Here is a 576716-nt window from a genome sequence, read left to right on the forward strand (position 1 = left end):
TCTCACACTAGATATAATAAGTTTTCAATATAGCTGATTAGTTATTTAACTATAAAATTACATTGTAATTAATATTACCTAGCATTATAACAGTTTCAAAACAGAAATCAGTTCATGGGAGATTTCCCACCTTATTTTACTCTTGGTATCAGTATTAAAATGTCTGCCTTTTATCAACCAAGCAAACCCCAGGTTGGAATATCAATAATATTAGGAAAAGAAAGAAAGAAAGAAAGGATGGATGGATACACACACCTGTGTGCACTCATAAGCAAGCTAGCACACCTCACACAACTCAGATTACCGAGCGAGGTGGCGCAGTGGTTAGCACACTGGACTCACAGTCGGGAGGACGACGGTTCAATCCCGTCTCCGGCCATCCTGATTTAGGTTTCCCGTGATTTCCCTAAATCGCTTCAGGCAAATGCCGGGATGGTTCCTTTGAAAGGGCACGGCCGATTTCCTTCCCCATCCTTCCCTCACCCGAGCTTGCGCTCTGTCTCTAATGACCTCGTTATCGACGGGACGTTAAACACTAATCTCCTCCTCCTCCTCCTCCTCACAATTCAGATTGAAATGCAACACTGAACAAAAGCCAGCAATCTAGTGTGGTGCAATGGAAGGGGGAGGGATAGCAATGTGTGTGGGGGGGGGGGGGGAGGAGGGAGGGGGGGAGAGCGCTATCTGGCAGAGAAGGAAGGGAAAGACAGGTGGGTGTGTTTACAGAGGATGGTGAAACGTGAATAGGGAGGTGGTGATAGGACAGAGAATGTGGAGACTGTTGGGTGGAGGGTGCGGAAACAATATGTTGCCATAGATTTCGGCCAGGGTAATTATGGGAATGGAGAATGTGTTATAAGGATAATTCCCATTGGCGCAATTAAAAAATGCTGGTGGTGGAAGGGAGGATCCAGATGGCTCTGGTAGTGAAATAGCCATTGAAATCTAGCTTGTTACGTTCAACTGCAAGCTGTGCCACAGGGTGATCTAGTTTCCTCTTTGTCAAACTTTGGCAATGGCCGTTCATCCTGGTGGATAGCTAGTTGGTAGTCATACCAATATAAAAGCTATGCAGTGGCCCGGCCCGTAATGGGGCAGGATAAAACCATGACAGAACTGGAATTGGAATAGGTGGATTGGGCAGATCTTGCACCAGGGTCTTCCATAGTGATATGATCCTTGTGTTTCAAGTAGTTGGGATTTGGAGTGGAATGGAGATGGACTAAGACGTGACAGAACACACATTAGGATGGATGGGAAGGATCTCAGGTAGGATGTCCCTCATTTCAGTGTAGGATGATAGGTAAACAAAGCCCTGAGTAAGGATGTGGTTCATCTGTTCCAGTATCGGTTGATGAATGGGGCACTCCTTTGTGGCTGATTGTTGGAGGAGGATTGGGTATGTGTGAGGGAAATGACAAGAATTCTGTTTGCAGACTAGGTCCAGGGGATAGTGCTCGTCTGTGAAGACCTTGGCGAGACCTTCAACATACTGGACATGGGAATATTTGTCATTGCAGATATGCTGTCCCTGGGTGGCCTGGCTGTAAGGGATGGCAGCTGTCAAAATGCAGGTACCGTTGGTGAGTTTAATGTGGACAGAAGTGTGGATGGAGCCATCAACACCCAGGAAGATGGCACGCTGGGTTGAGGAGGACAAGGAGACACAGATCAGAGAGGTGTTGAGGTTCTGAAGGAATGAGGATAGGGTATCATGGCTGTGAGTTCAGAACCTGAAGATTTTTGTTGAGTGGCTAGGAAGGTTTCCTCTAGATGGCCCATAAACAGGTTGGCATAAGAGGGTCCCATAGGTGTGCCACAGATTGCTTGTATACCTATCATTCCAAGCAGAAGTAGCTGTGTGTTAGGACAAAGTCAGTAAGGTGTATGAGGAGTGATGTAGTAGGTTTCGAATCTGAAGGACGTTGGAATAGTAGTGGCAAGACCATGGGCATAAGGGATGTTGCTGTGTAGGGAAGTGGTGTCAACAGTGGGGATTCAGGAGGTAATGGAGAGTCAGTTAAGCAAGGGACTGGTATCTTTGATTGGGGGGGGGGGGGGGGGGCTAGATTTTTGGCAGTTGGTTGGAGGTATTGGTAATCAGGGGTGAAATTGTTTCAGTGAGGATACAGTAATGAGCTGTAATGGGGCACCCAGGATTGTTGGATCTGTGGGTTTTGGGGTGCATGAAGGGGGGAGGTGGGTGACATAGAGGTCATTAAGAGCGAGGTTCTGGGATGGGATCATTGAGGTAGAATTTACAGGTGGAGGAGACAGACAACTGGCGGAGGCCATTCATCAAGGCTTCTCTGCGATTCTTCAGGATATTTGTGGATCCTTTTTCTGCAGGAACGATGATTTGGTCAGGATTTGTTCTAAAGTTGCGCATGGGTACCTTTTCTTCTGTTGAAAGGTTGGCATTCTTAGGAAGGGACTGGGGAAGGATGCTGAGGCCAAGTTGGAGGTAGGGATGTCGTGGAAGGTGACCAAGTGGTGTTTAGGTGGGAGGAGGAGGATCATGGTTGGATGGTGATAAGAAGTGGGACAGGTAGGATTCAACATTGGGATTAGGTTGGCTTTGATTGGAGGGATTGGTGGCGAAGAAGTGTTTCTATTGCAGGCATCAGGAGAAGGAGAGTGGTCTTTGACAAGTCGAGCATGGTTAAAATGGGTGTAGGGCTATAGGTGAGGTCTTTGGATAGAATTGAGGCTTCTGTGGGGCTGTGTATTTTGGTGGAAAGATTAACAACAGTGTTCTGGGAATTTTTAGGCTTTGGATTTAGTGGAGTGTTGTTAGGGAGTTGGGGGATGTGGCAAGTTGGAAAGCTCAGCAAGGCAGGGTCTGGGTGCTATGAGGGGCCAACGAGTAGGAACATTGTGAATAGGATAGGAGTTGGATAGTGGTGACTCAAGGAGGCAATAGGACGTCAGTGTGGAGGTGGTGTCTGGAATGCTCTTCCAGGTGATGTAGAGCAAGGGATTCAATTTCAGGGATGTGACGTATGCGCAGGGTGACAATTATTGAACTTTATGAAAAAAAAGTAAATTAGTTACAAACTACAGTGCGCATAAACTTTATTCAATATGTAAATGTCACTTCACGTATTCAGATGTAGGTTATGACATGTTCGATATGCCTGCCATCATTGGCGATGATGTGGTGCACATGAATAATGACAGTCTGCATGACCCACAGAAGGATCGGAACATCGATGCTGTCAGTGACCTCCTGAACAGCTGCTTTCAGCTCAGCAATGGTTTTGGGGTTAATGCCATATGCCTTGTTTTTTAATATATTCCCACAAACAGGAGTTGCATGTGTTGGCTTTGATTGGAGGGATTGTTGGGGAAGAAGTGTTTCTATTGCAGGCATCAGGAGAAGGAGAGTGGTCTTTGACAAGTCGAGCGGCCAATCGAGGTCCATGCGAGTGGCCTCTGGCTACCCTAGAACCAGAATGTCGTCCCCAAAAGTGTTCCTCCAGGACATCGATCACACTCCTGCTTCGAAGGGATTTAGCTTCATCTTGCATGAACCACATCTTGTTGCAATCAGAGTCACTTTGGATAATGGAGACGAAACGATCTTCCAAAACCTTCACGTACCGTTCAGTAGTCACCGTGCCAGCGAGATATCACACCAATTATTCCGTGACTGGACATTGCACACCATACAGACACCAGTTGAGGATGAAGAGACTCCTCAATTACAAAATGCTGATTCTCAGGCCCCCAAATGTGCCAGTTTTGCTTATTAACGAACTGATTCAAATTAAAGTGGGCTTTACAGCTAAATCAAACCACACAGTGCATACTAATTTCTATCATGCCCCATGGCCAACCGTGCAATTTGAATGTCCTAACACAAACATCTCATAAATTATGACGATTTTATTTCATATAGTTAAGTAATTGTCACCCTGTAGTAGGGACAGCACTGTAGCAGTACCTGTGGGAGGGAGCAGAAGTGGTTCTGGGTTCCTGTGCCATTGAGATGTGTTTTTGCAGTACCAGATTTGTGAGGGCCAGGGAATGGCAGAAAACTTGAAGTTCATTGTGAAAGGGGGGATGGAACCCAGCTTTTCTGAACTGCGCAGTTGTGAGCTCTGCTTACAACACATTCTTCACTCCCGAAATTACCCGGCCTCAATCTAGTGTCCACCTCCCCTCCCCTCCCAACAGTTTCCACCCCTTCTGTCCCCTCCCAATCACTGTGTGCCACCCTTAGCCATTGCAACTGCCTGTCTCTCCCCTTCCCTGCTCCCAACCCTCTGCATCGCAGCCTCTGGATGCTGAGCTTGGCAGTCTTGTCATGGCTCCTTCTAGTTCCTTCATGCTCCTTCTACTACTACTACTACTACTACTACTACTACTACTCCTCCTCTCTCTCTCTCTCTCTCTCTCTCCCTCTCTCTCTCTCCATCATCCCCTCCCCCTTCCCCACCCCACCCCAGATTACTGCTTTTACTCGACATGATAGTTGCATTCCAGTCCGAGCTGCCAGAGATGGGAGTCATGTGTGCGGGTGGTGCGCCTGCTTGTGTGAATACATGTGTGCTTTTCCTTTTCTGAAGCAGGGTTTGGCTGAAAGCTAAATGTATAATGGTCTTTTCATTGTGCCTGTCTGCTACTCAACAGGTCATCTGAGTTGCAATCTATCCTTTTCGTTATTTTCCATAAACCAAGAGCATATCGAAACAAGGCCCCAGGAGTAAACAACATTACATTAATACTACTGACAGCCTTGGGAGAGCCAGTCCTAACAAAACTCTACCATCTGGTGAGCAAGATGTATGAGACAGGCGACATTCCCTCAGACTTCAAGAAGAATGTAATAATTCCAGTCCCAAAGAAAGCATGTGTTGACAGATGTGAAAATTACCGAACTATCAGTTTAATAAGTCACAGCTGCAAAATACTAACGCGAATTCTTTACAGACGAATGGAAAAACTGATAGAGGCCGACCTCGGGAAAGATCAGTTTGGATTCTGTAGAAATGTTGGCACACGTGAGGCAATACTAACCTTACGACTTATCTTAGAAGAAAGATTAAGAAAAGGCAAACCTACGTTTCTAGCATTTGTAGACTTATAGAACGCTTTTGACAATGTTAACTGGAATACTCTCTTTCAAATTCTGAAGGTGGCAGGGGTAAAATACAGGGAGCGAAAGGCTATTTACAATTTGTACAGAAACCAGATGGCAGTTATAAGAGTCGAGGGGCACGAAAGGGAAGCAGTGGTTGGGAAGGGAGTGAGACAGGGTTGTAGCCTCTCTCTCTGATGCTATTCAATCTGTATATTGAGCAAGCAGTAAAGCAAACAAAAGAAATGTTCGGAGTAGGTATTAAAATTCATGGAGAAGAAGTAAAAACTTTGAGGTTCGCCGATGACATTGTAATTCTGTCAGAGACAGCAAAGGACTTGGAAGAGCAATTGAATGGAATGGAGTGTCTTGAAAGGAGGGTATAAGATGAACATCAACAAAAGCAAAACGAGGATAATGGAATGTAGTCGAATTAAGTCGGGTGATGTTGAGGGTATTAGATTAGGAAATGAGACACTTAAAGTAGTAAAGGAGTTTTGCTATTGGGGAGCAAAATAACTGATGATGGTCAAAGTAGAGAGGATATTAAATGTAGACTGGCAACGGCAAGGAAGGGTTTCTGAAGAAGAGAAATTTGTTAACATAGAGTATTGATTTAAGTGTCAGGAAATCGTTTCTGAAAGTATTTGTATGGAGTGTAGCCATGTATGGAAGTGAAACGTGGACGATAAATAGTTTGGACAAGAAGAGAATAGAAGCTTTCGAAATGTGGTGCTACAGAAGAAAGCTGAAGATTAGATGGGTAGATCACGTAACTAATGAGGAGGTATTGAATAGAACTGGGTAGGAGTTTGTGGCACAACTTGACTAGAAGAAGGGATCGGTTGGTAGGACATATTCTGAGGCATCGAGGGATCACCAATTTAGTACTGGAGGGCAGCGTGGAGGGTAAAAATCGTAGAAGGAGACCAAGAGATGAATACACTAAGCAGATTCAGAAGGATGTAGGTTGCAGTAGGTACTGGGAGATGAAGAAGCTTGCACAGGATGAGTAGCATGAAGAGCTGCATCAAACCAGACTCAGGACTGAAGACCACAACAACAACAAGTGCATGTAATTATAAGCCATAGGTGGAGGACCAACTAATTTAATGAAGATCAAGTTGCTGAGGGTAGAAAGACGGAATGAAGCTCTTGTAAGTGTGATAATGAGATTCATTTGCTAGGCAACCCGCGTTCACACTCTTTAGTAGGCATGGGAACACATTTCACTGCATTGTGAGAAAGAAGGGATGCTGGCATTTTCTTGCCATCAAATTATCCCAAAATCCTTTTTTCCCTCTCTGGAAGTCGAACACAATGACTTAACACTTTTACATTCCAAAATGAGATTTTCACTCTGCAGCGGAGTGTGCGCTGATATGAAACTTCCTGGCAGATTAAAACTGTGTGCCCGACCGAGATTCGAACTCGGGACCTTTGCCTTTCACGGGCAAGTGCTCTACCAACTGAGCTACCGAAGCACGACTCACGCTCGGTACTCACAGCTTCACTTCTGCCAGTTGGTAGAGCACTTGCCCGCGAAAGGCAAAGGTCCCGAGTTCGAATCTCGGTCGGACACACAGTTTTAATCTGCCAGGAAGTTTCATATCAGCGCACACTCCGCTGCAGAGTGAAAATCTCATTCTGGAAACCTCCCCCAGGCTGTGGCTAAGCCATGTCTCCGCAATATCCTTTCTTTCAGGAGTGCTAGTTCTGCAAGGTTCGCAGGAGAGCTTCTGTAAAGTTTGGAAGGTAGGAGACGAGGTACTGGCAGAAGTGAAGCTGTGAGTACCGAGCGTGAGTCGTGCTTCGGTAGCTCAGTTGGTAGAGCACTTGCCCGCGAAGGGCAAAGGTCCCGAGTTCGAATCTCGGTCGGGCACACAGTTTTAATCTGCCAGGAAGTTTCACTTTTACATTCGTTTCACCATATGTCATTCAAGGATTTATAGGCCATGTCAATGAATTCAACACTTCCGCACTTTCAGGGACATCCTCTGTCTTCAGAAGATTATTCTCCATCAACTTGTTTAGACAATCGTAAAATCTGCTGTACTCATGACATTTGCTTTTTTTTACCATTGCTAGTGTAATTCCTCTGAAGTTCAGCTCAGTGGCTACTTTGAGAGCTTCACTGCTCAGTTTCAGATCTTCAGTTAGGTAGTATACAGTGTGATGACATCTCACAGCTGTAGGTCAAAGGATCTAGTGCTGACAAATCTTAAGCTAAGTTAAGAATGAAATCTACTTTAATGATACACTTTAATAAACCTTTGGACCTACCTCTGTCAGTTGACTCCTTGCTTTGATCATCTTTTTCAACTGAAGGAGCAACCAAAGCTGTAAAATTTTTGCTCACTGCTGATGCTTCTGAAGCAGATGCTACCCATCTGGTGCCCAAGACCCAGCCTATTTTCATAATTTCAAATTCAAGTAGCTCTGCATGCTTCTTTAATTCTTGAGCCTTGTTTGGTGAGAGGATATACATTGTCTACAAACTGCAGTGGTTCACTTGGGATGGGGAGTCTCTTTTTATTACTTGTCCAACTAACAATTCAAGTCTGTGATTAGTGCAATACCAATCCAAAATGTATGGGATATGCTGTTTCATTAATGTAACAACCAGTGCTTTAGTTGGAAAATTTTCTATTTCACCTCATACTGAACAGCATTGTTCGGTTGACATCATCTGTGTGCTGTTGATCACACTATCCTCTTGCCTTCTTATTGCCATGACCTGATGTATGGAGCAGGATCAAAAATATTAAGCATTTTATAAAAACAAGATTACTTGCACATTTGCACATGAAGACTTTTCTTTGTTAACATTTCATTCCTGGCACTGAATCACCTTTGGCTCTCAGAGGCTGACGCTGGAGCTGTATACATAACTTGCATTTGTGATATCAAATCAAGGGACACCACATTTGTCTCTGTGTATTCTCCAAAAGTTTTATGCATTTCCTGTTGCCTGCCAGGCTTCCCAGAAACTGCCTGCTGTCAATTTCTTTTACTTTGCTATTACTTTGTAGAGTTGTGTCTTTGAATAATAAGTATTGCACTGCACTACCGGCTTGCTCTAAATATGGACCTGAATAGTTAATCATTGATCCTACAATACAGATTGCGCATGAACTTCATTGTCCTGTCTGCATCTGGGAATGTGCTCTCTCTCTTCAGTAGGTGCAAGGATAAGTTGGAAAACTATGTTAGAGAAACATACACTGTACCTAAATTTTTAATAATGTCGTCACTATAGTCCAATTAAAATTACTTGATAGTTGACTCTTCATGCATCGAAGCTGGTTTCCTCCAATCGGAGTGCTCAAATCACACCCGAACCATTCACCATTGCCCATCTGCCACAACAATTGCTCACTTCACTTCCAGTTCCAATGGTACTTTACTATCCCTCCCCTGCCCCGATCAATTATGTTTGCACAGCCAAAATTGGAATGCAGAACTCTCTCCATATTCAATCCATTAATTTCTTGAAATTTGATGTCCACAGAAAATCTGAGTAAGGTCTATTCAATCCCACCTCTTTGCAGGCAGTTGTAAAAACTCTGTTAGTCATTTCTGGCCTGTGTGTGTTCGTTTTTTTTTCAACATCTACTTCCATATACTTTTTCTTTGAACTATCTAATATTGACTTAAATTTCAAATGTGTTGCAGTTTTCTTATGTTCATTTTTTTTCCGTCCCCTCACAGACTTAGCTGTTGCGCCACTTAAAAAAAAAACAGCACCATTAACCTCACACTGTACCCACTATTTGGTGGCTTTACTCCAGTTCCAGACTGCAACCCCATTCAAAATGTATTTACTGCTGCACACACTGAACAGCCCATCTTACTATCTTTCACCTCCAGGCAGCTGTTTTCTTTAATTGTACTGTTCTGAAGTCCAGCATGCCACTAACAAAGGTCCAGACTCATCGGCCATGTGGGCTCCAACAGTTGCCCTTTTACTACCATCGCTTATGTTTCAAACATTTTCTTGCTTTCACCAGAGTCACCGACTCCTCAGTTGCTAGTTTTGATGTATTTTTCAACTACTTCGGCATTTATAACATTGGTGTTGCTCTACAAATACTACATATGGTTTCAAACTACTGGCTAGATGGCTGTAAACACATGCACAAAACTGCAAAGTAGGAACAGAAGAGAATGGCAGCCACTGGTGGGAATAATGCTTGCCACCAACAATACCCAAAGCTTCTAGAAAAGCAAAAATGAAAACTGAAGCAGATGCTCACAACCAAAGTTTGGGTCAGGACTAGCCAATATGTAATCTGAATTTAAAGAAAAATACAACCTGAAGACTGGGCCACACATATGTGGCCAGTTTAATAATGCTTTTATCATTAACAACAAATATATTCTCATCCTAAAATGGAAATTAACATTTTATGTTAATATTATTTCACATACTTCCCCAGTATGGAAAGCAGAAAATCATTTTGTACCGGTCCACACTGGCCCAACTAAAGCAGTGACAACAACTTTTTTTTCTTACCATCATCACTGTTGCTCCACATGCTGCAATTGAAATTTGATTCCAGGAACTAATTGTAAAATCTCGTGAATCCCAAACACTTTGGGAATGTATTACAAATACCTTCAGCAGTAACACCATTTAACTCAACTATATCAATGAGAATATTTGTGGGCTCTCATGTCAGGAAGTATTTCCAATTTTATTATCACATAGCATGCCTTATACAATCAAAGATTGTGACATAGGTGACTTGTCAGTTTTACACTATATATAATAATACTAAAAATAGACAATAAACTAATAATACATATGGTGTAACGTCTTCAGAGAGTTATTTTAATTACAATTATAATGCATTGTTGCCATTCAAGAAATCTTCTACACTATAGTAACATTTATCTTTCAGATATTTTTTCCAGGTCTCTTTTGGTACCTTTTACATTTGCGTCATCCATACCTTTCCATATTTTATTTACGGTTTTTTTCATATGATTTTTATTGGTGGGTAGATAACAAGTAGCTCGTTCTATATTTAGTATGATATTGATGCAAGAAGCAGTTGCTCTCAAAAGTTGTGGTTCCCCCCCCCCCCCCCCCCCCCCCCCCGTGAAAGTGAGAGTTTCATAGATGTATATGCCTGGAATGCTCATTAGATCTAGTTTTACAAATAAAGGTTTACAATGTTGCTTCGGTTTTCCTCCCACCATTGCTCAGATGATTCTTTTTTGCAGTCTAAAAGCTCTAAGAACATTTGTTTTTTCAGACCCCCAGAAAATTATACTATACCTAATGACTGAAACAAAATATGCATTATATAGAGTTCTTCTTACAGCTAAATCAGTAATACTATACAAGATATTCATAATATATACAAGGCTATTCAGTCAACCCCATATGTTGTCCACATGGTGACTACATAACAGGTTTTTATTGACAAGTATGCCAAGGAATTTGTTGTTGTCCACATGGTGACTCCATAACAGGTTTTTATTGACAGCTACCCCAAGGAATTTGACACAGTCTGCAGTCTCTGATTTTTTTGTCCATATACCTTATTTCACTTATAGTCTGTGCAGATTGTTTTGTGGTGAAATGAACAATTTCTGTTTTTGTAAAATTTAATGTCAAATTATTGTTTTTGACCCATGCCTCCACTTCCCCAAGTGTTTGTTCAATATGACGAATTAGGTCTACCTCATTTTTTACAACAGACTACAGTTGTTGAGTCATCTGCATAGAGGACAGTAACAGACTGGACCTGGCATGGCATAGCATATCATTAATATAATACAGAAAAAGTAGTGGCCTAATATTGAACCTTGTGGAACACCTAATTGAGTGTGTTTCCAGCCAGATAGAAATTTCTTGCCATTGATGTTAATAAGTACTCTTTGTTTTCTGTTTGCCAAGTATGATGACATCCAGCAAAGAGATTTACCTTGAAAACCATAGCGTGCCAATTTTTGGAGAAGCAAGTCATGATTTACTGTGTTGAAGGCTTTGGACAGGTCACAAAAGATGCCTGACACACACATTCTATCATCAAGACATCTGCTGACTTTTGTGACTAATTCATTTACTGCATGGACTGTGCTGCGGCCTTTTCTGAAACCATATTGATTCCATAAGATAATGCTGTTAGATGAATTGTGGTTTTCGATCTGATCACATGCAGCTCTTTCAAATATTTTGAGAAAATTGGTAACAGTGAGATTGGCCTATAGTTGCCCAATTCATCTGGTTTGCCTTTTTTATGTACTGGCTGAACTTCTGCATATTTTAAGCAATCTGGGAAACATCCTGTGGTGTCACTGCCAGACACCACACTTGCTAGGTGGTAGCTTAAATCGGCCGCGGTCCATTAGTACATGTCGGACCCGCGTGTCGCCACTGTGTGATCGCAGACCGAGCGCCACCACACGGCAGGTCTCGAGAGACGTACGAGAACTCGCCCCAGTTGTACGACGACGTTGCTAGCGACTATACGGACGAAGCCTTTGCTCTCATTTGCCGAGAGACAGTTAGAATAGCCTTCAGCTAAGTTAATGGCTACGACTTAGCAAGGCGCCAATTGTATCAGTGCATGTATCTTACGAGTCTCATTTGTATAGTCAAGAGAGATGTACCAAAGGAAGCATTAAAAGTTAAGTATATTCCAAAACTACGTATTTTCTTTATAGCAGTCATAACTTATCCTGTTCCAGACTTGACGCCAGTCGGCGTGTGTGTACGCGTGCCTTTCGGCTTCCTCCTCAGTGTGGCGTGACTAGCTTGTTACGCCACAACACATCCCTCATCAAAAGATTGGTTGATTATGAAAGAGAGTGGATATGCAATATTGTGATAGACTATCTTTATTATTTCAGTGGGGACTTCATCTCACTCCACAGATTTTTAATTTTTTAGGGACATTATGATTTTGATGACATCTGAGATGGAAACGTGAGAAAACTTAAAACATGGCAATTACTGTCTGTCATATTGGGCTTTGTTTTTGGTGATGAACAGTCACCAAATTTGTTACAGTTTATGAAAAAGTCATTGAATGATTCACAAATGGCACTGGGTTCTGTAACAGCTCTACCATTTATCACTATTTTAGAAGGGCATTTTCTCACTGCCAACTTCACTTCTTGTAACAAACCAAACAGCTTTTGATTTGTTTTTTTGCATTTGAAATGAAGTTATTATTCACAGTACGTTTTGCTAGTTTAACTAGTTTGTCAAATTTTTTTTTTGTATGTTCTTACATACTTAAGAAATTCAGAGCTTTGATTTACTTGTGCCTCCATATGCAGTTTCCTCTTAGTAGCACTAGACACACTAATTCATTTTGTTAGCCATGATCTACTTTTATGAGACCTGGTCCTCACTGTAACAAAAGGGAAGCATTCATTGAATATACCCAAGAATTCAGTTAAAACATTATTGTAATTGTCACTTGTGGAAGTGTGTTTGCTGACTGTTCACTTGGTTTGGCTTAGTTTTTTACAAAATACTTCCACATTTTCTTGGTGGAAATTCCTACATCTTTTTGTTGTGCAGACTGAATTTTGCTTCGGAAGTGATACAAATAGCCCTTTATGGTCTGATACTCCTAAATCTAGAAGAAACTTTTCTTTTACATAATAATTATAACTATTTACAATATTGTCATTACGTGTTGCAGAGGCTGCTGCAATTCTTGTATACTGATCAAAATTGAGATTTAGCTCATTTGTGGCTACCAGGTTCTTTAAGTGTGAAGAAAATTTGTCATCAGTCCTTACATCTGTGTTGAAGTCAGCACATATAACCACTTTCTTGTACAGTTTCTCACTTTTTAATTTTTGTATCAAACTTATCTAAAAATACAGAGCTTATATGGTACCCAGGGGTGCGATATATGCTGATAATTAATATGTTATACTCTTTAATTTCTATACAACAACTTTCAAATGTACCTTCTTCATTCAGGTGGCTAAAATTCTGTCTGGTATCATAGTCTACCAAGGAATGAACTAGTATGCAAGAGCCTCCATACCCATTGGTCCTACAAAAGCTGGTAGCCAGTTTATAGCCTGTAAGTTTATTCAGGAGACTGATATTTTCAGATTTTAGCCAATGTTCATTAAGACATATTACTTTCACAGATTGTTTCACACTATGGGGTATAAGTAGGTACCAGTACTATAATACTGAATAATACACCCATTACCAAAAACACTGGTTTATTGTACTTGATGGCACAATGTATACAGCACAAAGACAAAGGGCGCCAAGACGTGGGTCTCTGCTTGACGTTCCAAAGAACATGGCAAAGAGAAATCAAACCTTCGTAGCTGGTGACGGTCGATGTTAAACTACTTCTGTGAACATCGCCACAACACTTTCTAGCAAAATTTCTATATCATAAAGCTTCCTGATCATTCCTTCAGGCTGACCTATGATGTTTAAGTGCATAATAAAATTACTACTGCATATATTATTAGGTAGAGGGTCTTTACAACTCATTTGACTATAAAGTAATGGAGCGTCCACCTGAGTGTTGACTGCTTGTTCTGGATTCGTTGTATTGGGCCAAATTCAGAAAGAATTGGCCCCTTTCATCAGATTTGTATTTGTATTTCTTTATTGGCCCTGTAAATCGTGTTTAGGTACATATTTTGCACAAACGATGTAGGACAAGTCAGGTAGTACATACATCATCATACACATGTTGAATATCGATGACAAATTTAATATAATAAAATAAAATGATAGACTTATTAAGAATATTTGAGCAATTACACTACGCTTTTCTGGTACTCTAAAAACTCGGAACCAGAATAGAAGCAGTGGTCAAGCAAGTACTGTTTCAGTTTCACTTTAAACTTTTGTAAATTTTGCATATGTTTCAAATAGGATGGCATGTGATTGTACAGCAGTATTCCAGTATGATACACTCCTCACTTACAAATGTTTGTACTTACTGTATTGACATGCAAGTAATGCTTCTGCCTAGTATCATGAGGGTGGTAATCACAGTTATACTTGAAGATATTTCCATCTTTTAAAATACTTCCTTTTGTGAAATTTAATATTTCATACATATATAAGCAAGGAAGAGGCAGTATATTGAGATTTTTAAATATTGGTCTACAGGAGTCTCTGTACTTAGCATGGTTTATTATTCTAACAATCTTTTTCCGTAGCCTAAATGTTTTATTTGTACCTACGGAGTTCCCCCAAAAGATAATGCCGTACGTCAGCAGTGACCGAATACTGCCATGGTACATTGTGATCACAGACGCATGGATTGTATTTTGTGCGAGGATTCTTACTGCGTACGTAAGTGTGTTTAGCATTTTATTTACATGGTTAAGATGTGTCTCCCATTTTAGGTTTTGCTGAATATGTATACCTAAAAATTTTGTGTCACTCCCAGATGAGACAGTTTTTCCATCAATTTTAAAAATTGGTCTTGCAGGATGTAGTTTCTGTGAATTGTGGAAATTGACTGTCACTGTTTTTTCATTATGTATTATTAGCTTGTTTGTTCTGAACCATTGTGTCAAATTTTGTATTATACCTGTAGCTGCTTTTTGTAGGCTTTCCTCATCACATGATTTGATTAGGATATTTGTGTCATCTGCAAAAAGTACTGTTGTCCCTTTAGTTATTTTTTCTGACAAATCATTGACATAAAGAATGAAAAGAATTGGCCCAAGGACCGACCCCTGAGGAACTCCATATGTAATGTTTTGTGCATTACTGTAAAAATTACAATTTTTTGTATTTTTTATGTCTTTGTATTTTATTTGAGTGATCTGTTGATGGTCATGAAGGTAGGAATGTATCCACTTGTTTGGCAGGCCTCGTATTCCATAATTATCTAGCTTCTGCAATAGAGCATTATGATCAATTACATCAAAGGCTTTACTAAGGTCAAGAAATATGCCAGACACATGTTGCTTATTATCTACTGCAGTTAGAATTTCATTTAAGAAGGTATAAATAGCTGACTGTGTTGATCTGCCAGTTCTGAATCCGTGTTGCGCATCACTTATTATGTTTTCTTTATTTAGAAAGGCTGTCAGCCTTCTAAGAAATAGTTTTTCAAGAATTTTACCAAAGCCTGACAATATTGATACAGGTCCATAGTTTGCAGCTTCATGTTTGTCCCCTTTCTTGTACAGTGGTGTCACTTTTGCCATTTTCAGATTTTTCGGGAATATACCACTCACGAATGATGAATTGAAAATATCCGTTAGTGGTTCTATGATAGGTGTTACACTTGCTTTGTTGTTAATATCTGGTATTTCATCAGCACCTGCTGAATACTTATTGGGTAACCTTTTTATAATGACAAATAATTCCTCAGGTGTTGCTGGAGATATGAATAGGGTTCTTGTAAGAATTTTTGTATCTGACTGGAGTGTATTGCTGTCTGGTTGTGAGCTGTAATGTTTCGTAAGCAGGTGGTGTGCAACATTAGAAAAGTAGTTGTTAAATTTATTAGCCACTACTGTGGGGTTGATTATTTTACTGTTGTTTTCAAGAAGTTCTATATTTTTGTGGGCTAATGATGGAGTACCTGTTTCTCTTTTTATGATACTCCAGGTTGCTTTAGTCTTCTTCCTGGAATTTTTTATTTGTTTGTCATTTTCCATTTTCTTTGCTTTTGTTATAACTTGTCTAAGTATTTGTTTATATTGTTTAAAGTAGTTAATAAATACAGGATTTGTGGTTTGCTTTGAGTATTCATATAAGTTTCTTTTATTCTGGCATGATATTTTTATTCCTGTTGTGATCCATTTATTTGGTTTGTGCACAGAATTTATAAGTGATGTTTGTTTAGGAAAGGCTATTTCAAAAAAAGTTTGTATGTGGCCATAAATTTATCAAACATGTCATCTGTGCTGTTTGAACTGTAAACATCAGTCCAGATTTATCTTCTCAAAAGAGAACAAAAATAATCTATGTTTTCATTATTAAACTTCCTCACAATAGTTCTAGTTTTCTGGGCTTTCGTGTTTCCTGGAATAGTGATTGTTAGTATTTGGGCATTGTGATCACTAAAACCAGTGTTTGCAGTCTGTGTGTTGCAGATATATTTATCTGTGTTTACAAACACCTGATCTATGGTTGTTGCAGAAGTAGTGGTCATATACTAGTTGGGTTGGTTATAGGTGGTTTTAGGTTAAAGGACTTCAGTAAGTCTTTCATTTCATCTTTAAATTTACTGGGTTTGGAGAAATCAACATTGAAATCTCCACATATGATAATATTTTTTTAAGGGTGTTGAAGTCCTCTAACAGCTCTTCCATATGATTATAAAAAACTTTTTTTATCGCCATCTAGTGACCTATATACACAGACGATTACATAATTGCTAGTTGGCAGTTCTACTATCGAGAGCTCTATGTCTCTTTCTTTAGATAAGCTGTCAGATTTGGTTATGTTAGTGAAGTCTGTATCTTCTCGAACACATATGCAGCTACCACCATGCCTGAGTACTTCTCTACAAAATGTGGCAGTTAATTTAAACTGGGGTAGGTATGCTAGTTCTATCATGTCTTTATTTAGCCAGTGCTCAGTAAAGCATAAAACAGAAATATCACTCATATCATTTAACAAGATTTGTATTTCATTTAGTTTATTGGAAAGAGACTGAACATTCTGATGGAACAATTTAAAGTATGAAGCAGGGACTATATCGTGTCTTGCTTGACCACTTACCTTTTTTTTTTTTACATCTAGTATTGTTAGCTGTAAAAAAATCCTCCTTGATTTGAGGTGTGGGTAGTGTCTTCTTGCTAGCTACTTCCCTGGATTCTGGGCCCTGCCTTTCGTGTGCTGTGATGCTTCTAATGGTAATCCACTTGTCAAGTAGCATTTGTTTCTTTTTAGGCACTTGTATTGCGCTGTTTTTCACATTGTATTTATTTTCGTGAAACACTGATTTCTTCCGGTAGACTGGTCGATTCAGAGATACATGCAACTGGTTTGTACGATTGTTATTTTAATTAATTAATTTCCCTGTGTGTGAGTGTCTTGATGATGAGTAAGTAGAGTTTTCTTGACGATAATTTCAATCTCTGCTGTATTTTCTGGGGCTGGTTCTGGTACCGTCTCATCTTCTGTACGTGACGTTCCTGTTTGAGCTGGCGCTGTGGCTGCGATTTTGAAATCGTTTTTCCATTTCCATGGTCCAAACTAGTTGCATGGCAATTGGTCTTCTTGCAACGTCGTCATCTTTTTCTATTAATTTCGCTAGCATTTTCCCAACATATGACTTGCCAGCGTTATTATGATGTAGTCCAAGCTTCGTAAACAAATCTCGTGCATCAAGAATATAAAAAAAGATTACATTTTGATGGGGCTTGCATATTTTGTAGAACTGTCTGTTTACTTTTGCAAGCTCCAGATTTACGATGGATTGTCTTGCAGGTGTATCTGTGAGGCAAGCTAGTAACTATGATGTTCGGAATTTTCAGATCAAGTAATGTTGTTTTTAAACACTGGGTTGCATTTCTGTATACATCATTACTTCCACCCATGATTATGACGGCATCATTCTTAGACAGCTCATTAAGTGAGTTGCTGTTCTTCATTATCTCAGTCTGAGGTGCAATGGGTTTCGTCATACCTGTTGCCGTGAATAACGTACTGTATTCATTTATTTTTTCGGCCGTTTTCTTGGCGTGATTATCACCACAGTCTAACATAACAGTCGCGACACTCACTGCTGTAAAAGTTGTTGCCGTTTGACAGATAGAGCGACACTAGCGCTTCAAGCGGCAGGTAAGGTGAACGTCAGACGCGTCGTAAGCATAATGTGTGTTTGTATTGTATTGTATTTTTATTGATCCAGGCAATCATAGTATTGTACAGCTGTACATATGATATTGGATAGGTCAAGAGAGCTATTTACAGTAATTTTTACAAATTGATGTTTACATTATTTTGTAGCAAGGAAATTATCTATCTTCAACAAAACAGTTAATACAAATCAAAGAGATGTAAGATTTTACATACGATATTGGATAGGTCAAGGGAACATATTTGCAGGTAATATTTAATAAATTGATTTTACATCATTTTGCAATGAGGAAGTTAGCTATCTTTAACAAAACAGTAAATGCAAATGTTGTATGGTAAAATACAAACAGCCAATACAAATGTAATAGTAAATTTGTCCAGTGTATTTCATAGACATGCACAGTATATAATTTTCAGACCTAATTGAACATTTATCATATTTTTTACATTTTAACCCCTTTCAAAAAAATGATCAACTGCATAAAAGCAATGGTCCAAGAGATATTTTTTTTTAACTTATGTGTGAAGGCTCTTGGGTTCTTTGTTGCTTTGATTTCATTGGGTAAATTATTATACATTTTTATCCCAACATTTAAAACACTTTTTTGGTAGCAGGTAGTTCTGGACTGAATCATATGTAGGTCAGAGTGCTGCCTTGTTGCATAGTTATGAATATCGCCATTGAATTTTAGTGTGCAGTCATTGTTTAAGAGGTATGACTTGACAAATGAGACGATATTATAAATGTAAGCAGAGGGCAGTGTCATAATGCCATTTGTTTTGAAATGTTGTCTGCATGATTCATTATGTCTTAGATTACATATTATGCGTATTGCCATTTTTTGCATTTTGAAAATATGTCTACCTCCAGGTGAGTTCCCCCAAAATATGATTCCATACTGTAATGTAGGAATGGAAGTAAGCATAATATACATGTATGAGAACAGATTTTGTGACTGATTTTTTGAGTATCCTTAAAATGTAACTCACAGTTGAGAGCTTTTTTGAGATATAATTTGTGTGTGTCTCCCACTTAAGATTTTCTGCAAGCCATATGCCAAGAAACTTGACGGAGTCCACACACATAAGCTCTTGGTTATTTAGAATCACATCAGGCATTTCTTGTTTTTGGGATGAGAGTCTGAAGTTGATGCAGGTTGTTTTCTGTATGTTTATAATCAGTTTGTTCTCGTTGAACCATTTGCTGAGTGACGACATAAGCGGTTTAATTTTTTGGTTGTGGTCCTCTGTATCAGTACCCGTTATTAGAATACTTGTGTCATCGGCAAATAGTGTGGAATGTCCTGTAGCAAGCTTTGTGCTTATATCATCAATGTATAGCAGAAACAGTATGGGTCCCAGGATTGAGCCTTGTGGCACACCATATCTAATAGGCATTGTGTCAGAGGAGTGGACAGTAGATTGATGGGTGGTTGTATTCTTTTTTTCAAAATTAATTTCAACTTTTTGAAATCTGTTTGACAGGTAAGATTCTAACCATTTGTTTGCAATTCCTCTTATACCTTTATTTGCTAACTTCTTAAGGAGTATGGTATGGTCAATTACATCAAACCCTTTGGATAAATCTAAAAAGATACCAGTAGTGATTTCCTTATTATCCAGTGCTTTTAAGGTTTCGTTGAGATACTCATAAATAGCTGTGGTGGTTGTCTTTTGCTTTCTACAACCATGCTGGTGTTTTGTCAATAAGGATAGTTTATTAGTAAAGTCTTCCAATCTGGTGTAAAATAATTTTTCAAATATTTTTGAGAATGAGCTGAGCTGTGCTATGGGCCGGTAATTGGCTACATCATTTTTAGAGCCCTTTTTGTGAAGTGGGGTAATTTTAGAAGTCTTTAGTAGGTCAGGGAAAACTCCATTTGTAAATGATTCATTTATTATGTGGGTTAGGGGTTCTACAATGGATTCTCCACATTTCTTTACAATTATATCAGGAATATTGTTACTACCACTGGAGTACTTATTCTTTAGTCCTTTTATAACTATAAGTACTTCAGGATTGGAGACTTTGTGAAGAAACATTGATGCCTGTACCGGTGCAGTTTCTATTAGTGTTTGGTGTTGAGCATTTGGTCTGTGGCAGTTGTTCTTTATCAGGTTTTCTGCTATCTTGCTAAAATAGTCATTAAAACCATTTACTATTTTTTGGGGATCTGATGTGACTTCATCATTTAGGTTTAGTTTTAATGTTTTGTTTATGACATGCTGCTTACTGTTTGTTTCATTTTTTACAACTGTCCGCAAGTCTTTCATTTTATTGTTAGATTCCTTTATAAATTTATCATTGTATAATTTTTTTGCTTGTTGGATAACTTTCCTATAGATTGCAAAATAAGTCTTACAATATGACCTAAATTGATCATCGACATCATGGTGTTTCATGTGATTTTTTAAGTCACACTTTTTTTGGCTGGAAATCCTTATCCCTTTTGTTACCCATGAGTTTGTGTGTTTGTTTCCGATTTTCCTGGATTTCAGTGGAAATGCAGTATTGAAGTGGTGGAGAAATGTTTCATGGAAGGAATTAAATACGTAGTTTACATCATTTTCTTTATAGACCTCTGCCCAGTTTTCAGCCCTTAACAGATAGTTAAAAAGCCTTATATAATCGTCATTAAATTGTCTTTGCATTTTAGTTATTGTGGGATATTGTCTTATGCAATTTAAATTCGCTGTTAGTATTTGGGCTTCATGGTCACTATAACCTGTGCTGATGACTTCAATTGAGTGGTGCAGTTTGTCTGTGTTTATGAAAATCTGATCTAGAGCTGTTTTTGAATTTTTTGTGATCCTGGTTGGTGTGTTTACAGTTGGGGATAGGTTGAATGAATTTCTAATATTCAACAATTCGTCTTTGTTTTTTCCAGGTGTGAGGAAGTCAATATTAAAGTCTCCACTTATTAATAGATTTTTGTTTAGTGAGTAAATTTTTGTGAGTAGTGCTTCGAGGGAGTGTTTGAAGGTTTGGATGTTCCCATCAGGGGCTCTATATACATTCAGTATCAATAGGTTAGAGTCTGTTAAGATAATTAAGAAGAATTCAAAGTCTGTTTCTATTTGCATATTATTGTACTTTGTGAGGCTTTTGTATCTTAAATATTATTTGACATAGATTGCTGTACCACCTCCCTTACTTTTGTTCCGACAAGAATAACCAGCTAGAGTAAATTCGCCAAGTGGTTTTTTTTAAATTTTGTCTTCTGTTAACCAGTGTCAGTAATACAGAGAACATCTAAGTGTGGCTTTGTTTATAGGAAGAGATCTATTTCTAGTAACTTATTAAACATTGACTGCACATTATGGTGTAATATTTTAAAGGATAATAGTGACTGTTTTCCAATGGAATGATTTTTGACACCACTCACCGGGTTTTCTTGTAGCTTTGGTTCATGAAAATTTTGCTCTGCACCTGTTTTCCTTTGGTTTGCTGCTAGCAGGGAGCTACTGGTGTTCTTGCCCATAAAAAATCCTGGCTGTGGGCTGGAGGTCTGCGTTTTCGTGTTGAAGATCTTGGCACAGTTTCCAGTGATACTGATTTGGAGTGTGGCTGCTGCACATTTTTTGTTGTTTCCACTTGGATGTCGTGGGCTGACTGATTTGTGGCACTTGACGAGATATTTGCATAGGATGTTGTTGGTGACTTAGTGCTGACTGTGGATACCTTCTTCTTTTCTAAAACTGTTTCTGGTGTTTTCCTTGATGACCCTGACTGCATATTCACTTTTGTTGTTGTTACTGATGGCTCTTCAGCTCCTGGTGTTGCTGTTGGTTCAGCTGCAGTATTGCTCATTCTTCTGGGATTGTCCACCAAATTAGCTTCATTGGACCACGAATATGTTTGATGTCCTGGTGTAGCACGTTTTATGGCACTTCTTGTTACCAGTGGACTTTTGATGGCATTCAGCAGATTAACACACAGTTTCTTTTTCCCATTTTTATGTAAGTGAAGCCCATGCCTGGTGAAGTCTTTCCGTTGAAGGAAGCTATTTACATCTAAAACTCTGATGTGTTCACTGTAGGATGCCTTCTGCATCAAGTAACTGTTCATTTGGTAGATTTTGCAGTTTTCATTTGGCATGTCATATCTATACGGTATTGTGCATAGAATTAGTTGTGTGTGCCTAGTTTTTGCGATCGTTTCATCTAGTGATGTCATAAAACCACGTTTTGATCCATTAATATCGTTTGCAAGAGCTAAGACGACAACATAATCATTTTGTCCTACACTAGACGTTTTGTTTTGTATATTGCATGTTGTTTCTTTGAATATAGCATTTGGCTTTATCAAAGATGTAAATTTATAGCTGGTTGTTGAAATTTCGTTCAGTACTTCTGCACAGTTCCTACAGTGACTATCTGAAAGTAACAGTACCTGGTTTTTGTTATTTGAAAGCTGACTCATGTTCGTGTTTGTTTTCAACTTACTGCAGTCATTCTTCTTAACCATTTTTAAATTACACGAGAAGTGTTCAGAAGCACTTTGTAGGTTACCTTTATTTACTGTTTCACATTTTTCATGTTCACTCTTACCTTTGTTTACTGTTTCACATTTTTCATGTTCACTCTTCTTCAATGGAGCGTCATTTCTTTTGTTAGTACAAGTATTTAAAACATCACTGTACAAATGTCGAACTTTTTCCTAATGTGGCGGTTCAGAAAGGTTTTTGATCATGCTTTCCAGTAGCAGAGCATGTTGTCTTGTCGCTTGAAGTTCTTTCTGCAGTGTTTCTAATACATTGGTTTCGCGATTTTCACGATACATTCCAGTCGCATCTAGATAACCGTTGCACTTTGTTCCACAAGCACACGATATGTTTTCGAGATTTACTTTCGCAAAGCAGTGTGGATGATACCACATATGCATCACTGGGCAAGTTCTAATACCGCTTTTTACTATTTTATCACACGATATGCACTTTGTAGACGCTAAATACTCATAGTTTACCGAGCGATTTATTACTACATCAACGCTCGCCGCCATGTTGTCTCTCAAAAACATTGCATCCATTTTCCTACGTAATTTCCGAATTATTCGAGTTTGTTTCTTGCCTCCAAGAGCTTGTGTAGTATCAGAAAGCATATGTTTCTAAAAATGATTCTAAAATAAGCGCAAGTATGGACAAAAACCATGAATAGAGTGGCAAGCTACAACACATTCGTGAAGAAACACTTGAGACATTGGACAGAATTGCAGCTTACCACGTTGATATCAAAAGAATATAAACACACAGATTCACATGTAAGAAGCACGGACATGTACCTCTACATGCAAAAGCGATGGACAGCTCGTTTATCGTTCTGTAGGCCTACTGTGTTTGTCACTGTCGCCTGTTGCCACAAGTACAACCTTCATCTTTATATTATTCTAAGTGGGACAAGCAACTGACAAATAGTGGGAGAAATTTGCTGAAAACATTGTCATGAGCTGATTTCATTACATTTCACGAAAAACCAAATATTTGAATAATTTTCAAACAATCTGTCTGTAGGCACTTTCCTAGCCCCATAATAGTTTCGCTCGAAGTCTCGCAATCTGCACGTTCTGACACTTCACACGCTTTTGTAAGACACGAACAGCTGCACTTAATCTAATCACTTCATCGTCAAAGCAGGTCTGTGTTGATGATTCTCACGAATCTGGCACTAATACATGGAGAGTTGAACTGGCTGCTTTTGTGTCATAGGACTGTTTTACAGCTTTAGATTGACTGTCGAATCTTTGTGGCAGTTTCCTCTTCGTCAGTTAAGGTGGCTTATTTGGAATGTCAAACAGTGTGGGTACTGCTTTCCACACGAGTTTTTATTGTCTGCGTTCATGAACTGGTTTTGTTCAAAATGTAGCGAACAAAACCTAATATTATTGTACAGGTAAACCGGGTCTTTCTTCATAAGGTCTTCTCGTCTGCTATTAACTAGCCATTTTTTTGCTCCTAAAACGAAACATTCATCATTTATACACATACATTTGCAAGTGAATCCTGACGATACAGTTTAGTAACATGATGGTATATACATCTCAGGATCCTTAGGAAACCTAAAAAAGACAGCTGTGGTGTCTTCTTCCTAATGCTGCTGCAATTTATTGCGCTACAAACGCTCCTGATGGTAAAAACCATTGTATAAATCAAAATAAACAATCACTATTCGCTTTCACGATCGCGCCGAACTCAGTTCAACCTACCGGCCGCTTGGAGCGCTGCTGGCGCTGAAGGCAACAAAATCGAGGCGAAATGTCGCGACGGTTATGTTAGACTGTGGTTATCACCAAGTACAACAACTCGTCGTTTGATATTCACTGGTTTATTTTCCGTATTAGACTTTTCTTTGACTGTGCACTCGATTGGACATTTCGTCACTGATTTTCGTTGGTCATTGTTTATTGTCTTATCACAATCTTCGAATCTTCGTCTAGCGCTGTGAATTTATTTGATAGCGGTATCGCTGGAAGTGTACTCTTTTTCTGGGGCGCACGCGCTACGTTTTTTGGCAAAACGACACACACTGTCTTGTGTTAGACGCTGATCTCGCTCTCTCTCTTTGTATTTCGTTTCCAGTTCTTGATATTCCTCAGTTCTTCATATTTCGCATTTATAGTCATTAAATCATCCTGTAAGCACACTTTTTTTTTCTTTTGATTTTATCGTGTCCGTTACCTCGTTTTTCGTGACACTCGCAACGCACTGACGGCATGTCCAGTCATGTTCGTCTTTTATATATTTTAGGTTCACTTTAACACATTTATCTGATACCACAACCGGCACTCGATGCATAGGATACCTCTCTTTACCTTATTTCGCAGATTTTACACACATCACTATCACATTTTAACCCTTATGCGATCGCCTGGGGTGTTCAGAACAGCCCCGTCATCCTTATCGATGGATAATTACATAATGGGTGGGAGTATAAAGTCATGTTCTTTGGTACCTTTCTAGAACGTAATATGAAAGCTTTGATTAACAATGGAATATACAATGGAAGCGCAAGTTCCAAGAAAACAAGCAGCAATGTGCCTTGGGGTGTTGTCGGCACCCCGCGCGACTCTATGTTGCAGTGCTGCGACAAAGCGCACAGTTGTGTTCGGTAGCAACTGCTTGTATACTGTCGCTCTGTGCAGTTAAAACAACTATGGATCGTTTCGAAACAGAACAAGAAAGAGTGCGAATGCTTCTGGAAGAGGTCTTACACGAAGCTTTTGAAGGAGGAGAAGAGGAGGAAACAGACAGTTGTGAAGTTCCCTCTCATCACAGTGACACGGAAAACGGAGGACAACCGGGAACTGGATCCGCAAGTAAGTGCAGCGGATAATGAAAGCAACAGGATTTTTTTATTGGAAAGGATAATGTTACAAAATGGATGGAAAAGTTGTTCTACTCACAACATAAGAACTAGAAGTGTAGACTTCTTTATTCATCTCCCTGGCGTGAAAGCTATCACAAAATCCGCGACAACTGCTGTGGACGGTTTTTCGATATTTATAAATTACATAATAATTAGAACGATTACATCGTGCACAAATATTTACATACAACACATGGCATCAAATTTCACAGACTATGATGCCAAACCAACAAATGAGGAAGAAATCAAATTTCTTCTGTTTCTGTTGATATTGGCTGGGCATTACAGGGCAGGACACCAAAATCTGGAAGACTTATGGGGACATAAACGGTTTTGGAATTGCAATATTTCATGCAACAATGAGTTTACAGGGCTTTCTTGTTGCGTTGTTTGAGATTCGATGATATTCGAGACAGACCACAGCGTAGAGAACATGATCGTCTAGCTGCGTTCAGAGAAGTGTTTGAATTATTCATGTCAAACTGTGTCAGTAATTATATTGTGTCTGAATATATGACAGTGGATGAACCACTGGTTGCATTTAGAGGCAAATGCAGTTTCCGACAGTATATACCAAGCAAGCCTCTGAAATATGGTTTGAAAATTTCTCCTTATGTGACACAAGAACATGGTATACTTTGGGGATGGAAATCTATGTTGGGAAACAGCCAGAGGGTGCCTTTGCACTGTCAGACTCGCCTAAGGAGATAGTACATAGACTTGTATGGCCAATCGAAGTTACAGGACGTAATATGACACTAGACAACTGGTTTTGTTCCATACCACTGGCTGAAGAGCTCCTGAAAAAGAAACTTACAGTAGTAGGAACTCTTAGAAAAAAATCAGAGGGCGCTCCCTCCAGTATTTGTTTGCAAGAGAGGTCATGAACTTAGAAGCAGCCTCTTTGGATTCAGAAAGGATATCACCATAGTTTCATATGTGCCAAAGAAGGGCAAAAACGTTATTCTCCTTTCATCTTTGCATCAGGACTGTGCCATTGACACTAATACTGTGGAGGAAAAGAAACCAAACACTATAACAATGTACAATAAGACCAAAACAAGTGTGGCTACAATGGATGAAATGTGCGCTACTTATTCAGCCTCAAGAAAAACTAGACACTGGCCACTTGCCCTATTTTTCGAAATTATTGGCATTGCTTGCATTAACCGCCTTCATCATATACGCAAATAATAACAATGATAGGATTTCCCGAAGAATGTTTTTATGTTATGTCAGAAGATCGTTAGTAAATCCCATAGTGTACAAGAGAGCAGCCACTCACTCCCTTCTAAACAAGTTATGGTAGACAGAAAGCCGCTGAAACGGCGGGAATTGAAGACAGCAACAATGCACCACCTTCTGAACAAAGAATACTGAATCCCAGGTGCTGCACAGTTTGTCTTCGAAGTAAAGATATAAAAGTTAAATTGCACTGTACTCGATGTTTGAAAGTTATGTGTGTAAAGCACATGAGAAACTTGTGTGAAAAGTGTTACGATAACGCATCCCTTGCAGCCAGTCATAGTGACTGATTTCATAAAATGTTTGTATGAGTTGCTTGAACAAATGTTTAATTATATGTATAATGTCTTATACCTGTAAAGAATAACAGAAATAAATAATTAAACAAAATAGGAATTATTGAATATGTTTCAAATAACCCAATTTAATACTAAAGTAATATTAAATAAAACGATAATGTACCGGGAGATAACATTCTAAATAGCCATTTGTGAAGTAAACGTATTCATATCAGTGATATGCTGCACAACATAGCAACACCCCGAGCGAATGCGTAAGGGTTACGGAGACTGAGACATCGTTACAGAACAAAGTTTCATTCGGCGCCATCTTGGACATCTTATAAAATATACAAATAAATTATTGAAGATGCTAATCGTTGTACTCTCATCAATAATTAAGGATATTGTTGATCTTGTCGCAACACGTTTCAGTCACTGTTTTTCATTTCTTATGCAGTGTTATTAATAATGTTAGTAAGCACATTTCCAGAATGTGAAAATGTGGTCCATGTCAACTCCGTGTCATTCTTGAAGGACTGTTCCGGTCTCAAAATCATTGAAATGTTGATTCTCCACATTGCTTTAAAAGCACTGTGAAGTATGTTTGCTGTCACCTCCTGTTCATCTTGAAATGCCCTAATGCGAGGATTTTCCAAAGTCCTCCCCGTAACAGAATGCAGCATTTCGACAGCAGTTTGATAAATGAAACTTCCTTTATATTTAGATATTTATTTCTGAAAAAAAAACCATCTCTTTGTTTCATGAATGACCTGGAGATGACAATGTAGGCCGAGGTTATGCAATGTTCAGGGCTTATTTATTTCTTTCAACAACCAGATTTCCTACTTCTTCACAAAACTTTTACAGCAGCCAAGTTTGTTCGAAATTATTAACCAGTCAGTTTTCTCACAAAATACAGTCTGTTGAGCCAAAGTCCAAAATTTGAAAACTATTTGACTTGTTATTGTACACACGGTCATTCACTCTATTTTCACACACACATTTCGTGTGCAGGTTTATATTTTCAGTTTCACCATCCATTGATAATGTCACAATTCCTGACTTTTTCACTCACTCGAGAATTATTGGTAAATTTTACATTTTTAGACAAAGGAGAACAAGTAAAACAGTTATTCTGCTGCTCATCTTAACCTCTTGGCCAACTTGCAACAAAAAGCAGGACACACTGTACAGACATGCATACAACCAAGAAGGGAACAGTACGTGAATAAGTATGCCATGTCCTATGCATTGGCTCTCATACATAACAAGAGTGGATCCCCTGATGGCTACCAGCAAATTCAACTATCAAGAGTGGTTGCCTGCTGCTTCAAAATGTTCGAAATGGTTGAGAGGGGGGGGGGGGGGGAGGGGGAGGGGGAGGGGGAGAGAGAGAGAGAGAGAGAGAGAGAGAGAGAGAGAGAGAGAGAGAGAGAGAGAGAGCCGTTGGCTTGAGAATGGCAAAGCATCGGCTGTGGTGTGGTCTTTCCGTAACTTTTTTACCTTTTAGCTGGGTGTCAAACAATAGTATATAGTGCACTAACTCTCTTGGTGAAAGTAGGCTTTTACACAACAGGCTCACAAGCTGGGCCTTATTCCTAAGAGAATTTGATTTCACATTGCAGTATGTCCAAGGTGTAGACAATTTATCATATGCCTTACCGAGACTACCATCAGAATTGCAATCTGATCCCAATGTACAAAGAAAGGATACTTTTGTAATTTTTTTTAAGGTAAATATTTATAAAAAGAACATCAGATATCTTTTTCTTAATTTAGGTGTAGCACAAAAATTAGAATAAATTGGAAAGTAGATGCAGGCCTGTTATAAATGATAGTTATTTCGGATTCCAGAGGAACATCTTACTTTATTAATGTGGTATTTACATCTGGTTTACATGCATTTTGGACCAAAGAAATGCATCCTACATATTATGAGAAAGTAAAATTACACAAATTTATCACATGTTAAGAAGATACTTCATTCCTGCCGAGTTTGCCAAGAGGTTAAAATTCATACAACGAAGATGAACACATTAATGTATCCCATTATTCCTGTGGCTTTATGGCATTTGGTGGCCATAGACTTTGAGTCACCTGCCTAGAGAGAGGGGAGATATGGCATACATCTTCATCATCTTTGAATGTTGGTCTACGGTAATGACATTGTATCCTTTGAAATGAACAACTGCACTTAGCATAATTTCCAAACTGAGACACTTTAAGAATGTAGCTAAGCTAAAGAGTTCATTATCAGACAATTGCACTAAGTTTACTGCTAAGCAATTCCAGGAATTTGTGGCTTGGGAAGGCGTGAGCCACTTATTAATTTCAACCCTTTGTGAAAAGGCTGAGCTGGTGATGAGTGAATTTCCATATTCTGTAATGTAGATTTCAGAGATAAAAGCAACAGAAGCAAATTTAAGGGGCATACATACTTAAACAGATTGATTGTCTGGCAGAGGATGAGGTGTCCATGTCGGGAGTATTAAAGAAGCATTAATTCTGAGAGGAGGAGGAGGAGGAGGAGAAAGAGGTGGGAAATAGGGAATTCCAGTATTGTATAAGGTTAGTGATATCTATGTTAAGGATCACAGGAGAAGCATAAATGCGATAAACTAATAAAAAGTTCTATCACTTATATGAAGGACCTTTTGTAAAAATTAGAATGCCTCATCTGAAAATGACAGTATTAGCTGATCTGGCAATGGAGAGAGAAAAAGGCAGATGTAGTATACAGGACTTAAGGGGGGTAGGACATCAAACGGGCCGACTTGGAGCAGGAGAGGCACTACAGGACATTTTAATTTCCACTGTCTATACTTTTACAAGTAAATTCATAAAACTGTCAGCATGACCAGGAAGGATTCAGGATTCACACTCGTATCAATGGAAGTTCGAAAACATAACAAAGTAATTTATATATCTAAAAAGAAAGATGATGAGACTAACCAAACAAAAGCGCTGGCAGGTCGATAGACACACAAACAAACACAAATATACACACAAAATTCAAGCTTTCGCAACAAACTGTTGCCTCATCAGGAAAGAGGGAAGGAGAGGGAAAGACGAAAGGATGTGGGTTTTAAGGGAGAGGGTAAGGAGTCATTCCAATCCCGGGAGCGGAAAGACTTACCTTAGGGGGAAAAAAGGACAGGTATACACTCGCACACACACACATATCCATCCACACATACAGACACAAGCAGACATATTTGTGGTCTTTAAATATGTCTGCTTGTGTCTGTATGTGTGGATGGATATGTGTGTGTGTGCGAGTGTATACCTGTCCTTTTTTCCCCCTAAGGTAAGTCTTTCCACTCCCGGGATTGGAATGACTCCTTACCCTCTCCCTTAAAACCCACATCCTTTCGTCTTTCCCTCTCCTTCCCTCTTTCCTGATGAGGCAACAGTTTGTTGCGAAAGCTTGAATTTTGTGTGTATATTTGTGTTTGTTTGTGTGTCTATCGACCTGCCAGCGCTTTTGTTTGGTAAGTCTCATCATCTTTCTTTTTAGATATATTTTTTCCACGTGGAATGTTTCCCTCTGTTATATAACAAAGTAATTTTTTTTACATGTGAAATTTCATCATTTTTTCACTTACTATTGGCTGCATTTGTTGCTACAGGTACACTTTTCTTCATAAGTAAGAGAGATCGTTCGATGAATTTTGCACAGCATACAAACCATACTTACAGGTGTCTGAAACTCTACAATCTATTTAATTTACGAAAAAATGAATGAGCTGTTACGTTTTAAATTTTATGTTTAGAAAAAAATCAAATTTTGTAGTTAATTATCTCAATTTTTACCACAGTTTTTATAGATTTGGAAAATATTAGAGTTTCAGACACCTGTAAGTATGGTTTGTATGGTGTACAAAATTTATCAAAGAATCTCTCTTACTTGTGAAGAAAAGTGTACCTATAGCAACAAATGCAGCCAACAGTAAGTGAAAAAATGATGAAATTTCATATCTAAAAAAAAATTATTTTGTTATGTTTTTGCACTTCCACTGCTATGAGTGTGAATCCTGAATCCTTCCTGGTCATGCTGACAAGGTTTTATGAATTTATTTGTAAAAGTATAGATAGTAGAAAATAAAATGTCCTGTGGTGCCTCTCCTGCTCCAAGTCGGCCTGTTTGACGTCCTACCCCCCTTAAGGCCTTTTTCCAGAAATTAGATAGCACAGGAGATTTCGCTGGTGGAAGTAGGATAACTGAACCTTTCCTAGTGGACAATGGTGGACAAGGTGTTATGGCATTGAATTTTGAGTCTACAGACCTGTGAGCCAGAGCTGAGGGGCTGCATGTGGCAGAATGAGTTTAAAGGTCTGGTAATGGTGTATAAGTGAAGCTCTGGTCAGTCTCTATGATAGCATGCTACTAGCATTATTTCACAAGTGGGAAACAAGTGACTATGTTCTAAGTGCTCATTAGTCCAAGAAATGTGTGAGTAAGAGGTGAATTTGAAAAGAATTTTGGGAGTACTAACTCAGTATCTACATCTACACTCTGCAAATCATCGTCAGATGCAAGGGAAAGGGTACATCCCATTGTACCAGTTGATATAGTTTCTCCCTGTTCCGTTCATGTATGGTGTGTGGGAAGAATGAATGCTTTTATGCGTGCTGTAAACTCACAATCTCTATGGGAGCAATACATAGGGGGTTGTAGTACATTTACAGAGTAATCATTTAAAGCCAGTTCTTGATACTTTGTTAATTGACTTTCTTGGAATAGTTTACGTCTATCTTCAAGCATCTTCCAGTACAGTTCCTTTAACATCTCTGTGACATGCTCCCACGGGTCAAACAAACCTGTGATCATTCGTGGTGCCCTTCTCTGTATTTGTTCAATATCCCTTGTTAGTCCTATTTGGTATAGGTCCCTCACACATGAGCAATATTCCAGAACCAGTCACACCAGTGATTTGTAAGCAATCTCCTTTATAGAGTGATTGCACTTCCCCGGTGTTCTACCAGTAAACCAAAGTCTACCACCAGCTTTACCCATGACTGAACCTATGTGATCATTCCATTTGATATCCCTTCAAAGCATTACACCCAGGTATTTGTATGAGACGGCCAATTCAAACAGTGACTAATTGATATTATAGTATCCTATGATGTTTTTTTCATTACATTTCTGAGCATTTAGAGCAAGTTGGCAGTCTCTGCATCACTTTGAAATCTTGTCAAGACCTGACTGAATACTTATGCAGCAGTGAGTGTAATTGTGAATGGAGTAAAGAGAACAAAGTTTCCCCTCACAACTGATGTCTCCTCTTCTTGTTTAGCACTGGAAGGTAAGAAGTGTATTTATGGGGATGATCTTGAGTCTTGTGGTTTGGAGAGACCACAAGATTAATTACATCAACAATCCACTACAACAGCCACGTTTGATATCACATTACCAAGTTCCCGAGTGCAACTCTAACTTTTTGGTGTTAAACAATATAGCAAAATGATAAAACTCTAAAGTACTACAATAATTAGATGTATATGATTGTGACATAATATGTTTCTTCTATTTTTCCAAGAAGTTTAAAATGTTTGGGATGGACTTCTATAGTTTTCTAGGGTAAGGTAGCTCTACGCAAAGTAAGTATGTTAAGATTTAAATGCCCATAATTTCATGTAAAGTGGGAGCTAATGTTATTACAAATGTACTAAATGGATTAAACAAGGTTACTTTGCTTAAAAATATTACGGGAATACTGATAATGCATTGAGCATCTGGTAATTTTTGCATAGCCTACACCTAGACTACTATTTTTTTATAATGATGACCCAATGGATGTTAGGCATCCACCGTTATTTAAACTGGTGTAATTATATATTGTATTTGCGTGCATAGCAAACTGTACTGGACAGATTATCTAACAGCTTTAGAACAGGGGGTAGTAACAGCTGAGTAGCTTTCAGACTCAGAGTGCAGTTGTAAGGTGGTTTATAGTTGTAATGGTGGGAATATATTGGTTAGAACACAAGTTTGGCACCACAAAAGTACAAGGGACAATATCATTATAAGGGTATCCTAGCTTGTACTAAGTAGATGCAACCTAAGAGAACAGGGAGGTTAGTAGTATTAGTCACTGCAAAATAGTCATGGGAAGATATTGGTAATTGGATTGATGCCATGTGAGACATCTAACCTCTTTAATGAGAATAAATTGGAAGTCAGACACGAATTATAGTGTAATAACCACAGCCATATGCACTATGTGATCAAAAGTATTCGGACACACCCGAAAACATACGTTCTTCATATCAAGTATATTGTGCTGCAACCTACTGCCAGGTACACCATATCAGCGACCTCAATAGTTATTAGCCATCGTGAGAGAGCATAATGGGGTGCTCCGTGGAACTCACGGACTTCGCATGTGGTCAAGTGATTGGGTGTCACTTGTGTCATATGTCTGTACGTGAGATTTCCACATCCTAAACATCCCTATGTTCATTGATTCCAATGCGAAAGTGAAGTGGTAATGTGAAGGGATATGTACAGCGTAAAAGCATACAGGCCGACCTCTTCTGTTGACTGACAGAGACCACCGACAGTTGAAGACGCTGACAGTTGAAGAGGGTCGTAATGTGTACTAGGAAAACATCTATCCAGACCATCACACAAGAATTCCAAACTGCATCACGATCCACTGCAAGTACTATGACAGTTAGGCTGGAGATCAGAAAACTTGAATTTCATGGTCGAGGATTGGATTGTTTGAGGGAGGAGACCAGACAGCGATGTCAGTCTCTTCGGATTAGGGAAGGAAGTCGGCCATGCCCTTCCAAAGGAACCATCCCGGCATTTGCCTGGAGCAGTTTAGGGAAATCGCTTTAGACAAATGCCGGGATGGTTCCTTTGAAAGGGTACAGCTGACTTCCTTTCCAAATCTGATGAGACCGATGACCTCGAGTTTGGTCTCCTCCCCCAAATCAACCCAACCCTTCATGGTCGAGCGGCTGCTCATAAGCCATAGATCATGCCAGTAAATGCCAAACAATGCCTCGCTTAATGTGTGAGCGTGAACACTGGATGATTGAACAGTGGAAAAACGTGTGGAGTGAAGACGAATCACGGAACACAATGTGGCGATCTGATAGCAGGGTGTGGTACGGCGAATGCCTGGTGAACGTCACCTGCCAGCGTGTGTAGTGCCAACAGTAAAATTCAGAGGCGGTGGTGGTATGGTGTGGTTGTGTTTTTCATGGAGGGGGCTTGCAACCCTTGTTGTTTTGAGTGGCACTATCACAGCACAGGCCTACGCTGATGTATTAAGCACCTTCTTGCTTCTCACTGTTTAAGAGCAAGTCAGGGATGGCGACTGCATCTTTCAACACAATCCAGCACCTGTTCAGAATGCACAGCCTGTGGCAGAGTGGTTACATGACAATAACATCCCTGTAATGGACTGGCCTGCACAGAGTCCTGACCTGAATCCTATAGAACACCTTCAGGATGGGCGAAGCTGAAAACTATAAAATGTTAAAAAAGAAGTATAGAAAAACAATAAGAGAAGCGAAAGCAAGAGCAATTGACACCACTATAGCGAACTCAAAAAACAAGGCAAAGGCAGCTTGGAATGCAATCAATGCTGAAAGAAAGGAAAAAGATGGGTCAAACAAAGAAGAAGGTATTAGGTCAATTAAAGTAGACAACACAGTGGTCACAGATGGTATGGAAATAGCAAACATACTGAATAATAACTATATCAGTGTAGTAGAAAACCTAAAATTGGAAAGAAATAGTCAAAAACAGAAGGGTATTAAGGTACCAAAAAGATCATGCAGTACTATGTTCTTAAGACCAGTCACGGAAGATGAATTGCGGAAAACTATACAGACGCTGAAGTCCAAGAAATCAGCTGGTGATGATGAAATATCAAATCATGTAATAAAGCTGGTATGTGAGGAGATAATAAAACCACTGCTGAACATAGCAAACTGTTCTTTCAGAGATGCAATTTTTCCAGAAAAACTGAAGATAATGAAGGTAGTGCCAGTGTACAAGAAAGGGTGTAAGGATGATCCCAACAACTACAGACCAGTTTCACTGATATCAGGTTTCTCAAAAATCCTAGAAATGCTTATGTATACCAGATTAGTTAACTATTTGGACAAACATAACATTCTCATGACCTCACAACATGGTTTCAGAAAGGGTAAATCTACAGAATCAGCAATTGTCAGTCTAACAGAATACATTTTACAGTCCTTAGATGAGAAAAAGGTTGTCTCTGCAATGTTTCTGGATCTTTCAAAGGCATTTGACACCATTGACCATGAAATGCTGATACAAAAATTAAGCAACTATGGCATTCGGGGGCAACCAGGTGAATGGATAAAATCATACTTGTGCAACCGCAAGCAGTATGTATCATTAGGAAACTCGTACCAATCAGAAACCAAATCCATCAAATATGGAGTGCCGCAGGGTTTGGTAATGGGGCCATTGTTATTTAATGTATTTGTTAATGATATAGGTGTTGAGGAGGAAGAAAAGAAAATATTGTATGCTGATGACATGACAATACTAAATAGTGACCAAAATATGGAACAGCTTGAGAGAAGAGCATACATATCTGCAAATGTCACAGCTCAATGGCTGTTGGAAAATGAACTGGTTATAAATCTAAAAAAGACTATGTATGCAGTGTTTAAAAACAAGGAAAAGGCTGTAGACATGGATTTAGAGGTTGATGGAACAAGGCTGGAAGAAGTAGAATCTGCTAGATTCTTAGGTATTCTTGTGGATAATGAACTGAAATGGAAAAAACATATTAATAATGTCTGTAAGAAACTGAGCTCTGTCATATTCTTAATGATGCAACTATCACAGTATTCAGACAAGAACCTTCGGTGTACAGTGTATCATGGACTTTTCGAACCATACTTACAGTATAGAGTGACTGTGTGGGGAAACTCAAACAAACAAGAGACAAAACGAGTGTTCACATTACAAAAAAAAGCAATTAGGACCATTTTAAGAAGAAAGACCTCTGAAACATGCAGAAACTGTTTCAAGAATTTAGGTATCTTAACTTTTTCATCGTTGTATATATACAAAACAATAATGTACATCACAAAAGGTAGTGAGGACTGGATTACAAATGCTAGTGTACACAGCCACAATACAAGAAAGAAGAATGAAGTACAGAGCATACCCCACCGACTGGCAATGCTAGAAAAAGGACCCCAGTACTCTGGTATAAGACTACTAAGAAGTCTGCCCAAAACCCTGCAAGATAGTGTACTTCACAATGACTTTGCAAAGAAACTTAAAGACTATCTCATTGAAAAAGAGTTTTACAGTGTTGCAGAATACTTATGCCATTAAATTTGTATATATTGTTACGCATTATCAGTGATGTAAAAATGTAAGCCAAAGGTGTAGGAAAATAAGTGATAAAGAATTTTAATACTTTGACATGTCCTATATTACACGTACATTTACTGTACACAATGTAAACTTACAGGATCAAATAAAATTCAATTCAATTCAATTCATTCAATTCGATGTTTTGGAATGCCGACTTCGTGCCAGGCCTCACTGACAGTCATTGATACCTCTCCTCAATGCAGCACTTCACAAGAACATCAACCTGACATCAAGGAGCAATGGCGGCACTTTTGGAATGATTCTGGAATTAATAAACAAGGTATCCTAGATCCTACTCTGGAATTACCGGAATTTGACCTGAAGAGATGTACCTAGACTAAATTAAACCATATCAGAACAGGCCATGCAAGATGCAATGTATGTAAGTACAAGTGGGGTCTATGAGACTCACCAGCCTGTGACTGTGGAGCACCAGACCAGAACGTCCACCACAGTATTTAGGAATGCCCCTTCAGAATATACACCAGACCTGTCTCTGAGGTTATATATGTGAAACCCTCTGCTTTGGATTGGCTGTGCAATCGAGATATTGAGTTTTAAATACATGAATGAGTTTCTAGTCAGGCTTGCCAAGCTTTTAACGTGTAGCTATTTTGTCTTGAGTGTTTGTACTTTATCTTTTGTGCTATTGCTTGCTTTTTACGCATGTACTATTAACAGTTTTATACATTTCGTTTACATATTGTTGTATTTATATCATATATTGTTGCTGTATTGCCATACGCAAAAAAAAAAAAAATAAAATAAAATAAAAATGCAGCACTTCGTGAATAATGGGCTGCCATTCCCCAAGAAAACTTCCAGCACCTGATTGAACGTATGCCTGCAAGAGTGGAAGCTGTCATCAAGGGTAAGGGTGGGCCCACACCATACTGAATTCCAGCATTACCAATGGAGGGTGCCACTAACTTGTAAGTCATTTTCAGCCAGATGTCCGGATACTTTTGATTACATAGTGTACTATTCGAATGCGACTTGCTGACTATGAAAAGTAAAAAATGTATGTTAGGAACTATTTGTATAATTTGCCTGTACAGTAGCACTTTCAGAATGTGTACTGTATTATGAAGATTCAGTGTAGAGTAAGAAACAACAGAGTGTTCTATTTTAGTGGTAGTTTAAGAAAAATGGAAGTATTATAAAAACTGACACAATTACTCGATTATAGGTGCAACAGGTGTACGGGTACAGGGTTTTGGAACGGATAGGTAGAATGCCTGTACCCTTGACATTTTGAATACGATGGTTGTACCAAAAGTGAGGTTCCCAATGAGCTACAGCCTTGAGGGAAGGTGCTAGGCTAAATCCGACAACAGTGCCGTGCACAGTGGTTCCCCCACTCTCGAGCCTGCTCGTCTGTGATTCGCTACATTGCTCAGTGTTGGCTTGGCAGCTATCAGAGATGGAACTGTTGGTCGCCATTCCCACCAAGTGTGAGGTTCGAGCAGTAATCCGGCTTCTCCATGCAAGGAAGTTACCGCCCATAGAGATTCATCGGCAACTGACTGAGGTTTATGGTGAAGAGTCCATGTCCATTCAGGATGCCCACAAATGGTACTGGGCTTTTGCAGAGGGTCACACGGAAGTTCACGATGAAGAACGGGGTGAAGGCCGCCGGTTTTGGAATGTGATTGTCCAGAAGATCTACAGCAAACTGCTCAGAGATCAGAGGGTCACTGTCCATGAACTTTTGAATGCATTCCTGAAGCTTCCCATGGCACAAACCTGGATGCTGACCGATGGACACAAGGAGCAACGCCTTGACTGTGCTTGCAAGTTTCTTCAACAGTGTGAGGGGGGAGGCAACAAGAATTGGTTGTACTCTTATCATCACGGGAGATGAAACATGGGTGCTTCAACAACAATCTCGTCAGTGGCGTCACTCCGATTCACCGCCACCAAAGAAATTCAAACAAACACAGTCGGCAGGAAAGGTTATGGAGACTGTATTTTGGGAACAGAAGGGGGTACTCCTCATCAATTTCATGTAACCTGGGACGACAATAAACTCAGACACATATTGTGAAACACTGACCAAACTTCAGCGAGCAATCCAGAATCGCTGGAGAGGACGACAGACTGAGGGAGTAATGATTCTTCATGACAATGTTCGATCCCACGTTGCTCGTCAAATGCAGGAGCTTTTGAAGAAAATTGGGGGGACTGTCATTCCCCATCCCCTGTACAGCCTGTACTTAGCCCCCAGCAGTTATCACCTCTTCCCCAAGCTAGAGGAACACTTAGTTTAGTTTAGTTATTTCATGTTCCATAGATAGTTTTCACGATTATTTTATTGATACACAAGTCAGATTACAAGATATATATACACACATACGAATAGTGCTAATATTAATATTACTGAAACTTAGTTCTACACATGCAACTACATTTAGAGGTCCAAATTTTTTTTTGTTTCCCCTTACCAGTTTTTAAACAGAAACTCATCCATGGAATAGAAGGAGTTGTCCAAAAGAAATGATTTTAAGCTAGATTTAAAACTTGATCTGCTACCTGCCAGACACTTTATGTTGTTAGGCAAATGATCAAAGATTTTTGTTGCTGAATAATGTACTCCTTTTTGAGCAACTGACAGCTTCAATAACAGATAGGAAAGGTCATTTTTCCATCTAGTGTTGTACGTACGAACATCACTGTTCTTCGTAAGTTGAGATGGATTATTTATAACGAATTTCATTAGCAAATATATGTACTCTGATGGTGCAGTTAAAATACCTAAGTCCTCGAATAGGTGCCTACATGACGTCCTTGGGTGAACACCACTAATTATGCTCACTGCTCTATTTTGTGCAATCAATACTTTATGTCTAAGTGGTGAGTTACTCCAGAAAACTATTCCACAAGACATTATTGAGTGGAAATATGCAAAGTATGTTAGGAGGCTGATCTGCTTATTACCAAGACTAGTGATTATACGAAGAGTGAAAGAAGCTGAACTTAATTGTTTGAGAAGCTCAGAAATATGCTTCTTCCAGTTCAAGTTGTCATCAGTGTGAACACCCAAACCACCCTCAGGTGGCAAACGCTTCGAGAGCAACGAGCAGAGGTCACACACTTCCTCAACGGGTTGGCGGGAGACTACTTCGACTTTGGAATACAAAAGCTGGAGCTCCATCTTCAAAAGTGTGTAGACAAAAATTGAGACTATGTTGAAAAATAGACAAAAGTGTAAGCTTTTCAATGACGTATATATTAATAACAATAAACAATGTTTTCTATTTGTAAAAAAATACGGGAACCTTACTTTTGGTACAACCCTCATAATTGAATAATCTCGCTCAGCGACCCATGGGATTTGTCAGAATTAATTAGCTGTGTATTTTAATACTATTCTGTGTCCTTTTATTTTTGAGATGCTCTGGGGATGTCATGCGGTGACACAAGACTGCCACACAACGTGCTTACGTATGTTTCTCCAGGTTTGCAGTGCCATGTGCCATGCCCTGGAGTTCATCCTGTATGAAGTTCCATGGCACTGGGCTTCCAAAGAATTAAGAGTTACTCTGAGATGAGCCACAGAAGAAGTGAGAGCTGTTAATCAGAATAATAGGAAGCATGTAATCCGACAATTGTAAAAGGCTGTGTTAAATCTGGCTACCCGATTAATAAATTCGTTGCCTATGAGAAATCTATTCCTCTATATTTATTCCAATAGTAACTGATTAGCAAGAGAGAAGATCGATTTCTGGGCGAGGTTTCAATCAACAAATTTCAGTCCCACTGTCAAGAAAGCCTACGGGTACCACTGCAGCCTTCACTGGGGAGTTTTACTGATAGCCATTTGAGCAGGACTCACAATCAGCCTTCACAGCTTCATTCCCACCAGTACCTCTGTCCTAAGCCGCTCACCACTAGTGAGGGTGGATTGTGAGTCATGCTTTGGTAGCTCAAATGATAGAGCATTTGCCCCAAAAGGCAATTGTAGCAGGGTTCAGTGCATGGTTTTAGTCTGCCAGGATGTTTCAGATTACTGTACACAGACTGCTGCAAAGTGAAAATTCATTCAGGACTTAATACTTCCAATGAATGCTTCTTCAGAACAAATAAGACAAATGATTACATTGGTGCTTAGTATGACAATGTATGCCGGTTTTTTTTTCCCATGCAATTCATGCACACACAAGAATACAGAGTTGCCAAATACTTTAAACTGATTTTAGCACAATCATTTCACCAAACAAACTATTAAAAGAGGAAATAAACCCTTAAGAATCCAAGTACTTGTTGCACATTTGAAATAAGTAACTGCTTAATGTTTCATTTTTAATTATTTTACCTACTTCATCCATAAATTATTACAGAATCTACAACAATCTGTGGTGCATATTCTTTTCAAGAAAATGATTTGCCTCCTAAACAACCTCCAAGCCTATATTATTTGGGTGTAGAAATACATTTTATATTCAGTGTATCTGAAGACAGAGCCAAGGTAGTGAAGGACGGTATGAATTAATTACACACTTGTCTAACCCATATCAACTTCTCTGTCTCTCTCTCTCTCTCTCTCTCTCTCACACACACACACACACACACACACACACACACACACACACACACACACACACACACACTACAGTCTCTCACTGGCCATTATTATCTTCTTTTTCTTTGGCTGCTACTGCTGTTGTCTTCATCCATCCCTATTTCTCATTCCCTGCCACTTTTTCTGTCACACAATCACTATCTCCTCTCCTTTCCACCATCTGTTTCTCTGCTGCTCTTTCAGCACAAAAAAGTGCAAATATGGTCCCATGTCAAAATTTTTGGTGAGGAAGGCTAAATGAGGCAGCTGCTGGTTTGCCACTTTTCTGTCAGAGTCTTCGAACAAGTAACATAGTCACCTCTTTTGGGCTCCAATAGGAGCACTTTTCCACTGGTTCCTTTCTACATTGGGTGCATTGCTTAAGCTCATGTGAAATGAATTCTATAGGTCAGTAAGTTTTGACATTTTTTAATACATTTAGACACATTTATATATTTTGACACACAAATAGCAAGTAAGTGGGCCTATGCATTAAAAAAAAAAAAAAAAAAAAAAAGTTTTGCTTTGCATTTTTTCTGGGCACTTGGCTCATCATTTGTAGATCAATGAAAATTTCCAGCTTACGATTTGGATCTCCTAAGATTAAAATCATCATCATCATTTAAGACTGATTATGCCTTTCAGCATTCCGTCTGGAGCATAGCCCCCTTATAAAATTCCTCCACGATCCCCTATTCAGTGCTAACATTGGTGCCTCTTCTGATGTTAAACCTATTACTTCAAAATCATTCTTAACCGAATCCAGGTACCTTCTCCTTGGTCTGCCCCGACTCCTACCCTCTACTGCTGAACCCGTGAGTATCTTGGTAACCTTGCTTCTCCCATGCGTGTAACATGACCCCACCATTTAAGCCTGTTCGCCCTGACTGCTACATCTATAGAGTTCATTCCCAGTTTTTCTTTGATTTCCTCATTGTGGACACCCTCCTGCCATTGTTCCCATCTACTAGTACCTGCAATCATCCTAGCTACTTTCATATCCATAACCTCAACCTTGTTGATAAGGTAACCTGAATCCAGGGCTCACCTCTAACTGACAAAGATTAAAATTATTATTAGAAATGTTTTAGTGAATTTGTAGTCTTTACCAGTTTTCTGTAATTTTTAGCAGTCATTTTAAGCTCTTTTTTGTCACTGCAGTACCTCTTTGGGCAGTTTGTATCTGCATGAAGTTTTCATTATACAGAGACATTAAATCCTAGTGTTTCATTCGTGTGTGTGTGTGTGTGTGTGTGTGTGTGTGTGTGTGTGTGTGTGTGTGTGTGTGTGTGTGTGTGTGCGGGGGGGGGGGGGGGGGGGGAAGGCTGACTAAGAACACAGTTTGATGACCTCAGAACACTTGTGATGACCATAGAATGCTTGTCATATGTTCACCACATCTGTTAAAACTGCATTTACATCTCAGACCAGATGATAAATACATATTTTAGGTGCAGGATCTCTGTAATGAATAATGATATTGAAAAAAGTTTCAAGTTTCTATGAGACCATCATTTTAATAATAAATGGTAAAAATTTTGATGATTTGCCACGAATAGAAATTATAGAAGTGGACATCTCACAAATTGACACTTTTGATGTCCAAAAAACAATTTTTTTTGTGTATCTTGATAACTGATACATAAATTAAGAAACAGGAAAATGTAACTTCTAAATGAGTAAAGACTGTACAGTTAGTAGTTTGGTTGGTTGGTTAAAGTGACCAAACTACTAGGTCATCAGTTCCCTTGTTCTCGAACAGACATGCCTATTTGACTGTAGATCAGAGACAGTCAACTGTACAAAACCCAGGGGAAGAAAACCCCAGAGAAGCTGATGTAAGGGACAAAAACACGAAAGTGAGACAGATAAAGAAAGGCAAGCAAGGTGCCCCATCTAGGGAGCACCCGGATGTCCCTAAAAGATGAATGCAATGAGAGGAGCTTAGGGGAGCTGTGAATGTGGGTAGCATAATTGACAAGCTGTTGTTGATTGCTGATCCACAATGGAGGGACCCTAGCCACCATAAGTAAGATGTTAACAGGGCTAGTTTGAAAGGCTCCTGTCACAAGTCTAACCCCACAATGGTGTATCAGATCCATTATCCGCAATGCTGAGGGCAGTGCCAAACCATATGCCATAATCAAGATGTGATTGCATCAGGGCTTTGTAAAGCTGCAGAAGGGTAGTGCAATCTGCACACAAGCTGGTGTCATCCAGGCAGCAAAGTGTTTTAAGATGCATCACAGGAAGTTTATAAAAGGAGAGCATATGGTCAACCTCTCCCCTCAAAAATATCTCTCTCCTTCATAACTCCTCTTTGTTACCACAGATGAAGTGTCACTGATCTCATTTGTACTAAGATTGCAGTACACATGAGGTGTCTTATTTGCTTCTACTGCCCTGAGTGGAATACGCAAGTCCTAATAAGTGATCACCAACCTACAGTCTTCTACAGTTTTGTCCCCAGCACAGAAAACAGCACATTGGTCGGACATCCATAATCTTGAGGCTGTAAGAAACTCTTAGTGAGGACCTGTTTCAGAAATGATTGGAAATTTAAACAGTTTGTTTATATGGGATGCCACTCACTTTTTATTAGCAGAACACAAGAAATTGCACAATCACATTCCACCTAAGAGTCACAAATGATTTCTATTCTTCAACAAATTAATTAACTGCATATTTCCATAGTTAGTATCACATTGTTCTCAACTATATGTCCAAATAATCATACATTGCTAATAAAGTCTTAACTAACACCAACTGCGGCAGACAACATGTCTGTTTTCTGACACTGCCGAAGCAGCTCACATTTCCAAAATAGACATTGCAAACTGAGTCTTAACTGGTACTGTGACGGACAACATGTCCGTCCTCAGAGACTGCTGAACCAGCTCAGATCTTATAGCTGAACCACTTCGCCTGCCATCCGGGTTAGGTACAATCCAAAGATCACCAAAGTGCTTCGTCTGCCTTTTTGTTTTGCAGTTGTTTATTATTTTGCTGGTTATTAATACTTTGAAATAATGGAATGATAGCATGCTATTAAGAGGTGACTTAAATACGACGTGCAAGTAAATACATTGTTTAGCTTGTCTAATATTAATAAGAGAAGATAACCATTTTGGTGCGCAACTTCCGAACGCAGCAGCCAATTGCAGCAAAGGACCACAGTTTAGGCAGTCTCTCTCATGATACCCATACTGAAGAAACCGTCTGTCATCGGTACCTCACACCATGTTCATTATCTTGCCACAGCTCTAAAAAGAGCTTCTTATAGGTGAATATGATGACTGCAAAGCCATAAATATTACAACATCCAGCACCTTCACTTAAGCAGGCGAGATGGGAAACCCTTGTCAACCAAGAATTGAAGGCCAGTCCTAAAAACTTACAAGTCTCCACCACATTGAGTAGTTGGTTGTCAAGGCGAAGTTCTGGTTTTGGATGAATGGTACGAGGTTGACTGACGTGCATGACGTGAGTCTTGGCAGCTGAAATTCGAAAGTCATAGGTGCCCACACCTGCACCTTTTGTATGGTGCCTTGTAGTCTATGTTCAGAAAAACCTGCACTAGAAGAGCAGTTGTACAAGCAGAAGTCATCAGCATACAAGGGAGGTGATACTGAGGACGCCACAGCTGCTGCTGCTCCTACAGCATTGATAGCTACTAGAAAGACAGAAACACTCAGTACAGAGCCTTGTGGTACCCATTCTCTTGCATATGGGGACTAATGTGGGAAGCACCAACTCGAACCTGAAACAAATGGTGTGACAGGAAGTTCTGGATGAAATTTAGAATCTGGAGCAGACCCTGGAGACCCTACTCATGTAAGGTAGCAAGGATACGGTGTTGCCACGTGTGCCATAAGCCTGTTGCAGGTCCAAGAAGACAGCTATAAGATGCTGACAACAGGCAAAAGCTGTCTGGATCTCAGTTCCAGGTAAACCACATTATCAGTTGTGGAACAGCCTTCGCAAAAACCACCCTGGGACGGAGCCAGAAAAGCCTGCTACTCAAGGAGCCAACACAGCTGCCGGCTCAGCATGTGTTCAAGCAACTTACAGACAGCATATGTGAGACTTACTGGGTGATAAATGACCATCTCTAGACGGCACTTACCCAGTTTCAGTACTCTGACAAAAATGCTTTCTTGCCACTGCGACGGGACCTTGCCTCACTCCAGATGCGGTTAACGATGACAAGGATATGGTTCTGACAATCCATAGGTAGATGGTAGATCATTTGGTTGTGGATGTAGTCTGGCCCTGTGGCCATACCAAGGTAGTGTGGTAGGACATTGACAAGATCCCACTCACTGAATGGGGCATTATATGGCTCCTGGTTGTGTGTAGTAGAATATAATTGCTTTTGCTCCAACCACTGTTTTAGGACACGAAAGGTATGTTGATAATTCTCAGACAATGAGACTTGAGCATAGCGCAGTGCAAAACGTTTGGTGACAGCATCTGAGTCAATGTAGAAAGTGTCTTTCAACGTAATACTACATACGCCTGCAGGTGTCTAAATCTTTTTATTGGGTGGTGGACCTGGGCACAGAGCCGCTTAGAGGCAATGAGGTGCTCCATCAATGCGTGCCACTTATGGCATTGGAGAGTCTGCCTAAAATCTCTAATGGCCTCTGCAATTTCTGAGGACCACCAAGGTACTGAATTCTGTCAGTACAGGCCTGAGGAACATGGGATCACTAAATCAGCTGCCGAAAGAATGGCTGTAGTTGTATTCTGGACTACCTAATCGACATCTCCATGCTGAGGGAAGCCAAGGACAACAGCAGAGGCAAAAGAATCCCACTCAGCACTGTTGACAGCCCATCTGCGTGGGCATCCAAGGGAGTGACACTGAGGGAGGGACAAGAAGATTGGGAAATGGTCGCTACCACACAGGTCATCTTGGACCCTCCAGTGGATTGGTGGAAGAAGACATGAGCTGCAAATGGAAAGGTCAATGGCTGAGAATGTTCTGTGCACCACACTGAAGAGTGTGGGGATACCAGTATTAAAGAGGCAAAGGTCACGTTGTGCCAGTAAGTTTTTGAGATCTCTACCATGTCCATGATAATTGTTTCACCCCACAAAGGGGTATGGGCAATGAAATCAACCCAGATTAGGAAAGGTGGTGGGAGTTAAGAAACCAATGCAAACAATATGCTCAGAGACATTTCACCATCTGGAGGGATGTAAGCATTGCAGATGATAATATCCTGAAATGCTATTGAACAGCCACAGCCTCCAAATGTACGAGGGCAGTTCAATAAGTAATGCAACACATTTTTATTCTCGGCCAATTTTGGTTGAAAAAACCGGAAATTTCTTGTGGAATATTTTCAAACATTCCCGCTTCGTCTCGTATAGTTTCATTGACTTCCAACAGGTGGCAGCGCTGTACAGAGCTGTTAAAATGGCGTCTGTAACGGATGTGCGTTGCAAACAACGGGCAGTGATCGAGTTTCTTTCGGCGGAAAACCAGGGCATCTCAGATATTCACAGGCGCTTGCAGAATGTCTACGGCGATCTGGCAGTGGACAAAAGCATGGTGAATCGTTGGGCAAAGCATGTGTCATCATCGCTGCAAGGTCAAGCAAGACTGTCTGATCTCCCGCGTGCAGGCCGGCCGTGCACAGCTGTGACTCCTGCAATGGCGGAGCGTGCGAACACACTCGTTCGAGATGATCGACGGATAACCATCAAACAACTCAGTGCTCAACTTGACATCTCTGTTGGTAGTGCTGTCACAATTGTTCACCAGTTGGGATATTCAAAGGTTTGTTCCCGCTGGGTCCCTCGTTGTCTAACCGAACACCATAAAGAGCAAAGGAGAACCATCTGTGCGGAATTGCTTGCTCGTCATGTGGCTGAGGGTGACAATTTCTTGTCAAAGATTGTTACAGGCGATGAAACATGGGTTCATCACTTCGAACCTGAAACAAAACGGCAATCAATGGAGTGGCGCCACACCCACTCCCCTACCAAGAAAAAGTTTAAAGCCGTACCCTCAGCCGGTAAAGTCATGGTTACAGTCTTCTGGGACGCTGAAGGGGTTATTCTGTTCGATGTCCTTCCCCACGGTAAAACGATCAACTCTGAAGTGTATTGTGCTACTCTTCAGAAATTGAAGAAACGACTTCAGCGTGTTCGTAGGCACAAAAATCTGAACGAACTTCTCCTTCATGACAACGCAAGACCTCACACAAGTCTTCGCACCCGAGAGGAGCTCACAAAACTTCAGTGGACTGTTCTTCCTCATGCACCCTACAGCCCCGATCTCGCACCGTCTGATTTCCATATGTTTGGCCCAATGAAGGACGCAATCCGTGGGAGGCACTACGCGGATGATGAAGAAGTTATTGATGCAGTACAACGTTGGCTCCGACATCGACCAGTGGAATGGTACTGTGCAGGCATACAGGCCCTCATTTCAAGGTGGCGTAAGGCCGTAGCATTGAATGGAGATTACGTTGAAAAATAGTGTTGTGTAGCTAAAAGATTGGGGAATAACCTGGTGTATTTCAATGCTGAATAAAACAACCCCTGTTTCAGAAAAAAAAATGTGTTGCATTACTTATTGAACTGCCCTCGTATATTAAGAGGTGCAAGTTCACTTTATAGAGTGTCTAGAACATAGGTGCAAACTTTGCCTGACAACCTGGCATATGCAGTACGATTCTTATACCATCCACAGTATCCACAAAGGGCTTGGATCTGCGTTGTTGGAAACCAAGTCTCCTGAAGGAATATACACAAGGCAGATGAAGTGCTTAAAAGATGTTGCAGCTCAGCCAGGTGGTGGAAAAAACTGCTACAGTTCCACTGGAGAATTATGTTGTCAATGTACAGTGAGGCCATTAAGGGACCAAGGGGTTAGGTTATGCATTGGGGTCACCTGCTGCCACTGAAATTTCATAAATAGATCTCGCCGCGACGAAAAACGACTTTGCTTTAATGACTTCCATCCCAACTCGCATATCATATCTGCCACACTCTCCCCCCTATTACGTGATAATACAAAACGAGCTGCCCTGTTTTGCACCCTTTCGATGTCCTCCGTGAATCCTATCTGGTAAGGATCCCACACCTCGCAGCAATATTCTAACAGAGGACGAATGAGTGTAGTGTAAGCTGTCTCTTTAGTGGACTTGTTGCATCTTCTAAGTGTCCTGCCAATGAAACGCAACCTTTGGCTTGCCTTCCCCACAATATTATCTATGTGGTCTTTGCAACTGAAGTTGTTCGTAATTTTAATACCCAGGTACTTAGTTGAATTGACAGCCTTGAGAAATGTACTATTTATCAAGTAATCGAATTCCAGAGGATTTCTTTTGGAACTCATGTGGATCACCTCACACTTTTCATTATTTAGCGTCAACTGCCACCTGCCACACCATACAGCAATCTTTTCTAAATCGCTTTGCAACTGATACTGGTCTTCGGATGACCTTACTAGATGGTAAATTACAGCATCATCTGCGAACAACCTAAGAGAACTGCTCAGATTGTCACCCAGGTCATTTATATAGATCAGGAACAGCAGAGGTCCCAGGACACTTCCCTGGGGAACACCTGATCTCACTTCAGTTTTACTCAACGATTTGCTGTCTATTACTATGAACTGCAACCTTCCTGACAAGAAATCACGAATCCAGTTGCACAACTGAGACGATACACCAGCTTGACTGACTGAGGAGTTATGGTGTCAATTACATAGGTTCCAGGTTCCATGGCCTCAGGGGCTGCTGGAATCTCCATCTCGGGCACCGAATTGGAACAGGTGGGATCTGGTGGGAGCCACCAGAACATCGTCTTTCTTGGAGGACTTTTTCTTCTCTTTCCTCTTCTTAGATGATTTCGACGATTGCAAGGGCTTTTGAACCAATTTCAAGTTAACATGATCGCGAAGCCCTATGACCAGCAACCTGTGGCTCCTTTGGTACCACTCGTTGGTGTCCAGTTGTAGACTGGCGGAAACCCTGGAAGGAAGTATCCCACGGAACGCCTTCCTGTCGAGAGGAGCCAAAGGAACCTGACTCGTCTCTGACTGAGAGGTGGTGACCAATGTGCACAGTGGGTGGGAAGCCATTGATCTGAAGGTAGGTGTGGGATAAGCAAAAAGAGGGGAGCCCCCAACCATCAAGGGGTAGGCATGGTTGATCAGCCCTGAGGGGGGAGGGGGGGGGGTGTAATGGGTGGTAGTATTGTCACCGAATGTGACAATGTTGTATCTGTAGCGTATGACATTGTTTGACATTCTAGGTACAACTGCTCGTACTACTTCTTGACCTCTTGGTAACTGAGTTTGTTCACAATTTTCTCTCTGGAGAACAGTGCAATCTGCAAGCAGGGAGAATAGTGCTTTTCACAGTTGACACAGATGGGGGAGGTACACAGGGAGTGTTTTCATGCAGCGCTCATCCATAATCTCTACAGATGCAGCAGCATTACAATGCAAAGACATGTTCCCAAATTTCAAGCACGTTAAGCATCACATAGGGAGGGGACATGGGTTTCACACTGCATTGGTATACCATCACCTTGACCTTTTTAGGCGATGAAAGATGAAGGCACTGGTTGAAAACCTACTAGTGTTTGGTCCCCTATGTACACATGCACGAAGTGTACGCCATGTCGCCCCAAGTTGGTGCAAAGCTGATCATCAGATTATAAGATCAGGTCTCCGTGGAAAATTATGCCCTGAACTAAATTTAGACTGTTATGGGGTGCGATAGTCACTGGTATGCCACCCAGCTTGTTACAAGCAAGCAGTGCCTGTGACTGGGCATGGGATGCCATTTTGATTAAAATTGACCCACTTTTCATTTTAGAGATGGCTGCCACTTACTCAAATTTTTCTTGTAAGTTCTCCACAAAGGACAAGGTCTTTGTGCCCAAGAAGGAATTGCCATTAGTCCCTGCAAAAACCAAGTATTGCAGGAAATACTACTCTGCTTGCCCCCTTAGCCCTACATTCCTCCCATGCCATAGCCAGTTAAGAGAACATTTTAGGGTTGTGTATCTCTGCATTGAAAGAGGATTGTTGTTTCATAGAGACTGCTGGGTTTGTATGGCCACCAGCTGCAGCTCATCTGCCATGATGCCATCCACTCTGAATGTGGGCTCTCCCCATGGACACCACCCAGACTCAGCAAGGCTACCTGACCATTAATTCATTACTCAGAGTCGTCATGCCCCATTCCTTGCCATACGTGGCAAGTTTTCAGCTCTGGCACCAAAAGTGCGATCCCCATATGGTCAGGGGGCTACCATTGTGCAGGTATTTTATGACCCCCCTCTCACCCAATGGGATGGCTGCTGATGTGTCGGCAGCGGGGCCAACACCTTGTAGATCGAAGTGGCTGAAAGTGCACGCTAAACTAACGCAGACGGGCGTGAAGTACTGGAACATGAGACTTATTAATGAATAAGAAGAACAGTACGTAGCTGGAATAATATACTTAACTTTATTCTCTTGTTGGAATACATCTCTTGAATAGTAGTAAGCTATAAGCACTGATACAAATGGCGCCTTGCTAGGTAGTAGCTATGGAATAAGCTGAAGGCTATTCTATCAGTCTCTCGGCAAATGAGAGGAAGACTTGGTACGTCTGGTCGCAAGCTATGTCGTCCGTACAACTGGGGCGAGGTCATGTCCGTGTCTTGTGACCTGCCATGTGGTGGCGCTAGGATTGCGATTACACAGTGGCGACACGCGGGTCCGACATGTACTACAGGACCGCGGCCGATTTAAGTTACCACCTTGCAAGTGTGGTGTCTAGCGGTGACACCACAGCTGCCATGCTGGGTTTTGGGTGTATTACATATTAAAGAGAAGGGTGCACAGATGGAAAGGCACAAAAGTGGAGCACATACAGCACTTCTGTCAAATTTTGAAAATTGGTAGCAAGTCAAACCAAACAATGGGAACCCTGTGTTTCTTTAATGAAAAGTTTTAGAATAAACCAGAAGTGGAAACCTGAGGCCCAGTCATAAGACAGGTCCAAGGAGGGTCGGCACCAAAAAAACCATCCAATGGATAGGCAGAGGAGGAAAGTGGAAGTATAAGCATCCAGCATAGACTTAAGTAATGCTGCAAAGGCTGGGGCCCCATGATAGCCAACCAGATACTCACAAAGAGTTATGAGCACCCTGGGGGGAATGTGCAGTTAAAATCCAAGTTATTTGCTATGGCTTGTGGTATAAAAACTGGTTTTTGTTTTTTTTTCTGCAAAAATACAGTAATTTTGAAGCTTTGTATCACTGTACAGTCTGTCATCAAAAGTTTAAAAAATGGCTACCCACAAAATTGATACTTTTTGCAACAACAAAACATTGTTTTTCGCCGTTTTCTCAGGACCCACCCGTGAACAAATGATCTTTTATAACTCACGTCAAGTCCACCCTAGACCACACCAAGTGCAAAAGAATTAAATATTTGCTCTATTTGCCTGGGCTGGAGGAAGTGTGCAGTGTCTAAATTTTGAGTCTGTACTGCAAGATAGCTACAGTATGCCCATTCCTCTAATTGGCAAATGAATGGTCGCTAGACCAAGGCATTATGAAACACCTGACTCCTTATCTCTGATCAATAGAATCAGACACATGATTTCCTGAAAAATTCCATTTTCAAACACGACTTTTTGTAACATACTGGTACTATGCACAGACTGATATACCAGGAGGTTATAATTAAAGTGCAGTTACTCACAGACATCCAGTGTGGTCTGTAATCATCATATGACAGCAAAACTTAATACATATTCTAATGTCTTAACGCGGAACCAATTTACATTGGGAAAAAACTGGTTCCAGTTTTGACCACCAGGTGTAACTGGCACTATGAATACAAAGATGTTTAGAAATGTTTCCTTATGTAATGGATTAGGAAATGTATATGAACAGGAAAAGGTGAAACAAGTGAGGAAGGCACAATGTTGATTTTATTATTTAATTGTTGCCTACACAATTTGTTCAATATGAGCACCAGAGATGTTCATGAGATACTGCATCCATAAAATGATGTGATCAACAGTTACTCGCAGCAGTTCTGCTGGAATCTGAACAATGTGGTCCTATATACTGGCCTTCAGATGAGGTAGATACTGAAGGTGTCCCAGGTAAACACATTCTTTTAGATATCCCCAGAGCCAAAAGTCACATGGATTCAAATCGGGTGATCCTGTATGCCATCCATCTGGAAAACCTCTGGAGATAACACATTCATGGAAGGTTGCATTACGCAAATGTTTCACTGGATAACAAATGTGATGTGTTGTCCCATCTCACACGAAAACAGTGACTTCCCCACAGCTGTGCTCTTCCAAGGCAGGATTCACATACTCTACAAGGAGGTCTTGATATGCAAATGTCACAGTGTACCCAGCTGGACATCGGGGTGTATTCTCTTCAAAGAAGAACAGATCGAGAATAAAGGTGCATTTGAGTCCACGCCACATGGTAACATATAGCAAGTGAAATGGCTCCTCGTGCACAATATGTAGTTTAACAGTACCCCAAATCTGGCAGTTCTATGTATTCGCTGTATCCTGTACTGTACTGTAAAACGTACCTCTTCACTCCGCAGACTATTGCCTGGTCACATGTCATCAACTTCAATCGATGCCAGAATCCGAAGAAATTGCTGCGGATCATGAGGTTTCAGTCACTGCTCAGTCTGGGTCTTGTATGCGTACCAGTGTAAAAGTAGGCCCCAAAACTTCCCATACTGTTGACTATGGGATGGACAATTCTTGTGACACTGCCCAAGCCCTATCACTATCCAGGGCATGGCTGCATGGTCAGTTACAGCAACAGCAACCTTGTCTATAACTTCCTCAGGGATAAGACGCCTAACTCTTCCAGCCGTCATACCCAGCTTACTCATGTTTTCGGATTTAATTGCCATCATCTTTAAACCAGTTAATGACATAGGCCCTCTCCTAAGATTTTTCAGTCAGTGATACTCTCTCAATGCAGTGCCATAACTCCTTCCATTCACATAAAACTGTTTCACAAACACTCAGTCTCTTCTCAATAGCCACCTCTTCACTGGTATTGTGGCTTGGCAAAAGAATGTGGATGTTGTGCCATCACACAGTGTACAGTGCCAATTTTGCACCTGGTGGCCAAAATTACAACTATTTTTTCCAGCATAAATCTGTTCTGCATTAACGCATTAGAGCATCTGCAAAGTTTTGCTGGCATACAATAATTAGAGCTCACATTGGACCTCTTCGAGTGGCTGCACTTTAGTTATAATCACCTGTTAGCTAACAGCAGTGGGAGTATTATGCCTGCTATTCCTTAAAGTTTTCTCAGTTTGGTGTGGAAGTTCAATCTTATGACTGATCCTGCAGCTTGTTTAATTGTTTGAATTCTATTCAGTATGATTAACCCGAAGCTACATGATAAAGACAGCATTCGGGAAATAATTGTTTGAGATGATAATGGTTCCAGTGATGGAAAATATTTATCATATTCACAAGATATGCATTCAAATCTTTTTTGAGAGTGGAATCTCTCTCTGTTGAAAAACTGATATATGGCCTGTTAAAACAGAAAATGTCATCATTGACCAACAAGTGGCAGTAAAATTAAAATCATGACCATTAATTGGAACGTGAAACAGTATGCAAATACTGCTTCTTGGAAAAGTTCAAAATCTCTGATGGTAGAATGACCTGAAACATAAAAAAGGTGAAACTTAGTTATCTTATCTATCTCATTATATAAGATCCTACAAACCAAGCCAAACACATTTACCAGAAAAAGTGAATATTTGACTGATCTATAATTTGTACAAAGAACATGTTGAAAGTCAAGGAAAAGAGCCAGTTGCAGAAAACATCTAACACAGACCTTTTAACGAAGAGTTCAACTTGCATTACAACACTCCTCACAAGGACGCTTTTCAGCAATGTGACACTTTTGCTAATACCACTCAAGCATCTAACAAATGACCAAGAAAACTCACCATTTCAAAATGACCACTAAATGCATCTACATAAGGCTGAAAAATCAAACACATTGAAACAAGAGAACCACATGTGAAACATTTTATAACGTGCAGTCATACCTGTGTGCAAGACAGAACAGAAACTGAAATATTATACCAAAAGTTCATAAGAAGTGTCCATTCCTGTCTCCCAAATGATGGCAATTTTGCCTAAAAAAAAAAACTGCAACAAGGCAAAAGATATTTTGTCATAATGAACGGTGCAATATTATAACCAACTGAAGGAAAAAACCTTCTCATGAAATTTTAAAGACAAACAATGAAAAGACAAAATGAAAAATTCCTGTCTCTTAGCTGATGAAGCGCATTCAGTACCAGATTTTGAATCCATTCACACTCTTTTTCAAGGAAACACTTGCAAGCAACATTGAATTTTTAATGTTGCACTTCAAGCCAGTTTCTAACAAAGGACAATCAGTTTCTTTGACCAACATACCTCACAAAGCAGCAGAATGTTGAATCTAAACACCTTCCAGCCATCTAAATTTCAATTGTTATTTTATTAATAAATCAGTTTCGGTGATATATTATATCATCTTCAGGCCCCCTGACCGACATGCAAGAAGATTCCCACTGTAAGACAATGGTTTGCGAAACAGTTGGTAAGCAATGATCAAAGAGATTGCTATGTCAAAAATCTACGGATACCGGTGGCCCCTATTTTGACTGGACCAGAGGTGGGAATATTCCTAAATATTGGTCAGGGCACCTGAAGATGGGTAGTATATCACCAACACTGGTTGCTAAATAAAATAATTGAAATTCATATGGCTGTAAGGTGTTTTGATTCAATGTCCTGTACTGAACAGCCAAGGTCCTGCAACCATCTGTATGAAGATCGACATACAGGTACTTCATAAAAAGCTAAACACAGGACCATGGGCTGTTACAAAAAATGACAACACTAAGGAACTTTTATCCTTCATCCCACCTGTTCATTACCATTACTTTCAAAGTCATCTTTCTTCCCACAATGCTGAAGACATTATGCTAGTGAACTGAAATGATATGAGGACAAATCAAATATAAACAGGATTTTTGTTCCTGAGCATCTACCACTAGTAAGACTGGGCCCACACGTGTGTGTGTGTGTGTGTGTGTGTGTGTGAAAACTGGCCATTCCACATGCACAAACTGTCAGTAATGCACTTGATGTCAGTGTAACAGGTACACCCCCTCCTTTGCACAATGAATAATTATAAAATTTCTTGCTCATGAAGGAGTTCAAGCACTGAAAATTTTTTGGAGATTGACTGCACAGTGGGGGGACCACACGTTATCGAGGGCTCTTGTCTGCCTGGCATAGTGCGTTCAAAGAAGGATTAGAATGAGTGGAAAATCAAGAACAAGACCGCCATCCTTGGACTGGCATAATGGAAGAAAACATTTGCACAGTTTGAAACATTCTTGAAGAAGATTGGTAAAAACACACACACACACACACACACACACACACACACACACACACACACACACACACAGAGAGAGAGAGAGAGAGAGAGAGAGAGAGAGAGAGAGACTGTGTTGGGAGGGGGGGGCATACACCCGTCAGACAAGTCCTTCATCTTTTGAGTGCAGACCAGAAGTTAAGATGTTTGGAGGTATGCCAGCGGGTTACAGCACGGTTTGCTAAAGAGGTGATAGATTTTTAGCCGGCCGCTTTGGCCAAGTGGTTCTAGGTGCTTCAGTCCGCAACCGTGCTGCTGCTACAGTTGCAGGTTCGAATCCTGCCTCAGGCATGGATGTGTGTGATGTCCTTAGGTTAGTTAGGTTGAAGTAGTTCTAAGTCTATGGGACTGATGACCTCAGATGTGAGCTATGATAGTGCTTAGAGCCATTTGAACCATTTTTTATGTAGCATCATCACCTGCCACAGAAAGTATTTTCACATTACAATCCCAAGTCAAAACAAGCCAGTATGGAGTGGCAGAGAAAAGGGGGGGAGGGAAGGGGGGAGAGGGAGAGGGGGGGGAGAGGGAGAGGGGGGGGGAGAGGGAGAGGGGGAGAGGGAGAGAGAGAGCTAAGACTTGACTGTCAGTTTGCTAGGTCCTTTCAACTGTTTTCTTTGACCAACACAGCATTTTGCTCATTGATTCTTCGCACGAGATACAATCAATGCTGCTTACTACTGTGAGCTGTTTAACCATGCGAGAGCTGCACATCGCCGCAAAAACAAGACGACCAATTCGAGAGGGCATTCTCCTCCATGGTAATGCCAGCCCCATACTCCAGTTTTAACCATCTCAAAACTCAAGAAATGTGCTTGACTCAACTTTATCTTCTTCCCTCAGCCCAGACCTATCACTCTGATTTTCATGTGTTTCATCTGCTTAAAGCAGCTCTATGAGGGCTGTGATTTTAAGATAATGAGGGTGTGGAGGAATGTGTGTACAACTCGTGTCCTGATGCAATAACATTCATTCTACAATGTTGGAATAAAAAACCTTCCTTCTCACAGGGAAGAACATATTTGTAAAAAGAGAAAATTATATTTCCAATATATTTTTTCAATAAATATTTTTTAATATCTTCAGTATATTTAATTTAGACTCTTAATATTGCCAACGAGTAACAATGTTTATGTACAATTCTGTAAATAGTATGGTTGATTGCCATGTTTATTTTTGAAGTAAATAAAATCATTTGCCTGTTTATATCACATGTGGAGTAACTTCATTTGGGCAAACTATTCTGAGAACATAAATCATGAAAAAGTAGTACATAAATTGCTTTTGAATTCTGCACAGCAATTCTCATACATAATTAAATATTTTGAAGAGCTTTATCTTATTTGGGTTCTAACGGGCTCATTTATTGCACTTGGTCCATTCCCTATGATTCCAAGTCTGTTGTTATCCTCAGACTTAAGAGTGCTGAGAAGTTGTGATGTCCAAAACATGCTTACATTCTTCAGTCTTCTGAGACACGCATTAAAAGAAGTTTGTGTTTTCCATCCACACTTACATCAGGTTTAAAGAGCTGTCATCAATGGGTGTGAGGAGGAAAAGGGTGGGGTCAACAGGTTGGCTTCCTTTACAACTATTTCCAAACAATGCCCATGCGCTCACGCATGCATGACTGATACCCAGGTACGTTGGAATATGCCTACTTATAACTGTGCCCAATAACAAGATGCCTACATTGATCCTCAGCAAGTTTACTCGAAGTTGTGTAGCCAACCATCAGTATTTGAACACTGTGCCAGCATTCAGAATATGATTAGTGGCTCACAATACAATGTGATGTGGCATGGCACTGAATATAATGTGCCGTGCATTATAGGGGCTGGTGTGAGATAATTTAAAATGCAGTAAATCTTGCTATTTTTCAGGCTACAAGAGCAAAAATTCCACAATCATTAAGACAGAAAGTGGCACTTACAGTGTGGAAGTCAGGCGAATCTCTGAAAATGCCACTTATACCAACAGAGTGTGAATGCTATTAGTATGTTTTAATGAAATGGTCCTATGAATTGGTAAGCATTTCCCCCTCTCTCAACAGCTGGGACTTTTGAAAACAATTAACATTTTTAGTTTTTTTTATTGATCAATTCATGTGCAACAGATTTGAAAGTTCCCTTCTGACAATTTCAGCTAGAAAAATATTTAGTGTAACATTGTTTACTATTGCAGTGATGAGCCTTGCCCATTGCTGACTACTTGTGTGTAATCTTTCTGCAACTAAAGAAACTCGGCTGCAGTTTATCACTATAGGAATGGGCGAAAACGCGACCATTTTAAATTGATTCCGATTGTCTTTGGACATAAAAATTTGATGATTTTCATCAACTTTTGTAATTGCATTGACCAGGAAGACTCTACTGGAGTCTAAATTTATGATGTTGCCAGACTTTGAGAAAGCTAGGTGGCTGCCACATCTGGAAAATACAAAGTCAGGAGCTATCAAGTTAAATCTTTTCAAGTACTACAATGGCACCAGTGATGTGAGGTATATGTTCTCTGCATGTTGCAGTTTTATACAGAAATAGTTGAGTCACTTCTAAATTACACGCCTGTTTTACAGATTAGCATTTTCGGATGGCTAGCCTATGCAAAACACTGGCCACAATGAAGGAGTAAGCTCTGTAGTAGGAGTTCTGTGAATAGATCTCTGAGAGTACTGTACCATTAAAAGTTGTTTCCAGGAGGCAACATGAGGTTCATCAGCCCCTTTAGAAAGTATAGCTGACACCTGTCAGCACTGTAAATTCCTATTGTTGAAACTGCTGAAAATATGTTCATGACTTACCATTTTCAAATTGAGTTGAAGAATAATCTACATATGATCAGTTTAAATGTTGTATCCCGTATTTACTAATGCGAATTCTTTACAGACGAATGGAAAAACTCATAGAAGCCGACCTCGGGGAAGATCAGTTTGGATTCCGTAGAAATGTTGAAACACGTGAGGCAATACTGACCTTAAGACTTATCTTAGAAGAAAGATTAAGGAAATGCAAACCTACGTTTCTAGCATTTGTAGACTTAGAGAAAGCTTTTGACAATGTTGACTGGAATATTCTCTTTCAAATTCTAAAGGTGGCAGGGGTAAAATAAAGGGAACAAAAGGCTATTTATAATTTGTACAGAAACCAAATGGCAGTTATAAGAGTTGACGGGCACGGAAGGGAAGCAGTGATTGGGAAGGGAGTGAGACAGGGTTGTAGCCTATCCCCGATGTTATTCAATCTGTATATTGAGCAAGCAATAAAGGAAACAAACGAAAAGTTCGGAGTAGGCATTAAAATCCATGGAGAAGAAATTAAAACTGAGGTTCGCCGATGACATTGTAATTCTGTCTGAGACAGCAAAGGACTTGAAAGAGCAGTTGAACGGAATGGACAGTGTCTTGAAAGGAGGATATAAGATGAACATCAACAAAAGCAAAACGAGGATAATGGAATGTAGTTGAATTAATTCGGGTGATGCTGAGGGAATTAGATTAGGAAATGAGACACTTAAAGTAGTAAATGAGTTTTGCTATTTGGGGAGCAAAATAACTGATGATGGTCGAAGTAGAGAGGATGTAAAATGTAGACTGGCAATGGCAAGGAAAGCGTTTCTGAAGAAGAGAAATTTGTTAACATCGAATATAGATTTAAGTGTCAGGAAGTCATTTCTGAAAGTATTTGTATGGAGTGTAGCCATGTATGGAAGTGAAACGTGGACGATAAGTAGTTTGGACAAGAAGAGAAGAGAAGCTTTCGAAATGTGGTGCTACAGAAGAATGCTGAAGATTAGATGGGTAGATCACATAACTAATGAGGAGGTATCGAATAGAATTGGGGAGAAGAGGAGTTTGTGGCACAACTTGACTAGAAGAAGGGATCGGTTGGTAGGACATGTTCTGAGGCATCAGGGGATCACAAATTTAGCATTGGAGGGCAGTGTAGAGGGTAAAAATCATAGAGGGAGACCAAGAGACGAATACACTAAGCAGATTCAGAAGGATGTTGGATGCAGTAAGTACTGGGAGATGAAGAAGCTTGCACAGGGTAGAGTAGCATGGAGAGCTGCATCAACCAGTCTCAGGACTGAAGACCACAACAACAACAACAACAACAACAACAACAACAACATCCCATATTTGTAACAAGACATCACACCAGTTATCAATGAGATCTGGAATGGCTTTAAACACTGATGTACAAAACTGACGCCCAATTAAATGAACCTTCACTCAAGTTTCACAAGAGCAAAATTTCACAACATTCGCCTTAGATGAGTCTAAGCAAATGGATACCAATAGCAGTTTCTTCTCATCATGCTCTACGTATTCACCTCTAAGGTGAATTTATTTTATGTGGCTCTGTATGTGATAGTGAGGCCCCTGAGTCTGATGAACGAGTGAAGGGATGTGTCTCATCTGGCTCCTATTTCCATAGTCCCTTACTACCTATAACACAAATGTAAGCCAGGACAGTTTTCATTCTCACTAGCAAGGAAGGGAAGTCTTGTCCTGATGTCTACCAAAGTATGTGAGAAGGCAAGGAAATTAACAACAGATACACATTATGATGAGAAACTTAAATATTTTATTGATGCAAAATGTGCCTTTTGACCGAATGCAATATCCTCATTTGACTGGACACTTAGAAGGTTAATAAGCAGAACACTACAACATTGTATGACTCAATGTCCCAGAACTCACTGGAAAGTCTCTCAGCACATAATGCAATCTAAGACCTGCCCATACAGTAAAAAAAAGTACAGTTCAATAATCAGTATTACTGTGTTTATCTTCCAATAGTATGACAGATTGCGTATCTGCAGTACCAGTAAATATAAAAATTTATCTATAGTATCAGTAAATATAAATGTTTAATTTGAGGATACAACTGTCACATTTATTCATTGGAAACTGGCATTTTTGAATATACAAATGAGTGGTGTGACTCATATATGACTTTGCTGTCCTTCATTACAATACAATTTTGATGTTCCCTCAGACTATTTTATCCCACTAGCTAAAATTCACATTCTTCCAAAAATAATAATTTCGCCTGGAATTAAAAATTACCTACCATGTACAGTAGTAGTAGTAGTAGTAGTAGTAGTAGCAGCAGCAGCAGCAGCAGTACACATCTAGTGTTAATTAAAACAGAGTAAACAAGCTTTTAGAGTAAATCTCACTTGTTTAATACGGTAACATGTCAATCATTGGAAGACCTTAATCAGATGATAGTTTCCCTTCATACAAAAACCCGTTATTACAAATATAATAAATCGAAGCAACACAGGCTAAATGAAACAACATTGACCAGCACATTATTCTTCTCTTGCAGAAGTGCTTCTTAAAGAAGAAACTATGGTGACATTAATTAAGAGTTGAAATTGAAATGAATCCATCAACTGCGTAAACTATTCATGAAGTAAGAAGTATACTACATTTTTTTTGAAGATCTGAGTATAAGTAACAATAAAATAAGCAAAGATACAGCTATGGACTGTCTTAATTTAAAGGGAAGTTTGAAACCACCCAAAACTTTTCCTTCTGTGAGTTAATTTTAGAACCATATTCTGAAATCTAAATATGTCCTGAACTTCAGAAAAAAATATGGCTATACTAACTGCAAGCTTACATTTATTAATATCAATTTTGAAGGCAAAGAAAAGATACATTAATAATGTTTAAGCTAGTTAAAATGTAAAGTAAATAATTTTATCACTTCAGCTTGCTATGTTCCACATGAAAGGTCATTTCACATTGTGTATTGCCACAAGAATGAGATTCCCATGTTTAGACTTGTGTAAGGTGTCACATGTCAGGTATGGAAACTGAAGCAAATTTGAAACTAGACACACATGCTGAGGCTGTGTCATTTTTTGAAGAAGACCTTCATAATGCGTACAACAGGTTTTCTTTTGTACCCATGATTGCCTAATGCAAGTCTTAATGAAGACAGCACCTTCTAAGCTTCTGGAGGTTTCAAGTACGGACACATTGGTGACTACATGGTTCTTGTATGTAATCTTCCTTTTCCCTGAGCAACACTCCAAGTCTGAGCGACAATGTTTATGAAAATTATAATGGGAGATGATCCTTAATTGATACGAAAGTGTGTGCACTACCAATGTTTGGAAGGTAGCTTAGAATGTGGAAGGAATGGGGAAAAAAGGGATGACTAACATGCAAGTATCAAGTTGGGTATGGCTGCAGCATGTTTTAAATAAATTGCAATTTGGATTTGGAATCGACATTCAGCTGCACAGTCTAGACTAGATGAAATTACCTGAAATAGCACATAAAATGAAACTTCAAAGCTTTGTTGCGGAATTATACATTAGACGCCTTACCAGAACAATACATTTATGTAGCTCTGTTTTACCACTCATCATGTCACATGACGATACTTACGTTATTTATGGCTAGGACCTGGATTTTAATGACTTAAACGAATAGAAAAATATGCGAGCATTTTTCATCTAAACTTACATTAAGTCATATTTCACTTTTTTTAAGGTTCATTCAAGTTCATTTAAAACATTCTTGTGGTTTTTTCTGTACATTGTAACACAAAATACACTTCTGAACAAATTGTGAGTCTAGTACTTACTTTTTGCCGTGTTTGAAATTAATAGCACTCAGTTTTGCAATGTCTACAGATGCGTGGAAGGAAACAAAAAAAAAAAAAAAAAAAAAACACACATTAAAAAACGTTTTACTACTGCACACCACTTGTTTAAACTATTCCAAATTAGATAACATGTCTACAGCTATCACTGAGGATAGTTTTGGGCCTGGAAAATCTCCTCTCCACATCACAGAAGCATTTCTGAAGTAGGCAAGATCACCACAGTCTAGCTTTGGTTCACTGTCTTTAAATGATGATGCATTCCCACAAAGACCGTCACTAATTTAGCACACCATTTAATATTCAGCATCTGCTGGAGAATACATACCAATTTGTTGTTCATTATGTCAACTACGTGACCATGAGCTCTAGCCAACTACTCTGCACATTACACAATATCCAGTGGCGTGATGGCTTTTGATACACTGAAAAGTTGGTGTTGATGAATACCCAGTTTCCAGACAAGGAATCTGTAAAGGCCTCCTCCACAGTTCTGATAGCACTTAATTTATCGCTGTCCAGTTCAAGAAAGAGTGCCTTTATTTTGGTGTAGTTGATGCAGTAATATTCAGTGGCATTACACCAAGAATCCCTTATGTAACAACAGGCTTGGGGACTGGGGAAGGGGGAGGGGGGGGGGCAGTGAAGGTGCATGTTCATTGAATTTCTGCATGCATAGCACAACTTTCACATAGATTTTCTTGACACAGGTAATTTGATTACACCTTTTCGGCAACTCTGTGAAATGTATACCATACTTAGAGAGAAAATCTAAATCCCCTTGACAGCCATTCACAGTAGCTTCACAGAGTTGTCAAACAAAATGAAAATTGTCTAGCTGTTTACTCTCTAGAGAGCTTCACACATTACGAGGAACTTTTCTGTGGGTCTATCCATTTTCAAACACCAACAACAACTTTTGCAACATAACTCTCACCCACACTGGTGGTTTTATTTATGGACACCCATACCCATACCCTTTGGTCTACAACACTACTTCATATTTTATTGAGCAACATGTCGATAACACACACAAGTAGTTCTTTCTTAGTGTAGATTGATCTCGAACTGGATGTGTTGTGTACTTCTCCATGAACTGACATAAGCACAGATTCTTCAGCTTCTCCAGGGCAATGTTGCAAGACATCAGCAACTCACATAAGACCTTTAAGAATGAATGCACAACTGAGGTTGGGTTGGGTTGGTTTGGTTTTTTTTGGGGGGAGGAGACCAGACAGCAAGGTCATTGGTCTCATCGGATTAGGGAAGGACGTGGAAGGAAGTCGGCCGCGCCTTTTCATAGGACATTTGCCTGGAGCGATTTAGGGAAATCACGGAAAACCTAAATCAGGATCGCCGGACGCGGGATTGACCCGGCAAGGGGGGAGGGCTAGAGGGTGACGGGGGCGGGGGGGGGGGGGGCGCCTAAGGTGGGGGGGGGTGCACAAGACGGGGGGGGGCTAGAGGGCGACAGGGGGGGGTGCACAAGGCGGGGGGGGGGGGGTCTAGAGGGCGACAGGGGGGGGGTGCACAAGGTGGGGGGGGCTAGAGGGCGACGGAGGGGGTGCACAAGGCGGGGAGGGGTGCACAAGGCGGGAGGGGCTAGAGGGCGACGGGGGGGGGGGGGGCGAGAATGTGTGCGAGGGGTGTGGGGAGCAAAAGTGGCGAGGGGTGTGGGGAGCAAAAGTGGCGAGGGGGGTGGGGAGCAAAAGTGGCGAGGGGGGTGGGGAGCAAAAGTGGCGAGGGGGGTGGGGAGCAAAAGTGGCGAGGGGGGTGGGGAGCAAAAGTGGCGAGGGGGGTGGGGAGCAAAAGTGGCGAGGGGGGTGGGGAGCAAAAGTGGCGAGGGGGGTGGGGAGCAAAAGTGGCGAGGGGGGTGGGGAGCAAAAGTGGCGAGGGGGGTGGGGAGCAAAAGTGGCGAGGGGGGTGGGGAGCAAAAGTGGCGAGGGGGGTGGGGAGCAAAAGTGGCGAGGGGGGTGGGGAGCAAAAGTGGCGAGGGGGGTGGGGAGCAAAAGTGGCGAGGGGGGTGGGGAGCAAAAGTGGCGAGGGGGGTGGGGAGCAAAAGTGGCGAGGGGGGTGGGGAGCAAAAGTGGCGAGGGGGGTGGGGAGCAAAAGTGGCGAGGGGGGTGGGGAGCAAAAGTGGCGAGGGGGGTGGGGAGCAAAAGTGGCGAGGGGGGTGGGGAGCAAAAGTGGCGAGGGGGGTGGGGAGCAAAAGTGGCGAGGGGGGTGGGGAGCAAAAGTGGCGAGGGGGGTGGGGAGCAAAAGTGGCGAGGGGGGTGGGGAGCAAAAGTGGCGAGGGGGGTGGGGAGCAAAAGTGGCGAGGGGAGTGGTGACATCTTTGGAAAGAACACACACCAAGTTTCAGCCATATTGGTCTATTTATTTGTGTTTGGCATTCGTGTGAATCAAGGAAGTCAAGTGATTGTCCAAAAATGGATGGAAAAGAATTTCGTGTGGTGATTACACATTACTTTTTGAAAGGCAAAACGCCTCAATACACTAAAGAGAAGCTTGATAAACATTACAGTGACTCTGCACCTTCGATTAGGACAGTTTATAAGTGGTTTCAAAATTTTTGGAGTGGCCATATGGGCACAAGTGATGCTGAACATCCTGGATGCCCTGTGGAGGTTACGACTCCAGAAATAATTGATAAAATCCACAATAGGGTGATGAGTGACAGAAAAGTTAAGATGTGTGAGATTGCTAGTACTGTGGGCATCTCGAATGAACGTGTACATAATATTTTGCATAAACATTTGGACATGAGAAAGCTATCCGCATGATGGTTCTGCGATTGCTCACGCTTGACCAAAAATTGAATTGTGTGAAGTGTTGCAAGGACGGTTTGCAGCTGTTCAGGAAGAATCCGCAGGATTTTAAGCATTGTTTCGTCACTGTGGATGAAATATGGATACATTACTATACTCCTGATACAAAACAACAATCTAAACAATGGGTTACCAAGGGAGAACCTGCACCAAAAAAGGCGAAGACAATTTCTTTGGCTGGAAAGGTTATGGCGACTGTCTGAGGATTCGCAAGGGATAATCCTCATCGACTATCTGTAAAAGGGTAAAACTATTACAGGGGCATATTATTCATTGTTATTGGACCGTATGAAAATCAAGCTGCATGGAGAACGCCGGAAATTGGACCGCAAAAAAGTCTTTTTCCATCACGACAATGCACCAGCACACATCTCAGCAATTGTGGTCGCAAAATTATTGGAAATAGGATTCCAACTCGTTTCACATCTCCCCCCCCCCCCCTTATTCTCCAGACTAGGCTCCCTCTGACTACTATTGGTTCCCAAATTTGAAGGAATGGCTGGTGGAAAAAAATCTTTTTTCAAACAATGTGGTGATTGCAGCAACTAATAGCTATTTTGCAGACTTGGAAAATTCCTATTATTTGGAAGGGATCATCAAATTAGAACAGCACTGGACGAAGTGATAAGTCTAAAGTCTAAAAGGGGACTATGTCGAAAAATAAAAAAGGCTTACCCCAAAGACTTAAGTAGTTTTTATTTTTGCACGGACTTTTCAAATGCTCCTCATGAATCTGTTATCTATCCAACTACTTATAGTTGCTACTCACTATATAGCAGAGATGCCGAGTCAATGATAAGCACAAAAAGACGACTGTCAAAAACAGCTTTCGGCCAAGCAGGCCTTCATCAGTATTTTCTCGGGGGCAGGGGGGTGTGGGGCAATAGGGCGGCCTGGGCAGTTGGGTTTCTGGACTCCAGGAAGCACTTAGAATGCAGGAGTGTAGAGAGTGGTAGGGCCGAGGGGAGAGAGATGGACTACGGGGAGAGGTTCTGGGATGGGACTAAGGATTTGAGGAGAGACTTTAGATGCTGCTGGATTTCTGGAATGAGGTTTCTGTGGCAGGGTTAGCTGGTGGATGAATCTGACAGCTGGCAGATGCCTTGTACCAGGTAATCCTTGCAGTTCAAAACAACAGTGATTGAGTCTTTTGTAGCAGGTGGGATTATAAGGTAGGGATCTATTTTTAGGTGGTGGATTGCAGCTCTTTCTGTGGATGTAAGGTTAGTTTGCATGTTGAGGGATTTGTGGAATGATGGTGATGCAAGATTCGAGGCAGAGATATTGTGGAAAGTTAACAGGGGGTGATTTGAGGACAGTGGGGTGGATCATGGTTGGACGGAGGAGTGAACTGAGTCAGGCAGGATTAAACATTGGTCTTTGGTTGAGTCTGATTGGTAGGGTTGGTGGCAAAAAAAGTGCTTCCACTGTAGGGACTGGGAGGAGGAGAGAAGGTCTTTAACAAGTCCTGCATGACAATCTTTGAGTGGGGCAACAGCTGAGGCATTTGGAAAGGAGTGATACTTCTGTGGGGATAAGGCTTGTGTGTTTGGGTCTGTTTAGAGTCTGGATTCTGTATGGTGGTGGGAGTGAGGTTTTTTTTTTCTTTCTTTCTTTCTTTCTTTTAATGGGTGTGAGGGGGTGGGTACACTGTCGTTATTCCATCCCAGGTTTTCCAATGTTCAATTACTTATAGGGTTGGTCTGATATTTTCAACACTTATCTTCACATAGCTGCTGTGTTTGGCTGTATTACAATGTTGTTGCGTGTTAAAGCTCTTTTCTGCACCAACTTAAAAGTTCACGTGGTTTATAAACTAATATTTCTCCATCAGTGCTTAAGATTATCTCCCCAAAATCACGAACAAAACAACACTGTTAGATAACTTTACTTTCAGTGTGTTGAAGCAGACTGTTTTTGTTTTTTAACTGAATACTGTGACCATGTGTGCAATGTTTATTACATTGGAAGCAGCCTTTGAGAGCCTTTTATTGACCGTGCACAACCATGTAAGTCAGTGAACCGACTCTTGTGTTAATCTGGTTGTCTTCTATATTCCAGATAAAAAGAGATTCGTAGTAATAGTTATATTAGTGACAATATCAGTGATGTTATATTCGCAGTAAACATACATTTGTCTACTCTGCAATAACTGGATTAGTGCATAAATTATTGTAAAATTCGCCCTAAAGTTCAAGAAAAAGTGGCTTGTCATTAAAATCTGGGTTCTGCTTACAGAATGTCAATCTTTATGTTGCTTCCTATTTGAAGTTGAGACAGTCCTGTTGCTTCAACACTAATCAACAAGTATTATTAATGATTTCTGTTTTCAGAGCTGTAGAAACAAACAGGACAAAATTCCACTGCCCTACAAATTTTTTTTCCACACAAACTTATTCCAGTGCCATACATGTTTCACAAGAAGAAGGAAATAGAACTAATATGCATAGATAAAATCAAACGCATACACCCAAACTCTCCTCATTGCTCTCAGACAAAAACAATACAACACTGTGAGCAACTATAATGATTTATTGAGATAAAAGACATTTTATGTTACAAACTTCTCCTGTCGCTCTGATACAGAGCATTTTTCATTTGGTTAAACCAATGCATTTACGAACATGACATAATCTAACCCTCAAATTTTACAACTTAATATGAAGTAACATTAGCTGATGCAAGTACAAATCATTTGGTCTCCCTTCAAATTGCATATTTAGCACAAAATATTTTGTAATTTTCTTTTCACGGCTTATAAATCTGTGTCATGGTATCAACAATGTTATATCCACTGCATCTAGTTTGTAGCCTACCTTATAACTGGCATTGCAACAAATTAGGTTATGTTATAAGCCACCACACGGTGAAGAGTACAGCAAAGCACCAAGTCACACAGGTGCATTATGTAACACCGGAGAAATAATTTCCCTACTGTATGTCAACAACTTTTTCCTCAAAGTACAAAACAATACTATATTAATGGTAATATTTACAGCAATATACAACCAGCATAGCAGCAGTCAAAACAACATATTAGTAATCATACATTACACACATGGCCTTATCAGCAGCCACAGACAGCTATAATCTGGAACTCTTATGACAAAGGATAAAATGGAGTAATAATTGGGGTACCAGTACCCATAAGAAATTCATCTTTGTTTCACCAAATGAAGTGACACGTATAGTGAGCTCTTCAAACACTTTTGTTTGTTATCTGTCCAAAACTTAGTAACTTGTCAAGAAATTTTTCTTTCAAGAAACTGCACTTTACAGTTAATTGTCTTATGTGCTTCAAATCTTGTGTATGTTAATTACTGATTTATGAACTATCCAGCTGTTTTTCTATGCTGGTTTCATTCACTGACACTCTTAAATTTATCGTATTCCAGGCACAGTGCTTTATCTTTGGTAGTAATCCTGGAAAACAATAATTTAAAATAAGAACAGTAATATGCAGTAAGGGATGTATTATTTTCCCTTTACATACCTTCTACTGACTTCGGCAAAGTAACTTTCGAGACTACTTCATCCAAACATTTATAATATTAAAAAAATGCCCTTTTATTTATTTGCAAGGTATTTTAACTAACACCTCAACATGTTCTTCAAGAAATCAAGTTCAAAATGAATTTAGTTCAGGGATTTTTTCTTTTAAGCAGCATGAAGTTTGAGAGCTGAAGTCTCAGCATTTTTATAGTATTTGATATATATGTAAGTATCTGCTGCAAAGCACTGTACCATAGACAACATACATGTATGAATGGACTGCAGTCCACCAATATTAAACAGGCCTTCATGTACACAAACATCCTTCTCCTCCCCTCCCCACCATGCACACATCCACCAACATAAAAACACGTATTTCAAATTTTATTGTAGTGACTGATGACCAGTTTCAGCACTTATTTTTAATAATAAATTCAATCTCCAAGGTATACACCTTAAGATTGATGTCACACATTTTACAGAAATAAGCAACTGCTTGCTAAAACACAATCTACTGTTTCACAGCAGTGTGAACAGTTCTCTCAGGTTAATAGCACACAGATACTTGAAGCCACTTTTTAATCTATAAAAACTTACATCTGTTCAAATAAAAAAAATTATTTCAAAATTGAAGGCTCGAAGATCATATTCTCACCAAGAGCCTCAGCCTTTTGTAAAATCTCGTGTCACTGAATAAATTGTCAGACTAGATGTCTGGTAATTTACGATGGTATGAGATGCTAGGTATGGAAACCAGAACAAAATATTTATATCCTGAAGCAGAACAATGTAAATGGTGAAGATTATTAATTTGGACATATACAGATAGAAGTGAAGGAGGACAATTTTTAAATAATACTTAACACGAGATCACAAAAAGAAGGGGGGTGGTGGGTAGATGTAACTATGACGATTAATAGCAACACTTATTGGTATGATTGTTAATAGAGAATTTTGTTTCTCCAGGTTCAGTGGATACAAACGGGTGTCTCATCTACAGCACATTCTTTTTATGCTTTGGTGCTATTGTTGGCAGTTTTAATAAATTTAACAACAGAAGTTCTAACAGTTTTTTCCAGCTAGTAATGGAGGGTTTGTTGGTTTGGAGGGTTTGTTGGTTTGAAGAGTTCTACATGGAAGACTTTAGAGATACTGACAAAAAGAAGAGTAAATGAAACTATTTATTTACATTTTCAAAGCAAAAAAGGAAAATAAAATACCCACAAATGCACCAACCAAATTTCTCTGCAAGATAAATTAGCCCTGATAGCTCATTTTTGCAGACTGTGACAATTTACCAGGTGCAGGGAATTATGAGCAGAAATTTAAAGAAATTTTTACTTTGAAAGAAAACACAATTTCTCTACAACCATCCCCCCCCTCCCGAGATTGGTCAGAAGTGGGATTCACAACATAAATATGATTAGCTCTCTCATACAATAGATTCCTATTACAGACAAAGTTCAACTCCGTGCTGACCATTCTCAGCACTGTTCATGGTCCAGTTAATATTACACAAGAGAATTTAATCTACATTACTATAATAGTATACTCAGTGAAGTGCAATAAAAAGAGACAGAAGCTCCTGCAGTGCACCGAGTAGTGTCAATGGCAATGAAGGGAAGAAAAAACAACCAGTGGAAGGAGTAATAACAAAGATCAGACAGTTTATGAAATTATGATTTAGAAAGACAGAAAAATTCAAATTGCTGCAATTTTTTTCAAAATCACGACGTTATGAGAGCAGATTTTTTTGTGGGAGAACTCTGTACTCTTATAGAAACAAGTATCATAACAGATAAACAATATTCTTATTATTGTTGATAAACTTTGGTAGATGATTAATACAGGAAGTAAAAGTTTATAAATATTGGTTCCTACAAGAGATCCTTAGCTCTTTCTGAGAAATCCTCTTCTCCCCGCCCCCCCCCCCCCTCCCCCAAACTACTACTCACGCAATGATCCTGGTGCGACTTAATAAATTTTGATTTCAGTAGGTGTGGGAAAGGACTCATTAAATATTATACATATACTTTAGTTCCAGAGCCAATTACAATTACAGCAATATGAGAAAAGAATTTCTGTATTTTCTATAAAAACTCATTCTGTACAAAGAACAAAAAATTACGCATGTATATATATTCTGTGGAAGAATGACAAGGAATAGGGTATACAGAGAGGAGAACAGAAGGAAGAAACTTTGCAATTTACATACATATATATATAAGAAAAAATTACAATCAATGGTAAAAAATATGTTGTTCAGTGAATGGACATATCACGTCATGCTCATTTTATGCCAAACAATGAAACAATGTATTGCTTCCGAGTATTAAAACTGTTATTTTTCAAACTAACTAGGATAATGAAATGTAACATGGAGCTTTAAAATTATCATTATTAAGCGTCCTATGTTTGAAGGATGAATGGGTTACATAATACAGATTGTTTGATGATCCTTCAAAATACACAAAAATTAAGGGGTGTACATATGTATAAAATTAAATTAAAATTTTTAGTTCATTCTTGGGCCATACGGAATACCCTTCAAAATGATTTACAAAATTAATTATGTCGAACAGGGCGCTTTATTTTCTGGCTTATGAGTTCTTCGGCTTCTAACTGTGCTCTGAACGCTGCTACTTTTTCTTTGCACTTTATCAGTGCTTCAATTTCCTGAGTTAGGAGCTGATCAAGTTGCTTTGAATAAGCTGAAACAGAAACACATGGTGCAAAAATTGAAGTATTACTGTGCAGAACAGCAGGGATTATTGCTAGAAATGCAGTAATGTAAATAATGAGTAAGATTTTATGTGAGTGAAGCTTCCTGATACTTCCAATAACATTAATATGGTTTAGTCATGAACAATAAAACACACACAGTCAGTGAAGCAGATGCAGTAAATATTTTTTTCAAAATAGTTAAGAGTTTTATTATTCTTCCACCACCATAGAATTAAAACAACTTAGGGACCATGACATCTTAACTTCCTACCAAAGAGTCGCTCGAGGGACTTCCGACGTTTAAGGTTACGAGATATCTGAGAATCAATTCTGAATACCTTTCTATTTTGCCAATCTGTAAGAGAAATATTAGTAACAAAAGTTCAGTTGTGAATAAAATAAATTCTGTGAAAATAAATGAACCTGTGTAGGTGTTTTTATCTCATTTGTTTTCATTATAAAGTTCTCAATATGTCAAATAAAAAGTACCTTTACCATCCAAAACTGGCTTTGACTATGAAAATGTACCTACTTTGAATGTTTCATCTGGAGAAAATATAAGAAATTTGAATCAGTAAACACCTTTGTGTTACATGGTCAGTTGACCCTACACTATTATTGACTGATGTCAACGGCAGTATTACTGTTAACAAAATCATTGAAGCTATCCATTCAGTAGCTGGTAATATCTCACTATAGAGTTTGCAAATAGATAAAATTATAAATACATTTAAACTATGTTTAACGTGACAAAAGAACATTAGTTTTACATGAAGTTACTTCAATCATGCACATGCACAGTATTCCCCTAGTTGCAATGTGCCTTAATAAATTTTTCCATTTTCTTTTGTATCCTAGTCAAAGTCTTTTTTTTTCAAAGACAATCCTGACCTGTAGAAAGTTTACTACTACAAAAAAACACACAGAGCGATGGACCTGGGAGGGGGAGGGGGAGGGGGGTGATGGAAAGACAGGGCACGTAACTGAATTATATAGCCATTTAAGGTCAAGCAACTAACTAAAGAGTACTGGACCTTGATGTATTTACTTTACTTAAATTTCCACATCAGTATTGTGTTCGTGGGTTGTGAAATTATCAGTGTACGGGATGAGGAGGTGGGGTGGGGGTTGTCTTCAAGCTGAAGGTTGGTTTTAACACCACAGAGCTTTACTAGGCACTGTCAGTCACACTGGAGGCGATATGCTAATGCCCTCCTCCAACTAGGGAACTGACTTTCCCTGCAAGTTATAAAGTTCAACATGGATGGCAAACTATAGTGTGAATCTGCATTTTTCACATTAACTAACATTGCCAGAGCTGAAAGTGGTCAGTTACAGATAAAGATCTTTGGAGCAATCTAGGAACAAACCTGAGTCCTCACTGTAGGTTATAATTAAATAATGTCCTTAATGTACCACCATCGTTATTAACAACATTACACCTGAAATGATAGTTAAACTGCCACACCTGTTTCTCTAGAAAAAGCACTATTCAACTTAATTTCACCAAATTTTTACACCTGAATGGCTGAAGTTTGTAATCAGCTATCTTAAGAACAGAAATTGGCAGGTAACATCATCAAATCCAAGGATAGTTTTTAAACACAAAGATTATTAGTGACATAGGAGCCTTAACATCATGTGCTAGAGATATATGAAATAATGTTCCCTTAGAATGGTCCATCTGAAAGTAATTCAGGCATAAGCAGAGCTGAATTATCACAGACGTTCAAGTGTGTGTGTGTGTGTGTGTGTGTGTGTGTGTGTGTGTGTGTGTGTGTGTGTGTGTGTGTGTGTGTGTGTGTGTGTAAGAAATGGTACGTGAATTTTAATGGCAAGTTAAGAATCTGCACAACTGTATCTCTTGATTTCACTAAGTATCAAAAAGTAAGGTTTTTCATCTTCCAGAGAGAGAGGGGGAGGGGATGGAGGTGGGAGGAGGGTTGTTCTCTCATCTTACTGTTGAGAGTCATTCTGCACATCGGAGCCTAAAAATTTTACTACTAATGTAGGGAAAGTAATTAAATTGAATAAATAAATTGTATCTTTAATTACAAGAATTCCAAACACCACAGAAAATCTGTTTCAAAGGTTTCATAAAACAAAAAATAATACAGTCAAATTTTGTTAATTTTGTGTCACATTCTTTTAAAACAAAATATGCCCTCCCATTATTTTATACTTTAATCTAGCAACTCAAGTTAAAAATTAAAAATATGTGGCAGATAACAGTGTACTCTGTTAACTCTTATTAATTTGATGTCAGCACACAAAAACAACTTTTAAAACGCAAACAAACTTACTCAAAATTATTATACACATACAACAAACTGCAGAACACAGAGCAGTCAGTGGTTGGTGAATATGTGAATACACACATGCACTCAAACTTGCACACAAACCAAACGGTGAACTGTCAATGACAGTCACTGAACTGTAATGCATTCACTGTATTAAAATTGTGAGAATAGGACAAACAATGCAACATACAATATGGGAATCGTACAAGCAATATAAAATATGTATCTTTCTCTAGGTGACGACTCACCTCTTTTCTTTGTGTAATTGCCTTTGTTGTGAGGGGAAGCAAATAAAGCATTGTGGGTAATTCCTGCATGTCGTGTGGCAGTGATACTATCTAGAACATCATCATTTGCCCCTTTTACAAAAGAAACCCTAGCTTCATTTTTCTTTATTGTCCTACAATTACTAGTCTGGAGATCACCACGGTTAATTACATTATTTGTATAGGTTTTCAGCATACTGCTGCGTGTACAATTTATGCTATTCATACTGGAACAGTAATTCTGATGCTGCTCACCATCTTGGTCATAATCCACTTCATTTGTAAGCGCAAAAAGCTTCTCAGCCACATGATGCCAGTGTGGGTTACACTCTAACAAATGTTTGTGTGTATCAATAACTTCTTCTTCTAAGATCTGAAGATGTGAAACAGCTTCGTGGAATGTGTATAAATCTGCAGAGATTTCTTCAGCCTGTGAAAGACACGGATAAAATCGATACATCAAACCCTGATGTAAAAATATTGCATTAGTTTACTTATTAAATTATGTTCACTTCATTTAAATAGGCAAACACTCGAGTCAGTAACAAAATTCTAACTTTATGCTTGCAATCAAATTGCTGGCGGACTGTGCACTCACATTGTATGGGGACTGGAGATTGATTAGCTGAATGTGCCTACATTGAACTAAAGCCAGCATTATAAAATAATCTCTCTCTCTCTCTCTCTCTCTCTCTCTCTCTCTCTCTCACTCACTCACTCACTCACACCATTACAAAATCTGGCACTCACATTTAATGATCGCAGCTGCGCAAGGTCACTATCTTCTAAGTTGTCGTCGACTCTCATAGTTTCTTCTTCGCTTGGTGACACTTTTGTTTCAGTGAGATCAGTTGCATTTAGTTCCTTTACTCTGTCAGCATAACGTAAAGTGTTCAGGGAATGTTCACAGGAACTCATGCCAGGACTTATCATCGCTATCTGTAATAAAAAACAAACAGTAGAATATGTTCTGAATATTATTGTTGCCTCCACTACAGTCCTACCACAATTCCTCCTCTCCCCCCTTTTCTGCCTTTGTCCCACGTCAACACAGCTATTTACAAAAGAAGACTTTGTTCCCTCTTGGCTGAGATTACTGGCCATAAGCAGTAGTTTGATTATAGTTTTTAAAGATCAGTAATTTATACATGGAACAATATTACGATTATTAACACACTTTGAAATATTAAGTATTTTAAAATTTGTGATTTATAAAATTAATTTAAATTCAACTCAAATGCTTTCCAAGTAAAACGTAATACCCTGCAAATTCCATGTTTTTTCAGAGGAATCACCACCCTGAATTACAGATTTGGCATTGTTAATTTATGGGGTGGCTGTGTCTAAATGCCCTTCTTGTCACCACCCCTGAAATATCTGTTAGTTTGGACTTTTTTCCAGCACTTTTGTTACACACTCCTGTAAGAGAAGCATGTATGACCACTTGCAGAGCTCTTCTTCATATGTTTTGGAAAGAATTTCCTAGTCCAATCTTTTCATTATTCCACATTCTTCAGCAGTAGCATAGTGGTTAGAATTATCTGCCTGTGGCTGGGAGGGCCCAGGTTCTATTCTGCATAACTACCTTAAATTTTTTTTATGGTGGAAAGATCTAAACCAGGGTCCACTCAGCCTCTTGAGGCTACATAAGAAGCCATTTCATAAAACACCCAGCAAAACAGGCATGTAAGCTGCAAAAATTGTCAAATCTACAAGCTTGTACCAAACTGGAACCAACAACACATTTATTTATTTAGCACTATTTCAGGATAAGCTATGCAAGTTCTAGGCACGTAACTTGGGTGACTAATGGCAGTCACCCAGCATCCTACCAACAAGTCTGAATATGCCAGTTACAACAGAGACTGTGATACTGATCTTTTTTTTTTTTAGAAAGAAAATAAATGAACATCACTGAAGGTCATGGGGAAGGGGGAGACAGAGTTGTGAGCTTTTACACTTCAGTAGGCCAGAGGGACAGGATAGCAGAGTTCAGGCAGGAACCCAATCTTGAGGGATATAGCACAGAATCCATGCCCACAGTTACCAGTGAAGACCTCAATCGCAGCAGCATACAAGAAGAATAATTCAGCATGCCAAAGTAGGCAATTCCCCCTCCTGAGGATTAAATTAGAAGGGAACCACTGTCTTGTGGAGGAGCGGAAATGCCAAAGGCTAAGGGAAATAACCCCAACAGACAAATCTTCCGAAGTGATAGTCCCAGCAAGCCAGCTTCTGAACAATTTAAATTGCTTCAAAATGTAAATGAGGCCTTGTATGGAAACACTGTTTCTTAAAAACCGATTCTAACTCTCCATCTGGCAATGATATTAATGTCTGTGCAACACACAATGCTATATCATGACCAAAGAGGAGAACACACCCAACTCAGAATGTGACCCAAATCAAAAATTTCCACACCTGTCTTCTGGCACAGACAAAATAGAGGAATGTGTGGACTTCAGGAAAATGAGAAAAATCAACATACTTGACTCTGTGAAAGCTAAAGGTAGTGCCATGTTTCAAAGGACCTTAGGGAGGTGTATCTATTCTAGTCTGTATTTTTATGGATCATCAAATGAAAGATCATGTTGTAGACATAAAACATGTTTCTGATGAGATTTTTCATGCCTGACTAAAATTACATTTTTACCGGAACAGTAATATTCAGTGCTATGCACCACAGCCTGGTTGTGAAAAAGAAGAAGAAAATTATGAAGAAGGCCTTGAGGAAAGAGTAAGAGGGAAAGGAACAATTTGCATACGTGATATGAATTCATAAGTAGGGACTGCAAGGGACTGACAAGAATATCCTTGGCTGGCACCTAGTTGGCTGTTAAGATTTGTTACCAGGAGGTTTGAACAACACACAAGTATTACAGACATGCTTCAGGAACTCAAATGAGAATCCCTGGAGGGAAGGTGACTTTCTTTTCAAAGAACACTGTTGAGAAAGTTTAGAAAACTGGCATTTGAAGTCGACTGCAGAATGATTTTACTACTGCCAATACACATTTTTCGAAAGGAGTTACGCCAGAATCACCTGGAGCTGTGAGCAAAAGGTCACAAACTCAGCTTGCATCTGAGTACAGTAATCACAGTCCATATATATACTAAAGATGCCAGAAACACACACTAAACAGTTATTACAATGCACAACTGTGGCCGATAAATATATGAACATGCATGAAATTTAAGATTTTAAAGAGAACGCAGGAAATTCAAAATAAATCAATGCATAAATGAGACAGTGTGCTTCAATGCACTGCTGCAGCAATGAAAGCTACCACTCAAAGGAACCCACAACTGTACTTGGCTCTTTAAGCAAAACCAAATGCATACTGCGATGCAAACAGTGGTTCTATGCACCACACAGGTATTAATTTGTACTTCAGAGCAATAGAAGAATCAGAAGTGAAAAATCTGATAACAGCTCTGTTTATGATGTGGTGGTCTTAATGACATTCAAGATGGAATATAAGAGTATGCATCCAATGTGTTTAAAAGGGCACTTGGCCATTCAACATACCGAAACAGCAGGTGGCCTTGCAGATGACCATATCAAAGCTATTATTCACACAGATCTTCCGTATTTAGATTTTTCTCATCCATGTCTCAGGAAGAAGAGCATACTAGTAATTAGAAAAGCTGTGCCAAAAAAAGCAGCAAGAAAAATGGTTTACATATGCCCCAGGCCAGCACATCATATCAATACAACAGTGGTACACAATAGAAAATCTTTAAAAGGATACATAACATCGTAAAACATCAACACAGAGCGAAAAAGTTTTATCTGAAGTAAGCGAAGCCTAATGTAACAAAAACAAAATGAGTAAACATTTACCTTAAGACATGTTTAATGAAAATTTATTAAATGAATATCTCCTCCCCTTTAAGAATTACAATTCATGTAATAAAAGGAAAGACTCATTTGAGCAATTTCCATATTTAGCTTAATGCTAAATGATCAATTTTCTAATAAAAGCAAGGTAACCTCAATTTCAACACCAGTGACAAAATGGCAGGGAAGAAAATGAAAGCAACTAAACAATCTGCTGAAGAAACAAGCACACATTTCATCATCATCATTCGGATTTCTGATGGAAAAAAGTTTTGAAAAACTTTATCGCTGGCAAGCAAAAAACTGCTTTTTCTTTCTGAGTGCCTAACAATGAGTTACTGCTAGGCAGCAAGAACTTCTTTCCTGTTGCCATATTTTGTGACAACACAATTTCATTTACAGGGTGACTGAATTATTCATTCAACTTTCTGATAGTTTCTTGTAGCAGATTAGCTGTGAATGTGAGTTTGTAAATGTATTAGTGCGATTTCTAAATAAATATGTCAGGTGAAAGTAATAAACGTGAAGTGCTTCACATGCAGGTGGAGGTGGGCTTTTTACTGGGTTTTTTCAACATTTTCAATCATGAATCTGAAAGCAATACTTCTATTGTCAATATTCTGAAGACACAAGAACAAACTGCAGAAGCATGTAGTGTCAACAAGAGAACTGTACAGCAAATTGTAAACAGAAGTGTCCAAATGTAAGGAAAAGTTGGTTTCGTGCCACGTTGGAACACATCTAAATCGCAAGTTGCCTTTAGCACAAATGGTTTTGACAATAGTGTTTTAAGGTGCTCCGTACTTGAAATGTATATAAATTGTGAATATTGAACATCATAGGATACTATTACAATTCTCCAAGAGGAAATTGGCTTCAAAGATAGCACTTCATCAATTCAAAGAATTTTAAGAGACATTAGCTTTAAATATGCTGAAAGCAATTATGGAGGGAAGTTTTTAATGAAGTAATATAGCTGAGCCACATTCTTGAGAAAGATGCACTATCAGGGTGTATACGCGGACAAGGAAAAAAAAATCCTGATTTTTCCCGAATTTCCTGGTTAAAAATAAATTTTCTCCCAGGTGAAACTACACTTTTTCAGTGTTAAGTGGCAGTGTACTACCTACAGGAACTGTAAAGGTTATAAATCCTTTGAATGGCTATGGTTTTCTACACCGGTGAAGAATTTCTCGGCACTATAGTAAACGGAACTCGGGAGGGAGGGAGGGGTGGGGTGGGGGGTGGCGGCACGTTTTGGTAAGATCTTTGATGTGTACCAACATGTACACTGTATATTTTCGTATTACGAAAGTATAAATGTGAATTCCACCAAACACCATATATTACTTTCCGAAGCACTGAAATAGAGATTGTGATGTGCTTTTGTAAGCCAATCACAGCTCATGTCACATGATCTCGCCACCCAATGACAGAGGATATTCAGAGCATGGGACACGTGAGTAGTCAGCCAACAGGAACATCGCTGTTAAATGACGTGAACACCAAAATATGAAAAAGTTAATGGTTTAAATTAATACACACAGTGTTGCTACAAGAAATGCAAAGTTTTCACATATAATATTGGTATCTAAGATTTGTGGGGACGTAGAACCACTGGCTCAACCTGCAATAATATCGCTACCCTACGGCAGCAAGAACAACTGTATCTCTACCAGATCAGTTCCCTGTAGTACGTGCTCTATGCTACACGCGTTGTGCATAGGCTGCGAGAATAAAAGTATTCATAGTAAGTGATGGGAGTGTGAGTGATTTTTTATCATCATAATTACAATGCCTGCTCTCCCCTGCCTATAGATTAAAAAGCTCCTAGAGAAGCTAAGCTTTCATATATAATGTTGATCTCTTTTGCACGTGTTACTCTTTAAAATACATCACATAAATGTAATCTTTTGGGCTCTAAATTCTTCTTCTGCTCGTCCTCAAAGAATTGATTTTTAAATGAGAGTCAAATGCTCTGCGATTTAAGAAATCAGTTTCAGCAGTTGCCAGAGAGTGCCAGGTAACAGGCGTCACTGTTCTTGAGCAGCTACGATGACGTAGGAAGCCCATATGTTTGTACGTGTAAGAAATTTAAAGATCACACATTGTGTCATAAAAGAAACATGACATCAGAGGATATTCCAACAGCATCAGAATTTCATGAACCATATTACAATGCATAATTCGGCTTATAGTGCACATTCGCATGTCCAGATTCCCAATGAAGTAGGCCTCGACCTGACATTAAGCTTTTCTTGGACTACCAGTACTGTATTATCTCATGTTTGGTTCTTTATTATGGCATAATGCCATACGTGCTAGAACATGAAAATGTGCACTTGAAATGCCGCGAAGAGTTGAAACTAGCCAGTAGCATGGAATTAAACAATTTTTTTTCACATAAATTGACTGCCTCAGCGGAAAAGATTAATATACGCCAAATCTCTTTAGCAAACAGACAAAAATAACTTCATTGTTCTGTAAGGCGATTAATGCACGACTGTCAGAAATGTGGAAATAAAATAAGATCTGAAACTAACATAATTACGGACGGCTAAAATGTTATTAATGTATTTTAATTCACTTGATAGCTCCCTGCCACAGAAATCCATTTTGTTTTCATTCGACTTGAGAGCAGCAAACGAAGATGAAACGCCCAAAATCACTAAATGTGAAGACCACCCACCTCCCCACAACTCAGACTGCTCCGCGCATCTGCCCCAGATCTATGATATTTCCGAGCCCCCGCCCCAAGCATTTGAGATAGAATGCCAAAAATTTAAAAAAAATCGACTTTTCAAAAAAATGTTCATATTGTAGCACACATCTTTCTGAACAGTCTGATACATGGAACACACATGTTTGAGGAAATGTAATACATGATATTTGGTATTCAGTATGCCAAAGTGCAGTGCCACGCCTCTTCACACAGCATTCTTCAATCGCATGTCACTGTATTTCGCTCTGTGGAATTCAAACATGTATATTTTGTTATGGATTCATCAAACTGCGAGTGGCATTTGAAAAGTCCGTGCAAAGTCTGAGAGATGGCACCATTGGCGCGTAACGTGGTCATGTTTAGTTACTACCATCTTTGGAAAGAACACACACCAAGTTTCAGCCATATTGGTCTATTTCTTTGTGTATGGCATTGATGTGAATCAAGGAAGTAGAGTGATTGTCAAAAAATTGGACGAAAAAGAATTTTGTGTGGTGATCAAACATTACTTTATGACAGGGAAAACACCTCTGAGACTAAAGAGAAGCTTGATAAACATTACAGTGACTTTGCACCTTTGATTAGAACAGTTTATAAGTGGTTTCAAAATTTTCAGAATGGCCATATCACACAAGTGATGCTGAACACTCTTGACACCCTGGCGAGGTTATGACTCTAGAAATAATTGATAAAATCCACGATATGGTGATGGGTGACAGAAGAGTTAAGACGCGTGAGATTGCTAGTGCTGTGGGCATTTTGAGTGAATGGGTACATAATATTTTGCATTAACATTTGGACATGAGAAAGCTATCCATTAGATGGGTTTTGCGATTGCTCATGCTTGACAAAGTGTTGCAAGGATGGTTTGCAGCTGTTCAGGAAGAATCCACAGGACATTAAGCAATGTTTTGTCACTGTGGATGAAACATGGATACATAACTATACTCCTGAAACCAAACAACAATCTAAACAATGGGTTACCAAGGGAGAATCTGCACCAAAAAAGGCAAAGACAATTCCTTCGGCTGGAAAGGTTATGGCTACTGTCTTTGAGGATTCACAAGGGATAATCCTCATCGACTATCTGGAAAAGGGTAAAAATATTACAGGTGCATATTATTCATTGTTATTGGACCATTTCAAAACCGAGCTGCAAGAAAAACGCCAGCGATTGGACCGCAAAGAAGTTCTTTTCCATCACGACAATGCACCAGCACACACCTCAGCAGCTGTGGTCGCAAAATTAATGGAAATAGGATTCCAACTCGTTTCACGTCCTCCCTATTCTCCAGACTTGGCTCCCTCCGACTATTTGTTCCCCAATTTGAAGAAATGGCTGGTGGGACAAAGATTTTATCCAAACAAGGAGGTGATTGCAGCAACCAATAGCTATTTTGCAGACTTGGACAATTCCTATTATTGGAAAGGGATCAACAAATTAGAATAGCGTTGGATGAAGTGTATAAGTCTAAAAGGAGACTATGTCGAAAAATAAAGAACGTTAACCCCAACACGTAAGTAGTTTTTATTTTTGCACGGACTTTTCAAACACCCCTTGTATATTCACGACAATGGGAATTAAAATGTCCTGTGGTGCCTCTCCTGCTTCTAGTCTGCCTGCCCCTTGTTAAAAAAATAAATAAATAAATACAAATAGTTTGCAAGACGATCTGGCCAAAACTTTTCTGTCAAAATTTCATTTTCTTGGATACACCGAGTAGATAATATGTAATCTTTCTCAACTGTTATTGCTGTTTGTCATTTATTTGCACTCTGGTAGCCTAAATCTATGGATTTTACTAGAAATTATAACAAAGCTGATCATTCGCAAACCCCGTCAAGCAGATAACAAACAGCGATTGGCATTCACCCGTTTGGCTTTATTCCGCTCAGCTCGTATAGCCCTGTCCCCTTTTGTCTGCAGGAAAGTTTATTTCTAGATGCGAGCTGAGATTCTTCTGGCAGACACATCACATACACTATGCATGCATTCAAAAATCAACTTATGATTCATTCAGAAATCAAGTTGGAATACGTTCATAAATGTTAAGAAATCAACAGCGATGCGTTTCAAAATCATATGAATAATCCATAGACCAACGTGCACTGGATGCTAGATGCTTTGTGAAACAAGGTGTTTCCCCTCAGGTCACAATGTTGACCTCCGAAGCAATAGTTAAGCCTGGAACATATGACAACCCTGTATTTTTCAATGATGAATTTGGGAAAAAAGGTCTTCTTACAATCTGGTAAATACGATCATTAGTTCAGTTTATGTTTAAAATTAATTTTATCATCCACTGGATTCTTCACTTCAATGGTTACATTGCCAAACATTTTTCAGATTCAGTACCTCTTCTCTGTACCATGTAACCATCCCACTGTCGCAGAGGTTTTTTTCCCACGGCACGAGCCATGGCACTTTTTTCCCCTCTGCTCTTCAAATCGCTACCCTCACTCGCGTTTCGTCCACTATCTATCACCTGATGAACCGTGTTAATGCGTAGTCCTACCCAGACGCACGGACAACATCACAGCCCAGCATCCTGTGATCCACTTACTAGATAACTAACATGTTTTACGGAGGTGACAGTAGAACTTTTGGTTTGGTCACCACGTTGGTGCAGGCGTGGAGGGGCCCCATCTTGTATAATGGCTGGCTGATGATTCATATAAAGAGTTTCTCTTTCATATTTTGTAATGATTTTTTCAAATTACAACCGATCACTGAAAACGAACTTCACACTGTAGTAACTATGGTGCAAGGCTCTTGTCAATACGCCTAACAGTTTAGTAAAACTAATTAATTTTTGAAGATATGACATAATTTTGTGGATTAAAAGATAATACACAAGCTTCTGGAGCCAGTGGCTCCTACTTCTGGCAGAAGGGTTAAAGGAGAAGGAAGAGGGATGAAGGAAAAGGTCTGGTGACTTTTAGAAAGTGGGGGTACTTACAGAAAAATTACCAAGAATCCCAGGTCAGGGGAGACTTACAGGACAGCAGTAGGGAAGACAGATTCTTGGGGACTGCACCAGATGATATTTAAAAGCCTGAGAGCTTGAAGGTAGAAGATAGGGTAATAAGCAAGAAAGAGGTTACTGACAAAACACTATGCAAGAGCAGATAGCTAAGTCTTTTGTACATGGTAGACAGGTGGAGGTTGGGAACAAGCCAAAACAGACGAGTCAGAAAATAAGAGACACAGGATACTAAAACACAGTGAAGAAAGGAGTAGTTACTGAGAAGAAATGATGATACTGAAGAAATTAATGTAAATGTGTGTGTAGTGAGAACCAAGGACATGTTGTAAGTTCAAATCCTGCCCGAGTAGTTCAGAGAAACTGGTATTGGGATTCAATCCAGAAGCCACATGTGGTGAAACAGGCACCAAGATTGTGACACCAAGGTCACAATTGACATGTAGAGCACACTCTTCACCATGATATTTTGTGTTGCCAGTATACACCTCGGCCTATGCCCATTCATCCTAACTGATAAATTGGTGATAGAACTGATAAATTGGTGGCAGTCAGGCCAATGTAGCAGGCCGAACAATATTTACACAACAGCTGGAGCACGACATATCTTTTCACTGATGACCATCCATTTGTAAGTGTATGTTTTGCAATTTACAGGGCTTGTGAAGGTGGTGGTAGAAGCACGCATAGGTCAAGTCTTACAGTGGGGACGGTCACAATGGGAGAAGCTTTCTGCTCTTGCATGATGTTTTGCCAGTCATATCTGTCTCGCTTGTTGCTGTATATTCTACCTAAGTTAATCTCTCGGCACTTAAATACATCCAGCGCAGTTCCCAGCAATCAGTCTTCCCTTCACATCCCGCCCGGGAAGTCTACGCTGACCTGGGATTATAGGTGATATATCCATAATGCTCCCTGTTTCCTGAGCCTCATCAGTCCTTCATCCCTCTTCCTTCCCTGCAACCCTCCTGTCAGGAGGAGGAGGAGGAGGAGGAGGAGGAGGAGGAGGAGGAGGAGCCGCCACTGGTTCCAAAAGCTTACCCATTTATTTTGCTTTCATATGTTTTCTTCTGCTGCCACTTTGCAAGTAGATTGTTTATCTACCCAATTATACTGTTCAAAGAGCTATCTTCAAAAATATTGGTGCTACAATTGAGAAGTAATTTAAAGAGAAATAAAGGTACATTTGACAGGCTGGTATGAAGGTCGCAGAAGATGACTGGTCTCCCAGGCTCATTTGTGTCGAAAAAAGAAACCACATCTGCTGCCCCTGACCAAACCAATTAAGAGCATAGAAGTAACATAGGAAAGTATATCTTCTAGCTGGGGATTTGTGAAAGTACACTTAAGAAAGCTAAAACATAATGGCTATAGAATGAATGTTTCACTCTGCACCGGTGTGTGCACAGATATAAAACTTCCTGGCAGATTAAAACTGCATGCCACAATCAAACTCTGGACTTTTGTCTTCCACAGGCAAGTGCTCTACCAAATGAGCTATCCAGTCATGACTCTTGACAAAGCTTGGTTGGCAGGAGATGAGATACTGGCACAAGACAGACATGCTCCGGTAGCTCATTCAGTACAGCATTTGCCTGCGAAAGGCAAAGGTCCAAAGGTTGAGTCTCTGGGCAGAACACAGTTTTAAACTACCAGGAAGATTCCTAAGGGATGTAGTTGGACAGAAACTGATAAAATAAAGCAAGAGAAATAATCAAGTCAATAGGTTAGTGGGGCCCAGCTAGTGTCCCCTGGAGGTTCTGTAAGCTATGGAGATCATTCCTCCCAAAGCTATCCCACCCCAGACCTATTACAGTATGTGTGTTAAAAGGGTGGGCAGCACCCACTACTAAGAGCAGGGTGTGGCAGAAAGAAAGGGCTAACTGCAGCCTAAAAGTAAACGTAGGTGTGTGTGTGTGTGTGTGTGTGTGTGTGTGTGTGTGTGTGTGTTTAGACAGTCCCCCAAACTCAGGATGACAGGATGAGGTGTAACATGCCCGAACCATAACCAACCTGCTCCCAATCGCAAATTCGTTAAAGTGTTGTATTTCAGAACAAACACCACTTACACAGAGAAAACTGAAAACCAGTTCAACTGTCCACAAATTGTCTGGCAATAGCAGAGGCATGGAGAGCCCAAATGAAGAGGCTTCCTCTGGGATGTGACCTGTCTGTAGGGCTCCGCAACCCCAAGATGGAGGTGGCCAGTTATGTAACATAAAACTATGGAATAATCTAGTATGATCGAAGCAGAGGCAACATAGTGCAGCCCATTCTCCTGGGAGGAACTGAGGAAGGAGCACCACACAGTAGTGTGTCTAGTTTACTGAAGACGGCAATAACCACCAGGTGGTGATCTATCTTATTTGCACTTGCAAATTGGCACCTATTAAAGTCAAAGCAAATGTTGGGCAAGTAATCGATCCTCCAACCAAACAGTCAGCCATTTCATACCCACACAGCCTGGGACCAAGAGGACAATTTCAGCAGATAGCACGCATAAGGTCAGAGAGAATATCATGAATAATATATAAAGCAGGGTAAAAAAGTAACCTCGATCAATGACCTGGACACTGTTCGTTGAGTCACTACAAATTAAAATGTGGTTGAGGGAGGTTTAGTGCAACATAGTGCTCTGTTAATGGGTACCTGCTCTGTTAATGGGTACCTGCTCCGCAGAAACCCCTGGCATTCCCAGTAACAAACGTCATTCCCGAACAATGGGAGATGTAAGAGCATGTCCTGTCCTATCCACAGTTTTAGAGCCACGAGTGTAAATGAAAGCAGAATCCTGACACTCCTGAAGAACTGAGAGGGATACATATCAAAAGTTCAAGTGAGTGACGAACTTAATGTCCTTGACACAGGTCATGCAGGCCAATCCTAACTCGTGGTTTGGGTACTAATGAAAGAAAGGAGGGAGGGAGGGGGGAGGGCAGGGGGGTGGTGGAAAACATGGGGAGCACATACAACCTGTCAGACAGTCCTGAGGTGCACTTCAACTGATGAACCCATACTTTTGAAGATGTCAGCTGATATACTGGATGATTAGGAAATTGTCAGAAGGTAACTGTGTAAGTGAGCTACAGTTGGTACTGCCTAAACTGTGGCTCACAGTTCTACCAAAGAATACATATAATTTTATTGTATATCAATGCAAATAATGTGCATTTTTGAAAGCCATAATTGTTCTTTGCATAATCTAAAGGCAAACTGTAGTACATCAGCATTTGCGATTTAGCTCCTGAAGTCCTGTACCTGTGATACTGGTACCAGAGGTACCTCAAGTACTATCATCTCCTGTGAATTCTGTCTCCTCTGCAGACAATACTGGCTGTGTCAGTCCTTGTCGACTGAGTGGCATATCAATGGTAGATCTAGGTGTCTCCTGCACAGGGTGAGACAGAATCAGGGAGGACTCAGCATGTTTTACTGATGCAATTTATTACATTTATTTCTGGATTTGTTTACAAAACAATAATAATAGAAATTAATAGAAAATCATTTGTCAAGAAATTTTGTAAACTCTCTGGAATACTGTTAGTACCACAGAATGGAGTAGTAGTAGGCATGCCTCTGATGTGATCGGACACGTTTTCATTTTTGGCAATAACAATGTAAATTTCAGTTTTTTTGAAGTGGAAATTGTAAAGACAGTGTGGTAGAAAAATGTGAGAGAATAAAATTAACATAAAAACAGAAATTACTGCTCAGGCAATTTTTCAGAAGTTATTACATCGCTTGGAACCATGAGAACCTATGATGTCAAAAGATTTCAGCTTCAATAATAAGTCCCTAGAAGTGATGAACTGGGGCCAACTAAGATAAAAGAAGCTCACTCTTCTTAACAAGAATTCTAGGAGAGAATGTGGGATTGAATCCTCTCGTCTAGCGGGACAGAGTAGTTGAGGTTATGTTTCTGGAAAGAGGCCAAAGTATTTTGCTCTCAGTTACACTCAACATATAAATTTTATTAGTTAAAACACAGTATAACAAAAGCAAGAATTAAAAAACTCTGCACTGGATAGAGTAGAACAGTTCAGATTGGGAGAGGGAGCCTCCATGGTATACAGTCACTGTAAAAAAAAAAAAAAAAAATTCTGAAGAAGCAAAGATTACTGCACAATAGGTGTAAAACAAAGCGTAGCGCTATAGCTAGAGATATGCCGAATGAAACGAGTTTGGCTGAAGAGAGCAATGCTTGACGCCTTCAACGACCACCATAGCAGAATACTGTCAAATGATCTTTCATGAAACTGAAAGGAATTCTGGTGGTATATAAAGGCTGTTAGTGGCATCAAAATTAGCATTCAGTCACTAACGAATGAGACAGGAACTGAAACCGAGGGTAGCAAAGCAAAAGCTGAAATGCTTAACTCCATTTTCAAATGTTCTATTACAAAGGAAAACCCATGGTAATGGGCCCAATTTAATCCTCATATCACTGAAAAGATGAATAAGTAATTATTAGTGTCATTGGTGTTGAGGAACACGTGAAATATTACAATTGAACACAGCTCCAGGACCCAATGGAATCCCTGTCACATTCTATACTGAATTTGCAGCTGAATTAGCCTCTCTTCTAACTATAATCTACCACAGACCCCCAAAGAAAGAACAAGGTCCAGTGCTTGGAAAAAAGCACAAGTTACACTTCCCTACAAGAAGGGTAGTAAAAGTGATCCACAAAACACCGATTCGTTGTAGAATCTTTCCGAGTTTGCACATAATGAAGTATCTTGAACAGAATGACCTCCTCAATGACTACTAGTACAGATTCTGAAAACCCAGATCATGTGGGGAGTCAGATAGATGCAGTACTTCTTGACTTCCGAGAAGCATTTGACTCTGTAGCACACCTACACTTATTGTTGAAAGTACAATCCTAAGCAGTAGCAAATGAAATTTGTAACAGGATTGAGGACTTTTTGGAGGGAGGATACAGCATGTTATCTTGGATGGAGATTCGTCATCAGATGTATAAGTAACTTCAGGAGAGCCCATGGAAATGTGTTGGGACAATTACTGTTTATGTTGTATATTAATGACCTAGCAAACAATATTAATAGTAAAATCAGCTTTTTGTGTATGATGCAGCTATTTGTAACTAAGTACTATCTGAGAGAAGCTGCAAAAATGTTCAGTCAGAACTTGATAAGATTTCAAAGAGGTAAACAGATTGGCAACTTGCTTTGAATGTTCAGAAAAGTAAAACTGTGCACTTCAAAATGTTCAGAAAAGTAAAACTGTGCACTTCAAAAATGAAAAGATGTAATATCCTATGACTTTAGGAGCGAGTCACTGTTGTAATCAAGCAACTCGTACAAACACCTGGGTGTAACAGTTTGTATGGATATGAAATGGAATAATCACATTCCCTCAGTCCTGGGTAAAACTGGTGGTAGACTTCAATTTATTGGTACAGTACTGTGAAAGTGCAATCAGTCTAGAAAGGAGATTAATTACAATTCACTCATGTGACCGGTTCTACAATATTGTTCAAGTGTGTGAAACATGTATCAAATAGGACTAACAGAGAATATTTAACATATACAGACGGGCAGCAAAAATGGTCACAGGTTTGTTTAATCCACGGGAGAGCATAACAGAGATACTGAAGGAACTGAACTAGAAGACTCTTGAAGATGGACGTAAACTATTCCGAGTAAGCCTAATAACGAAGTATCAAGAACCAACTTTAAATGACGACTCTAGGTGTATACTACAATCTCCTATGTATTGCTCACGTGGGGATCAGGATAAGGATAAGATTAAACACACATAGAGACATTCAAACAATCTTTCTTCCTGCACTCCATATGTAAACGGAATGGGAAGAAATCCTAATAACTGCTACAGTGAGACATACACTCTGCCATACACCTCATGGCTGGTGGTTTGGGGAGTATGTATGTAGACTTACAAGGGAACCTCCCCATCGCACCCCCCCTCAGATTTACTTATAAGTCGGCACAGTGGATAGGCCTTCAAAAACTTAACACAGATCAATTGAGAAAACAGGAAGAAGTTGTGCGAAACTATGGAAAAAATAAGCAAAATATACAAACTAAGTAGTCCATGTGCAACATATGCAACATCAAGGAAAAAGTGAGCTCAGGAGTGCCGTGGTCCCGTGGTTAGCGTTAGCAACTGCGGAACGAGAGGTCCTTGGTTCAAGACTTCCCTCGAGTGAAAAGTTTACTTACTTTATTTTCCCAAAGTTATGATCTGTCTGTTGGTTCATTGACGTCTCTGTTCACTGTAGTAAGTTTAGTGTATGTGTTTTGCGACCGCGAGCTATATTTGCTGGATTCATATTGCCCACGGAATACATCTCACGTATTTAATGCACTCTCGTCCAAAGTAGCGAACAGTCAACTGCCTCGTTAGCAGGAATACTCTCTTCCGTGCGCTGTAGTCGACTGACGTCGTGTGTATCGATGTTTGTTTAGGTGTAGCGTCCCCATACTACGGCGCAGTTACCTCGCATCGGAGGGACAGACGGACAGATAATAATTGTCTGAAAATAAAAAATTAAACATTTCACTTGAGGGAAGTCTTGAACCAAAGACTTCTCGCTCCGCAGCTGCTCACGCTAACCATGGGACCACGGCGTTCCTGAGCTCACACTCTCCTTGATGTTGCCTATCTTGAGCATGGACTACTCAGTTTGTATATTTTGCTTATTTTTTCATAGTTCCACATAACTTCTTCCTGTATTCCCGATTGATCTGTGTTCAGTTTTTCAAGGCCTATCCACTGTGCCAACTTATAACTAAATCTGAGGGGGGTGCGATGGGGAGGTTCCCTTGTTAGATGTGGACGTGATATATCCCCACTTCAGCAAGGAGTCACAGGAACCAGTGGCCAGTCTTACTCCACAGTGACTGACTGGATCAGATTGTTTCCAAGCTGAAAGTGCTGCTGAGTCATAAATCTAGCAACCATAATCCATTCGGAAGGAGACCAGGGTTAGGTAAATATGGGGGAGAGTAGCACGATCCACTCCCTACGAGGTGTGGGCAAGGAAGCAGAGAGCATTACAGTTTCACTTGTGGCTAGTCTTTAACTGACAAATATGGAGCAGCTATGTCAGCTTTTTATTGAAGAGGAGTCCCAAATATCAGGACTGTAACAAATGTCCACGCACTGGGTACTCAAATACAGTTTTGCATGAAGATGGACTGTGGCCTGATAGTAGACATGCACATCTCACATTTTCAAGGAAGAGAAATGGAAGCTATGGAAAAAGGTCCGAGCATATAACAGTTCCATCTGCTTTTATTTCTTCGTTTGTTGCAACGCAGTACGTCAACACAGAGGACAACAATGGCTGAAAAAAATGGGTTGTGGATTCCGAAACTGACTGCTGTAAATAATGTAGCCGATGGTGCACAGTTGCGTTCCACAGTACTTTATACTTTCACTTTTCACAACCCCCTAATAATACACAGTTATATGGCCAGTGCACTATTGTTTAAACTTTCGATAAGCCTCATCAATAGTTAGCAGACAAACTTCCACATATTGTTACAATAGTTTACTGTTTAACATTTACAAGCTGTAAAAGCTAACCACAATGATCACAGTTCTTGAAGAAGAAACAGGAATGTATGGAAACAGAAAATGACATTGTTTTTACACACGGTCTATTGATGTAACGCTTATTTCACTGTTACGTTGATGCATTGTTGCCATTCTAAGCAACACAGGTTCCTCATCTGAAACTCTGCTGTGGACTGACTGTGTTGTGACCAAGAATCAGGCCCTTGTGTATAATCACAATAACAGGTGCTGAAACTACACATTGTTTAAAGTTAAATTTACAGAAATTACAATTAAAACTGAACTCATTAAATTAACTGAATACATCGAAAAATTTGCTCTTTTTAGTAGTTTCTACTACTACACGAGTTAGGTCGGATTATTTGTTTAAATCATGAAATTAACAAATATCGTTATGCAAACAATACTTTTGACAAACCTGTTATCTACTTTGGAAATAATTAAGGGATGGTTTTGCTAACATGTTTTCGAATAGAGCCAAATAGATACTTTAAGATTACTAGTATTCTGTCTTCCAAATGTTTATAATTATTACAGAATTTATATTTGTTTATACGTCAACAACAGAATTTAAGTTGTGAAACAATTACTGATTTCACCCTATAACCAAACATACTAACTAGGCATAGCCAAAATAAATTAGAAAATCAATTACATACATAAAACTAAGCACGAAATTAGATCTTGTGTTATATTCTTTAAAACTGAGGGCCAATATTTTTCTTTTATGAAACTAGAAATCCTTGGGTAACAGAAGAAATATTGAATTTAATTGATGAAAGGAGAAAATATAAAAATGCAGTGAATGAAGCAGGCAAAAAGGAATACAAACGTCTCAAAAATGCGATCGACAGGAAGTGCAAAATGGCTAAGCAGGGATGGCTAGAGGACAAATGTAAGGATATAGAGGCTTGTCTCACTAGGGGTAAGATAGATACTGCCTACAGGAAAATTAAAGAGACCTTTGGAGAGAAGAGAACCACTTGTATGAATATCAAGAACTCAGATGGCAACCCAGTTCTAAGCAAAGAAGGGAAGGCAGAAAGGTGGAAGGAGTATATAGAGGGTTTATATACAAGGGCAATGTACTTGAGGACAATATTATGGAAATGGAAGAGGATGTAGACGAAGACGAAATGGGAGATAAGATACTGCGTGAAGAGTTTGACAGAGCACTGAAAGACCTGAGTCGAAACAAGGCCCCGGGAGTAGACAACATTCCATTAGAACTAATGGTGGCCTTGGGAGAGCCAGTCCTGACAAAACTCTACCATCTGGTGAGCAAGATGTATGAGACAGGCGAAATACCCACAGACTTCAAGAAGAATATAATAATTCCAATCCCAAAGAAAGCAGGTGTTGACAGATGTGAAAATTACCGAACTATCAATTTAATAAGTCACAGCTGCAAAATACTAGCGCGAATTCTTTACAGACGAATGGAAAAACTGGTAGAAGCGGACCTCGGGGAAGATCAGTTTGGATTCCGTAGAAATGTTGGAACACGTGAGGCAATACTGACCTTACGACTTATCTTAGAAGAAAGATTAAGGAAAGGCAAACCTACGTTTCTAGCATTTGTAGACTTAGAGAAAGCTTTTGACAATGTTAACTGGAATACTCTCTTTCAAATTCTGAAGGTGGCAGGGGTAAAATACAGGGAGCGAAAGGCTATTTACAGTTTGTACGGAAACCAAATGGCAGTTATAAGAGTTGAGGGGCATGAAAGGGAAGCAGTGGTTGGGAAAGGAGTGAGACAGGGTTGTAGCCTCTCCCCGATGTTATTCAATCTGTATATTGAGCAAGCAGTAAAGGAAACAAAAGAAAAATTCGGAGTAGGTATTAAAATTCATGGAGAAGAAGTAAACACTTTGAGGTTCGCCGATGACATTGTAATTCTGTCAGAGACAGCAAAGGACTTGGAAGAGCAGTTGAACGGAATGGATGGTGTCTTGAAAGGAGGATATAAGATGAACATCAACAAAAGCAAAACAAGGATAATGGAATGTAGTCAAATTAAATCGGGTGATGCTGAGGGAATTAGATTAGGAAATGAGACACTTAAAGTAGTAAAGGAGTTTCGCTATTTAGGGAGTAAAATAACTGATGATGGTCGAAGTAGAGAGGATATAAAATGTAGACTGGCAATGGCAAGGAAATCGTTTCTGAAGCAGAGAAATTTGTTAACATCGGGTATAGATTTAAGTGTCAGGAAGTCGTTTCTGAAAGTATTTGTATGGGGTGTAGCCATGTATGGAAGTGAAACATGGACGATAACTAGTTTGGACAAGAAGAGAATAGAAGCTTTCGAAATGTGGTGCTACAGAAGAATGCTGAAGATAAGGTGGGTAGATCATGTAACTAATGAGGAGGTATTGAATAGGATTGGGGAGAAGAGAAGTTTGTGGCACAACTTGACTGGAAGAAGGGATCGGTTGGTAGGACATGTTTTGAGGCATCAAGGGATCACAAATTTAGCATTGGAGGGCAGTGTGGAGGGTAAAAATCGTAGAGGGAGACCAAGAGATGAATACACTAAGCAGATTCAGAGGGATGTAGGCTGCAGTAGGTACCGGGAGATGAAAAAGATTGCACAGGATAGAGTAGCATGGAGAGCTGCATCAAACCAGTCTCAGGACTGAAGACCACAACAACAACAACATCATATGAAAATACAGATTATATTCACTTATGTTAATGTTAATTAGTTAAAACTGAAAAATAAATTTAAGGAGGCAGATGGCAAAACAAGAGGGGAATTAAAGAATATCCCAGCTTGCTTCGTCACAAGCAGAGGCCCTTTCGTTGGCCCTTTGGAGCTGGTGTTCAGCCAATGTTGCAAACTGAGAGCCATACAAAAAGCAGAAATAATTGACATACAGTGTGGGTTTGATCAGAGGTCCAAGGTACAATGAAGGTCACTAACACACAGCACTGAGGCCTGGGAGATTCAGTTCTCTTCCACCTGTGGAGAGCTGAGCAACATACAAAGTAAAGGGAAACTATAAGGGAGAGAAAAACTGACAAAAATCTGGAAGTAGCCTCAAAAGCCCCTGTCATGGAGGACAAATACTTTTATGGCAGCAAACTGTGTCATATGCCTTCTATAAATCAAAAGGTGGCATTGAGGTGGTGACATTTACAAAAAGCCTTTTGGATTGTTATTTGGATTTATTTCCAAACTAACTGGATGGTCAATTGTGGATCATTCCTCCTGGAAACCTCTCTTACAGGGGGTGAGGGGGTGAGGGGGGAGGGGGGAAACGACCATGATTTGAGGACTAAGTCATTTGGCTACCATCCATTCAAGCAGTTTGCGGAGCATATTGGATTTTCACCTGGTTAAGGGTGATCCTCTCTCCCACTGTGAACGGAAAACATTTTCTACACAAATACAGTTTAAGACTCTCAGTAGATGTGGTCTCTGAATAAGTCAGATGTAGGGCCAGCTGATTACAAATACAATTAGTGCCTAAACTGTATCGTGTGATGCCCAAAGCAGCACCCAGTTACTGAAAGGTTCATTAGACAATTCAGCATGACAGAAGTAAAGGATAGGAAGATTTCTTCAATTTCCCTTTAATGCATTTGGTAAGTAACTAGGTGACAAGAGCACACACATGTGGTCACAAAGCGGTTCATGAGATGTTCAGCAAGAACCAATGTAACTGATAAGACAAACAGGCTCTATTTATCCTCTTAAATGTTGTTTGATGTGTTCATACTTACATATTTTCGATGGCAAATAAATGTTTCCCTTCTCGGTACTTTACCAAACACAACTGATTGGGAATGTAAGTTACGAAGTTTGTTTTGGCCATTAGTAAACTTTATCACTGTCAATTCATCAATTCCAATACTATAGTCAGACTTGGTACTTATCACAGATGGTAATTCATAACCTCATTATCAGGATTCAGTACTGGCCTCAACAAATTGAAATGACATGGACAGTGTGAATACATCTTTGTGAATTACCAAAAAGGATTGTGATGTAGATGGTGTTTGTTCATTTCTTACGGCAAAAAAGATCGCAGTTCCTAAGACATGACTGCAGATATGTGACACCAAACATTTACTTGTAATAACTGGTATCTAACAGTGAAGTCATAGCTTACCATGCATGTTCTGGACTTTTCTCCTATAAATGAATCCCTCAAAACCTGTGTTAATTTGCTGGCTCTAAATGGAAGATGAGCCCCTTTCTTTCCTAAGGCTCTTATACATTCCTTCAATGCTAATAAGGATTTATTGATTTCTGCACCTTCCATCCCTGTGAAAAAATGTGCACAGTCCATTCAAATGAAGAAATTTTAATATCACAAGAATTAATTTATATATTGTATAGCACTCCTATGCCATGCAAGAAATATTTTTGCTGTTAGCAGCACTGGTGGTTATCCATTTTCGATTTAAAGTCAGAGAGTGTGTGTGTGTGTGTGTGTGTGTGTGTGGTTTTTTTTTGCGAAATGTGTGAAATTAACAACTTAAAAAAAGATACAACATCTTAATTGTGCTCGATTGTCTTCATATTTCATTAATTTACTTGTGACATGTATCAACCTATAGCAATGAAATAAATGATCCACCTAAACATTTACAACTTGTTACATATTCCTTTATCTGATCTTTATATGGAGCCACCAACTTCACAACTGCATCATTGAAATAATATAAGCAAACTTGCTTATTAATCTAAAAATAAAATGAAAGAGGAAATCTTTTCTATCTATCAACAGTTGCAATGGACAGTTAATCAAAAAAGTACGAAAAATGATTTTCTAACGAATTTTGTGGGGCTTACTTGTCTGTCTATTAGCTGATGAAGTGTCTGCTCCTCTTTCATTGCCAGCCAAATCTATGAGGGAGAATTTCCCATGAACTTTATTTATTCCTGTTACCCTCAAGACAATTTGGAAAACAGCATGCGATCGCGAAGAATTCGTATTTGCTGATGTCTGTCCAGATGTCCTATGTTCAAAAAGTTTTAAATAAATTACAAAATATTGTTATTCAATAACAAGTACAGCAGACAGAACCTTTTTTAAAAAAGTAGTAGTAGTAGTAGTAGTAGTAGTAGTAGTAGTAGTATTAAACATTTAACCATATATTAAAAGTTTTTACAGTCCTATTCGGAACAGGGTCAACAGAAATTACTAGTAGTTTACTTCCATATTTTACTTATAAAATTCTTTGTTATTCTATAATCAATTTCAATACTTTAATCACAAATTTCAGCCCATTTCTATAATTAATCCTCTAATAAGGTGAAACTGAAGATTGAGTCACAAAGAAGCCATTAAGGTTAACAACACAAAACATACCTTGCATTATTTCCATGCTGTATTAACTTGAGAACTTCTTCCACAGAGTCAACTACTGTTTCGGTCAGACCAACTATTTGTACTTGCTGCTTTCCATCTTCTAAAACCCTCAACTTTGATTTATTGGCTAAGAGGTCAAATACTTTGCCACTATATATCTCAAAAAAGCTGGCAGACACCATTAAGTTCAAAGGCTTGTATTTTGAGGACCTCAGGAAATTAAAAACATCTTTTGCTGCCATTGCATATATCCCTGTTGTACAGTCTTGGGTTTTTCCGTGGAAATCTCCACCCATTGTATGTGTCTTTCCACTACCTGTTTGGCCATAAGCAAAGCAAGTTGCCATCCCTCCTTCAAAAATTGTTTGCACCAAAGGTTTCGCAGTGTACCTAGTAAAATAAATATATGTAGATTTAACTTCATACACAATGTCAAAACAGTACATTAGCTGCTACAAATTATAATTGACACCTGGGATATTACTAACTTGTAAACAAGTTCGTTGGAACAGGTTTCATCAAATGCGTAGTCAAACCTGAATATCTGATTTTCCAAGTATTTTGTGAGGTCAACTTTAGTTTTAGGTTCATGGACTACCATCTGATCCTTTGTAGGGACAGTGATAACATCAACTTCTTTTCTGTTCATTTCTGGAAGATAAGACATCACAATTATAATTCCCACACGCTACACAGTTTCTTTTCTTGACGCTACACAGTTTCTTTTCTTTACAATGAAATCTAAATGGAAATGTGTAGACACACACACACACACACACACACACACACACACACACACACACACACACACACATAATGCAGAAGTATGTACAGAGGCGGTGCAGAAAAATGTAGACACACTTCATTAGTATCTTTGGAGCAAAGTCACATGTTACTGCAATTTTACGTGGTAGCATAGGCCATTGTTTTCTCAACACATCTTTGTGTGAATTTTCCAGTAGATGAAAGTGCAGCAATGAATGAAGTAAGATGGTCATTTGAGCAAATCAAGGCCATATTCAAGTGGCACTGCAAGTACGAAAACATGATGGAGGTACAAAGACAATGGTATAATGTGTACCGAACTCAACCACCAACACATACAACAATTTACCATGCTCTGAATAAATTTGAAGCCAACAGTACTGTTCAAGGTGTGTGAAAGAAAAAGTCCGGTCGACCAAACCCATTAACAAGTCCACCTTCCAGCATTGCTGTGTTGCATCATTTTACCAGGTAACATAACAAAATCTGTGAAGCAGGGTGCATGCGAGAGCAGTGGAAGCTAATCAAGCATACATTCCAAGACCACTGCACGCTCTGAAAGAGGATGACCTGGATGGAGTACTGCGAACAGTTTGAAGGCACGTTTCTTGAGGATGAATGGCTTGCGTGGATGGTTATCTTGTCTGACAAGGTGCAATTCAAACTGAATTGTACTGTAAACTGCCATAACTGCATGTACTGGGCTCCTTAAAATCCTGACATTCACACAGGCAATTTTATTAATAACGTGTGTGTGTGTGTGTGTGTGTGTGTGTGTGTGTGTGTGTGTGTGTGTGTGTGTGTGTGTGTGTGTACACAGTTTGATTGGCCCATTCTTCTTTAAAGGTACCATAATAGGTGAGGTGAGTCTTCAAATGCTGCGAACATCGATTTTACCTGCCATCTGAGAGGTGTTCGGAAATGAAAGACTTTACCCGCAAGAAGACGTTCCGCTTCACTACCACAGAGATGTCACTACCTACTTGGATGAAAATCTACCTGGACAATGGATAGGCCGAAGAGGAGCTGTTGAGTACCATCATGCTCTCCAGACCTTAACACCTTTGACTTCTAGCAAAGAGACACTTTGAAAAATGAAGTTTATCAACAGAGGCCAGCTACAGTTAATGAACTATTAGAAAACATTGAGGGGTCTTGTGCGGCTATCATACTGGCAACACTGACAGCTGTAACTATCAACAGTTCAGCAGCATTGATGTCGTTTAGCTGCTAAAATGGGGTCACTTTGAACACCAAGCAACCTTTCCCCCCCACTGCAAGAATTGAAACGTCGTCATTTTGTTTCATTAATATTGACTATCAAAGACAGTCTACATTTTTCTGGACCCTTCTGTATATTTTACTGGTATATGCACTCTGCCAGAATTACTAACATCAACAATTATTAAGTTCTGAGATGTATATATAATATGGAATGGTGAAAGATTAAGAAACTTCACTTGTTTCGTGACTTGTGTAATGATGGCTGCAATCCTTGAAAGACATTTTCTTCAGTACTCATTTACTTAATAATTAGGGCAACTGATATTTATGGAGTACTGACACTTTGGCTGTAAGTGAATCTTGAAATAGTCGAATTTTTCCTTTAAATTTAATTATGAGCAGATGAGATTTTTTAGAGACGATGTCTGGCATTCCTCATAGGCTAATTCCTAGCTTTTTCTACTGTTCTACCACTGGAGGCAATGAACAATTTGTAGGCTAGTGGGAACAAAAGGATCAGGGGTCACTGGCTGGAACAGAGACCAGTGGATGTCGAGTCACCATCTAGTGCATTTCGAAAGGGTGTAAATAAGTAAGAAGTGAAACTGGCCCCACATATCTGGTGGAAACGAGTCAACATATTTTTTGAACTTTGTGTTGTGGTACATGTTAAGTACCACAGAGTGCAGCATTTCCTCAGAGACTACTATTGTATTTTTATCACAAAATGTTTTTCACAGGTGGCCCTGCCTCTTACAAGATAGAATAGAACTGTGATAAGATATAAGTAGGACGTATTGGGTGGGTGTACTGAACAGATCCACATTTTATGTGGGCATGACAACCAATCAGCTGTCCATCCCAATGAATAGCCACTGCCAAACTGTGCCCAAGAGAAGCATTGGCCATCAAGCGGTGAAACACACTGCTGAAAACAGCACACACTATTTCAATAACTGCTTCACAGTCCTTGTCATCTGTACCCTCCTACCCTCTACTCTCCTCCCCAATAACCAGCATCTCCCTTGCAAGACATCCTCTGATCCTGTAATTCTTTTGGCATAAATTTTTACTAGGACCCCCCCCCCCCCCCCCACACACACACACCTGCATTGCTAACTTCACCCATCCTACATTCAAACCCTCTGCCCTGCAGTTTCCCCTTCTCCCACTCCCTACCTACTCACCCACATCACTGTGAGCATTGCACGAACACACCACTGTTGCAGGTGCCTGTACCGTTTCCCAATACCTGCTTGCTGGCCAGACACCTAATGTGTCTACACCATAGCAGATGCTATTTGGAGCCACCCACCATCAGTGTGGGCTCACATGTTGGCAAGACAGCTGGCTGCAGCAGTGTCCTTCCTGCCAGGCTCGTGGTTCCACAAATGATCGAAAAGAGCTAGACATGCTGAGGGTTAACCTCCATAGTCTCTCCTCTCACTGGATAACTGCAACTGACAGAAGAGCCGAGACTGCGCACTGGGTTGTTGGAATCAGCATCAGATGTTGGTTAAGGGGTTGGGGTATTTATGTTGGTGCTTCCAGTGCATACTGTGGCAGTGAGGATAGTTATGACATAATGCTGGTTTTCGCTCACTATCAGCTCTCCAAGTGACTTCAGACTTTTGTAGCTTCACCTTTCAGAGGCTCTTTTCTACTGGTTTGGCACATGAATTCTTATTGTTGTGTTGTATCTACCCTTCCTTAAAACACTGTGTTTTGTCACTAGTATGACGGTATCCCTTGGCTCCCATGATGTCATTGTGCTTGCACGTGGTCATTCCCCCATGCTGTGATAGCTTATGGGTGGGGTTTGCTGCAACTTACTCTGCATTTCCCCCTAGCTGGCAGTGTATTGGTCATTGACACACACAGTTTGGCTGTTAGGAGTTGTCAAGGCAGAACTTGGATGAATTTTTAGTGTCCACAGGGGATACTATCCTCAGGTGTAACACATGGACAGAAGTGGAAGAGGCTGTTTTACTGTACCCAGGAAACTAGAACTGCACGATGGTGGTGATGACAACATGCTCATCCTTGGTTATGTCTATGCCAATGACTTTGCCCTGGCCACCTGATGTGAAACCTTTGAAAAGAGAGAGAACTTGTTCTTGATGGTGCTCTGAAAGAACTAGGCACATAACAGTAAGTCTGCACCACTAAGTCCAATCCCTCAAGAACTCCACTGGCAACATGTTGGCAGGATGTTTATAGTTCCAATAACATAGATGATAAATATAATGCTTTCCTTAACACATTTCTCATGCTCTTTGAGAGTTGTTTCCATTAGAACATTCTAAATGGGGTACTAGCGGTAATAGGCAGACTGGGTTGCTGACTAGTGGGATAAGGATATCATGTAGAACAAAGCACGAATTATATAAAAATGTTAGAAGTAGTCAGCATCAGGCTGCAGTAGCCCATTACAAATAGTATTGTAATGGGCTTAAAAATGTTATTAGGAAGGCAAAGAGTATGTGGTATGCAAATAGAATAGCCAATTCACAGGATAAAATTAAAATCTTATGGTCAGTTGTGAAGGAAGTGTCTGGTCAGCAGCACAAGGTCGATGATATAGTCAGTTCTTAGCAAAAATATTTCTGTTACTGATAAATCAGATGTATGTACAGCATTTAACCATCATTTTCTGAGCATTGCTGGTGAATTAAACAAAAATTTAGTTTCTACAGGGAATCAAGTCACTTTTTTTGGCAAATGCCTTTCTGAGACTGATGTCTGAAATACTCCTTGGTGAAAATCAAACAATGGAAAACCCAAGATGGAATGTAACAATACCAGAGAAGGAAAGTTGCTACTCACCATATAGCGAAGATGCAGAATCGCAATAGGCACAACTAAAAGACTCGCACAATTAAAGCTTTCGGCCATTAAGACCTTTGTCAGCAGTAGACACGCACACACACGCAAACACAACTTGCACACATGTCTGCAGTCTCAGAGATATGAAACTTAGTTTCAGTTCTCTGAGACTGCAGACATACACACATACACGTGTGTGTGTGTTTTTACCAAACGAAAGTGTTGGCATGTTGACACACACACACGCACACGCACACGCACACACACACGCACACGCACACACATTTGTAAAGGCGAAGAGTTTGGGCACTGAAGCGAAGGACATTGAGTTTACAGAAACATCCTACCTTCAGAAGTCTGATATGGGGCAGCCGAGCGAGCTTGTTGTCGAAAAGACCTAGGAAACGAAACTGTGGGACCACAGGCAATTGTGGTGCATCAAGATAGAGTTCTGGATCAGGGTGGATCGAAGTATGGCGACAGAAGTCGACCACCCGCGATTTTAAAGCAGAGAACTGAAACCCGTGTGAGAGGGTCCATGCAGAGAGACGCCCTGGAGCTGCCATTCTGCAGAGGCCATCGAAGAGGAACTAACCCAAATGCAGAAATCATCCACATACACGGCAGGGGCGACCAAAGGACTGACAGAGGCCACAAGTCCATCTATTGCAATGAGGAAAAGAAGTACACTCAAGACAGAACCCTGTGGGATGCCCGTCTCCTGGGTCCGTGGAGAACTAAAAACAGTACCAACTCGAACTCTGAATGACCGATGGAACAGGAACTGGCGGATAAAAATCGGGAGTGGGCCCCGAAGACCCCACTGATGAAGGGTAAGTAAGATGTGATGGCGCCAGGCCGTGTCATAGGCCTTGCGTAGGTCAAAAAATACTGCAACCAAATGGCGGCGCTGGGAAAAAGCCTGCCGAACTGCGGATTCCAAGCGAAGTAGATGATCGATCAGAGACTGTCCCTCTCGGAAGCCACACTGGTAAGGGGGCAATAGATCCTGAGATTCGAGGACCCAATTGAGCCGACAGGCCACCATCCGTTCAAGTAACTTGCAAACAACATTTGTCAAACTAATTGGTCGATAGCTGTCAACAAATAGGGGATTCTTACCAGGCTTAAGGACAGGAACCACAATGCTATCTCTCCACTGAGAAGGGAAGTCACCCTGGAGCCAGATACGGTTAAACACCCGGAGAAGATGTTCCTGTTGTGGAGCACTGAGATGTTGAAGCAGTTGGTTATGAATGGAGTCTGGGCCAGGGGCTGTATCATGAGAAGAAGAAAGTGCGGAAAGAAATCCCCATTCAGTAAAAGGTTCCTTGTAAGATGCTGACTCACAAGGGGTAAAACATAAGGTTTCCAGCTTTGGCCCGCTGTTTCTGGCAAAGGAAAGCAGCCAGATAGGAGGCTAATGCTGATGCAATTGCAAAATGGGTTGCAAGATGTTGCACAAGAATCAACGGGTCCGTACAAAGGCCATCTGGGAGGTGAAGGCCTGGGAGGGTGGACTGCTGATGGCAACCTCGGAGGGAGAGGGAGAGAGAGAGAGAGAGAGAGAGAGAGAGAGAGAGAGAGAGAGAGTGTAGCCCATACCCGTGACACAGGGACAGTAGAACAGAGGGAAGAAACAAGTCGTTCCCAACATATCCGTTTGCTCTGTTTGATTAAATAACGGGCTTTAGCGCAAAGGCGTTTAAAGGTAATAAGGCTGGCAATGGATGGGTGCCTCTTAAGATGTTGTAAAGCTCGACAGCGATCACGGATGGCAATGACCGTACTCCACCACGGGACTTGCCGGCGACGAAATGGTCCAGATGAGCGTGTTACAGCAAGGCTAGCTGCGCGAACAATCGCGTCAGACACGTCATGTAGGACGTCATCAATACAACCCGACAAAGAGGGAGAAAACATGACCTGTGCAGTGTATAGGGGCCAATAGGCATCGGAAAGACCAATGAGGTAACCTGTCCATCGGGGAGTGGGAAGGGAGAGAGAGAATCAACGGGAAATGGTCACTATCACAAAGGTCGTCATGTGGCGACCAGTGTAATGAAGGGAGGAGAGAGGGAGAAGAAAGAGAAAGATCAATGGCAGAAAAGGTACCATGACCGGCACTGAAATGAGTAGGGGAGCCATCATTTAGAAGGCACAAGTTGTGATCTGTAATAAACTGATCTAAGAGAAGACCTTGTCTAGATGGAAATGCACTGCCTCACCACAAGACATGATGAGCATTAAAAGCCCCAAGGAGGAGGAAGGGAGGAGGAAGTTGCTGAAGAAGGGCAGTTAAGGCAGCAGGTGTAAGAGTCTTGTCAGGAGGGAGATAAAGATTGCAAACCGTGACCTCAGAGTCCAGGTGGACCGTAACAGCAACCGCTTCCAATTTAGTTTGAAGAGGAATCCACGTGCTAGCAATGTCTGTACGGACCAACGTACAAACGCCACCAGAACGCAGGTGTCTGATGCGATTTCGACAGAAAACACGGAACCCACAGAGGGTCGGTGAGTGAGCCTCAGTAAAATGAGATTCCTGTAGGACCACACAAGCTGCAGAGTAAGACGAAATAAGGGATTTTAATTCCGGAAGGTGACGGTAGTATCCATTACAATTCCATTGGATAACCACAGAACGATGATTTAAATGGGGGATGAACAGGCTAAAGCCAGTCATACCGCCGGGTCACCACCCGTCACCGACAAGGAGGGGGCGACATCCATGAACGACAGGTCAGAATCTGGTTGTGAAGCCGGGGATGGGACCTCTGGTGACACAAGAGGATTTTTGTCCCGGGACTTATTTTCTTCTTCGTTTCAGGTTGAGATCGATGAGGGCTGTGTGGCATAAACGAGCCAGCTGCAGCAAGATTGGGAACAGAAAGAGATCGGGCGACCTGGAGGCCGACAGACCACGGTTCTCGCGGTCATTGCACGGCAGCAGACCTTTGGTCTGGAAGGTGGCGGGAAGTGGCATCCCGGGAGGGGCGCCCTTGACCGGCAGACGCTGAAGGAGTGAAACACTTCTCCGGCTGGGGAGGGGGAGCAGCGCCCAGAAGAGAAGGTATGGGAGCCGCAGGGGAGGGGGGAGGAGAGGGGTCTGCGACTGGGGTAAGGAAGGGGGAGGAAGGGTGAAGATGTAACTAAAGCATAACTAGATGTCATGGACACAGGTTGAAGACTTGTATACTCCTTACGAACCTCTGTGTAGGTTAAACGATCAAGGGACTTATACTCCTGTATCTTCTTTTCCTTCTTATGTACTGGGCAATCTGGTGAACGCGGAGACTGATTGCCATGACAACACACACAGGAGGGGGAACACATGGACTCCCCTCAGGGAGTGGACGTCCACAGTCACCACAGAGAGGGGCCTGCGAACAGCGGGAAGTCACGAGTCCAAAACGCAAGCACTTAAAACACCTCATAGGAGGTGGGATATACAGCTTCACATCACATCAATAAACCATAATCTTTAATTTCTCAGGGAGGGTATCCCCTTCGAAGGCCAGGATAAAGGCACCAGTATCAATGCGATTGTCCTTAGGACCCCCTTAGGACCCTTCTACACAAGTTGAACAAAGTGAACACCTCACCGTCCGAGGTTGTCCCGAAGTTTCTCATCAGTTTCGAGGATGAGGTCCCAGTGAAGAATCACACCTCGAACCATATTTAGAGACTGGTGGGGGGTAATGGACACTGGAATTGTGTCAAGATGGGTACAGACACGAAGGGCCGCAGACTGGGCAGCTGAAGCAGTTTTGATCAGCAACGAACCTGACCGCATCTTGCTCAGGGAGTCCACTTTGCCAAACTTTTCTTCAATGTGTTCCACAAAGAATAAAGGTTTGGTATTGGTGAAAGTATCTCCATCAGTCCTGGTGCAAACCAGATAGCGGGGGAAAGGCTTTGCCCCTAGCCGACGGGACTGACCCTCTTCCCAGGGGGTAGCCATGGAAGGGAAGGCCGAAGGGGCAGGAGAAGCAGCACTAGAAGAATCAGTTCCACGCAGAGAGACGGCCGCAGAAGAACGGCTAAAGTTTTGGACCCGTATGCGTTTCATTTGCATAGCGTCCGCCCTGATACCACCCACTCCGATCAGGGGCTCTCCTCATGGGCACCACCCAGCCACAGCAAGGGCTGTCTGGCACGGCGGCCATTGCCGGGAGTTCCGATGCTCCAGGATGACGAGCAACCACTCCAAGGCATGCATGAGGTGGTCACAGCTGAGGTACCAGAAGTGGGATCCCTGTGTGTTCAGGGGGCTCGACCAAAAGGGTACATAGCGACCCCACCACACGGGCTGGCTACCGTGCTGGCTATGCACCGTAGCATCAGACAACGATGTGAAAGAAAAGGTGGAATGAACTAGGAGAGCACACGTCGTAGACACTAGGTAAGGTGCTCTTCTCCAAACGGCTCACACTACAGAAGAGAAATTTAGTTACGGAGGTCAAACACCAGAGGGGGACCAGGGAGTGCCAAAAGGAGGAGATTACGCAACAAAGCAAAATTGCAAAACCAACATAACCAGGAGGATAGCGGGGACCAACATAAGCAAGGACACCAAGAGAGGGACAGGAGAGGGTGAGGGGGAAGGAGCAAGGAGAGGAAAGGAGGGGAATGGGAAGGAAAGGCAGCCCTGGAAAGGAAGGAAGGTTGCAATAGCTCGGGGCCCTGTGCTCGCCACGCACGTATCCACAAAAGAGTTGTGGACCGCCTGGGGAGGGGGAGGGGGGCGGTAGGGTAGAATGTATGAAGTAAGTGGGGTAGCAGGATAATGTCTTTACCCAGATGATTCAGTGGCTGCACAACAGACCAAATGAGTTTAGAGAATAGACCATTTGAGAGAAAGTGTGATGGAAGGAGAGGGAGAAGGAAAGGAGAGGAAGGTGGTAGTCAAGAGGAAAACAGGCAGAGGGGAGAGTAAAGGAGAGGGTTGGGGAACAAAATAGTAGAGAAATAATGGTGAGTGAAAAGGGTAGGAGTTAGAGGGATGGTAGGCGAATAGGTGGGAGAAAAGGGATAGAGGTCAGAGCGATTGTAGGGAGAAAAGGGATAGAGGTCAGAGCGATTTTAGGGAGAAAAGGGATAGAGGTCACAGCGATTGTAGGGAGAAAAGGGATAGAGGTCAAGAGCAATTGTAGGGAGAAAAGGGATAGAGGTCAGAGCAATTGTAGGGAGAAAAGACACAGGGGGGAGACGGGGTGGGCGGTGGTTAACATGAACGGAAGTGTGGGCAGTGGTTAACGTGAGAGTGTTTTTATTTTATTTATTTTTTTTTAGGGCGCAAAAACAACTAGGGTCATACACGCTCATGTCAGAACTATAGATCACTAAGAAAGAGACTACATGTGAATTCCAATTGAGGTTAAGAGAAGACAGCTAAAAACAGGAGCATGGAGAAAGGTCTATAAAATACATCATACAGAAAAGGAGGTCCAAAAATAAAAATTAAATGGCCTTCACCATATTGCTACGACAGATAAAAATAAAATGCGGTCGACAGGCCGCGCATCATTTGCTAAAACAGCCGATAACTCAGACGCCAAACCCAAGCGGGAATGTAAACAGTTAAAAAAAAAAAAAAATTGTCATTCAGTCAGGAAATGGCAGACAGTTTAAAGTTGGGTGCAATGTGCACAAAATGGTGGAGGAGAGCCACTTAAATGGCGATGGCTAAAAAGGCATTGCCCAATATACAACACAGTTAAAATTACCTCTCATGCCGGGAGGACCCGAGAGGTCGTCCAAGCGGATGGGAGAGGCTTAATAACCTGGCCCTTATTCCCACGAAGGGAGGACCAGTGGCGATGCCAAAGTGACACCACCTGCTGACAGACAGCAAAACAGACATCATCGGAGTGGTGAAGTTAATTTGCCGGAGCAACAATCAAAAGTTAACTCCAGGAGATAACAGAGAAGAGAGACGTGCTCCATACTGGTGATCAAAGGATCCTTGTAAGGAGGGGGGTTAGGATGGGTGGCCACGAATGGCAGACAAATGATATGCATATCTGCTGAGGCGAAAGTCAAGGCGGTAGGACAGTGGTAGTTCAGCAGCTTCTGCAAACAGACACTCAACCGGGCTAGTGCAAAAGACGCCAGTGGCAAAACATATGCCACAATGGTGGATAGTATTGAGACAGCATAAGAGGCATAAGTTTCTTATTGAGCACGATCCCCAGGAATTTCGTAGTTTCAATGGACTAAAGAGGAACAGGCTCAAGACGTACAGGGGGGGGGGGGGGGGGGGGGAGAGAGAGTGGAAACAAGTTAACAGATATTTAGGTTCAGAAGACTGCACAAAATGTTGGCGAAAATTCCCACCTGCATAGTTCAGAAAAATTATGGTGGAAAGGTCTGTTGTATAAGGTCTGCTCAAAAAAATTCCAGAACATACATAATTTTGCACCAATGGTGTATTGGAACAAAATGCAATTGGCATCGCTGCTCATGCCTGTGTGAAATGTATAACTCCCAGAAGTTTCATTGTTGTATGTCTGTTAGTTACTGTTCAATGCTATAACGAGTAGAATGTTGTGTTGCACAGTTTGCGAATTTCAAGATGAGAGAGTTGGAGGAGCAACATGTCTGCATTAAATTCTGCATGAAACTTAAGAAAACCTTTACAGAGAGACACCAAATGATGCAGGAAACCTATGGTGATGGGAGCTTGAGCCCTACTCTGTGTTATGGACTGTTCACATTGTTTAAAAATGGCTGGACAGAAGTTAATATATGACCCCGGTTCAGGACACCCTTGGATGTTTACCAACAATGCTCGCATCGCATCAGGAATGTCAATGAAATTGTGTGTGCCAACTGGAGACTGATTGAGAGAATACAGAAGAATAGAACATTTCAGTTGGACCATGTTATGAAATCCTAACATGTCGTCTGGGAATTTATCATGATGCTGCCAGGTTCATCTTATGGCTCATGACTCAAGACCAGCAACACCTTCGCCTCACAATATGTGAAGGGCTTTTGCGTATACATTCCTTAAGACAATCATAATTGGTGTTGAGATGTGGGTCTACAGCTACGATGTTGACTGAAAGGTTCAATCTTAACAATGGGTCGGGAAACGTACTCCAAGACCAAAAAAAGATCACTAGGACAGGTCAAATGTCAAATCCATGCTGATATTTTCCTATGACTTTGAAGGATTAGTTCATCATGGATTTGAGCCACAAGGAAAAACTGTTAATCAATGGCACTATCGGGACATGTTGCGACCCAAGCGAGAAAATGTGAGAAGGGAATAGCCTAAAATGTAGTAAGACAATCCACGGCTCTTTGAATACAAAAACACACCTGCATATTCATCCCTGTTGGTGTGTGACTATTGCACAAAAAAACGAGATCACTGTGGTGCCTCATCCTCAGTACTCTCCAGATCTGGCCCCTGCGGACTTTTTTTTTTACTTCCAATGTTGAAAATCCCTTTTAAAGAATAAAGATTTACAATTATAGATGAGATAACAGGATATTTGCAGATGGCACTTCACGTTATCCAGCAAGAGGTGTACCAAGACTGCTTCCGCAAGTGGAAGCAGTGTTGGGAGCAATGTATCGAGCTGGAGGAGAGCACTTTTAAGGAGACAATGCACAGTAAGTAAAAGGGAAGCGTAGAAAAATTTTTGTGGACAAACTTCCCAAATTTTGTGAACAGACCTCATAAAACAACTGCTGAAATCATTAGTGCCATGTGCAACATGTTTGACAACTGAATTGTCAGCCCTTTTCAGAGAGATTGCAGATAGATAGTTAAAAATAAGTGAAGGATCCATGAGGTGCACAACAGGAGTCTTGATGGACAAGACTATTCTGTAGGCTGGGTGGACGGCGCAACACTACTTTGGGTGACGTGGGAAGGATTCCCTCATTTCAAGGCACGAGAGGTAGTGAAGCCCTAGTGAATGATGGGGTCAGGCTTTTCAAGGCCAGCATGGTACTACGTGATTAGAGGAGCACTGGTTAGTGTCTGGTTGGCAGGGTTACCAGAGTCCAAGGAGGAGATGGCATGGGAGATCTGTTTACAGATGAGCTGGATGGGATACTATCTGTCAATGACAGCTCTGGTAAGGTTATCAGTGTATTTCAACAACTCCTGCTGGGTGGCAAGGCTGTATGGAATTAATCTGAACTAGGTTGGTTCAAATGGCTCTGAGCACTATGGGACTCAACTGCTGTGGTCATAAGTCCCCTAGAACTTAGAACTACTTAAACCTAACTAACCTAAGGACATCACACACATCCATGCCCGAGGCAGGATTCGAACCTGCGACCGTAGTGGTCGTGCGGTTCCAGACTGTAGCGCCTTTAACCGCTCGGCCACTCCGGCCGGCTAATCAACTAGGCAAGAGTCCTATAGATCCATGTGCCATGCAACTACTCATGGCAGTGACATGCATTTGTTTATGGATTTGGCCTTAAAAGGTGAAATAATTGTGGGTCAATATGTGGTCGCCTACTGGGAGGATTAGGAAATTGGTGGTTGGTTTGATATCAGGAAGACATTGGGAAAGGCAGCGAAGAAATTGCGCAGTATTTTTCACGTAGGATCCAATGTTATGGACAAAGGTTTGGAGTGTTGATCAATAAAGGCAGAGTTTGTTCAGTGTGAAAATAGCACCCAGCCACAATGGGACAACCAGTGGGGAGGACTAACGGGTCAGTTTGTGGAGTGTGGAGTATAGTAGGACTGTAGGGACTGCTGGTATGAGGATGAAGATTGATGCAGGTGTCAGGTTTTGGGAGTGACCTAGAGCGTTGAGGTGCTGCTTGAGGTCTTGCTGGGCTTCTGGAATGTGATCACTGATAAATCAGTATTCAATAATCAGCCCCCCCCCTCTCTCTCTCTCTCTCGCTGTGTGTGTGTGTGTGTGTGTGTGTGTGTGTGTGTGTGTGTGTGTGTGTGTGTATCACTCTCTAGTGTTTTAAGTAGAAAGAGGGCAGTGGACGAACACTTAAATATCCTTCAGTAACTGCACACTATACAATTTATACAAAATTACTAAGAAAAGTTATTCAAAACATCAAGTAACACACATTATGTCAGAAACCAGTGATTCTGACAACAGTGTAGATAAACAAGAGACAGGGCAAAAGGTAACTGAATAGGATAGGATAACTTCACCACTGATTTAAATTTAAGGGCTTTAAAGGATGACAGGTTGTAAGTGTATTTAATAACCATTTCTAAAATATAACAAAAAAATGTCGAGTCAAGAAATTAAAGAGATAAATCTGAAAACATGCTGAAAAAGCAACTCTCATAAGATTAAATGAAGGTCTCCCTAATTTCTCCTTCTGAAATTAGGAAAATTATATATTATCTCAACAATAAAAGACAGACTGGGTTTGATACGATTTGCAAAAAAGTACAGAAGAGTTGTTCCCATATAATGCATACTGTCTCTTCTAAAATATGTAATGCATCAGTAACTCAGGGTAGTTTTCCAGAAAGATTGAAATATTTCATTTTTGAATTCCTACAGACCCATTCCACTTGTGTCTTTCCCCAAAATTTTGGAAGGATGTACTCTAGCACAGTGCCCTAACCAAGTAATAATAATATCCTTAGTAAATCACAATTACGATTTCCGAAGCGTTTTCCAACTGAAAGAGCACTTACACATTCGCTCTCTAAATTTTAATACTATTAAACAACAACCGAGCATTAGATGGTATTTTCTGTGACCTACTGAAGGCATCTGACTGTGAGAATCAGAATATTCTCCTACACGAATTGAGGTTTTATCCGATTGATGGTATGTGGAATTGATAGTACAGGGGTAACAAATGGATGTTGTATTGATCCAAAAGAATGCAGAAAGCTGTGCTAAGTAGTTCTATCAATGTAACCAGGGGAGATTATTCTGACTGAGGAGTGATCACATACATGGTTCCCAATGCTCAATCATAGGTCTACTATTCGTCATCATATATATGTACAATGACATTAGCATTGTACTGAATCCAAACTTACACACAACAGAAGACATGGTAAAAAACACAAATTCTTTAACCCTTGAAACAATTCTGTTCTGCCTCATTAGCACATCAAACCATTTAGATCTTTGGGGTGAGACATCAATAACGTAACAAATTTCAGTCAATAATGTCCTGTGGAATAATGTTATAGGGTAACAAATTTTTAAAAACGAAACACCCGTGATCAACTTGTAGACATCTGTTTAAAAAAGAGTTAGGCATTTTGACCACTGCTTCACAGTATATGTATTTCCCCCACAAAATTCAGACAAGGAGAGCATGTTCCTTTACCACCCACCACCCAACTCGTCACTGTTGATGTAACCTGCCTGTACACAACTTCTGTAATTCCCATAGCCTTGCCACTATTGAACACTATCTTTCACAAAGCCCTACTGACTCCAAGTCTACAACCTCTTTCCTAATCACCATGACCAACTATATTCTCACCCACAATTACTTCACCTTTAATGTGATCATCTACAAACAAATCTGTGGTACAGAAATTGGCACCTGCATGGCATCCTCCTATGCCACTATTTATAGGCCCTATAAAGAATCCTTAACCAACCAGAATCCCAACCACATCACCCAGTCCAGATTCACTGACATCTTTGTAATCTGGACTGACGCCGAGGACACCCTATCCACTCTCTTCCAGAATCTCAACATCTCCCTCATTTGCTTCACTTGGTCCTCCTCAGGCCAACAAGCCACCTTTCTTGTTCATTCGTCACCTTTCTCGATTATGTTGGACTCTACCTCAAGCATGGTACCACAGCACCTCAACATATTTCAAACATGCCAATGAAATGGAGCAACTTAATCATGTTCCCCTCCATGATTTCTATTAACTACCACTGTTCTCCGAAATGAGAGGTATTCTCCCCATATACAATCCAACCTTCCCATAGTGGTATTCCGCCACCCATCAAACCTGCACAATTCCTTGCCTCATGGCTGACATCCTTGCAATAGACCTAGAGGCAAGATATATCCCATACATCTTCCCAATACCACCTAATGCAGACCTGTCACAGCATGTCTTACCCATCAAAGGTAGGGTCACCTGTGCAAGCAGCCATGTTGCCTACAAACTTAGCTGCAACCACTGTTCCATATTCTAAGTGTACATGTCTATTAACAAGTTATCTGTCCATGTGAATGGCCAATGTCAAACTGTGATTTATGGACAATTGGACCATACTGTTGCTGAGCATGCCACCCAACACAATCAGATTGACTTTCACTACTGATTCACAACCCGTGCCATCTCAATTGTTGCCATTTAACTCCAGATTTTCTTAATTACACTAATGGGAACTCTCCCCATGACACGTCCTTTGTTCACCTAACCACCCTACCCTCCACTGCCTATCCCCTTCCCTGTTCTCACTTTAATACTATACCCCCCAATCCACCAGCATATGAAAACAGTACTTTCCCCTTTTCACTCCCCCTCCCCAATGCTGCACCTAGCACCCCTTTCATGTTTCCACCACATTCCTTCACAGTTCCACAGACAGTACTAGCATCTTTCCCCAGCACTATACTGTTATCCCTGCCCCCACACCTCTTCCACGCCACCATTACCTATCCCAGCTAGATCGTTTCTCACCTCAGACACAAATGTAGCCCATAGACGATAGTCATTGTAATGAAGTTTTCACTCTGCAGCAAATCTGTGTGCTGATATGAATCTATCTGACAGATTAAAACTGTGTGCTAGACCGAGACACTAACTCGGGACATTTGCCTTTTGCAGGCAAGTGCTCTACCAACTTAGGTTTCGAGTCATGCTTGTGTAGCTGTCTTCACAGTTTTACTTCTGCCACACTGTAGCCAAGCCATGTCTCCGCAACATCATTTTCCCAAAAGTGCTCATGTTACAAGTTTTGCACAAGAACTTCTGTGAAGTTTGGAAGGTAGGTGACGAAGTATGGGTGGAAGTAAAGCTGTGAGGATAGGTCACGAGTCGTGTTCGGGTGGCTCAGTGTGTATTCAGTTTCTAATGAAGGACGTAATCCGAATTATGAATATTTCCAGCATTATATTTCACTGTGCCTGCCTGTGACAGAATGCCTCCCCTAAGTGGTGAGTAGCCATCTATTGTTTCCAGTTGTTATCCCCTCATAACATTTGTTGTTAATAACCCACTAGAGTTCAAAAGGAATAATGATGAACATTATTACTACACCAGAAACAAAAATGACAATTTTTTCATATTAAAGTTGACCAGAGATGGGAAGAAAAGGGCTGTGCATCGCTGCCATCAAAAATTTTGATCACTTACCAATGATATAAAATATCACACACATAGCAATCTCAAATTTTAAAACAAGCTGGAAAAGTTTCTCCTTGACACCTCCTCCTAACTCCACAGAAATTTCAATTTACATCATATGTAAAAACATGATTGACGAGAATTACTAATTTACATTGGTAAAAACCCAAAGATACAACAACCCTTAAAGGGTCAGCTTGTAACCATATTTAGTATGTAATATGAATGTAAATTATTCCAGGCGAATGAACCCCTTCAGGCGAATGAACCCCTTCAGGCGAATGAACCCCTTCAGGCGAATGAACCCCTTCAGGCGAATGAACCCCTTCAGGCGAATGAACCCCTTCAGGCGAATGAACCCCTTCAGGCGAATGAACCCCTTCAGGCGAATGAACCCCTTCAGGCGAATGAACCCCTTCAGGCGAATGAACCCCTTCAGGCGAATGAACCCCTTCAGGCGAATGAACCCCTTCAGGCGAATGAACCCCTTCAGGCGAATGAACCCCTTCAGGCGAATGAACCCCTTCAGGCGAATGAACCCCTTCAGGCGAATGAACCCCTTCAGGCGAATGAACTTCTTATTTGCTTTGTGGCCAATAGTTGTGATCGAATATGGTGTAGGCGAAGATGGAACATAAAATTCAGCCATGGCCTTTTCAACTGAACCATCCGTGCAGAGCTCATACATAGCGGAAATCACACATGCCATACATGCATCTGAATACTATCCATAACTTACATCACAAATCACACCTAAATCACAAGTTTGCTCTACTTTATCTTGGCAATTGTAGTGCACGAACACACACTATAGCATAAAGAAACAAAAGGCCTTCGAATATAGATGAATATACTCCTCCCAACACTTCAACCCACACACATCATTGTGTACTTTTGATGAAACTAGTCACAAATAACTACTTACAGTCAGATTACACTAGTTGGTTGGCTAGATGATGTGAGGTCATTGGTCCCATGGAATTAGAGGAGGATGGGGAAACAAGTCAGCCGTGCCCTTTCGAAGGAACCATCCTGTCATTTGCCTGAAGCAATTTAGGGAAATCACGGAAAATGTACATCAGGATAGCTGGATGCAGGTTTGCACCATCATCCAGTATGTTAACCACTGTGCCACCTCGATCGGTGATTACACTAATTTCTGTGCAAATGTGACTAAGCTACTTATGACAATAACTGCTTCCCAAACCCGTAAATTTATGGGCTACAGCGAGATCTTATAAGATCTTATTATACAGTCGAAAAAGCTTACCTCCGTGAAATGCAACAACAGGCTACTTGCAAAATAGATACAAAAATGGATTACTTTAACAGTATAGTAACTGGTAAGCAGTCAGAGGACACTGTCCTACAAAGCAATGAGTGTCTGAAGGAGAATAGTTCATAGGGTGTGACTTATGAAAGTATGGCTGCTATCTAAATATATATTTATAACACAAATTTGTTTCATGCAATTTTCTGCTAGATACCATAAGTAACAATTAAACTTCCTTTATATATGCATCCCTCACCTTTCTTATTTAGAGGTCTTTTCCGAATACACACTGTTATCTGGTGGTCTTCAACAGGATCGGTTTCTCGCAGAGGTCTAAATTCAATGCTACTCCGGTATTCCCTGTACACAATATAAAATTATGATATCTATGTTGTAATCCATTATTCTTTGCCATTCAGATTTCATAAGTAACAAACTATAAATAATACATTTAAAGAAAGAGAAAGAATACAAGGGGATTAAGAAACAATTAGAGGAACAAAACAATGCCTTAAACTATAACACAAAACCCACACTGAAATACTGCCAGACAATTCGATGACACAGCGACATACAAAAATGCATTACATGTGATTTTGTAGTACACGAGTTTGTAGTTAAGTGACAGTCGTTTCAGAAGACTTTAGGGGCCATAATATTCATTTGCTCCATACAGATGTGTAACATGTTCATCCAATCATCTTGTAAATAGAGTATGAAAATACTTTCCAGAGCATGGGAAAAGTATTTTAAAATTATTTTATTTGAAAGCTGGGTTATTCCATGTGAAGTGTCCTAGGGCTCCCTGATCGACCATCTTCAATTTTGATGAAATTTGTACAAGATGTACCTGAGGGTCCTACATGAACTTATGCAAAGTTTCAGGCTCACATGTAACCTGGTTGAGGTGCTAGAGCCATTTTCGTGAAGACCACTTTTACACAGACCGAAAAGTCATGAAGAAATTGTCAAGTTTGGCATTCCACTTTTCCTAATGCAAAAGAGATAGACTCTTGCTTCTGAGTATAGTGGTACAACTTTGTGTGCTCTACACACAAATGTTGCAAGTAGATTCAGAAAGCAATGCATTTGGCATAATCTCAGTTCAAAGTGGGCAACAAATCATGCCGCGAGAAATTTGCCCCATAATTTAACGAGGCGTAAGTAGTGGAGAAAGTGCACTATGGACCTGGTCTTTTGCCAAACTACTGGTCTGTCTGGGTGTTTAGTATGTCACAAATTTTGGCCTGGCTGGTGTGTTTAATTACTGTGCTACCATCCTGTAAATTTGCCAAAAAAAATATGAATGTATCAAAATGTACCTGTGTTCAAAGTCATGTATCTCAAAATGGACACCTACCACATTACATTCATTAACACCATTCAACACAGCACATTTCATTCAATTAAAGAAACTTATATTCATTTTGGTGTCTCTTTGGGTAAGGTGCAAGAATGTCACCTACTATTTGGAATTTTGTTGATTATGTCTTCATTGTTGAAATATTCATTTTGCTGTTTGTTCGGCAATTTTAAACCTGTTTGTGACAGGTTCATTGCTTGATTTAACCATTTAACTGTACCAGAGACTGCTGCATAATTTTTGGGAAGCTGAATGCTTATTAATTTTATTTCTTTTCTTTATTTAGGACTCGACAATTTGATTTGTGTCTGAAGCAAGTCAAGTTGTTGCTAAAATGGAAGAACAAGATCAAGTTAATGTATGCAGTTTTGGAAATACTAATTCCCCATGTCATTTAACGACATACAGTGCCTTAAAAGGACTGAAAGCTGTAAAGCAATTTTCCTTAGAAGAACAAGAATTACTTACTAGATGGAGTGGTTTACACCCTACTGAAAATACTCAACTATGCTTCCACCATGAAGCTTTACTCCTAAAAAGATTTGAGGTTTTGCGAAGATCATGCTGCAACCCATTTGGCAAGAAAAACCACACTGCACAAAAAAGCTTGTGCTCAATCAACATAGAAACAGCTAAAAGGATAACCATGTCTGATATTGAACCAGGCCAAAATATGCGCCCTTCTTGTAGAAAAGAATTTGATACAATGAAATATTCACAAATGGATGTTACAAATCACTCAGATGAAGATGAGACTAATGTTGGTCACAATTTGAATACAAGCTTAACATCTGTTGGAATATCACCATTAAAATTTCAATGAATTGGTGCAATGGATACAAAAGGATATGCAAAAAGTGCAAAATACATCAAGTTGAAGGTGCAGTTATTAAGAAAATTGCAGAAGTGGGAGGACTTTATCCCAGTGAATTGGAGCAACCATCCACAAGCATGCAATGCTCGACTTGTTCATATTACACTGAGGTGATCCAAGAACCGAAAGAAAAATTACATATATCAAATAATGAGAAAATTCAATTTTTGACCTTAGTTCCCCAAAGCTAGTCTATCTAAAAGACTATGGAAGAATTTTGTGTTTCAGAAAGAATGGTAAGGAAGGCTAGAAAGTTAAAACCTGAACAGGGAATACTGGCACAGCCCAAAGGGAAATATGGGGAAAAAAGCTTTCTGAGGATGTGAAGCAAGAGTCATAGAACATTTTTATGATGAAGAGTTTAGTCGGATCTGTCCAGGAAAAAAGGACTGTATTACTGTTCGGATAGATGGAGAAAAGGTTAAAAAAACAAAAATACTTATTACTGAGCAACTTAAATATTTGTTGTTTACTGCAATAAAAATGGGCCGGAAATTGGATTTTCTAAATTTTGTGAACTAAGGCCAAAGTTGTGTGTGACTGTAGGCACAGCTGGTTCACATTCAGTTTGTGTCTGCACAATACACCAAAATGTGAAACTAATGTTGGCACATAGCCCAATAAAAGAAGATTACAATTAGTTACAAAACTGTTGGCCCTCTCTATTCACCACTACATTGCAAAGCATCGGAGCAAGCATTTGCAGTTCACTAAAGACGGTCTGAAACCAGGAGAATTGATTATATTAATAGATTTCACAGAAGATTACTCCTTTATTGTCCAAGACGCAGTGCAGGGATTCCATTGGGAAAATAGTCAAGCTACAATACATCCATTTGCCATTTACTACAAAGGTAGTGAAGACCTGAAGATTGTCAGCTACTGCATAATCAGTGATTGCCTCAGACATGACACAGTTGTGGTGCATTTGTTTTTAACATACTTTATCAAATCCCTTACGTGCATTTTTAAATAAATTAAGCATATTCATGATTTTAGTGACAGTTATGGAGCACAGTACAAAAATTTTAAGAGCTTCCTAAATCTTTGCCATAATCAAAAAGACTTTGGCATTACTACAGAATGGAATTTTTTTCAGAACAAGCCAAGGGAAATTACCATGTGACAGAATTGGGAGCACAGTTAAGCGTTTAGCGCCCAATTGACAACCAAATCTCAACACCAACTGATCTGTTTTAATGCTGCTACCTTAGGGGGAAAAAAGGACAGGTATACACTCGCGTGCGCGAGTGTATACCTGTCCTTTTTTCCTCCTAAGGGGAACACACACACACACACACACACACACACACACACACACACACACACACACACACATCCATCTGCACATACACAGACACAAGCAGACATTTGTAAAGGCAGGCGCGCGCGGTTTAACACTGTGCCAAGATGTGCTGGCCGTTCACCAAGGCATGTTTAGCCACAGGGTGATCCTCATTACCAACAAACACTGTCTGCCTGTGTCCATTCATGCGAATGGACAGTTTTTTGCTGGTCATTCCCACACAGAAAGCTTCACAGCGTAGGCAGGTCAGCTGGTAAATCACGTGGGTGCTTTCACACATGGCTCTGCCTTTGATCATGTACACCTTCCGGGTTACAGGACTGGAGTAGGTGGTGGTGGGAGGGTGCATGGGACAGGTTTTACACCGGAGGCAGTTACAAGGGTAGGAGCCAGAGGGTAGGGAAGGTGGTTTGGCGATTTCATAGCGATAAACCAAGAGGTTACGAAGGTTAGGTGGACGGTGGAAAGTCACTCTTGGTGGAGTGGGGAGGATTTCATGAAGGATGGATCTCATTTCAGGGCAGGATTTGAGGAAGTCTTATCCCTGCTGGAGAGCCACATTCAGAGTCTGATCCAGTCCCGGAAAGTATGCTATCACAAGTGGGGCACTTTCGTTTGGTAAGTCACATCATCCCCTCAAATCCAGAACCTCCCACAGAAAAACCCCAAAAGTGGTCTATCCGCTCCCGGGATTAGAATGACTCCTTACCCTCTCCCTTAAAACCCACATCCTTTCGGTCTTTCCCTCTCCTTCCCTCTTTCCTGACGAAGCAACCGTTGGTTGCGAAAGCTTGAATTTTGTGTGTCTATTGACATGCCAGCGCTTTCGTTTGGTAAGTCACATCATCATTGTTTTTAGATATATTTTCCCACGTGGAATGTTTCCCTCTGTTATATATATTCATGCCATTGAATTTATTTACATTAAAAAAAAATTATTGAAGATGCAAAAAACTGATCAACAGAAACATTTTGAGGATGGACGTACAGTGTCTGGTACAAGAGACCATCACCATTTTGTGCCAACTGATGAAAAGCGACTTAGGATATACAGATTATAAAATGATACATTGTCCTTTATAGCAAATATTAACTGACATGCTAAAGTTGCTACTAAACAGGTTGCTATTAATGAACTACAGCCTGGCCAGTATGTTGCTTGCGTTTGTGTCGGAAAATGGTGGCTAGGAAATATCTATGAAGTTTCATGTGAACAAAATGATGCCTTGATTAATTTAATTCATCCTCATGGAGCTGCTCAATCATTTCATTGGCCTACTAGAAGAGAGATATGCTGTATCCCAGAACAACAGATAATTGCAGTCATACCTGTCCCAGCTGCTTCAATGATGGGGCGGCAATACAGTTTGCCGATAGCAATAGTTTTGGACATCAGCTAAAAAATTTAGAACATTTAACAATTGAAGAATTCTGTATGTCTTGGGAACCACAGAGAGACCCAAAAAAGTCTTGGTAACCTGCTAGATACCCACTTTCAGGCATGGGAAACTGAAGTAAAGAAACCCACCCGTGGCTGACCTTGCATGGCTATCGGGCATGGCCCCATGGCGATGGGGTTACCAGTCTTGAGATTGGTAGTGGCATAGCCACCATGGACCAATGCAAGCATTTTCCAAATTACCAAAAAAGTCAATAGTTTAGGCGAATTTTTTGCACCTTCCCCAAAGAGACACCAAAATGAAAATAAGTTTTTCTAATAAAATGAAATGTGCTCTGTTGAATGGTGTTAATGAATGTAATGTGGTAAGTGTCCATTTTGAGATACATGACTTTGAACACAGGTACATTTTGATAAATTCATGTTTTTTTAGCAAATTTACAGGATGGTAGCACAGTAACTAAACACAAAAGCCAGGCCAAAATTTGTGATATACGAAACACACAGTAGTTTGGCAAAAGACCAGGTCCATAGTGCACTTTCTCCACTACTTATGCCTCATTAAATTATGGGGCAAAGTTCTCGTAGCATGATTTGTTGCCCACTTTGAACTGAGATTATGCCAAATGCATTGCTTTCTGAACTCTACTTGCAACATTTGTGTTTAGAGCACACAAAGTTGTACCACTATACTATACATCAGGAACAGTGGAATGCCAAACTTGACAATTCCTTCACGACTTTTCGGTCTCTGTAAAAGTGGTCTTCACGAAAATGGCTCTAGCACCTCAACCAGGTTACAGTGAGCCTGAAACTTTGCACAAGTTCATGTAGGACCCTCAGGTACATCCTGTACAAAATTCATCAAAATTGAAGATGGTCGAGCTGGGATCATCTTCTAACTGGGACACTTGACATGGAATGACCCAGCTGTAGTTGTAGCTGTGCCAAACAAAATAAAGCATGACTACACAAATTACTATTATAAAGCTCTATGAAAAGAAATGAAGCTACAAATATCTGCTTAGTCGGCAATACAATAGGCTATTGGGGAGGGGGGGGGGGCAAAAAAAAGAAGAAGAAGAAGAAGAAGAAGAAAGTCATTTTGATTAATAAGTAGAGCTACAATACTAGACAAAATTTATGATTTAATGACTGTTCCTTATGATTTATTAATACCTTATCATTGCGAGGAACTCCCAGTTTGGATTCCCTGGGTCCATATTCATAAGTAGTTCTTTCTCTTCTTTAAGTTCAGCTTGACGCTGCCTCCTTTCATCTCTGTTCTTTTTTAATTTTTCAACTTCTTTCACAACATTACTACGGCGAAATTTACCAGCTCCTGAGAAGAAAATGCAAAATGATGTCAAAACTCAGTACTTGTTCTCACACAACTTTCCTGTTTAACTACACATGCACAATGTTCTATGTAATATATAAAACAGCTGAAGTTAAACATGCAGTAAACGTGAAGTGAATATTGGAGTTATTTTGTTCAAATTCTTTTGTAAGTGCAGAAGAAATATTACAACAAAACAACTAAAAAAAAGTGTGCACATGACAGAAACAGCAAGACATGATTCTTCTTTCCCATCCTCTTTCCCAAATAAAGATATTTAAAAATGGTGGAATAGAGACTCGTGTACGGAGCTGTTTCAATTAAAGAATATAGCACAAGTCTAACTTTGTGAAAATTAGACACTGCACAAAAGATTTCAACATTTGGAATTTGTGTGTTCAGAGGATACAAAAACTTTATACATATGCAACTAAATCCTCAAACAGTCCACAAAAAGGAGCATATCAAAGGAGGACACACAATCCTTAACCCCAACGAGTGCAGACAGGAACCTGTATTTCCAACTGTTGCAGACTGCTGCTGTTGTTGTTGTTGTTGTTGCTGTTGCTGCTGCTGCTGCTGCTGCTGTTGTTGTTGCAGTAGCTGCTGTTGTTGCTGCTGCTGTTGTTGGACTAGTAACTGGTGTTGGATTAACTGCTGCTGTTGTTGCTTCTGTTGCTGCAATGCTGTTAATTGTTGGTGCTGCATAGTGTGTTGTCGTGCAGTTAAATTAGCTGGGTTTGGAGCAATATTTTCTAATCCTCTTTGGATGTGTGTATCCCCATGTCCATTTACTGTTGGAACATTTGTGAGCCTTCCACCTTGTTTGTTGCGTAATGCTCGTTCTGAAACATTTTCATTACATTACTCTGGTGCTTTGAGCATTGCATAGTTGCTAAAAATAGTGAGGGCAGTACCAACACAAAATGATCAAAATCAGTCAAATCCTGTATAGACAAACAAAAGTGCAGTGGCAACAGGAAAAAAAAATGCTGTTCCATTCCAGCAGTTAGAAAAATACATTTAGATATGAGGCAGACTAGCTGAAAATAACCAGCAAACATACTAAAGCAATTGATCCCACACCAATGAAGTCTTATTTACTTACTGGCACACTGTACAGTACATGTGCCTAAGTATCAGTTGCTTTATCTGTGAATAGACAAGTCTTAACACCAGTTTCAGTTATAGCTTTCAGTTCCTGTATCCTGGACAGATACAACAACAGAGGTACCTTTGGGCACCTATGGAGACAGGTATTCCTCGATAATTCCACTTTTTGTTAACAAATGCTCAAAACAGTTATTGAAAAACAAGATACTGAAAGCAAATCATAGAAGTATGGTACCTGTGGAGTTGCTCACAACTGGTTTAATTTTTACTTTTGTGGCATGCAAAAGATGTGTACCTTGTGCAACAGACAAATCATACAACCCAAGTAGTTCACGTAGTATTAACCCTCCAATGCTCGCGTGGATGACACCCGTTATACAAATAATTTTCCCGCTCTATTTAGTCTGAGTTGGACTGAGTTTGCACCATTTCCAGAACCTTTCCATTAACTCTCCATCTGTTAGTTTTGTCTTATAAGAAAGACAAAGTACTACTACAAAGCTACAAAGTTACTTTTGGATGGAAAGATAATACCTCTTATTGCAACAGGTATTAATACTTATATCAAATTTGTGGCAACTTTTCTAGGGAAAGGAGTTCTAAATAAACATATATTAGAGAGTTCAGAGCTTTCATTGGTTTGTAATATACATGCCTCAGAGACATTTTAGAAGGAGTGTGACAAAGTTGTGGGATAACAGAAAGGGTAGTAGACTTGTATCCTGCTACTTATTCATGGGTGAAAATGATTCAGGACGCACTTGAGAAGCCTGACGTTGGATAGTGTCCTTTATAGAGGTGTTCGCAGTTGGCTGCTATCAGAGGTACTGGAGGTGTTTACGAACAACTACCAAATGTTTTTATCAACTACTACATACCTTACCCATATACAGCGTGTTTATAAATGAATATCGGGGTTTTAACGCTTTATAATATTTATTATACTACACTTACAGTTATAAATGATACGGTATGTCAAATGAAAGAGCAACTCACACAGTTTTACCAAGAACCTTATAAATGTTCAATGTGAGCCCCATTTTAACAAGGCACACATCACATCTATAGCTGAGTTCTTCCCAAACGTTGATAAGTGTGTCTTCAGTGATTGTAGCAACAGCTGCTTCAATCCGGTTTCTTAATTCAGGGACGTCTGCTGGTAGCGGAGACACGTACACACAATCCTTGATGAAGCCCCAAAGGAAAAAAAAAATCGCATGGCGTTAGGTCGGGTGAACGTGGAGGCCATGCAAAGCAAGCTCAGTCTTGAGCCGCTTGCGGCCTATCCAGCGTTTGGGTACAGTGAAGTTCAACCAATCGCGCACTTCACTATGCCAGTGCATATGCACTGGTGCCAAACACAACTGTTTGAGCTGCTCTTTCATTTGACATATCATCTATAACTGTAAGTTTAATGTAATAAATACTATAAAGCGTTAAAACCCCAATATTCATTTATAAATACCCTATACTTATATTTAGATTTAAATGAAACACTCCTAAAATCGTTCATATACACTATTCAAAGTGTCCAAATACACCATTTATGTTGTGGATTACATCTGTCATCAGGGCGAGTGACAGAGGGCTAATATAGTTCTGTAAAAATATGCATCTATATAACATAGATATTGTGCACTGTTTTATTTTATTATGCATTTGGGAAGACATAGCAAAGCAGTTATGTGTTTCATAGATTGTATGAATGATTCGTATTTATAATTAGTGTAACATTAACAGATTGTTTTAGTTCCACTCCTGCAACTACATTTAAAGATTAGCTTTTCTTTTTACAGGTTGCCAGTTCTTAAATAGAAATTTGTTGCTGTATAATGAACTCACTCTCTCTCTCTCTCTCTCTCTCTCTCTCTCTCTCTCTCTCTCTCTCTCTCTTTTAGATCACTTTCCCCTCTTTTGTTGTAGGTATCAATCTAACTGTTCTTAAATAATGTATGTACAATGTAGTTAAAATGCCTAGCTCCTTGCAGAGGTACTTCTGTGACGTCTGTGGATGAACACCACATATTACTCATACAACTCTTCTGTGCAATCATATTCAGTGATGAATGCATCTTCAGCAACAGATGGCAATAAGTATTTGACAGATTGCAATCCGACTTTGGAGGTGCACACACTTCTGAAGAAAATGTATCTTAACATTGCATGTTTATTGAAAAGGAAAGAAGAGGAAAATTTACATGGGATAGAGCTATTATATCTTTAAGTGCCAACATCTCTGCTTTGTGCAAGTAGTAAATGTACTTAAAGTATGAACAAATATCTCATGCTGAATGTTTATTTTTGAACTGTGATGTAGGCGAAAAAAACTGAGTTTAGAACCGTAACGGCAGAAAGGATGAGAATGGCTCCTGTCTTGTCTTCCATCCCATGTCCATTTTTTTTATTTCTTTAGAGAAATGATGTTTCTCTCTTAATTCTCACTCTTCTATGATTGTTTATTGATGTGTACCAAAACATTTAGATTTAGTTGGACATTTCATTCAATATACCTAAAATCACAGAAAGGGACCATTTGACACTGTTGTAATTTATCTTCTGAATATAAATTATGGAAATAACTATACAATTGTGCTGAGTTGTTGTTGCTCATAACTGTGTCTTCGCACATGTACAATCCAATCTGGCATGGTTGATGCTGTTTAATTCTAATATTAACCATGAGATCCACCCCCCCCCCCCTTCCTCCTCCTCCTACCATTTTATAGATGTCAAGTTGCTGGTACACAATTTCCCTGCTCCTATAGATCAATCAGCCCCTCTGCAGCATCTGGTGTGTCACCCTCCCTGTTCTTGCCTATTTTGAGCAAGTGCACTGATTAGAGTTCACACCACAATTAATTATTGAATTTAACTTTTAAGTCAAAAGGCCGAAATTTATCTTTTGGATGAGAAGTTAGCTTTGATACTGCCTATGGTGTACACACTAGTTCGAATGGGAACTTTATACTATCACGCAACTACAATTAAAAAAAATTCCAAATATGGTGACATACAGATTGTACATATTGTTACTGGAACCTATGGGGCTTCAGAAAATTAGTCAAGCAGAATCACTCACTCACTCACTCACCCACCCACCCACCTCTCACTCTCCATCTCCCACACACACACACACACACACACACACACACACACACACACACACACACACAAAATGGACCTAAAGCAATAGAAAAGTCACTTCACAAAAAGGCCGAGAAGTTCTACTGAAATACAGACTAGTCCCATTATTAAACAGCTTTTCTAACATAACTTGAAAATTTTTAGTGAAATATTATTCAACTTTTTGAATAAAAATACTTTTTCATGTTTAAAATGGTTTCGGAATGAAGTGTTTAATGCAGTGGACCACGATGAATTATATTGCAGTCTTAACCTTTTACCTGATCAATCAATACCTGTTGCTTACATAATTTTACAAATATGGGATTTGTGGAGTTGCCTCCAACTTATTTAATTCATACCTTCTTGGCAGGTAGAAAAGGTAGACTTAAAGTCATGAAACTAATGTTACTGTTCATGGTAATGGAAATTATGCTATGATGTACATGTAGGTTCTCTGTTATCCTTGATCTACATAAATCATTTATTGTAACACTGAATGTGTAATATTCAAACCTAAGAGTGAAATTTGATGCAGTGAGATTGCTTCAAAAAATTTCATTCACCAACTTTGTTCTCAAAATGCCACAAAATTTTGTTGGCTTCCATCTACATGGGGGAAATTGTCACTGAATGGTCAAGAAATAGTTGGCAAGTTGCATTAGAGATCAGAGCCCACATGAAAATATTTCGGTGGGCAGTCTCCCAAATGCTGTTTGATGGTGGAGGGATACAGAAATATTCTGAAAGTGACTCTATGCACCCTTTGACAAACAATGTTAATTGTGGAGTAATCAGTACATATACTAAAGTAACCTAATGCAATGTCTGCAGAAAAAAAAATAGAAACTTTAAAGACCCAAAATTCACAGTTAGTCAAGGATTTTTATCCGTGCCGTTTCACTTCTGTCATGTTTATAAAACTTAAGACAGCCTATGCTGCAAGTGGGCCTTCACACCCAATCAAGTAATATCCAGGTCAGCTGCTGCTGCAGTTCTGACCCTGCACTGCAGTAGGACTGGCACAAGCTGTCATCAAGCAACCACAAACCAGCAATGCTCCATTTGTTGCCAATAGTTCATTGCATTTCTACACAGTTTAACACAACAAAGCGTTTCCACAGTCGAGTACGTGGTTAGAGCCCATATCCTGCATCAAAACACCTGGCTGGAGGTAGTATGAACACACTTAGTTCAGATGACCAACTGATGTTAAGTCCTGCATTTGACCATCACCGTTTCCTGGTCAGTCATCAGCGAATATATGGCTAGAGCACAATGGCCCTCAGCAAGCAACATCGTCTACTGATCAGAGCCAACAGACAACCCTTATGGTGTCAAATAGGATCATCATCTGACAAGCAGCCAATCTCTGCCAACTCTAAGGCCTTCACACTTTTTATCAGCCACTAAGCAGCTCATGCAGACTATTTCAACCACGTGGTCTTGAGACATACGAACTGACTACACCCTACTCTGTCAGCTAGGACACCAACAACATTAGCCACTGTTGCACTGCCCATGAGAGATGAGGGGCATCAAATCGGTTACCTGATGTATAGAGGGTGTATCAGTCAATTAATAAAGCACAAAATGTTTTTGCATTCCTGACTATAGTCAGCAGTGGTATCATAAGCTGTATGCAGATCAAAGAATACTGCAAGACGGTGTTGATGCTGGGCAAAAGCCGTTTAGATAGACTTCAGGTGGACTAAATTATCTGCAGTACAGCATCCTCAGCGAAAACCACCATCAGTTAACAAAAAAGCCACAGGATTCAAGGATCCAACACAGCTTTTGACTCAACAGATGTTCAAGTTAACTTGCAGAGGCCATTGGTTAAGCTGATAGGGTAAAGCACTTCGTCAGATGGACAACTACTGTCTGAATCAAAACTGGAACAGCAATACTTTCTCACCACTGGAAATGGAGTTCTTCCTCACTCCAGAGATGGTTAAAAATGGCAAGTATATGATATTGGCTAGCCATTAATAAGTGTTTAAAGTATTTGGTTGTGCACCCTGTCTGGTTCAGAATGGGTCAGAGAGCAAAGGCACTAGTGTATTCCCACTTGAGGCATTATAAGGCTCCAGGCAGCAGGGAACAGAAGATAAATGGAGTCATTCTAGATGTCTGAGAAGATGGAACACGAGTGGATAGTGGACTGATGTTGACGCCTGGGTGAAATGTCGTGCAGTGCAAAATGCTCAGTGACAGAGTTTGGGTTAGTGAAGCTAACATCATTCAGGGAAATTCCCGGGAAACCTATAGAAGGACAGTCGCCAAAACTGCACCTGATCTATGCCCACACCTGCAAAAATGGAGTATGCAGCCCTATGGTAGTAACGTATTGTTCCCAACAAACCCTTTTCTGGCATTTAAGAAAATAACAGACCGAAGCAATGAAGCTGTTTAAAGGCAAGGAGATTGTCAAGAGGTGGATGTTGTTTGTAGTGTTGGAAGGCATACCAGCAAACTTTAATGGCTGCAGCAATTTTGGGAGTCCAACAAGGGACAGTCTTCCATGAAGGAGAACTCAAGGAAGAAAGAATTGCCAAAGCAGCTGCTGAATGGATGGAATTAATCAATCTCTGAATGGACTCATCAATGCTGTGGTCTGGTGGATCAGCTGGGAGGCAGCTGAGGAAATGACATTCCAATCCACATTAGTAAAGGCCTGCCTGGGAGGGCATCTAGGCACATGATGGTGGAGGAAACCCCTCCCCCCACTGAACAGAAGGGCGGAATTCAGGGCTACAGATGGAAAGACCAAGGGCCAAGAAAGTGCCTTGTGCCACACTAAAGTGTGTGAGGGCTCCAGTGTTTAGGAAGCAGAGGTCAAGCCTTCAACAATCCTGCCTGGTCAGTGGTTGCAGTACCACCACACAGAGGGTTACAGGCATTAAATGCCCGAAGGAGAAGGAAGGGGAAAGGAAGGGCGAAGGGAGGTGTCAAAGAAGGGTGAGAAGAGCACAAAGTGTAGGACACTGGTGGGGAGGGGGGGGGGGGGTAATTAAGATTGCATATCATTACTACGAAGTGTAAATGGATCCAAATGGCCATTGCTTCTGGTGCAATATGAAGGACCTGGCAATGGAAGGGCTGACCCGGTTCTGGTAGAAGGCTTGGAAACAAGGAGTTGGCGAATTTTTATCTGCAAGAAGAGATTCCTGAAATACAACACAAGCTACAGAGAAGAGAAAAAGGTGAGAAAGCAGTTCTGGAAGGTGATGACAGTAAACATTGCAGTTCCACTGTAAAAGAGTAGTACACGAGTCCAGATGGAAATCAAATGGAGCAGAACTGGTCAGTGCACCGAGTAAGTGTACGTCACTGTTAAGGATGAAGTGGTATCCATGAATGTAAAACTGGACCTCCAGAGAGTGAGAGGAGGTGGGATCAGGAAGAGAGAATTTGCGGAAATTTCAGAATCCGAAAGAGAATGAGCAGCCAATCTGACTAAGTAACAGGCTTCTTGTCCTGGAGACGCTGGGGAGGGAGGGTCCTGGAGAGAGCGCCATCCCTGGCGGGTGCCAGAAAACAGGGTTTCTTCTCCGTCCGCAGAGGAGCAGTTCCACGAGGTGAGGAAATGGTAACTGGCAGGGAGGAGGAAAGGTGACAAGACAGAGGTAAAGAGGGGGGGGGGGGGGGGGGGGAGACAACAGAAGCAAAGGTAGGTGTTAAAGACAGTTTAACTTCTGTCAGGCTTCTGAGTAGGACAAACAGTCGACAGTCTTGAATTAATGACTCTTCTTTTTATAGATTGGATAATCCAGTAAGCAGCAGGCTGGAACAATTCATGCAGGTGGGAGGTGGGGTGCAGTGACTTCCAAAATGGAGAGGGTGGCTGCAGCAGCCGCAACTAAGAGTCAACCCACTTCGCAACGACATGTGGCCGAAACAGACACAGTGGGAATGGCCCATGAGATGTGGGCTAGAGGGCTTTATGTCACAATGGTAAACCACAACTTTGACTTTTTCTGGAATTGTGCATCACTCGCCACGATGAAAGCATCGGTATCAACACGACTGTCCTTAGGACCCCTCTGGACTTTACAGATGAAATGAACGCTGCATCATTCCAGATTAGACCCAAGATCCTCATCAAATTGATGGAAGAGGTTTCTTGCCCTGGGTCATATTTAAGGACTGGTGAGGAATAATGCTTACCAGGTTGTCTCCTAAATGCTCATAAGCACAAAGGGAAGCTGATTGACTGGCAGAAGAGGTTTTAATCAATAGAAAACCACATTGCATCTTACTATGTGAGTCAACTTCGCCAAACTTCTCTTTGATATGATAAAAAGTAAGTAAATAAAAAATTAGAGCGGTTTGGTAGTGGTTAAAATCTCTCCATCTGTCCTGGAACAAACAAAGTAAAAGGAAAAGGGAAAGGATTTCGCCCCAAACCGGCACACCTGGTCCTCCTTTCAGGGGAGACTAGGGAGGGTCAGTTATGGTACCACGGAAGTGTGATTCTTGTGTTGTCACGGGGCTCACCCAGAGGAATACATAACAGCCCCATCACACACACTACACACGCTGGTGGCCTAGCGGGAGATAGGGGAGAGGAATACAGTGACAAAGGAACATTGCGCAAGACTGAATAGGAATAGTGAAACCTAGGGAATAGCTGGGTCATTATATGAGAAACACTAAGGGAGAAAGAGGGTGCAGGATGGGAAGAAATGGATAGGGAAGGGGATGTGGCCAGGGAGAGAAGAAAAGCTGCAATAGCTTGTGGCCCCCTGCAAGCCACACCATGTACTCTCGAAAGGGCTGTGGGTCCCGTGGGATAGCATGCTGCAGGATACGTTTGCATTTTCCACTGTCTGATGCAGGGTGTAGGATGTGAAAGATTTTCCTAGCTGATATGTGTCAGAACATAAAAAATGAAAGTGGTGTTTTTTATAATTTGGGCGCCTGTATCAAGATTTTACATTTTAACAAAAAATTTAATTTTTCATGCTACGGCGTATCTCCTAAGCCACATATCGTACAACATAATTTTGTAATTGCCTTCAGTAGCATACGTCGATAACGAATGCAAATTTTCTAGTTGACAGAGTCAGTAATAGTGAATAGTAAGTGATGAACTTTTCCCCCTTTACATTTTTGTGAGGAATGAAAGCAAGAAAATTTCAGAGATGTTTGCATCTATTTTTAAATTTTGTTGGAAGCCAGTGGGTGCTACAGTCTCTCCTTGATGATATCAGTATTGTGTGGTTCATTAGCACGATGCGAGTTCCAGTGCGCTTTGTGGAACATTTTGCTACATGTGGGGCAGTGCAGCATAATAGTAGCAGCAGACATTGATTCTCTAAGGAACTGTTGTGTACAGAAACAGTAGACTGTAAGGAAGGAGAAGCACTAAACTATATGTCGCAATCCTATTGGTTTTTATTACACTTTCATATCTAGATTTCTGCTATAAATAGCCATCTTCAGAGCTAAAATACAAGAAAATTACATAATCTGAATTAATTTACTTTACACGGAGATTGCTATTTATCAGAGAAGTCTAGATGTACATTAGTAATAAGAACTAATGTGATTGCAACAGATTGTTGTCTGTCTCTCCTTCTTAGTAGTAGCGGAGACAGCGAAGGCCAAACATGCCGCACAGTGGTCGATCTAGAAAACTTACTTTTGGCAGTCCAAAAGTATATGGAAGTTAGGGAAGAGGAGGAGTACTGTGTGTTATTGGGAACCTTACTCAAGAAGTGTAAAAAAGTTACACTGGGTAAGTTTCTAATTAAGTAGCATTAATGTAAAAACTTCATGGCACATTAAAATTAGATGCCGGATTGATACACTCACCTTTGCAAAGGTTCAAAGTTTAAATCTCAGCCTGGCACACGGTTTCAATCTGTCAGGAAGTTTCATATCAGTGGACACACTGCTGCAGAGTCAAAACTCAACTCTGTAGAAATTAATGTAAGTTGTTAGGCAACATGGTTTAGTATAGATTATTATAGGTACTGCTGGGCTATTGTTCCAGTAGAATAAATGCTGATTTGCCACACTTCTGCTACAAGTAATTGAAGTGTTGACCTTACTGGATTGTATTGGATTGCTTTTATTTCGCAATACTTAAACTGTATATACCTGTAGTTTTTGCTGTTTCCAAAGACAATGGGATAAAAATATTGATTCTGTTGTTGAATGAAATACTGCAGCAGAAAGAAAAACTAATACTATGTGACATAATATAGAAACCATGTTTCACTTATGTTGGTCATGAAGTCTTGCATGATTTATTAATTCACATTAAATGACCAATAACAATCTATCAGTTTTTCCCTTCATAGGGAAATCATAGGAATCCATCAGTTTTGTAGTTATTGGACGAGTTTTTCAGAAAATAACTAAGAAATAATACACAGATTGATGTAATGATTTTAGTGACACTCATTACTGGAACTATTCTAGAGATTTCAATGAACTTGTGACCAATATTTTAATCTTGGTGAGACTGGTTGCTTTCTGTGCCCACCGACTGCTTCACAAACGAGCGGATACAGTTTGTTCACTTTGTTTGTAAGGCCGTAGCTGCTGCTAGCAGTCAAGGAATGCCTAGTTCTGTTACAGACATAGGCATGGCAATACTACTCCCACCTTCAAAATGGGGCAAGGCGTTTCACTATGTCTGGCAGCCACGAGCATCATGTTAACTGAGCTATGAACAGAGTGGAGAAGATTACACACAGGTCTCCACTTCCACTTTGCATTTTTTTTTTTTTAATATTTTAAATAGAGTGCTGGTCCATCCTGTTCCCATCTAATGCTAGTGATTGTGGTAGTTATCTTTTACAGTATAAATTTAGTGTTTTGTGTGTGTGTGTGTGTGTGTGTGTGTGTGTGTGTGGTTGTAACAACTATGACTTTTCTGAGGGCAGTAGTTTTTTACACTGTACATTTAGTGGTGTACTGGAAGTGTATGTACTCTGAGTTATCTGTAGTTATTTAGAAGTCTGATAAGGAATGTAGGGTTAATGTAGACTTACTACTAATCAAGAACATATTTGTTGTTAAATAACACATTGTGGCAGTTGTTTAACTTGGAATATGGGTCTATTTGTTAAAATATCACACCTTACTAGCCGTTTCATGTGTGGTATTGATGTAATTTGTTTAAATACCGCAATGTGGTAACTGATCAGTCTCATATTCACTTGTGTGTCTTTGGAATACTGAAGGATAAGTGACAAAATTGTCAATAGCATAATGTGGTCGTACTTCAGTGTGCTTGCAGAAGGTACAAATAGGGGTGGTTTTGTTGTTAAATACTGCACTGCAGTATTACTAAACATTTAATAATCACCTATTTACATGTATCTTAGAATGGAAACATGGACATTTGGAGGGAAATTGGTCGAAAACTTAAATAGTGATGAGAGGTGGAGTGCTTAAGTAATATCTTTTACACGTTAAAGACATCACAGGATAATAATGCTGGGTAAGTTCCTTGCAGCAATGGTTTTTCTTGCACTATGATAGTTGTTCAGTGTTCTGGGTATGTATTATTTTTTTTTGTTTTTGTTTTGAAAAATTGGCTAAAATGTAAACAGAAACAGGACGTGGACTGCCTACAGGTAATGCACAATACTATGCTATTAACTGCATTAATTAACATACAAAACTTGTAGGTTGCCATTTTGGATGATTAATTATGGTAATTTTGGCTACCATTTTTAAGTGCGAAAAGTCAGTTGCTGATGGTCCTCGAATGACGAAGCCTGTGGTACAGGACTAGCAATAAAATCGGGAGGGAGGGGGACCCTTTAATGCGGTCACTTTGCCCCAGAGAAATGGAGGGACAAGAGGGTGTGTGACTGATTACACAGTGTTGCCTCAGGTGGGGTTACCTTGAATACAACTCGAGCAACTGCCTCAGGTTTACCCTGATAGCCTGTTATCAATGACTGCTTTTGTAGTCTTACAGGAGTACCGACACTTGACCATCACACAGAATCCCATATGACTGACATATAAACAAGCTTTCCTGGTGTTGGAAGCAACTGAAAGAGGTGAACAGACGTAAGTCGCCAGGTACAGATGAAATCCGAATTCTGTTTCAGTGGGAGTATCTGTGGCATTGGCCCCTTACTTAGCTTTGATTTATCGTGAATCTTGTCCAGAAAAGAAAAGAAGAAAAAAAAAAAAAAAAAAAGTACAGATGACTACTGTCTAAAAGAACAGTAAAAGAAGGGAACCCAAAAAAATCACAGACCAATATCCTTAACATTAGTTTTCTGTAGAATTCTTTAACATATCCCGAGTTTATTATATTCAAACTTCCCCGAGACTGAGAAGCTTATATCAACAAATCAGCACTGTTTTAGAACGCATTGCTTGTGCAAAACTCTGCTTGCCCTTTTCTCACATGATATACTGCGATCTGTGGATCAAGGGCAATATGCAGATTACATAGGCAATATTTCCAGTTTATGTGATAAATGGCAGCTTGCTCTAAATGTGTAAAAATTTAAGTTAATGCAGATGGGCAGGAGAAACAATCCTGCGATGTTTGAGAACAGTATCAATGGAGTGCTGCTCGACACAGTCGCTTTGGTTAAGTATCTACACACAATATTGCTAAGCGACATGAAATTGAACGAGTATGTAAGGACAGTAGTAAGGCACATGAATGGTCAAATTCAGTTTACTGGGAGAGCTGTAGGGAAGTGTAGCTCATCTATAAGGGAGACTGCCCATAAAACACTTATGCAAACCATTCTTGAGTACTGCTGGAGTGTTTGGGTTCCACATCCAGTCAAATTATAGCAGCATTTATACTGATTTTCAGAGGATCAAATACATGACGACTTCATGACATTTCCATTACCTTTTTAGTCAAATTCATGACCTCTCGAAAATGTTCACGGTACAATGAGAAAACATTTTTTAATGAACCTACAGGGAAACACTTATGAATTGAACTGCTTGTAGTACTCATTTCACTAGCAATAAATTAATATTATTATGCTATTTGTATTGCATAATACCCTAAAATTTCATGAGACACTAAGAAACCGAACTTAAAACAAGGCAAATGTTTGTAGTGGCTTGTAATAGCAGAAGCTATGCTAACATGGTTTGCACAGATAAACAGGCGACGTGTGAGGAAAGTAATGAGACTGACAACACTGTGAGCGATCTGACAACGCTGCCTTCTACTTACGTAAACTGGTGTGTTCATCCCTTCCAGATACCCCGTCCAAATTTCAGCTCCGCACAGCCATCACGCGATTTCTGAGGGGGCCATCAGTGAATCTGTGTTTTTGTTGTGTGATACCAAAATGGAATAGTCAAATACAGAGTAATGTTATGCCATCAAGTTCTGCGTAATCCGCGAGTGAGGTTATTGGAAAGTTAGAACAGGCCTATGGAGACATTTCATATCAAAAAAACAAGTTTTTTTACTGGCACAAATTATTTTTGGAAAAACTGAGAACATGCTGAAGATGAGCCTCACACAGGCAAATCTTCAACTTCAAAAAATGATGAAAATATCAAATGAATGTGTGTGTGTGTGTGTGGGGGGGGGGGGGGGGGGGCGCGGGAGAGGGCGCCGCGCGTGTGCGCTGTTGTGAGATAGTTCCTCCAGGACAGACTGTCAACCATGTGTTTCAGAAATATGTCCTTTAAATGGTCAGAAAAAGGTGAACCAAGACTAGACATTGTATTGGATGCTGCATCATGAAAATGCCCCATGTTGCACAACCACCTCCATACGGAATTTTTGGCCTCAAAAAGCATTCCTGTTCCACAATCTAGCTATTCACCTAATTTGAGACCTTATGACTTTTCTATTTCTGAAATTGAAAAATGTCTTAAAAGAACATCACTTTGAAACTGGAGAACACTCAAAAGAACATGACAAATGTGTTAAAGGGCCTACTGTCAAAGCCCTTCAGCACAGCTACCAAGACAGAGAATGACAATTCCGCTGGTATATAGCTGCCAAAGCACACTACTTTGAAGAGGACAATAAATACTGTTTGAGGGAGGGGGGAACTTTGGAAGATAATTTCATGACCACACTATTTCATTACTTTCAGCAGACATCTCGGATTAAAGGAAGTCATGGAAGCAATTCTGAGTTGTGCTGCTAGATTATTTCCTGGTTGTTCTATCAATGTGTGTGTATTACAGAGATTCTTCATGAACTCAAGTGGGGTAGTCTTTTTGTGAGATACCATCAGCAAATTTAGAGAACCAGGATCTGAAGGTGACTGCAGAACGATTCTGCAGTTGCCAATGCACATTTCACATCAAGAGTATGAAGGTGAGACAAATTTATTAGGTCTTGTATGGGGGCACTTAGACAGTCATTTTTCCCAGCTCCATTTGCAAGTGGAATACAAAAGGAAACAATTACTAGTGGTATAGGGTACACTCCAACACACTTTATGGTGGCTTGTGGAGTATATACGTAGACGTACTAGCATTCTAGCTCCACACCCAGGAGGGCAATGACATGGAGCACCATCACGTAGGAGCCACATCACACTTCGTACCACAAAAGCACGTCTTCCAGCAGGGGAGGGAGGTCACTCGCAAGAAGTGCAGATATGCCTCATTGTGAGTAGTTGTGGAGGGAGGACTGGTCCCGTGGTGCAGTTACCAATAATCCCCTACCACACTGACACTGAAGCACTACTGATGGTTCGTTGTCACCGTAACACGGGGATTTTCCATAGCACACAGGTAGTGTTGTGGGGTTTGAAAAGACCACACATTGTGAAGGTAGCCTTATCTGTGAATAGAATGGATGAGAAAAGTCCTGTCACCGTTGTGGCCTGAGTGACGAAACTGTCGCTGCAGAGTAAGTCTATAAGTAATAAGGCCTGTAGGCATTGTGAGCGGTACAGATACTGGCAGCTATCCACATCCCAGACAGGTGGGCCACCCACTGGAGCTGATACCAGCATCGTCATAAAATGTCTTATGTCCATTTTCAAGCATGTATACCACCCTCTGAAGCATTTACAGCCATATGTCTCTATGAAACTTTTTGCTCCTTAAGCCTGGTCTACATGTAACATTTTGACATCATTCTTGCACAATCATACAAGACTGACAAAATTGCACAGCTACACTATTCGAACTTCCGCTAAATATGTTGCTCTGCCTTTAGCTCAGCCGTTATTGGCGATGACTGTAGCATGTACTGAACTTTAAGAAGGAACCAAAGTCTATATATCTTTCACGGTCGTCCTGGGATTTGTTACTGAAGAGAGGTAGAATCTCCCATGTTAATATTCTTTAAGAACAGCAGGAACCAGAAGACTGACAACTATTTACACAAGCACTGTAAGCTATTAAGGCTTGCAACCCCGGAAACTGAAAAAGCAGTCACGAAAGTGGCTACCAGCTCCCACTAGAGACCCACCACAACTTTAATATTTTAGCAACTGTCAGGAGCTACAAGGATCTTTAATTTGCAGTAAATATTCTGTAGATAGGTTATGGTCTGCATGATTTTAGACATGGTTCTTGAAAGTACTCAGAAATTTGAGCTAACAACTGAACTGGATCACTTGATTGTGGATAACACTTTTGCTACTGGGGAGGTTTCCCTGATTATTATAAGGAAAATTCTGTTGCGTTATACTCTGTCCTCCAGAAGAACCACCACTGTTAACAACTGTAGAGTCTTCCTTTAATGCTTCCAGTTCAGCTTAAAAAACGTCGTCATTATGAGCTTTCACACAAGCATATGATAGTACTCTATAAGACCATGTTATTTATGCATTACATATTTCCCATAAGCACGAAAGTGTTCAACTATGATTCACTTTCCTTCTTGAATGTCAAAGTACCACAATGGACGTTAATAAATTTCTTCCATTTCAGCTCCAGATCACATGAACGCTTTTATTTTCACACACTCTTTGGAGCAAACTATTCCAGATGAGGTGATCCTTTTGGTGACCAACTCTTTTGTTGCTTTCGAATCAATTTCCTCATACTTAGTAACTAAAGCAGTGCATCCCTGGTTACTCTCGTCTCAGTTGCTGTAACCCTTAGATTTTACTTCACAGAGGCAAGGGAAACTTTTGTACAGGTCTATGAAATCTGTAAAAAATTCTTGAGTCCAGTGTCCTAAGTCTGCCATTGTCTTTCACCACTAGAGCCTCTAGCATCATTGAAAGTAGACTGGCAGCAGAGCTAAGTTTGAGTGGTAAGACTGATGTGCTTCTACACCCATGGACTTGACAGTCTTGCACGTACACAAAGCTCCAGTCCATAAGTGTTTTATGACTTTGTCAAACTTGATTCAGTTCATGGAAGACTGTCGAACTTCCGTCCACATATAACATTTTATTTGACAAATCTGGCATGATCATGCAAGACTGAGGACAAAGCGTAATATACAGATCAGGCTTTATCCTACCAGGGACAAATTCCTGTTGTTTGTCCCCATTTAGCTTCGTCATATTGTATGTAGTAAGACAAATCCTCACAGAGTGGGCATAAACATTGAAGTATTTGTGATCATTACTTTTCATAGTCCCACCCTGATATACGTATGAGTTGTGGTGTCCCAATAACTTCTTAATATTGTAGCACTGGACTACTACTTTTCTCCATTCTGTAAAATGCACTACATATTTCTGAACATTTAAAGCAGTTAATCAATCTTTGTAACTCTTTCGCAGACAACTTGTGCTATCTGCAAAATGTCTGGTTACTATTAATATTTTCTGCCTAATCATTAACATAGAACATTAACAGCAAGGGTCGCAACGTACTTCCCAGGGGCACACCTGATATCACATCTACTTCAGTCTATGGCGACTCATCCAAGGTAACATGCAGTTTCCTCCCTACCAAGTAATACTCAATCCGGACAAATTTTGTTTAATACTCTCAAATTATCATCTACGGGTAAAAACTGTAGAGGAAGACAGATATTGGAAAACATCCAGCAAACAATTGAGGTTATAGGTTACTAGTGCTACTCTGACAGGAAGAAGTTGACACAGGAGAGGACTTCATGCAGGGTGGCATCAAACCAGTCATGAGACTGACTCAAAAGAACTCTGAAATTATCGTAGTTTATTAATAGTGTTTGTTATACCGAAACAAATGCTTATCAGAAGTCAAGAAATGTAGAAATCATTAACCGCTTTGATCCATGGCTTTCAGGACGACATGTGAAAAATCTGAGTTGGATTTTGCAACCGTGACTTTTTTGGAAGTCTGGAGGAAGTTACTCTGTCCAAGTGTACCTCAGAATATGTATATTCCAAAATTCTGGGACAGACGGATGTCAGTGTTATTGGATGGTAGTCTCGCGGATCATTTCCAGTACAGTTCTTGTAGATGGTGAGATCTGTCCTATTATCCAACCAGTTGGCACAGTTTTTTGTTGAAGGGATCCACATTATTCCCTGGTCAAAAGGAGGCCAACTCTACTGCAAAACTGGAGAAACCTCATTACAACTGGTTTCAGGAAATGTTCTATGGTGAAATTTTTGATACTGCTATGCAACATAACACACACACACACACACACACACACACACACACACACACACTTTATCTCTGTACCCAAAAATGTAAATGTTCGTTTGTTCAAAATCTCAAATCTCCAAAAGTTCTTCACCAATTGCTTTGAAATTTTAACATAATGCTGCATTTGACTACACATGACGTTTTCTGTAGCTACTAAGGGAAAATGTTATTACCATAATTCTCAAAAAACGTTCTCGACTGATTTACTTCAAATTTTTACATGTTACTCCAATTAACATCCAGATGGGCATAGTCTATGTTTTTAATACATATAAGAGGAAAGTTGTGAGCAAAAATCTGGAGAGTTCTTGACCAATTTACTTCAAACTTTTACAGGACATTACCAAACATTCATAAGGACATAGGCTACACTTAAAAAAAAAAAAAAGTTTTCTGTTAAAGATGACTGAAAGAAAGAAAATGGAGGGCTTTGCTCTGTTCCAGTTCATATGGTTTTATTTTCTTTCTCGCAATAAGTTTTAACTATGATAGCAGGGCATTCAAAGGACAAGAAAAATTGTTTCTTCCATATATATTCTCTCTCATATACATTTTAAACAGATCGCGTACACAACAATGTGCTGTCTTGCTTACTTCCTTGCAGTCAGTTTTCATAGAAAACACAATAGATGTGTGGAAGGCTTATCAGGCAGAGGTGTGTTGGTGCACGTCAGAGTACGGTGCAGGGAGTAAGTGTGCAGACATTTTCAGACGTGCTTATGGTGACTGTGTTGAAAATGGCTCAAAGAACACACATTGATGACGTTATGAGGGGTAAAATACTAGGGCAACTGGAGGCTGGTCAAACAGCAGGTCGTAGCACGGGCCCTCCGTGTGCCATGAAGTGTGATCTCAAGATTATGGCAACGATTCCAGCAGACAGGAAATGTGTCCAGGTGCTCCCCCCCCCCCCCCCCCCCCCATTTACTGGAAATCTTTGCTTTTTTTTAGTTGGACTTTGCATTTCTTCGATAGTCATTACAGCTACCTCATTGTCACTGATACCAATGTCAATATCGACACCCTAAAAGGAGTCACGTATCTTTGTTGACATTAGAGCTAATATGTCATCATCATGAACGAGCTTCAAAAATCTAATTTGTTTTGAACGGCATTTCAAGAGGGATTTTAGTATTGTTCAAAACCCACCACTTACAAAATAGTCTTTTCATACAAAGTCACTCCTGTTAACAAAGAGAGCAAAGGAGCAGATACACAGAACTGTGCACCTATACTGGCGATTTACGCATTTTGTAAGATCCTTGGACTTATTCTAAGCTCTAACACTTACACTGCTGAAGGTAGAAAGGCTTAATCAACAGCGATTCATGAAAAGCACTATTTGTTAGACAACTTTACTCATACACCTTGCCAACATAAGACACGGATGCATACGTAGATTATTTCTTCCTTTATTTCCGGATGATGTTCAACACTCTTGGACACTGTCGAATAATTAACCAAGATATGATTATATCGAGTACCTTCACAGGTATTTTACTGACTCCGTACATATTTTACTAACAGAATACAGTAAGTTATACTGGAATGCCAATGTTAAGCAGGAACTAAAGTAACATCAGCTGTATGCAATGAATTTTAATATTCAAAACATACTTACGTCTTATCACTTAGGACCAGGAGCATTGCCTAATTTTTCACTGGTGGTTCTTATCTACAAAAGACACTGCTGAAAGCTGAACTGTGGTATCAGTCACAACAAAGAGTCACAACACCACACCACCAGATGTGCACGGCACCAACAGTGGGGTGAATCCTCACATATGAGGATGTGATCATGGCACAGCAAAGTGTGGCCAATGCAAAGCCGTAAAAGGACAGCAGATTTCCAGTGAGAAACATGAAGCGAAACTGCCACACTGTCATTGCCACTTTTATAGTTCCCAGTTTATTCGGAGAAACCAGGGCTCAAAAAACCCATATTCCAAGCCTCCAACAACAGTCTGCACAGAGTTGGTCAAAGGTCCGGTTGCGGTACCTCTATCTTCAAGTCAGCACCCTGATATTCAGCTTGGCCAACCAGTTGGCAGTTCAGTTCATCCCATGGGATCCCAACGTAACTAGGGGTCCGTACCAAGGCAACGGCCCATCCAGAATGGTGTAGGTTATACAAGAGACCCTGAATAATCAATCGTGCCCCCCAGTTGCAGGTGTCCTACATACCAAGTCTTATGAGATCCTAGATAGTCACAACCAATGGGTGTCATGGCTAGTAATGGTTGCCAACCTTAAGAGTATTCAAAAGCTCACTGCTGATAAAGAATGACTCGCTAGTGCAAGGATGAAGGTGGTTGAGGGCTTGAGTAAAAGCCACCAATTCTGCAGTGAATACACTGCATTCATTTGTGGTAGGCAGTGTAGTTCACTGCATCTTGCATACATGTAGGCAAAACTGGGTTGTCCGTCAACCACAGTCTTCAATGTATACCACATCCGAGCCCGGAAATGCGTCGAGGATGACCAGGAACAGGCAGTAAACAATGATGGGGTCTATTGAATCCGAAGGAGAGGTCACGGTAGATCCAGTGTGAGCTACACACAGCAGGGCACATGTGGTTTCTCCCAGACAAGAGGCAACAATGGGAAACTGTGATCGTGACTCCAGACTTTGGCTTCTGTCGTGAGACGTAAGACTCCCTACCTGCAAAAAGAACACAGCAGTTCAGATGATTATGGAAACAGCAAACACGAATTGAACAGACGAGCAGCAGTTGTTGGTGCCTCCTCTGTAGGGGAGGGATTCCAGCATCTGTGAGTAGAACATTCAGAGGGCTGATCCAAAAAGCACCTTTCGCAAGTCTGACCCCACAATGGAGTACCGAGTCTAGCATCCCCAACACAGAAAGTGATGCTGAGCCATAAGCCATACTCCCATAATCAAGACGTGCCATGATCAGAGATTTGTAGAGCCGCATATGTGTAGAGTCCTCTGTACCACTGTTGGTGTTATTGAGACAGTGAAGAGTGTTAAGGTGTGACCAGTACGTTCATTTAAGTTGGCGACAACTGGACACCAAAGACCAATTCCAAAAAAAGATGCCACCACATCGAGCATTTGGTCATTGAGGCAGACTTCTGGTTGGGGATGAACAGTACGACAGAACCAGAAATGTATGACATCTTGGTAATGGGAAACTGAAAGCCATGGGTGAGAGCCAAGGATTGCACCTTCCATATGGCACACTGCAGTCGGCATTCGGCAACACCCACAGCTGAGGAGCAATAGTAGATGTAAAAGTTGTCAGCATATAGGGAGGGTGACACTGTAGATCCCACTGATAGCCAATAGAAATATGGGCACACACAATACAGAGTCCTGTGGGATCCTGTTCTCTTGTATATGGAGAGCACTGTGGGAAGCACCAATTTGATCACTGTTCACATCAGTATTCAGAGAGCTACCAGATACACCCATGGGGTATTTGTGTCCAGAGGTATCTAATCATCGCCAAAACATGTGAAGTAGTGGTATGTGGAGCAATGATAGCAACCTACTGCTACTGCGGCTTGTTACAAGTTGCTCCATTGACAAATGTCACTTATGGTATTGGAGAGGCCACCTGTGATCCCTAATGGCCATGGCAATTTCAGTGTTCCACCTAGGTACTGTCTTATGACGGGGGGGGGGGGGGTCCCAAGGAAGAGGGGATTGTTAAGTTAGCTGCCAATAAAATGACTGCAGTTGTGCTCTGGACAACTCTGTCAGTACCTCCACAATGCAGGGTGCAAATTCCCACAGCAGTGGTGAAAGCATCTCAATCAGCTTTGTAGAGAGCCCTTCTGGCTGGGCACCTGGGCAAGTGACACCGAGTAAGGGAAAACAATTGGAAAATGATCACTGTCACACAAGTCACCATGAACTGTCCAACAGATGGGTGGGACAAAACCTGGACTGCAAATGGAAAGATCAGCGGCAGAATAAGACTCAAATGCAACAATGAAGTGTGTGGGAACACCAGTATTCAAGAGGCAAAGACTGTGCTTTACAAGCACATTTTTGACAGATTTACTGTGGGCTATGGTCACAGTCCCCCCCCACCCAATCCCTCACTCAAAGGAATGCAAGTACTGTAGTCACCCAGCATCAGGAAGGGTGGGGAAGCTGAGAAAACAATGAAGACAACATGTTCTGGGACACTTCATCACTGGGTACGGAGGGGGGTGGGGGTGGGGGAGGGGGGGGGGAGGGGGTCGGCGGCGGAGATAAGCGTTAAAGAAATTTCTTCACACAAACAGCCACAGCCTAGAAAGTTCTATGAAGTGGCGTAGACACAGGCACAGCACAAATGCATAAAGCGAGACACACTTTCATAGTGAGTGTGATTCTTAAAATCGCCCCGACAGCTGTGGAGGGCAGGAATCTGCATTGCTGGGGAACATGTGTTCTGGAGGACGATGCACAAAACAGGGGAAACACATGCAAGACGACATATCTCAGCCAAGTGCGGGAAAAAACTTCTACACTACCACTGGAGAACCACACCATCAGTATCATGTGGGGGCGTGAAGGGATCAAGGAGGCAGGCCATGCTTCAGGGCCATGTGCTGCCACCGGTTGTGAATCAGGTTTTTTTGTTGTGGTTTTAGGGCGCAAAACTGCTACGGTCTGTGACTTAAGAAAAGCTAAAAAAAAAAACGAAACTGGAAACCAGAAAGGGGGGGGAGGGGGGGGGGGGACACTGTGAAACCAAAAACAGAAGGAAAGCTTAAAAAACCACTATAGAAGGGGAGGGGGGTGTTTGTCCCCAAAAAGAGCTTCAAATTACTGACCTCATCTCAATGGCACTAATGAACTCGAGAACGTGACCGGTTGAGCGCGTGTCATCTGCTAAAATGGAAGATATCGGGCGACAGCTGTAGATGGGCGCGTAATGGAGTAAAATAGAGGCACTCAAGTAAAAGATGTCTCACTGTCCACAGTTGAGAGCAGTGGGGACAGAGTGGGGGAGGATCACCGCTTAAAAGATGTCGATGGCTAAAAAGACATTGCCCTATCCGGAGTCTAGTTAAAATTACCTCCTCCCGACGAGGAGTTTGGGAGGAAGAGGTCCAAGCACAGGGAAGAGCTCTCACGTCCCACAATTTATTATTGGGAAGTGTCGACTAACGTGCGTGCCATAAAACAGCAACACGACGACATAAAACACTCCGTAGATCGGCGAAGGGAATCATGCGAATAGCTGGCCGAAGAAGAGAGACTGCAGCCTTGGCCGCTATATCGGCCGCCTCATTTCCACAGATACCAACATGTCCTGGGATCCAGAGGAACGCCACAGAGACGCCCCCCAAGTGGAGCAAGCGTGGGCAGTCCTGAATCTGGTGGACCAGAGGGTGGACAGGGTAGAGAGCTTGGAGACTGAGGAGAGAGCTGAGAGAATCTGAACAGATAACATACTGTATCCGTTGATGGCGACGGATGTATTGGACAGCATGGAGAACAGCGTAAAGCTCCGCAGTATAAACCGAACACTGGTCGGGAAGCCGAAACCGATTTGGGGTGTCGCCAACAATATAGGCACTCCAAACGATGTTTCTGAGCCATCAGTGTAAATAAATGTGGCATCCTTCATTTGCGCACATAGAGCAGCAAATGCCCGACGATAAACAAGAGAAGGGTTACCATCCTTGGGAAACTGACAAAGGTCACGGAGCAGGCAGGTCCGGAGCCGGAGCCAAGGCGGTGCTGTACCCCAAGTTGTCAAGAAAGTTTTAGGAAAGTGGAATGAAAGAGAATGGAGCAGTTGATGGAAGCGGACTCCCGGTGGTGGTAGTAGGGAGGAAGGGAGGCTAGCATACCCTAAATCCAAGGAGGCGTCGAAAAAAATGTCATGGACTGGATTTGCAGGCATGGAAGACAGATGGCTAGCATAACGACTCAGAAGGACAGCTCGCCGATTGGACAGCGGAGGTTCAGCAGTCACAGCATAAAGGCTTTCCACAGGGCTGGTGTAAAAAGCTCCAGACACTAAACGTAATCCATGGTGGTGGATAGAGTCGAGACGCCGAAGAATAGATGGCCGAGCAGAGGAGTAAACTAGGCTTCCATAGTCCAATTTCGAGCGTACTAAGGCACAATAAAGGCGGAGAAGGACCACTCAGTCCGCTCCCCAGGAGGTGCCATTCAGGACACGGAGGGTGTTGAGGGATCGCAGACAGCGAGCCGAAAGATAGGAAACGTGGGAGGACCAGCACAGTTTTCTGTCAAACATAAGACCCAAGAATTTAGCGACGTCCGTGAACGGAAGGTTGACAGGGCCTAGATGTAATGAAGGCAGAAGAAACTCCATACGACGCCAAAAATTAACACAAACGGTCTTACTGGGAGAAAAGCGGAAGCCGGTTTCGATGCTCCAAGAGTGGAGGCGATCGAGACATCGTTGAAGATGCCGTTCAAGAAGGCTGGTCCATTGAGAGCTGTAGTAGATAGCAAAATCGTCCACAAAGAGGGAGCCCGAGACATCAGGAAGGAGACAATCCATAATTGGATTTATGGCAATGGCAAACAGTACAACACTTAGCACGGAGCCCTGGGGTACTCCGTTTTCTTGGGAGAAGGTATGGGAGAGAGTAGTGTTCACCCGCACTTTAAATGTGCGCTCTGCCATAAATTCACGAAGAAAAAGGGGCAGCCGACCTCGAAAGTCCCAAGAGAACAGTGTGCGGAGGATGCCTGTCCTCCAACAGGTATCGTATGCTCTCTTCAGATCAAAAAATATTGCTACTGTTTGGCATTTCCGGAGAAAATTGTTCATGATGTAAGTGGTCAACTGCAGAACGATGCTTTCGGAAACCGCATTGGGCAGGTGTTAAAAGACTGCAGGATTCCAGCCACCACGCTAAACGGTAATTCACCATACGCTCCAAAACCTTACACACACTACTCGTGAGAGAAATGGGGCAATAGCTGGAGGGGAGATGTTTGTCCTTTCCAGGTTTCAGAACAGGAACGACGATAGCTTCCCGCCATCGTCTGGGAAAAGTACTGTCGGTCCAAATTCGATTATAAAGGCGAAGGAGGTAACGCAGACTATGGTATGATAAATGCAGCAACATTTGTATGTTGATACCATCCGGTCTTGGGGCAGAAGAGCGAGAAGAAGAGAGTGCATGTTGGAGTTCCCGCATGGAGGAAACAGTATTGTAGCTTTCGTGATGTTGAGAGGAGAAGGCAAGCGGTTGCACTTCCGCTGCACGTTTCTTCGGGAGAAATGCTGGCGGGTAATTTGAAGACTCAAAATTGCAACAAAGTGTTGATCCAATGAGTTAGAAATTGTACCGGGGTCCACTAACGTATCATGCACAACAGTGAGCCCAGAGATTGGGGAGAAACTAGGCGCTCCAGATAACCGACGAATCCGACTCCAAACTTCCGAGGAGGGAGTGAAGGTGTTAAAAGAGCTAATAAAGAAGTCAAAGCTTGCCTTCTTGCTATCGCGGATGACGCGACGGCATCGCGCATGGAACTGCTTATAGCGGATACAGTTGGCCAAAGTAGGATGGTGTCTGAAAACGCGAAGAGCACGTAGCCGCTCACGTATTGCGTCACGGCATGCCTTGTTCCACCAAGGAACTGGAGGGCGCTGGGGCAATTCGGAGGTGCGAGGTATTGAACGTTCCGCCGCTGTAAGAATAACTTCTGTAATATGAGGGACCTCATCGTCGATGATAGGAAAGTGACAGTCATCGATTGTCGCTAGAGACGAAAAAAGTGTCCAATCGGCTTGGGCATACTTCCAGTGTCTCGGGCGCATATATGGCAGTTGTGGCTGCAATCCAAGGACACATGGAAAGTGGTCACTCGAGTGTGTATCAGCAAGAGCGAACCATTTGAAGCGCTGAGCTAGCGGAACAGTACCGACCGAAACGTCCAAATGAGAGAAATTTGTCGTGGAGGCAGACAAAAATGTAGAGACCCCAGTGTTGAGGCAAACTAGATCCGCTTGGTGGAAGACGTCTAGCAATAGTGAGCCACGTGGACAAGGATGTGGAGATCCCCAAAGCGGGTGGTGGGCATTGAAGTCCCCAACCAGCAAATAGGGGGATGGAAGCTGACCAAGAAGACGAAGGAGATCAGCTCGTGCCATTGGTGTGGACGATGGAATGTATACAGTACAAAGAGAGAAGGTGTATCCAGAAAGGGAAAGCCGGACAGCGACAGCTTGGAAGGAGGTGTTTAAGGGGATTGGGTGATAATGGAGAGTATCATGGAGAAGAATCGTGAGTCCTCCATGTGCCGGAGTGCCTTCAAGAGAGGGGAGATCAAATCGGACTGGCTGAAAACGGGGGACATGGGGACGTAGCTTTGTTTCCTGAGGACAGAAGATGACCGGCAAGTAGGATCGTAAGATGATCGACAATTCATCCCGATTGGCTCGAATGCCGCGGATGTTCCAATGGGTAATTGACATAGGGTGGACAGAAAATGGAAGAATGTGAGCAAGGTTGCCCTCAACTCAAAGACTGCTCAGAGCTTGTGACCGACAGTGTGGAACGGCATTCAGCCAAAGGCAGGAGATCCTGATCCGTAGGTTGTTCGGGAGCAGCTCCTGCCACCAGCGATCGGCCGGTTGATCGGCCGCCAGCAGTGCGCCTCGGCGACACAGAAGACGGCCGAGCGTGGTTACCGCCAGGCGGTGCTGCAGAGGAGAAACGCCGTGGCGGAGAAGGGGAGGAACTGGGTTTCTTATTAGCCTTTTTGGAAACAGAACGTTGAGATGAAGGAGGAACCGATGGTTGAGAAGTTGGGGGGCGTAAAAAATTTTCACGAGTAGGCTCTTTTTTTTGGAAGTCTGGGTGTCTGATTTTGGGGCTCGAGATTTTGCAGAACCCGATGAATGGTGAGCCATAGAGTGAGCAAGTGAGAGTGGGGAGGTTGAATGGGCGATCTTTGTGCTGGCCGATCTGACGACTGTGGCACTAAATGTGAGATCAAAAGTCTGCATGGCTGCCTCCTTTGTTGGCCGAGGAGAGGCAAGGACAGTGCTTTATATACCTGTGTGAGGCACAGTTGGCTTTCGGCTGGCGAATAACTTTCGAGCAGCGAAGGTAGACACCTTTTCCTTCACTCTGATTGCCTGAATGAGCCATTCATCTTTAAAAATGGGGCAATCTCTAGAGGAAGCAGCTTGGTCATCCACACAGTTGATGCAACGAGGGGATGTAGGTGGACAAGCACCCTCATGGGCATCCTTGCGACGCGTAACGCATTTGGCCGGATTGGAACAGGACTGGCTGGTATGATTGAACCACTGACAACGCGTAGGGTTTGGGATGCAAGGGCGAACAGAAATTCTCTCATAGCCCGCTTTTATGTTCGATGGGAGTTGAACTCTGTCAAATGTCAAGAAGACAGTACGGGTTGGAACGATGTTCGTGTCAACCCTTTTCACGACTCTATGAACAGCCATGACACCCTGGTCAGATAGGTAGTTTTGAATTTCCTCGTTGGACAATCCGTTGAGGGAGCGTGTACAAACGACCCCACGTGATGAATTTAAAGTGCGGTGTGCTTCCACCCGGACAGAAGCAGTGAAGTAGGTAGCAATTTTTGTGCCTAGAGGGCACTGACTTTCTAACAACAAGGTGCCATTTCATAATCTGGAAAAAGACTTTAGAGGACCTGCAATTGCGTCGACACCTTTCTGAATACTGAAAGGGTTGACCGTGGAGAAGTCGTGACCTTCGTCAGACCAAGAAACAACAAGGAACTGTGGCAACGATGGAAGGACTGACTGTGGTTGAGACTCAGTGAACTTACGCTTGTGAGCAGACATAGTAGAAGATGAGGAAACCATTGCGGAAGTATCCCCATGATTACCGGCGTCTCCAATGGCGCGCTCCTCCTTTGTGGGGGCCCTCTCTGAGGCCACTCCCGCCTTAGGTGATTGTTCACACCTCAGGTCACACCTCCCGAGAAACGGACGGAGGGACCAATCGGCACTTTCTGAAGGTATCAGCTCGGGTAATCGCCCCTCCCTGGGCCTGGGGGAAGGTCGAACTGACCAGGAGGATATATGAGAGCTCTAAGCTTTTGTGAAGACACAATTTTGTTTCCTGAAGGCAGAGAACAATTGGATGTTACGATTCTAAGAGCAGCCGTAAATCATCATTGTTGATCCAAGGCCATAAACGGTCCATTGAAGAACAGTCGTGACAAAGAAAAAATTAACGGGTGTCCCCTCAGTGGCTGCGAAATGCCAGCCTCAAAGATTCGTTGCTACAGGGCACAAGAGGCAGGAGGCTCCTGCTCTGTGAGGTCTACAGAAGTGTCTGCATCCTTCTGCTGTCAGCCTGCAGAGTCCACAACAGAAAAACGATGAGTGGTGTGCATCAGCGACACGGAGGTCAGCCATGCGAGGGTATCACATAGTGACACCATCGAAGAGGATCTTCCAGTCAGCGAAGGGAAGACCCTTTGCCTTTGTTTGACTTCTTTTAACCTTTCCAGTTAGAAGAGGGAGACTCAGATGTTGGTTGGCTGGAAGGACGTAGGTTGTCTTCACAGAAGTATTCTTTTTGTCCTTTCCAGTTGTGTGGCTGGTGACTTTGCCCCAGGAGGCGAAAGTTTGGTGGAGTGTTGCACAGCTGGAGTAGGACATGGGGATGCTACAATGATGCTGGGCGATTTCCCAACCTTGGAGTTAAATTTGTGGTTGCATGCCTGCGTGGACATGTCCTTCATGGAGTGAGATGTCGCAGGAACAGTCCTGTAGGTACCAGATGGTAGAACGCAGGGTTTCTGACAAGCTAACAACTTGTGAGTAACACGGGTAAGGCGCTTTTTCCTTCACCCAGATTTCCTGGACAGTCCGCTCATCGAGATGCATGGAACAACTGCGGGAGGCGGCGGCATGGTCGCCATTGCAGTTCCTGCAGCGGGAAGAAGGAGGCGGACAATCGTCCTCGTGAGCATCGCTACCACAGGACACACATTTGGCTGGGTGTCGACAGGACTCTCGAGTATGGTTGTGATGATGACACTGGTAGCAGTGCACCGGGTTCAGAATATGTAGTTTGACTGTGGTAACTTCATAACCTGCTTTGATCTTTGATGGAAAAACCACCCTATCAAAAATGAGAAAGTGCATGTAGACACTAAGGAGTCATACTTTTTTTCATCACCCGATGAACTGCAATGACACCTTCGTAAGAGAGGTACTTTTAGATATACGTCTCTGTCAGCCATTCCTGCAGCCTAGTGTAAACAACACCACAGGTAGAATTCAGTGTTCGATGGACCTCAACAGAAACAGGTTAAACACGGAGGAGCAAAGTTGCAAGCAGTTGCTGTGCTAGAGATCAGAAGTAATCTCCAGTAGCAAAGTACTACTGTATAAACAAGAACAGGATTTCACAGGGCCAGCAATGGCATCAACACCTTTCTGAATAATAAACAGATTCACTGTTGTGAAGGACTGACCGTCTTCACTACAGAAAAACACGAGGAACCTTGGTGCAGCTAGGAGAGTCTTAATCATTAACCTCATCCCGTTTATGTGTCATAGCTGTTGACAGAGAAGAAGATTGGCTCATTGCGAGAAAATCCCGAAGACTGCCAGTGTCTCCCATGGTGCACTCCTTCCAACTGCAGTCCCCCTAGAGGGGGGGTGCACCTGCCTTAGGTGATTTGTTCACACTTGAAGTTGCAACGAAGAGAGCTGGGATAGTTTTAATTCCCTTCTTGTTCTGCCATCTGCCTCCTTAAATTCGTTTTGTTACTTTTAACCCTGCAGTTGTCACGTGGATTACATATGTAATCCATCTGTGGAAATTCAAATAAATTTGGAAGTCCAGAAGAGACAATGCTTCGAGCTTCTGTGTACTTTAAGATGGTTTGTTGGTGGACCTTCTCAGTGTTGTGCGAGCGTCGGTCACGTGTGGTTAGCTCACAGGACCTCATCAAAGTCAGTGGTCTACCACTGTAGTCCACGCGACCTGTTACGTAAGTATTTTCGAAAAACAGTTTTTTTCCTTAGTCCACTTTTTCCACTTATTTGTTGGAATACGTATTACATCTATTCATTATTGTTTTACAATAATAGTAGAATTTCATTGAATTTTGGGTAAATTGTGGACCAGCGGCAATAAGCTCTGATTTTGGCATGGCTGAAGGAGACTGAGGATGAGGAAGATATTCCTGATTCAAGTTATAACGGTGAAGATGACATTCTGGAAGAGCAGGACCATCAGTCTGAGCCCGAGCAAGAGGGAGAAATACCAAGTGAGGCAACTGAGAACAGTCCTGAATTTTCATGTGATGAACCATCCCGGAGAAGCAGACTGGTTGATTTTTATAATGGTGTAGGTGGCACAATCTGTTCAAAGACTTCTCCTCTCAATATATGAAGAACTAGAGCTCATAACATTGTGTATATTCCTCCTGGTCCTAAAGGAACAGCAGAGAGAAAACTACTATCTAAGATTGCATGTCCATTTTTTTTGGACGATAATATAACTTACCTCATAACCAAATACACTAAGATAAAAATAGGCCACAGACCACATAAAGAGTAATTTTTCTAGAGAGAGAGAGAGAGAGAGAGAGAGAGATGTTAAACATACAGATCCAACTGAAATAATGGGACTTATTCGGATTCTGTTGATGAGTGGAGTGCTGAAAATAAGCTGATCAAGCCAAATGTTTGACTCCATAAGACATACTTGAATTGATGCAGTTTATTTGACTATGTCTGAGCAAAGATTTAAATTTCTTATTAGGGCCTTGTGAATTGATGATATTAATTATCATGAAGAGCGTGCAAAGATTAACAAACTGGCCCCAACACATGAAATATTTGATCTGTTCTTTACAAATTTTCAACAGTACATTGTTCAGAGTGCTGAAATGACTTTGGATGAACAACTTTTGGCATTCAATGGACGCTGTCCATTTAAGCAGTACATTCCCAGCAAGCCCGCAAAATATGGAGTGAAGGTATTTGCGCTTGTGGATGCTCACTATCCCTACACTTGCAACTTGGAAATATATGCAGGCAAACAACCAGAAGGGCCATATCGCTTGAGTAACAAAAGTGATGTGTTAAAAAGAGACGTACGTCCTGTGTTTGGCAGAAACAACGATATAACAATGGACAATTGGTTCTCTTTGCTCCATGTTGCTGAGCAGCTGTTTGAAAGTAGAACAACCATGGTTGTCATGGTACGGAAGGACAAAAGAAAACCTCTGGCTCAGCAGAGATTAGACAAACAAATGTTGCCAAGAAGTCTGTTCTTCAGAATAAAGGAGTTTCTTGACACTCATCTCTTGGAAAGTCAGCCAGCAACTATGGGAATGACGCACAATGGTTTTGTAGGTCGCTGCTACAACAGCGGATGATCAAGAAATAGAAGTACCAGAAAAGTACGTAACGACTGTAAAAAATTTATTTGTCCCGATCATTCCCAGATAGTTTTATTTCCTGTTAAGAAAATAATGATTAAATTTGTTTTTACACAAATGTGTGTTTTTTGAAAGTAAATCAAAGCCAATGATGCTATTTTCCTTAAAAATTGTAACTTGCTGTGGAAAGTTTGTTGTTTTTTCCAAATGTGAGTTCATATGCCTATTCTACTTGTTGATAGTTTTTATAAACACTATTATGGGCAACACACAAAACACTCCATAAAAATATCTGAAAACTCAATGGCCTCTTTTTTTTTAGTTGAGAGAACAGCATACATATGTAATCCATGCAAGCACTTCCGTTTCTTTTTACAGCGCAATCACTGCATTAAATTTGTTTTGTTACTTTTAACTTTTTACCATTAGCATACGTCAATATAATCTGCATTTTTATAAAAGAGAAAGATTGGCCCTCAGTTTTAAACAATATAACACCAGATCTAATTGTGTTTTTAGTTTTATGCATGTATTTAATTTACTAATTTATTTTGGTTACTGCTAGTTAGTATCTTTTGGTCTGGCAAAATTAGTGATTGTTTCATAACTTAAATTCTATTGTTGGCTTATAAACAAACATAAATTCTGTAATAACTGGAAACATTTGTAAGACGAAATGCTAGTATTCTTAAAATATTTATTTGGTTCTAGTTGGAAACATGTTACCAAAACCAGGCCTTAATTAATTACAAAGTAAGGAACAGTTTTGCCGAAAGTAATGCTTGCGTAATTACATGTTAATTTCACAATTTAAACAAATAATTTGGTCTAAACCTCCTAGTAGAAGAAACTGTTTAAAAGATGGGGGAGGGGGAGAAGGAGGAGGCCCCCTCGTGATATGTGAGGTGGTCAAGGGTCTCATATTCCTGGATTTATTTTTTCTTTTTTTTCCTCATTGAAAAATGGTGCAGTCTGGTGAACAGGAGATATGGTGCTCCCTGCAGTTGACAATGGGAACAGGGGCTGGCTGGCATTGCAACACCAAGACTTTTATCAAATTTGCACACATTTTTAGCAGTGTATAGGTGGAGGAATATACAGCTTGGCATTATGGCAACAACCTCATGCAATAAGTCACCTCTGCAGGTCAAGATGTGGGAACATGCTACAGTATCCACTGTGCTGTCTTTCAGTCTCCGGTAGACAAGCCAGACAAAATGCACACCTCATCACTCCAAATTAGCACTCTACTCATCATCAGTATGTAGAAGGATAGCTCAGTGCTAAATGATACCCTATAACATCGTCAAACTTTTATGGGGAATTACAGTGCCAGGAATGTCGCACAGCTTGTCGCAAGTGAGCAGTGCCTGTGATTGTGTATGGGGGTGGGGAACATTTTATGCAGAACGGAGCCACTTTTCATTTTTTTAAATCGCTAACACTTCTCCAAACCCGCTCTCTGGTGTTAAATGAAGAACAAACTTTTTTTTTTTATCATAAAGGAATCCCCATCCATCCTAGAACAAACAAATCGTTAGTGGGAGTATTTGTCACCTTGTCTCTGAGCCTTATGTTCCTGCCATGGCATAGTTAGGAAAGGGAACATTTTGGAGTCGTGCCTCTCCACAATGGAGTATGTCTTAGCTTCAGAAAGGACTGCTGGGCCCATGCAGCTACTAGGGGAAGAAAGTAATTTGCTTCATGCCTGAATCTCCCACCACAGTACCACTCACTCTGAATGGAGGCTCTCCCAATGGGCACCACCTGGCCACAGCAATGCTTGTCCAGCAAGTCAACCATTTCCTAGAGTCCTCGTATCCCAGCCATGAATGGCAGATACTCCTTGGCTTTCATAGGGAGTTTCCGGCTCAGGCACCAACAGTGCAATCTCCGTGTGGTCAGGGGGGCTACCACCATGCAAGTACTTTATGACGTCCCCTCACAATGAAATGGTTACTGTGATGAGTTTTGGGTGTAGTACCATTGCAACAAAGAAGGGTGGAAAGAGAGAAATGCACAAAGGCGGAATATGTGCCACGCTGGGTAACCTTCCCTGCACAATCCACACTTTGGTAAAATTTAGACAGGACGTATCAAGTCAAACCCAACAATGGGACCACATAATTAATGATGGAAAGGTGTAGAAAGTCTGAAGGTAAGGATCGGAGCACAATCAGCGCCACAAAGACCATCCATCCAATGGGAAAGCAGAGGGGGGAAAAAGAATAGGAGAAAGACAGAATTGAAACATGGAAAGGTAAGTAACACTGCTAAGGCTGGGGCCCCATGGTGGCCAAGCACATGCTTACAAGAGATGTGAGAGACCTATGGGGCAAAGTAGTTTGTGTAACATATCGACACATTTGTATTTTGTACTGACTCTACCTAATATTTATTAACAACATTTATTAATGTATTTTGAAGTTTTAAATTTTTATCAGTTTAGTATTTTAATATCAGTGGGTCCACTAAACCCCCTTTTGGGCATCGATGTTCTAAAGAAGCTCAGGTATCCGAAGGCTAAGTACTATTACACAATATTTTTGGTTTGCATCTCACTACTGTAGACAACATATGGCAAAATTACCACATTCATCAATAACGAATATATATTTAGGAACACAAGTATTATTAAGTTTTGCCTAGAGCAGTATATGGGAGCACACGTGACAAACAGAATTTCAAAACAAATTGTTAGCATATATTGAGCACCCGGAGGTGGCTTTATCTGTTCATAAATTGGTTTTTGGTTACTTTTAATATAATTTTTCTTAAAAATTCTTCCAGTAAGAATGTACTACATGTAATACAGTCATTACTCAACTTCATTCCCTAGTAAATTTTCCACCTAGGGTACCTAACTCCCCCTCACTTTTTTTTTTAAAAAAAAAGAGGGGGGTGGGGTGGGGTGGAAGAAGAAGAAGAAGAAGAAGAAGAAGAAGAAGAAGAAGAAGGCAAGCCATCAATAATTTCGTTACAGACGTGTCTCAGGAATGAATAGTCAATGGTCTCTCCGAATACTGCAGGCAGTTAACCTTGTTAATGTGGGTACTTACCAGAATACAAAATCTTCTGAATCTGCAGACCAGTCAATAAGCTAAAAATTGACTGTTTTAAGAAACTACTTGCAAACGTTTATTAATCATGGAATTAAAGTATATTGTACAACAGAAAGGACACTATCTGCCACACAGTTTCAATTCTATTGTTCTAGTTCATTACAGCACATATTGTGAAATACTGAAGAAGGTAATCCAGACATTGAAACAAACGTCTCATGAGAAAAAAGGTAGCCTCATCACGCAATAAAATGAAGACAATTCGGGATATAGTGAGGTAAGAGATTGTTATAACTACAGATAAAGAGCAGATTGGTAAAATTCCCAGTGTTGCAAAACTTTTCAGGAGCATTTTATATTTGTTACTGGAAATGTGTTTGTCAGGTTCAGTAAATGCTCCAATGGAAAATGGCCTCTCCAATTATTGGAGGTCTGCAAGTATCTAATCTGTCCAAAGATACTAACAAAATTGTTAAACTTTTAACCCATTAAGACTGAAGGTTACCAACAAGCAAATAACAAGTCCTAACTTTTCTCTGGAAGGGTCAAAATTAGAATCCGTTTTCGATTTCAAATAACTTGAAAGAACAACTTCCAACACCTGCACAGATAACCAATAAATACCAAGCAGGACATAGAAAGCATTCTTTTGTATTATCAGGTCAGAGACCTCCTGCCGGCCGCAGGTTCGAATCCTGCCTCGGGCATGGATGCGTGTGATGTCCTTAGGTTAGTTAGGTTTAAGTAGTTCTAAGTTCTAGGGGACTGATGACCTCAGAAGTTAAGTCCCATAGTGCTCAGAGCCATTTGAACCATTTAGAGACCTCCTGATAAACAAAAGCCCATGTACCACATATACATTACGTAAATTCTCACATACAGTTTGGAGATACTTACTCTACTGGGGAAAGACTACAGCAAAATCCTAGTGGTAGAAATGAGATTCACAAGAACTATGAATCAAACTACCAGAAAGGACACATCAAAGTTCCTGTTACTAGTGTGATAGACAGAAGCTGTGATATGGGCACATTATGAGAATGGATGAGATAAGACCAGCCAGAAAAATATTTTGAAATAAATGTCCGCAGCAAAAGAGCATACAGAAGAATTAGAAAGCATTGGAGACATCAGTGAAATTAGGCTTGGAGGGGAGATATTTTGTTGGGAAGATGTCCAGGAACAGGGCATCTATGAAGATGGGAGGAGATGGTGAGTGCTTTTACATCACACCCAGGAAACTGGAGCTGAAAAATGATATGATGATAATTCACATTCTAGTTTTCACAGAAGGCTCATGCAAGACGTAATTTTCATCTTGCTGAATCAGATTGGATAATTTATTTTCCACAGGCTACAAATGCTAGAGAACAATCAACACTATATTTTAATACAATATAGTCCCATGATATTCTTGACAAATTCCTACAGTTGCAACTTTGTCTTAATTAGCGAAACTGGTACTGAGAAATTTTCTGCAGAACACTCCCTCAACACAGGGAAGTCAAATGAAGTTGTGTTTCAAGTTGCCGTCATGTCTTTAATATACTTGTGTACTACCCCCATGTTTCCCAAACGTACCATAATAAGCAATTATGTTAAGTCATGTTAACATGTCACACTTCTCAATGTAGTTAGCATAGCACTGTTGTGTACATGTAAATATTGTTCAGAGGAACATTGTAGATTTTATACCAATGTCAATGATAGCTTATGTGATTTGCAATTAGGGGTTGGACCACGAAGCGAAGATTCCAATAGATGGAGTGCCCTACAACAGTCCACATGACATTTTGTGGCAGCTTTTGGTAATTAAGTGAACTCAATTAAAGAAAACAAATGGTTAACGATGTATGGTTGTTGGTACAATAGGAGCAGTATGTACCTGTAACTCTGTAGAAAATCAAAAAGCTTGCCTTTTCACAATCTTTAACCCTTGCATATACCAACAAAGCATATACCACCTCTACTATACTGTGCAACCAACCAAATAATGTGGCACTCAATACCAAATGGGTAAAAATTAATTAAAAATTGTAGTAACCATTATTACTGATAGTTTGTACTGAAAAATAAACAAACTATCACCAACATGATCCTTTAATTTAACGACAAAGTAATTATTGTTGTCAATATCCGTAGATAAACCTAGAGATATTCAAATCCATGCAGACCTCTAGCCATGGTATACTTAAGCCCAGATATGACAAAATAACTTCGCAAATATAAATATGGCCCTCATTGCACCAGATGAAGTTCCTTGCAGCACAAATTATTTAAATAAAAAATCTAATTTTAAAATAAAATATAAGCTATTTTAAGGAACAAATCATTTGACAGGAACCTTTCCCAACTGGCTAAAATCTGCTGAAGGTGTCTATCAGAAAGGAGTTAAAGAAATACCAAGAAAATTCTATACTTTTTCACTTTTGCTACCTTTCTCTTAACCACTGGCTGGCAATTTGAAGACCTGCAGTTCAATTTCAGCCTCCTGTAATTATTAGGACTGAAGCATTTCTACTTTCTGGGATGACTTATTTGCTGAATTTATACTTTGTTACAAATTTTGTGTATGCAAGCACACACGGCAAATAGTTCCATTCCACCATCAGTACATTCATGGGCGGACAGTAAGTGTGCTTTCAGTGCGAAGTTTTGGTTTCTGTTGACAACCTTACTCTCTCAACTTCTACTCTGTTCTGGATTATTATTCTTGTGTCTTTCTTATGACAGGTTTTAAGTGGAGGCTCTCCATTTTGTCTTGTTCCGAGCATCTTCCTTCATATGTCTGTAGGTTCATCCTACTGTAATGTCATCAATCTTTCCAACTCCCTATCTCTTTCCCTCATTCCTTCCACCTTTCCCTCCATAATTTTTTGTTGCAGACAATTCCTGCTCAGCGTATGTCACATCCAAGATTTTCTCCTCTTTCAGATCCCTTAAAATAATTATCTTTCTTCCAAATTTCTTTCATTACTTCTTCATTCTCACGTCTGTCAGTCCACAAAACTTTAAGCATCCTTCTCCATAGCCGCAATTCAAAACTTTCTAAATATCTTTCTTTTTAACTGTCCATAGTTCATTGCCATGTAATGTTCTCTCCAGATAGAACATTTAGCAAATCTTTTCCTCATCTCCTCAGGATTATACATGGGAGCATATTGCCAAAATAACAGTTTGGCATTTCTAAACCAATATTGTCAACTATTTGCAGCTAGATCAACAATGTACTTACTGCAATTTATTAGAAAATACACTGAAGTGCCAACGAACTGAGTATAAACGCATTTTCTGAGTTTAAACACTTCCACTGGCCACCAGACTCCCTAGACACAAACATTATTGAACACATCTGGGATTCCTTGCGACATAATGTTCAGAAGAGATCTCTAAACCCTTGTACTCTTATGGATTTGTGGACTGCCCTGCAGGATTCATGGTGTCAGTTCCTCCAGCACTACCTTAAGACATTAGTCGAGTCCATGCCATGTCATGTTGTGGCACTTCTGTGTGCTTGCAGGGGACCTACACGATATTAGGCACATGTAGCAGTTTCTTTGGCTCTTGAGTGTAAACTACAGGCTACTGGAGTATTCTGCATTCTGCCAGAGGCAACTGTTCATAAATGTTTTGAAAAAAAAAAAAAAAAAAAAACACTACTTGTGGGGACCCACAAACTTCCACATCAGAGCGCTTATATTTTTCTTGCTAGTAACATTACCAAGTAAATACTTCGTCTGCAGATAATATAGAAATAGCAATTAACAGCAAAATGAGTACAGTTTTAAGAAGAGCTGTTATGAAAGTCTCATGCATGTTAATAATTTGTTTCTGGCCAATTTTTTGTCAGTTAAATTTGAAGAGAGATTATTTGCAGTTTAGAATTTAAGAGGATTCATCCTAGTATGTGTCTAAAATATTACAAGCAGATAGAAAATAGAAAACAAATCATTATATCCAACACAAATGTTGACAGAAATACACAATGATGATGATAAAAATTCAACAATGTCATATGATTTTTTTGGGGTACATGACAAAGCCAAACTACAGTTTATGAATCTAAAAGTTTTTTTACATGAGTATCTGGGGCATGAATTCACAAATGCTCTGTAGATGCTTGTCTCAAACTCTACTGCTTACTAGTTTATTTACTCCTCTATTAAATTTTTGTTAATGATTTATCTCTTTCACAGTAACAGCCCAGTTCATGGAATTAGTACTAGGAATCATGTACATAAAAATGTACAATCAGACATTTTGGTCTAGTAGCACCTAGTGCCATATTAAGAAAAACAAATTTTCAACAACCAGCCAGAATCCATAAAAAGCTTAGCTATGAATGAAGAACAATGTAAGAGGGCAGCAAGAGATTTATTTGTTGCCAACCAATCCTACTCCACCGACAAATGTCAGAGTGGTTCCAATTTGTGTGTGCACTGGTAATATCATCCAGCATGTTGTGTAAAATGTGATTTCTGCACATCTTCAATGCAATAATGTGATCTGTAAGTAAATGCTCTTTACTGTTTTCTACTCAAATGATAGGTGGCAAAAATAGCACAAGAAATCAAATATTAATTAACTAAAAGTAAGATTCATAATTTTTACAAATTCCACATTCCTGAGGGTCATTTTACTTCTATCTCTGGTAGGAAAATTAGTATACCTGTCTGTAAATACTTATTCTGTATTTTTATTTTATGTTATGTTCCACTTCCTAAGTATCTACTTATTACTGATCTTTTGAATAGAAGTTATGTATTTACTATGGTGAACTCTGTTTCAGGTTGGATGGTGATTCTCCAACACATGGTGTCAAACACCATTAAACTCTGGCCTCAAATTTGCATATTGTGCAGACAAGTAACTAGCGATTTATCCACTGATTTCACGGTATCTGTTACTTTCGATCTGCATTAATTTTGGGGTCATCATTGAGGAACCAATAAAGAGTTCCTCTTGTGTCTCGAACACTAGCCCTGACACTTACGTTCCACAAAGATGCAAAACGTACTATAGGCCTATTCTTACTCCACGTGTGCCCATAGCTCGTCTGTTTCATGAACATTTACTAACCAATTTACCAGAACTACACTGTTCACTTCACGTCCATTTGCATCTACAACAACCCTTCACCAACTTTTGATGAATTTGTGTTGACATTCATCTGCAGTTTAAGTTATTTACCATGCCATGGCATGTCTCCCTCAAAAATCCACTTAGACAAAAAAGTGTATCTTCCTGTTGTTTATGGACAAGTGAAGTATAATAATGCATAGCATACTGCTACAGCAAGAAGAACCTCATGTGTGTGGTTCAATTCAATTTTTGTACATTACATTTAACTGAATTATTTTTTGTTTTGATGAAAGGATGGACAGAGATTAACTTATCAGCTGATCTCCTATCTTACTTCAGTAGTCATGATTGTGGTGCAATAATCAAAATTTTGTCAGGATGCTCATCAGCTTCCTGAATTATTAGACATTTAAATTTTAATGTATTTTTAGTGTGGGTGGCTCATCAAAGCACATGACATTTCACAAATGACGAAAGTACCTAATATCAAGGCGGCAAGCTTCGATCATAGCACATGATCCAGTCGATTCCTCCGGCTGCACAGTTTCTGTTCTAGCTAGTGAAGGAAAGACCAGCACTTCGGACTGGTGCATCATTATCATCTGCTCAAAGAACTGTGCACAAATTTGAACAGTCTTACAAACTGCAGTGCACTGAATGACCGATTCATGATTGTTGGTCATAATCAGCACTACAACTGGCTACTGCAGCAAGTGCAATATAAATGAATTACTGGCTTTATTTTTTCCCATCAAACCGAAACTTCTCATAGGTAACTGAACAGTTTACAAGTTCATTTGGTACCTCAGCTTCATCCTAGTCCAATGTCTACTTGCAGTGTCACAAAATTGTTGAAACATTTACATCTACCACAAATGAAGTTACAGTACATAAAATTTTGTTACTTTTTTAAATCCATTACATTAATCTGAAGCTAATTTATTTTGTATTTTCAAGCACTACTTTTCTTAGTGAGTGCCACAAATTAGACCACTAACATGCAGCATGCTCACTGAAGATGAGCTTCAGGACATCGTTCGATAACAATGAGCAGCTGCACAACTTTGGTTAATTTTTTATTTCATGGTAAAAGTGTCTGAAGAAGAGACAATGTTCGGATGTTAATTAGCTCCACCAAGATGAATGTAATATTGGTGAAGGAAATTTATGTTTATAAATTCAGCAAAATAATGTTGACAGCTGTTTACGTCACAACTATGAAACTAGAAAGAATTTACTTTTTTGCCAGTCCGTTACCCAACCCAACCCTTTTCTTTTTTTACGGTTTTCTTCTTCATGGTCACTGAAACTATGAAATGATGACAATATTCAGAAAGAAACTACCTATTTTTTCAAATTGTGGCAAATGGAACCTTGATTCTTAAAAATTGTTCTGATAACATTAGCTAGTAACCACCAGTATTTCACGAAAGTAGTGACAGTTCTGCTAATCTGTTTTTAGTGTGTTATCTTCATGAAATCCAAGAAATTAGACTTTGGTTCTAATTTTGCTATCATAACCTGGAAACACATGCATCTGATCATTAATTTTGAAAAGAATGAAAAGTAGTTGCTTCTACCACTGGATCAAGAGGGGAAAAAAAGTTAATAATAGCCTAGTGGGTTCATAGTAAACTAAACACAGTAACTTTTAAAAACCAAGCAGTTGCCAAATTTACACCTCAACAGTTTAACAATGCCAGAAAAAGTTTTAGAACAATGAAAGGGGATATTACTACAGAAGAGGTAAGGGGAGCGGGAGCAGAAGATACCTGTATACTATAACATAACAAAAAGTTTAAAATGGCAGGAGTATTGTTTAATGCCTGAAAACATCTTGAGTGTACATAGTGTATCAAATATTAGAATGAACAGAATAAAGTATTTACTAAAATATGTGTCCTGCTGTCATATAACATCACAGGAAAGTGATGCAAATTGAAAATTCCAGAAACAATTAATACTGAGCATTCCATATGCACCAAGGCATCTCCATATCAATAATAGGTAAAACTCAGCCCAGCAACTACAGTTAAAAAATATCATTGTCATGTTAACAGCTTTTTATAAGACGGGAGTAAACACATAAGGAAACCAGAACACTTGGGATTTCTGCAAATTCAACATAAAATGGTGGTGTTATGTTTATTTAATTTAGGAAAAATGCTTACCTCTATGAGCTTGACCACCTACTGAAGCCCTTGTAGCACTCTGAAAAGTCAAAAAGGGAAATGATTAGTTGCTTTAGCAGGTCAGAAACAGATAATGATCGAAATCATATAGACACCGTGACTGGTTTATTAGTTGCTCCAAAGATATTCGATAGTTGGCCAGGAAATTATTTAACTGATACTGTACCATGAAATATTTTATATTTTCAAGTAGTTTCCCCTTAATGACTGTTGCTATGAAAGTGTCTTACAACAGATACGATAATACCAATCCGTAAATTCAGAATATTCTAGTAAACCAATCCTTGAACCAAACTGAATTTTCGGAGATCTGTGATGCAGTAAATGTGAAATTACCAAGGTCCTCAATGTATGAAGGAGAAGCAAAGCACCAATGGGACGACAACAACATGGAAGAAATAGAGTGCAAGCTGTTGCACCATCGCCACTATTTAAAGGCAGAGCAATCTCTTTGAGATTAAATCTGGCTGTAACTTTGAATGATATAACCCACCATTTGCCTGAAATGATTTAGACAAACCAAGTTAAAACTGGGACTGATATTCTCATTTGGTATGAGAGAGAAATGAGAAAGAGGTAAGACTAATCCCTAGCTTTGTGGTTATCCACCTGGTAATTACAACACAACTGTGAAAGATATTCATTCTGAAATGTAGTAAGGTACAGAGTTACATGATTTCCTAAATTGTTTTATTGGCGTTCATTATGATGCGCGACACGAAAAGTTCTACCTCAAGGAGAGTGCAAAAAATGAAACTGGAAGAAAAAGGTAGTTTTATAAAGGCAAAAACTGAATTTACTGATAAACTGCCAAGATTTGAGAATCACAGTGGAGAGTCTCACTATATCATAATTTGTGACTGGTCATTTGATCAATATTTACCCCTTAACACAGCCACAGGTATTTGATAATAAACCTGATAAAAATAGTAGCCACTATAAACTAAGTCTCACAACATTTACTCTATGTATATAGTTCAGCCAAGTATAAAAACTGCACTTAATGTGAAAACTAAAGCAGTAAATAAATTTAATTACATGCAAATCATGTCAGCATAAAACTATATTTCAATTAGAAGCACCAAAGGCCTCTAATAATTACTTTATATATATATATGACCAATTTCATACTACAGTCAGCAACTGATGAAACAACCAACTACAGCTGACAGTCTTCAAGAATAATTTTAACTATAAACATCTCAAAGTAAGAAACTTATATACAACAGAAAGTGCAAGAAACTACAAACACCGCACAATGCAGACCTGTTCCCTTCAGTGCATAGTACCTTATTTACATTTTTCTGTTTATTCCGACTCGGCACATTTCTCCACACCACAGATAGCAGTTTATAGTGCTCTATATGAAATGAATGCAAGGACTCGATCCAACAATAGGTCGAGTACAAGTAGAAAACCATGAAAAGCAATCATTCTCTTTGTTGTGACCTAATGTGTATTTACCACACGTATATAGGGAGTATATTAGTGAGAAAGAGAAACTGTATTGTCACATAAATGATGTCAATAGACTGACACCAGGTCTCAACAGTAGTAACAGAAAATTTAAAGTAGACATCCTGAACATCTCTGGCAACTATTTTGGATCTGACTTTAATTACATAAACTTAAAATTTGGCCTGCTGTGTGAGGCCCGTGTGTAGTGGTTCAATCTATAATTTGGCACGACTCATTTGCTACCTGTGAAACCAGCCACAAATTTCAAAGTTCAGCATGAGAATTGTATATGCTAATTCAGTGAAAATTTTACACTCAATATAGTGTGTGGTTTTCATCTTTATTTTTATTTATTCACACTCTGCACCCACTGTCTTGCAACATGTTTCATTATCTATGAAAAATCAACTGCTCCCCAAACCAATAAAAGTAAGGGAAGGGGGGAGTAAAGCCCACTTCTAATTGAATTGCCAACAGTTCAGCCAAACATTAGTTAGTCAGCTAATTGCCTGAAACTCTGCATCAATTAACTTTGACTAGATTCATCCAGTATTTGAGAATGAGAGCACACAGCGACTTCCAATAAACTTTACAAAATTTCAAACCTTTTGTAACTATCTCATTAACATGTCCACAAAGAGGGGAAAGGAAAGAGAATTATGCTTACTATATTTTCAATAAAACATCATCAGGCAAAACATTTTAACTTACTACTTCTTTACCACTAATTCTATTCACAACACATTCTGCAGAGAGTATCTACATATATCATTGAATGTACCCACAAAATTAAGTCATTGTACAACAAACAATTCAGGAGATATATGATGTTATTAACGCTGACATACAGGAGGACTAGCTTTTGCTTAAAATGGAGCACAAATTATTCGGACTGCAATTATCTAGAGCTCAATAATAAGAGCACTTTACTGTCTTTCAGTAATTTCAAATCTTTTCTACAATTTTTATTTTTTATACGCTCACTGTCAAATATTTAACACAATAACTTATTTGCATGGTAGGTATACATTTTATACATGGGAGTTAGATTCTTTAAAGCATTGGGGGTGGAAGCTTACTGGGTATATTATAACTGAGCTAGTTGACATCTATCTCATTTATGGGGACGCACAATACAAGTCAAGCAACCAGGCAGCTGTATGAAGAAAGATTTTCAGGGAGAAAGTTAACAACTTATGTCATATTTCAAATATTAGATAGCAGTCTTCGTAGAACAGAAACCCTTAGACCAAACCGGCCTGTATAGGAAACTGGTATACCTCGCATTGAGTGAACTGTTCAGTGTGAGGAAGCTGTGTTATAGTGAACTGAGGACAAGCACAGCAAAGTATATGGTCCACAACCAAGGAACTAAATACCTCCAACACCTACGTTATCTGATCAAACTAACTGGACATATAGCAATGGACACTAATATGGGGTGCGTGCACCCTTTGCCTTTATGACAATTTTAACTCTGCTGTGGACACCTGCAGTGAGGTGTCTCAATGTATGTGGATGAACTGCAGCCCACTCTTCCTCAAGAGCAGAAACCACAGACGGAAGTGTTGTTGGACATTGAGGTCTGGATTGAAGTCAATATCCTAACTCATCCTAAAGATGTTCTGTTGGGTTCACATCAGGACTCTGGGCAGCCCAGGACACAAACCGTTGCCTCACAGATGTTACTTAATGACAGGGTATGTGGTCATGTTGATGCAATCAGTCATATTGAAACTGTTCCTCTAATGCACACAGTACACAATGCAGTAAAATGTGTTCATATCCTTTCATATTTAGCGTTTTCTTAACCACAACGTAGCCATGAGGAAACACCATCGACTCTACACATGGTGGCAGGTAACATTCAACAGACATTCTACAGATATTCGCCACACCCATCAGATTTTCACAGGGTACAGCACATGATCAATCACTCTAAATCACTCATTTCAAGTCATCCACTGTGGTTCTTTACATCACCTCAAATTTTGCTTTGTACAAACTACACAATAGGGTGGCTTATGGAGAGCTGTTCAAACCACTGTACCCCAATCTTGTTAACTTTTATGCATAGCCACTGCGCTAGCTGGACTGCTGAACTCATAAGTGATTCCTTCCGCTCATTTCCATGTACATTTTTACAATCACCCTTCATGAAGTTCGACGAGCCCTGTGTCACTACATGAGGTCTGCCAGGTATTTGTTTAGCTGTGGTTATTCTTTCGTATTTCCAATTCAAAATCACACCACCAACAGCGGACTTTGGCAGCTTTAGAAACGGTTAAAATGTCACTGACAGCTTTGAAGCTGCCGAATTCTCTTGGCCGTCCCATTCAGCTGTAATACTGCTGCTCTACTGACATCACAATATTCCGCACCTTCTTTTATATTGATGGGTCCACCAGTCACATTACGTAGTGGACGATTCCACGTTCCACAGCGGTGTCTGGATACTTTGATCAGAGACTGTATGTGCGGAACGTCCTTTCTCCTTACTATGTGGGAACCTGCCAGTGGTGTCTACTCCAAATTGTAAACATCGTTGACTTCCAAATGTGTGTGGTTACTGAAGAGGCTCTCTCACAATGGAAGGAATAAGCCACAAGAGAAATATATGGGAATTGGAAAATCCTATGGGAAATCTTGTGTTCCATTATCAATACATATTTACAGGAAACGTGTGGGCTGATGTTCATTCACAACAATCTGAGCTGTATCTCTTGTGTGAAAAGCTTGGTTGATGAAATTATGATATTTTTCTCCATAAAATAATAATTGATTGTATGAGAATGTCCAGTTAGTGGTCAGGAAAAAATTTATGGCTCCAGCATGATGGGGACCCACCACACACTGTCAGTTATATTCGACTGTGTTGGATTGGGATAGGTGGGTCAGTATAATGGCAACCGTGTCCTCCCGGCCTCACTGCAGCCGATTTCTTTTTTGTGGGGAAGATGAAGCATTTGGTGTACAAGACACTGATACTCAATCCAGAAGAGCTTGTTTCCCCTTTGACTGAAGCTAGAGCCATTATGCGTGAAACATCTGGTTGTTTGAAGTGTGATTGATAATCGTTGGCACGCAAACGTGAAGAAATAGCACACTAGTTGCGTTAAAAATTGTTTAACGCAACTGGTGTCGTATTTCTTCACACCGGAAATACTGTCACCGTATTCACGCAAATTGAATGCGCCACTGAATGTAATACGCATCCCAATTTTAAAAATTAAATTGATAAAAAAAAGGAATTTTGGCACATCGCTGGTAGTGTAGATTTGTATTGCTGACATTTATTTTACAATGTTAACTTCATTTCAAAAAATAGTGAGTGTATACATGAACTATAAAAAAAAGCAATTTATTTTTGAGCTACTCATTACAGTAATAAGTGAAATTTTCGTTATTAAAAGAGAACGCCTAACCTGATTACCTACACGACATACAAAGAAACACACTGTAAATTACAGGCGTTACTAATCATTATTCACTAATGTCATCCTTACTGGAATCCTCGGAAGAATCTTCGTCAGAAATAAATACGAGGTGCTATCCAAAATTTTTGGGACTGGTGCTGCCATCTGTTGGAAACCTTACCTTTGGACTAATGGTCACCATCATCCTCTAAGTAGTTCCCATCACCACGTACACACCTGTCCCAGGGCTTCTGACACTGGTCAAACGTCTTCTGGAAGTCCTGTTCTTTGAGAGTGTTTATCACCGCCAGCGATGCTTCTTGAATCCTCTCTAGAGTGTCAAACCGATGGTCTTCCAAATTTAGTTTCAGTTTTGGGAACAGCGCGAAGTCGCAAGGTGCCAAATCAGGCGAGTACGGTGGGTGGGGTACAACCGCCATGTTGTTTTTCGCCTAAGAGGTTCTGGTGAGAAGGACGTGTGACAGGGTGCGTTGTGATGCAGCAGCCAGTTCCCTTGACGCCAAAGCTCGGGCCGTCGTCGCGGAATTCACTGTTTGGTTGGGTGGGGCGAATTCTTTGTGCACAATTCCCTTAGTATCAAAGAAAATTATGTTCATGCTCTTCACCTGTCTCGCTTTTTTGGGTCTTGGAGAGCCCGGGCTCTTCCACTGGGGCGATAGTTGCTTTGTCTCTGGGTCCCCCACTCGTTGAATCACTGCAAGGGTCTCCGTAGCGCTTTTCCCGAGATTCGCACAGAATTTAACACACACGTGCTGTTCTGTTCGCGGATCCATCGTAAAATCGCCACACACCAAACAGAGAGTATTACGGGAATCACTGTGGACACGCAAACACGTCCTCCCACCTGAATACCACTCCGCACACCGACTCGTCACCTAGCGGGAGGTGCAAAGATCTGCTACTCTTTCCAGAGGGCAGCACCAGTCCCGAAAATTTTGGATTCCACCTCGTACATTTCCTCCTTCCCCGCCATCCTCGGTGTCGTTCCAGAGCACAATCTTCACTGTGATCCAGAGTATTTGAAATACAGCATTTCTCGAAGGACTTTACAATCACTGGTGCTTCGTTGAGTTTCCAGTCAGCCGAAATCCAGTGCGCAATATCGTAGGGCGCAGTAAGTTTAATTTCTCCTGTCGGAGTCAGTTCACGATTTGCTTAGCAAAACCATTTTTCGTACTGTTCCTGAACGTAACCTTTGAAAGGTTTATACTAACACCCAGGGGTTCTAATACAGAAGTCATTCTTCCAGGAATAGTAACAAGGTCACTGGGTAGGCTGTGGATCACGTGTTTTTACGTCGTCAGTGAGATGACCACTAAATGGATCAAGACAAATCATTTATGGTTGTTTGCAAAGCCCACCAGGACGCAGTTCCCACACGTTCGGAGCCAGTCAAGCATCAAAGTTTCAGTCATCCATCTCCTCTATTTCGAATAATGACGTCACCAGGGAGTTTCATTTTTTGGAGTCTTCAGCCTTGTTCTTTGCTCGAAGATTAAAAAAGGTGGAAGTTTGTTCCAATCTGCTATGATTCCCAGAATTACTGTTACGTGCTGTTTTTCGCACCCAGATGTTTTGATTGTAACTTCTTTTGTAGCCTTCTCGTCAATCGTGTAATTACGTGGCATATCAAACAAAATTGGAGTCATCAAGCGCTGCCTGTTTGGCCTATCGAAAAATTCTTATCCTCCCGAAGTGTGATAACATACCGCTGAAATTCTTTCATTTTCTTCTCAAAATCCTGTGGAATCTTTTGGCATTTGAGAGGTCCACAGTGAATTTATTTCTAATAGCGGTAGTTGCAAATAATCCCGATTTCTGTTTCTTCCATAAGGGAACGTTGCTCTCAGCTACAGTGAACTATCTTCCTGCCTTTCCAGGACAAAGAATTACTTTACGCACGAAAGCAGCCTCATACGATGGGTTTCTCTGCTTGCCTTCCATTTCGAGGCTACCTAACGCAAACACAATGCGAAGTATTGTTGTACGTCAACAATATTGAAACGAGGTTGAGAAGTACAACAACGCGTTGAAATGTACGGGACAGTATCTAAATTTCGAGGACACGTTCTATTTGAACGGACGATTAAAGAAAATTTCCTCTCAATTCAGAACCGGAAATATATATATATATATATCAGCTCGTAACTCGATAACTTCTTACCCGATTTACGTCTTCCTTTAATTCACAGATACCGCACCTATATTTTCTTGCTAGAGTTTAATACGTACTTTGCTACTTCAGATCACATAGGGTACAAAATACTTGTGAACGATTCAAGTTTGAAATCGAATCTAATGCGTTATCAAATTTTGAGTACTCTGTATGGTAAAAAAAAGTGCGCACTAGGTTCGCATAAAAACGGTATTCCATTCACACCGCCACCCCATAGCGCACCGTAATCGGACTAACATTTTTGTGCCACCTACGCTTATTTCACACAGTCAAAGAGGAAGACTTGACGTGCTGAAAGCTCAAAAAGCAGCAAGACTCCTTCACACAGTGAAAGTAAAATTATGTTCTATAATTTCAAAAGAACAATTTCAAATATTTACCGAAAATTGTGAAAAAGTATAACATAAAAATATCGGCACTCGATTCTGCCATTTTGATATCGACATATCGGGGAGGAAATATCACTGATACATATCGATATTTTATCAAGAAACTCTAGAACACTGGCGGAGCTGTCATTTGAATTCACGAGGAAAGGTTTCCGTCGTGATTACGGCCGCACGACGGGAATGAAGCTGCTCAGAATGCGGATTGGTGGTTGGTGCTAGACGCATGGAACATTTCATTTCGGAAATCGTTAGGGACTTGAATATTCCGGGATCCACAGCGTCAAGAGTGTGTCGAGAATACCAAATTCCAGGCACCGTCTCTCACCACGGGCAACGCAGTGGCCGATGGCCTTACCTACCGAACGAGAGCAGCTGTTTTTGCATAAATTTGTCGATGCTAACAGACAAGCAACACTGCGTGAAATAATCGTAGAAATCAACATGGACGACGATAAGCGTATCCATGAAGACAGTGTGGCAAAATTTGGCGTTAATGTGCTACTGAAGTCGACGACTGTGCCTTTGCTAACAGCACAACATTGCAGCGCCTCTCCTGGGCTCTACACCAATTGGTTGGACACTTTTTTAGACGACTGGCAGACTGTGGCTTGCTCAGATGAGGTGAAGTGAGCCCCAATTTCCGTTGCCAAGAGTTGACGGTAGAGTCTAGTATGGCCAGGCTCCACGAAGCAATGGACCAAAGTTGTCAACAAGGTCCTCGTGTGGGCTGTGTTTACGTGGGATGGACTGGGTCCTCTGGTCCAGCTGAACAGATCATTGACTGGAAATAGTTATGATCGGCTACATAGACTATGTGCCCAAACTACGATGGAATTTTTATGGGTGACAATGCGCCATGTCACCAGGCCGCAATTGTTCGCGACTGATTTGAAGAACATTTAGGACAATTCGAGCGAATGGTCTGATCACTCAGATCGTCCGATAGGAATCTCATCGAACATTCATGGGATGTAATAGAGGTCAGTTCGTGCACAAAACCCTGCACCGGCAACACTTCCGCAATTATGGACGGCTATAGAGGCAGCATGGCTCGATGTTTCTGCAGTGGACTTCCAATGGCTTGTTGAGTACATGTAAAGTAGAGTTGCTGCACTCGCCGGGCAGGAGGATGCCCGCCACGATGTTATGAGGTACTTCATGAGCTCAGGGTAAATTCCCTCTACATAAAATTCTCCCGCCTATGAGTGTTGTAACCCTAAATGAACAAAACCTGTGTTTGTGTGATGTAATCTAACAGTTACGCTCGTGAATAGGATTTTATCACGAGCTTTTTCTCTGTTTTCTGCTGAGTGCAATTCTGCGTATCTTATCACACTGGACGTACACGTTTCAGGAGACTAACAAGAATGAATCCATTTTTCATCGACATGGCGCCCAGCACGTGGCATAACTGATTGGGCTGCCGCTGTGTATACTATTCGGTCTCCTCGGTTCACACAGATGGTAATTTCTTTGATCAAGGTAACGCAGAATCCCATTTTTCCCGCTCTTCTGCCTCGATACAGAAGGTGTTCGACTGTTACCCTGGTCAGCACGTTCACCAAATCTCTCCCACAATGATAACATTAGGTCTTGGTTTGTGGAGAAACGGGCACGCCACCAATCGCCAGCAACCACCACTGATGAACTCTGACGGAGCCGTATGTTGTCCAGGATCAGCTCGACTCTACGCGCAGCTGCGCTACAGCCATTGCTGCCGCCAAATGTGGCAAATCAGACAACCAAAAATTTTCTACTATGCTGAACAATAAGATTTCGTCATTTGGTATCCTGCTTGGTATTCCAATTATAATGGCCAGCAGTGTACGGAAGAACTGAGGTTGTTCAAGTAACTTACGAGACAGCCGATATGTCAATAGGCATTCCAAGGCACAAAAGAAACCGTTGGCAGACGGGACCACTTTAACCAAGAAACAGAACAGAGCGTACGCAACCAAGTAATGTCGCCACGCAACCAAAAATAATCAACGTCAAGCCATCCACCGACTACTAAGGTCTCTTTGCACAGTAGTCTGTCGTTTCGTTTTGCCCCCTTGAAAATAACTTGACATGTCAGCGGTTGTCAATAACGTTACCGGGTCTCAATCGCGTACGTAGTGTGATCATTTGACTTGCCGGGAGAAGCGAAAGTTTCACATAACTGACATTTTCCGGGTAGCTTCGCATTTCAAAAATACAGCAACAGTACAGTAACGAAACCTATACAGTCGTCTGAAATTATCTTATGTCTCGCAACATCATATGCCAGAAATGGATGGACAACAATTACCACAGAAGCAAACCATCCATTCGTCGATGAACGCACAGCTACTGCGATCAGTAAAAGCTTGAGATGAGAAGTATCAGCATGCGAGCTCATCTAGGTTCTACTTCAAATATACATACAGGTGAGAGCTACAGTAAGAGTGAAGTAAGAAAGCAGGCAGGCAGGCAGGCAGAGTGCCGGAGAGCAGATCAGAGCAGAGCAGGCTGGGAGTGGTACAGACCGGCCGGGAGGACGGGACCCGGAGGGGCAGCGTGGCCGACGAGGGCTTGGCGGCGGCGGCTGCGGCGCGCCGCTGCTGCTGGGCCGCCACCGCGCCGGGCGCGCAGACGTTCAGGTTGGCGAAGTCGTCGTCCATCTCCTCCAGCAGGCTGCCGTCCTCTTCCTCGTCAGACTCGTCCTGCCGCACCAGCCATACGCACCCTGCCCCTCACACACCGCGCACTCAAGAGCCACGCGCCAGCGCCGCGCAGCTGGACACTGCTCGCCGAATCCGCTCGAATGTTAGTTGTCAGCAAAAGCGAGCCATATTAGTAACACGACACGAGCCAGCCTCTTCGTGAGTTTGTTTGTTTGTTAACCCGAGGAAACAGGACTTCCAACCACTATCACAAATATAAGCCAGCGTTTCGACAGCATACGCACCACTGAAGGTACTTATCTTTTTTAACTGCTCGACGAAACCACCCCACCTGCTAGTAACGGGTTTAGCAAAATGGAAGTACGATCGACAGTACAACTTTCAACTCGTATCTAGAAAATATAAATTAGGTAATTAATTTTTGTTTGTACAAGAACTGCAGAAATGTTACTGAAAACGCACTGAAATCCCCCGTCATAATACTATAGCACTCCGCTATAGGAACCGAAGCAACACAACATGATACAGTTTGTTGATTATGTTGAGTATAGTGCGACAACTCCTTTTCTGAACTGAAGGAGGAGAACACAGGACAATACGTGCCGAGTTAGCGGAAGTGTACAGTTACTATGCACTGTGGCTTGCAGATGCTTCCAAGGAGGCCAAACGAGCCCGAATGATGATGACCAAAGTGGTAATAGATCTCTCTGCGAAGAACTTGGAATCGCAAGAGAAGAGCTGGAAGAGTTGCTAGTTACAGTCTAGGCGATAGAAGAGGACGTTAAAATCCGTCTTAGGTTAGATTTCAATATCTATTGTAACAATTTGAAAATGATAAAGTTTGACATCCAACAGATTCGGTGACTGTTCACACCGCTTCGAAATGCCCCAGCGGAAATGTTGCAGTTGTGCCATCCCAATCCAGATGGTCTCTTTAGCGCACTAATTACAATGGACGAGTGTTGGGCGTATCACTATTGCATCAAAACAAAGGAGCAAAGCAAGTAGTGGAAACGATTCACCAGCATTGAAACGGGCGTTGACCAAATCCTCATCAGATTTGGTCGATTGGATTGTTAAGGAACTGAACAGCAGGACCATTAGTCCTTCAGTCAAAAAGTAATTCAGCTGGGCAGTGGACTTCGCTTATCATATGCTAATGTGCTACAGCGCACTGTAAATACTGCACTAAAATTATGCCATTTTGCATCAAATGTCAGCCAGAACTCGCACTAAAACCATTTCTCTTCTCATGCAAGTCGTAAATCGCACTGGAATTACATCATCTCTCTTTGAATGCTAGTTGGTATGCAAATAAAATTAACAAAACCATGTTTTGTGGCGCTTCTCTACAGTAACTAGAAAAGTGTCGACTGCTGAAATAATGGTACATTATTCACAGCACCGTGTCAGTATTTTTCTTTAAAATTTCATGCAGCATATTGTGGAAGCATAGGCTACCGAGATTTTTTAAAGAATCGTCGTGACGTCACTGTGGGTGAGTGGTCAAAAGCAGACCGGTAATTTATGGACCTGGGTTCGACTCCTTGCTAATACTGACATTTCTCTTTTTTCATTTTATTGTATACCTCGAAATGTTAAACCATTAATTATAAAATTAAAAACAAATCAGTTTGTGTGTGTAAAATTTATACATGCGATATAGTTACGATTACTACCCATGTAGATCAAAAGGTTGTATGCTAGCTGGTGGTAAAACAAGCGAGTATACAAGGAAACTTATTATGAAAGCATTTTCTGCAATGATCTGTTAAAGAGCTCCTTTTCCACTTAGATGTACTTCAAATATAAATGTAACGATGGGGAGTGGGACGAGGTTCACTAATTTGGTTTACTTAACACTAAACATTCCAAAATAATTGCAAAATATTTTGATGACCTTCTGAATTGTTCAGAACCAATCCATCAGCTCGAATAATCACTGACTCATCATAATCTAGGAGAAGATTTACCTGAACTATCAAAGGAACTCAAATATCTGTTAAAATCTTTTAAAGTTAGTGGAGAAGACCCAATCTACACAGTAACTTTTGAAATGGTTTCCACTAAAAATAAAAATTGCAGTAAAATTAATCTATGCAAAAACTTGGGTGTGTGGCTGCTGACTTTGGGGGGACGGGACCAAACAGCGAGGTTATCGATCTCATGACCCGAGATAAAAGAACAAGAACAGCATAGTCCACTTAATGCGAAAGGAAAACGTGCAAACAGACAGGTGGAACATTGCGGCAGCAGGAGAGGGATGGTGATCACGACACAACACCAATGTAAGAAGACACAAAAAAGGTGAAACAGAACAGCACAAAAGACCAGGCAAAACATCGGGAAAACCGGGTGGTGTGTGTGTGTGGCGGGGGGGGGGGGGGGGGGGAGAAGGTCTGGTTGGCGTGTAGCCAAGCCCGAAGGCATTCAAAATTAACGTCAATACTAACCGAGGGATTCCAACTCTGGAAGGAAATACAGGTACTTACATCAGGGAGGGCAAACCACTTTCATGAAGAAAACCAAGGAAGGACGCAACCATGTGAGTTGCCCACTAATACCTGGACAAGAAGACTGCGAGAGCGTATTTAGTGTGAAGGGACAAGATGCGGGAACAGTCCAGAAAGCTATGAATCACTGTGGGGGGGGGGGGGGGGGGGGGGTGGGTGACCCTGCAACTACAAAGGCGGGGACCACCTCATTATGCAGCGTAAAAATCATGCCCCCCCCCCCCCCCCTTGACGGCCCACGACTGAACGAAAAGGAATTTGGATGTGAGGCCATCGGAAACCCAAAGGAAATTATCCGAACAAGCAGCATGGCCAAGATTGGCGAGAAAGTCGTGGATAGCAGAGACCAGGGGTGGGAACAACACTGGGCGACAGCCTGAAAGACTGTCAGGTGAGAGGGGACCGTTTAATAACGCAGAGGGCCTGGTAAATGGCCATCAGTTCCACAGTAAACACCTCTCACACACATGGCAGGCAAGATATGATGATACATGGCAACGGAAGACGTGAAACCATATGTGATCAGATTTAGCGCCATCAGTGTAAAAGACAACAGCATCTCTAAACTCTCTTAAGAATTGGCAGAAGAAACAATGGAACATTATAGGAGCAATAGAGGCTTACAGGTCTCAGAATAGATCCATCCAAATCCAGGGCAAAGGAACTAACCAATGGGGGTATGTGGGAGGTTGGTTCTGAGAGAATGTAAGTAACAGGACATGAGGATAGATGGAAATCGCAGCAGAAAGAAGTGAGGCGTAGCCTAACTAGCAAAACCACTGAGGACAGGCAGTGGGCAGGCAATGTCCTATAGCCGCGAAATGAATAGGAGGGGTGAGCCGGGAAAGAGTGGATAGTAATGGAATAAGAAACCAAAAGCTAGGACCATCGAACCGAAACGGTGCGGGGGCAGCATCAACCAGAAGATTACCAAGCGAGCTAGTACCAAAGGCACCAGTGGACTCACTGATACCATGATGGTGGACCAGGTCACAGAGGAGCAGTCTGGTTGGGGCAGCTGAGCCATAATCTTGACAACCATAGTCCAGTCAGGACAGAAGTAAGGCCATATAAAGGTGGAGAAGAGTAACGATTCGCACCCTAAGAGGTGTCGACAAGGAGTGAAGGAAACGGTTTATGGAAACATCCAATCTTCCCAAGTTGGATATGGTGCAATCAAGTAAGCACGTTGTCAAAAGAAAACCCAAGAAACAGAACTGGGTGATCACAATGAGTGGTTAGTTGTCGAGATGAGAGTTCTGGATCAGGATACACCACAGTATGGCAACAAAACTGCACCACCCAAAAGAAAAATGTAAGCAGCATGAGAGAGTCCACGAAGAAGTTCGCTAGTAAAATCCTGGATCGGTTACTCCAAACATGCCACTGAGTCGGAAGTAACCTAGAAACAGAAATCATCCTCATATAGAGCAGGGGTGTTAGGTGTTGAAGCAACTAGCTATGAATGGAACCAAGAACAGGTGCTAAAATATGGGAAGAGGAAAGGGCCAGAAAAAGTTACCATTCAGTAAAAGGGTCATTTTAGGATTCTGCCTGACAAGGGTAAAACGTTAAGTGGGAAGCTTCAGCCTGCTGTTTCTGGAGGAGGAAGGCAGCTGAATAGGTGGCTGGTTGACACTGACATCACAAAATGAGTCGCAAGGTGTTCTGCTTGAACTGATGAATCTGTATAAAGGCCACCTAGGAGGACAAGGCCCAGATGGAAGATAACTGTTGGAAACCTTGGAGGTTCGAGGGTGTGAACCTCAGCCCACACCTGTGACAGGGGAACAGAAGAAACTAGGGAGTAGACAAAGTGTTCCAAACACACCTGCTTGCTCTGTTTGATTAAATAAAGGCGCAGAGGTGTTTGAAGATAAGACTGGTGGAGGATGAGTGCTGCCTAAGGCATTGCAAGGCTCGACGGCGATCACAGATAGCAATGGCAATAGTTGAACTCTTTACATGGGACCAGGAGGCAGCTGAACAGGCCAACAGAGCATGGTATAGGAATGATGGCGGCATGAATAATATCATCAGATATATCATGGACGACTTCATCTATATAGCCTCACTAAGCACACAATCTGCAAGGTATACAGAGGACAATAAGTGTGATGGATAGCCAGCAGATAGCCTGCCCACTGGGAGGTGGGAAGGGAATGGGGGAATCAACGGGAACTGGTAGCTCTCACAGAGGTCATTGTACAGCAGCCAGTGTAATGAAGAAGGAAAAGGAGTGGATGCCACTGCAATATAACAGGCAGAGAAAGTGTCAAACAGCACTAAAATGGATAGGAGAACCATCATTAAGAAGGCACAGATCTTGGTCTACTGGGATCTTGTCAGCGAGGAGCCCCCGACTAGATGAAGAAGCAGTGCCCCACAAAGGGCGATAAGCATTAAAATACTCGAGGAGGAGGAGGAGGAGAAGGGAGGGGGGAGTTGCTGAAGGAGGGCAGTTAGTGCTGTAGGCATAAGTGTCTTGTCAGGAGGGAGGAAAGTGATTGCAAACCATGACCGCTGATTCCAACTGGATCTGTATGACCACCACTTCCAATGTGGTTCTAACGGGGATCCCTGTACTAACAATGTCTTTAAGACCAACATGCAGACTCCACCAGAAGCCCTCAAAGGGCTGACATGGTTCCAACAGAAAGCATTGTATCCACAAAGGATCTGTGAGTAAGCATCAGTAAAATGATATTCCTGGAGAACGACACAAGCTGGGGAGTAAAAGAAAATAGGGGTAGCAATGTTGCATGGTGACGGTGTTCGTAAGAGTTCTAATGAATAAGCACACAACAGGGATCCAAAGAGGAGTTGAAGGTGCTGAAGTTGGCCATGCTGCCTGGTCACCATGCAGCACCACCAAGGACAGGATAATATCCACAAAGAAGAGTCAGTATCTCCAGGGACACTAGCAGGTTCTCGTCCCAGACTTAAGTTCTTTCTTCTCTTCCATAGGTGGAGAACAGCACAGTCCAGAGGGAGAGCAGGCTTCAGCAAGACCTGTGACAGAGAGTGGGTAACCTAGGGGTAAACATACAAATGGGTCCTGTGGCTGATTGGAGCAGCAGGTCTCCAGTCTGGGAGACGCCGGGGCAAGGGGTCCCAAGAGTGAGCCCTATCACTTGCAGGCGCCGAAGGAAGGCACTTCTCCGGCAGCAAGAAGGAGCTACACCCCCCAGAGGGGAGGGTGTGGGAACTGTATCAGAGGGGAGAAGCGAGAGGGACTGGAAAAAGGAGGACGGGAGAAGAAACTGACCGAGTTGAGGAGGAAGGAGGAGAGGGGAAAGACTTAACAGAGTTAAAGAGGTCACAGGCACAGTGTGAAGACAGTCATATTTCTGATGAGCCTCAGATTAAGATGAACGATCTAGGGATTTATGCTCTATGTTCTTTTCCTTCCTATAAATTGCACAGTCTGAGGAGTGTTTAGAGTGATAGTTGTGACAATTAGCACAAACGGGAGGCGTAACACAGCCATTTCCCTCAAGGAGAGAGAGCCCACATTCATCGCATAGAGGGTCCACTGTACAGCAGGAGGATGTGCCCGAAATATGAACACTGAAAACATATCATGGGTTGCGAGACGTATGGCTTCACATAACACAAGAGCCCTAACCTTGCCCACCTTCGGAAGCATAAAGGCTTTAAATGCAAGAATAAAGACACGTCAGTATCAATGTCGTCATGCTTGCGGCCTTCTGTGTTCTGAAACACATTAAACATGAATACTCTGCTGTTCCAGATTGGCCAAAGAGTTTCTTATCAGGTTTTCGCGGCGCAAAGACTGCTCCATTAGGTTTCGGGAATGCAGCCGCATAAATTCTGCTTCTTCTTCTTCTTCTAATATTTCGGCTGTATACCTTTCAGCCATCTTCAGAGAGAGCCGTACGACTGACGCTCCAGCGCTCGCTCCATCCTTTTAAACTCGCGGACCGCGCCACTGCGCATGCGGCCACAGATAAACAAGGCGCCAATGATGTTAATCGGCGGCAAAGACGTACAATATGTATGAGTTACGTCTGTGGCTGCGCATTCGATCCATGCCTGGAGGTCGATGTATTACTGGGAGCTGAACTGTAGCGACGTCTTTGTAAGTTCAATATTGAAAGTGCCGGATTCCATGATTTATTAATGTGAAACCGCTGTCTCTATTAATTAAATTCTTCGTCAAGCGGATTTCAATGGCCTCTTTTACTACGGAGTCCCAGAAAGATGAAACAGAAGTCAGAATTTCGACATTTTCATATACCATATGAGTGACCAGAATCAATACAATGCTCTTCCACAGCCGATTTACTGGGTTGTAAGAGCCGAGTGTACCTGCGATGTTCCGTACACCTCTCTTGGACTGTACGATTCGTTTGTCCGATATATGAAAGGCCTTTTTTATCTGTGGCCGCATGCGCAGTGGCGCGGTCCGCGAGTTTAAAAGGATGGAGCGAGCGCTGGAGCGTCAGTCGTACGGCTCTCTCTGAAGACGGCTGAAAGGTATACAGCCGAAATATTAGAAGAAGCAGAATTTATGCGGCTGCATTCCCGAAACCTAATGGAGCAGTTTCTTATCAGTTTAAAGGATGAGGTCTCTAAAAAAACGTCTCCTTGAACCATATTCAAACACTAGTGAGGAGTAATGGACACCAGGATGCCACCAAGGTTGTCACAGGCACACACTGTCGCAGATTGTGTGGCAAAAGAAATTTTGATTAACAGCAAATTTGACTATATCTTACTTAGTGTCCACTTTGCCAAACTAATCTGCGATAGTTCACACGAAAAATAATGGCTTGGTGGTGGTGGCGGTGAAAGTGTCCCTATCAGTTCTGATGCACACCGGGTAGCTGGGAATGGGTTTCACCCGAAGCCAGCAAACCTGGCCCTCCTCCCAAGGGTAACTAGGGAAGGGAAGGCCGCGGGATCACACGATTCCCAACTAAAGAGACAGCCACAGAGGAATGGGCAGATTTTTGGAACTTCTGTGGGCCATCAAGTTTTGTCTGGTCTCCAGCTATCATGCGCATGGTAACCTGTGACTTCGTGCTCTTTCCTCTGATGAAGAAACCACGCATGACAGTCATTTCTAAAATGACGACGAAGTGAATACAGAAGTGGAACGTTTCCTAAACAGTTTGAATGGGGACTTACAATCCAAATATCTGTGAAGTGATCCACTGTCGGAGAAAATGTGTCGCATGTAAGGGTGATCACGTAGAGAAGGACCGACGCTATCACCCATGCGGCTTCATTTTTCTCAGGTGAAAATTAAAACTTTACGGCAACCACTCCTACAGTTTAATTGTCTTTAGAAAATGCGAATAGACCTATGAGAAATCCTTGTGTAAAATGCGTGGGCTAATGTTGAATGTTGTCCGAAAGCAAACGCAGAAAATGTCTTTCAGGGATGTCGTAGAAGGAAGCCAACTGATATTGTGCGGTGCTTTCACAGAGCAGGTGAAGCATGGGTTCACGATTCAAGCCAATAATCGGAGCAGTCATCAAAATAGTGGAAGGAAGCTAGTGACTATGCACCAAAGGTGAAGTCCATAACATGGGCTAGAAATAAGGTAGTGTTCTCTAGGATAGGATGACGCATGATTAAGAGCACATGATTCTTTAGCACTCCTCCGAAAATCTAAGTAACGAGTGCGGTTAAAAGAAAACCAACAAGTTAAAACATGAATAAAACACAAATTCCCCAAAACTTAATGCTATCGTCATTTCTATAACTATGAAGAGCGAAAATACGCAATGAAAGATGTAAAGGAGTACAGCAGAAACCTTTACTAGCTCATCACTAGATAAAGGATACAAAAGGATTATTCTTGTGAGTTGCCTTGCGAAGGCTAGAACAGCGGGTACCTGTACAAACTGGATGTAACGATACTTGTGAAATATCTAGGACAGAAAATAATTAAACATCAGGGCAATGAAACAGCCCACAAATTTCGACACTATGGAAGCTGAGGGATTCTCTATAATTTCATCCACTCATTTCAACACGTTGGTGCCCCCGGCCATGACCGGATGCAATACTGACCCCCCTACAACTTTTCTTTGAAGGAATTTTGAACAAGACAAACCAACAATTACCACATTTGTCATTTTATAATAAAACTTTTACAACGATCACTAGAATACACTTTCGAATTCTGAAACTCACCAGAGATAAAATACAGATACTGAAATGTCGTCTACAAGTTTTACAGCATCCGGACTGCTGTTATACGAGTGGAAAGACATGACAGGGAACTAATAGTTGATCTAATCTATAGACAGAACAGTAAAAGAAACTGAAGAATTTGGGAAACGAATTACAGTTCATCGAGGAGAAATAAACGTTTAACAGCGTAATTCCGTCTGAGATACCCTGATACATCAAAGAAACGTCAATTCAACAATGGGGGAAAGAGAGTGGGGGAGGGGGTACAATGTAGAGGGAGACGGGTTCAAATATATGTAGATTGCAGCAGTTATGCAGAGATGGAGAAACACGCACAGGATCAATCAGTGAGGAGTGTTTCATCCAACCAGTCTTGAGAATTTAAAACAATTGTACGAGACGAGTTCTGGGGGCACCATAATGAACCAGAGGGTAAGTAATAAGTCGCGGCAGACATATCTTTAAATCGAGGAAAAAAAGGTTCAAATGGCTCTGAGCACTATGGGACTTAACATCTGAGGTCATCAGTCCCCTAGAACTTAGAACTACTTAAACCTAACTAACCTAAGGACATCACACCCATCCATGCCCGAAGCAGGATTCGAACCTGCGACCGTAGCGGTCGCGCGGTTCCAGACTGAAGCGCCGAGAAACGCTCGGCCACAACGGCCAACAGTCCACAATCCACTAAGGACATTGCGCACCCTAATGGTTGCACTTGCACATGTGATTTTTAAAATATCCGTTGGAGTTACAAGTCGAAAGCAATTTAAAACTGCCGAGCAGTCGAAACGTAGGAAACCACTGGTGCCCCCTGAAAGAACAACAAGCCCTCGAACCAACGTGCATTCTACGAATAGTTTGCATTATGAGGAGCTGGTAGGGTAGATTCCGTGAACTTTACGAAGTAATACAGAGGTAATGGCAGATGTAAAGCCGTGGAGGGCTTGTGGTTAGCTCAGTCGGCAAGAGCACTGCCTGTTAGAGGCCAGGTTTAGGGTTAGTTTCGCGGTCCGGCTCTCATTTTAATCTACCAGAAACCGCACAACCCTCTTCCGGGCGGAAAATCTTGGAACCCCACCATATGGCACGGGTATAGTGTAGTCAGATGTTTAACGGTTTGAACTGGTGAGAGAATGTTACAGAAGACTATACTATGGAGGTGGTGCGAAAATGGTTACGAGCTACGCGACAAAGTTCATTGTCATGTGTTTCAAAGCAAGGTAAGAGTCCTACATTTTTTATTAAATTGCTTTCCTTCTTACTGAAAAATATGTGAAACCAGTTTCAATGTAATAATTACTATAAACACATCAGTAAATATTAAGTCTGCTTAATCTTGACTTTATAAATGGTATCTGACTGAACAAACTCTGAAACAAACAAGATCATATAAGATCAAACAAACAAGATATATAGTAAATGGCTGGCTTGATCCTGACGTGACTCTCCTAAGCGTACATTTTGACTGATTACGTATCAATTCTAACAGATATATTGATATTATACTGAAACGCTTGTTTTCCACAGACTAGTTCAATATCTTCGCAGTTCTGTACCATTTTCCTGACAGGCGTTCAGAGGGTTCGATATTTAGCTAATTTTAAAACTGATTCTTTGGCGCTGGAACTGGAATGCAAATTACATTACGGTCAGCGCTCAAGAATAAAACGCGTAGTGAAGAGAGAGACTTCGCCACTATCACTGTCTTCTTCATTGCAAGAATTTGTTCTCCTGAATGAATTCTGTTACTACGTTTTATATTGACAACATTGCTTTCCTTGAAAGCGGTTGTAAGCACATTTTTCAAATTTGACATGATAAACATGGACCTCAGCAACACACATTACAAGCTTTTTACTCTTCTGCCTCTGTGTTACACTTCAAATTTTGTTTACTGACATTGACAAAGTTTCCGCTTTCTCCCACATTTCGCCAGATCTGCGAAGAAATTACTCGCTCTATGCTGCCACTGTTCTAGATGCAACGTGTCACAACACTCCAGTAGTTGTAATTTCTGAACAAAGTGATTTCAATATAACAGAAAACACTTACTACACGTATTTGATGGAATTAAGTAATGAATTACCACCTTAAGTGAATTAAGAGCACGACAAAGAATGCTGTCGAAACGTTCCGTGCTAATATGTAGATAGGAAACTGGTTTAAAGTCACAATTCCCGTACGTGTAACGTTAGGCTGTTACGCAAACGCTATCATGCAGCTGTTAAGTGACATGTTAGGGGTACATCCCTTCAAGCGGAGGGACAAAAACATAGGCATTTCGTGCATATTACGAATATACTGATACAGGAATCGACGTGCAGTTCGTCTCAGCTATTGTACAGAACAAATTGGTGCAACACACACACACACACACACACACACACACACACACACACACACACACACACACACACAATCTACATGAGATCACAAGGACACCCCAAGACTAAAATAATTCCCAAATTAATAATATTCTTAATTATTACGCCACACAATTCTAGAAAAATGTTTCGCATAAGTAGGTTTCTTAACGCTACCACGTGTTTCAAATGCAATGCAATAACACTCCGCGAATAATTACCCCAACTTCGTTTCAGGAAACTAGCAGAATACAACCAAATTAAGTGACAGCCGTCAGCATTCTTCACCATCCACCCCTGACACATACCGATAAACAACGTATATGAAGTTGAGAGATATCTCTTTGTGCCTCCTACGACGCAATGCGTATCTTTCAAAATTTCCAACTCTGTAAACATACTTGACAACAGAATCAGAATGATGTTCCTCCCACATTTTCAAATACCAACACTATGGAAGGACGAAAAGTCAATTTGTGGAATCACAGCACACAATAGCTGTGAATTTAAGATTTAACTGTCACCAAAAGGTGGTATGAACCACGCCGAAGGTGATGATTGGTCTCAAAATCTTTGCACACACGTTACCTATCAAATGGAACTTAGCGCAAGGTAAACCGTGACACATCATGATTAAATACTGACACTACACGTTGCGTCATCTCCCAAGTGGAGAGGTTTCTACAAAATCTCGTGGCATGTCTTCTCTCTGAAATACATTATCTGGTTTCAACACCTACAATATTAAAATAAGATTACAAAGTATAACAGATTTATCTCAGAGGAATTATGCAGCCATTTTCTACCTTGCTGACACATTTTGCAGATTTCGGCATTGGACGTATGTAAGAAACGAGTTAATTTGTGGTGCCATGCGAGCTGCCAAAGATTCTATGACAATTTCTTTTGTGTGACAGTTAGCAAGTAATTTTCAACGTCACTGCAATAACAATAATGTATATACAACACCGTATCACACGTTTAACTGTTGTAGAGTGCTTGACAAAAGCGAAAAAAGATATGCACGAAGTGTACTGTCGACAATGTGCCAAGAGATCTTATACACTCGTAAGTTTTGAGACGCATTTCTTGAAAAACTTATGCATAACAATATTCATGAAGACTATTGACGATGTGTAAATAAAGTGTCCAACCTTCATTTTTTTAAAAGTAGTTACTGATGAATGGCGCTGAGAACCATAATCTTCGTTTCTCGACAGATTGGACGAGGAGTCTACAGTACCCTATATCTCTAAATCTCATGCCTACTTTATTGTGACTTCGTTATAAATTCCGTATTACGACCAGGACACACCTTATCGCCGGTTTTCCCCTTTATAAAGCCGAGGTGTTTCATAATGACTTAACTACAGAGTTCATAAAATCTACTGTCTCAGCATAAACACCACTGCTCATAATATGACAAGCTTTTAATCACACCTGCTTCAACATTCTAGAACAGAAAGTTCACTAGATATAGCTGTATGGAGAACGGTGGAGATGCTATTTCGATATTTATTTAGAAAAATTTGACCACTCTTTTCTGTCATTGCAAACACCAATAAAAGTTATTCGTAACTGTTTCATTATTTTGCGCTCAAAATGAGGTCCTGCTCTTTAGGATACCACAGAGCCAAACATAGAATCTAACGCCTATTACCTAAAGCAATCTTAAAAACACAATGAATCGGATATTACATATAATGTGCTACGAAGAATTTCTTTATTGTTATGCAGTACTGAGCACACAGAAGTGGCTAAAAACGATTTCGGGTATACTTCATGTTCGTCGAAGCAGTTTCTTCTACACAATAGACTTGCCACTTCTGGAGAACACATGGGCACAGAAACCTGTTTTTAAAAAGCTGTCGTGTTTATTCTACACAAAAAGCAAATATCGAAAACAGTTACCGTCCAGATGCTTCCTGCTTTACCTTGCAGGGTTGATGAACTCGACAACAAACACGAACGCTCGCCTGTAAATGGGACAATAGTTATCGATTCGCGACGTAGCCGAAGTCAAGACATCACTTACACCACTTGTACGTAATAAATGAGCATTTCTTTATTTTACCTTCTTCGGTGGAAAAGCTAACTGAAACATGCCCCGCCGATGGCGTGCGGAGCCGTTTAAATCGGAGCAAGCTCCGAATATTTAATTCACCAGCTTGAGCACTTACGTACCGTTGATATTTAAATGCGCTGCTGTTAGATATAACAGGAAATCAGAGAATACTCACTCGTTGCAGTTTGTGAGGGATGAAGGTAGTGTCATCTCTGCCCTTGTTTGTAAGTCCAGGGTTGAGGGAGAGGATAGCATCAATCTCAATCTGAAAACAAAAGCGGAAATAAAGTTAAGACATTCTCTGATAAAATGTTACAGAATTAACTCTGGAAATAATTATTTCTCTGTATAACAATATTCGATGTCTTTACTTCCTTTGGAAATCCAGTCACGGAAAACAATATTCATACATCGTTGTTCACGTAGAATAACTATATTTATTAGAACTAAAGATCGCCGCAACAGATGTTATTTGGTAAACTAACAGTATGGAGTTTCCTTCCTAATGGGTGCGTATAAAACTACTAACTGCATAAGCCTTCTGCAAAAAGTAAATAAAAATTCTGTACCAGCTGGCTTCACACAGAAACGACTGATGAACTGTTTGTAGCAATGAACGCATTCAATGGAAAGCTGCAACTGTAGCATGTTGGTTCTGATATATGCGGTGAATGCCGTCCAACAGCAAAATGGGCCGCAAAGGGAAGAAAACAAGTAAAGGAAAGGCAGATAGTTCTCTTCGAACAGAAAAGGGAAGACCATTTTCAGAAATAGCTGATATTGCTGGAAGAAGGCGGGCAACTGTGCAGTCCATAACATGGCGATCTACAGAAAGAAGTACTCTCATTAATAGCGAAAGAAGACGTTATCACAGAGCTGATGGAAAGAGAATTAAGTATGTTAATAAGAATGGTAAGAAAGATCCTAAACAATCTGATAGCATCTGCTGCGTCTGCACATGTTAATGATCAGTTCGGGGAGGAAATCACACCAAGGGCCTTTCGCTATATTTTAAGGTTGTGAACCTAGGGTACCATACATTTGCAATAAAAACAAAAAATTAAAACTTTAATATGCTCGAGAGCATGTAAGCAAGAACCCAAGTTCCTGGGACACAGTACGATCCACAGATGAAAGTTTTTGTAACATGGACAGATATCGGTATTTAATTATCCTGAAGGAAAATCTGCAGAAAGGTGTTGATACCTTGGGTTTAGGCACGGATTACTACTTTCAACAAGACAATGACCCTAAGCATACAGCGGAAATTTTTTATCTGTGGTGGTTGTACCATACTCCTCATGTTCTGAAGTTTCCAGCACAGAGCGCAGACCTTTATCTAAATGAAGATCTTTGGAGTACGCTTGAAAAAACGACCGAAAAACTTTAAATACTTCGGAAGACTACTCTGAAAATGTTTATAACAAGAATGGCACAAATATTACTTCAGACACAACAGAAAACTGGTTCATTCCATGCGAAAGAGACTGCCTGCAAAGTATTACCAAGGTCGTTTATATACATTGTAATCTTATTCGTATGTGTGAATACTGCCCAGAGGGTAGTCGCCACGTTGGTCATCCAGTGTGAGAGGTAGATTCCTGAAGCGATGCACTCCAAGTTTCAACTGACCCTAAGAAGTCACAGTCATGTTCATGACGCGCTACGTGCAGTGGGACACCAGTACCGCAACCAGCGCGTTCCGACATTCACACCATACCATTATCATGATATAATGGAGACAGCACCAGGGGAAGAAGACACAACAAAAGGGGAAACAAAACAGTACAACGCATCACACAAAACATAAGGAAAAGGTGGGGAGAACCTGGTTGGCGTGAAAGCAAGGCCTCCATAACCAAACTCTACGCTAACAGAGGGACTAAAATTCGAAAGGAAAATTTAAGGACTTACACCTGAGAGTACAAACCACTTTCGCGAAGAAAACCGAGGACAGATTTAACACTGCAAGTGTCGTCCGCGAACACCCGAGACAAGGAAGTTGTGAGGTCATATTTAGTGTGAAGGGCCAAAATGCGGAGGATCAGGGGCCCTGCGACTATGCTGAGGGGGGGGGGGGAGGGGGGCAGCTCGTTGCAGAGTAAAAAACCATGGGTCATCCTAGTAATGCCAATACGAAGATGGCAGAGGTGTATGTATTTCTGCCAGGAGAGGCAGAGGGAAGAACGCATGATGGTGTGAGCCCCTGCATGGTGATTGTTTATTAGAGTGTGGGGTAGCCACCCAATAGCCAGTCCACAATTGGGCAGAAAGAGATTTGACGCAAAGCTGCAAATTCGCCCCCAGAAGGATCACAGAACAGTGAGGTCGCCTGACACCCCCTCCCCCTCCCAAACCAGACTATCAATAAGTTCATTACATGGGATACCTACATGGCCACGAACCCAACGGTAATCAACTGAGCAAGCAGCATCACCAAGACCAGCAAGAGGGTCGTAGATGGCAGAGACCATGGGATGGTGGGAAAAACTCCGAGCTGTAGCCTGAAGGCCACACATCTAGTCCACACACAACGAAACTTGGGTGATTGAGGACTGTCTAATGAAGCAGAGGCCCTGATGGATGACAATTCCACAGTAAACACCCCACATGCGGCACGCAAGCGATTGTGTTCTGTGCCAACAGACGATGTGAAAGCGTATCCTACATGATCACCGGATTTCGAGCAGTCAGTGTAAAAAAAGTGGCTCCCTAAATTCCCGTAAGAGCATTCGGAAAAAAACAATGCAACAAGAGATTCATCCGAATCCATGGCTCAGTAATTAACAAGGTTTGAGGAAGGGGGGGGGGGCGCAAGAGAGAACATGGGGAAGAGACAAGGAGGGAAGGTGGAAGTCACAGCAGAGAAAAGTGAGGCAGTGAGGCACAGCCCAAACGGTAAAACTGGGGGACCATGGTCAGATGCTGGGCATTGATGTAGAGCTCCAATGTAAGACTTTCTTGGATTAGACCATCGTTCTGGAAACATAACTAATCTCTCTCCGGTAAGCCTTCAGTTGTTCTTTCTATTCTTCTGTATATTATTCCAGTCAGCAATTAACGCAAGTGACTTGTAAGGGTAATTGTCAGTTTACTACATTACTTGGTTGTACCTTCTTTGGTTAAAAGATAAAAGATAGACTGAAGTACAGCGACAGAAATGCACTACCCTCAACTTGAGAGGACAAATTTGAAAACAGAGCGAGAGTGCCCACGTGGAAGTGTGCCAGATGCCACCGAGAAGAGCGCGCCCAAATACTCAAATAATCAACATACATAGCAAGGGTGACCAACAGTCTAGCAGAGGCCACAAGTCCATTAATAGCGATGAGGAAAAGGACACTTATTATGGAGCCCTGAGGAATGCCATTCTTCTGGACCCATAGAGAGCTGAAAACAGTGAACCCAGATTCTGAAAAATAGGTGGGACAGGAACTGACGAATAAAAGTTCGGAGGTGGCCCTGAAGACGTAACTCATGGAGTATAATGCGCAAGAGGATTGAAGAAAACTGCGACAAGATGGTGGCGCTGAGAAAATGCCTGCCGAAATGCTGTTTCTAATCGAAGCAGATGATCTATCGGAAACTGTCCCTACCGAATGCTGCACTGGTAACGAGATGAAAGTTCCTGCGATTCAAGGACCCAATTTAGCTGATAAGCCACCACCTGTTCTAGTAACCTGCAGGGGACTTTGGTCAGGCTCAGTGGCTTTTCACCCAAGCAACAACGGATCCTTGCCAGGCTTAAGGACAGGAAGCAAAATACTGTCTCTCCACTGAGAAGAGAAAACGCTTTGGAGCCAACTATGATTAAACACCTGAGGAGATATAGGCTTCATGGAGGACTGAGGTATTTAAGCAACTGGTTATGGACGGAATCTGGGTCAGGAGCTGAATCATGGGAAGAAGAGAGGGCCAGAAGTAGCTCCCGTTCAGTAAAATGTTCACTGTAGGATTCCACCTGATAAGGGGTAAAACTTAAGACGGGAAGCTTCAGCACGCTGTTTCCGGAGGAGGAAGGGGGCTGGACAGGAGGCTGACGCTGATCCTGCCACAAAATGGTTCGCAAGGCCAGGAATAAGATACTGCCGCTGACAACCTTCAGGGTACAGAGTGTAGCCCAAAAACGTGACGAAGGGACATTGCCACAAAGACATGTAAAGATAATAAGATCGGTGGAGGAGGGGGTGCCACTTACAGTGTTGCAAGATGCGACAACGATCACCGATATCAGTGGAAAAGGCCGTGCTCCGCCACGAACGGGCCGATGGCGAATGGGGCCAGTCAAGTGCGGGAATGGCAGTGCAGATTATCTTGTTGAACCGATCACAGACGACTTCATCGGCAAAACTTAAAAAAAAAAGTGGAAACAATGTGGGACGTCTACAGAGAGAAATCAGTATGGGGGAAAACTGGGTCATCAGGAGGAGGAAAGGGAACGACAGAATCAACAGGAAATGGTCACTATCACAGAAATCATTATGTGGCGACCAGTGAAAGAAATGAAGTGTAGGGAAAGAGAGTGAAAGATCAATGGCAGAGAAATTGCTATATGCAGCACTAAGATGGGTAGGGGAGCAATCATTAAGGTAGCACAGGTCTTGTTCCGCAAGAAATTTGTCATAGAGGAGCCACCGACTAGATGAAAAAACATTGCCCATCCCCCCCAAAAAAGGGTGATGGGCACCAAAATTCACGAGGAGGAGAGAGGGAGGAAGAATTGCTGAAGGAGGGCATTTAGGGTAATACGCGTAGGTGGGTTGCCACAAGGGAGATAGATTACAAAATGTGACGCCACTGTCCAACTGGACCTGAATGGCAACGGCTTCCAATGGGTGGTATGAAGTGGGATCCATGTACTAAAAAATCTATACAGGTCAATGTGCAGATGCCAATGGAAGCCCTGAAAGGGTCAACTCGGTTCTGAAAAAGCACAGAACCAACAAAACTTCAGTCAGTGAGCATCAGTACCTTGAGATTCCTGGAGAACAACACATGTTGCCGAGTGAAAGGCAATAAAGTTAGTTGGTTGGTTTAAAAGAAGGGGCAGGGGAGGTTGGTTGGTTGGTTTAAAGGCTGGAGAAGGGACCAAACTACGGTCCCTTGCTCCTAATAAAACAATGCCAGAAGTGTGAGAATAAAACGGACGAAACATATAACACACAACGGAAAGAAGGGAAAAAGCCATAAGAAGAAAGAGAAGGCAACTAACTCTAAAAGGAACAAAAGAGGACAAGAAAACAACAGAGAACCGCTAGAAACAGGAGAGAGTAAAACATAAAAGCAGATTACAGTGGCTGGCCAACCATGAGAATAAAAAGGGAAAGCCAGCCACTCTGCAACACATTAAAACCTTCACCCTAAAAGCACTAGAATGGAGGACAGAGGGACAAAGGACATGCGCTAAAACCTACATCGAAGTATAACACCCACCCTCACAGATAAAATGTAAAACTAAAGCTGTTGTTGAGGCATTGTCGCTCAGCACCGAAGGCAGGGTGCCGGGAAAGTTAAGTTCGCCGCAGAGCAGCTACAAGTGGGCAGTTCAGCAGGAGGTCGACGACTGTCATTTGGGAGCCACAGCGACACTGAGGTGGGTCCTCACGACGGAGTAGGTAACCATGCGTTAGCCACGTATGGCCAATGCGGAGCCGGCAGAGGACAACTGATTCCCTGCGAGAGGCCTGCATGGAAGACTTCCACACATTTATAGTCTCCTTAATGACACGCAGTTTGTTGTGAGTACTGTTATGCCATTCCGTCTCCCAAAGCCGAAAAACCCTGTGATGTAAGACAGAACGCAGGTTAGCTTCGGAGATGCCTCTCTCCAGAAGCGGTATCCGTGTCGCCTGTTTGGCCAGCCTGTCGGCAAGTTCATTGCCGGTGATTCCGATGTGTCCTCGGGTCCACACAAACACGGCGGAACGGCGGGACTGTTCCAGGGCATAGATGGACTCCTGAATGGACGCTACCAGAGCGTTGCGAATGTAGCACTGGTCGATAGCTTGTAGGCTGCTCAATGAGTCAGTACACAGGAGAAATGACTCGCCAGGGCATGAGCGGATGTACTCAAGAGCACGAGATATGGCCGCCAGCTCTGCAGTGAAAACACTGCAGCCAACTGGCAAGGAGTGCTGCTCAATATGTCCTCCATTAACATATGCGAAGCCTACGTGACCATCAGCCATTGAGCCGTCGGTGTAAACCACTTCAGAGCCCCGGCAAACGTCAAGTATCGAGAGGAAGTGACAGTGGAGAGCTGCGGGGTTAACGGAGTCCTTAGGACCATGCAAAAAGGACCTACGAAGCTGCGGCCGAGGTGTACACCATGGAGGCGTACGTGAACGGACCGCAAGGAGAGGTGGTAAAGGGAACGACTCCAGCTCGGAGAGAAGGGGCCGCACGCGAACCGCAATCGTTAGGTCCGATCTGGGCCGCTGATGAGGGAGATGGACAGCCGCGGGCGGGAAAAGGAGACGGTAATTCGGATGCTCAGGGGAACTATGAATGTGTGGTGCGTAACTGGCCAGCAGTTGCGCACGTCTTATCTGCAGTGGAGGGACACCAGCCTCCACCAGTACGCTGGTCAACGGACTTGTCCTAAAAGCTCCTGTCGCTAATCAAACCCCACAGTGGCGCACAGGGTCGAGTAAATGCAATGCTGAAGGCGCTGCCGAACCATAAACCACACTCCCATAGTCAGTTCGGGATTGGTCAAGGGCTCTGTAGAGTTGCAGCAGCGTACAGCCATTTGCACCCCAATTGGTGTTGATCGGGCAACGTAGGGCATTGAGGTACTGCCAGCACTTCTGCTTAAGCTGACGAAGATGAGGGAGCCAAGTCAATCGAGCGTCGAAAACCAGTCCTAGGAATTGATATGTCTCCACTACAGTGAGTGGATCGTCATTAAGGTAAAGTGCGGGTTCCAGGCTGTGGGCTAGAGCGCATAGCTCCCAGGAGGCGCCGCTCAGCAACGACACTACTGGAGCAGCAGTACGAAATGCAGAAGTAGACTGCATACAGAGAAGGTGAGACGGAAGGCCAGACAGCCGCTGCTAGACCGTTAATGGACACTAAAAAATAGAGACACTCAATACAGAGCCCTGTGGGACTCCATTCTCCTGGATATGGATGAAACTATGGGAGTCACCAACTTGGACACGGAAAGTATGGAGCGACAGGAGGTTTTGGATGAAAATCAGGAGCAGTTCCCGGAGACGCTACTCATACAATGTGGCAAGGATATCATGCCGCCAAGTCCTGTCATACGCTTTATGTAAGTCAAAAAAGACAAATCAGGTGTTGCCATCTGGAAAAGGCTGTACAGATGGCAGACTCGATGGACACAAGATTATCAGCGACCCTGGCGGAAGCCGCCCTGACATGGAGCCAGCAAGCCACGTGACTCCAGGACCAAACCCAACTGCCGACATACCATACATTCCAGCAGTTTACGAAGAACGTTGGTGAGGCTGACAGCTCTCCACATCAAGCGGGTTTTTACCAGGTGTGAGCACTAGAATCATGGTCCTCTCCCACCAGTGTGATGGAAAGACGCCATCGCACCAGATCCGGTTGAAGATGAGGGGATGTCACTTTTAGTCAGATGAGAGATGCTTAATCATCTGACTGAATGCGATCAGGCCCAGGAGCTGTGTCGGGGCAATGTTCAAGGGCACTGAGGAGCTCCCGCTCAGTAAATGGGGCGTTATAGGATTCACTGCAGCGTGTAGTGAATGAGAGGACGTTCCCTTCCAGCCACCGTTTAAGAGTGCGAAAGGCTGGGGGGTAATTCTTCGAAGCAGAGGCTCGAGCAAAGTGCTCAGCAATCTCATTTGCGTCGGTACGTAACGCGCCATTTATGGTAACACCGGGGACAGCTGTTGGGGGCCTAGTACCCGAAAAGACGTTCGATCTTTGACCAGACTTGATAAGATGACGTGTGGCACCCAATGGTGGAGGCTTATCTCTCCCAAAACTACTCCTTCCGTTGTTTGATAAAGTAGCGAACGCGGGCACGGAGCCATTTAAAGGCTTTGAGGTGCTCCAGGGAAGGGTGCCTCTTATGCCGCTGTAGAGCTCGCCGACGCTCCTTAATTGCTTCAGCGACTTCCGGCTACCACCAAGGAACTGCCTTACGCCTCGGGCACACTAAAGAGCGAGGGATCGTGTGTTCCCCCGCAGAAATAATTGTGCTAGCCACCTGCTCAACCATCACATCGATGTTACTGTGTGTGGGAGATTCAGCAGTGACAGCAGGGGTGAAAGTTCCCCAGTCCACCTTGTTCAAAGCCCATCACGGCAGGCGTTAGTGTGCCTGAACTGGGGCAGTGACAGGAAGATGGGGAAGTGGTCACTTCCACACAGGTCGTCATGTGATCTCCAGTGGATAGATAGGAGAAGACCTGTGCTGCAAATTGATAAATCAATGACCGAGTAACTACGATGAGCCACACTGAAATGTGCGGCGGCCCTAGTATTTAAGAGGCAGATGTCGAATTGCGACAGTAAAGTTTCGACATCTCTGCCTCGGCCAGTAAGCATGGTACCACCCCACAAGGAGTTATGGGCATTAAAATCTCCCAGAAGTAGGAAAGGTTTAAGGAGTTGATCAATCAGTGCAGCTAATACATTCAGGAGTACTGTACCATCTGGAGGAAGATATACATTGCAGACAGTTATTTCCTGCATTGTCATTCTGACAGCCACTGCTTCAAGAGAGGTTTGAAGGGTACAAGTTCACTACAGACTGAGTTTAGGACATGAATGCAAACTCCACCTGACAGACTATTATAGTCACTACAGTTCCTGTAATATTCCTTTTAGTTGCGTAGGGCAGGGGTCCGCATTGCTGGGAACCAGGTTTCCTGGAAGGCAATGCAGATAGCAGGTGTAAAGCTTAACAGTTGCCATAGCTCACCCAGGCTGTGGAAAAAACTGTCGCAATTCCACTGGAGGATCACACTGTGAGACTGGGAAGGCATGAAACATTCAATGAGGCAGTTTACGCCTCAGAGTCACCTGCTGCCACCGACTAATTGCCTGAGCAATCTATATCTATTGTGTCTGAGGGTCCGGCGAGATGTAGGTCCTCAGCGGACGCCAAAATCACCACCCTATCCTCAGTCGCATAACTTGTAGGTAGCGGTGGTGTGGGTGCCACCGCAATTTCCTTGGTCTCAGGGTTTTTCTTTTTCGATTTCTCTCGCTGCTCCTTGGGTTTTCCTGGTGGGGAGGACTTCAGCAGCACAGTCTCCAGGACTGAGGATGAGCGTGAAGCCCTATGACAAGCTGCTTTTGGGCTCTTCAGCCCCTGGCAGGTGTCTTCTTTCGCATCAGAAGAAACTTGGGAAGTGAGTGACCCAAGGGACCCCTTCCTAGCGAGAGAAGCCGAAGAAAACTTACACTTCTCCAGCTTAAAAGTGGGGACGGGGTGTTGCTCCTGAAGTAGGTGGTGCAGGAGCAACAGGGAGGGAAATGCGCCCACCATCAAGGAGGCAGGTGTAGTTTTCTGGCTCCGAGAGGTGACCTGGGTTGGTGGAGCTGATGGTGCCAGAACTGTTGTAGCAGTGGCGTAAGACTGTCATACACACAGGATGCAGGCGTTCAAATTCTCTCTTAGCCTCAGTGTAGGTCGGTCTGTCCAGGGTCGTGTACTCCATGATTTTCCTTTCTTTCTGGAGAATCCTGCAGGCAGGCGTGCAAGGCGAATAGTGCTCTCCACAGGTGACATAGATGGGAGGTGGGGCACATGGAGTATTGGGATGTGGTGGGCGTCCGCAATCTCGGCATGTGACGCTGGAAGTACAGTGGGAAGACATATGGCTGAACTTTCAGCACTTAAAGCACCGCATTGGGGAGGGATATAGGGCTTTACATCACACCTTGACCTTCTCGGGCAATGTATCATCCTCAAAGGCCAAGATGAAGGCACCGGTGGCAACCTGATTATCCTCTGGACCCCGGTGGACACGCCGGACGAAATGTACACCTTGCCGCTCTAAACTGGCGAGCAGCTCATCGTCGGACTGCAAAAGAAGGTCCCTGTGAAATATGGTACGCTCTTATGGGGCGTGACTGTTACAGAAACGTCCCCCAGCTTGTCACAAGCGAGTAACTCCCGTGACTAGGCAGAGTAAGCTATTTTGATCAAGACTGACCCAGATCTCATTTTGTCCTCTACATGCCCAACAAAAAACTGAGGTTTCATCGTCAAGAAAGATTCCCTATCAGCTCTCGAACATACAAGGTACCGGGGCGAATAAAATCCGCTGCCATCCTTAGCCTGACGTTCCTCCCATGATGTGGCCAGGGAGGGGAACGATTTGGGGTGTTACTTCCGTGCGTTGAATTGAGCTCATGATCACTTAGAGACTGCTGGTGTTTCACCATCAGCAAGAGATGATGGACTACGCTTCATTGCGTGTCATCCGTCCTGATGCCACCCACTCCGACTAGGGGACCTCCCCACGGGCGCCACCCAGCCGCAGCAAAGGCCACCTGGCAGGGTGGCCATTGCCGGGAGCCCCGATGCCCCGGGTGGATGGGCATCTACCCCTTTGCATATGTGGGGAGTTAGTGGTGCAGGCATCAGCAGAGCGATCCCTGTGTGGTCACGAGGCTACAACTAAGAAGGTACATGGCAGAGGACCCACCCTTCATCAGGAAGACGTGGCCCAAATGCAAGCACCAGAAGGACCTCATTGGGGGGGGGGGGGGGCATCTAACTCATGTCACAATGGTAATATATAATCTTTACCTTCTCTGGAAGGTTATCTCCATCAAAAGCCAGAATAAAGGCGCCAGTATCTTACATACTTTCTGCACACGCTGAACAAAATGACACCCCATCATTCTAGACTGGCTCAGAGTTCATCAGTATGAAGGATGACGTCCCAATGAAAAATGATTCCCTAGACCATATTCGAACGTTGTAATGGACACCGGGACGTCGCCAGGATGGTTGTAAGCATGAATAGCAGCCTGGGTGGCACAAGTAGTTTTTATCAACATGGAGCCCAACTGCATCTTACCGAGAGACTCCACTTTGCCATGGTTGTATTCTGTATTAAAAAAGGCTTTGTGGTGGTGAATGTGTCCCCACCCACCCTAGTACATACTAGGTAGTGGAGAAAGTGTTTCATCCCAAGCCAGCAAGCCTGGCCCTCCTCCCAGGGAGTAGCAGGGAAGCGAAGGCCACAAGATCATAAGAAGCAACATTCAACAATCAGTTACGAATCTAAGATGTCCATAGAACAAAAACCAGATTTTTGGAGCCTGATAAGTTTCATATGCGATGCACCCCAATGATACCACCCACTCTGATCAGGGGCTCTTCCCAAGGGCACCACCCAGCCGTTGTAACACCAATCTGGTACAGCAGCCATTCCCAGCAGTTCCGATGCTACAAAAATACAAGCAACTACTCCTAGGCATACATGGGGAGGCAACAGCTCAGCTATCAGAAATGTGATCCCTGTGTTGTCAGAGGTCTCAGCCAAATGAGTACATAACAGACCCACCATACAGACTGGCTCCAAGTGTTGGCGACCTAGCAGGGTGACGGGGGGCTACGGTGGAGAAGGAAGGGGGAGAGAGGAAAACACACTGTCGACGAGAGAGACAGTTCTTCCCCAAATGGCTAACACTACGGAGAAAAGTTTAGAAGTGGAGGTCAAACACCAAAGAGGGGACCAAAAACCACAATAAGGAAGAATGAAAGAGAGATGGCAAGGGGAACGAAACCACAAGGAATACAGGAAACCAGGTGGATAGACGGGGCGAACTGTGAGCCCCCAGAGAGGCTGGATATCTGACAGTGTCACCCGTTTCGTAGATTTTTGGTACCTGCTCAACCTAGTTCCCTCATCCATGACAGATTTAAGTAAATTCAGACTAGTATCAACTCTCGCTGACTTCTCCGATCATCTCTGTCGCTTTCGGGCTGCATTACTGGACATCACATTTCTTTCCCATTGGATTTCTCCCGTAACACTTTAAGACTGCTTTTTTTCTGCAAATATAGAATTTTCCCCATAAGCACCTCTAGGGATGACACCTTTACATTTTACTTATTCGAAATCTGTTCAGCCTTCCTGCATGCCATGTCAGTTCTCCCTGATGTCATACCTTTCTTCAGTATCTTCATATCTTTCACTTGCCCATGACAATTTACCCCGTTTGCATTTGCAGTTACTTTTGTTCCTAAGCAACCCATACAGCCGAGTTTTCTAATTCACTTGTGCAATCGCAGAGTTTTTCATTCATACCTAAGATCGAGTATTTAGAGACATCCATGACTTCATGTCCTCTTTCGTTCTATGTGTGGTGTCCCCCCAACCGTTTATGTACACCACTGGTAACAGCCTCAAAGACTTTTCACCTTGGCACGGGGTACCTATGAGTCACATCATGTGGTCAGTGAACATCTGATGGATGTTTATTGTTTTACTTCAGACAACCATGTTTTTTGTCTCACGACACTGGCTGAATATTATTCTTGAATGATGTAACGGTTGTGTATTCCGATTAGACAGAACTTCCAGCATCAACTACCCTTTTCATCATAAGGTGGCAATGTGCACATGGTTTAAGCTTGAAATTACCATTCGTTGCATATTTACAGGCTGAACAATGAATAAAAGCTGTATTATCCCACTTACAATTAGAAACACTGCGTGGTCTTCTAGAAAGAGAATGCATGTTCTATTTCATCTCAATTACAAAAGTTCTTGTAAACAGGGTGAACATTAACAAAACCGAAGAACTGCTGGGACGAATTCCTGACTAGAAATGGAGAAAAAAGGTCCTATGTGTGCTGGTATGAGCTGTCACCAGCACACAGATCGGCAAAGAGACTGCGAGAAGATTGGTAGTAGGCACTGGAGCAAGCGAGCCTATCAGGAGAGAGGCCAAAGACAAACTCTCAAGAAACGTGCTGCCAAGGCCCTCTCGACCGCCAGTATTCAGACCGCCGCAGTGGATGGGAGGGTCCAGTCAGTCATCCAGTGAGTCAAATCATCAGTCGCATCCCAGTGACTTTCAGTCGCAGGGGCAATCAGTCTCAGACTCAGGCAGCACATAGCGACCAGAATAGTGTACGTAGCGGCCTTTTACTTCACCAGCGGTGAAGCTAACTTTGTCTACTACAGAAGAGCTTGTACCACAGCAACGAGATTAAAGATAATTACACAAAACTATGAACATGTCTGGTAATGCATAGTTGTCATGAGGTGATGACAAAGTTCCTTTGATCACATGTCATTGTTTCTTTTGTGTAGCAGGCTGTCTGACACAGCGAACTGTAAGCAGCAGAACAGTCAGGTGCTTATGTCAGGGACTACCTCAGATGGTGTCTGGTCAAGAGGCAGCACGGCAATACCAAAACAAGTACCCTCGCAGACACTAGCCACATCACAGAACATTTTAAGCCCTTTATGAGTATGTGAGATCACAGGTCCATTCAGACAGACAAACGTGCAGTAGGGTTGTGGACCATGTCTACACCACATTCGGAGGACTGGGTTCTACAGGACAGAAACGAAACCTAGTAGGCTACAAGCTCCAGGCAAGTGGCCCATCAACATGGTGTAAGATGAAGTATAAATGTTTGTATCCTGCACAGCAACAGCTACTAACCTTATCAGCTGCAACGAGTACAAGGATTATCGAAACGCACTTCTTTACAGCAAGGATTTTGTTGATGGTGTTTGCCCAAGAGAATCACAATTAGGAGATTTCTGTCATCAGTCCTTTTTACCAATGAACCAATCTTTACCTAAACTACCACCAATCTGCATAAACATCATCTGTAAGCTACAGACCAGCCTTGGGGGTCGGTTCAGGTGTTTGATCAGCATTGGTTCAGCATCAATGTGTGGGTAGGGATTCTTGGCGACTAATCCTTGGGATTACTCTGCCTAGTCTGTTTGAGAATGCCTTTGGCAATATGACACGTTATGTTGTTTCTGCATGATGAAGCATCATGTCAATTCCACATTACAGTTCACCAACATCGTCACCACCTTCCCCAGATGATGGATAGGAAGCGGAGGACCTGTAGCATGGCCTTCTGCATTACTGGAATTAAACACATTGGGTTTTTACCTCTGGGAGCATCTTAAAGTGTTGCACATGCCGAACCAGTTCCTCATGTGCAGAGCCCTCAACAGCTGTTCACAATGCCTGTGACGCTATTCGGAGATAGGCCTGAATGTGCGAAAGAGTGTGGCAATCTACGATGCGATGTGTGAACGTTTCAACTGCATCCAATGGTGGCCACACTGAACATTTGTTGCGTCATGGAAGTGATGCAGCTCTATACTGTGTACTGAGACGATCTGTCATCACATGCACACCGTCTATTTCTCAACGAGAAACCGTCCCTGCTGTTTGTTTTATTGAAGTACACCCTGTATAGAAATTTCCTTTGGTCAAAAAGTACTAAGAGGTTTTACGATTATAAAAAAAATGTGCCATGAAGTGAAAGTTCTTTTGAGCAGGTAGGACGGAAATACGAACTGAAGTTCTCCACAAAACATGCGAGGAAAGGAATATATCTCAATCACTAATTACAAGGGATGTGTGTTAAGACATCGGGAGTAACGTTCTTGGTACTAGAGGGAGCCTTAAAGAGCTAAAGCTTTTGGGAGATACATTAGAAGGACTACAACAAATAGGGACACTGGGTGTAGGTGTATTCCCAGATGGAGATATGCGCAAAAGGGAAAAACGCCAGGGGAGCGTAGAATCAGACGCAAGAATGACAGGCTAAGGATAAATCAACTGGTTGATGCAAACAAGTTTACACATCACCGAGCAACTAACCAAATATGACCAGTGGCCACTGACGCGGGAGAGTCACAGAACGGCGACAGGAAAAATTCTGTGCACGAAGCATCGTAATGGTACGCAGAAAAATATTGACACAGTTTTTAGCGTTTCTTAATGCAACGTACAAATCATTACATAATGCTTAGAGACCTTGTACAATGTTTTAAGGCTACATTAAAAGCCTAATGCAGAATTATATCACCAGTAACGGAATATTTTGAGTTGTATACCAATCTGAATGTGACTTATGTGTAATAGGAGAATTCCAGGCTGTAGTCTCATTCCGGTAATAGGCACACCTATGCATGTATTAATGTGTCGTCTCAATTCTGTGAATGTGAATTTTTCCTCTTTTGTAATAGTATAATTATGCAGTAAGTTTTTTATGTGTATTGCGACAATGCCCAATGTTTAAGTGCTATCTAACGATTCGCATATTGCAATAAAAGACACTAAAAACTGCGTCAATATTTTGCTGTCTACCATTAGGGTGCTTGGTACAGACGGTTTTTGGCTTCCTTCTCTTCAGCTTCGCCCGTGTCAGAGACTGGCTGTTAGTCACATCTGTTAGTTCTTCTGTGATCTGTAAACTTTTTTGTCACAACCAGTTGACAACAGCGAAACGGACGGAAGAGGAACGTCTTACACGCGAGATTCCCAACAGTGGCGTAGGCGAAAGAGGTCATGCCAGATGAAACAGCTGTAAAGGCACTACCCTATTGTCCTTGAGCTCGTGGCAGTTCGTTGCAGTTATAGCGTCTGAAATCACGTGTCTCATATCTATATACCACGATGAATGGTTCCAGAATCATAGGGAGTGGGTTACTTCCTCGCAATTTGAGATCCACCTTAAAGTAACGCGAATGGTAACTTACCCCGCCTTTTTCCTGAAAGTCCAGAGACGATAGGATGAGAATGGTAGGAACAGGTTTTAGTGAGGCCGAAAGCTAATAGTCTGGAGCTGCAGATTGGCGACAGATGTGTAATGGATGCCTTCCTGAGAACTCATGCGACTACTCCGGGACTGGCCCTGCTTCCGCGACTGGGCAGGCCTATTTAGGATAACTGCTGCCCACCCTGAATTGGGAACGCCTTAGAAAAGTTGGGCTAAAAATATCGGTAGTCACCTGTATCTGGCTGGGATTCCGCATCCAGAAGGCCACTCCTAATTTGCGGACAAAAAACATAGAAGAATAGTATGACTATTGGAACATGAAATGTCATGACGCTTCTGGACTTAAATGGTAACAGGCCAGAGAGAACAGCCGTCCTCACCCATGAGCTAACTAGATTCGATGAAGACCATTGCTGCCTTTAGTGAAACCAGACCATCAGGCGAAAGGCCCATCAACGAGGCTAGCTCAGGATGCATTATCTTATGGAAAGGGAACGATACATGAGAACCACGCACCCTTTGTATAGGTTAGTGCAACAACATCGATTAACCCGTTTTGTTGTTAATGAAAGAATCACGACTCTTGGAAATCCCCTCGCTGAAAGTAGCTTTGCCACCCTCGTCTTTGTGTTTGCTCCAAGGTAGTCAGTGAGAAGGACAATAAGAATCAGTTTTGCCATCAGTCGAGCAACGTTCTGAAGATACTAACTGAAGACAAACTCTTATTACTAGGCGACTATAATGCTAGAGTGAGAAGAGAGAATCTTTTTTAGGGAAACATCATGGGTAATCAAGGTCTTGGAAACTGCAGTGCAAATGGGCTGCTACTTCTAGCTCTCTGTGCTGAGCACGAGCTTACTATCACCAATATGCTATTCCTCTTACCTAATTGTTATAAGACCACGTGGATGTACCCACGCACTAAACACTGGCATCTCGCTTACTATCTCATCACTTAGCAGCGTCACAATGACGTCCTGACCACAAAAATAGCTCGAAGCATCGATCGTTGTTGGACTGATCACGAACTGCTGGTTAGCCACCTGAGGATCCTCATTCATAGTAAACCATGATGCTATTTCTCAAATCCTTCCAGGAGAAAATTCAACATCAACAAAATGAAGTGTTCGCTCTCTTGCAAATCACACTTTTGGATCGACTTAGCAGTACCCCAGTTAACAAAATAGATGTTGGATAGCAATGATCCACTTTGAAAAACACCAAGTAGACCGCTGAGGAGTTCATTGGTTTTGACGCAAAGAGGAAAAATTACTGATTTGACGACGACAATGAAGTGATTAAGAGCTCGTAAGTGTCAAGTGGGATGTTTGTTTGTCTCTCTCTCTCTCTCTCTCTCTCTCTCTCTCTCTCTCTCTCTCTCTCAAGAATCATCACTCATGGAACAGCAACACTTCAAGAGCTCAAGCAGAAATGTCAAGCAAATAAGATCAAGAACTGGTGGCGACAAAAACCGAAAGAACTTTTAAGTCTGTCAAATGCCAGGGACATGCTGAGTTTTGATGCTTGAATAAATTAAATACATGGGTATGTTCGTTCCTCACCAGGAACCACACACGCCGCCGACAGCACGACCATCATTAAGTCAGGACATCTTGAATCGCTGGAAAGAGCATTTCGGCTCACAAACTGCAAATCTACTGCTAATGACGATTTTCTGGAGTAGGTTCCACAACATCTAACACAACATTCTATGGCAGTCCCATCGACACATTTCATGAATTCAGCACGTCAGTAGATATGAAACCGAGAAAGCCACCTGGATCTGAAGGCATCCTCCTAGAGATCATTCAAAGCGGCGGCTTGTCTCTTAAATCCACTTTTCTCCCTGTTTCTTCTAATATGGGAAATCTGACGGTACCATCTGACATGAAGAACTCAAAAACTGTCACAATCTTTTAAAAAAGGCGACCGAGGCCCTTGCGATATTTATCGTCGCTCTCCGTGGCCGGTAAAATTTTTTGCTAGAATTCTGTTGAACAGCCTATAAACTGTTTCCGAGACTGCACTACCTGAATCTCAGAGTGGATTTCGCCCCTCCAAAGGAACTATGGATGTGACCTAAGCCTGACAACTACTGGAGAAGTGCAGGGAACAACATAAGCCTTTATGGGGCATCGTCTGTAAACAATGCAGAAGTAGCATTAAATACAAATTTGACGGTGGGCTATTTAACGAGTCCTGACTGTACTCTAGAAGATTCACAAGTCTCACTCATAAGTAAATGCAGTATACTGACGACAATGCTTGTCCCGCTCAAACATCCGTAGTGCTGCAACTGACTGTAGATCGTTTCGGTAAAGTGCACAAACTGTTTGGCCTAACCATCAACATCCCAAAAACAATAGTACTAGCACAACCAAGCTCCTAGAATTGCCTTTCTGGATTTCAATATCTCTATTTCCAGCATATCTTCGGAGCAAGTACATATCTTAATCTATCTAGGAAATACATCGAGAAAGGGCGTGGAGAACAGGATGCATGCCGCACGTGTTTCTTTTAAATGCCTCCTACATAGGGTCTTCCTGAATAAGGATCTAATACAATGCACCAAACCGCTGGTGTATCAGCAGTTTTTAATTCTATCCTGCTCTATGGGAAACTAACGCTTTAACCAATAAAAACTCAGTTATGATATGAACACCAAATGGGCTCACTTTGTATCAAACACTACTGTTCCTGAGAAGGCAAAGGTGTGTAATATAGAAGTTGCCATTATTGCTCACAGCTCAGATGGACTGAGTATGTCCAGTAGATCATAAACAGACTTGCTCTACAAATTTTGTATCGTGAAATCAGCACAGTACAGCTCCTCTGAAGCGCTAAAAGGACCAATTCAAAAATAAAGTGTTAACACTGAGCCGAGTAAGTGTGTGTGTGTGTGTGTGTGTGTGTGTGTGTATGAAATCTTATGGGACTTAACTACACACACACACACACACACACACACACACACACACACACACACACACACGGGAGGACTCGAACCTCCGCCGGGACCAGCCTCACAGGTCATAACTGCAGCGCCCGAGACCGCTCGGCTAATCCCGCGCGGCGCCGAGTAACTGGTGCGCCACAACAGAAGATCGTAAACATTGGCGCACAGCTACGTACTTCAGCTGCTGTCTTACATTTCGAGCAGGAACGTCGACGCAAGAAAATTAAAAACATCAGATGTAAACTTTGCTAGGCGTAGCCACGCCCTCCATCCTCTTATATGTAATGTGTGTGGCCACATGTTTCATGTCAGGTTGGCCTGGTGAGCTGTCACAGGCATCTCCATACCTGAACTGCCAGGCAATAACGGAAATGCGAGAGCAAAATGAGAACTCTGATACGAGTATCAGACGGCGCCGATAGAGGGTGAGTTCAAAAGGATTTTACAACTTTGGAATGATACAGAAATTTATTGAGAAAACTTACAGAATTAGTAGATTATCATTTTGTAGCAAACAACATCGAGTTTCACATGACAGAGTCAAATGTCATTTTCGTTCGATGTGACTACCATTTGTCATGCGGCATACATCCTATCAGTAATCAATTTCTTCTCACACTCGCCGCAGTAAATCAGGCGTAACCTGTGCGATGGCTGCGTACATTCGATTTTTCTGGTAGGCTAAATTCTTTCGTAGGGGAAGAACATATAGGAGGGTTGACTGAACAGTAATGCCTCCACCTTCGTGACTGTTCAACAGTTGGCAGTATTGATATGCGGCAGGTACTGGCTTGTTCCGTAGCCTCTTCACAGCTCCAGTTGACGGGAAGTTGTTACAGTGTAAAGTATGGAACTCTGCGCAGACGGTCGGTCAATGCGATTTAAGCAACGTGCAGTCAAATTCTTGACAGGAGAAGGTGTCAGCCCAAAGGAGATTCATCAGAAAATGAAAGCAGTTTATGGTGATTGTGTCGATGTGAGTACTGTGCGTCGTTGGACGAGTAAGTTTAAGGACGTTGAGGCGGGAACGTCTGACATGCGTGACAAAGAGTTGGACGTCTTGCGATAGCAACCACCGAGTTTCACAAGCAAAAAGTTGACAGATTGATTCAGGACGATCGTCGGATCACTCAGAGAAACTGCAAGCACAATCGCCATTTCACAAGACCGTGTGGGTCACATTATTGCTTTGCTTAGCTATCGGAAGATCTGTGCACGATGGTTACCCCGGATGCTGACTCCTGAATTGAAAGCGCACAGACTTTAAATTTGCCAGGAACGTCTCTCGCTTTACGAGAATGAACGTGACGCCCTTCTCCATTCAACTGTGACAAGAGACGAAACGTGGGTACACCATCACGACCCTGAGATGAAACGTCGGTCTCGATGGAGTATCTACACTAAGACTCGCCCCAGAAAAAGAAATTCAACGCGCAGCCCTCAGCTGGAAAAAATCATTGCCTCAGTGTTCTGGGACGCAGATGGTGTTACCCATGTTTATTTCCTTGATCGTGGAACAACAATAAATTCAGAGCGTTACATCAAAACGCTGCGAACTCTGAAACGACGGATAACAAGGATCCGAAAGGAAAGGGGAAATGTTTTCCTGCAGCATGAGTTTGCCAAACCACACACTTCAAGTGCCACCACAGCAGAACTTCAGGGACTGAATCTCACCACCTTGCGGCATCCTCCATACGGTCCAGATTTAGCACCGTCTGACTTCCATCTGTTACCGATAATGAAAGGTGATCTGCAGGGACATCATTATGCTTCTGATGAAGTCGTTGATAGAACTTTGAGACTGTGGTTGGGAAAACAGTGTCGACTTCTTCCGTGATGGCTTCAGAAAACTTGTTCATCGTTGGCAGAAATGTATCCAATTGGCTGGTGATTATTGGTAATTAAAGATCACATTCTAAGGATGACTTCTGCGTTTGATTTATTAAAATATTCCCATCCAAACCCAAATAACGAAGGTGGAGGCATTACTTTTTATTCAACCCTCGTACACGGTCTTTAACGAAACCCCAGAGAAAGAAATCCAGTGGTGTCAAGTCTGGCGAGTGTGGCGTTCATGCGACTAGCCCTTCAAGGCCAATCCACCGACTTGGGAAGCTATTGTCGAGGAAGCCTCTAACTTCCGTGACGAATGAGGTGATGCACCGTCTTGTTGATAGTAAATCATCCCATCTGTCACCTTCATCGGTCTGTGGAATTAAGAAGTTTTCCAGCATATCGAGATACACAATACCCGTGAAGAAAGTAGCCGGGCACTGTTTCGTGTAGATCTGAAAACAACATCGGATTAACTTGCAAGAAGCATAGTAATGCGCTGCGAGTTACTTGAACTTTTTGTCCGTTTGCAATATTACAGACGGAGAAGATTAGTCAGTGCTCTACGGTATATGGCCACTGAACGTATATTGCACTGTTTCTGTTACGTAACTTACCAATGTCGGGGAACCATGCAATCTGCTTCGATGAACTTTTGATCTTCTGAAGGCGGTTGAAATTAATAATTTTTTTTATTTTTCGCCAGAAGGCCATAAGCATTTAACGAGATTTTGTAAAATGTTATGCCCAATTTGTTTTGGATCTCACGCGCACGCAATTGTCACCTACGTGCAGTAGGCACGTTGCACAGAGAACTACTGTCATGGCAGATGCCCAGGAAAGAAGCGTTGTCTAAAACAACAGCATGCATCTGAACTGTTTTCTCCATGGAGAACTACTGCTTCTGTTTCTAGATGTCGAGTTGAAGCTAAAACCTAACAACGATCGGTTTAACAAGCCAGAATGCCAAACGTCAGTTCGTAGCTGATTTGTGCACTGCACAGTTAAGTCTTCGTCTAGATTACGTTAGTTTTTTCTGCATCTGGTTTGTAAATGGGTGGATTTGCCAAATTTTGGGGTGCTGAATGCACTGGTAAAATCAGTTTCTCTCTATGACGTCACGTCTCTTAGATACACAGCAGAATAAAAAAATGGTAATAGCGAAAACTGACGTAATTAAGTCAAACTAAAATACACAGTCAGACATTCAGAACGTTTGAAATCAACACATATGGGCATGATGTCAAAAGTCCAAATTAGTTCAGAAGACATTTTCACCTTTAATAGTCTCTGGTTTTTGAAAAATGCGACGACGGAGCTCTTCTTTCGTTTGCCGTTTCATCTCTCTCCCTAGCAAGGCACAAGCAGTAGTCACCCATCATCTTAAGAGTTCCAATGTCCTTGGTAACGGTGTTCCATGGTAAGAATGTCTTGGTGAAACTGTTCACCTTGCTCATCGCTTACGGCTCCCAAATTTTCCGAAAAGAAATCAAGGTGAGAATGTAAAAAGTGAATTTTAAGCGACATTCTACATCCCTTGTTTTTATAGTTGTCCAACAGATCACTCACAATGGTAAATAGTTTTTGTCTTTTCTGTTACCCAAAAATCCCTTCACAATTGCTTTAAAAGGAGACCAATCAGCTTATTGGATATCTGAGAGTTTGGTACCTTAGTTTGGATCTCTCAACAATTTTCTTATTTGTGGTCCAACAAATATACCCTCTTTCAGCTTTGCCTCACTTAATTTGGGAAACTTTTCTTTTAGGTTATTTAAAGCCTCACCTTCTTTACCCAGAGCTTTTACAAAGTTCTTGATAAGGCCCAACGTGATGTGAAGGGGACGCAAAATGATTTTCTCGGTCTCAACCAATGGGGTATTGTTCATATTCACGTTTCCAGGAATGTGTGACTTCCTTATAGGCCATTCCTTGACTGTATAGTGGCTCTTGGTGTCACGGCCGTCCCAAAGGCGCAAAAAGCAGCAGTATTTCGTGAATCCAGCCAGTAAACCTATAAGGAGTGCAACCACTTTTAAATCACAGCAATGCTGCCATTCATGATCCTTATATTGGTTGCCTCTACCAGCAAAGCCATGGTTTCATAAGTTTCTTCCATGTCTACTGCGTAAGCCAAAGGTACCAATGGAAATGCACTGCCATTATGCAGTAGTGCTACTTTCAAGCTGGTTTTACCGGAGTCATTAAATAGTCACAACTCCTGTGGATTATGTTGTACACCTAGGTGTACCTATCAGATCATTGACATCTCTACACACACACATTGAATTCTGCACATCGAAATATTGAGCGTAGGTAGTACCTCTTTATCTGAAACAGAAAATTTTTGTCCTTGGAGCTAGAAGGTTCCGTTGTTGCAGTCTAGACCCCAAGAGTCAGCTTGCTGTTTCTAAAGTTTTAGGCCGCGAACCAAATCGATCAATTCCTTTTGATTAAGGAGCTAAAGCGAAGTGTCATGATGTTGAGGGCAGTACTCTTCTATATGTTCAATACTTTCTGGTTCACTTGATATGGTATCTGGTTCCGTGGCTTTCAAGTTACAGACAGGAACAGGCAATCATCATGGGGCACAGGCAAATGGACTGAAGATACATTTGGATACTTTATGTCTAGTTTTGTTTGGATGTCCCGAAATATTTGTAAGACAGAAGCAACAGTCTGAATGATGGTCTTTAGGTTCATACCACACCATCGGTACAGCTCGGCGTTTTTCTTTCAACCACTCGGTTAAGGTTTTAGTACAGGTTATGCAGGCAACATGAGGTGCCAAATTTTTATCTTTCTCACCTACAGGACAATCAAAATACAATTTATATGCCTTCTTAACCAAATCAGTGATTGGTTTCCCTTGGGCGTTTGGAGTGAATTTTCCACACACATAACAAAAGTTGTCGGGGTGGTTTAAACAGCAACGCGATTTACTAGTTACCATTTTTCTTAGTGTAAGTTTTAAACACAAAAGTTACACTATCTTTCACAGAAAGACTCACTGAGGATATCTCACACACCACGGGATTACCACACCAACCATTTTCTGATGATTTGTAGCTCTTCCAATTCTCCTTTGCAAATCAAAAACAAACATCGAAACAGAAGAACAGCAAAAAGCTAAATACTGAATAGAAAAATAAACTTTTAAAAATTCAAAAATGGTGCGTGCTAGAACATTTTGAAAGGTATATTCAAATTCTACACACCAAAATACATCCTAATTGGTGTATCACATCCCAGATGCAAAATGGCTGTTGACTGGTGTTGTTAACAAAGACCTGTTTATACGATAACTTGTTGGCGCAATGTCGTAATCCCAGCATCTTTCACTAAAACATGTCAAGGAAGGAACTCGTTCGCTGAGCTTTCAGTAAACTTTTCTGCTACAGGTAAAAGTACCAGTAATAGCCCTGAAGGAATACAAAAGGATGTGCGCTGATGTGGGTAATAACCCTTATACAATGTTCCGCTACAGTTCCATAATTTCTCAGACGTAACTGTGTCACAACAATCACCTGACACGACGTAATTCTGATGCTTACAAGGACTAGTCTTCGGTATGTTCGTACGAACTGGTGTTATTTCCTTACACTAACATTGACTCCAGCTCTCCCCCGACCACGCATTCCACAATCTCTAAGCAACCTCGTCGTACACGTTCCTGTACCGTTTCTATTTCTGTCTTCCAGTTTACGTTCGGTGCAGGGACCGACGAAGCATTAAGACCCTGCCTTTCAAATCCATAGACGTCCTTTTCGTGTTACAAAACGCAACGCACTGTGTACATGCCGGAAACTCAGGCGCACGAATTCTTTTAATTATGAAACCTCTAATTAGGCTACTGGTTTCCACGCCTCCGTAGAGTCTTCTTCAGGCACCTATACGGTTACAACAATGTATAAAATAAGTTCAATAATACAACAAAACTGCTACATCAGACAGATACAAGTCAATAATTATAAATTGAAAATAGTATGATCAACAGTAGTTCACAGACATAAGGTATGAGCGTAACAGGTCATAAGACAGTTATGGAACACAATAGTGTCATTGTAAGGGGCGGTAGCAAACCTACATATTCAACGTCCAAGACATGAAACATTTAGTAAGAAATTAAAAATAAGAAATAGCAAAAAGACGTAATACGAATGGTCATAGTGTATGAGAAATAGATACAAAGTAGTAGAAGAAAATTATTAATCGCAACGTAAAACTGTTTGTTTTGTTTTAGGGCGCTAAAACAATAAAGGTCATACGCGCCAAAAAATAGTTTACGGTACGATTGTGTATTATTTGTGCGTATACAGTCCTGCGTTAGACTATTTAACATTGCGGTTAATTGTTATTTACTACTACTATATGTATTTCTCATACACCATCTTTTTACGCTGTGTCTGTTACATCTTCTTTATGCTATTTCTGATTTCCTATTGAATGTTTCAAACCATGGACGTTGAATATGTAGATTTACTACATCCCATTACAATCACTACATGGTATTCCATAGTTATCTTAATAGACCTGACGAACTCGTACCTTTTGTCTACGAACTATTGTTGCTCATTTGTATTAAGTTGGTGCATGCGTTCGTAGCACTTTTGTCATTTGGAGACAGTGAGTGGAGCTGCGGACGCCACAAAATGGAGTGCCAAGTGGAGAAATCTGAACACTCTTTTTGAAGTCAATATAAAGGTGACAGCAGCTGAGGCAGCCCAAAGCATTTGCGCGGTGCATGGGGATGCCATTGGACAGAGCACAGCAAGAAAATGGTTTTCTCGTTTCAGGGAGAATCGTTTCGACATTAAGTACGCTGCACGTTCAAAAGACCTTTGAGATTTGATTAACATCGTTTGAGCAAATTAATCATCCCAATCTGAATACGTAACCATAGATTACATGTGGTTTAAATTCAAATAAATAGCATGAAACTCTGGTAGAAAAACCCAGAGAGATTCTGGTCGTATATGAAGTACACCAGCGGAAAGAGACAATATCTGGGCTGCGCAATAACTATGTTGATTTTACTGATGACAGTGCCACTATAGTAGTGCTCAAATGGCTCTGAGCACTATGGGAGTTTACATCTGTGGTCATTAGTCCCCTAGAACTTAGAACTACTTAAACCTAACTAACCTAAGGACATCACACACATCCATACCCGCGGCAGGATTCGAACCTGCGACCGTAGCAGTCGCGCGGTTCCGGACTGAGCGCCTAGAACCGCTAGACCACCGCAGCCGGCATAGTAGAGTTCCTTCCACAAACAACGACGAAGTAAATATTCGAGAATTCGAACCAAAAACAGCTGCCAACGTAACTATGAAGTAGATATCCTCGGTGTTATTAAGCAGGTTAAAACACAAAGTTTACGCCTCGGGTCCTGATTGTATACCAGTCAGGTTCCTCTCCGAGTACGCTCATACAATAGCTCCGAATTTACAATCGTATACAACCGATCGCTCGTTAAAATCGTAACTAGAAACTTAAGTTGTACAAGTCACGCCATACTGAAGTAAGGAAATTGGAGCAATCTGCTGAATTATCGCTAACGTCGATTTGCAGTAGGATTTTGGAACGTGTGTGTTTGAACAACATATTTTCTGGTAAACCTTCCGGGATGTAAGGTTGTGGTCCATGAAACTCTTCAGCTCCTAACGTTTCGTCCAGAGCTGCGCTGGACATCTTCAGAAGGGTGTTTCTCCTCCGGTGAGTCTTGCCGACTGACGGGTCGGACGTCTGAGAGCGACTTATATAGGCGTCTGACTGATTTTGAGAATTGCTCCCCGTAGAGTCTTCTGATCATACTATGAACAACATCAGTTACCTCAAACAAAGCGATTTATTGACAAGTAGCCAACACGGATTCGGAAAATAGCGTTCTTATGAAACACAACCAGCTCTTTAGTCTGGCGATGTAATGAGAGCTATTGACAGGGGATGTCAAACTGATTCCATATTTTTAGATTTCCTGAAGGCTTTTGACACCTTACTTCACAAGCGACTTATAATCGAACTGAGTGCCTATGGACTATCGTTTCAGTTGAGACTGGATTCGTGACTTCCTCTCAGAAAAGGTCACAATACGTAATAACTGACAAAGTCATCGAGCAAAACAAGAAATATCTGGCGTTCCCCAAAGAAGTGTAATAGGCCCTCTGCTGTTCCTGAGCTACATAAACGATTTATGAGACAGAATAGGACTCAGGTTGTTTGCAGGTAATCAAAACAAATTGCAAAACGATTGACAAGCTATCTTATGGGGCAAAACGTGCAAACTGAGTCTAAAATCAGACAGTGTGAAACCATCCACATGAGTTCCAAAATGAATCCGCTAAATTTCGGTTATACGGTACATCACATAAATCTAAAGGCTGTAAATTCAACTTAATGCTAATGGCTTACAATTACGAATAAAAAATTTAAACGCTCACATAGATAAAGTTGTGGGTACATTAAACCAAAGACTACGATTTATTGCAGAACACAGAGAAAATGCAACAGGTGTACTGAAGAGGCTGCCTACACTACACGCATGGACGTCTTCTGGAGTTTTGTTGTGCAGTGTGGGGGTCCGCGTCAGATGCGATCCACGAAGACACCGAAAAAGTTAGAACAAGGGCGGTTCGTTTTGCACTATTGCAAAATAGTGCGCCACATACGTGATACAATAATTAAAACCAAGGCGTTTTTCGTTGCGGCAAGATCTCATGAAATTTCAATTGCCATCTTTCTCCACAAAACTGAAAATCCTTTGTTGGCGCCCACCTACATTGGGAGAAATGATCAAAATAGGAGAAATCACATCTCGCAAAAAAAGATTTAAATGTTCGGGCTTTTCCTCGCGCTGTTCGAGAGTGGGGCGGTAGAGAAATAGTTTTACGGTGGTTTGATGAACCCCCTGCCAGGCACCCAATTGTGAATTGCATGGTATTCATGTAGATGTGGATCACTGGTTCTATGTCTGTGTACTCCACAACTGGCAAATGTGATGAACTGTGATCATTCCACCATATGGCGACATTTGCATGCAACGGGACAGGTTCAAAAATCGGGTTTAGAGGTACCGCATGCTCTACGTCAAATTCATAAAAATCAGCGGGTGGCCCCTTGTGCATCTTTGCTGCTTGCTCGTCATCAATTCGTTCATGAACAACACCGACTATTCCTATCCTACATCGTTATTATTGACGAGAAATGGTGTCTTTATGCTAACATGTGAAGGTAGGTATGGTTAAGCATAAACAAAACAGCAACTCACCATACAAAGTCCTGCGCGCATTTACGAAAGGTAATGTTATGCGTCTGGTGGAACAGAGACGGTATGGTGCACTACGAATTGCTACCCCGAGGTGTAACCTCAACTGCTGACATTTACTGGCAACGCTGAGTCGTCTTACGCATGCAATCCAAGAACAACGACCAGGAAGACTACGTGAAGTGGTGCTACTGCACGACAACGCCCGCCCGCGTTTTTGCTAGACTGACAAAAAACACTATATTGGAGTTGGATAGGGAAGACATTCCGTATCCATTTTTATTCACCTGATATTGCGACCTCAGATCTGCCCCTTTCCGCGCTCTAACAGCCTTCAACGAACTTTCTTTCCGGATGAAAATGCGTTCGATGATTTCTTCGCCTCACAACCACGTGATTTCTGCAGTTGGGCAATCGAAAAGTTACCCAGCGTTAGCAGATTGTTGTATATAATGAAGACGGTTATACAGGGTGTTACAAACTTTCAGGAAACATTCATCACACACAAATAAAGAAAAGATTTATGTGGACATGTGTCCGGAAACAATTTCCATGTTAGAGCTCATTTTAGTTTCGTCAGTATCTACTGTACTTCCTCGATTCACCGCCAGTTGGCCCAATTGAAGGAAGTAATGTTGACTTCGGTGCTTGTGTTGACATGAGACTCATTGCGCTACAGTACTAGCATCAAGTACATCAGTACGTAGCATGAACAGGTTAGTGTTCATCACGAACGTGGTTTTGCAGTCAGTGCAATGTTTACAAATGCGGAGATGGCAGATGCCCATTTGATGTATGGATTAGCACGGGGCAATAGCCGTGGCGCGGTACGTTTGTATCGAGACAAATTTCCAGAACGAAGGTGTCCCGACAGGAAGACGTTCGAAGCAATTGATCGGCGTCTTAGGGAACACGGAACATTCCAACCTATGACTCGCGACTGGGGAGGACCTAGAACGACGAGGACACCTGCAATGGACGAGGCAATTCTTCGTGCAGTCGACGATAACCCTAATGTCAGCGTCAGAAGTTGCTGCTGTACAAGGTAACGTTGACCACGTCACTGTATGGAGAGTGCTAAGGGAGAACCAGTTGTTTCCGTACCGTGTGTAGCGTGTGCAGGCACTATCAGCAGCTGATTGGCCTCCACGGGTACACTTCTGCGAATGGTTCATCCAACAATGTGTCAATCCTCATTTCAGTGCAAATGTTCTCTTTACGGATGAGGCTTCATTCCAACGTGATCAAATTGTAAATTTTCACAATCAACATGTGTGGGCTGACGAGAATCCGCATGCAATTGTGCAATCACGTCATCAACACAGATTTTCTGTGAATGTTTGGGCAGGCATTGTTGGTGATGTCTTGATTGGGCCCCATGTTCTTCGACCTACGCTCAATGGAGCCCGTTATCGTGATTTCATACGGGATACTCTACCTGTGCTGCTAGAACATGTGCCTATACAAGTACGACACAACATGTGGTTCATGCACGATGGAGCTCCTGCACATTTCAGTCAAAGTGTTCGTACGCTTCTCTCAACAACAGATTCCGTGACCGATTGATTGGTAGAGGCGGACCAATTCCATGGCCTCCACGCTCTCCTGACCTCAACCCTCTTGACTTTCATTTATGGGGGCATTTGAAAGCTCTTGTCTACGCAACCCCGGTACCAAATGTAGGGACTCTTCGTGCTCGTATTGTCGACGGCTGTGATACAATAGCCATTCTCCAGGGCTGCATCAGCGCATCAGGGATTCCATGCGACGGAGGGTAGATGCATGTATCCTCGCTAACGGTGGACATTTTGAACATTTCCTGTAACGAAGTGTTTGAAGTCACGCTGGTACTTTCTGTTGCTGTGTGTTTCCATTCCATGATTAATGTGATTTGAAGAGAAGTAACAAAATGAGCTCTAACATGGAAAGTAAGCGTTTCCGGACACATGTCCACATAACATATTTTCTTTCTTTGTCTGTGTGAGGAATGTTTCCTGAAAGTTTGGCCGTACCTTTTTGTAACACCCTGTATTATTGATAGCAAATGTATTCTTTCTTGTGTTTGTTAAAGCTATGGAAAAACGCAAAGAACTGAGGCACAACGCTAGTAGTTGATAATTATTTACTTTTATATATTAAATGTAACTTTTATTATACTATCGAATTTTTTATACCTTGTTTTAAGCATTTTTGCAACCATATAGGTGCCTGAAGATTGCTACTGAGCTGAGGAGCCTAAATAATGTTCTCAAAAATAATAGCTGATGGTACAACACACGTGGTGAGTTTCTTGTAACTCATTTATCGTCAAGTGCACCGTTTAATTAATACCTACCAAAAGCTTATTATCTTTCAGATATTCCCTGTGTCTAGGGGGAAAAAAAACGAACATACCATCTTGGCATATGCTATTTAAATGGTAATTCTGGTATTTGACTTTATTAGCAATGAAAATCTGAACCGTAGAACACGAAGACAAAGACAGGAGTTAAAAACGACTACACGTCAATCCTAATCGACGAAAGGAAAGAGCGCCAAAAGCAGGGACTTGGAGAAAGGTCCACAAAATACGCCATAGAGAGACGGGGGTCCGAAACTACAGATTAAACTTCCTTCGCCATATTGCTACGACGGATAAAAAGTAAAACGCGGTCGACAGGCAGCGCCTCGTTAGTTAAAACGGCCAATGAGTCAGACGGCAAAATAAATGAGAACGTAAGTGGTTAAAAAAAAGGGCATTCAGTCAGGAAATGGCCGAACCGTCAAAGGTCGAGGGCAATGAGCACAAAGTCGTGGGGGAGCATTACTTAAAAATAGCTAAAAAGAGTGTGCCCAATAAGCAACATAGATAAAATGATCTCACGGCGAGATGGACGAGAGGAGGTCGTCCAAGCCTCTGGGAGAGGCTTAATGCCCCGGAGCTTGTTCCCATGAAGGGAGGGCGGGCGGTAATGGCAAAGTGACGCCACCTGCTGACAGACAGCAACACATATCATCAAAGGGAATGGAAGAACTAGAGAGCCGAGGTACGAGGACTGCAGTCTTGGCAGCAGCGTCAGCGGCCTCGTTTCTCGTCAGACCGACGTGGCCAGGGACCAAAAACAAAAGCGCAGGGGCTCTGTCAAAGAGCGAGCAGGTGATAGATTTTCTGGTCCCTTTGCACTAACGGACGGATGGACACAAAGACTCCGAAGGGCACAGTGTCATAGCGGATGCACTGCACGGCCTGATACAGGGCGAAGAGCACTGATGTAGGTACTAGGAAGTGTTCCGGAAGCCGATACCGAAAATCGTCGGTACCAATGAAGGCACACATGACACCAGGGTCAGTCCAAGAGCCATCAGTGTACACAAAGACACTACCGCGAAGTTCCGTGCGAAGGTCGTGGAACTCACGGCGATAGAGTGAGGCTGGAGTAGCGTCCTTAGCAAGCTAAAGAAGGCCAAGGTGAACACGGGCCGCCGCACGAAGCCAAGGTGATGAACGGTTCATACCCATCGGGAAAGTAGCAGGTAGAGTGAAATTAAGCTAGCGGATCAAAAGCCGAAAGCGAACTCCAGGAGAAAACAAAAGAGGGACGCGCCCCATACTGGCGATCAAAGAAGTCATCTACGGAGGAGGTATAGAATGGGTGGCCAGGCATGGCAGACAAACGGCATGCGTATCTGCCGAGGAGGCAGTGACGGTGGTAAGACAGCGGTAGTTCGGGGGCTTGCGCATACAGACTCTCAACCGGGCTAGTGTAAAAGGCGCCAGTGGCCTAACAGATACGACGTCGGTGTATAGTACTGAGACGGTGTAAGAGGGATGGACGTGCAGATGCATAAACGAAACACCCATAGTTCAGTTTCAAACAGACAAGGGACCGGCGCAAACGGAGCAGGGTGGTTCGATCCGAATGGTTCAAATGGCTCTGAGCACTATGCGACTTAACTTCTGAGGTCATCAGTCGCCTAGAACTTAGAACTAATTAAACCTAACTAACCTAAGGATATCACACACATCCATGCCCGAGGCAGGATTCGAACCTGCGACCGTAGCGGTCGCTCGGTTCCAGACTGTAGCGCCCAGAACCGCACGGCCACTCCGGCCGGCGGTTCGATCAGATCCACAAGAAGTAAGCCTGAGGACACGCAGGACACTGAGGGGCCGCGTGCAGTGAGCGGCAAGGCGAGACACGTGAGAGGATCAAGAAAGTTTCCTATCGAGCATGGGCCCCAGGCATTTCGTAGTTTCAATGAGTGGAAGAGCAACAGGCTCAAGATGTAACGACGGTGGAAGAAACCAAATGAGCCGCCAGAAACTCGTAAAACGGTTTTGTCTATGGAAAAGCGAAAACCACTGTCAATGCTCCACGAGTATGAACGATCGAGACATCGTTGAATACGTCGCTTAAACGAGACAAGTCCGTGCAACAGATGGCAAAATCTGTCAACGAAAAGGCCATTATACGGTTAATGGCGATAAAGAGGACGACGCTCGGGGCGGAAACCTGAGGCACACCTTTTTCGTGCATAAAGGTGTACGACAAAGAAGGAGACACATGCACCATGAAAACTCAGTCTTTTAAAAATTTGTGTAGAGAGTGAATATACCGGTCCTCCAGCAGCTGTCGTGGGCTTTCTCCAGATCGAAAAGCACGGCCACAGTCTGGGATATCCGAAGAAAACCATTCGTGACATGGGTTGACAAAATGACGAGATGGTCAACTGCAGAACAGCGCGCTCGAAATCAACACTGTGCAGTGATTAGTAAATTGCGAGACTGGAGCCACCATACCAGCCGGGCAGGAGTCATACATTCCACTAGTTTGCTAACACTGCTAGTGAGAGAAATGGTGCTATAACTAAAAGGAAGGTGTTTGTCCTTGCTGGGATTACATATGGGTATGACAAAGGCTTCACGTCGGCGTCTGGGAATCGTGCCCTCTGCCCAGATGCGATTGTACGTACGAAGGAGAAAGTTCTTGCCCAGAAGAGAAAGGTTCTGTAACATATGAATGTGAACATCGTGCGGCCCATGGGCGGAGAATCAGTTGTAGTGAGATCATGATCTACCTCCCTCACAGGAAAGGCGGCATTGTAGCATTCACGATTCTGAGAAGAGAATGGTATCGCCCGAGCCACCTCCACTCGTTTCCGATGGAGGAATGCAGAGTGATCGTAAGTGGAGCTTTTTTGTTATGGTTTTAGGGCGCAAAACTGCTACTGTCATTAGCGCCCAGTCTGTGACTTAGGAAAAGGTAAAAAACGAAACTGGAAGCCAGCAGCAATGCGAGCGAAACTCCAAAAAATGGGGAAACCAAAAACAGAAGGAAAGCTTAAAAAACCACTATAGAAGGGTTGTTTATCCCCAAAAAGAGCTTCAAATGACTGACATCTCACTGGCACTAATGAACTCGAGAACGCGATCGGCTGAGCGCGTGTCATCTGCTAAAATGGAAGATACATCAGGCGACAGCTGTAGACGGGCGCGTAACGGAGTAAAATAAGGGCACTCAAGTAAAAGGTGTCTTACCGTCCACAGCTGAGAGCAGTGGGGACAGAGTGGGGGAGGATCGCCGCTTAAAAGATGTCTATGGCTAAAAAGACAGTGCCCTATCCGGAGTCTAGTTAAAATTACCTCCTCTCGACGACGCGTTCAGGAGGAAGAGGTCCAAGCACAGGGAAGAGCTTTCACGTCCCACAATTTATTATGGGGAAGTGGCGACCAATGTGCATGCCATAAAAGAACAACACGACGACATAAAACACTCCGTAGATCGGCGAAGGGAATTGTGCGAATAGCTGGCCGAAGAAGAGAGACTGCAGCCTTGGCCGCCTCATTTCCACAGATACCAACGTGTCCTGGGATCCAGAGGAACGCCACTGAGACGTCCCCCCAAGTGGAGCAAGCGTAGGCAGTTCTGAATCCGGTGGACCAGAGGGTGGACAGGGTAGAGAGCTTGGAGACTGAGGAGAGAGCTGAGAGAATCTGAACAGATAACATACTGTATCCGCTGATGGCGACGGATGTATTGGACAGCATGGAGAACAGCGTAAAGCTCCGCAGTATAAACCGAACACTGGTCGGGAAGCCGAAACCGATTTGGGGTGTCGCCAACAATATAGGCACTCCAAACGATGTTTTTGAACCATCAGTGTAAATAAATGTGGCATCCTTCATTTGTGCGCATAGAGCAGCAAATGCCCGACGATAAACAAGAGAAGGGGTACCATCCTTGGGAAACTGACAAAGGTCACGGAGCAGGCAGGTCCGGAGCCAAAGCGGTGCTGTACCCCAAGTTGTCAAGAAAGTTTTATGAAAGTGGAATGAAAGAGAATGGAGCAGTTGACGGAAGCGGACTCCCGGTGGTGGTAGGGAGGAAGGGCGGCCTGCATACCCTAAATCCAAGGAGGCGTCGAAAAAATGTCATGGGCCGGATTAGCAGGCATAGAAGACAGATGGCTAGCATGGGTGGAGCTTGAAATTTCCGCAAAATAGTGGCCTGAGGTGTTTGAGAGAGTAATAGGGTCCACTATGACATCTTCCACTGTCAGGCCGAAAATTGGGGAATGGATCTTCGTCCCAGAGAGCCGCCGAAGGCTGGACCACACGATGGAAGAGGGAGTGGAGCTGTTAAAAGAACTAGTAAAGTAAATCTATGTAGATTTCTCCTATCCCAAGTGACGGAACGACACTGTGTACCCAACTATTTTTAACGAATGCAGTATGCCATCATCATAGAATGACGCTTAAAAACGCGGAGAGCACGTCTCCGCGTACGAATTGGGTCGCGGCAGGCCTCAGTCCAACAAGGAACCGGGACACGGCGTGATAAATAGGTAGCGCGAGGAATGAAACGTTCTGCGGCGGTAAGGATAACATTAGTAAGATATTCTACCTGGTCATCACAACTGGGACAATGTTGTTCGTCGAAAGTCGCCAGAGAAGAGTAAAGCCTCCAGTCGGCCTTAGAAAGCTGCCATTAGTGTGTGAATGTAGGTGGGGTTAGTGTCAATAAATGGATAATACACGGGGTAGGGTCGCTCGAGTACGTGTCAGAACAGATCACTTGAGATAGTGGGCAGTACAGAAGGGGAGGTCCTAATGCGAATAGGTGTGCAAGGAGCCTGAGTGGAATGTGGGTGCTCCATGAGGTGAAGTTGCTTGCAAACTTTAGCCAAGAGGGCACCTCTCTGACAGATTCTGGGAGAACCCCAAAGGGCATGGTGAGCATGAAGGTCACCAGGCGGCAGAAAGGGGTGAGGGAATTGCCCAGTAAGCTACAGAAAATCTGCCTTGGTGACACCAAATGATTGAGGGATGTAAACAGTATAAGGGGAAAAGGTCAAGTGAGGAAGGAAAATGCGGACTGCAACAGCATGAAACCAGGTAGTCAGGGACATGGGTTGACTATTAAGATCATCCATGATGAGGAGCATACCTCCCCCGTAAAATGGAATGCCATCCTCAGGGTAAGTTCAAAGCCGACTGGGAAGAAATGCAAGAGCTCAAAGCGGTCATGATGACGCAAGTTTGTTTTCTAGAGGCAGAGGACAATCATATGCTGTGATTCCAAGAGTAGTCCTAAGTCCTCATTTTTGGATTGAACGTGGCGAATGTTCCACTGGAGGAGAGTCATGACAAGGAAAGGGGAGGAGGGAAAAAAATGAAGGAGAGTTATCTCCACAGCTGCCGGGGACACCGTCGAAGAGGATCTCCAAGTCAGAAGGAGACCACAGTTTGCCTTTGATTTCTGGGAGACTTTCCAGTTGCCAGAAGACTTGGATGTTTGTTGGCTGGAGGGACATAAGGTGTCTTCAAGGGAGTATTCCATCTGTCCTTACCGGCCTGCCTGTTGTGTAACTGGTGACTTTTCCCCATGAGGCGGAAGTCTGGTGGCTTGTTGGAGGAGGAGGAGGAGGAGGAGGAGGAGAACGACGAATTATAGCCGTGGTGCTGAATTTGAGGTCGCATGTCTGCGTAACCACGAGCTTCGTGGAGCGAGGTGTAGCGGGAACAGTACTATAAGTGCCAGATGGTAGAACGCAGGGTGGCCAACTAGCCAACAACTTGCAAGCGACCGGTAAGGCACTTTTTCCGACACCCGACCTCCGGCACGGCCCACTCTCATCGAGATATACGGCATAATCTGAGAACGAGACTGCGTGGTCGCCATTACAACTGATACAGCAGGGAGAAGGAAGCGGACAATCTCCCTCGTTCACGTCCCTACCACGATTTACACATTTGGCCAGGTGTCGAAATGACATTTGAATGTCGTTGTAACGATGACACTGGTAGCAGCGCATCAGGTTCGGCATGTACGATCTGAGTGTGGTAACTTCATAGCTTTCTTGTATCTTTGACGAAAGAACCACCCGGTCAGAAGTGAGAAAAAAAGAGTGTGGGCACTAGGGGTGCATCTACTTTTTCATCACCTGATGGATTGCAGTGACACCTTGATTAGAGAGGTACGTTTGGATTTCTGCCTCCGTCAGACTATCCAGCAGCCTAGCGTAAATAACACGGCGGGAGAATTCAGCGTTAGATAGGCCTCAACACGAACATGATAGTCATGGAGAAGAGAAGCTGTAAGCAGTTGTGCTTGAGAATCAGAAGTCGTCTCCAAAAGAAATGTGCCATTACGTAAACCACAGCACGATTTCACGGGGCCGGCAATTGCATCAACATGTTTCTGAATAATAAACGGATTTACTGCATCAAAGGATTGACCGTTTTCCGTACGTCAAACCATGAAGGAGACTGGTGCAGCTGGGAGGGTCTTTGAATCGCAACTCTCATTCTGTTTGCATGTAGTAGACGTAGAATAAGATGATTTTTGCTCACTGCAAGAAAATCCCCATGATTGCCTCCGATGACGCGCTTCTTCCAACTGGGGGCCGTCCTCAGATGGGGAGCACCCGCCTTGGGTCATACCTCAGTTCACACCTCCCGGACACCCGACAGAGGAAGCAATCGGTAATTTGGGAAGGTAGCAGCTTAGGCAAATTACACTTCCTGGGCCTGGCGTGTAACTGAGGTACGTGCGAACCCCACCTGTCGACAGACCGGGGGCTGGGAATTACGCGTAACCCAGTGACCTGTGATGCATGAGACGCGTAGGCTGGGCTTCAGGAGCGCACAGGGAGGGAAAGAAGAACGTCAAATGAAGTGGAGGGAGGGTAGGAGAAGGGGGACGAAGAAATAAAAAAAATGAACGAAAACAGTGGTGAGACTGTTCTAATGTCGGCTACGGAAAATGCAGAACATATTTCCAAAAAATCTCTTACATGTTCCCCATGGAGGGGGAAAGGAATAGCAAGGGGACAGACATGCAGCACGGAAGGACAACGAAGCTGCAAAGCCTGGGGCCCGGTGGTAGCCACGCACGAACCCACCAAAGAGCGGGTAGCCCCCCCCCCCCCCCCCCGGGAAGGGTGGTGGTGGCGGGGGACGGGGGGGAAGAAGAAAAGGTCAGCGGTAGCATAGGCGCACGTTTTTTTCGCTTCCATCAGGTGTCGTGAGTCCGCCAGCTGGTACGAATGGCACTTCGCTCCGAACGAGCATAAATGGTGAATTTCCTCAAACGCTCTGCGCAGTTCTCGACATTTGCTACAAGTGGCTGGCAGTGGCGAAAGCAAATCAAAACCGAAATTTATTTGAAGTATGGTTTTAATGTCATGAATAACAAACCTCAATGAGTAAATTGCGGCGAAGTATTTTCGCGTGAGAGTATGAAACCATCATAGCTTGTACCTCATTTCTAAACTAAACATTCCAAGGAAGCTGGTAAATACTTGGATTTATTGGAAAGGAAAAAAACTGCTTAGCTAGCAGTAAATTACTGTGATTCAAATAATAAAACAGTATTATTTGTTAAAGATAACGTTATTGATTATTTGTTTCTCATTTAACAGTTGTTTTACCTGATTTTAGGTACCCAGTGTCAACGGGTAAGCATTGTTATCTAACTACCAACTCAAAGCACTGAAGTCGCGTACATCCGAAAATTGTATTTTACCAGCAGCCTCGGATCTGGTTGAAAAGCATACCACTTTCTGATAATACCACTGAACGCAATCTACATGGCTGGGTTACTTTCGAGAACTATTAGTAGAAACATTAAAGAGCCCACATTTTGCTTTGCCATTTCTTGAATCTACTGACGTTGCAGATTGTGCACAATTTATGGTATCTGTGCGCTTTGAAACAAATGAAAGTATCATTAAAGACTTATTTTGCAAAGGACTTTCTGCGAAAACTACCGGCCAGTTTTTAGAAAGCACTTGCAACTACGGGATTGACTGGGCGAAAGTATCGCCATTTGCAGTAGAGCGCTAAGGCCATAACTGGGAATAAAATGTAATACCCATCGACAAACTACGATAGCCACGGTTTTCCCTTGTGATTTAAATGATGGTCTGAAAGAGACGATCGACTTTATGAATTCTATTAAAGGTAAAGCGTTGCAACTCTACTGTTTTGAATCATTTGTGAAGACAAGAGTTCTCTCCATCAAAATCTCCTATACCACACTACTTCTGGAACTGCAAGCTGAATTGTTAATGTTCTTAAAAGATTCTAACTCTGAATATGGGAATTATTTTTGAGACCCTATTTGTCTATTAAAATTATCATTTCTCGCTGATCTTTTTAATAACTTACATATTCGAAGAAAAAAAAGAGCCTCCAGGGAGAGAAGAAAACACAAGGGCCAAGGATAAAATCGAACGATTCCTTGCTGAACTTCGTTTATGGCCAACGTCGTTACATAATATTATGTTAGAACCTGTCCCTCGCGCTCAAAAGACTGTCGAAAAAAATCGAAATGGACCAGTCGGTGGTAGTAAGTTCTCACATTTCTGGCATGATACAGAGTTTGAATAATCCGGAAGAGAAATTATGAAGTTACTTTCCAGAGCCGAACTCGGCAACTGGCAACAGGCATACATGGACACTAAATCCTTTCTTGGATGTGTGAGTACAACTGGTTGATTTGAGCACGACGATTAGATAACACTTTTAAATGAGATTTTCACTCTGCAGCGGAGTGTGCGCTGATATGAAACTTCCTGGCAGATTAAAACTGTGCGCCCGACCGAGACTCGAACTCGGGACCTTTGCCATAGTATTCTATGGGCCTGTAGGCATGCATCTGAAATCTGAGGACTGTCTCGGGATGCCTGCCTGCACTGAGGGTGTTGCCAAACTGGGATTCACACTGTCACTGTCTATTCTGCCCCCCTCCCCCGATCACACCACAGGAGGGTTGAAAATGCCAAATCCAGTCATATTCAATGGGTATACACACCCAGAATCTCCTTAAGGAAGGGTTGAAATATTCGAGCGTATCAGCGCCGCCAAAGGTCGTCGAGAACGGCGTCCTCTTGCTCATTGCACTGAGGACTTTTCTTCGACCGCGAAATGTGTGGATGTCACAAGGAAAGGGATGCTTTCACTGACATACTTCATGCCACCTCCCGAGGCCTTTTCGTGTATATTCTGAGCGCTGTTTTGTCAAACGTTTCCCTCGTCTACTCACAAGAAAACCACTCTTTTCGCATGTGTTGACAACTTGCTGTTTGGAGTGTTGTCAAGTCCGAGAGTGACGACGTACGACGCCACGCTTTAGCACAATTACAGAGGTGGTCTATAGGTACGTTTGAGTCACATTTCAAACTTGATTGGTTGGTTTGGGGTATAAAGCGACCAAACTACAGCGTCATCAGTCCCTTTTTTCCTGACGCAAGCAAGGCTCAAGGTTCAAGAACACTCAACACCACACATAAAAAGAAAACGAATGGAACGACCAAAAAAGGGGGAAAACAAACACCACAACGAAAAGTAGAAGGTATTAAAAATCATACAGCATATGGTCCGGGTTGGCTGATCACAATAATAAAAGAGGTTGAGCCAGCCACTCTGAAACACATTAAAATGTCCACCCCAGAAAGACGAGGCGAGATGAACATATGTAGGGAAAAGACGACCACCAAAACAAACAAATGGAAAGAAAGTGCGACAGAGTTAAAATGGAGGGAGGGTGGCGACTTCAGAGAGAAGGCTAAATGCCCACCCTTACATGGTACGGTAAAAAAAACCCTCACGAATAAAACGTAAAACTAAAGCTCCTGTTGAGGCACTGTCGCCCAACACCGAAGGTAGAGTGCTGGGAAGGTTAACACTCCGCCGCAGAGCGGCGGAAAGTGGGTAGTCCAGCAAGATGTGGATGACAATCACATATGGGCCACAGTGACACCGAGGTGGGTCCTCGCGACGGAGGAGGTAGCCATGAGCGAGTCCCTGCGAGAGGCCCGCATGGAAGCCTTCCACACATTCGTAGTCTCCTTAATGGCACGCAATTTGTTGTGTGTACTGTTATGCCATTCCGTCTCTCGAAGCCGAAAAACCCTGCGGAGCAAGTCAGAATGCAGATCAGGTTCAGAGATACCCATCTCCAGAACCGGTTTCCGCGTAGCCTGTTTAGCCAGACTGTCGCCAAGTTTGTTGCCTGGGATGCCGACATGTCCTGCGGTCCACACAAACCCCACTGAACGACGGGACCAGTCCAGGGCATAGATGGACTCTTGGACGGACGCTACCAAAGGATGGCGAGGGTAGCACTGATCGATAGCTTGTAGGCTACTGAAGGAGTCAGTACACAGAAGAAACGATTCCCCGAGGCATGAACGGATACACCGAAGTGCACGAGAGATGGCCGCCAGCTCTACAGTGAATATAATGCAACCATCGGGCAAGGAATGCTGTTCAAAATGGCCTCTATGGACATAGGAGAAGCCAATAAGACCATCAGCCATCGAGCCGTCGGTGTAAACCACTTCAGAGCCCCGGAAAACATCAATAATCGAGAGGAAGAGACAGTGGAGAGCTGCGGGTTTAACTGAGTCCTTAGGACCATGTGAAAGGTCCAGGCGAAGCTTCGGCCTAGGTGTATATGAATGGACCTCGAGTAGAGGTAGCAAAGGCAAGGACTCCAGACAGAAGAGATCGGACACGAACCACATTCTTAAGCCCTGACCTGGGCGTCCGAGTGGGAGGTGAACCGCCATTGACGGGTGAAGGAGACGATAATTAGGATGCTCAGGAGAACTAAGAATGTGTGCAACATAGCCAGGAAGCAGTTGTGCACGCGTAACCTTCAATGGACAGACTCCAGCCTGCACCAGAAAGCTGGTCACCCGACTCGTTCTGAAACCTCCTGTTGCCAGTCTAACGCCAGAGTAGCGCACTGGGCCGTGTATCGCTGAGGGTGCTGCCGATCCATAAACCAGACTCCCATAGTCAAGGAGGGATAGAAAAAGGGCCCTGTACAGCTACACCAGCGTAGAGTGATCTGCACCCCTGTTAGTGTTGCTCAGGCAGCAGAGGGCACTGAGATGCTGCCAGCACTTCCCCTTCAGCTGGCGAAGACTACGAAGCCACGTCAATCGGGCGTCGAAAACCAGTCCTAAGAATCGATATGCCTCCACTACAGTGAGTGGATCTTCATTAAGGTAAAATTCTGGTTCCGGATGAACGGTAAGGCGCCGACAGAAGCGCATGACACACGACTTTGCAGCTGGAAACTGGAAGCCGTGGGCTAGAGCCCATGACTGCACCTTATTGGTGGCTTCCTGTAGGCGCCGTTCGGCAACCCCAGTACCAGTGGAGCAGTACTAAATGCCGATGTCATCCGCATACACAGAAGGTGAGAACGATGGCCCCACAGCTGCTGCTAGACCGTTAATGGCCACTAAAAATAGAGATACACTCAATACGGAGCGCAGAGGGACCCCATTCTCCTGGATATGAGGGGGACCTATGGGAGGCACCAACTTTGACACGGAAAGTACGGAGTGACAGCAAATTTTGGATAAAAATCGAGAGCGGACCACGTAGACCCTACTCGTATAATGTGGCAAGGATATGATGTAGGCAGGTTGTGTCATACGCTTTTCGTGAATCAAAAAAGACGGGAACCAGGTGTTGGCATCTTGAAAAGGTTGTTCGAATGGCAGACTTGAGGAACACAAGATTATCAGTGGTAGAGCGACCCTGGCGGAAGCTGCCCTGACATGGCGCCAGTAGGCCACGTGACTCCAGGACCCAACACAACCGCCGACTTACCATACATTCGAACAGCTTACAAAGAACGTTGGTGAGGCTGATGGGCCGATAGCTGTCCACATCTAGCGGGTTTGAGCACTGGAATAATAGTGGTCTCCCGCCACTGCGATGGAAAGACGCCATCGCACCAGATCCAGTTGATGATGAGGAGATGTCGCTTTTAGTCGGACGAGAGATGTTTGTTCATGTGACTGTCGATCCGATCTGGCCCAGGAGCTGTGTCAGGGCAATGCTCACGGACGCTGGGGAGCTCCCACTCTGTAAATGGAGCATTATAGGGTTCACTGTTACGTTCAGTGAAGAAGAGGGCTTTACTTTCCATCCGCTGTTTGAGGGTGCGAAATGCTGGGGGATAATTCTCCGATGTGGAGGCTCGAGCATAATGTTCAGCTGAGTGCTCGGCAATTGCGTTTGCGTATGTAGATAACATGCCATTGATGTTAATGCCAGTAACACCCGTCGGGGTCCGGTACCCACAACCACGTCTGATCTTCGTCCAAACTTGGGAAGGTGATGTATGACACCCAATGGTCGAGACGTACCTCTCCCAACACGCCTGTTTCCGTCTTTTTATAAGCTGGCGAACGCGGACACGGAGCCGTTTAAAAGCTATTAGGTGCTCTATGAAATGGTGCCGCTTATGTCGCTGTAGAGCTCGCCGACGCTCCGTAATTGACTCAGCGATTTCTGGCGACCACCAAGGTACTGACTTTCACCAAGGGCACCCTAAGGAACAAGGGATCGTGTTTTCCGCCGCAGAAACGATCGTTCTAGTGACATGCTCAACCACCACATCGATGGTACCATGTAGGGGAGATTCAACGGTGACAGCAAAGATGAAAGCTTCCCAGTCTGCCTTGTTTAAAGCCCATCTTGGTAGACGTCCGGGGGAATGGCGCTGAGGGAGTGACAGGAAGATGGGAAAGTGGTGACTACCACACAAGTCATCGTGGGCTCTCCAGTGGACAAGTGCGAGAAGTCCTGGGCTGCAGAGGGATAAATCAATTGCCGATTAAGTGCCATTAGCCACACTGAAATGTCTGGGGGGGCCTCAGTATTTATGAGGCAGAGGTCCAGTTGAGACAGGAAAGTTTCGACATCTCTGCCTCAGCCAGTAAGCACAGTAGCACCCCACAAGGGGTTACGAGCGTTAAAATCTCTCAAAAGTAGGAAAGGTTTAGGAGTTGTCGAATCAGTGCAGCCAATGCGTTCAGGGGTACTGCATCATCTGGAGGAAGATATACGTTGCAGACATTTATTTTCTGCATCATCCTTATCCTGACGTAATTCCACTGGAGGATGACGTTATCGTGAGGCTGGGAAGGCATGGAGCATGCAAGGAGGCAGGTTACGCCTCAGGGCCGGCTGCTGCTACTGATTGAGTATTTGTATCCATTCCTATTGTGGATGAGGTATCAGTGAAATCTAGGTCCTCAGGGGACGCTCAGATCTCAACCTCCCCCGCAGGTGCACAGAATTGGTAGGGAGTGGTCGTGTTGTTGTTGGGGCCACCAGAGAGTAGTTTTTCTTAACAGACTTCTGTGTTTGCTTGCCCTCTCGCTTCTCTTTAAGGGGAGTACGTATGGCGGAATTGGTCAAAAAGTGACATTTTCGGATTATTATCTCTTATTAATATTTGATCTCTCATAATTTGATACATTATTTGTCGAAAAATTCCAATTGGAAGTGTAGTTTTTATCATTTCAAAGTTAATAGTGCGTGTGTAAAATTATCCGGTCGTTCTGCACTGACTTGCCTAAGAATATCTATCTCTTGAACTATTTAATCTAGAAGGCTGTTGTTTTCAGCTATTTATTCCTTGAAATCATGTTAATGTTCGTGTTAAGAGGTTGGATGCACTGTGTAAACAGAAATGGCGGTATAGCACATGCATTTTGTTTATTTACTTTGCGGTTGTCGTGTTTCATAAGTTTTGAACTGAAAACATAGTTGTTTGGAGTGTCATTATACGCTTTTATACCTTTTTTCAAAGAAAAGAAAGTGTTGTTTTACGGAAGCGACGTTTCCATGGAAATCAGCAATCACAAAATCTGAATCCAGTGTTGATCCTGAAATAGATTTTTCAGACCCGTGATACGGACACGCCTACTACTGCTTCGAAGAGGAAACTTTTGAGACCATGAGGATTTATTTATTGGAAAAGATCAAAATAGTTCAGGTTATGTTCTTTTAGATTTGAGTGTGTTAGGACAAATTTTGTAAGATGCTGTGTCATGTAAGGTTTGTGGTGGGCAAATTAGCATCTCTGAGGACTCATCTGAAAGGACTGGACTGGCTAACGAACTTGATATTCAGTGCGAAGACATCATTTTGGACTTCTGAAAAGTGCAAGAATGACTTGTTTGAGAGCAATGTTAGATTCCTGTATGGAATGAGGTGCATTGGGAAAGGATTGACTGCAGCTGAAGTATGTGCAACGCTGAACTTGCCAAACCCACCAACCAGATCTAGTAAGTACACAGAAGTAATTGGTGAATGTGTCAAATCTGTTGCTGTTGCTTCTATGAAAGCTGCTGATAAAGAAGCAGCAGAATTAAATAACACAACAGACTTATCTGTGGCAGTTGATGGCACATGGCAGAAGAGAGGTCACACATCAAAAATGCAGTTGCAACTGTCACTAGTGTTGACACAGGTAAAGTTTCAGACTTTGAAGTGCTAACTAAATACTGTCATCAGTGTAAATCAGTAGATGAAACAAGTGAAAGCCATAAAACAAATTGTGCTAAGAATTATGAGGGAACTAGTGGGGGTATGGAGGCTACTGCAGTTGTTTCTATGTTCAGACTTTCACAACAGGAGAGGTGTGTGTGTGTGTGTGTGTGTGTGTGTGTGTGTGTGTGTGTGTGTGTGTGTGTTTTACACTGAGTACTTGGGGGATGGTGATTCAAAAGCTTACAAATCGGTAGTGGAAAGCCAATCTTATGGTAATAAGCAGATTGTTAAGACAATGTGTGGGCCACGTTCAAAAACGGATGGGAACAGTGTCTCCGAAAACTTAAGAAGACGAAAGGAAAAGAGACGTTATCAGATGGAAAGACTCTAAATGGTAAAGGAAGACTTACAGACAAAAACATTGATAAACTCCAGCATTATTATGGAATGGCAATAAGAAACAATACACATGACCTACAGGTGATGAAACGGGCAGTGTGGGCTACATTCTTCCACAAATCTTCCACTGATGATACACCTATATATCGTCTTTGTCCACCTGGTGCTGATTCATGGTGCAAGCACCGCAAAGCTCAGGCAGCGGGTAGCGAGGAACAATTTAGGCACAAAAATAGCATACCATCTGCAGTGATGGAAGCTATTAAATCAATATATAGAGAATTAGCTCATCCTGACCTTTCCAAATGTCTCTAAGGTCGAACACAAAACCCGAATGAGTCTTTCAATAATGTAATTTGGACTCCCATACCAAAAAATGTCTGTAGGAGGGTGTTTGTGATGCTATGATAACGTTTAATGATGGTATAAAGGGAAGAATTGGGGTACTAGAGGAACTTGGTATCACTCCAGATGCCAACACACTGCAAGCCTTTCAGCGACTTAGGAACATGAAAGCCCAACGTACAGCAGAGGAAATGACTAAAGAAGCAAGAGGCAGGAAAAGAAGGAAGCTTCTGGGTTTGCAGGATAGTCAAGAACAGGATCCAGATAATGCTGATTATGGGCCTGGCTGTTTCTAGAAGCTGGCATGCCTCCATGTGTAAGTTAATATCAAATAAAATGTTTGAACTGGATTTGCCGGAAATGACATTATTAAAATTATTTGACCCGTTATCTCGGGTACTATTACAGATACATATCTCTAATTTTACACTATGTTACCACATAGTATACTGCAGCTACTGAACCTCCCAAAACATCTCTACCTCTAACGGTTTTTTACTTACGGAAGAAAAAGTGAACTTTTAAAAGAAAATATTGAAGAACATTTTAAAAAATCGTAACTAGCTAATTATTTCTCTGTACATTTTAATCCTGGTTCTGTAATCAGAAAAGGAGTGATACTATACATTCCAAAAATTTCAGATCTCTATCTGTCACAGGTTCTGAGATAATGGGTCATCAATACTGCAAATTTAACAATGTGGGTATAGGACGTACGTCCTGCCCTTAAGGGCTTGCTGGGAGGATTTCTCTGAAGTAGCTTCAGGCACGAAGGAAGACCGTGAAGCTCATCGTCCAGCAGTTTTTGGCTCCTTCAGCCACTGGCGAGTGTCCACTGTGGCATTTGTGTAGACCTTGGGAGAGAGGGTCCAAAGGGAACCCTTCCACACGAGAGGAGCCAAAGGACGCTGTTGCTTCTCTGGCGGGGGGGAGTAGACCAATGTCCCCTGTGTTTGGGGGTCCTTGCCCCAAAGTAGGTACTTTGGGAGCAACAGAAGATGATTTTCCCCTACCACCAAGGGGGCAGATGTTTTCTGGAGGCCCAGAGCGCCCACTGTTCGTGGCACAGTGTGGTACGACTGGTACTTGTGAAGGCGATGGTAATGTAGCTGCAGCATGTGTGGACATCAACCAAACAGGGTGTAATCTTTCAAATTTACTTTTAGCGTCTTGGTATGTCAACTGGTCCAGGGTCTTGTGCTTCAGGATTTTCTGCTCCTTTTGGAGTACTGTGCAGTCTGGCGAGCAGGGTGAGTGCTGCTCTCCGCAGCTGATACAAGTTGGAGGAGGCGCACAGGGAGTATCTGGATGCAGTGGACATCCGCAGTCTCCACACGTGGCGTTGGAAGTGCAGCGGGAAGACATGTGCCCGAACTTCCAGCACAAAGCACCGCATAGGGGGAGAACCATATGGTTTAACATCACAGCGATAAAACATCAACTTGACCTTTTCACGCAATGAATCACCCTCAAAGGCCAAGATGAAAGCACCAGTAGCAACCCTGTTGTCTTTGGGTCCCCTATACAAGCGCCAGATGAAATTAACATTCACCATTCTAGACTGGCGCGGTGCTCGTCGTCAGACTGCAAGGAGGAGGTCGCAATGAAAAATAATCCCCTGGACCAAGTTGAGGATTTTATGGGAAGTGACAAACAGGAATATCACCCAGCCGGTCACAAGCGAGTAACGCCCAGTATTGTGCTGAGGACGCTGTCTGAATCAAGACTGCACCGCTTCTAATCTTTGACAGCGCTGTCACTTCTCCGAACTTATCCTCAAGATGTTCAACAAAAAATTGAGCCTTCATACGTGGAAAGGAGTCCCCGTCCATTCTGCCACAGACTAAATACCGAGGACAATATGGCTCTCTTCTTTCTGTAGCCCTACGTTCCTCCCATGGTGTAGTGAGGGAAGGAAACCGTTCAGGGTCAAATCTGCAGCATTGTACTCCATCCTGCCCTTCTTAGAGACTGCTGGCGCCATGCGGTCACCAGCAAGAGATGACTTAGTCCGCTTCATTGTGGGTTATCCGCCCTGATGCCACCGACTCCGATCAGGGGCTCTCCCCACGGGCGCCACCAAACCACAGCAATGGCCAAATGGCCATTAAGCCATTTGGCATTGCTGGGAGTCCTGATGCCCCCAGGAAGACAGGCATCTACTCCTTGGCATGCGTGGGGAGTTTACAGCTCAGGCATCGGCAGTGCGATCGTTGTGTTGTCTGGGGGCTACCAGCAAATGGGTACATGATTGCCCCACCACAACGGACTGGCTACCGTGCTGGATATTGGGCGCAGAGAAATCCAACACTGTGTTGGGGGCGAAAGAGGACAGGAGACAACGAAGAAGATGACATACCCCAGAAAGTTTCCTCGCCCAAATAGTTCAACTGAAGGTGGAGATGGAAAGCCATGACAAGAGGTTCAGGAGATCGAATCTAAGGGCACTATAGTTAACTCGTGCACCACGTAAAGCCCCGTATGGCCTGCACTTCTGTAGAATTTTGAAAGTGGCACATCAAACCATAAAATGGGACCTGAACTTATAGGACCGAGAAGTGAGACTCCTTTTAGTCGCCTCTTGCGACAGGCAGGGATACCTCGGGCATATTCTAACCTCTGGACCCGCGGGGGGGCATTTCGAACTTCTGCGTCGCAATAGGAGGCAATTACTGGGTTTCGAAATGTGATCCTTTGAGTTGTACAGTGTATTAACTGTGGTACTAAGTCTTGCACGTGAGCTGTGAGCGCGTATTTTACCCATTTTGTATGATATTTCAACGTGAGCAGCTTTTAAATGCACTTTCACAGACTGCTGTAGTTCCGTGCAATATTTTTACCAGAGCGGATGATCGGCGCGAAAACTAATTTGTTAGTCCTGGAAAAGACGTTGGCCCCGCACTGCCGTTCACACCCGGAATTAATGTGGTCCTTTCTCTCTTCACACAAACCTCTCACAGTTGAACTCGTGAATTGTCTGTACAGGACTTCGCGACCCTTGCCAACCTAGTTCCGTTCCTCAGTGGTCCGATGAGTTCGATACACTGTCACTTCTCACCACTGCAAGTCTTCAAGCATAGGAAGTGTTCAACAAATTCAATTTAAATTCCTGTTGATTACTACAAATTAGTACTATATCTGAATGTGTGCAACATTACAATGTGCTTTCTCGAACCTTTGTCACTTTCGTGACATTTTTATTATCGTAGATAATCGTCACGAAGCAATATCAGCCATGCTGCAAATGCTTCCTCCTGCGACCAACCTCAGGTTGAAAAGCACCAGCATCTGATTGCAATCGTCCAGCATCTGTGCAGAGGAAGGAGATTCACCAAAAATCATTTTTATGAATTTATTGACAGACCGACCACTAAACTTTGAAATCGGTTTGGTAATGAATTCAAAAATGGCTCTGAGCACTATGGGACTCAACTGCTGAGGTCATTAGTCCCCTAGAACTTAGAACTAGTTAAACCTAACTAACCTAAGGACATCACAAACAACCATGCCCGAGGCAGGATTCGAACCTGCGACCGTAGCGGTCTTGCGGTTCTAGACTGCAGCGCCTTTAACCGCACGGCCACTTCGGCCGGCGGTAATGAATTCCATAAACATTGTAGATGCTTAGTGGATTTCGTTCCACTACAAAATGTTTATTACACAAGAAGTCATTAGGTCCTCTTCAGTTACAACTGTCATGCTATTAAATTAAAAATATTTAATTATAAACTCTTGAGGTGTGGAGGGAGCAGGTGGAAGGGAACGGGCGAGAGTGTACTCAAATGTTCAAATGTGTGTGAATTGCTAGTTCTAAGTTCTAGGGGGCTGATGACAGATGTTAAGTCCCATAGTGCTCAGAGCCATTTGACCACACCACCACACAACACAAAACACAACCCAAAACCAGCCACAACAACACACAAAACCCGCCCACCACAACAACACAAAACCCGCCCGCCACAACAACACAAAACCCGCCACACGCCCGAGAGCTGACTCGAGCCCCCGGCGGAAGGGGCTACGCAATCCGTGACGTGGCGCCTCTAACCATGCGACCACTCCGCGCGGCGGGTGGGAGTCTACTGATAAAGGTCATGTTACCAATCGTCCACAAAGGCCTTAATTAGCAATGTATGCACCGTGCATGCTAGAAAATTGTTCATCGTGAAATTTATAATGCACTATAACTTTTTCTGGTAAAATGAAACCACTTAGATTTTTAATTTCAAGAAACAAAATTAAATTAATCACTACATGCAATATCTTTACAGACGCACTACAAACATCTACTCAACCCAAGGATTTCATCCATAACACAGAAGTGTTAAGGAGCCAAACGCAATACTTGCGAATTAAAAATGCCGATCATTGTGGCTCTATCAGTAGCTGCAGACTATTTTGTTTGGATGCAGTGCAGAAAATGTCACATTTAAGACCGTGTCACATAGGAAACAAATTTTATTGTCTGTATAACGAACAAGAAAAAAAATGCTGTAGAATTTTAAAAACTTGTTGACAAGTTAATAATTGCACCAACTTACATTAGTACTAATTCCGTTAAGTTTTACTGAGTTCAACACTGTCAAAATTATGCAAATGGTGGTCTAAAACATTTAGAGGAAAGTATGCAGATTGCAGTACGACAACATGATACTAGAAACTGGCCCCACCCTCTGTGAAGTCTCAACATTACAGTACACATATTATGGTTATGTCGGTTTTGGGGGTTAAGGTACTAAGGAGCGAGACCATCAATCACTCGTGCGAGGGTAAATGAAATCAACATGGAGTTAGTGGAGCCGATTTGGTTCCATTGTGATAGTATCAGTAGTAAAATCGAGGCACTGACAAACCCTGAAGCCAGATATAAGAAATAAATTAAAGAGGTAAAAATATGATTTGGGCTAGTCTGCAGGTCAGGGGGAAGTGGAGAATCACCACCCCCACATCTGACTTCCACCAACTCTACGTACGGAGAGACAGTAAAAAATAATTCCTTCTTGCCGCGAGGTCTGCAACAGTGAAACTGGAAAGGCTAAGAACATAATATACACCAGTGAGACCGACAATAGTAAAACATGGTAGAGAGTTATAGGGGTGAGCAACGTCTAGTGTCCCCGGGACTCGGCATGTGACGAGAAGTGTCATCTGCACAACCGTCCCATTCCCGATCCGTTTTGGTCAGGTCGTTAAAAATGGAAACAGAAATAATTTTCCCGAAGGAAGCTTAAAAAAATTCAACTGTTCTTTTATCATTAGCTAGTATCAAGGATAAGGAGTACTTGAGGTCTTGCATTCATATTAGTGCTATATGATAGGGAAGTCCTAAGAAAGTAAAATAAGATGCAGCAGAAGAAGGGTCTAACCGCATCCAAAAGCAATTAAACCTAGTTAAGAAGTATGACCGGGGCGGATGGCTTCGCTAAGCACCCTATCCGACCTGGAGGCAGTTCAAAACATTGGATTATAATGAAGACAGTTTTCTCGGCGAAAATTAAGAACCAATTAAATTCTCCGTACTTTGTTATCCAACACCAGAAGGACAGAATCCGAAGGAAGGAAGAGCCACACGCATATAAAACTGTGGGTTTATCTGGTGTGACCGATGTGGAGGCGACAAACAACGTTTGATTCTTTTTGAGACAAACGGAAGGAGACATACTGCAGTAGTCACCTTGATAGCGCGGAGTTCATTAGAGGGTGCAGTAGCCAACCAGATGTAATTTTATCTCCCACTGAGCAGAGGCCTTAGTTGCACTCACAAATCCGCACCCGAGATCGTCAGAGCGAGGCGGGGAGTATAGCCCCCACATGAATTGCGAATGAGGGAAAGAAAACGTACCAGACAGTACGGGTAAGGTTGGGGAGAACACGGTGTAACAATAGAACGATCCATCAATAGCCTGGAGACTGCTCATTGAGTCTCTACAAATTAAAATGCGCTTGAGGGAGATTTGTTTAACGAAACGTAGGACTCTAATGACTAACAGCTTCGCCGCATGAACACCACACGTTCCTAACAACAAATAATGTTATCGACCAGCAGGAGGTGTAAGATCATGTCCCGTCCTATTCACGATTTTAGAGCCATCAGTGTAAATGACGGCAAAACCCTGACTCTCCTCAAGAACTGAGAGGAAAATACATGCCGAAAGATCATGGAGCTACAAGCTTTAGGTTCTTGGCACAGGTCAGGCCTAATTCGTGGTCTGGGTACTAACCAAGAGAAAGAGGGGATCGAGAAAACATGGAGAGCATATCTCGGCAGATGGCCTCTAGGCGCAATCCAACTAGAGAACCCACGTGTGGACGTCAAGCGGTAGAAGCGCATTGTATGCAAAACTAATTTGATAAACTGGATGATTAGGAAATTTTCATATAGCTAGAGTTGGTATTGTCATCAAGGAGACTGGACAATTAGTCTAGAAGGAACCAGTGGCCAGTCTTAGTCCACGCTGATTAAGTTCGACTGTTTCAAAGCTGAAAGTGCCGCTGCGCTACATATCTGGGAACGAAAATACACTTTGAAGGAGACGTGTGCCTGGTAAATATGGGATAGAGTAGTGGAATATGCACCCCAAAATGTGTGGGCAACAAGCAGAGAGCATGGAGCTTGTCTTTATCTGATGAATGTGGGGTGCGGCCGTGTCAGCTTTTTCTCAAAGAGGAGTCCCAAACATGGGGACTGTCCAATAACGTCTAAGTGCTCAGTACCCAAATACAGTTGTCAGAACGGATCGTGCACAATGACAGAAATGCATTACTCACGTTTTCATGGGAAAAAAAGTTATGGGAAAGGACCCAAACAGAGGCCCTTCGCTTGGTGTCTTGCAACTGGCATTCAGCCTACACTATAAATTGGGAGCCATACCAAATGCAAAAGTTATCGGTATAGTGCTAGCGGGAGCAGTGGTCCGATGGAGGTTCAAAATGGTTCAAATGGCTCTGAGCACTATGGGACTTAACTTCTGAGGTCCTCAGTCCCCTAGAACTTAGAACTACTTAAACGTAACTAACCTAAGGACATCACATCAATGCCCGAGGCAGGATTCGAACCTGGGACCGTAGCGGTTGCACGGTTCCAGACTGAAGCGCTTAGAACCGCTCGGCCACTACGTCCGGCTCCGATGGAAGTCACTAGTTCATTAATGGTGATTGAGAGTAATATACAGCACAGCGCCCAGAGAAATGCTAAGCTGAGCGGCGAATGAACTAACCCGAAACGATTGGTGGGATAAAATCTGACGAACAAAAATAGGTTGCCTCGAAAGCGCCAATCACGAACGGGAAGTAAAATGTTATGGCACCTAGCGGTGTCGTACGCCTTATGTAGCTCAAAAGACGGCAATTAAGTGTTGGCGTTTAGAGAAAGCATGTCCGATGATCGACTGTGGATCGTCCCTTCTGGAAACCTCAATGATAGGGAGACGAAACGCCCGTAATTCAAGAACTCCGCACAATCTCCAGGATACTATTTCAAGTAGTTTGCAGAGCATGTTGGTGAGTTTAATAGATAGGTAGTTCAAAATTGTTAAGGCTTTCGTGGCTAGTTGTTGACAAACTGCTTATTTGCTTTTGTCTCGGGTTCTTCGGCCGACGTTCGTCTCATGATTTTACTGACGTTTCGCCAGCACGAGTGGCTGGCATTGTCAAATCTTCACCCTCCATTGCCGGTGGTGAACTGCCGGCCGAAGCACCCGAGACAGAAGCAAATAGGCAGATCGGTAGTTGTCAAATGACGCTGGGTTTTTGCATTATTTATCAACTGGAATGGCGACCCTCACCTCATTGCGAAGAGAAACGTGGTCTAGTCAAATATGATTGAAAAGCCTGAATAGTTCTAGTCTGAGTGCCACTCAAATATCTGATTATCAATCAGGGAATGCGGCCGTGTTATGATCGAGTCAAGAACCTCAAAGCAGCTGCCTTCACTGAAAGGTGCATTATGTAACTCACGGTTACGGGGATTATAAAAAAAGGAGGCTAGCAATAACTTGTCTTTTACTCATCTGAAATTTTGGCGGGTAAGAACAGGACGCCAATGCTACCACAAAGAAGGCCGCGAAGTGTTCAGCAAGAAGTGTATCAGCAGAACAATCATGACGGAGACCCGAAATAGTTCTTTAACTTTGGTGGTCCAGTACATTTATGGGCTTAGCCCACACCAGGGACGAAGAAGAATACATTCGTAACGTGGTAGCTCAGCGCTCTGAGAATCCTTATTTGCCTTTTGCTAGTGAGCCTTTGCAGAGATGCTTAAAAGTGATCTGAGGTGTCAGACGTGGCTTTAGACCTTTCAGGAGTCTTCGACGGTCCTGAATAGCTGTCCGCTATCGTACCGGTGTACCGGCCGCAGGGGGGGGGGGGGGGGCGGGGGGCAGCAGCAGAAGGCGGCTAGCATTCCCTGCGACCCATCTGACAACCTCGGCCATACAGCCTGACAATACAGCTGACAACTGACCTTTCGAGGATCCGAATATCGCACAAGGCTATGGCTCTGAGCACTATCGGACTTCACTTCTGAGGTCATCAGTCACCTAGAACTACTTAAACCTAACCAACCTAAGGACACCACACACATCCATGCCCGAGGCAGGATTCTGACCTGCGACCGTAGCGGTCGCGCGGTTCCAGACTGTAGCGCCTAGAACCGCTCGGCCACCCCGGCCGGCGAATCTCGCACTTGGTCTGTCGGGCAATGACAAGGAAGTGCTAGGAGCACCGGAAAGTGATAACTGGCGCAAGGATCGTCCACTGACGATGAGCCACGAGATTAGGCTAAGAGATCAGAACGTCGATAGCTGCAGAGGTGCCAAGGCCGTCAGTTAAGCGGCTATGTGTACCATAATTCAGGAGAAACATATCAACAATCTAAGGGGATTTGTCAATCGTAAGGAACTTATTGGACGACGTGATATTCCCCATCGGGGTGGTGTGCATTGAAATCCTTAAGTAGGGGAGGGAGGGAGGGGGAGAGAGGGAGGGAGAGAGAGAGAGAGAGAGAGAGAGAGAGAGAGAGAGATAGAGAGAGAGAGAGAGAGAGTGAGAGAGTGAGTGAGTGAGTGTGAGTGTGTGTGTGAGTGTGTGTGTGGGGGGGGGGTGTCGGGTTTAGGTGGCCATGTCTTGGTACCTAACAAGGGAACATCCCCATTGCACCCCCCTCAGATTTTGTTATAAGTTGGCACAGTGGATAGGCCTTGAAAAACTGGACACAGATCAATCGAGAAAATAGGAAGTAGTTGTGTGGAACTACGAAAAAAATAAGCAAAATATATGAACTGAGTAGTCCATGCGCAACATAAGCAACATTAAGGATATTCTGAGCTCAGGAGCGCCGTGGTCCCGTGGTTAGCGTGAGCAGCTGCGGAAAGTGAGGTCCTTGGTTCAAGTCTTCCATCGAGTGAAAATTTTACTTTCTTTATTCTCGCAAAGTTATGATCCGTCCGTTCGTTCATTGACGTCTCTGTTCACTGTAATAAGTTTAGTGCCTGTGTTTTGCCACCGCACCGCAAAACCGTGCGATAAGTAGACGAAAGGACGTGCCTCTCCAATGGGCACCGAAAACATTTGCTCGCAAGGTCATAGGTCAACCGATTCCTCCACAGGACAACACGTCTGATATAGAATATACGACACTGGTGACGGCATGTGCGTCACCTGACAGGAATATGTTGTCGACCCATCTAACTTGTACACTTGGCGAATGGGTAAAAAGATTCTTCTACCTTCCCCGATTTAGGTTTTCTTGTGGATGTGATAATCACTCCCAAAAAAGTGAGGAAAACATAAGAGTTTGTCACATGAACTGCAACAAATGAATGCAACAGTTTCACAGTTTTCCCTGTGCTCTGTCAAAACATATGTTTTTAACGTTTTCAAATTTTTCCGTGTGTAGACCGTCAAATCCTGCAGGTGTCCAAGCAAATCTGAACATGTCCTGGAATTTTGGAGAGCGAAGTTGATTATGTGCGAGTGCCTAAACTTTTTATAATTGTCTGAAAATAAAAAGTTTTTCACCCGAGGGAGGCTTGAACCTATGACCTTTCGTTTCGCAGCTGCTCACGCTGACCACGGGACTACAGCGCTTCGGAGTTCACAGTGTCCTTGATGTTGCCTACCTTGCGCATGTACTACTCAGTTCGTAGATTTTGCTTATTTTTTTCATAGTTCCACACAACTTCTTCCTGTTTTCTCGATTGATCTGTGTTCAGTTTTTCAAGGCCTATCCACTGTGCCAACTTATAACTAAATTTGAGGGCGGTGCAATGGGGAGGTTCCCTTGTAAGTACCCCGACCAAAATGAAAATAGACATGTGAATTGGTGATCGCAGCGGTCGTTGGCACACTATCACTTCTACTGCGGTGTGAACTCAATATGGACATATGCGCGTACTACCGTACAGTCCACTCCAGACGATCACTCGACTTCAGAAGGCACAGCAACTTCGACGTGTTGGAGCATGGTCGTTACTGACATGCGTTTCCTGGAGAGCAATAAATATCGCAGAACAGGACCGGGTCCGACGAAGTAGAGACGCGAATATGAATAAGCCACAAAGCCGTAACCGACAAAACTGAAAGAGCAACTAATGAGGGAATTAATGCTATAAACACCTACAGAAGTGGAAAAAAACTATAATTGGGCACCTAACTCGGCAGGACTTCATAACTAACATTTTCGAAATAACATTCTAGGAAGAAAATTAAGGAAGTGGCTTTGAAAGTGTATACTGTAACGTGTAATCCGTGGAATAAACTGCAGCACTTGCACCCCAGTGGTACAAAAAGTGAGAGGAAAGGACGGTCCTGTCAACAGTGAACGGCTTTTAGTAGGTGGCACATTGGTGCAATAAAAGCAGACGTCTGTTTTGAGTGAGTCACCAGATAATCTGTGAAACATTTCAAAGTTGCAACACACCATTCTAAATTTCAGTACACTAGCCCAAAAACCAACTGCAGTCGCAAAATCAGCAGCCGTAATTGAAGACATGATGATATCGCTCATTGTACACATTTGGGGAATAATGCTTCTCTATCGTCTCTAGTTCCACCAATGACTACAATATCAGTATCTGGCACTATGTCATACAAAACAGGACAAAATATCGGGAGCTATTTTTCCCCATTAATCTGCATTGTTTCGGACCATTTATCGGCCATTTATTACCATGCACGATCTTTTGCATATCATTGGCATCGCAAGACTGGCACCATACAAATTGCAGAAATAGCTACAGAACAGGACGAAGAACTATCCCAAAGTTAAGTGAAACTTTATTTCATCACACATATCTTATGCACTAATAAGAGTTCTGTCATCGAATTTTTAAAGATTAACCGCCACAATATTTAACCCCATCGTGGTAAAGAAAAACAATTCAGCTGTCGTAAAAACCATCCTATTTACTATACTCGTTCGCCGAATAATGACTATGTCGGTGTCTTTCTCAGATGGACGAAAGCGGTTTCAGCTGGTACCAGTACAGGGTGCCACAGAAGGAATGGTCAATATTCAGATATCTGACAGGAATGATCATTCGGATCAAGAAAGTCTATTAAACATGGGCTCTAAAATTCATAACTCAATATCTACGAGCACTTCACCTTCGATACTGTGAAACAAATCTCTTCTACTGAACGCTCTTTGCTTTCCACACTTAAGACGTACTATTGACGAAAAACAAGAAAGAATTGTCCTGCAATCACAGATTCTAAAATGCACAATTTAAGAGCAACGAGCACTTGTTAACAGAGATTTGTTAAAGAGTAGAGAGAATGAAAAATTGCTCACAGCTCTTAAAGTATGCATTTTGGAGCTCATGTTAACTGGGCGTATTTTGTTTTGGTCTATATTAACGCTTCTCAAAATACGGAAAGCGGAGAGTTTGCAGCAGAAGAGATTTGTTTCACATTACCTAAGGTTAAGTAATCATAGCTCTTTAGGTATGCATTGTAAAGCCCACGTTTACTAGACTTTTTGCTTCATGTGACTTTGTGAGATGCTAGTTTAACGTACTATATCTTCTGCCAAGCTTTTAACTGTCTGCAGTTTACCACTAATACATAAAGAAGACACTGGAAGCAAAAATGTCTGTTAAGCGACAAGCTTATTTGTTGCGGGGATAACAATGAAACAGGTAAGTGGCTTCATGAAATGCAATCAATTCATGTGAGGTAAAACTGGTTTAGTACGCATTTGGTTGAACTATTGATACAAACTTACCTCTTTGCCCTTCGTCTCTCCTCTCTCTATCCATTCTACCGTCACACTACGAGTTTGGAGATTTACCCCGGAAACTACAGCGGCGTGTACACGCCCTGAAACAGAGAGAAAAACATATTTAAAGTAATGCAGCCTTCAGCTGTTCGTTAGCAAAGAACTACTGTCATGTCTAGAACTGCAAGCATTTATTTCTCCCCGTCCCTCTCCTCACAACGGACGGACCACAAGAACTTCGTTTCGTTCCACAGTTAAGGCCTCAGGTATTACCCAAGCTGTTCAGAACTATTGAGACTCGCTCTCTGCGGGCAATATAACTGCTGTGGACCTGTGTTTCGTGCACTGCACGGTGTGGTAAGGGACCAAAGGGGACCACATATTACATAATGATCCGCCCAAATATGAACGCCTTAGTAAGGTAGTGAGCTGTTTTAGCGACTAGCTAGCTGAGGAGAAGAGGGACTGACCGTCGGTCACCTCTGGACGCCGTCTGCGACCGTTCTGGGCGGAGAGGCACTTGCAGCACTTGTCGAGCAGGCCCATCGCAGCACGCACCCGACTCGGCGGCATCAGCAGCAGCGGCCAGTGGTGCGTCTCGGCGCCATCGCACTGCTTTCCAAGTCTCTCTCGGGCTAGCGGGGAACGCGTACGTTGCCGCCACACGAGCGATCGAAGGACTGAAGCGGTGTGTCCACAAGCGCAGGTGAACCGGAAGCGCTGTATTTCTAACGCTGAGCACCCGATCGAAGTAATCAATGTGTGTACTCTACATGCTGACAGTAAATTCGCTGCTTTATTGTCGCACGGAAAGAGACTGAATGAATTCGTGATGAAAGACTTCATTTGTCTTTGTTACAAGATTAGGGGAATAAATTGTGTACAGACTCTTCACAATTTGACATGTGTTAATAACGGCGCCGTGTCATTCCGTACCACGGATTCGAGCAGCAGCTTCTACCAAAATAGATTACATTGCGACGAAAGTGCCGTAGCAAGACGGCAGTGTACAGCTGCTAACCACAATTACGCTCTCACCCCAGCGAAATTTTAAAATACTTCTTACGCGAACCACTAGGTTGCCTCGCTAAAAGACAGAAGGTCCTAATCTCTAGTACAAGTTACAATGTACACTATGACAACAGCACCGAAGCCTAAACAAAAAAAACTAAGCACAGGTTTGCTGGAGATCGTCACATTTTTTGGCAGAAACGGAAGTCGCAATATTCGTATTTCCGAGCTACTGCCACAGCAAATGCAGAAACAGACACGGAGGCAGACATGAAAACGAAGACGAGAAGGTGCGCACGGCGGTGCACGGCACGGCAGTCGGTACGCGACCTCGGCCCGCTATCGACTGGCGTGCGAGCCGCCTGCACCGACGCTGCAGTCTTGTCCGCTACTTCTGCCGGCACGCGAACACCCGCGTCGTCTGCCGACCGAGCTGGGCGACTCGCAAATTACCTGCCCGAGATATGCCTTCGCCGCCCGTGTTTCCTCAGTAACCCTAATACAGTACTGGAAAGAAACTTATGACATCACAATAAAACGTAACGCGCTGCAGTCTTAGTGCGCATCTCCCATCGAGCGTCTTTAAACGATAAGTGATGATAAAAGTCATGTTGGGCGTTGCTTTGATCGAATTATTACATTTTGCTTAACTCACCAAATCACTTTTTACACTCTGTAAACTTTGTCAGTAAGAAGTTTTTTAACAATCTGCTCCGTCTGGCATACGTTTAGCGTGAACACCACCTGTGAAATCGAATATTATACAGGCTATCACTAGCGGCTGCTTTCCATCGTCAAGCAGTAGACCAAATTGTAGATTTATATAAATTCTGGTATATTTGTGTCAAAATAACATTTATCATTAACGGAAGTGTTTTAAGACGGGGTAATTATCTTCCGAGTTAAAGGTTTGATTTCTCACACATTATGAAATATTTAAACACAGTGTCACACCATTCGTAATCCAATTCAAAGGATTGCTAATTGAAATTAGGTGATTCAATTTTTAAGACTACCACTTAAACCACAAGTCTTCAAGCTGTACGGCCCACAAAAGTAACATAACAGGTCATTGCAGGAAGCCGTTCTACTCAACAAATCGCTTTTGGCTGAGCAGTTCTTCAGCTGGGGGAACAAGACCCGCTCTTACTGCTCTTATGTGCCTGTACTGCACATGCACCCTACTGCTGTTAGCTGCATACTAAATTATGTCCAGCAACTAGCTGTGAAAGCGTCGTCGTTGGATGCCAGAAAATTTCTTTCGTTAGTTATGAACGATATAGAATGTTAATGTTCTAACCGAATAAACTTAGCTCCCTATTAATTTGCTATCTCTGTTTTCTTATATCCGCTAATCCGGGAAGATTCGTGACAAAATGAGTTTACGACCTGACGCGACAATCACGCGCCTTGCACCGTTCTGTAACTTGCTTTTATGCTGCCCAGAAAACAAATTTTATCAAAGATGACTGTACACAGCACCGAAAGGAGGAGATGCAGAGGTTAACGATTTGCCGAAACAGGTCACTGGAGAGAGAAGAAAGTAACTACACAATTATGTAGAGCAAATTCGTTCGCGCCCTCAGCATTTAACTGAAGTTATTCAGAGATAATACACAGAATTCGGTAGGCGTTTAGAGCTTCGTTCTTCGACGGTAAGAGTCCGATATTTTGCGTCCTTACCATTTCTCCTGGTTCTTGACACAAACTTGTGTAACGAAGACATTAAATAGGAGTTTACAGTATTTCGCAAGGTATGTTGTACTTGTTTCGATGCTTTAGGACCGTTCGTTAATATGTTTTCGTTAACTGTTTTTGGACTAATTTTCATCGTTTATGGCCGTGCATAATTGCCACTTTATCCTCCTGGCTAAGTGGTATATGTAACTGCACTTCCGAAAGTCAATTCCTGGGAAATAAAATACTGAGTTACCATTTATATAATGATTACGTACATTACTAGAAATTATTAGTACATTTTTTAGAAACTTACAAAATTTTTCGCCACAAGGAAAAATATTATTTGAACACTTAATGTTGTGAAGGACTGTACTAACGTACTAGTCTTCTTTTGGCTCGTTTAAGGGTTTGTAGAAATCAGGTCGACGTAATTAGGAACGATCCGTCCAGTTTTATGGCTCTTCCTATTGCGAAAGTGCAAGTGCTATCTACGGAAACGTCTCAGATTGCTTAAGTTCCTACATCCTATTCCGAAACAAGCACATCTGTTACTCCACCTTAAGTTTTATCTTTATCAGCATCTGAAGACAGGTTAGAATACGTACTCTCACGACGACGCCAACGTCTTACAACAAGAATTGCTTTAAGAGAGCGAATGTGGCTCGCTAAGTCTCTTATTACACAAATTTTATATTATACGTGAATTAAGGAGGATGATAATGCGAGAGTTCAATTTACGAGCATTGACCCTCTGCTCGTACGGTACTGTTCCAATAAATAGTTGACGGAATAGTAGCATACTGGAAAAGAAAGGAAATGTGCTTAGAATAACGTTTGTCGACGTCGAAATCTTTATAGACGCAGCAATAGTATAAATTGGACGAGGGCAATCTCCTTTCAAGATCTATAGCGGTATTATATTTCCACCTTTTACTTCATGGCTACTCCGCAATTCGCAATTAAGTGCCTGGCTAACAGATCATCGAACCACCTCCAAGCTCTTTCTCAACAGTTCCACTCTAACGGCGCGCGCGAAAAACTAACACTTAAATCTTTTCGTACGAGCTCTTATTTCTCTTATTTTACTGCAATGATCACTTCTCCCTATGTAGGTGGATGCCAACACAAAATTTTCACACTCTGAGGATAAAGTTGGTGATCGAAATTTCATGAGAAGTTCCTGCCGCAGCGAAAAATGGCTTTGTTTTATTTACTGCCACACCAATTCATGTACCACACCCGTGGCACTCTGTCCCTCATTTCACTATACTACGTGCTGTCTTTCTTTGAACTTTGTCCTCTGTCAGTCCCATCTGATGCGGATCCCACGCCGCACAATACTCCAGAAGAAAGCGGACAAGCTTGGTGTAAGCAGTCTCGTTAGTAGATAAGTTGCATTTTCCACGTATTCTGTCAGTAAATCGCAGCCTTTGTTTTGATTGTTCACTCGCATCGTCATTGTGATCATTCCAATTTAAGTCATTCGTATTTGCAATCTCTAAGAATTTAGTTGAGTTTACAGCCTAATTTAGCGGATTCATTTTAGTACTCATGCAGATTAATTCACACTTCTCATTATTTAGAGTATATTGCCAGTTTTTGCACCATACGGATATCTAGCAAGCAAGAAGACCCGGCTTAGAGTCCCGGCCGCAAAAGAAATTTTAATTCTTTTCTTCTGCTTCAATCATTGTCTTATCTAAATCATTTTGCACATCGTTTTGATCGTCGGATGATTTAACAAGACAGCAAATGACGGCATCATCTGAAAACTATCAAAGAGCGCTACTTTGTCTCTTAAATCGTTTATGTAGATCCAGAACAGCAGAAAACCTTTTACACTTTCTTAGAGAACGCCAGATACTACTACTACTATATTCGACGGCTTCCCGTCTATTACTACGAACTGTGACCTTTCTGACAGGAAATCACGAATCCAGTCGCACAACTGAGGCTATACTCCGTAGGCACGCAGTCTGGTTGGAAGACGCTTGTGAGGAACGGTGTCCAAAGCCTTATGGAAATCTAAAAACGTGGAATCAATTTGACATCCCCTGTTGATAGCACTCATTTCATTAATATAAAGAGCTAGTTGTTTCACAAGAACGGTATTTTCTGAATCTGTGCTGACTATGTGTCAATATATCTTTTTCTTCGGCGTATTTCATAATGTTCGAATACAATATAGGTTCCAAAACCCTACTCTAATTCGACGTTAGTGACATGGGCCCGTAATTTAGTGGATTACTCCTATTTTCCTTTCTGTGTATTGGTGTGATTTGAGCAATTCTCCATTCTTTAGGTACGGATCTTGTTGTAAGCGAGCAGCTGTATATAATTTCTAAATGTGGAGCTACTGTATCAGCATACTCAGAAAAACTTGACTGGTATACAATCTGGACCACAGGCCTTGCCTTTATTAAGTGATTTAAGCTGCTTTGCTACACCGAGGATATCTGCTATGTTTCTTGTCTTCGCAGTTCTTGATTGGAATTCCGGAATATTTACTTCGTCTTCTTTGACGAAGGAGTTTCGGAAAACCGTGTTTAATATCTCTGCGTTAGTGGCACTGTCATCAGTGACTTCACCGTTGTTATCGCACAGTGAAGGTATTGATTGCGTCTTGCCACTGGTGTACTTTATGTATGACCAGAATCTCTGTTTCCTGCCATATTTCGAGGCAGAGTTTAGTCCTGGAAACTATTAAAACGACCTCGCACTGTAGTTCGTGCTTTATTTCGAGCTGCAGTAAAACTTCGTCAATCTTTAAGATTTTGCGTTCTTATAAATTTGGCATGTTTTTCTCGTTGCTACTGCAACAGTGTTCTGATACGTTTTGTGCGCCAAGGTCAGTACCCTCTCTTATTAACTATACGTCTTTTAATAGCCGTCGATAGTGTTTCTCTGAATCTAAACCACATCTGGTCTACGCTTACATCGTCAGATCGGAAGGCCACGTTAGACTTATTTCATTAAACACACAGAATTTATAAGTAGAGCTATTACGGAAGCCTAGGAAGTACAACGAAGGATACGTTACGAAAGGACCATCTCAGGTTGGGTCAATTTCAGGACGGGTCAACAACTTTCAAGGGAAACTCCTAAGAGACACACAAGAACGAAATTTCTACAGCAATCAAATGTCTAAACGCGCTAGAGAATTTTCGATAGTTTCATCACCTCGCTTCCGTGCAGAACTATCTGTACATAATTGCTAATTGTTTTTAAAACAAAGTTGAACTACGAGTAAGTTAGCGGTAAGTTAAAAAACACTGCTTGCAGCCGATGTCGAAAGGGGAAACGCGAGGAGGGCGAAAGAGCTCCGGTCGCACGGGTATCAGTGTCGGGACCGCTGGTTCGGCCTTCGGCCGATAGGTTGACTGGGAAGTTGACACTGCTTCTGTAAGCCAATACGCAGGTTGAGCGAAACTCGGAATGCACTGACCATTGTACCACGGAAAAGTATCTGGAGAATGAATATTTCTGACGAATTTTTCGCTTTTGCTGCATACGATCGAGATACACTGAGGTAACGTAACGGAATCCAGTAACCATTTTTACTGAAGTTTAATTTTGTACGTATAAGTAGTAATCGATTGATTCTGTGACAATACGTGTGATGTATGTTTCCTTTTCTTAGCGTATATTTGACTCGTTACTGACATTTATAAGTATTAGCTTTCTTATTGAGTTCCTCATAAATGGAGCATTGTCTCCCACGGGGTTATGAAGGTCCAGTATTTTCCACCATTTGAAGTGTATGGGTAGATCCATTCAGTAGTTAGCGGGTTGTAGGGAAACTGCGGATAGCGCAAAGAACTTATATTGCTAGTGTATCAAGTCTTTTACCCATAAACATTTATGGTTGTAATGTTGCTCTTAAGAATATTTTATCAGCCTGTTTATACCTTATCGCTACGAGTATTGTGAGTACCTTGTGGACGGTAGAACTAACGAATCCATGCGCCTCTCTTCTAAAGCAGTTCAATTATTCCTAATTTCATACTGCTAAGTACCTATTACTCCGAGACTAGTCAAATATAGAAGGTATAGACACGTTTCCCGGGCTGAATCTATCGAATTAGAAACTATATAGCCCTCCAAGTCATTAGGTAGGTTCGGCTAAGATTTTCTTCGGCGTTCGCTGATCTTTGCTGAAAGTGTGGTATCTTATCAGTTCCTATGACTAAAATGGTAACGAAGAATGTACTACCGACTCTCCGCAGTTAAGTTACTGATTATGTTTCTTGAGACGGCATACTTCACTTTTTTTGCTAAAACTTAACGAGTAGTAAGTACACCGTACTACATTGGACAACGATTGACTAGAACAGGAGAAAGGCATACAGTAGAAGACGAGTAGGTACCTTTAAGAGATGAAATAGTTAAGGCAGCGCTGGATCAAATAGGTAAGAAGACAACGTCTAGTAGAAATCCTTGGAAAACACAAGATATGTTAAATTTAACTGATGAAAAGAGAAAATATAAAAATGCAGTAAATGAAGGCGAAAGGGACTACAAACTTCTAGAAAATGAGATCGACAGGAAGTGCAAAATGGCTAAGCGGGGACGGCTAGAGGACAAGGATGTAGAAGCATATATAATTAGGGGTACGACAGATACCTAGTATAGCAAAATTAGAGAGACCTTTGCTGAACAGAGAAGCACCTGTAAGGATATCAAGAGCTAATAGGGAAAACCAGTCCTAAGCAAAAAAGGTAAAGCAGAACGGTGGAAGTAGTAATAGAGGGTCTATCCAAGGAAGATATACTTCAGGGCAATATTATGAAAATGGAAGCCTATGAAGATGAGAGGGGAGATATGGTACTGAGTTTCAAAGAAACATGTGTGAAAATTACCGAACTATTAGTTTAACAAGACGTGGTCGCAAAATGCTAACACTAATTCTTTACAGAAGAGAAAAACTGGTACAAGGCGACCTCGGGAAAGATCAGTTTGGATTCTGGAGAAATTTAGTAACATGCGAGGCAATACTGGCCCTAGGACTTGTCTTAAAAGATAGGTTAAGAAAAGGCAAATCTACATCGTTACCATTTGCAGACTCAGAAAACTTTTGACAATGTTGACTGGAATAATATCTCCAAAATTCTTAAGGTAGCAAGGGTAAAATACAGAGAACGACATGCTAATTACAACTTTTACAACTGCCGTCTGGTTTTTGAACGAGTCGAGGGGCATGAGAGGGAGGCAATAGTTGAAAAGAGAGGAGTGACACAGTTGTATCCTATCTCGACACACACTGAACAAGGAAAAACAAAATAAAAAAAAAACTGGGAGAAGAAATAACTTTGAGGTTTGATGATAAAACATTGTAACTGTCAGACAGCAAAGGACTTGGAAGAGCAGTTTAATGGACTAGACAATGGGTAGTGTCCTGAAAGGAGGACATAAGATGAACAACAAAAGCAAAACAAGGATAATGCAATGTAGTCGGCTTAAATCAGGTGATGCTAAGGGAAAGAGATTAGGGAACGAGGCTCTTAAAGTAATAGACGAATTTTGCTATTTTTGCTCACGAAAGCCGAAGTAGAGAGGATATAAAATGTTGACTGGAAATGGCAAGAAAAGCTTTAATGAAGGAGTGAAATACAGATTTAAGAGTTAGGAAGTCTTTTCTGAAGATATTTTTCTTGAATGTAGCTTTGTATGGAAGTGCAACATGGGGGATAAACAATTTAGACAAAATGAGAACAGAAGCTTTCGAAATGTGGTGCCACAGAAGAATGCGAAGATTAGATGCATCGATCACGTATTGTATGGAACTGGGGACCTAGAAACGACGGAGAGGCTTTCGTCCCCTCCGTAGCCCTCAATGATTCACACCACCACAACAGGCTAGGTTACAGCACACCGAATCCAGGGTTATTGTGCAGTTCGGCCCCCAGTGGACCCTCCCCGGGAACGTCTCACAGCAGGTGAGTGTAACCCCAATGTTTTCGTGGTATATTAATTATGGTGTGCGCGTACATGGACAAAGTGTTTGTGCAGCAATCCCCGACACAGTGTAACTGAGGCGGAATAAGGGTAACCGCACCATTCGCCGAGGAAGTTTGAAAACCGTCTTAACAACCATCCACAGACTAGTCGGCACACCGGACCTCGACACTAATCCGCCGGACGGATTCATGCCGGGGACCGGCACGCCTTCTCGTTCGGAAAGCAGTGCGTTAGACCGAGCGGCTAACCGGGCGGGCTCCGCTCCTGTAACTAATGAGAAAGTACTAAACAGAATTAGGAAGACACAAGATTTGTGGCACAACTCACCAAAAGTAAGGATCGGCTGATAGGGGACATTTAGGCATAAAGCAATCACCAGTTTACTATTGGAGGGAAGTGTGGGCGATAAAAATCGTAAAGGGAGACAGAGAGATGAATATAGTATTCGGATATTAAGAGGCTCGCACAGGACAGCGTTGCATGGAGAGTTGCATTAAACCAGTCTTCCGACTGAAGACAACAATAACACCAACAAACACTGTCCTAAACCTATCTGAGCCTATCAGCGCCATTAGCTTACGATGATACTGAAACAAATAGAATGCAATATATAAACCAAAATTGGTACTGTCGAGAACTTTGGAAACTGTGTTTAGTAAATAAGTCGCTGCATAATATTGTTATTTTCAGTTCTAAGCTGGACGCTACAACAATTAAGTGCGAAGCAGATCTAAGATTACAGATTTTTTTTGTTGAAAGAAATGCTGTATTTTGAAAGTTATGTTGACACTAGCGCTGTAATTAACTGATGCACTTACGTACAACAACCCTCCGCCCTCCCTCCCTTTTTACACATGGTGTATACGCGGACAAGGAAAAAATTCCTGGATTTTTCCGTGTTAAAAATACACCTCTCGGGTGAAAATACTTTTTCCGTGTTAAGTGACAGTATATTTTCTCTCAGAACTGTAAAACTTATCAATCCTTTGAATGGTTATGGTTTTATACATGGGCGTACAACTTCCTGGCACTTTAGAAAACGAAACTCTGGGGGGTGGGGGGGACAGTTTTGGAACGGTCTCTGATGTGCAGCAACGTGTACGCTTCACATTTTCGTATTACGAAAGTATAAATTCGAATTCCACCAAACAACGAATGTTACTTTCCGAAGCATTGAAATCGAGATTGCGATGCGCTTTAGTAAGCCAGTCGTACCTCATGTCACGTGATCTCTCCAGCCGATGACAGCGGATATTCAGAGCCTATGACACGTGATGTAGTCAGCCAATAGGTAGATCACTTAAGTAGCGCGAACACACAAACAGGAAAAGTTAATGGTTTAAATTAATATGCATAGAGATGCTACAAAAAAAAAAAAAAAATCAAAGATTTCACGTATAATATTGGTCTCTAAGGTCAATACGCTGCAAGAGAACCTAAGCTTTCACATATAATATTGGTCTTTTATGTGCTTATTACACTTTAAGATAAATCACACAAACGTGCCAGTAAAATTTTTAATAACGACATAAATGTCTGATCTCTGCTCGAAATTCTAAATGGCTCGTCATCAAAGAGTTGATTTTTTTTTGTTTTTTTTTTAATCAGAGTCAAACGCTCTGTGATTTAAGAAATTCATCGTACATTCTCGCACGTAATTCAACTTGCGCAAAAGGGAATTTACCTTGAAAATAATGCTTTTCAAACCACCATTCGCAGTATTTTCCCGCGACCTGTTGGAAATAGGTTCGTTTCAGCAGTTGCCAGAGAGCGCCAGATAAAAGGGGCCACCGCACTTGCGCAGCTACGATGACGTAGGAAGCCCGTTTCTTTGTACGTGTAAAACATTGAAAGATCTTGCACTACGTCACAAAAGAAACAAGACATCATCATAGGATACTCCAAGAGCATCGGAATTTCGTGAACAATGCTAAAATGTGCACATTTAAAGTGCACAGTCGCATGTCCAATTTTCCAATGTAGTAGTCCTCGACCTGATATTAAGCTCGTTCTCCCCCCCCCCTCCCCCCCTCCCTCTCTCGAGCGTTTGAGATAGGACGTCAAAACTTGAAAAATCGAATTTTCAAAAATATGTTCATTTCGTAACGCACATCTTTCTGAAGAGTCTGATACACAAAACGTGTGTTCGAAGAAACGTAAGACATGTTATTTGGTCTTAAGTGTGCCAAAGTGCAGTGCCATTCCTCTTCACACAGCATTCTTGTAATGTCTGTATTTCGCTCTGTGGAATTGAAACGTGTGTATTTTGTAATGGATGCCATCAAACTACGTTCAGGATAGTGGAAATTGAAATGCCCTGGGGTGTCTCTCCCTGCTCCCAGTCGGCTGCCCTGACATCCTGCCCCTCTCTTTAAAAAAATACTGGACGGGATTATCTGTAATCCGGAGAACAATAACTCTTCAGAAAATTTGCACTTTTTATTGCCTGTTAGCTAGTAACTTGCTGTTTTGCGTGACATAAAATTAGATATAGGATACATAAAACCAGTAAAGACAAGATACAAGCAAGACAGTACACATTGCTTCAATCCTTAAGTCCTAGCATTTTTTCCCTCTCTAATCTTGCTACAGCTTTACATGGCGTGCTTTACTTTCTGCGAAAGGGTCTATTACTTCATCAAAGTTCGTCAAACGTTTTGCTACACGAAAGATGGAAATGTTCTCTAATACTGAGAAGCTGTTGGTACAGGTAGTACCCAAGACCGGTGTGGTTTCTCGATCTGATGACGTCTATTTTGTCACCGTCTGGTAGATAATTAGGCCTTTCTAATATTGCAGCAATTTTAACACACAAAATAAACGAGACTGTTTTGGCACAAATGGTCATTTTTATAAAGCGACAGAATATAATTCACGAAATACCAATATCACATGCCTATTAGGCCTACTACAGCAAACAGCTTTATGTTAGGAAATAGTTTCACATTTCATTGGTACGCTCCAGTTTCTCAAGCATGAGATCGAAAGGTAACAGTACGAAATTTTTGTATAGATTTGGAATCGTCATTTTCTTCCATAATTTGTGTGATGTCCCCGGCTTCTTCTCCTTCCTCTTTCTAATAAACAATCTTGTCATCAGTAATTCTGTAACTATTCTTGCGATTATCAAAACTTATTCGCCGATTAGCTTCATTAACCCTGCCAGAATCACCGGTTTGTTTATCCCGCGATTATTCTCCGGTTAGGTGCTGTTACATGTTCGTGCAACGCGATTTTCCGCGCTACTTCCAGAACAGAACTTTAAGCGGCTGCTAGCCGGGGACTGTAAAACTGGCCCTTACTAGTGTAGCGAACTGACCAAAAATTCTGTCAAAATTTCGTTTTCTTCGACACACGGAGAACATAATACGTAATCTTTCTTACCTGTTATTCCTGTTAGTCCTTTATTTCCACTCTGGTAGTCTGAATCTATGGATTTCGCAAGTAATTATAACAACGACGATCATTCGCAAACGCAATCAACCACATAATCCGACAGCGATTGGCATCCATCCGTTCGCTTTTCAAAATCATACGAATAATCGACAGACTAACATGCTGTAATATCCACGATAGTATGTTCTAGCCACGAGATGTTAAAATGAACTAAGTGTACAAACTTCAACCAATATTACCGATAATGTATCGGGTAAAAAATGACGATAATTATTTCATTATTTCTGTAATAATTTAATTTCTGTGTGAATTAAAACTATTACCAGAGATTCACAGACAACGACAATTATAACCTCTCTCTGTTATCTGTGATAATTGTGGTTCAGTTGTTCTTCCTGTGCTAACCGATGAACTGCTCGGGCGTGAGACGTGTGAGGTCTGTAAAGAGAAAACCTGTAACTAAATATATTGTTAATTATTATTTGAGAAATAGAGTCGCTATTGTCTATACGTGGATTTGTATTTATTTCAATAGTAATCCAATCTAATCAATATTTTTAAGTGTTAATTTTCAGCTCCGCAATTAGGAGCGCAGCCGTTAGCGCTAGTATCTTACAACGGAGTTTACTAGTAGCTGGTATAAAAAAAAATGGCGGTATTTATCATTGAAAATTTTAAATGCTAAAGAATAGAGATAAAAGGCTTAAAGAGTTTTATCTAAATATATTACCTTGATATAAAATAAATCGACTACAATAGACAAATTGACTATCGTCTGCCGCCATCTTAGCAAAAATATCTCCGCGGCAGATTTGAATCGAGAATTTTAACAAACATAAATGTTGTTAAATATAAATGAATGGAAATAAATGTGCACCGGTGGTCCCGAATCTACTTTAAAAGGCAGAATTCAACTCAGATTGAATCTTTAAAAATAGTGCTCACAGCACGTTTCGTAATATCAATTTCTGATGGATGAAGCCAAATTATTTCGGACGCTTTACATGAAATATTTTAATAGACATACGACAGTGTTGCGCGCGTGTAGTACTTTGTGGCTAAATGTTCCTTTTGCTAGAGAAGGGTGCTTCCATCTTAACAATTGTGTAAAACCTGATAAATGATATGCAATTTAGTGCCACACGACTTTACAGACAACATTTCAACACAACGTCAAGTGGAGATTTCTTTAGCAGAGTGACAAATACTAGCCGGGACAATCATTTTTGACATCAAACGAATTTTTACGCTGAAATAGGTAACTGGTTTTATATATATATATTTTTTTTGATCTACCTGAAACATCATTTATAAGTAACTAAAGTCACGAAATACTATAAAACGGTTCCGCCACAATGCGCTGGATGCTTGCAACCAGGGTCAGATACCTCTGTTTGCCTACACTCCCCCCCCCCCCCCCCCCCGTATCTCTGAAGAACTGATTTTCATTCATCCAAACTGATCAGACACACAATTGAAAGTGTCTCCAGCAAAGTTCAAACTGTATTAAATGAGAAGGATGGACACACCCCATATTAACGTCCACAAATGGGTACCCGGCTACTTGAGATGAGAGTATCCTAGAATAGGCTGATGAACTGCGACGATTTATTTCTTTGTGGGTGGATATATAAATATTCTGCTATTAGATTCGTACCAGAAATAAGGACCTCTACGGCTTACTTGCTAACTGAAACGGCCAGATGATGGTATTTCACGCCTATCACTGTCAACGATGTGACTGTTCACCAACAGTGATGTAATATCCGAAGCACAAACTCACTGATTACTTCCCGTTTCAGGATGTGACCCGATTTCTTCATAGACGACGAAAAGTGCAGGCTGGAATTTAGTTTCCATGCGATATGGAGGTTAAGAGGATGGGACACACTTCAACCGCACAAGTGTTAAGGAGGGAAATAGGACGACGCGGTCTTCTTTAGGAAAAATTTAATTCTCACCTTACCTGATCTACGAAAAACACAAAAACCTACATTAGAATGGGCACATATTGAATTTACATCAGCTCTCTTGGAATACGTGAGTAGCCTCTACAGAAATGCGCCACGTCAGTCGGTATGGATATTACTTTCGTAACAGTAACGGAGTCACGCAGTGTGCATTTAAGTTTTTGAACACACATTATGTATTTTTGCGTGCATCTTATTCACGAGCCTCCGTGAAATGAGGAAACAAATTAAGACGTATCACACGTTTGAACTGAGCCACCAATTTTGAAACTGTTGAAAAGTAATGACCATACGTCTTAAGGGGGGTAGGACGTCAAACTGGCCGACTTCGAGAAGGAGAGGCACCACAGGACATTTTAATTTGCACTGTCTATACTTTCACAAATAAATTCATAAAACTTTGTCAGCAAGACCAGGAAGGATTCAGGATTCACACTCATAGCAGTGGAAGTTCAAAAACACAAAAAAATATTTTTGAAATGTGAAATTTCATGGTTTTTTCACTTACTGTTGGTTGGCTGCGTTTGTTGCTATAGGTACACTTTTCTTCAAAAGTGAGAGATTCTTCGATGAATTTTGCACAGCTTACAAACCATACTTACAGGTGTATGAAACTCTAGAATTTATTTAATCTATGGAAAAATGAATGGGCTGTTACGTTTTAAACTTCGTGTTTAGAGAAAACTCGAATTTTATAATTATCTCAATTTCTACCACAGTTTTTGACAGATTTGGGAAATTTTAGAGTTTCATACACCCGTAAGTATGGTTTGTATGCTGTGCAAAATTCGTCCAAGAATCTCTCTTACTTGTGAAGAAAAGTGTACCAAATGCAGCCAATACCAAGTGAAAAAATGATGAAATTTCACATGTAAAAAAAATTGTTTTGTTATGTTTTTGAACTTCCTCTGCTACGAGTGTTGAATCCTGAATACTTCCTGGTCATGCTGGCAAAGTTTTATGAATTTATTTGTAAAAGTACAGACAGTGCAAATTAAAATGTCCTGTGGTGCCCCCTGCTCCAAGTCGGCCCGTTTCACGTCCTACCCCCCTAAAGCCTTCACCGCCTTTAGATTAATTTACCAAAGCGATGAACCGCTGAAAGCAATTTCATGGCGTCACGGTATCACCAATTTATCCGCTTAAACGAAACAAATGAAGTTTTTTGTTGCTGTATCTCTGTGCGAGGCCGAGAAATGGCCTGTTGGCCGCATGGCGTGTGACAACGGCTGGGTCGGAGCCCGCGCGCGCCCGCCCGCCCCGCATATGTGCACCTGCTGCGGGCGTGGCGCGCTCTGGCGACCCTGGCCGACGCGCCGCGCGCATTGTCGAGCCGCAGCCGCAGGCAGCCGAGTGCCCGTGGGCGACAAGGTCGTCCGCCCCGTGTGATGTGCCACCGCCAGCAGCGGATGCTCGATCAATGAGCTTCCTTTCTTCCCGCCAGACGATTTACGTCACCCTTCACGAGAGGCTCCGGAATAAAGGGCCCAGAGTGCTGTCAGTGGAGGGACCACGCTCGACTTTTGAAAGCCATCGGGTAGGTGCAGATCCATTATCGTACCTCCCGTTAAGTAGCATCAATCCTACAGAAATACAAGTGTGTATGCCAGCCGTTCTTGAGAAAAAATTACCGTCTTTAATTCTATCACGAAAATGGTAGATTTCATAAAGAAAGCAGGTATTGACAGATGTGAAAATTATCAAACTATCAGTTTAATAAGTCACGGCTGCAAAATACTAACGCGAATTCTTTACAGACGAATGGAAAAACTGGTAGAAGCCGACCTCGGGGAAGATCAGTTTGGATTCCGTAGAAATGTTGGAACACGTGAGGCAATACTAACCTTACGACTTATCTTAGAAGAAAGATTAAGGAAAGGCAAATCTACGTTTCTAGCATTTGTAGACTTAGAGAAAGCTTTTGACAATGTTGACTGGAATACTCTCTTTCAAATTCTAAAGGTGGCAGGGGTAAAATACAGGGAGCGAAAGGCTGTTTACAATTTGTACAGAAACCAGGTGGCAGTTATAAGAGTCGAGGGGCATGAACGGGAGGCAGTGGTTGGGAAAGGAGTGAGACAGGGTTGTAGCCTGTCCCCGATGTTATTCAATCTGTATATTGAGCAAGCAGTAAAGGAAACAAAAGAAAAATTTGGAGTAGGTATTAAAATCTAGGGGTTCGCCGATGACATTGTAATTCTGTAAGAGACAGCAAAGGACTTGGAAGAGCAGTTTAACGGAATGGACAGTGTCTTGAAAGGAGGATATAAGATGAACATCAACAAAAGCAAAACGAGGATAATGGAATGTAGTCGAATTAAGTCGGGTGATGCTGAGGGAATGAGACACTTAAAGTAGTAAAGGAGTTTTGCTATTTGGGGAGCAAAATAACTGATGATGGTCGAAGTAGAGAGGATATAAAATGTAGACTGGCAATGGCAAGGAAATCGTTTCTGAAGAAGAGAAATTTGTTAACATCGAGTATAGATTTCAGTGTCAGGAAGTCGTTTCTGAAAGTATTTGTATGGAGTGTAGCCATGTATGGAAGTGAAACATGGACGATAACCAGTTTGGACAAGAAGAGAATAGAAGCTTTCGAAATGTGGTGCTACAGAAGAATGCTGAAGAGTAGATGGGTAGATCACATAACTAATGAGGTATTGAATAGGATTGGGGAGAAGAGAAGTTTGTGGCACAACTTGACTAGAAGAAGGGATCGGTTGGTAGGACATGTCCTGAGGCATCAAGGGATCACCAATTTAGTATTGGAGGGCAGCGTGGAGGGTAAAAATCGAAGAGGGAGACCAAGAGCTGAATACACTAAGCAGATTCAGAAGGATGTAGGTTGCAGTAGGTACTGGGAGATGAAGCAGCTTGCACAGGATAGAGTAGCATGGAGAGCTGCATCAAACCAGTCTCAGGACTGAAGACAACAACAACAACAACAACAACAACAACCTCGTAGGAAATTAACGAAGAAACGTAACAATGTTGCGCCCTCTTGCCGACGTAAGCGGAAACGGCAGCAGAATGTTTTGACTAACGTTCAGCAGTTAGCCACTGATACCCCCTGTGACTCGGATGGGCTGATTTAATGGCCGTGGCTTTATTCTACTCATCTAGTCCCACAAATGAACTAAGTAAGAGGACGGTTTTTTAAAGGTTTTATAGTAATTTACACATATTACAGGATGTTTACAGGCTTTCAAAAACCGATACAATATTCTACTGTGTTGTGTGTCTGTGGTTGAAATTAAATGATTAAACACAGATTTATACGGTTCCGTAACTCAATCGGTTAAACTGTACCCTTACAGGATCACAACGTTTTCCGTCTGCCCCACTTAAGACCCCTTTTTCTCACGAACGGTCCCTTGGCAGCGTAAAAAATGAAGATTCGAAGTCAATGGAATCAAAAGATTGCCCATGTAAGTCGTATTTTGAAATTCGCAAACACTTATCAAAACCTATAGATGTCGGGCCTGTTGCTCTAGCGGAAACGCGCGTGCTTGGAAACCGAGAGATGTCGGGGTCGAATTCGGCCGTACCACGAATTTTTCATTCTTCGTTTAATTCTAGCCTCCACGTCTGAAAGACGTGAGGAGTCGCCAGAAATAACACGTGGTTCTGATTCCACGATAAACTTTATGTCCCCTTTCCCCCGTAGGATAACTTTGTTAGCTTACGTCGGTCATGGTGACCCAACGGTTCTAGGCGCTTCAGTTCGGAACCTCGCGACTACTAAGGTCGCAGGTTCGAATCCTGCCTCGGGCATGGATGTGTGCGATGTCCTTAGGTTAGTTATGTTTAAGTATTTCTAAGTTCTAGGGGCCTGAGGACCTCAGATTTTAAGTCCCATAGTGCTCAGAGCCATCTGAACCATTTGTTAGCTTACGGACACACAAGTTACCGAAATAGCGTCCAATAGAAAGACGTGCATTATTATTATTATTATTATTATTATTATTATTATTACGAAGTTTGTAGGGAATCCTTGGAGCGCGAGTGCTATTCGCACTTGCTCGGTCCTTTTACTTAGTACGTAATTACGTATTTTGCTCCTACATGACCAAGGTGGTTGAGTACTTTCATGTTAATTTGAATAAATGAATTTTCAGCATTTAGAGAAGAATCTAACATTCGGTTTCATCTGACATCTCATGGAGATTATAGTCGATATCATTTTAAAATGGCCTATCTGTATTAAATTGGAGAATACATCGCAAAACACACACACACACACACACACACACACACACACACACACACACACACGAGGTGCCGTTTCACTAAAAAAAACTCGCTTTGTGTTACCGGTTACGGCGCGGTGGCGTCATCGGACCTTAAATCTTTGAGATGAGAGAAACAGTAACTGTTAATGACATTTTTTGATATTATTTAATGATATTTTTTAAACATCGATACATCGCATTCCCAATTTTTTAAAATATTAACAGTCCTAGGGCAGGTACCACTAGTTTTTGCATCAATGAATCATTCTTCGCCCAGAGAAACGTACAAAAATGTTATTTTCGCTAACTTGGTGCACGTTGTTTTTCAAGTGTAAATTAACTCTTGCCATTCGTCCCTTAATGACTTGTTAACAGCTGAAATGAATTTAGCGTTAATTTAATGAATGCTACACTCGAAATCATTTGTTCTCTAATGATACTTCACAGGAAGACGTATCCTCTTTTTGTAAATTCTATTTTCAATATTTCAAAGACTTCATTTTGACGTAACCTTTCTTCCCCGCGGTAGCCTCGTGCCTTTCGCTGTGATGCAGTACTGAACTATATGCATATCTCAAATCTCTGTTTAGTTAATTTTTATTAATATGGGGTCTGCTCTATGTTATTACTACGATGACAGTACAGTTTTAACTAAAGTAGAATGACAGAACACGGGATTGTTTAGACTCTTCAGGCGTAGTAGCCACGTCAATCTTTCTTCGACTGAGAGAAATAAAAACAAGACATTTGCTAAAACTCACTAGTATCCTTTATTCAGCGTACGAACAAACAAAACAGACACCATCACAGAATGTCAGATACTTAATCGTACCTGGAACCGTGCTTCAGACACCCGAGTTTTTACCTATACGCTCTTCGGCTGCTGTCTGTTAACATAGTCTGCATAATGACATGGATACATAAGGTAGTCGTGTTACGGGTAGTGAAGTCAAAGTAGATACTCCGTGTGAATTGGTATGGGTGGAGGTTATACTTAACAGCCGAACTAAGTTAATAATTGGCTCCTTCTACCGACCCCCAGACTCCGATGATATAGTTGCGCAACAGTTCAGAGAAAATTTGAGTCTCGTAACAAATAAATACCCCACTCATACGGTTATAGTTGGAGGGGACTTCAACCTTCCCTCGATATGTTGGCAAAAATACTTGTTCAAAACCGGTGGTAGGCAGAAAACATCTTCCGAGATTGTCCTAAATGCTTTCTCCCAAAATTATTTCGAGCAGTTAGTCCACGAACCAACGGGAATTGTAAATGGTTACGAAAACACACTTGACCTCTTAGCCACAAACAATCCAGAGCTAATAGAGAGCATCATGATTGATACAGGGATTAGTGATCACAAGGTCGTTGTAGCTAGGCTCAATACCATTTCTTCCAAATCCACCAGAAACAAACGCAAAATAATTTTACTTAAAAAAGCGGATAAAGTGTCACTAGAAGCCTTCCTAAGAGACAATCTCCATTCCTTCCGAACTGACTATGCAAATGTAGACGAGATGTGGCTCGAATTCAAAGATATAGTAGCAACAGCGATTGAGAGATTCATACCTCATAAATTGGTAAGAGATGGAACTGATCCCCCGTGGTACACAAAACAGGTCCGAACTCTGTTGCAGAGGCAACGGAAAAAGCATGCGAAGTTCAGAAGAACGCGAAATCCCGAAGATTGGCTAAAATTTACAGACGCGCGAAATTTGGCACGGACTTCAATGCGAGATGCCTTTAATAGGTTCCACAACGAAACCTTGTCTCCAAATGTGGTACAAAATCCGCAGAAATTCTGGTCGTATGTAAAGTACACAAGCGGCAAGACGCAGTCAATACCTTCGCTGCGCAGTGCCGATGGTACTCTTACCGACGACTATGCCGCTAAAGCGGAGTTATTGAACGCAGTTTTCCGAAATTCCTTCACCAGGGAAGATGAATGGAATATTCCAGAATTTGAAACACGAACAGCTGCTAGCATGAGTTTCTTAGAAGTAGATACTTTAGGGGTTGCGAAGCAACTCAAATTGCTTGATACGGGCAAGTCTTCAGGTCTAGATTGTATACCGATAGGTTCCTTTCAGATTACGCTGATACAATAGCTCCCTACTTAGCACTCATATACAACCGCTCGCTCACCGATAGATCTGTACCTACAGATTGGAAAATTGCGCAGGTCGCACCAATGTTTAAGAAGGGTAGTAGGAGTAATCCATCGAACTACAGACCTATATCATTGACGTCGGTTTGCAGTAGGGTTTTGGAGCATATACTGTATTCAAACATTATGAATCACCTGGCAGGGAACGATCTATTGATACGTTATCAGCATGGTTTCAGAAAACATCGTTCTTGTGCAACGCAGCTAGCTCTTTATTCGCACGAAGTAATGGCCGCTATCGACAGGGGATCTCAAGTTGATTCCGTATTTCTAGATTTCCGGAAAGCTTTTAACACCGTTCCTCACAAGCGACATCTAATCAAGCTGCGGGCCTATGGGGTATCGTCTCAGTTGTGCGACTGGATTCGTGATTTCCTGTCAGGAAGGTCGCAGTTCGTAGTAATAAACGGCAAATCATCGAGTAAAACTGAAGTGATATCAGGTGTTCCCCAGGGAAGCGTCCTGGGACCACTACTGTCCCTGATCTATATAAATGACCTGGGTGACAATCTGAGCAGTTCTCTTAGGTTGTTCGCAGAACATGCTGTGATTTACCGTCTACTAAGGTCATCCGAAGACCAGTATCAGTTGCAAAGCGATTTAGAAAAGATTGCTGTATGGTGTGGCAGGTGGCAGTTGACGCTAAATAACGAAAAGTGCGAGGTGATCCACATGAGTTCCAAAAGAAATCCTCTGGAATTCGATTACTTGATAAATAGTACAATTCTCAAGGCTGTCAATTCAACTAAGTACCTGGGTGTTAAAATTACGAATAACTTCAGTTGGAAAGACCACATAGATAATATTGTGGGGAAGGCGAGCCAAAGGTTGCGTTTCATTGGCAGGACACTTAGAAGATGCAACAAGTCCACTAAAGAGACCGCTTACACTACACTAGTTCGTCCTCTGTTAGAATATTGCTGCGCGGTGTGGGATCCTTACCAGGTGGGATTGACGGACGACATCGAAAGGGTGCAAAAAAGGGCAGCTCGTTTTGTATTATCACGTAGTAGGGAAGAGAGTGTGGCAGATATGATACGCGAATTGGGATGGAAGTCATTACAGCAAAGACGTTTTTCGTCGCGGCGAGATCTATTTACGAAATTTCAGTCACCTACTTTCTCTTCCGAATGCGAAAATATTTTGTTGAGCCCAACCTACATAGGTAGGAATGATCATCAAAATAAAATAAGAGAAATCAGAGCTCGAACAGAAAGGTTTAGGTGTTCGTTTTTCTTGCGCGCTGTTCGGGAGTGGAATGGTAGAGAGATAGTATGATTGTGGTTCGACGAACCCTCTGCCAAGCACTTAAATGTGAATTGCAGAGTAGTCATGTAGATGTAGATGTACCTTGTTCAGAAAATAGCTAGCTGCAGCAGATGAAATTTTACGTCTCTGGAGCTACCGTGAAAATTTATTAAAAGTGTAGCCTCCAGCTTAAGTGGTTACTACGAAATAGAAGACAAAATCCAATCTCAAAGCTAACAGCAGCGGCAAAGCACTTTGTGCCAGTCCAAAATGGAGCTTTAAGTAGTGAGGAGAATTAGGAAAGTCACGAGCACTTTCTCGTGTAGGTGTCCCGAACTACGTAGAGGATTCATTCGCAAATTCCTCGGGATTAAGTTTCCCTAATAATGAAAGTAATATAAATTATTTATTTTACGGCTCTTATTTCTATAAAAAACATAACGAAATTAATTTCTGAAATTAAAACCAGTTCTCAAAACCGTTCCAGCCTTTTTATCCGTCGTCTTGGTGACCGGTTTTGGTTACATTATCTTCAGCAGATAGTCTAACCACAACCGGTCATGAAGAATAAATAAAAAAGTGAGTTGGTCAATTTCAGGTTTAGGTTTTGAGACTCAGCTGCTTAATTCCCTAGATGCTATTTTTAAAATAATTAAAACGTGTCACCAAATTTCGCTCTCTAAGCTCTCTCCACGTTTACTAATATCGAATCGGCTGCTTTTAAGTTTTTGCAGGTATGGATCAAAGAGACTTCCTTCAAGGCAAGCGCAGAAACAACTTCTGCCTCTAATTACTCCTTAACCGTTTAACTGTTGACGGTTTGTGTTTGTAGTAGCCAAACAGACTTTCTGCAGTGCAGTGGGTCCCATAACAGTTCACAAGGAGTCTGTACTGACCATCTACCTGCAGTGTCAAATGTTGCGCGCTATGTATGGGTATAGTCGTGTGTTTGTTTTGTTTTAAGGCGCAAAAAACAACTGAGGTCATACAAGCCCAAGTCGAAACTACAGAACGCAAACACAGAGACAAGGGAAACGACTGTGTGTCAGTCCCAATGGAAAGAATAGGAGACATCTAAACAAGGCACGTGGAGAAAGGGCTAAAAAATACACCATACAAAAATGGAGATCCAAAACTAAAAATTAAATGGCCTTCACCATATTGCTTCGGCGGATAAAAAGTAAAACGCGGGCTACAGTCTGCGCCTCATTTTCTAAAACAGCTGGTAAATCAGATGGCAAACCCAAGATGGAACGTAAATTAGTAAAGAAAGAAGGGCATTCCAGCAGGTAGGAGCAGACAGTTAAAATTTGGGCGCAATGCGTACAGAGTGGTAGGGCAGCGCCATTGAGCAAATGACGATGCCTAAAAAGGCAGTGCCCAATACGCAGCCGAGTTAAAATAATCTCCTCCCGGCGGTAGGGCCGAGAGGAGGTAGTCCGAGGCGCCGGGAGAGGCTTAATAGGCCGAAGTTTATTCCTGTGAAAGGAGGACTATAGGCAGTGTCAAAGGGACACCACCTCCTGACAGCTACAGAGATCATCAGAGGGAATAGAGGTACTCGCGGTCTGAAGTAAGAGGACTGCAGCCTTGCCAGCAGCCTCGTTTCCTGGCAGACCGACATGACCAGGGACCCACAGAAATATGACATCGGCTCCACCAAGAGTGAGCAAGTGAGTTTTCCTGGACCCGCTGCACTAAGGGATGAGCAGTGTACAGCGCACAGAGACTTTGGAGGGCGCTGGGAGTCTGAGCAGAGGACACAATTGGGAAGGCTGAGTCGTCGGATGTACTCCGCGGCCTGATACAAAGCGAAAAGCTCGGCTGTAAATACTGAGGAGTGGGCCGCAAGCCGATATCGAAAGACACGGGTGCCAATGACGAATGCACACCCGACTCCACGGTCAGTCCGAAAGCCATCAGTGTATATAAAGGTATTATCGCTAAATTCAAGGCGAAGGTCGTGAAACTGGAGGCGATAGACCGAGGCTGGAGTACTGTCCTTAGGAAGCGAATGAAGGCCAAGGTTAACACGGGCCGCTTCACGGAGCCACGATGGTGAAGGGTTCACACCCACGGGAAAGTTGCAGGTAGCGTGAAGTAAAGCCGCCGTAGCAAGTGGCGAAAGCGGACGCCAGGAGGAAACAGGGAAGAGGGACGAGTCCCATACTGACGATCAAAGGAATCATCAAAGAAAGAGGCATGCAAGACAAACGGCATGCATACCTGCTGAGGAGGAAGTCACAGTGGTAGTTCAGCAGCTTCAGCATACAGACACTCAACCGGATTGGTATAAAAGGCACCCATGACCAAACGGATGTCACGATGATGGATAGTGTTGAGACGGCGTAAAAGGTATGGGCGTGCAGATGCATAAACAAAGCACCCATAGTCGAGTTTCGAACGGACAAGGGACCGGTGCAAACCGAGGAGGGTGGTTCGATCGGCACCCCAGAAAGTACCATTGAGGAAAAGTAGGACATTGAGGGACTGTGTACAGCGGGCTGCCAGGTAAGAGACATGGGAGGACCAAGAGTTTCCTATCGAGCATGTGACCCAGAAATTTCGTAGTGTCGACGAACAGAAGGGCACCAGGCCCAAGATGTAGAGATGGTGGGAGGAACCATTTGCGCCGCCAGAAATTCATACAGATGGTACGTCGTGTGTGCAATGGTTCGAATCATCAAGCAGCGAACGCTAGGAAGAGAGAACTATCTAAACGTTTTCAACCGAAGAATCTGATGCAATAGGCACCAATCTTAACTATTGATCAGAATGTTAAATAGCCCCAAGAACCGACTTGGTGCTAGTTATGTGTATCTGAATTCACAGCTGACGAATCACTCTTAATCGCACATAAACTAAAGCTAATGCATGCACTATGAGCGTGAGCAGAAGCTATGAACAGATTTCTGATACTCGTTCGAGGGAAACGCAGTATTTAACACGCTGTCTCATTCGAGATGCCCGTGGCTCTTATCTCCAGTCGGGAAGCCCGACAGATTCCGATGATGCGTCTAAACCACACAGGGCAGGTTTCAGCACGGCGCTTTTAACAAGCCACGTCCTATTCCTCCCAAAATCTCTCCAATGTACTGGACTGTCTAGGGGACCATTACGTCGTCATTTCAAGTTCGGGAATTACTGTACCACATTTGGGGGTGCCTATGTGACAGCTCCTGGAAATAGACGGCGCAGTCGCAGGGGACGCCAGTTTAAACCCCCGCGAGTGTACCGGTCTGCCCACGTTATGCAATGCGGCGGGCCGGCCGCGCCATATAAGGCGGCGCCAGGTAGGCGAAGTGCGGGGCTGAGTCAACGGCAGCGAGGCGGCCCGGAGAGCGGAGCGGAGTCGCGCTGCCCACGGCCGCCGGGAAAGGCTGCTCCCACCGGCCGGCCTGCCTGCCTTGCCAAACATGTAGCAGCGTCCACAGCGCCGTAAAAGCCGCACGGCCTCCTCTGCTGCTGGAGGACGCCGCGGCCACCGCTCTGTCGCGGCGCACGCAGCCATCACATGCTTCAATGGAATTACGCGTACTTTTCGTCCTGTTTTCAGTTAACTGCCACTACTCGTTGCGCTCTATATGTTTTGTGATCGTACAGTTTTAACCAAAAACTACGGCCAAATTATGTACAGAAGAAAATTGTGACACTGACCAAAAAACTGGCCACAGCCAAGAGGACATCACGCTAATGACCTGTAGCACTTCCGTTGGCATTGACAATGGCCTCAACTGAGCGAGAAAGACTCCACGAATTTTTTCAGCCACGCCACATTCGGTGGAAGTCGCTGACTGATGATCAGATCCCGCAGAGCTACCAAACTGCGGCAATGGTAACAGCGACATTTCACCCACAGCCAGAGATTTTCTAAGAGATGAAGATCAAATACATCGGAACAGCAGTTTTTTTATTATTCACTGAGGTGACAAAAGTCATGGGGTACCTCCTAATATCGTGTCACGCCACCACCTGAATGGAGTAATGCAGTAACTCGACGTAGCATGGGCTCAGCGATTCGCTGAAAGTCCCATGCAGAAGTATTGAATCATGCTGCCTCTACAGCCGTCCATAATTCCGGAAGCGTTGCCAGTGCAGGATTTTGTACATGAACTGACTTCTCGATAACATCCCATAAATGTTCAATGGGATTCATGTCTGACTATCTGGGTGGTCAAATCATTCGCTCGAACTACCCAGTATGTTCGCCAAACCAGTCGCTAACAATTGTGGCCCGGAGACATGGTGCACTGTCACCCATAAAAATTTCATCGTAGTTTGGGAGCGAAGCCCATGTAGTCGAACATAACCATTTCCAGTCAATGATATGTTCAGTTGGACCGCAGGACCCAGTCCATTCCAAGTAAACACAGCCCACACCATTATGCAGCCACAATCAGGTTGCACAGTGCCTTGTTGGCAACTTGGGTCCATGGCTTCTTGGTGTCTACGCGACACTCTAGTCCTACCATCAGCTCTTACCAACTGAAATCAAGACTCATCTGACACGGCCACGGTTTTCCGGTCGTCAAGGGTCCAACCGATATTGTCACGAGGGCAGGAGAGGCGCTGTAGGCGATATCGTGCTGTTAGCAATGGCACCCCGCATCGGTCGTCTGCTGCAACAGCACATTAACGCCAAATTTCGCCACCCTGTCCTGATCAATACGTTCTTCGTACGTCCCAATTGATTTCTGCGGTTATTTCACGCAGTGTTACTTCTCCGTTAGCACTGACTACTATTCTACGCCGCTGCTCTCGTTCGTTAAATGAAGGCCATCGGCCACTGCGTTGACCGTGGTGAGACGCAATGCCTGAAATTCGGTATTCTCGGCGTACTCTTGACATTTTGGATTTCTGAATATTAAAATTGCTAACGATTTCCGAAATGGAATGTTCCAAGCGTCTAGCTCCCACCACCATTCCGCGTTCAAAGTTTACAGATTCCCACCGTGCGCCATCACCACATCGAAACCTTTTTACATGAATCACCTGATTGCTACTGACAGCTTCGCCAATGTACTGCCCTGTAGTATCTTGTATAGACGATACGACAGCCATCTGAATATATGCACATCGCTATCCGATGACTTTCGTCAATTCAATGTATGTTGTTTGGTTTCAGCCACGCCTTACTACATTATTAAACAAACAGAACATTTGTCCGACTAATTCACAAAATGTAAAACATAACTGAAAGAGATAAGTAGTTAACGAAGCACATTCGTTTGACTGCGCCATTACAACAAAAGGTACGAAATTTTAATATAAAATCAAATTATATATAAAAGAACCTGAAATTTTGATGTTCCCTTTTACATAGACGCATGAAATGACAAAAGAGCAAAACTGCCGTTAATCTTTAAAATATTGTACAATGTACGTGTACATTTTGGTAGTATATATGCTACGTCCTCGTCAATGAGGCAGGAGTCACAGATTAGAAAAGGAATTAATTCCAACAGATGTGTCTTGTTTCTAGCATTTGTAGACTTAGAGAAAGCTTTTGACAACGTTAACTGGAATACTCTCTTTCAAATTCTGAAGGTGGCAGGGGTAAAATACAGGGAGCGAAAGGCTATTTACAATTTGCACAGAAACCAGATGGCAGTTATAAGAGTCGAGGGGCATGAAAGGGAAGCAGTGGTTGGGAAAGGAGTGAGACAGGGTTGTAGCCTCTCCCCGATGTTATTCAATCTGTATATTGAGCAAGCAGTAAAGGAAACAAAAGAAAAATTCGGAGTAGGTATTAAAATTCATGGAGAAGAAGTAAAAACTTTGAGGTTCGCCGATGACATTGTAATTCTGTCAGAGACAGCAAAGGACTTGGAAGAGCAGTTGAACGGAATGGACAGTGTCTTGAAAGGAGGATATACGATGAACATCAACAAAAGCAAAACGAGGTTAATGGAATGTAGTCAAATTAAATCGGGTGATGCTGAGGGGATTAGATTAGGAAATGAGACACTTAAAGTAGTAAAGGAGTTTTGCTATTTAGGGAGTAAAATAACTGATGATAGTCGAAGTAGAGAGGATATAAAATGTAGACTGGCAATGGCAAGGAAATCGTTTCTGAAGAAGAGAAATTTGTTAACATCGAGTATAGATTTAAGTGTCAGGAAGTCGTTTCTGAAAGTATTTGTATGGAGTGTAGCCATGTATGGAAGTGAAACATGGACGATAACCAGTTTGGACAAGAAGAGAATAGAAGCTTTCGAAATGTGGTGCTACAGAAGAATGCTGAAGAGTAGATGGGTAGATCACATAACTAATGAGGTATTGAATAGGATTGGGGAGAAGAGAAGTTTGTGGCACAACTTGACTAGAAGAAGGGATCGGTTGGTAGGACATGTTTTGAGGCATCAAGGGATCACAAATTTAGCATTGGAGGGCAGCGTGGAGGCTAAAAATCGTAGAGGGAGACCAAGAGATCAATACACTAAGCAGATTCAGAAGGATGTAGGTTGCAGTAGGTACTGGGAGATGAAGAAGCTTGCACAGGATAGAGTAGCATGGAGAGCTGCATCAAACCAGTCTCAGGACTGAAGACCACAACAACAAATGTGTCTTTATATTAATATACACGTGTCCTGCATTTAGTCTGCCTGGACGTTCGTAACACCAAGTATGTATATGAGCAGCCCTATGAACACTGAAATTTTAAGTAAATGGGAGTCTCCACAAGTTATACATCGCGAAGATGCTCTTTCTTTTACAACATTTGGTCGTCCACTGTGTTTAAATAGACAACTTAGTTCATGGTTACGATAATACGAATGAGTGGGTTCAAGTCACTGAATCAGAGACATCCCTAAAACACAGAACCACCTACAGTATGAATTAGATCCTCGACACACTACGGGCTATAGCTTTCACTGTGCCGGCGGTGCACTTTTGTGCCTTGCATAATTTGGAAACAGGTGAAACCGCGACGCGGAGGAAAGCATTACGCGACTCCAATGACCCACTGTCCAGTTTGTGTTTGACCCACTGAAGACCTGCGGCTCTATATACCGCTGTTATCATTAGGCCGTTTGCCTGGTACCCTACTCCTAACGTCCACCGCATACAGTTCCGTCCGCAGAGATCGCTCGGTAACTGGTTGAGATGGACCTGCGTTCACTGACATCAGTGATTCCTGGCAGGGTTAAAAAACAATTGCCTTATATGCTCCTAGTTTTTGTCAATAAGTACTATTCTACGACCACTCTTCCTATACTGTGTACTTGGCTGCGAGATGTACCCTACTCCTTGTACACACACTGGACTATGCGGTTAGAAGCAACAAATCTCACAACTTCATTCACAGTGTGGTCATAGGCACATCCACAAACGACAGCTCTCTCTACCATTATACTGTATGTCAGGTCTCCACGTCAAGCGGTCTTGCTACGCTGATTTCAAACAACCTAATTGCACACTTATCCCCCTTCAGTGCTACGCCTTAGCGAGCGCTGGAGAGACATTACCGTCTACAGCGATACAAAGCGACCAGCGTGCTCTTTTACATTATTTTGCCGGGTGATAAGTTGCACAGACATGTTATAACCCATTTTGTACAAAACCATTAACAGAGAGGAAAAACAGGAACAGAACGTACTAACAAATCACACGAAACACCTTCTTACAAGCAGTTTTCCAAATAACCTCTGTTAGCACTGACAGGTATCAACTCATATTGTTTCGAATGTAAATATTTATCCTTTAAGTACTGTGTTATGGTTTCGCAGCCTTCCATAGCACAGGCACAAATATACACTAAATCTTATAACTACTAAAAAAGGACCCGCAAATTAAAGTCTGGTTGGTTTAACTTCTAAGAAAGTGGAGGCCGTAGAATTTGCCGACCTCTTCCAATCCATCCTTAACGCAATCTTGTTTAGAAGCCGACAGTAAATAGTTATTTAATCAAGACAGTGGTAATCACTTAAAACATTTGGTGCTACGTGTAAGTGAGGCGATGGAACGATTCGTTTGACAATATTACCTTGGATGAAATGAAAAAACCCTGGCGGTGGCTAAGAATTAAAACTTAGCCAACCGTCAAAGTCGTCTCATACAACTCATTTTATTAAAGGTCTTACCGAAGACTAAATTCAAACGATATGATGATGCATACTACTATTGAGTCCTCACCACCCCCCCTCCCTTCCAGCTCAAATTTTTAAACCCAGTAATACTTCCTTTCTCGCGATGTTCCATTTTTTGTCATAAAATTTTGGATTTTTCTTTTGCGGATTTTAAGGTAGCCGTATTGGCTATTCTTGGCAAAACCGACAGAGTTGAATGATTTGGGAAAATTATTTTCTTTTCCCACTTACACTTATTTCTTAGACCGAAAAGTGTAAAAGAAACTCACTGGATTTGAACAGTAATGAAACTTAACTTTATAATAGCTATGTGTACCATCTGGCCGCCTCGCTGAATCGTATCTACCCGCTGAGGCGTCTTAACTGGCGAAATAGTAGACGCTGCAGGCAGACTTATTTGGAGCATCATGGGCACCCCAGTCCCTTACCTGTTTCATTATACGAAACACTAAGAAACTAATCACTTCTACACACTGTTATAAGTCTCTTTCAGTTTGTCTTCGTTTGAAATCAAATCGACAAAGCTCTCGTTACACACGTTACTGAAAACTTGCGTAACGGAAGAAGACAGACTTGCTATTGTCCCTATAGAATACGCGAATGATAATTCGCAAAGTGGTACCAGTGAATCTGACTACCCGCAAGCTACAGGATCACCGGCACCATCCGTAGTTTACTTGAACACCCATGCAGTAGCATGTACGGTCAAAACTGAGGAGGAAAGTTAGGAAGATTAATGACTAAGTCGTTTACACGACGTTAGAGACTGCACACAAGTTTGTATTGGGCAAGGATGGAGGAAGATATCGGCATCTCGTTTTCTCAGGTACCACACGGAAATTCGTTTTAATACAGTAAGGGAAACCATCAAAATGGAAGTGTGGACGGGCGGACGAGGATTTGAAACCCGCTCTTCCGGCTATGTGTCCAGTATCAACTAACGGTGCCAACTCGATCGTTATGCTGCTCTGAACTAGTGCAACAATCTTGATGACACTTTCCTGGCTGTCGCGCTGTCAAACAGTAAAGTTATTTTCATAGGAAATATTCTACGTTTACATTGCTACTCGACTTACTATGAATTAGCAAGTCGTTATGAATATTATGTCGAGACGTTTAAACGCATTTCAACTTGTGAGAAAGTTGATGCCATGAAATGTTAATGTTATTAATTATTACAGACCTCCATAACGGAGAGAGACGTATTTAACTCGCCGGATAACTCTTAATGAAAAATTCTCCTCTCCTTACAAAATGCAACTCAAGGATAATTAGTTACGCAGTATTTTGAAAGCTGAGACAGCTACATTGGTGTATTTGACAAACTAAGCACGTACACTTTCACTCTTGTTATCACACGATTAGCAAAGTTGATACGCTATTGGGAAAGGTGTGGAATGATGCGGTGGGAAACAAAGTTCACGCTTTAGCAACCTGAGTGCCGAAACGCGAGGCGGAGTGGGGTACACACAATAGGTCAGGCAGGCGACGGAGGTGACCAATTCAGGAAACGCCGCGGGCATGTGACAGTGGCGTCTATAAATAAGCAGCGAGAGCGCTGCCCGAGTTGGCTCTGTCTCTTGCAGCCGCGGTGGAAACCTAGCTCCCTTTAAGTGATACGGGTGCGACGACCTAACGTGAGAGACTGCAGCAAAAGCAGGATTACGAAAAATATTTCCCAATGCGCAACCATTAACATTCTTTCTTTGCACATGGTGCGAAATATCTGTTGAATAAGGTTTTCTGCGTGATCAGATGTTTAGCTGGACTGTATATCAAACCCTATCCATCAAGTGTCGACCTGAGTTTTTATCACAGACTGACTGATTTAACAGTGGCTGAGAGAAGAATTTTCTAAAAAAAAAATAAAGGCACATTATAGCAGTAAGTTTGCTTACTCTGTTTAAGAGTACGTGGTCGATAGCCAAATTACGGCCAGATGGAAAAGTCTGCATGTTTAACCTCAATGAAAGCCGCCGTCGCCGCTTTTTTATAATTAGCTTTTGTAATTGAATGTAAACTTGCACCGATAAATTATATGGCCATAGTTTATTAATTTGATAGCTCGTGTGTAGAACCAATCCTACGTCTAAGAAGAATTAGATATGCTTTCGTTATTCTTTATTCCACAGTCTTGTTTGCTACTTAAGTCTTGCGTTGCTGAAAGATTCCTTTGGGAAATACCAGTTGGCTATTTGCAATGCCAGTACATTTCACTGCATGCATTAAATACTTGTTCGCTATAAATAAAACAGTTTACTGCTTCAGTAATTTGTTTATTTTCCTGCTAGGCGTTTCGATTCACACTATCTTCTTCATCTGAAGGTTTGTTACATTCCTGGTGTTCACGCGGAGCTTGGTTACGTTTCCACAGCAGCAGAGACAAAACATAACCTGCTCTGCACTTTGTCTGCTGCTGTAAAAATGTGGCTGTCCTCTGAACCAACAGCAGGAATGTAACGAATCTGATCCTTAAGGTGATGGTGCGGACCACTGAAACACGTAGTAGGAATACAGATTACTGACGCAGTAAACTTTTATTTGTATTTATCAACAGTCGCAGCCCTTGCGATGCCATCCTTAACGGATGAAAAATTTCTATTTGTTTGCTGCTTCTAGCTCTGAAGTCACTCGTATTTACGTTGCGGTCGTTGGTAAATGCTTCAGGCCTGCTTTCGTACAGGCACACACTTCTCAAACATGCTCGTTAGTTCCTCAATATAATAGGATTTAAACAAAGGTTCGTATGTCATTCTTTATGGGATTATTCTCGAATCCCTGTACGTTATAGCTCCATTTTAAATATTTTTGTTTACAAACGCTACTTCCCGACGTTGGTCGTCTTACGTTTGTTCCCACATAAAGTTTTGCAGACAACAGAAATGTAAAGGAAAGAGGGCGCAACAGTATACGGCCTGAACGGCAAACAGTGGTTGGCGAAGGTGTAATTATTATCTGAACTATTGTATCATGGCAGCATGACTAATTTCAGAAGTAATTATTCACCTAATCGAGATTCATTAGCACCATCATAGTGATTTTTTTAATCCAAGATTCCACCCCCTGTACCGCCACACTAACTTGATACACAACTGTTTCTTATTTAACAAAACTGGAACAGACTACAAAAAATTACTTGCTAGAGCTCTAATCGATATTCATCAAAATCGCAAAGCTTCATTAATTAAACCCGAATGGAATTAGCTATTGAAATATGCAATAATAAGCATAAATAAGCTTATAAAAAAGAGTACGTTCATTTGGATGAAATATTGTGATTATAGCTCAAGAATCTGGAGAGCGCTTACCTTCAAACTGAGACTGAATAAAAGACTAAGTTAGTTATGAAGAGAAAAACGGTTCCACATCGGCCTAGAGAGAGACTACTCATCGACATCAAACATGTGTGGTTATGAAGAGGGATGAGACCAGTCTGATTTTTCCTGATAAATGTCAAAGGTTAGGCTTTAAGGGCGAAGATAACGAGAAATATTAATGAACGCTGCTGACACGTCTACTTCTTAGACTTCATACTGAAATCACAGAACTAATAATAATAATAATAATAATAATAATACCAAGCTGTCAGACATATACTAAGAATGAATGATTGAAGACCAAAGTTATGTATCAAATCAGTGCGATACCAAATATGAATGAAAGTAAGTCAGGGAGTGAACACAGTATAAGTATCCAGAAGTTGAGTATGTAAGGTGTTTGGTCTAGGATTCTGAACAGTACTGTCATCAGTGCCCTTACTAGATATCAGCAAACATATCGTGATTTGAATTATGTTTGTTCTTACAAGCGAAAAAGCGACGATCAGATTGGCGTAAAAGCAGTGACAAAAGATATAGATTTGGAGATGCCTGTGTCTTGTGTTATGTACTCTAACATCTAATTCACTTTGAGCACCGTAACTAAGGAAATTGGAGAACATCAGCCTTTGACCTCAAATCCGATAAATGAAATAATGTGCGGTAACAACAATAGTAATTATATAAGCCATGATTTATCTCACCAGAAAGAGACTCCAGCAGATAATAAAGCATAAAGATATGCAGTAGGAACAGATTACGCAAGAAATGAAGTACATTTTCTAGACAGCTTCAATGTCACTCCCAATGCATGAGTCATAGATAAAGAAAGTAATGTGTTGAAGTTTATATTCATTACGTGCTGGCACGTCGTACGTCCTCATTACGCCGGCGTGCTCTATATTTGAGCGGTAAGCTGTATTAGCAACGAGATGACGGCCAGTGCCAAGCCGTTTGGCCTTGTGCCACGCCTTGAGAAGTTCGGCGTCCGCTAGGAAACATACATGCGAGAAACGGACCCCAATACTCTGCCTACGGACTGGATTTGCGGACGAAAATGGTGTTTGTCCTACGTTTATTTGCGAATTTAGATCAGGTAACCGTCATGGGGTGAGGATCTCAAAATCGTGGACCGGGAGAATTGGCACATTCGTTATAACCCTGGCCTCTCATTCGCGAAGACGGCAGTTCAAATCCTCCGACCTGCCATCTACATTTATGTTTCAAATTATTTACCTAAATAGCTTATGGCTAATGCCAGGAAGGATCCTTTGAAAATGACAGCAGAGCCCTTTTCCTAAATCGAGTTTACTGTCTGCTTGTAATGGCCTTGTCGCCGACCAGACGTTAAACCACTATCTTTCCCTTTTTCAACGTTGACAGGAGGAGCATCTTTTGTGTTTCTCGTGTCTTCAATGTTTGAAACAGACCCGAGTATAAATAATGTCTAAAATATTTCATTCACTATTGCTCTTATGAGGACTACTTTTTTCATTTGGACTAATCAGTTTATACTGGACTGTAAATTTTAATTTTGGCGTATTTTTAAATTCGTTTTAAAGTTCGCTGTGTCCATCGTAAATTGTTTTGAAACCTCCGGATTGTGCAGACAGATGTTGGTCTGTATGTGTCTTTGAAATAAGAGCACAGCACCTCTTGATTAACAGGTTCTCTTACTGAACGACAGATATCGATAGAATATAGAAGTACAATCGTATAAGCAAACTGTACTCTCTGCACAGGTAGGTGTTTTTAGGATAGGTGGTACAAACATCGAAACAAAGAAATAAGAAAGCGAGATTTTTAAGATGAAAAGTAATAAGATACTACATCTGAAAAATTGGTGTTTCATTTTTAATATTTTCTTACAAAAAACTTATTTTAAATATATAAATTCTTGTTCAGCTAGCACGCCAGTCTTCACCGAGTATTTTCTCGTTTCTAGAGCTCCACTACCTTGTGATTTCTGTGCATGACGATGCGGTCATTCCTAGGGACAGAATGCACCCTAGGAAAAACACACACGGGGAAGGAGCACAGTGACACAACGTTGACCGGTGAGTACCATTTTCAAATACAGGGTGAGCCATGAGGAAAGGTACACGCTTAGAGAGATGATAGTGTACTGCTGATTCTGAACAAAAACTTCAAATGAACACATTGCCCTCTTCTTACCCGAATCCCACATACTGCTGTTTAAAATCACGGGCGTCAGTCTCATGTCCTTTACCAACACTCTCATTTTAATACAACCAAAGCGACATTAGGCTACATTGTGTTGTCTTTACTGACCCTTTCAATGCACATTTCACTTGTGCATGGTTGGTCGTCGGGTCCTGCATGTGTATGTTGTTTATCTGAAGGGTCAGTACTACGATGGTAGCACCAGTTGAAATGGGACTACCTTCCCACACCTATCTGAAATTTCATGTCAACATTTTTCGAAGAGGTCAATTTAGCTCGAAGTTATAACTTTCTCGACTTTAAACTTATGTCTATACCCAGTTACAGTAGTAAACTCCCTTTAAAAAATTATACAAATGTGTTCACTATCTCAGATTAAATATCACATTAATACAGTATGTTACCCGACTTACATTAGCAATTAAGGGGAGTAAGCCATTTGTTAATAACAGAACTTTGGAATTTCATCATAACTGTGCAGCCATGTTGCACCACATATTCTTGAAAATTTAATTCTCCCATATTTCTGAAAAGCTACGTTGTTTATTCATTATGTTTATTTACAATGATAGCTCTACTTGAGAGCAAACCAAAATACCGTTAACAATATTTGAAGTGATTTGTTTATAATTAACTAAAATGTAATTTAAGTTGTTATACTATACAATTCAATTCATTGAATTTATGTATGAAATTAAACTTTTCCAAATTAAGTATCAGATCATGTATGGCAACATGTGACTTTTTTTGACTTAATTGTTATTCTGTAAATCTTACGTTTAACAATGTATCCCAGTGTTTTGTTTTATATAAAAGGAAGTGGCGCAATCGAAGATGACGGAGTAGTAAGAGACAGTCAGTCTGCATTATTGTCTTTCGGAAGTTGTTTGTGAGAGAGACTTTCGGAGGCTGTCAGGCGATACATCTACCATTAATTTGTATACTAATCTGTCATAATACAGACGAGAAAAGGGATGCAGTCTTTTTTATTTAAAAATTAGTAAATCAGCAATGTCGAACTCAGACTTTCGGAAGCAACAACCCCCGAGGACATCAAAGTTGAGTACCTCATCATCTGGAACAGCTAAATTATTCTGTGAAGTTTTATTAACTGTGTTTGAAATTTTCTAGTTTTCATTGGTCTACATACTTGTGAATGGTGGAGGCCCAAAACTATTAAGTTGCTCATATGGTACGATTGAGAATTCACTATTACCACCGTCCAACAATATATAGATCTATAGAAACTGAATATTTTATTCTCACTCAGCGTCAGTGGTAATGAAAATGCTTCCCTCCCGCCACGCATTTAAGGGAGACATTTTACAGTATACTACAGTCTTGTTAATTACACAAGTTAAAATAGTAAGGGTCAGGGTAATGGCAATGCCATAGGTCTTTACACATGCGCAAAGTGGCTACAAAGGGAAACTTTCAACTCTTATTTAACATGCGTGTCCTCAAGTAATGGACAGTAAGAATGAGCTCAAGAGCAGCATAATGCGGTTGCAGCTGATGCTGCACTTTGAACATTTTTGTGAGGAAATGTACGCAAACAAAACATTAGAACACAACGTTTAACTTCCTATCATCTGTATTTGTCCTGTTCTCCAGGGTTTTCATCGGTTTCCTCTGAAACTTTGGAGCAGGACGTACGTTCGTACGACTTTTTTTTGTCCAGAGTCACTAATGTTACAGTCCTTCAAAGCATGTATCTTTTCTCCTGACTTACCGTCTATTCGCAAGTAAGTACGCCAATGCAACATCATGTCTATCCGCACTTTAATACCTGAACCACAATGCTGGACGTACCCTCATATGGCGAGAGGTGAGAACACGTAATGCTCCCAGGAACACAGTCGAACACGATCGTTTAGGAGGTACAGGTGTTAACGGTGTGCGGAGGTATAAATCTGCTTGGTTGTACTACGTACAAATGTTTGAACAGAGTATACTCACAGGTCAAGGTTGTGACATTGTACTCCTTAAGCACGCGTGTCTTTTCAGGTGTGAATTTGGTCCGGAGTTCATTTTTATAGATAATTCACGACCGCATCTATCAGCGCAGGGGGAGAAAATCATTGAACGACAAGATATTCGGCGAATGAGCTGGCCTTCCTGTTCCCCCGACTTAAATCCCACCGAGCATGCGTGGGATGCGTTCGCCACAAGCAATGCAGCACGTCGACTTGCACCAACGGCCACCCAGTATTCCTAAATCGCGCTGGGGGGAGAAATTGAACGCGAGACCTCCTTAACAGCTTTGTGGCCAGCATGGGAGCATGTTGCTAAGCACTTGTTGCCCTCAGTGGTGATAACACACCTTATTAAGAACCATGTCCGCCCTTTTGTAATGTCCAGGGGACCATCAAACGGCAGTGACTTCAAAGTAATTGCCATCTTTGAATGAAAGTGACATTTCTGTTTGGCTCATTGCGTATTTCATTCGGTTACCCTCTTCACTTACTGCAGCAGTTTTCCCTACGTATTGTTCCCTCGAGCTCTGTTACTTGGCAGGGCGCCTTGCGCCGCCGGCTCTCGTGCAGGAGAGCGGACTGTACACGTCGTCCGTGACTGCCCACGTGCTCGACGCTGCCGCGCGGGCACGACGCCGCCGCCACCGCAACAGGCCGCGCGTTGCCCGCGGACGCGTTTCAACACGCCGACCGCCGCTGTCCGTCGTTCCGCGACGCTCTGCGGGTAGCCTAGGTCCTAGGAACGCCACAGTCTTGGCGCCCTCATATCTGATTTCTTCTAAGGATGTTCGTTTCGCTGATGGGTTTTACGTGAAACAGGACTGTTGTAAGCCCCGCTTACAGAAGCTGGCACAGATCGCATCCCCAACAGCAACATTCCGTTTAATATGAATACGTGGGTGGAAATGCAACTTCGACTTATGTATATCTGTCTGAAAGGGCTAGGGAAAAATGACCATCTACCCAGTCTTGTCAAATTTAATTTTTGTCTGTTGAATTTTACCCCAGTCCTCGAAAACAGTGCTTCTGCGATTCAGTGAGAACGCTGACGGGCAAATGCATCAATTTCAGATACTAAACGCTAGTCCAGTCTAACGTTATAAGCAGAGATAAGGAAATTTCAAATTGACTATTATTCTGCTGACAAAATAGCCGCACGATTTCTAGCATATTTCTTAGAAAAAACTTCAATGCTGTTGGAACAACGTCGATAGTAGCGAGAATTCTGGTCAGGGCATCTCTACAGTCTCGACAGAACTCGGGTACACAAGGCTTTTCACAATGAAATCGAGTGCGTTTGGATCGGGTGAAGGAGCTGCTCACTAACCAGGACTACCACCTTTCACGGAGTGATCACAAGCAAGATGTGCGAAATTGGCTGGGACTACCTTCATGCATGTAAAACTAAATGGGTGTGAGAGGTACGTCCTCTCACAAATACAGTCAATATCGGCGCACTCATGTGTGGAAGAAGCAGATACGAAGCTGTTAATCCATCATTACAGCTCTTATTTTTATGCGATTACATACTTTTTCCTTCGCTCCTCCGCGCGTAAAGATACAAATGTAATTATGAAAGGATAAAATGAAATATCGGCGGGAGCAACAATTTTTTTTACATATTTCACTATAATCACATGATTTTATGTATTTTCACTTTATGCTACATAGAATTACATACATGTGAGGCACTGAGAAGCCTAAGGGCCCAAAGTATGGACACAAAGTGCCGATTATGCTTTGTGCGTAGGACCTATAAGGAAGTGAATATCAGAGAAATCGGCTAAATAACTGTCAATGTTCGTATATACAATGGGGGCCTACAGCTAGCTCACTGTAAGACCGACCGATGTCAGGAGCATGCGCGAATGCTACTATCACAGAATCGATGACAGTGTGCTTTAGGCCCTTACTGTTCTCAGCGCCTTGTATTATCGATTTTTTATCCATATTTCCCTACACACTCACTAGGCCGCTCTTGGAAACTATCCGAATCGGACTTACAATAAAAAGCTGGAGACAGCAAGAAAATCATCTCTCAAAATCACGTTCTAGAGCAATACAATTGTCAGTTGCACTCTGAATTGCATTATGACGTGCTGCTGGTTAATTTTCTGGGGTTTGGAATTTCAGTTCTCAAAAGTACAGCAGAAACAGTAACAATAATACTGTATGTTGCATTGTAGCAGTCATTTCTGCCCGTAGTAAACGACTTCAGTTGCTGTCGCGCGACCCCGCCGATTCAGAACTATGGAATGCGTGCTCTAAGTCAAGTCTGGCAAATATTAAAGTTAATGATTGTGTGTTCATGTCCTCTTGCATCAAAATGATCATATAAATTAATATCTTCGGTTACGATAGCAGATACACAGTAATGGGGGTATAAAGAACAAAGCAATCCAATCGTCTAAGGAGCAGATGTTCTCGATGCAGACGGAAAGACTCCGAACTCCATACAGTAATTTTCCTATACGTGCTCTCTCGGTTGCTACCAACTTGTCATGCTACCAACATATAAAATGCAGTCAATGAAAAAAAAGAGAGACTCATGTGGCAATCTGATTGTTTGGACATTCTAAGGAGAAATTCCATCAAAGCCGTTACAGACTACCTGCAAAGTGATGCAACTCAAATCATTTAACAGTAGCTCATTTTGTGAATGGCAGTCTTAAAGTGCCGTGGCCTGACAGAATTCAAGAAGTTCTTGTTACGTATTCAAATGTTGCGGCCTGCGGCCTTCATCCTGAAAACGTCTACTGCTCTGCTCGTATTCTACACACATTTAACCCACCTCCCCTCTCTGAGCAATGCAGCGCCGAAGTAGTGCGCAGCGGCCGCCCACAAGTAAATAAAGTAATTGCATAAGCCAAGAGTGTGTGTGTTCGTCAAAGCCCCGCATCGTTTGCCGCTCTTCGGAAATCTACGATTGATTAATTTCCTAGAGGATATTCAGTTTCAGAACGAGAGGCACAAAATACTTTCACTGAATTTAAAATCGAAAATGCTCTGTCATACTGACTTCGGCTTCTCTGGCTGCAGTATTGAATTGGAGTGTATTGGGTTGACTTTTTATAAATCGCTGGAAATACATAAGCAGGCTGACAGGTGATATTGAGCACAGGGCAGTAAATAAGTTGGACGCATTTTGCAAAGATATCCAGACCACTCTACTTTTGTTAGTATCTGCTATGTCCCCAATGCGGAGAGGAAGAAGCTCCAGCAGAAACGTCTCCAGGAATATTTGATGTCTCAAAATTTGCAACATTAATTTCCTGTGATGTGGATATGTTTCAACAACATTGTTTTATCGATATTCTATGACTGCAGAGATTTGTAGTACCTGGTTTTTCATTACGTTTCGAAATGCGAAGATACAGCTGGGTACCTTAGTAATTTCGGTGAAGATGGATATTTTAAAGAACAGGTGAGACTAAGTATAAAACAGCTTCAAATATATTATTACAAATGAGCTAATCTGTTAAATATTGGTCGTTTACCACTTAAAACCTTTATGGTTGAAGACACAAAATAGCCCAATTATAAAGGTTTTAATATTTCCGTTTATTCATCCATCGACAAATGTCTAAAGTCAAAACAAACTGGATGAGTACTGCAATGTGATTTGCGCTCCGCTTTAAAAAAGCTTAAGTTTTAAACATCTCATTGTTTATGAAATCTTATCTCCTGATATTGTGTGTGTGTGTGTGTGTGTGTGTGTGTGTGTGTGTGTGTGTGTCGTACAATGCTATAAGTCTGCATGTACATTCAGTGGTATTATGCACACTATCTGCAAAACATGTTGCAAGTAGAGTTAGTAGCAAAGAAATAAGATCAAATTTTACGCGTGGCAGCGCGGAAAACCTTGTGAAAGGACTTAAATTATTTATGAAGTTTGTTGGAAGTCGTTACGTGCTCTCGTTCTCAAATATTGGATGAATATAGTTGTGTGTTTTGCAAGACAGTTTCGAGCTTTAATACGCGACTTCTTATGTAGAGCCTTTAACGTATGCCTCTTAACGGATTGATTACGAGAGTATTTAACATTTTTGAATTACGTCAATAATTATACCAACTACTGAAAACAGCCGTTAGATAGGCAACCTACAACTGAAACTGTGTGACATTTTAACAGTTTAGTAATATACACACACAAAATAAGATAGTCGTAAGACAGGAGTTGATTTCAGTTCAATATATTAAATATTTAACAAAATATTTTCGTAATACATATTTTATCCATTTTTATTGCATAAACGTGAGTACATTTTGCGTGCTGATGTTACATAAAAATCGGGCTCTGCTCTTCACCGACTCTACTCGCACGCAGGTTTACTGTACATCTGTGTTGATAGACCTTCACGACTTGCACGGGGACTGTGAGCGCCACATACATGAGTGCTGTAATTAATGGGCTTTCTGTCTTGGGTGAAAGTCTTCATGCGTGAAATTTACAGAAGCAGGAAACTGATCTCTCATACAGCACTGTAGCACCAATCGGCACAACTTAATGCTAGGTCTGAAGTCAGGAGTAGGTTAAGCTTCCACTACCTGTGAATGGCAGGGGACACATTTCACGTTCAACTGAGTGCTGTTTGAAGGTCCCTGAGTCGAGAAAGCGCTGCTTCTTCCATACTGCAGCAAACAGTGCATTGTCCTCCTCAGTCGTTCTAGTATATTACTTACTCCATTTCCTTTAACCGTTGGAGCTGTCTTGGAAACATTTTTGAAGTCAGATGGCTCCATTGTGGGTACTTGTTTCAATGCAACGCGTCAGCTTCTGAACAGTTTCGCTTTGCTTGTCCATACACTATCAGCTAACTTCGTTTAACTGGGAGTAATGCCATTTTACTATGATTACTGTACATATAATTTCAAGCACACAACTTGTTAGGCTTCGTAATTTTCCACTCACAAGGGAAGATAGCGTAATGTAAATAATGTTGATGAAACTTTGCGTGTGACTGGTAAGCAATAGCAAATCGGCAGCTAGTATCCATGGGGGTAGAGTTTCTGCAACGAAGCATTGAGGCCGCATGGAAGTTCACTCATTGCCGCTATTAATGTTGCTAAGCCCGGGTCAAATGTTGCTACTGGCTGGGGAACCCAAGCGATCCGTTGGGCTGGAATAGCCGGCACCAGGACGTTGAGAACTGATAGCAATTCTCTCTGTTCATGCTGTTAGGGCATTTGATTATTATCTCAATAGCCTCTTATTTTACGCTGCTCCCTCCACGGCTGCCGAGCAAACAAATGAGGTTCTAGAACATTTGTAGAACGACCACATTCATGACAGTGGTCAGTTGACTTTTTGTTCTGTTCCAGTCGCACGTAACGATCATGCTCCAACGTTAGAGTTGTAATGGGTCTCCCAGTTTCACCAACGCAGACTCCGCCGCATTCACACCGAAGTTCGTAGACTGCTGCAGTGTGGAGAACATACACGAAATCCTTAGTGGGTCTCAACATACCTCTGATATTGGGGCCACTCTGGAACATGGGTTTCATTCCTCCGCGGGGCAGAACCTTGCCTACCTGGTCACTGACGCCTCTCTCATAGGGTACGCAAGCAACAGGAAGAGTTTCTACTGTACCTTCGTTTGTTCTGTATTCGCTGTTCCTTATAACTCATAGCTCACTTTGTGTGTTTTCTTGTATCCATACGCACGAAATGTCTTCAGCTCGTTCAGTCCATGTTCTATGTCGTTAGCGTCACTATTTCAGCTAGCTTGGGCTGCCATTGTATGTAGCGCACAGTTTTCTGTGCTGGGTGGTAGTGCGAATCTGCGTGCACTTGCTTGTTGGTGTGTGTTGGCTTCCTGCAGTCGATGTTCCAGTTTGCTACTCTATGTTCTGTACACCACAAAAAGGAATATCTCCATTGTTTTCCATTTCTAACAAGACCTGTATGTTCTTAATTAAGCTATTGAGACACTCATGAAACCTGTAGTTCTGCTTCCCCATGCAGCCATATGACGAACAAGTCGTCCAGGTACCCCAGTCAGCAGCGTGGGCGCAATGGTGCGGAATTTAGCATGTTCTGTTCGAAGAGATTCCACGACCACCACCCATTTTGACACGCTGGCTGGGCACGCTGTCTACAAGAGGTCGCTGCTCATGCCTGTCCCACTCTGTGAAGCCACTGCAAACTTCAATTTGACTGTTCGCTAACCATGAACACCACATGATTCTGGAGAAGATTCGACCAGGAGTCCACGCGTACATCATGCAGAATAAATATGACGTGGCCAACATCCCAGATATTTTATTTCCAAATTTTAACTGCTCCATAGCAGGCTCAATTGCGTTCATGATACTGGGCATGTAGGCTATGTCATTCAATTGCTTCTTGCTTCTGGAGCAAGTTGGTGTTGCGATGGGCGCGGTGCACTAGTGCATTATTTCCCAAGATGAATACATCACTGACATGTAAGACCGGACAATTGGTTGCCAGATCCTACCCAATACTTCACAGCCCTCAGAGTATCATCTCAACTAATGAGAGGTGTCCAACTTCCGTACGTAGTACTGGTCTCAGATATGTCTTAGCCAAGTCCCTGATGGAGCTGTGAAACTTCAACTGAGACCTGCCTCGATGCCTACTATACTCTTCTACTACGATCTAGTCATAAAAAGCCCTGCACTAGCCAGTCAAAATATTCCAACACCATTGGTCCAATTCTCATTCAAAGTGTGCCCTTGTCACCTACAATAACGAAATAATTCTCCTTTGAGAAGAGATTCAATTACTCAGGTTACAAGGACCAAAACACAAGGTCACCAGTCCCTCCAACTCACAATTGTCAAGCTAGGAAGAGTCCCCTGAGGGGAAGAACACAGAAAACAAATATTGATGAACCCAACCGTAAACGAGAATCAATAAAAGCAAGAGATACAAGCGAGTGCAACAGAGAGGGGTAAGATGGTGGATATGGGCGAGTTTCTCCACTCAGAAAGCAGCTGAAGACCCCAGGACATGGTATGCAACGGGAGATACACCCCCTACATTCGATCCATGTTTCCTCACCCTCCACTACCACATGAAAACCAGCAATGCAGACAAGTTGATGAAAGCTCAGAAAAAATAACAATCACGAAGCAACAAACCATCGACAAATGTAAAAGAATAAGAAGAATTATATAGGTGGGAAGGGCAGGAAGGACAACCGAGCAAGAGCAGCCACGGGGCCCCCAGGGTCGGAGCAAATGACAGGGCACCCCTCCAATCCCTCAAAAAGGCAACACTCCAATCCCTCAATCTGCTGAGGAGGTCAATGTGCCCATCAAACAGAGATGAGTAGAAAAAACAGGTGGAACACAAAACTAGATCAGCCACTGTGGCATTATCTGCCAGCACCAGCGGCAGCATGTCAGCAAATTTAAGATTTTACTGTACAGTGGCCAAATGGGACGGTCCAATAGGATGTGTGTCACCACTAGTCAGTCCACCACCATGACGGGGCGGGGGTAGATATTCGCGTTTTAATATGTGGTCATAGGTCAGTCAAGTACGGCCAATGCGAAGCTGGTAGAGAACGATGGACTACCTTTGAGGAGCGCAAAGGGAGACTGCCACTTCGTCATGGCCCCTTTATTGTTTGCAGTTTGTTCCGCATCCTGGTACGCAACTTGGCCAACTGATCAGCATGTTCGTTTCCTGGGATCCCCACGTGATCTGGGGTCCATACAATGACGACCGACCGTCCAACTTCGAGGTCACGAAGGAGAACCTGCATTGTTACAACCAATCGGTGTCGGGGATAGCACTGGTTGACAACCTGAAGACCGTTCACTGATTCACTACTGTTTAAGAATGCCTCACTGGTTCAAGAGACTGGCGGCTCGAGTAATGGTCACCAATTCTGCACTGAATACATACACTGCACACATTCATTCAGCAGGAGTGTAGTTTATTGCACCTAAGTGTGTAGGCAAAAATGGTTAGTCTGTCGGCCATACAGCTGTCAGTGTTTACCACTTCCAAAGCTAGAAATGCAACAAAAATGGCCATGAACAGGCGGTGAAAAACTATGCCATCAAAATAGTCTTTTGGTCCAAAGGTCGAAACAGATTTGAGGGCACGATATACACCATGGGGATGTATGCAACTGCTTCCTGACGAGAGAGACAGTGGGGAAAGTAAGAGTCCAAAGCAGACACACTGTATGGCAACTGTGACCATGACTTCAGGCCTGACCCACAATTGTGGGATGTGGATGACCCTACGAGGAAAAAAAACTGCAGTACTTCAGATGCTCAGGACAGCAACGAACGTATATGACACAGCTGTGCTGCGGTTGTTGGCGTGATCTGTAGAGGAGGGATCCCAGTCTCCTCAAGTAGGCTCTTCACAGGACTGGTCTGAAAAGCATCTGTTAAGCAAGTTGGATCCCACAACAGTGTTCTGGATCCAGGGCCTACAATTCTGAATGCAGTGCTAAGCACAGAGTCCCATAATCAAGACAAGACCAGAGTTTTCTAAAGCCACGAAAGGGTAGAGCGATCTGCACCCAGTTGATGATACTGGGGAAGTTGAGAGTTAAATTGTAACCAACAACGTCGCAAAAGTTAGTATAGATGGGGAAACCACGTGAATTTGGCATCCAAGGAACGCATAAAACTCCACCACATGAATAGCTGGTCATTGAGAGAATTCTGGCTGTGGATGGACAGTATGACAGCGACAGAATTGCATGACATGGCCTGTTGGTTGAAAACCGGACGCCATGGGTGAGAGCCAAGGACTGTACCTTTTGGGTGGCATCTTGCAGTCAGTATTCAGCAACACGCACAGCAAAGAAGCATTTTAATGCAAAAATCGTCAGCATAAAGGGAGATGTCCACCTAGGTAATGTCTTTCACCGGAGGGTGATGGAAGATCTGAGGAATAGTGGAGTGTTAAAAAGTTTGCAGCCAACAGAATGACTATGGTTGTGCTCAATAGCCACACTGATACCTCCACATTGTGGGATGCCAAAAGGGAGCAAAGGCAGCATAGTCAGCATTGTTTGAGAGCCCATCTGGATGGACACCTAGGCGAGTGATGCTGAGGAAGCAACAGAACAATCTGAAAATGATCACTGTCACACAGATCATCATGGCCTTTCCAACAGAGGAGAGGCTACCACGGTTCCACATGAAATGGCCAATTGCCGAGGAAGATCCATATGCCACACTGAAGTGTGTGGGGACACCAGTATTCAGGAGACAAAGATTTGAGCTCTGCGAGCAATTTTTCGATAGCTTTACCATGGCCAGTTGTTTTAGTTCCACCCCACAAATGGTTGTGCACATTGAAATCACTCAAAATGAACAGGAGTAGGGGGAGATGAGAAACCGGTGTGGCTAGACACTTCACCATCGGGAGGGAGATAGACATTACAGACGTAAACTCCATATATGTCCTCAAACGAGCAAGCCACAGGCTTTGAAGTTATTTCCGCTGCAGACCCGAGTCCAGAATGCATGTGCAAACTCTGCACAGCAAAGTCAGTACGATTCTCAAAATAGACCTGATAGCAGTGGAGGGTAAAGGTTTGAATGCTTGGAACCAAGTTTCCTAGAGAACAATGCAGTAAAAGCAAGGGAAAAAGCATCCGAGATGTAGCTCTGCCAGGTGTTGGAAAAAAAAAGCTTCTGTTCCACTGGAGAATCACACTATGGGTATCTTGTGGGGGCAGGAGGCAAGTCAGCTGCAGCCACCTCTTGAGATGATACGGCATCAATACACATCGGTTTGAAGCAGGTTGCATGGAGGTATCCAATGCCACAGGGACCACCAGGAACACCACCTCAGGTGCAAGTTTCAACAAGGGGTCCGGTGGAACGAAGACTACCATACACTCTTTAAGCTCTTCTTTTCGTCCCTTTTCTCATTGAATGTTGGCGAGGGCTTGCCTGCACTAGTTTCAAAGGCAAAGGAGGACTGCAAAGTACTACAACCAGCAACCTGCGTCTTGTTCAGTCACTGGCTAGAATCCGCCTGCTGATCAGCAGAATCCAGACAGAGGAGCAACCTCAGAAACCACTTCCTGGAGAGAGATGTTGGAGAAGAATGTTTCTTCTCGGGTTGGAGATAGGGATCAATGTCGCTGCTGGGTGGGGAGTCAATGCGCTCGCTGTGGGTGTGGGGAAACAAGAGGATGCGAGTCCCCAACCACTAAGGGAGTAGGTGTAGTCAAGTAACACTAATGCACGAAGAGTGAGGGTACTGTCTGTAGAAAGGAGAGTATCGTAGAAGCTGTAGCAAATGTCATCATAAGTACATGGTGTAAATGATCATACTTCTTCTTGGCCTCCAGATATGTGAGTCAGTAAAGTGTCTCATATTCTTGGATTTCCTTCTCTCTTTGGAAGACGATACAGCCCAGTGAACAGGGCAAATGGTGCTCTGGGCAGTTGGTATAGATGGGGTGAGTGGCACATGGACAGTTCGTGCACACTGGTTGCCCACAATTCCAACAGACAGGGCTGGCATTTCAATGTGGAGACATGTGAATGAATCTCAGGCACTTTAAGCACAGAATGGTAGGAGAAACATATGGTTTCACACTGTATCGACATACCACCATCTCTACCTTTACAGGCAGCGAGTCTCCTTGAAAGCCAAGATGAAGGGCCCACTATACACCTTATAGTCCTTTGGTCCCCTCTGGGTACGGCAGACCAAATGCACACCCTTTTGCTCCTAATTGCCACCCAACTAGTCATCAATCCGTGAATGGAGACTGCAATGGAACATGACACCCTGTACCATATTGAGACTTATGGAGGGCGATGGTAACAACCCTGCTCATCACAGGCAGGCAGTGTCCACAATTAAGCAGGAGATGCCGTTTTAATCAGAACTGACCAAATTGCTAAGAAAAAAACAGCTGTAAAATTTTCTACTTTAGGAGATAACAGGACAAATAAGTATGAGAGTAACTTTATGTCTATTCCATTTTTAGGTAACGTTTCATATAAGATAAGAAGACTTTTACAGAAACAATACGGTTATAGAGTTGCTTTTTCCGTAAATAATAGCCTGAAACGTAGAGTAATTCATAATATTGGAGCACGAGAAGAACTCAGCACTAAGTCCGGTGTATACAAAATTACTTGTAACGACTGCCCAAACTATTACATAGGGCAGACAGGTAGACCCATTAAAGTTAGGTATAAAGAACACATGTTGGGTAAAAATGGGGAAAACGTATATAATTCCACCTTTGCAGAACATCTATGGCTCTTACGGCACACGCCATGTGAACTGGACGACGTAGAGCTGCTTCATGAAGCTAATAAAGGTTACAAACTAGACTTGCTCGAAGAATTAGAGATTTTTAAGCATCTGTCTCTAAAAGATGGTTTTGTTCTTAATGAACAGGTGCAGCTTCGAAACAAAAATTTTTTAGACAGTTTCAAACCCCTCATTGCCTTAATGTAATTTAGTCTGGCTGACTAGTAGTTACTTTCTTGCTTGTTGATGCTGGTGAAATGCGCTTTTCCTGTCTTGTTGGGATTCTAAGTATTGTGATGTTTGTTAGTTATGTACTTTAATGTGTATGTGTGGTTAAATGACTACTATGTTTTATTCATAATGACAGATGGTTTCATTTTATTATAACATTTTGGTTGTTTCGCTAGTATGTATTTCATGCCTACGTTACGCGAGACTCTCGCGCATTACACTTGTGCCCTCTCTCGTTAGATGTTCCAAGCTCAAGCTTTATCCGTCTGACACTAGGACACAGGCAAATTTGGTTCTATATTTTTATTTTACATAAGTGTCTTTAATTGGCCTGATACGTTTTATTATTAAGACAGAGTTTGAATTAACACAACCTTTAAAATTTTTTGATGCGCTTATGTATGTATTTATGGATTTTAATATACGCGGGTCTTGCACATGCAAGTGCCCTCTCACGGCGAAATAGTCTGCCTTAGTGCTTTCACACTCGTGTCTCAATAGTTCATAGGCGAAGCAACGGTGTTAAACTGTTCGCTATGATCTTGTGCCCATTACACATTTCGTATATGTGGAGATGATGTTTTAAATTACTGACGACGCCTTTGGCATAATTATTTTATTATTCTCCATGGCATGATGTAATTTTAGTAAGTACTAAAGATTTTGTGCCTGTATTACTTCAGTAATTTCATTGTTACTTAAACTTCTGTTTCTCACTTTCGTTGATATGGCTTTTCTAATGAATGTGTCTTTCTGTTCAGGAAATTTTTACTTCTGATGAAGGTATATTTATATGTACCGAAACCGTGGTCAAGAATTTTAATAAAAAAATTCTATCCTGCAACTGTTTCTGGCTGTCATCCTTTATTGTGAAGAACTGAACCACTTTATATTTTCAAAATCGCTGCCACTTCCCCACACCTGCACTCAAGGTGCAAAATGGAATCTTCATCAGCCCTACAGCAAAAGAAGTACTGTGGGTGGGGGGGAGCAGTATTTCTGCTGTTTCTCAGTCTTACATTCCTCCCATGAAGTAGCCAGGGAAACAAAAGCTGTGGGTTCCTATCACCCCACATCGTAATAATCCTGTTCTGCAGAAGAGCCTGCTGGGACCCTGCATACACCAGCATAAGAAAGTTTGACCACTTCATTTGGAACTGTTACCCGCAGTTCTCGTGCCCCAGCAAGACATGCACATGGTCCTTGCCATATGCAGCACAGGCACCAACAGTGCTGCCACCATGCAGGTACCTGGTGAATCCACCCAACTAAAGGGCTATTGTGTTGGGATTTGAGTGTATTAATTTTGCTAAGAAGAAAGGGTGGAAGGACAGATAGGCAGAAAAAAGTGGAATGTACACTGCATTTGGCGACCAACTCGCATGATACGCACTTCGGTAAGGTTTAGGAGAGGAATTGGGGGGGGGGGGGGGGTTGAAAGAATGTTGGTTATTTACTTCACTATATGTTGTATTTTAAATTTTGGGGGCCATTATTTGTACACAGTGCCATTAGCAGCATTACATAAAACTGCACGTCTGTCAGCTGGAATCCATTTGACATTTTACTATTACAATGCATCGATGTATCCAAACATTGGTCAGTGGTTTCTGTGGGCACCAATAATTGGTTTTATTATTGTTAGCCTGTGGCAAAACGTGCTGTTCTTTTAGAGCTCATCCCTTTAGTGGGGCAATATTTTTTCGAGCTAGATTCTGATGGTGGGTGTCACTGCTAGTGGAATGTCACTAAACAGATGTTTCGCTGCAACACGGAAGATCATTACTCGAGACCAGAGCGTTCGAAAGTTAGATACATTCCCTTAACTAAGCCACAAAAAAGTGAAGAACCGCGTTTACGACTACAGTACATTTTCGATTTTTTTCAATACTTTACACGTGAGGACAAAAGGACGTGCCTAGCTGACCAAAAATCCCTCGCAAACATCATACGAATTACATCCAACTATTATAACATGCTTTGAAGTCATGGGAAATGAATATCAGTAAGCAAACTAAATATGGAATTGGGATGGGTTTATTTAAAAACTTTTCACATGTACACTTTGTTTGCTGTTAGTGATGCAATTCAGAAACACCAAAACGAGATTACATTGCAGTCGCATATCCAGCACCAGTGTTTACGTATTTGTTTGGTGTAAATCGAGCCTATGTTCAAGAATGACGTTCGTGAGCGCAGGCATGACAATTGCTGCGCGTTTATGCTTGGATGTGATATCAAGTCTTTTCATAAACGTTAGTGAATTTCTACACATACATATTTACATCTGAAACCACTGCACAGTACACCAATATTAGTGATTTTCTGTCTCCCTTCGCACATTGAGCGAAAGAAAACTATTGTCTGTGTGTCTGTACGTGCTCTCTTATTCATATTATCCCTAAGAGAGGGCACGATGGCGGAAGCAAAATAGTCAAACAGTGTTCCTAGGATATTGATTCCCAAGTTAATCGAACAGGATTTCGCGAGAAATAGGTCGCGTTTCTTCCGAAGTTCGCATGTAAGTTCTCCGAACAATTTAGTTACACTTTCATATGGACTATTCTGACCTATTACGATGCTAGTAGCCCATCTATATATTCGTTCCATGTTTGGTCATGCCTACTTGATAAGGACTCCTAAGACTGAAACCTAGAGTCTTTTATGTGATTCTTTCACTTATTTTCCTACACCGCATCCAGCAAGTCTAAACACGCCCCTGGCTCCTACCCGCATTCTCCTTCCCGAACACATTTTTATAGCTTTTTAGTATTACCCATGAATATTTAAACAATGTGACGCACTCCGTATGTACGCTACTTATCAACTAACCAGATAAAATATGTTTCTGTCCCTGTCAATGTAGACAAATGCAAGATAACTGTACGCAAACTGCCACTTATTACACCTGGTGCTAATTTCGTTCACAACATACTGCATTTCCTAGCCATCTTCCGACGATGACATTTTCCTGTAGATAACATAGCTAACTAACGATCTGATAGCGCTCCCGGTCGTATCTGATAAGTCCTTTATGTGTAACATAGGTATTTTTACTCTTTCCTACTCGTACCTAGTTTTAGTTTCGTTCGTTGAACCTTCGCCGTCGAATTTAACTTACTAGGTTTCATTAGTCTAATATTCGTCGTGCTACGAAGATACTCCACATGATCTTTACTATTAGTCGAACAAGTGGTACAGCGATTAATGCCGGAAATCTGGGGATACAATCCGTCTGTCTACTTGCAAACCATTCCCACCCTGCTGGAGAAATGGTATTTTTATGCTAACAAAGCAAAGAAAGGAATGGTTGAGCGCATTAACAAAAGATGATGTGCATCTGGTGGAACAGCGACAGTGTGGTGTACTACGAATTGCTTCCCGAAGTATACATCACTGCCGACTTATTTCAACAACTGAGACGTCTTGCAGACGCGATCCAAGAAACTGCTTTCAGCAGCTGATTGGCCTCCACGGGTACACTTCTACGAATGGTTCATCCAACAATGTGTCAATCCTCATTTCAGTGCAAATGTTCTCTATACGGATGAGGCTTCATTCCAACGTGATCCAATTGTAAATTTTCACAATCAACATGTGTGGGCTGACGAGAATCCGCATGTAATTGTGCAATCACGTCATAAACACAGATTCTCTGTGAACGTTTGGGCAGGCATTGTTGGTGATGTCTTGATTGGGCCCCATGTTCTTCGACCTACGCTCAATGGAGCACGTTATCATGATTTCATACGGAATAGTCTACCAGTGCGGCTAGAACCTGTGCCTATACAAGTACGACACAACATGTGGTTCATGTACGATGGAGCTCCTGCACATTTCAGTCTAAGTGTTCGTACGCTTTTCAACAACAGATTCGGTGACCGATGGATTGGTAGAGGCGGACCAATTCCATGGCGTCCACGCTCAACCCTCTTGACTTTCATTTATGGGTGCATTTGAAAGCTCTTGTCTACGCAACCCCGGTACCAAATGTAGAGACTCTTCGTGCTCGTATTGCGGACGGCTGTGATACAATAGCCATTCTCCAGGGCTGCATCAGCGCATCAGGGATTCCATGCGACGGAGGGTGGATGCATGTATCCTCGCTAACGGTGGACATTTTGAACATTTCCTGTAACGAAGTGTTTGAAGTCACGCTGGTACTTTCTGTTGCTGTGTGTTTCCATTCCATGATTAATGTGATTTGAAGAGAAGTAATAAAATGAGCTCTAACATGGAAAGTAAGCGTTTCCGGACACATGTCCACATAACATATTTTCTTTCTTTGTGTGTGAGGAATGGTTCCTGAAAGTTTGGCCGTACCTTTTTGTAACACCCTGTATATTTGCAAGAATAATACGAACTAATGGGATTGCGACTGACTGCTATGTGCCTCTCCTTCCTTGTACTCTGCGGTAGCTGTGCACAACGCTTCCTGATGGAAACAAAGTTGACACTGATAGAGGCAGTTGTCTAAAGCTGAATTTCGGATTGCTTCCTAAGATATCTGTCAACGCGGGTAACGTATGCGTAGGTTTCCTAGCCGAAACTGAGCACGTTAATGTCGCCACCTGCTACCGCGTACTCGACGTATTTCCGTGCTATCGAGTTTAGGCTACCTTTGAAAGACTGCCATGAATGTGAGATATAAACACGCCCACGTCCTTCAACGTTTGGCGAATGTTTCCTTACACTCCACTTGGAGTTTCAACACAGTTCCTGGTGTGGTCCTCTGACGACGGCTATGTAGGAGAGGCTAGAGCTTTGGAACCTGCCTGCGATTACTCTGACCGTTCACAGTAACTATTTTAATGTTTCCACTCACCACATTTGTTATCCGCCCTCTTGTAATTGCTTCATCCCTTGTTAGTGTGTTTAACTAGTTCTTAGCGTCTCCGAATTTAACCTAATATCAAAATAACAATTACTTACAATCAGAAGTGGAACGAAGTCGGACTCTCAACAGCTGCAATTGGATATACTGTTGATATGGCAGCCCGTGAACAGCTTCAAGTGGGGAAGTCTGTGGCTTTCAAATACGACGGAAACCGGTGCATAGGACACATTTTCCAGTTCTCACGTGAATTTAAAGATGTGATTAACTGCATGTCTCCTGCCGAATCACAATTCCTTCCATGGTCAAGTAGGAAACATACTTTATCAGTCCCCTCCTCCAACGTCATATGTAAGGTCGAAGTTCCATCATTACAACGTCTTAGTGCACAGCTGAATGAACTTGACAGTAAGTACTATGAGAACATCGCATCCAAACAATTTAAGTAAACATTTCTTTTTTGGGTCAATATGTCAATAAATGTTATATGCAAGGTGGAAGAGTTTTAAAAGTACAACATCTTTATACTTTCATTTGTTTACGAAACAAATTAATGATGTCTCATTACTTGCCTTCTTTTATTTCATTTAAGCAGCATAATTTACAGTAACAGAATTCCGATATATTACCAGACTTGTTCACCCAAGCTGTCCCTTGAATTTTTTTTTTTTTTTCTTCACAGAAAAGATATTTCCAGTTCTCACCTGTTAAGAGTTCTGATCGAAAGGTCAATCAAATATTTTAGGTACAATTTTTCATTGAACAAACAGTTTTTATATACTAATTTCCTGTAGGGCTGAATGTGTAGAGTACGCGTTTATTTTGTTCTTTGCCAATGAATAGAGTAAGGATATTATTCTATTCTTCTTTGCTATCAGATACGTAAACATTCACTCAAGTTGAGATTCAATTGTCTATCTACCCCCCCCCCCCCCCCCCTATGGACTTTGTAGTTCGTCAAATTTGATGTTTTCTCCGGTGGAGCCATCTTTAAGTGATGGTAAGAACTATTAATTGTAATGTCAAATTCTTTTCGTTATTTATACTTAATAGCAGGAATTTAAAGCACAGCATGGAAAAAGCGTTTTGTATACATTAAATTAACTAAGCGGCCTACATACTACATGCATAAAAAAACTGAGGTCTAGGTCAACAAATCACTTAAAAATAGTATACCTCTGAAAATAGGAAAATTGGTGCCCGACTAATGACCCTTGCGCCTTCCAACCTGAATTTATCAAAAATTGTTAAAGTTAGGACACGGCTATCTGGCAATTTTACAGTTAAGGGGTGTACGCGTCCCTATACCAAATTCGACTAAATTCTGAAATGGCTACCTTATCATCCTCCCCTTCAGTCTTGCACACTGTCGACTATGACTTACTTGCCAAACTTAGCAACCTAAATTTCTGGACAAGTGCAGTGGTTTCGCTCATACCTGACGTCTCGCCATCAATGAGTCACGTACGGCACCACAAAGTAACGACGGAGGCAGGTAGCATCAGGCGCCCCGGGCTTCGGTACTAGCCCCTACCCACTTTTCATTGTACGTAAACCATGCGCCTTCAGTTATGTCCTACTGCAGATACCACATGTACGCTTGATGACCTCAAGTGTATCCAAGTGCAAAACCAATGAACCTGAAGACAGCCGTCTAGAATCTCCATACCAATGTGTGTTCACTATCAAATTGGACGCAGGATATTGGGTTAAAGCTCAACCCATCCAAATCTCGAGCGGTACTGGTTGGTCATTCTAGCCTCATTAGACCGAAATATCGGGAATCACTACTACCTTTAACCCCAAATGGAACAAATAACTTCTTTCATTCAGCAAATAGTCTAGTAATAAAGATGAAAATCTGAATGGGACAGAGCACGTTAATACAACAAGGCATCCTACAGGTCCTACCTAAAAAAAAGGGCTCTTCCCTCTTGACTTGAGAGAGAAGCTTGTACGAACACCTATTATTCATTACAGCGATGTTGCTCTGCAAGGCCTCTCTCAGGAACGCTCACCGCGCCTGGACCTGTTTATGAATGCCTGTGATGTTCGAATATTTTATCACATTTCACTATCACATGCAAAGATAACCTGGCTGCGTGCACGGAAGCGCAGAGATTTCCTTACCCTCCATCTTCTTTAGTCTCATATCAATGAACACTGTCCATTTCTCTTTGATCTTAACACATTTGTCTGAACAACATAGCAGAAACAAATCCCTTTCTGTCCACTCCATCGTTCAGCTACTTTTTGGGTCAATCCATATGAAGTGGTCCAGTGATTGACCATTTTTAAATACTTTAATTTTTTTATATGTGATTGTCCTATATTTGACAAGTTCAAAACAGTATTTTAAAATAATTTATCTTGCACCTGTACTGGATGGCGACCATTTTTATTTGTAGACGAGCGATGATTTTTTAGTCTGGAGATATTAGAGAAAATTTCAATCTCCCTGCACTGGGTTACGTTACAACATTACAGTTGACTCATGGTCAAGAGAAAAAATAGTTCATAAATTCAACGTTTCTCATGGTTTGGTTAAACTAACCCGCAAATTAATGAAAGAGCAAGGCTTTCTTCCAGTTTTAGGAAAGAAGCAAGGAGTAGGTATAAGTCAAGAAACAAAAAGATCCAGCAGTTTTTTTGAAGATTATGAAAACAGTAGAATATGACCCAGTTGCAAAGCTAGCGAAACAGTTATAAATGGAGTTAAAGTAACAAAGCAGAAACGACTAGTGCTGTCAAATTTAAATGAACTTTATGTAGCTTTCAAAAATTCTCATCCTGAATGCAAAACTGGAAGGTCAAAATTTTGTGACCTCCGCCCTGAGTGGTGTATTTTGGCTGGATCCTTAGGGACACACTCCATGTGTGTTTGTATCAAAATGTCAAACTGATGATTGCGGGTGCAAAATTCAGTGATCTTAAGCTACAAAAATAATATAAATGTTGATTTCAGTAATGTTTCCATTTTTTGCATATAATTCAGTACCTTACTTCAATAATAATTGACTATATCCCGCCAATGTCACACACGATTAGGCAACAGCCATAAGACCACTTTTAGAGTAATGTGAATTATTTCCTCATTTTCAAAAAAGCCGGTGACATTATTAAGGAAGATTTGTGTAGCATATTGGTGAGTGACAGTTCTAACCATGCTGCCAAGTTACATCAATGTCCGTGAACAAGCAATTCACTGCTAAAACGTATTCGTATGCTCGGCAGGAAAGTGTCGTGCGCAAAACCTGACAAAGACTACGCTGAACAGTGCCCTTGCAAAGTTTTTATCGTGAGTGATGGCCAACTTCAAAGCACGGGCCATTGAGATCTACCCATGCCTACATTCGTCCCTTCCACTGCTTAAAACATTTCTACTTGGATCCGTAGAGCTTCATGCTTCTCGGCAGAACGAAACAAAAATCGACTTTGCACAGAGACACTATTCAGAAAAAATGCCACGGAGCGCTAATGTGACAAGACCAGCAGTTAGTATTACAATCGGTCCCGTGTCGAGTCACTACGGAAGTCTTAAGAGAATTGCGAATCTTTCGAGAACTTTATCGAATTCCCGAAAACTGTTGGGTGATACGGAAAATTTATGAACAATGACCATCGTAACACAGCCAAGAAGAACACGTAGCTAGAAGCATGACATTGCAATAATTTAAAATAAATTTAATTACGTACGGGTCCACAACACAATGTATCATCTAAACTCTAAATTAAGAAATCATTTTTAACCACCGTATGCTGTCAGTTTTTTATTCCTTTAATACACGACTCAACTTTGTACGGCTGGTGCATCAAAGGAATAAAACTGACAGCTACCGGTAGTTAAAAATAGTCCATTCTCTTAGATGATTTAGAATAAAGTAATCGTCAATGCTGTTGGATCCATATAGAGCAACGAGCTTTACTGACAAATGACGAAGCGATGTGACATTTCCACAGGGTGAACCAACAAAATTAGGCGGTGTTTCTGATATATATTTTCAGGATAATTTGCCTTAAGTTATCCGTGTTCTCCGGTTGCTTGTTACAGAGTAATAATCTAATTATGATTTATTTGGTTTATTATCACAATGGCCTTTGTTTATTCGACAGAACCTTCATAACAGTGAAAAGGCCTGTGATACGTAATAACCAGACCAAACGCGGAAGATTCGGGTTTCTTACAGTCGCCTATTTACAGATGCAAGAGTACTGTGATGATACTACAGTCGCTGCGGGCACAGCTCAGCATTGTTTTTGTGCAGTGAACACACGAGGCGCACAGCAGTAAACATGTCCGTATTAGAATAATCCCCGTTAACGTACAACTAACACACTGCCAGAAAAAACAAACCCGAGAACGACCCGAGCAACGCTGAATAAAAGCTTGACGCCGTAGAGTGAAGTGAGCGTTAATATTATCAACAGCATGTACCGTGAGTGAACGTAACAAGTTAGATTCGAAACAATACATACAGCGCATAACGTCGACATCTTCAATGTTGGGAAAATATTGTCAGTGCAATACAGATTCAAAGACTAATGAAGTTAAGAAATCAAAGGAAATGCTATTACTCTGCAATTAGACACTGGAGACCTCATGGTTATGCCAAAATTCTCACTAAATATCCGAGAAACTTCAAAAATCCCGGACATCTGGGTCAAATCTTTATATTTTCCCGGACACAGTATGTAGACGGTAAATTGGTCGATGGCAGCGATGTTGCGAGGGGAGTGGGGACATGAGAGGGGGAAGGTATTTTCCCAGACAGGTTAAAATATGCCATTGTCAGGCCTCTCTACAAAAAGGAGAACACCACAGATGTAAATAATTATTGGCCAGCATTTTCAAAAATCTTCGAGAAAGTAATGTACTCAAGAGTGGTTAGCCATCTCAACGATAATGGGATACTTAGTAAATCTAAGAGCGGATTTCAAAAACACTGTTCCTTTGAGACAGCAATATACAATTTCACTGTCCACATAATAGAGTCTTTAAATAGTAAAACGTCACCAATAGGAATTTTCTGTGACTTGTCCAAAGCATTTGATTGTGTGAACCATGACCTTATGTTATAGAAATAATTCTATGGTATCAATGGAGTAGAATGTGAGTGCTTTAAGCCATGCCTACAGAACATGAAGCAAAAAGTTTCCTTACTTGGGTCATGTGATTTAAATAAGTTTGCCACTTCAGCTAACTGGGGTGAAATTAAATTAGGTGTTCCACAGGGTTCAATTATGAGTCTCCTTTTGTTTTTGATATATATGAACGACCTCCCTTCCTATCTGAAACGGGAAGCTGAAAGGTCACTGTTTGCTGATGATACAAGCATCATTATTAACCCAGTAAAAGAAACTCCAATTGGAAATGATACAAATAAGGTCTTTGCAAAAGTCATTAATTGGCTTGCTCTGAACTTTGAAAAAACACAGTACATCCTATTTTCTGCTGCAAAAAGTACAGTTCCTTCAATAAATGTGCCACATCCACAGAAGTCAGTAGACAGGGTAGAGCATACTACGTTTTTTGGTGTACATATAGATGAGAATATTAATTGGAAAATTCATATTTTGGATCTTCTAAAGCGACTAGGTTCAGCAACTTTTGCGATCAGAATTACTGCAAATACTGAGGATATAGAAATTAGTAGGCTAACATACTTTCCATACTTTCAGTATCTGGTGTCATACGGAATAATATTTTGGGGTAACTAAACATTTAGACAAAAAGTATTCACTGCTCGAAAGGAAGTGGCTAGAATAATGTGTGGGGTTCACAGTTGCACATCTTGTGGGCCTCTTTTTAAAAGATTGGGAATTCTTACAACAGCCTCACAGTACATTACTCACTAATGAAATTTGTTCCTAACAACATTAACCAGTTTAAAAACACTGACATTCATGATTTTAATACCAGAAAAAAGAAAGACACTATCCTTTACTCATCCTATCTTTGGCATAGAAAGGGCTAAAATATGCTGCTATAAAAATTTTCAACAAATTATCAGATAAAATAAAACGTCTGACAGCCATCAGTAATAATGTTAAAAATAAATTGATATATCTCCTTGACAACTCCTTCTATACCATAGATGAATTCTTGAATAAGAATAAATGAATCTACAAATATGGTATATGCATTTTGGGCCATTTAAGGGAATTGGGTGAATAACAAATATTAATCTTTAATTCTTCTAATAATTTCCGGGTATGCAGCCGGATCCCGTCGACATTAATCTTAACTCTGTATCGTTATAATATACATGAGAGACGTTCATGTTCAGACCGTACTAAGAGCTAGAAAAATCTTGACCGTCACAAAAAAAGGGGATACGGATGGTCACCTCAAATGTGCGCGCCGTTTGTAGCACAAGGATTATCTAAGTGATATTCCATGTCCAGCCTAGTGCGTCCACAAATTTTACTATTACTGCTCTGATGCGAGCTTAGAGTTCGTGTAAGTCCGAAGGAAAAAAAATAATGGTTCTGCAGGACCTGGATGCCAGTTCTGGTCTGTAGCAACCATTCCACACATTGAGCCAACTGCTGTAGGATGGCCAGTCAATAACTACCATGGTAAAATAAATTTAAAATATACGTGACAGAAGTTGTAAAGATCATTTTGGAACTTCGTGTACACGTATAAGAGAGCGTTTAAGCATGCTTGCAGCGTTTTTAATAGACTAAAACGAAGAAACTATCTATGGTTCGGTCCTCTAATGAATTTTAATGTTTATTACAGTCTATTTCCAATCAATCGAATTTGCAGACACGAAAAATGGTCCAGGTTTATCCCGGACAGCTGTATATATAAATCCCTCCAGCACACCTCTGGACGTCCTCAAAATTAGGGCCAATCGGGGGAAAACCGGACGTATTGCAGCTGTAATTGGGGATGTAAAGATGACCACAATTGTTCACTTAATGATGTATGACGAAGAAAGGAATCTTCCTTGTTTTAGCGATAGATAGTTCGCATTCCATTTTATAGCCAATGTGACTATGTAGAAGGAAAATATTTTTTACAGAAAACTACGTCACCAGCTACACATGTACCCCCGGTGTTTTCAGTTTTAAAGGTCGTGTCATAGCTAAGTAAAACAATGTGAACGCGGATAGTGGAAACATTCATATAGCTGACATGGCAGCAGAGACTAGTTTCCATCGGTTGTTTCATTCGACTAAAAAACAACCGACTGAGCAATCTATTGTTAAAAGCAGCCTATTTTCTCATCGCTAGGATCGTGCGATATCCGACAGTGGAAGGCAATCAGTGGCAGCTTTGCGAAAACTGTTCGGCAACTGAGACATCTCACGATTCGGTGTCATTCCCCGACCGCCAAGATTACCGAGATTTGTTCGTTTGTGTATTTTTCTTATGAACTTCCCTCAGAATCGGGTATACACGATTCTGTCATGAACACTGGATGAACAGAAACGAAGTCAAGACGACATGTGTGGTACCCTAAGTCAGATGTTGCGACACTCACTGAAGGGGGAACCTCAAGAGCAGATTGGAAGAAAGCATACGTACAGGATGACGCCATGTACAGGACAATTTTCAAACCTTGATAATTTGGATTACTGTCTACAAAAGGCAAATTGTAGTGGTTCAACAAGTCCCATTTTTCCGGTCACGCTGTATAAATAACTTTTCATTGATTAGATCTTTGCGTAAGATGTAGAGAAACTATTTCCCACAACATAAGAAAGGCAACAAGGGATAATTTAAAAATTCCGAGTTCTCAGGTACCAATACGAGTTGTATTTCCCGGTAATGATCACGAGGGAAGTGTTGGGGGAATAATTCTGGTACGCCACGTACGTTCCATCGCGCATACAATCCGGGTAGTCTGTGGAGGGTGGAGAGGCTTAGTGATGTTCGCCGGGCAGGCTAAGCGACAGCTCGAGAGCAGCCCGATTCCGGTCCTTGCTTGCTTGATCGCATGGCCTCGCCGCGCCCGCTGTCTTGCGTCCTACGCATCACATACTTGGTCCCGCCTCTGCTGCCAGCACACCAACAGGTTTACACGAAACGTCCACGCTGGCATAGGCCAGACATCTCGCTACACGCACAGCTATTTTCCAAGACTGTCCCGGACGTAGAAACGCTGCAGAAAGCGAAAGTATAACTCGCGTTGAGGTCACGAACATCTTTTACACTACACAGTTCCGCCACATAACGTGACCTCAGATTGCTTGCTCTACTGCTATCGTTGCTCTACTGCTATCGAAAACAACCACACACCTGGCGCAGAGGGCGATCGAGATTCCTTGAAACGGATTCTCGTTCAAACTATGGAGTATCTCGTGAAATCACACTTCTATAGTAATTTTTTCCCCCTTTCTGCTAACATATTCCGCCTCGCCTAGTGTTCGATGTGTGTGGTCGGAAGTTGTACTCATGCAACGTCAACTCAACTACAACCAGTAGTTTTGGCTTTTCGTCCCGCATGAGAAACATGTAATAAGATGTACCTTATAAACACTACGTTCGAAGTTAGTTTGGTTTCGCAGTGTACCACCAAATTTTGAAAATGCAATAATTAAACTCTTATATGGGTAGCAGATATGAGCGCTTTTTTTTCAGTCTCGTCCACTGATGGTACTGATAGCAATGGATTTTGTTTTGTTATGTGCACAACACTCAATAACGGCAAAACCGAATCGACAGCAAAGTAATTCTGTTAACAGGGCTTTGTCTCTCCGATGGGAAAACTAGAACTTCTTACCATAGGACCGTTTACCATTACGGAAAATTCAGCACAATATAAAGTTTGGAATAAGGGTGTCCCATTTTCAACAGTTAATAAATGGGCGACTTTTGGTAACTGGACACTCACGAGGGCATCGAAAAGGTAAACAATGGATAATGAACAATCTACGACTAAAGAAAAATGAAACAGCTGGCAAAAATTTATCAAAAGGCATTACATACATTTTACACACAGCATTAACTACGAGGATTCTCTATGTAAGCTAAGTGCAGTCTTGTTGAATGATGACAATAAGCAAACACGAAAATCAGTTTCTCAACAACGACTGGACGTTTTAAAAACAATCGTGTTGATATACCACGTCTACCACTACGGCATGAAAGAAACGCTAAGTCGATTTTATTCGACGGAAAGAAGTTTTTTCTACGGTGCACAGGAGTGTCTTATCAGTTAGCTTGCAAACCATAAAACAGTACTAGGCAAATACAACACAAGTCCTTAGAAGCGACTAGAAGAAAAGACATGTGGTATAAAATCTGAGATACAAAAGAAAAAAGATCGATAATGATAATGCACCTGCCCGTGAAAGTCTTATAATTGGAGCATATGGCGGAAGAACTGTTAAAACACCCGGCCAATTCGTCACATAGGGCACGCTGTCTTCCATCTATAAGAAAACCGCAAATAAAAGTTTCTCTGGGAAACGTTTTGTGTCCAATGCAGAAGTTACGGCAACTGTACGTGAGAATTCTGGAAACCTTTTATAACTGGACTTCAGGTATGTATTCGACTACCAGGATTAGCCTTTGACAAAGTGCGGAAGTCTAGAAAACATCTAGGTGTAAAAATGCCTTTTGACTAAGACAGTCAACACGGACGAAGGCTTTAAGCGAAACGGATTGGGAGCGTGATTTGTCGGACATCGTAACAGCCGGCACGGGGAATGCCTCGTGACTGACTGCGGCTCATCCACTTCACAGTTTCGTCATAGTCTAGAGAACTGTGGTCGACAGTCCCGAAGAAGGCAACCAGGGAAGCTTCCGAAATTTGGCGTAAAATGCCGGTTACTCTGATGCAACCGTGAAAATGACAGACTAATACTAATCGTTCTTAAATCTTCAGTATGGAATATAGTGTCGCAGTACATTAATCCCGCCATTCATTAGCTAACGGGGCACTTTAATACCAACTTCTTGAGGAAAAAGACTCCATAAATACATGGCCCCTGAGGTGCAGCCCAGCTTCATCCGGGACGAAAACCACCGATGAAATGACAACCTACCTCTAATACATCGTTGAATACTTTGGTTGTACCTAAAGAATCAAATTCCGTGCGATGATCGCGAGCGGACCCCACGTCTATATCCTATTGGCTTCAGCTCCACGACGACTTATGAAGAAACTGGAATTAAGTCTACATTACTCTCTGAGGCTATTTCAATTAATGAAGCTAGCGGCTACCTTGAATTGAACGCACTGTGTAATGCGCAGAAATCCGGAAACAGGAATCAATAAACGCTATTTCATTTTACCGCGAAAGAAACCCAGATTGGACTGTTTCATTATTTTAAATTATATAATGCTTTCAGAGGTTACTTCTATCGACAAACTGTTACTACTACCGCCCCCAGTAGGCCAGAAAGGAGTCAACGGCAGTTGAAAACTGCAGGCATTAATAAGTAGCATTCTTGACTATACGCTGCTCAAGTTACTGCGAGACACTAAACTATACAGAACTGATATGAATTCTAAATTGTGCAACCGCAATATTTTTTTTCATGTCAAGGAACTTGAAACTAAGGATCCCAGTTCGATTACAAGCCAGGTTAAGTCGAGCCTAGATCATCTTTCATGAAACCAACAAAAAGAAAAAACGCTACGGCTCTCGTTGAGCACTTTTTGTTCCTAGTCAAAACAAAAAGTTTACGGTGTATGTTAAATATTTTACATTACGACAACCAGTTGGTACATGTCGAACAGCACTGCAACAGGGGAAACTGCTAAAAGGAGGCCGAGGGTTCACACACAGAGATCGGGAGAAGGTCGCTCCAAATGCCGGAGAGATGCCTAAGATGAACTCAGATCTTAGGCAGCAGCTGGGGCGGTGTGATCTCTGGGGACTGGCCGCAATCTGCGCAGCGCACTTTCCTTTTTCAGCAGCAGCAACAGCCGCCGCCGCCACACTGGGACAAGGCCTTGCCGACATTGGCCGCCCCGAATACAGCAGCTACCACGCACGGCAGTAGCGGACCGACTGCTTCCTACGCAGCTCTGGCGCGTTCACGAACCCACACCATCGCCAAAGTTTTGCACCCAACATACACTGGAACGTCACAAGAAGACAGATTCACGTCTTATCCAGTTACAGTCTGCAATGAAGGATTTCAACGCGTATCAAAATCAAGTGTTATATACATTAGCGCATGGCACTGGTGGCCGGGAGACCCCTCGCGGGGCGGTTCGGCCGCCGCTCCACAAGTTCTTTAACGCCACTACGGCGACTTGCGAGTCAATGAGGATGAAATGATGAAAGACACACGACACCCAGTCATCTCGAGGCAGAGAAAATCCCTGACCCCGCTGGGAATCGAACCCGGGACCCCGTGCGCGGGAAGCGAGAACGCTACCGCAAGACCACGAGCCGCGGAAGTGTTGTATTATTTCCTGCCAAAGCATTTGGCATTCACAAGGCGGAAACACAAAAATTCAAGGCTGAATTTAGAACAAAGAATGAATCATAAATTTAGTCAGCATGGAGATCTACTAACATCGTCTGTGATTAGTATAATTATTCACTTGCGTTAACAACCATACTTTAAACACGACATCGCAGCAGGGTAATCAAAGTGTGAACAATATCAATAGTTTTCTCGCTTCTGTGCAAAACACACACACACACACACACACACACACACACACACACACACACACACACACACTTTCTGAGCTAAGAAGTGCTGACACTGAAGGTTTTTATGAAAAGTTCTGGAGGACCTGGAAGCAAGAAATGACTGAATACAGTACATGGCATGAGTACTACTTGAAGGGAGTTAACAGCAGGGAAAAACAGATGCACACTTTGGTTGATCCACTGTGCCTTCCAGAATGACGAAGCAACCCAGGGAATTCTACAAACACATTCCCCAGACCATAATGTTCCCTCTTCTGATCTGGGCCATTCTGACGATTGTTGCAGCACGTTTGCTTTCACACGTTTCACCTACGACAGCGTATAAAACGTGATTCATCTCAAAAGGATACCGGCCGCCACTCAGTGGACATCCAGTTCCACTACTGGTGTGCAAATGCCCGCCTTTGTCGTCGATGAACAGCAGTCAGTACAGGTACATGAACAGCCGAGTGCTATGGAGGCCCACAGGCAGCAATGTCCACTGAATAGTCATTGAGTAGACACTCTCAGTAGCCCCATGATTCATTTGAGCGGTCAGAAGCTCTATGTCTATTTGTCTGTACATATCTCTTCAGCTGCCGTTCACACCTGACTTCTATGGCCCATGATGCACCACAGTTGTCTTGGAGGCTGTTTTGGATAGCCGGGGGTGGGGGGGCTATCCACCATGCACGGTAAAAAGTAGGCCAAAGAGCACGAGCACATTTTGTTGGTGCAGGTCACATACATTCAGGGGCAAAATTGATTTATGACCACATCCACCACCCCTTAACCTACTGTTATGCTAATTGACTTATGACCCCCTGTGGGTTGATTTATGATGCCCTAAGGATAATCTGTCCTCAGAAACCACCCAACCCCCCCCCCCTCCCTCTGCCATTTAACGATAAAAATGCACTCCCCTCTGAGATACTGCTGCCGAGACCGCCAAGCTGTCAACTGGCCAATTTACACAGGGTAATAGTCGTCAGTGCAAACACTCACTATTTCAAATCTTCTCACGCAACAAACATACCCATTTCTGTCGTCGCTCTACCAGCATACTGGCTAGATACTACTCAGCTATCCAGAGGGCGCCACAAGGGCCACTGGGACCTGTCATCGCAACTGCAGGAAAAAGCAGACTAGCAAGTAGCTGGAATCCTTTCTTCCAGTTGGCCACTGGTGGCAGACACTGCAAGATAAGCATCAGCAGCTGGTGCATATACAGTATTTCTAACCAATTCCACCCCAACACAGCCCTCCCTGCCTTTAAAAAATCCACTTCACCCAACCCGAGACAGATGTTGTTGACCATATTCAAATTTCTCATGTGAAATGGAGGGGCTGAGCTTTTCCTGACAATTGCCAACAGGTTAGTACCCAAAATAAAGAAAATAAAATACCCATATCTTTCCTCTCCAGCATCTCAGTACATATCAATCTTCTCCTACCAATTTCCAAACACAGGTGGGGAGGGGGCCTGGAGGATTTCCCAGGAGGGGGGAGGGAAAAAATTAATTGATCAATTTATTTTATTAGTCAATTAACTTGATATCAAAAGTATGTTTTGTTGGTGGCAAGGGGAGGGGAGAGAGGGTTGGAGATTTCCCAGAGGGAGGGAGGGTACTTTCTGAGTAGGTGAGGTTATCCCCAGAGGGTTATAAATCAACACCCAGGGCGTCATAAGCCAATTAGCATAACAGGATAAGCGATGGGGAAGGGGGTCATAAATAAGTCAAGTTTGCCCCTAAACGTATGCAACTCACGCTAACAAAATGCGCTCGTGTTATCTTTGCCCTACTACTACGGTGTACTTAAAGGCAGCACATGAATAGTTTACCAACTGTCATTTCTGAAATGCTTCCACCCTTGAGCCAAAAGCCAATGGTCATGATCTTTGGGTATCAAACAGCTTCGTTTCCGCATTACTGCACTGTTACCTGCATCCCCCCAGGCACGCTTTATATTCTCTCCACAGCTCAGACTGCCACCTGACGTCTTTAGGTGGCTACTGCACATTGATGTCACAATATGACTGAACGGTGTATGTATCTTACGTACGAGAGTATGCTGAGAAATAATGCACGTTTGTAGAATGCGAAGAAAATGACCCCGAGAAACTTGCCAGGTGGCATGAGGAAGATAACTTCTCCCTCTACACACATGAGCAGTTTGAATGAGTTACGTTCATCCAGTGTGTTTTGAGTAGCGGAAGTATGTGTGTTGTAGTGCTATGTCAACACGAGTTACACACCGTGCTGTTACCAAATTTTTAACTATTGAAAACAACTTGTTATACGTTGGGAGTCTTAAGGTAACTATGTTGAAAAATAAATTTATGATTTTGAAGCTTAACAATTTTACTTTACTGTACTTTTCACCTGATCTTCCTGTTTTTGTTTCTGTTCTAGGATCATCTGCACATTACATTTCAGCGTACCCTCTTATCTTGCCTAAAAAGGTCAACAAGAGAGTTGGCTGCAGTTTTCGCCGCTGAGTTGTTTAATGGAGAAAATACCAACTTGAAGCAATATTAAAAAGGATGAGCTATGTGAAACTTCTAATTTACTCATCAAAATTGTCAGAATAGAGGTTCAAATGGCTCTGAGCACTATGGGACTTAACATCTATGGTCATCAGTCCCCTAGAACTTAGAACTACTTAAACCTAACTAACCTAAGGACAGCACACAACACCCAGTCATCATGAGGCAGAGAAAATCCCTGACCCCGCCGGGAATCGAACCCGGGAACCCGGGCGTGGGAAGCGAGAATGCTACCGCACGACCTCAGAATAGAGCAGGGAAGCTTAAGATACAAGGAAAAATTAAAAAAAGCAAATACCGAGACTATCGAGTGACTGCAGAAGATTTTTATAATACCAGAGAAATAAGTGTACGCAATTCTCATGCATTTACTATTATTCTGAGAACTAATACTGTCCCCCCACCTACTTTATTTCCCTCGCCACTTTTTTCTTTTGAACGGCGGTTCTTTCTTAATATCTGGAAATTTAACTTCACTTTGAAAATTTATGCTTTGCAGACTTTATTTACTACCCATAACTGTAAAGCGACAGTTGTCTACAAAAAATATGTTGACAGATTTTTGTACTTTCGTGTTTCATACATATATTTGAAATATGTGAGAAGTGTATTTAGATTTGAGCACACTGAACTGATGCCCTACTTCTCACCGATAACGTACTCAGAAGTCATTAGCCAGTGTCCTCCAAACGTTGTGGTTCTTTTTTGAAGACATCTACAGTTCAGGGTGTATACAAGGTCAAGGATAAAAAATTCCCAGATTTCCCGGTTAAAAACACACTTCCTCCCAGGTGGAAACACGGCTTTTCCCTGTTAATTGACAGCATATTTTCTCTCGGAACTGTATAACTTATCAATCCTTTGAATGGTTATGGTTTTATACATGGGCGTAGAATTTCCCAGCGCTTTAGACAACGAAACTCAGGGGAAAACAAACACCTTTTGGAAAAATGTTTAATGTGCAGAAACATGTACGCTGCATCTTTTCGTATTACGAAAGTATAAATTCGAATTCCACCAAGCACCGCATGTTACTTTCCGAAGCATTGAAATCGAGATTGCGATGCGTATTTGTAAGCCAGTCATAACTCATGTCACGTGATCTCGCTAGCCGATGACAGCGGATATTCAGAGCTTCGGACACGTGGTGTAGTCAGCCAACAGCAACATCACTGTTAAGTAGAGCGAACACACGAACAGGAAAAGTTAATGGTTTAAATTAATATATTAATAATGTTGCTACAAGAAAAACAAAGCTTTCCCAGTGAAGTAGGCATCGAACTGATATTAAGCTTTTCAATGTGGTTTCGGGATGTAAATTTCCTTTGGTACCAGTACTTTGTTATCTCATGTCTGGTTCTTTGTTATGGCATAATGCCATACGTGTTAGAAGATGAAAACGTACACTTGAAATGCACCGAACAGTTTAAACTAGCCAATCGTTTGAAATTAAACCCTTGTTTCAAATATATTGACTGCCTCAGTGAATCGATAAAAATAACTGCATTGTTCGGCATGGCAATTAATGCTTGACTGTCAGAAAGGTGGAAATAAAATAAAGTCTGAAACTAATAACGTATTTTAGCCTTCCGTATTATGTGAATGTATTTTAATTCACGTGATAGCTCCCAGCCAAAGAAAACAATTTTGTTTTCATTTGACGTGAGTGCAGTAGACAAAGAGGAAACAGCAAAATCACTAAATGTAAACACGGGTCACATGGAGACTAACCGCTTCTCTATTTTAAGACAGACTGCTCTGCCCATCAGACCCGTATCTACGGTATTTCCGAACCGGGGCAATAGTAAATAGTGGCGTCCCTCGAGCGTTTGAGATAGGACGTCAAAATTTTAAAAATCGAATTTTCAAAAATATGTTCATTTTGTAGCGCACATCTTTCTGAAGAGTCTGATACATAAAACATACGTGCCCGAGGCGCTGTGAGACATGTTATTTGGTCTTAAGTGTGCCAAAGTGCAGCGCCACACCTCTTCACACAGCATTCTTCCGTCGCACGTCACTGTATTTCGGTCTGTGGAGTTGAAACGTGTATATTTTGTACAAGAATATGAATTGCCCCCCCCCCCCCACCCCCTTCCTAGATCCAGGATTGCTGCGCAATCTGGCAGCTTGGGCGCGCCAGTAAAATTTTTCCCGGTAGCACCTAGCATTACAGCCAACAGCCACGTTTCTGTAGCTAGAGGCGGAAGAAGACACTACTGAACTGCGCATGCGCAAGATCCCCTCGTAACTGCTAAAACAAATCTAATGTTAACAGTTGTGACGTCATGCTCATCGGGGGCAATTTGTTGTTGCGAAGCATTGCATATTATTCCTAAAGCCTCTGACATTTTGCTGTTGGCAGACGCTTGTATGAGCACTGTGTTTTGTTGCTGTATATGGCGCATTTCCTTTGCAATTTAAGTTTTATTTTAGTTTTTTCTCTCGTTCATGTTTTATTGCTGCAGTATTATTCTGCAGTAGCAGGACACAGTAATATCCATTGTTAGAGTATTGGTTCTTACCAATCAAAATTACAAAAATTTAACTGAGAACAAAAACAATAAAAAATTCCCGTGTTTTTCCCGGACCTCCCGGTTGTCCCGAGTCGTAGACACCCTGCAGTTTCATCAAGGAGACATACTGCTTTCTGGATGGATGAAGGATGATTCGCAGAAGCACGAAATTCGTCACTAATTGCAAATACTCTATACCAAGCGAAATATTTCTATCTCTTTCCTTTTATTACTAGGCTGAGGCCTGCCATTAGCCGAAAATGGTGTTAGGTGAGAATATAAAGACTTCACCAAAACATAATATTAGTACTATTAAGAGGATGTGTGACAATTTAGACACTAAAAATACAGCTTTCTACTTACATTTTTTAAATTAATTGTAGTATGGAAATAAAGTCGAAATTAAAACATACACTGCGTTAGGAAAAGAAAAGTTGCCTCTTTATGGTACACAAGTGTACACATACAAAAATAATTCCCTCCCCCTCCCCTCCTACAAAAAAATTAAAACACTGAAGCTGTTCTTTAAATTATCTACAATACGATTACTTGTGGAGAAGGAACATTTGAAATTTGTGATTAGGTAATGCTTGTTTTTTGTGTATAGCCTTCGGAATGAGAGAGAGCTGTTCCTCAATCTAAACGTTCACATATACTAGAGCCTTATATTAATTTACGCAATGTCTCTTCATCTACTGGCTCAGTTTGCCACACTATGGTGAATACATTGTACATAAAGCTACTCGACGGGTCATATTAGTCCTAGATAAGATCAGCCTAAGAGAGATCGATAGCGTTTACATGAAAGAGAGCAACAATAAAAATTCTTTCAAAGAGTCCACGTTACATGATTTAACAGTATGCTCTGGGAGATTCAAACTTTATATACTGCGACATACGGTATATACTATACCAAACGCAGTTTTTACACCAATGTTAACAACTTTACATGTGGTGGGAGCGCAAAATATTATTCACAAAAAGTACGGCGCCAAGTTTCGAGCAACTAACCTCCCTTAATAACCACTGATGCAGTAACTATGCAACATAGCTGGACAGGCACCGCCAAAAACCCCCTGCAGCTCTGGATGGAGAGAAAGATAACCGAAGTATGTGCCAAGCTACAATGAATATTCGCAGCTGCAATCCAACGCTACCGTGACAGATAATCCCAGCACAGTCGCCCATCAAAGGGCTGGCTCCTGAACCCCACTGCTGTATGCGGCGTCATGACTAACGCAACAAGTATGTCCGACAACCATGCTAGTTCAACTGTAATGCGCATGCGTTCTGTTCTTGAAAGCCAGTTTCGTGTTATGATTTTTCTAGACGCTACATGACAGATTCCTTATTTTCGCCAGTTACATTCGAGGCCAGTATTTTTTGCTATCCTGTGGCTCATTTTGGTAACAGAGTATTTTCTGAAAACTCCTTTACGCCAAACGAGCCTTAAGTTTCAAACGATGAAAGTACTCATTTTTAATTTAACGCCGCAAAATTATTATCATTCAGTTTCAACCGCTAGACGCGACAGAATAAAACCTTATTCAAGTACAATTCTCTTGCGTGGCCGAAGTTGGTATCTTTATGAGAGCTGAATGACTACTGTGCTCCTCGCGCTCTCGGCGTCGCCGTCATTAGTGTAAAAGAACACCAGGCAGTACAGAATTAAGAACCAATGTTCCGTGAACAGGAACTTCCGGAGGTCAGAAGGATTAGTATTAGCATCAGTTGTTTCGCTCAGTCATGTCAAATTTATCTTCACTTCGTCGAAGCGATTCTGCACAAACGTCCCGCTTTTACAATGGCATGCTGAGATAGTAGCCGCGGTTGAAACTAACGACGAGCAAGCAAATTGCTGCCCTCATTTCTCGTTTATAAAGTGTAGCAGATTCCCTACAACGTTTAATAGTAAGGAAGAAAGCTTAAAGAAAAAGCTGTCGTAATTTTAAATGCTCTTCGAAGAAAGGAACGGGTTAACCTTAGTCTTTCAGCAGAATATGCATGTTATGTAACTTTCAATCAACTGTCTTTCTGTCTCCGTTGATAGCTAAGAACAACTTACGAACTCAGCTGTTTCGGTTCGTCACTGCTCCACAGAATGAACAGAATGTCAACATAATTACACTTACACTGTACGTCTGCACGGAGTGGTAGGAACAGCCTTATGCTCGAAGTATTGTTTGAAAAAACACATCTTCCCACAGTCACTGTCTCTTGCTCACACGACTCATCCGCCACACGGAACATCTGATTATCCGCCAGTGATGCAGCAATCCACTAATGTCCTTTAAGAGACGTGCAATATTTTAGTGACGCGCGCTTGAAAAGGGAACAGGGACGAAACTAACACTGCATACAACTAAATTTTAACACGTTTAAATATAGTCATGAAAAATTTATATCTACACACCAATTCCATTTCGTACGAGGAAGGCTTCCCAATGTGTGCTTCTAGGTGCAACATTAAAGCAGACACTAAAATAGAGAATCCCTCTCTGAGCGGATTCCGGTGGAATTCTTCGGTTAGAAGTGCGGGACCTGAAGGTACCCAGACATACGGAACGAATTACCTTTTATCGTCGGAACTTATTTGTTAGTTATGGCATACCTAATCTGAAGAAATTTAAAGCCATTTAATGTTGCGTCATCTGTAGTATAAAGCACGCAAAGAGAAGGAAGGAAACAGAGGTACTAAAAACAGGCGAGGAAACAAGACTGGAGAACCATTGCTGTGAGGTATCTGTTGCGGCATCCTAAAACTAGGATATGGAAAACAGACAGCGGAATGTAGCACGGGAGTTACGAGGACATGAAAAGATCAGCCTAAGATAAGTAAAGGTTAAGGGTAGAGTTAAGTCAGTCTAATAGAAAACCACTTTTCGTAAGAACACTGCTACTATTACATGCGGCTACTAATACAGTTACCATGTATTTTTTTGCCTAAATGCCCACATTTCTGATCGGCCACACCGAAACAGTCAACAGCTAGTGTGAAATTTTAACTTTTGTGCAATATTTCGAGTACCAATTAGTTCATTAGCAACCAAAAGCGATACTCTTAAAGAGCGGTAGCGAGAAGAGATGAGTAGCGGAGGTTTAATGCCTTGAAAAATAACCACGAAATACAGGTCTGTAAAATCAACGGCGATCAACTCATTTCGTCTTTGGCGCTGTCAATGACAATGTAATCATTCAGTACTGTACTTTAAACGTACGTTTAAATACTATAGTAGAGCCAAATTAATCTTTTAGAGATGTCAGCCAATTGTAAAGGAAATCTTAAATGCTGTCACCAACTTTAAGTTGTAGCCTATATTCTGATGATGCTCTTTTTCATTTGAAGAGCGAAACCGGTCATAATAAAAAAATACGAAGTGCGACTTGTGGCTGTTTTCGAAAACTTAGTTTTAACAGTCGCTCCCCCTGCAGAAGATGCCTGCTCTTGGTAGAAAAGTTAACGAACTTTAGCAAAATTGATGTAGCTGCGAAAATTATGAAAGGACATATTCACACCTTTTGGGCGTTTCGTTTATACAGCTGCCTCACTGGTTATGTTTTGACGTACTTGGCCACAACACAAAAGGATTTACTGTAGTAACACTCCAACGCAAAAAAAGTCGTTGCAAAAATACTGCACCAAATATTACACGAAATGTATCGAGAATCTGGACGTTTATTTCTAGTGAAACGAATTTTCTAAAAGCAACTACACTACATAAGCTTCTAAGCAGGTCAGCGATCACAGAGCATGTATTATATGTACTCATCTATGTGTCAGTATGAAGATTACATTACATGTTCCTGGAGATCGATGTCACAGGCTAAGAATCCATCAAGGTAAAAGTGTAATCGATAGTAATGATACAATCAAAAAAAGCTTGTAATGACTTGGTATGCATTTATTATATATTAACAGTGAAGATTAGATTCTGTTGGTTCATTACTCTCTAGACACCTGTGCATTCACAATGAAGCACAGCATCCAGTAATCAAAAACGCAACTACTTTCGCGTAGGTTCATTCCCATACTTACGAAGTGGCACCTCTGGGCGAGATCTTTGCCCGAATTTACATAAAATACTACTAGATCTGAAATTTGTGGTACGAACATGAGACTGTTTTAGCGTGTTTCTTACGAGCATATACGCGGAAACAGAGAGAGAGAGAGTGTCTTATTGCGCTTCTGGTTGATTAGTTTATCTAATCTCGACTCACGGCGGTTGGGCCAGGCACACCATGTACGCGGCCAGCGGGTGAAATGCGTGTGGCCGGCTGCAGCAGCAGTGGGTCCCATGAGTCATACAACCAACCGCAGCAGCTTCCTGCCTCAAGGACAATGGCACTAGCGCACACCACACACACACACACACACACACACACACACCACTCCGCCCTGACCGAGCAGACTTCTCGCTGTCGCTACGAGTCGGATCCAGCCCAACAGCTACTAAGTTTCGGATCTACATGCAGTCACTAATACCGTCGACAACACAAAACTGTGTGTAGTAGACTGATCAACGTAGCGGCAGCTTTTCTCCGAATCACACAAAATAATTTCTTTTTTTGTGGCATCTGGTGACTTTTCCCTAGAAAATGGATTAAAAGTAGTCTGTTAGGGCGAATGCATTACTTTTACTGATGTTATTTCACTTCCTATTTCCGCCACTGGGCACTAAGTCAAATCACGGACGACTACATGTCATCTAGAGAGTGTATTCTCTTCCTGGGGAACTAACTCTGATACTGGAATGAGATTTTCACTCTGCAGCGGAGTGTGCGCTGATATGAAACTTCCTGGCAGATTAAAACTGTGTGCCGGACCGAGACTCGAACTCGGGACCTTTGCCTTTCACGAGCAAGTGCTCAGAGATGGTAGAGCAACTTGCTCGGAGATGGTAGAGCACTTGCCCGCGAAAGGCAAAGGTCTCGAGTTCGAGTCTCGGTCTGGCACACAGTTTTAATCTGCCAGGAAGTTTCAACTCCGATACTCTTTTCGGCCATGTAATTTCACTCATTCCTCGATGAGACCGTACCGGAGCAGATATTTCGATTGGATTGTATCTAAAATTGTGCTATTTCCTCTTTAATATTCTGTTACACCGTCATTTCACAAGAAATCCTTCCTAATTATACTACTGTTTTTTTTTCCAATTTCATTACTTCTAGTTCAACGCCTAAGTTTATGCTCCAGAAGAGATAATACTCTCAAATTGGCACAAATGTAAAAGTACTGCACGTTTAGTCTTCCCGATGGTGCAGTTCACGTATATACTGCTCTTGTTTGATGGCAGGCTTTACTTTTTTTGTTGTTTATTCCCACGTTTCATTTTACAAGTCCCATCTCACTGTTTTCTGTATATACTGCTCCTGTTTGATGGCAGGCTTTACTTTTTTTGTTGTTTATTCCCACGTTTCATTTTACAAGTCCCATCTCACTGTTTTCTCCCTGCACCAAATCTTTCTAACGATTTATCATCACATTAATTACTTATACTTTCAGTTTTCGAAATTTGTGACCATATTCTACATTTACTTCATCAACACAAAGGAATTTGTAAATGACTATCTCTTACTAACGTGGTACAGTTACACTCCCTTCTGCTTATCTACAGGTATTTCTATTACGAGACACTGGTGAAAACAGTCTTTATACACCGATCCTTTATTACTTTTTGTCATTTGTTTCGTTCAGCTCGAAATTGTGATTTCGTTGAAAGAATATACGAATGTGTTCTTGAAATAGTAAAAAACTGCTTCACTTCGTACACGAAACAAAACAAAGGAGAAACAAAAATTATCGTCAGCGCATTATAAGGCATTCCTTGCTATAGTATTTCGCATTGTGTCTTCGGCTTCTATCACAGTCTGTAGTTTTCTAGTCCCCTAATCCATAAGAATGATTATTTCTAAACCTCTCTTCCCAAATGAATGTAAAAAGTTCTCATACGCATACGATTTTCGACAAAATCAAATAAAACTTAACATGTAAGGAAGCTGTTTTGCGAATTTTATCCATAGTGGATGCTGTTATGCATCGTGAAACACCTCAACTTCCGAGAGTCCGCGACATAGTGTATCATGTTCCGAGCTTTTTTCAACCAAATGGTTAAGTTTACAGAGGCTACCAATAAAAGCTCCTTAGAGCCAATAGGTTTTAATGCAGTAAACAAAACTCAATTTCAACGAAATGTAGAAGCCAACAACATTCATTCATTCACTCATTCAGATACAAGAGCTTCCGTGACATTGGCTCGGAAATAGTGCAGCGGGAACAATGAAAGGCATTTCGCGTTGCGGTGTTGAGCAGCACCGTCAACAACCCGAAATTATATTTGATTTTCAGGATTAGACCTTATGAGGTAATAATCTGCTCAAACACGAGCATAGTTATATAGAAAGCGCCCGAAACACTCCAAAGATAAGTAACATAGAACTCTCATGAAATTAGACTATACAGCACAAAATTGCGGACCTCTGTCAGTACACATACTGGCAATACGGCGCAATCAAACTTTTGTGCCAGAACCACCAATTTGACTGTCAGCCTGCCAGGAGATGGTACTGAAGGTTTTTCAGAAATGTAAAATTCTTAACCACATAAAATATATACCACTCTTCGGCTGAGAGACTCAGCACGCTCGATGAACTTTTGTTGTTTTCTTGACCAACAGTAAGTTGTTGATTACATTCATTCGTTTATATTACATGTGCTTGATCATCTGCCTGTATGCACAAATTCTGCGCAGAGTCAAATGGTTCAAATGGCTCTGAGCACTATGGGACTCAACTGCTGAGGTTATTAGTCCCGTAGAACTTAGAACTAGTTAAACCTAACTAACCTAAGGACATCACAAACATCCATGCCCGAGGCAGGATTCGAACCTGCGACCGTAGCGGTCTTGCGGTTCCAGACTGCAGCGCCTTTAACCGCACGGCCACTTCGGCCGGCTCTGCGCAGAGTCATCATTTAACATATTTTACACATCTGCACTTTCTGCTAAACTGCATACATTGATGAGTCACACCATTATGGACACTGCCTACCGCGACGTTGGATGCCACCTGTGGTGTTGCGGGCACATGAAGCAGTAACGGAAGTATGTAAGCAGGACAGACAGACAGACACAGACAGGGGATCACCCTAGCGAAGATATGGGTTGCAAGTGGGGAAATCCATCGAGATAAGTGAATCTGACAAAGGACAGTTTATCATTACGCGAGCCTGTGAACGAATATCTCGAAAACGGTGAAGCTGGTCGAATGTTCAAGTGCTGCTGTCGTGAGCAACTAAAGAAGGCGGTAGGACAGTGTAATTACCAATAGACGCTAAATGGTTCGGCGTTCACGACCCTTCACAGAACGTGGGTGAGGCTTGTCTGCTCTGGAAAGTAGGATAGACGGTGATTAGTGGCATCTCTGCCGAAAGAGCACAATGCTGACGCATGCAGAAGTGTTTCGGAGAACACCGTCCATCGTACATCGAACATGGGGCTACGCAGTAGACCACTCCAACGTGTTCGCATACTGACGACGTCATCGGCAATTATGACTGCAGTGGGCACGGGACCATCGAGATTCGACCGTCGATCAATGGAAACGTGTCGGCCCATCTCAGTCGTTATCGGGCGACATCACCGCGTACGCAAATCAGCTGCCTGTTAACTATGCGAATTACATGACATGTGCGTAAACATATAGTGCCACATAAGTCCACAAACCTACCAACAAACTGTTGCAAGCCTGATACGCAAAATCACTGATGTATTTCATTCCAAAGACGGACAAACAAGCTATTAAGCGGGTGGTCATAATGTTTTGGCTCATCAGTGTACTTTTTCTTCCTCGTGTACTTCGAAGCATAAACCGGTTCTACAGAAAGTAGGCATATGTTTTCGAAACCACTCCCCCCTGCCAGGGAAGTACGTGCGATAGCTTTATGAGGACCAAGCAGGCGTAAACTTAACATACTGGTTACCTACCAGTTTCATCAGACTTGGGAAGAAATCTAAATTTTGATGGAAAATCTGTTAAATGCAGGGCGGACAATGAAGCTCTCTCAGCCATTACTTCCCTATCAATAAATTCTAACCGACATTACTGCAAGCCAAGCACCTTACAGTAGCTGTGGGATGTGGACATTTTAAAAACGTAGAAAACGCCACGTGCGTCATACTTAAGACGTTCTCTTCGTCTACGCCCCTAGAGTGATACTTATTTTGCACAGCTGCCTCCTACAGTATAAGCATTTCAGGTGGTGATACAGAAGCATCAACTAAAACAGTTTAGGAGCTTCCCCTACTCAAGTAATGCGTTCTGGGCAATGACAATGGGCTGAAAATCAACTCTCAACATACAGTTTACTGAGCCAACGCCATCATGTGACAGTGATACCGCAATATATTTTGATAGACGGATTGAAAATATAAGGGAGAAAAACTTAGAGTATTTCTCTGCAACTGCCTAAAGGGGAAAAAAGCATATTGCAACTTCCGCTTGTATTAAAATTGGAATGTTTATTTTTAATAACGAGCACTGACTGATCGCTGACTGTTGACGCTTCATAGTTTACACAAGTTCAGAAAAGAATTTGCAGCAGTGTCAAACTGTCCTCTCCCGTGTTCGAGGGATATCGATTGAAATGTCCAGGAAAGTCTAAATATTTCGTAAAACCTAATGCACAATCGTAAAGATTACAATTACTACATTCATGAAATCATTTAACTTTTTTGTACTCATTATGATGTATTAGGATTTACGAAATATTTAGACTTCCCTGGACATTTCATTTCAATCGATATAGCGCGAACGTGGAAGAGTGCAGTTTGACACTGCCGCTAATTCTTTTCTTAACTTACGTCAACAGTCGGCGATCACTCCGAGTGCTTGTCACTAAAAATAAACGCAAAATACATCTGTCTAAAAAATAAGACAAAGATTCGTTTGGCACCTTTCTAAGAGACAGCATCCACTCCTTCCATTCTCATTACTTCAGCACAAAGCAGAGGTGCTTTAGATTCTTTGTATAAGAGATATATACCAAATCATTAAGAGAGAGTACTGATCCTCCATCGAACATAAAACAGGCCAGAATAATTTTGCAGAAGAAACGAAAAAAGGCGTGCCAAATTTAAAAGATCCCAAAATGCCAAAGATTGTCGAAGTCTTACACAGGTCGAAATGTAGCATGAACTTCAACGCGAGATGCTTTCAGTAGCTTCCACAAAGAAACTGTCTGGAAATCTGACAAACCACAAAGACAAGCCTGTCGCATCTTAAGTAGAACCTTCACTGCGCGCCCCAGATTCCTTCACAAAACAAGTAAATATTCCACTACGACCGCCAACGTGACTAACTTAGAAGTAGATATCCTTGGTGGAGCAAAGCAGCTTAAAACCAAAGCAATATCTCTGGTCCACACTGTATCCAAGTCCGGTTTCTCTGAGAGTATGGTGACACAATAGCTCCATACTTGTCAATCATACACAATCGCTCGCTCGTCGTAAGATCGGCACCCAACGACTGAAAGTTGCACAAGTCACACAGATACCAAAGAAAGGAAACAGGATTAATTGAATTAGAGACCCATCACTAACCTCGATTTGCAGGAGGATTTTGTAACACATACGTGTTAGAAGATATTGAATTAGCTGAAAGAAAATTGTTTAGTGACAAATCGCCAATACAGATTCAGAATAAAACGAACGAGACTAACAACTCAAAACGGAAGGAAAGGAAAAATCAAGAACGATGAAGGGCAACAAACATGTAAATGGACAAAAGGGGACAAGAAAACCACAGAAACGCGCAAGAAACGGGATGAAAAGATTAAAACAAAGCAGATTACCATGGCTGGCTGTCAATTATGATAAAGGAGAAGCCAGCCACTCTGCAGCACATTAAAATCTCCAATGCCCTGTGAATATAGGGTTCCCTCTGACGATTTCGTTGACAGTATTGTATCAAACTAGAGCCCCATTACTGTAATTCTGAGACTACTATTCTGGTGGACAATCAACCAAGCTGTTTTGTTGTATGGGTGTAGTAGACACTATGTGACAGTACACCCGTCTCAGCAGGAAGAGATCAGAATTTATGTCGCTCCAGAGGGATCCCATGAGCACTAGGGAAACATGTCAACCCAGGCAGAGCCCACATGCCTCAACAAGCCTGAGGAATGTAGCACCAGGTGCCCCACAGTCTCCTCGCTATAAACTTAACCTCGACAGCCATTCACCTCCTCCACACATAGAACACAGAGTTTGAGGGATTTTTAATAGAGGTCTGTACCTTCAACACAGTCCAGGCAGTGAAGCCAAGGTCCCATTCTCCAAAACATACCATCAAACGCAACAATGGTCCCTGACGTATGCACTGAGTTTATGCTAGAAGAGGTTTGGCAGCCAGTCTCCATCTCAGGAAACCTGGGGTCAACAGGACTGTATCCAACCACTGCTGATTGAGTGAGACAATTCATGAGACCAATCCACCGAGCCCTGTCCGGATTGAGTGACACTGCAAATAGCTGTGGAAATGCCGGCACAGCCCCGAGCATCAATGAGACATGAAAACCCTCCTGCCCCACACTGAAGGTGCCTATGACAAGGCAGTGTCCATCGGGAGGGTTCTGGTTAAGTTAGAAACAGCAATCCAACAGGCTCGCTCTGAACAATTCGTTACAGCCTTTTATGATCTACGCTGCTTGGTGCCATCACATTTTACTTGCTACTCCTAAAATGGGATACAGAATGTGGCAGAAAGAGACAAAGTGTCTAAAAGTAGTGAAGACAGGAGGGACAAGAGAGGCAGAAGTAATGGGGAACCAGTTCAATTGTCTGAATCTTCCATCAATATTATAGGCAAAGATTTCAGAAGTCTATGCTTAGCATGGAGTGCCAGGAGGAGGGGGAATTACACTAGGATATGAGCAACACTCAGTGAAGCTCCACAAGCATAGTACGATGGCAGATCATAATAAAAGATGGGTCAGTCTGGTATGGCTGGAGCAGATGCAACATAAAATGGTGGATTCTTTCCGGGAGAAACAGATCGAGGAGTGATATGCAGCAGCGGTCTTCTTGACAGTGAGGAGTTTAATAGAGGATGCAGTAGCCCACCATATGTTCCATCTCCTAGCGAGCAAGGACCTTAGTTACACACTTAAATCCAATGGGACCCTCGCAGCGAATGAGGCTGAGGAATCCTCCAGCCAAACTATTGACCAGTTATTTCCCTGGGGTACCACACGACTTTGGACCCACAAAAAGACAACTGATCAGGCAGTATGACAAGTTGGAGGACAGGTAATGAATACCAGATAACACAGTTAAAAAGAGTACCACTGACCAGATCAATGGCCTGAAGTCTGCTCACTTAGTCACTAAATATTGATAAGTGATCAATGGAGATTTGTTTGATGAAATCTAGAGCTATTAATGACTATCAGCTCTGCCACATAATAGTACATGTTCCTGGAAACAAATGTTGTTCCTGACCACTCGGAGGTGTAAAAGCATGACCTGTCCTCTCCGTGGATTTAGAGCTGTCATTATAAAATATAGCAGTATCCTGGCATTCATGAAGAGCTGAAAGGGACTCGAGCTGTGAGGCCATGGAGACAACAGACTAAGTTCTTGAAATAGATGGTCCTAATTCGTTCCTTGGCTGTATTAAATATAAAGTGTGTGTGGTCATTACATGTATGGACAAAGCTGAAATCTCCTTATCAAAACCTCTACCAATAAGTGTTAAGTATTCTGTAAGTGGCCCTTTGTGAATGAGGGCGCCACATTGAACCTGACTAATATATCAGAACAGTTTCTGTGATTTTAGCTTGGCAATGAAATCCACAGAGTTGTATATGTGATGAGTACATTTTCTGAGAAGAGGCATTATTCATGGCACAGTCATAGTTTGGAGAGCCAATGTTAGTATCAGACTCGTAGGAACATCATTTTTGTGGATCTTAGGAAGTCTATAAAGCCTCGAGATTTTTAGTTTTACTCAAACATCTGATGACATACTTTTTATTTAGTAATTGTTTGAAGAGAGAAACTGTCACTATGGGTAAAAAGTTGTCGCCCTTGGTGGCCAATTTATTTATGGAGAACTTTGGGGAAAAGGCACTGGAATCCACTATCTTTTGGAGGTATGTTGACAAAATGTTTGTAGTGTCGCCCTAAGGTGAAGATAAATTACTACCATTTTTAAGCTGCCTGAACTCCATGCATACCCAAATATCCTGTTTACATTGGAAACTGAGGAGGCATACCTTCCATTTTTGGATGTTTTGGTTTAGTACAAAGACGACAGCACCTTAGTACACATACTATATCAGAAACTGACTGTCACACATTTAGGTTACGTTCTAATAGTTGCCACCATCCTTCACAGACAATGAGTGTTCTCAGAAGTTTGTTGGAGGTTGGGGGGGGGGGGGGGGGGCACCACACTTTGTTGCTGATAAGAGCAGTCTGCAGGATGATCTACTACACTTAAAAGCGTAGCTTTTGAAGTCAGTGGGTATTCTCCAAAGAAAAGTAAGGCGCTAAGAATAAAATCGAAGGTGACCATAAGCAATACACAAGAACACACACATTTAAATCCAGTTTTCCCTGGCATGTGAGACGCCTGTCGTCAACAATGGGATGGGTCCCCTGCAAGCACAAAGTAAGTGATTTTCCGTCCTCCAAAGAGCAACATTCTTTGGTTCCAGTTAAGATTATTTGATGCTCCAGAAGGCTGTGGTTTACACGATATGTGCAAATGAGGCTCTCATATATCGGTCAGATGATTCGTACAGTCCATGAAAGATGTACGAAACAGCACAGGTACAGCCAAATAAATCGGCTGTGACAGAACACTGTATTGATACAGGTCACTGTTGTACGAAAACGTCGAAATTTTAACGTTATCATATCTGGAACTTTATGGTGAAAGGGGCAAGTGAAATTCACTTGGCGATGAATTTAACTGAGAGAGAGAGAGAGAGAGAGAGAGAGAGAGAGAGAGAGAGAGAGAGAGAGAGAGAGAGAGCGTGGAATCTGGCTCTTCCTGTAATAAACTTAAAAACACTTCGCGGCAGTGCAGCTCAGTGCTAAACTGACATCCCAGTGTCGATCGACTGCGCAACCACACATATTCATCTACTTTTTACTTCTTTGCCGCCGATCAACGTTCCTGGTGCCTGTTTATCTGTGCTCTCGTGTGCAGTGATGCTGTCTGAGAGATTAAAAGGATAGTGCGAGTGCTGGAGAGTCAGTCTTTCGGCTCACTCTGAAAATGGCTGATCGATAGACAGCCGAAATATTAAAACAAGCTGAATTTATGCTGCTGCACACCGGAAAATTAATGGAGCAATCACTGTGCAGTGAAAACACGAAGATGCACAGGCTATGATATGTTGGGCGATCAAGAAATTGCCGAATAGATAAGAAAGAGTTGGTACTATCGGAACTGAAGAGGAAAGATCCCTGCTTTGGCGAAGAGACTGACTATGGGAATAGTCTGGAACATGCCAGTGTCCAGAGATACTCCATGGTGATTGACTAGGTCTAACAACTTTGAAGGCACCACCAAGCCATAAACCCGGCAACCAAAGTCCAGCCAGGATGAGACCAGGGTACGGTAAAGATGGAGAAGAGTAGCATGATCTGCACCTCAAGAGGTGTGGGCAAGGAAGCAGGCTGCATTAATATTTAGCTTGCTGTTAGTTTGTAGTTGTCGAATATGGAGTAGTCAAGTAAGCTTTTTATCAAATAGGAGTGCCAAAAATTCGGACTATGCAACAACGTACATGCAAAGAGTACCCAAGTAGAGTTCTGAGTCACGCTGGACCATGGTATGACGACAAATATTCGCGACACATATTTTGGCAACATAACAGGAAACCATGGAAAAGGGTTCAAGCAGAGCTCTGTTACATGGCATCTTGAAGCTGGTGTTCAACCAAAGCTACAGAGCAGGAGTTTTACTAAATGCAAAAATCTGTGACATACAATGTGGGCTTGACTATGGGCCCAGTAGATCACTGGCCAATTGATCGGCATGAGGAAGAGTGGCTCAGTGTAGAGCCCTTCAGGATGTCAATTTCTTACATCTGTGGAAATCTGAAGTACCAACTCCGCCAATAAACAATTGATGGGATAAAATATGAAGACTAAAAACTGGTAGGGTAAGTGAAATGTGATTGCGCCAGGTGGTGTCTTATACCTTGTGTAGGTAATAAAAGACTGCATTTAGAAAAATACTGACTGCCGTTTTCAACAGGAACAGATGGTCAGATGGCAATCATCCCTCCTACAAAGCACATCGGCAGGGAGACAAAAGGACCTGAGAATCCAGAAACCCACATAATCTGTAGGCTACCACCCTCTCCAGCAGTTTGAGAAGCACATTGGTGCAGCTAATGGGTCAGCAGCTGTCATGAGAAATCGAGTTTCTGGTTGGGTTAAGGATTGGCACAGCAATGCTATTTCTCCATTACGAAGTGAAGACACTGGTAGACAAATATGGTATAAGACCTGAATAGATGTAGCCTTTGAGCAACATTCGGGTGTTGGCTCGTCTGAATACGGCTTAAATCAGGTGATCATTAATTTAATCAGGGCCATGGGACATACTGAGAGACAAGGCAAGAGCCTGAAGCAATTCCCAGTCAGTGAATGGTTTATTGTATAATTCGACATACTGAGGGGGTGAAGGATAGAGGGATGTCTACAATTCATCCCTTACACATCTGGAAGGCAGCCAAGAAGTAGGGGACGTCGATGCAGGTGCAAGGCATTCAGCAGGAGTCACGTATCAGTACAGAGAACACTGAATGAATATACCTGGTACATTTGTCGATCTTTGGTGGGCCAGAAAACTCTGGAGCTTGGCCCACACCTGATATGAAGGTGTTCGTTCTCAGGGAGGAGACATTGCTTCGAGCATTTATTACCAAGTTTTATTAGAGAGCAAACCTTAGCATAAAGCTGCTTAAAGCAATAAGGTTTGTCTGAAGGATGTCACTTTAAAGTTTGCATGGCTCTTCAGCGATCCTGAACAGCTGATGATGGAGGGGATCTGCCGAAAGAATAGTTACAGTTTCAGTGGCGTGGGTGATCGTACTGGCAACATCTCGCACAGTCGCATCGAAGCGATGTGACAGTGGGGGACAAAGGTAACAGCAGAGGCATACAACAGCCAATTGATTCTTCGAAGTACCTCGTGTGGCAGCAGGTCTGCCAGGTGGTGGCTGCAATGTAGCGGAGGCACGAGATTGAGGGAAGAGATCATTAGACTGGTATCTGAAAGGTGCCACGAGTGGCACCGCAGTGGAGAAGAGCATCAACAATGATGAGACTATTACTGTCAATAAGACTCAGGTCAATTAGAAATTCCCACCAGACGAAGTGGTACTACTACAAACGGAGTGATGTACATTAAAGTTGGTTGGTTGGTTTGTGGGATTAAAGGGACCAGACTGCTACGGTCATCGGTCCCTTTTTCCAAGTACTAAAAACACTCACAGAGAATAAAAACGATCAACAGAATAGAGCACAGACGACACAGAACAAGAGAAACTGGGTCAAAGACCAGACAAAACGAACTAAAATCACACAGAGTGTGACGGTTTTTGGCCGACCATAGAAATAAAAAAGTTAAAGCCAACCACCGAGAACACATTAAAAACCGAGTTTAAAACCGTAGGCCAAAAGCCAGAATCAACACAAAACAATTAAATAAAACACAAACACTCAGATTAAATGATAAAAACCCTCTGCCCGAATAAAACGTAAAACTAAGCCAGCCATAGCAGGGTCATCAGATAAAAGGGCAGGGAGCGTGTCAGGCAGTGCGAACGTCTGCCTGAGCACAGCTAAAAGCGGACACTCCAATAAAATGTGCACCACAGAGAAAACGGAGCCGCAGCTACACAGAGGTGGGTCCTCACGGCGCAATAAGTGGCCGTATGTCAGCCGAGTGTGCCCAATGCGCAGCCGGCAGAGGACAACAGACTCCTGGCGGGAGACCCGAATGGACGACCGCCACACAGTCGTCGACGCCTTGATACGACGGAGTTTGTTTGGTACGGGCAGGTTGCGCCATTCAGCGTCCCATAAATCGAAAATTTTGCGGCGTAATAGGGCCCGCAAATCAGTCGCTGGGAGGCAAATCTCCAGAGGTGGTTGACTGGTGGCCTCTTTCGCCAGGCGGTCAACATTCTCATTCCAGGGGATCCCAACATGGCCTGGGGTCCAAACAAGGACCACAGAGCGGCCGCAACGCGCAAGAGTATGCAGGGACTCATGGATAGCCATCACCAGACGAGAACGAGGGAAACACTGGTCGAGAGCTCGTAAACCGCTCAGGGAATCGCTACAGATAACGAAGGACTCACCTGAGCAGGAGCGGATATACTCTAGGGCACGAAAGATGACGACCAGCTCAGCAGTGTGAACGCTGCAGCCAGCCGCTAAGGAACGTTGTTCGGAATGGTCCCCTAGAGTTCGCGCATACCCGACACGACCAGCAACCATCGAACCGTCAGTGTAAACAATTCCAGAGCCCTGATACGTGGCCAGGATGGAATAAAAGCGGCGGCGGAAGGCCTCTGGAAGGACTGAGTCCTTCGGGCCCTGTGCCAAGTCGAGCCGAAGGCAAGGGCGAGGCACACACCATGGGGGCGTGCGCAGAGGTGCCCGGAAAGAAGGTGGAACAGGGAAAAACCCAAGCCCAGAGAGGAGCTCTTTGACGCGCACGGCGATCGGACAACCCGACCGGGGCCGACGTTCTGGCAGATGGACGACTGACTGCGGGAACAGGACACGGGAATTTGGATGCCCGGGCAAGCTAAAAACATGGGCAGCATAAGCAGCCAGTAATTGTTGGCGTCGTAACCGCAGTGGAGGGACACCTGCCTCCACTAGTATGCTGTCCACAGGGCTTGTGCGGAAAGCACCAGTGGCAAGGCGTATCCCGCTGTGGAGAATTGGGTCCAGCACCCGCAACGCAGATGGGGATGCCGAGCCATAAGCCAGGCTCGCATAATCCAGACGGGACTGGATTAACGCCTGGTAGAGCCGCAACAGGGTAGATCGGTCGGCGCCCCAGCGGGTGTGGCTCAAGCATCTCAGAGCGTTTAGATGCCGCCAACACGCCTGTTTAAGCTGCCAGATATGAGGCAGCCAAGTCAACCGGGCATCGAAAACCACCCCCAAAAACCTGTGTGATTCCACCACTGAAAGAAGTTCGCCGGCAAGATAAAGCCGCGGCTCCGGGTGGACAGTACGTCGCCGGCAGAAATGCATAACGCAGGTCTTGGCTGCCGAAAACTGGAACCCATGAGCTACAGCCCAAGACTGCGCCTTGCGGATAGCGCCCTGTAGCTGACGTTCACCAGCTGCAATGCCAGTAGAGCTGTAGTCAAGGCAGAAGTCGTCAGCATACAGGGAAGCGGAGACAGAATTTCCCACGGCCGCAGCGAGCCCGTTAATGGCTATTAAAAACAGGCAGACACTTAAAACAGAACCCTGTGGCACACCGGTCTCCTGGACGTGGGAGGAACTATATGAGGCCGTGACTTGCACGCGGAAGGTACGATACGACAGAAAATTTCTGATAAAGATCGGCAGAGGGCCCCGAAGACCCCATCCATGAAGCGTAGAAAGGATGTGATGACGCCATGTCGTATCGTACGCCTTCCTCATGTCGAAAAAGACAGCGACCAGGTGCTGACGGCGGGCAAAGGCAGTACGGATGGCAGACTCAAGGCTCACTAGATTGTCGGCGGCGGAGCGGCCTTTACGGAACCCACCCTGAGACGGAGCCAGAAGGCCCCGAGACTCCAGTAGCCAATGCAAGCGCCGGCTCACCATCCGTTCGAGAAGCTTGTAAAGAACGTTGGTGAGGCTAATGGGGCGGTAGCTGTCCACCTTCAAAGGGCTCTTGCCCGGTTTCAAAACGGGGATGACAATGCTCTCCCGCCATTGCGACGGAAACTCACCCTCGACCCAGAGACGGTTGTACAGGTCGAGGAGGCGTCGCTTGCAGTCCACTGAAAGGTGTTTCAGCATCTGATAGTGGATGCTATTTGGCCCGGGAGCGGTATCAGGGCAAGCGGCAAGGGCACTGTGAAATTCCCACTCACTGAATGGAGCATTGTAGGATTCAGAAGTGTGAGTGCGAAAAGAAAGGCTCCGACGTTCCATCCGCTCTTTAATGGAGCGGAAGGCCTGGGGGTAATTCGCAGAAGCGGAACTCCTAGCAAAATGCTCTGCTAAGTGGTTTGCAATGACGTCGGAGTCAGTACAAACTGCTCCATTCAGTGAGAGCGCAGGGACGCTGACAGGTGGCCGATAGCCGTAGACGCGTCGAATCTTGGCCCAGACCTGCGATGGAGGGACATGGAGGCCAATGGTGGACACATACCGCTCCCAGCACTCCTGCTTGCTTTGGCGGATAAGGCGGCGGGCCCGTGCACGCAGCCGTTTGAAGGTGATGAGGTGTTCAATGCAGGGATGTCGCTTGTGACGCTGTAGCGCCCGCCGGCGATCTTTAATCGCTGCAGGGATCTCAGGCGACCACCAAAGCACAGTCCGCCGCCGAGGGGACCCAGAGGAACGGGGAATGGCAGATTCGGCGGCAGTAACGATGCCGGTGGTGACCGATTGAACCACCGCATCAATGTCATCATTAGAGAGAGGCTCAATAGCGGTAGTGGAGGAGAACAAGTCCCAGTCAGCCTTATCCATAGCCCATCTGCTAGGGCGCCCAGAAGAGTGACGCTGTGGTAGTGACAGATCGGAAAGTGGTCACTACCACACAGGTCGTCATGCACACTCCATTGGACAGACGGTAAGAGGCTAGGGCTACAGATTGAAAGGTCAATGGCTGAGTATGTGCCATGCGCAACACTGAAGTGTGTGAAGGCACCATCATTTAAAATCGAGAGATCGAGCTGCGACAATAAATGCTCAACGGTGGCGCCTCGACCTGTTGCCACTGACCCACCCCACAGAGGGTTATGGGCGTTGAAGTCGCCCAATAGCAAGCGAAACATCACCATCCGGTGGAAGGTAAAGACTGCAGACGGTAACAGCCTGTGGCGTCCACACCCGAACAGCGACAGCCTCTAAAGGTGTTTGGAGAGGGACAGACTCGCTGTGCAGAGTGTGAAGAACATATATGCAGACGCCACCAGACACCCTTTCATAAGCTGCTCGGTTCTTATAATAACCCCGATAGCCACGGAGGGCGGGGGTTCGCATTGCTGGAAACCAATTTTCCTGAAGAGCAATGCAGAAGAAAGGGTGAAGGCCGATAAGTTGTCGGAGCTCAGCTAGATGGTGGAAAAAACCGCCGCAGTTCCACTGGAGGATGATATTGTCCATGGCTGAGAAAGGCGTGAAAGGACTGGGAAGGCAATTTACGCCGCTTGTTCACTCACTGCCACCGATTCAGTACCCGTGCGAGTGGCATCCATGGCGTCTGAGGGACTGGCGAGATCAAGGTCTGCAGCGGACGCTAGAATCTCGACCTCATCCTCAGACACAGAGCGCGAAGGGTGCGGTGGGGTTGGTGCCACCGCAAGTTCTTTGGCCTTAGAGGTCTTTCTCTTGGACTTCTCTCGCTGAACCTTGGGTTTCACCGGCTGGGAAGGCTTCACCGATTCAGTCTCCGGGACGGAGGAGGATCGTGAAGCCCTACGCCCGGCCGCTGGTGAGGACTTATGCCACTGTCGGCCGTCATCCTTCCCGCTGGTGGAACCCTGGGAAGGGAGGGTCCTAAGGGAACTCTTACGGGCGAGAGTAGCCGAAGAAGTTAGACGCTTCTCCGGCTGAGAAGCGGGGACGGACGTCCCCGACGGGTGGGAGGATGTTGCTCCTGAGGTAGGTGGTGCAGGAGCAACCGGTGGGGTAGAGCCCCCCCCCCCCCCCACGGGGAAGGGGGCAGGAGGAGTCGTACTGCTTATCGAGCTGGCTGGAAGTCTTGAAACTGATGGGGCTAGCACAGTCGTTGTAGCAGCTGCGTAAGAAGATGTCATTCTCACAGGATGGAGTCTGTCATATTTCCTTTTGGCCTCAGTATAGGTCAGCCGGTCCAGGGTCTTATATTCCATGATTTTGCGCTCTTTCTGAAAGACTTTGCAGTCAGGCGAGCAAGGGGAATGATGCTCTCCGCAGTTGACACAGATGGGAGGCGGGGCACATGGAGTATTGGGATGTGATGTGCGTCCGCAATCTCGACATGTGAGGCTGGAAGTGCAGCGGGAAGCCATATGCCCGAACTTCCAGCACTTAAAGCATCGCATCGGGGGAGGGATATAGGGCTTGACGTCACAACGGTAGACCATCACCCTGACCTTCTCCGGTAATATATCACCCTCGAAGGCCAAGATGAAGGCACCGGTAGCAACCTGATTGTTCTTCGGACCCCGATGAACGCGCCGGACGAAATGAACACCTCTACGCTCTAAGTTGGCGCGCAGCTCGTCATCAGACTGCAAAAGTAGGTCCCTATGGAAAATAACTCCCTGGACCATATTTAAACTCTTATGTGGTGTAATGGTAACGTGAACATCCCCCAACTTGTCACAAGCAAGTAACCTGCGTGACTGGGCGGAGGATGCCGTTTGTATCAGTACTGACCCAGAGCGCATTTTGGACAAGCCCTCCACCTCCCCAAACTTGTCCTCTAAATGCTCGACGAAGAACTGAGGCTTTGTGGATAGAAAAGACTCCCCATCAGCTCTCGTGCAAACTAAGAATCGGGGCGAATAACTATTACCTCCATCCTGAGACTTACGCTCCTCCCACGGCGTGGCCAGAGAGGGGAACGTTTTCGGATCGTACTTTTGAGCATTAAATTGAGCCCGAGAAAGCTTAGAGACTGCTGGCGGCTGGCCGCCAGCGAGAGATGATGTACCACGCTTCATTGCGGGTCATCCGCCCTGATGCCACCTACTCCGACCAAGGGCCCTCTCCACGGGCGCCACCCAGCCGCAGCAATAGCCATCTGGCAGGATGTCCATTGCCGGGAGTCCTGATGCCCCAGGGAGATGGGCATCTACTCCTTGGCATACGTGGGGTGTTAACGGCGCAGGCATCAGTAGAGCGATCCCTGTGTTGTCAGGGGGCTACAACCAAGAGGGTACATGGCGGCCCCACCACAACGGACTGGCTACCGTGCTGGACCTTACGTGCAAAAATGTCCAAGGTCGTCGTCGCAGTTAAAAGCAACACTGCAGAGTGCAGCGTGGTAATCGCACCCAGTGACGTATCCCCGCCCAAGAGACTGAAAACGAGCGGGACACCACTGCAACGACGAAAAAGTCGGCTAAAGGTCTCCATGCACGACGGATACAGTGCACCATGTAAGGCGCCCTTCCCCAATTGGCTCGCTCTTCGGAGTAATTTAGAAAGATGGAGGTCAAACCCGAGAGGGGACCATCACATAAGGCCAAAACATTTGAGACTCCTTTTAGTCGCTTCTTACGACAGGCAGGAATACCGCGGGCCTATTCTTACCCCCGAACCCGCAGGGGGCGATGTACATTAAAGCCCCCCAAGCAACAGAACAGTAGTTGGATTAAGATGGTCGATACAGTGGAATTAGTGGTCTTCCTGGAAGTAACTCTGATTGTCAAGTTCAGTTGCAGCCACATCGCTATTATCAAGGGGGATCCACTCACTGATGACACCTGTGCAAACCAATACAGCATGGAGGGATCTGGTGCCTCTAGGGGCCTTGCAGAATTTCCCCTTCTCCTCCTTTGCAATCTTTGGTGGCCTGGATTTTTGTGAGGGCCTCTGTGATGAGATGGTGCTGTGCGAAATGCAAGAGGTGGGTAGTGGGGAAAATGGTTTGGAAAAAATTCAGATAGTGGGAGTGATGGTCGAGGGTTTCATCTTATTTGTTATCATTTCAACACGATGTAGTCGTTCATTTTTATTTCATGCCTCAGTATATGACACGAAGTCTGTAGATTTTAATTCCTGTTTTATTTTCTTTCTTGAAGACTGAATACCCCAGTGAACGAGGAGGATGGTGTTCTGTGCAATATACACATAAAGAGGTTGGTACACAAGGACTACCTTTGTGGAGTGATAGTCCGCAGTAACCACATTTTGTATCTGCCATGCAGTGGGATGATATATGGCCGAAGCGCAAGCACTAAAAGCACCTCATGGGCTGTAAGACTTCAGGTTCGTCGTGACACTTATACAACGTGACAAACTTTTTGCAGGAGGCAAAGGCACTTTAATCTTTTCGATTAAACTTGGGACCTTTTTCAATTCATCTGTCAAAATGCACACCTCGCCACATTAAATTAGCCAGTGCCTCCTTGACTTTATCGTAATGCCTATATGGAAGATAGTTCCTTGGACCATACTGTATTCAAACATTTGGGTAGGTCAATGGTCATTGGTATGTAACCCAGACTTTCACACACCTGAAGGACTGTAGAGAAGAGGCAGCTTTAATCAATCCATTGCACATTTTTCCCAATGACTCAACTTCTCAATTTACCTTCAATATGTTCCACAAACAGTAATAGCTTTGTCGCAGTAAACATATCCCCATCATTTTGAATACCTACGAAGTATAGGGTAAACTGTTTTGCTCATAGAACTCTGGGTTGTCCCTCTGCCCATCGGGTAGTCAGGATAGGGAGAGGAGTACGATTATAACACTCTACACTGACATCTTTATACTTGTCTGAAACGGCCAGATCAGAATGCAAACTGTTTTTCGGTAATTTAATGTGTTTCATGAGCGAAACATCTGTCCTGATGCCATTTTCTGTGATCAAGGGCTCTCCCCACAGGTACTACCCAGCCTTTGCAAAGGCCATCTAGCACAACAGCCATTGCCAGGAGTCCTGATGCCCCAGGAATATGGACATCTACAGCTTGGCATGTGTGAAGAGCTAATAGATGAAGCATAAGCAGTGTGATCTCTGTGTCATCAGGGGGTCCAAAGGAAAAGGCACATATGAGCCCACTATGTCTGATTGGCTATAGCACTGGTTTTGAAGCACGTGTAAGAGCCTACAGGATATTGAACACAGGTAAGTTAACACTGCTTGCATAGGTGTTATTTAAAGAGTCATTCCCCATTCGGTCCACACTACAAAAGAAATTGGAAAAATCAAGGTCAAACCCAGAAGGGGACCACAAATTACTTCAGTCTGCAGGAGATTAACGAATGAAAATTCCTAGTAAAGGAAGCAGGACCTAGGGAATAGTCAGGTCAACATCCAAGGCTGCAAGTGTGAGAAAGAGAAGAAGGATGGTCAGAGACAAGAGACTGCAGCACAGGAAAGGAAGCAAGTCCTGCAATAGCTTGGGGACCCATTCTTGCACTCTGATAAATTTTGAGCGCCTTGACCCCCCCCCCCCCCCCAATGTTCGTTCAATGTCCAGGACTTTTGTATTTGGTATAGCTTCCAATATGTAGTCTAGGCTAAATACCAGCTCCAAGGCTCCATCCAAAGGGTCTCCATATGAACTCTTTCCAATTGTCTCAGTACCTGCAACATCTTTTGCTGTTGAAAGTACTTCTGTTAAATAACGGTTCCTTTGGTCTATGACTAAATAATATTTATTGACTAAGGAGGTCAACTTTTTACTCAATTTATCTTGTGCAGCCCCTAGTATTAAAACACTCAATTCAAGTTTCTGATTACCTACCTGACAAGTGTATCTTTTTAGCACAGCATCTAACTACTGTGGATCTTTATCAGTCAATGATTCGATTATGATCAAGTTTTCTCTCGGTTCGAGCCATAAATAAGCCTCTTTTCTCCTCTTAATTATACTGGATACAATGCTACATCTGCTGACTCGCTGAAATACTTCATTTGTAATCCTCGTCCCCTACAGACTCTTAAATAGTCTGCAATTCATTGCCATCTTTACAGCTACTTTGCTGGCAGCGTTTACTTTCAATGAGCAAGTTTCTATACCGTAAAGAATACCGATCAAACCTAGTAAGTGCACGACAAATTCGAACTTGTCAGTGATATTTCAAATTATGAGAATGACTGTCGATATTGCTCGATACGCCGTTTTACTTCGTTGTCGGCGGTCACTTCTTCAGAACGCCATATGTCTAGAAAATTGCCAACTTTATGGGCAGTGTATTAATTGCTATGTTAGACGTTTGAAACACATGCAAGTTCCTCGAGATTTGTTCATTTAACAACTGATGTGGGTAGTATTTTAAACGTGCAAGAATTTCAGTCTGTACATGTTTCGGAAATGAAATTCTTTAGGAGAATCATCGCATACATTAAAGTGTTTATCTACGCGTCCTACTCTACGTCGCAGGTTCTTTAATAATCAGGCTTAGAAAACGGTAAATGGGGCTTTTCCAATGCTTTTAAGAACTTGTCAAACACAGAACGACAATGTAGCCATAGCTTAACGCAACTGTAAACGTCTGCCTGCTCTGCAAAAAACATTTTTACAGAGGCGAAACGGCAGCGTATTATCTGCCAGCTAATGACTGATTAAGTGCCTCGTGTCAGACATATGCCCGTAAAGCAGCACTGTGATATGTTAACACTTGTGACAGTAGTACTACTGAGCTACTTTTAAGAAGCCAGAGGACATTTTAGTGGTATCAGCAGTTTCAAAGAGTTAGTTAATTGGCCTACCTACCTTATACCAAATCCATCTGAAGCCAACAAGTTGAACTGTCGAAAATTCAAGACGCAGATTGTACAAGAGATTCCCTGCCCCAATATGTTTTTAAAACGAAATCTCTAAAGTATATCTTAAATACATACAACGCCAGACGAAAGTCTGCTCTCCGCGGTGTACTGAAGGAAGCTCTACGACCTAAGTCGCATCTGCCTTCTGGTGGCGAGCACGCATGAAAAGACTGCCCACATGACGCGACTGCTACTACTGGACACGAAGAGGGCAATCTGCGGTGGAATGTAGAGGGTGCGAATGGGGATTCGAGACTTAGTGTAACAAAGACTAACTAGACATTCAGTTTCAACAGACAAATTCTTGGTACTGACAAGAAACTTAAAAATGGTTACGTGACCCGTACAACAATTATTGTGGCAAATATGAAGTACTTAATGGAGAGTAGTGACATAGGAACTGTTCAACAGCACATTACGGCGACATTTGTCTAATGTTTGGCAGATCGTTTGAGTTAAGAAACAAGCACGGCAAACATTCCACGAAAATTTCATTGTCACAGCCATCACACTCAAGACGGAGCTTTCACTTTTTATCACTTAAATTATGAAATACCTTTTAATATCCTCTAGCTAGCAATGCCGTGACCTGCATTAATAAGTTTTATCTTTTGTACTGCTCATATACGCAAACCGATATTTGCCACTGCGGCATAGCACGCGGAAAAAAGCTCTCACATTTCGATAGCTGTAGAGAGGTACTAATGTCAATTTACGAGTGTGGAGGAATGTTTGCATGGCGAAATCTGTAGAGCACAGTCCGCTAAAGGGCAGGATCCGGGACAGAGATTCTACAGGAAACCAATACAGCGCATACTGCACCAAAGTGTAAAAGTATGTTAACATATCTGAGTTTAATCACCATATAATCAACTTACATAAGATCAAAAAAAGTCCGCTGCTCGTGGTCTCGCGGTAGCGTTCTCGCTTCCCGAGCACGGGGTCCCGGGTTCGATTCCCGGCGGGGTCAGGGATTTTTCCTGCCTCGAGATGACTGGGTGTTGTGTTGTCTTCATCATCATTCATCCCCATTACGGTCGGAGGAAGGGTCTCCCACATCGTTCCCCTACGCTCCGTCACGGAGTATGGGACATCATCACCACGATCAAACCCGAATTACATAAATCTAACTAATGAAAATATCTAAGAACCAACTAAACATCCTAAGACAATTACTGTGACTGAAGAATGGGTTAGAAAACTAACTCACGTCAACACCTCAATGGTAGGTTCGTACATGGACAAAGTATTTATGTGTACATTAATTTGTTACATATTACCGACACACAAATATATTGTAAATAAGATCATCTGCGGCCAATAACTCTGATTTAGGCCTTTCATAGATGTCAAATATATGTGCGATTTTTTTAAAAAAGAAAAGAACATGACTGATTCCTTGTGTTTAGTTGCTCTACTTCCATTTCTACTGACTTCGAGGTAACAAGCAGTAAACATTAGAACACTATGACCGTCTGATTAAAGATATAGCAGGTGCCATCCTTCGTCTTTCTCACACAGACACCTGAGAAAACATTACAGATAGTACGAATGCAAGAAACTGGCGCGACCGGAACTACACTTGACATCCTTTTATGCCATCCTACTTTCGACATCCACATGACGCCAAGGTGCTTCTGTGCACTTTTCTGAAGCTTTCAGTGTGCTACGGATGGCACAATTGTGATTGAACTGTATCCTATCGTTTCGTGACTGCACCTGTTTTCAGTAAGCAATTTCTCGGGGCAGCCATCTACAGCGTTAAGCTCTGTATTCCACTGAATTTAGCAGCGTAATAGCTTATTACCAGGCCAGAGGCGAAACACCCCGCGACGAAGAGCCACGGTACCGCAGCGCTACAGGAGACTAACACGCTGCGTAACTCATGGGCAGGAGGCGGACAAGCAAGCGTAAAAAGCCTTTCGGTGAATGCTTCTTGTCACTCCTGTGCGTCATGATTCTAATTAGTAGCCTACTACACCAACAAACTGCCAGACGTGACACACTAGCAGAGTGACATCACGAACCGGATATCAGACAGTTCCATTATCACCTTACGAAAAATGCATCAAGGATTCCATGGTCTAAGCACTAAAAATGTGGAACAGTGAAAAATATTCGAGTATAACAGATGCATCGTTCGAAAAGTCTACAACAGGTAGACGTACTATGTAGTTCGGCTCGTTACGAAATTGCACCGATCTCGTCTACTTAGCCGCAGTTCTTTCCGAAATGCGAGATTTCTGTAATAATTTGCCAAGTAGTGGGTAAAAACAGAACAGTGAAGCGGCATTAAGTTCTCCCATAAGAGCGCTCAAACAGTGATACGAATACCAACAGCCCCTTTTTTTATCGCGATTACACAAAGGAAAAAAAGAATATTAATGACTTCACAACAATGTTGCAGGCAGGATCAATTCAACGTTCGAAGGTTGTATGAAACAAGACTAAATTCTTTGTACGAATCATTAATGTCAGTACCTTGTGTAGAAACACCTGTCTCCACGCTAGCTGAGTACAGAAATTCTGTCATTGGAGCATATAAATCCAGTCGTCTGCAGTCTATTGTACTGCAGTAATGACCCCCACGTGGTTCAGAATTTTACTTTTTCTGGTCGTAAACGTGGGTCACTGGCGCCAATAGTATCTGGAGCAGGGAAGTATTAAAGCAGCAAAAAAACTCTCACACTTCACTAGAGGACCTCCACATAGTTAGGACAACTCCTTCCTTCGTATAAGCTAACAATTTTTCTGTCTCTATTGTGCTCTTGTTTCTGGCAAACACGAAAAGAAAATTACGACAAACTTTTTAAATTAGAATTCTGAAAACGCATTTCCTGCGTATGGCTGCAGGGAATTTAAAAACGTTTGCAACACTGTTTCTGTAATCAATTATCTGTCACGTTGCCTACGAATCACTGGTCTTAAAACAGACCACAAGTAGTACACAAGTGTCGATTACTTTTTTCTGCAAACGCAAGTTTAATGCTCTGTCGCAACACACTTAAAATGCAGTATGTATATTTCTATGACAATGGAAGGCAACATATGTTGGTACAGAAAGCATCACTTCATATACAAAATAAGTAAAAAAACTTCTTGCTTTAGATTGATAAGTGATTTCCTCATTTTAGCGTCAGTTTCTTCTTGACGAATAGTTACATAGTTCATTCTTAATTTTTACCAACAGTAGTAACATACCTGAGCAAAAGACGCACAGATTCCGAGGCGTATTATTTTAGGAATTACTCGTATTTTGGCTCTTACACTAAATCTGTTGGTTTGGTGCATAAGCTCGCAGCGTTTTTCAATACGTTTAATAAACACAACAGACACATATAACAGATTTTATGTCATCAATAACATTCTCCTTCGCTATTTACAAGTCTGCAACCGCAGAGGTAACTTTTGGATTCCGCGACTGCAGAAATCATAAGGTTCTGAGGAAATACGTGTCGAGCCATCTCCGGAGCGCTTTTTCAGCCGAAAAGTAAGTTCCTTGAAGATTGGTCGATAGGGAGCGGAAAAGCTGAAAATCTATAGGCGCACGATGAGACGAATATGGTGGGTGCCAAATGGCTTCCCGACCCACCTCCTGTATAATGTTTTGAGAGTTAAGCAGAATGCGGGTGGGCGTTATCGTGGAGTAGCATCACTTTACGCAGTCTTTCCGGTCGCCGTTCTTCGACTGCGTCTGTAAGACGTCTCAGTCGTCGACAGTAAATGTCAGCAGTGATGGTGACACCTCGGGAAAACAATTCGTAGTACATCACACCACTCCTGTTCCACCAGATGAATAACATTACCTTTTGTGGACGCGCACTGGTCTTTGTATGTGGAGTTGCTCCTTTGTTTGGGCTCAACGATTCCTTTCTTTTCCTGATGTTAGCGAAATTACAACATTTCTCGTCACCAGTAATGATACAGGATGGGAACGGTCGGTGCTGTTGACAAGCCAACTGATGACAAGCAAGCAGACGTGCGTATATGGCCATCAGCTGATTTTTGTGATATTGAATCAGAGCATGCGGCACCAATCAACCGGATTTTTTAATCTTCCCGATTACACGCAAATGTCCCACAATGGTGTAATGATCGCAGTTCACATCTACCAGTTCTTGAGTGCACTGTGGATTGATGGTTTCAAACGACCTTCTTCACATCCCGAAGGTCTTCCTGAACGTGTAGTCACTAACGTCAAAACGATCCTATTTAACAAGAGAAAACCACTTTCTTGCCGTGTTCTGTCCAATAGCTTTACACCCATACACTGCACAAATTGTTCTGGCTTCCTTCACTGTTGTCACTCTTCTACCGAACTCAAATAGAAGATGTCAGAAATGTTCCGAGTTCTCCACTTGGCACTCCATTTTCTAGAGCCCACAGCTCCACTCGCCATCTCCAAACGACAATAAGTAAACTCTAAAAGAAACAGTGAACTACAAATAAAAAATTACAATCCACAAACCCACAGAACCGGAATACCAACAAGCAAAACTAAACCTCTAAGAACTTACGCACCAGCCTAGTGCATATCAACGCGTGATTTTGCATGACAGTATACTGAGCATAGCTTTAGTGAAAATAAAGCTCACACAGTTATCTGATTAGTAAGTCTAAGCCACCTTGACAGTTCAGTACCGCCGTCGTCTTTACGGGAACTTCTGGCTTGTGTTATTCTTAGGAATTTTACTAACACACTGCTGGTCTTTTAATCTAATTTTACTTCTACGTTTTGAATGAAATAAAACCAGGACTCTAAAGAAACAAAATAATCAGGACATGATTTGAGACACTTTAGATGCTGTAACGGTGGATAGAACCTATACTGCTAAAACGATATCCCGGAATCCAGTGGCCGGAATCAGTTGCAACAAGGTGGAACAAAAATTCAGTTTTCAATATTTCGCATAATTACTGACCGAATTAAAAAATGTAATATGCTGTCATAATCTACTTATTAACAGGTATAATATTGAAAGTTTAACACAATAAGGATAGCATTACAGTTAAAAACTGTGTCTTGAGACAGCCTAACTAACGGTGAATGAATACTCAGTTCGTTCATCCACTATTTGAGAATGACAGCACCTAGCGATTTACAATATGCTTTCAGTTTAATTTCAAGTCTTTGCACGACTTTCTCGCTTGTATGCTTAACACGTCAAATATTTACCATTAACTCATTTGTGAAGTAATCAGACGTTTGAAGTTGTTTTATACATGGGAGATCGATTATTTAAGAAATCTGGGGTTTGCTGGTGATTCCTAATGCGGAACTTTCGAAACCATCACAAACATTTTACTGCCTGAAACGAGGAAAATGAAGTCCTGGCTGACTGGCCAAATATTACAATTAATGAATCAAAGAAGAAGCTGCAAAGCAAACCCAGACATGTATAAGAGTGAACAAAATTATCGACAGGAAAATTTGAGAAGCAAAAAGACAAACAAAAATGCTTAGAGATCAAAACTTTACAAGGTGAAAATGACAACTTCAGTTTTTATATGAATGTAAAAAATGACTGCACTTCATAGAAGATTCTCATCTACATTAGCAGAAAACGGTAAGCTGGTCATCGACGAGACGATAGGACACATGCTTCGAAGGACTTTTTCATGACGACAGGCGACATCCACCTGAAGTCGCTGGAGAAACAGGACCAGATAGATATAGCAGAAGTGAGATCAGCAGGAAAGGCAATAAAAATCGGAAAACAGTGATGTCAGGTGTGATACACTCCGAGTTCCTCATGCTGTTGTATGAACAAATAGAATAGTTGACAAAACTATTGTATAAAAATTTACTGTTCGGGTATAAAAAAACTGTTTCAATAGAGGAGACTAGTGTTTAACGTCCCGTGGACGATATTATTAGAAACGACGCACAAGCTCGTATTAGGAAGAATTGGAAAGGAAATCGGCCGTGTCCTTTCAAAGGAACCACCCCGGCATTTGACTGAAGCGATTTAGGGAAATCACGGAAAACCTAAAGCAGGATGACCAGATGCGGGTTTGAACCCTAGTTTTCCCGAATCCGAGTCCAGTGTGCCGACTACTCCGCCACCTCGCTGTCTTCAATCGACGCGTGCAGTCATGCCAGGAAAACGAAGATCTAAAACATGTAGTGATTTTAGAACTATAAGTTCGATGAGCCATTCCCTGAAGACATTTCTAAAAATCATTCACAAAATCTTCAAAGTTTGTGAAGAACAAATGTATCCTACAAAGTTTGGCTTCAGATACGCTTCTGGGACTCTTAGAGGCTATGTTCTGAATTCAAATATTGTTCCAGATACGAAGAGAGGTGAACTGTGACGGTTGTGTATTTTGTTATTAGAAGCCTTTTAATTTAATTTTTGTATTTAATTTTGGATGACAAAGACCTCTGGGTCATATTAATCTATATTGGAATCAATATTTACCTGCAAGAGTAGAAAATTAGAAATCTGGCAAACATACCGAGGAGTGAGAGTTTTTTGTTGCCACTAACATTAAATATTTATCAAAAATTTCAAAGAAGATCTTCAAAATGTCGAAAAAGAAATTATCTTGAATACAGAGAAGCTGGACAATAACTGCTATGCTGACGATACTGTTTTCATTCACACTGTGTCTTGCAGCCCCACTCAGAGATTTGATTAGGGAACTATTTTATCTCCGGAAAATTCTACAGAACATTGGCATGATTTTCTGCTGATGCTTGGGGCATACGTGGATCTTTAATGTGGTGGTTTCCCTTTGCCTTCCACATCTATGCAGTTGACAATTTGGTTTTTCCACCTTCGGAAATGGTTTTTCATTTCTAGGACGAGAGGGTGCCCTCCCAGCGAACGCTGGTGTTATTTCCCCACCTCTTCCACTGGAAGGATCAAGAGTTTTCCTTCGTGGATCTAGGACCTGGACGGCATTTCTTATACCCACCAAGGATGTCTTGCATGCAACAGATTATGTGTGATGCACTGCGTACATGGAAATGAAGAACAAGGCAAGGTAGTGAGCGTCAGGGCCTAGAAATCAATTAAGGTAAAACAAAATTAATCGTGTTCGGCAAGAGACTACCAAACTGTCAAACAATAGTACACTTATTAAAGAAGCTGAAAACATTAAAAAAACAGTGCGGTAACTCACAAAACATCGAGGTCCGTACTGAGAAAGCCAGAGACGCATTTTTGTAAAACGATTAATGTGTTCAAGAATCGAAACAAAATTAAGATTTCAACGTTGCTACGTATTTACGATACTTTTCTACGGAGCTGAGACCTGTAATTTGACAGAGGCGACGGGCAAACGACTTGGGAGATTTCAGATATTGCTATACAGGAGAATGGTACGAGTGCTATGAACAGAAAATTACTGACACACACGAGCGAGAAACTTTTTTGAACAAGCAAAGTGGTAACTATGATTGTCAACAACATCCGGAATAGAAAGGCGCAAGGAGGATTCTAAATAAGGATTACATGCGGACAATAGTGTCCAATAATGGTTGTCACACTGCGAAGGATAAAAATAGAGCATAAGCCGAAAAATGCAGGCATGAGAGGGAGGGGAAGAAATGAAGGCTGGAATACTTACCTTTAAACGCTCGAATAGGCATTTAGGGCACAAATTCCAAAAATCAAATAGCGCATTTTACAAGACAAAAGGTACCCACATTACGCAGCCCCCTTTTCGAACTGTATATTAGGTTTACGATGTTATTTTTTCGGAAGGAAGGATATAAGATAGGCACTAAGTCCCTTTGGCTACCGCATCCTTTGAGACCGAGCACAAGTTTGAACTACGGAATAAAGGGCGCGGGGGGGGGGGGGGGGGGTGAGAGAAATTGTCTTATGTGTCCCTTTCAAAATGTAGGCTCTTGATTTTAGATTTAAGCAACTAAGGGCAAGTATGGAAACGAAAACGTGAATGCGCTCGCAGCTATTTCAACCGCCGCCTTCTGGACTGCAAATCTGGATGTCTTAATCACTTCGCTACCTTGCTTGGTTTTTGTCTAACTGTAACTAGAATCTTACCAAAAAGGGTTCTAAACATACCGCAAATAACCCTACTACGTCCAATCAAAAACGCGTTCGAATCTTAACAGTTTACTGCGAACAATTTTATATGTAAATTGCATCTTGGTTCAAGCCGTATATACTAAATCATTTATGAATGCTACAAATACCAATAAGCAGTTGAGTTGCTTTTCAGTTAAACCAAAATATATTTCTGAACTATTGAGTGTACGACAGTTGAGTACATATACAATGATGATTACACTATGTAAGTAATTCTTCAAATTCGCGTCTGACTGTTGAGAAAGGGTTTAGCTGTTAACTTGGCCAAGCGTCAGTAAATCAAAAATATCATTCACCTACACAATGCACATTAGCGAAGATGTCATTCAAAAAAGATTCGTTGTCTGGGGTGCTAAGAAAGAGATTGGTTCTTTCAAATCCGTTTAACACTATGCTACCGCTTATTTTTTCGCCAGGCTACAACTGAAATGTTTCCCTTTGCTCAGATCCACATCCTAGTTTCCGCAAAGGTTCCTGCGCCAAAGTGCGTCGAAAAAGCAACACAAAATTGTAGTATGGACAGTAAAAAAGAACTTTCTAGTTACTTCAGTTCTGCGCGAAATTTTATTCTGAAAGCGTCAGATTAAAACCATTTTCGCTGCAGATGGTACACAGTAAGAAACACTTCTATTTCGTGGAAGGACACTAACTACGCTGAAATTACACATTTTGTAGAAATTACTGAGAAATTTATAACTCATCACATCTGTATTTGCGCTCTCCCCCCCCCCCCCTCTCTCTCTCTCCAAAAATTCCAGCTCGAATGTTTACACCTACTCCTTCCGGGTTATTTCCGAGGGTGGAGCGTGCGTCCACTACGTTGATTGTTGTATGCAATACAGACTGGTTTGATGCAGCTACCCACGCTGCTCTATCCTGTGTAAACATCTTTCTAACTACTGGTACCTACACCCATTGGAACCTGCTTACTGGATGGATCCCTTTGCCTTCCTCTACAATTTTTACCCCTCCCCGCTTTCCTCCAAACTGACGATACCCTGATGCCTCAGATGTTTCCTATCAATAAGATCCCATAAATTTCTTCTCCCCCGTTCGACTCAGTATCTGGTCATTAGTTATTCGATCTACCCATTTAGCATTCATTATAGCACCACTTTTGTAAAGCTTTTATGCTCTCCTTGCCTGCACTTTTTATCATGTTTCACTACACCCAGGCAAATACCTTCATGTAAGATTTAATAACAGATGTGTATTAGATGCGCCGACATTTCTCCTTTTCGAAACTGATTTTCATGCTACTGCATTTTATGCCGTCCCTAATTCGGCCAACATCAGTTATTTTCCTGTCCAAATAATGAAAGTCTGCCTCTGACACATTAGTCAGCCTGCGCCCTTTTCGTTCAACTGTCGGCGCACAGACCTGCGATACGACGACACCTATCACAAGGGGCACATATATTCATTTGTTTTCCTGTTTATTGGCGTATTTAGCGTGTCAATCGCCTCGTAAAGTAGCTGTATGCTAACATAAATAACTGTACTTTCATCCTACGTCAATGCCTTTCGCCTTCATTTGAGTGGGCGGACGAGGAAGCTTAAGACGCCTTGCCGTAACAGTTTCTACACGTAGGGTAGAAGAGCAGCGGTAACAAAAGAGCAAGCGCGCCCCGTAGTGAAAGCGGCCGGCGAGTAGCCAGCGCCAAGGCTTCCCGGTGAGTCAGGCGCCGCGCCGCAGCAGCAGCAGCAGCAGCAGCAGCAGCTGCTGCTGTCGCTGCAGCAGGCGGCGTGCAGCAGCCGTTCCGGCCGGCCGGCCGCCCACGCTGCGGCCACTCACATCACCTCCCGCAAGGCCAGGCGCGCCGCGACGCGCCCCCCGGAGCCGCGTGCCAATTTCCGTCATTACCCACTAGCAGGAAATCGTGGCGCAAATAAGAGTACACGGGAAGAGCTACGGTAGGCAAAGCCAGCCCGAGGAGCAAGAGTTCATTTGTAATGGCATTAATACGAGCCCTCGCTCATAATACACAACAGGAAAACAACATCGCTCATGGCTACATTTGTAACGTGATTATTGGTCGTCCTCGGTTGCGGGTTCATGGCTTCATTTTTTCCATTGAGGTTTTTTAACTTTATAAATAACAAACCAACTTTGCGCAATATTTGTTCATTACTGTTCAGTACAAAAGCAGTGAAACGAATGCGATGCACTGGAATATCTTGCTGCATCACTGTTGCCATTTTCACACTAGGCATAAACAATACGGCACTATCTTTAAAACATACACATCTGCAGCTGTCAAACCGACTGCTTGCTGTATACTTAGATACCTTGTCCAGACTGTCACAACTGCACACATTTAGCGGAGGCTGATGCTTTTATTCTAGTGGCTTGTGACGCAACTCCCAAGGCGTCTAACAATATTTACGTTCGGAATTACGATGCCACATTAGCTTTTATGTAATTTTAAGATATGCTGATGGCCAATTACGCAGTTAGTTCAATGCATCCAAATGACACTGGGAGACCCTCGCAAACCGCCGGTTCCATTCACATGTAAATCGTGCTTATAATACGTTTATTAAAACAGGACAAATTTGTGTGGAAGGGCTAACAACATGAAAGAACAAATCATTAGAAAACTGCGAAAATAAACATTAAGCAACTTTAGTGTGATGCATACCGCAGCGATCCATTGGGGCACCTTCACCAACTTCCTCGTCCTGGATCATACCTTCTACTTCTTCCTCATCCTTGTCTAGCCCAATTTTCGAAGTATTCTCGCAAGATAAACCATAACAGTGTTTGCACGTCGTGGAGCAGTTCAGTTCAGATTTGCGACATACACACACTGCTGTACATCCTGTTTTCCATGCGCAGGAAACCATCTTCAGTAGCGTGTGTGGTGCCGCATCTTCCGTCATCGTCAAGGGAAACAAGCCTCTCAAATTTTTCTTTCAGCCCCACAGGTATGGATCCGTTTTCTTCTCCCCTACCCCCAAGACTGCACTTGATGGTAGGATTGCAATGAGTGCCACCTTGCTGCGTCCGATGTTGGCTGTAGCCTTTCATGTTTGAAAGATTTTCTCGGGGCAAACTTTACAAAAAGCTCATAATTGAGCTCGTCCACAATCGCGCAGTTGGAATTCCCATAAAGTGCTAACATCATCTATTCTCCTGCCCGTGCTATTATATTAAGCTTGCACTTCGAGGTGTGGCTGTTACTCGATAAGGTTTAGTAATTTCCCTTTTACTTGGCCGAAAGAAAAAGGGGATGTGGTATCACATCATGTGAAGACATGGCTGAAACGGACAAACGTAGAATTGAAACTGTAAAAATTACTGGAGTACAACACTCCTACTGATTTCCCTCTTCCCGGTTTATGGAAGTGCCTGTGGTGGTTGTCTCCCCGATCCGTTAGGAGAACAAGCACGCCAATAACCTCGCTTACGATTGCTACACTGTCAGACTCAGCAACTTGGGAAATAGGTGTTTCCACAATTAATGAAGCAGCATCTTCCCTGCTTGTAGCACTTTAATACCTCCACCCTCAAATTTCCTCATGAGCATAAAAATCAAGTGCTTCTTGTTGCTCTTATTTGCGAGAAACTTCTCGTGTGCGACTGCAGCATCTGTTATCTTTATCAAAAATATTTGATGACGAACCTGGTGTCTAAACGACGAGAGCTTTCAGAAGACTGTTCCCCTTTGCGAAGCATCGCTTGGGATAGGGAAAGAGTTCAGAAGCTGAACGTAGTCTTTCCCCGTCATTGTTCTTGTCAGGCTCCATAGTTTGTGCTGGGAGAAACTTCCATGGAATGTAAAGTATTCAACCCGCAACCGTCCAGATGTTAAAAACGGCGTTATCAGAGATGAGCTCGATGAATCCTTCACTGGTTATATTAAGATGCTCAAGTCGTGCAGCCGATGACGTCTCAAATACGAAATCTTCCATATATGAGCTGCGAATCCAATTGCACTAATAGTGTCGACAATAAGTCTTGATCCGAATCTTTTGCCATGAATGTACCTCGCCAAATCAATAGTGAAGACAGAAATGGCCGTCGCTTTACTGCAGAAATCACTGCATGTGACAAAGCAACATACTTCTTTTCCCATTTATGTAGAGCTTATTTTTCCATATATTTATTTTGACTTTTAAGTGTATGATTGCTTAATAGTACCTAAAAATGAAAAACTAGATGCATTCGTAACATGAAATTTCATGCTCTGTAGCTATGTTAGCTTGACGTTCTTCATTTGGAGTAGCCATTTTTTAGGTACAGGCGTTGGAGCAGACTTTTTAGCCAAGTTGGTAAAAATGAACGATTTTTGAAAATCGATTACGGCCAAACGGCTGCACCGACTTTGACGTTTAAACAGGTCATATGACGCAAAATCTGTTTCGTTTTGAAGAGGATAATATTTTCAGTAACACGCGTAGTTTCCGAGTAATAGGGGAAAATTTTGAAAAGGTGGCAAAATTTCTTGGTTTTTTAGCCACAAAATGTTGCCCAGAGGGTTCTGGAGGTAAAAAACTGATTCAACGTACTCTCAACTATATACACACGATAAACAATCTTCTACCTCATTTTCTGCAACCAAAGAGCCTTTATTGTGACGCTGTTACTGGACTAATTAGTACATTCGTAGTACTGCTACTGTCTTACAGTAATGATTTCACTTTGTCTATTCCCGACCTTTACCCAGCCCTCTTCCCTTTTTTATTCACCAGGCAATTTGCCCAGATTACCGGAAGTAGCTCAAGTGATCATTAACGCCACGAAAAAAAGCACATCGACAAACCATATAAATGCAGTATCCCATTGATTTATTTCTGGAATAATTGTTTTTTTACTTGACTCGTCTCTAAGCAGGAAAAACCAAGAACTGAAATTTGAGATTATTATAAATCGAATCCTTTCACTTGACTACCTTTTTTGCCAGGTCCATAAACACGCCGGTATTCCGCACAACACTTCACTGCTGGCGATGTTTTTAGTTATTTAACCATAGTATATGTGAGCGTACACAAGGAGTTCAGGCTGCTAACGGGCGGGTCGCGAAATTATAGAAAAGGAAAAAAAAATATGAACTAAAAAATTGGTCAATTAACTGAAACGATGACATATGCTATTATAAATATGACTGCATCAGTACATGATACTGCCTTTATAACAATTAACTTCTCAATACCAAATTAAGAACAATGTTTGTTATTAGTGGCTTCCTTGGGCATGGCTTGTAGAGGAAAGTTTTCGAAGGAGGGTTTAATATTTGAAATAGATACAGTTCTTTTTCCATGCTTAGTTGAGGTTTGTATTTTGTCTTCAAGTAATCCAACGCAGTAAAACCGATTTCGCCAAAGATAGGAGGTTGAAACGGTAATATACAAAATGCTCTTCCTTTCAGTGCAGAAAACTTCTCAACCATTTCCTTAATAAAAAAAAGTGATTACTAAACTGACTTGATTTCGCCTCTTGTCATGAAGTCTATGAAGACCTTTGGGAGCGTTTTCGCCCGCTGTCTTACAGGGCCATCGATTCTGGTTTTGTCAACGTAGTTAATCTATGTTGTGAAATAGCAATAAATTTACTTATTATTAGTAATCTTTCAGGTTTGTACCTTTATAGTGAAAATGGCCAAAACATATAACCGTGTGAGGAAGGGGAGTGGGGGGGGGTTTAAAATGACAGAAAATGGCGTCGCAAATAAAGAAAGTTGGAGAAACACTGCCTTAATCCTTTCATACCTGCATTTCTGGAGAAAGGAACATTTTTCTAATGTGGTAATCCTCTTAGGTGATTATTAAATGATTGTAGATGCAGGATTTACACGAAATTATGTGCACGTTTTCAAAATGAACTTCGTACAGTCGGTTTCATGTTATGGACAAAAATAATTACGAAATATTGTCTACTGTAATAAATAAAATGATCGTTTGATAATTGACATGCCAAATAACAATAACAGTAGTCAAATATTAAGTGGAACATAAAAAACCACATCCGCATATTTCGGTGGTCACGAGCTGATGGGCATTGCAACACTGACATGCTGATATTTTCGTAGTAACACCAAACAGTTGGAAGCAATTTCACATGATGAAAATTGTTGAGCATTCACAAATGTGTATCTCAGGTTTCCCCTGGGGAAAAATACTTCTGTTGCAGCTAAGTCACAGTAAAAGTTCAAGTACACAATTTTTGCCAGACGTTCAAAAAGGGTTAAGGTAATCGACGATGGCATCGTCTGTAGAGCCAGATTCGCATTCGCCTAGAATTCTAAGAAACCATACCACATGGCCAGGAGGTTGCCTTCTGCTGGATGTCTTCCAATCTCTGTTTTCCCTTACAGTTTTTACCCTCTATAGCTCCTTTAGTGCCATGGACTTTATTCCCCGATGTCTTAACCGGTGTTCTATCATCCTGCCCCTTTTCTTGTCAGTGCTTTCGATACTACATTCCATTCCTCGCCGATTCTGTGGAGAACCTCACCTTCCAGTTTTCTCACAATCCATGTTTCACTACCCCACGAATGTCCTTTTTTTTTGCCAGTGCTAGTGTGGATTTTATGTCCCTTCGCTCCGTCCATCATGAATTATTTTGCTGCTCAGATAATGCATTTCCTTGACTTCGTCTACCCTGTGCTCCCGGTTCCGATAATTTTTTCGCTGTTCTCATTTCTGCTACTTCTCATTACTTTTGTCTTTCTTCGATTTTTCCTCAGTCCACATTCTGCACCCACTGGACTTATTCCATTCAGATCCTGTAATTCTTCTTCACTTTCTCCGAATACGGCAATGTAATCAACGGATCGATTTGATATCCTTCAACTTGAATTTTGTCCGCCCCTGGTAGCTGAGTGGTCAGCGCGACGGGATGTCCTACCTAACGGCCCGGGTTCGATTCCCGGCTGGGTCGGAGATTTTCTCCGCTCAGGGACTGGGTGTTGTCCTTATTTCATCCCATCGACACGCAAGTCGAAGTGGCGTCAACTCTAAAGACTTGCACCAGGCGAACGGTCCACCCGACGGGAGGCCCTAGCTACACGTCATTTACATTTTACGTAGAATTTTAATCACACACTCGAACCTTTATTTCTGTCATTGTTTCTTGGATGCATAAAGTGAACAGTACGGGGGAGAGAGACGACATCCTTGTCTCTCACTCTTTTTTTAATGCGAGCACTTCGTTCTTGGCCTTTCACTCTTATTGTTCCCTCTTGGTTCTTGTACATATTATATATTATCCGTCTTTCCCTACAGCTTACCCCCCACTTAAAACATCCTGAATCATTTTACACTGCCGAACGCTTTCTTCAGGTCGACAAATTATATGAACGTGTATTTTTCTTCAGTCTTGCTTCCAGAATCAACCGCAACGTCAGAACTGCCTCTCGTGCCTTTACCTGTTCTAAATGCAAACTGATAATCTAACAGAATAATTTTCCATTCTTCTGTATATTATTCTTGTCAGCAATTTGGATGCATGAGCTGTTAAGCTAACTGTGTGATAATTCTAGCTCTTGTAGGATCTTGCTATCGTCGGAATTATGTGGATGATGTTTTTCCGAAAGTCAGACGGTATATCGCCGGACACTTTCTACATACCAATGTTAATAGTCGTTTTATTGCCACTGTATCTATACCTTCTGCCTTATTTGATCTTGTGTCTTCCAAAGCTCTTTTAAATTGCGATTCTAATACTGGATCCCTTGTCTCTTCTGTATCGACTCCTGTTTCTTCTACTTTCACGTCATTCGACAAGTCTTCCCCCTCATAGAGTCAGTCAATGTACTTTTTCCACCTATCCGCTATCCTCTTCATTTAACAGTAGGATTTCCTTTGCACTCTCAATATTACCGCCCTTAATTTAACCAAAGGTTGTTTTTACTTTTCTATACGCAAAGTCAGTCCTTCCGACTATCGTTTCTTTACATTTTTCACGCAACCATTTCGCCATAGCTTCCCCGCACGTCCTATTTACTTCATTCCTAAGTGAATTGTACCCCTGTATTCCTCAATTTCCCTAAATATTTTTGTACTTCTTTCGTCGATCAGCATTTCTTCTATTATCCATAGTTTCTTCGGAGTCACTTTGCACGGGCCTATATTTTTAATTCCGACTTCAGTGATTGCCCATTTCAGGGAGGTCCGTTCCTCTTCAACAGAACTGCCTACCGAGGTACTCATAACAGTATCTACAGCCTTGTAGAAGATCAAGCGTATCTCTTCATTCCTTAGTATTTCCGTATCCCATTTCTCCCTGAGTAGTCTCTTAAACTTCATCCTGCTCTTCATCATTACTAAATTGTTTTCTGAGTCTACTGGTACTGCTGCTGGGAGCTACTGCACTGATATTCCGCTCATACAACGTAACTTACGAGGCTCCCTTTAAATGGCTCATTAATTGGGAGAGCTTTTGATTGTTACTTGGAAAACAAGCTACAGAAACAGGCTTTTCTGTGACCGATTTCTTGAAAAATCAGTTAAAGACAATTTTTCATTTGCTTAGTATAGTAGTGAACGAACCAACAAAAGCATTTGATTTCAACCCTAATTTTCACTGGTGTTGTCATAAAGTCTTCAGTAAAGAAGAATATACCAAATAAGGTAGGTAGTAATAGAATAATACGCCGCTTACGTCACGATACTCTTACTCTATTCGCTTACACACAGTGACAGTAAATATTAACTGAATACGATGTCCGTGCTTGTCTGGACCAAGTGCATTAGATGTGCACTTAGGCTAAGGTTGATTGTAAGGGGAGAATGGAATCTTAACGGCACATGTAGGTTTTCGTTCTCATTTTTCAAAAATCATAGTTAAATGTTTGTGGCTGCCTTGTGCATAGAACAAGTACTCGCCCGATCACAAGAAGAATTTGCTCTCTGCAGCATAATTTATACATTATGTCGCGTTTTTACGCAAAAATTATGAATCCTTACGCAGTTGCAGTGGTGGGTTTTCAAGGCGTATATTCAAAGTAATATGCCAGAAGCTGAGAGCTTTTCAACAGTCAAATGATCCATCCACCTACTTTGAATTACCATTATTGTTGTCCTCAAGAGCCACAATAAATCATCTCAGTCGGAAAAGTGTCAGCGACTTGTGGAAGCAATACGAACGAAGCCTTTCGCCATAGACAGAAAATTAAAATGTGCTACCAGATGACCAATCTTTTATATATTCTGCATGCTATCTCGAAGGTACAGAATGATCAGAAGCAGCAGTGTTTACACAACTTTGAGGTACTTAAGAAGCCTGAAAGGAGTGTCGTCATCGCTGTATGCATCAGCCACGTTGACGCACAAAACGGACGAACGTTTGCAATCCATCGCGAAAGCGTGCACAGTGAGGGCTGCCGTAACACATGCGATTACCATCTACTCACGCGGCGTCAGAACACGCCAAATCCAACCGCAAGAACTTAAAAAGACACCGTCCCTAGGGGAGTGGATCCCAGCTCCCACAGTTCATGGTATCTATACACTTTGTACTGCTACATATAGTTTAATATCCGTCTTGCTGGAATGTACATTTACCGCTGAATCGCAGGATTGCCTTCAAAATAAAAAAAGAAACAATACAAACAAATCTTAAACACTGCTGAATGTGCGCAGTAACCATGGCCAATCACAGGCACAAGTTATGCCAACAGCTACAGTCGCTAAAATCAAAGACATAATCATACACAAAAGCCCGTAATTGGTATCTGAAAGAATATTTTATAAAATACAGCTGCAGGGTTCTATAAAACGTTATATACAGGGATTTTAATTTCTTGGCGTGGAATTTATGAAACAGGTCAAGAGTTATTCTTTGATGAAAATTAGCATTGATGTCTCGACAGCTTACTCATTAACGAAGCAGATTATATTTTCTGGTAGGTTTTAACAGCATAGTTAACCTCTCTTGCCAGTGGCGGGCGGGATTGTTTAACAAATCACTGGCGTGATGCTTTTTACTTTCACGCTGTGGAGCACATCTCGCGTTTCCGCCCTCATTTCGTGGACAGTGTTACAGTAACTAAGTGCATTTACTGAACAGATCTCAACGATCCACTCCATAATTTGGATGCAAGCTGGAACAATAACGTAAAATTGTAAACGTTACATAATTATAATAGAATGAAAGGATTATAAAAGACCAAACCACCAATCTGTCGTAAGACCAGAAATTCAATGTTTATATAGCTTCTTTCAGACAGCGACGACTGCAGAGATGATCAGACACCTAAATTTTTCCATTAGCCATGAAAGGTCAGTGCCTTACAAATTACACTAACATCCCGAGACAACCGCTCGATGGAAAAGGCAAATTTACTGATCTCGTTACTGATATTTACCCATTCCACAACTTAGCACAGAACATAAAAGCAGCAGATCAGAATAACGATTCAGTTTTAGTTTACCACTCTGCACTATTTTTTCAACATAGTTTCACTTAACACATGGTTTGGAAGTTTTATTCCCGTTATGCAAATAAATTTATAGCTTTACCACCTGATCAATGCCTTTTTCGCCTCTTCAAGTTACCGACAATATTACAACATGTACTTTAATCTACGATCAACATCAAATGAAATTTTAACGTCCCGTTGGCGACGAAAGCATTAGGCCTAAATCAGTTGAACGCAGAAAGTCTGTAAAAGAGTCCACGATCATTACAGCATTACAAACAACAAAAGCTCGTGTTGAACGTGAAAGTAAAATGACCATATCCTATTGAAAGGTACAATAGCAAAAGACGGGAGAGGACTTAAGTCTAAGGAACAGCGGAAACTGTAATAGGAAGAGAGGCAGAGGATTTTTAACCATATCGCACCGAGAACAGTCCACCCCTACGCGTCATTTCTGAAGTAGAACTAGTGAATTACGATGGAAGACTCGACTTGCGCCGCCCCCCGCCCATTCAGCACAGGTATTTTCGATCACACCCTAACCAGATAACTGTTAACAGACGTACAGAGCAGTAGACCTCTCTTTCACGTTACGTAGTTCATGTACGATATATGTGCATAACTTATCAAAATACTCGTCTGATACTTGTCCATAACATAATGTACGTTTTCTGGATTCACGTTGCAGTTTACCTATCAAATGGAAAGCACGTCGTGTTCAGATATGGTGCAAACGTAAATAATCAGCTACGCTACGAGTAAGTCTATTGCCATTAGTTTTATTTGGCATTGTCAACCAAAATACCACCGTTCAACCTAACCTAGTCCTCGGGCTACGGTACAGATCAGACTGCCACCACAGCCAAGATTTCAGGGGAGGTGGGAGGGCGGCGGCGATATCACATTTGAGCCCTGTTTCTTTTCTTATCAATTTGCCCACCCTCCATATTCAATTGCACAGGCAACAGGAAGAAAACATCCACTATACCACCGCCACAAGCACAACTTAAGAACGACGTTAGAAACCTTTAAATTACAGTACCCAGATACAAATATAAACATAGCTGAGGAGCACCCAAGGGCTTTCATCCAAGCCAGCGCTTACAGACAAGCACTTCGTTAAATATTAGTGAGTGGTGAGGCGGCCAATTCATACTATTATTATGAAGGAAGGGCCGCGAAATTTAAATATCTAGTTAAAATGTAGTTAGCGAAGTAGAAGCCTTACTATGTCCATACCAAACTGATACACATTATATACAAGTTACTTCAGCAAAAAAATAAAAAATAAATCGACAAAACGGAATCTTTAGGGACTGACGTATAACGGCACAGGTGCCGGTTATATCCTGAAGACAAGTTTTGAGTCAGTTACGAAGCACATGAAAAGTATGCGTCATGAAAAAATAAATTTATGAAATTAACAACAAAACTCTAAGAGCCTACACACTGAAGTTATTCAGATCTCTGTTACTTTTTCAAAGGATGCTGTAGGCCTACTGAAGTTGTAAGTATGACAGGAAGCGTCACTCTAAATTTTCCCACAACATGAATGAAAATTGGTTGCTAACTTACTTAAACTGTTAGTGACACCTAACAAATATCCAAATCACTCACGTTATCTTTAGCACAGAAATCATTCGTTCCAATGTATATTATTTCAATGGCGTGCGAAATGAACAGCAACTCTTTCTTAAATTCCTACCCGAAATGGAATTAACAGGTGGACTACAAGGATAAATTTGAGTGCTTCAGGATATAACAGGAAACTTGTTATAGTACATAGTACTTGAACAAGGCAAACGTTTTATTTATTTCATTGAACTGTTACAATGCAAAAATTCTTGTACTTCGCACCTTTTCATGACTTTCGGGAGAAATAGTTTCCAGCAAAAATGAAACAAAAAGCTTTGAGTTGTATGTACACTTGGGCTCTTTAATTCTTAATCAAATCGCGTCGAATGTTATGATCGCAGCAGTTATCTATCTTGCCCATCAGAAGGATGTGCGATTAATTTCTCCTTTTTTATTAATATTTGAAATGTCACTCGGGAAAACCGTGATTCATCACTTCACACTGACCAAAAACAAAATCTATACATTTGGGCACAAAGACCATACGGAACCGAAATTCCAGTTCCAACACATTCGCAAGGAAGCATAATATGACATTCAAGAATGAATGTCATAGAAAAACTGGTTACTGAATTATCTTGAGCCTAAATTTCATATTTGGGCCCCTTTGTTTTCCAACTATAAAAGAGAAAATTGTGTAATTAATATATATTATACTTAAAGGTAGTGTAAAGCCAGAAAAAAAGAGTAAAGAACACTCTAGTAAGACGACTTGTTTCAGCTGTGTAGGAAGATGCATTCTTCGTAAAGCATGTTGCGTCTAGTATGTTATTACTGGACGCAAATAACACTCACCATCAGTTCGCTGAATGTCAACAGCAGTGCCAGCACTAATTCCATATAGTTCGTCTTCCATTTTCACAGAGTATATGCCACTACGCTTATTTTAAAACTACATTCACATCACCACTTCACCGGTTTCAATGTGCCTCAGCAACTATGAACTGATGCAGATCAAAATGACAGTTATACCAAAGATCATAAACACACAGTACAATCTCCACTTTCAAATTTGGCAGGAAGTCACAAGTACAATTTACGAAAACTTGAAATCATTAGGTCCACAAATAACGGAACTCTAAAAAATGGCTTGCTCCTGAAGTCAAAGCACATAAAAGTAATATCCTTTATTTCGTTCCGGCGAAGAAATAGCGGCCACCGACCCTAACTAAATCCAATGCACTTCAGTGCATGATCGCAGGTGAAAGAAGCGTAACTATCGGCGGGCAATTTGAACAGAGGGTAGCTTCCACGACTAATTACAATTGTTACATGTTATAACTTCTGACGCAAACGTAAACAGTTTAAAACTCAGACTCTCTGGAAATATGAGCCTACGTTTCAGAGCGCCATTGCATTTCTACAATATCGTTGGAATAATAGAACTTCATAACATATTATGTTGTACAGAAATAGAAATTACTTTATTGTATTTATTTTGCTGTGGATTCTTTCTTTTTAGGCCATATTAATACGACGAGTCAAGCATCCACAGTTCACCTTTTCAAATGTAAGGAACGTAACATATTAAGTGATTTTCTTGAGCACTAAAAACATTGATTGTTTCAAATATCATACTGTTGTGTATAGGTGAAAAATACTGATTATTGCAAGCATCATGCTATTGGGTATTGATGAAATAGTAAAATAAATTGTCCCACTGTAAATGGCCATAATTACCATGGCTGTTTGTTTTTTCCTTCTGTTTAGCATGAATCAAAGATAATAGAACATAAACACTAACCACTAAGTGCAAAGTAGCTAAATTAACACCAGGAGGGAGAAAATTTTGTTGTATGACAGTTTGAAGATAAAAGTAGGGAAAGACATGGCTGCGTGATATACATTTTTAATCTCCCCATCTTAGCACACCCGCAATTACGTAATATGTCAAGAGTTTGTGGTTAGGAGGGCGTCGCTGATAACTGCGATGTCAGTTTTGCATTAGAAACCCATCTGCAGTGATGCAAAGTGAAGATGTTTACTCGCGAAAATTTTATGATAGGGACTGGAGAGTTAAGTAGAAGTTCTGTGTGACAGTTTATGAAGCCAGCCGAATATTGGGCACGATAATTCCTTACGTTAGTGCGTCATTAACTTGTATTATGCGGTTTAACGACAAAGAGTTAGTTGATGTTGGAACAGGACCAGCGGAATTAGAAGGTAGACTCAATCATCGTCGTGCGACGAGCGGCAATTTTAATCAGTCAGGTGTGTATAACTTCACTGACAGATATACGTGTTATTTGCAGCAATAATACGCTCGTAGATTTCAAACTGCTACCCAATGATAATATGTGGTTACATGTTTTTTTGTTACAAATAACTGTAATAAACTGTGGGCAAGCTGCGGCAATTGTATTAGTACTAATCACGTTAGTATTAATCATATCAATAACAGTTACTGTTATTGGGCTTCGCATAGGCTTAGAATCATTTAGTTGTAAGGCACTTTGATTATTTTAAGTATTACATCTCAAGTGTAGAGTGGTGCTGTTTTGTTTCATTTGTTATTCTCATCAGTCACCGCTTCAGAAGTACATGCTGTTAATAAATAATATGTACAAAATAGATTACTAATAGACATCATCTGAATTAGAAATTGTTCGCAATTTTAAGGTGGATAAAATTACACATCAGAGTAGTACTTTAATATATTCCTACCAATAACTGCTACATTAGTCGAGAGAAGCCCATAAGGTAAGTAGTGTAAAGGATTTTTTAGTCCCATACCAAAAAATTCAGGAATAACAGTTTTCATCTTAAAACTTGTTACTGTAACTTTCAAAGAACAAATGGTAAGGAGAGTGTATTATAAATATTTTTCGACCGGGGAATAAGTTTAATATTTTTTGTCTGAGTGAATTTATTGAGTAGCTGACAATGAACTTAGTCATTAAACGTGATAGCAATTATACAGCAAATAGTTATTACAGGATATTGTCCATAAGACATAGTGTGGCAATCTATGTTAAACAGTTTCTCAGTCATTCCCTTGAATGTAGATAATTTTTTATGAAGGACAGAACACACACACACACTACATTGACATTGAAATAGATGGAGATTTAGTAGCAGTTTTCTGATGTAACAACATACAAACATCGTGTCACTTTACTGAAAACCCTAAAGCAGTGCAATTTACACGATCTGTCAATAACAGGTCCACAAGAGCTGGAGCATATTGTGACAATTTTAAAACTACAGAAGAGAAGTGTGATGTGATAGTGTTTCCATTCTCTTATCATAATTCTGTATGAATTATACAGGTAGGTTTCTTTTTGATAAGAGTAAGTGGTCATCACAACACTTGTCAAAGATGATACAATTATCATGTTTTGTAAGGCTGCTGCTGACAGTACTGTTTGGCAAGCATTATGATGACACAGTACACTAAGTAATGATTTGCCATCAAAGATAATATTTGATGGGCTTGTTAAAGCATGTTTGACACAATTTAATTAGAATATTTCAATAAATAAATACAAAGTAACTGACAAACCAATGTTCCAACCAGACAAAATCTATGGTATGCTAAGCAATTCAATAATTTAAAAAGCCAAGCAATATTGTACAATATGTGTAATAGTCAGACTGACCATTCCATATTAGCACATGTTAACTGTAGGAATTAGTATTAAAAAAAACCATTGTGGAAGCCAAGAATGCATGCGACCTCAGTAATGTTGAGAAGCCCACCAAAAAGTGCAAAACTGTGTGAAGGCTAATAGTGCTGCTAAAGGTGCGAGAAACAACAAAATTGATAGCTCTCCCCAAAAATTAAATGTTCTTTTTTAATTAGCCTAAATGTGTTTAAGTTGGAAGTACTATTATCAAACCTGATGTCAGTTTTCAGTGTTACTTTCAAAATTGTTTGTAGATGATTAACAAGTCCAAGTACAGTATGTTCTGTTTGCCTGGTTTGTCTAAGAATAATAAAGCAGTTAAAATCAGTAGACAGTGCAGATATACATGTAGAACATGTAGGAATTATGAGAATAAGATGACAATAATTACAGCACACACAGAAGCCTTCAATCATTTTTTCCTCATTCTTTATGTGAATGGAATTGGAAGAAACCCTAATACCTGGTACAATAGGATGTGCACTCTGTCATGCACTTAATTGTGGTTTATAGAATATAGGTCTAGATAACTTGCAGTATACTGAAGACAGTAATAGATTGCATTTTGTACCTATTAATGTATTGTATAAACAAACTATATCAGAGGGATATTTTCCTTAGAAGTTTAAAGTGTCTAGGGAGTACATAAAAAGGGAGATAGATGCTTTTTGAATTTATTCTGTAGTCCTAGCTTTTTCTAAAGTTTTGGAATGTATAATTTACCAACAGTTATTTGTTTGCTGTGGAAATGTAGGCATAATTAATGGATCACAATGTGTTTTTAGGGAAAACTTGTCAATTGAGGATGCTGTAGTCTTGGTATTCAAATACATTTTTCAACTGTTTAAAAGCAGAATCATAAAAGAAGGTTGTATACATGGATGAATCCTGGAGATACTAAAAGGTATCAGATAGATTATATAATGGTAAGACAGAGATTTAGGAATCAGGTTTTAAATTGTAAGACATTTCCAGGGGCAGTTGTGGATTCTGACCACAATCTATTGGTTATGAACTGCAGATTGAAATTGAAGAAACTGCAAAAAGGTGGGAATTTAAGGAGATGGGACCTGGATAAACTGAAAGAACCAGAGGTTGTAGAGAGTTTCAGGGAGAGCATAAGGGAACAATTGACAGGAATGGGGGAAAGGAATACAGTAGAAGAAGAATGGGTAGCTCTGAGGGATGAAGTAGTGAAGGCAGCAGAGGATCAAGTAGGTAAAAAGACGAGGGCTAATAGAAATCCTTGGGTAACAGAAGAAATATTGAATTTAATTGATGAAAGGAGAAAATATAAAAATGCAGTAAATGAAGCAGGCAAAAAGGAATACAAACGTCTCAAAAACGAGATCGACAGGAAGTGCAAAATGGCTAAGCAGGGATGGCTAGAGGACAAATGTAAGGATGTAGAGGCTTGTCTCACTAGGGGTAAGATAGATACTGCCTACAGGAAAATTAAAGAGACCTTTGGAGAGAAGAGAACCACTTGTATGAATATCAAGAGCTCAGATGGCAACCCAGTTCTAAGCAAAGAAGGGAAGGCAGAAAGGTGGAAGGAGTATATAGAGGGTTTATACAAGGGCGATGTACTTGAGGACAATATTATGGAAATGGAAGAGGATGTAGATGAAGATGAAATGGGAGATAAGATACTGCGTGAAGAGTTTGACAGAGCACTGAAAGACCTGAGTCGAAACAAGGCCCTGGGAGTAGACAACATTCCATTAGAACTACTGATGGCCTTGGGAGAGCCAGTCATGACAAAACTCTACCATCTGGTGAGCAAGATGTATGAGACAGGCGAAATACCCACAGACTTAAAGAAGAATATAATAATTCCAATCCCAAAGAAAGCAGGTGTTGACAGATGTGAAAATTACCGAACTATCAGTTTAATAAGTCACAGCTGTAAAATACTAACGCGAATTCTTTACAGACGAATGGAAAAACTGGTAGAAGCGGACCTCGGGGAAGATCAGTTTGGATTCCGTAGAAATGTTGGAACACGTGAGGCAATACTAACCTTACGACTTATCTTGGAAGAAAGATTAAGAAAAGGCAAACCTACGTTTCTAGCATTTGTAGACGGAGAGAAAGCTTTTGACAACGTTAACTGGAATACTCTCTTTCAAATTCTGAAGGTGGCAGGGGTAAAATACAGGGAGCGAAAGGCTATTTACAATTTGTACAGAAACCAGATGGCAGTTATAAGAGTCGAGAGGCATGAAAGGGAAGCAGTGGTTGGGAAAGGAGTGAGACAGGGTTGTAGCCTATCCCCGATGTTATTCAATCTGTATATTGAGCAAGCAGTAAAGGAAACAAAAGAAAAGTTCGGAGTAGGTATTAAAATTCATGGAGAAGAAGTAAAAACTTTGAGGTTCGCCGATGACATTGTAATTCTGTCAGAGACAGCAAAGGACTTGGAAGAGCAGTTGAACGGAATGGACAGTGTCTTGAAAGGAGGACATAAGATGAACATCAACAAAAGCAAAACGAGGATAATGGAATGTAGTCAAATTAAATCGGGTGATGCTGAGGGAATTAGATTAGGAAATGAGACACTTAAAGTAGTAAAGGAGTTTTGCTATTTAGGGAGTAAAATAACTGATGATGGTCGAAGTAGAGAGGATATAAAATGTAGACTGGCAATGGCAAGGAAAGCGTTTCTGAAGAAGAGAAATTTGTTAACATCGAGTATAGGAAGTCGTTTCTGAAAGTATTTGTATGGAGTGTAGCCATGAATGGAAGTGAAACATGGACGATAACCAGTTTGGACAAGAAGAGAATAGAAGCTTTCGAAATGTGGTGCTATAGAAGAATGCTGAAGATAAGGTGGGTAGATCACGTAACTAATGGGGAGGTATTGAATAGGATTGGGGAGAAGAGAAGTTTGTGGCACAACTTGACTAGAAGAAGGGATCGGTTGGTAGGACATGTTTTGAGGCATCAAGGGATCACAAATTTAGCATTGGAGGGCAGCGTGGAGGGTAAAAATCGTAGAGGGAGACCAAGAGATGAATACACTAAGCAGATTCAGAAGGATGTAGGTTGCAGTAGGTACTGGGAGATGCAGAAGCTTGCACAGGATAGAGTAGCATGGAGAGCTGCATCAAACCAGTCTCAGGACTGAAGACAACAACAACAACAAAGGCAGAGGCTTTTCTGAGGTCATTTTTTGTGATCCAAGGAAAGATTTTGATTATATAGAGCATACACACTTCTTGAAGGGGAAAAAAAATACTTCTGTGGTGTTAGACAACAGCCTCAAACTACTAAAATCTTATCTACTGAACAATAATCAAGTTGTCTGTGTTGACAAAGAAATGTCCTACATTGAACAAGTTAAGGTAACTTTTCCACAGGGACCTGTACTGGGCATCCTCTTGTTCCTAACAATAATTAATTAGCTACAATCATTTATTAAATCCAATACAGTACTTTATGTAAACAATCCACATTAGCAATGATACCAGTAGCAATAAAACTTTTGTTGCAGACATTGGCTGAAGCATTCCATTGGTTTAAAGCAAATGTGTTTTTGCGGAATGGAAGATAAACTCGTCACGTAGTTTTCAGCCTAAAGCATTAGCTTCCGCTAGTTGATCAAATTAATGTTAAGTTTTTGGGGGACAGTGTGCAAACTGCAGAATTCGTGCAAACCCGTTTCGCCAAACAGCAGTGCAGTGCACATAATATTCAGTTCACATAGGTCAGCTGTTTTTCCTCATAGGCTAATGATTGGCTGAGCCCACAGTACATGTGTTCTACTTCATGTGTATCAGATGTACATAGTAATTATAAAGTGGCAGAAGGCAATATGCCTTATGTAAATAAGATCACAGTGCTAGGAAGCCACCATCAAACCCATAAAGTGGAATGACAGTTGCTTACCAGGCTGAAAGAAAGAGATGAAGCAATCTGCAAAACTGGACCTAAAAAATGTGTGTCTGTATGTCATTAGAGCAAGATTCTGAACTGAGTGAGAATATCAAAAGGAAATATGGACACACATAGATGAAGGTTATTCAATAAATGTTTATTTCAGACTTTGCAGGAGAATTTTTGTCTGATGCACTCGCATGTGGACAACACCATGTCATGCCTGACATGAGAAAGAACACTTTATTGTTGGAGTTTAATACAGATTAATACAGAATTGTTATATTTGTTGATTAGTTTGCTGGATTCTCTCCATCACCAGCATACAAACACAAGACAGCTCAGGTGCCTGACATACACAAAGACATCGAGGACCAGTTATAACCGTGGTGGGCCATATTGGCTCAGGAGAGTATACAGTGGCTTTGACACTGTTTCCATCCAAATCAGTGCATGAATCCAAGCCAGATGGTGTGGAACATTATACTGATAAGTGGGCCCCTACTGCCAAGTTTTGTAATCAACGAAATAATGACGCGTGGTTTCTCTGTGATGTTTCATTTCAGTTCTTCAACACTTCTCAGTGCTTCACTTTATTGCCATGCAGTGTACGTAGGCACCACTGTAGACTAGGCTGGAATGTAATGTGTTCGAAAATACAAACTGTGTGCACTGGCAAATGTGTTCACATGTCCTTTGTAAACAGAGCTATTCATAATTTCTGGTCAGTGGAGATCACAACAATGTTATGTGTGAAAATAGTCCAGACCACAAATGCAGGCAGACGTTATGGAGACATCAAGCTAACACAGTGACAAAACTGAGTAAGATGGCAGTCAATCCACATCACAGTTGCGCAATTAGTCCAGTATCATGTTTTTGAGACATTAAGACACAGAAGCCCTTTTTTAAATTCATTATTAACTCCTCGCACATTGAGGGATTCATCCATAGACCCCAAATTTCTCTACAATATTCTGACCCAACTACAGGCACTATACCAGCTTCACTTGTGCTATCCAATAATCCTATAAAACCTGTAAGAGTTTAATTTATGACGTCGTTCTAATGACCGTATCTCATCTGCATGGTATCTCGGGGCTTTTGCAATTTTGAGACAATGCCACGTGATGTGAAGACTGTAAACCCTAGCAGCCATATGGTGCCATACCTCTGCTTAAACTTATGAAACTAACTAGTACCCCTTAACTATGTCTCTGGGGGTTACATTATTTCCAGATTACATATTGTAATATTCTTGACTTATAGTTATTAATTCTAAGTCCTACAGGTTAGCTGCCCTTAAATACTGGTATGCATGTTGCTCAAATCATCCTTAATTGTCCTAAAATGTTGACTCCATTCTGTCCTAAAAAAAGAGAGAGAGAGAGAGAGAGAGAGAGAGAGAGAGAGGGGGGGGGGGGGGGAAGAGGAAGAATAAGAAGAAGAAGAAGAAGAAGAAGAAGAAGAAGAACACTATTACAGCTACTCAGCGTATCCATAAAACATTATTTGGGGAACACAAGGTTTCCATCACCACTTGGCTAGTGTAGTGCCCCTTTCTGTGGTGTACATGGCACACTACATTATGCAACTCGGTGCACAGGGTGGAGTGTCCACATAAATTGCACTGGCTCCACATTACAGGTGTTACCAATCCAGCCCTGGGACCTTTACTGAATACTGCAATAGTATGTATCCTTATGAATGGTGGGCTCCATGTGGTTCCCAAGTTGTGCAGTGACCGTAAACCATAAAATTACCAAATATGCAGCAACCAGTCACAAAATCATGTTTTATTTATTCACTTTTGCAAATCGATTTCAACTGATTAACAGCCATCATCGGTGCTTTCAACAAATATGTGTCCTGAGAAGTAATATTGTCTTAAGCAGAGGTCAAACATGGCTCAAAATTGGACTGTGGAAGCATAGTTTACTCCTCTGCTTGGCCATCTATTCTTTGGCGCCTCGACTCTGTCCAACACCATGGATTGTGTGTAGCGTCTGGAGCTTTTTACACCAGCCCTGGGGAAAGCCTTTATGCTGAGACTACTGAACCTCTGCTGCCCAATCGGCGAGCTGCCCTTCTGAGTCGTTATGCTAGCCATCTGTCTTCCATGCCTGCTAATCTGGCCCATGACCTTTTTTTTCGACGCCTCCTTGGATTTAGGGTATGCCGGCCTCTCTACTACCACCGGGAGTCTGCATCCGTCAACTACTACGTTCTCTTTCCTTCCACTTTCCTAAAACTTTCTTGACAACTGGGGGTACAGCACCACCTTGGCTCTGCCCCCGGACCTGCCTGCTCCGTGACCTTTGTCAGCTTCCCAAGGATGGTACCCCTTCTCTCATTTATCGTCGGGCATTTGTTGCTCTGTGCGCACAAATGGAGGATGCCACATTTATTTACACTGACTGCTCAAAAATATCATTTGGTGTTGGGAGTGCCTACATTGTTGGCGACACCCCTAATAGATTTCGGCTTCCTAACCAGTGTTCGGATTTTACTGCGGAGCTTTATGCTGTTCTCCAGGCTGTCCAATACATCCGTTGCCATAAGCGGATACAGTATATTATATGCTCAGATTCGCTCAGCTCTCTCCTCAGTCTCCAAACTCTTTACCCTGTCCACCCTCTTCACCTGATTCAGGACTGCCTCCACTTACTCCACTTGGGGGGGGGGGGGGTGTCTGTGGCATTCTTCTGGATCCCAGGACACATTGGTATCCGTGAAAATGTGGTGCCCGATATAGAGGCCAAGGCTGCAGTCTCTCTTCCTCAGCCTGCTGTTCGCATGGTTCCCTTCGCTGATCTACAAGAGTGTTTTGTATTGTCGCATTGTTCTTTTATGGCACGCACATTGGTCTACACTTCCCAATAATAAATTGCAGGACGTGAAAGCTCTTTCCTGTGCTTGGACCTCTTCCTCCCGAACTGGTCGTCGGGAGGAGGTAATTTTAACTAGACTACGGATAGGGCACTGTCCTTGTAGCCATCGACATCTTTTAAGTGGCGAGCCTCCCCCACTTTGTTCCCACTGCTCTCAACTGTGGACGGTGCGTCATCTTTTACTTCAGTGCCCCTATTTTACTCCGCTATGCGCTCATTTACAGCTGTCGCCTAATATATCTTCCATTTTAGCAGATGACACGCTCTCAGCCGATCGCGTCCTCGAGTTTATCAGTGTCAGATGACGTCGGTCATTTGAAGCTCTTTTCTGGGGCAAACAACCCCTCCTCCTATAGTGGTTTTTTCTTTTTACCCTTCCCTAAGCCACAGAACGGGCGCTAATGAACAGTGAATTCCCCTGCTTTTGTTGCTTGCGTGGTTACTTAACAGATCATCCCTAGAATATGTCTGGGATATAGTTAGTGGGCAACCACTGTTTGCAAACACTCAAGCAGAGGAAATTTTCCGTAAACATAACTACACCCTCTCTTTTTGCACGCCCCAATGTTTAGGGTCTCTCATTGCAGCAAGTGAGGACATTGAATGTACAGAATTCATAGGTGAAGATGAGCTCTGCATTGATCTATGTACTCTCATGTACCTAATCTGTGGGTTAAATGTTGTTTTTCTTAAGTTTGTCTTTCCAGGTGCAATTTTCATAGTTTGTACTTGATACTGAAAAAAATAATAGAGGTTACATTGACACAAGCACAGTATGATATTAATTGTTGGGGTTCTAAGGACCTAATCTGTACAATGCTTGACAGTAAAAAACATTTAAACCATGTCAGGCCCACCTAGGTGGTGTTTTTGGAATTTGACCAGAGTATAAGAGCTGAACTCTAAAAATACAAAGAGAAATGCAGGGCTGTTTAGGTCTTATGCATGTTCAGTAAGTCTCTGTAAAATTACAGAAAGTACATATAAATAGAAATGGGTATGGTAAAGTTCATACCGAAGCAAAGAGAGTATAAATGCTGCAACCTCACCCATTCCTATATTTTCGTATAACTGGACTAGAATATACAATAGTGTGATGGGAAACAGACTATTGTACATGACCTGTTAGCCTTGCATTTTGCTACAGAACATGCTTTTCAGCACCAGTGACTCTTATAAGATTAGGGAAACAAATTAAGAATATGGTAATGAGCTGAATGAATTATAGAAAGATAATCATGATATTGAGCAATAAGGAAGAGGGGCAGAAGATCACAGTGCATATCATGTTCAAATGTTTGTGGACCACAATAAAATGACAAATTTATTGGTTGTGTTCGTGTGAAGTTTGAGGAGATAATCATGGAAAGAGCTGAAGAGGCAGATTGTTATTAGTGGAAGCAGATAAAACTTCCCCAAGAAGAAAGAGATACTGAAGAGAGAAATTTTTTGCTTGATTACTTAAGCGACCTACTCTTTCTAACCACTTAAGCGACCTACTCTTTGTAACCCCTGTTATTGACATTTAGCTAAGAGTCATGACTATTAATAGGAGTCTGCAGGGACAGATACAGATTTTTTTTTTGGGGGGGGGGGAGGGGGGGTGATGGGAGTTGGGGGAGGGGGTACAAGGACAAGGATTACATGTGCAGTGAGTTTCCTCCTCTATATCCAACCATTCATCAAAGTTCATCACTGATGCAATATCTTGATGGATATGCATCAGGGTCGGTCCAATTAGATGATCTTGTATCATCTAGCTGCAAGGATATACCTTCTGATGGTGTAAAGTTGAGAAAGATCTCTCTGCTGTGCTGGTTGTTACCAGACTTGTACGCAACAACTGACACAAGATTGTAATTTGTAATATTTGACAGTGCTCTCTCTCTCTCTCTCTCTCTCTCTCTCTCTCTCTCTCTCTCTCTCTCTCTCTCTCTCTTTAGCTTCTACTGGAGGCTTTTCGTATTTTCATCCTTTTTTTTTTTTTTTTTTTAAAAAAAAAAAAAAACACTTTGCAAACATGTTCTCTATCTTTATGACTAAAGTTTGTGGTGGCAGTTTTGGTACATTGCAGATTTTTGTAGCTGAGTTCTGGGGAGCCTTAACAATGTATCATTTAACAAATGCTTAAGGAAAATCTATAAACACTGACAGACAGTAAGTAATACTCTGCTATTGACTGTCTGAATATTGGGTCTGTTGGTCTGTTCAAAGCATAGTTGTATGTTTCTACCTAAACAGAGTGCAATCTGCAAACATTTACAAAAATTATCCATAGATTGGTGATGATATCTATTTATATATTGAACTAGGCTTTACCCACAGCTTTGTTCACTTATTGTTAGTATTGTTATTGTGAGTAAGCAGCACAGCTCGCAATGTGTGCTGGCCCCTCCATTGCCCCATCATACAAAGTCAGATATAATAAGTTTAATGCCTTTCTATGCCTACGGTTTCACAACTCTGATGTGAGTGCATAGATTTCAATACATATTTTTTTATTTATTTAAGGCTAGTTTAATCAGAATTGTCACGACACATGGTTGATGAAAGTTTGTTCAGCCATTCAAAGGTAATATGCTACATAACTACGAGTTCATTGGCAGCAACATGCAGCCTAATCAGTATGTGATACATAATTTGATGACATACTAAAATTTAGATCTCAAAAAATCCACACAAAAAAAATCGTGAAAACGTATGTTTATCTTTTGTGATTTATCCATAGTCGCCGTTCTTGTGATGTCTTTCGGATTCGCTGCACTGGATGCAATCAAAAGAGAATGGTGGTGATTAAGAGTAAATTGTAAAAGATAAATATATGCTCTCAGTGACTTTTGTGTAGATCTTTTTGAGATCTACAGCAATACACTTTAAACCTTGAGTCACTGTTATCGACTTTTATCAAGTCTCCCCCCCCCCCCCCCCCCCTCCCGACCTTAGGTCTGGTTCGAAATGAAAGTGACGCGGTCCTTGATCAAGCGTGACTTCCTTTTAACTGTACGGTATATGTTACATTGCGTTTAGGAACTTTTGGGTAATTGAACATGTATCAATAATTACAGATTTCTGTAGTTGTATGTATAAGTTTGGATGTAGCTGTATTGCATTGATGTACTGGTTGGATATTGTGTGGTATGACTCCTATAATTGATAGTATAATTGGTATAATGTCAACTTTATCCTGATGCCACATGTCCTTGACTTCCTCAGCCAGTTGGATGTATTTTTCAATTTTTTCTCCTGTTTTCTTTTGTATATTTGTTGTATTGGGTATGGATATTTCAATTAGTTGTGTTAATTTCTTCTTTTTATTGGTGAGTATGATGTCAGGTTTGTTATGTGGCGTTGTTTTATCTGTTATAATGGTTCTGTTCCAGTATAATTTGTATTCATCATTCTCCAGTACATTTTGTGGTGCATACTTGTATGTGGGAACGTGTTGTTTTATAAGTTTATGTTGTAAGGCAAGCTGTTGATATATTATTTTTGCTACATTGTCATGTCTTCTGGGGTATTCTGTGTTTGCTAGTATTGTACATCCGCTTGTGATGTGATCTACTGTTTCTATTTGTTGTTTGCAAAGTCTGCATTTATCTGTTGTGGTATTGGGATCTTTAATAATATGCTTGCTGTAATACCTGGTGTTTATTGTTTGATCCTGTATTGCAATCATGAATCCTTCCGTCTCACTGTATATATTGCCTTTTCTTAGCCATGTGTTGGATGCATCTTGATCGATGTGTGGCTGTGTTAGATGATACGGGTGCTTGCCATGTAGTGCCTTCCCCTTCCAATTTACTTTCTTCGTATCTGTTGATGTTATGTGGTCTAAAGGGTTGTAGAAGTGGTTATGAAATTGCAGTGATGTAGCCGATGTATTTATATGAGTGATTGCTTTGTGTATTTTGCTAGTTTCTGCGCATTCTAGAAAGAATTTTCTTAAATTGTATACCTGTCCATAATGTAGGTTTTTTATGTCGATGAATCCCCTTCCTCCTTCCTTTCTGCTTAATGTGAATCTTTCTGTTGCTGAATGTATGTGATGTATTCTATATTTGTGGCATTGTGAACGTGTAAGTGTATTTAGTGCTTCTAGGTCTGTGTTACTCCATTTCACTACTCCAAATGAGTAGGTCAATATTGGTATAGCATAAGTATTTATAGCTTTTGTCTTGTTTCTTGCTGTCAATTCTGTTTTCAGTATTTTTGTTAGTCTTTGTCTATATTTTTGTTTTAGTTCTTCTTTAATATTTGTTTTATCTATTCCTATTTTTTGTCTGTATCCTAGGTATTTATAGGCATCTGTTTTTTCCATCGCTTCTATGGAGTCACTGTGGTTATTCAATATGTAATCTTCTTGTTGAGTGTGTTTTCCCTTGACTATGCTATTTTTCTTAAATTTGTCTGTTCCAAAAGCCCTATTTATATCATTGCTGAATACTTCTGTTATCTTTAGTAATTGGTTGAGTTGTTGATTTGTTGCTGCGAGTAGTTTTAGATCATCCATGTATAGCAAATGTGTGATTTTGTGTGGGTATGTTCCAGTAATATTGTATCCATAATTTGTATTATTTAGCATGTTGGATAGTGGGTTCAGAGCAAGGCAGAACCAGAAAGGACTTAATGAGTCTCCTTGGTATATTCCACACTTAATCTGTATTGGCTGTGATGTGATATTATCTGAATTTGTTTGGATATTAAGTGTGGTTTTCCAGTTTTTCATTACTATGTTTAGAAACTGTATCAGCTTAGGATCTACTTTGTATATTTCCAATATCTGTAGTAACCATGAGTGGGGTACACTATCAAAAGCTTTTTGGTAATCAATGTATGCGTAGTGTAGCGACCTTTGTTTAGTTTTATCTTGGTATGTCACCTCTGCATCTATTATCAGTTGCTCTTTACATCCTCGTGCTCCTTTGCAGCAGTCTTTTTGTTCTTCATTTATAATTTTGTTCTGTGTTGTATGTGTCATTAGTTTCTGTGTAATGACTGAAGTTAATATTTTGTAGATTGTTGGTAGGCATGTTATGGGGCAATATTTAGCTGGGTTTGCTGTGTCTGCTTGATATTTAGGTTTCAGATAAGTTATTCCATGTGTAAGTGTATCAGGGAATATGTATGGGTCTGCAATGTAACTGTTAAATAATTTAGTTAGATGTGAATGTGTTGAGGTGAACTTCTTTAGCCAGAAATTTGCTATTTTATCATTTCCAGGGGCTTTCCAATTGTGCGTAGAATTAATTGCTCGGGTGACTTCATGTTGCAAAATTATCACTTCAGGCATTTGTGGTATCATCTTGTATGTGTCTGTTTCTGCTTGTATCCACCGTGCATGCCTGTTATGTTGTACCGGGTTTGACCATATGTTGCTCCAGAAGTGTTCCATGTCTGTTATGTTTGGTGGATTGTCTATTTTTATGTGTGTGTTATCTATTGTTTGGTAAAATTTCTTTTGGTTTGTGTTGAATGTTTGGTTTTGTTTCCTTCTATTTTCACTTTTTTTGTATCTCCTAAGTCGTTTGGCCAATGCTTGTAATTTCTCCTTCTTCTCATCTAATTGCTCTATTGCTTCTTGTTGTGAGATTTTACCTAACCTTTTTCGTTTTTTGTCTGATATTTAATTTCTTATAAATTGTGTTAGCTGTCCGATGTCTTTTCTCAGTTTTTCTATTCTGATCTGTAGCCTGTGTTGCCATGCTGGTTTTGTGGGTTTCTTCTGTGTGTTGGTTGGTTCTGATCTCTGCCTAGTGTGTATATTTAGTGTAGTGAGTGCTCCTACATAAACCAGTAGTTGTAACTCTTCCATAGTTGTGTATTCATTTATTTTGTTGTGTATGATTGTGTTGATAGTTTTTATTGTTGTTTCGACTTGTGGGTTATTTGGTGGTCTATGCAAGAATGGTCTAATGCCTGTATTTGTGTCTTTGTATTGTATATATGTCAACTGAAATTTTTCTTCTATATCTAACATGTGTGTCACTTCATGTTCTATTTGTTCTTGTGCTGGTGGCTGTCTTAAGATTTCGTTTTCCTCTGATTGTTTAATTGATGCGTGTTGTTCTTTGTTTGTTTGCTCTGGGATGTTTGAGTCCATTATTATTATTATTATTATTATTATTATTATTAAAGTAGCGTATGTCCTTTCTCAGTGCTCGTTATTTCCACACCAAAGTTAATCAGATTTGATTCAGTGCTTCAACCATGAAAAGATGAGAGATGTACAGACAGTTACTTTCACAATTTTAATATTGGTCCTTATGGATTACCCACGTTGCCTTTCAAGAAGAAGTAAAGTGCTGTATCATGACTGAAATACACTAGTTCCTGATAAAAATGTCAAACAGGACACAAGGCACATAGAACAAAAAGTGTACTGACTGTCAGAACCTGATGATGATGGAAAATTGAAACATGTAACTTCAAATAAAGCTATTTATCGTAATAATTCGTGACAGTAAAATTTCTTAGCAACTAGGAAAATAATCCAGACAAGATGAAATATTTACCAAAAATATCTGAATGTGTGAGCCTGAACACAGTCCGGGTAAAAATTTTTTCACGAACTAAAAGATTTACTTTTACTTGCGTAGCAAGTGAAACTTAAAAACAATTGTTCATTTATCTGCTATGCAATCATGAAAGGAAATGATAGTGACATATTTTATTGTACTTCTATCTTAACTTATCACAAAAAAGGAACAAGAAACAATGAACTGGGAAGGAGGCATGTGGCCCCATCCTGCCCCCTCCTGTACTCACTATCAGCAGTAAGAGATGGTCAACCACCATCAAGTAAAGGAAGTGTGCAGGAATAACTTGGCCTTTAAACAATGTGTTGAAAATTATAGCTCAGCTGAACAGCTTCATACTCTTTCCTGGCCAGTCGAATGCACTGAATAGGTTGTTTGTAATTATGTACATGCTGTTCATGGGGCCAGTGTGAAAATATCTGAAGTTTGAGATTCAGCGAGGATCTTGAAATCTTACTCAGATGATTGAGGAACAGACCATTAACAAACAAAAGAAGTCACCAGGATTGACATCACATAACTGCACACTTCCACTGCTGGTGAAATCAAGTTAATAAGCAATACTCTTCTTCATCAATGGAGTGTTATTTTGATTTGGCTCCTCTCGTGGTGTACTGTGGTACTGTGGCACAGGGACTGCTCACATGTACCTAGGAAAAAACAAACAAAATCAATTACATAACTTTTTGGAGGGTAATAATTGAAATTTTGACTTATCCAGGAAAATATTTGTTTAAGGTTTAAGAATGTCTGTATCCCAGCTGTTAATGAGACAGGTTTTCTCTCTCTCTCTCTCTCTCTCTCTCTCTCTCTCTCTCTCTCTCTCTCTCGTTGCAAAGTGAACCCTTGTTCACACTCTACATACTTGGTCTTCAGTTACAGTTGCACTCTGTTCTGAAGAGTGGAAAGAAGTTTATGAAGGGAATGAAAGAATTAGACAACAAATAGCTGAAACATTGTAGGACAGAAGAATCAGTGATAGTATGTGACTTACTTGTTTTGAATGGGAAGCAGAATCTACTCTACTACACTCCTGGAAATTGAAATAAGAACACCGTGAATTCATTGTCCCAGGAAGGGGAAACTTTATTGACACATTCCTGGGGTCAGATACATCACATGATCACACTGACAGAACCACAGGCACATAGACACAGGCAACAGAGCATGCACAATGTCGGCACTAGTACAGTGTATATCCACCTTTCGCAGCAATGCAGGCTGCTATTCTCCCATGGAGACGATCGTAGAGATGCTGGATGTAGTCCTGTGGAACGGCTTGCCATGCCATTTCCACCTGGCGCCTCAGTTGGACCAGCGTTCGTGCTGGACGTGCAGACCGCGTGAGACGACGCTTCATCCAGTCCCAAACATGCTCAATGGGGGACAGATCCGGAGATCTTGCTGGCCAGGGTAGTTGACTTACACCTTCTAGAGCACGTTGGGTGGCACGGGATACATGCGGACGTGCATTGTCCTGTTGGAACAGCAAGTTCCCTTGCCGGTCTAGGAATGGTAGAACGATGGGTTCGATGACGGTTTGGATGTACCGTGCACTATTCAGTGTCCCCTCGACGATCACCAGTGGTGTACGGCCAGTGTAGGAGATCGCTCCCCACACCATGATGCCGGGTGTTGGCCCTGTGTGCCTCGGTCGTATGCAGTCCTGATTGTGGCGCTCACCTGGACGGCGCCAAACACGCATACGACCATCATTGGCACCAAGGCAGAAGCGACTCTCATCGCTGAAGACGACACGTCTCCATTCGTCCCTCCATTCACGCCTGTCGCGACACCACTGGAGGCGGGCTGTACGATGTTGGGGCGTGAGCGGAAGACGGCCTAACGGTGTGCGGGACCGTAGCCCAGCTTCATGGAGACGGTTGCGAATGGTCCTCGCCGATACCCCAGGAGCAACAGTGTCCCTAATTTGCTGGGAAGTGGCGGTGCGGTCCCCTACGGCACTGCGTAGGATCCTACGGTCTTGGCGTGCATCCGTGCGTCGCTGCGGTCCGGTCCCAGGTCGACGGGCACGTGCACCTTCCGCCGACCACTGGCGACAACATCGATGTACTGTGGAGACCTCACGCCCCACGTGTTGAGCAATTCGGCGGTACGTCCACCCGGCCTCCCGCATGCCCACTATACGCCCTCGCTCAAAGTCCGTCAACTGCACATACGGTTCACGTCCACGCTGTCGCGGCATGCTACCAGTGTTAAAGACTGCGATGGAGCTCCGTATGCCACGGCCAACTGGCTGACACTGACGGCGGCGGTGCACAAATGCTGCGCAGCTAGCGCCATTCGACGGCCAACACCGCGGTTCCTGGTGTGTCCGCTGTGCCGTGCGTGTGATCATTGCTTGTACAGCCCTCTCGCAGTGTCCGGAGCAAGTATGGTGGGTCTGACACACCGGTGTCAATGTGTTCTTTTTTCCATTTCCAGGAGTGTATTTTCATGTATTAATATTTTCCCAGTGTCACTGTGGTACAAAGTATATTGCCAGTCAGTTTACTCCTTTTAATGCTTCCATATTTTTTCATATACTTTTCCATAGGTTTGTTTTACTAATATTCTGAAACTTCAAGAAATATCTTCAGTTCTCACAACTGGGTCACATATATTGTGCATGTGATTAGTTTTTATGGAGGTATTAGGTATCATATTCAAGAAAAGTACTTGCATCTTCTTATTCATAAGACAATCCGCCTCCGTAGCATAGGGGTAGCGTTACCGCCTGCCATGCCAGGGGCTCAGGTTCGATTCCCGGCAGGGAACTGGGTGTTGTGTGTCCTTCATCATAATTGACTTGCAAGTCGCTGATGTGGCGTCACCTAAAAAGGACTTGCAATACGGCGGCTGAACTCCCACGAATGGGGCCTCTCGGCCAACAAAGCCAGATCATTTCCACTCGTAGGACAACATATTCAGCCACATGTAGTCCATTACAGTCCTGCTTGTTAATGATTCAGAGACATATTGCTAAAAGAAATTTCCAGTTGCAGAGCATGATGTATTCAGTCCACAGTCATAAAAATATTGTTGCCATTTGTGTTCCAGTTCACAGATATAGTAATATTATACCACAACTCTTGCATTTGTGTCAACTTAAAAAAAAAAAAAAAAAAAAAAAAAACTGTTTTATTCGAAAGTATTTCTGTTTCACATGCTGAAAATTTGTCAATATTTGCACTTCCATTCTTTTCCATTTTGGTTATTTATGTTACTGTGCTGTTTTATTCTGGTGCATGTATTAACATGTCTCTTTATTGTGAAATTACAATGTGTGTAATTATTTACAGTCTTTTTAAAATAATTATTTTCATGTTGTAGGTTTCAAAGAACGATGGTTCAAACTGAAATCTAACCTACTGTTTTACTTTCGGATTAATGAACTTGGAAAAATTGATTATAAAGAGGTAACTTCGTCTAGCATACTGAAATTATTTTTAAACTACCAAATTGCTTATAAAACAACTAAAATCAGCTGAAAATTATTATATATGTTTATGTAAACAGGCAGAATGCTGTGCAGTTGTTTGCAAATTTATGAATTACTGGTTAAATTAATTATAAATTGAGCATCAGAGCAGTTTCAGAAAATAATGTTAGTTCCTGTTTCTAATCATAATTATAATGAACATTCTCTTTTGAAATTGATAGGCTGTGTTATGAGACATGCTTTATCATTGTCCAGTCATAAAATGAGGGCCAACAAGAATAAGTCAGATGGTTTTGCTTTAATACCTTCAGAGCTTTTTGAATCTTATGGGAACTTTTACTTTACATTAGTTGCGACATAGTCACAACAAAATTCAGAGCAAGTTGGAAGGCATTTGTAGAATTATGCAACTATCTGTAAAAATGGGACCCTCAGAGGATCACTTTGTTGTCTATCTGTCTGACCAAGTGTTAAAAACCTTTTTTTGTAGGAGGGGTAGATGTGACAGATTGAAATTTATTTCACATACTAAGGTCTAAACTTCCCTCCCGGCATTAGAGAAGTGAAGCTCGTAAGTCAGTGCAGTCAAAAGATACGGCAGTTTGTCACACATTCTGATACTCAAAAACTCACTCATTAAAACCTGTAGGGTACTTCCCTTTGATGTAGAATCATGAAACTTGGCAAGAAGAAAGCCTTCACAGTACAAATAAAGGGGAAAAAATCAGAAAAATTGTTAATTTGTAAGATACCTTTCCAGTACCAGTGTGTATAACAGGCAAAAATAGTAGAGAAGATCCTTGATTCTGAGAGTGGATGAACTGTCTATATACACAATTAAGTTTGTATGGAATCCTCAGTGTGAGTGTCCTAATTTTACCTGGCCAATTTTTATATTTTTGTTTAAGCTATAGACCACAATATTTTACTTCAGATTATTAATTTTGGTTTATTATGAATGTCTTCAACCAGAGTACATACAAATTTTCAGTGGTTTTGAGCCAGTGTATGTAAATATAGTACATTCAGAATAGTAAGCTGAATAAGCCTCATTGTTTGTATAAAATGTGAGTACCACATGCACTATTCCAACAGACTTAAATTTTTATGGAAATCAGTCACAATGTTTGTTTGTCTTATTACTTTGACTGCACCATATTTATATATTTTAGCTTAATGCAATTGGAAAATTGCCTCTTCTCCGGTCTGAAGATGGCCACCATAGACCAAAATTAATTACTGCATATAAGATACTGTGATCCACAACTTTTGATTTACCATTGTTAATTGTACATAATATTTTAATTTTACATTGTTACAATTTACAACTTCCATCATAGACTATATGGAAAATGATTAATGGAAAATCTCATATAGAGATGTGAAACAAATACTAACAAAGGGATACAGGGGCTGGCCAGTACTCACCTCAACTCAGTACAGCCAAAACAGAAAAGAAAATTTTTGTCCTAGCTTTCGGAACTTTGTTCCTTCGTCAGGGAGGAGAGAGGGGAAAAAAGGGGAGAAGGGAAAGTGGATTCAGTTACTCACAACCCAGGTTATGAAGCAACAGGGGAAAGGTAAACAGGGAGGGTAGCAAATAAGATACCCTCCCTGTTTACCTTTCCCCTGTTGCTTCATAACCTGGGTTGTGAGTAACTGAATCCACTTTCCCTTCCCCCCTTTTTTTCCCCTCTCTCCTCCCTGACGAAGGAACAAAGTTCCGAAAGCTAGGATAAAAATTTTGTGTTCTGTTTTGTGTATCTATCGGCTGTACTGAGCTGAGGTAAGTACTGGCCAGCCCCTCTAGCTCACTATATGGAAAATGTGCAACTAAAGAAAGGGCAACTAAAGCAGTTATGTAATGTTAATGATTTTTGAAAGCATGTTAGGAACAGCAGTGGTCTATATCTTAATTCAATGAAAATAATAACTTGTGATCACAAATGATGATTTATTTCTGGAGACTGGTTTCAGTCTTAGTAGACAATTTCCAGACCAGTTTATGGCTCTGAAATATTGTATAAAATTTCTGTGAGGGAGATCAGGAATTACACAGTGATTCACCTGATGCAGCAATCAATACACAGTAAAGTTACAAAAGTAGAATACAAAATTTATCGCCATTGGTGACTCATTTTTACAATGAATTAGCATTCACATGGTATTGAGCAGTTGATGACTGGTGTCTCCCAACATATGCAGCACCCCTGCTCACCATATATTAATGTCACCTGTGGATATAAATTTTGTATTCTACTTTAGTAACTTTATTGTGTACTTTTGCTGAATCATTGTGTAATTCCTGACCTCCATCATAGGAATTTTATAAAAAACTTAAGTTTCATGCACGGGTCTAAAGACGGTCCACTAAGACTGTCACCAGAAATAAAACATCATTTGTGGTCATTAGTGAGTATTGCCATTACAATTATGCAACACTTTTCACATTCGATCTATCATCTAGAATTTTCATGGTTTATTTTCGTACACTACATTAACTTTTTCCTTTCCTTGCATATACTATGAACTTTTCTGTAATACGAGAAAGCTACAATTTATTTACAAAATGCACACATATTGCTGTTCCATCTTTCTTCTCTCTTTTTCCACCTCCTGTAAGGCCTGTCAAGCAATAGATTCATGTCATTGGATGTAGCAGAGTGCGTTGATTACATAACCTAGTGAAGCCAAAGAAATAAATAATTTCATATAAGAATATTTTAAAGCTTCTTATTGACTGGTGATACTGTAGAACCTGCCCAACACCAATGTAATACTATAGGAATAACCTAAATATCTTTGTCTAAAAAAAAAAAAAAAAATTTGCCCATTCCAAATATGAAAACTTCAAAAAATTTTCTCAAGTGCACTATTTTGTACACACTTGACACCAGTGTGTTTACATATGTTATGTTCCAGTAGTTGCAATAGACTTAAAGGCATTAGTCAGGATCATATAACTTAGCAGTGCCTGTCATGTTTATAATTAATTATGTGACACTGGAATTATCCCGGTGGTTTAATATATGTGGTATTCAATGACGTATTATATCAAAGAAATTTAGTATCAACACCTAGTTTTCCACAATGCTCATCTCATTAGAACCCTTCTGGATGTCCTGTCACAGCCTAATAAAAAATATGTACAATATCAAAATATCTTCCTTTCTGGTTATGTTGCAGCAGCCTTCTTCAGGCTGTAGACAGGTTTTGCTGGAGATGCTTACCTTTATACAGGGTGTTCAGAAATTCCCATTACAAACTTCTAGGCCTTGTATGAGGTGGTATTCAAAAAGAAGAACCAGAATAATTTTTGAAAAGCTATATATTTTCAAATTATTTACAAAAATAACCTTATCCCATTCAAAATACTCTCCAAGGTGCTCCCACTGTTCGAAACAGTTTTTGTAGTCATCTTTAGAAATGGCTGAAAGCTCCACCCTTGTTTTTTTGATCAGTCTCTTCACGCCCCGTTTCATGCATGAAAAACAAGAATGGAGCCAGGTGAGGCATATAAGGTGCATGGGACAGTGGAACCATGCCATTTTTAGCCAAAAACCATCCCTAACAGAGATGGCTGCATGTGCAGGAGTGTTGTCGTGGTGGAAGAACCAGTCTCGTGTTTGCCACAGATCGGGTCTTTTTTTATTAACACTGTTGCACAACCTTCTTAAAACTTTCAAATAAAAGGTTTGATTGACGGTCTGACCTGGGGGAACAGACTCTGAATGTACTATGCCCTTGGCATCACTCGTCATGTTTCCATTCTGAAATCAAGCAAACTACTCGTACACTTGAGTGTACTTGGTAAGCTGCTTTAAACATTAAAACAGTTTCAGCAGCATTTTTACCAAGTAGAAAACAAAATTTCACAGCTGTACATTGTTCACTTAAATTTGCCATCATAAATAAGGGAACAAGAACAAAACAGCAGTACCTAAAAACAATCAGTGCAGATGAACAAAACAAGCAATGTCGACAACACAGGTGACACCGAACTGGCAACGAGTTGCGCTATACATGCCTAGCAGCAGGAATGCGTATTACACAAGCATGACCCAATACATCACTTGTTTTACAGTTACAATTACTAATAGCCAAATAAATTGTTTGTGTACTCATTGACAGGTTCTCTTCAATGTGATGCATTATGACCTCTTCCATTTAGGATATGCGGCGTCTCCTTGGAGCCCCATAGTCGTGCTTACTGATAACGAGGGTAACCTTTCTCGAAGCCATTGCATAATTGTGGTGGAAAGAGTATCCAGAGGAGTCAGGCATTGTGGGGAACAATATGTATGAAGACGACGAGCAGCTTTCCCTTTACCATGAGCTTCACCATTCAGAGTGATGATGTCGGTGTATTATGCAAACATTTACTCAACAATGTTGTTCTAACACTCAGACTCATGAGTGAGGCTCAAACTAGGTCAGATGGGTCTAATGACATTAGCTGATCTCATGTAACAATCCCCTACTATGACTGCCCTGTTACATACATACCTAACAAACATGTTTTCAAGCGACACTAGTACAGAAATGGTACATTTCTGGACATGGGTTCGTATTCAATATATTGTATACTCAATCTGCTCTACAAGTCCTAGTAGTTTATAAAGGGAATTTCCGAACACCCTGTGTGTTGCATCTGTAATTGTATTGTAAGACCACCAACTTCAATGTTCTACATTTGTATTGGTTCTAAAATATAACAAGCTTGCCATAGAATGGAGGGAGGGAATATACGGGAGAACATTCCTGGAATTCACGGTGTGCTGACAATTGATATCCTATTGTGAATCTGTCACAAACTTCCAAGATCATGTTATCCTGCTGTTTGTTACAGAAATATGACCTCTACAGTTTCTTTAGATAGTCACACAGATGTTTGGCAATACTGTCATACAGTGACAACATGTGTCCCCCTTCTAATGGGATTGGTAGAATCTAGCATGTCAGGAGTCTGTAGCCATTCCCACTGTTATTGCGTTTTTCGGCTGTGACAGGATTTTATTTGCCTTACTTATCTTGTGACGATCCATCCACAATTACACACAGGGTTCCTGAATCTTTGCAGGCTGCCCACAACTGCAGTAGTGTTCTGCTGTCACCAATTTATTGTGCTGCCCCAATTAAAAATACCATTCGTGTTCTGCTGTGTAGGCACCAACAGGCGTTCTTGTTTTCCCTGTTCAAGTGGCACCTCAGTCACAATATATCTCATACAGGCCTACAGTGGTGAGAACTTTTACAGCATCTTGAGTGGATCCTATCAAATTTTGAATCTTGTGGCCACTACTGAATACTGGTTTAATGTCTTCACAGCAAAACACATTGCTGTCTCATTTGTTGATGCTCTTGACATGCTTGCCTTTGAGGGTTGATACTCTGTTACATTTTCTCTGGCTTTCTTCCTGCTGAACTTTGTGTCCCTTATTACTGTTTTATCCAGTACCATCGAAGGTCCTGTGTAGCTCTCTCTGTTGTTGTCACTAATGTGGTGGTTCCAGGTAGTCAGTGTGTGCAGGATAGAGCAATTCTGAATTGGGTGATAATGTGCTTTTGCTGTGTGGGTACCAGTTGGTGAGAGTTTATTTCCAATAACTCTTACATCTCATTGTGCCACTGGGAATTACGTAGACCTCCATGTCAAGGAATCTAATACCATTACTTTATACCTTCCACGTACACTATATGCTCTTTATCCAAGTGTTGAGATGTAGATGAAATTTTGCAGCTCTACTTCTCTATGTGATTAAATTATTCTGTTGTTTTTTTTTTTTTTTTTTTTTTTTTAAAAAAAAGAGATGTGCATAACATCCACCAGTTGTTATTTTCGCCTTTAGAGGGTGTTCAGTATTATGGATCTCTCTCGCGTTTCATAAAATGTTGCATAAGCTTTGCAGCATGTGATCCTGAATTTACCATTTTTGATCAAGGGCACTGGCTTTTGCCTACTACATTAATAGCTATTTCCATCTAAATGTAAAGTATAGGACTGAGGTCTCATTTAAAATAACATATTGATGCTCAAGATTAGTGAAATTATTTTTAAAAGTATCCATACATTACTGAGAAATAAGTTTTTACTTTTGCTTAAGCCCAGCACTTTACAAATGTTAAGCTATTTTACTCAAACAATGGAAACTACAAGATGGAAAAATGACAATATTATGAAAAGGATAGTTGCTACTCACCATGTAGTGAAGATGCTGAGTCGCAGATAGCCACAACAAAAAGTATGTCTAACAAAGCTTTCAGCCAAACAGGCCTTCATTGTAATTTGACAACGTGTGTGTATGTTGTCAAATTCTGATGAAGACCTGTTTGGCTGAAAGCTTTGTTAGACAGTCTTTTTGTTGTGCGTATCTGTGGCTCAGAATCTCCGCTATATGGTGAGTAGCAACAGCCATTTTCATGATATTAATCTTGCTCAAATATTTCTCATAGTTATTTTCTTTATGTAAGATTTGACATTCCTGTTCTTTTGTCTACCCATTTTATTAATTGTTGTAAATGATGGTCCAGGCTGATGATAAATATACCTGTAATACGAATTTCCATTTGTAATAAACTGTACAGATGAAAGAATTTTATGATGACACAGTGTTCCAACTTGCACATTTAAGACACTCACGAAGATTACTTTACAAGAACTGCATAAACATAACTGTACCGAGTGAGATGGCGCAGTGGTTAGCACATTTGACTCGCATTTGGGAGGATGATGGTTCAAACCCATGTCCGGCCATCCTGATTTAGGTTTTCTGTGACTTCCCTAAATCTCTTCAGGCAGATGCCGGGATGGTTTCTTTGAAAGGGCATGGCTGACTTCCTTCACCATCCTTCCCTAACTGATGGGACCGATGACCACACTGTTTGGTCCCCTCACCCAAACAAACAAAACCAACCAACATAACTGTATCACAGATACAGTTACATTACTGTGCACCATATGCTTGTATCAGCATAACAGAAACTAAATGCCAATGATCTTTGTACATGCGTAGCTTCCTACTGAGTTGTCTTCAAAAGCAAAGTGAACATTACTATTTGATAAACTCGACATATAATTATAGATAAAAGGAAAAGTTTGTGGTGAGCGATCCTGGAATTGATAATCCATGCTACTAACAAAGCATAAGTATGTGAACCTATCACGAGGATTCTTGATAAACAAAGCAGACTACATATAGCAGTGTTCTGTAAAAGAAATGTGTTAAAACAGTACTTATAGACACTGCCTAGTTGTGATACAGAGCACACCATTGTCTATTGGGATCAATATTCCATCAGAATCATCCCATTAGGGAAAGAAATAATGTAGCTGTCAATTCCTGGCAATACCGAGAAATAAAATTGCCCTTTGTTCGCTTAGGTGACTTATTAATTACTGTCTGGGACCAGTGATATTGGTCCCTCTTCGTTTGGATCGCCAGTCTTCATACACATTTGATGCGATTCGCCGGGACTTTTTCTGTGATGCCCTTAATCTCAGGGTAGTATTTACACCTGACACCTTTGATTACGTGATGTATATATCCGAATTTACGTGTTCCCCTGCAGTTTTTGCCCTGTACTGCTCCCTGTAGTACCACCGAAATATTTCCTTGTGCCTTGACCTGTGTCCTATAATCCAGTCCCTTCAAGTTAGTGTTTGCCATGTATTTCTTTCATTTCCAGTTTTGTGCAGAACTTCCTCATTTTGTATCTTATTTCACGTAGCACTACATCTCAACTGATTCCCTTCTTCCCCAGTTTTTCCAAAGTCCATGATCAATTTCCATACAATGATGTATTGATATGTACAGTCTCAGAAATGTTTTATCTTCCCTGAACTGAGGCCTATCTTCAATAATATTAGACATCTTTTTACGACAATGCCCTCTTTGCCTGTGCTACCCTGCTTCCTATATCCTCGTTGTTTTGTACATCATGGGTTTCTTTGTTTCCGAGTTAGCAGAATTCGTTCACTTCATCTACTATGTTGACTCCTATTTTGTTGTTAGATTTATCACCAGTTTCATTTCTGCTACTATCTCATTCAACACATCCCGTAATTCTTCCTTACTTTAAATGAGAATGGTAAGCTTACAATTGATACATTTTCATAGTGAATTTTAATTCAGGTTTGAAATGCTTTTACTTCAGCCATTGGTATTTAATGTACAGATTGAAAAGTAGGTAAGGAAGATTGCATGTGTGATTATGACCTTTTTAATCTGACAACTGATGTCTTAGGCTTCCATTCTTATATTTTCCTGATTGTTATTGCACATATTGTATATTACAAATTTTTCGCTATGTTGTTGTTGTGGTCTTCAGTCCTGCTGAGACTGGTTTGATGCAGCTCTCCATGCTACTCTATCCTGTGCAAGCTTCTTCATCTCCCAGTACCTACTGCAACCTACATCCTTCTGAATCTGCTTAGTGTATTGATCTCTTGGTCTCCCTCTACTATTTTTACCCTCCACGCTGCCCTCCAATGCTAAATTTGTGATCCCTTGCTGCCTCAAAACATGTCCTACCAACCAATCCCTTCTTCTAGTCAAGTTGTGCCACAAACTTCTCTTCTCCCCAATCCTATTCAATACCTCCTCATTAGTTACGTGATCTACCCACCTTATCTTCAGCATTCTTCTGTAGCACCACATTTCGAAAGCTTCTATTCTCTTCTTGTCCACACTAGTTATCGTCCATGTTTCACTTCCATACATGGCTACACTCCATACAAATACTTTCAGAAACGACTTCCTGACGCTTAAATCTATACCCAATGTTAACAAATTTCTCTTCTTCAGAAACGCTTTCCTTGCCATTGCCAGTCTACATTTTATATCCTCTCTACTTCGACCATCATCAGTTATTTTACTCTCTAAATAGCAAAACTCCTTTACTACTTTAAGTGTCTCATTTCCTAATTTAATTCCCTCAGCATCACCCGATTTAATTTGACTACATTCCATTATCCTCGTTTTGCTTTTGTTGATGTTCATCTTATATCCTCCTTTCAAGATACTGTCCTTTCCGTTCAACTGATCTTCCAAATCTTTTGCTGTCTGGCAGAATTACAATGTCATCGGTGAACCTCAAAGTTTTTACTTCTTCTCCATGAATTTTAATACCTACTCCGAATTTTTCTTTTGTTTCCTTTACTGCTTGCTCAATATACAGATTGAATAACATCGGGGATAGGCTACAACCCTGTCTCACTCCCTTCCCAACCACTGCTTCCCTTCCATGTCCCTCGACTCTTATAACTGCCATCTGGTTTCTGTACAAATTGTAAATAGCCTTTCGCTCCCTGTATTTTACCCCTGCCACCTTCAGAATTTGAAAGAGAGTATTCGAGTTAACATTGTCAAAAGCTTTCTCTAAGTCTACAAATGCTAGAAATGTAATAGCTTACACATATTTGTCTAACAACTGCTTCACAGGCTGTGCCATCTGGAGTCTTCACACTGACACCGTGTTTCCTGACTTGCCCACATAGAAACTATTTCTGCAACATATCCTTCATTCTTGTAATCCTGCTGGCCTCAATTTTTGTTAGTTCATGTCTTCCACGTGCCTGTTGCCTTCCTTGTTCCCACTCCAGTACTACAGGCTTTCTATTCCGCTAACACACCTACATAGCCTTTTCCTGTCCAGTAATATGAAAGGTACTAACTAGCTGTAGTAACTAGAAATTCTTCTGTGAAAGAAGAGCAGTCAAGGAGAAACTTCTTCAGTTTGTTTTCAAATTTCACTTTGCTATCTGTAGTAGTGATAAAAATTTTGATTGCAGGATTTTGCACCCCTTTTCGTGCTAAAAACAACCTTAATGTGGTATAATGAATGTCATTTTTTTCTTTTGGTATTGTAATAATGTACATCAGTGTTCCTTTTGAACTGTAGTGGATTATTTACAACAAACTTCATGGGGGTATAAATGTACTTGAAGCAGTGGTCAGAATATCCAACTCCTTAAACAATCTACAACATGATCGTGGGAGAGATCCATATATTATTCTTATAGCACATTTTTGAGCAATGAAGACCTGCTTCCTTGATTTTTTTTTTAGTGAATACCAGAGGGGTCATAAAGACCCCAATTAATTACACAGCATACATTGGCAGTATTGAATTTATTTTAATGAAATGACATTACTGAACTAAAAATTGGAAAACCGTGTGTATAAGCACTTTTAGATATTGTTTTCATATTTTATCTTAAACTTTCTTGCCCTTAAAACAAAGCAGCCCTGAATGTTGTTTACAGAAAGAAAAACATATTCTGTAGTTTGCTGGATGTTTTCCATCCATGGAACACTTGCATAGGAAGCACCATCCACATTTTGCCTCCATTTGCACTTGTACAGGGGGGGGGGAGGAGGAGGAGGAGGAGGAGGAGGAGGAAGAGGAATTTTGCTGTGCTCACTTTTGTTTTTCTGCACTAGAGATATTCCCAGTTTAAGAAGAAATTCTCTTCTTTCATAACTGGTTTTGTTTATCCATTCATGATATAAGTCCAGCCAAATTATGAAAGCATTGATGGCATTAATATCCAAAGTATTAGAAAAAGACCATGGACCTTTTGTAGTGTAGGTCCTTTCTAATTCATCCTTTGTGTCTACATGACGTAGTTGCATTATAATCCAGGCTTAGGTTTTCCTGCTTGCCCTTCACCTATTTTCTACTTGAAATGCATAGTACACAGCTGTTTCAGTATCTTAACTTTTTGTAGGCAGTAGGAGACTATTGTAACTGATTCCTGTAATATAGACACACATGAAACTCCAGTTCTTCCTCTTGCTAAAACAGATTCTGCAGGTTGTTCATGATGATTTTTTCTTATTGTTCCAAACAGTATCGGCTGTTTTCATTCCAATTCCTTCACCAACATGTGAAGAAGTTACCTGTTGTGACATTTCTACCATTCCAGGATATATTTCATGTCAGTTTGAACACTACTCTTTTTCCCTGAATTATGTCTGCATGCTGATCTTCGCCCTTTCTGGTGTACACATTCAGGTTTATGACACAGTAATTACTGCTTTCACGTGCAGCCCTTGTCTTGATTAGATACTTTGAGGGTTTGAAAGGGATATACTGATGAAAAGGCAAACTGTCCCTAAAGGTCACCAGTTGTTAATCAACTGTGATATTCTCATGTGATTTGTGTGCATCATGTAATGTGCTTACCCATGGTTCAAATACACTCCTGGAAATGGAAAAAAGAACACATTGACACCGGTGTGTCAGACCCACCATACTTGCTCCGGACACTGCGAGAGGGCTGTGTACAAGCAATGATCACACGCATGGCACAGCGGACACACCAGGAACCGCGGTGTTGGCCGTCGAATGGCGCTAGCTGCGCAGCATTTGTGCACCGCCGCCGTCAGTGTCAGCCAGTTTGCCGTGGCATACGGAGCTCCATCGCAGTCTTTAACACTGGTAGCATGCCGCGACAGCGTGGACGTGAACCGTATGTGCAGTTGACGGACTTTGAGCGAGGGCGTATAGTGGGCATGCGGGAGGCCGGGTGGACGTACCGCCGAATTGCTCAACACGTGGGGCGTGAGGTCTCCACAGTACATCGATGTTGTCGCCAGTGGTCGGCGGAAGGTGCACGTGCCCGTCGACCTGGGACCGGACCGCAGCGACGCACAGATGCACTCCAAGACCGTAGGATCCTACGCAGTGCCGTAGGGGACCGCACCGCCACTTCCCAGCAAATTAGGGACACTGTTGCTCCTGGGGTATCGGCGAGGACCATTCGCAACTGTCTCCATGAAGCTGGGCTACGGTCCCGCACACCGTTAGGCCGTCTTCCGCTCACGCCCCAACATCATGCAGCCCGCCTCCAGTGGTGTCGCGACAGGCGTGAATGGAGGGACGAATGGAGACGTGTCGTCTTCAGCGATGAGAGTCGCTTCTGCCTTGGTGCCAATGATGGTCGTATGTGTGTTTGGCGCCGTGCAGGTGAGCGCCACAATCAGGACTGCATACGACCGAGGCACACAGGGCCAACACCCGGCATCATGGTGTGGGGAGCGATCTCCTACACTGGCCGTACACCACTGGTGATCGTCGAGGGGACACTGAATAGTGCACGGTACATCCAAACCGTCATCGAACCCATCGTTCTACCATTCCTAGACCGGCAAGGGAACTTGCTGTTCCAACAGGACAATGCACGTCCGCATGTATCCCGTGCCACCCAACGTGCTCTAGAAGGTGTAAGTCAACTACCCTGGCCAGCAAGATCTCCGGATCTGTCCCCCATTGAGCATGTTTGGGACTGGATGAAGCGTCGTCTCACGCGGTCTGCACGTCCAGCACGAACGCTGGTCCAACTGAGGCGCCAGGTGGAAATGGCATGGCAAGCCGTTCCACAGGACTACATCCAGCATCTCTACGATCGTCTCCATGGGAGAATAGCAGCCTGCATTGCTGCGAAAGGTGGATATACACTGTACTAGTGCCGACATTGTGCATGCTCTGTTGCCTGTGTCTATGTGCCTGTGGTTCTGTCAGTGTGATCATGTGATGTATCTGACCCCAGGAATGTGTCAATAAAGTTTCCCCTTCCTGGGACAATGAATTCACGGTGTTCTTATTTCAATTTCCAGGAGTGTATGTCCCTTATAGGAGCCAATTTATCAGGGCTATACAGTAATTCTGTCACAGCTGCTGTGCATTATCAAATTGAATACAGCATGATATTTCTGTTCCTAGCCATAGAACTACTGGAAAAAGGTCAGCCATGCCCTTTGGTCCATAAATTTACTATTCCCTGGTTGTGATCTTTGTACGCTCCTGTAAGTATTAGAAGGCTGAGAAAGCACTCATATTCCTCTCCATTGTTCCCAAAAATAATGTTATCTTTTTTTGTTATTCCACTTTGAAATATTCTGGAAAATATTGGGCTTAATAAATAATTCAAATGCTGATTGCACAATATTTACCTTCCTTACACTATGTGGCTTTGGACCTGGAGCTGTTTTGAGTATGTTTCGTGCTGGCTGCCTCTCACATAATCTAGCAGGATTTTTTCCCCATGTTTCATTTTCATTTTTGGACCAAAAAACAACAGGTTTAACATTTCACACACACTCTTACATTATTATTATTGCTGTTGCTCTTGTTGTTGTAAATAAATGGTAAATGAAATGTGCTTACTTGGTAACATTGATTTGAGGTGTCAGGAACAATAGTTTTTAAACCTCCAATATCATTATCGGAATCTTCAGCCGATTCACTGACTTGTATAATAATAGCATCAGTCTCTCAATCATATGATATTTCATTTAATTCCTCTTCTTCAGTCAGAATTGCTTGTATTCAGGAGTACTCAAACATTCTCTGTTCATAATGTAATTCTACGAGACACTGAGACAATACACAACAATAGCTGAGGCAGGAAACCCTAACTATGCATATAAAAATCAGCAGGAAATGTTATTTTCATTGTTGCAAGTGTTTTGTATAAAAGCTGTTTATTGTAACACTCGTATTTCAATTTTTGTGATGTTATATTCAAGAAACAAAAAAGCAATTTGGATTGAGGTCATATTGACCCTATTGATACCGAGTACAAAACCCATGAATAAATTTTAATGTTTTTATAAGCATGAAACTGAACCACCCATCAATGTGTACAACTGACAAAGAGGCAGAAAGCCATGTATTTTCAAAATAATAGTTATAAAAACAAATGGGCTATAGCTGTCAAATGTGTATGTAGGATCACATTGACCCCAGTGGTACTAGGAAGGCTGAAGATAAGTTACCACAAAACGCTATTCCATGTGAATGAAAATAAGCAAAATATGTCATCTTGCTGATTTCTCTCTTCCCAAGATTTGAGATAATTCGTAAAACAAATGTGGCTTAACAAAGTCGGTGATACTTGAAAGACTATTGTTCACCATTCCTTCTGTGCTGTATGTATGCTTGGATTGATTAAAATACTAGTGTCATCCACAAAAGAACTAATTCTGCTTGCTGTATATTAATGGAAGATCATTTACATATATGAGAAACAATAGTGGACCTAAGACTGAGTCTTGGAAACACCGTACGTGATTTCTCTCCAGTCAGAATGATCTCCCTTGATTACGTTGGTTGAATTACTAAGTACAACTTCCTGCATTGTCTAGAAGAATATTGTGTTTAAGAGTCAGATGCCTTAGAAAATATCAATCATTGCTATTTTGGTATTTAATGCTAATAAAATTTGATGAGTGATCATGTAAATGGCATTCTCTGGAGACCAACTATTTTGAAATCCCAACTGCGATTTACTGAGGATATTATTGTTGCTGAGGTGGGACATTATTCTAGAATACATCATCTTCTCAAAAATTTTGGAAAATTATGGTAGTAGTGAAACAGGTTGTTAGTTATTAAAATCTCTCCCAACCAGAGGGGTAATTACATTTCAAGTGTCTTAAGGCTCCCAGCTTGACCATCTTCAATTTTGATGAAATTTATAGTGTCTGTACCTGAGGGACCTGTGTGAACTTCTGCAAAGCTTCAGGCTCATCTGTAACGTTGTTGAGGTACTAGTCATTTTTGTAGAGACAACTTTTTTGGAGACCGAAAAATTATGAAGAAATCTTAAAGTTTGGCATGCCCCTGTTCCTAATCTAAAAGAGCTAGCCCCTTACTTCGGAGTATAGTGGTACAACTTTTCATGATCAGCACATGAATGATGCAAGTCAAATTCAGAAAGCAGTTCTTTTGGTATAATCCCAGTTCAAAGTGGGCAACAAATCATGTGAAAAATTTGCCCCATAGTTTAACATGGCATAAGAAGTGAGTAAAGTGTGCTATGGACTTGGTCTTCTGCAAACTATTGTCCATCTGGCTGTTAGATATTTCACAAATTAGGGCCTAGCTTGTATGTTTAATTACTGTGATACCATCCTGTAAATTTGCTAAAAAATGTGAATGTACCATATTATACCCTCCCCTCCATGAACCATGGACCTTGCCGTTGGTGGGGAGGCTTGTGTGCCTCAGCGATACAGATAGCCGTACCGTAGGTGCAACCACAACGGAGGGGTATCTGTTGAGAGGCCAGACAAACATGTGGTTCCTGAAGAGGGGCAGCAGCCTTTTCAGTAGTTGCAAGGGCAACAGTCTGGATGATTGACTGATCTGGCCTTGTAACATTAACCAAAACGGCCTTGCTGTGCTGGTACTGCGAACGGCTGAAAGCAAGGGGAAACTACAGCCGTAATTTTTCCCGAGGACATGCAGCTTTACAGTATGATTAAATGATGATGGCATCCTCTTGGGTAAAATATTCCGGAGGTAAAATAGTCCCCCATTCGGATCTCCGGGCGGGGACTACTCAAGAGGACGTCGTTATCAGGAGAAAGAAAACTGGCATTCTACGGATCGGAGCGTGGAATGTCAGATCCCTTAATCGGGCAGGTAGGTTAGAAAATTTAAAAAGGGAAATGGATAGGTTAAAGTTGGATATAGTGGGAATTAGTGAAGTTCGGTGGCAGGAGGAACAAGACTTTTGGTCAGGTGAATACAGGGTTATAAAGACAAAATCAAATGGGGGTAATGCAGGAGTAGGTTTAATAATGAATAGGAAAATAGGAATGCGGGTTAGCTACTACAAACAGCATAGTGAACGCATTATTGTGTCCAAGATAGTCACAAAGCCCATGCCTACTACAGTAGTACAAGTTTATATGCCAACTAGCTCTGCAGATAATGAAGAAATTGATGAAATGTATGACGAGATAAAAGAAATTATTCAGGTAGTGAAGGGAGATGAAAATTTAATAGTCATGGGCGACTGGAATTCGTCGGTAGGAAAAGGGAGAGAAGGAAACATAGTAGGTGAATATGGATTGGGGGGAAGAAATAAAAGAGGAAGCCGCCTTGTAGAATTTTGCACAGAGCATGACTTAATCATAGCTAACACTTGGTTCAAGAATCATAAAAGAAGGTTGTATACCTGGAAGAATCCTGGAGATACTAAAAGGTATCAGATAGATTATATAATGGTAAGACAGAGATTTAGGAACCTGGTTTTAAATTGTAAGACATTTCCAGGGGCAGATGTGGACTCTGACCACAATCTATTGGTTATGAACTGCAGATTGAAACTGAAGAAATTGCAAAAAGGTGGGAATTTAAGGAGATGGGACCTGGATAAACTGAAAGAACCAGAGGTTGTAGAGAGTTTCAGGGAGAGCATAAGGGAACAATTGACAGGAATGGGGGAAAGAAATACAGTAGAAGAAGAATGGGTAGCTCTGAGGGATGAAGTAGTGAAGGCAGCAGACGATCAAGTAGGTAAAAAGACGAGGGCTAATAGAAATCCTTGGGTAACAGAAGAAATACTGAATTTAATTGATGAAAGGAGAAAATATAAAAATGCAGTAAATGAAGCAGGCAAAAAGGAATACAAACGTCTCAAAAATGAGATTGACTGGAAATGCAAAATGGCTAAGCGGGGATGGCTAGAGGACAAATGTAAGGATGTAGAGGCTTGTCTCACTAGGGGTAAGATAGATACTGCCTACAGGAAAATTAAAGAGACCTTTGGAGAGAAGAGAACCACTTGTATGAATATCAAGAGCTCAGATGGAAACCCAGTTCTAAGCAAAGAAGGGAAGGCAGAAAGGTGGAAGGAGTATATAGGGGGTTTATACAAGGGCGATGTACTTGAGGACAATATTATGGAAAGGGAAGAGGATGTAGATGAAGATGAAATGGGAGATAAGATACTGCGTGAAGAGTTTGACAGAGCACTGAAAGACCTGAGTCGAAACAAGGCCCAGGGAGTAGACAACATTCCATTAGAACTACTGATGACCTCGGGAGAGCCAGTCATGACAAAACTCTACCATCTGGTGAGCAAGATGTATGAGACAGGCGAAATACCCTCAGACTTCAAGAAGAATATAATAATTCCAATCCCAAAGAAAGCAGGTGTTGACAGATGTGAAAATTACCGAACTATCAGTTTAATAAGTCATGGCTGCAAAATACTAACGCGAATTCTTTACAGACGAATGGAAAAACTGGTGGAAGCGGACCTCGGGGAAGATCAGTTTGGATTCCATAGAAATGTTGGAACACGTGAGGCAATACTAACCTTAAGACTTATCTTAGAAGAAAGATTAAGGAAAGGCAAACCTACGTTTCTAGCATTTGTAGACTTAGAGAAAGCTTTTGACAATGTTAACTCGAATACTCTCTTTCAAATTCTGAAGGTGGCAGGGGTAAAATACAGGGAGCGAAAGGCTATTTACAATTTGTACAGAAACCAGGTGGCAGTTATAAGAGTCGAGGGGCATGAACGGGAGGCAGTGGTTGGGAAAGGAGTGAGACAGGGTTGTAGCCTCTCCCCGATGTTATTCAATCTGTATATTGAGCAAGCAGTAAAGGAAACAAAAGAAAAATTCGGAGTAGGTATTAAAATCCATGGAGAAGAAGTAAAAACTTTGAGGTTCGCTGATGACATTGTAATTCTGTCAGAGACAGCAAAGGACTTGGAAGGGCTGTTGAATGGAATGGACAGTGTCTTGAAAGGAGGATATAAGATGAACATCAACAAAAGCAAAACGAGGATAATGGAATGTAGTCAAATTAAATCGGGTGATGCTGAGAGGATTAGATTAGGAAATGAGACACTTAAAGTAGTAAAGGAGTTTTGCTATTTAGGGAGTAAAATAACTGATGATGGTCGAAGTAGAGAGGATATAAAATGTAGACTGGCAATGGCAAGGGAATCGTTTCTGAAGAAGAGAAATTTGTTAACATCGAGTATAGATTTAAGTGTCAGGAAGTCGTTTCTGAAAGTATTTGTATGGAGTGTAGCCATGTATGGAAGTGAAACATGGACGATAACCAGTTTGGACAAGAAGAGAATAGAAGCTTTCGAAATGTGGTACTACAGAAGAATGCTGAAGATAAGGTGGGTAGATCACGTAACTAATGAGGAGGTATTGAATAGGGATGGGGAGAAGAGAAGTTTGTGGCACAACTTGACTAGAAGAAGGGATCGGTTGGTAGGACATGTTTTGAGGCATCAAGGGATCACAAATTTAGCATTGGAGGTCAGCGTGGAGGGTAAAAATCGTAGAGGGAGACCAAGAGATGAATACACTAAGCAGATTCAGAAGGATGTAGGTTGCAGTAGGTACTGGGAGATGAAGAAGCTTGCACAGGATAGAGTAGCATGGAGAGCTGCATCAAACCAGTCTCAGGACTGAAGACCACAACAACAACAACCCATGTTCAAAGTCGCATGTCTCAATATGGACACCTACCACATCACATTCATTAACACCAGTCAATAGAGCCCATTTTATTCGATTAGAAATACTTATTTCTATTTTGATTTCCCTTGGGGTAAGGTGCAAAAATTTCACTTAAACTGTTAACATTTTTTTGTAATTCGAGAAAACTGTGTGCGTTGGTCCATGGTGCCTATGCCACTTCCATTATCAGTGGCTGATGACCACATCACCAAGGGACCACACCCGATAACCAGGTGAGGTTTCTATACTGCAGGTTCCCAAGCCTGAATGTAGATGTCTAGCATGTTGCCAAGCCTCATTTGCGTCTCTTTCTAGCTTCCAATCCGTAATGCAGAATTCTTCAGTTGTTGAATGCTTCAGATTGGTAGCTGATGTCCACAACTATTGCTTCTGGCAAACTGTATTGCCACCCCATCATTGATACAGCTGGCACTGGAATGGCTGCAATTTATCTGTTGTTCTGGAATCCAGCATATATCTCTTCTAGCAAGCTAATGAAATGATTGAGCAGCTCCATGAGGATGCATGAAATTAATAAAGGCATATTTTTTTTCATATGAAACTCCACAGATATTTCATATCCACAATTTTCCATTACAAATACAAGCAACATACTGACTAGGTTGTAAATCAGTAATGGCAACATGGTCAGAAGTTACTTTAGCATTTCAGTCAACATTTGCTGTAAAGGGAAATGTATCATTCGATACTCCACAAATCTGAAGTCGCTTCAATTGGCACAAAATGGTGATGCTGTCTAGTATAGAAACTGTACATTCATCCTCAAAACACTTTTCTTGATAAAGGTTTGCGTCTTCAGTAATTTCTTTTTTGACATAAATCAATTCAGTGCCATGCACATTTGCTTTGCAATATCCAAAGAGATCAGTTGGTGTTAAGATTTGGTTTTCAGTTGGGCTCTGAAGGCTAGCTCTTGCTGCTAAACACTCAACTGACCCCCTAATTCCATCACATGGCTTGTTGCAAAAAAATTACATTCTGCAGCAATGCCAAAATCTTGTTGGCAATGGCAAGGATTTAAGAAGTTCTTAAAATTTTTGTTCTGTGTAGCGGTTGGTGTTAGAGCTGCGCCACTTTTAGATTGAAGTCGGCTGATAGGTATACCTTCTTAAAGGAAGTCCCTCTAACTAAGTGCTCTCCTTCATGTTTCCAGGTAGAGAAGGAATTAGCATATTTCATCAAAATATAGGAGGTATTAGAGATGAAGTTAGTGACTCTGAAATTATTGGTATGTCGGAGCACCACTTAAATAATTTGGCAATTCAGAGGTTTCCTTTCCTTTACCAGGATACAGATTAGCTGGCTGTTTTTCATGGAGTTCCTTGTGGGGGTGGGACAGTAGCTATGTACGTAAAAAAACAGTATTCTGTTTGAGTCCATAGATGTATCACGGCACTGCACCGAACAGATATTTGAATGTTGTCCAGAGGCAGTTGAATTTAGTGAAACTTAACTTAGAAATGATGTTGTTGTTGTTGTTTATAGGTCTCGTAACTATGACTTCAGAGCATTTCTGCTCAGGGTAGAGAGGGATCTAGGTTCACTTATAGGAAGAAATTAGTTATATATCATGCCTTCTATATTAAGTTTGTATGTGATTGAGCAAGAAAAAGGATGGTAGTAGATCTCCTAAACTTATATGATCTGATGCAGACTGTGTTTTTCCCAACTAGGGTGCAGGGGAACAGTAGCACAGCCATAGACAATATTTTTATTCAGTCTTCATTACTGTGTGGGCATTCTGTTAGTAAAAGTCCTTTCAGACCAAGATGCACAAGTTTTAACACTAAAAGGCTTTTGTACCCAAGCTAATGTGATATGTAATTACTGTCTATGTAGAAAAGCCAATACAATGGCAATAGAGAATTTCTTAAACTTCGTTAAGGAACAAGAGTGGCAGGATTTTTATATGAAGATAACGTAGATGACAAATATAATGCTTACCTTAACACATTCCTCATGCTCTTTGAGAGTTGCTTTCCATTAGAACATTTTAAATGCGGTACTGGCAGTAAAAGACAGCCTGGGTGGCTGACTAGTGAAATAAGGTATCGTATAGAACAAAGTGGGAATTACATCAAAATGTTAAAAGTAGTCACAATTAAGCTACAGTAGCCCATTACAAACACTATTGTACGAGGTGCTAGCCAAAATTTTCGGGACTGGTGCTGCCGTCTGTTGAAAAACCTTACCTCTGGACTAATAGTCACCATCACCCTCGAAGTAGTTCCCATCCGCATGTACACACCGGTCCCAGAGCTTCTGCCGCTAGTCAAACGTTTTCTGGAAGTACTGTTCTTTAAAGGTGTTTATCACCGCCAGCGATGCTTCATGAATCCTTTCTAGAGTGTCGAACCGACAGCCTTTCAACTTCAGTTTCAGTTTTGGGAATCACGCGAAGTCACAAGGTGCCAAATCTGGCGAGTACGGTGGGTGGGGTACAACTGCCATTATTGTTTTTTGCCAAAGAGGTCCTGGTGAGCAAGGACGTGTAACAGGGATCAGTGTTTGGGCCACCCCTGTTCCTTATTTATATAAATGATAACCCTCTAGTATTACAGGTAATTCTAAAATATTTCTGTTCGCTGATGACACTAGCTTGGTAGTAAAGGATGTTGTGTGCAACATTGGCTCAGTTTCAAATAGTGCAGTTCATGACCTAAGTTCTTGGCTTGCAATTTCACAGAATGGGCATATGATTAGTGAAACTGAACAGTTCAAATTTCTAGATCTTCAGATAGATAGCAACTGTCTTGGAAGGTCCACATTTAGGATCTTGTTCAAAGACTTAATGCTGCCGTTTTTACTATTTGAACAATATCTGAAATAAGAGATCGTTCAACCCAAAAATTAGTCTACTTTGCTTATGTCGTATGGTATTATATTTTGGAGTAGCTCTTCCCATTCTAAAAGGATATTTTTGGCTCGGAAACGGGCAGTTCGGGCAATAAGTGGTACAAGTTTGCGAACATCTTGTCGACCCCTGTTCACTAGTCTGGGTATTTTGACATTGCCCTCTGAAGAAAAAAAAAAAAAATTACACACACACACACACACACACACACACACACATACACACGTGGGGTGGTCCATTGATAGTGACTGGGCCAAATATCTCACGAAATAAGTATCAAACGAAAAAACTACAAAGAATGAAACCCGCCTAGCTTGAAGGGGGAAACCAGATGGCGCTATGGTTGGCCCGCTTGATGGCGCTGCCATAGGTCAAACGGATATCAACAGAGTTTTTTTTAAAATAGGAACCCCCATTTTCATTACATATTCGTGTAGTATGTAAAGAAATATGAATGTTTTAGTTCGACCACTTTTTTCGCTTTGTGATAGATGGCGCTGTAATAGTCACCAATGTATTAGTACGTGGTATTATGTAACATTCCACCAGTGCGGACAGTATTTGCTGCGTGATATATTACCCGTGTTAAAATGGACCGTTTACCAATTGTGAAAAAGATCGATATCGTGTTGATGTCTGGCTATTGTGATCAAAATGCCCAATAGGAGTGTGCTATGTATGCTGCTTGGTATCTTGGACGACATCATCAAAGTGTCCGGACCGTTCACCGGATAGTTACGCTATTTAAGGAAACAGGAAGTGCTGAGCCACATGTGAAATGTCAACCACGACCTGCAACAAATGATGATGCCCAAGGAAATGTTTTAGCTGCTGTTGCGGCTATTCGGCACATCAGTAGCAGACAAATTGCGCGAGAATCGGGAATCTCAAAAACGTTGGTGTTGAGAATGCTACATCAACATCGATTGCACCCATACCATATTTCTATGCACCAGGAAGTGCATGGTGTTGACTTTGAAGGTCATGTACAGTTCTGCCACTGGGCACAAGAGAAATTATGGGACGATGACAGATTTTTTGCACGCGTTCTATTTAGCGACGAAGCGTCATTCACCAACAGCGGTAATGTAAACCAGCAAATCCACGATGGCTGCGACAAGTGGAACATCAGCGATCTTGGCAGGTTAATGTATGGTGCGGCATTATGGGAGGAAGGATAATTGGCCCCCATTTTATCGATGGCAATCTAAATGGTGCAATGTATGTTGATTTCCTATGTAATGTTCTACCAATGTTACTACAAGATGTTTCACTGCATGTCAGAATGCCAATGTACTTCCAACAAGATGGGTGTCCAGCACATAGCTCGCGTGCGGTTGAAGCAGTATTGAATAGCATATTTCATGACAGGTGGATTGGTCGTTGAAGCACCATACCATGGCCTGCACGTTCACCGGATCTGATGTCCCTGGATTTCTTTCTGCGGGGAATGTTGATGGATATTTGCTATCGTGATCCACCGACAACGCCTGACAACATGCGTCAGCGCATTGTCAATGCATGTGCTAACATTACAGAAGGCGAACTGCTCGCTGTTGACAGGAATGTCATTACACATATTGCCAAATGCATTGAGGTTGACGGACATCATTTTGAGCATTTATTGCATTAATGTGGTATTTACAGGCAATCATGCTGTAACAGCATGTGTTCTCAGAAATGATAAGTACACAAAGATACATGTATCACATTGGAACAACCGAAATAAAATGTTCAAACGTACCTACGTTCTGTATTATTAATTTAAAATACCTACCTATTACCAACTGTTCGTCTAAAATTGTGAGCCATATGTTTGTGACTATTACAGCGCCATCTATCACAAAGCAAAAAAATGGTCCAACTAAAACAATCGTATTTCTTTACGTTCTACAAGAACATGTAATAAAAAAAAACCAGTGGATATCCGTTTAACTTATGGCCGCGCCATCTAGCAGGCCAACCATAGCACCATCTGGTTTCCCCCTTCAAGCTAGACAAGTTTCGTTCTTTGTAGTTTTTTCGTTTGACGCTTATTTCGTGAGATATTTGGACCGGTCACGATCAATGGACCACCCTGCGTATATATATTCTTTACTGTCATTTCTTGTTTGTTAACAATATAAACTTATTCCCAAGAATTAGCAGTTTTAACTCAGTTAATACTTGGCAGAAATCCAGTTTACATTTGGATCACACTTCCTTAACTCTTGTGCAGAAAGGTGTGCAGTATACTGCTGCATCCATTTTCAATAAGCTACCACAAGAATTCAAAAATCTTAGCAGTAATCCATGTGCTTTCAAATCGAAACTGAAGGGTTTCCTCAGGTGTCACTACTTCTGTTCTGTCCAGGAGTTCCTTGAAAAATAAAGCTGATTCCTAAGTTATATTGTGACTTTGTTTACATAAACTTATGGCTTGTGTTCTCTCATGTTGTAATTTAATGTACTGACACATACCATGACCTTGGAGATTTGCTCCTCGATTTGGTCCTACAGAACTAGATGTGTAAATAAATAAAAATAATAAAAACAAGGGGACATGTCCCACTGTACCGGTTATTATGGCTTTTTCCTCTTTCAATTTACATATGGAATGTGGGAAAACTGGTTGTTTAAATGCCTCTGTGTGTGCTGTAATTAAACTAACCTTATTCTCATGATTCAGATGAGAGCAAATATGTAGGGGTTCGTAGTATATTCCTAGAGTTGTTATTTAAAGCGGGTCTTGAAACGTTGTTAGCGGACTTTCTTGTTGTAGTTTCAACAGTTTGGCAGGTCAGTTCCTTCAACATATCGGTGATTCTCCCACGGCTCTGTATGCATTCAGTATCTCCTGCTAGTCCTCTTTGGTACAGGTCCTGCACTCCTGAGCAGTGTTCTAGGATGGGTCACACATCAGATTTGTAAGCAAGCTTCTTTGTAGGCTGATTGCAGTTCCCTAGCATTCTACCAATAAACTGAAGTTTATTACCTGCTTTACCCATGACTTAATATATGTTATCATTCCACTTCATGTCCCTACTAAGTGCTACATCCAAATATGAGTTTACAGATTTCAACTGTGACTCACTAATATTATGTTCATATGATACTATGGATTTTTTTTTCTTTTTTTTTTTTTTTTTTTTTTTTTTTTGTTAAGTGCAAAATTTTACATTTTTGTACATTCAAAGCAAGCTGCCAGACATTGCACCACTTAGGAATCTTATCAACATATTTCCTTGTGGTACGACCGAAGATACTTCTACATCTGACAAGGACTATCCATCCAAGGCAACATGCTACTCCTTCCTATCAAGAAATCCTCTGTCCATTCACATATTTCGTCCAATGCCTCATGTGATCCTACTATTGATAAGTGTAAGTGCGGTACTGAGTTAAATGCTTTCTGGAAATGGAGAAATACTGTATTTACCTGCCTTGATACATGGCTTTCAGGAGATTCTGTGAGAAAATTGTGAGTTGGATTTCACGTGACCTATGTTTCCGAAATCTGTGATGGTTGGCATTGAGGAGGTAATTCTGTTAAAGATGCCTCATTATGTGTGAGCTCAGAACGTGTTCTAAGACTCTACATCAAATGGATGTCAAAGATATTGGATGATAGTTATGTAGATCACTTCTACTACCCTTCGTGTAGACAGGTGTGACCTGTGCTTTTTCAGCTGCTGGGCACAATATTTTGTTCAAGGAATCTACAGTATATTCTAGTTAACAGTGAGGTTAACTCAGCTGCAAATTGGATAGAGAATCTGATAGGAATTATTAATTTCAGCTGTTTCTCAATACCACTGACATTTACATCTATTTCACTCAGCTTGTCAGTATTATGAGAATTAAGTTGGGGCAACATTGCTTGGTTTTCTTTTGTAAAGAAACACTGGAAAATGAAGGTAACCATTTCTGCTTTTGCTTTGCTACCCTCAGTTACAGTTCTAGTGTTGTCAATGAGTGACTGTACACTAACTTGGTGCCAGTAACAGTCCTCACACATGACTGGAATTTCTTTGTGTTTTGTGAAAGATCATTTGATAATATTCTGCTATGGTAGTTATTGAAGCTTTCATGCCTTGGTCTCTTGATTGCCAAATGAGTTTCATTCAGAATCTCTCTCTCTCTATAGCCGTACGCTTGCTATTGCCCATGGTTATTAGATTTTCATCTTCTTCTGTGTACTGAATTACCGATTAAGTGTTGACATATGTTCTCTCTAGCTTTTCATCTTCCGCTTGTGACTTCAGCATGTATAACTGTAGTTGTTGGTGTTGGTTTTATTTCGTTTCCAATCAAAATTATTGTGCCATTGGTCTGTTCACAGTAACTAGTTCCTTGTTCTACCTTCCTATTCTTAAATATCCTGTTACATAATTTTCTTCTGCTTTTGATATTACCCTATACTCATCTGACCAGCAATCTTTATCTTTTTTCCATTTCACTTCATTGACTTACAGCATATCTAAATTGAGCATTTGCATTTTTTTGTTCAGGTTTTCAGACTTTCTTGCCATATTCAGAATTCTGGCACTCCACACTCCAACTTCTAGAATGTTACCCCTTGGTTGGTTTTTCAGCCTTTTTCTCATGATCACCTCCTCCTTGGCAGTCACCTTCTGGAGATTCAAATGTGGGACAAATCTGGAATCTTATGCCAATGGTAAAACCATCATGACACTCAGCTATAGTTCAGATTTCTTGTGGATATACATATGTATCTCTAATGCAGTGGTTTTCATTACATTATGATCCTCATGCTGTAGATCATTGTCAATTCTTCTGCCTTTAAGGGCATTTTCCCACCACAAAGGTAAGATGGTGCTCTGTACCTCGAACCAATCTTCCAGTCTCTTTGATAAGAGGAGGTCCATTGTCCTGGAAAACTTGGAGAATTTTTTTGTTCTGAAGATTTCTGGAAATCTTTGCATTTTGCCATAAAATTATGTAAAGACATGGTACCTGATTTGGTTTAGGATATAGGCATTTTTTTTTTTTTTCCCCTCCTGTGTGGCTCAATGCAGGGCTTTGTTCGCCTCTCCCTCTCAGGTCAATGCTGTGTGACTGGCCGCCACCTGTGTTTAGGTGTACCCTACCCCTCCTCTCACTCAGTCCAGTCCAGTGCAGTGGCCAGCCAGCCCAACCCAGCCTGGCCGAGCCAAGCCGAGCAGACATTTGTTGTTGGTATAGCCTGTCACTGCCGTCTGGCCATACTTCCCTGATGGTTGTTTTGCCATGATTTTATGTCCTTGCACTGTGATGTGACCAAGACATGAAGACTATTTGGTGTGGTTTACATGTATATCTGTTCAATTATAAATTTTGCCTTGTTTACTGACACGATATGATCGCAAAGTGTGAATTTAGGGGAATTTGTAGCTTTTTCAGATCAATTTGTTTTGAATCGGGGATACTAGGCATGATACATGTGCATATATACTGAAAAAGTATTGTTGCAGCATGCCAGCAGCTACTGATCTGATTGCAGATTGTGTGTGAATAAGGTTGGTTATAGATCTTTAGTGGAAGGCATAACATAGTGTAATTAGAGCACTAAGAAGTTGCCACTGGGCTTTTGGTTGTGGCAGTTGGTTTCGTTAATATTGAGCTAAAGCCTGCAATGGGAACAGTGCAACACAGGTGGCTGGAGGATCAGTGGGGACTGGGGCAGTAGGGGCAATGCATTGCATGACTTCTGTCCTCACTGACTAACATTTCGAGTGCTGCTGTGGTTCTCATTCGACGTAACTTACCAATGGTTACATGCTCGCTAGGAAGAGTTTATTACTTTCCCTTGGACCCAGCCACTGCAGCCTGATTGTGCCAACTTCCAACATTTTGATATAATTCCCACTTTGTTCTACATGATATCCTTATCCCACTAGTCAGCCACCCAGGCTGCCCATTACCCGTTTAGAATGTTGTAATGGAAAGCAACTCTCAAAGAGCATGAGAACTGTGTTAGGGGAAGCATTATATTTATCATTTATGTTATCGGCACTATAAACATTCTGCCACTCTTGTTCCTGGATAGGGTTTAAAAAAACTCTCTATTGCTCTTGGATTAACTTTCCTACATAATTTGTAGCTATATGTGACATTTGTTTGAGTACAAAAGCCTTTTGGTGTTAAAATTTGTGCATTATGGTCTGAAAGGCCATTCACCTGTTTACTAACAGAATGCCCATCTAGTAATGAAAAATGAACAAAAATATTGTCTATGGCTATGCTACTGTTCCCCTGCGCCCTAGTTGGAAAAAAGCACAGTCTGCATGAGAGCATATGAATTTAGGAGATCTACAAACACCATTTTTCTTGCTCCATCATATACTAAATTACCACATATAACTAATTTTTAGTACTTCCTACAAAGTGAATCAAGAACCCTCTAGCTTGAGCAGAAATGCTCTGAAGTCAGAATTAGGGAACCCGTAAACGACAACAATTAGACGTTTAGTTTCACTAAATTGAATTGCCCCTCCACAACATTCAAATATCTGTTCAGTGCAGTGCCTTGATATGTCTTTGGACTCAAACATAATACTGTTTTTTACGTACATAGCTACTCCCCCACCCCACAAGGAACTCCGTGAAAAACAGCCAGCTAATCTGGCTATCCTGGTAAAGGAAACCTCTGAATTGCCAAATTATTTAAGTGGTGCTCCGACATATTGATAATTTAAGAGTCGCTAACTTTATCTCTAATGACTCTTATATTTTGATGAAATGTGCTAATTCCTTCTCTACTTGGAAACATGATGTCCACTGAAGGTGAGGCCTTAGTTAGAGGGACTTCCTTTAAGAAGGTATACCTATCAGCTGACTTCAATCTAAAAGAGACGCAGCTCTAACACCAACTGCTACAGGAATTTTTCCATGAATGATCCCATGACCACCCACTACACTATCACCTAAGCTTTGCCAGCCTCCCCTTCCAGTACCTATTGAGGTGCAGGTCATGGCTAGTGAAAGCTGATCTACTGATATACACAACTGGCACCACTGAAATGTGACCCATGCGCTCTGCCTTCAGCGCCTCCCCAGCCCCATGTTAATGCAACTAACAGCCGCATTAAGATGAAGCCGATCATGACACTGAAACTGTTGCACGAAAAGCACATTAGTGCCACCAGATTGAGTTGCTATCTTTACCAGGTCACCATCTACATCATATTCCCCATCCCTATAAAGACCATTCCCTGCTCCACCCACTATCACTACTTGATCCTTCTTCGTAAAATCATGCATAACTCCCCTATGCTGTCAGTCACCTGAGCCAACCCTGCTCTAGGCTTCACAATGCTTCCCTTCTCAACACTTCCTGCAACTGCTGGCCCACACCTCTACCGTGTGAACTACCTAGCAGCAGAACCTTCTTTCTGTTAGACTTCGTGACTGACGTAGGCCTCCTAATTGCTGTGGATTGCTGCATGTTACCTACACCTACAGCTACAAGAGGCTCCTCTGCACTCTACACTGACAGTTGGTCAAATCTATTGCATATACGCAAAGTAAAACTGTCTGAATACCACCACTTCCTCCTCCTCCTCCTCCTCCTCCTCCTCCTCCTAGCTGCCTTCTTGCCGACTGCCAGTTCCCATTCCCCACCACCCTTAACTCTCCTCAGCCTATGTAGTTCCTTCTTTGTGTGTTGTAACTGCACCTGAAGGGCACAGACTTACACTCCTGCTCCTCTATCAACTAATCTCTACTGCAGATCCTGAATTCCCAGGAGAGGATCTCACTAGAATGCCCACTGGCTTCCCCCACTGCATTCCCCCCCCCCCCCCCCCCCCCCCAATGAAAATACTTTGAACAAATCCCACACTGTAACCCACTACTCGCAAACCTACAACAAAGCCCACACTTCTCACTCATGGTGAAATTTTACAGTTACTGGGGGGGGGGGACCACTCTACATTAGCTCAAGCATTTTGTGCATGTGTATCTCAGCCTAAGGTAAATCTGAAAAGGCAAGTTGTTCAGGTGTCTATGGATGGCCATGATCTTAATAAGGCAATAAGGCATTCCTAAGAGAACAAGCAAGCTTAAAGTTGAGGGTAATGCAGGTGATCCCATGTCTATGGACTTTGCAACATGTGACTTACACACAGTGCACGATGCTGTTGAGATAGGTTGTACTAGTGTTTGTTAGAACCTTGTTCAGTTTCTGAGGGCTTTATATGATCTATTTAAAAACATTCCCTCTCAGTAAGCCAATTTCAACAATATTACAAGCACCTTTGTTTCCTTGCAGCAGTGTTGTGCCTTTTGGTGGTTCAAAAATAAAATGGTGTCAGTCTGATCTCAACAAATGTTAATGGTTGTTTAAAAATGTATAAAGGAAGCAGAAGGGGTAAAAAAGGAACAGGAGGAGTTAAAACTGAAACCTAAGGTCACTAGTGGAATTTGTAAGCTACCAAGTAATATGCAAGTCTTTAAGGGACGAGATGCTGATAGCTAATTTTGCCTTTTTTCATTCGGTGGCTGCTCAAGTTGAGTGAGTAGTTTCTGCCTAAATTTCAATCACATGCTCCCTTAGCTCCTTTCTTCTATACTTCCCCTGTGTCTATGGTTAACAAATTAATGAGAAAATTCGCCACACAAAAAAATTTTCTGTAAATAGACAAGCTTCAAAATAGATCTGAATGACAGTATAAATCTGTTGCAACCTGAGAAAATGGACATTGGGTACACAACCAAAAAAGCTCTGTCAATGTGACATATCAGAGAGAGAGAGAGAGAGAGAGAGAGAGAGAGAGAGAGAGATTGATCTTATTGTTCCTGAAAACAAAACTCGTGGAAAGTCTGAGAAAGGAGTTTCTCAGAATGAAGTAGTTTTATCATTAAAAGGACTTCACTTAATGTTCATGTATGTGTCCTTATCATTCTAGTCTATTATTGTTCCTTGCATTATTGTGTTGGTCAAATTGTATTAGAGTTTTGTTCTTAGCTTTCTTAGCAAAAAGTATAATTTCTTATTGAAATAGATTGTTGTTGTTGTGGTCTTCAGTCCTGAGACTGGTTTGATGCAGCTCTCCATGCTACTCTATCCTGTGCAAGCTTCTTCATCTCCCAGTACCTACTGCAACCTACATCCTTCTGAATCTGCTTAGTGTATTCATCTCTTGGTCTCCCTCTACGATTTTTACCCTCCACGCTGACCTCCAATGCTAAATTTGTGATCCCTTGATGCCTCAAAACATGTCCTACCAACCGATCCCTTCTTCTAGTCAAGTTGTGCCACAAACTTCTCTTCTCCCCAATCCTATTCAATACCTCCTCATTAGTTACGTGATCTACCCACCTTATCTTCAGCATTCTTCTGTAGCACCACATTTCGAAAGCTTCTATTCTCTTCTTGTCCAAACTATTTACCGTCCACATTTCACTTCCGTACATGGCTACACTCCATACAAATACTTTCAGAAATGACTTCCTGACGCTTAAATCTATACTCGATGTTAACAAATTTCTCTTCTTCAGAAACGCTTTTCTTGCCATTGCGTCTACATTTTATATCCTCTCTACTTCGACCATCATCGGTTATTTTGCTCCCCAAATAGCAAAACTCCTTTACTACTTTAAGTGTCTCATTTCCTAATCTAATACCCTCAACATCACCCGACTTAGTTCGACTACATTCCATTATCCTCGTTTTGCTTTTGTTGATGTTCATCTTATATCCTCCTTTCAAGATACTGTCCTTTCCGTTCAACTGCTCTTCCAAGTCCTTTGCTGTCTCTGACAGAATTACAATGTCATCGGCGAACCTCAAAGTTTTTATTTCTTCTCCATGGATTTTAATACCTACTCTGAATTTTTCTTTTGTTTCCTTTACTGCTTGCTCAATATACAGATTGAATAACATCGGGGATAGGCTACAACCCTGTCTCACTCCTTTCCCAACCACTGCTTCCCTTTCATGCCCCTCGACTCTTATAACTGCCATCTGGTTTCTGTACAAATTGTAAATAGCCTTTCGCTCCCTGTATTTTACCCCTGCCACCTTCAGAATTTGAAAGAGAGTATTCGAGTTAACATTGTCAAAAGCTTTCTCTAAGTCTACAAATGCTAGAAACGTAGGTTTGCCTTTTCTTAATCTTTCTTCTAAGATAAGTCGTAAGGTTAGTATTGCCTCACGTGTTCCAACATTTCTACGGAATCCAAACTGATCTTCCCCGAGGTCCGCTTCTACCAGTTTTTCCATTCGTCAGTAAAGAATTCGCGTTAGTATTTTGCAGCTGTGACTTATTAAACTGATAGTTCGGTAATTTTCACTTCTGTCAACACCTGCTTTCTTTGGGATTGGAATTATTATATTCTTCTTGAGGTCTGTAGGTATTTCGCCTGTCTCATACATCTTGCTCACCAGATGGTAGAGTTTTGTCATGACTGGCTCTCCCAAGGCCATCAGTAGTTCTAATGGAATGTTGTCTACTCCCAGGGCCTTGTTTCGACTCAGGTCTTTCAGTGCTCTGTCAAACTCTTCACGCAGTATCTTATCTCCCATTTCATCTTCATCTACATCCTCTTCCATTTCCATAATATTGTCCTCAAGTACATCGCCCTTGTATAAACCCTCTATATAATCCTTCCACCTTTCTGCCTTCCCTTCTTTGCTTAGAACTGGGTTGCCATCTGAGCTCTTGATATTCATACAAGTGGTTCTCTTCTTTCCAAAGGTCTCTTTAATTTTCCTGTAGGCAGTATCTATCTTACCCCTAGTGAGACAAGCCTCTACATCCTTACATTTGTCCTCTAGCCATCCCTGCTTAGCCATTTTGCACTTCCTGTCGATCGCATTTTTGAGACGTTTGTATTCCTTTTTGCCTGCTTCATTCACTGCATTTTTATATTTTCTCCTTTCATCAATTAAATTCAATATTTCTTCTGTTACCCAAGGTTTTCTATTAGCCCTCGTCTTTTTACCTACTTGATCATCTGCTGCCTTCACTACTTCATCCCTCAGAGCTACCCATTCTTCTTCTACTGTATTTCTTTCCCCCATTCCTGTCAATTGTTCCCTTATGCTCTCCCTGAAACTCTCTACAACCTCTGGTTCTTTCAATTTATCCATGTCCCATCTCCTTAAATTCCCACCTTTTTGCAGTTTCTTCAGTTTCAATCTGCAGTTCATAACCAATAGATTGTGGTCAGAATCCACATCTGCCCCTGGAAATGTCTTACAATTTAAAACCAGGTTCCTAAATCTCTGTCTTACCATTATATAATCTATCTGATACCTTTTAGTATCTCCAGGATTCTTCCAGGTATACAACCTTCTTTTATGATTCTTGAACCAAGTGTTAGCTATGATTAAGTTATGCTCTGTGCAAAATTCTACCAGGCGGCTTCCCCTTTCATTTCTTCCCCCCAATACATATTCACCTACTATGTTTCCTTCTCTCCCTTTTCCTACTGACGAATTCCAGTCACCCATGACTATTAAATTTTCGTCTCCCTTCACTACCTGAATAATTTCTTTTATCTCGTCATACATTTCATCAATTTCTTCATTATCTGCAGAGCTAGTTGGCATATAAACTTGTACTACGGTAGTAGGCATGGGCTTTGTGTCTATCTTGGCCACAATAATGCGTTCACTATGCTGTTTGTAGTAGCTAACCCGCACTCCTATTTTTTTATTCATTATTAAACGTACTCCTGCATTACCCCTATTTGATTTTGTATTTATAACCCTGTATTCACCTGACCAAAAGTCTTGTTCCTCCTGCCACCGAACTTCACTAATTCCCACTATATCCAACTTTAACCTATCCATTTCCCTTTTTAAATTTTCTAACCTACCTGCCCGATTAAGGGATCTGACATTCCACGCTCCGATCCGTAGAATGCCAGTTTTCTTTCTCCTGATAACGACGTCCTCTTGAGTAGTCCCCGCCCGGAGATCCGAATGGGGGACTATTTTACCTCCGGAATATTTTACCCAAGAGGACGCCATCATCATTTAACCATACAGTAAAGCTGCATGCCCTTGGGAAAAATTACGGCTGTAGTTTCCCATTGCTTTCAGCCGTTCACAGTACCAGCACAGTAAGGCCGTTTTAGTTAATGAAGAATTGAAATAGATAATGCACTTTTATTTCTGTCTGCTCCAAAAAGCTGATTGTTCGTAAAGTAAATGTTTTTTAAAATAATGTTTTACTTCCTTTACAGCCTAGCATCACTTTAATTTTCTTGTAATTTTTTGTTCAAATTACATTTAACAGTTAATTCTGTTGTCATATCCTGGCAAGGTTATTGGTTAAAATAAACCATGTTCATTTTAAGCACTTTTTTCCTTTTCACTCAGGCTATAACTGCCATTATGTTACTGTATGTTGTCATAAAATCAATGATAATTGGCTAAGGACTATATATAATTTGCTGGAAACTCTGAACAACAAATCTTCTTCTGCCATTGCTGAATATTTTTATTCAAAATATAAGAAAGAACTGGAATTCAATGCAGGAAGTTTAGATGATCAATCAAAGAATAAGTACCCTGTTGGAATTTTGTGTAACCCTATTGAAGCCTTCACTTGTATAAATAACAAAATTCTACAAGGGAAAGTAAAATTTGGCATTAAAGGCATTCTTGTTTCAGGGTGCAGTTGTGTCTTAGAACACAGGGATCACATTAACAAATAATACCAAAGAAATAAGACTGTATTTGGACACAGGATTCTTTAAATATGATGTCCCACAAAAATTCAATTCTTGGTCCTCTCCTGTTATTGATCTTACTTTTAAGAACAGAAAATACAGCAAAAAAGTGAATACCATAGTTGACATCATTAGAAAACTAGCTGGGCCAGTACCGGTTGCAAACCCTGATACTCTACATGTAGCTCATGTAACTACATTGGCATTGGTTTACACTACAACAAGAGTACTGTGCTCCAGTAAGGAAAACCAGTGCAGATGCATGCATAGTTGATGTTAAACTAAATTGGGGACAATGAAAATAATTAGTTTGTACTAAATCGACACTACTTCCATGGCTGCCTGTATTGTGTAATGATGCACTACCATCAGTCGGATGAGAAGCATCAGCCGCAAGAATGTTCCAGAAGTGTGCTACTCATCAGAAATCACTGGTGTATCACCAGTTACAGAATCTACCTCTTGGTAGACTTGCATCCACAAAATCACTCTGGCCGTTTCAAGATGCACCTGTCATATATGTGATGTGTGTCAACAGTAAAGAGAGATTTGCCAGAAGTTTCCTCCAGCAAAAACTTACCTTATTACTGATTCTGCAAAATTTGTAAATAGATTTCGTCTTCCCAGGAAACTACAGACAGCTCTGAATCGACATGTGATGCCTGTTTGTAGAACTGAGGGTTAAAGGGTGCCACATCATGCAACTGTGCAGTCACTGTACAGACTACACGGCACGTGATAGAAGAATGTTTATTACAAAAATTTCCGCAATGAACTGCCCTTGGTGACATGGAAATCTGTGGAATGGTTAAGAGATCTAGATATTCAGATACAAAATTTTCAAGTCTTTGTTTTTTTTATAATGTTTCTTTTTGTACTGTGTATATGTATATGTAACAATTTACATAAGAATGTAAAATGAATGTAAACCATAGGAATAATAGTTATAATAACTGACCTACATAATTTATCAGAGACTGTGAATCTTCTAGAACTGATGTTCGCTGTTCGCTGATGATAAAAGTATACTGATAAAGTGCCCAAGTACATGCATGGCAGACACAGCCAGAAGAATATTGGAATAGTCCTAAAACTGGTTCACACTAGACAGCTTAACCATTGATCTCGCAAAGACTTGTGCTATACAGTTACAAACAAATAAAAATGACTTGTGGGTACCATAAGTAGATATCAACGAACACAAATTGGATGGAGCTCTATGTGTGAAATTCTTAGGCATCCAGATGGATAGTAAATGGACGTGGCAAAAATACATGGTTAAGTGAGCCAAAAAACTCAATCCTGCCCACTTTGCTGTAGAAATCTCTCCCATTTTGTAGTTTTACTCGACACCTAATGTACTTTCACTCAGTACTGCCTACTGCATTTTCTTCTGGGATCATGTAGCTAAGTTAAAGAAAGTATTTATCCTACAAAAGCATACAGTGAGAACATTACGCGAAGTTGGTAATTGGAAATTTTGTGAAAATCTATTTGGGGGTCCTTAGAAGAAGAAACTTGTAGAGGACTGATCTGTGGAACACAGAAAGTCTTAACAGAAACATTTAACAGAAACAGTTTTTACTTTAGATTCTGAGCTCTTGTTCTTTTTTTTTAATAGAAGTATACACATTCACACACACACACACACACACACACACACACACACAAATGTATGCTCTTGTGGCTATGGTGAGACTGATTATTGGTGATCGATTATTGAAAGGAGTTACCTTGATTGATGGAGGTAGCGAGGGGGTAGGGAAGGGCGCAAGGACGGCATAGTGGGAAACGAGCAAGTCTCTTTCGACAGATGACTCAGTGACTGCACAAGAAGATGAGAGGTTTACAGAGGATAAAGTGTAAGACATGTCTTGCAATCCCCCTTGCCTAAACCTCCGCAAACCTTCTTCCCAGTGCCTGAGCTTACCTTGTCCTTTTCCCTTCTTTCTTCTGTCCACATTACTCCTTCTCTGTCCAAATTGTGTAATGTCTTCTTCCACTCCCCCCCCCCCCCCCCTCTCTCTCTCTCTCTCTCTCTCTCTCTCTCTCTCTCTCTCTCTCTCGACATCCCCTCCCTTCCCCTCCCTTTCACACTATTTCTCTTCCCCCTTCGTTTCCCTCTCCCTCTTCATCTCCACTTCATATTATGTTTTTAATTTTCAACTATGTAGAGAACTGATATGTTCTCTGAAATTAGTGGCCAGTGTATTTCACGAATAAGTAGTATTGAATAATAGAAAAAACAGTGGGTGAGTGTTGTTAGTCCTACTACCGTTGAAGTAGCTGCTTCTCTCCTAATATGTATACTAAGTAGCCAAAACATTATGACAACATCCACAGTGGGAGTGAATGCCATGTGTTGACAAAAAAAAAAAGGAAAAGGCAAATATAAAAATTCTTTCCATGAAATGCAGAATCTTTTATGCCAGATTCAAAAAGTTGTGTTACTTAAATGCAGAAAGAACCATCAAAGTGATTTCCGTGGTTTATATTCATGCAAACACAACTCTCACACATATGACAATTGTCTCTGGCCACTGAGAGCACCCTGTGAGCAAGCAGGGATGGGAAGGGTGAGAGATATCAGGGTAGGGGTGGGGCGGGTGTAGTGGTGTTTGTGAGAACATGCAGTGATGAGGTGGAGCAGGGTAGGGATGCTAGGTGCAATTGGAAGATATGGTGGGGGGAGGGGGGGAGGAGTGGAATAGGAGAGAAATAGGAGGTCAGGTGGAAAAGGACTGTTGGGTGCATTGGTGGGATAGAATGCTGCATAGTGCTGGAATGGGAGTGGGGAAGGGGACAAGTGGGTGAAGGACAGGAACTAGGGAAGGGTGAGGCCAGGGCGGGTTATGGGAATGTAGGCTGTATTGCAGGGAGAGTTTTCACTTGCATAATTCATAAAAGCTAGTATTGGTAGGAAGGGCCCAGATGAGCAGGCTATGAAGCAATTATTGAAGTGAAGCATGTCATGGACATCGTGGTCACCACCTTTGGTGGTGTGGCTGTCTGTTGGCCACAGTTTGTTGGTGGCCATCCACGCAGACAGCCAGCTTGTTGATTGTAATACCCTCGTAGAAAGCAGCACAGTGATTGTAGCTTAGTTTGTAGATCACGTGATTGCTTTCACAGATCGTCTTTGATGGGGTAGGTGATACCTGTGACTGGACTGGTGGTGGTGGTGGTGGTGGTGGTGGTGGTGGTAGGATGTGTAGGACAGGTCTTGCATGTAGGTGTATTGCAGGGATGTGAGGCATGAGGCAAGGGGTTGGGAACAGAGCTAGAGAGGAATTGACAATAATTTTGCATAGGAATACCACTGCGGGAGGGCTCGGAAGAATAGTGGGTAGGATATTCCACATTTCTGGGCACTGAGAGCTAGTCAAAACTCTGGCAGAGAATGTGATACAGTTGCTCCAGTCCTGACTGGTACTGAGTCACTGTGGGCATGCTCATTTGTGGCTGGATGGTGGGAATGTGAGAGGTGGTGGGCGATATGAGATATAAAGCACGGGAGATCTGTTTCTGTACAAGATGGGGAAGGTAATTTTGCTCTGTGAAGACCTCGCTGAGACCATTGATATATCTGGAGAGTGACTGCTTGTCACTACAGATGAAATGACCATTGACGGCTAGGCTGTATGGAAGAGACATTCTTGGTGTGAAATGGGTGTCAGCTGTCAAAGTGGACGTATTACTGACAGTTTGTTGGTCTGACGTGGAGATACTAATGTAACCATCTTTGAAGTGGAGGTCAACATCAAGGAAGGTGGCTTGTAGGGCTGAGAAGGACCAGGTGAAGCAAATGGGGAGAAAGTGTGGAGCTTCTGGAGGAATGTGGATAGGGTGCCCTCACTCTCATCCAGATCACAAAGATGTTGTCAATAGATGTGAACTAAGTGAGAGGTTTGGGATTCTGGATGCTAAGGAAGGATTCCTCTAGATATGCCTTATATAGGTTACCATAGGATGGTGCAATTCTGGTGCCGATTGCTGCACCACAGATTTGTTTGTAGCTGATGCCTTCCAAGGTGAAGTAATTGTGGATGAGGATACAGTTAGTCATGGTGACTAGGAAGGAGGCTGCAGATTGGGACTCAGTTGGGCACTGGGAAAGGTAGTGTTAAGTTGCAGCAAGGCCATGTGCATTAGGAATGTTAGTGTAGAGAGAGGTGACATCAACAGTAGTGAGGAGGGTGCTGTGTAGTAAAGGAACAGGAACTGTGGAGAGATGGGGGAGGAAATGGTTGGTGTCTTTTATATAGATGGTAGGTTACAGGTAATAGGCTTAAGGTGTTGATCCATGAGAACAGAGATTCTCTCAGTGAGGACACAGTAATTGGCGAGATTGGGATGTCCTGGGTTTAGGGACTTTAGGAAGCATGTAGAAGGTAGGAGTGTGTGGAGCAACAGGGGTGGACCTAAGGACTTCAGGTGAGACTGGGGATTCTGTTGGATTTCGGGAATGTGGTCACTGTGGCATGGGTTGTAGGTGGGTGAATCTGACAGCTGGTAGAGTCCATCCGCCAGGTAATCCCTGTTATTAAAAACCACAGCGGTGAAGCCTTGTCAGGAGGTGGATTATAAGGTCGGGATATTTTTTTAGGTGGCAGATTGATGTTCTATCTGAAGGTGTAACATCAGCTTCCATGTTGAGGGATTTGGGGAATTGTGATGAAGAAAGATTTGAGATTAAGAAATTCTGAAATGTTAACAGGAAGTTATTTGGGTGCAGTGCGGGGGTTGATTACAGTTGGATGGAGGAGTGAACTGAGTAAGACAGGATTCAATATTGGTTTCAGGTTGAGTCTGACTGGGAGAGTTGGTGGCAAAAAAGTGTTTCCACTGTAGGCACAGGGAGAAGGGGAGAAGCTCTTTAACAAGTCCAGTGTGATTGAATTTGGGAGTTGGGCAAAAGGTAAGGCCTTTGGAAAGACTGATACTTCTGTGGCACTAAGTGTTCTGGTGGGAAGGTTCATAACTGTGTTTTGGGTCTGTTTAGGTTCTGGATTCTGTGTGGTGGTGGGACAGAGTTTCTGAGGACGTGGGAAATGTAGTATTTCTGCGAGGCAGGTTTTGATGTGTTTGAGGTGATTTTTTTGGAGGGGGGTGGGGGGGGGGGGGGTTGTAGAGGTGATAAGTAGTGGTAGTCTAAGTAGGAGGTGAACAACTTGTAGAGTCTTTTTAGGTGGCTTTGTGCATTCTGTTAAAGTTCCGTGGAGGGCAAGAGTTTCAGTGTAAGAGTTGGGCTGCAGGAATTTGGGGCTGCAGAGCAGGATGGAGAGGAGGTATTGAAAGGAGGTTTGGGTGTGATTTATGTGGATTTACAGACTCGGTTGGCAAGGGCTATAGACTGAATGAATATTGGAAGAAGATAGGTAAATTGATGATAATGCAGTTTGGGGGGTTCCATGAACTAGGCAACAACACAAGAACAGTATGTGGGACTGAGTCTAGGTAGGGATAAGGAAACTTTTCTGTAGTGGCATAGATGGAAGGAGCAAGGGTCCATGACACAGATAAAAATAAGTAAATTCCATTAAAAAATGTGTGAAAAATATGCGAAAACACGTGGGAAAAATGACAGTAACGGAACATCTGAAGTAAGGGGAAAATAGGTGAAACCTGTGGGAGAGCTGATAATTAAATGCAAAAACTTATGAAAATCAACATGGAAACCCAATTAGTTCAAAAATAAATAAATAAAGAAAGAAAACGGTAATAGGGATGCAGGTTAGTGGGTGAATATGTACATTTGGGGGGGGGGGGGGATACAGCAGATTTGAATGGATTAGATGTGTTGGTATGTGTCTGCTGGAATATGAGAAGAGAGGGAGGGGGGGGGGGGGAGATGGGCAGTTGATAGGTTGAGGTAAACAAGTTCATATGACACCGAAGGCATGTAAAAAAAAAAAAAAAAAAAAATGGGACCTGAGATGCCAACAGTCAGCATGGTCATATAGTCGTGAGGTCTGCCCAGATGAGACAACAGGAAAAACACAGAAAAGAGAAAGGAAAGGGTGAACACTGACTAAATTAATGTTTTACAGAATAGTACAAAGGGAATCAGTACTGGGTTGCAGGATGGAAAGAAAGCTGATAGACAGCATTAAACAATGGAAAATCCAGGATGAAATAACAATGTTATGAAAAGGGTAGATTGCCACTCACCATATAAAGGAGATGCTTGAATTGCAGACAGGCATAACAGAAAGACTGCAATACATTTGAGCTGTCAGCCAGAAGGCCTTCTTCTAAGCACGTACCTAATATCCACAGAAACAACCTCAATCTGCCACCTAAAAAATGATCCCAATCTTGTAATCCTACCTCCTGATAAATGCTCCTCCACTGTGGTTTTGAACTGCAGGGATTACCTGGTGGGAGGACTCTACCAGGTGTTAGATTTGCCCACTCGCAAACCCTGCCACAATGACCCCATTCCAGAAATCCAACAGGATCCTCAGTCTCACCTCAAGTGCTTAGGTCCATTCCACGTCTCCCCTGAATCTCTCTCCCCCTTTACCCCTGTTGCTCCACACACTCCTACCTTCTACATGATTCCTAAAGTCCATAAACCCAGGACATCCCAATATCACCAATTACTGTGTCCTCACTGAGAGAATCTCTGTTCTCATGGATCAACACCTTAAGTCTGTTACCTGTAACCTACCAGCCTATGTAAAAGACACCAACCATTTCCTCCCCCATCTCTCCACAGTTCCTGTTCTTTCACTACACAGCACCCTCCTCACTACTTTTGATGCCATCTCTTTCTCTTCATTAACATTCCTAATGAACATGGTCTTGTTGCAACTGAACCTACTTTTTCCAATGCCCCATTGATTCCGAACCTACACCTGCCTTCGTAGTCACCATGACCAGTTATGTCCTCACCCACAATTACTTCACCTTTGAAGGCATCATCTACAAACAAATCTGTGGTGCAGCAATGGGCGCCAGCATTGCACCATCATATGGTAACCTATATAAGGCCCACCTGGAGGAATCCTTCCTAACCACCCAGAATCACAAACCCCTCACTTAGTTTGCATTCATTGATGACATCTTCATGATCTGGACTGAGTGAGGACACCCTATCCATATTCCTCCAAAAGCTCAACACTTTCTCCCTCATTTGCTTCAGGGGAAGCCACCTTCCTTGATGTTGACCTCTGCTTCAAATATGGTTACATTAGTACCTCCTTTCATATCAGACCTACCAAATGTCAGAAATACCTTGACTTTGACAGCTGTCACCCATTCCACACAAAGAATTTTGCATTCATACTGCCTAGCCACACATGGTCGTCATCGTCTCATCTGTAGTGACAAGCAGTCCCTCGCCAAATATACAAAGTGTCTCAGTGAGGTCTTCACAAACCACAATTGCATTCCCCATCTTGTACAGAAACAGGTCTCCCATACCTTGTATCTCCTATTGCCCACCACCTCCCACATACCCACTGTCCAGCCACAAATGAGCTCTTGTGACTCAATACCAGTCAGGTCTGGAGCAACTGGATCACATTCTTGCAGAGTTTAGACTACCTTTCATTGTGAACTGAAATGAGAAAAATCCTATACCCAATACCTGTCCCATCCCTCCTGTAGTGGTATTCCACCACCCACAGTACTGACACAATATCCTTGTCCACAACTACTCCACCCCCTGCTCCAACACCATCTTGCCTCATGACTCATCTCTCATATCCTTGCAGTAGACCCAGATGTACTATGTGTCTCCTTCATCCCACCACACCTCCTCCTCCTCCTCCTCCTCCTCCAGTCCTGTCACAGGCATATGTACCATATCAAAGGCAGGGCCACTTGTGAAAGCACCAAATTGTTTTTTAGATTTTGCCCTACATTGCTGCAGCTAAATTGAAGATACACTTTGTTATGCAAGAAGGCCTTTTTGACTAATTTATTTTGTTACGGAATTGCAGACACATTGGTGTCTCGTAGTAGTAAAGAGTAACATTCCTGTGGCTTCACTTCTGGTACCCACTGGAATTTCACAATAACACTGCAATCATGCAATTAAACATCCATGGCGGCTGCCAGAGGATAAGAGGCCAGGTGCTTTTCATATGTGCAAAATTTGCCAAATATATAATATTTTTGACTTTGTGGTGTGTTAAACATGTACGAGTGTTGTTTTTTAAGTAAGAGCCGTTCGCGCCTATAGTCCCGAAGTTCGCGAGGACGCCGCAACAAGCCACCACGCCACTTGCTGGCATCCTTCCCGTTCACACTGATGCAAGTTGCAGCTCTGTAGCTGACGTGTACGCATCATTGTGCTACTTTATAATGTTTAAGATTATTGAATCGCCCGCTGCGTGTGAGATACGGTCAGTGATACGTTTTTTGACCACGAGAAGCCTATCAGCTGCAGAAATTCATCGTCAGTTAACAGACGTTTATGGCTTGAATGCAATGAGTGAAGGTAAAGTGCGTCAATGGGATAGAGAGTTTAAAAATGGCCGTCAAAACGTCCATGACGAAGAAGGCTCAGGCCGGCCCTCTGTGATCACTGGTGATTTGGTGACTGCAGTCGAAACAAAGATTCGTGTGGACAGAAGATTCACAATTTCCACTCGTCCTTTGGAATTTCCACAAGTTTCAAGATCGGTTTTGTACAAAATTGTCTGAAAACCTAAACTTTAAGAAACTGTGTTCTCGGTGGGTACCCAGACTCCTCACAGAGGACCACAAAGGGAAGAGATTTGCCACTTCATTGGACTTTTTGATTCGTTACGAGGAAGAAGGGGATGACATGTTGAGTCTAATTGTCACTGGAGATGAAAAATGGGTATCCCATATCACTCCCGAAAGCAAGCGACAACCGATGGAATGGCGACACACAACCTCACCCGTCAAGGTCAAAGCCAAACAGACTCTGTCAAAGCGCAAGATTATGGCAACTGTGTTCTGGGACCGGCGCGGTGTTTTGCTAGTGAACTTTATGCCACGAGGAACGAAAATCAAGTCACATGCCTACTGTGCAACTCTAAAGAAGCTCCGCAGAACAATTCAAAACAAAAGGTGCGGCATGCTGACAAAAGGAGTTTTGCTCCTGAACGATAATGCTAGGCCTCACACCTCTCAAGACTCGGGATTTGTTTGATTCTTTTGGCTGGGAGTTTTGGACCGTGCACCATACAGCCCCGACCTTGCTCCTAGCGATTTTCATCTTTTCTGGTACCTGAAACACCATCTTGACGGGCAACGCTTCAATGACGACGATGAAGGGAAAGCGGCCGTGAACTCTTGGCTGTCGGAGCAGGCGGCCGAATTCTTTGAAGAGGGAATTAAAAACTTAGTTGTACGGTATGACAAGTGCTTAAATAAACAAGGCAACTATGTAGAAAAATAGGTAAAAGTGTGTAGAATCAGAAAATAAAAGTTTTTTTACAAAAGTATTTGTATCTTTTTTAAAAATAAAAACGGCCCTTACTTAAAAAACAACCCTCGTAGTTCCGATCAAAAATTGAAGTAAAATATAGAGCAGCGGGGAATGATATAGAGAGAGAATCTGTTACTGAAAAGCCAATGTATGTTTTCCAAATAAATATTTTTGTGGAATTAATTGTTGTTGAATATATCAGCACAAAATGTTCCTTTTAAAAAAAAAATACCGATTTAAATCTATAAATACTATAATGTTACAATTATTTTTTTCTCTCTTGTTATAGCCTTTGGGTGTCATCATCCTGGAAAACTCAAACGTCCAATATGAACTTAGTACAGGTGTACCATTTTCATTTTCATTGATATTTCGTGATGATCCAGAGAAAAAACATTTCTTTTCTGGCCGATCTGAGTCCCACGTTAACCAGTGGGTAATGGCAATGAAACATGCATCGTAAGTACATTGACTCTGTGAAAATTCATATTTAAAATGTAATGCATTTTTATTGAGTATTGTTAAAAGGATCAAACAAAAATGGAAAATTTATCATCGGTAGTGCCTTTTTAATTTTCATGCTGACTTGACATTAGTTTAAAAGTGTTTTAATACCAGATCTTCTAAACTGTGTAGAAATCTTAGTGTCTGTTCATATTCCAATGTACAACCTCTTTCTCAACGCCGTGCTGTTTCCTCAGTCCATCTTGCTTAATCTAGACTGGCATGCAGTGCACTTTCTCTTCTTTACATTTTTTCTTCCTAGGCTTGTGACATTGTCTCATTTGGTTTTGTGCTCTGCTTGAATGGTTGCATTTGCTGTAAGTGTTGTTGAGTAAGGGAGTTTTTTTTAGAAATTGACTTACATCAATTTGGAAGTGGCACATATTTTGCACTCCTTCTGGCACATTCGGGTTTACACATTTTGCAGAATATCAGTAAATGGAAGACAGGACAAAACTTGTGATATATGTATTCAACTTTTGTATTAAAAACCATGGGTCAGTAGACTGTAGCAGTGATACAGAATCAATTTGGCAGATTGTTAGCTATGCACAACTTCCAAGTGTTTGTGGTCCGAGAAATTTGTTATTTATAGATCTGTTAACCATATCATGTATATGTTTGAGTTAATATCAAGCAACAAGGTTGCCCTTGATTGAAATTTCCCACAGGTCTTACAAAAATTGATTTGGGCTTGCTTTTTTTCTCTGAGTGTCAGTAGCTTATCTGAACAGAATTATAAGTGGAAGTAGTATCCACATCATTCCTCATGTCTGTGTGAAGCAAAAAAGTGCAGATGGGCATGTGAGGCATTGTAATAAATTATCAGACCTTAGGGGCATCTGACTGTCCTGTAATATATTTTGTAACTCATTAAATTCTGATACTACATTAGTAAGTGAACCATGTGATTTTTCTGAGAGAATTCTCACTAATTATCATCAGTTGTGTTTCTAAAGTTCTGTGGTAGACTACGGTAGAACCCATATGATTGCTACGTGTGCAACAGATCAAAATATGCCATTTTATGCACAGCTTTGGAGATGTACCATCACTTTTATCAGGTGCCCAGCTGAGATAACTGTAAATTTGCTAACAGTTGAAAAGTTTAGTGGAACCATCTTACAGTTTAGTGGAACCATCTTGCAGCACCTGCTTTGTCGCCATGCCTTTGTGTAGTCTGTGTATTAAACTCTGTGGATCAACACCTCTAAAGCACACTGCTAGTGTTGATGTTTACATGATTTATAAGTTCATTTTATGAGATGTTTTTTCTTCATTTGTGTGTAGTTTCATATGTAAAACTGATGCAGTTTAAAGTTGTTTTGCACGAAAAAGAGCCTGCAGACTTGCTTTTATAAAATGAAGTCATAATTTGTAGGTATGAGTACTGGAGATCGCAGCTAATACTGCTTCAAACTAAACTCAACAGTTTGACTGGGAAAGTGAGTATATATATATATATATATATTTTTGTTTTCTTTACATTTTTAAGCAATAATATTTTAAACTTATGTGAGGATGCTTTAGTGACTTTTAATGTATAGGTGACTTGTCAAAACACAAATATTGGCTTATAGATTTTCTTAAAATATTAACTATATAATACACTGTACTTGATACATAATTGATGAATTTTTAAAGTAACAAACTGTGGTCTGAAGTATGTGTTACCTTCTTCTCAAATTCTCAGATTGCCTTCCATGAACTCTTCAATTGAATAATAATATTTCTGTCACACAAGTTTTTTTTCTCAGAGCAATACTGAGCAAATCTTTCCGTTTTACTTTGTTATAAATTTTCATACTCATATACTGTGGAATTTTAGTACAAAGATTTAAATGATGAGTAGGCAGCATAAAATTATTTTGATTCCTGTTGTTGTAATCATATTGAATTTGATTTGCTACAAAGAAATGAGGGTTTACTATGAACAAAGATAATTAGTACATAGGTGTACAGTCAGGGAACAATTAATGATTTGATTTGATTTTTATTTGGTGCTATCAGATTGCATTCTGTACAAAGGAAGTTCTATAATGCAGGAAAAGTCATAGAATATGATATTGCACAGAGAAAAGGAGAAATGTTCTGCTGCAGTATGGATAAAATAGGTGTATCACAGTGTGTGAATGAAATTATGCAGCAATTGGAAACATACTCAAAAGTTGAAATGTGTGAGGACAGTATGAATCTTGTGTGCCAAACATCTAAACTTCACACAGATTCACAATGAAATTCTGGTGGTATGTGGACCAAATGCAATGTCACACCCAGTCATAGTGAAATGGTGCCAACAATTTGATAAAGGCCACACAGATGTGGGCAATGCTGATTGGGAAGGAAAGTCATTATCATTGATCACAGATAACAGTACCCAGGTAATTGAGGAAACAATTTGCAGCATTCACAGAGTGACTGTCACAGACATTCCTCAGCACACGCACATCTTAGTAGGAAGTGTTCATTCCTTCGTCTGAGATCATCTGCAGTATTGGAAATTGTGCTCATTCTGAATTTTGCAATCACTGTCACCTACACACGAAAGTGCGAGGTTTATGGCATCCCTGCATTTCTTTGAATGCTACTCTGGGAAAGCAACAATATCCTACACTGCATCATTACAAGTGATGAGACACATATTTGACGTTTAACACCTGCAACAAAGACAGCATCAGTAGAATGGAGGCATAACTCTTCACCTCTGCAGAAGAAATGCAAAGTTGTATCATCAGTAGGGAAGGTCATGGTCCCCATTTAGGGAGTATATGGCAAAGGGCACAACCATTATTGCCACTTCATACTACACAACAGTGATGATGTCACTGTGTAACGCCATAAAGAACAGAAGGTGTGGAAAACCATGAAAGGTGTTTTCGTGCATGACGATGCCACACCACAATGAACTTTGCTTCAATATTTTAGATCAAAAGTTTGGAAGCATCCACCACACAGTCCATATGTTTCAGTCTGAAATTTCAATCTTTTATGCAAACATATCAGTTTTTGAATGGGTTCTTGACAATATAGTGGATTTCTTTCATTGAGAAATTGAACAATTGGTAGAGCTTTCAGACCATTGTTTACAGAGACTAAGTGAATGTGACAAAAAATAGTCATGAACTGTGTCACACTCAAGTGTAGTGCAGCACTCAGTAAAACTCAGAAAAAGTTACTTAGCCAGCTATAGGAATGTGTAACTTACTTTTTGAAGTCCCTTCTTACAAAGCTGCAAACAATATGTACACAAAGCACACAATATTACTACACTCGTACATAGTGTACAGATACCAATCCTGAGCCACATGTTGTGCGTGATCAGGTATAAAAGTTATGAATTTATAATTTATTAAACTGATACTGTTTAGTAATTCAGGGAATGACTTTCAAATTAAAGTCAGCCATGAAGGACCTACCAGCAGTGACAAAGTCGATTCAAACGGTGTTCAGTCAATGAATGCGGATGCAGAGCAAGTGTGATTAGGCATGTGGAGATATACTTACTTGCGTTTAAAATATAATAAATTGAGTGCAGTCAGATCTATCAAATCATTAGGAAGTCAATTAACTTCATCATATTAATGATAGTAATTTGGTGTCATTATGATCAGAGTTATTGGGTTTGTAGATAGGGCTTGTGTCAGCTGGCAGGCTGAGACTTTCTCGAACTGGCATGTGTACCTTGGATATGTTTGTCCTCTGGGCTCTTGTGACTTTAGAGTCCAATTGCATAATAAAATTCAGACAGTCAAGAATACAGGAGTTGGCTTAATAAATAGAGTGAGTGACTTAGAACGTCAAAGTGAAAAACAATGTGAGGACAGCAACAATGTATCTGAATTTTAAGCTGAATTTTGGAAAACAAATGCCAGATCAAAATATATTCTGAGTGATGTCCTGTGTGTGTGTCAGTTACGGGTTGCTCTACTGTGACATTTGACAGGGGCTAGTTTCTTCCATTGAGAAAATAGCTTTGTATACTTACCCCAGTTTTGTGTAGCCTGTGTATCTGTGTTTAGGTCCAGACAATTCAACACATATATTCCTGTCCGGATTGACAGCCTCGAGGATGCCATGTCAGCAACTCCTGATGCATTTGATGTCATCTGTTCTTAAGCTAAACTAGAGTAACTAATTTGCTTTGTTTTGTACATATTTACTTTTTTCTGTTATTTGCCATGAGTTTCGAAAGTGCACTTGTCTGTTCTGTTCCCATAATGTGTACTTCCTTTTTTTTTTTTTTTTCTTGTTCACGTGAATAGAAAAAAATTTAGCAAGAAGCAGGCACTGGAACTGCTGCTCATGCCATGTGGCCTGAAGTCATTGTTTGAGTTCCCTCATTCTATTAATCCCAATACTCTTTCACCTGAGCAGGAGTATATAATCTCCCAGGAACTTGGAGCATTATCAGCCCATTCATATTTATTACCCATAAAGCATTCTGCCTTATAGGCACCAGCAGTTGCATGACATAATCCGCTGGACTAGACATTGGAATCTAACTTGGTTGGTTCCCAGGATCCTCACTGAGGTGCAGTTAAGGGCTCTCCTCAGAGTTACTAGAATATTCATATTTTACAGCAATATCTAATCACATATAAACAACATATGTAAATGTTTGAAACATTTAACTAGTTTTGACTAGGTAACATTTCTGAGGCCATAAAGAGAAACAAAAGCCTCCACTGTGTCCATTGTCTCTGGGCTGCTAGTTCAACAGCATTCCGGGAAGGCTTGGTACAACACTCCCTGTCTAAGGCATTTATCCAGGTTTAAGTTGAGATCCAATACACAGATTTTCCCCTTCAAAGAATAGTTACGTAAATATGAATAGCACAATATGAATTGGTGGCTTATTCCCACACAACGTTATGACACAATAAGATTCTTATTCGGTCATTGGAGGTTGATACATACACGTATAAACCATTGCAGTTGATATTACAGAAAGTTTATAAAAATATGATTATATTACATAAAAAGAAGGCATACTACGGGTTATAAAAGAATACATGTGTCTCAAGAGTTTTGTAGGTCAAAATTTATCACAGCTGCTTTTCACAAAAAATAGAAGTATGATTCTGTAAATATCCAAAGAAATAGAAAATAGCTGAGGAAAATTTGTCCCTCGTTAGACATTTGCCCAAGTGATACAGTGATTGACTTGTAAAAAAGAGGTTCTGGTACTGTGACCTTCCAAGAGGCTGGCGGGGGTGCAGATGTTAATGTTTAAACTTGTTACAACATTATTTTAATGCTTTTCTAAATATTTTAGAAGTATGAGTGCAATACTTTTACTTTAATGGCAGCGAAAACCCCATTATACCAAATCCCAAAATTTGCAGTTCTGGCTTTTTTTCCCCCATCAGGAACACTAATATGGGGTTGTGGTGCTTATCACACACACACACACACACACACACACACACACACACACAGGGGGGGGGGGGGGGAGAGAGAGAGAGAGAGAGAGAGAGAGAGAGAGAGAGAGAGAGAGAGTCACATTAATGTGACCACCTGTCAAAAGCTGAATAACCACCTTTTGCTGTGTGGACTTCTGTGAAAGACATGCAGGAAGAGTCAGTGAGGTCCTGGAAAGTATCAAAAGGAAAGTGGAGCCATGCTGGCACTAGTATCACTGCCAGCTGCACAAGGTCTCTCAGTTGAGAATGAGTGGCAAGTATAACCTGAGCAAGGTCATCCCACAAATTCTCAATTGGTTTTAAATCTGGGGAGTACGGTGGCAAGGGGATTACAGTAAACTCGTACTGGCACTCTTTGAATCACACGTGTACATTGTGAGCCGTGTGACACATTGTATTGTGCTGCTGGTAAGTGCCATTGTGACGAGGAAGAACAAACTACACGTATAATTGGACATGGTCCCAAGGATAGATGCATAATTGAGTTGATCCTCCGTGCCTTCCAGAATGACATAACCCAGGGAGTGCCACAAAAACAGTCTCCAGACCATAACACTCCCTCTTCTGGCTTGGAGCCTTCAGACATTTGTTGCACGTGTTTGTTTTCAAATGTTTCATGCCATACATGCCAACGATCGTCTATCCGATGGAGCATAAAACATTATTTTTCTGGAAAGGTCATCTGTCGCCACTTAGTGGATATCCAGTTGTGGTATTGGCAGGCTTCCTCCAGCCTTCACAGCTGATGAACAGCATCGGCATGGGTGTGTGAATCAGGCCCCTGGTGAAAAGGCCCATATGCGGCAATGGTTGCTGTATGGTTGTTGAGGAAACACTGTTGGTAGCCCCTTGGTTTATTTGTGTGGTCAGCTGCTCATTAGTTGCATGTCTGCCTCTCCGTCCATACACATCCCACAGCTGTCATTCACTCTGGTCATCTATGGCTCATTGTGCACCACAGTTGCCCCTCAGCGGTTTTGGATAGCACCATTTATCCATGGTATAATTGAGACAAAGCAATAGATTTCTTAAAAACTTTGAAATAAATTTATCGAAAACCTTCATTGAAATATGACATTTTTTAAGAAATGGAAATTTAGAAGAAAACCTGTGATTGTAGCATCTAAAATTCAGAGAAAGAAGTCTCTGTAAGGGGAAAGAAGCGGATGAAAACAGCAGAAGACATCTATAGTAACCATAATAATACGTGTGAGCAATGAACAGGAATTTGCTAGTACCACGAAGGAATCAAAAGATTGTCCTCATATATGTATTCAAAAAAAATGAAGTAAGGCAGTTTCACCAGACAAAAATGCAAAATTTCAACAGTGATATCTCTACATCTACATCTATACTCTGCAAGCCCTCTAATGGTCATGGAAAGGGTACTTTCCATTGTAACACTTACTAAGGATTCATGCCATTCGAGTCTCAGATTGAGCATGGGAAGAATTACACCTCAGATGCTTATGCACGTGCTTGTACTGTTCTTTTGGTTTCCAGACTTTGGATTTGACTTTCCTTGATCACAGGGGTTAAAGATTACAATACTTTTTCCTTTTTTCTCCTTATTTGATTATCATCTTATGTGACTTCAGTCATCATACGTAACTTGGAAACACTACGTACATGCTCAGAATTCAGATTGGCGGTACAAATTGATGTATTAATTCATTTGTTTCAGCACCAAAACAATTATTCTCATATTTGCCTTCATTTATTCTGAGGATGATACGCTTTCCCAATGAAGGTCAGTGATATATGGTGCTTCTGTATCACATCCACGTGGTCAGTTTCTCCTAATGAAGTTACTGCAGTCCTCATTCCATCTTGAAGACAAGTCATGCTATTGCATAACTCTCATGATAAATAATTGTTTTTATTTATTAGTGGGTCTACCATCATCAACAAGGATAAACAGTGTCCACACCACTGGCACTTAGGTTGCAGAGTCTGCCTCTCACAGCTGTGTCTGACACTGTTGACTAACACTGCACCTGACTGTCCAGTCTCTGTAAAGGCAACACTGATACCTGCTTTGTTCCTTCATCTGGAGCCCACCTTTACGTATTGTACATGTCTGCCGACAGTTATCTTTGTTTCTCAGACTAGTGCTTTGAGCAAGAATATATATTCAAAAAATGAAAGAGATTTCTGTTTGCGTAAGGTGATACTGCAATTGAAATTAAATGTTTGTTTTCATTAAAACATAAACTGTTTTTTCTTTCTTATTACTAAACCTAAGATACAAGTTTTGTTGGTCCTTTACTTTTGCCAGTTCAACCAGTTCAAAAATTCTTATTTTTTACTGGTACACATATGATTACAAAAGTTCATCTCCCTTTCTTTTTTTTTCAGAATAATTTTCCTACATTACTCACAAAAGTCTATTGCTCTCTGATATAAATCATGCCATTGTCCCATCCAGAAGTTCTTAGAAATCTTCTTTTTCTGTGCAGTTATTTCAAGTAGTCAACTGTTCATCACTCCGTGTAGTTCTTTTACAGGAGTCCACATTTATTATCTCTGGCTACAGTGCTGCCCACTGTTTCTTAATATTGCTACTATTTTCTAAAACGTGTTTTGTTGTTTCATTCGCAATCTAGTAGTAGTATTTTGCCATCTAGACTCCATGACATAATAAAAGCAAGTAAGTAAATAAATAAAACTTTAGATTTGTGATATATACACACACACAAAGATGCTGTGACTTACCAAACGAAGCGCTGGCAGGTCGATAGACACACAAACTAACACAAACAAACACACAAAATTCAAGCTTTCGCAACAAACTGTTGCCTCATCAGGAAAGAGGGAAGGAGAGGGAAAGACGAAAGGATGTGGGCTTTAAGGGAGAGGGTAAGGAGTCATTCCAATCCCGGGAGCGGAAAGACTTACCTTAGGGGGAAAAAAGGACAGGTATACACTCGCACAAACACACATATCCATCCACACATTACAGACACAAGCAGACATATTTAAAGTTTGGGCAGAGATGTCAGTCGAGGCGGAAGTGAAGAGGCAAAGATGATGTTGAATGACAGGTGAGGTATGAGTGGCGGCAACTTGAAATTAGCGGAGATTGAGGCCTGGTGGGTAACGGGAAGAGAGGATATATTGAAGAGCAAGTTCCCATCTCCGGAGTTCGGATAGGTTGGTGTTGGTGGGAAGTATCCAGATAACCCGGACGGTGTAACACTGTGCCAAGATCCCCCCAGGGGATCCACAACTCTTTTGTGGATACGTGCGTAGCGAGCACGGGACCCCGAGCTGATGTGGCCTTCCTTCCTTTCCGGGCTGCATACCTTCCCTTTCCGCATCCTTCCCCATCCCCCATCTTCGCCCCCCCCCCCCCCCCCCCCCCCTCACCTCTGGCTCTTTCCTTCCTTTTCTCCCCCTCTGGGGGAATGGTTTGTGCCTACGTCCGGAGACGGACGCTTGTAAATGTACCACATTCTTCGCCTTCCTTACTTGTAAGTCTTCGTCCTTCCTTTGTCCCTCTCTTTTCCTTACCTCTTCTCTCTACCCTTTTCTCCGCTGCGGCGTTTGAGACCTCTTCTTTCCTTTCCCTTTCCCTTTCTCTTTCTTCCTCCCTGTGCGTGTCTGAAGGCCGACCCACGCACTTCCGTGTGTAGCCGGTGACGGGGTAACGCGTAATTCCCCGCCCCGGGTAGACAGGTAGGACACGTACGTACCCCCTGGTAACGGCCAGGCCCAGGGAGGGGTGATTACCCGAGCTGATACCTTCCGAAAGTGCCGATTGGTCCCTCCGTCCGTTTGTCGGGAGGTGTGACCTGAGGTGTGAACAATCACCTAAGGCGGGAGTGCCCTCAGAGAGGGCCCCCACAAGGGAGGAGCGCGCCATCGGAGACGCCGGTAATCATGGGGGATTCTTCCGCAATGGTTTCCTCATCTTCCACTATGTCTGCTCACAAACGTAAGTTCACTGAGTCTCAACCACAGTCAGTTCTTCCATCGTTGCCACAGTTCCTTGTTGTTTCTCGGTCTGACGAAGGTCACGACTTCTCCACAGTCAACCCTTTCATAATTCAGAAAGGTGTCGACGCAATTGCAGGTCCTGTAAAGTCTTGTTCCAGATTACGGAATGGCACCCTGTTGTTAGAAACACACAGTGCCCTCCAGGCACAAAAATTGCTGCGTACCTCACTACTACACACATTCCCTGTCCGGGTGGAACCGCACCGTACCTTAAATTCCTCGCGTGGAGTTGTTTATACACGCTCCCTCGATGGACTGTCTGACGAAGAAATTCAGCACTACCTGTCAGACCAGGGCGTAACGGCTGTTCATAGGGTTATGAAAAGGGTTGACACGAAGATCATTCCAACCCGCACTGTCTTTTTGACATTTGACAAAGTGCAACTCCCATCGAAAATCAAAGCAGGCTATGAGATAATTTCCGTTCGTCCTTACGTCCCAAACCCTACGCGTTGCTATCGATGCCAGCGATTCAATCACACCAGCCAGTCCTGTTCTAATCCGGCCAAATGTGTTACGTGTGGCAGGGATGCCCATGAGGGTGCTTGTCCACCTCCATCCCCTCGCTGCATCAACTGTATGGGTGACCACGCTGCTTCCTCTAGAGATTGCCCAGTTTTTAAGGACAAAAAGCTCATCCAGGAAATAAGAGTGAAGGAAAAGGTGTCGACCTTTGCTGCTCGGAAGTTGTTCGCCAGTCGACAGCCCACTGTGCCTCAGACAGGCAAATACAGCACTGTCCTTGCTTCTCCTCGGCCAACGAAGGAGGCGGCCACGCAGACTTGCGACCTCACCTTTAGTGCCACGGTCGTCCGATCGGCCAGCGCAAAGATCGCCCGTTCAACTTCACCACTTTCGCCTGCCCACTCTTTGGCTCACCCTTCGTCGGGTTCTGCTAAATCTCGAGCCCAAAAGTCAGACACCAAGTCTTCGAAGAAAGAGCATACTCGTGAAGAGTTTTTACGTACGGCAACTTCACCACCATCGGTTCCTCCTTCCTCTAAACCTCATACTTCCAAGAAGGCTACAAAGAAACCCAGTTCCTCTCCTTCTCCGCCAAGGCGTGTCCCATCCACAGCGCCACCTGGCGGAAATCGCCCTCGGCCGTCTTCTGTGTCGCCGAGGCGCACTGCTGGTGGCCGGTCAACCGGCCGATCGCTGGTGGCAGGAGCTGCTCCTGACCAACCTATGGATCAGGATCTTCTGCCTTCGGCTGAATGCCATTCCATGCTGTCGGTCGCAAGCTCTGAGCAGTCGTTGAGTTGACAGCACCCTTGGTCACATTCCTCCATTTTCTGTTCACCCTATGTCCATTATCCACTGGAATATCCGCGGCATTCGAGCCAATCGGGATGAATTGTCGATCCTCTTACGATCCTACTCGCCGGTCATCTTCTGTCTTCAGGAAACAAAGCTGCGTCCTAATGACCGCTTTGTTCTCCCTCATTTTCAGTCCGTCCGATATGACCTCCCCTCTGTGGAAGGCACTCCAGCCCATGGAGGACTCATGATTCTTCTCCATGATACTCTCCATTATCATCCAATCCCCTTAGACAGTTCCTTCCAAGCTGTCGCCATCCGTCTTTCCCTTTCTGGATACACGTTCTCTCTTTGTACTGTATACATTCCATCGTCCACACCAATGGCACGAGCTGATCTCCTTCATCTTCTTGGTCAGCTTCCACCCCCCTATTTGCTGGTTGGGGACTTCAATGCCCACCACCCGCTTTGGGGATCTCCACATCCTTGTCCACGTGGCTCCCTATTGCTAGACGTCTTCCACCAAGCGGATCTAGTTTGCCTCAACACTGGGGTCCCCACGTTTTTGTCTGCCTCCACGACAAATTTATCTCATTTGGACCTTGCGATCGGTACTGTTCCGCTTGCTCGGCGCTTCGAATGGTTCGCCCTTGATGATACACACTCGAGTGACCACTTTCCATGTGTCCTTAGACTGCAGCCTCAACTGCCATATATGCGCCCGCGACGCTGGAAGTTTGCCCAAGCCGATTGGACACTTTTTTCGTCTCTAGCGACATTCGATGACCGTCGCTTTCCCAGCGTCGACGATGAGGTCACACATTTTACCGACGTTATTCTTACAGCTGCGGAACGTTCCATTCCACGCACCTCCGAATTGCCCCGGCGCCCCCCAGTTCCTTGGTGGAACGAGGCATGCCGTGACGCAATCCGTGAGCGGCGGCGTGCTCTTCGCATTTTCCGTCACCATCCTACTTTAGCAAACTGTATCCGCTATAAGCAACTCCGTGCGCGATGCCGTCGCGTCATCCGCGATAGCAAGAAGGCAAGCTGGCAATTCTTTATTAGCTCCTTTAACACCTTCACTCCCTCCTCGGAAGTTTGGAGTCGGCTTCGACGGTTCTCAGGCACGCCTAGTTTCTCCCCGGTCTCTGGGCTCACTGTCGCGCATGATACCTTAGTGGACCCCGTCGCAATTTCTAACTCATTGGGTCAGCACTTTGCTGAGATTTCGAGCTCTTCAAATTACCCGCCAGCGTTTCTCCCGAAGAAACGTGCAGCGGAAGTGCGACCTCTTGCTTTCTCCTCTCAAAATCGCGAAAGCTACAATACTGTTTTTTCCATGCGGGAACTCCAACATGCCCTCTCTTCTTCTCGCTCCTCCGCCCCTGGATCGGATGGTATCCATGTCCAAATGTTGCTGCATTTATCAACCCATAGTCTGCGTTACCTCCTTCGCCTTTATAATCGAATTTGGACCGACAGTACCTTTCCCAGACGATGGCGGGAAGCTATCGTCGTTCCCATTCCGAAACCTGGAAAGGACAAACATCTCCCCTCTAGTTATCGCCCCATTTCTCTCACGAGTAGTGTCTGTAAGATTTTGGAGCGTATGGTGAATTACCGTTTAGCTTGGTGGCTGGAATCCCGCAGTCTTTTAACACCTGCCCAATGCGGATTCCGAAAGCATCGCTCTGCAGTTGACCATCTTGTTGCTCTCTCCACTTATATCATGAACAATTTTCTCCGGAAACGCCAAACAGTAGCAATATTTTTTGATCTGGAGAGAGCATACGATACCTGTTGGAGGACAGGCATCCTCCGCACACTGTTCTCTTGGGGCTTTCGAGGCCGGCTGCCCCTTTTTCTTCGCGAATTTATGGCAGAGCGAACATTTAGGGTGCGGGTGAACACTACTCTCTCCCGTACTTTCTCTCAAGAAAACGGGGTACCCCAGGGCTCCGTGCTGAGTGTTGTACTGTTTGCCATCGCTATAAATCCAATTATGGATTGTCTCCTTCCTGACGTCTCGGGCTCCCTCTTTGTGGACGATTTTGCGATCTACTACAGCTCTCAACGGACCAGCCTTCTTGAACGACGTCTTCAAGGATGTCTCGATCGCCTCCACTCTTGGAGCCTCGAAACCGGCTTCCGTTTTTCTCCCAGTAAGACCGTTTGTATTAATTTTTGGCGACGTAAGGAGTTTCTTCCGCCCTCCTTACATCTAGGTCCTGTCAACCTTCCGTTTTCAGACGTCACTAAATTCTTGGGTCTTATGTTTGACAGAAAACTGTGCTGGTCCTCCCACGTTTCCTATCTTTCGGCTCGCTGTCTGCGAACGCTCAACGCCCTCCGTGTCCTGAATGGTACCTCCTGGGGAGCGGACCGAGTGGTCCTTCTCCGCCTCTATCGCACCTTAGTGCGCTCGAAATTGGACTATGGAAGCATCGTCTACTCCTCTGCTCGGCCGTCTATTCTTCGGCGTCTCGACTCTATCCACCACCGTGGATTACGTTTAGCGTCTGGAGCTTTTTACACTAGCCCTGTGGAAAGCCTTTATGCTGAGACTGCTGAACCTCCGCTGTCCAATCGGCGAGCGGTCCTTCTGAGCCGTTATGCTAGCCATCTGTCTTCCATGCCTGCTAATCCAGCCCACGACCCTTTTTTCGACGCCTCCTTTGATGTAGGGTATGCAGGCCGCTCCTCCTCCCTACTACCCCCGGGAGTCCGCTTCCGTCAACTGCTCCATTCTCTTTCCTTCCGCTTTCCTAAAACCTTCTTGACAACTTGGGGTACAGCACCGCCTTGGCTTCGTCCCCGGATCTGTCTGCTCCGTGATCTTTGTCAATTTCCCAAGGATGGTACACCTTCACTTGTTTATCGTCGGGCATTTGCTGCTCTATGTGCACAAATGACAGACGCCACCTTTATTTACACCGACGGCTCGAAAACATCGTTGGGTGTAGGGAGTGCCTATATTGTTGGCGACGCCCCAAATCACTTTCGGCTTCCCGACCAGTGTTCTGTTTATACTGCGGAGCTTTTCGCTGTTCTCCAGGCTGTCCACTACATCCGCCGCCATCAGCGGATACAGTACGTAATCTGCTCAGATTCTCTCAGCTCTCTCCTCAGTCTCCAAGCTCTTTACCCTGTGCACCCTCTGGTCCACCGGATTCAGGACTGTCTGCGCTTGCTCCACCTGGGGGGCGTCTCGGTGGCGTTCCTCTGGCTCCCGGGACACGCTGGTATCTGTGGGAATGAGGCGGCTGATATAGCAGCCAAGGCTGCGGTTTCTCTTCCTCGGCCAGCTATTCAGTCGCTTCCCTTCACCGATCTACGGAGCGGTTTATGTCGCAAAGTTGCTCATTTATGGCATGCGCATTGGTCAACACTTCCCCGCAATAAATTGCGGGAAGTGAAAGCCCTTCCTTGCGCTTGGACCTCTTCCTCCCGAACGCGTCGTCGGGAGGAGGTAATTTTAGCTAGACTCCGGATAGGGCACTGTCGTTTTAGCCATCGGCATCTTTTAAGCGGCGATCCTCCCCCACTCTGTCCCCACTGCTCTCAGCTGTGGACGGTAAGACACCTTTTAATTGAATGCCCCTATTTTAATCCGTTACGCTCCCGTCTACAGCTATCGCCTGATCTATCGTCGATTTTAGCAGATGACACACGCTCAGCCGACCGCGTTCTCCAGTTTATTAGTGACAGTGAAATGACGTCAGTCATTTGAAGTTTTATCGGGGACCATCAACCCCTCTCTGTAGTGGACTTTTAAGCCTTGTTTCTGCTTTTCGTGTCCAATTTTTTGAGTTTTGTTCCCATTTTTGCTGTTTTCCATTTTCAGTTTTTATTCTTTCCTCAGTCGCGGACCGGGCGCTAATGACCATCGCAGTTTTGCGCCCTAAAACCAAAATAATTAAAAAAAAAAAAAAAAAAAAAAAAAAACTGTGCCAAGATGTGCTGGCTGTGCACCAAGGCATGTTTAGCCACAGGGTGATCCTCATTAACAACAAACACTGTCTGCCTGTGTCCATTCATGCGAATGGACAGTTTGTTGCTGGTCATTCCCACATAGAATGCATCACATTGCAGGCAGGTCAGTTGGTAGATCACGTGGGTGCTTTCACACGTGGCTCTGCCTTTGATCGTGTACACCTTCCGGGTTACAGGACTGGAGTAGGTGGTGGTGGGAGGGTGCATGGGACAGGTTTTACAGCGGGGGCGGTTACAAGGGTAGGAGCCAGAGGGTAGGGAAGGTGGTTTGGGGATTTCATAGGGATGAACTAAGAGGTTACGAAGGTTAGGTGGACGGCGGAAAGACACTCTTGGTGGAGTGGGGAGGATTTCATGAAGGATGGATCTCATTTCAGGGCAGGATTTGAGGAAGTCTTATCCCTGCTGGAGAGCCACATTCAGAATCTGATCCAGTCCTGGAAAGTATCCTGTCACAAGTGGGGCACTTTTATGGTTCTTCTGTGGGAGGTTCTGGGTTTGAGAGGATGAGGAAGTGGCTCTGGTTCCAAACTGAACAATCCATTGCCCTCACCCACCTAATCCTTCACCTACACATCAACTCAGCCAATGAACACACCTGTCAACTCCTATCCTTAATAAAAGTCCTCAATCTTTCCTCTCCCACTTCCACACCGGCTGTTCAGAGCATCCTCCTACAGGCCAACCGCAAATTAGAACAACATGCCACCCTTCACCTCAAAAAACTATCCAATCTCCTGGTTTCCCACCTCCGGAAAGGCAACTCACTCACCCTTCACAACCTTTCCAGCAAACCTCAACCTCCTCTCATTGCACACAAACCCAGTCTCTCCCATCTACTCAACCTCCCACTTCCAGCTCCACTCCCTCCAAAACCTCAAAATTCCTTTCAACACAATCTGGAACCACAACACCCTAATTCAGTAGTTAACCTTTCCTCCAAACCTCTCTCCCAATCCGAAACCTCTGTCCTATCCAAAGGCCTCACCTTCAGCCCCACTCCCAGATTCAACCAAACAGCCCTTGTCAAAGATTTACTGTCCTACACTCGTACTCTCTGCTGGAAGTATCACTTTGCCACGAAGAAAAATGATCCTAATCCTACTCCTAATGATCCAACTCCCCAAGACGCTATCCAAATTGAACCCTGCCTGGAACAGTTCCGTCCTCTGTCACAGCGGGACCCACCTCCTCTTCCTCAAAATCACCCTCTCCAAACCTTCCAGGAATTTCTGACTTCCAGCCTTGCCTCTCAATCCTTCTTAAAAAACCTTAATCCTACTCCCAACATCACCACTGCTGAAGCCCAGGCTATCCGTGATCTGAAGGCTGACCGGTCCATCGTCATCCTTCCGGCGGACAAGGGTTCCACGACCGTGGTACTTGATCGTCGGGAGTATGTGGCTGAGGGACTGCGTCAGCTTTCAGACAACACCACATACAAAGTTTGCCAAGGTAATCCCATTCCTGATGTCCAGGCAGAGCTTCAAGGAATCCTCAGAACCTTGGGCCCCCTACAAAACCTTTCACCTGATTCCATCAACCTCCTGACCCCACCGACACCCCGCACCCCTACCTTCTACCTTCTTCCTAAAATTCACAAACCCAATCATCCTGGCCACCCCATTGTAGCTGGTTACCAAGCCCCCACCGAACGTATCTCTGCCTACGTAGATCAACACCTTCAACCCATTACATGCAGTCTCCCATCCTTCATCAAAGACACCAACCACTTCCTTGAACGCCTGGAATACCTACCCAATCCGTTACCCCCGGAAACCATCCTTGTAACCATTGATGCCACTTCCTTATACACAAATATCCCGCACGTCCAGGGCCTCGCTGCGATGGAGCACTTCCTTTCACGCCGATCACCTGTCACCCTACCTAAAACCTCTTTCCTCATCACCTTAGCCAGCTTCATCCTGACCCACAACTCCTTCACTTTTGAAGGCCAGACATACCAACAATTAAAGGGAACAGCCATGGGTACCAGGATGGCCCCCTCATACGCCAACCTATTCATGGGTCGCTTAGAGGAAGCCTTCTTGGTTACCCAGGCCTGCCAACCCAAAGTTTGGTACAGATTTATTGATGACATCTTCATGATCTGGACTCACAGTAAAGAAGAACTCCAGAATTTCCTCTCCAACCTCAACTCCTTTGGTTCCATCAGATTCACCTGGTCCTACTCCAAATCCCATGCCACTTTCCTTGATGTTGACCTCCACCTGTCCAATGGCCAGCTTCACACGTCCGTCCACATCAAACCCACCAACAAGCAACAGTACCTCCATTACGACAGCTGCCACCCATACCACATCAAACGGTCCCTTCCCTACAGCCTAGGTCTTCGTGGCAAACGAATCTGCTCCAGTCCGGAATCCCTGAAGCATTACACCAACAACCTGACAACAGCTTTCGCATCCCGCAACTACCCTCCCGACCTGGTACAGAAGCAAATAACCAGAGCCACTTCCTCATCCTCTCAAACCCAGAACCTCCCACAGAAGAACCATAAAAGTGCCCCACTTGTGACAGGATACTTTCCGGGACTGGATCAGATTCTGAATGTGGCTCTCCAGCAGGGATAAGACTTCCTCAAATCCTGCCCTGAAATGAGATCCATCTTTCATGAAATCCTCCCCACTCCACCAAGAGTGTCTTTCCGCCGTCCACCTAACCTTCGTAACCTCTTAGTTCATCCCTATGAAATCCCCAAACCACCTTCCCTACCCTCTGGCTCCTACCCTTGTAACCGCCCCGGTGTAAAACCTGTCCCATGCACCCTCCCACCACCACCTACTCCAGTCCTGTAACCCGGAAGGTGTACATGATCAAAGGCAGAGCCACGTGTGAAAGCACCCACGTGATCTACCAACTGACCTGCCTGCACTGTGATGCATTCTATGTGGGAATGACCAGCAACAAACTGTCCATTCGCATGAATGGACACAGGCAGACAGTGTTTGTTGGTAATGAGGATCACCCTGTGGCTAAACATGCCTTGGTGCACGGCCAGTACATCTTGGCACAGTGTTACACCGTCCGGGTTATCTGGATACTTCCCACCAACACCAACCTATCCGAACTCCGGAGATGGGAACTTGCTCTTCAATATATCCTCTCTTCCCGTTACCCACCAGGCCTCAATCTCCGCTAATTTCAAGTTGCCGCCACTCATACCTCACCTGTCATTCAACATCATCTTTGCCTCTTCACTTCCGCCTCGACTGACATCTCTGCCCAAACTTTAAATATGTCTGCTTGTGTCTGTAATGTGTGGATGGATATGTGTGTGCGCGCGAGTGTATACCTGTCCTTTTTTCCCCCTAAGGTAAGTCTTTCCGCTCCCGGGATTGGAATGACTCCTTACCCTCTCCCTTAAAACCCACATCCTTTCATCTTTCCCTCTCCTTCCCTCTTTCCTGACAAAGCAACCATTGTTGGCGAAAGCTTGAATTTTGTGTGTATGTATGTGTTTGTTTGTGTATCTATCGACCTGCCAGCGCTTTCGTATGGTAAGTCACATCATCTTTGTTTTTTTATATATATATATATATATATATATATATATATATATATATATATATATATTCGGTGCCTACAGTGTCACGTCTTTCAGTCACACAAATTTTTATTTTTAAAGGGGATCACTTAAGACTATTTCCATGGGTTCGCCCCTCAAATTTCTCCCTCATATCACAAAATTGTTGTCTGATGTAGTACAAACTGAAAAAAATAAATTCCTTTTAAAGCACAGTTTCATATATAATTTATATTCAAAACCTTACACCTGTGTCACAGAACAAATCCTACATCGAGAATACTTTACACAAGTTGAAGGGAAGAAATGCTTCCGATAATTATTACAGTATTTAAAGAACATCAAAAGTATGAACAGGCTGAAATGAGCAAACAGTACATGAGACTATGTTAATCAATTCAAGTGTAAAAAGCTAAGGAGCATGTTATTAGCAAAATGAGAAATATGCAGAAGTTAAATGCCGAAATGAGCACTTCTCAATTGGGACTAAATCAAAACAATCAGAATGGCTGAAAGAGAGCACAATAGCATGAGCCATAAATGAATAAGAGCTAAGCAAATAAGAGAATAGGCAAAAATGAGATGCCAGCAAAATGAGAACTGGCCGAACTCCGCCGGCACTTATATACGGTTGCGCTCGTAGCGGCACCTCGCGGTCCGTACGCAACACGCGCGCCTGCGATCGCAACGCACTCTTAGTGCTCGCGGTGGCGTCTAGCAGCCCATACGCAAGTTGTGCGATTGCTGTCGAAGGTTGCCCCTTAATCTATGATGTTACAGAGTCTAGGTTTGTCTTCTTAAGGTACTATTTCCTGCAACTGCCGGCCGTAGCGGCCGGCAGTGACTTCGGGCAGTTGACTACTGCTCTTAGGCAAAGTAACAGAACCTATGTCGTTGTAACTGCTCGGCAGTCAGCGGTCGTGACATCATCGCGACTGCCGCGTCTCGGCCGCTGCAGAAGCAGTCAAGCCGTTGGGCTGCGACTGCCAGGTGTGTGATGACTGCAGAAGTCAATGACGCGTTATGTCGAAGAAAGGTTTTCACTATGACGACGAACAGTTAGTGGAGTATGTGAGCAGATACTCTACACTGTATGATCATAAGCATACAGATTTCAGAAATGTGATGGCAAAGGATAAGGTGTGGAAGAAGATAGGAGAAGCAATGAAAAAATATGGTGTTTTGCATATACACATTCATTTATTTATGTTTTTCTCCCACTGTGACAAATTTTACAATATGGAGGCCACAACAATGCTTCCATTCTTTCTGTCACCAAACGATTACAGCAATAGCCGTTACGAGTAGTAATAATAATTTTTTCTTTATTTGAGTCTTAGGTCTTTTCCAGGTTGTAATAATTGATTTATAGGTTCACAGAAGTAATTCCTAAATGTATCTCGTACTTGAAACACTTCGGCTTGGTAGGATCCCCCTGTTCGGGGCAGGGGAATAATGTTCTGTGATAAACTCACATCACGGTAAAGTTCATAAAAAGGTCGTCCTCTTTTTTTCTAAATAGGTGTCCCTGAGGAGATTGTGTAGAACACTCGAAATACCTGACACGAAAGTCCAAAAGCATTTTCAGAAACTCGGCGCGTTCGTGACAATTTATAGTTGAAGGTCGCTTTTGATTTATCTTGCTGGGCAGACGAGTGAGTGTAAGGCTTGAGAATACGTTGAGAATATGCTTTCGCAAGCGGAATGCCTCATCGCCTACTATAACAAATGGCATCTTGATGTCAGTTAATGGAAGCTCTTCATCTGCTGGAAACACATCTCCTTTTATGATCATTTCCCCATTGCTGACTTATTAAATATGCCACGGTCTCCTTCCTTCCCATATGAACCTACGTCTATCGCAACAAATTTACAGTTCGCATCAACCAATGCCAAAAGTACTCTGGAGAATAACCCTTTGTAATTCCAGAAAAGGGAACCACTTTTTCCAGGACACCGTATCCTTATGTTTCCCATCAATCGCAGCACAGCAGTTAGGGAAACCCCAAGGAGTGTAGAATTCTTTCGCACCTTCCCTGGAAGATTCTCGAGATGGAGGAGGCAGGAAAATAGGTGCCAAGTGTTGGCACATAGCTTCTACTGTTTCACAAACTATGATGCTCACTTAGCTTGGTGATATCCGGAAACCATATCCAAGGGACACGAAACTCTCCCCTGTAGCTAGAAACCTGTAACACAAAACATGATTAGTATTAATACATGAAACATAAATAATATGTCTTGTCCTAATTACACAGCTAAACAAATATCGTTCCGTTTTAGGTAACCAGTGTAGGAAGAGATGGAAAGACATCAGAGATAACTACTGGAAAACGGTTGGAAAAGAAAAACTGAAACAGGTTCTGCAGCACCAAGTTCAACAGCAAAATGTGCGTTGTTCAACAGACTAAGCTTTTTGAGAGATGTAGAAAGGGAGCGGTCGTCTTTTTGTAGTGTTCCGCTAATGGAACCAACAAGTGTTGAAGGACTGCTATCTGATGAGGACGGACAAAATACCAATGAAACAGGGCCTGACACTCCACAAGCCATTGCTTCCTTGTCCTCTAGTGACGCACCTGCTGCCAATTCTTCCATCTCAGCTCGAAGATCGAGGAAAACACTCTCGGATTCAATCAACCAAAGGGGCCAACAATGATTGGAATTGCTGCAGCGTTTGGCTAATAATCAGGAGCCGGAAGATGATGTGGGGCTTTTCACGAGAAGCATTGCAGCATCCATTAGGAAACTACCACATCACCTCATTAATAAAGCGAAAATTGTCATTTTACGCTATGTTATGGGACTTGACAGTTCTTCAGAATCATCTCTTGTGCCACTACCTGTCAGCATCAGTCCTTCCGGCTCGTCTTCCCTTTCATCCCCTTTCGAACAAACTTCATCGGTTGGAGACGATACGTACACTTTCACCCCATTAATAAACGTCGAACCACAAGCAGGTGATACTACTTTTGAAAATAATTACTAATCATAATGTAAACACAGTGTAAAGATAATGTAAAAATAAACAACAAACTATACAGACCCTGAGTCCTTTCCAAATAAACCTATTATTTTAATAGAAATTTATTTTATTTCATATAGATACAAAATTATCCATTTTAAACCACTGTTGATGAATAAGTATGTTTTTATACAACTACTTACCGTAAAGTCACTGCCATTTTTTCGTTGGCTTCTATTGGAGTTTGCGCTGCACTGGTAGCTGTTCATGCTATATCTTCTTTCACCAAACTTAAAACAAAATCGAACTGAGATGGGTTAAGTCCAAAGAAATTTCTGAACCTCTCTTCATCGTTTCGCAAGTGACCGGTTACTAAATTAGCATAAATTCCTTCACTATTCCGTGTTTGGAAAATGCTGTGGGGACAAGATCTTGTAAGCATTGCAATGATCTCCCCTTCTTCTTCCTCGTCCACCAAAAAACCTAAAATGGTATTAGCATCCATGTTGCGAACTCGCGTGCGTGTTCCTTTCACAGAGGTAACTCACTGAGTGGCGTGGCCGCTGCGGTCAGCAGTCTCAACGAAATACACAGGCAGTGACGGTCGGCAGTTACGGCTGGCAGTTACTGCCCGCCGCTACGGCGGGCAGTTGCAGCGAAATAGTACCTTTACATATGTTCATTACTTGTTGCCATTGTCAGAGTGATATATTCTGTGAGTGCATTGTGTTTCTCCAAAGTAGGCTAGTGATGCTATGAGCTCATACGGATACCTCATACGCAGATACCTCATCTCATGAAGTTACCGCAGTTGCTGGCCCCATCTTGAAGACCTGCATCATTACTCAGTATGGTTCTCCACAAGCAAATAAAATAACAAAGCCACACAAGATTTGTGCTGTCCTCTATAATTTGTCTTATAGTTGTTGTTGTTTTTTTTTCCCCCCACGATATTCATTGCTAAGAATACACATCACTCCACTGAAGCAGTATGTAACACCTTACTGTTTGAGCACTGTGTAATCAAAGGGATAGAAAATCTTAAAGTAAGTGGTCATAAATTAATTCATGCAAGTTCTTTGCGGACAAATAGTGTTTCCTCTTAGAACTGACTATAGATTCATAAGTAAAGAAATATGAAATTTATTTTTAGATAAGGGTGTAGAAGCATCTGCTTGTGAGCTAATATTGGACATTCACTCAATCACCAAGTATATAATAAACTTTATAAATCATTGATAAAAATATCACCAGTTAGGACTTTTTGCAACTTATCAAGGCATTTGATTGTGTCATTCCTGATAGTCTGTCAAAGTTTTTTTTTTATGAGAAATGTGGTTCAGTAGATTTCCTAGTTCTGTTGCTATTCATGTAATAGTCTGCAGAAAGCTACAGTAGAATGTCAAGAGTGATGCCTCATCATCGTCGTGAGGAGACGTGCCACAGTCTTCGAACATGAGACTGTTACGGCTATTGCCCTGTGGTGGTGATCTACAATTTTATTTCTGTCACTGGAATTGTCACTTCTTTAAATGATACAAAGATGGTTGTCAAGTTGATCTCTTATGTCACAGATGAATAATACTGGGTGTTGCAAAAGTTCATAGTTGCTATGGCTTTGTTTATCAAGTGTCATTTATTATTTGTAGTTCACTGTTGCTTTTTGAGTTTATGTATTGTCATTTTGTCATTTGGAGATAGTGAGTGGAGCCATGGCCCTAGAAAATTGAGTGCCAGTTGGAGAAATCGGAACATTTCCAGCACATTCTACTGTTTTTCAGTGAAAGGATGACAAAAGTGGAGGCAGCCAGGAACATATGCATCATGTATGGGGATAATGCCATTGAATGGGGCACAGCAGGAAAATGGTTTTCTTGTTTTAAGGAGGACTGTTTTGACATTAGTGACTCTCCATGTCCAGGAAGACATTCAGAGCTTGAAGAAGATCATTTAAACACATTAATCCACAATTTTCCTTGTCAGTGTACTCAAGAACTGGCAAGTGTGATGAACTGCGATCATTTGACCATTGTGCAACATTTTCATGCAATGAGGAAGGTTAAAAAATTCGGTGTGTTGGTACTGCAGACAAAATCACAAAAATCGGCAGGTAGCCATATGTGCACAACTACTTGTTCATCATCAGTTGCCTCATGCACGACACCAATGATTACTATCCTACATTGTTACTGGGGACAAGAGATGGTGTTGTTATGCTAACATAAGGAAAAGAAAGGAATGGTTGTGCCCAAACAAAGGAGCAACTCTCTGTACAAATGCCTATGTGCAGCCACAAAAGATAATGTTAGATGTCTGATGGGACAGCAACAGTGTAGTGTACTACAGATTGCTTCCCCAAGGTGTAACCGTCACTGCTGACATTTATTGTCAACATCTGGGATAAAAAGACACTATACAGGATGGATTGGGGCTAAGAAATGAAAGAGGAAGCCGTCTGGTAGAATTTTGCACAGAACATAACTGAATCAATGCTAACACTTGCTTCAAGAATCATAAAAGAAGGTTGTATACATGGAAGAATCCCAGAGATACTAAAAGGTATCAGATACATTATATAATGGTAAGACAGAGATTTAGGAACCTGGTTTTAAATTGTAAGACATTTCCAGGGGCAGATGTGGACTCTGACCACAATCTATTGGTTATGAACTGCAGATTAAAATTGAAGAAACTGCAAAAAGGTGGGAATTTAAGGAGATGGGACCTGGATAAGCTGACTAAACCAGAGGTTGTATAGAGTTTCAGGGAAAGCATAAGAGAACAATTGACAGTAGTGGGGGAAAGAAGTACAGTAGAAGAAGAATGGGTAGCTCTGAGGCATGAAGTAGTGAAGGCAGCAGAGGATCATGTAGGTAAAAAGACGAGGGCTAGTAGAAATCCTTGGGTAACAGGAGAGATATTGAATTTAATTGATGAAAGGAGAAAATATAAAAATGCAGTAAATGAAGCAGGCAAAAAGGAATACAGTCTCAAAAATGAGATCGACAGGAAGTGCAAAATGGCTAAGCAGGCATGGCTAGAGGACAAATGTAAGTATGTAGAGGCTTGTCTTACTAGAGGTTAGATAGATACTGCCTACAGGAAAATTAAAGAGACCTTTGGAGAAAAGAGAACCACTTGTATGAATATCAAGAGCTCAGATGGAAACCCAGTTCAAACCAAAGAAGGGAAAGCAGAAAGATGGAAGGAGTATATAGAGGGTCTGTACAAGGACGATGTACTTGAGGACAATATTATAGAAATGGAAGAGCATGTAAATGAAGATGAAATGGGAGATGCGATACTGTGTGAAGAGTTTGACAGAGCATTGAAAGACCTGAGCCGAAACAAGGCCCCGGGAGTAGACAACATTCCACTAGAACTACTGACTGCCTTGGGAGAGCCAGTCCTGACAAAACTCTACCATCTGGTGAGCAAGATGTATGAGACAGGTGAAATATCCTCAGACTTCAAGAAGAATATAATAATTCCAATCCCAAAGAAAGCAAAATTACCGAACTATCAGTTTAATAAGTCACAGCTGCAAAATACTAACACGAATTCTTTACAGACGAATGGAAAAACTGGTAGAAGCGGACCTTGGGGAAGATCAGTTTGGATTACGTAGAAATATTGGAACACGTGAGGCAATACTGACCTTACGACTTATCTTAGAAGAAAGATTAAGGAAAGGCAAACCTACGTTTCTAGCATTTGTAGACTTAGAGAAAGCTTTTGACAATGTTGACTGGAATACTCTCTTTCAAATTCTGAAGGTGGCAGGGGTAAAATACAGGGAGCGAAAGGCTATTTACAATTTGTACAGAAACCAGATGGCAGTTGTAAGAGTCGAGGGACATGAAAAAGAAGCAGTGGTTGGGAAGGGAGTGAGACAGGGTTGTAGCCTCTCCCCGATGTTATTCAATCTGTATATTGAGCAAGCAGTAAAGGAAACAAAAGAAAAATTCGGAGTAGGTATTAAAATCCATGGAGAAGAAATAAAAACTTTAAGTTTCGCTGATGACATTGTAGTTCTGTCAGAGACAGCAAAGGACCTGGAAGAGCAGTTGAACGGAATGGACATTGTCTTGAAAGGAGAATATAAGATGAACATCAACAAAAGCAAAACGAGGATAATGGAATGCAGTCAAATTAAATCGGGTGATGCTGAGGGAATTAGATCAGGAAATGAGCTTTATTCAGTTGACCCAGGGTGTGGGCTTTACTAGGGTAGAGTGTCAGGGGTTTGTGTTTCAGGCTGATGTAGGTGACTGAATGATTACGGGGAGAATAAACACAGAAAAAGTTAATTTTAACCTTAAAGTTTATACTGAATGTCAGTTAACAGAGTGACTTTCATAACTGAGGTGCCTCCATACTGAAATAAAGTTCTTATACAGAGACAGTGACTGCTTATCACTGCTCCATCTGTTAACTGAAATCATTGTATAAGATCAAAAGAGCCTTGCTGCAATTTAACCCTAGCCTGTAACTCTGACTCCTACTGCCTACTATGTGCCCTCTGCCAACTTCTGCTTACTGACTTGTTTGTACCTTTGGACAGTAGGTCCACAAGTTTTATTTCACTTTCCCCTTCAATGCTGCCTGTCACTAACATGATGTGCCTTACTGGCTAACTTGGTTAGTTATTCTTCAACAATCTTTCAGAGAATAAGTAGAGGGGATAGGAAGTCTCTCTCAACAGGCCTACAGAATAAGTCCTGAGTCTTTCATTGGCCTCTTTCTACGGTGTAGCATAGTCCCCGCCACAAGTCTGCCTAAGAGCTCTCTCTCTCTCTCTCTCTCTCTCTCTCTCTCTCTCTCTCTCTCACACACACACACACACACACACACACACACACACACCATTCCTTTATAGTTTCCAGGCTTTGCCTCATTGAGTCTGTCACATTATTCATTCTTTTACTGTCCAAGAACTTCATCTCATACTTCCTGTCAAATAACTTATTTTATAGGCCTCCCATGTTGCACCCCTCTGAGCAGAAACGTGTGGCCTTTGTGGCTGGTCCAGCCATGCCAAAGCTCTGTTTTTATTTTATGTATTTCTTACAGGACTTGGCCTTTTAGCTATGGACACAACACCATTATACATCAGAAATTTGATACATGGAACTAACAAACCAGTTACTTTACTCTCCATCATAGTATCAGCTGAAATGCAGGTACTGGAGCCATTAATAAAATTAACTTGACATCTTGCTTCCTTAAATTGTTGGCTTAGCACCTAAACCATGTACAGTTTATAGTACACAGTCTCATTTGCATCATAAAATTTATTAAGGTAGTTGTTAATAAATGTTACTGCACAGCTGAGCCATTTCTAATGACCTTGTTGTGGATGAGGCATTCCCCCCCCCCCCCCCCCCCCCCCGTCCCCTCCCTCCCACCACAACTGAGTTTTTTTTTAAGTAAGAGGTGGAGCCCCTCCACGCCCACACCGGCATGATGGCCAACACAAAAGGTCTACTGCCATCTCTGCATAAGGGTTAGTATTCACTAAAGTGGGTGCTGCGATGTTTGTGTACGTCTGGTTAGGATTAACCATTAATACGCGCTCATCTGGAGATGCTGCGATGTTTGCGTACGTCTGGTTAGGATTAACCATTAATACGTGCTCATCTGGAGATAGATTGGTCGAAATCTGACGAAGGGTAGCGGTTTGAAGGGCAGAGGAAAAAAAGTGCCAAGGCAAGAGCCAAGGGAAAAAAACCTCTGCGAAAGTTAGGTCGGGCGGCAAGAGCAGTAGCGGTTGTCTTGCTGCCTGCGATAGGTTGTACAAGGATAGGCTTTGTTAGTAGTGGGTATCATGCATGTCGATACCTTGATGTTGTGTGTTTGTGCTGCTCGGCGGCTGGCGCTGGGTGCTGGTACAGAGTCCTCGTTCAGCGTCCTGCAGCCTGCAACAGTTAGTTTTGTTATCGGTCTTGTGTCCGATGGTCATATACCGGAGGCACAGTGTGAGGGAGTGTTGGCAGATTGTTCGTGCGTCTGTGGGCGAGCTCGTCGGTGTCCCTGCTGTGGCCTGTTGGTCGGCTCTAATAGCAGCTGGTGGTTGCCAGTCAGTGTTGCTGATATGCAGGGGCTTACCGACGTTTGTCGCTGTTTGCGTATGTTAGTTTACCATAGGTGGTTATGCCCTAGCTAGCAGTGTCTTTGGCCGCTTGTGTTTCCACCTGTGGTTGTGATCGTAGTTTCCCAGAGTGAGGATGAAAGGGTTGTTCGAGTGTCTCGAGTTCCTGTATAGTCGTGTGGCGTGTTTTTTGAATACTTCCTTGAGGGTATCAAGGCGGTATTCATGGTGAAGATCCACGGTGCGTGTGTAGCGTGGAGCATTGCTAATGATTCGTAGCACCTTGTTCTGTATGATCTGCAGGCGGCGCAGTCATGTGGGAGCTGCATATCCCCAGACGGGAGCTGCGTACGTCATCAGAGGTCTAATCAGTGTCGTGTATAAGGACCTCGACACCCTCCTATTCAGTGTGCTTTCCCTGTTGAGCATTGGGTAGAGGTGTTTGAGCCTCGCGTGCGCTCGGTTGGCAACGTATTCGATGTGGTCCCCCCATGTAAGTTTCCGGTCCAGCCAGACACCAAGGTATCTGACTTTCTCTCGGAAACGTATTGGGCGTGTGTGTAGTGTTATCGGTCTACAGTGTTGGTGTTTGCGCAGTAGTTTCGGTCTGCGTGTGAACAGAACTGCTTCGCACTTGTCGACGTTTACTTTAATACGCCATCGCTCCAGCCAAGGCTCAGCTGTTCTGAGTGCTGTCTGTATTCGTGAGTTGATGTTCGACGGTTTCCAGTCTTGTGCGAGGATGGCTGTGTCATCCGCGTAGACGGCTAACGTCGTGTTTCGTGTCGCTGGGAAGTCATTAATGTACAGGTTAAACAAGATGGGCCCTAGGATGCTTCCTTGGGGTACTCCAGCTTGGATACGGTGTTGTGTTGATTGTTTATCCTGCACGTTAGTGTTGAAACATCTGTTCGTGAGATATGAGTGTATGAGACGTACGAGTCCGTCCGGGAAACCAGCTTCGCTTAGTTTGTGTATGAGTCCGTTGTGCCAGAGACGATCGAAAGCCTTTTCGATGTCTAGGAACACGGCCCCTGTGGCTTTGTTCATGTTGTAGCCGTGTGTTATATGTTCGACTACGCGGAGGAGTAGTTGTGTTGACGAGTGGTGATTCCTAAAGCCGAATTGCTCCGGTCTTAGGGTGTCGTTGGCGATGCAATGCCTAGTGATACGTTTTAGTATTACCTTCTCAACAATCTTGCTGAGCGAGCACAGCAGACTGATGGGTCGGTAATTTTGTGGGAGGGAGTGGTCTTTCCCTGGCTTCCTGAACATCAGGACCTTGGCCGCCTTCCAAAAGTCAGGGAAGTATTGGTGTGTCAGGATGGCATTCGTTATGTGTGCGAGGTATTCTACGGCTTTATCCGTGAACTCCTGGAGGACACGGTTTTGAATGCCATCAGGCCCAGGGGCTTTTCTAGCGTTGGTGTGCTTGATAGCCCATGTGACTTCATTTGTGCTAGTACGTCTTATTTCGTTGCGCGAGGGCTGGGCTACAAGTCGTGTAACCTCCTGGTCCGTTTCAAGTGTGAATGCTGGGTCTGAAGGAACCAGATTCGGCATGAAAGACGCTGCAAGTGTTGTGGCCATAAGCTCTGCCTTCTCCGTCGCGGAGTAGGCTGGGCCGTCTGGTCCTTGTAGCGTGGGAATGTAATGTTTCTCCCTGGTGAAGTGTCTGGCCAGCTGCCACACGCCAGGACGTGTGGTATCCAGCCCAGCGAGTTTCTGTCCCCATTGTTCGTTTCTGAATGTTTGAATTTTATTCCGTATTATGCCCTGGAGTCTGTTGACGTGCAGTTTATAGAACGGGCGCCTGGTACGCTGCCAGTATCTCCTGAGGCGGTTCCTCATTGAGATAAGGCCCAGGATTTCCTGGGGCAGGGCCGTCAAGTGTTGTCTTGGTGTTGTAAATGGAATGGCGCCAGTCATTGCGTCTTGGACGGCAGTTGTGAGAGCCTCCACAGCCTCATCGATTTGCTGTGTGTTGTTAATTTCGTGGGTGTCAGGAATGCGACTATCAAGCGTTTCCTTGAACAGTGTCCAATTCGCACGCTTGTAGTTAAGCATCCTGCGTGGTACGATGTCCTGCAGTGTCTCTTCCATGTGCAGTATTACAGGCATGTGGTCTGAGTCCAGATCGTTTTCAACCGTTAGGTTGAGTGTGCATGTGATGCCCTTTATGAGGGCTATGTCTAACACGTCTGGCCTGTGTCGGGCCTGTGTAGGCACGAACGTGGGAACGTCCGGTCCAAGTATAATGTAGTTTCGGCCTAGTGCGTGTTCGTACAGTTTCTTGCCGTTGGAGGTTCGTATTCGTGAGTTCCAATCAGGGTGTTTTGCGTTGAGGTCTCCAGCGGCTATTACCCGCGGTGCTATGTTGAGTACTGTGCTGATATCGCGTGTTACTATGTTTTTAGGAGGATTGTATAGCGATACCAGTGTGGTGTTGGCTCCGTTGAACTTGACCCTGACGGCCGTAGCCTCTAGTCTTTCAAGTGCTGGGAGCTCGATGTTCGTGTGGTCGATGTCTCTGTGTATTATGATTGCCGTGCCGCCTCACCTCCTGCCATCCGCTCGGTCGGTACGATAGACACAATAACCTGGGAAGTTTAGTTGTTTGCGAGGCGTAAGCAGTGTTTCGTTCACAAGAGCGATTCGGATACCCTTTCGCTCCATGAATGCGGCCATCTCGGCTTTTTTGCTTGCGATCCCGTTGGCATTCCAAAACAGGATCTGTGTGATAGTGTTCAAGTCTGCGTCTCTGGGCTGGTGTGGTGTATTATCCATGTAGTAGTGTAAAAAGCGGTGTGATAGTGGCTTGGAAGCTAGTCCAGTTGAGCGTACCCGACATGAACTGCATGAAGAGTTGTGAGACACACCCCATAATCTTCGTGACTATTTCGGTGGTCGTGCGTCTGGGGAATAATGTTTCCATTATTCTCTGGAATGTTGTAGTGATGTTGGTCATGTCGGCCTGCGAGTTATTGGTCGTATTAACGGCCGCTTGTTCCAGTGTTGGCGTTTGGTGAGGGCTGGCCTGCGAGTCGGTTGTTCGTGTGGCAGTTGTAGACGCCTGTGTACTTTCTGTGGTGAGTGGGTGTGTTATGTGGGTTGTTGAGTTGGTGTCCGGGATGTATTCGTGGGTGTTGGTGTTCTGTTGCCTATGTTCTTGTTGTGGTGCGGTCGTGTTCCTCGTGCTGCAGCTGTTTCTCCTTCTCCTCCTCCTCTGGCGCTGGGGTTGTCCCTGTGTAGGTGCGTTTTCTGTGGCCTGTGGTGGGCTGCAGTTCGCGATCTCAGGGGGTAGGGTGGTGTTGTTGCTTGTTTCGTGTGATGTGCCCGGTGCGGGAGTGGTGTCAGGTGTTGTGCTTGTCTGTTGTGTGTCTGTTGCTGGGGGTATTTGCTGAGCGTGTTCTGAGCTCTGGGGCTCCTCTGACCGTCCCGCGCTGCTGGGGCTGCCAGCGACCACTCCAGCGAAGGATATTCCACTTCTTACTGGGCGCGGGGGCGGTTTTGGGACTGTGATGGCGGTAGGTTTCGCATGTTTCGCGATTTTGCGCCTCAGAGCTGCTTTGTAAGCAATGCACCCTCTGTAGTTTGCCGGATGGGCAGCACCACAGTTGGCGCACTTGCGAGGTGCTGTATGGGGGAGTTTGCAGCGTTGGGTTGTGTGACCGCCAGCGCAAATGCGGCAGCGGGGTGCGAGACCGCATCTGATACCCGCGTGCGCATAGCGCTGGCAGTTGTGGCATTGTTGGGGGGTGCGCGGCGTGTTGTACACCTCCACATTGACGACCATGTGAAGAAATAGCTTTATCTTCAGCAGGTCGCGGGATTTGGCCGTGTCGGCCAACTCCGCCGTGTAGTTGTGAGACGGTCTCGCTGTGCCGAACTCTGACATTCGGTTTACCCGAATGCACTCCCACCCGAGAGCAGAGAGTTCATTGTGTACCGTTTCGGTTGGGGTTCGTGAGTCTATCCCCTTTATCACGTACTGCTGTGTCTTTTCCAAGACTGTCCTGTACGTGAAGTGTTCTACCTTCCTTTCTTTGAGAAAGTCCAGTAGATTCATGTAGTCTGCCTTGTTCGCCACATACAGTGCGGCGTGTTCCCCGGTGAGCTTAGAGTAGTATGTTGTGGGGGCGTGCTGATTGTTAAATTCCTTGTTTAGGAGACTTAGGTCTCCGTAGTTGTGAATGATGACCGGTGGGAAGCCGGTCGCGGTGTTGTTAGTGTTCTGCGTAGCTGCTTGTATATTTGTGGTTGCTGCAGTCGCAGGGTTGTTTGTGTTGGTCCCTGTGTTATTGTTGTTTGTTCTCGATGTAGATGGTGTTGGCAGCAGCGCTCGGCCGTTGCCTCGTGAGTTTGTGGGCTCACTTGTTTGCGTATTTGGCTGCTGTTTGCGCCTTGGGCCGACCTGCTGCCACGGCCCGTCTTCATCTGTGTTTGTTGTGTCCTCTGTCGGCTCTGGCTCCGGTTCCGTCGGTGCCTGGGCCGCCAGAGGTGAGATAGAGAGCATGTCCTTCTGTTGTTCAGCAGGTGCCTGTGTGTGTGGTGTGGGTGTTTCTGTTTGTGTGTTTACACTGCCCATCAGCTCTGCGATCAGCTCCTGCTGTTCCGCGATCTGTTTGTTCTTCAAGGCTACCTGCTCTTGGAAGGTGGACAGTGGGACGGAAATGACGGCGGGAGTAGCCGGCATCTCCGCCTCTTGTGCTGCAGCTTTGCTGCGGGTAAGTGGTGGGGAAGCACAGGAAAGATCGGACATCTTTGCTGTTACAGGAGTTTTTATTTGGATAGGGAGGGATGGATGCTCGACAATTTGCTCTTTTCACGAGATTGTCAACTACATACTAAATTCTGACCACTTGCAGTTTACTCCATTCCATTGTGATAAATATTACCAGGAAAGCTATATTGTAGCATAAACTGAACTGTGACAGCTGTGAAGCACCTTCTTGAGAGATTTTTCTTGTATAGTCAAGCATTTCTGTGTGGACATCAAATCTTTGTTCAGTGCATTGCTATAATATCTCTTTCTTATAAAACTAAATATTAAGATTTGTTGCTCACAGAACACCAAAATATAAGAAGTGCAGTGAACTCTATTAGCTGACAATATTTTTCATTTATGCTTTGTGGGTAGGATTCATAGTCTGGCTGCAATGTGTGTTCCTGAAACATTTTTGTGGCTTCCCAAAGTAATTTATTTGAGGAATCTCAATCAAAATTAACTTCTTGTAAGTGGGGTTCACAGTTGTGCAAAATTTTGTAAATGACATTGTGATCACCTTTTGACTGTGAAATTGTTTATTTGTAAAACTCAGTATTGCTATTTCATCCATGTGGCTATTTTCAAGTGGGAATAATTGGGCTTCAGCACATGGAAAAACCTAAAAATCAGCTGACATTTCAGTTCATCAGCTGACATTCCTGTTCCTCAGATGATTATTAGGTTTTGACGTATGCCAAAGTGCAATTATCTCCCCTTGATAATAGCCACATGACTGAAATTGGAATAGTGGGTTGTACAATAAATAATTTTACAACAAAAGGTGACTGTGATGTCATTTACAGACATTAAGAGTAACATTCTATACTGCAAAATAAGAATGTACTCTGTTTACTAAAATCGGTGTATGTTAATCCTTTACATCAACTGAAAAACAAACTAGGGATAGAGGAAGTACTCGTCGCATGAGAGTAGTGGATTTTTTTAAACTTTGTTCAGTACAGTATTGAAAATGAACACACAAATTCCTGCCAACAGTGTTTCACTCATTTTGCTTCAAAACTTTATCAGATTCCCATCATCAAGGTCATGTATTGACAGCTGCATTGGGAAAGTAGAAAACAGAAAACAAACAGCAGAAGCATCTGTTTGTATAAGGACACACTTACTGTCATATTAAAATATAGTCAAAAATTTCATAAGTATTTAGCATTTATGTGAGCCAACACAACATTTAAATTGTTGAAACACTGAAAAACTCTGCTGTTCAATCCCTTTCTTCTTTCAATCTATTGTTGTATACTGGCACTGCATTATAAAGTGTTATGCCAATGTGACTAATATGTCAGATTTCTTAGTCTGCATATAGAAGGACTCTCAGTTGAGTTTCGTGGCTCTGATAATCGCTGTTAGTTCATGGATATCAGAGTTCAGTTCTGATCAACACCACACATATACAAATGTGTAGGGAGGTTACTGTTGTCACTTGCATATTTGAAATGAGAAAACACTTCATTATTGTCTTTAATTGATGTAAATGAATGAGCTGGTTTTACATGTTTCACAGTCATCTATGTTCTTCAGTATGTAGCCTGCTTCATAAGCTAAGGTCTGGCGATCTTCTGCAGACTCTCATCATCTGAGTAAGCGTTAGTTCCTAACTGAGGCATATCATTGTCAATACAACCGCGCAACTCACTTTCATGTAAATGTTAATTACTAGCATTATTTGCCAAAAAGTGAAACAAATTGTTCAGTGAATTGTTATTATTTTCATAATTTCTTAAAACTTGTGGTTTTAAAAGGCAAAGTCTTAAGATTGACAATACATCGTCGGAGTTTGTACAATGTGAAAAAAAAGTTAAGTTTGTGTTAGCAATACCATGTTGCCTTATACAACAAAAGAAATTCACTAGAGCATCATTATTGAACACCTTTAAATTTCGCACTTAAGGTCAGTTTCTTTTAAGATCTTCCACAAAAAAGACAGACTGTAATGGTATCTGCCAATCTTGTATAAAACTACACACATTAGTCTCATTTGTACGTATTTTCAAATCTGTTATGTGCCTGCTGCCTATTTCATTCTGTATGCTATATAACATTTCTATATGTGTTGAATTTTCTGACAAAGCACACTTAAATATTGTTTTATCTTTTGGATACTGCTCATTGCTGTTGAGTGTTTCAGAGAGACTATTTATCTTCTTTACAAATTCAGCTATGTGTATAGCCTCAGAAGTAATAACTGTGTAGACACACATGTTTCAGTTGCTGTAGCAACTGTATGGTTCATTTGTGCAGCAGCAGTTTTCACCTTCATTTTGACAGGAACCAGAAAAGTTAAAATGTTATTCTTTTAGTTTAGGTAGAGTTTTGAATAACTTTTTTGATACAAAAAGAAAAGTGCACTAATATGTTCCAACTTTGCTTCCTTGTAATGTCCAAATTTGTTTTTTATTATCTATCAAAACATTAAAGTGTTTCTGACCAGAGAAACCGAACAAAGATAGTCAAGACATTACACAAGACATTACAACTGCAGATCAAATCTGGGGCAACATGTAGCAACATTCAGTAGAGTCCAGTTCAGCTCCCACAGTACAATGTAATATCAAATAAAGCATTTTTTATACAAATGCTAAAAAATCCACATGTGTTGTTAATAGGTAGGATCAATTTCAGCAGAAACCAATGCAAAGGAATAATTTTCGTATTCCAAAAAAAATTTCAAGGGAAATAACATAAGTCTCATGCTTTTGTCATTGAAGTTATAAAAATAGTTTACTAAACACAGCAGCATGAAGTAATGTGGATGTACATTCACTCTACACTAAACAATCCATTAAATGTAAAAAAGTACAAAAAGCAGATGTGAACGAAAATTAAGTAGAATACAGCAATATACTTACAACACAGTAGATTGAGCAAAAAAAAAAAAAAACGCGCGCGCGCACACACACACACACACACACACACACACCTACAAATATTCATGTAGGAGTCCACAGAACACCACGCAATGAGACCAGCTTCAGTTTTATATGAAACAAAAAATAAATATGGAATCATTTAGACCATCCAATATTAAGGATATGAGTAAAAATCAACCAGAATACAAACAATACATGTACATCAAAATTTAAAGTTGTAATCAGGAACACAGTGCTATGAAACCAGCTTGTGTTTTGAACATAATAAAAACAAATATGTAAGAAATTAAATCACCCAGAAAAAAATGGAATGACTAAGGTTGCAGTCAGGGCTTGATTTTGGCCAGAATGGTGTTGCTGGACCTCTCAGGGTGTTTTTTTTACTCGCCTGAAAAAAGTTGGCACCGGAAGTTTCAAATACTACACATGTATTAAACCACAATGTAACTGTAAAAGTTCAGCTTCATTCCTTAGTTGTTATTAATACATAACATATTGATAACCTTCATCTTGACTGGCTTTTGTTTATGACTGCCAGCACTCTCAATATAACTAAGGTGAGTTAGCTTCATTCATATTATGGGGACTTCCATATTGAAATGTGTTACTTATTTGTAGTAATGGATATGAACTTGAACCAGTCCAGTTTTAATATAACTCACTGAGTTGAAGACAAATGACATTTAAAACATTTAGTAAACATCTAATTCCGTGTCTCATGTCACATCGTGATACGTTTTTCCTAACTCTTTGGGAAGTCAAAATTGTATGTGACCTGTATGGGCCATGAATATCTTTGTCATTCGTTGCTAAATGCTTTGTTAATACTGACTTCATGTTCACCAAGCTGGTACAGTGCAGCTGTTTCAACGTTACAGCTGGTAGCAGTTGAAAACCTGATGCCATAGTCACGAACACTACCAGCTGTGTCCACATGTATCAAGCAGAACTAAGGAGCAAAGTTCTGCCACGGGGACAGATGGTAACATCTGTTGTTTATATTAAATCTTGTGGTTTTGTTGTGTTGATTATAAGAAATTGTTTTTAAAACATGACTTTCAGAACAGTAGTTTGCAAAAATAATGATTTCTCATTGTGTTTTACCACAAAGCCATTACTACCATCTCTGAAGAATGCCTCAAGTACAAATTGGCCAAGAGTTTGTTTTTATGATGTGATAGTTTTTACTCCACTAGCAAATGTTGTCGAAGCAGCAACTCACTAAAATCTCCTTCTGTATGTGTACTGTTTTTCACCCCCTCTTAAGATTCTGTAATATTATTATTGTGTACCTTGCTGTCATTATTTGCACAGTTTACATATCTTTCATCATGATGTAATATTTATCTAACTCGTCAACCACCCCACATTTATACTTGTAACTGCACTGATGGGTACTGACAAGACAGCTCTCTATTTATACAACATAGATTTGTTCAGAATATGATGCTAAATCTAGGTAAAGTCTCACTCTGTGTTTTTAAACATTTTCATATGTTTCCTGTTTTTCCCATGTTATAGTCAGTTATCATGATTCATTCTTAGTGCGGCCAATTTCCACGAACACCTGTTGTCTTATATGTACCTTTTGACTAATTCTTTACTTTTGTTTTCCGCAGGACCCATTGTTGATGTATCCTCACAATGAGGGTGTGATAAGAGATATCCAGGCACCAGGGTCCCCACTTGCAGAAAAAAAGCTGCATTCAAAAACTGCCAGTTTTCAGAGTCATATGCAAAATGTTGGTAACAAAGCATTAGAAACTTTCAAAAGTCATTGTCAGGATCTCTTTGAAAGTGACAATGAACAAGAAAAAGCTGTTCAAGAAGTACAAAATCTAATTGAACTATAAGTTACGAATATATTTTACCTCATACAATATTTATTTTTCATCTGGTGACTGTATTTATAAGTAATCAGATTTTGAATGGAGTACAATTTCATCATTGCAAACATTATCATTTTCAGAAGATCTCTTGTACACTTGATTCTCCTTCAGAGCATTTAAGATACATTATATCAGCTGATCTCTTGTATTTAAATCTTTATTATAATTGCTAGGGCAGTGATTGGTCTTAGCATCTCCTATACTTTATTGTAATTGCAAGGCAAGTTAAGCAGAGCCTGTTCATTTTGTGATAAAGCTGATAAAAATGGAACAATAATTTTTGCCTAACAAGTTGCATTTTACTGGATGTAAGAAAATATAAATTGTATGTTACATAGGAGAAATATACACCCGCCTGAAATACACATCAGTTGCTAGGAATTTAGGGCCAGGAGACTGCAAGAGGGCAGAGTATGTTCTCTTTTTAAGAGATTAACACCTTGGGAAAATTGGTGATGGCTGGCTGAGGTGGAGATTGGAAGATTGTCAGTGTGAGAGCTGGTGCTAACACTATGGTGAGGTGTTCAGTAACAAAGTGCCAAATGTTTCAGTCCTCATTTTTTCCAAATGGTGAATTGAAAATGGGAAAATGTAGCCATCAGATTTATCTACATTTTAACTGGAAGTTATAGCGAGACAGGCATGTAATTATCAGCAATTCAGTGAAGAGCAGAAAAACATTTGGGAAAGAGCGTGAGCAAAGGTCTGTGATGTTAAGTTGAAGAATGTATTGTATTAAGTGCACTGTACTATTTCTGACCAAATAATTTATCTGTCCTAATAAGAAAGGCATTAAATATTTTCACACTTCTGTCACTGTTTATTTTGGTAATGAATAACGTGGGTGATGCTGAACATGTGTAGAAATTATATTTCATATAGTATCACAATTTTGTGTTCCTGGTATTAAGTGTCAGTGAGCTGCCTTGTTTAGTACAATGCTGCATTGAATAAGATGAAGCAACTAGAGTGTCTGAAAAGTGTTTACTAATGTCACACTTGCAGAATATGCCTAATAATGATGCAAGGGAGTTGATGTGTTTGTTACTGTGATATTAAGTGATAGTATTCTACTTAATATGCCAGTTAATAATTGCTCAAAGATATCAGATGTTGTTAATTTTTAAACATGGAACACCCTACTGACATCTTTCGATATTTTACATAATTATCTGTAAATTTAGTGTAAATACAGACTTGCGGCAAATGAAACAGAGGGAAATTATTTATGTAATGTATTTTTGAAATGATAAAGTGTAGAAGTTATAGCCTATGATATTTAAAAAATATTTATGATACAGCAGTATTATAAGAGATAAGCATAGTATAGTCATGATATGATTAGATTTTACGTACTTAGGTCCTTACTATTATTGTAAGTGTACTACTCTGTATCCATTGTGTAATGTTATCATTTGAATCATATTTTGGTATTCAGATTATGTCTCAAGAGTGTAACCAGTAGAGTCTAGGTGAGAAAATTGAATGAAGCTGTTGTATTTTTGCCTGCAGTTACTTGCATGACTAATTTTATATGATGTTAATCATACAATGTAGGCTTTCACAGCCAGTGTTGTCTTCAGTTGAAACTTCCGGGCTGAGAGGCCATGGTCGATGTATAAAATTTCCACCCAACATTTCGTCTCCATCTGCAGGAGATACCTTCTGAGGTCGTCCGCCTAAGGCTATGATGTTAATTCATGTAAGGCCCCCCCACACGCACACACACATATGTGTGCCCCTGGATGGTGCCATCTAGACTGTCGGGCAGGTGAGATTGAGGCCAGGACAGTTGTGGGATCGGATAGTGTGTTGCAAGGTAAACTCCCATCTGTGCAGTTCAGAGCTTCACAGTCAGAGCCACCTGGATCCTTCCCTCCACCACCATCTTCTCTGAACAGCACAAATGGGAGTTGTTGACGTGATTCCTCCTCGAATCCTGTAATCATTCTGGTCTCAATCTCAGGGAACCCACTGTCCCCACACCCTCCACCCCCAGTTTCCCCTTTCTCTGTCCCGTCACACCCTCCCAATTCATGGCCCCGTGTTGCCTTCAATGTGCACCGCTTCCTGCTGGCTGCTGTAATCATGCCAGCCCATACACCTGCCACCCCTCCCTCTCCACATTCATAACCCGCAAATTAGCCACCTCACTCAGAGCCATTATCCACCCAGCCCCAGTCCATCTTCCTCTACCCACCCAACCCCACCTGACATTACTCGCACCACAACCAGCCCACGTGCTACAAAAAAAGTTACTGTCAGTCTAGGTGGCACCATGTTGAGGTACAACTGTGTATATGTGAACGTTTGTATTTTGTTTTACTCTAGGTCGTCTGAGGATAGCTCGGAAAGCTTCTTACTTTTGTGTGTGCCTATCAACAACTCAATGCTTCTGCTTTTTGGTGAGTGGTCTCCTTTAATCCTCAAGTATTTACATTCTGCAAGAACTTTCAACAACAAATAATTGTCATAGTCATTTAAATCAATCTTGGAAACACATCCTACAGTCTCACAGTGTGCTGCTTTAAGAAATTTGTACTATACTATATCTTGTCATGGGGTCTTCCTGTAGCATGCATACTTTTTCTAAGCACATTTCATTAATTTCACTGTGGTATACAGTATCCAGTAGTAAACCAGTTTGTCTCAAACTTTTATTCTAAGCAAATTGTAAATTGAACTGTCAAGTTTCAGATGTGTAACTTACTGTTTCTCAATCAAAGGCTCAAGAGTCATAAAGGAAGAAGTGAATGAATAAATGTTAACTAAGCTTTAACATTTATGTATGTAGATGAAAAAGGTGTTCAACATAACTCAAACTTAGAAACTTCAAGTATTATCCAAGAAGAGTATGCAAAACTAATTCTCCAACTCTTGCCATCTTCCACTGATATTGAGTATTGTTTACCACATTATGTTAAGCTCCAGTTGTTTCCTCAGATACACTTGTTTGTTGCAGAATGATGAAACCTACTTGATTCACTTTTTTAAGAACCTCTCCAATGCCACACTATGTTATTTGAACTTGAAAGAATTTAAAGGTGTTCTCTCTCATTTGTAATACTGTGCAACACATGTTCTCTTACAAAAATATGCACCCAGGACAATAGAGGAACACAGTAAAACAAAGTGGGAGATAACTTATTTAGAAAGAACAGCCACTGGATTGCCAATCTGCATACTGTCATGAGAAAAAAGTATTCCGTGCCTTTCAAGCCTATTTTAAGATATATAAACTTTGTTATGTATACACAATACAAGAATATTCATATATTCATGTTGTAACCTGAGCTGATATTTTTTTCCTTTTTGGTGTTGTAGCTTTTGAGGCAAAAAAAAATTATTTTTCTCATAAATGTAAATAGATGTATATGTAGTCTAAATGTCTGATTGTGGTTTTGTGTCCCATATATTTTAATAATATACAATACTTTGCCACGGAATAATTCTGCTGTAATTTCTTTGATAAAACACTTCATCACTTTTTTTACATATCAGTATAGTCAGTTAAGGCATTACACAAGGAGAACCTTCTTCTAGAAACAGCTAATTCCATGAAAGGTAAGAATCTGTTAAAAAGTGAAAAACTGGGAAAATCTTAATATGGAGCAAGCACCCCAAATTGTAGCAAGGGTATTGAAATTTACAGACACTTAATGGTCTTTCCAGAACTGGAGCTACAGAAAGAGTGAGCTGGGATTAATTTGTAATATACAGAATATGATGAAAAGAGTGAACAGTGAATTTGAGAAAACTGCTACATTTATACTTTCAACTCTCCCATTTTTATCAGCTATGTAAAGTGTGATTTTACTCCAAAAAGGGTTTGGGCATACATTCTCAGTTATTTGCTGCTTAAAGTGCCAAAATTACGAAGACACAGCCTGAGGAAGCAAAGGCCAAGTGATGCGATAAATGTGGCTGCTCTGCACATAATCCAGGAATTATGTATTCAGGTCCACATTTTTGTGTAAACTATTCAGAAGCCCATCTGGCCGAGAACAGGCATTCACTAGTTTTCAAAGAGGGGGAAAAAATGACTACAAATCACATTTCCTTCTCTGAGGCAAGGGAGCACTACCCTCAGTCTCCACTATATGAGAGCATCCAGCAACACTGGTATCAGCCCAACACCTGCCAAGACGAGCACACAACAAAAAATTAAAAAAAAAAAAAAAAAAAGAAAAAAACACTAAAAAGATGAATCTGGTCCCAACCCATTGGACTATGTGACACTTCAATTTTATGGTGATACTGAGGAAGGTATTGATTCAGAAATTACAGCATTTAAGTCTACGTCAAAGAACCGTCGAGCCCAAACAGTAATCTGTTAACCAAAATTATGGTGCTTGTGCCTGTAAGAGACGTATCTAAAACAGTTTTACACTCCAGTGCTAACAGGTTACAGCCTTCTCAGAAAATACCTTTTCATTGGGAAATGATTAAATACATGATCACATTCATCGGTGAGGAGAAGCACTACCCCATCCCTCTTAACACCAGTTGCTGCATTAGTATATGTAGCATATGGAGTAAGTATATGTTCCCTACACACATTCACCAATGAAGCTTTCTGTAACTGCATCAGACAGCTCCACTGACAGTATTTCCCTTGTGCTCATTGTGTGTTACATGACCTTGCCACCAAATGCTTCCCAAGATGAAGCTGTTAAGACAGTCATCAGGACACGAGAATTAGGTCATCTGTTCATGGGGGCATTAAACACTTATGCACCAATGTGGATTCATTTTCTGCTATCAATCTTTCAGTGTGTTCTGCTAATCTTGCAACCACTACTCAGTGTGACATTCGCTTGATTTACTCTCAAGTAAAAATCTCCCAGAGCAGAAACACTCAATAAATTGAGCAGTGCATTAAAGAAATCTGCTGTAATCTATATTCTGCAGGGTTGCCACCTTTTCTTGTGTAAATAAGGAAGATTTTTACATGCCAAAATTAATAGGCCTAACACAATTTATTTAAATGTTAAAACAGGTTTATTGCATAGACAACCAAAAAACTTATTGATAACAATTATAAGCTAAAGATCTACAAACTTTTTTTACTTAAAACTATATTTGTCTATACTTTTGGCAGCAGTTAGAAGTTTGCGACCATTCTTCACAAATTGGACAAATTCATGACGTGTGTAACAAAAATTAACACATATTTGTAGATCTAAATCTAGATTGCAATGGTTTCTATCATCAGACCATTTGCTGTTCATCAAAGAAAAAATTCTTTCAGTGTGAGCATTAGATGCCGATATCCTGAAAACAAGAAACTTATTTATCTCCTTGGCTTTAATTCCTTTGGCCTCTGCCACAATCACCACGGATACCCACTTTCCAACTTTGCTACCGTTGGTGGCAATTTTTGTATTTATTATATTTTTCTAAGAACGAAACTCATTGTACAGGTTATCCTCATTCATGTCTACCTGAATATGGGTAAGCATGTACTGAAAATCATTAAAATTAACTGAATTCTTTAGGGACAGCGGGAGCAAGGACTGAATTGTAGCATGGTAAGAAATGTTTACATTTTTTACAGTGTAAGTATGAAAGGTATAAAATTAAACAATATTATTTTTAATTCTCTTCTGATTGACAGGAATCTATTTAAAATCTTGTGTGTATTACTTCCAAAAAATGAGCCATCTTTTCTTTGCAAAATTTTCTTTGACAAAGCTTCAATGGCACTACAGGACTCGTTGTTGTTGTGGTCTTCAGTGCTGAGACTGGTTTGATGCAGCTCTCCATGCTACTCTATCCTGTGCAAGCTTCTTCATCTCCCAGTACCTACTGCAACCTACATCCTTCTGAATCTGCTTAGTGTATTCATCTCTTGGTCTCCCCCTACGATTTTTACCCTCCACGATGCCCTCCAATACTAAATTGGTGATCCCTTGATGCCTCAGAACATGTCCTACCAACCGATCCCTTCTTCTGGTCAAGTTGTGCCACAAACTCCTCTTCTCCCCAATCCTATTCAATACCTCCTCATTAGTTACGTGATCTACCCACCTTATCTTCAGCATTCTTCTGTAGCACCACATTTCGAAAGCTTCTATTCTCTTCTTGTCCAAACTATTTACCGTCCACGTTTCACTTCCGTACATGGCTACACTCCATACAAATACTTTCAGAAATGACTTCCTGACGCTTAAATCTATACTCGATGTTAACAAATTTCTCTTCTTCAGAAACGCTTTTCTTGCCATTGCGTCTACATTTTATATCCTCTCTACTTTGACCATCATCGGTTATTTTGCTCCCCAAATAGCAAAACTCCTTTACTACTTTAAGTGTCTCATTTCCTAATCTAATACCCTCAACATCACCCGACTTAGTTCGACTACATTCCATTATCCTCGTTTTGCTTTTGTTGATGTTCATCTTATATCCTCCTTTCAAGATACTGTCCTTTCCGTTCAACTGCTCTTCCAAGTCCTTTGCTGTCTCTGACAGAATTACAATGTCATCGGCGAACCTCAAAGTTTTTATTTCTTCTCCATGGATTTTAATACCTACTCCGAATTTTTCTTTTGTTTCCTTTACTGCTTGCTCAATATACAGATTGAATAACATAGGGGAGAGGCTACAACCCTGTCTTACTCCCTTCCCAACCGCTGCTTCCCTTTCATGTCCCTCGACTCTTATAACTGCCATCTGGTTTCTGTACAAATTGTAAATAGCCTTCGCTCCCTGTATTTTACCCCTGCCACCTTTAGAATTTGAAAGAGAGTATTCCAGTCAACATTGTCAAAAGCTTTCTCTAAGTCTACAAATGCTAGAAACGTAGGTTTGCCTTTTCTTAATCTTTCTTCTAAGATAAGTCGTAAGGTTAGTATTGCCTCACGTGTTCCAACATTTCTACGGAATCCAAACTGATCTTCCCCGAGGCCGGCTTCTACTAGTTTTTCCATTCGTCTGTAAAGAATTCGTGTTAGTATTTTGCAGCTGTGGCTTATTAAACTGATTGTCCGGTAATTTTCACATCTGTCAACACCTGCTTTCTTTGGGATTGGAATTATTATATTCTTCTTGAAGTCTGAGGGTATTTCACCTGTTTCATAAATCTTGCTCACCAGATGGTAGAGTTCTGTCAGGACTGGCTCTCCCAAGGCCGTCAGTAGTTCCAATGGAATGTTGTCTACTCCGGGGGCCTTGTTTCGACTCAGGTCTTTCAGTGCTCTCTCAAACTCTTCACGCAGTATCGTATCTCCCATTTCATCTTCATCTACATCCTCTTCCCTTTCCATAATACTGTCCTCAAGTACATCGCCCTTGTATAGACCCTCTATATACTCATTCCATCTTTCTGCTTTCCCTTCTTTGCTTAGAACTGGGTTTCCATCTGAGCTCTTGATGTTCATACAAGTGGTTCTCTTATCTCCAAAGGTCTCTTTAATTTTCCTGTAGGCAGTATCTATCTTACCCCTAGTGAGAAAAGCCTCTACATCCTTACATTTGTCCTCTAGCCATCCCTGCTTAGCCATTTTGCACTTCCTGTCAATCTCATTTTTGAGACGTTTCTATTCCTTTTTGCCTTCTTCATTTACTGCATTTTCATATTTTCTCCTTTCATCAATTAAATTCAATATTTCTTCTGTTACCCAAGGATTTCTACTAGCCCTCGTCTTTTTACCTATTTGATCCTCTGCTGCCTTCACTACTTCATCCCTCAAAGCTACCCATTCCTCTTCTACTGTATTTCTTTCCCCCATTCCTGTCAATTGTTCCCTTATGCTCTCCCTGAAACTCTGTACAACCTCTGGTTCTTTCAGTTAATCCAGGTCCCATCTCCTTAAATTCCCACCTTTTTGCAGTTTCTTCAGTTTTAATCTACAGGTGTGGTCAGAGTCCACATCTGCGCCTGGAAATGTCTTACAATTTAAAACCTGGTTCCTAAATCTCTGTCTTACCATTATATAATCTATCTGATACCTTTTAGTATCTCCAGGGTTCTTCCATGTATACAGCCTTCTATCATGATTCTTAAACCAAGTGTTAGCTATGATTAAGTTGTGCTCTGTGCAAAATTCTACCAGGCGGCTTCCTCTTTCATTTCTTAGCCCCAATCCATATTCACCTACTACGTTTCCTTCTCTCCCTTTTCCTAGACTCAAATTCCAGTCACCCATGACTATTAAATTTTCATCTCCCTTCACTATCTGAATAATTTCTTTTATTTCATCATACATTTCTTCAATTTCTTCGTCATCTGCAGAGCTAGTTGGCATATAAACTTGTACTACTGTAGTAGGTGTGGGCTTCGTATCTATCTTGGCCACAATAATGCGTTCACTATGCTGTTTGTAGTAGCTTACCCGCATTCCTATTTTCCTATTCATTATTAAACCTACTCCTGCATTACCCCTATTTGACTTTGTGTTGATAACCCTGTAGTCACCTGACCAGAAGTCTTGTTCCTCCTGCCACCGAACTTCACTAATTCCCACTATATCCAACTTTAACCTATCCATTTCCCCTTTTTAAATTTTCTAACCTACCTGCCCGATTAAGGGATCTGACATTCCACGCTCCAATCCGTAGAACGCTAGTTTTCTTCCTCCTGATAACGACATCCTCTTTAGTAGTCCCCGCCCGGAGATCCGAATGGGGGACTATTTTACCTCCGGAATATTTTACCCAAGAGGACGCCATCATCATTTAATCATACAGTAAAGCTGCATGCCCTCGGGAAAAATTACGGCTGTAGTTTCCCCTTGCTTTCAGCCGTTCGCACTACCAGCACAGCAAGGCCGTTTTGGTTATTGTTACAAGGCCAGATCAGTCAATCATCCAGATTGTTGCCCTTGCAACTACTGAAAAGGCTGCTGCCCCTCTTCAGGAACCACACGTTTGTCTGGCCTCTCAACAGATACCCCTCCGTTGTGGTTGTACCTACGGTACGGCTATCTGTATCGCTGAGGCACGCAAGCCTCCCCACCAACGGCAAGGTCCATGGTTCATGGGGGGGGGGGGGGGGGGGGGAGGGGTTACAGGACTCCATTATAGTTAAATCTGAAATCTCTAGACATTTTGAGGTTTCCAAAATAGTATTTCCAATGTAAGAAAAAAATTGAATATATGCTTCGAGAATTGACATTTTGCTTGGATCCTCATCACTAAAATACAATTTCAAAGCCTTAGGTGTTTCATTTGTGCTTTGAAAATAACTTATTATTGGCTCCCAGTTCTTTATTAGCCTATCAACAGCTGGTGTGAGGGACAGCCACTTAGTAGGCACATGCCTTAAAATTTCACACCAATCACTACCAACAAAATTAAAAATAGATCTTAATTTTTCCCTGCATTTTGCGGACACTGAAAAGTGTCCATAAATCTGAACAACTATATTTCTGTGTCTACATCTAAGACATCAGAGGCATATTTACTACCATCATGGATTATGTGATTTGTGCAGTTTGCTTTAAATATGTCATTATTTTTCTCACTCAACAATTTAATCATGGATTTATTTTTGCCATAATTGACACTTGCACTATCAGATGAAATGTTATATACATTTAATGAACGAGATTCGAGACTGTTTTCTATCAAAGCATGAATACCACTAGCACTCTCATCTGCTTGTTCCACAAAATCTATTAGTTTATTTCTGATGCCAACACAAGGTTCAAAGTACCTGATTACTACAGGAAACATTTTCCTGTTCTTGAAATTCGACACATCTAAAGTCGCAGAAAAAAAGGTGCTACACTTCTCAGGAACATTAAGCACATCTAGGAAATCACTTACACTTCTAGGCATTAATACATTTTTTACAATAGACTCTGCTTTCATCCTACCACAACATATTATTTTTTTTGGTCACATCCGAATACATAATGTTCTCTGCAAGTTTATTTGCACAGTCCATGCTAATATAAATTGTGTTTCACTTTATGATACACAAACAATAACTCGCACACTGCAACTTTGTCAGATTCACCACTAGTGGGACTATCAAGTAGCCACTGAAAATAGCTGGATATCTTACATGTGTTACTTCCCCTCACTCTTCTTTTCCGTCCTTCGGTGTTGGCATGCTGCTGACAGTCTGTATTACCAGATGTAGCAGTCAGCTAGTTTGAAGTTGAACATGCTGACAGCTTATTGGTGGATCACATGATGGCTATTATCACAAAGTTGCTGAAGCATTCATTCCAAGGGCTTCAGATCACCTATGAACTCCACTGTGACCTATTGGAGTGAGAAGTGCCACACTGTTATCAGGGTTGCAGCTCTGTGTAGGTTGAAATACTGATCAACCATGCAGGATCTTGCAGCCTTCCTAGTAATAAGGCCCCAGATGTCACCAAATCTGGCAGTAATTTTGTTCATCTTTCTTCCAAAGTTTATGGTGTAACATATCACTTCAGTAAAATGATGTATTACCCAATATCTACCTGCTAGATGAATTATGTTCATGACAGGTGAAAGTATTTTTAGTGAGTTACGTAGTTTGGAATCACAAACTGGTTAGAAGTTTTACAAATGTTTGTTGTGCATATGAACTGGTACAGACAAATGCTGCCTGTCTTCAAGCTGGGATGATGATGGCATTTTACTACATGTTGCAGTTCCTGTTGGCTTCAGTTATTAGATGTTGCTGCAGCATTCTGGCTAAGAGACATGGGGCACAACATCAAATGGAGAGTGCCCTGTGATAATGAAGGTGATGCCACAGAAAACAAGAATGATTCTTGTAATCAGGCAAACCAGATAGAGGTGTCATCCATTACTGTCAAATGTTACACTGAATGGACATACTTCAATCATGTATGCAGTGTTCCCTTATCACCAAAAACTGACAGAAGTCACAATATACAAGGTGATTCAAAAATACGTTTACAATCTGACTTGGTACATCAGGTACACAACAAGAATCAGTAATCACGTAGGAACTGGGTGTTACAAAGGTCATCTCATCCTACCAAATAGTGTTGGAGTTATTTAGCCACATGCAACAAATGGACCCCCACTACAGGAGATGCTCAAAGTTTTGTCCAGATGCATCAAGACACACCTGACATCAACACTGCATTGAACGGCACATCCTTTCAAAGATACCTGGTGTATTTTGAAGACTTCCTGCTGCTGCAACAATCCTGCTTACTACGTCAGCTAGTGATGTAACAGACCATCCACTGGCCAGGAAATGTTGCATGCATTTGTGCCCTTACTTGTCTGCTCAAACATATGGGGGCTGTCACAGGCCAGTTTTAATAAAAGCACAACTTTGTGTGGTTTATCTGTACTGTACATTACAGTTTCCTTTATATGTCCTTGCAAGGAAGCCACTTCAGAATGTAAGAAGCTAGTGCTGCAACTGTTTATGATACCAGTCACTGCACACACTACACACTTAGCTGATGTTTGGACAGTGACAATTATGTTTTGTTTCCATTTTGTGAACTGCAACTCTCCACTTGGCTTGGCTGAAAAATTAAGCCAGCATTCCTCTCCTGTGAAGTGAGATGTTGAGCTTAGAAAGAGGATAAGAGGTGTGTGCCATCCATTATGAAGTTCAGGTGTAAGGCTTTCCAGAAAACAGAACAGTATTGTGCAAAAAGTGTTGTGGAATGATGGAGGTATTTTATTATGATGTACTAGTTATATATTGTACCAAACACTTATGCTGTGTTATTAATATAATCATTTGCTTTATAGAATGTGTTACTAAACAGGTACTTTTTAACTGCCTTTTTAAATAAGTTTGTTTTAGAAATTTCTTTGGTCAGTTTATCATACAATTTTATACTTCGGTGGAAAATGCTGTTTCGAGTTTTATATTTATTCTTGCTTGGTAATTGTAAGTTATGTTGGACAACTGTTCAATGGATAGTTGCTACTCACCATATAGTGGAGATGTTGAGTCAGTTAGGCACAACAGAAAGACTGTCAAACAAAGCTTTTGGTTAAACAGGCTGTCATCAGTATTAAGACACCCCCCCCCCCCCCACACACACACACTTATAAGTTTGTGTGTGTGTGTGTGTGTGTGTGTGTGTGTGTGTGTGTAATTCTGATTGAAGGCTTGCTTAGCCGAAAACTTTGGAAGTCTCTTTCTTGTGCCTACCTGCAACTCAGCTTTTCTGCTGTGGAGTGCAGCAGCTATCCTTTTCATAATATTATTCTATCATGGATTTTCCATTGTTTGACTTGTTCAATGGAGTTGTTTACACAGTAATTATCATGGGTCTTTTGACATACAGAACTGATTGCTGAAATCCCAAATATTTTGAACAGATCTTTGCAGTGAGCCTAATTACTATTTTTTGGTAACCAAAAGGCACTGCCAGTTACAAACAGATGACATTTTGTTTGGCACACCACACCACATGAACTGAAAATCCGTATTCATTCTTAGAAATTTTGCTTTTGTTACACAGTCTGCGGAGAAGCTATCTATATTTAACATAAGTGTCGTTATCAAAATCGGTGACATTTGTGTTTTTTGTGATCATTGTAGCCGGCCGGTGGGGTCAAGCGGTTCTAGGCGCTTCAGTCTGGAATCACTACGGTCGCAGGTTCGAATCTTGCCTCGGGCATGGATGTGTGTGATGTCCTTAGGTTAGTTAGGTTTAAGTAGTTCTAAGTTCTAGGGGACTGATGTTCTCAGATGTTAAGTCCCATAGTGCTCAAAGCCATTTGAACCATGTGGACAATGTACATGTATTGCATTTTAACCAGTTATGAATGTCCTTGGGTGTTTTGTTTGCTTTCTGTGCCAGGACTTCAGTGACTATAATGTTGCCATTATCAGCAGAGAGAAGTTTTTTCCTATGAGTGTGTCCAAAAATGCATTTATTTGTATGAGGAACACTATTGGTCCTTACGTTACCCTGAGGAACTTCTGTAGTAATGGATTTTGGTTCTGCTACGTGTTAGATTAAGAAAAAATTGGCTTTATTTTAGGTTTGTGTTACCTCTAGTTTTCGTACCTTATCAGTCAGGTATGATCATAACAAGTCATTAGCTATATATACCTCTTATCCCTTATGATTCTAACTTATTTCGTAGAAGCATGGTCAACAGCACCAAAGCCATGGAAAGATCTAAAAACGTGCCTGTGACACACACACCCTTGTCAAGGGCATAAGATGCCATTTTTGTAAATTCTATTATGGCCAGTTCTGTACTTCTACCACAACATGAAACTGTGATCACTTAGAAAGTTATATTTATTTAAATAATTCATTAAGATGTCTTTGTACTATTTTAAGGAGCATTTTACACAAACATCTACCTAAGCTCAAAAGCAGAAACATCCTTCATAGTCCAGTGGCACAAGTCGGGGGGGTCATCAGTAGACACTCTTTGCACATCAGCATTTGGCTTGGTACACTCAACTGTAGAGTACTGTGCTTCTGCCTGACTTACCATATTTTATGGACTGTAAGATGCACTTTTTTCTTTGAAAAATTGCCTCCGAAATTCAGGTGCTTTTTACACTTGAAATTAATATCAAAATGACCAGTGTTTGATTTAAAATTCCCACCAATCTTAAAAAATGGCCATACATTTGATGCCATAGGAAACATCCCTCCCTCTTGCAACATTGGATTTAACTGGCAGCAGCATGCAACAATGTGATGGACACGAGTTGCGGGGAGTCACAAGCTCGCTAACACTGTCTCCCTCCTGCCCCGTACCAGAACACTGTCTAGCCTGTGATGCATCATTGCAGTATGCAATGCCAGTGAACTTGAACTGAAAGTGATTTGTGTTATCTGTAGCAGTACAAAATTTTTGTTAATAGCTAGCTATGTAATGGAAAAAATGAAAGGTATTCACGTGATGTGGGCTGTAAATTGAAAGTAACAGCATATGCAAAACATGGAAACAGAGCAGCTGAGCAGCATTTTGGCTCTCCACCAACAGAAAAAACCATTTGCGATAGGTGGGCTAGTAAAGCAGACCTGAAAAAAAAATGAGGAAGACTAAATGTGCAGATAGAAGTCTGAATGCAAAATAGCCAAAACTAGAAAATGATATATTCACGTGGATTCAAGGACCCCGTCAAAATGGCATTGGAATTAATACAAAAATGATTGAAATACTTGCTTGTAAGCTAGCACTACTGTGGAACTTAACAGACTTTAACGGTGGATGTGTAGATACATAAGGAAAAGCCCCGACATGGTACAATAAAAGTTATTACCAATGACAATAAACACTAGCGCGGCCACTGTAAGCGTTGGCAAAGATGTATTTTGCTACGCTGGAAGGCGAATGACAAATGATGGAAACTCCATTCAATTTTATGGCAATTATTTAAAGACTCAGTCTTTAGTTCTCATGGGAAGAAGACGTATTCTTGTTAGAAGTGTTTAGTAGACATTGTGTTACCTGAATAATAATTTTTTGAAAGTATTAAGTGAGAGTTCTTTTTAATGCAAAACCACGAAATTTTCCTTTCTTCTGCGCATTATGCTAATGTCGTCACTGTAGCTGCCTGCATCTGAAGAGGATGTCCGATAAAAATCAGTATTGTATTCATGGTCAAATATGAGAACTAATTATGGTGGAAGAAGAAGCATATAACCAAACTGCGTAAATCTCAACAGCATAGAGAATACACGAATCACTGTAAGTTCACCCCACCACTGACTTACAGTTTACGAGATTTGTGAATTAAAAGTGAAAGACAATTCATTAGCTGCAAAATCTATAAAAATCAAACATGACAGTAGTGTAATTAATTTGTTTAGTTATATTTTCTTTATATATATTTGCATGTGGAGTTGGTTGGTGCTACAGGTTTATGAAATGTCGTGGACTTAGCATGCGAACCAAAACCAAAATATCTCGGAATGAAGAGAAAATATTATCTTCCCGTTGCTGTATTAGTCAACACTGAAAGAAAACCAGTGTGGAACTAGATAGTGAATAAGTACAAAATTCCCTGACATTTAATGTGCCAAGTAACAGAACTGTCACCATGTAAGGTGCTAGAACTGTAACTATAAAAAGAAACAATGGAAAATCCAGGATGGAATGGAACCATGTTATGAAAATGATAGTTGCGTTTTGTCTATTTTCAACAAAGGCCTTGTTGGCCAAAAGCTCACTTTCCGACATTGTTTTTACTGCGCCCATTTGAGACTCAGCATCTCCACTATATGGTGAGTAGCAACTATCCTTTCATAATATTGTAACAATAAAAACAATTGGACATGGAAAAAATGCACTACACTGTTGTCCTTTCACGTTGTGTTGACGATACTAAAGTGATCATTTTTAAGTGCAAAACAATGCCAAAACCTTCTGAAATGCCACCAGGTATTTTTCACACGCATGACAAGAGTTGCATGGATGAAGCTGGTATGAAATTATGGATTAACAGAGTACAGAAGAGAAGGAAAGGTGCTTGATTGAAGAAGAGTTCTCTTCTTGTGTTAGATCAGTTTAGTAGTCATTTAAAAAAGAAATTGAAACCGGGAAATACAGAGCTTGCTGTTATTCCAATAGGACTTACTTCACAAGTGCAGCCTCATGTCGTCTCGATAAATAAATAAATCATCTAAGGTGTATATGAGAGAGGAATGGAACAAAGTATGATGTATGAACCCCAGCATGAATTCACACTGAATGGAACTGTAAAATGACCTACAATCAGACAAGGGTGTCAGCAGCAGATAAAACAGTTACGATCTAGAGTGAGAGACGATATTATTGTTAAATCTTTCAAGAAGTGTGGTGCAAGTAAGACTCTCAATGGCAGTGAAGACCATCTTATGCGAGGAGGACAATGACGACGATGAAGAGGAGAAGGTGAAGAAGAAGAAGAAGAAGAAGAAGAAGAAGAAGAAGAAGAAGAAGAGGAAGGAGAAGAAAGTCCAGATGATGATTTTCGGCAATTTTAAAGGTATGTGTGGTTCTACAAAGTAAGAATTCTGTTTTGGTCTGGCTGTACAATCTGATTACAAAAATGATGAAAATGTTATTTTTTTAAAAAACTGCTTAAAAGTTAAGGTGTGGCTTATAGTCTATAGCGTCTTACAGTCGATAGCGTCTTATAGTCTGTGAAATATGGTAATAGTCCATATGTCAAAGACGGATGTACAACTTAGAGAATGTATGTGCATTGTTAGTGAGTCAGTATGATCTTCTACCATATACTGGTTGCCTACATTCCACCACCTGGTGAACTTTGAGGTAATGGGTGGGAAGCAGGGGTTGTGTGGGGATGGACAAGTATATTGTTTAGGTTCAGTGAATGGTGCAATATCACTGTGGAAGGTAGTGGGCAGGACAGTTCTCATTTCAAGGCACGGCGAGAGGTAGTTGAAACACTGGCAGAGAATGTAATTCATTTGCTCCAGTCCTGGGTGGTACTGAGTTACGAGGGGAATGCTCCTTTGTGGCTGGACGGTGAGGCTTTGGGAGGCGGTGGGTGACTGGAAAGATAAGGCATGAGTGATTTGTTTTTGTACAAGGTTGGGAGGGTAATTATGATCTGTAAAGGCCTCAGTGAGGCCCTCGGCATATTTCGAGGAGGACTGCTCATCACTGCAGATGTGACAGCCACGGGTAGCTAGGCTGTATGGAAGGGACTTTTTGGTGTGGAATGGGTGGCAGCTGATGAAGTGGAGATATTGCTAGTGGTTAGTAGGTTTGATATGCACAGAGGTACTGATGCAGCCATCTTTGAAGTGCAGGTCAACATCTAGGAAGGTGGCTTGTTGGGTTGAGTAGGACCAGCTGAAGCAAATTGGGGGAGAATGGAAATGGTTCTTTGATGAAAGGGCATCTTTTAAAAAACTGGCCTGTGAGATTCGTAAAAAATTAAGAGAGAATGCTTCCAAGTAAGTTTCCTATTGCCAGCCATTCTTGCTACCTACAGATTTTTCCGTTAAATTTAAAAACAACATAGAACAACTGTTTCTAAAAGTTCATGTATTTCAAGTGGTTCATTCATGATCAAACAATGAAACTTCAGATAGGAAAATCAACAATATAGGAAAAGATGGATTGCTGCTTACCGTAAAGAAGTCCTATTAAGTTGCTGACAAGCACAATTAAGAGGCATACTTATAAAGTTTTCGGCCAAAGCCTTCATTAGCAAAAGAGAAACACACATTTTTCATACACACAGGCAAGCACACCTCATGCTCACATGACTACCAACTCCAGCATCTCAGGTCAGAATGCAACTACAGTGTGGGATGCAAGCAGCAATCTGGAGGGGGGTGGGAAAGGAATAATAGTGTATGGGCGGGGAGAAAGACAAATGCTGTCTGGCGGAGTGTGCAGGATCTAGAATGCCAACAGGCACAGCGTCGGAGAGGTGGGGAAAAAAGGAAAGGAGCAGGGAAAGAAGGGCAGGTGCATTGGCTAAGGACCACAAATAATCAGGGTGGGAGGAGATGATAGGACAGAGTGGGTGGAAACTATTGGTTGGAGAATGTGGAGACAGTATGTTACCATAGGTTGAGGCTGGGATAATTAAGGCAGTGGAGAATTTGTTGTAGGGATAACTCCCATCTGAGCAGTTCAGAAAAGCTGGTGCTGGAGGGAAGGATACAGATGGCTCGGGTAGTGTAGCAGCCATTAAAGACAAGTTCATTATGTTCATGTGCATGTTGTGCCACAGGGTGGTCCAATTTGCTCTTGGCCACAGTTTGACAGTGGCCATTCATCCTGGTGGACAGCTGGTTGGTAGTCCTACCAATATAAAAAGCTGTGCAATGCTTGCAGCAGAACTGGTAAATGGCATGGAATGTTTCACAGATGGGCCAGCCCTTGATGGGCTACCATAAACCTGTGACAGGACTGGGACAGGAAGTGCTGGTGGATGGATTGGACAGGTTGTGCATCTCGGTCTTCCACAGAGATATGATACTTGTGGCAAAGGGTTGGAATTGGGAGTGGCATAGGGATCAACAGGGATGTTGTGCAGGTTGGGTGTATGTCGGAACACCGCTTTGAGAGGTGGGAAGTAGCTTGAGTAGGATGTCCCTCATTTCAGGGCATGTTGATAGGTAATCAAAGCCCTGGTGAAGGATGTGGTTCAGTTGTTCCTGTCCAGGGTGGTACTGGGTGATGAAGGGGACTCTCCTTTTGGGCTGGTTCTTGGGGGGGGGGGGGAGGGGGGGGGGAGGATTGGTGGTGTAAAGGGAAATGGCACAGGAGATGTGTTTGAGGATGAGGTCTGGAGGATAGTGCCTGTCTGTGAGGCCTTGGTGAGACCCTCAGCATACTGAGCAAGGAAGTCTTTGTCACTGCAGATACGCCATCCCGAGGTGTCCAGGCGATATGGGAGGGATTTTTTGGTGTGAAAGGGATGACAGCTCTCGAAATGAAGGTGCTGATGGTGTTTGCTGGGTTTAATGTGGACAGAGGTGCGGATGGAGTGATCAGAGAGTGGGAGGTAAATGACTAGGAAGGTGGCACACTGTGTTGAGGAGGACCACATGAAGTGGATAGGAGAGAAGGTGTTGAGGTTGTGAAGGACCAAAGACCGGGTGTCTTGGCCCCGAGTCCAGATCGTATAGATATCACAAATGACCCTGAACCAACTAGGGGTTCGGCGTTTTGGCAGGCTTGGAATGTTTCCACTAGATGGCCCATAAAAAGGTCGACATAGGAGGGTGCTATGCAAGTTTCCACAGCTGTGCTGCAGATTTGTTTATATATCTTCCCTTCAAAAGAGTATGGGGAATGAGGTGATGGATTTGGAGTCCAAGGGACATTGGGAAAAGTAGTATTCAATAGCGGTAAGACCACGGGCATGAGGGATGTTGGTGTAGAGGGAGGTGGCATCAACAGTGATGAGCAGGGATCCAGGAGGTAAAGGGATGGGGATGGTGGAGAGTCAGTAAAGGAAGTGGTCTTTGATGTGGGAGGCTAGACTACAGGCAATTGGTTAGAGATGTTGGTCAGTGAAGACCAAAATTCTTTCAGTGGGGACACAATAACCAGACACAATGGGACGTCAAGGATTGTTAGGTTTGTGGATTTATGGGAGCATGTAGAAGATGTGTGTGCAGGATGTCATTGGAGTGAGGAGGGAAATGGAGAGAGGTTCCGGGGTAGGACATAAGGCTTTAAGCAAGTACTGGAGGTTGTGTTGGATTTCTGGGAATGGATTACGTTAGTAGATATAGTTTATAGGTGAAAGAGTCAGATAATTGGCAGAGGCCTTCTGCCATGTAGTCACTCCAATTCAAAACAACAGTGGTGGAAGCTTTGTCTGCAGGTAAGACGATTAGGCCAGGATTTGTTTTGAGGTTGTGTATGGTTGTTCTTTCTTCTACTAGAAGGTCGGTGTTCTGAGGAAGGGTTGGGTTGGGTTGTTTGGGGTAGGAGACCAGACAGCGAGGTCATCGGATTAGGGAAGGATGGGGAAGGAAGTCGGCCGTGCCCTTTCAAGGGAACCATCCCAGCATTTGCCTGGAGCGATTTTAGGGAAATCATGGAAAACCTAAATCAGGATGGCCGGACGCGGGATTGAACCGTCGTCCTCCCGAATGCGAGTCTGAGGAAGGGACCTGGGGAAGGATGGTGAGGCCAAGTTGGAGGTAAGGAATTCTTGGAAGGTGACCAGCGAGTGGTTGGGTTGGGGGGGAGGGAGTGAGGATCATGGTTCGATAGTGCTGGAAAAGGAAGTGTTCAGTGATGGAATTTGGGGAGTTGTGGTTGGAGGGACCAGCAGAAAAAAAGTGCTTCCATTGCAGGGATCAGGAAAAGGAGAGTAGGTATCTGACAGATCCAACGTGATTAAATTAGCGTATAGGGCTAAAGGTAAGGCCTTTGGTTAGGACTGAAACATCTATGGAGCTGAGGGTTTTGGTGGAACGGTTAACAACAGTGTTAGGGGTATGTTTTGGCTCTGGATTTGATGGAGAGTTGGTAGAGAGTTTTGGGGGATGTGGCAACTTGAAAAGATCAGCGAGGCAGGGTTTAGCTGAAAAGATCAGCGAGGCAGGGTTTAGCTGCTATGAGGGGCGGATGAGGAGGAACCCTGTGGGTACAATAGGTGTTGGATAGTGGTGCTCCGAGGTGGCAGTAGGATGTCAGCAGGTTGGATAACTTGTGGAGGTGGTGTCTGAAATGCTGCTCCAGATGCTGGAGAGCAAGGGATTCAATTTCAGAGATGTGATGTATGAAGTAGGGATTGCACAGTAGTAATATCTTGCAGAGGGAGCAGAGGTGGTTCTGGGATGACAGCGCCATCCTTCCCCCACACCCTCCATCGAACAGTTTCCATTCCCTCTGTCCTATTATTTTCTCACTTTTCTTGTCTCCCACCCTGTTTATTTGCCACCCTTGTCAATGCACCTGCCCATTTTTCCCCCACACCTCTCATTTTATGTTCCTTTTTTCCCCACCTACCTGCCCCACACCTCCTGATGCTGTGCCTGTTGGCATTCTAGTCACTGCACACTCCACTAAATAGAGTTTCTCTCTCTCCCAACCTATACACTTCCCTTCCCCGTCCCCTCCGCCTCCAGATTGCAGCTTGCATCCCGTGTAATAGCTGCATTCCTGCCGAAGATGCTGAAGTTGGCAGTCATATGTGCATGAGGTGTGCTTGGCTGTGTATGGATGGTGGGTTTTTCTCTTTTGCTAATGAAGGCTGTGGCCAAAAGCTCTATGTAACTGTCTTTTGATTGTGACTGTCTGAAACTTAAAGTGTTTTCTTTACGGTAAGTAGCAATTTGTCTTTTCCTACGTTGTTCATTCATGCTCACTTGTTTGTAACGAAAAAAATTACTTTTTATAGTATATATGGTTCCATGAATTGGGATATTTTTATATAAGTTCAAGATGTCGAGTGACACTAAGCAACACATTTGGATTTTAATTTTCATGACTAGGATGGCAAAGCCATGGATTTTTTATTTAATTAAGTAATTTATTTATTTTTCTGGGGGGGCGGGGGGGGGGGGGGGAGGCAGGGGGGAAGTGTGTGTATGGCTTGAGCACTTAAAGCTTATATTTTCTTTGTTGGTGAATGTAAAATTGCTGTTGTCATTTGTTTTGTAATGTCTGAGTGTAACTTCTGTATAGCACAATGTTTAACCAAAAATAAGAAAAGTTCCTTTCTTGGTGTGTAAAAAGCTGAAGGTGGTTCAGGTAGCATAAGTGTTATCCAGATTGATTTCAGTGAGACCTTCACTATTGTTTATTAGCATGAAGTGCAGAGCCCACACTTGAGTAATCAACAAACCACTACTTACACAGCAGTGGCTCACACTGTTACCAGTCCATTTTATATGCTGTTGTATCCGTTCTGTGCAACATAATAAATTAGCTGCTCATGCTTTAAAACAGAAAATACGCCAGACCCAAAAAAATAAAGTTCCTAATCTTAAAGCAATTTAAATATTTTTCAATTGAGCTAGCCAACGTTCCAAATAGTGGTACCCTTTTCTTTTGAACATTCCATGCAAAAGAAGCTATTGGTGGTGGAGGAATGCTGAAGCACCATATGTAGCAGTGTGTGAAAGCTAGACAACCTCCCATTGCAGATTGTCAATGGTGGTCAGTGAGCATACATTCTGGGTGTTCACAAATTTTTAGGTTCAGGTAAATATGAGAGTGTGAAATGAATAACATCTCCTCTGTAATAGCTATGCTTATCAACATATTTATGCGACTGCAGCCACTGACAATAATAATAATAATAATAATAATAATAATAATAATGTCTTTAAACAAAGAAAGAGTTATTTTTGGGTTATTTTGTTCATAATTAAATACAATATATGGCAAGAATGAAATAATGCGTAATCTTTCATTACTCTCCATTTTGCATTTTTGTGTAAGTGGGACTTTTCGTAGGTTTTTTTTTTTCTTTTTTTTCTTCCAAATGGACAAGATCTCTAACAAGTGTTAGTAAATGAATTAACCTGTGGGCTGAAAATCAGACATTCTTATGTTGCACCCATACAACCACTTATGCTTAATATACACATCTTTGTTCGCTTGTAGTCATGCTTATTTGATTTCGTCATTTTTTGTCAATGGACTTGGTATGGCAGGCCCTAAATCTTTGCGGTTAACTTTTCCTGGTAATTTTATTTTCTGTTAGCACTTAAAACAGATTCAACAGTATTCAAGTTGACGCTACACATGAAAGCATATTCCAGCACAGTAAACAACCAACTTCAAACGCAAACTGCTGAAATAGTTAAATTAATGTATTACTTTCTACTAACATGACGACTTGACTAGAACAGAGATGAGACACTGAGAACCATAAGGGCCAAAAGCACACTGCCATCAGTCCCACATTTAACTGAATATCAAAGAAACCAGTGAGACAGCTTTTTGTGAATGTTCATATAAATATAACGCCAGGCCTACATAACAGATAAAACTGACCCATGATAAGATCAGCAGATATCAGAAGCGTGAATAAATGCTACAGTCTCACAATCAACAGTAATGTACTTTATGGCTCTCAGCGCCTCAAATGGATTACTGTACAATAAAATTTAAAATTTAATTTATTATATCTCATTCATAATCCCACAAATTAGGTTTTTCTGTCAGAGTAACTGTTACATGTATTGATATCCAACATAATTTTACTGTTGTGAATGATTGGGATATCTGAGGAGTGTGCTGCCATTTAGAGGGATTTATATGAAATGAATGGGGATGAAAGTCTGCTGCAGTGTGCTACCACCTGGTGCCATTGATGTAAACTTGTAGTTGAGTGGTAAGGAAAAGCTGTGCCCACCATGAATTGTTCACATTGCTTATCAAATCTGTATGTATTTGGCCCGACAGGCAATTACATCACAGCAGTTGCGTATGTACAAAAGCACCTTAAAATGTTCACAATTGAAGGTGGGCTCATGACCCTGATGCCAAGTTTTGTGGAGTCTAGAGGAGTAGCAATGTATCAAAACATGGTAGATTTAGCGCCGTGGGTTTCAGATTACTGCATCTAGATTACATTTAACAGCATTCAAAGAAAAATAACCAATAACTCAGAAAGGTGTCAAAAGTTTGAGTATTCACTTGCTCTTGTGCTCTTACACAACAGCCGCAACTGCAGATTGATAATCTTTTGTGCATTGTGCAAAATCCATATTGACAAGTTACAACAGCATTGGAACGATATCAGACCTCTTACGACGACATCAGTGTCTACATCATTTTGAAATATGCAGTTAAAACAGGTGTGTTGTCTGGGACTTTGCAGACCAGTGTGTTGAAGAAACACTCAAAGTCTTTTACAACCAGTTTAGTGATGAACACTTTTCCTTGTCTTTTGTTCAATGTGTTACTGTTAAACTAGAATTTGACTCAGGACATTTCCAAAAAATATTTGGAGGAGTTGCCAGTGAATATTGTGAAAAACAGAAAAGCACTTTTAGTTAAATTCTGTAAGGGAGTAAGAAATACATTTGTATGGCCAGGAGAAGTATTATGATGATGTAGCTGACATTTCCCAAGTGGTGTGTGCTTTACCAAGAACCATAGCTCAGATTTTCAGGAAATTTGCTGAAATGAAATTAAACCTTTTAAACTAAATTTGTTTTCTGTTACCTGAATACTCTTCATTTATTCATAAATATATCAATAAACAATGATTTTAGTAATATTAGGTACATAATTTGAGACTATATCTGTTTCAATATTATGAACAGGATAGTTGCTACTGACCATATAATGGAGATGCAGAGTCACAAATAGGCAAAACAAAAGGATTGACAGTCTTTTTGTTGTGGCTATCTAAAACTCAGCATCACCGCTATTGGTGAGTAGCGGGTACACTTTTCATCATATTGTTATGTTCCATCCTGGATTTTCCATTTTTTTAGATTATAACTGTAAGCTAAATGGATGTGTTACACCTGTAACATGAAAATGTTACATCCTTAACATTTGTCTTATTTTATATTAGTTTCTGTAAACATATTTAATATATGATATTTTTTTTCATAAGTGCTGCCCCCTGTACTTCATATAAATACCGTTAAGTTCTCTTCATACCTAAAAATCTCGTAGATATCACAAGAATTTCAAATATATGTGCATTATCTTTGATTTCCTGAGTAGAGCAAAAAGTCATCACCACCAAAGCAGAGAAAGGAAATGAAATTGTCATTGTAAATTACGCTATTTACATCTTCAAAAAGAACGGTTTTTGTACAGATGCTGACACTGCATAAATCATTAGATTCCATGGGAAGAATACATTCAGACTTAAAAAACAAACTGACAATTGCAATTTTATATTCACCAGGGAGGAAAAGAGAAAGCTTAGTTGTGATCCCACACACACCTGTGATGTTCACCTGCTTTGCTTCTTCGTTGACAGTCCTCAGTGTCAATGTACTGCATTGTTATACTGGCTGAAAATCGGGGGGTGAAAGGACAACACTGGCTACTGTAAATGACGTAACCGACAGTTACACAATTGCATTTCATAGTTCTTTACTTTCACTGTTCACAATCCCACATTATTACACAATTGTATGGCCAGATCACTACTGGCGAATGTTGATAAGCCTCATTAATAGCTTGCAGGCAACATCAGCATGCTGCTACAATAGTTTGCTGTTGAACATCTATCAGCAGTAAAAATCTAACCACACAGTTCTTGCAGAATAATATGGTACATGTGACACTATTTTTCAAATAAATTAAACAGACATTGTCATTAATTGTTGTAACACACGGCCTATTTGTGTTACACTTATTCCACTTTTAAGTTGATGCATTGTTGTTAATCTAACCATTACATGTTTCATGTCTGAAAACTGGCCATGAACTGACTGACTGACTGTCTCGAGCCCAAAAATCTGTCCGTTATATATCCTCACATAATAGACACTGAAACGATACATTGTTCGATGTTTAAGTTACAGAAATTGCAATGAAAACATAACTCATTCAATTAACTGAATGCATTGAAAAATTCCTTCTTTTTAACAGTTCCTTCTGCTACAAAGTTTTGGCCAAATTATTTGTTTAAATAATGAAATTAGGAGATACAGTTACACAAACAAAACCTTTGCCAAACCTAGTAATTATTTTGGAATTAATTAAGGACTGCCTTTTACTAATATTTTTTCGAATAGAGGCAAAGAAATACTTTAAGAATAGCAGTAGTTCTTCTTCCAAATGTTTATAATTAGTACAGAATTTATATTCGTTTATAAGTCAACAATAGAATCTAAATTAAGAAGCAATTACTGATTTCACCCTATAATGATCTGTAGCAAAAGATATTAACTAGGAATGGTCAAAATAAATTAGTAAATTAATTACATGCACAAAATTAGACCTGAAGCTATATTCCTTAAGACTGAGGGCCAACCTTTCTCTTGTATGGAAATGCAGATTATACTTATGCATGTTAATGGTAATTAGGCAAAAATGAATTGAGGCACATGACAAACCAAGAGAGGAAGTAGAGAGATCCCAGCTTGCTTCGTCACAGTATGACATCTGTAATAAGTGATGGTCGCCCAACCGCACAATGTTTTGAAGTGGTTTCACCATCTATTGAAGATACTCACCACAACACTGCTCAAACGCGTGAGAAGTCGTGCAGTTTCTGAAAAAGTCTATCACAATTTGCCCTCGATCAAACTCGGATCACGCTCCTTCCCCATTCTACACACCAACATCAGACTCGTTGATACTACAGACACCATGCATACGAGGTGTGATTGGGAAGTTTTAAGAATGGGCTTGTAATTGTACAATGGTGGTACTTACTTGCTTCCGTGATACATCTCCTTCAAAATAGTCCCCTTCTGACCAAACACACCAACTCCAATGATGTTTGCCTGTATGTCTTCAATCGAGTCAAATCGCTTCCCTTTCAGTTTAGGAAACAGGTAGACATGTTCAGGGGCCAAATCAGGGGAATATGGCGGTTCTGGAAGCACAGTAATTTTGAATTTGTTCAAAAATTCAACGATGGAGAAGGCACAATGAGCCAGAGCATTGTCATGGTGAAGCGCCCAACTCTTGTCTTTACAGAATGCAGGCCTTTTCTTCCACACCAACGCTCAAGGACACATTTGTAGTATTCCGGGATAATTGTCTGTCCTCCTGGGGTAAATTCATGATGCACAATACCGGTAGAGTTGAAAAAAATTAACAACATTGTCTTAAACTTCGACCAATTTTGCCATGCTTTTTTCAGTCATGGTGAACCTGGAGCCTTCCACTGCGAAGACTCCACTTTGGTTTCAGGATCATATCCATATACCCATGATTCATCACCTGTAATTACCCTATTTAACAAATCTGGGTCATATTTAGTCTGATTAATCAGATCTTTGCACACTCTGAGTCAGTATTGTCTCTGGTCACTTGACAACACTTTTGCAATGAATTTTGCTGACACTTGATGCATGTTCAGATCTTCAGTTAAAATTGACTAAACTGCATAGAAACTTAAATTAAGTTCATCAGCCATCTCCCTAATTGTGTCTATGATCAGAGCGCACTAAGTCGCGAACTTTCATAACGTTTTCATTCGTTTTGGAGGTGAAAGATATCCGGACTGTGCTTCATCTTCAAATGATTTGCAGTCATTTTTAAATCTGTTGAACAGGGCAAAAACATTTGGCTGGCTCATACAATTATCTCCAAAATCTGTTTTTAATAGTTCGTAAGTCTCAGAAGCTGATTTCCCGGGTTTAAAACCTAATTTCACACAAACTCGTTGCTCCGTTTTTACGTCCATTTTCACACAGACAGAATCCAGCAACAAGCCCTCACAGACCCGCACTCATCCAGCTGCTGCAATGAACTGAATAAAGGAAATGCAGTTTCCTGTCAGAGGGCATTCAAGGGCAAGGCAATGACTCACTCCACACCCTCCGTGCACCTGCCCGCCAAACTAGTAAGCAGTTGCGGATCCAGTCTTAAAACTTTCCAATCACACCTTGTATGTTTGACTAGCTGTTATTCCTCACCTGGTGATGCTGCTGTCACCTGGTCAGGTTTATATTGATAGTAGGTCTTTGGCAATAAAGTTCTGGCTGATCTGTGAATATCTTGTCTCTTAATATAATGGTATCTGCTGTATCATATCCTAAAAATGTTCCACACAATTTATGTGCATCAATTGCCACTCATAAAATATTCCTAACTCTCATCATGTAATATATTACTGTCCTCCACATGTATGTATTTTATTTAGCACTTGCCCCCACACAATGTAAGGTCATAGCAAAGCTATATAACACGTATATAATTTTCAAGGAGGTTTCCTGGTAGTGATGCAGAATGGTTATTTATCTGCATGCCTTCCTTCAGGACAATGCCCATAATTTATTCTTATTGTTAACTGTATTTAACTGTATTATTAACTATTTACACTCTTCTACCTTTTACTCCAGGCTTCATGTGTTCTTTGTGTGCAAACAGTCATTTGATCTTTCCCAGTTTAAGATATGCTGACAAGTAGTATCCTGGATGTGAAATTTGAAGTATCAGGAAAGGTCCTGAATACAATATTTTGCACTTATTGTTTACATTTTTGGCTCTGTTAGATTTTGAATGTGTTTGTAACAGCATCTGATCTTCTATCTGGAAGGTGCAAGTTTCGACTAAATTCTTGTTGTACTTAGCCTTCCTTTTTGTGCTTGTCCTCTCAGAATAATTGCAGCTTGTCTTATTCTCTCTTTATGTGAAGGCTCATACACTGGCATATGTGGCAAAGGTTTTGATCACTTATCAAGTTTATTTTTCCCTAACATTAATTCAGTAAGTGTAAATCCTGTAGTTGGGAGTGATAAAGGGTCGGAAAGGAGCAATGTAATCTACCCATTTCATTTGCTTGTTTGGTATATGAGTCCTAATAAAGTGATTAAATTCCTTGAATGTATGTTCAATTGAACTTGCTTCTGGGTGAAATTGGGCTACTACGATGTCTTTTACTTCTTCTGTAAGAAAAGTTTTCCATTTGGGTTTTGTAAAATAATGATGCATTGTTGGTTGCCTTAAGTTTACCTACGTGTAATATCTAAAGAAGTAGCTCCCAAAATTAATTTATGAAAATGTTTTCTTTTCCTCATTAGTAATAAGAAATTTGTACATTGTTCCAGAAGATGGTAAAGGTAGGCTTTTAAAATTATCTTTCTAACAGTTTTTTTTTCTAACAATGTGTAACTTTTACTTGCTCGTCAACAATGTAGCAGTAAATGCTATGTGTGAAATGTAATTTAATAATGTCAGCGTAACTTAATAGTGGCTTTTATTAAATATATGTATGTGTAATAATTAAGCAATTGACTTTTGTTAAGCACCAGATTTGCTGCAAATACAGTTTGTGTGACTTCAGTATTGGTATGTTGCATTGTATTTTTCGTACGCTGCATGGAAGACTGTTCATGGCACCAATTTAGTTCCAAAAAGAATTCATGCTTTAATTCCAGTATTGCAAGTAGTAGTTATCTCTCATTATGTAAATTTCATGCTGATTCATACTCATTGTGTTAACTGTTGGGCTGCCTCCCAGCACGATTATTCCAACATCGACCAACAGACCTAACACACACATTCTAGGCAAATAGTCTTCTACTATGCTCCTAATAATTGTATTATAACAGAGGGAAACATTCCACGTGGAAAAATATATCTAAAAAGAAAGATGATGAGACTTACCAAACAAAAGCGCTGGCAGGTCGATAGACACACAAACAAACACAAATATACACACAAAATTCAAGCTTTCGCAACAAACTGTTGCCTCATCAGGAAAGAGGGGAAGGAGAGGGAAAGACGAAAGGATGTGGGTTTTAAGGGAGAGGATAAGGAGTCATTCCAATCCCGGGAGCGGAAAGACTTACCTTAGGGGGAAAAAAGGACAGGTATACACTCGCACATACACACATATCCATCCACACATACAGACACAAGCAGACATATTTAAAGACAAAGAGTTTGGGTAGAGATGTCAGTCGAGGTGGAAGAGTAGAGGCAAAGAAGTTGTTGAAAGACAGGTGAGGTATGAGTGGCGGCAACTTGAAATTAGCGGAGATTGAGGCCTGGCGGATAACGAGAAGAGAGGATATACTGAAGGGCAAGTTCCCATCTCCGGAGTTCGGATAGGTTGGTGTTGGTGGGAAGTATCCAGATAACCCGGACGGTGTAACACTGTGCCAAGATGTGCTGGCTGTGCACCAAGGCATGTTTAGCCACAGGGTGATCCTCATTACCAACAAACACTGTCTGCCTGTGTCCATTCATGCGAATGGACAGTTTGTTGCTGGTCATTCCCACATAGAATGCATCACAGTGTAGGCAGGTCAGTTGGTAAATCACGTGGGTGCTTTCACACGTGGCTCTGCCTTTGATCGTGTACACCTTCCGGGTTACAGGACTGGAGTAGGTGGTGGTGGGAGGGTGCATGGGACAGGTTTTGCACCGGGGGCGGTTACAAGGATAGGAGCCAGAGGGTAGGGAAGGTGGTTTGGGGATTTCATACGGATGAACTAACAGGTTACGAAGGTTAGGTGGACGGCGGAAAGACACTCTTGGCGGAGTGGGGAGGATTTCATGAAGGATGGATCTCATTTCAGGGCAGGATTTGAGGAAGTCGTATCCCTGCTGGAGAGCCACATTCAGAGTCTGGTCCAGTCCCGGAAAGTATCCTGTCACAAGTGGGGCACTTTTGTGGTTCTTCTGTGGGGGATTCTGGGTTTGAGGGGATGAGGAAGTGGCTCTGGTTATTTGCTTCTGTACCAGGCCGGGAGGGTAGTTGCGGGATGCGAAAGCTGTCGTCAGGTTGTTGGTGTAATGTTTCAGGGATTCCGGACTGGAGCAGATTCGTTTGCCACGAAGACCTAGGCTGTAGGGAAGGGACCGTTTGATGTGGAATGGGTGGCAGCTGTCATAATGGAGGTACTGTTGCTTGTTGGTGGGTTTGATGTGGACGGACGTGTGAAGTTGGCCATTGGACAGGTGGAGGTCAACGTCAAGGAAAGTGGCATGGGATTTGGAGTAGGACCAGGTGAATCTGATGGAACCAAAGGAGTTGAGGTTGGAGAGGAAATTCTGGAGTTCTTCTTCACTGTGAGTCCAGATCATGAAGATGTCATCAATAAATCTGTACCAAACTTTGGGTTGGCAGACCTGGGTAACCAAGAAGATTTACTGTCCTACACCCGTACTCTCTGCTGGAAATATCACTTTGCCACGAAGAAAAATGATCCTAATCCTACTCCTAATGTTCCGACTCCCCAAGACACCATCCAAATTGAACCCTGCCTGGAACAGTTCCGTCCTCCGTCACAGCGGGACCCACCTCCTCTTCCTCAAAATCACCCTCTCCAAACCTTCCAGGAATTTCTGACTTCCAGCCTTGCATCTCAATCCTTCTTAAAAAACCTTAATCCTACACCCAACATCACCACTGCTGAAGCCCAGGCTATCCGTGATCTGAAGGCTGACCGATCCATCGTCATTCTTCCGGCGGACAAGGGTTCCACGACCGTGGTACTTGATCGTCGGGAGTATGTGGCTGAGGGACTGCGTCAGCTTTCAGACAACACCACATACAAAGTTTGCCAAGGTAACCCCATTCCCGATGTCCAGGCGGAGCTTCAAGGAATCCTCAGAACCTTAGGCCCCCTGCAAAACCTTTCACCTGACTCCATCAACCTCCTGACCCCACCGACACCCCGCACCCCCAACCTTCTACCTTCTTCCAAAAATCCACAAACCCAATCATCCCGGCCACCCCATTGTAGCTGGTTACCAAGCCCCCACAGAACGTATCTCTGCCTACATAGATCAACACCTTCAACCCATTACATGCAGTCTCCCATCCTTCATCAAAGACACCAACCACTTCCTTGAACGCCTGGAATCCTTACCCAATCTGTTACCCCCGGAAACCATCCTTGTAACCATTGATGCCACTTCCTTATACACAAATATTCCGCACGTCCAGGGCCTCGCTGCGATGGAGCATTTCCTTTCACGCCGATCACCTGCCACCCTACCTAAAACCTCTTTCCTCATTACCTTAGCCAGCTTCATCCTGACCCACAACTTCTTCACTTTTGAAGGCCAGACATACCAACAATTAAAGGGAACAGCCATGGGTACCAGGATGGCCCCCTCGTACGCCAACCTATTCATGGGTCGCTTAGAGGAAGCCTTCTTGGTTACCCAGGTCTGCCAACCCAAAGTTTGGTACAGATTTATTGATGACATCTTCATGATCTGGACTCACAGTGAAGAAGAACTCCAGAATTTCCTCTCCAACCTCAACTCCTTTGGTTCCATCAGATTCACCTGGTCCTACTCCAAATCCCATGCCACTTTCCTTGACGTTGACCTCCACCTGTCCAATGGCCAACTTCACACGTCCGTCCACATCAAACCCACCAACAAGCAACAGTACCTCCATTATGACAGCTGCCACCCATTCCACATCAAACGGTCCCTTCCCTACAGCCTAGGTCTTCGTGGCAAACGAATCTGCTCCAGTCCGGAATCCCTGAAACATTACACCAACAACCTGACGACAGCTTTCGCATCCCGCAACTACCCTCCCGGCCTGGTACAGAAGCAAATAACCAGAGCCACTTCCTCATCCCCTCAAACCCAGAATCCCCCACAGAAGAACCACAAAAGTGCCCCACTTGTGACAGGATACTTTCCGGGACTGGACCAGACTCTGAATGTGGCTCTCCAGCAGGGATATGACTTCCTCAAATCCTGCCCTGAAATGAGATCCATCCTTCATGAAATCCTCCCCACTCCGCCAAGAGTGTCTTTCCGCCGTCCACCTAACCTTCGTAACCTGTTAGTTCATCCGTATGAAATCCCCAAACCATCTTCCCTACCCTCTGGCTCCTATCCTTGTAACCGCCCCCGGTGCAAAACCTGTCCCATGCACCCTCCCACCACCACCTACTCCAGTCCTGTAACCCGGAAGGTGTACACGATCAAAGGCAGAGCCACGTGTGAAAGCACCCACGTGATTTACCAACTGACCTGCCTACACTGTGATGCATTCTATGTGGGAATGACCAGCAACAAACTGTCCATTCGCATGAATGGACACAGGCAGACAGTGTTTGTTGGTAATGAGGATCACCCTGTGGCTAAACATGCCTTGGTGCACAGCCAGCACATCTTGGCACAGTGTTACACCGTCCGGGTTATCTGGATACTTCCCACCAACACCAACCTATCCGAATTCCGGAGATGGGAACTTGCCCTTCAGTATATCCTCTCTTCTCGTTATCCGCCAGGCCTCAATCTCCGCTAATTTCAAGTTGCCGCCACTCATACCTCACCTGTCTTTCAACAACTTCTTTGCCTCTACTCTTCCACCTCGACTGACATCTCTACCCAAACTCTTTGTCTTTAAATATGTCTGCTTGTGTCTGTATGTGTGGATGGATATGTGTGTATGTGCGAGTGTATACCTGTCCTTTTTTCCCCCTAAGGTAAGTCTTTCCGCTCCCGGGATTGGAATGACTCCTTATCCTCTCCCTTAAAACCCACATCCTTTCGTCTTTCCCTCTCCTTCCCCTCTTTCCTGATGAGGCAACAGTTTGTTGCGAAAGCTTGAATTTTGTGTGTATATTTGTGTTTGTTTGTGTGTCTATCGACCTGCCAGCGCTTTTGTTTGGTAAGTCTCATCACCTTTCTTTTTAGATATAATAATTGTATTAGTTACAGTGATTCTCATAATATGCATACATACATATTTCATGAAGACAGTGCATATAGCAATCAAATATTTGATACCTCCCATCCCTGATGGAAATGGTCCATCTGTGTCAAGTAACACTAAATCTAGTATTTTCACTGTGACGATAGGACGCTGTTCATTCAGGCGATAACGATTTGAGTGTTTGACCTTCTGACATATGATACATGTTTTTATTGCTCTTGCATTTTTGGTGCAATTTTGGATAGTAACAATAAGACACAATTTTATCACTACACTTCTTTACTCCATAATGATCCATTGTGAGGTGTGTAAACCTAAGAAAGTCAGTTACGTAATCATCAGGTATAAGACATACAAACAATTGATTCTGGCACTCACTAATGAAAGAGCACACTTTTGTATACTTTGTAATACTTACCTAAATTTCCATGTTCCCTGTTTCCAGAATGAGATTTTCACTCTGCAGCAGTGTGTGCACTGATATGAAAATTCCTGGCAGATTAAAACTGTGCGCCGGACTGAGTTCGAGTCTCAGTCCGGCACACAGTTTTAATCTGCCAGGAAGTCTCATGTTCCTTGTTATTCAGTTTCTCTTTTACTTTCCTCCAATGAAGATCCTTTTCTTGTAGAGTGCTCATTTCTTGTCACAGCTTTAAGTAATGTGGTCTATAATTTTCGTCTTGTATTAGTAAGATTCTAAAATCTGAGGGCTGTTTATTTAGTTCTGTAAATTCATTTAATCCTTCTGGGAGTCCAGAAACTGCATCAGCTATAATGTTTTGTTCCCTTTTGTATATATTATTTCGAAGATGAATTCCTGTAAGAATAAGGACCAATGAGCAATTTGCTTGTGTAAAATTTGCAAGTCAACAAAATTGATGAAGCTTGGGGGTCACAATAAACTTTGTGTTTTCCCCACAAACCGTATTCAAACTTCCAAAGAGCTCACGCTACAGCTAATGCCTCAATTTGGTAGCCAAGTATGATCTTTCACACTCAGTAAGCAAAACTGTTTATACAATTCATGTTATTTCCATCTATCCTCTAATTTGAAACAGACAAGCACCAAGACCCTGAAGTGATGCATCTATGCTGAAACAAATATCCTATGTTGTGTCTGAATGGTGTAAAATATTTGCATTTACTAAAGATTCCTTCATGGCTAGGGAACCTTATTAGCATTCTTCAGTCCTTAGCCATGTGTTATTTTTTCTAACAGGTTCAGGAGGGGATCATTATTTAAAAACTGTTTCAGTATGAACTTCCTAAAGAATGAAATTAGTTATAGAAAAGCCTGTAATTGTTTTCTGTTCTGTGGTGTAGAATAGTGTTTGATAGCACCAATCTTTCCAGGTCAGGTAAAATACCTGTGGGAGAGAGAACATGGCACAAAAATTTTATTTTTCGTCATCCAAATTTGAACTTCAGTAAATTTACGGCAACACCATATTCAAGAAACTGAGAAGTACCTCTTCTTACAAATCTATATGTTCCCTTCATGAACTCAGTGATTCTCTTGTGCAGCATTGGTCCCAATACAGTGTCCAATGCCACTATAGACACCTGCACTACAAAGAAACCCGCACTTGAGTCATCATCATCATTTAAGACTGATTATGCCTTTGAGCGTTCAGTCTGGAGCATAGCTCCCCTTATAAAATTCCTCCATGATCCCCTATTCAGTGCTAACATTGGTGCCTCTTCTGATGTTAAACCTATTACTTCAAAATCATTCTTAACCGCATCCAGGTACCTTCTCCTTGGTCTGCCCCGACTCCTCCTACCCTCTACTGCTGAACCCATGAGTCTCTTGGGTAACCTTGCTTCTCCCATGCGTATAACATGACCCCACCATCTAAGCCTGTTCGCCCTGACTGCTACATCTATAGAGTTCATTCCCAGTTTTTCTTTGATTTCCTCATTGTGGACACCCTCCTGCCATTGTTCCCATCTACTAGTACCTGCAATCATCCTAGCTACTTTCATATCCGTATCCTCAACCTTGTTGATAAGGTAACCTGAATCCACCCAGCTTTCGCTCCCATACAACAAAGTTGGTCAAAAGATTGAACAGTGTACAGATAACTTAGTCTTGGTACTGACTTCCTTCTTGCAGAAGAGAGTAGATCGTAGCTGAGCACTCACTGCATTAGCTTTGCTACACCTCGCTTACAGTTCTTTCACTATGTTGCCATCCTGTGAGAATATGCATCCTAAGTACTTGAAATCGCCCACCTGTTCTAACTTTGTTCCTCCTAGTTGGCACTCAACCGGTTTATATTTCTTTCCCACTGACACTACTTTCGTTTTGGAGATGCTAATCTTCATACCATAGTCCTTACATTTCTGATCTAGCTCTGAAATATTACTTTGCAAACTTTCAATCGAATCTGCCATCGCAACTAAGTCATCCGCATATGCAAGACTGCTTATTTTGTGTTCACATATCTTAATCTCACCCAGCCAGTCTATTGTTTTCAACATATGATCCATAAATAATATGAGCAACAGTGGAGACAGGTTGCAGCCTTGTCTTACCCCTGAAACTACTCTGAACCATGAACTCAATTTACCGTCAACTCTAACTGCTGCCTGACTATCCATGTAAAGACCTTTAATTGCTTGCAAAAGTTTGCCTCCTATTCCATAATCTCGTAGAACAGACAATAACTTCCTCCTAGGAACCCGGTCATATGCCTTTTCTAGATCTATAAAGCATAGATACAATTCCCTGTTCCACTCATAACACTTCTCCATTATTTTCCGTAAGCTAAAGATCTGGTCCTGACAACCTCTAAGAGGCCTAAACCCACACTGATTTTCATCCAATTGGTCCTCAACTAATACTCGCACTTTCCTTTCAACAATACCTGAGAAGATTTTACCCACAACGCTGATTAAAGAGTTCCTCTGTAGTTGTTACAATCTTTTCTGTTTCCATGTTTAAAGATTGGTGTGATTACTGCTTTTGTCCAGTCTGATGGAACCTGTCCCGACTCCCAGGCCATTTCAATTATCCTGTGTAGCCATTTAAGACCTGACATTCCACTGCATTTGATGAGTTCTGACTTAATTTCATCCAACCCAGCTGCTTTATTGCACTGCAATCTATTGACCATTTTCTCCACTTCCTCAAATTTGATCCTATTTCCATCATCATTCCTATCCCATTCTACCTCGAAATCTGAAACATTACTGATCGAATTTTCACCTACATTGAGCAACTCTTCAAAATATTCCCTCCATCTGCCCAAGGCATCCACAGGATTCACCAGCAGTTTTCCTGACCTGTCCAAAATACTTGTCATTTCCTTCTTACGTCCCTTTCGAAGACTGCTAATTACACTCCAGAATGGTTTTCCAGCAGCTTGACCCATAGTCTCCTACCTGTTTCCAAAGTCTTCCCAAGATTTCTTCTTGGATGTTGCAATTATCTGTTTGGCTTTGTTTCTTTCTTCAACATAACTTTCTCTGTCTACCTGAGTTCTAGTATGTAGCCATTTTTGATACGCCTTCTTTTTCCTTTTACAGGCTGCCTTGACTGTGTCATTCCACCAAGCTGTTTGCTTCATCCTACTTTTACACACTACTGTTCCAAGACATTCTTTAGCCACTTCTAGTACTGTGTCCCTGTACCTTGTCCATTCCTTTTCCAATGACTGCAATTGACTACATTCAACGAACTGGTACCTTTCTGAGATCGCTGTTATGTACTTGTGCCTGATTTCCTTATCCTGAAGTTTCTCCACTCTTATCCTCCTACATATGGACCTGACCTCCTGCACTTTCGGCCTCACAATCCCAATTTCACTGCAGATTAAATAATGATCAGTGTCATCAAAGAATCCCCTGAATACACGTGTGTCCCTCACAGCCTTCCTGAATTCCTGATCTGTTATTATATAGTCAATGACAGATCTGGTTCCCCTGCCTTCCCAAGTATACCGGTGAATGTTCTTATGTTTAAAAAAGGAGTTTGTGATTACTAAGCCCATACTGGCACAGAAATCCAAGAGTTGTTTCCCGTTCCTGTTGGCCTCCATATCCTCTCCAAATTTACCCATAACCTTTTCATACCCTTCTGTTCGATTTCCAGTCCTGGCATTAAAATCACCCATGAGCAGAACACTGTCCTTGACCTTTACTCTAACAACTACATCACTGGGCGCCTCATAAAAACTATCCATCTTATCCTGATCCGTCCCTTCACAATGCGAATATACTGACACAATCCTAATTTTCTTGCTAGACACTGTCAAATCTATCCACACCAGTCGTTCGTTTACATACCTTATTGCAACTACGCTGGGTTCCATTTCTTTCCTGATGTAAAGCCCTACACCCCATTGTGCTATTCCTGATTTGACTCCTGACAGGTAGACCTTGTATTCTCCCACTTCCTCTTCTTTCTCACCCGTTACCCGAATGTCACTAACAGCTAAAACATCCAGTCCCATCTTACTTGCAGCCTCTGCCAGCTCTACCTTCTTCCCAGAGTAGCCCCCATTGATTAATAGCTCCTCATCTCATTACCATTTGTTTGCCAAGTCGTATCTTAGGAGTCCCTGGTTTGTCAGTTAGAGGTGGGACTCCGTCACCTCCAAATGTCCAAGGCATTTTGCTCCGATTGTTGCCAGCATCATATTTAAAGTACCAGGGAAGCAGATTGCTAGCCTTACTTGCCCCAAGTCCCATTGGGTTTTACCCCTAACGGCTGAGGAACTAACCGGTGGATTTGGTAGTCTTTGCCATATGAGCACAAAGGTGACAACGACTCAGAATATGTCCGAGATGGCCAGCCTTATTCCAAAGTAACTGGTATCCCGACTGTCGGGACCACTTACTTGGCCACTCATACGTTGCCCGTGGTTCATGAACTAGGACATGACTACAGGAACCCACACCATGAACCACACTTGAGTCTGAAAAGTAATTCACAGAAATGATAACTGCAAACAGAACACACGAACACGGTGTATTTCCTACTTTCCAGAGGCAATGATACCTACCAGTAAGAATAACAGAGATCCAGTGAAGTTAAATACTGACACCATGAAATTTTAAGAGTTGTTTGTTGATATTTTCAGGTTTCGTCCTTACAGGAACGGTGATTTTGTTAATGTATCAAGTACAAATCAAATACTACAATCTGTCGTATTGACAGCCAACAATGGGCTGCCATACAGACAATTCGAAAGTTCTATTGCTTGTCAACTTATCATTTTTTTTCTGTTGCCTTATTCATTGCCTTTTTCTTCACCCAAGGAATTGGGTAAGAATTAAGACATTGTGTTTGATGTAGATATGCCTCTATTTTGTAACTGTAGTCTTTATAATACCTGTTCCTTTTTACAACACACCTGTTCATACTGTATGAGTAATTTACAGAACTGCCTTCGTTGTGCCTCAGCTGAATAACTAGGCTCACCAACATTTCATTGATAACATGATGTGGTACCGGGATATCCAACACTGTCTCACTGCACTGCTCACTTATTAAAAGTGCGGGGTATGGGGTACTGGCGGTTTGATAGCAGAATAGTGACACAGCATGGAGATACAATTCCCACACTATTTATTGGTAATCACAGTATACATAACTCATGTAACTGTTATGAGAGTACAGAGCACATTAATTCTCACTGCATCACAGGGTATCGATCCTCCCTTTACTGAATCAGACATCCCCCATTGTGCGGACCATGTGAGGAGAGGCTGCAGTGGGACATCATGTGTTGGATGTGATGTAGGTAGCTGTGTGATGGTGGATGCGATAGACGACATGTCGTAGTCAGCAATGTGCACCCAAAGCACGATGTCAGCAGTGCGACTAACGGGTTGCTGCTGGCAGCATTAGCAGTTAAGGATATAGTCTGAGTGACATCTTTAATTGTTGCCTGCTCGGTGGCAGTATTTGAAGAGGGAGGCATGTTGGTGGTGTTGTCTTATATTGTTGCATCCACAGGAGGCATTGTAGGGCCTGCAGTGGTGCAAGCCTGGGCGGTGATGGTGAGTGTACTGTCTGCTGAAAAACTGGAGGCGAGTCCTGCTGTGTCAACTTCTGGTGGGACAGGAGTGGTGTGCACGAAACTGTGTGTAACACTGCTTGCACATGACTGCCTGTATGTGTAGGTAGCGGTAATCACGAAATCAGTATCGTGTGACATGACAAATATATTGTCAGGCGGAAAATCATGGAGATTCACACGCATTTGGAAATTGACTAACAAGTTCATAGAAGGCCGTTGTGAGGGGAGTGTCTATTGTGACAGGACCACTAAAGTCCATGCTGACTTAAGCCAATTCACCAACACTGTCATTTATGTTTCAATATTTCAATATCAAAAGTGTTTGTATCACGTTTCAACATTTGGTATGGCTCTGTTAATCGCGGTTGTAGGGTGGGTTTCACTGAGTCTGTATGTAGCATCACATGTGAACATGAGGTGAGGTCTATATGAATAAAAATTCATTGTGTAATGTGTTGGATGGGTGCGGCACACATGCAACTAAGTCTGGTAAGTCCTGGTATGTACAGACAATTTCATGCACTATGAATTCAGCAGGTAGAGTTAGGGGCTCTCCATATAGAAGTGTCAAGTTCATCTTTATGTGCCATGTGGATACCCAAGAGAACCTATAGAAGGGTCTCCACCCACAATTATGGGTAGAACATGAGAGCAGCTTTCATTATCCAGTGCCATGATTCCACTAGGCAACTGGATAAGGGATGGTATGCAATTGTGTGGAACTGATGGCATCCACATCAGTGGCATAAGTCATTGAAAAGTACCCCACACTAGTGAGCAGTGCAGTGAGACAGTGTTGGATATCCCGGTACCACATCATGTTATCAATGAAACATTGGTGAGCCTAGCTATTCAGCTGAGGCACAATGAAAGCAGTTATGTAAATTACTCATACAGTATGAACAGGTGTGTTGTAAAAAGGAACAGGTATTATAAAGACTACAGTTACAAAATGGGGGTGTATCCACATCAAACACAATGTCATAATTCTTACCCAATTCCTTGGGTGAAGAAAAAGGCAATGAATAAGGCAACAGAAAAAAATGATAAGTTGACAAGCAATAGAACTTTCGAATCTTCTGTATGGCAGCCCGAACTGCTAACTCTGGTCCAACGTTAAAGAGGTCAGGCAGCCAAATCTGGGAATCCAAATGTTGACAAATGCTTTTGCTAAGGTCTGTGCTGATATGTTGGAAATGGGTGTGGCCTTCACCAATCACATCACATCACATCACATCACACGATGTATCATTGACAGAATGTAATGGTTACCATACTATTCAGGGAGTGGCCCTACGATGTCAGCGTGGATGTGCTGGAACTGCCCCTTTGGAATCAGGAATTTACCAAAGGGGGGCTGTGTGTGACAGCCAGTTTTTGCCTGCTGGCATGAAAGCAAGTCCTGGCCCACATGTCACAATCCTTTTTAATGTTAGGCCAGACAGACCATTCAGTCATGAGGCATATGGTAGGGTGCACACCTGGATCTGCAAGCTTCTGGAGAAGGTCAAAAATCGCCTGCAATACAGCTCTGGCACGATTGGTCTGACTTGTCCATTCGAAATGTCTCATCAAACTCGTTTGATCGAGCCGCATAGCGTGCATTATTGCAATTGAAATCCTGTGTCTGGTTTGTTAAACAAGCTGTGGAGATCGGTGTCTATCACTGGTGCATCTGCAATCCTATCGAAGTCCAACTGGGCAGAGGTAGCTGTGATATGAGAAAGATTGTCCACCACAATATTATCGGCACTTTTAACATATCGCATGTCAGTAGCGAATTGTGATACAAAACCTAGGAGGTGGAATCTCATGGGTGCAGAATCTGCCGACGGGTTGCAGTATGTCTCTGCCAGTGGATGATTGTCTGTACATACGGTAAGGGGTCTCTGCTCAATATCATCTTCAAAGTGATGAACTGCTTCATACATGGCTAGTAGTTTGCAGTCCAATGTGGACAATTTTTTCTGGGTATCAGTAGGTTTGCACGAGAAAAACCTGTGCGGCTGAGTGCTTCCACTGATCTCTTGTTGTAAAGCAGCCTCAATCACATGATTGCTAGCATCCGACGTGCTAATTAGATGTGTGTCAGGTGATGTGTGGGCGAGGGTTGTGGCATGTAATATGTGTTCTTTTATTCTGTTGAAAGCCGCCTACATTCGCAATGCCCAATCGAGGCATCACTTACCAGATGTATTCTTGTTGTGCAGTGCTTGGGTGAGTGGTAGCAAAGTCTTAGCTGCATGTGGCAACTGGTTCCTGTAGAAATTTATGACCCCCAGAACCTACGCAGTTCATGGTAGTTGTTTGGAGGTGGGAGGAGGTGTATCTGGTCATTTTTCTCAGTAGTAGGACACCCCACAGATGGGTCGAAGTGGAGTCCAACGAAGGTCACTTGGGTTGCCGAAGTTGACTCTTGCCATCGTTTATCACTAGCAGTGAGAGGCCAGCATATCAAGAAAGATACACAGGTGATTATCATGGTCTTGCTCGTGTTGCAAAAAGATAATGACATCATTTAGATAGGTGTAACAAAAAGTCAAATTGAACTGTGCACTATTAATAAACCTTTGCCATGTCTGTGTCATGCTTTTTAGTCCATATGGCTTGTAGAGGAGCTCAAAGAGACTGAATGGTGCGATTATCGCAGTTTTTGGTATGTCTTTGACTACCATCAGAACTTTCAGGTACACTGTTTTGCAATTGATGAAGCTGAAAATTTTTCCATAAGCCAAAACGTGGGAAAAATCATGCAATTTCGCATTGGTGTAGTTGTCAATGATTGTATGGGCTTTGAGGTACAAGTTGCCATACAGGCATTCTTTTTAAGAACTAGTTTAACTGGAAGAAAATGAAACACCTACAGCTATTCTTATGGTGTCATTTATTGTGTAGCTATTAGTGTCGGTGCTTCAGTGCACCACCTTCAGGCCTTAGTTGATGCTGAAGGGGTTACGATGATCCATAAATGAAATGCATCAGTGCCAACAACTGGTTTACACAGACAACCTGTAACTGTGATGTCATCTCTCCAGTCATCAACTGTCAACCTAGTTGTCACTGTTAACATCACACGGCATTATCTCAGGAGTGCACCCAGATGGGGGTTGTGATGCTTCACTAACCTCAGAAGTGTCTTTAGCATTGGTGCCACGGTAGTGAGTTGTTCAAGATCATGAAGGCTGTGGAGATGCTGTTGAGCTGCTTCTACTTATGCAGTGGTATCAACGATTCATCTCCATAGCTGTTTTTTGTTGAGGCATTTGACCTCATTGTCATGATGTAATGAGTACTTGGCTGCCTTTAACATAGCTGGTTGAAAAGTACTTTGCTTTGTAGCTTGAGGCTGAGTGGTGTGTCAAGCAGCAGCAGTATGACTGAGGGCATTACAGTGCCAACAGGTAGTGTATCGCTGACGACTCTATGAATCATCTGCTGGCTGTCCTGTCGTAATAGTAGGGCATGATTTAAACCCAGCAGTAGTTGCTACTGTTGGAGGAAGCTGGCTCTCAGAACAGATTGAAATGCCTCTGTCACTAGGACTGAAGTCGAGAGTTATGTGTACAGTTCCAGCAACTGTGATTATGGTTTCATTGGCTGCATGCATTTGCAGTGGCGACAGTTTAGCAGGTGCGAGAGTAGTTGGTAGAGTGCTCACGTCAGCCCCAGTATCAACAAGGATTTATGTGTACGGGTGCCTCTCGTGGACAAATAGTCAGAAACCATCTGCCCATTGAAACACGGAATCAGTGCTGTTTTGTTGTGGTGTGCAGAAGGCATCTTTTTAATGAAGAGCGGCCTGGTGCGCCTATGTCAGCTCACCATTCTAGTTTGGGTAGGTGCAGGGTTGTCTGCAGTGCTTGGTTCCTGCCCAAATCTGATGTGAAACCAGCAGTAGCATTGCTGTGTGTTGGACACGGAGGCAGGCGATGAACTTGGTTGCTGTGGCTTTTGTTTTTAACAGTTGGTCTGATGGCCAGCTGGCTGGACAACACCTTGGCTGTTGTAGTAGGAGACTGTTGTCTGCCAGAGCCGTGAAAGGCTCTAGAGATTGTAGAGGCAGGGGGCATGGCCCAGTTGGGGTTGGACCGGCCATGGTCGGGTGGTCTGCAGGTGCCCGGAATGTCAGGGCAGTTTGGCCAGGATCGTGCAAAATAGATTTTGGTGCAAACGTACTGAGCATTGATTGCAATATAGCGCTGTTGATTGTTGATTAGAACACAGTGTTGTGATAGTTCCTGCATTCTGTTGGCAAGTTGAAGTTTAAACTCAGCGGTACCTCCTCATTGAGGTTGTCAGTAAAATATCGATATTTTTTCGAGAAAATATCGGCATTAATAATTTTTCAATATATCAGTATCACACTAGCAAAATTGACTGCCGATATTTTTATTTTATAACAAATTTTTCACAGTTTTTGGTAAATGTTTGAAATTGTAGTAGAACATAATTTTACTTTTCCTGTGTGAATGAGCCATACTACTTTTTGAGCTTCTATCACGCCCTGTCTTTCTCTTTGACTGGGTGAAGCAAGTATAAGTGACACAAACATGTTAGTGTGATTGTGCTGCGCTGTAGGGTGGTGGTGTGAATGGAATCACAAGATTTCTGATGTGAAGAATTGCACACCATTTGTGATGAGAAACAATTTTTTACGGAACTAGTGTGCTACTTCTTCACATCAACTTTCTTTGAAAACAGTTGCTGAAAATGATGAACAAAAATCTAAATTGCAAGATTGGTCTGTGCAGTGGGCAGAGACATGTGAGGGGAAATGCTGATGTAATCGGCGCTTGGTGCTACTAACAGAAACTGAAACGTGAAACTTCACTGTGCAATTTTGACTTTACAACTGATAAGTCACTGGCATCTGTAGAAATGAAAAATCAGGGAAGTCAGCATGAAGTGCTCCAGACAAATACGACGTGACGAAACCGACCCATCGGACAGCTTTTATTGTGCCACTTACATGGAGATACCATCGTTAGCAAAGTGGTTATCGCCAAGAATTAACATTAATGTACATTGTTTTCCTGTCAGTTCTTGCTCTAAGGGGGATATAGCCTGGCAACTAATTGATATACAAAATGTCTAGTAATAAATCAATACTTAAATATACAGCTCTAAAACTGGCAGCCAATACTTTTATAAGCAAGCTTGCTGAATGCTGATATTTCTTTCATCGCTATATTGATTATTTTCGATATATCAAGGGCCGATAATATCTTTTTTGGATGTCGATTTATTGAATTCCCGATATTTTTAAAAATATAAACAGTGCTGCTGCTTACACGCTAGCATCGCTGTATAGGTGTTCTTTGGCACCTTTAGGAGCCAAAGTGTCCATAGCGTGTGATCAGGAGCACTGGGTCAATTAGAACTTGCAGGCAGCACCGAGCAAAGATGGCATGCTGTTGCCCAAAGTAGTCTCGATGATGAGAGTAGCTGCTGCTCTGGTGTGCATGTTAGTCATTGTAGCAGTAGTGTCTTGGCAATTTCGTAATTTTGAGAAGCTGGAACATCCAAAAGCAAGTCATTAGCGAACTCCACACAGTCTCCAAGTTGATTAAGAAGAATGGTGAATGTCTCGTCATCCCCAGTAATGCCACTGGCTCACAGAAAAAACACATGCAGAGGGCAAACCAAATCACAGGAGAATCTGTGCAGGACAACAGTAGTTTTGAATGGTGGAGAACAGCATGATGGCCATTGGTGGTTTGATTACAAGACACCATCATGAGGTGGGTGTGACACAGCATGGGAGGCACAGGAGCATCGGTGCAAGAGACAGGTAGGAAATCTTCCTTGATGCACGGAGGTGCATGATGAGGCAGTCACGTCACATCATGTCTCGGCATCACAAGGCGATGTGGTTAGGACTCGAGTGGCTGTTCAAAGAACGGCCACGTGTGTGAGTGAAGTTCCGGGGCCAAACTATAGGTATGACTTTCCCAATGTCATATGTCTGGGATGGCAGAAAATGTATGTGAGAGTGTACATGAGATCCTGGCACTGTGAACAATGATGGTGTGGTTCATTTATTATCCAGTGACACAATCTTTGTCTCAAGGCGTTCGTGTGGACAGGCAGTCATTCACAACGTGGCTGTGACACCACTTGAACTGGGAGGCAGTGGTATCTGATCTTGTTGAGGTGAGATCGTGAAATGCTTCTCAGAATCCATAGTTGGTTCTGGTGATGGGTATGGGTGATGCAAATGTGAAGCACAGTGTTGGAGTGGAAGCGAATCAGTTGTGATGCCCGGCATGGCTCGGATGTGACTGATGTCATGGTCTGTCTTGCAGAACTCTCATTTAGTCATGATGGTCATAACTGGATTTGGAAAATCGGAATGCACAGGTACTGAAAGGTGATGGAAAACTTGATCCTGCAGTCTGTTGGCAGATGGATGACAAAAAAGAATGACAGAGTGGCATGGCATGGGCCACTGTTGTCAAATCTTAGTGGCACTGTGGGAGGTGTCCATATGATTCTGGTTATTAATACAAGTATCATAATGCTCATAATCACTAGCACTGGAACATGCAATGTTTCGTCCTGTGCGAAAGTCGAAGGCACTTGGATTTGTTATAGAGGTAGGCAGCTATTGTTTACTGTGGCTCTCTGTTGCACTTTTGTCTGAGGTAGCCTACCAACAATAGATACACTCGGTGTCAAACCTGGAATATTTATCATGAAGTCACTCGGTAAATTTGACATTCATTGTGGCACAGTTCGCTGCTTGGCATTGGCTGCAATGCAAGATTTGTCTGAAGGTGTGGCGAACAATGAAGGCACTGTTGCTATATCGTTCAGCTCTGTAGTATTGTCCAAGCCTTGGCAGATATTTAGCGATTATGCGAATGTTCGTGGAATTTGCAAGCACTTGCTGAGAGATGTTGCTGACATTACCAAAGAAACCGTGAAGTTGTACCATTTGTAAAGGCAGTGTTGTTGATGGTGTGAGCGACAGAGCACATTTTTGACTTAACAACAAAATCACAGCGCGAGGTGAAAATTTGGGGTCACTACTATGGAGCGATGGGGTGCTGGCAGTGTGATAGCAGAGAGATACAATTTCCACACTGTTTAAAGGTAACCACAATACACATAACTCGTGTAACCGTTATGAGTGTATAGAGCATACTGACTTTCACTGCGTCACGGGGAAGCAATCTTCAGAGATGTTACACTGCCACTAATGTTTTTCATGGTAGGTAAGATGAAAATTTACTTTATTGCTATTTTGAGTGCGATTATCCTTTGTCATTACAAAATTAATCTATAAAATTTCTTTATCAATGTGCAAACAGCTTTCAGCAGTGTCCACATTGAGGTTGTCTTAAACTGTCTGAAAAACTCCATCCCTTGAATAAAATTACTGTTAATTCACCAACCACAAGAAAATAGCATTTGATTGTCATATTTTCTAAGGTAACAGGAATGTATACGCTTGCAGTGTGGCATTTTGTGTTTTGTTTCCTAGGGCTGTTAATATTTTGCAGTTCTGTGTAGGGGGAGCCTGTACATGATGTCCTTTGCTATCACGTCAAACTCTTGGACAAAACATTCGCAGGTGCACCTGCATCCAGAATTATATTTAATGGAATATTTCTTACATTTGCATGTATTAATGCTTGTACCACTTTCTTTTCATTCTTCTTTGTCTTGTCGGAACATAACTCCTCTCCCAAGTTGTGTTCCTCATCAGACCTCAAAAAATGAATAGTTGCTGAATGCACCCCCCCCCCTCCCCCTATAAATCAAGGATCTGGCGAGCTAGCATTTTTTTGGTGGTGGCATCGGAATACTCTCATTACTATCTGAATGAATTGAAACCTCATGAGAACGTCAGTTATTGTTTTGATTACTATGAAAAGTTATTCCCCTTATCTAAGATTATTACTTGAGACAGGTTACATGTGCCCATTTGATTTTCCATGATAACCATAGCTATTTCCATTAGAGGGTGCACCATACAAGTTTTGTCTATTCCACTTGTAACGTCGGAAATGTGTATCCTCCTATTTCCATCTATTGTACTATAAATTTTTTCCTTATTTTGTTAACTGAAGATATGACATTTCTGTGTATATATAATAGAGGGAAACATTCCACGTGGGAAAAATATATCTAAAAACACAGATGATGTGACTTACCGAACAAAAGTGCTGGCAGGTCGATAGACACACAAACATACACACGAAATTCAAGCTTTCGCAACAAACTGTTGCCTCATCAGGAAAGAGGGAAGGAGAGGGAAAGACGAAAGGATGTGGGTTTTAAGGGAGAGTGTAAGGAGTCATTCCAATCCCGGGAGCGGAAAGACTTACCTTAGGGGGAAAAAAGGACAGGTATACACTCGCGCACACACACACATATCCGTACGCACATACACAGACACAAGCAGACATTTGTAAAGGTCTATCGACCTGCCAGCACTTTCGTTCAGTAAGTCACATCATCTGTGTTTGTATATATATAGAGTTAGTTTCGTCAGTGTGTACTGTACTTCCTCGATTCACCGCCAGTTGGCCCAATTGAAGGAAGGTAATGTTGACTATGGTGCTTGTGTTGACTTGCGACTCATTGCTCTACAGTACTAGCATCCAGCACATCAGTACGTAGCATCAACAGGCTAGTGTTCATCACGAACATGGTTTTGCAGTCAGTGCAATGTTTACAAATGCGGAGTTGGCAGATGCCCATTTGATGTATGGATTATCACGGGGCAATAGCCATGGCATGGTATGTTTGTATTGAGACAGATTTCCAGAACGAAGGTGTCCCAACAGGAAGACGTTCGAAGCAATTGATCTGCGTCTTAGGGAGCACGGAACATTCCAGCCTATGACTCGCGACTGGGGAAGACCTAGAACGACGAGGACACCTGCAATGGACGAGGCAATTCTTCGTGCAGTTGACGATAACCCTAATGTCAGCGTCAGAGAAGTTGCTGCTGTACAAGGTAACATTGACCACGTCACTGTATGTAGAGTGCTACGGGAGAACCAGTTGTTTCCATACCATGTACAGTGTGTGCAGGCACTATCAGCAGCTGATTGGCCTCCACGGGTACACTTCTGCGAATGGTTCATCCAACAATGTGTCAATCCTCATTTCAGTGCAAATGTTCTCTTTACGGATGAGGCTTCATTCAAACGTGATCAAATTGTAAATTTTCACAATCAACATGTGTGGGCTGATGAGAATCCACATGCAATTGTGCAATCACGTCATCAACACAGATTTTCTGTGAATGTTTGGGCAGGAATTGTTGGTGATGTCTTGATTGGGCTCCATGTTCTTCCACCTACGCTCAATGGAGCATGTTATCATGATTTCATATGGGATACACTACCTGTGCTGCTAGAACATGTGCCTTTACAAGTACGACACATGTGGTTCTGCACGATGGAGCTCCTGCACATTTCAGTTGAAGTGTTCGTACGCTTCTCAACAACAGATTCGGTGACCGATGGATTGGTAGAGGCGGACCAATTCCATGGCCTCCACGCTCTCCTGACCTCAACCCTCTTGACTTTCATTTATGGGAGCATTTGAAAGCTCTTGTCTACGCAAACCCGGTACCAAATGTAGAGACTCTTTGTGCTGGTATTGTGGATGGCTGTGATACAATACGCCATTCTCCAGGGCTGCATCAGTGCATCAGGGATTCCATGCGACAGAGGGTGGATGCATGTATCCTCGCTAACGGAGGACATTTTGAACATTTCCTGTGACAAAGTGTTTGAAGTCATGCTGGTACGTTCTGTTGCTGTGTGTTTCCATTACATGATTAATGTGATTTGAAGAGAAGTAATGAAATGAGCTTTAACATGGAAAATAAGCGTTTCCAGACACATGTCCACATAACATATTTTCTTTATTAGTGTGTGAGAAATGTTTCCTGAAAGTTTGGCCGTACCTTTAGGGAAAACTATGCTATCAGACGATTACATCGATAGGTCGTGTGGAGGACCAAAGTGTTTAGGATCTTTGGTAGTGTTAACTCTGCCGCGTGAAGTGCGGGCAGAGCGGGGTCTGGCTGGAGTAAGGCGGTGGAGCAGGTGTGTTGAGTGACGCTCCCACGACTTGCCGCGCTTCCTGGGTTTGGCAGCATGTAATTGCGCTCGACTGGCTATGATAGTTTCTGGCACGGTGTCGCAGACAGGAAACATTAGCAGGCACACATCAAGAGCCTGTTTCGCCTGGTGACCGAGTCTAGAAGAAGGCGCGGCAACATCCAGTTTCTGCAACAGCTACGGCCGACAGTGAGTGATAGTTGCCACCTCCACGATTGACGACTTCAAACCTTCAATCAACCAACAAGGAAGACTGAAAGCACGTAAAGTTTCAGAACTGTATGGCAGACCTCAGCTTTTCAAACTATTCCATTAGCATCATTAAAATACAGCAACTTAGCATGAACCTTTGTTGCTCATTGTCCCAGTTGCATTACCAAGCAGGGTCCCTTCATTTTCCGAAATGAACTCGAGTGTCGTTGAAATTCAAACGCCAGCATTAAAGTAATATCATTCTATTTCACTGCTTTAATTTCAAAGTTCAGTTAAGGTATTCATAGCTGGCTACAATATTTAGATTACACAAGCACAAATTAAGAGTGTGAGTTTTGTTACCATTTTTTGCTTACTTGTGACTGCAGCTCAGCTTGGTATGTACTAAATTTTACTATTGTTAATTGTTCAGAATCATTTAATTCAAGTTCAAAGTTAAATCTCTTATTTCTAAATTGCATAGATTCAAGTAGCTTTTGAAATGATTGTTGAGGTAGCCCAAAACTAACCTTATTTTATAGAATTTTGTAGTGCTTCAGAAGCAAAGTTCACTATTAATTTCAGTCACTAAATTAACTTTCAATTTTCCAGTTTTATTAATTCTTTTGCTAAATTAAGTTAGAGTGTAGCGAAATTTATTACTTCTGACAAACATTTAGTTTTCACACAACACATGTCAACCTTCAGTTGCCACGCCTTTAGTGCTAATTATATGTGCAATAACCTTTCTTTTTCAGTTATTATAGTAGTTGGCCATAGGACTGGCGACCGTAATTTTCCCCAAATCTCAAATATCTAATTAACGCCAGTTAATTGCTAACTTAACGACTGCAAATTTACTTCCTTTATTAACTTCACCCCTTTTCAAAATTGATTTCCACCAGTTTCATTTGCATTTTTCCTTTCATTTAGATGTAACCCTTTCCACCCTTTTTCCGACAGATTAACTTCGGTGATGATTGCTTTTCCCAAATTTCCATTAGGTACACGTGGTTTAATTTTTACTATCATTAAGGTCGATAAGTGAGCGGGATGTTACACACTTATTACCATTGCCTTGCATATTGGGATAACTAGGGTTATGCCTATTCCATCCCCTTTTCTGTGTTTCCATCTACTTTAAAATTATGGGTATTGGGTCTATTATTTAGTGTTACTGGCTATTGCCACCCTTGTTGGTGGTTAGTATTATTGCTTTGACCTGCCATAGTACTAGTATGAAAACCATGTGGCGAATCTGTCTTTCTTGTTTGTATACATTCATCCTCATAAATGAGGTCAATAGCATCAACTGTGGATAGAAAATACTTTAAATTATTTTCTGGTACAGTGACTAATTTCACAATGTGTGTAGGTAGTCTATCCTTTAAAATTTTTCAGAACATCTACATGTTACATAGGTTTACTCCAATAACAAGTCTTATTTAGATCATTTTCAAAATATTTTCTTAGCCCACCTTGTCTATTATTAAATGATTCCAGATCAAAAACTTCTCATCTGAGTTGTTCTTGCGCTTCAGGTGACCAAAACTTAGCAAGAAAAACCTGTGACCATAGGTTTCAAAATGCTCAGCTTGTCAGCAGCCCATAACAAAGTGTGTAAGGTGGCTATAATTTCGCACATTAAAAGCACTCATCTACATATTTTGCCGTGATTTACAACCAGAATTAGGTATCATTTGATAGGTTGTACACTGTATATGTGAATGTTTAAAGAAGACTGACATTGTCACATACACCTCGTAAATAGTTGTTAACGCTTATTGCATGAAAGGTGATGGAGTCTCTTTATTATCAAACTGGCATAATGAATGATTGACTATCCCAGTAGAGGTTGGAACATCAATGGAAATGAAATGGCAGGCGTAACTGGGTGGAAAAGTCCACACAGGTGTGTTGGCCCTGCTTGACACAGGAAGTAGCCAAGACGGAAAGTCAATACAGCGGTAGCCAGCCGGTGTTGTAGCAGCGCCAAAGGATAACCAGATAATACTTAGGAAACTCTGAAAATCTTGGGCACAGCAGAGAGGAAAGAGGAAGCGTTACCTCGGAAATCATGCAGGCTGGGTTATTTCCGAGGATTTTTACTCTTGAGAAGCGAACCATTATATGTATTCCTAATTAATGGAGATACGTATTTCCTCACAAACTTTCCACGCTGGACGACAAAAGACTAAAATATGGTTGGTTGGCGTTCGGAAGAATCTGTAGAGAGGGAATATGATTCGATTTCTGCAGTTACGTGGGAGGGGAGCCGAAATTTGCTGGGAATCCAGCGGTGGAATGAGAGAAGTCTTCTGTTTTGAGTGCCAGTGTTCAATGGTCACTCAGTATCAGCTTTTGTTGGTACAGACGGACTTGCTGTCTTTTCTCTCAGGAGGTTTTATAGTTAGAACGGTTACACACTGTAGTGTTGCGAACTTATATGATTCTGGAGGTCGCCTCTTGGTAGGGAGTCATCATTGAGTACGCAGTGTTCAGTGATTGAGAGCACTACTTCTGCATATATTCACATTGAGACGTTACCCGAACTCCATCCTTGTGTCTGGGATTTCCCGTTTCTCGTCATTAGAGCACAGAGAGGAAAATACAGTATTAGATTATAATAGTCAGAGGACCGTCTTCTGCCGTCCTAGTGTTTGAATGAGGTTTTTTTTTTATATTTTGTGCTGGAGTTCATCCATCATCGCAGATGTGTATGAGAACCATCATTCCGACGCAAGGATGCAGACATACGATAATATTGCTAATTGCTTCGCCTTATTAGGGCTATAAAGCTAAACAGCTGTGATCACGTAAATTTCATTTTCACTGAAGTTGCACACCACTGTAGATCATCTTTGAAAGTAGTGTCTTCTAGTGTATGGTACGTAGATGATGTCAGTCATCTCATGTTATTTATATTAGACCGTGTAGCCATAGAAAGGGGCAGATTTGGGCAATTGATCAATCATATTCGTTAGGAAATCCATTTGTATCTCTTTATGACCATTGGACATTGATATATAAACATTTGTAATGTATAAAGGGGTTTTAATCCACAATAAATGTATTGGCAGAAACAGTATTTATCATTTGTAGTTACTAGTTCCCTTAATTATTCATTTATGTTGATGTCTTAATTTATATGTTAAAGAGCAAGAAGGAGGAGATAATATCACCATTAAGAGATCCTAAGATCTGTTTCAGGGGGTATTCAGACGGGGCCAAATCTTAATTTTCGTGTTCAGTATTTTCCGTAACTTAGTATTTTCCATAACTTAATCATAGCTAACACTTGGTTCAAGAATCATAAAAGAAGATTGTATACATGGAAGAACCCTGGAGATACTAAAAGGTATCAGATAGATTATATAATGGTAAGACAGAGATTTAGGAACCAGGTTTTAAACTGTAAGACATTTCCGGGGGCAGATGTGGACTCTGACCACAATCTATTGGTTGTGAACTGTAGATTAAAACTGAAGAAACTGCAAAAAGGTGGGAATTTAAGGAGATGGGACCTGGATAAACTGAAAGAACCAGAGGTTGTACAGAGTTTCAGGGAGAGCATAAGGGAACAATTTACAGGAATGGAGGAAAGAAATACAGTAGAAGAAGAATGGGTAACTTTGAGGGATGAAATAGTGAAGACAGCAGAGGATCAAATAGGTAAAAAGACGAGGGCTAGTAGAAACCCTTGGGTAACAGAAGAAACATTGAATTTAATTGATGAAAGGAGAAAATATAAAAATGCAGTAAATGAAGCAGGCAAAAAGGAATACAAACGTCTCAAAAATGAGATGACAGGAAGTGCAAAATGGCTAAGCAGGGATGGCTAGAGGACAAATGTAAGGATGTAGAGGCTTATCTCACTAGGGGTAAGATAGATACTGCCTACAGGAAAATTAAAGAGAGCCACTTGTATGAATATCAAGAGCTCAGATGGAAACCCAGTTCTAAGCAAAGAAGGGAAAGCAGAAAGGTGAAAGGAGTATATAGAGGGTCTATACAAGGGCGATGTTCTTGAGGACAGTATTATAGAAATGGAAGAGGATGTACATAAAGATGAAATGGGAGATATGATACTGCGTGCAGAGTTTGACAGAGCACTGAAAGACCTGAGACGAAAGAAGGCCCAGGGAGTAGACAACATTCCATTAGAACTACTGGCAGCCTTGGGAGAACCAGTCCTGACAAAACTCTACCATCTGGTGAGCAAGATGTATGAGACAGGCGAAATACCCTCAGACTTCAAGAAGAATATAATAATTCCAATCCCAAAGAAAGCAGTTGTTGACAGATGTGAAAATTACCAAACTATCAGTTTAATAAGTCACAGCTGCAAAATACTAATGTGAATTCTTAACAGACAAATGGAAAAACTGGTAGAAGCCGACCTCGGGGAAGATCGGTTTGGATTCCATAGAAATGTTGGAACACGTGAAGCAATACTGACCCAATGACTTATCTTAGAAGAAAGATTAAGGAAAGGCAAACCTACGTTTCTAGCATTTGTAGACTTAGAGAAAGTTTTTGACAATGTTGATTGGAATACTCTCTTTCAAATTCTGAAGGTGGCAGGGGTAAAATACAGGGAGTGAAAGGCTATTTACAATTTGTACAGAAACCAGATGGCAGTTATAAAAGTCGAGGGACATGAAAGGGAAGCAGTGGTTGGGAAGGGAGTGAGAAGGGTTGTAGCCTATCCCCGATGTTATTCAATCTGTATATTGAGCAAGCAATAAAGGAAACAAAAGAAAAGTTAGGAGTAGGTATTAAAATCCATGGAGAAGAAATAAAAATGTTGAGGTTCGCCGATGACATTGTAATTCTGTCAGAGACAGCAAAAGACTTGGAAGAGCAGTTGAATGGAATGGACAGTGTCTTGAAAAGAGGGTATAAGATGAACATCAACAAAAGCAAAATGAGGATAATGGAATGTAGTCGAATTAAGTCAGGTGATTCTGAGGGAATTAGATTAGGAAATTAGACACTTAAAGTAGTAAAGGAGTTTTGCTATTTGGGGAGCAAAATAACTGATGATGGTCGAAGTAGAGAGGATATAAAATGTAGACTGGCAATGGAAAGGAAAGCATTTCTGAAGAAGAAAAATTTGTTAACATCGAGTACAGATTTAAATGTCAGGAAGTCGTTTATGAAAGTATTTGTATGGAGTGTAGCCATGTATGGAAGTGAAAGGTGGACGATAAATAGTTTAGACAAGAAGAGAATAGAAGCTTTCGAAATGTGGTGCTAGAGAAGAATGCCGAAGATTAGATGGGTAGATCACATAACTAATGAGGAGGTATTGAATAGAATTGGGGAGAAGAGGAGTTTGTGGCACAATGTTCTGAGACATCGAGGGATCACCAATTTAGTATTGGATGGCAGCGTGGAGGGTAAAAATCATGGAGGGAGACCAGAGATGAATACACTAAGCAGATTCAGAAGGATGTAGGCTGCAGTAGGTACTGGGAGATGAAGAAGCTTGCACAGGATAGAGTAGCATGGAGAGCTGCATCAAACCAATCTCAGGACTGAAGACCACAACAACATTTTCCGTTTCGCCCATTCATTTTACACCCACCTGGAGCAGCATCTTGGAAGTGTCCCCTCGTGAATATCTTACTATATAAGAAATCTTATGCTGCTGATTTCAGCTACACAGTAGAATATCAATTAATGAATATCACCTTCTTTGTTTCTGTAGAAAATACCTGGAACTGTTTACGTTTTAATAGGCTTTCATCCATCAAGATGGTCGACATGCAAAATGTATTATCATGTGTACACAGTCACAGAGTTACTGGTGCTGTGTATGGATGGTTTCCTTGCTATATATAGGGTACTAATAACTACTCACTCGCCCCATACTTTCCTTCATTTACATCACAGATAATACTAGGTGTTTTACGATTTCTTTTTTTGTTACTAACAACAAAAAGTTCACTTGAACCCATGCCTATTCGTTATTTATTTGTTGAATAGTGTTCTTCAAATTGGTATCGGATTCGTTAACAATCTTATACTCCATTTCTACTTCAAGGTGAGTACAATGTTGCTTAACCACCTTTTCTGCATGTGTAGTATCGCTGTCAGATAATCCAACATCAGCACAATCGTTTTAATTTTGTACACAATTACTGATGCATTTTGTTCTAATTTAAGAAATCCCATACATTCTGATATTTTTTGTACTTGACTTGATAAATCACTGTATGTGTTGCATAAATCTGATGTGCTAGCTTGCACCACAGATACCACCTTTGCTAAGCTATCACATTCCAGTTGTAAAATATTTTGTTTTAAGGTAAGTTCATCTAATGGGATGAAATTTTTTCTTCTGTCCCTTTAAAAGTTCACTAAAACTTTTCCTTGCACTCGTGTTCTAACTTTTGTTGAAAACTCAAAAATTGTTTTAAACTTGCCTGACATTTCTCCCAACTGCTTATACTATATTTGTTCAAACTGCTTATACATCTGCTAAAGATATTGTAGGACAAGACTGTCACCCCCAGATGTATAGTAAGACAAATTTCCTACTATCTGCTGCTGCTCATTCTCAATGGTTATTTCCTTTTCCACTATCTGTGGACTAGAAAGGATATGTGATTCATGTAAATCATTATGATAAAAAATAATGCACAAGAACATGCTTGTGGGTATTGATCCAGATGCCCACTTATAAGTTATCATTGTATCATCCATTTTTGACAAACCATTGTTTGTTATTTGTACAGAGTTTAAAATCTGGTAATCATCTGTCTTACGTTAGGTGCTTTCTTGTGTCCCCGCAGGTTACATTGGCTACTCGTTTTTAATTGCCAGTGGGTTGATTTTGTTGGACTGTATTATTTTGTCCAGCTTTTCATTAATGTTGTTCACTCCCATTGTAAAAGTGTATCAGTAATGTCTATATTTAGAGATGCTAATTTTTGCTGTGGATATGAGTATTTACTGAGAGGATGGTTTCTGTCCGGAATGCAAAGATCCCCCATACGATGCCACACACGAGCGATTTTCCAATTTATCTCAACCAGTACTACTAGCGTCACAGTGTGATTAATTTCGAAAATGGGAACTGAACTGCTGTGCTTAGCAGCTGCCGTGGTTGTACTGTGTGAACTGACTAATACTCGGAAAAGAAAAACCTGGACCAAAAATGGACTTTTAAAAGGTGAAAATTATCCCATACAAATTTACTTAAGGATGTAAGATTACACCATTACATGCATACGACGGAAAGGGAGTTACTGAATATTGTTACTCAAGAAATACAAAGAAGGGACACAAATATGAGGCACTCAGTATCAGCTCTTGAGCATCTCACAGCCATGTTAACGTTCTTTGCATCTGGCAGATCTTATGAAGACCTTAAATTCTTGGCAGTGGTATAATCCAAGTTTTTGTGGAGGATCATTCCAGAAACATGTGCAGCCATTCACAAAAATCTAAAGCAATATTATAAGGTAACATGCATACGAAAATTTCAGTTTATTCACTTTTTCTTTTTAAATTGCACAATGCAAAATAATTAAACATTACAATGTAAGGTCAAAATTGTACACAAAATTTTGTATCTCAGAATTTCGAGAAATTTTGTCAGCTGTACTGTTGTTTATTGCTACAGTATTTTGTGCCACAAGTTTAGAATGAAAACTCAAGTTTCCTATTTGCCCTGCAAATAAAACATAGTTATAATTTGTTCAGCATCCAGCCTTTGCATGCTTGACATTGTCCTTAATTTACATGCAACATTTTTTACAAAAATATCCGACTCTACTTCTTTGTGTATTTTTGTGAGCATCTTTGGTATAGCCTCAAGGGCTTGATCTGCAGGGCGCCCTCATGCTATTTGAGTGACGGTTGCTTCTCTGACTTGAAGCCGCCTGAGGATTGTTTTCTTCTTGCTCTTGTTCTCATGCCCACTGCGCTTCACCACCCCCTCTTCTTCTTCTTCTTCTTCTTCTTCTTCTTCTTCCTCCTCCTCCCCCTCCTCCCCTCATCAGCTGTCCTACACCGCTGTCATCTGGCGGTATTTCGTGAGACATGTATTAACGAAAATGCAGTTGACGGCAAACACGTCTCAATTATTCTGCCACATGTGCTGGATCTTATTTCTTTAACTATAAGCAGTTCCTCAGGCAGCTGCTTTTTGTAAGTGCTGATGCAAACTATAAACTAATTTACTTCTCAGAATGAGATTTTCACTCTGCAGCGGAGTGTGCGCTGATATGAAACTTCCTGGCAGATTAAAACTGTGTGCCCGACCGAGACTCGAACTCGGGACCTTTGCCTTTCGCGGGCAAGTGCTCTACCAACTGAGCTACCGAAGCACGACTCACGCCCGGTACTCACAGCTTTACTTCTGCCAGTACCTCGTCTCCTACCTTCCAAACTTTACAGAAGCTCTCCTGCGAAACTCGCAGAACTAGCACTCCTGAAAGAAAGGATATTGCGGAGACATGGCTTAGCCACAGCCGGGGGGATGTTTCCAGAATGAGATTTTCACTCTGCAGAGTGCAGAGTGCTAGTTCTGCAAGTTTCGCAGGAGAGCTTCTGTAAAGTTTGGAAGGTAGGAGACGAGGTACTGGCAGAAGTAAAGCTGTGAGTACCGGGCGTGAGTCGTGCTTCGGTAGCTCAGTTGGTAGAGCACTTGCCCGCGAAAGGCAAAGGTCCCGAGTTCGAGTCTCGGTCGGGCACACAGTTTTAATCTGCCGGGAAGTTTCATAATTTACTTCTGTTACAGCAGAAATGTGCATGTATCTGACAGTGGCATATACTAAAGAATACAGTTTTCTACAAGAAACTTAAATGATACCTTAAAACTACGTTCACCCATGAGGTGAACGGGCACACATTACTGTATTTTTTGTTGGAGATGAGGCTTTCCCATTCAAGAAAAATCAACGCAACAGAGAACGAGGGATTTATCATTAACATGTGTCACGTGCCAAATGAACTGTGGAAAATGTATTTGGAGTATTGACTTCAAGATTCAGAGTACTTATGACCTGAATCAATTTAAATATGGAAAACATCTCTTCAGTTATAATGGTTTGCTGTATACTCCACAATTTCTTACATAGAAACAGTCCAGATACATACTCAACATTGGACTGCTTTGACAGAGAAAATTATAACAGAGGTGTGACAGAAACAGGATGTCATAACGACTTATTGGAGCTGCAAAGAATTCGAATTATGTCCAATGCATCAACTCCGCAAGGTTGAGAAGTTTGTGTACAGTACTTAAACGTTGCTGGCAGCATACCTTGGCAAGACAACTTTGTTTAGTATTCACGAGCACAGATATAATGATGACTATGTATAAGTTCTGTTTGGTCATTTGTTATTATTTTGTACTGCAATACTTGTAACAGCTTTCATAAAGAATAAAAAAGAGTAATATCAACTTTAAATCACCCATGCCTCATTCCTATATTGAAACTAATTTCATTTACATCTTTGCAGTTACCATGACAAATGCTAACTAAATCATAATTTCCTCATCTCATTTGCCAGACTGCCTGTTAAGGAATAAGGCTCCATTTCGTCCTTTAGAAACAAAAGGTTATTGAAATATTACAGCTGTGGTGTATCTATTTGTTCTGTTGCACTTCCTGACATTAAACACATTCCTGTGCTCTTTCCTAAAAACAGTTCTCAAGTTGTTAACTTTTTTTTAAACTGGTTCTTTGTTGCTGCTGGGGCAACTTCTTCACTTTTCACAGCGATTCTTGTTGGCGGAATAATTCAATGAACTAAAGTGTAAAATCTTTATTCCATGTGGCCATGGTGGTCCTTAAACCATGCAGTTATATGACTAAAAACAAACTGATTTAATTAGCATTACGATGTCGAAGTATCGTCGATTGTCAGTTATAGACCACCATTTCCTTTTCGCAAACATTATTATAGTGTGCTATTTTTATGAAGCCGTGGTTACCACTTTATACAAATTACCCACATTATGATGGATTTCAGTTAACAGTAAACATTATCCTTTTCAACTCTATTTGTTATGGGACTGATGATAACATCGTTGTTTATAAGCAAATAAATCGCTGCTCTTCCCGTGATCTGTATAGGTCAACGGCATCTGACGATACCAAAACACCAATGCCTACAGTAAAATCTACGGAAACTGGAACCAAACATTTCCCTTGATCACAGCTTCCGTTGACCCCAGTGTTTAGATTTTAGTTGTGCTGCTTAGAAAGAAAATGCTGTAGGACAGATTGAATAAAAGTATGCTGTCAGTCCTGTTTGTGGTGGAGTACAGTGAGAAGGATCTAAGTGCAAAGCAGGCAGTACTGGCCTTTTTGGGTTGTACCAAAAAGATGCAGTCATTGCCTCATCACTGTTTCCTACCTGAGGCTAACATTAGGTAATTTGCACAAGGTTAGGTGCTGAAGCTACACCCATCTGCTTTGACCTGTGATGTCATGGTGAGCCTTGATGTTTTTGAATCTTTGTGTTTGTAGATTGTGTGTTGTTGTATTTGCTGACATTCTCTTTTGCTGGATGTTCGTTAGCGAGTTGCTTGACGTGAATTGAATGTTTCAGGTTGCTATTGAAAGAATTTGTGCTGGCTTTCTGGTGAGTTACTTTGAATTTGCATATTTTGGCTGATTGATACATTTTTATGTTTGGAAACATTAGTCCCGTGTGTTTCTTGTGGTCGGAGATTTAATATTTTTCTCTTTTCTTCAGTTGTGAAGAAGATGCAGATATTTATGAGTAGCTCATTGCTTGTCACAATGGGTAAAGTTGTTTGTGTATATTGAAATTGGTGGTGTTGAAAGTTTTCATGAATTTTCAGGATTTCCTTTTTAGTGTTCAGTAATTGTTGGATTGTTATTGGTAGGTATCATGGGTATTGATGTACCATCGTTGGTTAGAATACATTTCTGATATTAGTCATGTGAGCATGGTTTGGTTTGTTGTACTGAGAACTTTGGTTTAGATAGAGTAAGTGAAAGTGTGGTGTGTAGGGCTTTGCTTGAGCTATGTGGATGAAGTGAAATTTGCAACATCATGTTTTAGAGTGGTTGGTTCCTGGTATCGAGGGCTTTGTTGAAGCTATGTAGGTCAAGTGAAAATTGTGTTGAGTTTTTGAGTTCTGTATGGGTTACTGGTATTGAGGTCTTCATTTGAGGTGTATAGGTCACGTGAAATTTACAACACCAATAGTTTTCATTTTTGTAATTTTTTTGTTAAATTTTGAGGATTCTGTGTTCTTGATTTTTGGGTGAATATTTTTTTCGAAGTGATATTGTCAGTGAGTGGAAGAAATCACTGTTCTTTTGAAATTGTGATTGTTTATTTATATCACGCTACATTAATAAATGATTATATTGTGAAGGTGCTGTGAGAATGTTTAATGCCTTGAAGATGCACCTACAAAATGACTGTTGTTAAACACTAGCATCACTATTTCGAGTTTCCCACTTACAATGTGATGCAATATGTGATCAGATTAGCTGGATATGTACTTCAGCATTTGACAACTTAATATTTGTTCAAATTTAGGAGTTTTTACTGATAGGTACTTCATTTGAGGTTTATTTGTATCTAATTTGTGATGGAGTGGTGTATTATAGATACAATATTCATGTTACTAATCAGTACATATTTAATTCTTTTCTAATTTGACATGTAGTAATGATATTCTACTTACGTTAGTTCTTTTCATTAGTGCCACGTACTATTAAAAACTATTCATAAATTCATTCAGTATACCTTTGATTTATTTCCAGAAACACTTAGCAAATCCAGTACCACACCAAAACTACAGGACCGTACAACCAAAAGTTCCGTGCCACCACCCTACATTTTCTGGGATGGTTACTAACAAGGGAACCTCCCACTGCACCCCCCTCAGATTTAGTTATAAGTTAGCACAGTGGATGGGCCTTGAAAAACTGAACACAGATCAATCGAGAAAACAAGAAGAAGTTGTGTGGAACTATGAAAAAATAAGCAAAATATACAAACTGAGTAGTTCATGTGCAAGATAGGCAACATCAAGGACAATGTGAGCTCAGGAGCGCCTTGGTCCCATGGTTAGCGTGAGCAGCTGCAGAACGAGAGGTCCTTGGTTCAAGTTATCCCTCGAGTGAAAAGTTTAATTTTTTATTTTCAGTTTATGTGACAAACTCTTATGTTTTCATCACTTTTTTGGGAGTGATTATCACATCCACAAGAAAACCTAAATCGGGCAAGGTAGAAGAATCTTTTTACCCATTCGCCAAGTGTACAAGTTAGGTGGTCGAAAACGTATTCCTGTCATGTGACGCACATGCCGTCACCAGTATCGTATAGAATATATCAGACATGTTTTCCTGTGGAGGAATCGGTTGACCTATGACCTTGCGATCAAATGTTTTCAGTTCCCATTGGAGAGGCACGCCCTTTCGTCTACTAATCGCACGGTTTTGCGGTGCGGTAGCAAAACACAGACACTAAACTTATTACAGTGAACAGAGACGTCAATGAACGAACGGACAGATCATAACTTTGCAAAAATAAAGAAAGTAAAATTTTCACTTGAGGGATGACTTGAACCAAGGACCTCTCATTCCGCAGCTGCTCACGTTAACTACGGGACCACGGCGCTCCTGTTCTCTCACTATCCTTGATGTTGCCTATCTTTCACATGTACTACTCAGTTTGTATATTTTGCTTATTTTTTTCATAGTTCCACACAACTTCTTCCTGTTTTCTCGATTGATCTGTGTTCAGTTTTTCAAGGCCTATCCACTGTGCCAACTTATAACTAAATCTGGGGGGGGGGGGGGGGGTGCGATGGGGAAGTTCCCTTGTAAGGATAAGGATAGGCCATGGTGAATACCAAAGATCATTATTTTATTTTTTACCATCTGTGCCAGATTAATGTGTCTGGTAGTATACTAATGTTATGGCACTGTCTATAGTAGTATCATAGATACACTTTAAGAAAATGAAATGGTTTACATTCCACTGTGGAATCCCACTGTCATAAAATGTTTATTGAAGTGTTGCAAAGAATGTGACTTTTTAGTGTGACATGTGAAAAACTGTGTGTGTGTGTGTGTGTGTGTGTGTGTGTGTGTGTGTGGGTGTGTGTGTGTGTGTGTCACACACAAGGTTCACTGTGTATATGTTTAGAATAAGGTGTAATGAGATAATTGTAACACATTCAGCCAATGATAAACAGCTTCTTATTTGTCATGTGTTCAGTTCTTTGATTCTTTCCACACATCACCTCCCCTCTGCTTCCAACTTCAGATTGATCAGTCTGCGAGAGTACATAATGGGATACGAAAATTTACAACAGTTCCTTCTAGATATGTTCAGTTTGGTTTGACCTTTTGGATATGACATGATCTTTCAGAAACAGAACAAGCAGAAGTAGCAACCGTTATGACCAGTGCTTGATTTTTAAAAAAAGTGGTGGTACCAGTACTCGGACCTACCAGGGACTGTTTTTTTTTTTTTTTAATTAATGCCTTAAAACATTATTTTAATGGTTTTTTATCAGAGGTATCGGTTCAGTATACCATCACAAATCAAGCACTGGTTATAACAACAAAAACAGTTGTCTACTTTAAAATAGGGACACCAATAACTGTACGTAGATTGCTTTGTCATCTCTCAGCAATAGAAAAGGAAGGTTAATGGTTGACAATATTATAAAAAGGATAGTTGCTACTCACCATCCAGTGGAGATGCTGATTCACAGGTAGGCACAACAAAAAGATTGTCAAATAAAGCTTTCAGCCAAACAGACATTCATCTCAATTAGACAACATATATTCAGTATCTCCTCTATATGGTGAGCAGCAACTAGCTTTTTCATAACACTGTCATTATTACTGTTGTGTACATAGTTCCATGTAGTCAGCGTGTACACAACTTTCCCACAAGAGCACGCCCCGCAAAGCACAACAGCGCAGGCACAGCGCTCATCCGTCTCCACACTACGAGATGGCGCTGCCTTAGAGATGGACCAAATTCTGCTTCCGCCGATCCGCGTATTAATATGTAAGGCAGCCAATGAGATTGCTGCTAACGTAGAACCTTTTCTCCTCGCGGATCACACTCACGCAGTGATACCTGAACGCGCGAGGTATTATAATGAGTGTACAGACCTCCGATTAGTCAGACTGCATTAGTTTGCATTTGTCTGTACCAGTCTGCATTAGTCTGCAGTCAAGTTTCCGTCTGCGTCTAATAAGATTATCATATTCCTGTACATAGCCATGAAGATAAATGTACAGACACTTTGTCAAGTATCAGAGATATGTGAGAATAAGATTAAGGTACCAAGACCAAAGGAACTTCAGATTGTCAATTGTAAACAGCATCCAGAATCAAGTTACATAATGTCTATGCTTTTTTTTATTATTTTAATAAATGTGTGTGAAAATTAATCAAGTTCTGTTTAAAGTTGGTCACCGTCAATCTGCTACTCTAAGCGTTCAAGTGGCATTTCTATCGTCTGACCTAACGGCAGAAGATAAACATGCCACGATAAGACCACGAGACATATTGCTGACACTCGCCTACTTCGTTAGAGCGACAAGTCAAATAATCTGATGGTGTGTGTACCGAAGGTCTTACAGTACGCACACCACAATTACATAACAGATTTTCCATTGTGTGAAGATTGGTGTTTAATGTCCCATTGACCATAGTAGTAAGGACAGACTATCGGGTTTCTACCAACAGACAGTACATGCAATGGATATCTTGCCAAGAGTGGAGCTTATCTCTTACTATGTGGTCTCCATCAATATGGACACAATCTACCACAAGGCTTTTCACATCAGATCTGTGGCTGAGTAGCAGCCAATTGAATGTTGCCTCGAACCGAATTAGTGACAAGTAAAGAAAATAAACAGAGAGGAAATTTGTTCAGGGCATAAACTTGAAACTGATAATAAATTGACAGTTTCTTTGACCAAAAGTTGGCTTACACTACACAAAGTGTTTTCGCAGAAGTAGTTTTCTTCTTAATTGAAATTCATGACAGTTTCTGTTCATCAGTATGTTTGAGAATTATTCCAAAACTAAAACTATATATTAAAAAAAAAGATTTTAGTGGCAACTGAAGTATTGTAAGTTTGATTTCATGGCTATTATTTATTTCTGTTTATCTGCTTTCCTTTCCTGATTTTCTTCAGCTGACATGGGTGGCGCAGCTGTTTCTCCCAGAATGTTCCTTACAATGCAAATGAAGGTGGAAAAAAAACTGCTTAAGTAAAACAAGGTAAAAAATTATGGAAATTCTGTGTAATTGCAAAAGAATGAAATACTGTGTAACTGGAGCTTCAGTAGTTACATGAGGCTGTTTGTCTGTATGGAGGCTGAGAAGCTGGAAGACTGCAGCGAAGTGCAGGAAGGCTTGCAGAGAATCAACAGTTGGTGGATAAGCTGGCACTGTGAATAACTGTCAAGACAGATCTCCATGTTGATGCACCACTTTCTAGTGAGCAACAGTTTGTCATTGAAGAGATCATTCCAGTTTCTGTCAGCTGAAGTCTTAGTACAAGAACTGCTCTCCACACAACAATGACCTGCGTCTGTGCACATTTTTGCATTTATGCAAAAGGAAAGTCAGTTACATTGTATTTGTTTCTTCAGTGACAGTACATCTATAGGTAATAAATTTCCAATAACATTACAGTGAGAGAGATACAGAAGATGAAATGGGTTGTGGCTAAGACTGCGAATTCGTTTGTTTATCAGGTGCATAGTACGATGATGTTAATTCTTTATCAGAGGCCATCAATGGATTTGGACATAAAACTACAAGAATGAAGTCACTTATTTTGCCTTGGATGAATACAGTTTAAAATAATATAACATATCATATGGCTATGTTACTTACCTGGTTTGTGTTTCAGGAGCAAAGGTTGTGAGAATTTCAGTTCTTCTGATGCAATAAATCTATCATTTTAGGACGATCTGGGCAATAATTTACTTATTTCTGCAAACATGTTTGGGAAAAATAACTTCTTAATACAGACTCTGCTTTTGTGTATTTAACAAGATAATATTAATGACAAAATTTCTGTGATTGAAATGGAAATGTCCAGTTGGGGGCACTGACTTGATTGTGTAACTTAAGCCATAGCTATTGTAAATGTAAATTATGTGGTTGAGAGATGGTTACGGCAGTTCACTTCATAGTGTGTGGCTGGTGAGTGCCATGTCTAGACTTTTGTGAGGAGATTTGTGGGGAAGGGGGGAGGGGGGGGGCACTCGTGTGAAACTTTACACTGTCATCTCATCTCTGTAACTGAGTAACCTGATGACCAAGCAAAAAGATATCACCACTGTAGTTTATTTGTTGCAGTAAACATGATACTGCCACAGGGTTTCAATGTCTCTCCTGCTATGCAGTGCTGTTACGGGAGACCTCAGCAACATCTCTTGACACACATGTGGCTGGTGTTAGGCACATTTCTGGATCGCTGAACCCCACTCACAGGAGTTTCAGTAAGATATTGATGGCAATGATACAGTTAACACTGCAACACACACTACCTGTGAAAGCAGAGAAATGTGATTGATTTTTGCAGAAAAGTTGCTGAACATATCAACAATGTTTTGTGTTCAGTAGCTGCAGAAGACTATTATCATCAAGACTGCTATGCTAAATTAGTGTCAACCCCCTCTATTTGAAATGGGGGCCACACTCTTGGTACCAAGTTTGATGCCGCCCTCAAGAAGTATGCAATTTTCTAGATTCTTCAGTGAAATCCCAATTTTCACTGTAGGATTCATTGCAGAAAGTCAATGAATGACTCCCAGACTGAGATACAATTACTATAAAAATGCTTAGAATACAAACTGACTGAACATTACATTTATGGATTCATTCCACAAATATTCAATGATCCATCTCCCAACCCCCAGTTTGGTTAAGGTTCATTGATGGTATATCTTCACGATCTGGACTCAGGGCCAAGGCAACCTATCCACATTCCTTCAGAACCTCAACACCCTTTCTCCTATGTGCTTCACCTGGTCCTTCCCTACACAATGTGCCACCTTCCTGGAAGTTGACCTCCAACACTCTGATGGCTCCATCCACACTTCAGTCAACATCAAACTCACTAACCAACAACAGTACCTGCATTTTGTAGCTGCCATCCCCTCCACACAAAAAAATCTCCCCACATACAGCTTAGCCACCTGTAGATGACATATCTGCTCTGAGGAGAACACACCTGCCCTGTATGCTGAATGGTTCACAAAGGCCTTCTCAGACAGCAACATTCCCCCAATGTAGTCCACAAACAAATTTCCAATGCCGTATCCTCATACACTCCCAATCTTCCACCATCCCCAAGAATCAGCTAAAAGGAGCGCCCCCTCATCACCCAATATCACTCTGGACTTAAACAAGTGAACCATATTGTTCACCAGGTCTTTATCTCTCTTCCTGCTCTAAAAAGAGGGACATTGTATAGGTACATAGGAAAAGGTACAGGGAAAAGCCCCAACAAGCTACAACAAAAAATTTAAAACCAATGATAATAATCATTAGCGTGGCCGCTGTAAGTGCCAATAAAGATATATTTTGCTACGCCGGAAGGCGGATAACAAATGATAAAAAATTACATTCAATTTTTTTTGTTAATAGAGACACTTTTTTTAGTTCTCGAGTGGAGAAGATGTATTTTTATAAGGTGTGTGTGGTAGCCATTTGTGTTGTTTGAATAATAATTATTATTTGTGCAAAACCATGAAAGTTTTCTTTTCTTCCACGCATCATCTCAATATCAGGTCCAAAGCGGCCTGCATTAGGAAGAAGAAGCCTGATTAAGAACTGTTATGGACACAGACTGCAGATAAATATTCATGGTGGAAGAAGATAAATATAACCCAGGACACCAGAAGTAAGTTCACATTAAACAGACTCAAAGGAAAGTAACTATAAAAATCCAAAATTTGGGCATTAATTGAAAATAATTGATTTCTATTAATCTCTTGTTCTTACTATTGTTATTACTATTTATATGTATATGTACATAAATTTGCACAACATTGTAGCCAAGATCCTTTGTGCCCCACCTAAAGTGGTGTTTCATGGCCCACCCAACCTACACACCATCCTATTGGTGGCACCGCACACTCAAGGCCACACTTATGTGCCATGGTGACCTATGGTCCGAGGCCCTCCCATGGGTTGTGCTGGGTATTCACTCAGCCCATAAACAAAACCTGAACTTCTCGCTCACTGAGATTCTATAAGGTGAACCACTCCTTCTTCCCACCAAGTTCATCGAGAATTCACCATCAGCCACTACCGTGGTTCTTCCCACTATGCTTGAATGGCTTTGTACACATGTCACAATCCTCCGCACTCCCCTTCCATGCTCTCACTCCACCCCAGCTGCGTTCGTCGACAAGGACCTTGCCTCGTGTGACTTTGCAATGCTGCAGGACAACACTGTGCGAGCAGCCTTGCAGCCACCTTATTCAGGCCCTCACTGCGTGCTGTGTCACGTTCCCAAGGTTGTCAGTCCATGGCCCAGTTTCAGATGAGAAACCTGTGTTGGTTAGATCAACAACAATGCATCAACTTAACTGTGAAATAAGTGTTACACAATTAGGCTGTGTGTTAAAACAATGACAGTATCTGTTCCATATTTATATTTTTATTCTTAAAGAAATGTGAAATGTGTGGTTAGGCTTTTACTGCTCATAGTTGTTCAACAGTAAACTATTGTAGCAGTATGTGGATGTGCAAAATATTTATGAGGCTTATCAAAAGGTAAACAATAAGGCACTGGTTGTATAACTATGTAATATTGGGAGGTTGTGAATGGTGAAAGTAAAGAACTGTGAAACACAAATGTGCACCTGTCAGCTGCATCATTTAAAGTAGTGTTGTACTTCCACACCCCATTTTTCACCCAGTGTAAAATGCAGTATATCAACGCTGAGGACAATTAACAAAGAAATAAAGCAGGCAAAAGACACATTTGGAGTCCTGAGTGAGGAATATTGTACTTAGCCACAATAAACAAGGACTTGTGAATTTTGAAGAGTGAACTCAACAGCGGTTTACAGTGCAGTGGTTCAACAGCCAATCAGCGCATGGGTTTCATGGCCACGGTATAACAGCAACCAATCAGCGAGTGGGTTCTATGGAAGCTGCCAGTGAGTACAGGAGCAGCCAATCAGCACACAGGTGTACAAAACTGGCCGTAGATAAACCAGGTGCCTGAGAATTATAACTTGCTGCAACCATGCAGATTGAGATGACAACTGCAACAGCAGCACCAGAGCAGCAGAAGAAGAATGAATAAGAATAAGGTAATTTCATAGCAAAAGTTATTTTATTTTAAGTGATACATAATGAGTGGCCTTAATGAACAAGACAGTGTGAGTGAGAACGAGGCTGTAGAGTTTATGTTGTTAAATGAACAGAAAGACCTAAGTGGGACTGGTTCTTTAGACGATAGTGATTATAAATCAAACATGAATGTAACTTTGAATGATGGGGATGAAAGCCCTATTGTAGATGGCATGATAAAAGTGTCATATACATTGTATGGTGATGTGAGCGAAATGGACAAAAACAGTACTGAAATGGATGAGATCATTAAGGTTACAGAGGAGGAACCTAGTAGCAAAAATCAGCAAGGACAAAAGTTTATGGCAGACGGAAAAGTGGAAGAGATGTTAATGCAGATTATGAGTAGTTTGAGTAGTATGTGTACGAAAGTAGACATTAGTAGTATAAAAACTGACATGACTAGCTTAAAGGATGAACTGAAGAAACAAATATAAAAGGAGATTAAGGGAGTCAGCTCTAATCTTTCAGAATTAAATAAGAAGTTTGATGTGGTAGTTACAGGTGGTGATAATACTTAATAGAAATTAACATTGAGTAGTAAATGTGTAGTAGAAGAGACTGAGAAACTTTGTCATTGCAATAGTAAGAAGGCGGAGGCTTCCAAGAAACAGTGTGCTGAAAATAGGGTTAAACTTGAGATCCAAGTCGATCAGGTTAAAAATGATTTAGAAATGGAGGTAGAAACCAAGTGTGCAATAGTGGTAGAGAAAAAACTGGAAAAAGTGAAGGAAAATGCAGATTCAGAATTGGCTTAAATAGAGAAAACGGTGGAAGAGGTACAAAATCTAGAGCATTGCAGAAGTGACAGTGGGCCTGATGGTCATTTTGTTAAGCAGGATGATAGTTTTTCCAGGGAAAAGATTAATGAGGATAATAACAGCAAGTGTACGAGGTGTACATGTTAAGTGTTTACTGGACAGTGGTAGTGATGTGAATGACGTTTCACAGGCATTTACGGAATCTATTAAGAACACAGAGGGTATAGTAGTGATGCATGTTTGTGGAATAAAAATTATTGGTGCTACTGGTAAGCTATCAAAGTAGTGCTCAGAGTTGAGTAGAGAAGTGGGGCAATGATTTGTTACAACTTCCATCCCCTTAATTTTGATTTGAATAGTAATTAAGCTATGTAATGGTAACTCTATTCTTTTTTCATAACATAATCATTAGTAAATCTGTGCTACAGCACATCTTGAGTTTTTGCTATTTTGCAAAAGGGGAAAGAGACCCAAGTCTTTCAGGTTTAACCAGTTTCAGGCAGTTATGATGTAGAGTAATGTTTTGTAGTGTAATGTGCACTTGATTTAAAAAATTTTCTAGTCCACACCTTTTGAACTATAGTCAATTTTGTAGGTAATTATTATAATGTTACGAGACATATGTAATATACACTCCTGGAAATTGAAATAAGAACACCGTGAATTCATTGTCCCAGGAAGGGGAAACTTTATTGACACATTCCTGGGGTCAGATACATCACATGATCACACTGACAGAACCACAGGCACATAGACACAGGCAACAGAGCATGCACAATGTCGGCACTAGTACAGTGTATATCCACCTTTCGCAGCAATGCAGGCTGCTATTCTCCCATGGAGACAATCGTAGAGATGCTGGATGTAGTCCTGTGGAACGGCTTGCCATGCCATTTCCACCTGGCGCCTCAGTTGGACCAGCGTTCGTGCTGGACGTGCAGACCGCGTGAGACGATGCTTCATCCAGTCCCAAACATGCTCAATCGGGGACAGATCTGGAGATCTTGCTGGCCAGGGTAGTTGACTTACACCTTCTAGAGCACGTTGGATGGCACGGGATACATGCGGACGTGCATTGTCCTGTTGGAACAGCAAGTTCCCTTGCCGGTCTAGGAATGGTAGAACGATGGGTGCGATGACGGTTTGGATGTACCGTGCACTATTCAGTGTCCCCTCGACGATCACCAGTGGTGTACGGCCAGTGTAGGAGATCGCTCCCCACACCATGATGCCGGGTGTTGGCCCTGTGTGCCTCGGTCGTATGCAGTCCTGATTGTGGCGCTCACCTGCACGGCGCCAAACATGCATACGACCATCATTGGCACCAAGGCAGAAGCGACTCTCATCGCTGAAGACGACACGTCTCCATTCGTCCCTCCATTCACGCCTGTCGCGACACCACTGGAGGCGGGCTGCACGATGTTGGGGCGTGAGCGGAAGACGGCCTAACGGTGTGTGGGACCGTAGCCCAGCTTCATGGAGACGGTTGCGAATGGACCTCGCCGATACCCCAGGAGCAACAGTGTCCCCAATTTGCTGGGAAGTGGCGGTGCGGTCCCCTACGGCACTGCGTAGGATCCTAAGGTCTTGGCGTGCATCTGTGCGTCGCTGCGGTCCGGTCCCAGGTCGACGGGCACGTGCACCTTCCGCCGACCACTGGCGACAACATCGATGTACTGTGGAGACCTCACGCCCCACGTGTTGAGCAATTCGGCGGTACGTCCACCCGGCCTCCCGCATGCCCACTATACGCCCTCGCTCAAAGTCCGTCAACTGCACATACGGTTCACGTCCACGCTGTCGTGGCATGCTACCAGTGTTAAAGACTGCGATGGAGCTCCGTATGCCACGGCAAACTGGCTGACACTGACGGCGGCGGTGCACAAATGCTGCGCAGCTAGCGCCATTCGACGGCCAACACCGCGGTTCCTGGTGTGTCCGCTGTGCCGTGCGTGTGATCATTGCTTGTACAGCCCTCTCGCAGTGTCCGGAGCAAGTATGGTGGGTCTGACACACTGGTGTCAATCTGTTCTTTTTTCCATTTCCAGGAGTGTATCTATTTATGAAGTAATGACTATCATTTGTACTGTGAAACATTTTTTATACCTAAAGTAGAAGTAAAAGTAAGTGTACTTAAGTAGGGTATTTTGTTTCATTTTTTCATGTACTTTGGCAAAGGAGAAACACCTCCAAGGGAAATAATAGCAGTGCATTTCCTTACTAACTGCCACTTGGACCTGTTGAAGGAGTGGACAACTTGGTGAGAAAGTGTGTTAAAGATCATTAAAAGTGTGAGAGCGTTTGTGAAAAATACTAAACATTGAGCAAGTGAAATTTTCTGTATAAAAAAGTGAACTGCAGTGCACAGTGTAATTTAACTTTGTGCAAACCATGAGGATTTTTTTTTAAGCGAGATAGGACTTGTTTAAAATGATATGTATCTTTGAATGTAATCCTTGTTTACCCAAAAAGGACACCACTTATTGTGAAGATCATAATTTGTATTAAAAGTATAACTTTGTGGCATTGTGCAATATACTGTATGTAAATATTTTGTATGGGGCTTTTCATATGGCCAGTTCATGTAAGCATAAATTTGGAAAAAAAAAAAAAAAAAAACATGTACTGTAGTTTTGATAAGATTTTGTATATAATATTTCTTTTCATATGTAGAATTTTAACTCACTTTCTGGCATCACTTGTAGTCATTGCATTGCCCACTTAGCTATTTGCAATATCTATCTGGTCAGTCCAATGAGGGGGTGATGTGACGAAGCAAGCTGGGATAGTTTTTGCTTCGCCTCTTGTTTTGCCATCTGCTTCCTTAAATTCTCTTTTTTTAAATTTTAACTAATTACCATTAACTTACATGAGTATAATCTGCATTTTCATAAAAGAGAAAGGTTGGCCCTCAGTCTTAAAGAATGTACCACCAGATCTAATTTTGTGCTTAGTTTTATGTATGTAATTGATTTTCTAATTTATTTTGACTATTCCTAGTTAGTATCTTTTGTTATAAGGTGAAATCAGTAATTGTTTAGTATCTCAAATTCTGTTGTTGACTTATAAACAAATATATATTCTGTACTAACTATGAACATTTGAAGGAACACCTAATAGTATTCTTAAAGGATCTATTTGGCTCTATTCAAAATCATGTTAGCAATGCCAGCCCTTAATTAATTCTAAAGTAATTAACAGTTTTGTCAAAAGTATGTTTGTGTAACGATATTTGTTAATTTCATGAATGAAACAAATAATCCAGCTTAACACTTGTAGAAAAAACTGTTAAAAAGAACAAATTTTTTTATGTATTCAGTTAATTTAATGAGTTAAGTTTTAATTGTAATTTCTGTAAATTTAACTTCAGACAATGTATAGTTTCAGAACCTATTATTTTGCTGATATATAAGGGCCTGATTTTTGGTCCTGAGACAGTCAGTTCATGGCTACGTTTCAGACGAGAAACCTGTGTTGGTTAGATCAATAACAGTGCATCAACTTAAGTGTGAAGTAAATGGAACACAATTAGGCCATGCGTAAAAACAATGACATTGTCTGTTCAGTACAAACTGTAGTGTTCTACAATAACTGTTAATTGTGTGGTTAGGCTTTTACTGGTCGTAGATGTTCAACAGTAAACTATTGTAGTAGTAGGTGGATGTTTGCCTGCAACGTATTAATGAAACTTATCGAAAGTTAAACAACAGTGCACTGGCCATATAACTGTGTAATATTGGGGTGTTGTGAACAGTGAAAGTAAAGAACTGTGAAATGCAAATGTCCACCTGTTGGCTACATCATTTAAAGTACCATATTTACTCGAATCTAAGCCGCACTCGAATCTAAGCCACACCTGAAAAATGAGACTCAAAATCGGGGAAAAAAAATTTTCCCGAATCTAAGCCGCTCCTCAAATTTGAGACTCGAAATTCAATGTGAGAGAAAAGTTTTAGACCGCCCCTCCAAATCGAAACAAAGTTGGTCCATTGCAACGTGAAACACAATTGAGGTCGAATGGATGAAGATACAGCTACAGTAGTTTGGTTCGAGTCATAAGCTTGACAGTTAAGCTTTAGGAAGTAGCCATTGCTGTGTCAGGCGCTTCCTTTTTCGCGTGCTTCGTCTGGTTTGAATCGATTACTTATTTTGCTTTGATCTGATAAGTGTCGTTCTCTTTGTTATAGGGGTTTACGTCACTCTAAGCTGAAAATGCATTATTGTACTGTGTCATGCATTGTTTGTCACATTCTGATAATGAGTGTTCACGACCTGTCGCTGCTCGTGGCATGGCTTGCTTTTGTGCGCGCTACCGCGGCTTACAATAAAAAAAAAGAGAGGAATTGTCTCATAAGCGAAACAATGGCATGATACTGCTATTTGTTGTTACTTACACTGCTGCTTTCTTTGATAATGATCAACAAGAACCAAATAATAGACTGCGTATGATAGAAGATCTTCTGAACAAGAGTTTAGCGAAAATTTTTCTCCGTTTGAAAATCTTTGCAGATGCCTCTTTAGTACATTACATTCTGCACAGAAATTAGAGTCATCTTAGATTTAAGAATCTAGTCAGTTGCCATGCTTCATTTCTGACTGTATTACTATTCAACATAAGAATAATACGAATATAAACATGACATGATATGTATATTCTTCCGCGTTTGCTGTTGTCTCACTCTAGTTTCGTAGTTTATTAGACAGACAGGATTTAAATGAGATAGCAGCAAACACGAAAGAATACATGGCATAATGTTTACATTCTTCTACCTTTTCTTTTAATTTATTTACTGACGCAGAGGTTTTGGCGCCAGTATTTATCTTTGTGCTTGCAAAGCATACCTGTGTTGTGCTACATGTATTTGATGGCAGAAGTTAGTTGTGGCGACACCTACCAACATTTTTCAGAACTTCCGCTTACTTTGCACTCAATTCTAAGCCGCAGGCGATTTTTTGGATTACAAAAACCGGAAAAAAAGTGCGGCTTAGATTCGAGTAAATACGGTAGTCAGTGTTGTACTTCCAGACCCTATTTTTCAGCCAGTGTAGCAACGCAGTACGTCGACACCGAGGACAATTAACGAGAAAATAAAGCAGGTGAATGCCACAAAGGGGAATGAAAGGGAAGCAGTGACTGAGAAGGGAGTGAGACAGGGCTGTAACCTACCCTCAGTGTTATTCAAGCTGTATATTGAGCAAGGAGTAAATCAAACAAAAGAAAATTTTGGAGTGGAATTAAAATTTATGGAGAAAAAATAAAAACTTTGAGGTTTGCTGACAACGTTGTAGTTATGTCAGTGACAGCAAAGCACCTGGAAGAGCAGCTGACTGGAATGGACAGTGTATTCAAAGGAAGATGTAAGATGAATCTCAACAAAAGCAAAATGAGAATAATGGAATGTAGTCAATTAAGTTGGGCAATGCTGAGCGAATTAGATTAGGAAATGAGACACTTAAAGTAGTAAAGAAGTTTTGCTATTTGGGGAGCAAAATAACTGATGATGGTCAAAGTAGAGAGGATATAAAATTAGACTGGCTATGGCAAGGAAAGCGTTTCTGAAGAAGAGAAATTTGTTAACATCGAGTATAGATTTAAGTGCCAGGAATCCTTTTCTGAAAGTATTTGTATGGAGTGAAACCATGTATGGAGTGGCCGATAAACAGTGTAGACAAGAAGAGAATAGAAGCTTTCAAAATGTGGTGCTACAGAAGAATGCTAAAGATTAGATGGGTAGATCACATAATAAATGAGGAGATACTGAATAGAGTTTGGAAGAAGAGGAATCTGTGGCAAAAATTGACTAGAAGAATGGGTTGGTTGGTAGGACACGTTCTGAGGCAGCAAGGAATCACCAATTTAGTATTGCAGGGGGGGGGGGGGAGGAGGCACTGTGGAGGGTAAAAATTATAGAGGGAGACCAAGATATGAATACACTAAGCAGATTCAGAAGGGTGTAGGTTGCAGTAGTTAGAGATGAAGCTTGCACAGGATAGAGTAGCATGGAGAGCTGCATAAAACCAGTCTCTGGACCGATGACCACAACAACAACACATCTAAACAATAATTCACAGAGTGAAAGTGACCATTTCTTGACTTATAGATCACCAATTAATCTAAGTAGAGCAGCACGATATATTGAGTCAGGAATACACAATAATACACAGTAAACGCCTTTAGGTTACTTTTGAATAGTACATTATTACCTCGTAGACACTTAATATTACTTGGAAGTGCATCAAAGATTTTTGTGCTTGTGTAATTTACATCTTTTTGTGCAGAGACAAATTTGTATATGCCTCATTTCCTTCTTGCGTTCTGATGATGGTATGTTCCATTCGTTTAATATTGAGAAAGACTGTGAAGCATGAGTGTCATGACTGAAAAGGAATATTGTGAAGTAGTGGTTAGTATTCCTATTTGCTTAAAAAGGTTGCAACATGAGGTTCTTGGAGGCACTACACACAAAATTTGGACAACCTTTTTCTAACTGTAAAGACGTTTCCCAACAGTGGCGAATTGCCTCAGAAGATTATTCCATAACACGTAAGCGAACGGAAGTAACCAAAAAAAAAGCAGATTTTAGACACTGATGTCTCCAATTTTGGTGATTGTTCGGATGTCAAATGTTGCTGAACTAAGTCTTTTCGGGGTTTGGTGGATGTGGTGTTCCCAGTATATATGTATGCCCAAGAATTTCAAATACTTTATCCTCTGAATCTGCTGGTTCTCATGTGCAATGTTCATCTCCTGTGAGATTTTGTGACCAGAATGGAAAATAATTTAATTGGTTTTGCTGAGGTTGAGAAATAGCGGAGGACAAGAACAGAACCTTGTAGAACTCAATAATTTACTGTTCCACAGGCAGGCTCGACCCCTCCTATCTGCGTATTGTTACCATCTAACACTATTTTCTGTTGTCTGTCCCACAAATAGGATTTAAGTCAGTTGCTCATTTGCCCTCAGAGTCCATAGTGGCATGCTTTCTCTATAAGTATTCTATTATTGACACAGTTGAATGCCTTATATCGCAAAATATGTCCACAGGAAATGTCTTCTTGTCAAGCCACTCCAAAATGTTTTTGGTAAGTGAAAATTTAGCTTTGGTTGTGGAGATACCTTCTCTGAATCCACACTGGTTTTTACTAAGTATTGCAAAGTTTTCTATCCTGGCATGTATTAATTTTTTGAGCATGTTACTAAATGTAGTGAAAAGAGAGATAGCGTGATAGTTTCTAACATCTGAGGCATCCCTTTTCCCTGTTGGGGAACATACTTTGTTTCAGAGAGGCACTGAATATATGAGCTAGGACCTTCTAACATTTTTGATGCCGATTTAAAGTGTGAAGTAGATGTACAAACCTCCCACTTCTCCATTCCGTTCAACTGCTCTTCCAGATCCTTTGCTGTCTCTGACAGAACTACAATGTCATCAGCAAACCTTAAAGTTTTTATTTCTTCTCCATGGATTTTAATACCTACTCCAAATTTTTCTTTTGTTTCCTTTACTGCTTGCTCAATATACAAATTGAATAACATCGGGGAGAGGCTACAACCCTGTCTCCCACTGCTTCTCTTTCATGTCCCTCGACTCTTACAACTGCCATCTGGTTTCTGTACAAATTGTAAATAGCCTTTTGCTCCCTGTATTTTACCCCTGCCACCTTCAGAATTTGAAAGAGAGTATTCCAATCAACATTGTCAAAAGCTTTCTCTAAGTCTACAAATGCCTTTCCTTAACCTTTCTTCTAAGATAAGTCGTAAGGTCAGTATTGCCTCACGTGTTCCAGTATTTCTACAGAATCCAAACTGATCTTCCACAAGGTCAGCTTCTACCAGTTTTTCCATTCGTCTGTAAAGAATTTGCGTTAGTATTTTGCAGCTGTGACTTATTAAACTGATAGTTCAGTAATTTTCGTATCTGTGAACACCTGCTTTCTTTGGGATTGGAATTATTATATTCTTCTTGAAGTCTGAGGGTATTTCGCCTGTCTCTTACATTTTGCTCACCAGATGGTAGAGTTTTGTCAGGACTGGCTCTCCCAAGGCTGCCAGTAGTTCTAATTGAATGTTGTCTACTCCCGGGGCCTTGTTTCGACTTAGGCCTTTCAGTGCTCTGTCAAACTCTTCACGCAGTATCGTATCTCCCATTTCATCTTCATCTACATCCTCTTCCATTTCCATAATATTGTCCTCAAGTACATCGCCCTTGTATAGACCCTCTATATACTCCTTCCACCTTTCTGCTTTCCCTTCTTTGCTTAGAACTGGGTTTCCATCTGAGCTCTTGATATTCATACAAGTGGTTCTCTTTTCTCCAAAGGTCTCTTTAATTTTCCTGCAGGCAGTATCTATCTTACCCCTAGTGAGATAAGCCTCTACATCCTTACATTTGTCCTCTAGCCACACCTGCTTAGCCATTTTGCACTTCCTGTCGATTTCATTTTTGAGATGTTTGTATTCCTTTTTGCCTGCTTCATTTACTGCATTTTTATATTTTCTCCTTTCACCAATTAAATTTGATATTTCTTCTGTTATCCAAGGATTTCTAGTAGCCCTCGTCTTTTTACCTACTTGATCCTCTGCTGCCTTCACTACTTCATCCCTCAAAGCTACCCGTTCTTCTTCTACTGTATTTGTTTCCCCATTCTTGTCAGTTGTTCCCTTATGCTCTGTCTGAAACTCTGTACAACCTCTGGTTGTTTAGATAAGATCTGAAAATTGTATCTTAACCTCTGTTTTTATGAGCATAATTAGAATTTATTGATTGTTTTACTTTATTATTATTTTCAATTTGTATTCTTAATCTTTGTTTATTGTCCAGATGGAAACAAATGTAATAATGAATTAAATATTTTGATTCCTTCTACATCCATGTGTTACCATACAAAAATGGATCTATGGAATACATATTGTTATAAATAAACAAATAAATGTTAGTTAGATTTGTATGTACCACCTTGGTTATATTTAGTCACAGGCTTCTGTAGCAAAAACACAACAGCACAGTGAAGCTTCATTATATATTAGTAGTGACCTTGATCTGCACTATAGTGTCTTTACATTGCTGTTTATTGTATAGAAAATGTATTTGAAGCAGCTACAATTCTATTTCCAACACTAATAGTGTCAAGATACCATACTCCAGATAGTGGCAGTGTATTATTTACACAGGTCTTAGAAAAAATGTTCTTCCATTTTTAAAAATTAAGCATATACAGAATATTAATCTTTGGAGATATAAACACTGATATAAGGGTAAAGACATCAAAACAGCTTTACCTACAGAATATGCTAAGATCACATAATCTTTATTGCATTAATAGCAATACAACAAGGCAGTCACCCATTCTTGAAGTTACCACCACTGTTGAAAAGGATCTGTATGAGTCAGGGTTGTTCAATACTTACTTTTTTTCTTTAAGATGATGAAGGTGGTTGTTGTTGTTGTTGTTGTTGTTGTGGTGGTGGTGGTGGTGGTGGTGGTGGTGGTCATTGGTCCAGAGACTGGTTTTACATGGTGAATAAAGTGTGTGCACCCAGCAGTTTTTAGCTAATTTACATTTCTTTTCATATAGTTCAAAATTTTCACCCTGTATGTGCTCTATGGAATCTGGGAAATGACCTTTTAGTATTTTTAATGCCTCGTCTAAGGAGCCTTTGTGTCCTGTTTTCTCAGCAGCACTTAATAAGTGATCATTAAAAATTTTTGCCACAGTCTCTTGATTTCACTTAACCAACGTTCATTAAGGCACAATATGATGTTTTTGTTCTTTATTCAAAGTCACAGACTGAAGAAGAGGAGGGGAAAAAATGAAAGGGGAGAGAGAGAGAGAGGGGGGGGGGGGGGGGAGAAAAGCACGATTGCTGCAAAACCGTGACTGTGATGTTCCTGTCAAGACCCAGACTAAAACATTTAGAATGCCAAATTGAACATTATTTGTTCAATCTTATGATGATGTCATATTGCTTTATTAGATATGAAACAAACAAAATAAAAATGTTATAGCCTACACATCAAGCATTCTTACTTTACTTTACGTCTCATATCCCTTATGTATTTGTCATTGGACTGAATCTTGTTTAAAAGTTCCTTTTGTTGACACAAATAAAATTTTACCATTTTACACATTTGACTGCCAGCACATTTCTCTGCACGATCTGTTACAGCCATGTGGATAAGATGCCTGTCATCTTGACTGCTAGTGATACGAAGTCATTGGGACCCAGCACGGCATTCTGTCTTACCCTCCTGAACCCACCGATTCCATATTCTGCTAACAGTCATTGAATCTTGGCCAACGCGAGCAGCAATGTCGCGATACAACAAACCCCAATCGCGATAGGCTACAATCTGATCTTTATCAAAGTCAGAAACGTGATGGTAGGCATTTCTCCTCCTTACACGAGGCATCACAACAATGTTTCACCAGGCAACACCGGTCAACTGCTGTTTGTGTATGAGAAATCGGTTTGAAACTTTCTTCATGTCAGCACGTTGTAGGTGTCTCCATCAGTGCCAACCTTGTGTGAATGCTTTGAAGAGCTAATCATTTGCGTATCACAGCATATTCTTCCTGTCATTTAAATTTCGCGTCTGTAGTACACCACCTTTGTGGTGTAGCAATTTTAATGGCCAGTATTGTATACTCCTCTTGCTGTTTTATAAATGTGATCGATAACTGAACTCTAGCCTTAGCTATAGCATGCAAAATAAGGAGGACCTGTAAGGGATAACAGTTGAGGAATGTAAGAGTTTAGATTAGTGAGTTTTGCTGCTTTAGGCGTAATGCTGTCCTGCAGTTGTAACTAAGTGAAGGCACCAGTCACTAAGCAGTTACTGTATTAACTATGTGTCACAAAGTATGATCAGTACGCCTATAATCACTGTTCCATTCTGCTTCAGGTAACTTTATCTGTGTTGTGTCATGTTATCTTCTTTAGAACAGCCTGAATCTTCTCAAGTGTGTGGATTACTGTCTTTTATGGATTACACCCTCAATCATCCACTTTGAGGTTTGATGTAACAAAAGAAAAAGAAATATTAATTGTACAGTACTTGGGGTACAGACAAAGACAACTTTGGTGAATGTTTCTGTGCTGCCTTCTTGTAGCCTCTGATCCTGTTCCTCCTTTTGGCACACAGAACATATAATTCATGATTCAATGTAGGTGTGCATGTGTAAATCTCATCTAGAACCTACATGCTACAAAAATATCTATAGTTCAAAAACATGAGATATTAGTTATTTTTTGTATGTACCTGTGCACCACAGTCAGTTACCCACAGATGAGAATTTGTCTATCTTCAGTTTTTATTTACGTTGTCAGGTTCTCTTAATCTGTAATTGGTTGCATCAAAAACAGAACTTTAATTATGCACCTAAATGTACAATCAATCAAAAACAAAATAGATGAAATTGATGTGTTCCTAAGTTCTAGCCGGCCGCGGTGGTCTAGCGGTTCTGGCGCTGCAGTCCGGAACCGCGGGACTGCTACGGTCGCAGGTTCGAATCCTGCCTCGGGCATGGATGTGTGTGATGTCCTTGGGTTAGTTAGGTTTAAGTAGTTCTAAGTTCTAGGGGACTTATGACCTAAGAGGTTGAGTCCCATAGTGCTCAGAGCCATTTGAACCATTTTTTGAACCTAAGTTCAAACCCATGTCATGTTTTCTGTGTAAATGAACACTGGCTCACACCAGCTGAAATTGCCCTGTATACCCCAGAAGGATTTGAATTAGCAAGCTCATATTGTAGAACCAAAAGTAGTCATGGAGGAGTCACTATTTTTATAAAGAGAAACTCTAACATTGAATATGTAGCACAAAAAGTCAATCATTTTGATCATTTTTGCAAAGAGCAACTTTTTGAAATTGCTGCATTATTGCTTCCCAAACTTAAAGTAGTGATCATCTCTATTTATCGCACTCCTAGCTCTGATATTCATCAGTTTATTGACCAAATGGAGACTTTAAATAAGTACCTGCTGGTAAAATACAGACACCACAAGATAGCATACATTGGTGACATTAATATAGACATACGACTAAAAACACCAACTTTCACCCACTTTCAAAACATGTTAAGGTCTAACAACTTGTACTGTATGAATAACAAGCCAACCAGATTAGATGCCTGCCTAGATAACATAATCTCCAATTTGACAAAAGACGAGTGTCAGTACGGAGTGATAAATCCAGTTTTATCTGACCATGACAGCCTATGGCTAATGGTCAACTGTGAAAACTATCCTACTCAGCAACCTGAACACATTAAGAGGATCAGATTATTATATCCTGACAACATTACAAAGTTAAGGCAAAAATTATCAGAAGTTGAGTGGGACAGAGTATATAATTGTAATAACAACAATAATGCTTTTAACTTATTCATGAACATACTAACAAGCTTAGTTTAAAACTGTTGCCCACAAATAATCAAAAAGATGAAAATAGATAGTGCATCAAATAGAAAAAAGAAGCACAACTGGTTCACTCCTGAACTGCATTACCTGAGAAAAACACTTATTGCCCTACATAAAATGGCTAAAACTGGTAACCTAGAATCAAAGCAGAGGTATAAAGAAGCCAGGAAGAATTATAGAACTGAAATACAGACAGCAAAGCAGAGAGCCAATGATGCTTTCATTGAAAACTCCAGCAACAAATGCAAAGCAGCCTGGCAGGTAATAAACAAAATAGCAGGGAAGCATAAAAACAGACAAGAAATTCCAATAGTGCCAGAAAAATTAAATGAATTTTTTGTTAACAGTACTAAGTTCGAAGATGATGCAACTTCTGAAAGTTTTACCTACAACATTCCTGACCTAAATAACTTATCCTTTAAATGGAAACAGGTGACCTGCCAAACTGTATACAAAGTCGTCACAAACCTACATGGCTCATACAGTGAAGATCTCTATGGCATCTCCAACACCATCTTGAAACAAATAATTGACATTATTGTTGCCCCTCTTACCTTTCTGATCAATAGTACTTTTACAGCTGGAAAATTTCCTGAGGTCCTGAAGGCTACTATTGTTATCCCAATCTATAAAAAAGGAGAAAAAAACAAACCTGAAAGTTACCGTCCAATATCCCTCATACCTATATTATCCAAGATAATAGAATGCTGCATTAAAACACAACTTTGCAACTACTTTGCTGAACATAATCTTTTTTCCTCCTCGCTCTTTGGTTTTAGGCCAGGATTGTCTACAATAAATGTAGTAGAAACTCTTGTGACAGACATACTTGATGGCTTCGAGAACAATTCCATCACTTGTGCTGTACTACTAGATCTGAGTAAGGCATTTGATACTGTATCCCATGAAATACTAATAAATAAACTAGAGTGCTATGGTGTCAAAAATAACGAACTGGCATTAATCAGATCATACCTGACAAACAGAACTCAGGTAGCTATAGTAAATAGCCAGCAATCAAATGCCCTACCAGTTGTAAGAGGCGTACCACAAGGCTCAGTGCTTGAACTTTTTCTCTTCCTGGTATACATGAATGACTTGCCTACTTTCATGCTTCACAAGTCAATAATATATGCTGACGACACAACCCTGATTACCTCAGATAACAAATTGGAGGAAGTGAAGAAACAAACAAAAGTAATGCTTGAAAAGTCTGCCATATGGCTCCACAGTAACAAGCTGATACTCAACAGTAGCAAGCCTGAAACTATGTATTTCTTGTTGCACAATCTACAGGAAAAATTAAATGAGTCTGACTCTGTAAGACTTCTAGGAATCCACCTGGATCCGAAATTAACATGGAACACCCATACAGAACTGTTATGTACCAGACTATCTACAGTAGTCTTTTTGTTAAGGAAACTAAAAACATTAGTTAGCAGAAAACAACTTTTATCTTCTTATTATGCCTTGTTTGAATCTCACTTACAGTACGGAATAAAATTATGGGGCAACTCAACTGGTGCTCAGACAGTGTTCATGTGGCAGAAGAAAGAAATTAGAGCAATTACAGGTATTAAAAGCCAAGAATCATGGCCGGCCGAAGTGGCCGTGCGGTTAAAGGCACTGCAGTCTGGAACCGCAAGACCGCTACGGTCGCAGGTTCGAATCCTGCCTTGGGCATGGATGTTTGTGATGTCCTTAGGTTAGTTAGGTTTAACTAGTTCTAAGTTCTAGGGGACTAATGACCTCAGAAGTTGAGTCCCATAGTGCTCAGAGCCAGAGCCAAGAATCATGTCGAAAGCACTTTAAGGAACTTAACATCTTAACATTACCTTCTCTGTATATAAAAACGTGTCTTCTTTCCATAAAAAAACAAATACATACCTTACCTTCCAGAACAGATGTTCATTCACATGATACCAGATATAAAAACAATCTTGATGTAGACTTTACTAGGCTATCTAAGGTCCAAAGTAGCTTTAAGCAAACAGGATTAAAATTATATAACAAGTTACCACAATCACTGAAAGACCTACAAGGTGATGCCTTCAAGAAGCAGCTGCACAAATTTTTAGCTGATAAGTGTATCTATGATGTAAAGGAATTAGAATGTAGTAGAGAGTGAGAGTAACTATGATGTAAAGGAATTAGAATGTATTAGAGAGGAACTATGATGTTAAGGAATTGGAATGTAGTAGAGAGTAACTATGATGTTAAGAAATTATAATGTAGAGAATAACTCTTTATCCTCATGTAATGTAATCTGAATGTACATAGTTTCCCAATTTTAGATTCACTATCAAATGTAATGTCAAAACTGTCTATTTCAACAAATGTTGGCTAATGACAAGTAATAAATAAATAATAAATAAATAAAAAAAACTCATAACCATGGAAGAATAAGGGTGTGTTTGCAGAAAGTTCGGGTAGAGGAGACACAGTGATGATGACTGCTTTCAAATACTTGAGGCCACAGTATTTTCTGTTGGAAGTGAGGCACTACTTGATAGCAGATTTATATTTATGACAAAAATTCCCATGGAATATAACCTGATGAAGATTCATATGTGTCAGAAGGTGTATGCAGCTGCAAGATTTCATGTGTCTCTGGCTATCATGATTTTGCTGTTATGTTTGGTTGATCCTATGTAGCTCCATTGGAAAGACCATTTAATGTATAGTTATTTCTATCAGTTGAAATGGAAAGCATGATAATCATGTTGTTGTTGTTGTTGTTGTTGTTGTTGTTGTCTTCAGTCCTGAGACTGGTTTGATGCAGCTCTCCATGCTACTCTATCCTGTGCAAGCTTCTTCATCTCCCAGCACTTACTGCAACCTACGTCCTTCTGAATCTGCTTAGTGTATTCATCTCTTGGTCTCCCTCTATGATTATTACCCTTCACGCTGCCCTCCAATGCTAAATTTGTGATCCCTTGATGCCTTAGAACATGTCCTACCAACCGGTCCCTTTTTCTTGTCAAGTTGCGCCACGAACTCCTCTTCTCCCCACTTCTGTTCAATACCTCCTCATTAGTTATGTGATCTACCCATCTAATCTTCAGCATTCTTCTGTAGCACCACATTTTGAAAGCTTCTATTCTCTTCTTGACTAAACTATTTATTGTCCATGTTTCACTTCCATACATGGCTACACTCCATACAAATACATATAGAAACGACTTACTGACACTTAAATCTATACTCAATGTTAACAAATTTCTCTTCCTCAGAAACGCTTTCCTTGCCATTGCCAGTCTACATTTTATATACTATCTACTTCAACCATCATCAGTTATTTTTTTTTCCCAAACAGCAAAACTCCTTTACTACTTTAAGTGTCTCATTTCCTAATCTAATTCCCTCAGCATCACCCAAGCTAACTCAACTACATTCCATTATCCTCGTTTTGCTTTTATTGGTGTTCATCTTATATCTTCCTCTCAAGACACTGTCCATTCTGTTCAACTGCTCTTCCAAGTCCTTTGCTGTCTCTGACAGAATTACAATGTCATCGGCGAACCTCAAAGTTTTTATTTCTTCTCCATGGAGTTTAATACCTATTCCAAATTTTTCTTTTGTTTCCTTTACTGCTTGCTCAATATACAGATTGAATAACATCAGGGACAGGCTACAACCCTGTCTCACTCCCTTCCCAACCGCTTCTTCCCTCTCATGCCCCTTGACTCTTATAACTGCCATCTGGTTTCTGTACAAATGGTAAATAGCCTTTCGCTCCCTGTATTTTACCCCTGCCACCTTTAGAATTTGAAAGAGAGTATTCCAGTCAACATTGTCAAAAGCTTTCTCTAAGTCTACAAATGCTAGAAATGTAGGTTTGCCTTTCCTTAATCTATTTTCTAAGATAAGTCGTAGGGTCAGTATTGCCTCACGTGTTCCAACCCTTCTGCGGAATCCAAACTGATCTTCGCCGAGGTCGGCTCCTACAAGTTTTTCCATTCGCCTGTAAAGAATTCACGATAGTATTTTGCAGCTGTGACTTATTAAACTGATAGTTTGGTAATTTTCACATCTGTCAACACCTGGTTTCTTTGGGGTTGGAATTATTATATTCTTCTTGAAGTCTGAGGGTATTTCGCCTGTCTCTTACATTTTGCTCACCAGATGGTAGAGTTTTGTCAGGACTGGCTCTCCCAAGGCCGTCAGTAGTTCCAATGGAATGTTGACTACTCCCGGGGCCTTGTTTCGGCTCAGGTCTTTCAGTGCTCTGTCAAACTCTTCACATAGTATCATATCTCCCAATTCATCTTCATCTACATCTCTTCCATTTCCATAATATTGTCCTCAAGTACATCACCCTTGTATAGACCCTCTATATACTCCTTCCACCTTTCTGCTTTCCCTTCTTTGCTTAGAACTGGGTTTCCATCTGAGCTCTTGATATTCATACAAGTGGCTCTCTTTAATTTTCCTGTAGGCAGTATCTATCTTACCCCTAGTGAGATAAGCCTCTACATCCTTACATTTGTCCTCTAGTCATCCCTGCTTAGCTATTTTGCACTTACTGTCAATATCATTTTTGAGACGTTTGTATTCCTTTTTGCCTGCTTCATTTACTGCATTTTTATATTTTCTCCTTTCATCAATTAAATTCAATATGTCTTCTGTTACCCAAGGATTTCTACTAGCACTCGTCCTTTTACCTACTTGATCCTCTGCTGCCATCACTACTTCAGCCCTCAGAGTTACCCATTCTTCTTCTACTGTATTTCTTTCCCCCATTCCTGTCAATTGTTCCCTTATGCTCTCCCTGAAACTCTGTACAACCTCTGGTTTAGTCAGTTTATCCAGGTCCCATCTCCTTAAATTCCCACCTTTTTGCAGTTTCTTCAGTTTTAGTCTACAGTTCATAACCAGTAGAATGTGGTCAAAGTCTACATCTGCCCCTGGAAATGTCTGACAGCTTAAAACCTGGTTCCTAAATCTCTTTCTTACCATAATATAATCTATCTGATACCTTCTATATCTCAAGGATTCTTCCATGTATACAACCTTCTTTTATGATTCTTGAACCAAGTGTTAGTTATGATTAAGTTATGCTCTGTGCAGAATTCTACCAGACAGCTTCCTCATTCATTTCTCACTCCCAATCCATATTCACCCACTATGTTTCCTTCTCTCCCTTTTCCTAGTCTCGAATTCCAGTTACCCATGACTATTAAATTTTTATCTCCCTTCACTACCTGAATAATTTCTTTTATCTCATCATACATTTCATCAATTTCTTCATCATCTGCAGAGCTAGCTGGCATATAAACTTGTACTACTGTAGTAGGCATGGGCTTCGTGTCTATCTTGGCCACAATAATGCGTTCACTATGCTGTTTGTAGTAGCTTACCCATACTCCTATTTTTTTATTCATTATTAAACCTACTCATGCATTACCCCTATCTGATTTTGTATTTATAACCCTGTATTCACCTGACCAAAAATCTTGTTCCTCCTGCCACCTAACTTCACTAATTCCCACTATATCGAACTTCAACCTATCCATTTCCCTTTTTAAATTTTCTAACCTACCTGCCTGATTAAGGGATCTGACATTCCACGCGCCGATCCGTAGAATGCAAGGACCATGGTTCATTGGGGGGGGGGGGGATGATAATCATAGGTCACATATTATACCAAACATCAGAAACTGATGACAGTTTCCTTCCTGCCATTTAAACATTGCTTTAGATGCAACAATGATCCTTCTACCAGATGCCATAAGCCTGATGGGTGGCATTTGAGAGCAAAAGAATGGGCTTATGACATATTTGATGTTTAGTGTGGTCATATTGTTCTTTTGAAAGTACCCTGCTTCTTAAATGACAGTTTTTATAGATTGCAGTATAGGACTTTTGTTATAGTTTATATGTTGTAATATGTTCTGTGTTGTGGGAACATTAATCAGTGGCAGTTTATGCAGGCACAATCTGTCCTCACAAGAAAAAAGAAAATAGCAAAAGAAATATTGTAATGATCTCACCTAAACCTGATGTTACAATTTGCTCTAAACATGCTTGACAGAGAACTTGATCTTGAGATTTTCAGACTTTATCTTCCATAAGAAAAAGCACACACATTATAAAGTTTTGCAAAGAAATTACTGTATCCTTCCTCTCACAAATGTCTGAGAAGGCTTTTTAAGTTTTTTCTTCACACCAGAAAACAATTTCAGGTAAGTGTGTTGTTCCAATTTTGTAGCAATATAGGCTAATTAAAATCCCTTCTACTTTCACACCTGCATCCCTAAGGGTGTCTTACCCCCACTGATTGTTTTTCTCCAAATAGGAAGCGACATATGCATGAAGACTGAAATGCCTCAAGTGTTCCAGAGGTTTGATTACATAGTGGCAGTGCCTACGGCATTATCAGTTAATCCTTCGGACTCTTGATAATCCAAATTTTGTGGAAATGCTCTAAACTGATTTACAGAAACTGCAAATGATGTACACTACACAATTTCCAAGGAACTTGGCTTTTTCCATTGTTATTACAACCAAAGAATGCTATGATGATCAAATTTGATTGCACATCAAAATGTTTCTATGCAAGTGGACAGCCTCACTCTTCTACATCATTGTACCAAAGAGGCAAATACAGTCACTGTCTGAAGTTACAGTCCTTTAGAGACAATATTTTCAGTACATAGTTTATCAAATAGTAACATGCTTTGTGTAGCAAACACTTAACTGCTGTTTGGATCAGCAGTTCCGAAACATTCTTTATAAGTAATAACATGTACTCATCTTTTTATTAAATAGTTCATGTTTTTCCCATCCTAAATGACTAAGTAACCATACTTGTAGTTACTACATGCAAGGTGTTTGTTCAGTTATAGCCCTCTACTCGAGTTTTGTATTGCTTTCAGTTGGTGAGTGAATAGGAGTAGTTCCTCACATGCATTTCCCTAAACTGACCTCAAACCTTTTACTATGGGAAAAATGTAAAGCACATTGTGTTCTCATCACCAATAACAACAGTAGTCAGTTTTTTCAAATGTATATGTGCAGGTTTCTTACACTTTTTCTACAGTGAAACAATACTTTAGCAGCAGTCATAAGGCGTCACTAATGCTTTATGAGCACTTGACGGCACATTAGGTTTACATTTCAATATACTACAAAAATGTTAGGGTATTATTTGTGGAAAAAGGATTTGTAAAGGACCAGGGAAATATTATTTAAATGGGTAAATGATTTTTAAGATTATTCTGGAATACATTATAGGACAAGGAAGGGGTTTCAGCTATCCGAACAGACACTGTAGCTAATAAAGGAAAGGTTGAACATTTCATTAAGAATACATAGATATAAAACTTACAATTGTTTTTATGCTCCTTCTTGAAATAGGTTTCGTTTTTATCACTCTTCAGCACTGCAGTGACACGTTGGCGTTTCCCTCCATCTTACTAGTGTCCTCACAATCGTCCAGAATTGTTACAGTGGCTTTTGGCAGACTTATAAATAAATATTCAAACAACTTTTTTATAACTGTCCGGAATGTATTTGCACACACAACTTTTACATAATAAGCTGAAGAGCCAAAAAAACTGGTAATATCATGTAGGACCTCCACGAGCATGCAGAAGTGCTGCAACACAATGTGGCATGGACTCGACTAATGTCTGAAGTAGTGCTGAAGGGAACTCACACCATGAATCCCACACGTCTGTCCATAGATCCGTAAGAGTATGAGGGGATGGAGATCTTTTCTGAACAGCACATTGCAAGGCATACCAGATATGCTCAATAATGTTCATGTCTGGGGAGTTTGGTGGCCAGCGGAAGTGTTTAAAATCAGAGGAGTGTTCCTGGGGCCACTCTGTAGCAATTCTGGATGTGCAAGGTGTTGCTTTGCCCTGCTGGAATTGCCCAAGTCATCAGAATGCACAATGGACATGAATGGATGCAGGTCATTAGACAGGATGCTTACATACATGTCACCTGTCAGAGTCATATCTAGATGTATCATGGGTCCCATACCATTCCAACTGCACACACTCCACACCATTGCAGGACATACACCAACTAGAACAATTCCCTGCTGACATGCAGGATCCACAGATTCATGAGGTTGTCTTCATACCAGTACATGCCCATCTGGTCAATACAATTTGAAACAAGACTCGTTCGACCAGGCAACATGTTTCCAGTCAACAACAGTCCACTGTCGGTGTTGACGGGCCCAGGTGAGGAATAAAGGTTTGTGCCGTGCAGTCATCAATGGTAGATGAGTGGGTCTTCAGCTCCAAAAGCCCATATCAATGATGTTTCATGGAATGGTTCATACTGTGACACTTGTTCATGGCTCAACGTTAAAATCTTCAGCAATTTGAGGAAGGGTTGCACTTCTGTCACATTGAACAATTCTGTTCAGTCACTGTTGGTCCTGGTATTGCAGGATCTTTTTCTGGACACAGCAGTGTTGCAGATTTGATGTTTTACCAGATTCCTGATATTCACAGTACACTCGTGCAGTGGTCACACAGGATAACCCCCTTTCATCGCTTCTTCTGAGATGCTGTGTCCAATTGCTCGAGTGCCAACTATAACACCACTTTCAAACTCACTTAAATCTTGATAACCTGCCATTGTAGCAGCAGTAACTGATCTAACAACTTGCCAGACACTTGTTGTCTTATAAGGGCGTTGCCCACTGCAGAGCCATATTCTGCCTGTTTAGGTATCTCTATATTTGAATACACATGCCTATACCAGTTTCTTTGGCACATCAGTGTACATTCACAATGTTACTCATACTTGGCAGGTGTACATGTGCGTCCAGTCTCTTTGAGATCCCAACATGGGCAGACAGACAGCTACTAATTAATTAATGTGCACTGGATTGTTCATTAATAATCATCTCTGGCCTCCCTATCTTCCATTGTTGTCATAGATGGTATACTTATCTAGTGGTCAGAGTGCTTATCTTTTAATCGCCTTAAAAATTACCGCCACATCTGTCCCCGTAATGTGTGATTTTTACAAAGATACACAGGCACACAGTACTTACAGATAATTGATCATTGACTTGACTTGACTTTACATGAAGATATTGGTTATTACAAAAAATTTACATACACATTTATAAAGGGGAGGCAGTGTGTCATTAGTAAGGCCATATGGGAAGAGCATTTATTTTTTGGCCTAATCTGTTCTCTGGGAACATACGGTGATATGTTTAATTAATTAAGATGGGAACCTCTTCGATCATAAATGAATATTTATGAAAAAAAAAATGAACAAAAGAGAAACAAGTATTAATTACATAAGAAGCTTATCAAAGTCTTGTAGAATTGTGATATTTCTTTATAGTTCTACACTCCACCTTACACAGATATGAAACAAATATCCTAATATCACAGTACATAGATATAAATATACATGTAACCTTTGGAAGGGGGGAGGGGACCAATGACGTCAATATAGACATGCCAAAGATGTCCCTTTGGAATGTCAGACTTGCCCAATGGAGGTTGAAAGTGCCTGCCGACCTTGCTGCACTGGCACAGGACACATGCATGGGTCCAAGTGCAGTGTGCTTCACGCTGGGCCAGATGAAGCACTCCATAACTAGCCATGTTGTGGCTCACAATCCAGGGTGGGCCAAGCTGTGCAAGGCAGTAAAGACCCCATGACGAAGGGCGGTAGGGACCGGAGTGAGGGGTGTGCCCGTAGAAGTGTCAGAAAGGACAGGGATTGTTGACCCGTGTAGTATATGGGACTGGGCAGAGAGGGATGACTCGTTGTCTGGTATTATTTGCTGTATATCATCATCTTTGGCCTCAAGTCGGGTGAGGTCCTCCAGATTCAGCGGTGCGATTAGCACGCAATGTGGGAAAGGTAGTGCACCACAATGTTCTTCATGCTGTGGATATAGCACACATCGTAAGAGTGCTGACAGGTGTAGTCCATATGACAGAAATGCCTCAGCGGAAGGACCTTAGCAGGATTACAAATAACATCCATGAGTGGCTTGTGATCTGTATAGATCGTGAAAGGTCTCCCCTCGAGGTCACTACAGAAATGTTTAATTGCCTCATACGCTGTGTGGAGCTCATGGTCAAAAGCCAACCATTTACACTGGCTCTTAGTCAGTTTCTTTGAAAAGAAGCAGAGGGGTTGGGTGGAGTCGGTGGTGTTCTGTTGAAAAAAGTGCCCACAGCTCAGTCACTGGCTGCAGTAGTGATCGAGATACGGGCCTCAGGATGAGGGTGAGTGAGTGTGACGGCCTTGGCGATGGCAGTTTTAAGGTTACCAAATGAGTCGAGCATGGGTTTGGTCCACTCAAACTTCCATTTCCCAGTGGTGTTTTTGCCAGAGAGGGCGTTGCTGAGGGCCATTTGGATAAAATCAGCCTATAAAGTATGGTTTCGTCATGAGAACTTGTTGGTCGGAGGCCATTGGTGGAGACGGTATGGAATAGGAAGGTCACTGATGTGGAACACAGTTGAGATTTATCATGGTTGATCACCATGCCGTTGGCAGTGAGGGCCGAATGAACCTCATTGAGGTGAACTTGATGCTCCTCGGTGGAGGAGGAGTAGATCAGTATATCATCTAAGTAAGCGTAAGCAATTGGCAGAGGGAGAAAAGTGGAATCACTGAACTGCTGCCATGTCTGTACAGCATTTTTCAATCCATAAGGCGTGTAACAGTACACAAATAAGCCGAAGGGTGTTGTAACGCTGGAAATGCATATCCTCCTATTTCCATCTATTGTACTGTAAGATTTTTTCCTTAATTTGTTACCTGAATATATGACATTTCTGTGCCTTTATATATTGTAATTGTTTTACTATATATATATATATATATATATATATATATATATATATATATATATGCATTTATGTCGGTGTATAATTGGTTTGTTTCGTAAATATTATTTGTATTTTTACGCTGGGTCTTGCCTAGGGAAAACTGCTATCGAACGATTACATCGATAGGTCGTGTGAAGAATCAAAGTGTGTAGGATCTTTGGTAGTGTTAACTCTGCCGCGTGGAGCGCGGGCAGGGCAGTTGGGGTCTGGCTGGAGTAGCGAGTGGAGCAGGTGTGTGGTGTGACGCTCCCGCGAGTTGCCGCGCTTTCGGGGTTTAGCAGCATGTAATTGCGCTCGACTTGCTATGTTAGTTTCTGGCACGGTGTCGCGGACGGGAAGCATTAGCTGGCGCACATCAAGAGCCCGTTTCGTTTGGTGACCGTGTCGAGAAGACGGCGCGCCAACATCCAGCTTCTGCAACAGCGACGGCCGACAATGAGTGACTGTCGCCACCTCCTCGATCGACGGCTTCAAACCTTCAATCAACTAACAAGGAAGACTAAAAGCACGTAAAGTTTCAGAACTGTATGGCAGACCTCAGCTTTTCAAATTGTTCCATTTGCCTCGCAAAATTACAGCAACTCAGCATGAACCTTTGTTGCTCATTGTCCCAATTGCATTACCAAGCAGTGTCCCTTCCTTTTCCGAAATGAAACCGAGTGTCGTTGAAATTCAGACGCCAGCATTAAAGTACTATCATTGCATTTCATTACTTTAGTTTCAAAGTGCAGTTAAAGCATAGCTGGCTACAATAGTTAGATTACACAAGCACAAATTAAGAGTGCGAGTTTTGTTAGCATATTTTAGCTTACCTGTGACTGCAGCTCAGCTTGGTACATACTAAATTTTATTATTGTTAATTATTCAGAATCATTTAATTCAAGTTCAGCGTTAAATCTCTTGTTTCTAAATTGCGTAGAGTCAAGTTGCTTTTGAAATGATTGTTGAGGTAGTTCAAGACTAACCGTATTCTGCTGGATTTCGATGTGCTTCAGAAAGAAAGCTCACTATTAACTTCAGTCACTAAATTAACTTTTGATTTTCCGGTTTTATTAATTCTTTTGCTAAATTAAGTCAGAGTGTAGCGAAATTTATTACTTCTGACAAACTTTCAGTTTTCACACTACACGTGTCAACCTTCAGTTGCCACGCTTCTAGTGCTAATTATATGTGTAATAACCTTTCTTTTTCAGTTACTATAGTAATTGTCCTTAGGACTGGCGACCGTGATTTCCCCCAAATCTCAAATATCTAATTACTGCTAGTTAATTGTTGACGTAACGGCCGCACATTTACTTTCTTTATTAACTTTACCCCTTTTCAAAATTAATTACCACCAGTTTCATTTGCATTTTTCCTTTCATTTAGATGAAACCCTTTCCTCCCTCTTTACCGACAGATTAACTTCGGTGACGATTGCTTTTCCAAAATTCCCATTAGGTACACGCGGTTTAATTTTTCACTGTCATTAAGGTCGATAAGAGAGGGGGAGGTTACACGTGGCGACCTGGTGACAGGACAATCTTCAAATTTGAGGTTGTTCTGGACACGAATTTTGCATTGTGCAAATCTCGTAACAAAGTACTGGTTACGAAATGGTCGATACGTCAGCGAGAATATTAGTCTGAGGAATCCTAATTAGATTTGAGATTTGTTATTTATATTGAAAATTATTAAAATGAGTGAAGGCAACAATTACCAAAATTTGGTAGACTTGGGTACGGAACAATCGGTCGAACAGTGGGAAACACGCACCGCGGTACCCATTGTTCAGGGGCAGGCGGCTAACATGAAAGACGCGACCGCCGAGACGCAACAAAGAGCAGAAATGGAATTCCAAACATTAGAAAATGTTTCGGAATCGGAAGTGAAAATCAAATCGGAATCCCTTGATGACGAATACGGGGGGACAATTAAAGAGGAAGCCGCTACGGAAGTAAAACCGGTAGTTTCCAGGAATTTAACTGATTTATTGAATGTTTTGATTAACGAAATCAAGGCTCAGTCTAGCAAGATAGAAACTCAATCGGCAGAAATTAAAGCTCAGTCTGAAAAAATTGACAGGAAGCTAGACAATCAGAACAAAGCTATTAATGTTGTTAACAACAATGTTGGAATTGTTAACACAAAAGTTGATAAAATCAAAGAAGATATTGTTGTGATTAATACCGAAATCGGTAATCTTAAACAGGAAATGATAGGCGTTCAGGCGGAAATTGCGAGCATAAATACGCGTTTTAATTCCGAAATTAGCAGAATCGAGAAAAGTGTAGGAGACGCAGTTGTTCCGATCATCGAGAATAAGTTGACGGAACAAATTCAATTAGTGAGAAAAGACGATCAACAGAAGGTGGAAACTTTAAAGGTTTTAGTATCCGAAGTAGATACCAAAGTGAGGAAGCAGGCTAATACCTGCGAAGAGAAAAAGAGGGAAGTGGAAACGCTTGCGACAACGACTTGCCAAGTGATTACGAGAGTGTCGGAATTAGAAAAGAAACTTGAAGAAAAACAGAGCTATGTGCCAATCTGTGCACATAGTTCGGAATTGTTGACGAAAGAGGAGCGGTTCGACCACTTGAAAAAAGGCGGTATACACGCGACGGATTTCATTAAAAACTGTGAAAGAGTTTTACCCAGATCATGGACTAATGAGAGAAAAATTAATGCGGTTATTGATGTGTTGGCTGGTGATGCCAAGCGTTGGGGCTTAAACCTCAACATTACGAACCTGACCTTTGACGAGTTTAAAAATTTGTTTCTGGCTGAATACTGGTCAGAGCAAAAACAGCAAAGTGTCTGGCGCGAATTTGTCGTATCGAGGCCTTTCGATGCGAATTCGCGCGGCTCGATGAAGGAGTTTTGTGAGGGCTGGATCCGCAAGTTGGAATATTTGCGTGATCGCCGCACGGAATCCGAAATAGTCTGGGAACTCTACAAGAAGCTTCCAGATGATACAAAACGCTACGTAGGAAGCAATTACAGGACAATCAATGATTTCCTGGAAAGAGTTGAGGACGAGGACAATTGGCGCAATAATCGCGATACTGGTAGAGGCCGTGGTAACAAAAACGGGTACCACAGCAACCACAACAATCATAACTATGGGAATAATGCATACCGCAATCTTGGCAGCAGTAACAATAGTGGTTCGGGCCGTAATGACAATCGATACACTGCAAATAATAACAGGAATGACGGAAACCAGTATCATACTAGCGTGATACGGGCTTCGCAGAATAGTAATAACGCCAGAGTGTGTGATCAGCCGCCTCAGCAGCATCCGGGGAGCGTATCTGCTGGGACGAGACAGGGAAACCATTAGCCGCGCCGGTGAGGGGCCGACCGGGCGTGGGGAAATTTTGGCGGCCCAATAACAGTAGAAAACCCAGGTGTCGTCGTTATGAAAATTCCGTGTGGAATAATCAACGGCGGGAGAGTGTGCCAGTGTTAGGAGAAAGGAGTGCGCCCACAGGTAGTAAATCAGCTGTATACACGGCAGTAGGAAGTACATTCACTGTCAATGAGAACAATTTAAGTAGTGTTCCGGAAATCGATTACAAAGTGGTAGATGTAATACCCACAGCGGAACTGGAGATTGAGTTTAAGAATGATTCGCAAGTGTTGAGAGAAGATCAGATGTCGGATAAAACGTCCGTCATCGAGCGAGGGGATGCAGAGAGGGATGAGGTCTGGTTAAGGCAGTTCTGTCGCTTATACGACGAACTAAGAGATTATAGGGGTCTGTATGGGAGAAGCGTTTATGGGGAGCATGGGCAGGATTTGCCGCGTCTCGTCCCGCAGGTAGATAGTGTTTGTGAAGTGATAGAAAGTTCTGGCCCTAACCGGCAGACTTTACCAGAAATAGTTGATGTTAATGGGGAGCACGACCAAGATTCGTCGTGTTTCGTCCCGCAGGAGTTGGATGTTGAAGCAGTAACGGAAAGTTCTGGCCCTGACCGGCAGACTTTACCGAAAGTTATAGTGTTAGAAGTGACCGACCCATCCGATGCAAAGCTCCAGTTTAAACATTGCGAAAGTATTGAGGAGAAAGATTACGAAAATTTTAGTGATAGCCGGACACGATTGGTAGAAAAGCATGTGGATTACAGCGTGTATGAGGTTAGAACTGACATTATACGGTCAGACGATAGCAGTGTGGGTTGCGCAGATCTAGCGGAAGTAATTGCAGAGACTACTGGGCACATTCCTCCAGGTAGATTGGCGGATGATATCAATCTGGCCAAAGTGGAATCAACGAAGGTGACAATTAGTGAAATGATAGCAGGGCAACACTCACTAGTTGACGAGTTAGAGGAAAAGGTTTCGGTATTGGAGGCGAAGCTACAGACTAAGCCTCAGGACAAACGTGTTGAAATTAAGACTGTATGTGAACAGAGGCTGAAAAAGCCGTCAGATAAACCGGATTTAGGATCAAAGCCGGATGGTTTTTTCTGGAATGACCTGGATATAGACGAGGATTTACTGTGGGAAAATAAAGAAACAGTCGAGGACAAGTGTAGACAGATAGTAGTGTCTGCTAATATGCACGACCTACAACTAAACGTGTTGATTGACACTGGTGCAGAATTGAGTGCTGTATCTGGGAAAATATTTGAGTTACTGAAAGACAGACCTGGTATCGTAGTTATGCCAGTAACAGGAGTGAAAATTATCGGTGCTACTGGGAAGGCCAGTAAACCGGTCACAAAACAGATTTTTGTCAACTTTGAGATATGTGGGGCACGATTTGAACAAGAGTTTGTCGTCGTGCCAGACTTAACTACGGAAGTAATTATTGGGTTAGATTGGCTATTAAAGTACCGTGCAGTGATTAATTGCGAAAGCAAAACTTTGACATGTATGTCACTAGATAAAACAATGGTAGTTGGTTTTGACGAGGCAGGAGACGGTGTGCATAGGCAATACCAGCCTATACACATTGTTAACTGGCCGGATGACATTGACGCAGGAATGAATTTGAACTGCTGTAACGTGAGGAATCTCAGCATTGACAAAAGTGTAGAAAGTGAATTGGAAGAGATAATCAAATTCCCTCCACGGATTGACATTAGTATTGGTGTGAAAAAAGATCGTTTGCGAAAAGTAATGAAGCTAAAAGCCGATGCTCGCATACGTCGTCATGACGCTGAAGCGCGTTTTGCTAAGTTTGCAATCGGAGACTTAGTACTTGTAAAAGCTCATGAGAAATCGAGCGAGATAGACCATGAAATCTCTAAATTTAAGTTTGTTTATAATGGACTATATAAAGTCATTGGTATACCTCACACAAATGCTTATTGCTTAGAGTATCCAAGCTCTGGAAAACTATTAGGTATACGGAACATTGTAGACCTGAAATTGTACCAACCTAGGATTGATTAATACCACAGAATGGGTAATTTGTACAGTATGTAAAATAGAGTGTAAGATTTAACGATTTGCTAGATTGCCATGCTTTTGACTGACCTAGAGGTCATTAAAGAACTTGTAATTAACAAGTAATTAATTTTTTATTAGACGTTTTAACCAATTGAAAAATCCATGCTGCTAGTTTAAGTTTTCAGCTGAGTCACAGTAGATTAAGGAATGTAAATATGCTTTTGTAACTAGCTGTCAGATTTCATGAATGTGTGTTTTACTAGTCATTGCCGATGTACTTAGACGCTGTTTTAAGTTTCAGGCTAGTACATGCGTGTGATCATGGACAGTGTTGAGTTATCCACTGTGATAGTATTAAGGGACTCCTTGAGATTACTCGGGAGTGAGTTTTCCTAAAGAATTCAGTGAAACGGACGTTCTGGAAATGCCGCTACACAGGCGAGTGAGATCAAGCGTGCCGCACAGGCGGGCGCAACAATACTGGCAAGGTGGGGCCGCTGTCGGCTCTCGGGTCGCTGTCGGCTCTTGTGCCGCTGTCGGCATTCTTTGTACTTGCGAGTACGGAAGGCGGAGTTGTTTTTCTTCCCGGACAGCTGATATGAAAGAATTCTGTTGTCAACATTTATGTTTTTGTCGATCTGCTGTATATTATTTTCTTGTTTAGCGTCAAGTGCACACTCATGACGAGAATATTAATTATGAAAAGTTTATATAAAATACGTATTCTATGTAATTAATTATTAATTTGCGTATTTTGATATACCTGTTTTCTATGACCATGTAATCTGATTAATTTTGTAAATAGTATTCCATTTCTTGATACTGCTAGGAATTTAGATTTTTAGAATAGCTAAACCATTTTCTATGCTTTCTATGAATTTTAATATGTCGTCAACCTGTTTTATTTTGTGCAAGATGACAGAGTGGAATAAGATTACGACTGTCTCCACTCAAATTTTATGGTCTAAAAAATTGATTTATGCTTAATTAGACGAATGCTAAATTTTGATGATGTTTTGAGCATATGCATTTCCGCTGTTTATTTTTTGGGACATTTTCTGAGTCTGTTTAGGTTACACGAACATCCTCAGACAATGTGGGGCACGTGTAACGCCGGAAATGCATATCCTCCTATTTCCATCTATTGTACTGTAAGTTTTTTCCTTAATTTGTTACCTGAATATATGACATTTCTGTGCCTTTATATATTGTAATTGTTTTACTATTTGTATATATATATATATATATATATATATATATATATATATATATATATAATATGTCTGCTTGTGTCTGTATGTGTGGATGGATATGTGTGTGTGTGCGAGTGTATACCTGTCCTTTTTTCCCCCTAAGGTAAGTCTTTCCACTCCCGGGATTGGAATGACTCCTTACCCTCTCCCTTAAAACCCACATCCTTTCGTCTTTCCCTCTCCTTCCCTCTTTCCTGATGAGGCAACAGTTTGTTGCGAAAGCTTGAATTTTGTGTGTATATTTGTGTTTGTTTGTGTGTCTATCGACCTGCCAGCGCTTTTGTTTGGTAAGTCTCATCATCTTTCTTTTTATATATATATATATATATATATATATATATATATATATATATATATATATATATATATATATATATATATATATATGTCGGTGTATAATTGGTTTGTTTCGTAAATATTATTTGTATTTTTACGCTGGGTCTTGCCTAGGGAAAACTGCTATCGAACGATTACATCGATAGGTCGTGTGAAGAATCAAAGTGTGTAGGATCTTTGGTAGTGTTAACTCTGCCGCGTGGAGCGCGGGCAGGGCAGTTGGGGTCTGGCTGGAGTAGCGAGTGGAGCAGGTGTGTGGTGTGACGCTCCCGCGAGTTGCCGCGCTTTCGGGGTTTAGCAGCATGTAATTGCGCTCGACTTGCTATGTTAGTTTCTGGCACGGTGTCGCGGACGGGAAGCATTAGCCGGCGCACATCAAGAGCCCGTTTCGTTTGGTGACCGTGTCGAGAAGAAGGCGCGCCAACATCCAGCTTCTGCAACAGCGACGGCCGACAATGAGTGACTGTCGCCACCTCCTCGATCGACGGCTTCAAACCTTCAATCAACTAACAAGGAAGACTAAAAGCACGTAAAGTTTCAGAACTGTATGGCAGACCTCAGCTTTTCAAATTGTTCCATTTGCCTCGCAAAATTACAGCAACTCAGCATGAACCTTTGTTGCTCATTGTCCCAATTGCATTACCAAGCAGTGTCCCTTCCTTTTCCGAAATGAAACCGAGTGTCGTTGAAATTCAGACGCCAGCATTAAAGTACTATCATTGCATTTCATTACTTTAGTTTCAAAGTGCAGTTAAAGCATAGCTGGCTACAATAGTTAGATTACACAAGCACAAATTAAGAGTGCGAGTTTTGTTAGCATATTTTAGCTTACCTGTGACTGCAGCTCAGCTTGGTACATGCTAAATTTTATTATTGTTAATTATTCAGAATCATTTAATTCAAGTTCAGCGTTAAATCTCTTGTTTCTAAATTGCGTAGAGTCAAGTTGCTTTTGAAATGATTGTTGATGTAGTCCAAGACTAACCGTATTCTGCTGGATTTCGATGTGCTTCAGAAAGAAAGCTCACTATTAACTTCAGTCACTAAATTAACTTTTAATTTTCCGGTTTTATTAATTCTTTTGCTAAATTAAGTCAGAGTGTAGCGAAATTTATTACTTCTGACAAACTTTCAGTTTTCACACTACACGTGTCAACCTTCAGTTGCCACGCTTCTAGTGCTAATTATATGTGTAATAACCTTTCTTTTTCAGTTACTATAGTAATTGTCCTTAGGACTGGCGACCGTGATTTCCCCCAAATCTCAAATATCTAATTACCGCTAGTTAATTGTTGACGTAACGGCCGCACATTTACTTTCTTTATTAACTTTACCCCTTTTCAAAATTAATTTCCACCAGTTTCATTTGCATTTTTCCTTTCATTTAGATGAAACCCTTTCCTCCCTCTTTACCGACAGATTAACTTCGGTGACGATTGCTTTTCCAAAATTCCCATTAGGTACACGCGGTTTAATTTTTCACTGTCATTAAGGTCTATAAGTGAGGGGGAGGTTACAGTGTGATGATGGCCATCTTAGGAATATTCAGTGGATGCATAGGGATCTGATGATATGCCTTGGTACAATCTAAAACAGAGAAAAAACTAGAGCCATGTAGTAATTGTGTGAAATCCTGTATATGAGGAATGGGACAGTTATCGATAATGGGTGTGAGCATTAAGGGACCTGTAGTCCCCACACATGCATAAGGTGCCATCCTTTTTAGGAAGAAGGTGAATGGGCGAAGACCGGTTGCTATCAGAGGGGCGGAGGACGCCCGAAGCCAAGAGATTCTGAACAATCTACTTGGCGCGCAGAAGTTTGGAAGTGTTAAGTCACCTGCCCTTATAATATACAGGTGGGCCATCGGTGGTGCAAATCCTATGACAAGTGCCATTACTGATGGCCGATACTCACGAAAGGGGGTCAGCAAGAGAGGTCAAGATGGGATCCGCAAGCTACGTTGGTTTACTGACCTTGATGAACCAGGGTGGTGCAGGTGGGGCATGAGCTGTAGTCGATGATGGGAGATGTTGTGCAGGAGCCGCTCAGTGTGAAGAATCAGGAGGGGCACATGCTTGTGCGTCTTGGAGATTCATCCACGGCGATGCGGAAATGACAGCAGGAGGCGGAATACTCAACAAGAGAGCAGGTTGGCGAGAAGATGTAGAAGAGACATGTGTTGGGTTGCCTCATTGTGATTTTGCAGATAGGGAATGTATAGTATGCCATGCATGTGACAACTCATCGGAGGTTGAGGCTATTCAGGTGCATAAGGCGACATTCTGGGTGTGGTGTTCGTCGATTTGTGAGTGCACGTCTGACAGGTCAGAGAGCCATGCAGTAATGCACTCGAGCAGGGATGCACATGTGGAAAGTGTAGCTGAGGAGGCAGAGAGTGAAGTCATGCTGAACTCATGTAAGCACGGGACAGCAAAGCCAGACACATGGCGGAGCATGGCAGCTTGCAGGTCTGGTGAAAGGAAGGTCATAATGATGTATAAAATCCAAACTAATCACAGGTTCATCCACATTGGCAATGTGGAAGGTACAAGGGAAGGTGACCCCTGGTGATAGGTGAAGCGACATCTTGACGATGACGTGGACTGCAGGAGAATGATTGGTGGCAATCAAGGTAAAAGTATTAGGTGAAAGTGTGTCACCAGCATGCTTGGCCGGGTTAACACTAACACTGGCACCAGTGTCAACAAGAAACCAAATGCCTGATGACATGTTTGTGGCATAGAGGCATCGCGTTGCTGAAGCGAGTGGTGCAGCGTCAGACGGCAGGTGCCGTGAGGGAATGTAGCAGGACATGGAGCCTAAATGTGCCTGCCGGAATCGTCTGGGTAGGCGCAAGGTGCGCGGCAGTTGCGAGTGGTGTCCCTGTAAGTAGTGTGGAACCAGCACACCACTGATCTGTGCCAGTAGGCAGAGTGGTGTAGGGCAGGAGGGGGCTCCAGCTGACTGTGTCGGAGCCGGTAGCCGATCGGGCTGCTGTTCGGGTGAGTTCGGCAGCTGTCGGGAGGCTGCAGGCAGTACCTCCTGTAGGCCGCTGGGTGGCGGCTCCTGACTGGCAGCTGAGGTGCCGAAGTGAGCGCACTAGCCTCTGCTGGCAGGGCATGGAACCGAATGTGCAGGATTGCCAACTGAGGGCGATGGAGATGTCATCCGTGACAGGCGGTGTCGGTGATGAATGATAGCCTAAGCCTGATCTGCCATACATAAACCAACCTCAAGTGGGTCGGTGACGTGAGACAGTAGATAAAGTTGTAGATCTAAAGGCATTTTGACCATCCACAATGTCCAAAGCATGGCATCAGTTAATGCTTGATCATCAATTAATGCACATAGGTGCCACAAAACCTGTGCAGGAGTGCTGTTGTCGAGATGCTTATCATGAATAATGTGGTGGATAGCCTCCTCCGGAGGGTGAGAAAGGTGCTCAGTGAGCAGTGCTTTCGCCAATGAATGCTTGTGCAAGGTGGGCAGTGAGAGAAGCAAGTTGCTGATGAGGTCCAGATGAGCGTGGAGGTGACTCACCAGGCAGACAAAATGGGTGTTGTTATCCGAAATGCCATGGATGTGCAGCAGGTGATCCACTAAGGTTGGTTGGTTGGTTGGTTTGTGGGATTAAAGGGACCAGACTGCAATGGTCATCGGTCCCTTTTTCCAAAAAATTAAAACCGCCCAAAGAGCATAAAAAAAACGAACAGCAGGAAAGACGCAGACGACACAGGACGAGAAAGACTCCGACAGAGATCAGACAAAACAAAGTAAAACACACAGAGTGTGACGGTGGTTGGCCGACCATAGAGAAAAAAAAGAGGAAAAGCCAACCACCAAGAACACATTAAAAACTCAGTTTAAAATCAGAGGCTAGAAGCCAGAATCAACACTAAAAAACAAACACTCAGATTAAACTATAAAAACCCCCTGCCCGAATAAAACGCAAAACTAAGTCCACCATGGCGGAGTCATCTAGTAAAAGGGCAGGGAGCGTATCAGGCAGCGCAAACGTCTGCCTGAGCACAGTTAAAAGCGGACAAGTTAATAAAATGTGCACCACCGTCAAAACCGCCCCACAGCGACAGAGAGGCGGGGCCTCTCGACGCAATAAATAACTGTGAGACAGTCGGGTGTGGCCAATGCGGAGCCGACAAAGAACAACGGAATCTCTGCGAGTGGCTCGCATGGATGACTGCCACACATGCGTCGTCGCCTTGAGAGAACGGAGTTTGTTTGGCGTGGGCAGATTGCGCCATTCAGTGTCCCAAAGCGAGAGAACTTCGCGGCGGAAGACTGCCCGCAAATCAGTCTCCGGGAGGCCAATGTCCAGGGTGGGTTCAGTGGTGGCCTGTTTGGCCAGGCGGTCAACATTCTCATTGCCCGGGATACCGACGTGACCGGGGGTCCACACGAAGACCACAGAGCGGCCGCAACGCGCAAGAGTATGCAGGGACTCATGGATAGCCATCACCAGACGGGAACGAGGAAAACACTGGTCGAGAGCTCGTAAACTGCTCAGGGAATCGCTACAGATAACGAAGGACTCACCTGAGCAGGAGCGGATATACTCTAGGGCACGAAAGATGGCGACCAGCTCAGCAGTGTAAACGCTGCAGCCATCCGGCAAGGAACGTTGTTCGGAATGGTCCCCTAGAGTTAGCGCATACCCGACACGACCAGCAACCATCGAACCGTCGGTGTAAACAATTCCAGAGCCCTCATACGTGGCCAGGATGGAAGAAAAGCGGCGGCGGAAGGCCTCTGGAGGGACTGAGGCCTTCGAGCCCTGTGCCAAGTCGAGCCGAAGGCAAGGGCGAGGACAACACCATGGGGGTGTACGCAAAGTGGCCCGGAAAGGAGGTGGAACAGGGAAAAATCCAAGCCCGGAGAGAAGCTCCTTAACGCGTACGGCGATCGGACAACCCGACCGGGGCCGACGCCCTGGCAGATGGACGACCGACTGTGGGAACAGCACACGGTAATTTGGATGCCCGGGCAAGCTAAGAACATGGGCAGCATAAGCAGCCAGTAATTGTTGGCGTCGGAACCGCAGTGGAGGGACACCTGCCTCCACGAGTAAGCTGTCCACAGGGCTGGTGCGGAAAGCACCAGTGGCAAGGCGTATCCCGCTGTGGAGAATTGGGTCCAGCACCCGCAACGCAGACGGGGATGCTGAGCCATATGCCAGGCACCCATAATCCAGACGGGACTGGATTAACGCCTGGTAGAGCCGTAACAGGGTAGAACGGTCGGCGCCCCAGCGGGTGTGACTCAAACATCGCAGTGCATTGAGATGCCGCCAACACGCCTGTTTGAGCTGCCGAATATGAGGCAGCCAAGTCAACCGGGCATCGAAAACCACCCCCAAAAACCTGTGTGATTCCACCACCGAAAGAAGCTCGCCGTTAAGAGAAAGCTGCGGCTCCGGGTGGACAGTACGTCGCCGGCAGAAATGCATAACGCAGGTCTTGGCTGCCGAAAACTGAAACCCATGCGCCACAGCCCAAGACTGCGCCTTACGGATAGCGCCCTGTAGCTGACGTTCAACAGCTGCAATGCCAGGAGAGCTGTAGTAAAGGCAAAAGTCGTCAGCATACAGGGAAGCGGAGACAGAAGTTCCCACGGCCGCAGCAAGCCCGTTAATGGCTATTAAAAACAGACAGACACTTAAAACAGAACCCTGTGGCACACCGTTCTCCTGGACGTGGGAGGAACTATACGAGGCCGCGACTTGCACGCGGAAGGTACGACACGACAGAAAATTGCGGATAAAAATCGGCAGAGGACCCCGAAGACCCCATCCATGAAGCGTAGAAAGGATGTGATGACGCCATGTCGTATCGTACGCCTTCCGCATGTCGAAAAAGACAGCGACCAGGTGCTGACGGCGGGCAAAGGCAGTACGGATGGCCGACTCCAGGCTCACCAGATTGTCGGTGGCGGAGCGGCCTTTACGGAACCCACCCTGAGACGGAGCAAGAAGGCCCCGAGACTCCAGTACCCAATTCAAGCGCCGGCTCACCATCCGTTCAAGCAACTTGCAAAGAACGTTGGTGAGGCTAATGGGACGGTAGCTGTCCACCTCCAGAGGGTTCTTTCCAGGTTTCAAAACGGGGATTACAACGCCTTCCCGCCATTGCGACGGAAACTCCCACTAACGCAAAGACGGTTGTAAAGATCGAGAAGGCGCCGCTGGCAGTCCACTGAAAGGTGTTTCAGCATCTGACAGTGGATGCCATCTGGCCCAGGAGCGGTATCAGGGCAAGCAGCTAGGGCACTGCGAAATTCCCACTCACTAAATGGAGCATTGTAAGATTCTAGGTGGTTGGTGCGAAACGAAATGCTCCGACGTTCCATCCGCTCTTTAATGGAGCGGAAGGCCTGGGGGTAATTCGCAGAGGCGGAACTCATAGCAAAATGCTCTGCTAAGCGATTTGCAATAACGTCGGAGTCAGTACAAACTGCTCCATTCAGTGAGAGCGCAGGGACGCTGGCAGGGGTCCGATGGCCGTAGACGCGTCGAATCTTGGCCCAGACCTGCGATGGAGTGACATGGAGGCCAATGGTGGATACATACCGCTCCCAGCACTCCTTCTTGCCTTGGCGGATAAGGAGGCGGGCCCGCGCACGCAGCCGTTTGAAGGCGATAAGGTGGTCGATGGAGGGATGTCGCTTGTGACGCTGGAGCGCCCGCCGGCGATCTTTAATCGCTTCAGCGATCTCAGGTGACCACCAAGGCACAGTCCGCCGCCGAGGGGACCCAGAGGAACGGGGAATGGCTGATTCGGCGGCAGTAACGATGCCGGTGGTGACCGATTGAACCACCGCATCGATGTCATCACTAGAGAGAGGCTCAAAAGCGGCAGTGGAGGAGAACAAGTCCCAGTCAGCCTTATTCATAGCCCATCTGCTAGGGCGCCCAGAAGAGTGACGCTGTGGTAGTGACAGAAAGATCGGAAAGTGGTCACTACCACACAGGTCGTCATGCACACTCCATTGGACAGATGGTAAGAGGCTATGGCTACAGATTGAAAGGTCAATGGCGGAGTAGGTGCCATGCGCCACACTGAAGTGTGTGAAGGCACCATCAGTTAACAGCGAGAGATCGAGCTGCGACAAGAAACCCTCAACGATGGCGCCTCGACCTGTTGCCACTGACCCACCCCACAGAGGGTTATGGGCGTTGAAGTCGCCCAAGAGCAAGAAAGGTGGCGGCAATTGGGCGACCAGTGCAGCCAGGACATGCTGCGAGACATCACCATCCGGTGGAATGTAAACACTGCAGACGGTAACAGCCTGTGGCGTCCACACGCGTACAGCGACAGCCTCTAAGGGCGTCTGGAGAGGGACAGACTCGCTGTGCAGAGTGTGAAGGACATATATGCAGACGCCACCAGACACCCTTCCATAAGCTGCTCGGTTCTTATAATAACCCCGATAGCCACGGAGGGCGGGGGTTCGCATTGCAGGAAACCAAGTTTCCTGGAGAGCAATGCAGAAGAAAGGGTGAAGGCTGATAAGTTGGCGGAGCTCAGCGAGATGGTGGAAGAAACCGCTGCAGTTCCACTGGAGGATGGTAGTAGCCATTGCGGAGAAAGGCGTGACGGGACTGGGAAGGCAGATTACGCCGCTGGGTCACCTGCCACATCCGATGGAGCACCCGTGCAAGTGCTACCCATTGCGTCTGAGGGATCGGCGAGATCGAGGTCCTCAGCGGACGCAAGGATCTCCACCTCATCCTCAGATGCAGAGCTTTTATGTAGCGGTGGAGTAGGTGCCACCGCAGGTGGCTTGGACTTACGGGTCTTCAGAGTCGTTTTCTCTCGCTGTTCCTTTGGTTGCCGTTGGTGAGAGGGCTTATTGGAGTCAGTCTCTGGGACCGAAGTGGAACGCGAAGCCCGTCGACCAGCGACCTGTGGCTGCTTCAGCCACTGGCTGGTGTCTGCTGTGCCGCTGGTAGGAACCTGGGAAGGGAGTGACCCAAGGGATCCCTTCCGAGCGAGAGAAGCCGAAGAAGACTTACGCTTCTCCGGCTGAGAAGGGGGGACTGGCGTCCCCGATGGTTTAGTGGGTGCTGCTCCCGAGGTAGATGGTGTGGGAGCAACAGCAAGAGAAGGGGACCCCATTGTCAAGGGGGCAGGTGAGGTCCTCTGGTTCTGAGAGCTGACTGTATATCTTGCAGCTGAAGGAGCTGGAGCAGGAGTGACAGTGGAGGCATAAGATGACATCATGCGCACGGGATGTAGCCGTTCAAATTTCCGCTTGGCCTCAGTGTAAGTCAGTCGGTCCAGGGTCTTATATTCCATGATTTTGCGTTCTTTCTGTAAGACACTACAGTCCGGCGAGCAAGGGGAATGAGGCTCTCCACAGTTGACACAGACGGGAGGCGGAGCACATGGAGTATCGGGATGAGATGGGCGTCCACAATCTCGACATGTGAGGCTAGAAGTACAGCGAGAGGACATGTGACCGAACTTCCAGCACTTAAAGCACCGCATCGGGGGAGGGATATAGGGCTTGACGTCACATCGGTAGACCATCACCTTGACCTTTTCCGGTAACGTATCACCCTCGAAAGCCAAGATGAAGGCACCGGTAGCAACCTGATTGTCCCTCGGACCCCGATGAACGCGCCGGACGAAATGTACACCTCGTCGCTCTAAGTTGGCGCGCAGCTCGTCATCGGACTGTAAAAGGAGATCGCGGTGAAAAATAATTCCCTGAACCATATTTAAGCTTTTATGGGGGGTGATAGTGACAGAAACATCCCCCAACTTCGTACAAGTGAGCAAGGCTCGTGACTGGGCAGAGGATGCCGTTTTTATTAAGACTGACCCTGACCGCATCTTGGACAAGCCCTCCACCTCCCCGAACTTGTCCTCTAAATGTTCCACAAAAAACTGAGGCTTCACAGACACAAACGATTCCCCGTCAGCTCTGGTACAGACGAGATACCGGGGCGAATACCTGTCGCTCTCATTCATAGCCTTTCGTTCCTCCCATGGTGTGGCCAGGGAGGGGAACGATTTGGGGTCATACACATTAGCCTTAAAGTGAGCTTTGGAACGCTTAGAGACTGCTGACGGCTGGCCGCCAGCGAGAGATGATGTACCACGCTTCATTGCGGGTCATCCGCCCTGATGCCACCTACTCCGACCAAGGGCCCTCCCCACGGGCGCCACCCAGCCGCAGCAATAGCCATCTGGCAGGACGGCCATTGCCGGGAGTCCTGATGCCCCAAGGCGATGGGCATCTACTCCTTGGCATACGTGGGGAGTTAACGGCGCAGGCATCAGTAGAGCGATCCCTGTGTTGTCAGGGGGCTACAACCAAGAGGGTACATGGCGGCCCCACCACAACGGACTGGCTACCGTGCTGGATCTTAGGTGCAAAACTGTCCAAGGTCGTCGTCGCAGTTAAAAGAAACACTGCAGAGTGCTGCGTGGTAATCGCCCAAGAGATCGAAAACGAGCGGGACACCATTGCAACGACGAGAAAGCCGGCTAAAGGTCTAATTGCACGACGGATACAGTGCACCATGTAAGGCGCCCTTCCCCAATTGGCTCGCTCTTCGGAATAATTTAGAAAGATGGAGGTCAAACCCGAGAGGGGACCATCACATAAGGCCGAAACATTTGAGACTCCTTTTAGTCGCCTCTTACGACAGGCAGGAATACCGCGGGCCTATTCTAACCCCCGAACCCGCAGGGGGGGATCCACTAAGGTGAACCAATTCTTAGGGTTATCTTTTTGCAAAGCTGGTAGCTTGGGAAACCTGCCAGGGAACACATGTTTTGGCAGCACCAGCAAACGGAGATCTGTGCGAGCAGAGCAGGACACCTCCAATACCAGAAGTGCAGTAATGATGACAGTAGTGATGAACGGTTTGTCTCCTGAGGTGTGCCTCACGCAGCACACGCTGTGGTGGGGGCGGGCGTAAAAGTCAGCACAGTGTGTCCAAACTGCAGGTCCGACGAAGACCAAACGAAGAACACAGTGTGGGTGTAACGGCTGGTGCCATTGCAACAGCAGGCAGAAGGTGGTCACTGAGTATCCATGGTGGAGGGGGGGGGGGGGGGTTGACCCAGGAACCGGCGTGGCGGAATGGCTGGCACAGTTACAAAAATGGGTGGAAGGCGGTCTTGGTGAAGGCACAGTGCAGCAGTTGCGAAACTGGCAGGGTCAAGGTGACTGGCGTCGCCGAGATGACATGCATGGGAAAGGGGGGGGGGGGTGCTGCGACACTAGGTACATAAGAATTTGCTACTATCCCATGATCCCATGTATAGTACTGTTCACAGTTCCAGAACTTCGTCGGCACGTCAAACCATCCCGAAAGTAATGACGTAGGTGAAGGATAAACATCAATATCTTTAACTGGAAGATCTTCCCCGATGTCATTAGGCAGTGTGTGCACTGTACATGATGTGGCAGTTGTTGTGCCACCATACTATGTAACCTCCCCCTCACTTATCGACCTTAATGACAGTGAAAAATTAAACCGCGTGCACCTAATGGAAATTTGGGGAAAGCAATCGTCACCGAAGTTAACATGTCCGTAAAGAGGGAGGAAAGGGTTACATCTAAATGAAAGGAAAAATGCAAATGAAATTGGCGGAAATTAATTTTGAGAAAAGGGTAAAATTACTAAAGAAAGTAAATGTGCGGTCGTTACGTTAACAATTAATTGGCGTTAATTGGATATTTGAGATTTGGGGAAAATTACAGTCGCCAGTCCTATGGACAACTACTATAATAACTGAAAATGTAAGATTAATGCACATATAATTAGCACTAAAAGCGTGGCAACTGAAGGTTGACACGTGTTGTGTGAAAACTGAATGTTTGTCAGAAGTAATAAATTTCGATACACTCTGACTTAATTTAGCAAAAGTATTAATAAAACCGGAAAATTGAAAGTTAATTTAGTGACTGAACTTAATAGTGAACTTTGTTTCTGAAGCACTATGAAAGTAAATTAAATAAGGTTAGTCTTGGGCTACCTTAACAATCATTTCAAAAGCTACTTGAATCTATGCAATATAGAAATAAGAGATGTAACTTTGAACTTGAATTAAATGATTCTGATTAACAAAAGTAAAATTTAGTATGTACCAAGCTGAGCTGCAGTCACAGGTAAGCTAAAATATGGTAACAAAACTCGCTCTCTTAATTTGTGCTTGTGTATTCTAAATATTGTAGCCAGCTATGAATACTTTAACTGAACTTTGAAATTAAAGCAGCGAAATGGAATGATATTACTTTAATGCTGGCGTTTGAATTTCAACTATACTCGGGTTCATTCCGGAAAAGGAAGGGACCCTGCTTGGTAATGCAATTGGGACAATGAGCAACAAAGGTTCACGATAAGTTGCTGTATTTTGCTAATGGAATACTTTGAAAAGCTGAGGTCTGCCATACAGTTCTAAAACTTTACGTGCTTTTAGTCTTCCTTGTTGGTTGATTGAAGATTTGAAGTCGTTGATCAAGGAGGTGGCGACAGTCACTCATTGTCGGATGTCGCTGTTGCAGAAGCTGGATGTGGGCGTGCCTTCTTCTTGACACGGTCACCGGGCGAAACGGGCTCTTGATGTGTGCCGGCTAATGCTTCCCGTCCCGACACCGTGCCAGAAACTATCATAGCAAGTCGAGTGCAATTACATGCTGCCAAACCCCGGACGCACGGCAACTCGCAGAAGCGTCACACAACACACCTGCTCCATCGCCCTACTCCAGCCAGATTCTGCTCTGCCCGTGCTCCACGCGGCAGAGTTAACACTACCAAAGATCCTAAACACTTTGGTTCTCCACACGACCTATCAATGTAATCGTTCGATAGCATAGTTTTCCCTAGGCCAGACCCAGCGTAAAAATACAAATAATATTTACAAAACAAACCAATTATACATAGACATAAATGCATATATATAAAACAAAGATGATGTGAGACACAGAAATGTCATATCTTCAGGTAACAAAATAAGGAAAAAAGTTATAGTACAATAGATGGAAATAGGAGGATATGCATTTCCGGCATTACACATGCCCCACATTACTGAGGATGTTCATGTAACCTAAACAGACTCAGAAAATGTGCCAAAAGGGGAAATGCATATGCACAAAACGTCAAGAAAATTTAGCATTAGGCTAATTAATCATAAACCAGTTTTTAGACCATAATAATTGAGTGGAGACACTCCTAACCTTATTCCACTCTGTCATCTTACACAAAAGAAAACAGGTTGACAACATATTAAAATTCATAGAAAACATAGCAAATGGTTTAGCTATTCTAAAATCAGCAAAATTCCTAACAGTATCAAGAAATGGAATACTATTTACAAAATTAATCAGAGTATATGGTCATAAAAACAGGTAGATCAAAATATGCAAATTAATAATTAATTACATGGAATACACATTTTTATATAATCTTTTCATAATTAATATTCTTGTCATGAGAGTCCACTTAACGCTAAACAAGAAAATAATACACAGCAAATCGACAAAAACATAAATATTGACAGCAGAATTCTTTCCTATCAGCTGTCCGGGAAGAAAAACAACTCCGCCTTCCGTACCCACAAGTACAAAGAATGCCGACCGGCACAAGAGCCGACAGCGGCTCTGCCTCGCCAGTATTGCTGCGCCCGCCTGTGCGGCACGATTGTTCTCACTCGCCTGTGTCACGGCATTTCCAGAACGTCCGTTTCTCTGAATTCTTTCAGAAAAACTCACTCCCGAGTAATCTCAAGGAGTCCATTAACACTATCACAGTGGATAACTCAACACTGTCCATCATCACACGCATGTACTAGCCTGAAACTTAAAACAGCGTCTAAGTACATAGGCAATGACTAGTAAATCACATATGCATGAAATCTTACAGCTAGTTACAAAATCATATTTACATTCCTTAATCTACTGTGACTCAGCTGAAAACTTAAACTAGCAGCTTGGATTTTTCAATTGATTATTAATCAGTTATTCTTAAATCATTTAGTCAAAATTAATTACAACTTCTTTAATGTCCTCTTGGTCAGGCAAAAGCATGGCAATCTAGCAAATCCTTAAATCTTACACTCTATATTGACATACCGTACAAATTACCCATTCTGTGATATTAATCAATCCAAGGTTGGTACAATTTCAAGTCTACAATGTTCCGTATACCTAATAGTTTTCCAGAGCTTGGATACTCAAAGCAATAAGCATTTGTGTGAGGTATACCAATGACTTTATGTGGTCCATTATAAACAAACTTAAATTTAGAGATTTCATTGTCTGTCTCGCTTGATTTCTCATGAGCTTTTTCAAGTACTAAGTCACTGATTGCAAACTTAGCAAAACACGCTTTAGCACCATGACGACGTATGCGAGCATCGGCTTTTAGCTTCATTATTTCTCGCAACCGATCTTTTTTCACACCAATACTAATGTCAATCCATGGAGGGAATTTTATTATCTCTTCCACAAATCCCGGTTTGTCCGAAAACACACTCTTATTCCTCGTTATTACTTCATACAGGCCTTGTCTTTGTTCGCGTGTTACGTTTGATACACCGTCTACAATACTTTCCAATTCACTTTCTACACTATTGTCAATGCCAAGAGTCCTCACGTTACAGTAGTTCAAATTCATACCTACGTCAATAGCATCCAACCAGTTAACAATGTGTATAGGCTGGTATTGCCTATGCACACCGTCTCCTGCCTCGTCAAAACTAACTACTATTGTTTTATCTTGTGACGTACATGTCAAAGTTTTGCTTTCGCAATTAATCACTGCACAGTACTTTAATAGCCAATCTAACCCGATAATTACTTCCGTAGTTAAGTCTGGCACGATAAACTCTTGTTCAAATTGTGCCCCACATATCTCGAAGTTGACAAAAATCTATTTTGTGACTGGTTTACTGGCTTTCCCAGTAGCACCGATAATTTTCACTCCTGTTACTGGCATAACTACGATACCAGGTCTGTCTTTCAGTAACTTAAATATTTTCCCAGATACAGCACTCAATTCTGCACCAGTGTCAATCAACACGTTTAGTTGTAGGTCGTGCATATTAACAGACACTACTATCTGTCTACACTTGTCCTCGACTGTTTCTTTATTTTCCCACAATAAATCCTCGTCTATATCCAGGTCATTCCAGAAAAAACCATCCGGCTTTGATCCTAAATCCGGCTTATCTGGCAGCTTTTTCAGCCTCTGTTCACATACAGTTTTAATTTCAACACGTTTGTCCTGAGGCTTAGTCTGTAGCTTCGCCTCCAATACTGAAACCTTTTCCTGTAACTCGTCAACTAGTGGGTATTGCTTTGCTATCAATTCACTAATTGTCACCTTCGATGATTCCTCTTTGGTCAGATGGATCTCATCTGCCAATCTACCTGGAGGAATGTGGCCAGTAGTCTCTGCAATTACTTCCTCTGGGTCTGCGCTACCCACACTGCTACCGTCCGATCGTATAACGTCAGCTCTAACTTCATACACGCTGTAATCTACGTGCTTATCTACCAATTGTGTCTGGCTATCACTAAAATTTTAGTAATCTTTCTCCTTAATACTCTTGTAATGTTTAAACTGGAGTTTTGCGTCGGATGGGTCGGCTACTTCTACCACTATAACTTTCGGTAAGGTCTGCCGGTTAGGGCCAGAACTTTCCGTTACTACTCCAACATCCAACTCCTGTGGGACGAAACATGACAAATCTTACTCGTGCTCCCCATTAACATCAACTATTTGTGGTAAAGTCTGCTGGTTAGGGCCAGAACTTCCTATCACTTCACAAACACTATCTTCCTGCAGGACGAGACGCGGCAAATCCTGCCCACGCTCCCCATAAACACTTCTCCCGTACAGGCACCTATAATCTCTTAGTTCGTCGTATAAGCGACAGAACTGCCTTAACCAGACCTCATCCCTCTCTGCATCCCCTCGCTTGATGACGGACGTGTTATCCAACATCTGTCCTTCTCTCAACAATTGCGAATCATTCTTGAACTCAATCTCCAGTTCCGCTGTGGGTGTTACAGCTGCCACTTTATAATCGATTTCCAGAACTCTACTTAAATTGTTCTCACTGACAGTGAATGTATTTTCTACTGCCGTGTCTACAGCTGATCTACTACTTGTGGGCGCACTCCTTTCTCCTAACACTGGCACACTCTCCCGCCATTGATTATTCCACACGGAATTTTCATAATGACGACACCTGGGTTTTCTCCTGTTATTGGGCCGCCAAAATTTCTCCACGCCCGGTCGGCCCCTCACCAGCGCAGCTAATGGTTTCCCTGTCTCGTCCCAGCAGATCTGCACCCTGGATGCTGCTGAGGTGGCTTATCACACCCTCTGGCATTATTACTATTCTGTGAAGCCCATATCACGTTAGTATGATACCGGTTTCCGTCATTCCTGTTATTATTTGCATTGTACCAATTGTTATTATGGTCCGAACCATTATTGTTATTGCTGCCATGGTTGCGGTATGCATTATTCCCATGGTTATCGTTGGTGTGGTACCCTTTGTTGTTAATACGACCTCTACCACTGTCACGATTATTGCGCCAATTGTCCTCGTCCTCAACTCTTTCCAGGAAATCATTGATTGTCTTGTAATTGCTTCCTATGTAACGTTTTGTATCATCTGGAAGCTTCTTGTAGAGTTCCCAGACTATTTTGGATTCCGTGCGGCGATCACGCAAATATTCCAACTTGCGGATCCAGCCCTCACAAAACTCCTTCATCGAGCCACATAAATTCGCATCGAAAGGCCTTGATATGACAAATTCGCGCCAGACACTTTGTTGTTTTTGTTCAGACCAGTATTCAGCCAGAAACAAATTTTTAAACTCGTCAAAAGTGAGGTTCGTGATGTTGAGGTTTAAACCCCAATGCTTGGCATCACCAGCCAACACGTCACTAACTGCATTAATTTTTCTCTCATTAGTCCATGATCTGGGTAAAACTCTTTCACAATTTTTAATGAAATCAGTCGCGTGTATACCGCCTTTTTTCAAGGGGTCGAACCGCTCCTCTTTCGTCAACAATTCCAAACTATGTGCACAGATTGGCACATAGCTCTGTTTTTCATCAAGTTTCTTTTCTAATTCCGACACTCTCGTAATTACTTGGCAAGTGGTTGTCGCAAGCGTTTCCACTTCCCTCTTTTTCTCTTCGCAGGTATTAGCCTGCTCCCTCACTTTAATATCTACTTCGGACACTAAAGCCTTTAAAGGTTCCACCTTCTGTTGATCCTCCTTTATCACTAATTGAATTTGTTCCGTCACCTTATTCTCGATGATCGGAGCAACTGCTCCTCCTACACTTTTCTCGATTCTGCTAATTTCGGAATCAAAACGAGTATTTATGCTCACAATTTCCACCAGAATGCCTATCATTTCCTGTTTAAGATTACTGATTTCGGTATTAATTACAACTATATCTTCTTTGATTTTATCAACTTTTGTGTTAACAACTCCAACATTGTTGTTAACAGCATTAATAGCTTTGTTCTGATTGTCTAGCTTCCTGTCAATTTTTTCAGACTGAGCTTCTTGCTTGGTAGACTGAACTTTAATTTCTGCAGATTGACTCTTGATTTCGTTAATCAAAACATTCAATAAATCAGTTAAATTCCCGGAAACTACCGGTTTTACTTCCGTAGTGGCTTCCTCTTTAATTGCCCCCCATATTCGTCATCAAGAGGTTCAGATTTGATTTTCACTTCCAATTCCGAAACATTTTCTAAAGTTTGGAATTCCATTTCTGCTCTTTGTTGCATTTTGGCGGTCGTGTCTTGCATGTTAGCCGCTTGCCCCTGAACAATGGGTTCCGCGGTGCGCGTTTCCCACTGTTCAACCGATTGTTCCGTGCCCAAGTCTACCAAATTCTGGTAATTGTTGCCTTCACTCATTTTACAAATTTTCAATATAAATGACAAATATCGAATCTAATTAGGATTCCTCCCACTACTTATTCTCGCTGACGTAACGAACTGTTCGTAACCAGTACTTTGTTACGAGATTTGCACAATGCAAAATTCGTGTCCAGCACAACCTCAAATCCGAAGATTGTCGTGCCACCAGGTCGCCACGTGTAACCTCCCGCTCACTTATCGACCTTAATGACAATGAAAAATTAAACCGCGAGCACTGGAAATTTGGGAAAAGCAATCGTCACCAAAGTTAACATGTCGGTAAAGAGAGAGGAAAGGGTTACATCTAACTGAAAGGAAAAATGCAAATGAAATTGGTGGAAATTAATTTTGAGAAAAGGGTAAATTTACTAAAGAAAGTAAATGTGCGGTCGTTACGTTAACAATTAATTGGCGTTAATTGGATATTTGAGATTTGGGGAAAATTACAGTCGCCAGTCCTATGGACAACTACTATAATAACTGAAAATGTAAGATTAATGCACATATAATTAGCACTAAAAGCGTGGCAACTGAAGGTTGACACGTGTTGTGTGAAAACTGAATGTTTGTCAGAAGTAATAAATTTCGCTACACTCTGACTTAATTTAGCAAAAGAATTAATAAAACCGGAAAATTGAAAGTTAATTTAGTGACTGAACTTAATAGTGAACTTTGTTTCTGAAGCACTATGAAAGTAAATTAAATAAGGTTAGTCTTGGGCTACCTTAACAATCATTTCAAAAGCTACTTGAATCTACGCAATATAGAAATAAGAGATGTAACTTTGAACTTGAATTAAATGATTCTGATTAACAAAAGTAAAATTTAGTATGTACCAAGCTGAGCTGCAGTCACAGGTAAGCTAAAATATGGTAACAAAACTAGCTCTCTTAATTTGTGCTTGTGTATTCTAAATATTGTAGCCAGCTATGAATACTTTAACTGAACTTTGAAATTAAAGCAGCGAAATGGAATGATATTACTTTAATGCTGGCGTTTGAATTTCAACTATACTCGGGTTCATTCCGGAAAAGGAAGGGACCCTGCTTGGTAATGCAGTTGGGACAATGAGCAACAAATGTTCAAGATAAGTTGCTGTATTTTGCTAATGGAATACTTTGAAAAGCTGAGGTCTGCCATACAGTTCTAAAACTTTACGTGCTTTTAGTCTTCCTTGTTGGTTGATTGAAGGTTTGAAGTCGTTGATTGAGGAGGTGGCGACAGTCACTCATTGTCGGCCGTCGCTGTTGTAGAAGCTGGATGTGGGCGTGCCTTCTTCTTGACATGGTCACCAGGTGAAACGGGCTCTTGATGTGCGCCAGCTAATGCTTCCCGTCCGCGACAGTGTGTCAGAAACTATCATAGCAAGTCGAGCGCAATTACATGCTGCCAAACCTCGAAAGCGCGGCAACTCGCAGGAGCATCACACAACACACCTGCTCTACCACCCTACTCCAGCCAGACCCCCTCTGCCCGCGCTCCACGCGGCAGAGTTAAAACTCCCAGAGATCCTTAACACTTTGGTTCTCCACACGACCTATCGATGTAATCGTTCGATAGCATAGTTTTCCCTAGGCAAGACCCAGCGTAAAAATAAAAATAATATTTACAAAACAAACCAATTATACATCGACATAAATGCATATATAAAAAAACAAAGATGATGTGACTTACCAAATGAAAGTGCTGGCAGGTCGACAGACACACAAACAAACACAAACATACACACAGAATTCAAGCTTTCGCAACAAACTGTTGCCTCATCAGGAAAGAGGCAAGGAGAGGGAAAGACGAAAGGATGTGGGTTTTAAGGGAGAGGGTAAGGAGTCATTCCAATCCGGGGAGCGGAAAGACTAACCTTAGGGGGAAAAAAGGACGGGTAT

General features: G+C 41.9%; 2 protein-coding genes, 1 long non-coding RNA gene and 1 other non-coding gene across 7 annotated transcripts; 2 read left to right on the forward strand and 2 right to left on the reverse strand.

The window, feature by feature from the left end:
- Positions 1-6493: 6493 nt before the first annotated feature.
- Positions 6494-6568, reverse strand: Trnas-uga (transfer RNA serine (anticodon UGA)). The gene has a single exon. It is a non-coding gene; the product is annotated as a tRNA-Ser (tRNA).
- A 60577-nt stretch (positions 6569-67145) lies between these two features.
- Positions 67146-358761, reverse strand: LOC126259250 (kinesin-like protein Klp10A). 2 transcript variants are annotated; one of them, XM_049955875.1, is made up of 15 exons: positions 358471-358761; positions 242730-242824; positions 185366-185455; positions 161952-161991; positions 121026-121358; positions 120354-120516; positions 114489-114592; positions 96341-96503; positions 95853-96242; positions 95333-95499; positions 94647-94801; positions 74166-74354; positions 73671-73845; positions 73398-73487; positions 67146-70836 (listed from the first exon to the last, which is right to left on the reverse strand). In XM_049955875.1, the coding sequence occupies exons 1-15, from the start codon at positions 358529-358531 to the stop codon at positions 70691-70693; spliced, it is 2361 nt and encodes a 786-aa protein (XP_049811832.1). In that variant the 5' UTR covers positions 358532-358761; the 3' UTR covers positions 67146-70690. The 2 variants fall into 2 exon arrangements, with proteins under 2 accessions (XP_049811832.1, XP_049811833.1); XM_049955876.1 differs by lacking the exon at positions 73398-73487 and having other exon boundaries at positions 358471-358758.
- A 637-nt stretch (positions 358762-359398) lies between these two features.
- Positions 359399-462059, forward strand: LOC126259454 (pleckstrin homology domain-containing family J member 1-like). Of its 3 annotated transcripts, XR_007546511.1 has the most exons (6): positions 359399-359886; positions 377941-378026; positions 421570-421739; positions 423166-423229; positions 448045-448154; positions 458341-458472. XR_007546511.1 is itself a non-coding variant. In XM_049956274.1 (5 exons), exons 1-5 carry the CDS (start codon positions 359781-359783, stop codon positions 458572-458574), a joined length of 660 nt encoding a protein of 219 aa, XP_049812231.1. In that variant the 5' UTR covers positions 359399-359780; the 3' UTR covers positions 458575-462059. The 3 variants fall into 3 exon arrangements, 2 of the variants coding, with proteins under 2 accessions (XP_049812231.1, XP_049812232.1); XM_049956274.1 differs by lacking the exon at positions 448045-448154 and having other exon boundaries at positions 458341-462059; XM_049956275.1 differs by lacking the exons at positions 448045-448154; positions 458341-458472 and adding an exon at positions 442293-442994.
- A 60628-nt stretch (positions 462060-522687) lies between these two features.
- LOC126259813 (uncharacterized) lies at positions 522688-530137 on the forward strand. Its single transcript, XR_007546562.1, has 3 exons — positions 522688-522816; positions 525342-525454; positions 529857-530137. It is a non-coding gene; the product is annotated as an uncharacterized LOC126259813 (long non-coding RNA).
- The last annotated feature ends 46579 nt before the right edge of the window (positions 530138-576716 follow it).

Source organism: Schistocerca nitens, chromosome 5 (assembly GCF_023898315.1).
Source record: "Schistocerca nitens isolate TAMUIC-IGC-003100 chromosome 5, iqSchNite1.1, whole genome shotgun sequence".
NCBI lineage: Eukaryota > Metazoa > Arthropoda > Insecta > Orthoptera > Acrididae > Schistocerca > Schistocerca nitens.

Excerpts from the sequence above, each read along its gene's own strand:
- LOC126259250 (XM_049955875.1), bottom strand. The coding sequence starts at position 358,531 with ATGGAAGACGAACTATATGGAATTAGTGCTGGCACTGCTGTTGACATT. Across the intron at positions 94,802-95,332 it reads ATCAGCTAATAGACAGACAA|GGATGGAAGGTGCAGAAATC; the intron begins GTAAGCCCCACA and ends ATTTTTTCACAG. Across the intron at positions 73,846-74,165 it reads CGCAGCTGCGATCATTAAAT|GCTGAAGAAATCTCTGCAGA; the intron begins GTGAGTGCCAGA and ends TGTCTTTCACAG.
- LOC126259454 (XM_049956274.1), top strand. The coding sequence starts at position 359,781 with ATGCGGTTTAACGACAAAGAGTTAGTTGATGTTGGAACAGGACCAGCG. Across the intron at positions 378,027-421,569 it reads GAAAAATTGATTATAAAGAG|CCTTTGGGTGTCATCATCCT; the intron begins GTAACTTCGTCT and ends CTCTTGTTATAG. Across the intron at positions 421,740-423,165 it reads ATGGCAATGAAACATGCATC|GTATGAGTACTGGAGATCGC; the intron begins GTAAGTACATTG and ends CATAATTTGTAG.